We start from the raw sequence: 570210 nt of genomic DNA on the forward strand, positions 1-570210 counted from the left end.
ACTTTCCATCGTAGTAGCGCATTTGACATTTGCCGGTGGAGACATCAATGGGGTTTAAAAAATCTATTTGTGGAGTCCAATACGAATACTGTATACTACTTTTTCTAGTATTAATCAATGTGAATTTTGTATCGTAAAAAAAGGGGACATAAAAACCATCAACACACACGAAAAGGAGAAACAACATAAAGTGTGAGTTTGATTTTCTACAGAAACGCATGCGCAAGCGCACACACTCACACACGCGTCGCCCTTAAAGCTTTTTCTGGGCGAATCTCCCATGCAGCATCTGCTTGAGAAGCGATAGAAAGAGAGAGAGAGAGAGAATAAAGAAGGAAAAACTATCAGACACCAAAGCAGAGTAGGCCAACGCTGGGTGCCTGGTGAAAATAAACACGTATTGCAAGCAAACGTGCAAAACGTTAACCCCGCACACCGCTTTAGCAGTGAATTGGTCGCAAACTAAAAAAAATGCATCTCACAAACGAAATACCAAAATTCAAAGTGTGCCCCATCCTGCTGGCCAAAAACGATTCGTTGCCCCATTCCCTCTGCATCCTCCTGCTCCTCTCTTCAACCACCTTTCGCGGGGAACTTTGAAAAGAGTAGAAAACCCTTTTTTTTAATGTCCTGTGTGTTTATGTTGTGTTTGTTACCGTGTATAACAAATTTAGTTGCTATTGCGCGCGCCACTAGTCCTACCATTTATTATTTTAGAGTTATGTTTAATATTTCCGGCCCGGTCCATTCCTCGCGAGCCCTTCCTTTTCAACCCCCCTTCTCCCCGTTTCCCGGCGGATGCCTCTTAGTATTGATTTTTTTTTGCATAGCTGCTACTACTTAGGATTCTAGCTGACACATGACGACGATCGGTGACCGGGACGATTCCTCATCGCTCTCGTAGAAGTATCGCTGCTTCGGTGACAGACCGTGCTGCAACCGGCGGACGGCTTCCTTCACGAGATTGTTGTTTTTCAGCAGGGTCTGCAGAAACTCGTACGGATCGTCTATCGTTTCTTCGCCTTTCGTCTTGGCCTTGTTGGCCGCCTTCGCCTTTTCCGCACCGCTGCCACAGACCGGTTCCGACCAGGACCGGCACGGTATGTGGTACGGCGACGGCCGCGAACTTCGCGTCGCCTGATGGGCAGGTTTCGCTTTCAGCCGTAGGTTTTCCCGGATTTCGTGTACCAGCTCCTCGACCGCCAGCACATCATTCGTCTGCTTGCTCGGCATGATGGTGTTGATGCTGCTGCTGCTGCTGCTGACAATATCACTGCTGCGTGACAGTGTTTTATCACCGACACTGTTGCACCGGACGCGACTGAGATCACAGTCGCCCTGCCGTTCTACCGTTTGAGCGATGGTTGCAGCAAACAGTAATGGTGGAATCACGCTCAATCAAAGATTCGCACGCACACAAACTCACACGGGAACGTCAGTTGTTTAGACAACTTTAAAAAAAATAAACGTCAGCGTCAGCAGAATCTTCTTGTTCGGTGCGGATTTTTATAAACTTGCGTGTCCGTTACACCTTCTTCTAGCTGATGCAATTTTTAACCAACTTTCAACTTTTCACCACACACTCGCACACTCACGCACAACGGTTGCGACTAGTTTCTTAATCAAAGAAGCCTCTCTCTCTCGCGCCTTTAATTCGACAAAATGTCACCCAGCCTACTACGTTGGATTATATTTCTTTTTCGACCGTATACGGGTCCCAACGGTTTTTGCTGTCCGACGGTTAGAAGCACGATATTCTACTTTGTTTCACTTTTTTCGACTACTTCTGCCGGTGTTTCTTTTTTCCGTTTGTTTTGCGTAACACGTAAATGCAATTGAATTATTTTCCTTCTCTTTCTCCCACACTCCGTTCTAATTGAGCTTCTGTGCTTCCCCCGTTATTACACGCTATGCGTTTGTAGGGATTTTCTTTTTTACGCGGCCTTTAGCTATGCTAAGCACCGTAAGGTGGAACTATTTCTTTTTTTTTTTTGCTCTGCAAAAATGTAATCAGTAACAACGGTTTCTTGTCGCTATTTTTCTTCTATTCACACAAACTCGCACACACACACATACGTTTGCCGTACTGAGACTGGAATTGGAGTACTAACGCACCAGTAATAACAACAACAAACAAGGGAGAAAGCACAAATGCGCTTTTCAATTTCCTATGGATGGTTTTTCCTTGCTTTTTTGTTGTATTTGCGCGCTGTTTTTGTGTGTGAGCGAGAGAGCAAAATTTCTCCACAGCTGCACCGGAGTGCGTACTTCGCGGTTCCGTTTCCGTACAAACTGACAGCGTTTGCCAACTGTTTGCCTAACTGATGTTTTGTTTTCTTTTCACACGGACACTCTCCTTTGCGTTTCTTTATGCGTATCAGCGTACACCACACGCGCACAGACTTTTAAAATGGGGGTAACAACAGCAACAAAAAAAGGCGCAGTTTGTATCTGCTTTCCGTAACGCTTGTTGAAGATATGTCTGTATGTGAAGCGGGAAGGTGGTAGTAGTAATGTAGTCTCCCCGTCGTAGTTTCACTGGTTTTATCTGCACTTTGTGTTGCACTGTTGGGAAAGCAATGCAATACGGGAAACACACTTTTTCCGTTACCGTTTTTTTTCCCCACTCTGTTTTATCACTTTCCGCTCTCTGCAGGTGAATCACGTCCTCGTGTTTTCGTACACGATACGGTACAGACCTTAAATAGGTATATTATCGAAAGCAAGTTGTGGGCAAGTTGTGTAGCCTTGTTTGTTTTCTTCACCGCTTTACTGAACGGCAGGGGTGGGCTTACACATTAATCCCGTCAACGCACACTGCCACGCACACTGGGCATTAACTTCTTAAAAGCGGAGCACAACGCTTGACCTCCGACGTCACCGCACAGAAATCTCGCCGTTAGGAAGGCGCAGCTACGCAAGTGGAAAAATAAAACGGCCACTTACACACACACACGCACGCACACATCCACTGTTGTACGTGTACAGCGGCACGAAATCGATTGTAGCAGCGGAAAAAACAACAACAAAGATAAACACGGTCTTAAATTGGGAATGTGAACCCTTTTTTTGTTTTTTTGCTTCTATTGCCGCTGATATTGTTATAGCACTGTGTACAGGGGTTACTTCGTGTTTTCTCACTGCCTTGCACAAAAAAAACCCTTTGTCAAACACACTTTCTCGTTCACGCGCTATAACAGCAAAGTCGAACAAGCTGCTGCTGCTGCTGTTTCTATCTCTTTCACACCCGCGTTGCTGGGGGAGATACTTTTTCTTATGTACAGGAGCGAATAGCGACCCGGTTCAGATGCTATCGACTCGGACGTGCTAGATCGAATGAGCGCAGCAACCGATGGGCGGCTTGCTTTCGTGTGTTTACCTCGCAGCGAGCGCGTCGACCCAGCCGAGATCACACGCACACAGGCCAACGGCAAAAGTTGTTCCGTGTACGGGGATTGCTCTCTCTCTGTGTGTGTGCTAGAGATGGGAACGTCGCGCGACGTTACACAACACAATATCGCATCGGGGGTAAAAAAAACACCTTACCGTGCCAAAGAAAAAAAAAGGGTATCGATTCACAATCGATCACAATCGAGTATTCTTCCGTTTTGATAAACGCTGTAGGAGGTGTTTTGCTTTCTAAGAAATTCTTTAACTTTATTTAAAAGTTTTTAAAGTATATGTCCCCATTCATGCCGCTTCAGCAATAATAAGCGAAACCAACACACGAAACGTAAACATCCGACGGTTCGTTTCGAACATTCGAGTAAAACGAACTCACTCGGCTCATTCTACTACTGTGTTGGTGTAAATTCTGCGACTGCGCGTTTGTGTTTGCGTATCGCACCGTTTTTTTTTGTAATCAATCCCACACACGGCCGCATATTTTGCGGATATAGCAAAGAAAACGATACACTACACTAATTAGAGACCAAACTCTTCTTCTTCTATCGAGCAAACAGTGTAGAGAAATATATTACATTACAAAATACACAAACGCTCATCAAGCAAATAATGCAACATTTCATACGCCCTTTCGGGGGCCCTTTTTAGTGTATGTGTGAGCGGCAGTGTTTTCTGACCATTCATCGACAAAAATGAGAGCAAACACCTCCTCACGATGCCTCTTTGCTGTGCTTCCCCCGCAAAAGGAGAAGAAGGAAAAAAAAACGTACACAACTTTACTCCAACCCAACCCGACATTCCATTCTGTTTCCGTTGTTGTTTTTTTTCCGCTCTACGTAAGTTGCTCTTTCTCTTTCTTTCTGCTTTCTTGAGAGTGAGATCTTCCTATCTCGCTCGTTCCCAATACTGAATAATGTAAATAAACTCCCGTAGCAACGATTTTACCACTACATGGGCACATTCCGCACAGTGGTTTGCAAACCAACTGTACAGTCTACCGACGCAGTGTACAACAGTGGTATTGCTGTGGATTGTTCACTATCAAATGAATAGATTACAATAAACATTGCACACACTGTAAAGGTGGCTGTGCGCGTGTCGCTCGCCGCGCGTACACACCCGTTTGCTATCGCTCGTATATACGCTCCTTTCTCTGAACTATTTTGATCACACAACAGGAAACGTAAGGCGCTGCATCTCGCTCGCGCTCACTTATCTGTCTCCGTTACGCTGCTACCACCCCGCGTCCATTAAACCGGTGGTGAACGGATCGTTCGAACCCAACGTAAACATGACCTCGATTTCATGGTATTGGTGCACAAAATGGCGCCCTCCAACAAACGCACCCAGACGCTGGTGCGGTGATTGTTTTTGTTTTGTCGCGATCAAAACACCACCCTCCCCATCCACCTTCGCACCGTCGCTCTCGCTGCACCACCTGGGTGGGGTGCTGTATTTTTGCTGGAGCGGGATTGGTGTTATCGGACGAACCGCACGCACCACCCCATCTTCCGACGTGAGGTGGTTTGCAAGACACCGGTCAGGGGGGGGTGAGATTAATTGAACAAAACAGCAAAAAAGAAAAAGATTCCCCGATTCCGGTGAGTTCGCGCGCGTATTTGTGCGTGTGTGTGTCTATATTGTCTTTGCCTGTTTTTCGCCCACGTCCTCTTTCCGTGGCACATTCGTAACAGATTCATCGAAAGGAATTATTCATCACTCGTTTGGGCAAAAGTTGTGATACAGCTTTGGCCACTTCCACAATACACAACACACATCATCATCAACATCGTCACCGTATTGCGGTATAACGAAACGGAAGTGAATCATATAGAGTACAATGGCCATCGAAATCGGCGAGGGGAAAAAAGGGTAACAAAACAGATTGCAAAATAAAATCATCAACCTTTTCTGCCGGTGAGGTATCGGACTGTAAAGTTTCTTTATTAAAATGCAAACAATTGCCCATAAGAAAGCAAACTTAACGAGTTAGCTCTTCTCAAGAGCCAAAACAAATGACGAAAAATTTGCGCTTATTACCAATTCTTGCGCGTATTTTTTGTTGTTGTTTTGGATTACGCACACATTATCGAGGGCTCGAACCATAATGGCAGCTGGGACGTGTAACTAGTTTCGTACGAATGGCTCTTTCTTTTCTGAAAGCGCGCGCGTCTGCCATAAGGCAAAATGTGTGTTTTTTTTTTTGCTTTGTTTTGCCAAGCGCTTTGACCTTTGGTTGAAATAGTGAAAGGCGATGGAACAACGGAGCATAAATTATAAACAAAATAAACAAAAAAAAGGATGCGTCTATACCGACCAAGAACGAAAACGTTTCACATACAACTACCTTCAAAGAGCATGAGAAAAACATTCCTGTCGTTTGTCGAACAGTTTTGTGTGAAAAAATTGAATAAAATATATTTACATTTAACGACATTATAACCTAAATAATATTAAATATAGTGTTTTCATATTTTCTTCATCTACAACCTCTAACTTAAGGATCGAACCGCAAAAACTTGAGCCAGCAACAGCAACGAAAGTAAAACCTGGTGGCTTGAAACATTTTACGAGCTCTGATTTGGAATATCCTTTTTTTTTCGTTAGCACCCAAAAAATGTTAAAAGGATATTCCATTGGCGACGGTTTTAGTACGTTGGCGTCTACAGCGAAAAACAGAGAGTTCGCTGCCTTCCAAAGACGTTATGGGACCGAAAAGAGCGCTTTGCTGAACACGCAGGGAATAAAAATAGCGCAAATGTTTTGATGGAAGAAAACAGCGAACTCACACAACGGTCCCGCAGCACACAAGGATTCGTTCAAGGTTACTGGAAACCACCCCATGTTTTGTGTACATAATGTACACATAGCCAACGGGTACGACCGAACACCCATCTTCGTCAACTCCTTGGGCCGTGCCTTGTGCCTTGCAAACCGTCCTTCCAGAGTGGCTATAACTATCTTCGCTACATTCGCTCGCCGCTTGTTGTAGGTTATGGGAAAGCAGGACGGGGACATTTGTTTGTGTCCTTCCCCGGGACAGAGCAAACGGTTTACCAGCCGATGGCAATGTTGGGGAGGGTTTGGGTTACTTTCCTTTTGCGAACGTTCTCCCGAGCAAAGGAGAAAGTGCTCAGAATATGGTAAAACATTTTTTTTTAATAGAATAACTTTTTCGCCAAATAATAAACGCAGGACGAATGTTTTTAAAATGGTCATAAAAGTTATCGAGGCTTTTGGAAACAATTCAACACAAAGTGGTGTCTTTGGAACAGAGCATGTAAAAGACAAATTGATTGATTGTCTATTGACATTGCAAATTAGCAAGAATTGCGGTGAAAGGAGTTTGTTTTGAATTTTTTGATAAATTTCATATAAATTTAATAATAAATTTTTATAAAACAAAACAATGTTTTAAAACATTTACTAATGTATAATAGACAGTATTTTAAAAATGTTTGATAATGTTTAACTAAAAAGCTTCTACTACTTACATGAATCGTCGTTGCACAAACCGTTGATGGTACAAATGTCTGAAAAAGAAAAAAATAAATGAAATTTATTCATTAAACAACCTCATTAGGCGACGTATTTAGGTGTAAAAATTAACTGAAAAAAATCATTTTATGTCTGTTGAGTGGAAAAATGGAGCTGTTCAGTATGTTCTCCGGTGTTCGCTTGGTAACACTTTGATTCAAATACGATAATTTGTAAGTCACGATACAATATCTGAAAAGCGCGTATAGAACCATCAAATGACAAAACTACAATTCCTAATAATCCACCATCTTCCTCTTATCATTAATCCCGGTATCGTAAAAATAATAACAAAAAGGAATTTAATTCACAAACAACAACCAAATGGATGAGAAAAAAAAGTCAAAATGCGTCACAAAGTGGTAAACAAAGTGCTTTTAGCTAGTGCGTGTTGTCCTTGTACAGACATAAAACACACACACAAGGCACACACAAGGCACACGCAATGACAGAGACGAACGTTATCAGTTTGAAAGTGTGTGTGTACGCGGGCGTATAAATCTTTGTGTACGATCGATCGAGAGTTCTCCTAATACAGCGAATGTGGCTGATGTTTTTATCTTTCACACAAATTGAGCACAACAATTTCTACGAACCGTGGGTAGGATAAACAACAACAACACTGGTGCATTTTATACGCGGAAAGCAGTATTATATAATCAGTTTTACTTATTTTTCAGCATCACATCACAAACAAAAACAACGCGAACAGTCATTGGCGTCGTTCGTAAGCTGGAGGAAATAAATATTTGCCTCACGTAAGGTAGCTGGGAAGGTACATGGAAAGAAGGGGAAGATTCTGTTGGAAATATGGACAAATCTTGGACAAAGTTTTGAGCATGGTTTGTAAGTCAACAAGTGCGTGATAATTGATGCCAAAAGGTATTTTTCCACTAACTGTACTAATGAAACATTTTAAATCTGGTTCCGTCTAGTCTAGTGTTGGGTGAATCTGTTTCCGATTCATGAAGCCGAATGAATGACTCTAATTCTAATCTAAAAACTCCTGAATTCTCAAAGTTTTATGAAACCTCACAGATTCGATACGGGGAAGGATATCAATTCCCTTCTGAATCGTACCCCTGTACGCCTTATTGGCTATCCTGCTGAGGAAATACAGAAATGTCAGACCTCAAGTCCTCTTGAGGTTGAAGTACTACAAAGGAAGAAGTTCTTAGAAAAAGTAAAAATCATCAGTCTCTGAATCAGTCCTCAGAATCGGATGGATTATTCTGTTGTGGAACCAAGAAGAGCTCTTGGTGTACCATTTTAGGTCTTGTTTGATAATCAAGTCTATCCAAATATGCTAAGGTTTACACCTCTACCATCTTCAGACAGGGTCATCCACCTAGGTTATCTCATCTGCGGAAGAATTTGAGGTGCAGAAGAATTATTGAGGTTTCATCAATCTATTGGGAGGCGTCTCAGAATTTGAATGATTCTTCATTGAGGATTCATATGAATGACTCTTTTCGTAAGATCCATTAACCACTACCATAGTACAAACCAAACCACATCGTCGTCCAATCATGGGAAAAAGGTAATATTAAATATTGTATAAACACTGCTGCACTGAAGCTGAATCATTCTTGCTGGCAGAAAGGTTCTACGATACAACCTTGCCACTAACGATTGATTCCCGCACACATGTGTTGTGGAAGGTGAAGTAAACAAACGCTATATTTAGCCAATAAGGTACATAATCCCGGGTGTACCCGGTTGCTTCACCAAATGTGGGAATTTCCAGCAAAGTTTAGGGACTTTCTACTGTGTCACACCTGTGCGTGAATGTTGTGGCAAAGGGAAAGGACATGAGAAACTCACCACTCTCGTACCATTTGTAGTATTTTATTTGCCCAACAAAATGATTCATACTGGTACAAGACCTAATTGAGTTTCTCAACATCTGGACTCATTCCGAGCTTATAAAACATCAATATGGAAGTTTGAACTTCGAAACACTAATCAAACCTACATATAGTGGGAAAAACGAATTTTCATGCTCAACAGCACGGTTGTGTGTCTTCGCGCTGATAAGGGGCGCCAATCAAACGCCAGTAGAAAAAGGGGCACAGATTACAGAGTCCATCAACTACGGCACGTCTCAGTTTGCCTGCTCTTCAGGCATTGTACTACCACCACCACAAAACACTCCCATCCACCCTTTTTTCCGCGGGCAGCCTACTTTTGCCTATCAGTTCCCTTATAACCCTACAGAGAAAGAGAGAGAGTGAGAGAGAGCGTAGAAAAGTATAGTAAACAAACCGATGGCAGTAGTGTTCAACCCTCGCACAACAGCACACTTTTGCAAACTGCGTCCATGGCCCGCATTACATGGACCGCACCCGAAGTGGCCACCCTTAATTGTGTTGCAAAAAGTTACACTCCGTCTGTGTCTGTGTGTGTGTGTGTGTAACGTGGGGTTTGGCGTTACAATTGACAAACCCGTGGCGGGCCGCGTGTGAGATGCCCGGCCCCGGAGTCACATGGATGGTGCAGTCTGTCTTCCACGGATGCCGTAAGCGTGTCCGATGTCTACGTTTTTGCTGCTTGGACAATTTTTGACTACCAGTCCCTTTAATGTACAACCGAGCAGAAGCAACTTTAAATAATAAATTGTTGCATTTTTGATGATTTCTTTTTAAATAAAGCTCGAAGGAAGGAAGAAGTAAAAATATTACTATAACAAATACATATTAACAAGCTCCAATTTCCTCTTTTTCACAGGTACACATTACAAAGCTTTAACTGTTGCTGACTGTGCACATATCTACACTACGTAGCAAAACCATGACTCCATCACGTGTTCGGGGAAATAGATCAAAAAACGGCTGTCAGCGACTGACTGCTTTAAGGCTGATAGGGAAAAGAATGATGGACCCATTGGAACGTGTTTGCGCAAAACAATAACAAAACATCGCTTATTTTGTATTGCAAAAAGAAGGGAGCAAAACAAAAAAAACCCACCCGGCCTTTTACTGCAGAGAAAAAACAGAAAACAAATATCAATGAAAGAAACTCATTTTCTGCCACGGAATAGAAGCTGGGGTTTTCTTCTTGGGGGTCGTTTGTTTTTTTTTTGCTTACAGAGAAAGAAGCTTATTCATCCCCAAAACGGGGCAAGCTCGAATGGGGCAAGCAGAGTGAGTTGAACAGTAGAAAAGGCTATACAAAAGCAAAGCATAAAACAAATGTACGGCAGAAGAAGAGAAAAATATTTCTCAGCGAGATCTTGACGCCGACTTGCTGCAGCAGCTGCTGCTGTTGTGTTTGCTGCAGCTCACTGTGATTCGATGCAATGGAATGCACTGTAATCCCCCCCCCCCCAAGAATTGTGTACGTGTGTGGGCGACCGGACCGTTTGCCAAGGGAAATCCCACGTTCAAGCAAAAAGGTGAACGAAAAAAAACAGAACACCCAGTTATGCTTAACGTAGTGTAGTTTTATTTACTCACCAGAGATTGTTCTGCGTTTGCGAGTGAATCGTGCACAATGGTGATCGGTGCGCAATCGCACAACCGTACTGTGTTGTGAAATATGTACTATAGTGGGAGCAAAATTTTTACTGAATGAATAAGGCAATGCGAGATCGCTGACTTCATACCGCTACATATTGGGCGATTGTCGATTGAACTCGGGGCAAATTGTATTGGTATGAATGAAAGGAAAATAACACCAACGTTCAAGGCGAAATGTTTATTTAAAGTGTTTCAAATTTCATGTACTAGTAATAAAAAATTATTTTGAACAGAAAATGAAATAAAACGATTAATTTATAACATAAGCATTAGAACTACACCATGGGCTTTTAGCCAAGGGGTTATTTTATAAATGTTTTCAAAGAGTTTGATTATTTTTGGAATATTTTTTTAGGAATTCGTACAATAGAAGAAAGATGATCCATCAATTACGGTAGAATTGTTTATCTTCTCAAAATTAATTTCATGCAAAATGAAGTGTACCAGATCAAAATGACTAATCTGGAAGTTATATTGTTAATTATTCTCATCTCTACTCTCTTTAAAGTTTTTTCTTCTCATAACGAAAAAATACCCCAAAAAAATTAACCCTTCCTACGTGAATTTCTACGTGAAACTTTTTTCTATAGCCAGAGCCTATCCTGAAACAAGGGGAAAAGATTTGGTCTAATATGGAAGTTCCGTCAGTTAACCAGTCTTTAATCATCTTTTGACGGTAGCCAATTGATGTTTTGGATTGGAAATTGAAAAAAAAAATTAACATAAAAAACATTTACTACTACTGTCGAGAATTTCATTCTTTGCTGCTTTATACATACCTCATTTCATATTTCAATATCACTGGTTAATCGAAAAAACGAAGAGCATCTAACGGTGAAGCGCTTGGAAGCTTTATCTTCCAGGGAACTTCAAATTTCAGGAAAAAAAAAACTCAGGAAAAAGGGGGAGTTTCAAGGAAAAAGTTTCCAAAGTAGACGATGTAAATATTAGAATGGAAACACCATAATGTAAAATAGCAAATAACGAGATAAATATTACTACGGATGAAATTCGCCATAAGATAACTCCCACTTCAAAACCATCGAGATTTGAACCCACACCGGTGTGAGATGCTCGAGCGCTCTTTTCCAACTACACTATTTGACAGATTAACCGTTGCTTGTTAAAATTCCAATATGATGTCGTGCAGTTATTTCAAATGTATATGTCAAATTGAAAAGTGATTTCTAATTAATAAACGAAACGTTCAATCAAACCACTCAAACATCCTTTTGCGCATCTTTTCTTATCTGAATGAATCAACGCTGCACATTGTGCAACTTTGCTAAACTAGCGTACAGGGATAATTAAAAGATTAAAGCATATACTACATTGTACCTTAAGTGATAATAAAATTAGTATCTTTACAATCTACAACCGCTTGCCGTGGAGCGTGCTAATCTAAACACAAACAGGCACCATACGTTACACTATACGTTGAATGATAGCCAATGTCAATAGACAAGTGAAACGTAAAACGTCCGTTCATCTCCCAGGCTAAAATAAACCTTCGCTCGGTAATCTGTGAAGTTTCGGTTGGAATTCGCCAAAGAAAACATCCGAGAGCGCCTTTTTCGTTAGGCATTTTGGGGCTTAATGTAATGGTTTCCCCAAAACCGATGAGTCCGGCAGGCACGGCACGCAAACATTGACCGTATGTCGAATCGGGCGCGGTAAAAACCCGTGTCCAAAACATACTTCGCGAAAGTCAACGTTCTTGGTGTATTTTTGCTGGTTTTGCTTGTTTTTTTTTGCCGGGTGCCGGGTGGAATGGTACGCCTTGCCACGTCCGCGCAAATTCACTGGGCAAATTTTGAAGCGGCCAAACATACAAAAATGAAGCTTTCATTTTTTGGCAAAACCCTGATCGTGTGGTGGCATTTTTTTTGGGTACTTTTTTGTGGAGATATTGAACTAAATAAGGTACAGAGAAAGAACAATCTTAACTGCTATAAAAAATACAACTTGTTCTATTTTATAACACGCTCATGTTATGTTATTTTGATATAATATTTTAGCTAAGGTAAAGCATCTTTTTTAACCTAGTTGTCGGCAAAACGAATGTACAACCCACCATCAACCTCAATACACGTTGCGACGTGTTCGGGATGTTTGGAAGATTTTAATGCTGCGCATTTTACGCCACGCCGGCACACCCGGTGATCACAAACCAACCGATTTTGTTGTCATTTCCTACCTCGTGTGTTGACGTTCCCCACCCCGGGGGGGGGGGGGGGGGGGGGCGCATGTGTTTGCGATTCTTTATTCATCACATCCCGCCTTAACCGTTTGGCGATCCGTTCGTTGAACCTCCACGTGCGGGCCTTAACGTTCCTGTTCCCCTGGTGGGGGGAAATTTTAAACGCGCCTTCTACGCGTCAACGGCATAATGTCGTCGGTTTTTCGGTTTGCGTACTTTTGGGGCTTTGATGAAGTGATCGCGCTTGGGCAAAGGCAAAAATGGTAATGAAATCAAGTCACGACTAGTGAATCGTGATCGTGCATTAAAAGAAATGGGTTGCAAACGTTAGGTTATGGTGTTAGTTTTCTAATTTCTATTACCATACTCGTTTAATGAAAAATTATATTAATTTAAATAGTTCGTTTAGTTAACGAAGATGACGCAGTTACGCATTTTCTCACACACAGCAAAAAGCTCGAATGCAAACATGAAGCTGTTTGTGGTCCGGTTGGAAGAATCCTGGAACGTCATCTGTTTCTCCAGCAATCGCTCTGATCACCATTTTTCCTTCCTTTCTATACATTGACCAGTTCCATCGCTTTTGTCTCGCTCAAACCCGCTTTTGCGAAGGGAAGTCCATTTGAAACACCTGTCGCATCACAAAACATTATAAACGCTACGCCGGTTCGTTTCCCACAGTCTGGTGGTTCCCTTACTTGTTTTGTTTTGTTTCAAAACATAAACTTCCAATTTATGTGTGCCAGTGTGAGAGATGCGGCGGGGGTTTTCGTGTGTTTGTATGTGTGGGGGCGAGCGTGCGCGCGCCCGCGTACCTCTCCGTATGATTCAGCAACATACCGGCTTTCTCAAGGTTAATCTGTTCTAAGGTACAATGGCTTCTTGATCGCTGAATCCCCCTGGTGAGGATCTTCGCATACCGGGTTCGTACTTGTTCTTGTTGGAATAAGTTGTTCTACTCGTACACAAAAACCGACGCGTAATAAAAGCGTGGCGCGTGTTTTTGGTACACACACACACACACACGCACACATACACCACCCCTTTCGTAGCCGGTGTTTGTTTTTGTGTACGGCACTCAGTCACAACAAAAGGCAAAGTGTAGAGGAATGCAAAATTTTACAACCATTACGCTACACGTGTCAAAATAAGAATAAGAAAATAAATTCCAAAACACATTTTGAAGTGCTGATAGTGCGTGTACACAATGTGACGATCATTTATCAGATCAGTTGCAGTGTTAGGTTGCCGTCTTAATGCTCCTAATGCTTATGAATGGAATGATTACCCCTGGTGGGTACTGCCGTTGAAAGAGACCGCGTGATTATTCGTACGCAAAATGTCTATGTAAATGGGCAAGCGATAATTCTGCTTGCGTCAATCACATCTGCCACCAGCGTCTCGTAGCGAACGAACCTAATCCTACTCCCCACCCGAAAAGAATCGGGCATGAGAACTATGAATCAATGACTCCATCTTAACAACAAACAAAAAAAAATGGTTGAATTCTTAGGTCCCGGTCGGGAGCGGTGGGGGCTGAGAATTTTGCTTCCGCTTACAACACTAACCTTGACTGCGGTTATTACACTTTGTCTAATCTGTCCGATGACTCCATTTTTTAAGTTATTCAACCACTGCCTCCCATAGGTCACACCCACCAATCTTGTTGTAATAATGTGTGTCTAACGAACTCGTGTGAAACACTACAATTTTTATTCGAGAAATGAAGTTCCAGAAATATACAGGTGGATAAGCTCAAGAATTGATGGATGTTATATTTTTATAGTGTGTCCTTTTTGAGATCGCTTCGAAAGAGTTACTACACCGTTGACGAGCAACATTGTATGGACAGATCTATCACAATAATAGATGAGATGAAATAAAACATTGAGTTCTTAACCTAGTATCATATCTGGAGTATATGATTACATTCTCTGACTTAACTCTGGCTCTTCTGGGTTATTGGATACCATTCCATGACTTCTTTTCTTAGGTACTGGACAAGAACTGGCATATTCAGGTTCAGGATCTCTTTCGTCCGAAGAAGATTGTTTTGATTGATCTTTAGACAACGTCTACATCTCATCTCAGTACTTAGTGCATACCACTCGGTATGATCAATATGGATGATGGAAAGAGACCAGATCACGGAGCTGTACTTCATCAATGATCAATTACCAGTGAACACTAGAGAATTCTTAAGGATGTCGATAAAATTTTTGATTCACTTCACTCTAAGTCAATATTTAGTGTAAAAATGTCTACCCATATACCAAGATCATGATCGTATATTGTTGATGTATGATATCAGGCTATCCTGAAGCGATACTGCTGTTGTACAGAATAGTTAAGAGCTGATACTTTTGAATAATTTCATTTAGATTAACTTGTAAAACAATAAAAAATTGCTGCTTAGTTAGTTCTATTCCGTTTGCGGCAATGATCAACAGTTTACCACGTATTATACTGACGAGGTAGTCTCCTAGTGGCGTTCAAAAGTCTTGAAAGCTTTCTTTCTTTCTTTCTTTCTTTCTGTTATGATCACTCTAACACTTTCTGTTATGATCACGAGCTTAAGCTTGATTAAGTTATACGGCACACTAGAATTGCGCTAACTATGATGTCATATCAAGCGCTTAAATCAGGTCAACTTGGATCACTATCATTTACCACATGATTAGTGTATAGTCAAGTAGTTCTAGTATCTTCATCAGTAAAAAGTACTATACAAAATTTTACAAAAGACACTATAATACTCATGTACTTGTTTGCCTAATCGCAAATCGCCCAAAATTTTCCATTCCTGTTCCAAAATTCCAGAGTATCTACGCATCTTTCGGTCTAAGATGTGTTGTTGTTATTAACTTGCATTAGTGTTTACGAAATTGTTTTCGGTAGGTCTCCAATGTGGCCTGATAGTGCGATAATCAATAGAGGTAATAGCTACTAGAATGGCGTTGGAGCATCAGCAAGGACATGAAGGTATCTGGTACTTGCAATCGGATACGCATTTATGAAACCAAACTGTTCATCATAAACAATAAACGAAACCATGATGATGTGACGAAACCCACATTACCCAGCCACCAAGGTTTTTTTTTTTTGAGAAAATGTGCGACTCCCCGCACGGTTTACAAAGCTGTAAACAAACTTTGCGCGGGAATTTCAACATGCCCAACGCACCCCGTCTGGAGCATACGTGTGTGCGTGTGCGTATGTGTGCCTTAAATAAACCGAAGGATTTTGCCTGCCCTTGTGTTTCGAGAGAAACGATGCCTGCAAAACTCAACACGTATACACAGCGAACGATGGCGAAACTCTCTGCCAATGGAATTCAGTGCAGAAAAAGGGCGCCTGGACCACCACGTCGTAGTGGGAGACGCAGTACAAAAAAAAACCCGTCCGGGACCAGCCGACACAAACAAAACCGAAGGAAGTAATAACAAAGAAACCGGCTTTTGAGGAAAGGTTTGCTAAAGTGGCAAAGAAGAACAAACAGCGACGGCCACAACGACTCTGCTCAGTGAAAGAGGAATGTGTAAAGGAAAAAGCGGAAAACATCCAAACACGGAGCTAAACGATCGAGGCCAGACACGATCGAATGATCTTTGCCGGGGGGAGGGAGATTATGGCGTTGTTTGTGGAGCTTGTTGTTGTTGTTGTTAAAAAAACCAGCGTACAGAGAGAAAGGGGTTTATACAGGTGCCCATGCCAAAGAATACGTAAAAAAAACGACCGAAAACCAGGCATTTCATACAAAACATTCTGGTGCTGTTTCGTCTGTAATGCTGTTGCTTTCGGCATTCATATGATGCAGTGGAAAACATGGAAAAAAACCTGCAGGAAATAAGCTAGACTCAAGCTTGAGGTATAGCGAATAATGGTTGATTGGAGTTAAGGAACAGCCGGCATATGATCAATATCTGCATCGTGATATATCTGGAGAACATTCTTCTTCTTGTGGGACATCTTCTCTTTTCTTTGCTTCGAAAGTTTCGGTTATTGACCAGCATTTTTTTGTTGTTGTTGGTCCAATATGTGCGTCTGGACACCATCCAAAACGGTTGAAAACATTCGCGAATTCCATCAACCTTTATCCATTACCATTCACTCTGAAGACAGAACCGACCGCGTCTGTGCTGGGGGCCCATTCCATCATTATGCCGCCTGCAGTTGCCGCGCATGTTTTTTTTCTGATTACCATTCCGTGGTGCTATAGGGTCGCCAGACAAAAAAAAAACAACAACCGGCCGCAAAAAAGATGAAGCGCAAAATAGCACCACCAGTCGACTGGTTCTTACTATTACCGTTTGCTTTATGATCTTCTTTGCGTGTAGTACGCGACCACCGCGCAGTGCCCGGTGTAGAGAAGTGGCGTGTAAAAACAGAACGGAAGAAAAATAATAACAAAGCCGGCTGCCGCGGGAAATTGACAGTATATACCGGTAACGACGGGTGTGCTGTGTGCAAGCGAGAGACAGAGAGAGAGAGGCATCAAACGCACCGGGGGCCAACTTTGCACCCGTAACCGGCCTGCCAGCCAAACCAGCCAGCCGTACAAGGCCAACACACTAAAGCGTAAGACACGCATCGACGATGGTACAGGCAAAGCAAAATCCCAAGACAAGCGAGAAGATGATCAAGAAGCAGTGGCCCTCCTCGGCGATCGCAAACCGTGTCGTCGTTGCTTTTTTTGTTTTCTTATGATCGTTTCTTCTGCAATTCGAACGTTGCGTTTGTTTTGGTCGTAGTTCATTGAGAGAAGTAGAAAGGGAGAAAGGAAGAGAAGCAAAGAGATGCAAAAAAAAAAACAACAAACTAAAGGATAAGGAGAAGGGTGAGTAAAAGAAATTGGAACTGTTGTACGGCGATCATGAAGATCGCGCGCCTATCTCTCGTCTGTTTACAAGTTTTGCAGACAGAACCAATGAAAGAAATATTTTTTTTCTTACTAATAATGAAACATTTCTACAATTTTAACGTAATGAATCGATGGTATTTTTGTGCTTGTTAAGATTAAAAGAAAGATTTGATTCTAGGGAGTTACACTTTGCTCCATGGTTTTCCATTGATCTTCTCGCTTTGTATCAGTTCGGAGGCTCATAATTAAGTGCTAAACAACTGGAACCCAGCCCCAGAAGAGCGTATCGGTACGTTTTACCACTAATTAAGAGTTTGTTTCTGATTCTTTGCGAGCCCTCCTCAGGTTTACGATGCGTACAAGGTGAATACGACGCCCCTGTACACCTTGGCTTGAAATCTTCCATGGGCCCTGGGGAGGTTTCGCTATGTGGAATTAATTTTAATGATTTAGTTTCTGATTATTTTACAACTTTCATCAAGAGAATAAGCTTTGCAGAGATATGCTAATAAAATGAATTCTTTTCTAACATTATCGAAACAAGATGCCATTAAAGTGTCGGCTATGCTTTTGCAGCCATAGTCTTATGTCAGTATTAAAGGTTTGCCCACAGGTACGAGCATGGAAAACAAAAACCCATCCCAGCAGAATGATGCTTTCAATCGTTCAATACAAGGCCCGGTGTTATGTTGAGGGAACAAAACAAAACGCTCAAAAATAACGGATGGCCTTTCGAAACGCTTTCCCAACGTAGCCGGGAACATCTCAGCGAACCGGCTTAGGGACGCCAGGGACTACCACGGGGAATACACGAACAACCGCATCTTTAGCTTTAGCAGCATTCTCACCCCAAAAAAGGGGGTGACCACACCACCTAGTCCCACAGGTACGGAGGTGAGGTTAGACTTCTTGGAATTCTCTCACTTACGAAAGTGATCTTTCCTCCCTTTTCCGTTGCGTTTTCCGTCGCCATCTTTACATGGAAAAACAGGAATGAACAAGTTTCTCCCGGTATTTGTGTATTGCGAGAAGGAGAAAAAAACAACTTGTGTAAATAGAGTGGAATCGAAAAGGAACAAAAAGAAACAAAAAAAAAACGGCACATGAGTTCTTTCCAAAACGAAACCATAAAATCGTTTGTGACCGTTTCCGATGTGTAGGCATGGGTTCAATGTGTCGGTTAGCACTTTCCAACGGTGGAGCAGTAAAACAAAATTATCCGTTGGCATGTTCTGGACTAAGCTGGAGCTAGGGCTTTCGTTGACCGTTGGAGCGCTATACCGGTCCGTAGCTGGGAATGTTTAAATATTTTATGTCCTTTAGCAACAAGAAAACTAATATCATTGAAATACATACATTGAATTTTATATAAAATAAGTAACATATTTAATCACATTAAAAAAAGGCTTAAAAATTGAACCAACGAATAAAATCCCTAACTCCCATCGTGGTGCCGCATAAAATAAAGAAAACATTGACCGTTCTACGGCTGTGGTGGTGCTGTAAGCCTCATAATGCATTAGAGCCCAGAAAACGAAACACATGTTAATGAGGAGGAAAAGAAGTGGCGTTAAGAAACAGACAGATTACAATGTGAGAAGAGACGAAACCGCACATATAGAAGCATGCCCGTTGAGAGGAAGTGAAGCGAAGGAAGCGTCTATTAAGTTTTATGAATGGGGTTTTGAACTTAGAAATATTCAAGGTTACTATCAGTCAGACAGATTGGTGTTGGGGATGGGATAACTGATTGTGGGGATAGAAATATTTTCTACGCAGCAAAAATGATTCCGGTGCTAGTTACAGTTTTGTAGAAAGAGTATAAAAATTGGAAATGATGGTTTCAGTAAAAAAAAAAACATTAAACCCTTTCACATACATTGTACAACAAATTATCACTAATAGGGGTGATTTATTCGCAAAACAATCAAAGTATCAATATGAAGAAATGAAATATGCTAGGAAACAAATTCAAAAAAATGTAACGTACTTTCGTTGATCGACCACTGTGCGATGAAATTTTAAAAGACAGCGTACACAGCAAACTAGCGCCATCTCTTGGGAAATTTTAATCAGTATGATGCAGTGACTGACACGGTGCAAAAATAGAGTAATTAATGTTGGACATAATTATGGCACTGCAATTTCAAGTTTATCTTGTTAGATTCGTTGTGGGCAAAGTTGGACCAAAAATGAGGAAAATTTTACGGTTTCACAAACAGGGTATTTCACGACCCCCCCACTTGGTTCCTTGGTTCCTCGATTAATAAATTATTCACTACGCGAAAACCCCCCAACAATGTATGGCTTAAGTCTGAAACACGACCCCCCCACTCACGGGCACTCATTTGAGTGACTTTTTTTCGTGCAGGGTGGTTCGAAATCGGTTGCGCGTTTTTTTAATTATGTTTCGAGACACAGACACCTGAGGGCATGGCCGTCGAAGAAGAAAATGTAGCAATTGGTGCCATCTATCGACCACAGGTCAAAGAGTGGCGATCCGTTCGAGCTTTCGCGAATAGCTCCGGCCACAGACATGGTAGCGATTAGTGGTGCATGGACGAAATCTAGCCACAAGTGCCATCTAGCCATGGCCAGAAGAAAGTTTGGCGATATCTTGGATACCGGCGGAGCTATGGGGCAAATTGGGGCCAAAAATGAGGAAAATTTTACGGTTTCACAAACAGCGTATGGAACTTGGTTCCTCGATGAATAAATCACTTTTCACTATGCGAAAACCTCCTTACAATTTAATAGTAATTATAAAAAAAATCAAATTCAGGCCACATTGCATAGTCTCCGAACCACCCTGTACGAAAAATTGACACGCAGATGAGTGACCGTGAGTGGGGGGGTCGTGTTTCAGACTTTAGCCCAATGTATTTGTAATTATAAAAAAATCAAATTCAGGCCACATTGCATAGCCTCCGAACCACCCTGTACGAAAAATTGACACGCGGATGAGTGACCGTGAGAGGCTGGGTTGCTTATTTCAGACTTTAGCCGATATATTATACTAAATAAAGAAAAAAAATTGAACACTTCTCCAAGATACAGGAAAGTACATAAAGCATTTAAAAAGCTAATGTAATTAGAAGACATTATTAGTTTTCTATTGCAGTTATGAAAACGAAATATTATCATTTTCGAGAAATTTAAATAACCTCTACTTTTGCTTCTCTCAATTTTTTACTTCTATGAAAAAAATCGATTTCCCATCTCTTCTTGTATTTTGATTGTGACAAATATAAATCATCGGTCTTATTGTTTCGTCCGACCCTGTAGCTGTCTTTGACAACTACAACAACAACACGGCAAGCTGTGATGTAAAAATGTCAAAATAAAACCCTCGCTAGAATACCGGTGTGTTGCGAAGGGCATAATCTACCGAAACAAAATGTTTCTATCGTTTTTGGTTTAGAGAAACTTAACAAAAACCTCTAAATATTGCTAAGGAAACGCTGTACGAGAGTAGAAGGGGCATCATAACTCAACTGAGCTGGCCAGAGCGGCTGCCAGATTTCTTCTTCAGGCGCGACAATTAGAGTGGTGGTTTCGTAACTATTTGTTATCACAGAAATCCGAACCAACACTCGTAACTGTGTTGTGCAGCGCAAAGCCAGTTCAATAAACAAACGCAGTAGGCCGGTTCCTGCCGATTGGAAATCATGAGTGGATATTTGTTTCGAAACTACGGCAGTCGCTACATTTCTGTGAGTCGAATATAGTGCTGCACCGAAATTTGCACAGCTGCATGAAAAAAGAAACATAGCATGCGAAAAGTCACTTTCACTTTCAGTTCTGTAAGAAAGGGGCAAGGCCATCTGCTAAAAATAAGCTTAATCAGATCACTGCGTATAGTTCAAAGCACCATCGAGCAATATCGGCCTCATTATTACTCTTAGTAAGCTGACGGAACGCTTCTTTGTTATTGGTTTTTCAGATACTCAGCCGAGTGTGGTCGGGAAACTCACAAATGATGAAAAACTCAGAGGCAAATTTAAGAAAAGCTCTCGAGGCCAAATTCCCCCAGGTAGGTGCAATAGAAGTGATAATAATACAATAGTGTCATCCTCCGCGTAAAGACCAACGAGGGTCGTTGATCGATCGTTGTTGAAGATTATCTTATCAGTAGCTCGGCTCAATACACAATGGCACTCAATTACGTTTTCTCTTGGATTTACAGGCAAAGAACATCGTTGTTAGCGACATCTCTGGCGGTTGTGGCTCGATGTATGAAATATTTGTCGAAAGCAAAGAATTCAAAGGACTGTCCACTGTCAAGCAACACCGATTAATAACGGAAACGCTCAAATCGGAAATTAAAGATATGCACGGCCTCCGGATACACACATCCATTACAGATTAATTGCTATGTCGTACGCCCCAATACGCAGAACAAAATTATATGAGCATTAGTTTACTGCTGATCAGGCTATGAATAAAGCTAGTTCGTAAGAAGTAACCGCGCCAATTCTGAATTGCATTGAACAATAAATAAAATGATCATAGACACATACCTCTTTGCAGCAGATAACTTCACTTATCACACACAACCAAACATTAATACACGCGATTAAACAAAAATGGTGGATCGGATGACGAGAAACTTTCCCAAACAATTCTGAACGGCACGGGACGAAAAGCGTCAGTAGCTGTGGGCGACGATTGAAACACAATGTTCTTTTTCTGTTTCTAGAAAATGAGTGGGCGCGATATTATTCACTTTGATTGCTGACCACAGAATCAGCTATCACTTATCAGAACCAAGAGACTTTTAACGATTATCAGCATTTGAACCGTGTCTTTCAGAGCGTTTATGCGCGGAGAGGATACGTAAGTAAACAATTGTTATTTGCGCTTTTGTTTATCACAGTTCACTAAGGGCTGCCGTCGGACATCCAGGTGACATTTCGCGCAAGTTTTTCTCCAATTTTATGCATTTGAAAATAAGTACAGAAACCGTTAATAGTTATTCAACTCAACCAGAATGCGTTAGATTAATGAATTATGTTGCTTTACTTTATTACAATCAAATTATGGGAAGTTGCGTCAAGAAAAGCATTTTACGAAAATTGGTTAAATGTTACAATATACCTGCAGATTATATATTCTTGCTATGTGAACTAATTCGTCGCTCCAGGAATCTTTTAGCAACAAGCCGTTCTTCACAAGATGGGCTTAACATCCACAAATGGCCAATTTTCGGTTCTTCTTGAGGTGTCTTCAAGAAGTATCTGAAATATCATTTAATTTAAATCGTGCTAGTTCCTTCAATGGATTTTCTATTATTCTTAAGTCCTATTCGAAACAACTGGATAGCGGCGAATCATTTTGTATGTGAACAAAAATTAAATACTACAAATTAAATTATTTGAAAGAAGAAGACACTAAGCGATCTGTTTGTTAATTAAGAATGGGGATTCAGTCTGTTACAAGTTCGAAATCCTCTCACGATGGGCCTTAGTACTAAGGCCCAGTATTTGCGAGTTTAAAAAAACTGGGCATTTTAGTAGAATGCTATTGAACGGTTCATCCCGTAAAGTTTTAAATTGAAATGAAATGATCACATGTGTTCTTTCAGGGTCAGGTAAATTCTTTCAATATAACAAATTAATTAGGTTATTGGAACGAATCTTTCTTACACTTCCAGGTGTTTAATAACGTTTTGATTCTGAGTGTATGCAGGTGTAAAGAATAAGATCAAAATTAGTACAGATACAGAACAACCACAAATATGCCACAGTTTACAAAATTGGATAAACTGTCGGAGCAAATAGTGGGCATGTCGAAGAAATGTACGAAATACTTACGACTTCATGCTCAAGTTGTGCCGGATAGAGTTTTGCCAGGATTTGATACCAAATTCGCGATAGTATGGATACTTTTCCATAATAAATGAGTAGATTTTGCAGAGCGGCAACCTCTTCTGTGGAGATGCGCTGATGGCTTGTATGATTAGCTGGGAATAACTGTAAGGTGGTCTCTGCGCACTGCTCGTATGCGTCGCCGTATCTTCTTCCGATGACAATGGTACCAGCTAAAATACATTTAAAAACACAAAAACAAGTCCTATTTTAACAAAAGTCTAACAATGTGAATAATGCGCGGTAAACTACACATACGCTGTTACTTATATTAGCGTTGCATCTAAACCCACCTGAGGGTTAATGTTGGAAGGAGAGTTGCAAATGGCATCCTTATTTGCAGCAGATGTTAAGATGGTCGTTTCGGCAATTAAACTTTTAAAATGGATTACATCCGTTGTACTGGGAAAGCGTATGATACAGCTGCGAAGTAAAGCGGTACAGTTCATTAGTTTCTACACAATTATAGGATTTAACAATCCAAAGATCAAAAACTTACTGTTGAGGTAGTATATACGGTTGTTCTTGTTTGCTACAAAACTTTTCATCAATAAAAATACCATTTTTGCTCAGGCACAGCAGCATGAAATTTCCATCAGAACCAAACGTGATGGTAAAGTGTTTGCGCGAAATGCGCCTATTGGTACCAGCAGGAAATTTCTGCGACATCACCTTATCTATTGTTCGACCAACCGTGGTCGCTTTGCTATTCAACAGCATTACATAACTCACACTGGTCAGCTGCGAGATTATATCGGGACAGCTGACTTGGTATGAGGTTACTAGTGATCGTAAATTGTCGTTCGACGGATCACAAATCGATATACAATCGCAGTATGGAACAGGGTCGTGTTCTGCTTCACTGCAGATGGAATCCATACTAGAAGGTATTCTGAAATTGACAAGCAAATTGAATATTAACATTAGATGCTATTTTGAAATTAGTCTATTACTATTGCAATCGCAATAAGAACCAAATCCGACACTGAGAAACCTAAAAATGCAAGAGATGTGACACAATGACTCAGGACCTGGCGGTCACACAGCTGTGCAGAGTTTGTAACATATTATTTAAGTTAGGGTTTAAGTTTATGGATGTTAAGAACCTCCAAAGTATCCAATTTTCCAATGGTTCAACGATGACCTCAGGACTCAGACGATGAACGCAGATCCTTACGCACCTTCTATTAATCAACTTCAAGGCATCCTACGATTGCATACGTGAGATTGCTGCAACTCCTTCAGCGAACACGCTAATGGAAGGAAAGCGCAGACTATCGTTGACGATGTGTGCGACCGAATGTGGCCAGCCTGACTTTTCCACGAAGGTGAGACACGTGATGAGAAAGCCGGAAACATGTTTCACCAGAAAGCGATTGGGATCATAATGAAAAGCACTGCTGAAACATTGCTGGACGTACAGACGAACGAAGAAACAGGTGTCGATTCGAATGAGATCCTGAGCAACCTACAGGATGGGGATCTCCTTTTGTTCTTTCCTTGAACAAAATCAACACTGCCAAGGAGTAAGTTGCCATACTTTCCCACGAAAAGTACTAAAATTTAACAGGAAAAAATCAGTCTCACAGAAATACAGATGTACTGCAGATTGCAAAATCATTTTAAGTACAAATCGTGCATATTCTGCTGGGTAATGAATATGCAATCCTAAAAAACTGCTCGATGGCAAGTTCCCTGCACTGAAATCAGGATAAACATACCCGTGTTTTAGGCTGAAAACTGCAATTGATGTTGTTTGCTCTATGTAGGTTGGTTGTTATTCGTGTTTCGTTGATGTAATAAGACACAGAACGGCAGGAAGTTCACTGAACAACAGCTATATCGCGATGCAGCAACGACATTGTGCAAACTTTGCAATCACACAAAGGCTACTACGGAACATGAAATAAATTTGCACGTCAAATTCGATTTTGACACTTCGGTAAGACCGCCCGTTTTGTTCGAATTCAACTTTTGGCGGGAAGTTGTTTTGTTCGAACAAGTGCTGCTTGCTGAAAAGCAAACAAGCACGTCAACGAATGCGTGCAGTTCGTTTGCTACGCTTGCTGCGATTTTGTATCATTCTTCAAGTTCCACTTCGCATCTATACTTTGCACTAAGTATATACAAAAATTCTAGGCATGTTAACCAGTGTGTGCTGTCCTTGCGTTCCAGTGTATTCTAGGGGATGGAGGATTCCTGAATCGTCTTGAAGCTAACCCAAAGCATTGATCGGGAACATGACAAATGGACAGACAGGTAAATAAAGAATCTCAGTAAACATATTAATAATGTCCATCATTATCACCGTAAGTCTATTGTAAACTGCAAGCTTTACCGGCGTTATAAGAAATTTCATGGACTTTGTGATTAATTGTCTCTACGTTTTAGCGTCCGGATTGGATTGGATTAGATCTTCTCTAGATTTGCCTCAAAAAGTTCGACGCATGCTGCCGTTAGTAGATTGCTTGCTACTTACTGGCCACAATTGATACTCCCTCAAAAACAAAACCCATGTTCTCCAGGAACTCTGTCCCTATTTGGCAGATTGTTTCTATCCCCAGGTGGGACGAAGAAACTATTTTAGTCTCGATCTTCATTTCTGCTTCACGATTCTGTTGCACTTTAGGTCTGACGACGGTCGGACGGTCAGAAAATGTTACTGTTTCACAATGATTTTTTTCCATATTGGGGAATATGTAATAGATATGAGAACGACTTACCTCACGATGTCGCTGCTTATTCAAAGTCTCTATAAACTTACAACCATCCATGTCACTCCACTATGGCGATTCAAGTTCGTTCAATTCTTCCGAAGGACATCTGTGTACAAAAGAAAAGTTACAAAATAGTACAAACAATACACTGGATGCACACCTGCGGGTGACAGAGAACCCATATGAAAAAATGCTAAAATTTATGATTTTTTTTTAGTACGTTAGTTCAACAATTTTACTTGCGAAGCAAAAAAGTAATTGAAATTTACACTGCACGAGCTTATTTGTTCACAATGTTATTGTTTTTGTTTTTATTATTCAATCTCTTCATAGTGCTTAACAATAAGCATCCTGCCTGCACAGTTCGGTAATGGTTTATTCCTTTTTTCGACCAGAATTAGTCCCCTTTGCGATCACGACACTAACACTATTGTTTCAAATGATGTGGAGCGATAATGACGACGAATGTTTCTTCATATTTGTCTACTGGACGCAGTCAATTACCCCACTTACAACTGGTTACAACTTTCATCCACATGTTGGACTGTCACTGTACTGAGACGTAAAGCAAAGGTTCGGTTTTTGGGATGAAATATATTTGTAACAAATTTACATTGCAGCTCTATACGCTCTATACTAGCTGTACATTTTAAGGTTTACCATATGTCTTAATTGGCTACCGTACCGTACCATCCCTGTTACTAATGCCTCTACTTAGCACTGTGACATCGGACACATGATTAAGCCAATGTTCAGTTCCTGCTTACTTGCGTACTTATCAATTCACATTGCTTCGGCACGGTTTCTCACCCAATGGGGATACATTCAATGGCGATACACACTTATTGCTCGTTCCTGTTTAACTAACCACCTCCCCCCCGGTTCGACCTATTTGCTTTTTTTCTCCTTTTTTGTCAGTTTGTTTTCTTCTTCGAGCGAAACAGCTATGTGCCAAACAGAGAATGCTCAAAGATGCAATTTTCTATTATTTGAACCTTCCCTTTTCCCTCATCGTACAATTTGTAAGACACTTCAAGATTCGCATGATTTCTTTCTGGTGCTATCCTACATACGCACCAAGAGCTTTTATTTCACTAAAATAGTTCGTACTCATCATCATAAGCATCTTCGCGCATTCGTCAGGTTGGATATTGTTTTTTTTTTACGGTTTCTTCATTTTCTATGCAACTTTCAATTTTATGCAAAGAGAACATAATTTTGCGTCTGGTTTTTTTCTGTTTTGTGTGAGGAGATTTGCAGGAAGGGAAGAAAAAATAATAATTACTTTACCTCTCAATTATAACTTTCTTAGAAAGTTCGAAAATTTTCTCTTCGCTTGGTTAAAAAAAAAGAAAACAACAAACAGCTAAACTTGAATTAGCATCACTTACACAATTATGCAAACCATAAAAAAAGACTGATGAGTAGTAAAAACAAGTTGGTATGCGAATAGTTAAAAAATAGGATCTGAACAACAGAACAGACAGATGATATATCGTACCCTAATGATCCTGCTCTGTACAAAGTTACCTGTGTTTGCATACTTTAGAGTTGATGTCGATCACCTATACACTAACATGCACGCGCGTCAAAGGACAAAAAAACCCTCCTCCCCAGAACGGATGGAAACGGAAATTGGGTAGCCAAATCTCTCCTAATCGGTTTGTATACCTCGGAAGTAAGGTATGCGTGATACGAACAGATCAGTAACGCATGCTATATTACAGCATATTGATACCGGTCGGACCGCCGCCACCGGGTAACGTTATACCGTCCAACTTTATTGTGCTGCCCGATGGTTTGCCCGGTGGAAGATTGAGTGCCGATTCCTGCTGCTCCCGCAACTGGCGCCGCCGTTTCTTACTCCAAAGTTCGTGACAATCCTGCCACGTTGGCAACTGCGGTGGAGGTAATCTGTGAAACAGAAAAGTTTTAGAATGTCCTTCCGGTAAAGGTCGTGGCCCGTTGTCTGCTACTTACTGCTCAGGTATAACGTTTTTAAGCCAGTTAGATTTTAGCGCATCTTCGGCTGTAATGCGTCGATCGGGATCCAGCACAAGCATACTGTCGAGCAGATCGAGTGACGGCGTAGGCATGAAAACGAAGTCCTCTCTAAGCTTACGACGGTACTGTTTCTTTGATTTGAGCGTATGGAATAACGGTAGCTTGATGACGTTTGGCCATACGGCCGGCGTTGGTGTACCGCATAATCGCGATATCATTTCCAGCTGGGCAGGTTCTTGATTGGCTTGAAACAATGGCTTCTTGAGGAACAGTTCGCCAAGAATGCATCCACAGCTCCATACGTCGATCGCTGGACCGTACCGTTCCTCGCCCAACAGTAGCTCCGGTGGACGGTACCACAAGGTAATTACTTTGTTCGTATATGGACGTTCCCGATTGTCTGCGTTGTACAGCCGTGCTAGTCCAAAATCAGCAAGCTTCACCTCACCTCTACAATGTAACAAAAACAGGTGGCATTAATTTGTCGTTAAAGTACTAGAATTACACCTTCAACCGACCTGTTATTCATGAGAATGTTGGAGCATTTGATGTCACGGTGGAGAAAATTTTTCTTGTGACAATAGTTTAACCCATCCAGCAGCTGGCGCATTATGCTCGCATTGTTCTGCTCGTTGAAATCTACCATGCCCGACTCGAGCAACCCCATCAGATCGTGATCCATGTACTCGAACACCAGATAGAACGAACCCTTGTCCTTGCGAAACTCGAGCGCGTCCTGTTTGTCCGTCACAATCTCGCGCAGGTTCACGATATTTTGATGGTTCAGCTGGCGAAGGATTTTAATTTCCCGCACTGCCGTAATCGGGAAGCCTTCCTTTTCGTGCTCCAGGCGTACCTTCTTCAGCGCAACGAGTTCGTTCGTTTGCTGATCTTTCGCTTTGTAAACCTGTTCGTGTGTGTGTAAAGGATAAATGGCATAATTAAAAACACCCGATTGTTTGTGCCCGATTTTGGATGCCATTCGTTCACTTACCTGTCCGTATGTACCTTCACCAATTTGTTCAAGCATATCGAACACTTCCACACACCGTTCGCCCCAGTCTTTTCCACCGGATGCGGACATCGGCGCTGTCATGTTGCGGGAATGGCGCCGATTTAAAATTCTTGGCCGTGTCATTGGTACCTTACCCGCACCGGATGATGGCTGGGTGGAGGTGGTCGCAACCGTACTGGCAATGCCACCCTTATACCGATTGTTTATGCTACTGTTGTTATTATTATTGACACTGGTTTGGCCTGATTGTGTTTGGTTCTGGTTGGAGTCACGATTGCTGAGCAATAAGGGTGATCCGATGTCTTCGTCGCCACTTAAATCCTCCGACCCGGGTACCATCGGTGGCATCGGTAGATTGAGTAAACCCTTCTTAATGCCCGGTAGTGTCGAGGTAGCTGAAGTAGCAGTGGTGACTGCGGTGGAAGGAACTGCTGCCAATGTGGGCACATTCAACGCGTTCGATTTGCTATGGCTATCGGTGCGCTGTTTGCTTACGCTTGCGGCATTGTTTGTAACGGGCAGCGGTACGGCACCGGTAGTGGTCAAGGTAGGAATGGGCATAATTTTCATCGTACTCACCGCAGCAACGGGGCTGATCGGTCCCGATGGGCTCGGCGTTTGCGCACCTTCCAGATCGGCCACATTCACACCGGGCGGCATCGGGAGATTGGTAAGACTTTTTGGCTTCGTTGGTGCGATGCCGCTGCTTGTGTTGCTGTTGCCCGCCTCCGACGGTGCAGTTGGTTCCGCGCTCGTTTCGACGTGCGCTAGATTGCTGAAGCTCGTACCGGAGAAGTTTGCTGCAGGACAATGATGAGAATGATGATGATGCACTGCATTGTTCGTTATCACAGGTATACGTGAATCGGGAACCAGGTTACTATTGCTACCATTGCTATTGCTATTGCTAACGTCACAACAGTTCGCCGACAGTAAAGCAGCCCTGCCGCCATCGATTTGATCGCTGTGGGTGTGTAAATGTTCCATTGACTCCGGCATAGGAATATCGGTAACATTTGCTAGCGCGTTTGTGTCCTTTATTCCATTTGCACTGGATGCTTCGAGCGCACCAGCTGGGTTCGATGTACCATTGTTGCCATCGCTCTTTAGACTGTCACCATCAAGCGTTGCGCCATCATTAGCCGCATTGCCGCCCGATGCGTCGTTTTTCTTCTTGTTTTCCAAAATCTCTTGCAGCGTTTTATTGCGCTTGTGTTTGTCTTTGATCAGTTCTGCGAAGAAGCTGGTATCGGTGATTTTCTTCTGTAGGTCCATCTTTTTTGCTGAAGGCATCTGCGGTGAGCGGGATCTGCTGCTGGAGTAACGCTTGCTGGCGGATGACGATAGGGGCGAACGTCGAGGGCTGCGCGAACGATGCCTCGAGCGTGAAGAAATGTAGCTGCTGCTGCCGACGGTGCTTCGTTCCGGCGAGGGACTATAATATCCACCCTTCCGTGTTGATCTCGTCCTGCTCGTCGGGGCAGGCGATGGCGTTCGTCGCGATCGTCGATTGCTGCTTGGGCTTGGAGTTCTGCTACGTAGGTTTATTGTAGTTGGAGCAAACGGGGGGAAAAATATATAAAAGAGTCAACCAATCATTAATAAGGGACGGAATAATGATACTGAGATGTTTGCTTTGCTTATAATTGATCGACTGCATACCTCAAGAACCGTTTATGGGACTCATTGCCACGACGATCATCCCAGTCCCTTTCTCGTTTACTGTAGCTACGGCTATCTGATTTCCGATAGTAATCCTTCTCCGGGGGTGATCTGTCTCGTCGCCGCTTAGTGGGTGGAGGAGTGTGTGGTTTGTGCCGAGAGTCTAAAAAAAACAAATAGTAATCAATGGTTGTTTTTTATAATTTCTACCTAGTGCTAAGCAGTACGTAATCTCGGATAATAATATCAAATGTCATATAATGGAAGGAATTTGCCCTTACTTGACCTTCCGTAGTAAGGATTTGACTATACGGATATATTGTAAAAATAAGTTTTATAAACCATTATATACCGGGGCGGCCCGATGGTGCATGTGATAAACGGCGCCGGTCCACACGGCAGGACCGGGTTCAAATCCCATCCGGACCATCCCCCATTGCAAGGAAGGAGCAAGGATTCGGCTACGTGGTAAAAATAAGTCTAGTAAGCCAGAAATGGTCGGCGTGACCTGTAAGGTCGTTAAAAGCGTTATATGGAGAAACCATTCTATGGCAGACATTCTTTCCGATGTTTACCAATAAAACAGCTAGAAATCAATTATGTAAAAAATAGTAAAAAGGGCGCCTGTTCCACACGATAGGGCCGGGTATCAAATCCTATCCGAACCCCCCGAACCCCACTCTTACTTGGTGAAGGTGTCCTTCTGGTGCTGTACCGCCGATCGTTTGATTGACTGCGCCGCCGACTGCTATCCCGATGACTACTGCTCCGTCTGTGACGCAGCACCGGTGGCGGTGGACTGTCTAGATCGATTGGACTGCTAGGGTGCTGCTGGAGCGAACGATCATGGTACGATGATGAGCTTTTCTTATGCATGGCGACTGGTGGTGTATGGGGGGAAGATGTAATGTACAGTTTACGGCTACTGCCGCTGCCACCAGCAGTCGACGAACGATCCCGTTCCCGATCGCGATGATCACGGTCACGATCCCGCTCACGATCATGGTCGACGTCTCGCTCGATCGGACTGCGGCTTCGTCTAGCGCCATCATGATGGCCGTCATACGGACTGTTCAGCGAGTGGCGCGTTGAATGATGATGGTCTTGCAGCGGTGGAGTCCCTGAAAGCAAACCGAGGCAAAAAAAATGTTTAATACCCTGTTTTGTTTGACATTTTGTTTCGCATTTCGTTATCCCAGTACCTGGCGAGACTGGTGTAAGGCTGGTGTCGTTATGTACCGGCGTGTACGATTTGCTACCCTCGCGACTACCAACTTGTCTATAATGGGGGGACTGCTTCAGTGGTGGCGTCATTGATTCTAGCAGGGAACCTTCACTTTCCGAGATCGTCTCAATGCTCGATATCGATTTGGTGCGCAGTTTTCGCTTTCGCTTTTTTGCCTTTTTGTTTCGCTTATGCTTTTTATCCTTCTTACTTTTCTTGATCCGTTTCCTGCTCGAAACCGACTGTCCCTCATTGTTGATATCGTCTTCCTCGTCCTCCTCACCATCGTCGTCTTCGTCTTCTTCCTCCTCATCTCCCTCCTCCTCCTCCTCCTCCTCCTCATCCTCATTTTCATCGTCCAAATCTTCTGTACCGGTGCCGCCTCCATTCCCGTCCGCTCCTTCCCCTCTCGCATCTGCTTCAACGCTTGCGTCGTCCTTGGTCCGCACTAATGTATCGTCCTGTTCATCCACCAACGTGCTATCTTCCACCGCCTGTTGCTCATCGTTTAGTTTGGATCGTTTTTTCTGCCTCCTATACTTCATCGACGAAGTATCGGACGATATCGAATTGATCCTTTTCGAGCGATTGGACGAACCACTGATGGAAGAGGTGGCAATCGTTACCTTTGTTTCCGCCAACGATCGGTTCGGTTCGCCAACATCCGGTAACGATGGTGTTCTGCTTCGCACATCCATTTCGCCCCGTTTCGTTTGTGGCGTTCGTTTCCAACGTTTCGAGCTCGATCGATGCGAACTGCTTTTACAGTGACCGTCCACGAGCGATTTCTTGTGCCGATGATGTCGATGGCGGTGGCGTGATTTACTTTTACTTTTCTTGCTTCTACCAATATCGTCCCCTTCATCATCGCCACTGATGAACGAATTATCTCCATTGTCCACCACCACACCGTCCACCACTTCGGCCGCTTCCGAAACGTCCGTTTCAATTTCACCCGCTTCGGGAGCGGAAAAATCGTCCGAACTTACGTCGGAATATTCTACGCCGGATTTACCACCGGACAGTGCGGTGCGCTCGGTACGCTCAGCCTCCAGTTCTCCGCTACTATCGTCGTACGCATCCTTGTGTGATCGTGCGTATCGTTTCGCATCCTCGCCGAACGAAGCGGAAGACAAATCGTCCACATCCGATGCAGAGTTGTGTCGTTTCCTTTTCGACTTCTTGCTACTTTTGCGTGATCGCTTCTTTGAGTGTTTGATTCGTCCGCTGCTGCCACCGGCTACTCCACCACCACTGCTGCCCCGTTCTCGGTCACGTTCTCGTTCCATTCAGTAGCAGTGTGTATCAAATATGTTTATCCAAACTAACTTGGTTGAAGCGACACAAACTGATGAAGGAACACGTTTTGGGTAGTGTACTTTAGCTTTTACAGCGTGTGTTAATAAAATGCTAAACTAGACCCGTGTTCGGTTTGCGTTCTTACGCATGCAGGTTGCTACTGCTGGTGCTGAGCACGGCGGTGGACCAAGTGCTAAAGGAGGTACCGGATGCACACGGGAGTGTAACGTGACGTGGTGTAGAAACGAATAACTTTCCTAAAAAGAAATCGTAACAAAATAACACACAAATTGGTTAATAATTTGTCCACACTTTAGCTTAACATGATCTGTTGAAACAAACAAGGGATGCGTAGCCGGAAGTTCCGCGACTAGTTGCAGCACATTATTATCCTTTACACACCATGGCAGGGCAAAAGGGAAAACTGTATGACGTGTTTTGCTTCCTTTACCTCATACGTGCACCGAAACACGGCCGGTTCTTATCCAAAATGAGACCGATGTGCTAGTGAAAGGCGCAACGACACCTTCTTCTGCGGGTTCAATGTTGTTTACGATTGCTGCGATCGGCAATGGCAATTATGGATCCGCTGTGTTCACAGAAGTTTGGTTGCATCGCTTGCAACACTGTGTGTAACAATGATGTTGTTGATTTTTAGTAACGACCGGGACAGTCGATACCGATTACCACACTGTCACGGTTGCGTTTGACGCACCCAAACCGTGCGAATGCGTGTATAGGTCCTAGCTACCGAGGTAGAGGACTCAGTCCTACAGCACAGGCGGCACAACAGGAGACACTTACACACTATTCACATTGCGGCCATTCGCGTTCGATATATGGCTGAGATGGTTGCTGCGTTCCAGATGGATAAATAACTTCCCGGATGTTGGGGAAAAACTGCCCAAAATGCACACCGATTATTCACAACACCGATGCTATTCGATGCTACACACGGTTCACCCGTTGCTCATAATTTGCGTTGACCACTTTCGGTGCCGCAAACACTATTAGGGGGGGGTGACCCACCGTCGATGTGTTCGCCGCGACGTAACTTTTATCGCACTGTAGTCACTTTTCTTTTCACTTTCGCGCACTTACACTTACACGACACGAAAACCTTTTCTTCTGTACAAGCCAAAGATGCCAATTTCTGTCGAGATTCTTATTTGCCCATCGCGGAACAGGTATGGTGGCGGAGTCTCCGGACTTTTTTTTTACAATGACGGCAATGAGGGCTGCGTGCGTACGGTGCCCCTTTGTATCTATGTGTGTGTGTTTGTGTGCTCGTGATAATAGGTAGCGAATGAAGAAGAAAGTTCTTCTGAGTACTGGTTGGGGTACGCTTATTAGCTAATATTCATCGAGTTGATATCGCGTTGCTTGCGCGTTTACAGCCAGAAGGCATACCGTGAACGAACGCTAGATGCAACGTTGTTCAAAAATCAAGAGCGAGATGAAAAGTTCGAAAAGTTTTCATCAGTCCAAAAACTCAAGAGCTACGGAGAAAAAACGAGGGCATTCCGTCCGTGTTCGCTTTTGGCAAGGTCTACATTTGTGCAGGTCCTGCCATGGACGGTAATTTGACAGCCAATGTCAGACCCAAGCGCCGTAGACGTGGTGCGATGAAGTTGCGGTGCAAAATAAGGTGCGAAATGGAAATTGGCTTTTTTAGTGGGAAGGAATACGTTTTTATTTGCGTGTTTGGTATTAAACATCGAAGATTGAGATGAGAAATTAATTTTAACCAATCTTTCATGCTAGGAGCTGAATAGATTGCTCATTCTTTTTGGCCTCAAAATATAAGAGACCGTGGTTTATTTGGCTAAAGTCTGAAACACGACCCCCCCCACTCACGGTCACTCATCTGCGTGTCAATTTTTCGTACAGGGTGGTTCGGAGACTATGCAATGTGGCCTGAATTTGATTTTTTTTACAATTACTATTAAATTGTAAGGAGGTTTTCGCATAGTGAAAAGTGATTTATTCATCGAGGAACCAAGTACCATACGCTGTTTGTGAAACCGTAAAATTTTCCTCATTTTTGGCCCAACTTTGCCCCATAGCTCCGCCGGTATCCAAGATATCGCCAAACTTTCTTCTGGCCATGGCTAGATGGCACTTGTGGCTACATTTCGTCCATGCACCACTAATCGCTACCATGTCTGTGGCCGGAGCTATTCGCGAAAGCTCCAACGGATCGCCAATCTTTGACCTGTGGTCGATAGATGGCACCAATTGCTACATTTTCTTCTTCGACGGCCATGCCCTCAGGTGTCTGTGTCTCGAAACATAATTAAAAAACACGCAACCGATTTCGAACCACCCTGCACGAAAAAAAGTCACTCAAATGAGTGCCCGTGAGTGGGGGGGGGTCGTGTTTCAGACTTTAGCCGTTTATTTTTACCACGTAGAAAAAGAGTCAGTTTTGTAATGGAGATCCTAATCCTAATAGACTAAAGGAGATTTAGTTACGTAGTAGAAATTTGTTATGGAAAGTACAACGAAATAAGTCATATAGTAACAACAATAAAAAAATATTTATTTCAATAAAATTGAAGGTTGAAGGTGTTCATGATATTTGATCAGTGGTTTGTACCACTGATCACATTTATTGGTGACCATCGTCATCAAAAATATAATTTACGTCAAATGGTTTTCTGCAGTAGCAAGAGCGGCAATTTTCGTAAAACTGCTTTTTGAAAACTGTTCGCTAGTTGTATTGGCAATAATTTAAGACAGTACATAATTAATGAAAATGTGAAAACAATAGAAAATATCATCTGTCAAATGGAGACGCATTATGAGCGAACCACAAATTATATAGCCTAGCCTGCGCTACGTGAACAAGTGTCATATGAAACGAGCGTCAATTGTTTTGATTTAAATTTAAACGAGTCGTTCCTAATTGTGCTTCAACTAATCACATTAATATTTATTGTTTTAAGCATTTTAAACATTTGTAAACAATACTGAACTCAAGCCTTAGTTCTACAGCTAAATCCTAAAAACACACAAGATTGATCTGGAGATTAATATAAGTAAAAAATGTGCATTTTTAAACAATGTTTTGCAATCGCACAGATACGAAATGTTCCTTTTACATTTCTAAATTTTGACTAATAAATAACTTGATTTAGTTACATAGAGACGCAGATATAATTAAATGAGAAATTTGAACGTTAAATAGATCAATGAATTATTCAAAACAATAAAAAAGTATTTGACTACTGACGACTTGTCGCTCGAAAATAACGGTTTGTGTATCTAGTGGATAGTTTTAGAATTCTTGATCGTAGAGGACAAATAATATGATATTCCTTCTATTAGACGATAAGTTTAGTGCAAGATTCTCAAAAAAAATTGCATATAAGAATTGAAGTAAATGTTTTGTTATTTGTTCCTACTGTTTATTGTTTGAATTCGAGTTCAGAGTATCTTCACGCAAATGAGAGGAGCATCAAACATGCGCTAGTTCCCTACATTACAGTTTGTTCGCATAATATTAAGAATAATTGTGGATTATCATGTCCAGATACTTGATGGTGGATTACTTTTGAAGGAGAGGCTCTTACTAGCCTGTTGTGGATATTGTGTCTTCACCGAGAGCACCGAGGCTCTCTTTAATAATAAATGGAATTAACAGCCAGTACAATAATTTGCAATAATACTACCTAACAGGTGAACTGGATTTATAATAACCACCGTAATAAAACCACCCGTTTCCACAACACATTTTTCTTGAACCCCCAACACATCATTTTGTCGTTGTACATTTGATCCTCCAGAGCTAGGTTTGTTTGCTTTTCTATTTCAATTAGCGGTTGGCATGAAGTTTAATTAGGAATATATTTATATTCGAAAAGGTAGATAAATGGGTTAGTACGTGCGGGCCGTGACCGTGACTAAATACCCGAGCTGTTTGAAAATTCCTCTATCAATAATACTTTTTTTTTACGATGATTGAAAGCATCTCGCCTGTGTTTTCGCACTAATTTATCAAACTATATAAAGTTGCAGGTGCAGGAAAGGTTCACCCCCACATGCACTTGCGTCGTCGACTAAGAACCTAGTGTGAGTGTATTATAAGAAGCAGCACCAATATAACTTTTGTTTGATAACGTTGTTTTTGTGTATTAAATATTAATTACGATATTTTGCCACAACGTTTGTTCTAATTTTTTACTAGCTTTTAAGTTCCCGTTTCTGTGTGTTCAACTTACAGTTTTTCATTTTATCTAATTTTGTTACGCAGTTGAGTTATTAATGTTCTTCTTGCCCGGACGGAACGTAAGAAACATTTGTGCCCATGTTTGTGTGCGGCTTAACTTTTGATTATAACGAATTAATTGCTTAAATCGTGACATTTGTGCATATACGTTCGTAAGTAAAGCTCCATTGTTTTATTGTTATTCGACTTCTGCGCATTGTTTTTTGTTTTGTTTTACAAAAACCGCTTCCAATACTAAGATTTTGTGGCCTCACGTTGATTGGTTAAAGAAATAATGTTTTTTTTTTGTTTTAATTATGTACCTGAAACAATTTAAGATTTTGAGTGCCATTTTTTTCACTTTTGCTTTTGTTATTAAAGTTCCATAACAAACTAACTAGCGTTACAAATAGTTTACGTTTCCCGCGTATGGAGTTTTGCAGCACTTGTGCTCTAATTATACACTAAATAACACAGACAAGAGATTCATTTTTTTGCACATAATATAAAAACCGTTCCTCTTCTTTACCTCTACGATGGACACGGTAAACTCGAACAATTGCAGAACAGTCGGAAAATTAAAGCTTTCTCAAAAACACAAACGCGATATTTAACAAATTGCTACCCAAAAACTTTGCTGCCTCTAAACTACCTAAACGTTTTACTCTGCGCACACGTTTGGAGCGTATTTTTTCTTCTCTTCTTCTGCTTTTAAGAACACGCGTTGCCTTTTTTGGGGGGGCACGTGGTAATGCCAACCTCTAAGTATCGCCAGCACACATAATCACGATCACGAGAGTATCAGCCCAAAAAACACAACAGTTTAAATGCTACTTAAAGTTATTCTTACTTTTTTTTATAAATAATACGAATTATGAATCGATTGACTTATTACTGCAGTAAAAGTTGTATCACTTTCCCAAAGAAGGAAACAGGATGACGCGGATGTTTGTTTTTGTTTTTTTGGGATATTGGAGTACAGTGTGTTGCGCGTTTTAAAAATTGTGCTAAATGTTGTGATGCTAAATCGTTTGTTCCATGAATGAATGGATGGAAATAGGTTTACCTTTATCTTACTTCCCCAGTCCCGTTTTTTTTTGCTAAACTAAAATTTAAGATGAAAATTTTGCATGTGAACACAAACGTTTACTCACTATTTCATACATTCACACGCACACAGATGATATCTACATTCCTGCTTCCACGGTGTATTGGGTGTGTGTTTGTTTTCCCGTTTTAAATTATCCTAGCCAATCCGCTAGAAATGACAATCATCAGCTACCCTGCAGGATGAAACAAATGCACATGAAACTAAATAAGTTTTGCATAATTACGCTTTGAATGAAAGATGCTTACGTCAGGTGTAATATCTGCATGAATCCAGGTGTACAAAGGTTTACGTATTAAATTTACCAGCTGATAATGTAACGAATTAAGTCCATCACTATCGAAGCGTTTTGCTCCATTTACCAGCTTTTCATATCTGTGTTTTTGGAAGAAAAAATGGGAAACAAATAGAACAATTTGGACTATCGATTCTATACTATAATAAACCCACAAATGTACGTACCGTTTCGGGTTGGCTTTTTCTTTTTTGTGGTTTAGCATCGTATACCGTGCTATGTTGACCGGGTAGCGAGCGATATGAAATCCTACGTGTTTTAACCTTAAAAATAAAATTTAATACGATCAGCATAAATTGTGCAGATTCGAGTAAACCAAAAGCACCCACATACCTGTTGGACATGTCGTCATCTTCACCACCCCATCCCCAGAACGAGTTGGAAAATCCGTTCACCATGCGAAACTGTTTCTCGGTCATGGCAGAAACACCACCAAAGATGGTACTGTACGGTAGCTTGAAACCGAAGGTATCGACAGCAACCGACATGTGGCGCGGTTGGTCCGGGCACGTATAAAGATTACGATCATCCATTGGAAGTAAATCGATATCGTGAAACACCATACATTCCCAGTTCTTCTGCTTCATCGCTTCGACGAACCCAATGTTCATGAGCGCAGCACGATTAAACGAAGATCCCGCCGTCTGTTCCACTATGTAAATGCCATACTCAAGCTGTTGCTTCATCAGCAGCGCATGTATGTTCTTGAGGAAGATTGGTAAATGTTGCTCACGATCACGGTACGGTACGATGATGGCGACACGGTTCCGTGCCGTACAGTCGGGTGGTACGTATTGGCCGCCAGGCTGCAATTTGGAAGCGAACCGTTTTTCTACTGCGCTCAGTGGTTCAAACGCTACATCCACATCGATTGGTCCGTCTAAAATAAAAGGATAAATCACATAAGATCAACATAAAACATGATCGCGCGATAATGGTTACCTACCAAGATTTGGAGGAATTGGCGGACAGCTGTTGATGGTAAACTTATCCGACAGCTCATCGAAACTGCCGGGACCATCCTTGCGGTTTATCTCACCAGCACCGATCGTATCATCGTACTCGCTTGGTTTTAGTGCCGGTACGGCTGAGGAATTCATCTGCACATTGTTAACTGCTTCGTGTGTGGATTTGTTGCTGGCTATGTTTTCCTTTTCAGACTTTACGTTATTGAACCCGGAGTTATTGCCTACATTATCTATGCTATTGCTACTGCTAAAATGACTATTTGAGCTGCCAGAACTAGAGCTAGGAGTTACAATCGAAGAAACGTTACTATGCGTCTTATCACCGTTCAGTTCGTACTGTTCAGATACTGTAGCTGCTGCTGGTGCTGCTGTTTGTTTGGTTGGTTCTTTCGCAAGGTTTTGTATCACATTTTTAATTTCACTATTATTGTGCTGTGCATCCAAGTCTGCCGTTTGATTTCGTCCATCGACCGGATGATGTTTCGGTGCGCCAGAGGTGTATTCATCGATGCGTTTTAATGCAGCGTTGGACTCGTTGTTTAGCGGTTGGCCATCGTTGGTGTGATGCTGTTCATTCGTGTTTGTATCCTTCCTATCATTAGCTGCCGTGGACGAGTGTGATTCTATGCTGCCATGCGTTCGCTTTGGCCATTGGGTTGCACTGGTTAAATGATCGAAGAATGAATTAACTGTTTTTTGTTTTGTTTTTAACTGCGTTTCCCGTACATACCCAAGCTTTTGATGTGTGTATCGATTGGAGCTACCGCTGCTGCCACTGTCCAACTTGGAGTTAAGGAGGTTTAGGAGGATAAGCAAAAATCCTGCACCCAACGCTGCCTTAATAGCGAGCGTGCGATTACAGAACGCCATGTGTCCATTTACGGAGAAAAGGGGGCCACCAGTGGAGATCGCGTCTTCGTACCACAGTGCATCGAATCTCCGGCTCGATTCCGGTCCTGTTGTAAACGAGAAAAACAAAGGCCTTGTGTTACATTATGTTCTTATCAAATTGGACGGTTGGAGGTGTAAATTATCGTAAGATTTATGTATGTTTTTCATGTCAGATATGTATGTACAACCATTTTTTATTTTCGAGTTGGCAGGTGGTTTCAGGTGGATTATTTGCACAAATGTGCTGTAAAACTAGTCATTTGGGAGAAGTTATTAATGGAAGCATCAACCACTTCATACTTCCTTTTATCAGGAAAAAAAAACACCTTATCATTATGACAACATCATCAAAACGACTATTGGACATGTTATAAGAGGGTTCCGCACCTTGCTGCTTTCTATTGTTGGGCCTGAAACAATCTTTCGCGATGACTGAACAGTTTATTAAAACCTGTCCTTGCGGAACTGTACACTCACTTGATTATACCGATCGGTGACCGAATTTCTCTTTCCAAAAACCGATTCACGAACGATGATGCCCGTGGCACTGGTTCATCTCACGTTGCAGAAGTAATATCCTCCATACCTGGGCATCCGGTTCGGTGGTGGGTACAGTACCACAGAATCACAAATCAATATCGCACCACAAAAAAAAACTCAATCAATCATACCGCAGTGCCACTGAATGCGTAACTTTCTTGGGCAGGATAGTTTTAATTGCCCAACTATTTTATACGTCGTCTTGCACTTTATACATCGGGTTTGTTTACAGTTGGGTAATCGCCGTTCCGCTGTTTCGCTAAGGAAAACTTTTTGTTGGGAAGTTGGTTTCGTCAATCAAATCACACACCGTTTGCCTACAGTATGGGGAGAAAAGTCTTCCGTTTGAAGGACCGGCTAATGTGGTCTGATTTTATGTAATTTAGCTAGCCTCCCTAAGTATTGTTTGTGTCTGGTTAGGGTTCGGACGAAGCAAAAATGTATGTACAAGGGGTGTTTGTGTGCACGTGCGAGAAGAAGGCACAGGTTGACTGTCCAAAATGACACACACACACCTTTTTGGGACGCTTACGAAAACGTCAAATAAACATGACCCAAAGCACAAACCAATTTAAAATGACAGTTTGCAAAATGTTACTTGCTTTTAAAATAGGGTTGTTTTATTTGCAAATTTGAGGGAATTTACGTAGTACAAAAATGAAATTCACGAAAAGATATTGAAGCAATGTGAAAAATGAAACTCTTTTACAACCATTTCAATAATTATTAGGTTAATATATGCGTATATTTCGAATTACCTTGAATGTGCGACATTGTATGTTAGTAAGTAAGGCATTCATTTTTATTAATTGTTGCGTCGCAAGCGCACGATGAGTTAAGCAGCCATATTTGGGTAGAAAATTATTTCTTCACCTTTGTCACTGGTGGTTTAATGCCCATCAGTGTACAAAGTTTGTTACGTATTTGGCGTGCTTCTTCAAGCTCACCGTCCCACTTTTCCTCGCTGAGGCACACCAACACTTCGTCGAGCGTTTCTTCCGGTATGGATGTTTGATCACCGTACACCAGAAGTGTTTCGTACATTTTGAGTGCGGTTTCACGCCGTATGTTTACGCACACCATACCCAAATACACGACCAGCTTGCTCAGCACTCGTTTGCAGATTTTCGGTGCCAGCATAAGGGCACAATAGACGGGAATGGAATCGATGTGCTTTTTGGTTTGTGTTATCAAACCATTGACCAGGTTAAAGATGGGTTCGGCAAATTCCACTGAGCTGTCTTCTGAAACTAGCAGCACTTTAGCGTTCGCCGACGAGTTTAACAGCTCGGCAAGGAATTGAAATGTGGACGTTATAAAGAGGGTGTCTTTGATGGTTTTTTCCTTCAAAATTTTCAGCACAACCGCACCGAACGTTTCAATGAACGTTTGATGCGTCTTCAGATAATCGTTCAACGTTTTGGATGCACAGGTGTGAAGAGATTCGGTCGGTGCACCGACGCTTAGTATTAATCCGGCCGACACCTGCTCCACGTACACCGGTATGCCTAGAAGTTGAATGAACATCGGAAATGTGTGGTGGGGAAACAGCCACAGCACTTCGGTTGTGTCCCGTGGGAAAATACTTTGCAGTTCCTGCCTATGCTCTATGTGCGGAATCGGTGGCTCATGATAGATCAGTGAGGTGAACGTTTTGCCCGCTACGGCACGAATTTTATCTATTCGTTCGACCGACTGTTTTGCGATAGCAATCATTGCATCTTGCACGTGCTGTGGTGTGAGCAGCGCGGGCGGACATTTTGTCAGAAAAGCATAGAGTGCATTAATGCTGGCTTCCCGGACCCACGAACCTATATCGCCCCTGTTGTCCAGCGCATACTCTTCGAGGGCACGTAGATAGCAACCGAAAGCGGGCCCGCAAAGTATTTCATTCGATTTGTCCGAATGTGCGAAACCAACCGTTTGGACAATGTGTATCAGGGCACGTATGCAATCCCGCCTTAGTTCCGAATGGTTGTATCCTACCGCAAACATCTCCGGTACAACCGTTTTAACGTCGATCACCGTTACGATTTCTTGCAGCCGTAGCTCGAGCATAAACAATGGCAAAGCACCGAGCGCGGAAACGATTCCTTGCGCTTTGTGTTCAATCTGCGTGTCGCGCATCTCTCGGATGTAGTTATCGATTAGACCGCCCAAACGGTCTGCTGGTTCCGTCTTGTAGTAAGTATCACAAAATTTCGAAAACGCTGCCGTTGCCTGTTCCCGTGTTGTTGACTTTTCGTCGATGATACTTTCATCCAGCAGTAGTTGCCATGATTCTGTTCGAGAAAGAAATGATCATTAAGCAGGGATCGTTAAAGCATTTTTCAAAATCGTCTTACCTAAATATTCTCTCTGCGTGATCGGTAGCTTGGCTTCGCTGCAATTTCGAATAAAGCTCGCACAACCATGTTTCATGTACGTTCCACTCATTCCCTTAAATTGTCCACGTAGTCGATATTTGCCAATCAGCTGACCGGCCAGTTCGCTGATTGTATTGTTAATGAAGCTCTCCGGCCCGTCGCCAGTTTCCGGTGAGCTTAGCATTTGCAAAGCATTTATCACTTCTCCCAAAGCCAACACGGCACCGTGACGCGTGTTGAGCTCTGTTGACTCGGCCAGCTGAAATAGCTGTGGCACGATCGAATCTCGCATATACTCCGGGGCATGTTTTGTCAAATTACTAAGCGCTTGTGCTGATAGCTCGCGAATGTTAGTGTCCCAGTGATTAATTTTACGAGTAATTAAATGATCTACAAAGAAAACGAACACGATAAATAACCATTTCATGAAATTTTTCAGTGTTAAAATAAAATCGCTCACCTATTAAGTTGTATTTGTATTCCTCAAACTTTGCGATGTATTCGCTAATGCTCAAAAATGCATTGCTTCGTACCGCGACGGAGAAAAAATCGGCCGTAGTAAGAATGTCAATTCCGTGCGGGAAATTTCCTAACCGGCCGACGCTCTCCTGGAATGCAGCAGAAGCCGCCCGTCTACAGTTTATTTCCCGATCGAAAACGGCCGTCACTAGCAGTGCCGAAGCAATGCGCTCCACAAATGGTTGCAGTACGGATGGGTGGTAAGCCCTGGCAAAAGCCCAGCTCATGTAGCATGCTGCATCTCGTATGTTTTGTCCCACATTGCGATAACCTTGAATTTCGTCGTACACCAGCGCCTGCAGAAGCAGTGGTACGATTTCGGATAAACGCGAGGGCAACAATAGACCACGTTTGGCCAGTTCTGCCAATGCTAAACATGCGCCATGCCAAGCATCATCTTGTTCGAGCGGATTAAGCAGCTCGATGACTGACGACACAACTTCATCGCCCAGCAGCTTCGGTAGTCGATTTGTGATTCGACCGATGCCCTTTGCCGACGACCAGCGCACTATCGTTGAATTGCCTTTCAAGCCAAGCAAGAGTCGTTCGACGATTTCCTCAATATCGCCCGGAACTTCTTCATCATCGACGTCGTCCTCCTCTTCCGTACATTCAGGCAACGATTCCGTTTGTTGCACCTCTTTCAAGGAGGCGAGAGTAACCGTTTTTTGAACGTTGGCTAGTAGCGAACGTGCACCTCGCTGATAACGCCATTTGGCAATTTTCGGTGGCAACAGTACGAGCCCAATGCGTTGACAGATTTTGATGCACGTTTTGTAGATTTTGAAATCCTTCGATATCGTCTCGTACTCCAAGTGCAGTACCCAATTGCTAAGCTTTTTTACGTAGGGTAGTAGATCTTCACGCTTTCCGTGCTTTAGGATGGAAGCAATCGCCGTCAGTGGCCCAATGTTAGCATCAACACTGTAATCTTTATTGACGCCCATCGCCCAGTCGAACATTTTTTCCAAGTACACCATCTTTACATCGTTTCGTATGACGAACCGAGCGACTAGAAAGGCGGCCACCGGTGTGCAACTGTCGTCCTTCAGGCAGTTGGCTTTGCACAACTCGTAGATACGTTCCATGGTAGTAGGGCGTCCCTGTTCGGAAGTATCCAGCCGGCTTAAGTCGAATGGATTGAGCACTAGCAATGATAACCACAGCAGTCCCATGTAACGGGTTTCCCAGTTTTGCCAATCATCAAGATTCTGTTGCTCGACTAAACACAACACGAACGGCAAGTGACGCACTTCGTGGGGCAGATTCTTCACGAATGCTTTAAATGTGCGCACTTTGCATATCTGATAGAGATATTTCGCAGCCCGATGTTTGGTGTGCAGCTCTGCATCAGATTCTTGCAAGTATGGAATGATTCTGTTCACTATCTCCTCCAGGCTACGATCCAGCAAGTGGGGCTGTTCCTGATACTTGGAAAATATCCCGGAATATTCCTGGTAAGCATGTTCGAAATCGTCCTCCGTGACGGATTTGTCATGCAGCTCGTCTATCAGCTGCAATACACGCAGTTTATCGTTCTCTTGGAATGCGTCCAGCACATTTTGTGGCCCGTCATCACCTTTACAATCGCCAATAGCTGGTTCACCCATGTTGGTAGTGTTTAGTAGCGATTTTATAACGATTTTCACTTATTACTGACCAGATGCGGTGCCGTATGTTGTTGTTGCTGTTTACTGTATACAAATTACCAGATGACTGACGTTTAGGATGGCCCAAGCGACAGAGCAAGCGATATACGACGAGTTGAAATGTCATTTGCTCTACGGCTCACACACACATGTACATTTCAAGCGTTTAATCTATGTAGGCTGTTTGGTGCGCTAACGCAACTATTGTTTTGATGGTAGAATACGTTGGTTGTTCGGTTCCCACAGAAATGGTACAGAAACTATTACATTTATTTAGTTTTTTTTCTAGCCATTTGTGTAGTTGTTGCGTTTTATCAACAATTCCTGAAACAGTAGCGATTCAGATAATGGAGAAAATAAGTGCTAAATAGTCAAAAGTGTGCAGAAATCATTCCGATGCGTCGGCATCGGCAAAAGTGAGATGCACTGCATTCAAAAGATGTAATATTCTTCAGGATCAAAAACGAATTCATCCAGGAATGACCAGTGTGGTGGACGAAAATGGATACCTTCCCGAAATATATTCGCAAACCCGAAACAAATCACGGATAACATTCATTAACGATGGTAGAAAGTGCTTGCGTATCAGAAACGGTGGTGTGTGCGTTCACAGAAAAAGAACTACAACACACCGTCAGTACGACACGAAACAGTATTTGTTTTTTTTCTATTGGTTCAAGAGATACGGTTGTATTGAAAAGAAAGAAGGAAAGAAAAATAAATATGTTTTTACATTGTTTACCGTGTAACAAAAGTGTATACAATTATTCATTATTTAATACATATCTAACATTGGCAACTAAAAACACAATCGTTACACAATGTTTGCCATTTCGAGATTCAGGTTCGGATATATTCATCGAACCCGAAATTAGTTTCAAATTCCTGCATTGAATTCTTCTTTTGAATTTCATCTTTTGAAATAATGTTGCAGCAGGCGTGCTTCTTCATGTGTTGTGCGGTGCTCTTGCTTTGAAATATACAAACCGCTCATTTTCATCACCCCTCTCTATGAAGCAGCGTATTCAAATCAATAAATGCATTAGAACCAACATGTGGGGCCTTTGATCAAATCCAATATGAAACACAAGATAGGGATATATAGAAAAAGTTTTAGTTAGAGTTAAAAATAACATAACAGGCGTAGGTGAAGGAGAATGAGGAAGCAGAGTGAGGAGAGTGAGCATAAGGGGTGGGGTGGGGGGATGAGTATATTTTTTTCTCATTTCGTCAAGTTTTGAACTCGACACTATAAACGTACAATATTCGTCGAAAAAGTACTTCCCTTCGACGTCGAAACGACGTCGTTTCGACGTCGGTTGCTAAGCGTTTTAAGCGTTTTTTGTCGGTTGGGGGACGACGGTATGGAACACGTTTACACGATCTAGTTGAAACTTCGTCGAGGATTGAAGATGGGTAGAAAGAAAATCACTTGAATCGCGCCGGCTTCATCGATTTGTATACCACAGTTTATATTTAAAAATTGTTAATCTGCACGTGTACCTGCAATTGTGTCATCAATATCTAAGTACTTTAGTTCCTTTTTAAGTTAAATTTACGATAAGCTAATCAGGTCAGCGGGGAAGAAAAGGTGTTTCCTAGCTTAGCACTCACCAAAACAGTGGTATGGAGAAAGGGGCCCTGTTTTCTAATTAATTTATTGTCACAAGATCGAACAAACGCCCCTACTAAAAAGCGTTTTCCAGTTAATCACAATAATAATGATTTTATGTTAATAAAAAGAGTTTATATGCCTAAATTTTCCATGCCATAAATGTAAGAACGGATTTGATCGACAGGAGCGAAGAGTTTTTTATCAGGCTTTTTCATTCTTCTCTGAAGGAGGAGCGAAGTGTGTGCGAAAGAATAAGAGAAGCGGAGAGACAGCCGCTTCGCGTATTATAGTTGTGTAGATGTATCACGATAACGAAGCAGGAGAGATAACGGTAATGAGATGAGGAGAAATTGTGATCAGTAGCGATCGGGCAGCAATACATTAAAGGTGTGGAAAAAAAATGTCGGGCCGCGGGCGTCCTTCCTTTGTACGTAGACAATTTTGCAAGCGTTGTTTGTTTGTTTAACAAAAAGTGGTGTCCTTTCTTCCATACGATCTTGAAAGAATGGTTAATACATCAATTCGTGCGTTGATGTGATGTAAAACAATAAAGATTTTGTTTTGTACGTGTCAAAATTGTTGCCGGCGTCGGCTTTTGTTGTGTCCGCGTATGTTCTCGTGATGCTCGTGATAGAAAGTGATAATTGTTAGAATTACACTATGTAAGAGTAAAGGGCCACAGATCCAAAGATGGATTTGAATTTATTTAATTTATCTTTTACAAAGAAACGATAGTACAAAAGCGGTAAACCTTAAAAAACGGATAAGCAAAGTAAAGGACGCCATTGAAGATGGTGTTTTGTGGTAGTGTGTGTTCCTGCTTAAGTCTTTCGGGATTGAATAATTAATCAATACAGTTTCGGATCTAAACCCTGTGTGTGAGTGTGAAGAAATTTTAAAATCAGTGCGTGTATTATGCGTGCGTGTACTAGGCTTGCTAATTACTTGCATTTGTGTTATGCAGTGCATGTTGACACCGAGTTTTGTCATAAAATAAACGCACATAAACGTGTGTTTTGTTTTTCATAAGCTCCGTGCAAGCTTCGGTTAGTTAATAAAATTTGAAATTAATAAAAAAAAAAAATCGGTACATGTTGTGGAAAGCGTCTTCAATCTTAAGTGTACAGAAAAAAATGCTGTGAAAAAAGTTTTTTTTTGGTAAAAAAGTGATGTCTGTTTCTAAAATGTATTAAAAAATGTGACCATTGTAGGCGAGTGTTGTGTTTTAAATGTGCTAAAGCACTTTGAAGTGTGCATCTGCCTTTTTGCAGAAAAAAATGCAAATGTTGGTTGTTTTTGGTGAAAAAAAAGTGATGTCTGCTCATTGAGCTTATTGCTTATTGTGTGAATTCATGTAATGAAAAATGTGTCCGTGATGTATGGTGTTTTAAATGTGCCAAAGTGTTAAAAGTTAACTGTGCCAAAGAGTGAAAAGCTAAATGTGCCAATGATGTGTGCAAGTGGAAGAAATATAAATGAAAGAAGTGTGTAAGAAAAAAGCGAGAGTAAAGTTAAAGTAAAGTGGTCGCGAAGAAGCAGTATTGTCTGCCGAAGTTAATGTTTGCCTGTGGTTTATAGAAGTGAAGTATCCTGTGTATAAACTATCGTTCTCTTTGGGTAAGTAAACCAGAAATTTCAATCTATATATTTCAATCAGAAATTTAGGAAGTAGAATTTTTACTAGAAACAATTGATGTTTAGGAATTTCGAGCGATCAATCTTAATTTTATGTATCCTTCCTTCTTGCTGCATGTCTCGATCCCAGAATATACTTCTCTCTTCCTTCCTTTTTCTTGGTCGCTGTTTGTCTCGATCCAAGACTTGTCTTGCTTCCGTTGTCTTGGTTTGGGCTGGCCTTCCTCGTCGGAGTTTAAACGATACTACCGTTTTGGTATGGGCATGTCACCGTTTATACACCTTGCTAGACACGTCCCGACCCATTTGTCCATTTGAACCACTTTTTCCTCGAACTAGTTGTTCTTCCTTGTTTCCTGCCTGAAAACAAGGACTTGATTGTACTACGATTGTTGGCCTAATTCTGATGTTTTCGTCCTTTTTTCCCGACTCGCATCTTTGTTAGTTTGTGCGCTTCATCCTAGGTGGCGCTTTACCACATGTTCGTGTCCTGGCTAGGTCGTCGCAGATGGGACAGTTTCTAGCAGCCCTGATTTTTTTTAAATTAAGGGCGGCTATGCAAAATGTCGTGCATTTCGTGTAAGGCTAAAAAAAAGTTTATATCAAAACTGAAGTAAATTTCCCCCCTACCCCCTCCCCTTCCCCTCTTCCACCCCTTTCCCAAGGACCTCCAATAGCTAATTCCGCCGATGGCATTCCAGGGGCTTTCTTTGGGGATGGGGCAATCATTCGTGTCAAAGTTCTCACATGTTTAATATCAGGTTCATCTGTCATCATTTGTACATAAAATCTTGACCAGTAACAATATGGCCATTTTGATGCGAATCCCTCATTGTAACAATAAGTCAACAATAAGTCAAGAAATACATAATAAGATAAAAAATTAATTGATCACCAAAACAGCAATTGAGATCGTGAAAATTCACACGCTTGATTTCATCCTTTCACGCCAGTTCCTTCACATTGATGGTCTGTGGAGTCGTAAGTTTTTATTGACTTCTTTGCATATAGTTAGATCATCATTTTATACAGCAGGTAATCGTTTACACGAATGTATTTGACTATAACAATATTTACAAGAATTTCGTATCATCTCTTTTTTTTCTTCTTCGTTTTGTTCGAGCTTTGTCACACCGAGTGTAATAACAAATGATTGATAGTTCTCGTGTTTTTTTTACATACTTTTACTTTTAAACTTTTCCAAGTAGATTCAAAATACGCTTAGTTTGCGATTTGATTTGTTTAACACTTTATCAGTTGTGCGGCTTATCCCTTTGCCCATCAGGGACAAACTGCATAACTTTTCGTCTCTCTCTCTCTCTCTTTCTCTCTCTTGAACCTATTCTGCAACCTCATTCAACATGGTTTGAGAGTACCACATAATACACTATTAATTGGTAGGAATACCATCACAATCGATTTGGAAGTACATTACGAAGTGCTCGCGTGTATCGATTGAGATGCATTCGGTGCAACAAACTATGTTGTGAGAGTATCATCCGACAGGTACAATATCGCTTCACCAGGTACTTAACTAGGCAGTCAGCGGGATAATTGGGATGTTTGGTAGATATTGGTTTGCGGCAAACTAAAATAATTTAACACGATTAATCATCCCTCAAGTTAGTTACTGTGGTCGGTACAGTCCTGACCGTAGATGATACTCCAACAAGTAGTTAATTGATGGTTTTATGGAGTTAGTGGCAATCAGTTTCGTTCGTTCGTTCGTGTGCTACTAGTTGGCGTACATTCATAATCCTTTCATCTGTACGATTCAACGAAACATTCACCGACCATCCGACCATGAAGGTGTCATATTTAATTTACATTTACTTCCCTGTTATCCTACATCTTTGGAATACTATCTAAAGCGCAAAAAAAAACTAGTAAGTTTTGCCTCTCCCGATCCCGGTTGTCGTCTTTGGCAGGGTATAGTGAAGAAAGCAACAGCTTCATCCTACTGCACCTGTGTCCAGGGTTTGCTGTCCGGGCGTGGTTTGCGCCAAGACACGTGCAGCTTTGCCTGTCAAGTGCCACCGATTTTGCAATTGCTCGATTTATTCACTATCATTAGCATGGTCGTTGGACCGGTGCCGGATTGGTCCTGTGCCACATCTTCACTGACCATAGCGTCCCCATCTGGTAGCATTTGTTCGCCGTGCTGTTTGTGGTGTTGCTGATGCGAGCGAAGATGATGATGATGATGGTGGTGGTGGTGCTGATGTAGCAACGACTGATTCCCATTGCCGGATCCATTACCGTTGCTGGTGGGTTTTCCATGCCCGAGGCCGTTGCCATTATTTCCGATAAGGGTGGAAGAATTTTTCCGTCCTGTCAGCTGAAGGGTTTCACCGTCCAAGCTTTTGGTGAGCGCCAGCCGTTCCTCGACGGAGATTGGCGAGATTTGTGGTTGTAGACTGCCGGGATGATTGATGCTGTTGCGACCATGCTGATGTCGGCTACCGTTGAACGATGTCTGCTGGGTGTGTTGCTGTGGAAGGTAGGGACGGAAACACATTAACAGAAATATTAACGCACTTATAAATCTTTGTTGCATTCGCCACGTTTACGCGTGTTGCGTGCGAGAGGGATAGAAATGTGGCGGGGGATTAGAAAAAAAATACAGTAGGTGACAGCAAACTTGGCGATATGAAACAAGGAGAGTATGGGAATAAACGTGAAATAACCTTAAATCTGGCATCTCTTACACTGGCCAAATGATAATTGCTTCTCGTACTGGGGCTCACGTTCAGTCGCGTTGCCGTATGGCATAGTGAACGATCATCGTAACCACCAACACGGCCACCGTACGCATGAGAGCTTCTCAGGCAGCGACATTTTTCCAGTGCATTTTTAAACTCGCGCCGGAATTTGCCTAGAAATTAGTGTGGAAGAACGGTAAGAAAAACATTAAGTAATTAATATTAAAAATATTTTTTTAATATAATTGGAATAACGGAAATGGCCCATAGCTGTTTATATTTCATTTCATTTCATTTCACATGAATTTTCAATTTATTCTTCACCTCAAGGGTTTAACAATATGTAACTTAAAACTAAACTGCGAAAAAAAACTTAAGACTCAAGTAAGCTTAAGCAAAACTAACGATTATGAAATAGGAAGGATCCCGTGAACAGAAAAAGAAAAACAGGTAGGGTGAGAAAAGAGGAAAGGAAAAGAAGAACTATAAAGAAGTGAGCGGTTAGAAGGAAACAGTGCGAAGAAGAGAAGAGCAAAAAGAAGAAAGCGATAAATTGAAATCAAAATGATTAGAAAGCAAGTTGAAGTTTGTTAGACAATTAAGCCAAGGATCATTCTGGCCATGCAGAGTGCGACGTGTGGGGATGGCGAGCGGAGGACGAGGACGAATGTGATTGGAAAGCAAAAAGGATAATCGAACAGTCTTCATTTTTCTGTTTCTGTAATAAACTTTTAACTCATCCAAATCCTTATTATCATGAATCTCTCTCTCTCTCTCTCTCTCTCTCTCTCTCTCTCTCTCTTTCTTGTTGGCTTTAACGACCTTTAAATGTCACGCCGGCCATTACTGGCTTACTAGACTTATTTTTACCACGTAGCCGGATAGTCAGTCCTTGCTGCGGGTAGACGGTCCGGATGGGATTTGATCCACGGTCCTGCCGTTTGGACCGGTGCCGTTTATCACATGCACCACCGGGCCACTCCATTGTCATGGATCGTAAATTAAAATAAAACTAAACAGTGTAATTGCATAGTAATACCAACTAAATACATGGTAGTAGTAATGTAAATTAAAATGAAACACTGTTTAAATAAACAAAAAAAAATCGATATTTGCATCTCGTAAATCCTTTCCCCCAAATACAGAAAAAAACAAAAGCTTGCTTTCAAAGCGTATTTAAATTAACGATGCAAAACTTCAAGCGTGTGTCCAGCTGGAATGGACGCAGGATCAAAAGTTAATCGTGTCACGCGACGTACAGCCCGTCAATGCGAGAGGTGTAGATGAAATAATGGTCCGTTCCCCTATTCCGTAACCGTACCGCCAAAAGTTCCATGGTACAAGGGCGTACATACATAATTGATTTTGCTGCCTTTTGCAACAACAAGGCATACAGGATCGTTCAGTCCCATACAATATTGTCTAACGAAGTGTGTAAACACACGGTCCATGATGATGTCGCTGACAGAATATTGTTTTCCCATCTGGTTTTTTTTTCTGTTGTTGCACTCGTAACACATTCTTGATGGCGCTTGATGAACATGTTGCTCCCAGCTGCTTGTAGGTATCGTATGGGCTATGAATAAAACAAAATGCGTACTACGCTGCACGAAAAGGTAAACGCTTTGACAAGAGCGAACTTCAAAATGCTCCTGGGACAATGGCATTGATTGCATGGCAAAGCGTTGAATGTTTCAAAAAAAAAAGACAATATAAACGTTTGTTCTTGTAACGCGAATTTTGGAAAAAGATTTTTAATTTGATCTGCATCTGGAACAATGCATTTCGCTATTATCATAGCACGAATGAAGGCTTAAATAGAACGTTCATACTAGCTTAGGAATGCTTTGAAATTCGATAACAGGCAGGATTATGTTTTTTTTGCTTCCACTGAAACAGATCGATAAACGCTAATGTACACATTGCATTGATATTGTGCAGACCTACCGCTCATGAAGTTGTAGATCACAGGGTTAACGGCACTGTTTGCGTAGCAGAGCCAGTGAGAAAATAACGATAGCACAGCCACGATATCACTCTGTCCAATATCGATTGTATACCTTGAAAAAAAAAGAAATAAATGGAAAGAGAATAATTTAAAAAAAAATGTAATATTTCATGTAGTGTTTGTATGATCATTCAGTTGATCGTTGACATAACTTATCAAATTTTCAAAAAAAAATCATTTAGATCATTTTAATTTTATTAAACTGAAATTTTAGGAGTATGAATAAGTTTTTACGGTATTTTAAATTAAGAAATTTTAGTGTTTTTTAAATTTTCTATTGTGAAAATTGAGCCAAAGCTTTAGCAGCTCATAATATACCACCGCGAGTTGGTCCCACCAAATACCGAACATGATCTTCTTGTCATGAATGTTTGGTTTAGCCTGGTTATTCATACTTTGCCCGAGCTTTTCTTTGACGTAGTTCAGTGACCCAACCTGGTCCGTGGACCACTTCTCCGTGGCTTAAGTAGAAGTGGTCCGCGGAGAAATTTTCGGTCGTTGGACCGATTATTTTAACACTTTTTGTTTACCATTTTAAGCGTTTTTTCGAAACAAAATCATTCTAAGCTTCTCGATGTATGTTCAATTATAATTATTGCTGATGTTTTATTTAAAAAATCGCCTTAACGGCTGTATATATACATTACGAATCCGTTCATATACGGCACATACGGCTTATGTCGAACAAAAAGTGGTTCTTGGTACTAAAAAGGTTGGGGAGCACTGGTGTAGTTGATCACTAATAAGTAAAAACAAATTGATTTCTCTTTCAAGCGACGATGGTTGAGGCTAACCATCCAATGACCAGTTGAGTGCAACTCATTTGACATTATTTCATGTCATAAAACCTTTTATTCATTTGTGTGTTTTTGTGTTTATATTATTATATTTTGTGTTTTTGGTAATGATTAAAGTCGTTCTTGACTGGAATGCTTGAAAGAGTTTTCATCTTCGGATAGACAGATGTAACAGACAGAGGGGCTTTTTAAATAAAAATAATACCTCACAAAAATATTGTATACAATGTCAAGAAGTTAAATTAAAACTATTAGGTAAGTTAGTACCGACATCCAGTATTCAAAACCTGTACGAACTTATTGAAACTCCCAATGGATGCAAAGAAAATGGTTGAACATTAACTAATCCTGCTAACGGTTTTGTTGTCCTTGCCTATTCTGTTTTAATGCATGCATTGATTAGTGATACGGATAATGTCTCACGCATACACTAATCTTGCAGTGTGATGCAAAACTGGTAATCGTATCGAGCTAAAAAAAGAAGAAGCAATAGCGAATATTTACCTTGCGACGTTTAGCATGTGCACTGGAAAATAGCAGCCGGCGAACATGATCACCACGGCTACTAACATTTTTGCCGCTTTCCGGCGTGCACGCAGCTGTCCCATGGTGCTTGTGTTACCCACACAATTGAGTGTCGTCCTGGTGCTGTGAACTGGGATGCAGGATGGAGGACCATGTGAGTAAATGTGTAAAAAAAGGAGTTTCCAAAAAAAAAATGAAAAAGCAAATGTGATTCGATAAAAGAAACACACGAATGGCACAACGGAGAACGGAATATATGTTGCTTGACGTGCGATAGTACAACGAGGTTTGAAGAAAAAAGTCTGCCAATCTGAATGATGGCTATAGACGGTTTTTTTTACTCGCCGTACCCATTGTTGGGATAGAGAAGAAACTGCTGACCACTGAGGTAATGATGTTGGGTGTGATATGTTAGCATGTGGGACGATGGGAAGCAAATGGTTAAAACGGTAGAATGAGCTGCTAAACGATCTTTTGGGAAATGAAGCCGTAATCGGGCCAACAAGCAGACAGGTTGGCTAGTTTTTGGCGAATCGCAACCGGAACCGGAAATTAACAGCGTCAATGTTAACGGATACTTACTGCCGCACGGCTGATTGCGGGATTCCCGATGGCCGGGTATGGTGTCCGAGCGCCACAGTACGCGAACGATTTGGAAATAGGCTCCGGTCATGAATAGAAGCGGTACCCTGTGGAGAGAAACCGGGTGAGAAGACACACACACAAATACAGTTTTACGAAAGTGTTTTCACACACCACGTCACCGACCCACCCAAAAGAAGAAGTGGCGGAAAAACGAAAGGGATAAATTAAACGAAAGCTAGACGATATTACGTTTCGGGTTGTGCACGTTGTTCCTACGGCAACGTTGTCACGTGAAATGAAAACAATAAACAATAGTGATAATGATTATTGGATATGAGGGGGTTAGTAATGTTTACACTTGGTTTGGTAACTTAACCGATGGGGTCACGGGGATGGATTTTTTCCCTTGAAGGCGGTATGTCTTTTGCCACATGTCGCTGGGTACAGTCCTTTTCAAATCTTACCGGGATTATCTTGATGTTTGTGGTTTTTTTTTAGTAATATATCAAGAATTTTGATTTATTGTAACATTTTTGTAGTAGTATTTATACTTTTATACATTTCCTTCTTGAAAATGAAGATGTACAGGAGCTTCTCATGTATTCAACAATATTGCTTGATATATTTTTTTAAAAATAGGATATTTCTTGATATTGGTTATTTTGAAACTTTGACATTTAAAGTTTAACATTTTCAAAATTTAAGGAATTTTTTAACAGCGAAAGCTTTTTCGTTTTGAGAAGAACTGTATATTGATTCTATTCTCAACAGGAGTTTTTTTGCAGGGTTTCGAGTTCTAGTAAGTTCGGACGATTTTTTTTATTTTCAAATTGAAGTGAAGTATAGTGGAGCGCCGATTATCCGGCCTGCCCATTATCCGTGCAGCTCGACAGTTCCATAGACGAATTGACATATTAACAGCAAACCGGTGATGGCAACAAATAATAACCTCAACAGGAAATGATACAATTGGCTCAAGTTCGACCAAATAGGACAAATTTATTTTCCAAAGTGCACTGAAGAATATTAACATTTATGTTTCGCAAAAAAATCCACCCGTTACACACTAAACACTAATGTTTATCAATAAAAAGAGTTGTGCCTTTTATCCGTGATATTCGCTTATCCGGCAGGGGTCGAGTCCCGATAAGCACGGATAATCAGCGTTCCACTATATTTTCTCTTTTCTCGATTCTATGCAAAGCTTTGTCTTCTCATATTCCCACAAAGCTTTCCGTCATGAAGGATAACGTGACAGGTGAGAAAGCTTTTAATATCTACTTTATACTAAAAAATTTGGAAATGTTTAAACAGTGAAAGCTTTTTCATTTTGAGAAGGACTGTATATTGGTTCTATTCTTAATAGGAGTTTTTTTTACAGGGTTTACGAGCTATAATAAGTTTGGACCATTTTTTTTTATTTTCAAATTGAAATAAAGTTTTGTTGAGCTTTTTCTACTCATATTTCCACAAAGCTTGCCGTCATGAAGGATAATGTGACAGGTGAGAAAGCTTTTCACAGAATCAATTTTTTTTTACTGAACAAGATCTCGAAACCCTGTAAACCTCGATCTTCATACTCGAAAACCCTGTAAACACATGTCTGTTTCACTGTTTCCGGTGTACAGACAAAACAAGCTTAAAACATTCAAGCTTTTTCCTCGACAAATGTTTGAAACATATACGAGTAGTGCACACTTCTTCAAACCGGACACCCTCCCTCCCTCTCCCGGCTGCTTCCAAATTCTTCCATTCATCAAATGGGGTGGAAAATGTTAGGCACGTGTACACAAGACGCGTGTACCGATGTTGGTTTTACCATTGCGGGTGCGCAATCCTGAAGGGAAATTAAAATGATTGAGTTTAGTAAATGTCACGTGTGGTTCTCTAGAGTTGCGTGGTAAATCCATTTAGCCCGAGCTGAAGGATGCGGTAATAAGCGTGATACATTTTTAGAACGCTGGCAGTTTAAGAATGGCAGCAATATCAGTGTATCGGTTTAATGTGGGTTCAACGTACATGGAAATGCTTCCATTCCATTCCAAAGCGGAATGTCAATAGAATTCTTGTGGGAGCGCGAATATCCGCATCCGGTGGATCAGAGCGTTTGGACAGAAACAATGCAAACCTCCCCTTTATTTTTTTTTTGTTGTGCTTGTACATTTTCTATTGCCGGCAGGAATGTGTGTATAGATTTGTTGCACAGATTTGTTGTTTCGTTGAAAGAGGTGCCGCTAGCTTGCCAGCCGTTTTTTTTTTGAGATGGGCACGTGTGTGCGTGGGAAACGATCGTCCCGAGCAGAAGCAAGACAGCGCCACGCCGAAAGGCTTTTTCCTCCCACCCTGCCCAACCGATGGGCGTTGATGTCAGTGAATAAGATGCTGCCAGGTTTATCATTGGATAAAATCTGATTCGCAACGCATGAATAAGAACGTGGAACGTATGTCTTCAAATTTATTTCGTTCACTTCGTCTGACGCCTTTCTGCTCCCCGAGGTCTTCGCAGTTATCGTGTTCCGGTAAGCGACCACTTCCGTCTTTAATTCACTCACGGGCTCGTGTGTGATATTGGGGATTATAGTGCGTGTGTATGTCTCTGTTTTTTTTTTCTTTTGGGAGCTGCCAATTGGAAGGGCCCATTGCCGGTGGGGATACTTTTTTTTCCAACACGAGTCAAAATCAAAGCCCACCGTTACCATGCCACCGGAAACGGGGGGATCTTTGTTCTTTCCCATTGCACCCATCCCCCAACAGTGGGGGTGGGCGATTGTTTTCTTCTTACGGTTCCTTACTTGCCGGAAGCGACAAAGGTACCAAGACTGTATCGAATGCGAAAAAGATATCTTTCATAGCATCATACCGAATTGAGCCTTCTGGCAAAGGGACGCAATATACTGTCATGTGCCATTGCCGCGGCTGGTGAAACAGATGGGCACAGATGGATACAGCCGGGCTTCTAAGCTGATTATAGCGATTCGTTCAAACCCAAAGATCCCACACATGTGTGAGAAAAATTGTAAGATTGTTTTCGATTTGTTGTATCACATGGGAAGCTCATCGATGGGGTGATTCGGTGGTCGATAGCTGGGGCACAAAGTGTGTAACAAATATGGAACGATAAATATTACACCCAAGTCACATTGCTAAAACCTTAGCGCGAATGTGTATGTCCACGTATGTGGCACTATGTTTGACGCAATTGCGATCATGCGATAACAAGGTTGAGAGTGCGTTTTGATTAGAAGTTGTTCAATGAATGGCAATTTTGGAACTTTGGTTGGTTGTTTTGCTTCGAGGTCATGATTTTTGGTTTGCTCCTTTCGGGACGCAAACGGACACAAAAGCTGACATGCGAAGTTGTCAATCACGGTATCTGGTATCAATAAAAAGGTGAATATTGTTGATTGTAGGTTAACAGGCGATTTGTCTTGTGTGTGTGTGTTCGCGTGTTGAATGACAACAGTGCATTGGGAAAGGAGGAAAAGGTACTAAATGATTAATTGTTGCTTGTGTTTTGATTTGATTGGTGAACATTTATGGTGGAATATTAATTAGGGAAATGGTAAATTTATGAAATTATACTTTTTTTTCAAAAACTATTCTTTGAATTGAACTAAAGACTTTGAATCTGAAGTGAATTTTGAATATTCTTGAAACTCCAAATACCAATGATTGTCCAAAGATTTATTCAATTTTTAAAGGTACATTTGACTGTACATTAAGTAACATTGCACAATCTAAAGAGTAAAAATGCATAAAAAATGAATCCTCAAAAGTTCATGAATCCTTGGAGATTCATTTGTTTGTGAGTCGAGTCGAGTAGAGTTCATAAAAATGACGCTTTGCAAAAGTTTCATCAAGCTCAACTCTAATGTTTAAAATCAAAAAATGCATTCCACAGAAAGTTAATTTAGGCATTTCGAAATTAAATACAAAACTCTAACAAGAGACAAATAAAATTTCCCCGAAAAGATTATATTTGTTTTGAAAACGAAAAAAAAAGTACACAAATGTTGTCTGAAACGACACATTCGTTGGATACGATTCTCTAGGCAACGTTCTGTCTCGGACCATCACCGGTTCATACTTACGTGTAGAGTAGCACAAACTTGAAGATGTAGAAAGTTTTTTCCGTCTCGTTGTCCCACGTTGCGACACATTGGGTGAAAAGTTTGATGTCGAAGCGTAACTTTTTGCGTCTCGTTGTCAGTACCAGGAATTCGGGCAGGTCTGCCGAGAGACAGCAAGTGTGTAACGCGAGTGAAACACCGACCACCGGAAGGAGAACAGGAGAAAAGGAGATGTTTTTTTTAATAAAAAACAGCAAGAAAGGAAACGTGCTTTGATATGACATAAACACATACGGGATCTCGAGTGTTGCAGCGAGTAAATTGAAGGGCAAAACAAAATAGCAAATGCACCACGTACACGAAACAGCAATGTAATTGAAATTGTTCGCTCAGCATAGCCCTTTTATAGCTTTTTAATTGAAATGTTTAAAGCCAACTATATAGTGCAGTTCAATTTCGTTATTTGTTATACTTTAAACATGTTTTGCTTTGTTATATTGAAGTTGTTAAATATTTTAAGTTTTACAAACTTTTGTTATTATTTAAGTAATATGTAGTTTGTTTGAACAAAATTATTTCTACTAAATGTGTTACTATAATACTAAACACTTTCACAGCTAGGAGAATTGTGTAAGTATCTCTCGTCATTTATTTTGTCAGATGTCAGAAAAGTTTTGTAACGTTCCGCGATAATATTCTATGAATTGATTGACTGAACTTTTTAAGTCTTCATATAAAATACAACCCTTCAAATGGTTTGAAACCCCAGAGTTATGTTTTATGTCAAAATATGAATGCGATTAGTTGCTATAAAATTAGCTATTAGGGAGACGTCACGTGTTTGCTGCTAACACTTTCAGAATTTTTATTATTCGAGTTTTCTAAAACTTTCAGAGAATAATATTTGTATTTTTTTTAGCTTAATGTTTTGGGTATTTGGTGGCAAATACTAGCACTGTCTCTGGAAAAGATGGGTATCATGTCTAAGTTTGACAGTTCAGCGTGAACTCAAATGTTGCCATGTCGTATGAGTGTTAAACCTCATTGAAATTCTCAAGAGACGTATCAAAAGGATTTTTTTATCTTCGTTGTATTGTTAGAGGATAGAAGTTAAAAAAGATAAATTATTTTTATATCAGTTTATTCTGCGAACTAATTCAACCGCCATTGTAAGAAAGAGAATTGGTGAGACTGGCTAAAAATCTTCTACTATGAGTTGCTTTTATTAACAATGACTACAACAGATGGCTATTTCTGGACATTAATCCAATGGAACATGATCCAATTATTGTCAATTTACTCAATACTTTGACAATCAAAAGACCATGAAATTGGCTGGTTTTTGTAAAGTACACATCCAGAATATAATTCGTAATGAAATTCAAAAGTTATCAAAAAGCATGGGAAGTAATTGTACAACGTTCTGATGTTTATTTTATGGAGTCAGATAAATTATTGCATATTGCTATGTTTAGTAAAACTTTGTTAAACAAAATAGAAGCTTTAGATCGTCTCTGTTGGCAACATTGTACACAATGAGCACAAATCAATTGATTTAATTTGTACCACCACCATCAACCCAGGCGTCCACACAAAAATGTTCCCCGGTTTATTTGGAGAGCATTTCTTCACGCATTTTGATGTTTCATTGTGCGATAACAGGGTTGTAAAATCTAATGGTCTAGGGTAGTCGCAGCGCTGCTGTAACTGTTTTTTGTGCTGAAGATGTCCGAATTGTGGATCTTAAGTATGGGGCCGAGACATGGTAAAACATGGTGTTTGCCAGCCGTCGATTATGCGGCAAAATGGTGTTGCATTAGATTAAAGACATCATCGTGTGAAATGACGAAACGCAATGCCTATGGGAGGTTCCGTTGGAATTGGAATGTTAATTTCCTCTAAACGTCCCAGTGTGGTTCCAGGACTACAGAGGAAGTTGAAATGGTTTAAACAACTGTTGAAATATTTCATTTTAAACGATTTACATTGAGGTGATGATGGTTCCATTTGTATTTTAAAAACTTTTGTTCAATCTCTTGTGGGAACATTGCACAGAACATCTTTTTGAGGTGAAAAAAAGATAAAACAAAATTGTCTAAAACGTACGAAGTGTACTAAATTTAAATGTTATCCTAAACCGAATACACTAAAACAGTTACTGATAAAAAAAACGATTAACCATCCTGTAAACGAGCAGATAATTAATCATAAATATTTTGATATGTCAATTCATGTTACATCGCTGGAAATCTGATAATGCGACATGATAAAAACGGTGATGAACAGCAAGGAAAAGGTAGCTTAAGGGTCGGCTTAGAACGGTTTTACTTCGACCCGACCCGGCCACTTACCCGACAGGAAGCCAATGAGCCAAATGAGGGCAATTGAGCGCCAGGCACGTTCGGGTCTCGGTTTGTAGCGCAGTGGAAAGCATATCGCATACCATCGATCGATCGAAATGAATGTCAGCGTTAGTACCGAAACTGTCACCGATACGGTCTGGAACGAAAGAAAGAAAGCAAACCAAAAAAACAGAGATGAGTGACGAAGGTTAGCCATTGGCCATGTGATGTGCGTTACGGTCTGGAGTGTTAGACCGATTGAAGATAGGTTGTCTATGGGCTTAGCGGTTTTGTGGCTTACTGAAAACATTGAAGTGCCATTTAGTGTCGTCGTGAGTGGGCTATTTTCTACCAAAAAACGCTGCGTTCGGTCAGCATTCCAGTGTGAATGAAGTTTAAACTATAGAAGAGGTTTTTTTTTTAAATTAATTATTTTTTTCATTTCGTATCAATTTACGTTAAGCTACTTATGTTTTAAAATACCAAAAGTTAAACGATTTTTTATTATGACCTTTGAGCTAAAGATATATAACATAAATTAGTTTTCTATACAAACTATATTTTATAAGTTAGTTGATTAAAAAATAGTTGAGTAAATTGGAAAATAATTAAAAAAAAACACTAGTTACTTAAATACATTAAAGATATTGGCAAAAAGTGAACGATTTTCCACTTTCTATCCAGCTTTGGTCGTGAACGCTGATTGTAGCTAGCAAGATTTCCATAGCTTAAGAGTTAATATCATCTTTACCGCTTTATCCGCTTAATGTTGACACTTACAGCTTCCCTGGCTTTAATATTTGCCAGCCTGCACCGACTCACAGTAGGTACGGCCCCTAAATCGTACAGATCAATTTCTAGTCCTGATTTTTATTGCTAATTTATACAAATTGATGCATAAATATTTGCCCGAGCTGCTAGCGGTTTGCAGTCGATCGTTTGAAGTGCGTAACGGTTTATCGAAATAAAAGCGTTTTCTCTTTTGGCCGCTTGCAACGAAAAACGTTGTCTTTTTGGAGAAAAGAGGAAGAAAGAAATTTTACACTAATTTTCTTTTATTTTCATCAACTGCAAGGACAACATCAAATGGGAAAAACATCAACTCACTTTTTTATTTAATTTTTACATATTTTTATGTTAAAGTATTTGATCAATGACTCAAATTTTCGCTTTCAATTGTTATTCAAAGAAAAATATTATATTCCCTGAAAAACTACTTTAAAACTTCAATTTTCAAATAAGTTTTTATTGTAACGCCTTTCAAACAATCAAATTTGAATGGTGATAGAAATCAATGGAAGAATTTATGAAGTTTTATGCTATTGAAAATGGTAAGATAAATATAGAAAATGTTCAATGAAGCATGGCTCCTGAAATTGTTCTCTTTCTGGACTTTTAACTTCCGTTTCAAATTAGGTGTTAGGTGATACCCTAAAATAATTATGCTAAACATTGGCAAAGCAGTGTTTGAAACTTTTCCCCTTTTTGCAAAGTGATTTTAAAATAGCTGTGACGAATAATCAAGCAAATTAATCTCGAAAGTTTGAAATCTCAACCACTCCGGGTTTGAAATTTTACATTGCCAATTAGGCGTAGGGTTCAACGTTCATTTAATCACCGAAACTGTACTTACGGTCACGTTTAAGAACAATGCGACCAATTCGATTCACCATCTTTAGGTAGATAAACACTCGGTGCCGGTATCGTCCGTTCACACTTCGGCACATTTTAATCCAAGTGTATCGTTCTTCATTGATCGCTGGTAGAAATCGCTTCAGCATGAAATGTTGTTATGCCACTCACTTGATTTAGTCTTACGCGCTAATGGAAAATATTCCTCTAATGCTCTTGGTAAACACGGCGACGAGTTTCGCAAGTACACAAAAGACTTAAATTGGAGATTGTTTGCCCATTGTGCTGTGGAGTGCTAAAGGTGCGTCGGAAGTTAAGGAAGTATGAATTATTTTGTTCGTACGAGAAAGCAGTGGAACTTATGGGACTAAAACGCTAAAATATGCATTACATCATAACGATTTTTTTGCTAAATTAAATCGTATAAGTTTGCCGAAATAAAATCTAATTATTAAAATGAAGCTTTCGTTTCGTTGGCGTGTTAGATTTAATAGAGTTTCTCTTTCCTTCAGAAAAATCCTTAAATCTACACACCTAGAAGCGTACCACCAACTACTGCTATAAACGTTCTCATAGTACTAAGACGTGCTTTGGTGGATAATCGCGCCAACGACAGAATATTTTTCATGGACAAAGCTAACGGACAGTGTTGCAATGTTATCACCGCTCGCAACGTCCAGGATGTAATTACAAATGTACATAAATTACGACTAATGGTATGTGGCAAATGTCAGCGTTGAAGATTTATACAAGTTTTTGCTTGGAAAGCATGGCCACCGATACGGAAGATGCCATTAAGTCTTGGTTTGGATCTCCGCCTGGGGGGAGATGGCTGCCGGCCCCCCAACTGTGTAGGTGTCTTGAATGAGTTTCTTAATTTTGCACTTCTACCAAATCGATGAATTTCGAGATATTGCATTATATCACTATGCGCTATTTGATTTAGCTGTACCAGCATGTTTCCGGCAAAGGTATATTTAAAGAAACGTTTCTTCCTGTTGATTGTATTGATCCGCTGGGCCTTAAATTAGCTTGTTAAACTACCCAACAAGCTTTTATTTTTAACAATTTTTTTTGAGTTGCTAATTTTTAGAGGATTTTGTACCTCAATTTAAAATGTCAACAGAATTTTTCTTTTGGACTAAGAACTATGGTCAATTCATGTATTCCAACATTTGCAATGGAATTCGCCGACAGCGAAAAAAAAGGGAGAACTTCGGCTGTTGTCTGAATAAGGCAGAATTTAAATCTTATTTTATGATGCCAAAATTGGAGTGATGGAGTGAGTGTGTGACATTTATCAACACTTTGAAATTAAATTTAAACTGTTCGGTTGTACTCATCTCTCCTGCGTCAAGTTGGAACGGTAGCTTCTCAGTCCTAAAGGAGGATTCTACAAGCAATCTGATCAACGAACCAAAATGTGTTTGACATCCCTGGTTTAGATCTTTAAGACGAATAAAATGCTTTTAAATATTATAGGTAATGAATTAACGAGGAAATTTTTAAAACTTTAATTTCATGAACAATATGTATTATTATATGTAAACTTTTATTTTTAATCTATAAAAAAACTTTTTTTTCTGGGGAACGAATGAAAGGTACCGAATATTGCCGGGGCTTGTTACCAACTTTGTCCATTAAAGAAGGTATTTCTTAAATATTATTAACTAATTACGGCAGTGTTCTACTGGAAAGATATCTCTAAATAGATCTCTCTCCGAATCAAAACACTTTCAAGCATTCGATCATAATTGGATCGCTTTGATCGTCTTTTGCCTTTATGTTAAGGTTGAAATGCATAATTAAATGAAGTGAAGAATTCCCGGTGCATCCGCTGGTGTTGAATTGAATTTTCCTTCTTAACAACCCTTAAATGTCATTCGTGCGTACAAGACACATTCACGATAATACAACGGAACAACAAATTCACTCTACCCCAAGTCCAGATACACACATCCAAGGCCCCCGCTGCAGTGGCTTTGTGTGCAAGCGCACATGTCCGTCTTGTTTACCAAGGACCGTTATAAATGGAGTGCTTTTGGGTTGGAGAGATGAGTGCTAAAAATGATGAGAAGCCATTAATAAAAGCCAAGCCGGGATGCTTGGCGTAATGAAGTGAGAGAAGCGTCTTCGTAGCGGACTTTCACTAGGTGTGTACGGACCGGTTAGTGTATGGGTTATAAGAGAGCCACTTGGATAAACCAGCTTAAGTACTTGAGATAGTTCAAACATAGATCATCCATTTCCATGTGTTTCATGTTTCTAGCAGCTACTGGAAGTTCAGTTTGCGATGGAACAAAACTGGAAAATGGAAGGTTTTTTTTGCTGCAAAATTTTCATCTCCACTATCTCACCCTGACACCTTTTGGAATTAAGTCGTACCATACCCAACGAATAGGAACAGGAAGGAAATAGAAAATAACTGAAGAAATTCAAACATCATGTTTTTTTATAGGCGAAAGTTGTGCTCAAAGAGCATCCAGTTATAACTCGACCAGAACATATTGCGAACGATGATCTCGGTACCCGCTGGTCTATCGACTCTCGGGACTCGGGAGAATCGGCTGTGGACAAAGTGATTGTCGTAATTTGTTTATCGCTACAAGAACTCAACACTTCCTGCATCGTTAAACTTTGTACGAACGAAGACCATGGCAGATGGCAAATGCCAAGAGTGCAACCTTCACATAGCACGAAATCCGTAACAACCGTAAGACTTGTTTTTTGTGTTTGTTCTCGGTGTTTTTTCTTGTAAGACCTTTGCAGAAATCTACGACTCGAGCCACATACAGAGCGACTTGCTAATAAGGGAAGTAAATGAAGTTTGCCGCTTTTCCGTCACGTTGTGTCGAAAGTGGTTTCGCAGTCAGTAGGTGGAAAAATAACCATCAATTTCGTTCCATCTCTAAAAGCTGCACGCTGCTGAAGTTATTTCGATGTTTCCGTTAGTTAGTTTGTTTGATGGTGTGTTTTTTTGTTTTTGGAGCGAGGATAAAAGCACAACAATATCCGTTGTGTCCGAAAATTAACCTTCGTGTACTTCGGGAGGTCTAATGTTACCAAAGAAATGAATTTCTTTTTGAATGTCATGGCGTTTGGCGTTAGGTTCATTATTCATTTGGGAGATTGAAATGTTTTTCCTTTTTTACGTACTTTAAGAATCTTCAGAAAGAGCTAATTACTGTCTAACTGTAGAACTTAAAGATTAAACCAATCAAAAACTGATGAAAAATCAAACGTTTTTTTTTGTTGTTGAGAAACATGAATGGCGAAATTTAAAAATTCATGATGTACAATTGTTTACATTTTACCTAGGAAAAAAATCATCTCTGCATACGCATTTTTAACTATGGAAAAGATCTGCTGCTTCAGACACAACAGCTAGACATAAAAAAGTAGTTTTAATTGAATTTTATATGTCTCTATTTCCACTAAAAGCTTTCACGTAACGTAAGATCGAAGTACTCAAGAAGACGATAGGGCGATCGATAAGTCATTAATTTGAACAGCCAATTTCTTTCACATCTTAATTTATTTCAATTCCGTAACGTTCCAGGCGCCAGCGGATATTGGATGCCGGCACAGCAGGATGCACCCACGAAAATTGACGTACGAATGGCCACCCAGTGTCATTGGAGTTAATTTTACGATTTTGGCATCGACCAGGGTGCTCCAGTACGGCCTTTTGGGCTAGGGAAGAGTTTGATGCTGTCGTCGAAGTTTAAGGTAAATTTGTTTTTCAATGTGATAAATCTCTTCAGCATGTATACCTTTATCGTTGTGTATATATCTTGGGAATTTTTCATGCGACACAAATGGATTCAAGAGTGAAGATCCATTTGAAAATGTATTGCAAGCTATTTGTCAGTGGTATGACGCACCTGCGGCGGGTACAATGTAACAATGTAATACTCACTAGCGAACACTCTGGATGTTTTCATATGACGACGAAAGTGTTTCAATGGTAATTGAAGAGGACAAACAGGCGAGCTCCAAATTATATGGCACGGTGCGGTAGAATATTTACAGCCCTGTTTGGCTGTACTCAAATCATTCCAGCAATTTCATCGCCCAAAAGATTAATTAGCATAATGAAATGGTATAGTATTGTGTGGCAGTAATATATTGACTTTCATGGTTTATTGATTGGTAATTCGTCGAAACGTTTCATGACTTTGTCAGCTGTAATTAATGAGTAAATTGTTTGTAATCACTTCGCTTATGATTCTGGATAATACGTGTATTTTAATTTCTCCCTTTACACAGGCGAAGATAATCATATTACTATTGCGTAATAATTGTTTGAATAAATTTTGCTTATTGTTATAATTAAGTTGATTAAATCAAACTTCACGTTGGAGATTAATGAGGCACAAAGCAAATTGATGATTGCCCTTCTGAGAAAATCTGATATATGCAAGAATGACATACAGTCAGGATATTGCACTTTTAAAGTCGTCCAAAGCTACCTCTATATTGGGTTAAATCATGTCTGGAACATCCAGTACTTAAACTAAGTATCCGCGGGAATCCCCAAGGATTTTATTGGAATGGGTGATCGTTCAAGGTCTTGGTATATTTAGAGAGTCCCGGATGAAAGCACTCCTCTAGTGGTTTTTAAAGTCGTAAATCCTTCCATCAATGGTTTTGAAATACATTGTTGATATCTTCGTGTTCCTGGGGTCCCAACTACCATTTCGCTTAGGGCTTCTGACGAATTTCTTCTGAGGCAACTTTTCTCCTCAGATCCCTACACTTGAAGCTTCCAGGTTCTAACTTCTAGCTTTATATGACTCTCATACATGGACTTTGGTCAAAACTGACGAATTCCTCTTCCTGACTGACAGCCCTTGAAGTCTGTTTAAACCGTGGGCAATGGAGGAGTCTTTATAATAACGAGCTCTACGCGTTGTACGATGAGCTCACTGTTGAAAGCGAATTAGACGCGTCAGACTACGGTGTGCTGGTCATGTCATTAAAATGGCACCGGACGACCCAGCTCGCAGAGTTCTTTTCGACTTCGACTGTTAGGTGTCAGGGAAGTCCAGAAATGCCAGACCTCTTGAAGATTTTGTGCCGTAAATGGAGCATCCTGTGATTCTGGGCTATAACAAACTTATATCCATTGCGTTTCTTTAATTCACGCTTTCAAGTATAAGCCAGACATAGGATATTCGTCTCATTTGAAAGCGTTCATCAGTGCAATGGACAACGAATACTCACTTTATTATGCGCTCAAACTTAAACTAGAATCCGGTAGAAAAACCACAAGAAAACCTTATGAAAAGTGATTCTATTCCTAGAGGCTTTGAAAGATTTTCTTACCGACTTCGATTCTGATTTCAATGTTTTCCAGGATCTTCAACATTTAATTGATTGATTTCAAGAGTTGTTTAGGAAATATTGATTATATGAAGAATTTCTTCTGTGAAAATGACGTACTGGAAAATTTTAATTACAAAACATATTTTTAAAGAGCAAAGCTAGCAATGCTGAGCTCTGCTAGTGTATAAACAATATTCTAACTCTATTTGTATAGACTCCTCCATCTGTCAATACAGTTGAAAACCAAAAACAGAAAACCCCCTTCAAAGCTGTTGAAAGCAAAGTAAATCATCACCGAGCATCGTTAACAAACAAAAAAACCCCGTGTGAACCCGTGGGTAGAAAATAGATTTTCCCTTCCAAACTGGGGGAAAAAAACTACAATAGCGCTACGGTTTACAATTGCATGTTTCACCAGCGAGCACGAACGCGCATACATTCGGTAGCGCAATGAGCCGTCGAAGTACATTTCTTCGACCGTGACCAGAAGCGTGAAAGTGGTTAAATGTTCTTCCCTGCATCAAGCGGACAGTGGTACGCGGGTTTGGTACAGGCACTAGATGGAGGTTTTTGAAGGTGAATTGTTTCTTTCTCTCTTTCTCTCACCCTGTCTGTGCTAAAACTTTTGGCTGAATACTCCTTGCGTCAACCGCGTGCTGCTGGGTAAGAGCGCTGCGAATGAATCTTTTTTCCTGCCGCGAGACATAGGGGCGTGATTTTTCTCCAGTTTTCCTAGGTTTCGGCGAAATGGCGGTGCAGGTTTTTCGATGTTTACTGATTGCTTTTCTTCACACCATTTTTCACAAATCTTTCATCAACTCGTACGGATCGGTTAGTTCTCTCCGTTTTTGGGGTGGAAAACCCCTTTTTTTGGCTCACAACAGTTCGCCTTTTTGCACACCTTTGCACCACAAACGACGAAGGATTTGGAAATGTGTAAACAAACATCGCACGGTTGAGCCTTTCTAGCCAGTAGGTGAGCCGCAAAAAGGTGTGAAAATATTGGCTGAGAATGATTTTTTTTTGCACATTACATTACGATGCGTTAAGCCAACCGAGGTTCTCGAATGGACGAGCTTTTTTGCTGCGGTTTCTTTCCAATAAATATCACTTTCCGGACAACAGCAAAAGTGAATGTTCGGAGTTTTGATGTGAGATCGTTTTTGGGGGCGAAAAAGTCGTTAACCTTTCTATCATAAATGAAATGGTTCTAGAAATTTTCCCTTCGTCATCGGGAGACTGTTGGTAAGCGAGTGGAACTGGAAAGTCTCGCTTCGTTTCACACTGGTCTAACAATTTGTCCTAGGTAAGTGACAGGATTTAGGGCTAGAGTTTACTGTAGGATCAAGTGCATGCAAAGTTAACACGGTGTGAGTGAGCGGAAAGCAGTATTCAAATAGAACCCGGCCATATTTCGCGTACCTTGAGCGTGGTGGGTTTTGTACGAGTGGGTAATATTTCATTTGCCTTATCATAATATTTATGAGCTTAGGGAGTTGAGGCAATTGCCGGCCTGCCGCTAGCAGCGATTGAGCAGCAGTTCAAACGGGAAGCGTAGGGTTGGAATGAAGAAAAAAAAGCGTCAAAACCCTATTTTAAGTGGAAGTTGAATCGCGATGAGTCGTGTGCGACACGATGATGGAACGTCAGAAATCCAATCAAAGCTGCATTTAGATTTAGACTAGCTGGGAACACTGTTGCGCACGAAGAAAATGCCTTTCGTATGCACTGCTGTGAGATGTGGTTTAGAAGTCACATAATATTATCGTGCACTGCTTAAGAGGGAAATGCATGAATGGCTAGTGTTGAAAAGTAGGAAGTCAATGTAGAAATGGTTGGTTTATAAATTTACTTTATATTCAAGTTCAATCAGGATGGGCAAACATATCTTCTTGCTAATTCGACTCCGAACGGCTGTTGAACGGTATCAAAAATAATCATTCGTTGGTGTATTTATTTTATAACAAGGTTTCGAAAGACGATAACCTTGAACATTACGAAGAAGCTTAAAAATAGCCTTAAAAGTAGCAAAAACTAGTTTACAAATGTATCGAACCTTCAACCGTAAAGACACGATGTGACATATTTATTTACTGGAAATGAAAAATAATCTCTGTTGCTGACGTTACTTTTGAAACGCAACTTGAGCATTTAATCACATAGAAAAAAAGCGATGCTATGATTGCAATTTCCACTTACATTCGCGTGTAATACATTTTAGCATGTTATTTATATGTAAATTTAATATTTCCTACGTCAATTGGACGGATAGCTGAAAATAACCACACCTATACAACCAGTTGACATTGATGCGAGGGTTGAGTTTTGAACTTTATTTGCATCATATTTGGATGCAAACAACATGCGGCAAATAACGGTCGCAAAGGTGGGAAATAAGTTTAGGAAAAAGTTAAAATTTGTTTGTCCAGCTATAGTGTAATCGAAAAGTTAATAAACAACTGTAGCAAAAAGAGTATTTTTAGTTACCAATAACTCTACTCTATTTATGAGTAGGAAGAAGTCTATTTACGGTTGTATTTTATTTATTATATTTTTTATGTTATTGTATTTTTTATTTAATATTACATAACTTTTGACTGTCTAAGTTTTGTTTTGTCTATTGATTACATGATGATTTTTGTTTTAAATTTTCGCTTTTCACGCTCATGAGTTTATGGGCAAAGAAAAATTCACAGCAGCATTTTCATCGGAAAATTCGACACTGATGGAGACGCCTAGTACTTGACTTTGTCAGGCATTAAAATTTAGTTAAAACGATTTATATAGAGTAAAATGTGATTTAAAAAGACAAAATTAATGACAAAAATTTATGATAGGTTTTATTTTTTGTTGAAGCTTAGTAAAATACCAAATAAAGCTTGCATTAAAAAAAGACAAATTTGTCTCTTTTGTTTAAGGACAATTGTCGGTCTTCCCTCGCCTTACATAATGGACGAATAGTACTGGTTGTAATTTATAATGCGCTGGCATTCTGACTTAGTATTTCTATTTTATACAATACACTTTAATGAACAAGAAATGATACTTTTTCCATTCAACCAGGTGTATAATGTAAGTAAACATATTTACTAAACTATTTCACAGATCATTACCCAACATTTTCGTTAGTTTTTCGCTTCCCTGTTGCACCAAACAAAAAAACAAGACATGATGATGTTAACATTACAGCAAAATGGAGATTTGAAATGGATAGCAATAGCACCGTTGTGATAATAGTGACATACGTTTCCATAGGCACGCCAGACACCATTGTTCTACAGAGAGAGCGGAAGCTAAATATATGCATGAAATATTGTCATTTCCGTTAGAAATGCCGGATCGTTAAACAGACGAATCGTTGATAATTTTCACCCGAATGAGTCAGCGCCCGCAGAAGAATGTCATGCGGCTGCCCATGAAAACCATGAGCCCAACAAAACAAACAAACACCGGTGAAGGATCTTTGTCCTTTGTGGGACTTGAGAGAAGGCTGAGCGGGTCTAGGGATCGATCTGGGATGATCTATAGTCATTAATCATCTGGCTCTGGGGTAGCTGGTCGGGAAAAGTGTCAGTTAGTTGTACCGGTCACATGTTTTGCGTCGCAGTAACGCAACGCATCGCTTCCGGGTGTCGTTCCCCCGGGGGTGGATTTGTACGACATTATGTCAACGATTTTACGAGAAAATCTCTGCCCGACATTCTTGCGCGCTCGAATCCCGACTCGACGCGTGTCACGCGTTTGGTGGTTTACGCCATTTTTTTTTTAGTTGTTGTTGTCGTTGTTTTGCCGGCAGTGTATCAGGGATGGAGAACAAAATATCTTCGGAAAGCTGCCATGGTTTTTGTAGAATATCATAGAGCGCTTAATAAATATTTATTACGTTCCGCAGCGTACGACGTGGTATGCAACGAAAGCTGAAATGGTTAAGCCAGCTGTACAGCCGATATAGGAAGGTGAGGAAAATGAAAAGAAAAAAATACACACATTTTGTAGTGATACAACGAAGCTTCACCATGCTGATGTATAGTGACATTTTTAATGGTAAAGTTTTGAAATTTGAAGGTGTATCAGTTGACAGTTTATATTCGCGCACAAAAGCGATGTTTCTTGTTTCATTGACATGTTTTACCATCCCAAGAAATATCCAACCAAGGCTGGTGCCTGGGTCTGCGTCCCATTAATGTTCCAATAATTTATTAATAATATTAATATTTTTATGACACATGCTTCTTCATCCACTGCTACATCCCTGTCCGCGTACTTCCCGCGGTTACATACGGAGGTTTTCTCCTTTTATTTAGCAAAAGGTTGATTTTTTCTATATGCTCATCTTGAAACGCAGCAAACGTTAAAGGACCACCGTATCATCACAACGCGTGATAATGGTTGGCATCATTAAAGAAGCATATTTTACGGGCGCTTAATTTAATTTACTTCCCATCCCGGGACGCCGGGTTGACTCGGCCGGTTTGATGGCGTTTGCAAAGCACAGATGGTTACGGTCGGTTAGTGTTGATCGGTGCTGAATTTGTGGTCGTACGGGGAAAAGTGGGTCCTGCTTTTGCGAGTATCTCGCGCCCGAACGTTGACACGCTATAAATGTGAAGTTCCGGCCATATGGGACAGGGCGAATGGGGTGGAAAGTATGTGGGGCGGGCGATAGATTGCGAATAGTTGAGTGACGTTCGCTGCACAGCTGGAAAATGCTGTTGCAAAACGGTTCGCCCCCTTTTTCGAAATGACTTTTGACCAATTGGCGCGCTAGTGGCGTGTCATGGTTTTGACGAAAGCTGAGCTGAGTTAGCTTAATTAATAGGATAGCTTTTCAAACGTCGAATGCGAATTGAATTTATTGAACCGAATGTTTGTGCGTATTTCTTTTTTTATACTGATAGCTAATTGATTCCAGTATTATCATTTGACTGGTGAATTAAAAATGTTTTTGAAATTTAACTGTTCAATTAAATTTTATCACATGATTGTGTTGCAAACTGCAACCGATCTCGGTGATGGTTGGGTAGATATAAAGCGAAACTATTCTGCGCTAGATCGTGCTGTAAATTGACAGCCGTAAAATGAAGTTCATCCCTAGTTGATGGTTGTCGTTTCGGAACGTGCAAAACCGTTAAGTGATTTTGTTCGCAAAACGTGCTGTGGATTTGGAGAAAAAAAGGGAAGGTTCTGCCAACCAGTACGTGCATTCGAATAGGGGTTCGTATTGCAAAGCTTCTAAAACCGATTTTTCCGATTGTGAAACGAATCTTTTGATGCACTTGATAGGTGTGGTGTCGCAGAACACACATACGTTGTTAATAGAAAAATAGAGCAAAGGTATTTAAAGTGAGATTTATTCAACAATCGATACCGACATGTGGTGTTGGGTTTTTTTTCTTTCTTGGAAACATCTATTTGAAACCATCATGACGCTTTGCACGTCCTTTTTCGATACTTGCCATGAGGTGGACAAAATTATCTTAAAGCTAGTGGTTGGTTTGTTCGATAACATAACACGTGATTGTGGTAAGCATTTGCAATAAACTTCAAGTGCTACTATTTGAAAGAAAAATCGTTAAAAAGTTGGCTCACATCATGGGGATGTGAAATTGAAGGCAAAAGGTGTAGTGAAACAGATGATCGAAAAAGAATTGAATTTTGCTTGCTTGAGCGCACATGTTTTTCTTTCAATGGAAAGTACAAACACACTCAAACAGAGCAAATGTCAACAAAAGTAGGTTTGACACAGAGTTTCGTTTGGGTAGCACTTCCACTGGAAACACAAGGCTTGAGTAACCAAGCGAAAAAAAAAATGCATCAGTACATTGCATAATTGGTAGTTGGGAGCCCAAATATTGGCTTAATAGTGTTGGAATAGAGGAAATTTATGTGTTTTGACTAGTTAAGTGTTTTGAAAAAGGCACAATGGTTTGTTTTAAATGATTTATAATCGTATTTTTAAATATAAAAAATTGCTGAATTGTGCCAGAAATAAAAAATAAAACATTAGCCGTACTGGGATTTGGCATCTTCAAGAAGGGAAGAATAATAACATTTTAAAAGCAATTTAGATTTTTTCTTTCATTTTAAATATTTCTCAAAATATAAGACTTTTTAATTCTGATAAAAAGGGAATTTCTTTTGCTCTACACTGGATTTAAAAATTGGGCACGTTGAAACCCCCTTCACAATTCATGCCAAAAACAGAAAATGTTGGGACATATTTTGTTACGGTTAAGTCGGCTTTTGTTTTAGTCGGCTCTTTGACTTGACGACTAGAAGGATGAATAACATGAATGTTTCGCACAACACACAACTTTTGAAAGGAATTTGCATGTGTGTCGGGATAAGCATTCATCCATGGAGGCGCCTGGTGTTTCAGATACGCACGTTAATAAAACGTTACGCTTCATTCAAAAACGTTTCAAATTGCAAAATAAAAGGAAAAATAAACGTATCGAATAGCACGTAAAGATAAGGAAGTTTCAAAATATAAATAAATTTTTATTTCATTTACAAATGTACTGTATTTCTGTGCCTTATTCTACGATTGTCAATATTAGCGTTTAATATATTGAAAATTTAAAATGAGTATGAACCGGAAATATTTTTGGTAGTTGCTCTAGTACATAAATCTTCACTTCTGCTCACGGTTTAATTCATTTATATCACAAATCAGTTTGTTAGGTATTAGAATTATAAAATACTGGGCGCCTCCATTACAGTGCATTAAAAAAATTTACTGTTGTACATTAATTTCAGTATGAAAATTTAAATAAAGCAAGTAAAATAAATATTTAACTTTATATTAGAATTGAAAAATAATCACACATGTACTCTAATGCATATGCAATATGTTGCCAAAAAAAATCATATGTTTTTCCTATAAACTTTGTATGTAAAATATTTCGTAAACAAGAAACAAAATGTATTATTTATGATTCGACGCACCTCACACACACCCAAGCACTGAGTTTGATAAAAATGTATATTTCATGACGAAATCACAGATTTCATTTGTTGGTATTTTCGCTTTATGAAAATATAAAATTTGTGAACCAAATAGCCACACTCGTCGTGTCGGAAGCACGTGTCGGCAGACCCGAGATTTGGCCCGCAGCGTAGGATGTTTATTTGTCTGCTAGGATTTTGTGTCAACATGATAAACTCACCTGAAAGTAGATTACCACCTTGCACATCGCCTTCCCCATGAACCACGTTTCCGTCACATCCCACACGACGGTCGGTGGCAAACAGAACAGTATGACGAAGAAGTCGGCCACGGCCAGGTTGACGATGAAGATGTTTGTGACGGTGCGCATCGTATGGTTGGTGTAAACCGCTATGCATACCAGTGCATTTCCGACCTGCCCGAACGAATGGAAAAAGAAGTGAAATGAAATGGAATATAAGGCATGACACAGAAAGCTTTTGGGTGGTTGCGACCGACATTGCAGTGAAGCAGCTTTTTTGCTTACTGCTGCAAGCCCTCGTGCTAGTGAAGCGTGTACGGTTTGAATGTTTTGTTGAGCGTTTGGCAGCATTCGACGATGGCTCTGTTTTTGGTTTTCTTTTTTCTTGGGTGTGTTTTGCCTCCAAAAAGGCAGAAACTTCTTGCGAAAGCTGCAGCAACGCTGTCTGGGCACAGTTTCCATGCCAAATGGGAATACATATTGTGTATTGTTGTCTCATCGCATCGAAATTTGTCGAGCATTATGAATCAACTTTTTTTATTCGTTCTTGCTGCTTCTTTTCAGTTTGTGTTGAGTGAAAAGAATATTGCTTTTCGATGCGATAATCAAATGTTAATGTTTGTTGCTTTTTGTTTTGTTGTGCCATGTAGATGGTTTGTTGATCTTGTGCCACACCTCCTACAGTAGGGAAGATGCGCATTTTGCTGTGATTATATTGTGAAATATTGCTTGCAGTGGAAGAGAAGAAAAAAAAATCGCTGTACATGAAAACATGGCAAAGCAAACAATTTAATCTATACGCTCAATGTTACAGATTGTCTGATATCGAAAGAGAAAGAGAAAGGGAGAGTGAGAGAGAGAGTGTGTGAGGGAGACAAATGAACAGTAAATCTATACTTTGCAAATTCACATGGCCCGTCATGGGTTCGATGATGGCAAAATGCGTACGTATTTAGCATATGTACGTCTTATTATAGGATAGACCGGAAGCCCTTGCCTGGTCGTGCGTCTGTAGCCATGATTAACGACTCCCAGATCGGGACACAACAAACAGAACCATCTTATCCGCTAGCTGTTTACGACCCATCCTCGATATAGACGAATTCCGACATTCGAGTCCCATGACCTTAATGTGAATGGAAATGATCGCTGTTTTTTTTCAATGCTCGTCTCGTCTATCGTCCGTTTGTTTGCTGCCATGCCTCTGCAACCGCTTGCAACAACCACAAAACGGTTGATGGAAACGATATCGCATTTGTTGTTAGCCATGTTGTTGGGAAAGCATTTGAAAACAAATACGAGTGCGAGCGAAGCAAATGGTTTGTGCTGGCAGCTAAATTAGATGAGGAAATCACACATTCCTTGGAGTGAACGCGGGGGGGCGGTGATGTGGTTCCGGAATGAAAAGGCGGAATATAAATGGTATAAATAAAGTGATGCCCGATGAAAGCTGTTAATGAGCAATCGAATCGATCTAAATTTAGGGCATAAACTTTTCGAAGGTCGAACATGAAAGTGGATTTGGTGTGAAGAAAGTTGTCCTCTCGCCCCAAAACAAAAAACCGAAGCTAAAGTGTGTTTTTGGGTGAAAAGTTATGGGAGGGCTACCGTGTCTTTGCGATAGAAATATTTCATCTTCCCCAGACACCGGGATAGCTGCTGCTGCGTGTTATGCAAATGAAGTTAAACGGCTACATGCAACATGCTAATTCCGGGCGTAATTTATGCCCATCCCGAAACGGCCGAACCACCGACGGTGATGATTGCGATGCCGTTTTCGACAGCTGTTTACTCAAACAAGGCTTTCGACGTTAATGAGAAGCAAAGGGCCACTCTACAGCGTTTTGAGAGGGGAATGGAGGGGGGGGACGGGGGGGAGGGTGCGTCACAGTAGTAGGTTAAAAGTGAATTAAGTTCCGAAAACGGTGGTGAAACTGAAGGTCGGAAGGACTAGGTTCGTTCTGTCACGGGCTGGTTAAACGTGCCCCAGTGTGTCTCGGCCATTCAGCAAAGGCAAGCTGTCACAATGCAATTATCATTTAAGCTTGTTATAATGTTTGCTCGTCTTCTGGTTAAGACCTTTCATTTTAAACGGGTGGTTGGGAGTTTAGTACGTGGCTTACGGTTTCATCCTTTTGATGAATATATGTTGCTTCACTTAATTGCAAGAGCATGCAACGCGGTGGACAGTTTGCCATGCGATTTTCACTGAAATGAACTCCTCACTCTAGCGAAGTGTTTAGTTTAATTGACTCACGAGTTTAGGGTGTGGGATAAATTTTGGTTGAGATCTATTTTTGGTGTGATTCCAATTTTACATGTGTCAAAGAATACGGGTGTTCTTGATGGTGAATGGATTGATGCATTGGAATTGGCAAAGAAACTTGAATGTAAGTGAGCCTGATATTGCTAAAGAAAATTTGACAGTGGAACCCATTTCAACTCTGAATCAACTTGGGCATATGCTAAGGAAATTTTTGGACCCTAGTTGATTGGAAAACTTAAAGAAAAAATTAGGTTTAAACCTTAGGGTTTAGGTTTTCCAATAGATCTTGCTTTTTTCTTTATTTCTATTTCGGGTGAAACTCAAATGTTTTGAATTTAAGGTGAAATAAAAAATGTATTATATTCCGAAGTTTCTGTTTGGTTCAAAAATTCATAATAGTTGATATTCTTCCAGTCCCACCTAACAGTTAATAAGCCCTTTTTTGCTGTTACCCCGGGTTTTGCGATGGGCAGCGACTGTTTTCATGTCTGATTCTCTTACTTGACCCATTTTACATCGCCCGTCATCAGGAAATAGAGTAATTTCCTTTTGTTTCTGTAACATTTCGCAAAATGTGCAAAGCTCCAGCAAATTTTAGGATGTCTGACTTTTTGTGCGACAGCAATTGAGTCTATTGTGCAGAAATACGAAATTACATTTTGGATGAGTTAATATTTCTTTTTGAGAATTTACAGTTTTGGGGTGTTGAGATTTATCTGAATTAATTAAAATTAAGTTGAAATATTTCACGGATATTTACATGCAATATAGACCTTAGGTAAAAACTGCACTAGAGGAGTAATTATGACAACCGATCGAGGGCAATGATTAATGAACTATTAGGATTAGGAAATGAACTCGATGTAAATGAACTTAAGGACAAATGAATAGACAGTAGCTAACCGATCATCGCGCGCGTTACACGTATTAAAAGGAATCCGGAAAGATTTTGCGAAAGAAACAATCTCGCACGACTGGTTTCGTGAGGTTTCTCACATTTTTGGTCCTTCGAACCGGATAGATACGGATTAGTGTGTGAATTGTTTCTTTCTTCGCTCTGCATCAAGAGCATCAGTATATTCGGTACGCTCCGCATCACGAGCAAGGTGCAAATCATCTTACGCGCCATTCCGAATTCGCGCGTGAAAGTTCATTCGCCCTACGGAAAGGGCAACGGTCGAAATTGCGCCATCGTTCAAATTTGTGTCATCGTGTTTTTCGGTCCTTTTCGGTCGTAGTTATTTTTCATGAATCATCAGTCAGTGAAAGTGACTAAAATGGACAAAAAGATCAAAACTGCCCAGCATCAAAAACTAATCGCGTTGGAGAACATTAAATCGCTGGAGCGGTTTACACAGGCGTTCAGCAGCGACGATGCAAGCCAAATTCCGGAGGCTTTGGAGGGGCTGGAGCAGTACAAGCAGGAGTTTTTCACCGCAGTGGCGAAACTGGAGGAATGCGACGACAGCAGTGAGGCGATACAATCCTGTATCAACGACAGGATCGATATGGAAGAACGGTGCCGGCGGCTGAAATCATTTCTCAGGGAGAACCAACGGAAGGACGCCAACCCGCTAAACGAATCCACTCTTTTGGCAAATTCAACGCTTGCGTTTGGACGGCCAAACGCACCCAATCTTCGGTTGCCAAAAATCGAACTGCCGACGTTCGATGGGGATTCAACAAAGTGGTTGTCATTCCGCGATCGTTTTGTCGCTATGATCGACGCGTCACCCGACTTACCACACATTGCAAAACTACAATATTTGCTTTCTTCGTTGAAGGGCGACGCAGCAGTGCCCTTTGAACATGTGGCTTTGACTACCGAGAACTACGCTGTGACGTGGGCGTCACTTCTTAAGCGTTACGACAATACACGGATGCTGATTCGCGATTATTGGCGGAAGCTTCATTTCCTTCCGGGAATAGAAGCAGAAAGTGTCGACGGTTTGACATCGTTGGTGGATGAATTCACGCGGCATGTGAATGGATTGGTGAAACTACAAGAACCAGTCGATTCGTGGGACACACCTCTGTCCAACATGCTTCTAATGAAGTTGGACAACGAAACCATCTTAGCGTGGGAAAAACACTCCGTGCAGTTTAAAAGGGATAAGTACAGTGAGCTGATTGAATTCCTGCAGGATCGTGTTCAAATATTGAAATCGAGTAAGAGCTTTGCATGCGCAAAAATTGCACCGACCAAGGTGGCCGGCGCACATCGTCTTCCTGCATCACGGAAGTCGATCACGAGCGCAGCTGCAATGCAGAAGAACGCATCCATGTCTACTTCACCACAACTACAGAGATGTCCGTTGCAGTGTCCGGAACCTCATCTACTACGCAATTGTCCGGAATTCATCAACAAGGAGATACAACAACGACGTGACATCGTCAAAACAAAGGGTCTATGTTGGAACTGCCTCAGCAGCTCACACCAAGTGAAATCTTGTAGATCAGACTACTCGTGCCGATCATGCCGTGAACGTCATCACAGCCTACTTCATCACGCTTCTCATTCATCCGTAACTGTTCAACCGAAAGTTACTCTGGCGGCTCAATCCGACGATGAAATGGTGTTTCTCGAGACGGCAATAGTTTACATCGTAGACGATTATGGAATTAAGCACGAGGCTAGAGCGCTTCTTGATTCGGGATCGATGTTAAACTTTATATCGGAATCATTGGCTCAGAAACTCCTCACCCCTCGTACGAAGGTGAATGTGTGCGTTACTGGCATCGGGTCAGCAAGGCAGCAGGTGAAAGGTTCAATCACCGCTAGTGTTCGATCTAAGGACCTACACTTCACCACATCGATGGAGTTTTTCATCCTTGACACACCAATCGCAGCCATTCCTACCAAACCGGTAGACGTTTCTTCATGGGATATGCCGAACGTGACCCTCGCTGATCCCACTTATCACGTTCCTGGTAAGGTGGATCTCATCATCGGCAGTGATCCATTCTGGGAGGTTCATACTGGACGTAAGCGATCATTAGGCGCAGGCAAGCCGTGGCTAGTGGAGACCCGATTTGGATGGGCTGTTTCCGGAAATACAGTGCAGTCATCACCAGCTCCACGTGTATGTCATGTTGCAACGAGCGAATGTCCTTTGGAGGCAATCATGACACGTTTCTGGGAGAGCGAAACCATCTCCGATGAACCCGCTCTATCTGTGGAAGAAGACATCTGTGAGAATCATTTCATCGCTAATACAACTCGGGATGGTTCAGGAAGGTATGTCGTTAGCTTGCCACACAAGTCTAATCCCAATATCATTTTAGGAGCCTCAAGGCAGATAGCAGATCGTCGTTTGCTAGCGGTGGAACGGCGACTGAAGGCTAATCCTGAAATGAGGGAAGCATATTCGTCATTCATGCGAGAGTATGAACATTTGGGACACATGATAAGGCTCGAGGAGCCAATTGATGAATCATGTCCACATTACTACCTACCGCACCATGCTGTTGTAAAAGAATCCAGCACATCGACAAAGGTTCGTGTAGTATTCGATGCTTCGTGTAAGACGACGTCAGGTTATTCCTTAAACGATTCCCTGCTGGTTGGACCTGTCGTTCAGCAAGATCTGTACACTATCATGCTTCGATTTCGGTCACATGCTATTGCGCTCACAGCTGACGTTGAAAAGATGTACCGTCAAATCCGACATCACCCTGCAGATAAAAACTTTCTTCGAATTCGGTACAGAAAGGATCCGTCAGAACCAATAGCAACCTTCGAGTTACAAACCATAACGTATGGTACCGCATCTGCGCCATTCTTAGCCACACGGACATTGAAGCAAATTGCATACGATCATCAGGAACAGTATCCTCGAGCAGTCGTTCCGGTGCTTCGAGATTTTTACGTTGATGATCTGTTGACGGGGACAGATGAGATATCAGACGCGATCGAGATGCAGAAACAAATCTCATCCATGTTGCAGTCAGCTGGGTTCGCGCTGAAAAAGTGGGCATCGAACAATCCTAAGGCGCTTCACGGGATCCCTCAGGAGGATTTGGCATTGCAAACATGCCATGAATGGAACAAATCGCAATTTGTGTCCACTTTGGGACTGATCTGGGAGCCAGCAGCAGACGTCATTCGGTTTCGAATCGAACTACCGCCTTCTGCATCAGTATTAACAAAGCGCTTGGTTTTATCGTATATCGCTAAAATATTCGACATCCTCGGAGTACTCGGCCCAACGATAGTTATTGCCAAACTATTTATGCAGCAGTTGTGGTCGCTTAAGGAAAATGGTGTTGCACTGGGTTGGGACAGTGAGCTACCATTGCATCTTCAACAAGAGTGGAACAGGTTTCACTCATCGCTACATTCTCTTCGTGAGTTGCATATTCCACGGTTCGTATCGCTTCAAAATGCAACTACCACCCAATTACATGTCTTCGCGGATGCTTCTCAAGCAGCATACGGAGCATGTTGCTATTTCCGAGCAGAAAATCATCACGGGATTTCTGTGAACCTGTTGACCGCAAAGTCAAAGGTTGTTTCACTAACTAACACTCACTCGATCGCCAGACTCGAGCTCTGCGCTGCACGGTTGGCCATACAATTGGTTAAGAGAATCAGTACGGCACTCAACACTCCCATCATCATCTTCTGTTGGACTGATTCGATGACGGTGTTATATTGGCTAAAGTTACCGCCACGTCGCTGGAAGCCATTTGTCGCCAACAGAGTGGCACAAATCCAACAGGAAACTCGGATCAAATGCTGGAGACACGTTCCTGGGGTGGACAATCCAGCAGATGATATATCTCGTGGGCTGCTTCCAGACAAGCTACTATCTTCTCATCGCTGGTGGCATGGGCCACATTGGTTAAGTAGCAAGGAGGCAGATTGGCCACATAACCCTACCACAGAAGAAATCGTTTGCAATGACGAGGAGAGAGCTACACAATTGGTTGCTGCAACATCTACAACGAACGATTTTGGCAGCAAATATTTCGCACGGTTTTCTGGCTACCTGAAACTTCTTCGAACGACGGCCTACGCCTTGCGCTATCTTCGATGCTTAAAGGATAGCGTATCGTCGGTAACAGCAGTTAGCAGCAAAAATACAACAGTTGCAGAACTTATCGCATTGATCTCAGCACTATCCAAGGATGAACTACATCGCGCTGAGATTTGTTTGTGTAAACTAGCGCAACAAGATTCGTTTCCGGAGGATCTTCATGCGATAAGGAGTGGTAACGAGATACCACGACAATCACGGTTAAAATGGTTGTCACCTTTCATTGATCATGATGGAATCTTGCGTGTTGGTGGCCGGCTTCGGAACGCGCAGATTACAGACGCCACGAAACATCCGATTGTGCTATCGTCGAAACACCCGCTCGCATCATTACTGGTTTGCTGGTATCATCGCAAACTGTTGCATGCTGGACCGCAACTTTTGCTAGCTTCACTTCGCCAGCGATTTTGGATAATTGGAGGCCGCAGTTTAGTGAAGTCAATTTTTCATCGATGCCACAGATGTTTCAAGAGTAAACCTTCGTTGGTGAGACAAGCTGCCGCCGATTTGCCTACATCTAGAGTGTCACCGACAAGGCCGTTTGCGGTGTGCGGGGTTGATTATTGCGGACCCGTAATGATCAAGTCAGCCATCCGCAATCGAAGCGCAACCAAAGCATACATCGCGATCTTCGTATGCTTTTCGACGAGAGCGGTGCACATAGAATTGGTCAACGATCTAACCACCTTTGCATTTTTAGCCGCACTACGACGATTCATCGCTCGCAGAGGTCTGATTACGGAAATTCACTCCGACAACGCGACTACATTTAAGGGGGCTGCACACGAGCTGCATCGTCTGTACCAGATGCTGAAGTGCAGGAACACGGAACGGGCGGAAATTTTCAATTGGTGCGCGATCAACGAAATTCGGTGGAAGTTCATTCCACCACGGGCGCCTCATTTCGGTGGACTGTGGGAGGCTGCGGTACGGTCCGCAAAACATCACATTATACGGACGATTGGGACGGCGAGCCTCACCCAAGAAGGCTGGTTGACATTGTTGGCCCAGGTTGAGCAATGCCTTAATTCTCGACCATTAGTTCCGTTATCGAGCGAGCCCACTGATATGGAACCGTTGACACCGGGTCATTTTTTAGTAGGGTCAAACATGTTAGCACCACCACAGGTTGATTGTACGAACACTCCGTCAAATCGGTTGAAAGAATACGAACTCGTTCAAAAACACCTTCAGTGTATATGGGCACGGTGGTACCCAGAATATTTGCAACAGATACAGGCCCGTGCAAAGCATATTTCATCAAAACCGGTAGATCTGAAAGAGGGACAACTAGTTATTATCAAGGAAGACAACATACCACCTACCTTATGGCCAATGGGCAGAATAACGAAATTACACCCAGGGAGAGATAATACAGTTCGAGTTGTCACTTTGAGAACAGGTGCAGGAAAGGAAATAGTACGTGCAGCAGCTAGATTAGCTATTCTTCCGAATCCAGATATTTTTGAAGATAAGTAGCCACAAGGGATCGATCGGTTTCGATCAAAACAAAACAAACAAAACAAGTGTCATACACATACACATACACATACACTTCACTTGGCATGAGAACACATTGCTAACGATCACACATGATAGGTTTAGAGCAGTGAATTGCATGTAATCATTATAGATAAGCCAATATTGAACTTCTTAGATTCGTTAAAAGAAATACTTTCTTTGGTGGCCGGAATGTTGAGATTTATCTGAATTAATTAAAATTAAGTTGAAATATTTCACGGATATTTACATGCAATATAGACCTTAGGTAAAAACTGCACTAGAGGAGTAATTATGACAACCGATCGAGGGCAATGATTAATGAACTATTAGGATTAGGAAATGAACTCGATGTAAATGAACTTAAGGACAAATGAATAGACAGTAGCTAACCGATCATCGCGCGCGTTACACGTATTAAAAGGAATCCGGAAAGATTTTGCGAAAGAAACAATCTCGCACGACTGGTTTCGTGAGGTTTCTCACAGGGGTAATAGTCCTTTGCAATACTTCTTAAGTAAATAGTCCTTAAGCCAACAAGAGAGTGAGAGAAGGTTTTTCAAAATAAATGTCTCAATTTTGGAAAGACAAATCGTGGACCAGAGGTTGTTAGAAAATTTGGGAATTTCTAACTGAGTAAGAATATTTTTGCCTAACACCGCTGTATGGTGTGCCAAAAAATTGGTCTTTATTCGCTTGAGTATTAAAATAAAAAAAGCCTTCCGCAGGCGCATCCTGCGGTTTTTTTACGTGTTTTTCTTACATCCTTTTTCTTCTTTTCTCCTGATATCCCTATTTTATCCTACCTTTTGACAGGTCGTTGGAACCTTATCTCCCTTTCTTTATAAGGTTCGAACAGAGTTATTGTTCTATTAATTAATTCCTACGTTGGGGTTTTTTAAAACACCTTGTTTATATTTTTGAATATTATTTCTAGGGAGTCCCATATTTTTCTTCTTTTAATTATCTCGCTTTTTCCAGTAAAGTGTGCCGACCACATCTATAGGACAGAAAGAAGGTGGAACAATTTTACCGCGGTTTTGGTTTTTCGCAACTAAAAATTCCTCAATATTAAAGGAACTGTTTCCTCAAATTGTATTATGCCCCCGAAAAGACATCGTTTCAATTGTAAACGAAAAGAAAGAAACCGGACGATAACCGAAACGATACGTAAGCATGCGTCCCAAAAATGAAAGGGGAAGATTGTGTGGATTTGTTTGGATTACAGGAAATCCATTTAAGTCGAGACGGGCGATGTTTATGCTTTACACACACACTCACACACACACATACGCCTACTCACCCCACTCGGGGTTGCATACGCACGCATCTCATACCGTGACACTGGACAGTCGCTGTTTTGTCTACGTTCCCCAGGGCCGTGTTTATTGCAGCGTCGATCCAGTGTCCGGCCTAATGCCGGGACCATGATCGCTTTTGGTTTTTTTTTTTGGGAGAAGATGAAAGACAACATCAAGTAGTGGCCCGAGATACAAAGGGAGGACATGGAGAAATGTCCACGCTAACGTCAAAATTGGTGGTCTGTAAACACATGGTACTTGAGCGATTGGTCGGCAACTGCTGACCGATGTGCAGGGCGGAGTATTATGTTCGTCTGTCGCCAATACGTCGCACAAACTTTCCATCATGTTGGGATGGAATTTCGGTGTAAAAGAAAAGCGAAACAAAAAAAAACACATCTCGCTACTCCAAGGTCAAAATGTACCATCTGATGAGCGTTGGATGATTGATATTGTTGCCGAAGTTTGTAGAGAAATTGGTATTATAGGGTGCAAACGAACCCGGTTGTAGATATTGCACAAAAGAAAAACAAATCAAGCGGATCTTCATCAGCTAATAAATCGCTTTCGCGGAATGATTCTTTTATGTGGTTAATTTGCTTTTAAGTATGGTAATTTAATAAGCGACGGTGAAAGAGAGCGGCAAAGGGAAAGCAATTGCTCTATCAATCCTTATAAAACCACTGCCGGTAGTGACGAGAAGCACTAATTTGTACGCTGTTCGCGATACGCGCCAGAACGTTTGTTGCCTGTCTGTGCCGAGATCGTTGTTGCGTCTTGTTACAGAAATGCCTTCCTGTGGGGAATGCTTGCATAGTTTCGCACGTATAAACGCAGTCCCGACCCAAGCACCGTTAGGCTCACGACGCCATTTTGCCTTATTTAGGGAGGAAGTTTTGCGGTTGCTCTCACGAAACGTTGGAATGTAATTTCGATAATGAAACTTTCCATTTTACATCTTCAAGCGGCATTCTCGATCGAACAGCGAGCTCACCAATCGGTGAGAATTTCCTAGCCAAAAAATCAATCAACCGTAATGTGCAATGGCGTCGGTTTTCAGCACAGATTCAATCACCGTAGTAAGTGTGGTGTGAAGGAAACTATTTCAAACTGTAACCAATCACTCATGTTTCCTGGTGAAAGTATGCAAAGAATTTCATTACACTCAAGATTATGCGCTTCCTCATCCTTTAACGGATGACAATCAGTGAGGTTTTTTTTTGGGTCGATCAACTGAAGGGTAAAACCTTCTCCTTATTTCCTTTTAGTTGGATTCTTTATGGTTAAAGGAAATGGGCATCTGAAGGGTTGTAATAGTGATCCATCATCTCTGCTACCTGTACTGCAACGTTGTCCACTATTTGAGAAACTTCAAAGATAAAACTAAAATTTAAAAAAGCTTCTAAAATCTTAAAAAAAGTTTGCTAGTTGAATAAAACATGTGGTCTATTTAATGTTTTTTGAGGAGCCTTTTTTTTGGTATCTCTCTATGCCATAAATTTAACAGAGCTGAAAAGGACATAATGCAAAATAAAGTCTGCCACACTTCAAAAGTGTCTGTGGCTGTTGCTTTAAGCTGCCACTTCAACGTAAGAAAAAAAACACGAAACTCACCATCCGGTGTTGATTTGAAGGCACTTTCGGATAAAATTATGACCCACCCAGATGTCATGAAATGACCCACATACATATATATCCCGGGGGGCAATTTTTGCCATTTTCTCTTTATGTTGAAAGTGCTGGTGAGCAATTTGGTGTGTGATGTTTAGCAGTTGAAGATAAATTGCCATCGCTTAGATCTTAAGAGCAATGAGAAACACCCTGACGCCATTCTAGAGCATTTGGAGATGACATTTTGTGGGCAAAGGAACCGCCGGAGGGACAGAGAACACGTTACGCTGGAGCCCAAACGTGCAAGAAGTCCATCTATCAATAGTTGGAATATGTGACCCGAAATGTGTCCAGAAGCTGCGTACAATGAAAGAGACACTTCTCCCCGTGATAAGGCTTTACAGTCGTCAGAATCAGAAAGACGGAAAACCCTTTAGTATTCCAGGAAGGTATTGCGAAAAAAAGAATAACTTCCTTTGCCGGTGGGAATATACATAATAAAGGTTCAAGAGTAAAGGTGAAATAATATTTTTTAACTACCCTTGTGGTTGAGTTAACCTTACTTTATAATAAAACTAAATAAAATTCTCCCAACGGAACCCATCTGGTTATGATTCTAGCGAATAAGTGGCTATCCTTGTCAAAGTATCTGAAGCACCGATGAATAGTTTGACAAACTCTGGTAGTGTTCTATCCACCGGGCACGCTAGAGATTAGTGCCAAGTTTTAATGAAGAAATAATGCAATCATCCATGGATTCGCTCGCGTAGTACAGCGTAACGTAATTTTAAAATCAAATTCGATTATTTTTCTTTGCCGTGCAACACAAACCAGCAGTACTTACAGAACTCAATTATCTGTCCGGCACATTTCCGTGCATTAATCGGATGACCCGTCTGTGATTTGAAGAATAGCAATAATAGAGATATATAGAATCCGTCAGATGGACGAAATAACGTAGCAGTTTAGTCTGTGCGCAAACGAAGCTGTTAGAAAATGTGAGCTTTTTAAGGAAAAAGTTTCCGGAATTCTACCGTCAAAGTGGGGTTATCTCTATCAAACTCGGAGCAAAAAAAAAGAACGTAAAACACTGGGCATAAAAGTTTTCCTTTTGTGCTTGTGCAAGCATAGTAACTGTGTTGCACAGTAGAGGGTATGGACAAAAAAGGGCAAATGTTCTTGCTGATGAGAGAGAAGAGAATCTACTTACCTTCAAACGATCTTTCGCACCGTTTAGAAACGTTACGCTGAAAGTGGAAAGTATCTGTTGAACGCCGACAAGAACCATTTCCAGAGCATTTCCCGTTGGAAGGCTCATTTCGGCAAAAATCTACTTCGTAGAGTTAGGCAACAACCAGAAAAAAAAGGTGAGTTGTCTATAATTCAATTGTGAATCTGTTTTTTTTTTTGCGTTACTCAGCACCCTTGGGACGTACGCAGCGAATGGAGATTATGGTTTTGCTAGGGTACTCGAATGGAAACAGCAGGGTAGTGTCGGTTTGCATTAGAGCAGGACTGGTGCTGGGAATGTACTGTGAATAGTTTAGATAAATAGAACTACGAGAAGTTTCGTAAAACGTTGATTGGTTTGCTCCTTTTCCGTAATTGTTTCTGGCTAATTATTCCACGTACTCAGGTTGTGAGAGCTTTGTCTCCTTTAGTTTTTGTCGAGATTTCCGCCTAGGATTCGTGAGCTAACTGAAACAACTCTTCAAGTATTTGAAGATTTGTTTGATGAGGAACAAATTAATTGTAGTGCTACGTTTTGGATTACTTATCCATCTTATTGCTTATCATGAAGTAATAAGGTACGATAATCCAATATCTGACAGTTTTCGAAGATGTTAAGAGTTATCTACCAGGAAACGTTTAGATGTCTGGAAGTTTCAAGTATTACCCATAACTGTCATTTGAATTAGTCCAGTTTTTAGAAACTATTCTAAATTCTATGGGGAATCTAAAGGGAATTCCATCCATCCAATCTTTGGTTCAATTATTCACCAATAGAATAGATAGATAGATAGAATGAAGACACCTCGTTTAGTAGTATTATGTGAAGTTCTGGTTTCCTTCCCCGCTTCAAAAGATGTGATCTTTTTGTCTTGTCGCATATTCTGATTTGCGTCTTCTATATGATCTTTTTCTGTTAGCTTATAATGAATAACCCCTAGACCATTCCTCCAAATTTATAGTATCACTTGTTGGGTATGGATATTAAGTAACACCCTTCAAGTGTTTTTTAAACTTGGTGTTGCAAACATGACTTCTTCTCTACTTCTGCCACATGTGCTGTGTGATCCTTTTTCTAGAAGCTCATAATGAACAACCTTTAGTCCATCCCACTTAATTTTTTTTTTGTTAACTTAAGTAACTTAAAGTAACTTTTTTGTTGCTTGGAATAATTACAAGGATTGCGTTTATGTTTTGATAATTATTAGGTAGCATATAGCAACAGTGTTGCCAGGAACATGTGAGGAACAGTGTTTGTTGAACATGTCAACGTTATCTTCCGTCCAATTCAATAACTCACTGTAAGTGTCGTTGAAATTATATGCCTGAACAAAATAACCTCGCAATGGACATGTCAATCATACCCGTGAAAACCCTGTAATGGCGTTTATCGTAATCTTGATTGAAAGTCTAAAAACTTTTCAACACACCCAATAATTGTAACGCCTCTACCTTTCAAGCATCTATTAATAAGGTATAAAGGACAACGAAACAAGCATGAGAGAGTTCGTCGAGAGTTTGTCTATTAAATTTAATCAACTTTAGCTTACTGTCACCACCGGTTTTACGTCGCTAATGTTAGTACGATGAAGCTCGTTTTCTTTCCACTCGTTTTAATTCCTTTCCCACCCGCTCCCTTAATCCATTAATAATGACAGCACGGCTATTACCCAATGGCAGTGTAAATCTAAAACTATTTGTCACACCATTTCCTACATGTCTCGTGCATAATGCACGACAACCGTGATGGGTAAGTGTCGATAAGTTTGGTAAATAGTAGCGCCGCGTACATATACTCACCAAACCCATGAGAAAGACAACGGTGTGCGAGGCAATGAGAATCCATTCGCCCGTCGAAGGGTAGATATAATCCATCAGCAGCTGTCGGTACTCGCTGTATGTGAGATTGCAAAAGTCCGGATCCCCGACGCAAGTAACGTTGTGATCGATGAAGCAGTTCTCGTTGTACTCCATCTGATCGGAATCGTCGTCACACAGGGCGTCATTGTGGTCGTTTAGATTCACGGCCGGGTTACTGTGGGCGGTCTGATTGCCATCCAGCGGTGGCTGGAGTGTGGCTAATTCCAACTCCTTCACCATGCTGAACGCGGACTCGTTCGCGGTGTTGTTACGGTTCGGTGGAAATGGTACGAGCAGGTCCTCAGCGCTACTAACCGAGTTGGTGGTATTGCTTGCCCTGCTCATTAGTGTTGGTGGCCGCTCCCGGTTTGTAGTGCAATTTCCGTCCATCGATCCAGGATCTTGGCAAATGGTGCCGGGTCCATTGTCTACCCACGCCCCAACACGCGGTAATGTATGATGTAGTGACGTACTTGGCGCTTGACTCAAATCACGCCGGAACAGGAAATGTTTTTCCACCGTAGTGGGTAACGTTGGGCCAGTTTGCCTGCGCTGGTAGACGCTAGTCACGGTTGAGTGTAAGCCAACCGTCGGATGTATGGCATCAGCCACCTCGACGCGTGTTCTGCCGTACATCTCGTGGTCCAACCTTAGCTGGGCGGATGAGCTACCGCTTTGAGCGGCATGATCTAGCGAACTTGTCAACAATGTCACCGAGCTGTCAGCGGATCCGGCTAACGGTGACCATGGGTTTGGTTCCGGTGGACGCCACTCGTTGCTGCTCATCACCGCCCAGTCCCCGTTCCGTACCGCACCGATCGATATGTAGCTGACGTGAATCAGCATCAACTTGGCCCAGAACGTCCACGAAGCGGCACAGTACATGGTTGACCGATGGTGCCAACTTTTGTGCCAAGAGCTACGCCGATACGTGCCCATTGTTGTACCCTAAGGGGGGCTGACTATCACAGGATTTTTTTGTTTTGTTTCGCAATATGTTGGGATGGCGCTGAAGATTTGCTTACACCATGCAATGCACCAGAGACACAGAAACGAACAAACCGTTTGTCCCGTTCGGACAATTCATTCGACAATAAAATCAGGGTTTTTTTTGGTGAAAAGACTGCTAAGCTTCCGATGGCTGTATCCTACGAATTGTAGTAGAATTAGGGAATGTCCTACAGATCATTCAGATGGATGTGGAATGTACGCTTCGCGATAGGCCTGGATGTAGTAGAGAAAAAGAAAGAAACAAAAAAAAAATACAAAACCATTGTTAATGATTTTCTGTCGTAAGGAAGGTTGAATAATTTCATGTTAAAAACACATTTTCATGCATGAGTCTTTGGAGGATATTTTTTTTATTTGCTTTGAAATAGTAAATAACTGTTGAGGCAAAGATCTGGAATATCTGGAGAAATGTTAACGACATGATTAATGAGATATTTAGTTACATCTTATTTTTATTAGATAGAAATATCATTCTTATTGGTGAGGCTCACTCTTAGAAGTGATCTAAATAGCAACTTTGTTAAAAAGTCTTTTAGTTTGAAATAAATAATTGCTTTTATTGTCAAGAGCGACCTGACCACATTAATTAGAAGAAAACTTAAGTATTTTAAATTAAAACTATAATCGAATATTTTATAATAACAGCAAAAATTGAATTTTGCGTTCAAATAAATCCTAAAGACGTCATGAATCGATCAAATGACTGTATTTGACACGGTTATATGCAATTGAGAGAGCAATAATAGAAACGTAATCACTATCTGGTCCTGTGCGATGTGTCTGCTATTGACAATAATGAATCCGAACCCGTTTCCGATGGATATGAAAAATATGACGCAAACGTTATGTAAAAATCCCCTCAATATAACACAGGCAATGTAAACTGGTGAAGTTAGACAACGGTGGAGTAGACAGCGTTTAAATTTTGTACCGACACTTTATTGTGACCTTTCTGCTATGTTAGCTCTTTAATTTCTGTGTTTCAAGTTAGAGCTGTAGTGCAATAATTAACCAATTCAGCACGGAATTACTCGTGCCATAATGAAGTTAAAAATTTAATTTTGTTGTGAATCATATCTTAAGCATTTTTATGAAGGTGTGACAAGAAAATGTAGGAAATTCAGAAAACAACGGTAAAGCTAAATTACTTTCAAAGAAAAGTTTCAACAATTTAAGTACACCTAACACCCACACAAACTTACCGGCCATATGCAAAAACCGTGTGTGGTGTGTGAAGGTAGAAAAACCAGATTCTTTTTTTGTATCAAACCATTTTGGTTAGATAAAGTAAGTGAATCATGTGTCCCAAACAAAAAAAAGGTGTACGGCTTTTGGATGGAAAACGGGAAAGACATACCGTTGAAGTGCCATTTACGTCGTACCTCAACCACGAGCGTAAGGATTGGAGGCTTTGATTCAATTTGTGACATGTTATCATGTTTGTGAAAATTGAATTTTCAAACCACAGTCAATGGTTACGGTTTGCAGGAGTGCTGAATGTATTGACAGAAACATACGCAGCACACACGCACACCGAATGGAACCTAATTTCATTACAATGAAATTGACCTTTATGGGGAACGCATTTTGAAAGTGTTCTTAGATTCTTGCTTTTATAAAGAATATTTTGCTAGCAATGATAAAATCCATTTGATGGGCAGTAATAGCTAAGAAACACAATCTTATTAATATAAACTGATATAGAATATATTACATTTATTTCATTTTTATGTACGTAGCAACATACACAACATGACAAACTTTGCTAAAGTGATACGAATTATTAAAAGTTAGCAAAAAAGTTCCAAAATGATTTTTTTAAACAATCAACGTGTCTAAAGTTATATTCCAAACGTAGTAAAGAAATATAAGGATAATTCTCCTACCGCCACACGATTTCTATTCTCTCTGACTGGAACTGGAACTCTTTGAGAAGGAACTGTGTTTTTATAGGCATTAAATAAGATGTAAAAAATAATAAAAATAATAAAAAATAATATTTATTTTATTTATTTATTATTAATAATTTGCTGTATTGTCATCGTAAAAGAAAGTAAGTGTATTAATTTAAAATAAAAAAGCTATAGAGCAATTAGAAATTCCTTATATTTTGTTTAAATTTCGATATCATATCTATATCTAATAACACCATCGTTTTTCAAAATATTTATTGCACATGTTATAAAACAGAACACTTAATAAACAGCTACACGGAACAGCTACAAGTACAAGTTAAGTCATTAATGTAAATTGATCATCTCGTGAAACACTGCTGATCATAATCATTCTTTTACATCCGTTCTGACTTAAGGTCGTGAAATTTATTAGTCTATGGCCGTGGTGCTTCATGTTTGAAACTTAATCAACCACGGTCTGGTGAAAGGTAATACCGACAGTAGACCGACCGAGTTAATGAGTGAAGCAAGAAATGGGTCTTGAGCATCAACTTTTATTGATTACTGTTGTGTTTTAATCCTTTGTGATGTACTATCTAACCGCATGTCGGTCTGTAATCCATATGATAACTTAATGTGGTAGGATTCGTTCTACAACGATTGAGCTTGTTGTGTGTGTGGTTAAAGATCCGTTTGAATGTATGGCTGCATGGTAGTTGTGTATTCGATGCGATTTACTCCCACGGCGAAGTTCACTGACAACTCCTGGAGGTATGTTTTTTATGACTTCAATATTTTCAGCATGAAATAGATTCTTTAAAAGTAGGTTTAGTATTTGGTTTTTAACTTAATTTTATAATTGTGAATTATTTTTTATTAAACGGTTTATTTTATACAAAACTTTGTCATATTTTTTTGTATCAAGATGAAAGTTTTGCAGCGTTTTTGGAAAATAGAAAATCAATTTAATGTCCGTAAATTTAAATACATCTACATACAATGGTCATAATCAGGCTTTCTAATTTCACAACAAAATTCGCATAATTGATATTGGTACTAAAAACCAAAATATCCTGAGTAACGTTTTACAGCAGCTGACATTCGTCTATTTCATCAGCAGACACGTGACTTTACCGATGCTTTGTGTTGCCTTCCTTCGAGCTGCAATGTGACTTTGGCAAATCTGAACGTTCGAAATAATTACAAAAATTCAATGGAATTATATTTATCCACGTTTTAATGTTCTGCCGTCTAAAACAGGCGATTGTATAAAACGCCACGAGGGATGTGTAAATATCCGGCACGCAACTAACGTGTGCTTGGGATTTTAACTTGATTCTGAAGATTCAATATTTTGCGTAGGATTATTTCCTGTCTGCTATGCATTACGCTGAAGCAATGTGACCTGAGGGAAAGATTTGTGAGATTGCAACAAAACCAGTGGAAGCAGTAATCTCTGCTTCTTCTCGTGTTTCTTTGGAAATAGTTCATGAATTGTCTTAGACAGCCTTAAGGACAGGACAGGACATCTTCAGTCCAATTGTTTTCCTAATGCATGATCTGTTTGATTAAGAGATAGTATATATTAAAATAGTCTTCAAACATGGCTTTAAACTGAAAATAAAACTTTGCTATAAAATGTATTCACATTTCGAGCAACACTACACATTAGACTACATTGTCTAGAAAGCGTTATATTAGGATGATTTTTATTCTTCAAAAATTCTTCAATATTCTTCAATAAATTCTTCAATAAATCTTTAAGCTTTTGTATTTTAAATTATTCAACAGTTTTCCCAAATATGGTGCTTCAAGTTTCAAAATCCTTTATACAACCTTTGGTAAAAGAATCCACAAAATGGTCGTCAATTTCAATAATAGACATGATAAGTCTAACATACGCTGGTGTAAAACATTTATAAAAAAAAACTCAAATGCCTTTATTTGTCAAAAAGCGTTACCGGTTTCCGATGGTACCAGACATCAATCCAACCACTTTCAGTTGTCGGTTTGACAAATGGGAGTCGTAACGTTTTCTGGCACGGTCATTCGTTATGATTGCCATTTGATTCACCCAAAAACATGGTGAATGGTGAATAGCTTACATCTGGTGGATCTTTTTTTCTTCTTTACATTCGGAACTGCTGTTTTTTTTTTGGGAAAACGAAAACACTATATTTCTGAACACTTAAATTCTTAAAGTACTATTTTCATTGTAACGTCAACCTTTAGCGTTAACATTCGTACAGTAAACACTGCTGGAACCGATAAGATTGGTAAGAACAGAATCACACTTTGCTCTTTCTTTCGTCTTCTTCATTTTAATAGGTTTTGTCTTACTGTGGCCACGCGAGCCGTAGCGCTCGAATTCGCCCTGACATTACTTCCTTGAGTGGTGTTGATATTTGTCTTTTCGATTACCGACGAACCAACATGCGATTCGCCATATCCTGGCAGCACACATTTTATACCTTCGACCTCGATACTGAGCATGGGACATTCCACCCTGTATCCTGGATATCCTTTTTTTGTATCAAGCATAGATTCCACAATGAGAGAAATAAACCCCTCGCTGTGGTGAGAGAGATGGTGTCGTAAATTTAAAATCGTTTATTTTTTCAATTTATTATATTTTTATGGTGTACTCTTTATGGTTCCCATTTTATAACTGCACGGGCAGAAGAATGCTAGCGGGTGAGGCTCAAGGAGAGGTAGTCTGACGTTTGATCCTCTGGCACTGTACTTGCGATAGAGACTTTGCCGTTTTTGCCGTGCTCCGTGAGAAGAGACAAGCGGCATTGCCGTTTTACTTTGCACACCGTAATATGTCTATAAACATTGTGGGAATGATTTACATTTTCAGCGATTTTCTGGTCATTGGATAATAAAAAAGAATGCCGAATTGGGGTCTGTTTTTTTTGGCTAAGGTTAACTGGTATAAAGGGACGTATTAAGAAAAATCAGTGCTTTCTTGCACTGATCCATCTTGAAAAAGGATCAACCCATGATGGATGATGTTAAGCGTGAACGATACAAGTTTGGTGTACGCCTGCACAATTCGGAATATGAAAGTGAACTAATAAATAGAATTTATTGGTGTTTTGTGAAGGTTAGATATCGCACATCGGATCAAGAACATTCCGCAGAATGTGATATGTTGTTCGAGAAAAGCATCGGAAACTTATTATGCTAACTTAATTTTCGTGTGCAATTAATTTATGATATTGATTTGCGGAATTATTAAGTCAATAAAATGTTTCATGCCAGAATTGCATCAGTTGAATGAGAAAAAACATTGGAGGTCTAATTGGAAGCAGTTTTCGCAGAATATTTTAACAAAAACTTCTGTGAGTAGCTGCATTTCGCTGTTGTTACGTGTTGTAAGCACTTGTTGCCATAATATGATGGTTTTGTTCACGTCCGAAAGAAAGAATGGGTATTGTCCGTACGAATGAAATGGTTTACTCCCACACTTCAAGGGACCATTTTTATATAGATACCAAGAAATTGAAGAAAGCAACGCATCAGTCGTTAAAATAGCCTGATGACTACATGGCATGTGGGTCAGTTTGAAATGTGGTTCCGTTGTAAATTGTTAATGATGAAATAGCACGTATCATGTTGAATTCTACGCATAATCTGCACGTGATTCACAGATAGAGGGTTTGAAAAATATGATTTTATGTAACAGTTATAATTTTTTTTGTATAAAAAATATTTATAATAATATTAAAAGTAATATAAATTAATGTATGGAAATGATACTTTATTTTTCAGTAAACTTTCATGAACTTTTCACTCAAAACATTGTGTAAATAATAACGACTTGCAGCCGTTTGTTTAACAGTTCTTGTTGGGTTTCAGCTGTGCCCGATGCGACTTTGTGCTAATGACGATGGAATCGAAACGTTCGTTTCTATACATCCAACAAAAGCATAGATTAAGACGAAATGAAGCCGACATCTTCGCTTCATTGTCATTCCACAAGCATTCCCCAACGACTAATGGGGCTAATTAAAAAGGAAAGGATGTCATCGACTTTCTGCTGCTCTATTTTTCTTTCCCTTTGTGTTACTTGTTTTTTTTTCTCATTTCTTTTGTTCGTCTTTTACTTATACTTGTTTCGTGCTTTGTCAGATACTTCTAGAATGAAAGTGAATGGCACATTTCCATGTGTTATTTACAAGCTTTCATGTTGATTTGTTTGTAACGCTACTTTGGCTTTTGCACTTCTCCGATAAAAGTTTATATTACTTCGCTAACGTCGTATACGTCTGTAGCTCATAATTATAGCAAATCGAATCGACGCTACAGAATGTTATCACAAAAGTCATAAAATTGGGCAAATATTGTTTTGGTGCGGGCAATTTTAAACAAAAGCATTCAAACTTTTCAGCAACCGCTGGTTCATAAACCTTCTGGACCGTTTAAATTTATGTGCCTGTCAGATATACAAAATGGCGCACTTGTGCACCATTAACACAAAATGCATTCAAAACAGCTTTCCTTTCCAACGGTTTTGCCGCAACCGAGATATGGGAAGTTCCAAAATTTACCGAATGCTCCAACAACCGTCTGGCTGTCGTGACATTGCGTGTTCAATTGTAAAGCAGCTGGAGCCGCACATAACAAAAGCGGAAGAAGGGAGAGTAATTATTAAATCGCCATCGCTATTTGCAAGCTGCTTCGCAAGCATTGGATTATTGGAAGAAAATGTGCGAGCATTTCTTGAATTATTTATCGCCCGATTGCACGTAATCGTGCATGGCCCGATGCATATCCGTCGGAAGCGAATGTACTGCCTTGGCAGGTAGAACGATGATAATGGTAATGAATAATTTATCTCATAAAATATGCTACATTTTTCCATCCCGGTACGAGATTTCACGTGTTCACGTACACATGCATTACACAGTTTTAAAATACCGGTTTGTAGTTTAGTATTGGGTGTACAAGTAAGTTTGTAGCATTTTGTAAAAGTCACTAATTCTGTCATAACTAGTTGACAATCCCTGGACGCAATATTGCGTGATTCCGGTAGAGGGCGCCGTATTGGATAAGTAATTATTAAGCAAATTTGAACGTTTTTACTGTAGGTAAAAGGTTAAGCTTTTGCTAACATCATCATCCGACAAGTACATTAGAGCAATGAATGTCGGTGGAATGTTTGTTAATAACAGATGAATTAATTTGTTCCGCAAATTGGATGTATATGCTGTTTTGTTCAAAAGACGAAAATTTGTTTTAGTCTGAAATACATACTTTAGTAAGGAAAGTTAGGAAAAAAAGGACAATGGGTTGATGGACAGCTATTTAAATAAAACAATGTAAAAAAAATTTGCCAATAAAAAAATGAAATTTTCCAAAAAATATAACAGAAACTTACGTATACAACCAATAGTTTTTTTTCTATGGTTTAAAACAAAAAAATTAACAAAAATATGTGCAAAATGTTCTTCATAGAAAGCGTATAATCTATCTAGCTTGATTTGATCGATTGTTATTCCAAAAAATCCCCCGACGGTCATTATAGTACCGGGTTGAAAATGATCGTTTCACGCATACAGTGGTCATGACCCTCAGTTTAGTTTTCTGGCATTCGTATACGTTTCTCAAACTATCGGCCTAGTTTGTTCTATGTCTCTTGCTTTGTTTTTGTTTTTAAATCAATTCATTTATTTATTGTACTATTTTATTCACTAGTTCGCAAGTCCGCGTTCAATGGAGAGTTCAAGTACATTGACTCATTAGTGGATTTTCCTCCCCTAGACACGATAGACCGTAGCTAGGAATAAATATTTACCAATGAGGTATCAGCGAGCGGGTGCAGTTTATGGTAAGCAATCCGGGAGCATTATAGCATTTGCTGGTTGAACTTGCTTTGAACTACTAGCGATGCGTGAGTGTCAAATGCTCCGTAACGGTGTGCGTCTTTTACATCTGTTCACACCCCAAAACGCCCACCGGGTCAAAACCACACGGGGTAGGTGGTAGTGACCGATTTACACAGTAGTTGATGGTCATTTGTAAGGAAAGTTCCGTGTTTACGCTCACGACGACGTAAACTTGTTCCGACGTGCCACGCGGTACGTGTGGCTCATTTACTATGCTAATGCAGTTTGTTATAAAAACAATCAATACTCGACTGGTGGTGTGTGACTTCATTTGCTTGGTGCGAAATCGAAAAACCCCTCCACTGTCGCTAACACGTAGCTCGGATCCGATCGATTTACTTTCATTTGTTGCCGATAGGTCGATCGGGAAGGAAGTTCGAGACATCGTCGTCGTCGCTTAGAATCAGTTTAGTGAAGAACAGCAATCGATTGTGCCTTTGGTGCCTGGGAACGTGTTGTGTGTGTGTGTTGGTTGGGTATAAAAAAAACGCGGGGAAAAACACAGTACGTTGTGAGTCTGTGACGTGTGACGTACGATCAAACGATATGATGCAGCAAAAGTGTCCCAGCATACCGACCGTGTTTGCCGGAGCGGATGTGTTCATTACGGGCGGTACGGGCTTTATGGGCAAAGTGCTCATCGAGAAGTTGCTTCGATCGTGTCCACAGATTGCACGTGTGTTTGTACTGATGCGTGCCAAACGGGGCAAATCGCTAGACGAGCGTCTAAAGCACATCACGGACGATGTGGTAGGTACTGCGCGCGTTTAAAAGGACACAGCTGGTGTGCAAGCTGGTGGCAGAATTACTGGCGCGAATTGACGAATGTTTCATATTCTTCACAGCTGTTTGATGTGCTGAAGAGCAAAAGCCCGGACGCGTTGGAAAAGATACACCCAATAGAAGGTGACTGTACGCAGCTCAAGTTGGGCATGTCCGCCGAAAGTGTGGAGCGCATGAAGGAGGTACAGTTTGTGTTTCATGCGGCCGCCAGCGTACGCTTCGATGATCCGCTGAAGGATGCCATCATGATCAATACCCGCAGCACACGGGAGGTGTTAGATTGGGCTAAAACGCTTCACAAACTTAAGGCCGTGGTACATATCTCCACCACGTACTGCAATCCGGAGCTGATGCGCGTGGAGGAAAAAATCTACCCGCCCAAGATGGACTGGAGGGAAGCGATCCGTATGGCGGAATCGTTTGATACGCCCATGCTGGAGACGTTTAAGGAAAAGTTGGTATCGGAGAAGAGGACGCAACAGACTAACACCGATCGATCGAACTTCCAATATATTTTTTTGCCCTCCAATACAGACTAACACGATTCGCCCCGAATACTTACACCTACACGAAGGGATTGGCGGAACAGATTTGTTACGAGTATCGGCACGATTTACCGCTGGTCGTGTTTCGACCATCCATCGTGACCAACACGGAAAGTGAACCACTCATTGGCTGGGTGGACAATTTTAACGGTCCCATCGGGTTGCTGCTTGGTTCTGCGTCCGGCGTTGTACGAGCGGGACTTCTCGATCTTGAGAAACACATCAACTGCATCCCGGTGGATGTGAGCATTAAGGCAATTATTGTGGCGGCCTGGAAGAGGGCCACCATGGATGCACCGGGAACTCTGTCCGTCTACAACAGTGCAGCGGAACCGGAGAAAACGATAACTTACGGCACCATGTTGTACGATGGTAAGGTCCTGTTCGATCGTACACCGATGGGCAATATGCTTTGGGCCCCTGGTGGTACCACGACAACAAACAAGTACTTCTTCTACCTGATTTTTTTCTGCTGCCAACTGTTGCCGGCCATATTGGTGGATACACTTTTCCGCGTTGCCGGGCGAGCACCATTGTATGTACTAGAGGGCGGGCAAAACGTTCCTCAACCATTTTGACTCATCAATTAAAAACTAATGATTCGGATTTTTTTCTTCGTGCACATATTTTTCTACTTACTGCACAGTTTGCTGAAGCTGAATCGTAAGATTTTCGATGCACAAGTTTCGCTCAGGTACTTCATGAACAACGAATGGGTGTTTGCAAATGAAAACTTCAAGGAGCTCGAGCACACATTAATGAAGGACGATCGGTAAATGGCGGGGGGTGGGGGGGAATGCATGCCCAACATTAAAACACAAGAAACATCGTTAATTGATCATTTTCTTTCTTTTACTGCAAACCCTGTTTTTTGCCTCCGAAAATAGGAAACATTTTTCGACCAACTTTTTCTTGTGTGGAATGATGGAATATTACGCAAGCGCTATTCTGGGTGGTCGGCGATATCTGCTAAAGGAACCGGACGACAACGTTAACGATGCGCTGAAAAAGTACCGACGTTTGCGTGTGTTAAACTTTGCGCTTAAAGGTACAATCATGTTCTTGATTGTGTACTACATTTATAATAGGTATCTAGTATAGGAAGAACTCATTATATAAAAAGCAAAAGAAAAAGGACTTTAGGGAACAACAATTTTTTCAAATGTGGACGAGAATTTCTTGAACAGCAATCCAAATCTTACAATCACTTTATCCGTCTTTTGCACAAAACACCGATCAATTGTGTATGTGACACTTCCGGCACTATCTATATCGAGCAACAAATTACCGTTTTCACTACCATTCGCACTGTGCAGTACGGTTTCCCCCAAAGTCACCGTTTAGAAATGGGACGGCCGTGCCAAGAATGAGCATTAGAATAGCTAATCAATATGCAAAACAGTGTGTGTGTTTGGCCTACCCGTTTCGCCACTTAAATCACCAATGAATACACAAACAGTGTGGCATCACATTTCGAATGAGCCAGACAACCGTTGATAAGTAGCAAAGCAATCGCTAGACCGCTAGAAAAAGGTCGCATCGTAGCCTGGTACGGGTGGCCAGATTGCACTTTGGCAGAACCATGAATGTGTTAATTTTCGGCAAACGTTTAGCCGTCGAAGAGTTCCCCATTTCATGCTGCCCGTCGTTTGTGTGGTTTTGCTTTGCCCCGAACCGAAACATACATGGTTAAGTGGTTTAACGTTGTATTGCAATTGAATTTAAATACAGTTTAAGCGTGGTTAAGATTACTTGTGAAATAAAGTCTAAACGATTTCAAAAAGAGAAACTAGCTTAGCAGTTGCTTTGCCAACATTGGTTTTAATTTAATCATAACAAACAATTTGAATATATTGAGATTTTATAATTTGGGTGTTTGAGTAAGTTTTCAGCGTTTCTTATTTTTTTTTACAAAATTTGAGTTGTTTTTTTTTTGGGAAATCCCTTTCTTTCTGTTTTCAAATGGACTATACATCAGAATTGTCATATTTTTCCCAATTTTCTGGCAAATTATTATTATCAGATCAAAACAATTTCTCATTTTTTGAGTACCAGAACAAATCTACAAAATTTATGACTACCTGGATGAAAGAGAACCGTACTTCAGTAATAGTGATTTTCATGGATCGAGACAAGTGATGTTTGAATAATAGGATAAATAATAGGAGACATATGGCGTAAGTTGAGTCTCTTGGAAACTTTGAGGTCTTACGGCGTAAGCTCAATCCAGTAAATTATTAAGGAATTCAAATACCGTCCCACTGAAATACTTCACCATGTGAAGAGGAAGAAGCATAATAATGTCAAGACTGGACGTAGACCAAGTAGAACAAATGCTCATGCTATAAATGCCTAGGAGACATATGACCTTAGTTGAAGGTTTTCTAAACCTTGAGGTCTTGAAGCTCAAGCCACTTTGTTGGGCTCTTCACATCTTCACAGGGTGGGTGGAAAAAGAAGGATAATAATGCCTAAGTCTGGACTATAAAGCGGCTTAAAAAATGAAAATAATCAGACGTAGTCATTACTCGCTTAAAGATTCTATAATTGTAAAAAAATGAGTTGGTAACCCTGTATAACGAAGTAATGTTATTAACAGATATACAACTAATAAATTTAACAAACAAGTTTGGAGATTCCTTCCTGTAAACTGCTCAACACTTACTTGTAAACCTAACAGGCACTCTTGAATCATCAAGCAGTGTTTTTTAAAATAAAATTCACCTAAAACCACTTGATGTGTTTTGCGCTCGAGCACATCACATATGTTTTTAGTTTGCGCAATCAATGCGATCAAACGTCATAGCTTTACGCTTTCGATCTTATTTCATTTGTGGCGGCACCAAATCATGCCATCAGATGATTGCCAACAATTATCACCCATCATACGTACCGCCATTCGGTTCGTGATGAATCCATCCAACATTTCCACTGGTAAATCGAATCCGGTGACTCCCACCGAAGTAGCCCGATAGTCTGGGCAGCAATGGTGCGAATGGAATCATAAATCAATTACGGTTAATTTATTACATCCATTTTTATTTTTACCTCTCGCATGAAGCAGCAAAACATTGCCGTTCGATGAGATGGTGAGAGCGCGGAAAATTGTTCGACTGTGCCATGTGTATTGCAAACAAACTAGAAAAAAAGATGATGACAGCATCGACAAGAGCAATAGCGGAATGGGTCCCGTGGAAAACATTGCTTCAAATCAAACTGCTCGGCGAAAGATGGATTAAATACAGTTTAAAGGATTTATGCTGAAGCGCATCAATCCATCAAAATCCGGCTTCTAGCGATAGAACGATGAATGCGATCTACAGCGAGGTTTTTGTAGAATCTCTCTTTCATAGTTGTAATTTGGTTTTTTCTGATCAAAAATTTAAGGCAAAAGAAGCGATATTTTTTTCTCATTTCAAAGCATCTTTATGATTTCTATTTTCACGCTTTTGAAATGGGCTTGGGCAGGCACCAAGTATCTCGTGAGGGCATGTTTCATTCCTATTCAAACAGATTATGAGCGTCTCGCGTTTCCGGTACCAGCTCCATGCTGCTTGACCCACACCCAAACACAGACACATACAAACCATTATCTTCCTTATCGCGTGCGTCGGACGAAAGCGTTTCACAAGCGATACCAATTACATGCTTGCTTTGTTTTTAAGCTTAGTACGGAAAATGATTAATGAAGGGACTTCCTGTAAGGTCAGCCACGAACGAAGGGCAGCAAATTTTTTGATCAATGGACGGCGGCGGGCGCAGTTGAAACAGAACCACAACAAAGGAAAAAAATGATCGAAATGTAATTTTTCCTCATACCAAAAAATAAAAAATGTATAGAAAAGAGGGATTATGTTAAAGGAAAACTTTTCCACTGCCGACATTCTGGGGTTTCAGTTTGGGTTTTTATTATTATTTTTTTATTTTTTTGAGGCGAAAAAAGGTCGAAATATTGGTGAATACAATCACTGACGCCTTGTTTTGTTGTGAGGCTGCCCGGAGGGTATTGGAATTTCTGTTTTTCAATGGTTTTGCCAAACCATTGCGGTACTTGCGTGATTTGAGCTATAAAAAAAGTTGAAATAATGAGAAGCCCCGCAAGATTTATTTAGATTTACCAACGTGATGTACTATGTTTATGCGAGTACATTTTTCATTTGCCGTACAGTAGTTTTGTAGTTAAGTTGAATACTGATTTATGCTGCATATTAGGTTTAATTTATTAATTTATTTCTGAGTTCAACTTAAAACGACTGGAGATGACTCAGGTGTCAGATGATGTCTGACGAGCCCTATGCACTGCAAAATGTTGAAGCTATCATTCAGATATAAGGAGACAAATCTTCTTCTAAGTATCTTCTTCTAGACTAACACGTCGTGATCATTTTAGAACGGAATTCATGTCGTTCTAATACTCCATACAGCCTTAGTTTCGACTTCCATCATAGGTGTTTTGTGAGGAAAAGGTTCCTTAGACCATGACCAAATTTCTTTGAAGTTTGAAGTCCTTTTAATCCACAATTTGAGCAGTTTCGATTAACTTTCAAAAGAACAATCGATTATCGTTGGAAAGCATCTTCTGCACATAGAGAAGAATTGTCAAACCAATCAAGTCAATAATACAGGCTAGGATCTAGGTATATTGGCTTATTGAAGAAGGTTCCCAACGATTTCCACTCTCAAGTCTCTGTCGCTTGTGTCTATCATGGAGTTAAAGAGGAGTTTTTTCATCGATTCCATTTTCCGAAAAATCAAAATATTAAATTGTTTTGAAATAAAACATTTTTCTTCGAATGCAACAAGCCAAGCTGCTAGGCCTATTTATTACAATGCACAGTTGAAAAATGGATATAAAAAAAGTTGAAAAGAAAAAAGTTTTGATGTTGCAAAATACAAGTACGTTTTTCTGAATCAAGATACTTGAGACAATAGTAACACATGTGAAATTTAATAGTATTTTTTTATCAAATACTCTGAACTGTACATCGCCTTAATAAATATTTCCTAGACAAGCATGGAGGCGCCCAGTGATTTTGCCTAGCAGTGATAGACAGCTTGGAGTAAATACAGCAAAAAAAAGCGAACGAAATTGGCAAATCAAGTTCTTGTGATGCCGTAAATCACTGGAAGAAAGAAAAACTTTTAAAAAGCTACTTAGAATAATTTAATAACCTCATTTATTCAGGGATTTTAAACATTTAAATAAGCAGACAAATATTAAGCTTTATTGAAGCATTAGTGAAGAAGAAGAACATATTGAAATTGTCTCTCCATAATCGTAGCAATTTTAACGTAAATGAAAATTATATTATAAATTAATGAGATATTGTTCTCTGTATTCTTGTATAAATCAATGAGATATTGTTGAGAAATAATAATATAAATTTAATGAGATGTTGTGCGTACCATGCGTTTTTAAAAACTAAGAAAAATGATCATCGGAAATCGTAGGCCATTTGTCATAATTGGTCATAATTTTTTGTAACAACTAATATTGAAGATTTGTCTGTTATGGTTTTACTTAGACATGAGAATAGTCGATGCTCACCATGAGTACAAACACCAACTGTTTTAGTACAAACATAAGAAACTGAAAGTTAAAACTGTCTGAAATTGTCTGGCTGAAAATTGGATAACGGATTCGTACAACAATTACTTTCATCGTCCATCAGACGTAATGTAAAGTTGTTAAGTTTAAGCTTAAGTTATATTTAACTATTTTTTGTGTTTTAGTACAAAAAGTTTAGCACAAAGAAAAGATCAACCAAAAGCTTACATTCGAAACTCAGCAACGCTCATCTAATAGCTCAATTCAATTCAAGGAAAGCTTTTCAAACCACTCTCGGATGCATACTGCTTCAGGTTATGAAAATAACAGTCTATATTCATTTCACGATAAGCATTACTACATCTACAAACGGTTACTTACGTCTAGCAAACATATCTTCTACAATGCGAGTCGAAGTTGAAGATAGTAGTAAAAACAGGGCGGGAGCAAAAGAGATGTAATATTTATTTGTCCTCCAAATTGGTATTATTTGCGTACCCAGTCCGTACTCACCATTGCGGTAAGGTGACCCGCTTCCAAGTGGTTATACCGAAAACACTGAAGCTGTATGGTATAGCCAAGGATGAAAAAAGCGGAAAAACAAGAAACAGTAGCATCACTTAAGCAACGGAAAGTAGCAGCGGCTTCCGTTTAACTTTATTAGTGCCGCGTAATGTTGCTCGGCAAACAAAGCAATCAGCGGGGATTCGGTTTTTATGATTCGGTCCAAGACCAAAAACCCCCCTTTGCATATGAACTGTGTGTGTATGTGGCGGAGCTGACCCGGCGGGTTTTCAAACGGTTCACCGAGCGAACGCAGTGCTTCGCTCGCATGGGTAATTTGGGGCTAATTTCACCGGGGCTAAGGTAAAACTTTGTTTCGGCAAACTGCACGCAACAAACAGCACTGAATGAAGCATGTGCAATATTAGTTACGTGCTGTGTACTGTGAAAACGGTCCGGTGGACGTTGTGGACGATGTAATAAAACTCTCAGCGGTGTAATGCAAACTGCGCTTTGAAGCGATAGTGATGTGCATTTTCAGGTAATTTTGTAATAGGATTTCTAAGCCCTAAGTTAACAAAGCAGTGCTAGTACAACTATTGGACAGGAAAGGAGTTTAACACAATTTTTCATGCAAGTTTGCTCATGGGGAAAGTTGTCCAAAAACCACTGCCAGTTGAAGAAAAATGCTGAACAAAAGTAAAGCAATCATACTTAGCCCATGATTCCCTACCATTTTGTTGGCCACTATATAGCGCAACTTCACAGAAGCAAAACACACTGGTCGGTTTTAGCTTTCTGGTAGAAAACGGAAAATGAATAAGCACCAAATAAAACGGTGCCAACCGTGAGCTGATGATTACTATTTGCCTGAGGCACTAGAAATTAATAGTGATGCTTCCAAGGGAAAAAGCAAAAAGAAGCATAACGTTTTTTTCTCCTCCCTACCGGGTTCAATTTACGTTTATATTTGCCGCTAGCTTGCATTTCCGCAAGCAAGGAAAGTTCCCTCCCATATTCGAAAGGTACTATATTGCTGAGCTGGGTCTAAACGAAGACTGTACACGGTGGCACGAGCAAGGGCTTTAGATGAGCGAAACAAAAAAAAATAATAATTTCAAATTATCAACCCAAGACAAGGTGCGCCTGGTTTTCTAAGTCCCGGTGTGTACTCCGGTTGGCGTTTGTTGGTTCAAAGTGGTGCTTAAGTTTTAATTTGAATTGTTATTACGATCGGTTGCTCTGCATCTTAAGAGCTACGATCGGTAGAAAAAAGGACGATAGCACGATATACACGGTGCTATGCTTTGTTTCTGAACCGACAAACCCATATTTCGTACCTTTAAATGCAAACGATCGTACGCAAATTATAATCACCAAAGTTTTTCCATACCCAGCGGCCTTGTTGGATGTATGTTCTGCTTTCGCAGGAAGGGAAAGTGGCAATTTTAGCGTCATCACCATCATTCTTATGAGCCTCTTAACGTGTGAGATGAAAGCTTTCTACACACGCTATAAAAGTGATATGTTCCTCACACAAGATGCAAGAAAAGTTTGCTGCCGAGGGAGAGAAGAAACAGAGATGCAAGATGCATCAAACAAATGATTGTGTTAGGGAATAAGTTCATGGCGTTTAATTGTTAGGATCCTTTTAGAAAATGTTACTTATTAAATTTCATTAAATTAATCAAATTTTCTTTCTTGTACCTCTAAACCAATCTTTTGTTGTTGAGCCAGGTTTTGAGTTCCTTGGGATTCCTTGACGATGACTGGTGATAGGAATTAGTTTTCTTATCATACTTCGACAGATTTAAAAGTAACACTTTAAGCGACAGCCAAATCACTCATTTTTCCTCAAGAGGATTGTGTTTTTAGAAGTGGAATTAGTTTTGAAACGAAATATTTTATTACAGGGTTTTTCAGTACAGATGAGAAATTTTATGATAATTCTACTGGCAGTGAAGTGGAACATTTGTTGATAACATGCAGTTATGGATTAACCTATGGGTGGAGTGGGCGGCCGTCGTCCGTTGAAGATCACTCAAATCCACATTCAATTCCAGTGTGACTTCAATAGTTCCGTAGGCCTTTATCTGCCACTGATAAAATGGCACTAGCTTCTGGATGCTGTACAAACTGAAATTGATTCTATAAAAGAATCGATTCTATATAGCATAAACTCAACCAAGTTTGTAAAGATTTTTCCCTTTAATTGTTTATCAATTTGAAAAGAATCGAGAAACGGATAAAATTCTGTCATTCGATTTCAAAACAGTTGAATAACCTTGCTGTTATCAATGTAGAACTATGCATGAAATTAAAGTTATTTAAAGTCATTTCAAAGATCATTCATTTTATGTAAAAGATTAAAATAGTAATATAATTTAAAGATTTATTTTTGTTTTGTAGTGAATAAAAACATATGTTAAAATTATCTAATTTATTAATTTCTAGTCAACTTGAAAAGAATCCTAAGAATTACTCCACTTTTTTCATTCGAAAACCCTGTCTTAAATTTCACTGAAAATAGACAAATTTTCGCAAGTGGTTATTATCTCTTTTAATCGATGTGTCCAAATTAGTCAGAAAAAATTTATATGCTCCTCTTTATCTCCATTTGCTGTATCATAATGTGTAAAGCGAAATAATATTAAACAAAAAAAAGGAATTCAAACAAAACAAAACATCTAATGCAAACCATTACGCTACACTTCATAAAGAAAAACGGTAATGGTACACTTCCTTATTGGAAACGTATTTTCCCCGCCTTTTCCTCTTTATACACACACACACACACAGCCCCCCATTTCTATTGTCCTGCATTGGTGTAGTCGGTCGAAAAATTTTTCGAGTGCAAGAAACCACGACATTTTGACGGTCAAGGGATGTATTTTTCAAAAGAATCCATTACCGGCCATTTTTCATCTCCATTCTGTCTGGCTTTTATGCTCCCGTTTTTTTAAATACTTCCTACGTTTCCCCTTCCTCCTCATCGTAGCACGTTTTACCCACATTTTCTAGTTCTATCCCACAATGCCCTGTTTGACCCGTGGTGGATGGTGCAACTTTTACCCTAACGGTGCGATTACACTCTTTGTTCTTAATGGTGCCAAATTTGGACTACATTTTTGCGGCACTAACATTGCATACCGTTGCGCCAGTGTGCCGCAGGGTGAAGGATAGTTTTTAATTTATCTTTCTCCCATTCCATAACCTTGACAGCAGCGTGACATTAAACCGAGCCGGCGTACACTGAATCCGATCCGATGGACGGCGGCCATTATTAGTCACATTGCAATGACGCAGACTGTGTAACCTGATCAAGCGGTATCTAAGGTAGAGGTTTTGGCTTTGTTTAGTACAAACATAAAGGACAATAAGCAAGAGATGAGTCGCATCAACAAATTGATGAACCGAAACCCTTTTTTTTTGCTTCATCCTCTTTCTGATCGATGCGTATAATATGCCTTTGTTTTTTTTTTGTTTCGAAACAACTAAAATTACTAGCCCACGTTGTGTGTGTGTTTATGTACCATGATAAGAGGGAAAATAAAACAATCATATCGTGTTACTTTCGATCGCTTCGGTATGTGATTGTTCCACTGATGACGGGCACATATAATACTTTGACTTTTCGATCATGCGGCTGTCCAAAAAAAAGGGCCTCCCAGGGCACAAGGTGGACTAATAAATTTCAGAATTGATTTACAACACTCGCCAAAACCCCTTGGAACACCCTTGGTGGTGATTTTCATGCTTACTAATTTTTGGTAAGGAACAAAATTTCGTATGCACCTTCGCCCTCACGAACACGAAACAGCGATGGTTGATTTATGATTTGACCCCCCCGGGTAAAAGGCAATCCGATTCACAACCGGCCCGCGAATGATAACACCTTTTTGCTACGATGAATGGATGACATCGATATAATTTGATTCCACCTTGTATCAGCATCCAACAGGCCACAAATTAGTGTTTGTCACGTACGTAAGGTTTGGGAAGGGAATATTTTACAGTCGGCCGAACAGTCACGGGCACGTCAATAGGGCAAATTGAAACTGTTTCGGCACGCCTGCATATGGTGTGAAAGGTTGACTGAACTTAAGTCGTTTTTCGTGCTACGGACCGATGAACATTGATGAGTCGGTGCCGTTTGGTTTGACGCCTCACTGAGGTTATGTAGGCAACAAAATATATGTACGTCTGTACTTCTTTTTTTGCTCGTCGTACAAAGTTGAACAAACACATTCAATGAACACGAGGCAATGTTTAGCGAATATCAAACGTATACACTTTTGACTCCGTTAATGATCAGCACTGTATAATTAGTTCGCAGGAAATGGAAGATAAAAAATTAAATTTACCAAAATTAGCTGCTGCTGATTCGTAGCAACGGTGCTGGTAAGGATCATGTTTAATAATAGCTATAAAGCATAAAAGCGCACTGATTACGTTTACGCACGCTAGGTGACGAACCCAAAACGCCCTACCAAAGCGCATCTCATTAGCAAAATTTTGAATAAGCTTTATTCAGGTGTTTTTTTTATACAAAATTTAACGTACCTTCAAGCTCACTGTGATCCGTTGTATTTTAATTTTAAACAGATGAACTTTGATTTTATTGTTGTACTGCAAAAAAAAATACGTTCATTAAACTACTGTCCGAATGTGGTGGAAATAGGCATAAATATTCCTCTTATTAAAAAAAACGAATATAGTACAGTTTCATCCCAGGTTATGTGAGCTCATTCATAAACATACCATTTCTGTCCGACGTCCAGAAGGGAATATGATTTTGTTTATTAACATTCTCGTCCGACAAAGTTTGCTGCTGCTGCTCCTGCTGCATTTTTCGGTCCGTTGTGCATTGTGGTAAGGCATTTAGTTGTGTTTTTTTTCCACAAAATTATTTGAAGCTTAACTAGCAATGGAAAGAAGCTGATTGTATGCTAAGGTTTCAAAAGTGCAGTGGAATGTTAATTAATTTTATATTTAGTATACAACAGAGGCTAGTTGCCCGCGGTGGATGAAGAACGGTTATAAAAAAGAAAAAAATATTGCGAGTTCTTCAGAAAATTAAATAAATATAGAAGTTTAACAAAACAAAAAATAATGATTTTAAGTGCTTGTTTTGCATTATTTTTACCAAAAACAAGAACGCAAGTATATACTAAAATATTAAAGATTAAACTTTTTCATTAAATGTTTTAGTTTTTATACTGAAATATCTACTTCCAATTACTTTTGAAAGTAAATGATGAATTTTACATTAGACACAGTCATAAAATATTTTAAATAATTATCTCACAATTTTTAACGTTTTTAAAAGTCCAACTTTCAATGTTTTAATGGCGTTACAGCAACAATTCATTTGGAAAACGAACCTTTAAAACAGTTTTTCAGGGATTATACAGTGGAACGCCGATTATCCGTGCTCATCGGGATTCGGCCCATGCCGAATAAGCGAATATAACGGATAATAGGCACAACTCTTTTTATTGATGAATATTAGTGTTTAGTGTGTAATGGGTGGACTTTTTTGCTTGGCTGCACCTTGCAAAATAAATCTTTTCTATTTTGTCGAACTTAAGCAAATTGTATCATTTCCTATTGAGATTTTTGTTTCTTGCCATGATTGGTTTTGTAATTAATATGTCAATTCGCCTTTGGAACTGTCATTTCCGAGCTGCACGGATAATAGGACAACCGGATAAAGGGTACCCGGATAATCGGCGCTGTGCTGTATAGTTCAAAATGGCAAGATCTCAAATATTTAAATTTTAAATACAGTTGCAAAGGAAAATTTCGAGCATTGAATTAACAGTTATAAACATTTAAAGATTAAATGAAAACAGTTTAAACTTTGACGTTTTTACATTTGATTATGTACTGCTTAGTAGAGGACCATCTACTACTAAGTCTTACAAATTTCATGCACCCAACCACACATTCCCATCAGATATCTAACAGAAATTCTTAAATGCTTTAAAAGGCAACATTCATTCAAGCATAATGATTGGTCCATCGTTCAGTATGTAATTTTGTTTGATCATTGGTATTCTGTCCAGCTTTGTGCTCCAGTTCAGTTGCTTCACTCATCAGAAGAGAACGCATACGAATTCTGTGCAAAGAATTTCTTCAGCTTGTGGTTTTGCCAGGCTACACTCACCACATTTTTAGCTTATGTTAAATGTTTCCTTCCGAACGAAATAGCTTTAATGTGGATGTTCTAAATGCTGGAAAAATGTAATCCTTTCGTGTTGATATTAAAGCCCTTTCAAAGAGTAGAAAGATACTTTTCTTTATAATACTAAAAAAATTAACATTTTCTAGGTTTCTGTTAAATCGTAAATTCTATAAAATCATTCAATCAATTTGATAGATTATTTTTTCTCTAATGTAACTTCATCGCATTATTATTATTGCACTTTAAATCCTCTTAGTACGCGTAGTATGATGAAAATGCAATGATTTTTCATTCCACATTCCCAACGGCCACAAACGAGAGAAAAAAAAACAACACGAGATGTAGGTGTCAAAAAGCCATCGAAAAGAAATATTGTCTCCGTCTGCACATTTTCCAGCTCAATCAATTTCCGCTTTAACGCCAGTCGCTTCCATTCGCGCGCCTGGAAGCCATTTTCCCAACGACAATTGCAACAACCAACGTGGGAAGAGATTTTCTTCACACTACTTAAGCCATGCAACAGGAATCACATTTTGGCGTTTCCCGACCCCACTCACTCACTTTGCTGCACTTTGGGCAATTTCAGCACAGAGTGATTTGCACGGCAAAACTCGAAACGAAAATCGTTCAACATACCGACAGTACGAAGCCCAAGTGTGCCCCGAGTGTAGCCAAGTTCCATTTCCGCCAGAAGTGGAATCTGGTAAGTTTTTCAATTTTGAACTTTTTTTACCGTTTTTTTTCCTGCGGGGGTGTTGAATGATGGATGGCCATTGGTTTTGCCCGGGATGGTTGTAACCGATCCGGTGGCAAACACAATCGCCGCAACATAAATCCCACCGAATGAGGGGACGGAAGTATTCGTTTGAAATTGAGTAAGTATATGAGAATTCACGTACATCCGTTTCCTGCCCACACACACACACACACGCACACACACACACACACACTCGCGTGGAAAACTCTTTTTCTTTCACTTGAAGAAGAACTCCGTTATTGGGTTTTTTGCCACCCCCAACTCCCGTTATCGGTTTGCCTCTCGAAGGAATTTGGTGAATACGTGTTGATAAAGTAAAGTGAGTGAGTAGTTGATCAATTTATCCATTTCGTATCGAACTGTCCTGCGATGAACAGGCACAGGTATTCCCGATTGGACTCTTTTATTGGTTTGGTTTGGTTTTCGGGAAGTTTTCGAGCGTTTTTCACGATGGCTACGTGACTGTGACAGTGTATTAGTTGGATGGAACTCCTGAATAAAAGTTACCCAATTTGAATGTACATAAAACCGGGCGTCACAACTCTCAAAACGACTTGGTAAGCTACTTGATCGTACTTTACAAACACTCACAGGGTGTTAGCAGTGCTTTGACCTTGCACAACTGTACGTCGTAACGTGTTAAAACGTCGTTAAAAATAAATCGCAAACGACCATGTCTGAAACTTCAAACATAGGAAGATACCACCTACCGAGAAGTTGATAGGAACGAACCAACCAGAAACGTTTGGAAAAACAACTTTAGGAAATAAAGTCTACATTAGAAACTTTACAGGCTTTACAGTATGTATCATAATCCGTTAGCTTTCTATGATACTACTAAAACAACATAAAAATAGGAACAGTATTTTAATACTTATTTAATTTATTTTATTAATAAATAATAATATTTTTAATATTAATTTAATAGTATTAATATTTTTTAAAACTTTTAATCTTATTATAGTAGTAATAATATATATTATAGAAGTATTTTTGATATTCTTGATACTAATTTTGAAAAACAAAATTAATAATGATAAATGATTATAATATAAATGATTTTTTAAATTTGACAGATCAGTGATTTTATAGCACAAAACTTAAACAAATAAGGTAAAATTTAATATTTTTTATAAATGTTTTCTTTCCATGTTTGTTTATATGTGTCTTTAAACAACGAGTTTAAACAATCGGTTAAACAACGAGTATAGAAGGAAATTCATTCTACAACTGTCAATTTGAAACAATATTTGAGGATCTCCACGATATGCTATAATAACATACCTTGGGGACTACCTGTATATAAACTACCTGTTCTATAAAGAAGATCACGTTTTTTATGAGTAATTTATAGTTTTTAATAAGTAACTAGATGTAGTCACAAAAAAACATAATAAACCTTATGAAAAGTTCCTATTAAGGATGTGTTTTAATAACGTACGAGGTGATATCTGCCATCAAATATGAGGTTTTATTTCATCATATATCCGTATAAATTGTTACAAGGAAGTAGCAGTCTAAATGAGACTCAACCTATGACCTTTGGTGCATTAGAATGAATGCCAAAGCACAAAAGCATGTGATTAACTACATATTATAATAACAAAAGCTGTATGTTACATAATGATGATTTTATTGATGCGTTGCAAAGGTTAAATTACTAAAACAATGATGATCATTTCGAAACTAACAGTTGCCACTTGACCACGGGAAAATTCCTTCTTTTATTATGACTTATGGGATATAATTTATTTGTTTTTCTTGTTCGAAAACCAACAAATTATTTAGCTAGAAACGTTTGTCATAGATACTACTTTAGAAAACAATATATTTTTTATATAAATTTTAATTGAAATTAACATTAACTAAAATTTTTAATTAAATTCTCCCTTAAAACCTTCTTTTAATTTCCTTTTAACACATTCGTAATACTCTATTTACAAAGTTACGAAGCGGCTCATTATAAATAGTTTAATTAGTTAGCAAAAATCACAAAGCAAGAAATGGAACGTTTTGCAAACCATTTCAAAGTAAAGAATGATTGCTCATACTTAATTCAATCCAATTAACATTGTTTCGCGTCTCATATAATGTCTCATTAGCAGACATCCCATCGGGGATTGAATTGGATCGGAAATGCAACGGAAAGTACGTGCCTGGCAGAGATAAAGCTATCGAAGATAACTCATTTGAACATTTCCTGCACTATTCTCGAACGTCAGATGAATTGAAAGGAAAATGTGAATTGGAGATATTTTTGCAAAAAGAATACGAAAAACAGTAGAATACATAAATGAGTTTTTTTCTTTTTTTTTTTATTTGAATTAAGTTCAAGGTTATGAAATTTTCGTTTTATTACATTGTTTACATGTCTTTCATTTACTTCGAGCTGTTTTGCAGAACAATTACTATTTACTTTCTCTTATTCCCTACTTCCCGTTCAATGTAAATTATTTATCAACTTTAAACGGCTTCCGCTACATTTCATTCATCGCTCGATTCAATCTCGTTAACAACAAAGGCATCTCCTCTAATCGGCATAAATCGAGACCCAGTCTAGAAAAACAAAACTCCCAAAAAACCTCGACATTCCCGGTAGGGGAACCGTTCTTAACTGATTGCCATTTTTATTAAGCAGCACCATCTGTAGGAAACTGCCATAGTAGGCCTTCGACCGGCTAATGTCTCATTTAGCCCTTCGTCACCCCTGCCAGGCGTCACACAACAAACAAATCTGTCTCCCGGTGAAAGATGCTCGTGTCAACAGTGGCGGGCCAACGCTGCAGCTGCTGTCTGCATTGAAGTTGCCGAACAATTTAATTCGATTTTTCAATTTGATAAACTTTATGAATAGCTGCGCCATTGGAGTGGTTTCAACGACAAAAGGGGCGAACTTTATTCCTTTTGTTACATTGCTGAGACACTGAAACGAGCGTGGATTCTGGGTAGCGCGAGATGGTTAATTCATTTAATTCATTTCAATGCGAAACTGTGTGCTTACAACAGTACTAAATCCATCTGAGAATACCGCTAGAAGTTATTATGATTATGTACATGTTTAGTTTCCGGATTAACGATGATTTGTGCGTTACTTTTGACGCAACATCATATCTGGATTGTTCCAACTCATACAACTCATAGTTGGAATCGAATATAAGTCTGAATAAAGCGGCGATCTATTGTAAAATTTATTTAATTATTTGCCCATGTTTTTTAAAGTACAAAACCCGCTTGATTTTAAAATTTCCAGCACTTTAATTGATAAAAGTTTCAACTTCAAAATGGCAGTTTGAAATGTTGTTCTTTTAATGAATGTTTGTATGAAGGTTGTTATTTTTTTTATTAAAAAAATTTATTAACAAAAATATTGAATATTTCTAGTTATAATTGCACAGGAATGCAGGTGTTAGATATTAAAAAAAGAACCTTCCAAAAACCAATTATTAAATTGGATTTTTTATTTATGACGTAAAGCCAAATTTGCATTAGAACAGTCAATCCAGCATGTATGTTAGTACTTTTTTAACTATTTTTAATTTTTAATGAAATTTTTAAAATATAAAATTCCTTACGGTGTTTGATCAAGAACATGTTGAAACTCAACCTGACCAACAAAAAAAGCATAATTTGTTCACTACCCAAGACTCAGTTGCATGACATTTGCTGCTTATGACATGTTGATTTCAAACTTTACATGCCTCCTCACGAATGGCACCATGCCAAACAGTTTTATTTTGTGAAACAACATCATGAAAAGATCCTGCGAACCAACCATGTGACATGAAAATTGTGCAATAAAACTGAAACACCAAATGGGTATCCTTTTATTTCGCACGATACCCCACATTTTACCTTGCTCATGACAGATAATGCTTCCAAAGTCATGGGACGTGACAACGACACCAAAATGGGCTGGTACCTTCAAACTCGTGCACAACCATTTACAATTTCGGCACTTTTTCAGGACCCCCAACGGCAATGAAGCAGTAGATATCTCTTACTAACTAATTACATTATTCATCCAATAGCCGAACACAAGCCGAATTGGTCACAAAAATTGAATTATGGCCTAATGGCAAATGATAGATATAGTTTATTGCAGAGCACCGTTTTTGCGTAAGCATTTCCATTTCGGAAATTGATTGCAAACGGCGTGCAATATTTATTTCCGACTTGTTTGTACAATAATCAAATCATCCGATAAAGGCAACCAACTTTGCGATTTGCGAGGCCACTGGTAAGCGTGAGGGAGAATGAGAGCAAAACAAAGCCGAAAAAATATATACACGACAGATGGGGAAAAAGTTTTCCATTTTCCAAAGCTTCAAAACTTTAGCCTTTCCTTCGAAATCATCAAAAGAAATGGAAATCGCATCCCAGGATATGCGTAGGCCGGTATTTTGTGCTTCATTGAGTGTATGATTTCTATAAATTGGCAATTTATCCCTTTTATCCTCTTAAATAAATATGAAACTGTAATACGTAGTGTGAGGGGACCGCGTACTTCTAAAAAATAAACATGTTTTGCACTCGATCGATACTGTTTTGACTTTCGAGATCACTTAATATGGATTACTTTTTCACTTTAGTTGTTTTTGTTTGTTGTGTTTGTGTGTATTTTGCTATTTCCCAAGCTTCATTTCCGAAAGTACTTGTTTAAATATTGACTTTTTTTTTTTAATTTAAGTCATGAAAAATGAAAAAACAATTTTGAGATCGTTAGTGAACCTTTAACATATGTGAATGATCTTTATAAATGTTAAATATTTTACAATATAATTCTTTAATAATTCTTCTTGAATATAATAAACAATGTCATATGAAATGCCACAAAACCTACTCACCTCTAACGTTAATCGACACTCGAGCGAAAAGTGATGCACTTGATGCATTAAGTACAACCCAAACAAAAACCAAATCTCATTAACTACTACAACTACTACTACTGCACAAACCACTCACTCGCATCTGTCTACTGGAATTCAGTATTACCACACACGTAATTATCAGGGACAATGCCATTATGTATCGCGTGCGGTACACTGTTTAACATGACGCAGACACCAAAAAACACTTGCACACATACAAGAACTGTACATCCAACAGTGTAATCCTGACCGAATAGGGATTTGCTATTAGTTTTGCTCTAAACACAGGGGAACAATCATGAAACACTGCAAATCTTACTAGCTAGAACAATTCGCTCGAACTCACAAGCACAGTGGCAGTGGAGTACAATTTTTTCTCCTTGGAAAATTAGCTTTCTTTCTTGTGGCACTGTAAATCAAATGGAATCTCACACATGATTGATTCCGTACGGGCTAGTTGCTAATTGAAGACGTGAGACGTGAGAATCGTGATCAATGCAAATGCAAGATGCACCCACACACTAACACACGGTACGATTTAGATTTGAATTCCTTCGACGTAAGATTTAAACTCGAAAGTCTAACGGCCACGCACCCGCGATTCACCAAGCTCCAAAGTGCGGAGTTCGCGATGTTGTGATAGCCTCCACGCGCTTGGACTGCTGTCACGAAACTGAAACCACGATCGTGGAACAAGCGGCACCAAAGTGGCATCCAATCCAGCATCCAACTGTGCACCCCGAACACCAACACACGGTACGATCGTAATACGCATGCTCACCAAAAACCATTTCTCCTCTGCCTTGGCCGTGAAGTAGTTGGGGAAGGGCCCGATGAATGAAAGCCACGGTTTATATGCGGCTTGGCATCTGCACGTAGTGGCGGGAAATGGAGCTTGGCAAGCGAAAACCAACCTATAATCCGGCGTTCTTAGGAATTCTAGCTTTAAGCAATAAAAGAAATATTCATACGCGCGCCTAGTCCGTTGCATCCGACACTCAGGATGCACTTTAGAAAAAATATATACGTGTATGGGATGGCCTTGCAGTGCATTGACTGCACCTGTTGCTGGAACTTGGTGTCAAACCGCCAACCCCTTCTGGAGAGGGTGCTTATTGAGTTAGAAGTAAATTAGTATCACGCCGCCAACGTTAACGAGACCGCCACCATGATCATCATCATCAGCGGGTCCGTTCAGATTTCTATCCACCCGTTCTCCAGCATCTCTATCTCGTAACGCTGACGACAAAAAGGAAATTGGTTTTGCATACGAAATTAGCCGCCAATCGTGGTCGGGGTTCCACAACCTACACGTACACGCGGCAAAGTTATTGTTTGGCGACGAGCCTAGAGCACAAACAATCGGTTCCTATAATTTGACATCGACTCCAACGAACTAACCTTTGACACTGGTGCTGGTGAGAAAAATCTCCTCCATACATCAACGAAGGTGCGCTATACAATACGCTGACGAGACATAATCAATGCGTGTTAATACAACTCCTGCGTGCATGAAACGTCAAGTGAATAGCGTGACTCCATTATTGAGCTATTGTTTTCGGATGGATCTTAAAAACGGTTGAACCTGAAATGAAAGACTATCGATAATTAGTGTTTGGAAATGTCAAGAGACACACACACACATAATGTAACCCTTTATTTAACCTTAAGAACGCTTTTTTCTTATCACTTTTGTTTAAGCGACTGCTATGTTGATGATGTTGTAGCGATTGGAAATAGTTTATGCGACAAACTTTGCCCAGTGATGAGATCTTGTACATGAACATCACCTGAACGAAGTTAGTCGCATAACGCATGTGGACATATGGTTGTCCTGACGATCACTTAGTCACAGTTACTTCACAGAATATATATCACCAGTTAGTACACCAGCTCCTGAGCTTCCCAACCTTTGTCTTTGCTGCTAATGGATACGTCGACATTAAAGTACAACTACTGTGATATGATCGGTAACTCAGATCACAGCAGAAGTTCCTTCAATATAGACGCCCTAGGTTTCTGACTCCAAGTTCTTCACTAAAACTGCACCTTACTTGCAAAGCGTAGCCTGAAAGTGTAAAGTTAGTAGGTAACTACTGCTGTGATATGAGCTGTTTACGCTTTACTGTAACACATATCACACCGGGAGTTCCTTCAGACTTTCAACACTTGATACTCTCTCTCTCTCTCCTTCTATCTATCTATCTCTCTCTCTCTATTTCTATATTCACTCACACTTCACTTTCCAACACAAACGCTTAAATGTCGAATTCTCGACGATTTAGGATACGAGTGTTCGGTCTAGTCACTTTTTGTCAATTCTACCACAAGCGACTACTCCGACATTCGCCCTAAGCCGTCAGCTGGAACTGTTTAAACACGACACCAACAACCACACTACACTCCATCCAACCACTTTTGGTTGCCATATTTAGCTCACCGGCTCAAGAATACCAAATCCGATCGTGTGATGATCGATCATCACACTTGCTCGAAGGTGCTGTCGAAATGATGGTCAACCGTCAACTGATAGCCTAAGCATAATTTTTCCTCAATTTATATATGAAACCATTTTCTGTTCATTTTCTGCGTGTTGGCTTGATGGGTATAGAGCCCGGGTACAAGGGTGTGAGGAATTTCCCGGCAAATGGTAACCGAGCGGGTAAAACTGATGACCGGTACAGTACAGTCGTTGGCCAGTTTTGCTCAAGGTAGATTTTCACATCAACAACGCACACACACACCTCAAGCATATCGAGCAGCCAATGCAATGGCGAGGTACAACAAACAGGCCCAAAGCCCGAGTATTATGCCTTAAAACTGCTAACCGATGCAACTTGTGTTGTTGCGCTCTCTTGCTAATGTTTTTGTAAACGTTTTCGTACCAGTAAAATGGAAAGGAAGCTTCAGGTTTTTTTTTTCGTTCTACATACACCGAAAGCCGTTGACATGCGTTGTATCCCCCACGGGGGGAGGTAGAAACAAAAAGTCCGTTAAAAACTTAAGACTTCGTTAACTGTGACGGGGTACGCCCAGGCGAAGAAGCACTGGTTGTTCGTTTGGAAAGAACAAAAAAAAGAAAAAAAACACGTTAAGCTTAATGTGCTCAAAACTGCAACAGGTAAGCATGCATTTTTGTCGCGTAAATGGTTAAATGTTTAAATTCCAGCTTGGTTTTTGCTTTTCGAAACCGAACTAAACGCCTCGTCCGCGGGTAACTGAGTGGCTGAGTTAAGCTTATTTTTCCACCTAATTGTGTGTGTGTGTGTGTGCGGTGTTGGTTAGTAGGTCAGTAGGGATAATTGTTTTATTAGACTTTTTTTTTGTTTTGCTACATTGCTTACATACATTGGTTGACCTAAATCATTATTGGTTCCCATTTTTCCAACGGACTTTGGGCTAGTTAAGTAAACGCCCTTTTTTTTAAATGCTGTTTCTAACTATAACTGATGAATTTCTTAACCTACCCTAGTACAGAGACATCAAAAGTGTGTGTTAAAAATGTCTGCACTGTAATGGGTTAGATAAATGTAGGTACTTTGGTATAATGTTTGGCCAGCTCTGTTTTATATCGATTAGAAATTATGCAGCCCAACTGGCAACATTAATATTAATAGAGTGTGGTCAGTATTATTTGAATATCGATGTTATTGGAAAGGTAAAGTAAACTGTTTTCATATTGGCAGGTAGATTATGATAGAAATAATTATGACGGTTAGCAATAACGTTTAGGAAAGAAAGGCCAAGCGTAGGTAAACATATTTATGCGCATTAATCTTATCGATGCAAAACATTTTTCAGCATTAAATTTCATTTCAAGCGTTTTCATGTAAGATAGGAATTTATTTCAAACATATTTATTATCTTAAAAGACTCAGAAGCTCGAAAAAGGCGTTTTTGGGGTTTTTTAGATCTTTTTTCCTCATTTATTGAATGAGAAATTGACAGAAATTTTGTCACTATTTTGCCCATAAACAAAAAGAAATCAAATTAAAAATAAAACTCTTGGCAAGTACTAGTAAATTGTGTTACGAATATCCGGTGAAAATTTCAAGTCAATCGGCTCACAGGTCTCTGACAAATTCTGGGTATCGATTTGATGGTATTTGAGTTTTTTTTTATTTAAACTGCAAATGAAAATAGTTTTGTAAAAAAGGAATGATAACATTCCACATATCGGCCACAGTTGTTCCTTTGCTTGTCCGATTCGAATCCACTAGTTTGTTTTTTAGTAACGTGATGACCGACCCTCATATTGGTTGTAAAGTTTGTGTTATGAATAACGATTACTGCAAGATAAACATTATTGGAACCACAAAACAAAACGCCAACCTAAAATTGTTTTTTTCTCTTTAATTATTTAAGGGGTAACCGGAATTATTTCCGCTAGTGTTTTGTGTTTGTTTACTAACCTTATTTACTCGACATATGCTGTTGGGAAATCTAAACCTCATTTAAAAAGCTAGGGGGAAAAGTTGTTTTTGAACAATTTTATGTAGGGATTCTGGACGTCTTGTTCAATAGTATAGCGATGTTCAAATAAGTGGAAGTGAAATGTAATTTTGGACTGATTGTTCAACTGTTTCTCAGTTTTCGTACAATTACTTGTCGTATTAAGCATACCCTTATATTTTATGGTAACGAACATATTTTAATTAGCTAATAATGTGGAATAAGTCGATTCCGGCTAACCGTTATCATGGAAAGATGCCTTTTTGTTATGAAGAACCGCTGTTACAGTGAGATTCGCATGAAAACCCAAAACCAACCCAAAGAAATTGAATCGTTCTTCGGCTTTGCGGATGTCTTAAGAAAGAAAATTGGTTTTTTTAATTTCTCTTTCCGTACCTATTTTCGAAATTTTCATTTCTTAATGTAATAAGTAACGATACCGAAAAAAACTGATCAAACGTTGGTTACCAGGTGCTCAGATTGGACAAAAGGATGGAGAATCTTAATTTTTCATCTACGTGGAAATCGAAATATAAATTGTTGCATTTTTTTCTCAAATAATTAAATTGTTCACATAATTTGTAGACGTTGTGCTTCAATGATAAACGTTTGTGGTGTGGTTTTATGTGGTGATTTTATGTTTATCCTCATTTCTCACTACATTTTTAGTCGATTTTAATTGCTATTAATTCGACAATTCTCCATTGTTTAAATGCCTGCAAGGAACGCTTCATCATCTGTCCATTTTTACAGCTTCCATTGCATATATCAAACGGAAAGCTATCCTTTTATAATAAAAAATTCTAAAAATTTGAAAATTTCCTAAGGCTATAGCTTTAGCTTTTTTGGGAAACTTAACAAAATTTTATAAATTAATTTATTTTAATGCGAATTGATTGAAATAAGTTTCTTTTCACTCAAATAATGGTTTGAGTAAAAAATAGAATAAAAAATAATAAAAAAAAAATAAAAAAATCTAAAAATTTGAAAATTTCTTAAGGCTATAGCTTTAGCTTTTTTTGGGAAATTTAACAAAATTTTATAAATTAATTTATTTTAATGCGAATTGATTGATATAAGTTTTTTTTCACTCAGATAATGCTTTAAATAAAAAAAAGAATAAAGAATAATGAAAAAATAAATAAAAAACTATAAATTTGCCAATTTTCTGAGCAGAGGTGGAACCCGTTTCATGTCCTTACCGATCAGACTAACCCGCTTGTTCGGCGAAATGCTTACACTCATGAGTGAGTAAGTGAAAAAAGAGTCGCTAAAACTACTCGTGGTGAGTGAACGAAAGTCGTTCAATACAACGTTTCAACTCACTATCTCACTCTTACTCACTTTGCACATTTCTAGTCCACACGGCAGGCCCGGGAATCAAATCCCATCTGGACCAGCAAGGACTGACTATCCGGATACGTGGTAATGTAAGTCTAGTGAGCCAGAAATGGCCGGCGTGACCTTACAGGTCGTTAAAAGCCCACGAGAGAGAGAGAGAGAAAGAGAGAGAGAGAGAGAAAGCGAGAGAGAGAGAGAGAGAGAAAGCGAGAGAGAGAGAGAGAGAGAGAGAAGTAAAAATACATTAGAAAAAGTGTGTTTTTTATCTGAGTTTTTGTTTGTTGTAAATGAAATTCCAGAGATGATCCTTCTTCGATTTAACCTTCCTTCTTTTGATTGAATTTTGATTCGACAGGTCTAGCATTTCTGATCAGAGTGATAAGAAAGAAGAGAAAGAGTTTTTTTTGGAAAAAAAAAACACTTCCAAAGTTCCTTTCTTTCCATGATCTCCGTGGACAACTCACATAATAAGACAACATAATAAGAAACTAAATTTAATTTGTACATTTTTCTGTCGTACGAAAAATTGCAAAAAAATATAAAACCAACTTCAATGCACTATATTTTAGCCAATACGAACCCCAAACTATAAATTCCAAGTTCAGCAATCCTGTTTGAATTTAGAAGCAGAAAAAAACGATTTTCAAACATGATTAAAAATTGTACTTCGTTATTACATTAACGTTGATCATGCCCGCTGCTCCCCCACCGGTACATAGCTTCAGGTTTTCGGTCCTCAAAAAAGTTATGAAATTTATTCCCTCGAGTGTCGTCAATGTGTCTTAAATGAAAGTTAGCCAAGATAGGAATCTATTGTGCGATTAAGTTTAAAAGCAAACCCTAACTGCCTTGAGATTCTCAAGTGTGCTAACTTTGGAGTCTGATTTTGACAGCAGTGGAGAAAACGGCGCGCATTTCGTCCTTCACTTGTACCCGGTAGCGAATGAATGCAGCTTAAAGATGATATTTTTGGGGGTTCTGTACACAGTCCGGAGGGTTGGGATTTTTTTTTTTCGTCTTGTTTGTCGCATGGTAAACGTGTGACCAACCAACGGATGTTACAAAACTGTGTGCAACTTAGTGCAACCAACGGTGTGCCAATCCTCTGTAAGCTTAATTTGTCTGTAGAGGATAGTTGTAGAATAACTTTCCCCAAACACAAACACACACACACAGACACATCCTTTTGTTGTAGTTTCACCCACCCCATTTTAAAGTTCGCCGACCACCTGTTCTCACGGGAAGCGTAAAAGTTTTATTTTCCCCTTTTGGGTACCCCAGCCCAGGTCTAGCGTGTCGCAAATCTTCTGCTTTTCCACCATCACACACACACACGGTATCCATTTTCATGGAGCTGAGCGAATATTTTATGTTCGCATAAAGTACAATTACGGAGCACATGAAAGTGAGCGAGCACGGCGAAAAGTTCGTCCCATGTCCCATATCGTGCGTTGTGATATTACTCTTTTGCAACAAAACATCAAGCCCCTAGCCGAGTGAGCGGAATTGTAAAGTAATCACTGGATGCGAAGCTTTACACTCAAAGGGTGGAAGGTGCATTGTTGGAAGCTAAGCTTTTTTGGGTAGCATAAATCTGCAAAATGCATACAAAATGCAACAGTATCGGTTTCAATGCAGTGAGCATAACACGGCACGGAAGTTTAGGACGATCATTATAGAATATCCGCTAATGCCAAAAGAGTTTAACGTTCACGAGAAAATTGATGACAAGATTTTGCGAAAATAATGTTTATAAAACATTGATTTTAACATTTAAAAGTACTACTTCATGCAATATTTTTTTTCCCCTCTGGAGAGTAAGAATGATTAGTAGCTTTGATACGAAGAATTATAATGAATCGTTACAACTACATAATAGTTAGCTTCGGATCAGTCACCTAATCAACCCGTTGGTGGAAGCGTACCCGTGGCCCGATAAATTCGACCTGTCTTGTCATTTGAAACAGAAACAATGCCCACTACAAACCGCGTAGAGATAAGCCAACGCCACTTCGAACGGTTCGAGTGTACTCACGTATCAAAAACCTACGGCATCAATCTTGCCATCTCATCGCACACTACACTACGGGACGGGGTGTACTGACGGTGACGTCGATGCTGTGAGACGATTCATTGGATCATTGTGGAGAGCATTTGTTCAACATATTACATTAAGCCGCCGCGGTGAACAGTTCTGTGAATTTCGCGTCCACAACCACCAAGAAATGGACAGTGAGCAAGCTAATGAGCTGACGCGTTGGCCTTCCGTCGATCGGGAGACTGTCGAAAAGATCAAACAGTGGTTAAGCACTCAAGCTCATCTACCACAACTGCAAGGTAATGTATGAACCCGTTTCTAACTCTTCTTTTTAATATAAAAACAAAACTTTTACAAAAGTGTCTTTTTATCTTTTTTTGTTGTAGACCATGAAATAGCACTATTTCTGCATGCCAACTACGGCAATGAAGAAGCGAGCCAGCGTACGATCGAGAACTATTACACGCTGCGTACGAGCCATCGGGAATGTTTTACCGATCGGGATGTGTATAACGATGCGTTACAAACGGCACAGAAAATCATGTAAATATTACATTAAGCAAAAACAGTACAATCGTTTAAGTGACTTCAGCAAAGCGTCTTTTAAAGCCATTTGTTATACGCGATCACGGTCACAAAGTACGTAGTTAGGTGCGTGTAAATATTATATCAGACTAATCATTCAATCTATCAAACGGGCAGCTCGGTGGTAGTGGTAGCGTGCTGGACGCGAATGTTTGAAGATTACGCACGAATAATTGCCACAGCGTTATCGAACAATGTGCATGCTGATCTCTAAGATCTCACATACACTATCGTACGGTGTGCGAGAATGTGTTAAAGTAAACACACTGGTTGGTTCATCGTTGGAAGAATAGTTTTTGATGTAACAACGCACAAAGCCCACGATGCTTGGTGGTCGTTAAACAATTTGTCTTTCAATGTCTTTCAATGCTAGCTTTCTGTGGGCAATTGTTTCGGATCGTTAAATCTACCGTTCAGTTACTAATACAACACCATTGCTACCTTTGCTCTGGGTACTCGAAATACCACTCGTTAATCGCACAAAACAAGTTCTCCAGACGGTTATGCTGGAAATATTTAAGGGTACAAAGCAGTATGATGAATTCATCCTTGACCCTGAGGGTGGGTTAAATGTTTAACGGAAATTTCATACATTGCGTAGGTACAGAATGGTGGAGGTCTCGAATTGGAGTTGTACCTAATTTTGTAACGGTGAGAAAAACGACCGTTATGCTCTATGATCATTGCTACAACTTGATAACTATTTTAATTTAAAAGAACAGTAATTGAAGAATGATTTTACGTTGTCAACTCATCGCTTCACTCATTTCCGGCCATATTCATTTACGTTCTAATTTATGTGCTGTTGCATGTGTTCAATTCCTACAGGATGTTCACCATGTTGCCAGGAGAAACGAAGGAAGGCTATAAAATGGTTTACACCCGTTTGCTCATTTCGGATACATCCGAATTCAATCACCCACAAATTCTAAAGTTGTATGTATACCAATAACTTGTAACGGTTTGCAACCGTTCAACCTTTCTACAGCGTCACTAATGGTTTCCTTCCCGTTGCACAAAACCTGTTCCCATTTCCCAAGCATGACCATGTGTCTCGATCTGTGGGTGAAGCTGGAAGGCAATGCAAATGGGCACATTATGCTAACAGATATGCAGGGGATGCACCTGGGCCACATGACCAAGCTAAACATGGGGGCGTCTAAGAAACACATGTTCTACGTGCAGGAAGCATTGCCAGTCAGACTCAAGCAAATTCACTTCATAAACGTGGTACCGTTCATGAATCGATTAATGTTTCTTATGCGTCCGTTTTTGCGCAAGGATGTGCAGGATATGATCAACTTCCATGTCGAGATGGATACGCTCCACAAGGTGATACCTGTTGAGAGCTTGCCAAATGAGTGCGGTGGTACTGCCGGGACGGTCCAGGAGCTTCACGGTAAGCTAATTGGCTTCTTTAGAGAATACGATGGAACTGTTTACGTTGACTAATTATGTTTCAATTGCAGATTCCTTCAAGAACACACTATACGGCCACACTGATTGGTTTCGTAGTGCGGAGTCCCAAAATTTGGTCGATGAAGCTAAACGGGTACCACCGCCTAGAAGGTACATGTTTGGCCTGTTCGGTTAGCGCAGAACGCGTTTTTGTAAGATAATGATGTAAATTTGAATCACCTTCGTTAAATGACACACTCGTAGAGGTAATATTATTGAATGAACAATGCATAAAAATGCGTTAATCACACTAATCGCTAGAAGGTAATTTTATACCAATGACGAAAATAAATAACACCCCAAAACATTACAATTGAATTAATGTTTTATCTTCCGAATAAACTGTTAGAATTTACCGCCAATAATTAATTGGGAAATAATACTATTATTAAACAGCAGACCTTTTTTTACACGATTGAAGAATCAATGGAGCAGCCTGGTTAGAGCATTGGAGATGTTGCCGATATATTTGATGACAGGTTTGAAACCATGTTTTTCTAAGGCGTGTCGTATACCGTGAATATAGTTTTATCTATAGTATTTTGACTAAATTCGGCCAACTTTCAGTACCTTAATTTCAAAGACAAGAAAAATAAATTTAAAATAATTTTAACGGTTTCGCGCGCCCTGCTGTCACTTTTTGTTGACAACCCTGTGTCGATTGTCAAAGTGCGTAGCAAACGTCAAAACCATTCCCGTTGTGTATTTTTATTATTGCGAAAACACACATAACATTATCACCGCAAAAATATGCTCTCGAACGTAGCAAAATCGATTGGCCAGCGCAATTTGTTTGGCAAATTGGTGAGTAAACCCGGTGAGAACTAGCCAACGTTTCATCACGGTACCAGTCTGTTTACCGGCCCTCGGAAGTGTTTTATTCGGCACAAGATATCGTTCGCCAACCACTCGCTAGAATCTTTCTCCTCCACCACCTTCGTCTTGCGCATAGTGATTGCATAATGAAACAGGACATGGAAAAGTGAACAAGATAAGAAGTAATATCCTAGGTTCTCTAGTGTTTACGGTGCTTAGAAACAATAGCAAATCAAGGCGAACATAATAAAACCCGATCGGTAAACGTTGCGAACATTTTCGCCGTCCTTCAGTATGGGATTGTCTAAATGGGTGAACACAATCTTCCGGTCGAGCAAAGCGGCTGCGGCCGCTACCGAAGCAATCAAAACGAATAACACGAGCAGTTCCAGCGGTGTTGAGAATAAAGCGGTTAGAATCGTTTGAACTGTTATTAAATGCTGGCAAACGCGTAGAGCTTTCGAAGGATATGTTGTGCAAATGTGTTTAATCGCTGTTTTCTCTTTCTTTTTAGAAAACACTTTCAAGCCAGCAGCAGAATGGATTCGCCTCGGAAGCTACGTTTGAGACACGGGTAAGTCCAACTGTTCCGTGTAGCATTCTTTAACGTCGATCTCTTCAGTTTATTTATTAATGAAATGACCTACTATTCTTCCGTCTCGGACATCAGACACATTAACCCGTCAAGGTCGTTCACTATCAGCAGTGGTATGACCGTTTCTCAGATGTTGTGATTAGCTACGCGTATTTAATACAATTCTCGACTGATCGTAATCTTTCCATTAATACAAACAATAGTTTGAAGTATTTACAATCCAAGAAAACTGAGCTCGTGAGTTATGTTCCGTAACTATCCCCTGTGAAGTGTGTGTTATTTACATAGAACATAATAACAGAAGTAAGAAAAGTTTCTCTAATAACTGTCTTTAACACGTTTCTGTTGTTTTCGTTCATATGTGTACGTTGTTTGACTGCACGGTATCCCCCATACAACCCCACAAACGTATATCAGGCTTTCAAGCTGCATAACCTTGAAGAAGGTCCATCGACTAAGGTGACCCTCACGAAAGAGGATGCCCTAAAATACTACGGCCAGATGTACATGATCCGGCGCATGGAAACGGCCGCTGGCAATCTGTACAAGGAAAAGGTGATCAGAGGGTTCTGTCATCTGTACTCTGGGCAAGAGGCGTGCGCCGTCGGAATGCGTGCCGCTATGCGTCCGGAGGATTCTTGCATCACCGCTTACCGCTGCCACGGATGGACGTATCTGATGGGTGTTGCGCCGCAGGCCGTTCTATCGGAACTGACTGGCCGAAGCAGTGGCTGTGCACGAGGCAAGGGTGGCAGTATGCACATGTACGGTAGAAACTTTTACGGTGGAAATGGCATCGTCGGAGCGCAGGTTCCGCTGGGCGTGGGAATTGGATTCGCTGCCAAGTACAACGGCACGAAGGGAGCATGTATTGCGCTGTACGGCGACGGTGCTGCCAACCAGGGTCAGCTGTTTGAGGTGTACAATATGGCCAAGCTGTGGAACACACCGTGCATTTTCGTCTGCGAGAACAACGGCTACGGCATGGGTACGAGCGTTGAGCGCGCGTCGGCCAACACCAACTACTACACGCGGGGAGACTTTGTGCCCGGAATTTGGGTCGACGGTATGGACGTGCTGGCCGTCCGTGAAGCTACCCGGTTTGCGTTGGAACATACCTCGTCCGGCAAGGGTCCGATCCTGATGGAAACGGCCACCTACCGATACTCTGGCCATTCGATGTCCGATCCGGGCACTAGCTATCGTTCGCGAGACGAAATTGCAGAAGTAAGACAAACGAGAGATCCGATAACATCGCTACGCGAGAAGATTTTGACCACCGAGCTGGCCTCGGTGGAGGAGCTGAAGGAGATTGAGGGAAAGATACGGGCGGAGGTAGACTCGGCAACCAAGTTGGCCAAGTCGGACAAAGAAATCTCCGTCGAGGAGCTCACCGCAGATATTTACGCGAACCCACAAAACCTGACGACCGTACGCAACACGCTGCCGCTTGCGGAACTCGCGCACAAGAGATTGGGACCGGCCGTCAACATGTAAAACGAAATAGTGTCGTAGACGTTTTGGCGAACGAATGTTCCGCACCAGCACGAAGAAACGAGAAGATCAGTAGCTGCAATCTCACTACGCATTTCAGTTCGGATGACAACCGTTCCCGTTTGTATGTTTGTTTTGTATCAGTGATGTCCTGCTCCATCATCCCTCAGGGAAATTCATGCTTCAATGTGGACACACGAGTAAAAAGGAGGCAAGAATGTATTTATTGCGCGAAACGAGACATTTATTTTATTCCTTCATCATAAACGGGTTGCAAAGCATTTCAGACGAACCACAAATACACCTGACGCTCACAGAGTAAACGAGGGAATACAGTTGCTTTTAGTTATCCTTATTGTACATTACCTGAAGATATCACAACTTTTTAAGGAGATTCTTCCGTGAACGTGAAAACTTTGGACGATCGTCTTACGCTGCAGAATCCACTAGCTAATTTAATTACTCGATCGCTTTTTGCGCCGAATTGGACAATTTGATCGTATGCCTTCCACTCGTTCACGAAATTGATCATTATCGTTATAACATTAATTAAACGGTTTAACAAAAAGGATACAAAAAAGATGCAGTTTTAAAACTGCATCGAAAAGAGGAGATGCAGTTTTTGCTCAAGTGCATCTGGTTCGGCGTTAAGCTAATTTTCGAAAGCGATCTTGCACGTAGACCAGTTCAAATGTACGTTGTATGTAGCGCCATCTATTGTTGACTAGCATCACCAAATAATGTTTTGAATATTAACGATGTTTCGTCATTTTATCTGATTTATGTCAATAATTGATTGACTAAATTAATGACGACTTTTTGGATTAACTAGGATTTGAACGAATTTTCAGCATTCCTTGAAAGGGATTTAATCGATTGGTTTATATAATTGGTGATTCGAGAAAGAATTAAATTTGCATAGATAACTGTGCGGAATTCGTGATTCTGTGGTAATTAAAGGCCGTCTGTTAATTAAATCATAAAGCATGGCATTCTTTATAGAAATCTTTAGATTTTATTGTTTTTATTAACACAGACTCTCACAATTTTGCCATGATTAATGACGTGTTTTTTGAATTGCTTTGTTGATTTGTTGTTTCTCTCTCTTGTTGGCTTTAACGACCTTTGAAGCCCCGCCAGCCATTTCTGGCTTACTAGAATTATTTCTACCGCGTAGCCGGATAGTCAGTCCTTGCTGCCTGGAGACGGTCCGGATGGGATTTGAAACCCGTTCCTGTCGTGTGGACCGGTGCCGTTTATCAAATACATCACCGTGCTGCACCGGGTTTGATAGGTATGCCATCCAGCACAGCATTTGAAATATTTTTCTCTTAAAAAAAATTCTCACTAAAAATTGAAAAAAAATATTCTCACTAAATATAATCAACGTAAGGAACAATTTAATTTTTTTACATTGTCTTTCTGACTAAACATAAATAGAAAACCAAGTTATTTATTTTCCAATTGAAAACAAATTAAATTTACAATGCGCGACGAGATGTTTGTATGAATAGCATGAATCTCATTGATCCCCCAATACAATCATGAGGATAATTTAATGCACTTTAACATTATTGTGTAATGGCATGGAAATTCGAGAAAAAAAGCTAGCGACGAAGCAAATGAGTTCATCCTCCATTATTCTCGGAAGCAGTAAATAATAATCCAGAAGAAGTTGTTAACGATTGTAAAACTCGCGAACCCTTCTCGCTCTCCGAATTGCCAGCGAACTCAGACAAAAGTCGTCCCAGATCAAAACAACAAACAAAACAATTGCACTGCACCCGGCGGTAGTACCGACAGACTGCATTGCCGGAACTTGCTGCCCTGAATTGAAGGTGAATGGTGAAAGGATTTTCTGTTGGCCGCGTGTAATCTTCATACCAGCAAGGTAAAGAATGGTGATTGCAGACAGATGATGGCAGCAATTCGCGACCTAGGACAAGGCAATAAACAAAGCATTACCGGTGCCCTTCAGCTTCAGGGAACCCCCTGTAACCTTGAGGTTATTTGATCTCATCACGCACTGTATGTCGTCAATCTCTGGGGCATGCGAAAGCAAATCGTTCGTTCACATTGCAAGCATCGAGCATCGTTTTTTTTTCTCTTCTTTTTTGTATATTATCCACCGTGGGCGAATTCTTTCGGGTACAACTGCATTCGGAGTAAAACCGTTTCAAAAATTGCAACGAGAACCGGAACAACTCGTAATGTTTATTGCAGCACTACAAACTTCCAGCAAACATTGACCTACAAATGGCCACCAGCGTTAAGCAGCCAGCGATAATCTGAATGATACGTTCGAAGAGTATCATACGTGCTAGCTTTCGTTTCGCGTACGGAATCGTCTCGTCCGGATCCTTCATCAGGTAGCGTCTGATGGTGATGTACGCATTCTCGAGATATGTGCCAGTTAACGTTCTTGGCATGTACCATCCGAAGGTGCTCCTGGTTGCCAAAGGGGAAATACGCCAAAGTCATTTAATGCAGAGCTACAGTCAAAAGCTCCGGACCGTGACACTTACCGATCTTTCTCGTTCAGCAATTCGATTAAATTATTTGTCTGCTTCGTATCAAACTCCCACTCATTCCAGACAAAGTAGCGCAGCGAAACTTCGGAACCATAAATTCTGGATTGTAATTTCATTAAACTGTTGTAAAAACGAGAGTTCATGCGTGAGTGTCTTTCAACGTTGTAGTTTGCAGGAAAAATGTGTTTACACTTACAATGGTTTGTGTCCAAACATTCTGATAAGAAGATCCAACAGAAACGATGGTAAAAGCATGGTGAAAATTAGCTACAAACGAGACCAAGTCAATTGATGAGTAACCGTGCTCGAACAAAAGCTCCCGGCGAGGTCTTTCTTCCCTTTGCGTTTGTATTGTCGGAAAGAGAACAAAAAACTGCCGTAAAACATTAACTACTTCCTCACCTTGAAATAGTACAAAGCTTTCCAATCCGTTGGATATCCACGAGGCACCCAGAGCATACGGCTAAATGGTACCGCGTATAGGTACTCCTTGCCACGATCCAACATTTCCTGATACTCCAGCGACTGCTCGTACGTGACGGCACTGTTGTAGATCGGTAGATGGTTAGGACCACAGGTACGCTCAAGGGTTCCCCGCTTCCAAGCGGCCAGAATGATGGTCTTTACGACAACGTCGACCGGGATGATATTGATACGATTTCTCGGTCGCAGGTAGGCTGTCCTGGTGATGCCTATCCCGGCACTGACCAACATGCCCGTAGGTCCATTGAAATTGTCCACCCATCCGCTCATCGGTTCCTGTATGGTGAACAACACCACCGAAGGCCGTACGATGGCCAACGGTAGCTCGTTACAGTAATGGTTGCATACCTGTTCCGCCAATCCTTTGGTGTAGGTGTACGTGTTTGGGGAGTTCTGTGAAAGTCTACAAGAGACCAAAACGATCAAAATAAACCCTAAATGCAGGAGATCAGATGACGCGATTTACGCGTTAGCTTACTTTTGCATCAGCGCATCCAGTACTTCCGGTTCGTAACGATCGACGGCTTGGACGAGTTTTTGCCAATCATACTTTGGTGGGTAAAGCTAGTTTCAAAATCAACAATGTGCACAATTAATAAGCAAAGTTTTCCAACCACAAGTTCTTCTCGTCTACAACAGTTTTTTTTACCTTTTCCTCAACATGACGATTCTCTGGATTGCTGTACGCGGTAGACACGTGTACCACGGCCCGTATCTTGGCGGTTGTAGTTTTAAGCACCTCGAACAGCTCCTGCGTCGAGCAGATGTTCGTCTTAATAGCATCACGCAACGGATCGTCAAACCTAACGCTAGCGGCCAAATGGAACGCTACCGACACATTGCTTAGCCTCTGGATGTCCTCCTGATACATTCCCAGGCGCAACTGTGTAATGTCACCGAATACCGGGACCACCTTATTCAAGGCACTTTTGTTTTCCTCCCTCAACCGGTCGAACAGCTGCGTTATGCATAGGGAGAAAGGAAAGAACGAATCCGTATCCGTCGATTAGTAAAACAACACAATCACACCGTTCGCTAGCAAACGTCCGGAAACACTCACGGGATAACTGACGAGTTCGTTAACGCGCGTCTCGATCGATTTGCCACGCTTGTTGCGCATTAGCACGAAGATGCACCCAATGTCTGGACAGGAGCGGAGCAGCTTCTCGATCAACACCTTCCCCAGAAATCCCGTCCCACCGGTAATGAAAACATCCGTGTTGGCGTAAAAATCCGTCACGGATTCGTAACATCCTGACTGTGTCGTCATTTCCGCCCTTTTTTCGGTAAGAAACCCGACACCTCGTGGATGAATTTTTGCTCCGACAACTAATGGCACTTGCACACACTTTCCACACTACACACTGGTGATAATGCACTGCCTTCTGACGTGCGGACGACTCGACTGCGATCGGCACTGATCCACTCCGAATGCCACACTAAACCACAAACCAACGGTGGACCCTAGTTTTATGCTTTTTTATCCTGCCACAACGGCACGGTGCGCGTGCCGCTGAAAATAAAACAAAAACCCAACCAAGGTCCTGGTGGTTACGGGTGCGATTTACAACGAAAGAGATTGTAAATCTCTCATGCGAGATCGATGACTTTGTACCCGGTGTAACAGCGATCCTTGCCAAGGTTCATGTACACGAACCACCAGGAGAAGCAACCACCGGCATTGACATTGAATTACACACGTTCGTGTCTTGCTCGGGATTTACTTTCACAACCGTAGTTGTAGTACTCCGATCCGTTCTCAGCTTTGCCACTACTTTTTGCAGAACTCACCAATAGGCGGATCGCACATCAAGATGGCACCACAACCTAACGCCTACTGACGTGCGGTTGCGCTATTGCAACTGATAAAATATTATCTTTCGAAAATGGAAAACGCTCCAACACCACCTCGAATGTGGCACCGATCGTGAAGGATTGGCCACAGCAAAAAAAACAATGTAGGTAATCCGCCAAACAGGGTTGTTGTTTATCGGTGCAAATTAATTCTGGAAGCATTGAAAACGGTTCCAATCGTCTGTTGCACTTGCACCGCAAGGCGAAGGGGTGCATTTCTGTGCGCCACTAATGGTTTGAAGTTATTGCATATTAATTGATGGATTGTAAATATTGCGTAACGATCGGCTTAAATTGTAGCAATTTTCTTTTTTTGTTAACTGAACACAGTTTCTGCTACCGATACATTGTGGACAATTTGTGTACATTTGTTGTGGGTGAAGTTTCGGAAGTAACAATTTTGAAGGATTTTTCGTTGGATTTCTTAGGGTACTGAAGCAAATTTGCACGAATCGAATCGATCGAAAAGGAAACAACAATGCACATCGTTTGATACATTAATGAAATCTCTACTAGTGCTGCTATTTATACCCTCTAGCCGCTGCAGTATTTAACACCATTTGCATATGCACCAATGGATACGAACTCTTTTCAAAACACACTTCCACATGGCCAACGATTCAACAGGTATCCCTCCGTATGTACATCCCCCCCAAAGTCGGCACATTCATTACATCCGGCACACGTGCTACGTTCAAAGTTGGAAGCCATAACGTGGATTTTCGGTGCACCGATCGTATTTGCCATAACTTCACCTTTTGCTAACATTACCTGTTGGATCGTTTGTAAATGCTTTTTGGGGCCAAACGGTGTTGGAACTTTATGACGAGTGATAAAACTTCTTCCACCCGGTTTGGTACGTACTGGCACAGAAACGTTGCCGTCTCCTCCCCCGAGAGAGCTCACGTCACGCTCACCTTACGCTCTAGGTCACTATTTAAGGTGTGGTGAAAAGTTAATTTTCACTTCACTAACCACAAACCTTGGAGTTCATTGATTCAACTAGACGTTTGCTTCCAAATGATGTCTAATCATTCGTAAGCCGATAGAAGTGTATACCGTGTGCGTTCTTCAGTATACACCTGAGGGTATTCCATCTAAACGGACAGACAATTTCATCCCAAAGCGATGGCAAAGAATGAAGCTTTTCAAATTGCCCCAAACCATCTCCCACATACATGCAAACATGCCTACCGTTTGAAAGAGTCCTGTAATCGATACTTTTACCGCCAACGGCATATCACTATAAGGCACTATCAATGGAATTGAAAAGGTGTATTATGTACAATTTGACACACGCGTTAGGAAATGTCAGAAACTTCCGTTCGATTACTGCTTTGTACTTTTCCGCACCGCATCACATTGCTCGTACACATTTTCACAGTCCTCAATTCTATATCAATCCCCGTTTATCCCTGGTCGATAATGTACCGGTGTTCTGTATGCCATTGAAATTACTTTGATTTCTCCAAAAACTTCTCCTGCACAACCCACACAAAAGGCCAAATGTAAATGGAAAGATTGTGACCCGGCGTCCCGCCAGTTCTAATGTGAGCAATCGGTTGAATATTTGATGCTGCTGACGGAACCAACCGGTACCACACGTTTAGATAGCGTTTCCGTTTCCTGATCGGAAAACCAAAGGGAAGCATATTCCGTCATTGGAATATTGGGAGTGCTTTTGTGTGTAGTTAACTTTTGATGGTGTTATCGACAACGGTATGGCAATGGTTTGCGATTCCGTACGGTGAATAAGTTTCATGCTTTGTGCTTGTAGCTTGGAGGGAAACTAATGTTCTAGCTTCAACCTAAAATGCGGGACACTAATGATGCGGTACAAAAAGCACTTTGTTAGAGAATTAATTCCTTTTTTGCTTTATCGTAGTACTAAAATTGAGGAAATGGTTGTATATCTAAGAACAAATATAGCAGCTTGTTTTAGAACTTTACAACTTTAGTCAATGATTGTTCAAACTCATTCAGTATATAAACTTTCTAAGGTATCACTAAACTGACTGTAACGTCACTATTTGGACGTGTTATAAAATAATAGTTCGCTTACCAATAGTTATGAAAATTTTGTTCATGAAGTTTCAACAACCCTCTATCAGGGGTTTTCCAGATACAAATAAATACAAGATAAAGTTAAAAAAAACTATAATTATCCAGAAGTTTTTCATAGTTAATAAATGAAAACTCAAGCAAAGTCCCGAAAGCATCACAAAAAACAAGATTTACGAAATTTACAGCAGTTTGAGAAGGGCAATTTTGGCGGGTTTTCTGTAGATATTCATTCTACACGTTGTCAGTGTAGGTGAAAACTGTATCCAAATAAGGGCGTCAAACTTATTGCTTAGCCGTGATTTAAATTTAAGCCTGATCGATCACTTTAAATAGTTACAGAAGGGCTCAGTTCAGCTCAGTTCAAAGTAGCCCAGTAACTGGACTGATATGTTTTCTATTCGTATAGAATGGACTTATTTGTGACTTAATCTAGGATACAAAATCACACTGGTTGGAAGATATTTCCTTCTCCGAACAGTGATTCTAGCCTCTGTTTGCATGTGATAGCCTTTAGCTCAGTTGTCCAAAATGAGAATTCTCATTGCAACACGATTTTTTTTTTGAATATTAAATTTCTCTTGCATCTCAATTATCTGGGAAGACGTAATCGAAATCTTCTAAGAATAAACACTAGAAAAATTGTATGATTTTAAAATGTCCTGACTGGGTTTATGGATTACACTGAGCAAAAGACTTCATCAAAAAAAGATCTTTTAGATGTATTCGTGCCAAAGTAAACATCTACTGTCCGTCTCCTTATCGCACATGTTGACCTACATTACTCAAGATGGTGGCGTAGAAAATATATATTTTATTTATCAAGTGGCACACTAAACCACTGTCCGGCTTTTCCCTTTTTCCAGTGTTTGTTTATTCAGTTAGGGAAGGTTTATGTGCTTCCGGAGTATGTGTGACTGACTCGTTAAAGCTGTTGCTTAACACTCCGTAGACCTTTTAGAGGAAACCAAAAAATATGATTGTATTCAAGGTGCTTCTACTCAAGGTTATCCATCCAAGTATTGGTGCAGACATGCAAGTGTTTGGACGTTTGCCATTCGGAAACGTGCGTGAAAGCTTCTTGCTAGTTGCGGGTTTTTTTGTTTATCAACGTGCCCTGTATATGCCTTTCTAGAACATTTAAGTTGATTTCAGCGTCACGTGTTGAATAACCACGCATCAAATATATTAATTCCATCGATCATTTCCCGGGAACCAAGTTCAAATCAAATGATGTCCCAAATCTAAATTCTAGAAGTCCTAAGAATAACTAGTAACAGGTTTTCCCCTCATCTCGCTAGAGAGTAAATACATAGTCGTGCTGTGCATAGATTTAAAGCCAACAAGTTCTGTGCCAAAAAGCAAAGTTCCAAGAACACAAAAAGTACAACAGATGGCGTCATGGGGTCAAGTTTTCCCTGCAGTATCAAAACACGAGTCAATGGATTTCACATTTTAGCGGTTTAAATCGGTGGATGGCGACGGCATGTCTAGAATTCTATTGCCAGAATACGGTTGTCGATTTTGTGTAGAATCCGTATAATATACAAGCTAGCTGTTTAAAGAACAAAGAGTTCCACTGTCACCAAATTCACAGATGATGAACTGCACCAGACAGATTTTTTTACCCTCCATGTTGTTGATATATCTGCCTTTTACCTAGAATAAAACATATAAAATCTAAACAATTCATAAAATGATAAAAATTCTTGAAAATTATGCTCATCTATTGATGCTAAATGGTTGCCAAAATAGACGAATAACGTACGTCAAATTATTTGCAAAATAACTACAAGATAAATTTGTACTTCAAAGTACACAAAAGAGATTCCGATGCTGAAACAAATGCCAGATAACATTTAAAACTTGATGATCACAATGTATTTTTGACACAAATTGACACACTTTTGTGAGTCGGTGGTGGGATTGATGAGAGGAAAAAATCCTTGGAGAATAATGGTTATGTTAAACAACAGAAGTTTTTCGCTCCCGAACGACCTAATGCACTTGTATTGAAAGTTTTTAATGTTGTACAAGCGTATGGTTGTAAATCATGTTTATCCCATAAACCAAACTTACAACGCTTTGCAATCCAATCGACATGTGCTTGACGAATTTGAAGAAAGAGAAATAGTTGTCCGTCAGCGGTACATGTATTTCTACCAGGACCAGGGAACTCATACATGTAGCTTGCATGATTTTTTTTAAATATTCTCCAACGCGAATGTTATGGCACACCAAGGACTATGACCAGAGTTTGTAGGGTTAACTTTATCAGAATAGAACGTCTGCTAACCCCGGTCACTACACGGGATTATACGTTCATTCTAACAATCTCAGAACCCGGTCGGAAAGCTCCTGGTTCGAGATTTTGCATTATTTGATTTGATTTTGCGTTCCGTGGCAATTTTGCCGAACATGCAAACAAATTCGGCGTCCATTTCAATTCCATGCGGAAAAGCGGACTGTGTAGCAAAACTGGCGAAAATCCCTTTCCATTCTCAATATTACTGACTCACTCACCGAAACGCTTTGATCTGACAGGGTCTCTTGCACATGTCAGCGAACCGGTACCATTTTCAGGATTTGTCCCCTTTCCACATTTTATTGCCTGATTCGCTTCCACTGCTACAGAGGTGCCGGGTGACTTTGGCCCTACTCAACAGAAGAAACTGTGTACCATTCGGTCCCTTCAGTCGGAACAATGTGTACCCAAAGCTCGGCGGGGCTGGATAATGTTGAGTGTAAAACTGAAAACATTTGGCACAAAAGTTGGCTGTATATTTTTCAAACACGCACGTGTCTTGCCTATCGTCGTTTGATCCGGACCTGTTACGATGGAAGGAAAAATGGTAACAAATCCAATAGCCATGGGCATCCTTCTCCTTTTTTTGAAGCCACCATTTACTTGCGCACTTTCAGTATCCAGTACCAACCAACCAGGGGGGAGGGCTAAAGTTTATCCATTACCTCGCGAATAATTTTACCTAGTGCCGCAAGAGTTTGGCTTTTACTGGTGGTGGCATGCTTGCCAAATCTCGTAAGGTTAGATTTTATGCTTTGATCTAGCTGTAAAGTTGACCATATCCTCGATGCGTCTTATCAAGCGGAACGGAATGCAGCAATCGATGCTATACCGTGCTGGTCCGCCTTGTCAGTGTTAGATTTGTGGTACGTTGAATAAAATTCATTTTAAAATAGTTTTTTTTTTGATATCCAACATTGTGCAAAGTTAATGGTTATTGGATGCCATAAGCGTAGGTAAAGAAGCAAAGCGATTGTTGGAGTTTGAGTTCGATACATAACAGGCGATTCGGTTTGACTGGATGTTCCGTTAAGATTTCGTACTTGGTAAATGATTTGTGGAGCTTTTTACATGCTATCTGTCTTTAGATGAAGTCGTATTGGCTTTAAGGCACTTTTAATGACTCATCCATCCAGCTGAAGTAGTTTTCCAATACCGGTAATTACGACTAGAAGATCAACATTTTACGTTCGAATGATTTGACCATGTTTTTGGCTTCTGTTTTCATGTGTCAAGTGTGAAATGAAACTACTATGACGATTGCTATCCACTGTAAATTTATTTCTGCTACGTCCAGCAATAAGCCCTTTTCTCTTTTATGATAAAATTACTAATTTTTTTTAATATTGGGTTTTAATCGTTAAATTCACTTTGGTCTGCTGTCAATAATCGACTCTTTGGATTATGCATATCCAAGAAATCCATGTCAACTTTGGCTTAGTAGACTCAATAGTCTTTAATGCAAAAATATTGTATATTATTATCATGAAATATGTTCGACCTCGTTAAACTTTATTTGACAAACTATTATTATAAAGCAACGGTTTTTATTATCCTGACATTCGATGACATTTAAAACGATCGTGCAGAAATCCTTTTTAAGTTTATGGAAAATCCGATCGCTGGTCAATCATGTCCCAAATAATCGACGTAAATTGACGCTAACCAAATTTAAAAATCTCAACAATATCCAGTACATCTAACGTTTAGCTGAACATGAAATCAAATCAAGAGATTGGAGTTGGTTAAGCTAATTATTTTATCCTTCATCAAAATTATATTAACTTCTTTTTAATTAAATGCATTCGTAAACTAATTCAAAATGCCACATATATTTTTGTTCTTGCTTTACACACTGTCTTCATTTTTTTATTCCATAACAACCATGTACTTAGCTGTCATTATATCATGTTTTCATGTACAATATGTCTGACTCCAAAATTTAAGAGACTGTTTAAAGTAATTCTTCCTGTTTGAAACGTTTTACCAAGAAACCAGCAAAAGCATTGAAATGCTATTATCGACTGCATGTTTCGTCGAGTCAATCATTATTTTTTACTTACCTTGTTCTACAATCCGCTTAGTATACTATCAAAAGGGGGGTAAATAAGCAACGAAAAAAACCAAAACACATGCAATGATAACAAGAGGCGGTGGATTGTGTTGTGCCAAACTAGACTACCATTCAACCAAAACCCACTGCTTTGCTTAAGTGCATGCTCGGTGTATAAAAGACACCCCGCTTTGGTTGTTGTTCTGCTAGGGAAGAATGATCTTAAACGTGGCACTTGAATTGTTAGTCACGCGACCGAGCGCCTGATTAAAGCGCAAAAAAACCCCCCTAATGGTGGTGTATCCCAATGTTCCGGGGGGGGATCAACATAACAACACCACGCAATGACAATGTAGCCACAGATTATGCTTCAGTTTCTTACAACCCTCTGAAGGCAAATGCATTAAAATAGCCCGAGGGAGCAGAAGGGCGTACGATAAGCGAAATTCCAGATAAGAGGCAAACGGACCCGGCCAGCAGCATCAAACACTAGCGATATGATGAAGCATTACAGGATGTGGTACCATTCCTGTATTCGTCCTTTTCGTTTATCGTACATTTTCCCGTCCTTCGCAGTAACGTGAAAATCAAAAACCGCACACTAGAAGAAAAGGATGGTTACCACTACTGCATGGGGGGGTGGGGGATCCTTCCCTTGGAAGGTAATGTCGCATCCGTCTCGACGGTATGTCGGAATGTTAATGTAGTAGCCCACGTGCTATACGGTTGCCGTGGATGTTTGAAGGATTAATCAAACGAGTACACAAGGCCGCATCGTGGTGTGATGGAAAATGAGCTACAACGAAAATAAAATCGTTATCTCTTCCATGAAACATTCACACTAATGCTACCGATTATGCATTCATCGCTGTATGTTCGTAAGGGGATGGTTGGATGTTACTTTTACCGCCACTGTTTAAACCACATGTTGGCTAAGAGCGATTCAAATACAGATTCAAACAAGCGGTGTACGTGTACGTCGTTGGTAAAGGAACTGCCAGAACTGATACATCGTCAGACAGAAGTACGAACCGCAAGTACTTCAATTTGGCATTCGGAATTTACAGTGCAATTTGACTTCCCCTACCGAGACAGCGGGTAATGCGCCGACTCACCTCCAACCTGGGGAGTTTGTTTTTGTTGACGTCTTTCTCCAAAAATCGACAACTAAGATCAACCCATACCGCACAACCTACCGGTACCCGCCAATCCAAACTTCAACTCCCGGCACTCCTTAACGTGAAGTAGCACAAAAAAGGAGGTACAGCCAAAGGATGACTACAACATATGGTTGTTATTGTATTTTATGTGTTTTTACGCTTTCGTAAGTTCATGGATGGCGCGTTAGTAGGTCCCGGTACTGGTTCCACCCCAACCCGTTACCGTTGGTTCCCCAAAAACATAAAAAATAGGGTGTCATGCTGCTTTAAGCGTATGTGTCTAACAATGCAGCTCTTGAGCAAGAATGCCACCCAAAACCATAATAACTCTTTCGTGTTCCAAATGAATGACTTGTTTGGGCTGTAGGTTGACGACAACCGTAAGCAAGTTGCCGGCAGTGGCTGGAATGATTCTTTACCCCGTTTTGTTGCCATTCCATCAACGGGGGCCCCGTTTGGGTAAGAAAAGAAATTGCAATTTGAATAGCCGCGTGGAAAACATAGTGCTTGAACATGTGAAGGTCACAGTGATGGTAGAAAAATGGTTCCAACGATGCTGTTGTGGTTCACTAATAAGAGCCTCACACTGTTTGAGCTGCTACGCTGTATTGTGCATAGTAAATGTAGGTTTCTGTGGTGCACAGTGCTTGGATTGTGTAATTCGGTTAAATTAAACCTAACCAGTATTAATGCTAATATTGGTGCGCACACACACACACACGCAGATATTTTAAAGCGTAACTATAATAAGATTCTTGATATTATTATTATTAAATATTTAAAAGCAATCTCCTAAGATAAAGTCAAGTGAAAAATCTCATATTCCCTGTAATTTCTTTCTTTTTCTTCTACACATAGCTACTGTCCATAAAACGGGAATTTTTACGGGATTACGACTTTGTGAAGATGATCACTGTGTTTTATTTTGGTTTCCGACCCAAAAAGATGACCTTGCAGTGCGAAATAGTCTCTGCAGAATTGACAGGAATTTATATTTGGAGCAATAACATAGAGGGCTTCCAGCATCACATGCTGGACAGAGGTCGCCTATCAAAGATGTTCGTTCTTTCACCTCTTATCTGCAAGATCCTTTGTAGCTCTTGTAGTCATAAGCTTCTTTTGCCGCTTATCTAATACTACAGTATCTACAACTGTGAGTATCTTTGTAGTAAAAGCAGATTGCTTCAGTCTTCCAAAGCTAAATCCAAATATTATTTTTTTTTATCTTTTTACCCCTATACTGGCCGTAATACGCTTTCTACGTAGAGTTTTTTTTCCCGTACTTTCGATTTTTGAAGCTCTGAATACCCAGGTATAATATGAAAGTCAAGACCACCTAGACGAATTATATTCTCTTTGCGTATCCGAAGATATTTTCGTACAAGAAGCGTCAAGAGTTTTAACTGACATAATACTGTTCAGGTTTTGCATCCTAAGGCGTGATAGGAGTAAAGTCGATCAGTAATTAAGATCTCTTCCACCTATTATATCACATGTATCGTACGCGAAATTAAACAGCTCCGTTAAAGATCTTTAAAAGATCGTCGACCTTTGCACAACAGTTACCACGTGACAAGGATAGTAATGGTTGTAAGATTTTTCTTTGTAGGACTTCAAACCGGTAATCAAAAATGAGTCGAATGTTTTGGGTGAATGTATTGTCCTTCTATATCTACACGGTTCAACGGAAAGGAAATCCTTTTTACACTTTTGCCCAATAAGATTATTGTTATGTCGATTATTATTAAAAGAAATTAATTTAAGCAAAGAAAATTATAATAAGTAATAAATTTATTGTTTCGATGAGGTCGATGAGAAAGGCAAGTTTTTTAAGCCCAGTGACGATGTTTCAAAACAACGAACCATCAAGAAAGTATTGATCACGTATTACAACAAAATCGCATTAAAATACATCAATTTATAAATTTTGCTAAAATTCCCAAAAAAAAAATCCCTTATGAGACGGGTAAAATCGAGCTATCCTGCCCGCCATTACAGAAAACTGTCGTGGCGTCAAATCGTGCTTCGAAAAGTGATTTATCGCTGAAAATACATGTATATCGTTTTTTCGCAATTTTTTTTTATATGGAGTTTTGCCAAAATTTTCTAAATCGCGTTTGCAAACGCGACAATTGCTAAGCTTTTAGGGACGGGGTAGAGTCCATCGTGCTCAGCACAATGGTTCATATTCCAATTGGCTCTCGAGCTGGAAGTACGATTTCTAGTATTATAGCACTCGAAACATAAGCTACAATCCTCCATTGCAGATGTACAAATTTGATTACAGCTCAGTGCTATGCACCTGTGACAATAAATGCGTTCGGGACAGTCATGACCGTTGCGTCTGTTCGTTAGTACTCTAATACAAGAGTTACAGAAATATCCTTTGCATTTTGAACTATCACGTTTGACACATCCATTCTGAATGGCATTTCCAAAATGCATTGGCAGATCAATTTCATCCAACGTGACCCCGTGCCTACATGCTTAGCAATTGTCGCGTTTGCGAACGCGACAATCGTAGCACAGTTTTCCCAAAAAAATTTGCGACTTTCGGCGCGACTTCAAGGTTGTTTAAGTTTTCTCGTGCAAGGTTTGTTTATGTTTTCAATCTGGCCGGTAGCGGGAAATTAATTTCGAATTAAATTAAATTAATTTAAACAAAGAAAATTTTAATAAATAGTAAATTTATTGTTTTGATGAAGTTGATGAGAAAGGCAAGTTTTTTAACTCCAGTGACGATGTTTCAAAACAATGGACCATCAAGAAAGCTCGTGGCAGGATGCTGCTAACTCCTGTGATACAAATAACGGCTGTTGCTAACAGTACCGCAGATTGGTCCGTTTTGTTTTCTTGTGTGTTTAACGCTGGAAAATCTTGTTATAATTTTTTCCGGTAGCCAGAAAGATTTGTAACAAGATAAATAGGTGAACGAAGATGTGTTTGCCCACCGCGTCATACAACGGGCAAAATAGAATTGGGATCGGCAGCTTCGAGTAGCATAAAGGTAAAAATCTTCGAATACGGGTAATCAAACGTGTATGGCTTTTTTCTCATTTCATGACCGTCACCGTACCCTCAATATACAGGTATTCATAACCACGATTCCAACACAGCTTCCAAAAGGGATCGAACACTGTGCTGTGGACTATCTAATATTTTTTAACTCTATTTTTTTTAACTCTAATATTTTTGCTAATCAATTAATTTAATTAATTACTAATTAATTATTAATTAATTTATATTGTTCAAGCAAGTTCAACATACAAGTAATAAATTCATAAACAATGCAGCCATGCATTTGTCTTCTTCTTCTTCTATTTTCTGAAGCATTTGTCCACGATATGGGATTTTTGTTTTGAATTAACAACGATTCTTCTGTTTTAAAAATAATATTGACATTCACAATAATTATATACAAATCCTGCGTACTTTTAAAAAATAAATAGCACTCGATTTGTTAATTTAATTTACAATATTTAATAACACTCAAAATATTTAATTTTTTAATTTGTATTAGTTTACCTTGGTATTGCCATGTTTACCTTGTTATTACAGAAAACTGTCATGGCGTCAAGTCGCGCTTCGAATCGCGATTTTTCGCTGAAAATACACGTATAGCGACTTTTCACAATTTTTTTTATATGGAGTTTCACAAAATTTTTCTGATTCGCGTTCGCAAACGCGACAATTGCTAAGCGTTTAGAGCCGGGGTGACGCATAGAAAACGCTATCAAACTGATGCAGATGAACGATGAGTTGGTTGTTGTTTATTTAACATGGAAATTCCTTTTCTATTGTTTTTATCTATTCCCCAGTACCGACAGTGTACCGACAACTAGGCGGTACACATTTTTATCCATTTAGTTGACCTTCGCTACATCAGCCTCTTGTGCGAACTATCTGTGTTGACCCTAATTCCTCGCGAAATTGCTTTGTAATCACCCGTGCACCAGTCATACTAAAGGCCTGATAAGCAGGTTCAATAGAAAAAAAAATCATTCCAAAAGTGGCACGAACCATTTCAAACCAATAAAACAACCGGAACACCTGTTGTTTTCGAGTATATTTGAGGAATATTACCCACTACCGAGCAAAAATAACATGGCATGCTGTAAACGCCATATAAAGCAATCAATTTATTGGTTTAAAAATAACGATTGATAAGTAAATTCTTTTTTATTGCATTATGCCCGAAATTCCAGCTTATCGATGGCGCTTTCCTGACATTTTTGGAATCTTTGGCGACTGTAAACTATCCGCTTTCCAACAATTTAACATGATTGAATCAAATTTAGAAGCTTTGAAGATATCAATCATTTTTATCTTCCTTACATCAATTTGTAAGACTTATCACATGACATACACCACCGGGCAAGCGAAATAAATATTTGATTAATCATGATTCTAAAATTAAATTCTTGATTAATTGATATGTTATTTCTTTATGAAGGGAGAATCCAGGAGAGTGGTTATAGCTATATCACCTGTGTATATTTAAGAATCATTGAGGTAGGAGTTGCTTTTCGCAGGGCTCTAAGTCCTTGCATACCTACAGTTGCAAGCCATACAGACACTGCTGACAAACAGGTTTTTCGTACTCTACTCATCGTACACGAAATATCAGATTAAAAAGCATAGGAAATATATCCTCTTGGTCAATCAAGCAAGATTTTCTCTGCATATAAACGGGTAAGTATTCAGCACAACCGGCAGAATGTTCAGTAACAAACAACAAAAATTGGAATATCAGAATTCTAATTCAGCTCATATTTCCAAGAAAGGAATTTCTGTAAAATCCTCAGTGGACAATATTGACTATTCATAATTGGGCCTAAAGTGAGAAAGACTCGTTTTATCTATCTGTCATCGTTTAACGAAATAGTGGCACATTTATTGATTTGAATTTATTTTACTACTCACGCCAAAATGTTTCCAAAGCATATCTAAAGATTTAAAGAAAGATAGGAAACAACAATTTAATAAATATTTTTCTAGTTTATTCTAGTATTTCTAGTAAGAAGCTTATAGTTATTTACATGATTCAATTCAAAGGGCACTTGACGCTGTCCTTCAAATCACACCGTTTGTTGTTCGCGTCCCAGTAAAGTCCCGGTGCACAAAATGCTTGTACGGGTGATCCTCCACGGCAGATAAAGTACTCATCACAGCGCTCCACACCCGGTAGAAACACGACCTCATTCGGATCATCCTTATCCGGGCACTGCTGCTGTTCGCAATTGACGCGCTTCAACGGATTGCAAACCTGGGTACGTCGATCAAACCCATACCCCTCCTCACACTGGCTGATGAAAGATGTGCCATTGGAGCAAATGATGAATTGGTTGCAATTTTGAGGATGCGGTAATATCTGTACACCTGTCTTCTCCGTACAATTGTGGCACAACACTTTGTCTTGATGATCACACAGCTGCTTCAGCTCGTTGTAGTAGAAATCGTTGGGACACTTATTCGGCGTTGCGGTACCGTTAAAACAGTAGTGATAGGCTTGACAATCGTAGAGATCTCGTACAAAATAACCATCAGGCACACCAACACAAAGATTGGACACTGCAAAAGGGTCACCGAAAACTGTCAGCCCCGTCATGGCTACGAACGAAAGAAGCAACAGTGTTCTAGTGCTCATTGCGTCTGGCGGGTAAATTGCCTAATATTAAATTCGATTTCGACTTCTTGACGATTACTGAATGAATTGTGGTCGATTGAGCACATATATATACACCTCGTTCGATCGTTCCCAAAACCCCGGCCCGTTTATCACTCACCCCAACTCATGGGACAAAAGTTGCATCGTAATGTAATCCGTGCTTTTTCATTAATCTTATCGATTTTGTTCAACATAATTCTATCACTTCTCAACAAGCAAGTCCTCACTTGTAGTACGATTTGATATCATTTATTTGATAACCAATCGTGAATTTGCTTCTTTTCTCAGACATTATTATCCACCACCAATTGCATGATGCAGTCGCGAGAAAGGGAAAACAAATCATTCACAGTTAAATTTTATTTACGCCACCGTGCTGCATCTGCATCGACATCGAGCATCTGCTAACCGTTTGCTATCCGTAGCAATGTTCATAATGGACCAGCACTCGTAACGGCTTGCAGGCGAAACTTGGCGCACGGGAGTGAATTAAACATTCAAACTTTAAGTTCGTACGTACGTGTCCGTGCGGTGCCCAGAACAATGGTGACATTGCAGGCACGTTGTCCCCGACAGTAAGGGCAGCTATTTCAAGCTGGGCGAAAAAAAACTTTCACCGTCCGGAGACAACACCGGTCGGGAAGCTCAATTGTTCTTACACCCGACAAATCGGAGCAGGAGTAATGCTCTAGCTGCTCTAGGTCACATGCAAACTTAACGACGTAATGCGGGTTACGGCAACCGTTCCATAAAAGGACGAGCGGGATGGAGAATGTCATTTTAATAATTGAATAATCCTACCTAAACTTTCTTCGGGCTGATCGTGCCAGTGCCATCGTTAGTGGGAAGCGTATACACGAAACTACTCCCGTCAGCCAGCTGGAACGTTAATTGTTCTTGTACAGTTACGACAACATGCGAAACTCCTGGCATCCTGGCGCGTTGAATCTTCTGATGGGCTGATGCAAAGGTTTGCACTATGTGGCTTTGTTGGAGAAGAGCCATGCACAGATGGATTATTGGCAATAATGATTTACGTTAATGCATATGCTAATGGAAAGCAGAAGGAAGCGGAAGGCAGTGAAAGTATTTAAACTATGTCGTTCCATGTGTTTTAACATGCTACTTGCGTTTGTTGGAGAAAATGAATCACCATAACTTAGTAAGACGTTAATGAATACTAACAAACTGAAATCTGTGTCTTTCCTATAGGACCTACCACTTTGTATTTGAGCCAACCTTTTGGTACTGCAAGTTAAGTTTAATTAAATTCTTTAATGAGAATTGAGATCATGAAGTATAGTTTTTTATTTATTTATATACATGATTACGGCTTTAGTCGCATAGTCGATACGGATAATTCTCAATTCTTTAGTCTTATAATTTACCTTTTTTTTATTTCATAACCTGAACTTTGACTAAAATGCAATAATTATAATATTTCTGTTCAGCTGTATAGCAATTGAATTATCTCAATGATTAAATTGAATACTAAAGATCCGTATTTAATGCAAAATTATTAATTATCATCGATGTATACTACTTTCTAACAACTTAAAAATAGGCGATCGAAATTTTTTCAAGCTAATCTGTATGTCACAGGAAGTCATTAAACACTGACTAACTGCGTGGTATCAATGAAAATGTTGACTCACTTTTATGGCGCCTGTTGTTTTCATTCACCATCACCAATTTCAGCGTACATTGTACCATCCGGAAGGTTTCATCGTTCTTGATAATATGCTTCGAATAACCAGCTGAAATTGGGTGATAATTTCGAATCTATTATCAGTATACACTTCCGAATCGAAATAGCTATGTACCAATCATAACAGTATAAACCAGTTACCATATCTTGGGATTAGATTTAACACCCATGCTGTTGCTAAGCATTTTGGAGTGCAATTGTTAGCACTAATTTGAGGCATCGCAGAAACTTGAATATTTTCACACGACAGCACCGGTATCAAATCTCATTTGAACCGTACCACTGAACTATTCTGCTGCGGCATACTACAACATTGAAGGTTGAAGTGCCGCAAAAGAGTAGAAAGGGAACATCTGTTGATGCAGAACCAGATCGAAAAATTTTGATGAGCTTACTAGAAAAAAGAAAATTTGAAATAAAAATTATATTCAACTGCTATTTATGAATTTTGTACAAGCCATTCAAACTTCCCGCGCAGTATGTACTATGGGCGAAAACGTATTGGTCATAATTGAAATGCTAGGATGACATTTGTCAAACTGACATGAGATAAGTCAAATCACACACACATATTTTCATTCACTCTGCGAAAATCGGTCTCTGTTTCTCGATTCGTTTCATATAAACAGTGAAAGTTACATAACTGCAAGTAAGTTGTTATAGTACTTTTCCAGTTCAACTTACCGTAAAGCTGCAACTAACCGCACTTTTACTTGCATCGTGTTTAGAATGGCTGGTGGTGGTGATGAAAGCAAACTGACCGGACTCTCCCGCTACTTCAATGGCGAAACCATGCGGGGCCGCGCTAATGTAAATATATCTGCATCAATCGTTGCAATTCCACCAGCAGACCATTATCATTTCGCTCTTTTCATTTCGTGTTTCGCTGATACAGGTTGCGAAAGCCACCTATGCATCCATCGGACTGCTGATTTTGTACTTCTCACTGAAACCAAGCAAGAAGTAAGGGACGGATGCCGGAGCTGTTTACGCTCGGTTATAGGATTACTTCGTGAAGTGTGGCCGTGATGAAATACATTATGCAACAGTCAAGTAAAACCTAGAATCTCGTGTTCCGGTGCTTATTTTGCCTGTAAATGGATGTGGACCATCGTTTCGGATGCAAGCAGGACTAGAGAAGCGAAACAGAACCGAGTGAGCTCGTTGTATCCATCGTATCCTTCCTAATTATTGCTCCTTAAAGCGTAAGGTTCTGTAGATCTAGCTTACGAATAATGTCTTTCGCTTTGTTCAATGTATGGCCCTGCGTGCTTGAGTCTGCCATTTGATGCAAATTCTCCAAATACTGATCAATATTGTCTACTGTAGCTCCGGGACAGTCGCTGGAGATAGGCAATCCCTGCAGAGCATTAGCCAGTGTCGTGCGCAACTTTAGCAAATAGCTCTCCAGCACAGCATTCCGCGCTTCCAAACTGCTCGTTTCGCTGTCCAGCTTCTGGATGCCGTTTTCCATGTTTTCAACGTGCTTCTCCAGAACGGAATTCTGCTGCTCATAATCTATGTTAGATTTGCGCAACGTACGCAGCTCCGAATCGACGACTTTGTTGTGGTCAAGGAAATCTTCCGTAAAAATCGGTATATCATAATCCCCTTGGCGTGACACTTTCGGTTCCACTTTCCCGTTAACGTACGGAATGGGCGGTATTGCTACCTTTGGTTCCGATACTTCCTTCTTCGCCATTTGTGCTTCGTTTTGCAATGCTTTAGCTTTCGCTTCATTGTTTAGTTTGTATTCCGATATCTCCTTGTTGTACCGTTCTTTGTCCACCTCCGCTGCTTCTAGGTATGGTTTCTTTCGATCTTCCGGCAACTTGGTCCACTCTTCAGCCATAACTTTCGTAATTTCAATAGATGTTAGAGATGGATTTTTTTGTCGTACACTTTCCCGATTCTCGTTCATGTAGCGAACGTAGCCTGATGAAAGAAAAAGGCACAAAAAACGTAGAACCATGTTTGAGGGGAAAACAGTAACGGTCCTCCTTAACTATGCTTACCGGTAAGTGGATGTTTCGGAGCATTTGCATCCTTTGGTGGTTTTTGCCGTTTTTTCTTAGTGGTCTTTGGTGCCGACTGTTTCGCTACCGGACCCTTTGTTCCGCTACCGGACGGAACCGCATCGCTAGGATCGGTAGCTTTTTCTTCATTCTTAACTGGTTCCGCTGGTGGTGTTTCCTTCACCGGCGTTTCGCCGGCGTCGGTAGGTGCTGGTGGGTTCTCTGGCTCTTCGGGTTTTTCTTTTTCCATCGAAAGCGAAATTGAAGATCAAGCCAAAATGCAATTTGCCGACTGTGGTATATTTTGTTTGTGTTGTTGCAATCAATAAACTCTTCTTTTTGTTCTTCTTCTTCTGCTTAGTTGATTGCATCCTCCCAGGTGCACTTATTTGACGTTTTGATGCATTTCGATGCGAACGTTTATGTGATGCGATCCTGTACTTCATATCATAAAAATTGTAAACACATTTTTTTATTAAATTTTTCATACAGTAGCTTATTGCTCCACTTTAAATATTCACAATAAAAAAGTTATTTATTCAATTTATTCAATAGGAATGCTTTAGTTTCTTTCTGTGTTTCAATAAGGAACGATGCAATTTGCGGTGCCTAGTGAGGAAGTGCATTGCAGTTTGACAGCCATATGTTTTGCGTCTGTCAAAGTCGTTGCATCATTCAACAAAAAGCCAAAAAAACCAAAGAAAGTTTTTGAAAATCCTTTGCGCTCAACACTAAACAAATATTATTACGCTTTTTTAGTTTTCCTCAACAAACTCAAGCTTTCTCAATAGTGTTTTTCATTGTGGTAACGTGTTGTCGCTGTGGGTTTCGAAAAAAAAACAAGAAACAAACAAACAAACACCAAACACACTCACACAAACCCGGCGATATTTTTGCACGTTCAATTAACTCAATTCGCCATCAATTCTCTTCGCTACAGAACCATGATCCGTCAGTTAAACCATTAACGCGTTAAGTGCAAAAGTGTCCGGTCGTTCCCGTACGTTCGTGCTCTGGCACACAGGAGAACGATGGCTATGAAGCTCCTCCCGAACAGTGCGCTAGCACTGCGAAAGTTCAATAAGTATCTGCGTAAAAATGTGAAAGATCAATCCGCCAGCATATTACGCCTATGGACGACGCAGTGCGAGTTTTTGTTTGCCCAACAATTGCGAAGAAGCCAGCAGATATTTGCTCACTACGCCAAAATCTGGGAGGAACGGGCACTTCGCGAATTGCTGCGGCGCTTCCGTGGCCAGGTATGATTCCCCCCCGGGGCGCCTGCTCGCTAAGGGGGCGGGAAAGGGAATTGGTTTATGTAACAGGACAAGCAACGGATTTATAACCAGGACCCCTCGAACAGAAAATCAACCAGATACCATTACAATATCAGTTCTCGACGGTTTTATTGTGTGTGGTGAATCGAGCAAATTGCGAAGGGGAATTTATTTTTAGCGAACCACAAAGCAACAGCCAACCAGCTGCCTAATCATGGTGTTTCGTCTACACAGCACAACAACTACTGTTTACGGATAGAATCATTCGCAATGCATCTTACTGACGTACATCTTTTTACGACGTGTTTTCTGTGTTTTTACAGGTACAGCGACATGCCAAAGGGTTCATACTGTCCTCCACCGCACTGCTCACATTCGATTGGGAGCGTGAAAGGATCGAGCTTGCCTCGGTACAGGAGCATATGGATGACTTCCAGTTTCTCGAGCGTCTGCAGATGGAAACAATCTACTGCAAGCGGTGCGAGAAACGAAAGCAAATTGATTGCCGTGTCGAAGGCATTAACTATTGCTGCTGCCCGAAGAATGTGACGGAAATGTTGTCCGCTGAATCAAACATCTATACTGCCTGGGAGCCATACATTGAGCAGAAACGCATGATAACGTGGCGCCAGGAAATTAAGCCAGGATTGTTTGCCTACAAAGGTACAACAAGTCGGTACGATCTGTGTAAAACATTTTTTTTATCATTATTTCTATTATTCACATTGCAGTTTATGTTGAATATCCCGATGTGACGGCGGAAGATTTTCTCCACGTGCAAATAGATGTGGAGTATCGGAAAAAGTGGGACAATACTGCCGTCAATTTGGAGGTGATAGACGAAGATTCTGCCAAAGGATCGAACAGTCACATCATCTACTGGGAAGCTTTATGGCCAGTAAGTAACGACGAAATGCGTCCCGTACAATACACTTTTACTAATACACTTTTATTTATTATCTTTCAACCCTTTTGGCAACAAAAAAAAAACAAATAGAAACTTTTTGCCAACCGTGATTACGTGTACAATCGGCGCTTCTTTATCGACCGTAGTCGGCGTGTGATAATGATCGTTAACAAAAGCGTAGAACATCCCAAGTGTCCGGCAAAACCGCACACGCAGCGTGTACACGAGTACTGGAGCTATATGGTGATTAAACCGACGACTGCCTTTAACAAACCAGGCGTTTCGTTCGTGCTGACGTACTTCGACAATCCCGGCCTATCGATACCGAAGTACATTACTACCTGGGTGGCGAAAAAGCAGATGCCCGATTTCTTACGCCAGCTACACCAGGCCACAGTGAATTATGCGAAAGCGAAACGACAGAATGAGACACGCATTATCGAGTTTTGGGATAAGCATAAGGACCCGGGCTTTGAATATCCACCGGATACGCTGCTCGGATACAGTACGGAAGATTTCCACGAGGCAACGAAGCAAGAGGAAGAATCTAGTCTACAGCAAGGTACGTACCACTGTACCAGTTCATTTCGGTTTTTGTGTTTAATTCGAAAACTTGTGTTTGTAGTTGTATTTTTTCCACAAATTTGTCTAACCAATTCTATGCCTGTGTAAAATGTATGTTCGTATTTCTCTTTCTCTCTCTCTCTCTCTTCCATTGCCATTCTGCTGGCCGTCCATTGTCATGTTTTACATTTTGGGGATATTCCATGCACTGCTTAATGGTGCTGGCTGCGGACACATGGCATCATTATATGCTGTACGTATGTTCCATTTCAAATCATTCCTATCAATATTAGTGGTGGAGAAAAAGTTAAAATTTTGGCGCTATATATTGTTTAAAATCAAATAAGATTGTTCCTATGTTAATCTAATGTTATCAATCCAAGAGATAGTTTACCACGGATGCATTAATCAACGAACTCAAAGGTAATAATTGAATGATTTTGCATATCAAATATCAGAACGTATAGTTAAAGTAAAAGCACATTAATTCACAGTACGTGTTCACAGATGTTGATAATTTTCACATGTATTTTTTATGTCTACGGTTAAGGTGTTTGTTTGTTTAGTTTTGTTTCACAAGCAATTAAATGTGCAATTATAAATTATTCAATTTGTAAACCTTAATTTATCCTTTGATTTCAATGTTAATCGCTACTAACACTACTTTTTTGTTATTTCTCCACAGCAAAAGCTAATTATGTCGAAGCCAAACCATCATCATCGCATGTGCTTGCTTCAACGACTGCCAAGTCGAATGTTGAGCCGATGCCACAGAACGATAAGGGAATCTGCAGTACGATAGAACCAAGCGACAGTCAAGCTGAGGAAAGTATTCCGGTAAAAAAGTCATCCTGGTGGAGTTATCTATATTCGTATATCTACTTCGTTTAAATTTGATCAAAAGTTTGCCACACTCCGGTCCGGTTCGGGTTGGATTTGTATGCCAATCGGCACAAACAGGCCGTGATCCGAATCAGTCTATAACAAAACGCATCGTGTAGAGCGTAGTAAAGCCCAAACATTCAAGCAAATGAATGACAACATGGTGTTCTCGACAGTGCTTGTAAGATACTCAACTTACAACCAATTTACAAAACGTAATTAGAATGCAAAGCAAAAATACTAAGCAAACAGTTTACCATCAATTATCTACCGAGACATAGTAGTGAAGCTCGTAAAATACCTCAAAAGTTTGTCGCGTTTAGATGTTTGCTCAGCAGTTTAAATCAAGTAGGACAAAACACTAGAATGCGAACAACCAATGCAATATTATCAGTTAATCAATCGTTTCTATCGTTCTGCAAACAATTGCTTTGCAAATAAGTTGTGTTCTGTTTTTTTGAATTGTGTACTGGCCCGTTTTTTTTTTTGTTTTGGTTCTCCGCGTTGTTTGAGCCATAATATTGTTTGATAAGTGCAATTGTTACATTTTTTAAGGCATTGAACAACTGTCCGTAACTGTAAAAAGAAAAAAAGGAAACCTAATGTTTTATTAATAAGCGTAAAGTAACGGTGAAAGTTAAGTTTCTACTTTACATCTTTAGGAAATACTGCTTAGGAAAATCTTCCGTACCTTGGAGTGGAATGTTCTTATTTGTTAAACTTTAAAATAGTCACCAATCAATTGAAACAAACCGTGGGTTTTGAAATTTTATATCTTTACTTCCGAAATTAGTTTTAAAATTTGCCTAATTTCTTTGCTGATGGAATTAACTCTTCGTGGGATGAATTCAAATGACGTCTGCAAAGAATTTAATTTACAGGGTTTTTCTATTCAGTTTAGACTAGCCGCACACTTTTTCCTACTCAGCGCACTTGATTTTTAGCAAGCAGCGTGTTTGTTTGCCTACCCGCGTCAAAAACCAAGTGCGCAGAGCAGGAAAAAGTGTGCGGCTAGTCTAAACTGAATAGAAAAACCCTGTAAGCAGCTAAACGATAATCTTGAATGTTACCTCCTCCTCCGTTGGAGGTGTTGAAAAATCGTTTTTGGTTCGCTCGTACTGATCGCAGAAAACGACAAAATCCTGAGAAAATGGCGAGCAAAACAACAAGAGAGCATCCACAGAAGGAGGTATCATTCATTTCGCTGGTTTAGGCGTCATTTTAGAACATCGTATAGTTGTTCTTTTCTCGCACGTTATCATTGACCGCGGCTCGAGATGATCTAGTATTGGCGATCGATAGTGTGAGTTTATCGTATGGAGGGGAAATAGTCCAGCATCTGTTTCAATCCATTCGTCCGTTCAACTCCACATGCGGAAAAGAGACGCCTATATAACGCACTTAGCTGGGGAAGTAACAGTTGATACAACCTCTTCAGTTGGATGCTTTCTTGTTGTTTTGAATCCAAAAATTGTTCATTTTCTGCGACAAAATCCTGAGAAAGTGGTCAGCGAAACAACAAGAGACCATCCAACGAAGGAGGTTGTATCAACCGTCGTTCGTCAGCCTAGTGCTTTGAATGTTACCTCTTCCGTTTGATGCCCTCTTGGTGTTAAAAATTGATTTTGATTCGTTTTCGCCGGTCGCTTTTCTCAGCAAGATAAATCGGAATTAGCAAAACAGTGGAAAAAACAATTGTTCTTTCAGTTTATATAAATTTTGAAGATTTAAACTTTTATTTTGTTTCAAAATAGCATCAAGAATTATGGAATTGCTGCTTACGCTTTAATTGAAAGGAATAGCTACCAGATCATTTAAATTAAACAACTATTGCTATCATTTGTGTGTATAAACTTTGTCCTAAACATTATTCGAAGCTTATTGTCATTAAATTTCGATTTTAGATGAAGTTTCCGTTCTTCAACGGTTATTGTCATCGAGTTATTTTTGTACCAACCACATCACGTATCATTTGAGCATTGGAATTATTGTCATCCTATCAGCTACCGCTTAGCTTGGTCAGGTTTAGTTGCGCTTTTTGGCCGGACTCGGTGGAGGTTTGGCCGCACCCGACGGGAAGATAATGAACAGCGAAAGCTGAACTGCACTCAGTGCGAGCGCCATCAGATTTTGTACCTTGAATGAGTTTTAGCGTTTAAGAGGCAGGGTCGGGAGAAACACCGTGTGTGTGTGTGCCGGCATACATACCACTAGGAAATTGCTGCGCAGAATAATGCCGTACAGTAGCCAGCAGAAGGAAACAATCGCACCGAGAAAGATGATCGGGAATGGAAGACCTTCGGTGCTTTTTTTCTTCAGAATGTCACTCTGTGAAAAGGGGAATTTGATTAGTTTGCTGTTTCTGTTGAAAACAAAGCCATCCAAATCAATCTTACCAATCCGAGCAGCGGCATACCGACCAAAGTCCACAGCAATCCAGTCAAAATCATACCGAACCGGAACTCGACCAGCTTCGGATCTTCGTATTGTACGTATGAAAGCACGCCAACGGTAAACGCACCGGCCAACCCTATTTGTCCCCAAACGGCCGTCTTGTGTGGCCCGTCCGTGTACAGATAGAACCCACACACGTACAGCAAGTTTAATGCCAGCCCGATAAAGTTCACCCGGATCATACCGTCGTCCCGCAGCATCTGACCAAATTGTATGTTTAGCAAACAGAAAACGGTGCAGCCCAGGAAAGGCAACACGGAAAAGCCCTTCGTGTTGCCTTGGCGTCGAATTTCGTTCAAGGCCAACACTCCACTAAAGAACTGTATCACCGTTACGATGGCCGCCGTCAATCCGACCGTATCCTTGTACGGTTGCAGTGCAACGGCAATCGAATCCATCTCGACACAAACAGATCAAAGCGAACGATCGTATTCGAACTGTCTTACATAACAAGCATTTGTGCGAGTTTTGTGAATGATTAACAACGCGGAAGATTACGCTGTTCTTACTTTTTTTTTCTTTTCCAAATCAAACTTTTTGCTGGTTGTCTGATAAGCGAGCAAGATTATCTCCAGCTTACTTCCTCGGCAAGACGCGTTCCGGGTGCTTTGGAAGGACAACTATCGCTCCTCAGTGAAGTATTGGCCTCGAACATTTGTCCACTTGAACTTCTTCGATACGGCAGACTAGAAGGGGCAAGCACGAGTTGTAGCGGGACGACGGCTATGCTAATCGGCTAACAGCACTTGAAATTGATCCGGGTTCCTTAGATCGGGCTCGAAGGAGTATCAGTTTATAATCCCTTCTGCTATGGGATCTTGTTTGTTTATATTTGGCATTGACAGTATGACATTTCTCTCCTGCTCAACGTCAAACGAAAAGGCACAATACGCAAGCATTGAAAAGGCTTTTTACGGCGTTTTGAAATATCGTTGATTTCAATAGGCGAAAAATGCTTGTAACAAACATAAAAGCATTTTTCTTACCTATATATATAAAATTCTCGTGTCGCGGTGTTAGTGTGCAAACTCCTCTTAAACGGCTGAACCGATTTGTATGAAATTTTCGATGAACGTTCGTTAGGTATGAGAATAGGTTTAGCGCTATAGTTCGTTTCGCTAGGTGGCCTCTGGCCAATATTATGAGTTCTTTTCTGATTTTCATACGGGGGTTATCAAGTAGGCATAGCCATTTTTTTCAACACGAATAATGTTAAACACTACTGAAACGAAAACAGTTTTAACGAATAAATCAATCAAAGTAGGTACACATGACGATTTATTTGTGCAATTTTATTCATTAAAGCATAAAGTGAGTGATAAGTAAGTAAAAAGCAAGTGTGTGAATAATTAAAAAATGCTGTTTAGTGATTTGCAGCTCTGTGGTACATGTGGAATCGGTGGCTTCCACGGAAGGACCTGGTGTTAAATCCCAATCGACAAGGAAAGTCAGAAATGCATCTTGAAGTAGCAGAAAAGAAGGAGAGACACAAAAGAAGAAGAAGAAGAAGAAAATTGCTTATATCGGGAATATCATTTGGATTAAGAATGGCAATAATTTCAGAATGATAGAATAATCAACGATATTCTCTAATCGACGCTCTAATAATACCACAAGAATCAAGATTGAACCATCAAAATGTTGGCTTTAATTACAAAAGGCATGTTTTAGGGCAAAGCTAGGTTTGCCGGGTAAGCTAGTAACTTTAATAAATATTAGTTGCTTTATGCATGTTTCCTATACAATGTTAAAACTATTCAGTAAACGACAGCAAATTCGGATCGTAGTTATTGTTACCTCCTACGTTGGATGCTCTCTTGGTGTTGAAAAATCATCGATGACCAATACTAAATCATCTTGAGCCATGGGCAATGATAATATGCGCGAAAGGAGCAACTATACATATATAGAGGAGAGCAGTGATTGTTACCTCCTCCATTGGATGCAATCTTGTTGTTTCGCTGGCCACTTTCTCAGGATTTTGTCGCAGAAAATGAACAATTTTTGGATTCAAAACAACAAGAGACCATCCAACAAAGGAGGTAGTATCAACTGCTACTTCTACAGCTTAGTGCTTCATATAGCGGTCTCTTTTCCGCATATCAAATTGAATGAGCGAATAGACCGAAACAGATGCTGGACTATTTCCCCTCCATACGATAAACTCACACTATCGATCGCCAATACTAGATCATCTCGAGCCGCTATCAATGATAAAGTGCGAGAAAGAAACAACTATACGGTGTTCTAGAATGACGCCTACACCAGCGAAATGAATGTTACCTCCTTCCGTTGGATGCTCTCTTGGTGTTGAAAAACTGATTTTGGTTCGTTTTTACCAGTCACTTGCGGCAACCGATTGTGCTCCATAGCTGGCATTTTGCACGCATGCATAAAAAATACAGAATTTTATAATTTATTTCGATTTACAGTATTATTAACATTAATTACTGCTAAATGCCGTAATAATTAAATATAAATAATAATAAATAAATTATTAAAATTAATGTTTTAACAAACATTTGCAGCGGAGATCACTTTGAACACAATTTATACTGCGTGTTAGAAGCATTATAATGCTAGACCAAAGTCTGTCCAAGTTCTATTATTTCAGAATCAATTGTAAATGTTTGCCATTTCGTCTACTGTTGTACGCATGTGGCGAACCTTCCAGTATCCTTACCGTGGCCCGTGTGCGCGTATAGAACGTTTCGTGAAGAACGAACGTGTTTGTACGTTGATAGACGATCAATGCGTCATCCCAGCAAACAGCGTCAGCGTTATCAGACGACGTACTGTCGCTAAGCAACAACCCAGTAAGCAATTTCGTTCCCCTAAAATCATCCCACCGCCTACTCGGGTAAGGTGCGTGTCCACAGGTACAACGGAAACATCCGTAACCAGGGTAAGCGAGTGGCAACAACTGCTATCAATGCAATTGGGAAGCTTCGGTGATGAAGAAAGACCCGTGAAACGCGGGTAAGTTCCATCATCCGGTGCAGTCTTAAACCGTTTCTCCCGTACAAAGGAGGTAATCAGTCATCGGGGCCGGCGGGCGATAAGTTTGGCTACCTCTTTCCTTTTTTCCGTTTTTGCGCGCGTAGATCATCGCACCCTATTTGCCCGGGAACTGATAGCGCTGAATGGGTGACTAGAAATTCGGAGGCCCGGCCGTGTCTACATATGGTCTGACGCCGCAACTGCGTGGAACGATCAGTCCGATTCGGGAAGTGAAACAGTGCGAAAGGGTTTTTGCTCTTCGGTGTGCGTAACCAAGCAAACGTACTCGGGATCAAAGTGTGCTGGTATTGTGTATCGAAACAGTTGGACAGTGTGAAACGTGTGACGAAAGAATGCTGCGCCAAGTAACCAAATCGGATCTGCTGGCCAAGCAGTTTGATAAACTGCTGCTGGTACCGGTGTTCTCAACCCAAACCATTGCCGGATTGCGTCCAAGTTCTTCTGCTGCCCGGCCAATTCCGTTCCACAATCGTCAGTTGCTGGCTGACCGCAACAAGTATGGATTTGGTAAGTATTGATGCGTTCGGGAAGTGGTATTAGTAATAATCCAATAAAAGCTAGCAAAGAAAATGAAGAAACAAAAGAAAAAAATCTGGTTTACGCTTGTGTATCTGAACCGGTTTTTTTTGCCCCGTGTTTCATGAAGTTGTGATCGAATTCATCCCACTTATGAGAAGATTATATTATAGTTCGCAATAGGATGAGAAAAACTTTAACCGTACTGACGGTAATCGGCACACTAGATCTTGAAAGCGAATCAGGGCAACTGCATTTTCTAGCAGTAGACAACAAACAACGTCATTCCCCTTTTCGCAAAACATCCTTCACTAATCTGGCAAGGCTGCTGGCCCATTATCGCAAAAACAGTATTTATAGCCAAGGAACCCCCGCGAATTGATTTTCGCACAGTGCTTATCAATCATTTCAATGTTCTTCCCAATGGCAGTGTGGTGATAAACACCAGCCATCAGTTGAACCCTGGTCCATTTCTGTGGCCCCACTGCGTGTGACGATCCCTGGGAATGGTCGGAGATTGTTTCCAAAATGGATGTGTGTCGTATAGTAAATTGATTTTTCTACAAAACAAAAAAAAACGTCTACAACCTAATATAACGCTCCCGGCACGTGGTAACAATTGTACGGGAATTAAGCTTCTTTTTGCGATAACGTTATTTAAAAAAAAATGCCAAGACAAGACCTTCTTTGGGGGGGTTCATCGCACACAATTCGGAACCGGTGATGACGTCTGTGAAGGCAAAAGTTCGCACGCACTTACGGTCCAGTTTAATTGCGATTAGACCGTTGTTAAACCGGCCAAGGAGCTGTGACCCCTATTCTCGGTTTGATAGTGCAGGAATCTGCGTATTTTTTTAATTAATATGAAATACGCAATTCCACTTGTTGTACTACTGTGCTTATCACCTGATGTTGTGTCTGTTTTGCACACAAGTTAGTTTCTAGTTTCAAGAGCCTTGTACAACCATCGCTTATCAATAGTTCCTATTGCCTACATTTAAAACTATTGTATGTTTCTTGTAATACAAATCTTGACTGATTTGTTTTCATTTTGTTAAACTAATAAAATTGCTTTAGAATTGATATTTAATGTCTTTTTGGTTAAATTTATTTAGAGTGCCGTCAAACAGCTATTCGCACACTTTAGAGTTGCAGTATTATATATCTTTGTTATGTTTGAGTGATTTTGATAAGCTTAGAATCTACTTAATCTTCTGCTTTCTTCCAAAAATTTCCACTTTTCTTTTTTTTTTCTTTTATTTGATCATGTACCAGTTACCAAGTAGTATGTAACTTTATGTTAAATTTTTTTGATTTTTTTATTTTAAAAAAGTGTCTAAAAATAGCTCAATAATACTGCTCACTCTGCTTAGAAAAATATTTTAAAAATTTAAGGCTATAGCCTTAGTTTTTTTTGAGTAATTTCGCAAAAAAATTAAATTGATTTATTTTAATGCCAATTGGTTGCAATAAATTTCTTTTCACTCAAATAATGTATTAAACAAAAAAAATAATACAAAATTTTAAAAAAATCAAAAAAATCAAAAAATTGAAAATTTACTAAGGCTCATTTTTGTGCCAACTTTTGCCTATAACTCGGTCGGTATCCAACGGATCGCCAATCTTTAACCTGTGGTCGATAGATGGCATCAATGGCTACATTTTCTTCTTGGACGGCCATGCCCTCAGATGTCTCTGCCAGAAGTTATTCGAGGAACCAAGTTCCTTACCCTGTTTGAGAAAATGTAAATTTTTCTTCATTTTTCAGCAATTTAGCAAAATTTTTAAATGTGATATATTTTAATGGGAATTTGTTGCAATAAGTTTCTTTTCACTTAAATAGTGCTTTAAATTAAAAAAAGAATAAAAAATCAGAAAAAAATGTAAAAAAAATTTTCAACTCGAAAATTTCATAAGGCTTACCCCTTACGATTTTTTTGGGAAATTTTGCAAAAGAAATTTAAGTTGTTTTATTTTAATGCCAATTGGTTGTAATAAGTTTCTTTTCACTCAAATAATGTTTTAAACAAAAAAACTAATAAAAAATTATAAAAAAATAAAAAAATTCTAAAAATTTGAAAAAAGGCTTAGCTTTTTTTGGGAAATTTAGAAAAATTTTATAAATTGATTTATTTTAATGCGAATTTGTGGAAATAAGTATCTTTTCACTCAAATAATGCTTGAAATAAAAAAGGAAAAAAAAAGAAAAAAAAAATCCCTATCGGAGTAGGTTCCCGTTTCATGTTCTAGCCATGTTAGGCAGAGCAAAAAGTATATTCATTTGGCTAGTTTGGGTATTGTACACATGTTTTCCGTTTCAACTCATGTGTTTCAAACGTTTCGTTTCAACTCATTTTTGTTTCAACTCACTCGCACATTTTCGTTCCAACTCACTCGCACATTTTCGTTTCAACTCACATATTTAATCTTTTGGCAACTTCACTCACCACGGCTAAATGCTTACACTCATGCGTGAGTAAAATGACCGAACCTTAATTTATACGTTTATGCCGGGTTTTTTATGACTCCGAAATGAGTCGTTAAACGTGCGGACTCCTAATAACGACTCATTAACTCTGAGCTGACTCACTAAAAAGAGTTGTTATTCTCATCTCTATTGTGGACCACTCATCCTAGACGATAATTGTTTTTTCGATGGTTTCAGCAAATGGAATGGAAGCCGAACCGAATCGATGGAGATTAGAGAATAAAGACTGTTGCTGGTTATGGAAAAAAGATCCTCTGTGTTTGTTAGTTTGCTAACAAATTATCGAAATATTGTATAACATATTTACTCGCTATATTCGGTTCCTTTACTGATATTTTCGTCGACCGATCTATTTATAAAGGCAAAACATTTTATTTAAAAAAACACATGAGAGAAATGAGGGAGCAACAAAAGAGCATAAAAAAACAAGGTCATAGTGAAGAGCATGTGCGAACGCATGTGCAAAATGTTTTCCTCTCCCTGTACACTTTGGCCGATGGTGAACTGACCACGCACACATTCCACTGTCGTTGATCTTGAATACTCTGTATCTGCTCTGATGTACGATCTTTCTCTACGTTCAGCATCCGATCGAATCGATGTCTGAAGCTGGTAAAAGCTGACACAATAATAGTCTTATCAACTTTGCACACTAATTGATTTGCCCTTGGTTGTGAATAGTTCATAACAGAAGTCTCGTGTAGTTGTCGCGTTTACTCCAGCTTCAAACGCAACTCTGGTAGGTGCTTTGTACTAGCGAACCGATCTTCAATGTGATCTTCAATGTAGGGCAGTTTGTGTGAGGTTTTGTGTACAGTGCACTGACGAGTACTGCCTGTTAAGTGCACTAAGCTTTATCGTGAGATTTAGTACCATTCTAAAGTATTGTATTAGCCCAAATACAGGACTTCTTATAAAGCAATAAACGGATCATTCACCATAATTACACTCCGTCAACCACTTCATACGGGAATGGAAGTTTTACGTTTAACCGACCAAATCGTCTGCCATTAGGTATCGTCATACAGGGTGTGTTTAATGTGATCCTATCCTATTACAGCGAAACTCAACGAAATGGCACAAAACGGATACGGACATGCAGCTACACAGCTGAAGGCACAACCAAAATCGCAGGCAGTGTTCGATCGGGAAGATAAGTTCGGTGCCCACAACTATCATCCACTGCCGGTAGCGTTGGCCCGGGGCGAAGGAGTGTACGTTTGGGATGTGGAAGGCAAACGATACTACGACTTTCTAAGCGCTTATTCGGCCGTAAACCAGGGCCATTGCCATCCAAGGATCGTAAAGGCACTGACGGAACAGGCGCAAGTGTTGACCCTAACTTCGAGGTAAGAGAGTCAGCCGTAAGACTCGTAACGTGGTCAATTTAATGAAATCGCTTCATTTTCTCCCCCATTCCAGAGCTTTCTACTCGAACGTGCTCGGTGAGTACGAAGAATTTGTAACGAACCTGTTCGGGTACGATAAGGTACTGCCGATGAATACCGGTGTGGAGGGCGGTGAGACGGCCTGCAAGTTGGCCCGCAAGTGGGGCTACAAGGTGAAGCAGATTCCCGAGAACAAGGCAAAGATCATATTCGCCGAGGGAAACTTCTGGGGCCGCACGCTGGCTGCCGTATCCTCGTCGAACGATCCGAGCAGCTACGCCGGATTTGGTCCGTTTATGCCGGGCTTTGAGCTGGTGCCGTACAACGATACAGCGGCCCTTGAGAAAGCCCTGCAGGATCCGCACGTGTGTGCGTTCATGGTGGAACCGATCCAAGGTGAAGCGGGTGTGGTCGTACCAGATGATGGTTACTTGCGGAAAGTGCGTGAACTTTGCACCAAGCACAACGTGTTGTTTATTGCGGATGAAGTGCAGACGGGTTTAGCCCGTACCGGTCGTATGCTGGCCGTCGATTATGAAGACGTTAAGCCGGATATTCTCATTCTTGGTAAAGCTCTCTCGGGCGGTGTGTATCCGGTGTCGGCCGTCCTTGCCGATGATCCCGTAATGCTTTGCATTCAACCCGGCGAGCATGGTTCTACGTACGGTGGCAATCCGCTCGGTTGTAAGGTAGCGATCGCGGCACTACAGGTACTGGTGGAGGAAAAACTGTCCGAAAATGCCGACCGTATGGGGGAGCTTTTGCGCAGGTCGTTACGCGAACTGCCCACCGATGTCGTGTCGATCGTGCGTGGGAAAGGGCTGCTGAATGCGATCGTAATTAATCCGAACTTTGACGCATGGGAAGTTTGCGTGCGCTTGAAGGAAAATGGACTGATCGCTAAACCTACGCACGGGGATATTATACGCTTTGCGCCACCACTAACCATCAACGAGCAGCAACTGGAGGAGTGTTTGCACATTATCAAAACGACGATTATGTCGTTTGTGAAAAACTAGGCAGTTTGTGAGAAAATGCAGCAAATGAACAGCGAGATACAGTTGAGCTTCATTGATAATGCTAATGTTTAGTAATGTGCGTCAGCGGAAGTTAAAAACGTATGATATTGTATAGTCCGTAAGTTCGTACCATAATACAGCTAAGTGTAATAAAATTTTAAAATTGGTTATTAATTATGAAAATAAAAATTAATACTCCTTAGTTAAAACATATTATCACTTATTCTTATTCATTTTCTAAGCAAAGAAGCATAATCTGCTTGTTTGTTAGGCAAAGTCCTTTTAGATCTATTATATCTGATCTTAAACGCACGAGATCCTGAAATCGTTCCATGCTCGATTTTAATAACGAATTGATACATAAATTTCTGTAATTTAGTCACAACAAAATATTCTTCAATCATACTTTTAGGGGCAATGTCCCAAGCAACTACTTACAATGTTCATCAAACATCGCCAAGCTTCAAAGGCAACTGGAATGTCAATAATTGGGACCTCAGAGCACCCAGAAGCAGGACGGACGGGCTAGAAAAAAGAAATCTGCACTATAATTAGACGAAGCAAATGAGCACTGCGTGCAGAAAATAGCGAAAAATAAACACAACTTACCCCAAAGGCCGATAAGAACCGGTTTCTTCGAGCCATTTGGTTACGGGCAATCTCTGCACAATAAAAGAAGCGTTTTATATACTTGATGCATCAGCACATCGCACCTTGAAATCATCTGACCAACCGGTGACCTAACGTCTTGAGGGGTTTTTCATCGTGTCTATTTGCAATTCCTCGCCATTTCTAGGTGTATGTATGTAATCTTCCGTAGAAGCTTTTACTGATTATTCTCACTCTTAATATCGCAAGTATTTAAACAAAAGGAGGTTCATGGCGTGTCTTTAGTGGCGCAATTTTGGAGATATTGCTTGAGAGAATGCGCTTCTTCTTCCTGATGTACGACTTGCCCTATCACGAGATCCCAATCCCCTTAAAGTTGACGTTCCTGCAAGAACAAAAGATTTAAACTAAAGACAGGAAGCTTGAGAGAGCTTGCTGTATGATTTCCCCAAGGTTGCTTCGTGGATAAAGGGGAAATGATCGGATGAAGACCTTTCATCTCTGGGATGCGGGGTACTGTGAGATTGCGGATTGCAATCTCCATCTGAATGGCACTGAAATCGAACGAGCAAATGCTATTCAAAGTCCCGCTATTCACAGACTCACGTAGGTTGTTAATTGCATATGCATGAGAGCGTACAAAGTGCCGCAATATTGCCAAATGACTCCATTTATGCTTGAGTTCTTACAGCGGTTTTGTTTCAATCGATTATTAATTAATCATTTTATTGAGTTAGTAATAAATCATCATCAGAAAAAAAGATTTTTTTTTTTGCAATTTCATCTAAAAACAGGAATCAATTTTGTTACGAAAGCGTGTCAAAAATTCCAACTCCGTTTGGTTTGGATTTTCCGTGTTACACCTCATGCTAGGAAAATCTCAAACATGCACACAATAACAACAAAAAAAAAACCATTAGGAAACATTGAAACCAACACATCAAAAACTCAACAGAAGAGATGATAAGACGTTACGAACAGTTCAGCAATTTCGCTTACGTACGCGAGAGCACAAGAGAGTCGAACATGCACGCCAGATGATCCCGTGCGATCACACAACCAGACAAGAAAACAGTCAACATTCTCCTAGCTTGATAAGTTGCTTGAGAAGAAAAGTATCTCAACAGGGCCTTGTATTTACAATTATTCAGCAGAGCAGAGAGACAGACTTGTCTTCAGTTGAAGTTGTACGACAGCAAAAAAATGATTACAGAAATAAATTTCAAACTCACACATCTCGGAACTTATCGCTCCGTGCAGTTGTAAACGGACGACCAAAAAGATCGGCAACTTCGAGTCACGTTGTATGCGAATGGCAACGTTAGTTAGCGCGTGGAGAGTGATCGTACAGGTGCATCTTTTCGCCCCCCTTTTGTCAGTTATAAAAAGAACGCGCGTTCACTGTGATTCGATCGATCGCGTTCACCGTGATGGAGCTTCCCTTTGCGTTACTGCTACTGTTGGCAGCTATTACAGGGCTCAATGGTAAGTTACAATCCTGGTTATGCTGTTTCCCTTTTCTCGTGAAGGTTAATCAAAAGTTAACATTTGCAGTGGCAGGATCAATCCCGGCTGGACAGGAAATAAGTGATCAGGATCTGGACGATATGGAGTACGATCGTGACAACGGAGGTGATTCACTTATTCCGCCAGCGGTTGTGATGCGAACGGATCTAGGTGAACCGGTGCCAACGGTACAGATACCGAACAAGGAGGGCGAGTTTGTGACGATGACCCGGATGGATGTGCAGGAGTGTAAAAGTAACGCTACCTACTACGAGGCAACTAAATACGTCCAGTGCTATCTGTACAGGGCGAATGCAACCGAAGACCGGTACGAGTTCCACTTCAACGGGCTGAGCTCGATTGTGCAGGCCGGGTTTAAGCGGGACCTGCCGACGGCGATCCTCGTGCACGGATGGCTCGGTAGCTCGGAATCGGTAGTGATCGATCCACTCGCCAAGGCACTGCTCGCACAGGAAAACAAGAACGTTATCGCAGTGGATTGGGAACAGGGTGCGAGCACTTTGCTCTATCCGGTCGCTCGTTACCGTGTGCCAAAGGTTGCCGCACTGGTTGCGGCCCTGATAGACAATCTGGTGGAAGGACTCGGCCAGGACATTAATCAAATCGGTATCATCGGGCACAGCCTCGGTGCACACATTGCTGGCATTGCCGGCAAGAAGGTACGGTCCGGCAAGATCGGTTACATCGTTGGGCTAGATCCGGCTTCACCTCTGTTTCGTCTAAGAAAGCCAGCCGAACGACTGTCGGCGGACGATGCACAGTACGTGGAGATTATACACACGAACGGCAAGGCGCTCGGGTTTTTCAGCAACATTGGCCAGGCAGATTACTACCCGAACGGTGGTGTACGACAGCCTGGCTGTGGTCTCAGTCTAACGTGTAGCCATTCGCGTTCGGTTGACTTTTTCAAGGAATCGCTCAAAATACGCAACTATTACGCTCAACGATGCGATGACCTAGCGAACCTTGGACCTTCGTGTTCTACCGATCGCAGCCGAACCGTGCTGGGCGGTTTGGTCTGGAAGTCATCGAAACCGGCCGGTGTGTACTATATCGCGACGGCCCCGAACGAACCATTCCTGCGCAGTGGCACCGGTGACAGGAAATCGATATCGTTGATCATTCCATTGCTATCACTGTTCATCACGTTACGGTGCAGGTGGGTGTGACGCTAAAGCAAAGAAAAAAACAACACAGACGATCACTTCATTACGTGCATTTTTTTTAAATAAGCCACATCACTGTCCGGAGGTAGAATTAGTTACTTCAAACGAACGAGCGTAAGCGCGGGGTACCGGAGATTATTCCCCCCCCCGGGAGGTGGTAGATCATATTTACATGCCCTTTGCATTGTTGGGCAGATTAGGTGCACACACGATTGCATTACCGAAAGGCGATTTCGTAACGCTTGAGCTTTTCGAGTGTTTCGGAGCACCCGTGCATCAGGGAGCCGCTTTACATTTCTTATCGCCCTCCAAAGCAAAGAAGAGCAAATTGTAAAAATTGTGTTTGCTGCGCAATTGTATGTATATTTTAGGGGTAGCGCCACGGCGATGATCTTGCTGTGTGTGATTCGGCGCAAAGTATATAAATGTTTCTTACAAAAAGACAGTGTGGACAAAGAGAAAAACAAAACTTCTTGCCTTAATCAACAGTAGCCATAAGCGGGACATTTGCGAACAGCGGTATAAATGTTGTCGTGATGATTTTACACGCCCTATAAGAGAATGGGAGACACAGTGTAGGATGTTTATTTTTAGAAGATAAATTAAATTGGAACCGAGCCGTGGTTAGTGGTGGTTAATAATTTTGCTCACCGTTTGTGGGGATTTTTAGTTTCATTTCAAAATTCGTGTTTAAATGGTATTAAAAATACAAATATGAAAATGTTTTAGAGTCTTAAGAGATTCTTCTTGCGGTCGATCAATTAGTCACAAATCAATATCACAAAATGCCTCAGTTTTTAGCACGTGCAATTAACAACCGCATAGCGATCAGAACATTTTTTATCTTTCGTTCCTGCCGCAGCACATAATGATTCATTTGATCCGAAAGGTCTTAAAATTTGTATTGCATTGTCATGTTGAAGATCTTTTTTTTCTATTTTCCCATCACCTGTTTGACTACTTACATGGTTCACATGAGAGATCCGTTGTCCTTCAATCGCTTAACTCGACCTTTATGGGGAACGGCTCATACATCGTGATGAGTGTTGTGTTGTCCGGCGTTATTTTCATAACGTTAGCAGCCCAATTTTCAGAACATCATACTTCGACGACTTCGTGATTTGTGACGACTTCACGCCGATAAGCGATCTGCGTGTCAATGTCTCCGTGGTATTGTATGAGTGCTGGCACGTGTAAGACAGCTGTAATTTTTCCACATTTGTCAACGCCAACACTATTGTCGATGTTGTTTTGCGAAGAGTTGGACATCGATCACCCTTTTATGAATCATTCATTTTCAACTTGAGTCTATCGAGATTTTGTTTTTTTTTTGGGAGGAATGTCAGATCTTAATTGACGGAGGGTATAAGACAATAGATTGACTAATGGGATATGAGTATTAATGTGTTTTAAGTACAGTAAATGAGTAAACTCTCCAATAAAGTATGATAACAAGATGATCAAGCTTTGCGTACTAATTAACTTCGCGTATCTTTGGTTGTCGGGGTCGTTAGCTGATCTTCATCTTCTGACTTCCGAGCTCACCGATCAAGTCACCGTCAATTCTTGAGAGTGTACTTACCTTATAACACGAACCCAATCATGATCATAACTTGCTCCATATTACTTGTCCATATAGCAGGTATCACGTTGGCATAGTACTCTCAATCCGCAAGATCTCGCGTTTCAGTTGTGTGTAGGCTTAGACAGGCTCAAGACATACGAGAAGCAAAGGATTGGACAGGATCCGTTAAAAAATGGTACCTATTTCTTTGCTTTCATTTATACTTTACTCACCTATCCGGGACAAAACCACTGTCATGGTCTGCTGCAGGAGTCTTCTAAAACGCACGGCGTCGTTATCCAATTCCGGTCTTTCATCATTCCATGTCAGTTTGGGCCCACCACATCTCCTCTGTATATGTGTTAAAGGACTTCACGGAAAAGGCCATCCGGTGCCATTCGAATGACATGACCAGCCCACCGATCTCTGACGATAGTAATCTCATCGTACAACTCGTAGAGCTCGTCATTGGCTTTCCTCACATACGGGTCTCAGCATCCTTCTCAGCATCTTCCTCTCGAACGCGGCTAGCAGGATTCGTCGTCAGTTTTAACAATATTCTCAGTAATCCCGGGCTTCTTCTTGATTGCGTTATCCAGATGAAGTTTCCCCTTGATCCTCCAGTGGACTAGAACTTGGTCTCAGTCTCATATTAGGAACGCTAATGATGCATCGATCTTTTAGGCGATCAGCTTTCACGATTCTACTATTCTACTATTGTTCTAGTGATATTGTGTGACAGACACACCACCATGGAAAAGAAAATTAAAAGAATCACTAATACAATGTTTTGCTTCAATCATTTTTTTTTTGTATTTTTTGAATGCTGCTTGATATATAACAAAGTTTTTTTTTCACATATTTTCAATTTTTACATAATATATGCATGTATATGTATATATAATAATATTCATATAATATCAATTACACCAAAAATATGCACAATTCTGTTTTTTTTTTGCGTGTGTGTTTTTTTGTTGTTTCAGTTTTGCTGATTTGCTGCATCTTACTGCTAAAACTAGAGTAGTGTTTTTGAAGTAATAGTAATAGTAGTTGTTGTAGTAGTTGTGTAGTAGCAGTATTAGGAGTAGTAGTAGTAGGTAGTAGTAATAGCATCCAATCCTTCCGAACATTATCATTGTCAGACTTAAACGCTTAGCGTTTGATTCGTTTACACCACGTTCCGTAACATTCCGGTTTTTCGTTTCACCAACCACACAAACACACACACAGAGTGTTTTGGTGAATCTTTTTCTATCTCTCGTTTGTATGACGGTTCTTTTGTTGTGTATTGTTTAATATTTTATCAATCGAGAGTTTTTGTTTTTCTACATCTGTTATGGGTTTATTGTTCATCCATTTGGCAACCCTCCCATTTAAAGGTTTGCTCTGGTTCATTACTTTACTTACACCAACTTTGCAAACTTACTTTTGTAATTGTTCACCGTTTCGTTTTTCCTACATACTTCCCGCAACTTCCCGTGCACACATGCATGCAAATTGTTGAATTCGTTGGAGGACGTTATGGTCACTTTTCTACTTTTTCCTTTACTCTTTTACGCGTTTGTTTTACTATTTTGATTGCTTTACATATTCACGGACAACAACCCAAAAAAAAAAATGCATATTACTGTTCCTCTCCTGTGAGAGTGGTTTTGCGTTAAGAGTGTGTAGGGCTATTCATTTTCGCTGTCATACGAGTCAATTCTTCGTTGGAAGTAATCGATTCATGCCGTTGATGGAAATACTGACCAATCTGGTTCGTAATGTTTCGTTTTTTAATTTTCACGCTTTGGTTGCTTTTTAATCACGGACAATCCGTAGTGAGTCAATCCGAAACTAGTGACATTAATGGTGGCAACACATGAGGAGCTTTGGTTCTAGTTTACTACCATATCCCCCCAAAATGACGATAATTTTCCAATCGAATTATCGAATCTTGGAGCCCCTTGGACATACGGTTACCTCAAAAAGATCTTCTTTTCACCCTCTAGATGCTTTATGTACATGTCTGTAATTAATGTTTTTTGTGTGCTGATCCTTTTCTTTTGAAGATGTAACAATTCGATCCTCAACTAACTTCGACATTCCCGTGGGATACTCCTCCTATTTCTCTATGCTCAGTCGTAATGGTTGTCTATCCTCGGCTGCAAAACAAAAGGCCTTTTCTAGCGATACGTTTCCTATACGGAAGCAACCAATTAATTTGCTGATTAGTGGCTGTTTGCGCATTTTCTAACGCAAATGTATTTCACTCCCTCGCCCGTGGTTTTGTTAACTTTTCTCCAATATATGCACGACATCAGCTGTTTGCTTCAGATGAATCTTTTCAAGGTGGTTAGTAGTTTTTTTTTGTATCGTTATACACCATCAATATCCCTTAAATCATGCGGCGGAAATGAAAGATGATCAAAGGAAATGATTCATTTTTAAAACTTTACCACAGCGCACCTGTATAGAAATGGCAAGTGTGTTGGTACAGTCACATTTTGTGAAGGGAATCTTCAAGACAATATGTATGCTCTCATTTAGTTGCACAGGATTGGCCACATTGAATTAGCTTGATCAAAGAGCCTCCATGATCAACGACCTTTTTCTAGAAAGATTGATCAATTTTTTTTAGAACTCAAAATGCATTTGGTGCTCAAAACCAAGAGTGGGTTGTTCTCACGTTTATTTGATGATGAATGTCTGACCAGTTGTTCAGTGTCTACTTATCAATATGAAACAGAGCATTAGGTATGAACATGGTTCAAGATCATGCATAAAGCGAATGATCCAATATGGCAAACTGTTCCAATCTGAATGCAATTCCAGAGAACACCCGAAACCATGCTATGAGAGTATGTTGTCGTGTACTGTGTCTTAGTGTCCGCTAAGAGCAAAACCCTCAGTCCGAAGAATCCAATTATGCTAACCAATCATACAATCATTAATTTTATCAGACGAACTCTTTGACGAACCTATGCGCGTCCCACCACGTAAGGATGTAAAATACACGATAGAGACATGTCAAAATGGTATGTTCGAGTAGTAGCACTGAGTATATTCGAAGTTCCAAACTCGATGACAGTTAGTTAAGAAACACAACCATACATTGCAATTGTTTAAAAATCGTATCTAGTAAACTAATCCGTGTAGTTTTTTCTTCTTCTTTAGCTAAGAAAAACAAAATCGCTTCCTACTACACACACAATTATTTTACGTTTCAAATCTCATTAGTAGCTGTAGTAGTGAAACACAACAACACAAATCTAAATTGTCTACTACTACGAACCGTTGATCGTAGCAACAACCATTGCTGCAACTGTAGTAATCGTTTGACAGAACAACCGAACAAACTCAATGTTTCGACAAACATTTGTTTGCTGGCACAGTTTCGTACCAGTTAGGACAGAGACGTTTTAGAAATAAGTCAGTCTTTAATTTGCTTTTTTTCCTCTTTCTTTTCGCGTTCCTTTCCTTTCCTTTTCCACGGATAGTTATCTGTCTTTTGTTAGCTGAAATCAAAACCCGTTTGGTAAAACTTAATGACACTTTTTTTCGGCCCTTTGTTTCCAATGGCTCCTAAGAGTATAACTACTACACTTGTCACAACGTACCTTTTCTTTTTGGAATTATTGAAGCGTAGAACCAATGTACACTTATGTATGTCTCGAACAAACGCAGTGTGCAGTCAAGGGATGCTTCTACGAAGGGCGAGCCCAATTCTGTGTTAATTGTTTTATCGGTACGCGCACCACAGTGCAATGTGTGGATGTTGCGCATAACCATTGCTTTGTTCAGTAAGTACACTTTTTTTAGTCACAAATCATAATGAGAGGCATCATCGTTTTGTATCGTGATTGGGGGACATCGACCATAGTGCCCATGAAAAACCACTTACTGTCCTTATTTCGATACAACTATGGGTTCCGTTCGGTAACGCTTAACTTCACCTCAGTACGGAAGATTAATGTAAATAGTACGCGCACTATTACGTATGAAAGCGTTTAGGTCTCCAAACATTCAAAGTAATAAATAGAGGAGAATGCAAAGGATGATTGCGTATGCACACAATGACATGGCTTTGGCTCGGCGATGTTTTACTAACCAGCGCTCTATCAGGAGTCGGACATCCTAAACAAACGCGACACTGTTTGAAGGTTGCTCTATCAAAATTCGATAGCCATGTCTAATCCAACAGGTTGATAATGCACCTTCATATGATTGTATGGGGTTTGTTCTTGTTTTATTCGATCGCTACCAGAGCGCTGCCTCACGCTAATGACAGGTAGAGAGAGAGAGGAAGAGAGGAAAAGGCTCTTTCGCGATTTGTTTCTGTTTGCTTGAGAACATGTCCGTACAACTTTCTAGCTGCCTACTGGGAATTTTTCTTTTGAATTACTATTTTTTTCTGATTTACAGGCTCTCTTGATCTAGCGGCCACGAATTCCACGGCTAATGCAGATGAACTTTTCTCTTTTGAAGTATTTATCGATTTTGTTTGCTGATTTTGTTCTACACTTCATTTGATTACTTGATTTGACGTAGGTGTGTGTGTTTTAAAAATACTTATTTCTCGTTTGATTTTGTTTCTTCTAATTTGTTGTTTACACTATATACACGGTTTGTGTAATATGTGTTCGGTAAATATTTCCTTAACTTTCTATTTGGGTCAACTTTCTCAGACAATTGTTCACATTTTCGTCCATATGTTTGTTTTTGTAGTTAAAATAAAAAAAAAGATTTTTCCTCCGGGATTAGTTTTTTGTTGTTGTTCTATAACAGCACATTTTAACTTTCACCACATATGTTTGCCTAGCTTTTTTTTTCTCTTCGTCAGTTTATTCTACATTGAAACTTGTTAAAATATATCTCCATTTTGTGCAGAAAAGAAAATGCCGTCATTATTGCGCTAAACGAGGCAATTGCGCAAGTTTTTGGTGGTGTTATATTGATTTTGCGATAATGGGGGCTTCCTTCATTGTAATCGTCAGTTTCATTCAGTTCGGTTTTCATTTTTCAAGGGAAAGGACGTTTAATTGCTTTTCAAATGTTTAACGTTTCGTACTACTTCAAGTGAAGTGTTTTGCTCTGATTTCTAAATATCTTTTTTATCCATTAATCTGTATGCTAATTTGATTTCTGTTTGTTTTATGTATTCCAATTTACTAGTTGAAGTATCGAATTAAATCGAACTGATTTATAACATCATGCGGAACTTTCTCTTATTGTACAACAAATTCAATGCGATTAATGTAAAACAAATAAACAAACATATAACCTTATAACCAAACACATACCAATTATACATTAACGTAGCTGCTGTTTGTCAGTAACGAGGCGAAAATCATTGGAGAACCAGCTCGAATGAAATCTAAGACATTTCCTCCTGTTTTTTTGTTTTTCTTTGCCATCCTTTGTCGTACTGCGTTTCTCCTAATTTTGGTAACTTTTAGCCAATTTTTGGTCCCCGTAATAGCTGCAAAACTATACTTGCAGTGTGGTTTCGTAATAAGCAATAAAGATTTGTAATGGCTCAATCGGTTCTATGTTCATAATCTTCCATCCCACATGAGCTTTTGAGGTGTCTAACACGCAATGGCAATTTGCAGGAAATATTTACAACGGGCTCGACTTGATAAATCTTTTTCTCTTTTTCGGTCCACACTAGTGCCTGTTTTTAGGACTTCATTATGCTCTAGAGCTTGGTTTTTTAATTTGTTTCGATACAGTTTAGCGTTTTGCTGAGAGAAGAAGCAGCTTCAGTTCTTTGCTCGTGTGTGTTTTTCCCCTTTCGCTTTGCTTTTTGTTGGTTTGATTTGACTGACTATTTGTTTGTTTTGTTAAAGGCATGCGCATGTATACATCAAGAAGCGGGTTTTTGCTTTAAATATATAGGTTCATCTTTAACCGTTGTTTGTATCCTTGCGTGATCGTCTAATAATTCTGCAACGATTGCTACGAATTGCTTTCTATTGCTCATGCTTCGGTTTTGTCAAATAGCATTATAGCGTACTTTTGTATTATTATTAAGCAAGTATCAAAGGCTACGTAAATGTGTGCGCTTGTTCATAATATACATGATTTTCTGAGGGCGCAAACATCAGTTTAAAGTGTTTCGAATGACCAACGTCGCGAATTTTTGTTTTATTGGTAGCAACATTGGAAGTCAATTGCGATTTCTGCTAAAGAAAAAAAAACATTGAAGGAAGCACAAAAGATTGTTTTTGTTTTCTACCGTGTGGTTATTAAATTTCTTTTGTTAATTTTTAGTACCATGAGTGTACAACATTCCTGCGCACATTCGAAGACAATTTAACAGACCAGAGAAAAAGATTCTCTTTGGATAATTATTTTCTTATGATTTTCTCTTTAACATTATTGTCCCTACAAGTAAAACTGTTTTTGCAATAATAAGAAAGTTAAAAGTGTGACTTCTTTGCTTTTGGAGTTTGAAGATAAATATTCAACAGAGTCGAACAAAACCACAAAAAGTCGTTGCGAGAGTTTTAAATCGTTAGTTTTGTTTTGTTACTAACACAAGTTATTTAACACAGGTAAAAGGTTTCGGAAATGCTCTTATTTCACACCAGTTGCATTTTTTTTCATCTGGTTCCTATAACTTTCCAATAATTTTCGTTGCTAAACAGGTAAAGCAATCGTTTACGGCTATTTCTCTTTCGTTAATGGATGACTAAAATTGGACATATTTACATATTTGGTCGGGTGTTTTCGAAACGAGATGATTGGTAATTCCCGACCAGGTCGAGTTACGCGTTCTCATATGGTGTAACGTTTTAAGCGCATTGGTCAATATATTTATGCCCAACAACGTAAATTTTACTGTTTGCTATTTCCAAAACAATCATCAATAAACTGCGGGCAAATTTCCCTCATGGAAATGGATTCGACAAGTCATAGTTCCCGCCGAAAACTCTCGTTACAATTCAATACACGCACTGGAAGGAAAGATTAAATAAGATTTGTTTTTAAAACATTTGTTCTTTACAATTCGGCACAATTTTGATACGCTCTCCGCGTCAGTGAAGTGTAACAATTTGGACTTTTCTTCTGATTTTGTACGCCTGTTATTGATCGCTCGATTTTTCCTCTGTTTTTTTTTCTCCCATCCAGTGTTCTCTTCCTTTTATCAGTCTGTGTCTTTGCAATTGAATTGAATCGCTAGTCGTGCTACACTTATATATTGTTGACAGTCTATTACCACATCGGTGCACCGCAAAAGTGTACAGTTTTAATTGTTAATGTACACACTGGTGGATGGTGTGGACATTACATGTATTGTATTTATGCTGTTGTGGACGAGCTACGTTTCTATTGCTCCATTCATAACGGGCGGATAACTAGGAAGGACTAAATGCGTTTAACAAATTATATTCGGTTGCAGAGCAGAAGTACGGAAAGTAACATCCTTTGTTCGTGTATGATGGACCATGGCTGCCGGCTTAGCTGGTGTCGGTTCTCTCTTCTTTTTCTTTGTAAATCGTATATCTTGCTTCTGCATTCATAGACGGAGGAAGTTATTCAATGTGATTGTATTAAAAGTACTATCATCCCTACAGTCCCAACACACAAACGGACGCGTAATGAGAAGGATTTTCACGAAGACTGACGTAGTGTGGACGCTCACAGTTGTTTTTTTTTTAATTTCGTCACTGTTTTGTCTAGCCTGTCTGCCTATACTGTGCTATTTACCATAATTTTGGCGCACACTGCACGTAAATGTTTGATTATTTTTTTCGTCGTAAACACTTCGTATATCGTTGCAAATTGTGTGGTTTTTTTAATGTAGTCGTTTTTTCTTATTTAACGCTGCAACGCGTGGTGTGTGTTACAGCTGACGGAACCAATAGAAAGGAGGGAATGTCTTGCTACCCCAACAAGAATCAAGCATTCTTGGCACTTTGTGTGTGTGTAGTAGTGTTCTTTTACGTGGAAATTTATGCTAAATGTTTTATACCTGCTTGTTTGTTTAAACCACATTTTTACCAACCCAAAAAATTAAAACATTTTGCAAATTTTAACCATTTTCTCGTTTCGCAGTTTTTGGTAAGCACAACTTTACTGCCTCGAAACATTGAACGCGCGCAACTTGGAAACTTTTGTGTATTTTGAGGGTTTTTTTCTTGCAAAACTCATTTGTAGCTACATTTGATTGAAATGTGTTTTCCATTGTTTGATTGCGTGATTTTTTCTTCGTACCTTTTTGTCATTCCTTTTTTCACTTATTAGCTATTCATTGTTTTCGTCTTTCAGTCGGTTTGCTATCATAGCTCATTTTCAGTACTAATAAAATGACTGCAGTAACGTGTTCCTTTCTCCAATTCCTTCTACAAATAGTACAAAGTCTATCTACCCCAACATTCCGCTCTGACTGTACGTGGCACGCAACATTTTAGTGTCATTAGTGTTATTTAAATTGACGCAAAATCAAAACTTTCCTCGTATTCCAAGATAAAAAAGGAAATGTTCAACTAGTTTTTTTTCTGTAGTTGTTGTTGTTGTTGTGCAGTAAATGGCAGAATCAAGAAAAATGAAACGAAACCCCTAATAAAAACATACATTAAAACTTTCGAACAATAAATAATTAAACACAATTAGCCAATTGCAATAACAGCAATCAATTGGAACACGCCAACCAAAGCAAATAGGAAAATAGGCCAAAGAATGAACATTACTAACTGTATGCACATAACGATTGCTTATCGTAATGTAAGCGGAACGGCGAATTTACAACTTAACAAATTGCTTCGTACGATTATTTTAACATTGCACAAATGAGTCATGAGGTGGCTAACTTGAAACAAATTAATTCTGTCTAAGCTTACTTACTTGGCTTACACAACCAACTAAAACTTGCCGTCGCCATCATTGTGTGATTGAACGGGAGGAAACAAAAAAACAACATAATTTTGAACGTATAATCAAATATCAATTATAATTAAATTCAAACTGTGGTAACAAGGTTGTGCTGATAATCTTATTATCTGATACATACTATTGGTCGGAGCGTTAGAGTTCGTAGAAGGTGTTTAGCTGGATGATTTTACGTGAAAATTTTGTGTGTAACCTTTTCGTTGCAGCCCCCGAGAGATTTGGTTTTCAATTTTGCTTTGCGTAACAACTTGTTGCATATGTTTGTTTGTTTGCTGTTTTTTTACTATCATTTCTCGCTTCTTATCCGATCCTGGCCACAGTAATCATGGCACAACACACATTTTGCCAATAATTTTGCAATGCGCAGCACGAAATGATTTACCAACAGTCGCTGAATTTGCCATTCCCTCATTGAACTGCGATATATTCCTGCCTTTCCTTTTATGCCAGCAAGATGTAATCATTCGTTTGCGGCAATCGAATGCAAAACACTCTAAACCCTCAACTGTGTATTCGGCACGGTCGGATGCTTCCATCGCGTTTTTTTTTGCGAAACGATGTATTACGGGTCGATGTAATTTACATGTAATGCGTATTATTTTTTCCTCATTTACAGAGTGTGGCACTAATATCTTTTTTTGTTTTCAATTTTTGAAATTCCTCCGCATTTCTCCTATGATTCGGTATATTTATGTACAACAAGAAAAACAAAAAAAGAAACTAGAATTAAATTGAACGAATGGCGAGCGCACTTGGGGCAAAATTATGCAGATTATTGTTTCCATCTTTTCTTCACCTCATTCGTACGACAATAAAGTTCATTATATTGACAGCCACACTTTGCTAATAGTGTTGCACTTGGTATTACTTATCGTTATCACTACCAGAAAGTATTACTGATGCACGCTATGTCACTCCGCTATGTCATCGTCTGCCATTGAATATATACAATGTTTATGTTTGCACGAATGCTCAATGTATCCCTGCACTACACTAAATCAATATTTTGCTAATTGTAACTGTGCTTTTGCTATAAACGGGCGGTGGCGAACGGTCACTTTAGTGTTTCGTACTTTAACTGACTGTTTGTCATAACGTTCACACGCTTGCTTTCCTATATTCCTTACAGTTTAAACAATCAATAACCAATTAACTAACGGAACAAACAAAAAAGGAACACTAGTTAACTAAATAACCTTTTTTTTAATTCCCAAGCCGTTGATGAGCGCCGCTGCGCAGCAGAAATTAAGATACTTTACTTAGAGGATTTGCTCTCTACCCTGCCTTCTGTTCTTTTTTTTCAGCATGTGTGAACTTAGTTGCTAAAAATTACGTTATTGTAAACACTTCCTGCAGTACGATTCCATACTGCACCAGGTTCAACCTCAATCGAGCATTATAACTATGTAGCTTCATACGTATCTCTACTGGATCAGTACATTCCAATACAAACACACACACGCGGTGTTGGTTGGTAGTTCCAGTACCACCAAATATTCAATAACATCATTGCCGTAACGCAAGCTGCAACACCTGATAGACACGAACCGCGCTTGTATGATCGCACCAAATCGGATCAAACCGATTACATCGCGGCGGCGTTATAGTGTACAAAAAAAAACATTACTAACGTTTGATTCCACTTCATATGAATTGGCCTTTCTCGCAGTGTCAACCTTCTAGGCGACACTCGTGGAAACTTCACACGCGCAGTATTTGCCCATTTAAAAGCAATATATGCATTAATTATCATGCCATGGATGTTTCCGAGATTTTGACAAAGGTTTATCGGCCGTTTGTGAGGGTTAGTAAGGGTTTATTAAATAATTTATGCGTTCCAGGTTCCATCCAGGACAAACTGCCAAGGGGGGCAAGGACTGGCAAACCGAGGTATAAGTGGAAGTAAGCCCAGGTAGTATCGTATGCTAGTAATAACAAACCACCAAGAAAGATGAGATACCTCGCCGATACGAAACAAAGGCCGTTCCAATAGCAATACATGACGGAAAAAGGAAGTAAACAATGAGTGTTCCATAAGCCATCAAATGTGCTTGTAATTCTTCGCCAATTCATCGTTAAACATTCAGTCAAAACACTGTTTAACAAATAAATTTTCTTGAGCTGCACGATGCAAAGAGAAGCTAGAAAAAAAGTGTAAAATATAAAGCAAATGTATCAGTTGACATATTGGGCCATATGTCCGCAAACGGATGACTGCTTGAAACGGATTAGAATATCCTACTCAGCACGTCATTAAGTCGTAAATGCTTAAACCAGAGTTCACGTGCAATAGTGTCCAAAATACAATTTGTAGCACCGTGCATCTTATCCAAACTACTTACGAACAGTGAACCAGTGTGCTTGAGCACACTCATACTACCATTAAAAGTAATAAAAAAACTGCCTTCTTTTAAAGCCTGCAAAACTGCACAAACGATGTTGAACGAATGTTGATTGGTTGCTCTTTCCGGAAGATTCACGTACATTGTGTGTGGTGGTTAGCGTACAGTGTGTATGTGTGATGATTGACTGATTTAATCCCGTCGAAATAAATATTGTCTTTTTCAACATATAAAATACGAACGCTTCATGTGTTTCAACAATCGTCAGTAATTCTCCTGCGGTCTGCACGAACCGTTGGTTAACGAAGTGTCGTAATCACGAACGAGTAGCTTGATATGGGACAGTTTCTTGTGAAGATAGTTAAACCTGCAATAAGTACGTAAAGATGGTAGAGGTTAGAATCCCGATACAAAAGCTATTTAAAACCAAACACGAAAGCAAGAAAACATAGAAAAAAGAGATCATATCGTTCATATGCCGTTTTACGTACCGTTCTTTGTCCTGTTGAAATTTAACATTTTTAATACTTTTCTCGTATTCTTTTAAAATTTTCATTTGAATCTCCTGTAAAGGTAACATTAAGCTCATTGGTTAAAATAGTCCATATCTCTATACGAGAATTATCGTGTCGTTCGCCGTACCTTGTATCGTTGCGTATCCTTCGGTTCGTGAAGCAGATCATCTTCGTACTGAGCAAATTTCCTGGATGCGTTCTCTAACACTTCGTGCAGTCGCCGGTATTCCTTGTATTCGTTGTCAAATTCAGTCTTGTATCTACGCCGTTGCTCAACCGATGTTATTCTCGTGAATTGGTTCCTATTAACAAAAGCACAGAAGCATAACTTAGTTTTACAGAAAACCTTACATCGTGGAACAAATTTTATACACCAAAACCAAAACAGAAGCCTAAATCATCATGCGGAGCATCAACTCGCATGGGTAAAAGCTTTGCTACGGAAGTATTATAACATAATCAGAATAAAAATAAAATTAAAATGTTATTTAACTAAATGTATCTAAAATTTCTATTATTACACAGCTCCTCTCTATTATTACCAATTGAGCTTTGTTAGTTAATTAACAAATAAAACAAATCTACATTTTAAACCTTGATTAAATAAAGAAAAAGAAAGCAAAATTTGTATTATATGCAAATGGTATATCAAACAGTGAAATGAAAACAACAAACAACAGCTAAAGGTCAAAGATGTAAAGTGTTTGGAAGGCGATACAAAACATAACTAATAGATTCTTTTCTGTTTTACAAAAAAAAAGTGAAAAACAATAGCTGCATTTCAATTCGATAAGAAAGTTGTGGAAAAGGACGCTAACGAACAAGCCTTACACAAAATCATCTTCTCCCCCGCCGTTCATCTGCTGCGCACCGTCCAGATAGCCGGTATCGAATGGTTCCCGTTCCGCTTCCGTCTCACACACTGACGATTCTATCCGTTTGGCAACATCGTTCGATACGAGTGAGTAACTCAAACTAACACCATCTTCCGATTCCTGGGCATTAGGCGTTAGATTAGGTCTAGGTGTGACAAACCGGGATTGTTTTTAGGAGTGGAAAAATAGAAAAAAAGAAACAAAAGCATATACATATCAATCTTAACGCTTAAGATTGGGGCAAGAGAACGACTGTCGAAGGGTGGATAATGAACTGTAATGTCGGAAACGGGTTAATGTATCCTTTTTTTGACTTGGTTAATTAATGAAATGCCCAAATGAGTTAAACACATTAAGTGTACGCTTGTGTGAAGTAGTTTTTTTCTGCTTAACGATGTAAAATGATGAATAATTGTTTAACGGATTTGACACTAAAAAGAAAAAGTTCGTTTTGAACTAAATGCACATTGTAACAAAAAAACCACCAAAATCTTCCCCCAAAAGCTTATAATCACATTACGAAACGTTGTCCTTCTACGATTGCCGAATGTTAGCCGATGAAGCGATCTTAACCCATGTTCGAGAACGAAATTTCGCATCAAAACACCATTCATTAAAATTAGTTTAAAATAAAAATCACTTAAATTAAAAATTCGTATATCCAGACCGCCCTCCCGCATCAGTAGTAAGCCTCCCTAACACCTGCATTCATTTTATTTAAACCAAACCCATAATGAAATATTTTGGAGAAACGCAACTCAAAAAAAATTAATTGAAAAAAGCATCATTGATGTAGGTATAAATGATCCAATAAAATGTCAGACTCTGACAAATGATCCAGACTGTTAATGTCGACTTAACAAAACCACCAAAAATATAAAGACCAACCAAAACAATATATATATTCAGCAAATTATATGGTTTAAAAACAAACATCTGACAGTGTCGAAATGACCGACAGGGATCAGAGTACGCAGATATCAAGCAGGATAAAAAATATCCCTGTGTTTGCTCCGTCGTACAACAAATAATTACCCGTAGTAGTGCGACGAACGTATGGAATGATGATGATGTTGGTGGTGGTTGTGGTGGTGATGATTGTTGTGATCATCTTGTTCCCTCGATCGTGGATTCATATTACTACTGTCTCTGGAATCTGTAATGCCGCGCCTACTACACAGACCGATACGTATGGTCAAGAAGATCCCAGAATTTAAGAGACAGCAATTGGAAGATAGTCAACAGTAGACATGTGGGTACATGATAATGATGTACAGACGAGACCACATCATCACACATACAATTTGTATCAGCAGTCAAAGCAGATGAAAAAAGAGAGAGAAAAAAGTCCCAATGTATAGCTTATGCGATTTTTTCGATAGTTTGTCAATAGTAAAACATTGTAAAAAAAAACAATATTTTCAACACATCATTTGTAATAAAACCAAATAAAATACATAAAATCTGAAACCCCGATAATAGATAAAACAGGGCAACTGAACACAAAACGGATGAAATGAAAATTGTCCGTGTGTAGCAACCTCTTACTACGTACCTCGTATGATCCGAATTGGTATCTTTCTTGTAATGACTGATGCGTGGCTTTTTGGAGGTGGGTGCCGAGCCGATTTCTTCACTACCAGCCAGAACAGTACGCTTGGTACCCGATTGCGGACTGTTCCCGTTGTGTGTGCTGGAAGGACTCTGCCCCGAAGTCGATGAGCCACCATCGGAGCTAAGCGGTGGCGTTAAATTTTGAGGCCTTCTCCTACAAAGAGATTATCAACAGAGAGATCGATTCAATGCATTGTTTGTTTCAACCTTTTTGTCCACACACGGGACATTAAATCGTGAGCCCGTACCGCTTCACCGCCTGTCGATCCTGTTCCGAGTAAAAAGGCCAATCGTCCTGCACCTCGTTCCAAATATTCCGGTGCAGTATAAGCACACCATCTCGACTGCTGGATATGGTTTTTAGTATTTGCTGAGTACATTTCATCTCTTCCTTACGCACACCATCTGAAAGGGTAAGTAGTAAGCGTTTAGTGGAGTTTACGGTCAATTGAACGCATCTTCGACACGCTGGATCTTTTTACGATCTACAACAACGTACCTTGCTGCAATTTTACCGCTAACTCTGGCCGCTTGTATGGCTTCAATGCAAGCATGTGGATGAGACGCTCTCTGTGATAAAACAAGAGGATAAACACAATGATCTCTTCTGCCTGGTTGCCTACCACAAACGGGGGGGGGAGGAGTGGGCATTAGACACTTACTTTATGTTGCACTTCATGTAATCGGCATTTGCAGTCTTTCGCCCATTTGCTACCCTATTTTGGACGTTCCCATTTTCCGATAGCTTCTGCTGGGGTTGCTGCTGCGTATGAGGTGGATCGTGAACGGTATGCTGATAACCGGGCTTTGGCTGTTGCACCGGAAGCAACTGAGTTGGTTGTTGCGATTGATTACTTTGCTGCAGCAGTGGCTGCTGTTGCGGTTGTTGCTGCTGAGGCGGCTGTTGCTGTTGGGACGACTGATGCAGACCATTCGTTTTTACTAGTTTTGGTGATGTTGCTAAGTTGTTATAATTATTAACACTATTATTAGATGATAGCTGGCTTGCTGCTACGGAGGATGACTTATTCACAGTATTGTTGCTATAGATAGAATCACGTTTGTTTACAACTGCTGCATTACTACTAGGAATGTTACGGATGGCTGGGTTTTTTAACTTCACTTTACGCCCAATATCGGTTTGATTAGGTTTGATTTCCCTAGTGCTGCAATGAGAAAAGAGGATGAAAAAATGAAAATTAGTATATAGCCAAAAGTAAGTAAGTGAAGATAAGGATAACTTTAAGTAAAGTAAATTATACCTTTACCACATGAGAAAACATTAAAAAAGTCGATAGACAAGGTGAGCAAAATATGATGCCTTCATCTTCAAAAACATTACGATTTCGGTAGCACTTATTTTATGTTCACGTAAATGTTTCAGTTGCGCTAAAAACAAAACAACAACAACAACAAAACGTATGCGATATTCAACTAAACCTGTCCCGTTTTAGCATTGACCTACTTTGCAGAAAACTTTGGCGAGGTTTACGTTTTTTGCTACTTTCCCATCGCCGAAACTTGTGCGCGTTCAACGCACCTGAAGGACGACCGCATTATGTTAAGCTTTATGCCATACGGTACGTTAATACCCAGGGCAGAGAGCAGGAACAACAATACGAGAATCCTTCACTGTGGCCTCGAAATCAGAATAACGATTTAGCAAAAACAAAACACATTACATAACATCGATAGATGGGTTTAATAATGGATCGTTTTTTTTCTTTGACAGACATTAATACATCAAAGATACAAAATAAATAACATTGCTTTAACGCAACTTGGTCTAAAATCTAGAATAGTATGTAATGCTTAATAACCCTTCGGTAACGCATTTACAAACGGAACTAAAGCTTCGTAGGACATCCAATTGATATAATCGGTAACTACTTAACCAATACGACCGATCATGGACACAAATCTTGACTGAATTTCACATACGCAACACTTCACTCTCCAACTAAGGATGAATGTAGCACTCAATGGTTGTAGAATAAAATATAAATAAGAGAACGTTGTGATCGAGAATTCCACGAATGTCCTTGACTTGTTCTTGTTTGCAGCACTAGAAATTTTGAATAATTCAGGGAACTCGGGAGATCTTAGGAACTTGCCATTTTTGGCTTTTCTTGACTTTCTTTTGCCTAAGAATCAAGGATTGCCTGAGGAGGAGGAAGGAATCCTATATAGAATGTAGTACCGATCCTGTCGTGTGAATACACCTTACCTCTTACCTTAGTTCTATCGACCGGCGACTTTTAGTCATCTTTATTTAAATTCTATATCGTAGACAAGCTTACTCCTGTAATGGCAAAGATGGAAATTTACCATGCAAACAAGGTGTATTCCCAACAAACAGATGCTTTTGTACGAAAACTAACAAATATAGCACAGGAAATTGCACAATAATTCTACACAATTGTCTGTCTATTAGTCGACAATTTTATAAAAAAGTTCCAATCCTCCCAACCCTTGATGCCAACCAACAAGTGTAAGATGAACCCAATTTCAATACTTAATGGTCCACCGAAACATTTCCGGTTCGAAAGCACACAGGCAAAGGCATCCGATCATCAACTGTACCACCCCACTAGAGCTTGGGCGGCCACACATTTACAAGAAACAAAAAAAAAAAGACAGAAATGAAAAACGTATGTTTCTCTATTTCTTTTGGCCGAGAGCTTTCGAAATACTCCCGCGGACTGTTGTTTGATGCTGAGTGTCGAACTCGACGAAGACACCCCACCACGCCGAAAACTCCTTGATTCCAGTGGAGAGCTCCGAACGGCTCAACAACACCCAATATAACATGGTGAAAGGTACTTTAGTTCATTTTTCCTTCAAGATATTCCCTCCCGTATGCGCTTTGGGCAGTTTTTCACACTTTGAAAAACTACTACACGACACTATACATTACATTTCAGGTGCAAGTAAGATTATTGCATGATGAGCATGAAAGTGGCAGAAACAGGAAGCCCCACGGGCAGCGTAGGGAGGGGAAAAACAATCCCTCCCTTAGGGATGCCACACAAAAAAAAACGAACCGATTGGTGATCCAAATAGCGAAAGTTATTTTACCTTTGCGACATTTACGTAATGCATTGCATAATGGACAACAAGGGAGTGAGAGCCATTCTGTAAGTTGCGTGGGCATCAAACATTGGGAACGTAAAGCAAGTGAAAACCACCTCATTCTAAACCTCACACTGGGCTCAACAGGTGAAGCGAAATTGTACGATGCATAACTTAATTCGTAGCGTTTTAATGGAAATAGTTAAATAGAACTGCCTATAACTTTTGACCCTGTCTTGATTTGTCTGTAACTTTGAAGTTTTGAAGCTAGCTAAGCTACAATAGTTTAGAATTCAGAAAGGGCTCCAGTTTTGGTAGTTGAAGTCCAAACCCTGTAAATGTATTTCTTTGTAGATACTCTCACACATAAAACAAGCAGGAAGTTACCAAGTACGACAAAATAATAAGACCACCAATGCTAATCGAATAATTGCAACCTCCGAACTTTGTTGAGTATCAATTAAGGTTTGAATGAGTTTGAATAAGATGTAGAAACTGGGAAGAGGATCTAAATCGACACATTGTACTAAAACTTGAACAGTATCTAGAAATGGTGCCAATATTGTTAGTGTAAACTCTTCAGACCTAAAAGTAATATTAAGAAAACAAAATGTAGTACCAAAAAAATCAATTCGTTAACATAGTAAGAAGGGCAATGTGTTTATACTAATATCGCAAACGCAATGAACAAAACAAAGTGTGAAACTTACCATTTGTTCTTTTGATTTTCTTCAGCGGCCGCCAGCCTGTGCCTCGTAGTTTCGTACACATCGTCGTTCGCGTGTATCCGCATTTTGTGTGGAATATGGCCCATATTTTGTAGCTGGCCCTGGGCCTGCTGAATGCACTCGATCGAACCAGTGTCGATGTCGGTAATGGAGAAGTTAAACTTCTGCACATTGTTGCCGCCGGAAGGAAACGATAGAAAGCCTTGCCCATTCTGCAGAAACTGTATCGATGGGTTGTGGGAAGTACCTAATTTTGCCTGCAAATGGAAATGAGATAAACAAAACAAAATGTTTAGTACAACAGGAAGTGAAAATAAATAAACAAATATAAATGGTACAATCACATGAACAGTTTGATAAGCTGGAGTTTTAATTTAATTTAATTTGGGTTGAATTCAATTAGAAGAGATTAATTAAAGAATAATAAACATGAAAATTGGTTAATAATGCTCAAAATAAATTAAAATTAATCTTAAAGCATACAAACATTGAATAAATATGTTTGAAATGGTTCCACACATGTTAATTCTTATCGAAACGAATCCTTTTTTGTCCATTAGACCAGTTACTGAACAAAATGGAATAAGGCATCTGGAATATGATTAATTCGGTTCAGTCGACATTTTGTTCAATAATGTGACCAAAAATTAACTGTTTCTGGTGCTTGTTTGGAATGTCAATGACTGTGCAGCATTTAAACAAAACATTAGCTGTCTCAAAACATAACAAATATTTGCCTGTTATTGTTTATATTTTCTTTGCTCTTGTAAAGTAAGGACCGTTCTGAGTGGCATAAATTTCCATTAACACTTTTTCCCTTAACCGACATCCATCTTCAGGAATTACTTGCATAACGCATACATTTAAAATAAACAAAAATAAAACCTTTAGCAAACTCCATTAACTAGAAAAATACAATATAATACAATGCACAATATTTGAAGTAATTTATCAGAATGTAAAAGTGTTACATGTGTGCGAAATTTATGACAAAAAATATTTTTATATTATTATAAGTGACGTTATTTAAGAACTTTTTCGTAGTACTACTTGGACACAAAACATTCTCTTTGAAGTAAATAAATGCTGAACTTAAGATGCAATAAAGTCTTGGGTGAATCTAATTGTACATTTATGATTCATAATGAATCTTTGAATTTAATGAATGACTCTCAATATCTGTTCAAAAGATTTATGAATCCCTCAAGATTCACGAATTCTTAAAGATTTTTCGCTTCTTAGAAAACAAAAATTAGCTCAATCGGTTTTTGCTACAATCGAATGGTTATTTCAACCACAGGTTATTTCATCTGCATAAGAATAACAATTTTTCTGAAGCCAAAGACATAAAAACTGTAGAAAATCACAATTGGAGATTCATGAATCTGGGAAGATTTATGAATCTATGCTGCACCATGAATTTTTGAGAATTACGATGCTTCATGAATCTTTTGGGAGTCGACTCATGATTTGAATAACTCTTCACTCAAGATTCACCCAAGAATTTCAAGGTAATTTTCATGATAAAATACAAAATAGCCCATCGACTCTAATTGAATAACATTAATAATGTATGTCAACTTCAGAGCCTTCCAAAAATGGTTCTATTTTAAGTAAATAATAATAAACCTCTTTATAACAATTCTACGAGCATCCTCTTCCCAGTTGTTGTTGTGTGAAGCTGTAAAAAGTTCACTTTTTTATCTTAAGCTAACCAACGGCATCGCGGTAGCATTTTCTGTACCGCTGATAACAGGGGGTCCAGCACTGTTATCGTTATCATTTGGGGTTAGTTTTTGTTGAGTATACTAAACGCGTCCATCTTATCGATACGATGCCGCTCTTCAGTGAGGAAAACACGCGGCACCCGCACACGCACAAACACATCGATAACATGCTTGTCCGATAAGCATTTGCAACAAGTCTAGTAAACAAAAAGTAGCACATCCATCGATACACGTTGGGCGAAATATGAGCAGTGCAAGCTGAACAAGCACAGCGGAGTTTGATTTTGCCCTATTTCCGGCATTCAAGAGCAAAACACCGAAACCACTTCCCCATATACACATCGACGCGTACATTAAATGTTGATTTGTTCGAACTTGCGAATTATAGCGTTACGCTTGAGTATCTTTACGCAAAACACAGTTGCCCGGTTCTGATAATATTTTCATGCTCCTATAAACCATCGTTTAAGTTTATTGTTTGTTCGTGTTTTTTTTTACACTTCACACTCCATATCTTTCTTTATCAGCCTGCAGGGGGAGATCTTCATTATTGCGAAAAAAAGGATTTAAAATAATTATATGAACATAATAATGAAAACGTAAAGGAGCTGTTCTTAAAACATTGTTCAACTATGATGAGAGTTGACAAATAGCGCACAATCGTTACTTAATACACAAACGTCAGCATCACTTTCCATTCGCAAGCAGCAGCAGCCAAACTGGGTCAAATGAAATTGAAAGCACCGTGTTAATTGGAGAAGCTTTCTTTTCCTTGACATGATCCAGCGTACCATCATGTCGTGATGTACGATATTTTCACTCTATCACACCTGGACTGGAATATGTCAACAGGTTGTTAATGTTTGATGTTTGATGCCCATGTGATGCCTAAATGCATTTCTCAAAAATGATTGTTGGAGTTATGTTTCAAACATTTAAGGGTAGCATAAATTTGAACATTTTCATCAATAGCGAAATAGAAATAAAATTAATTCAAGCATTCAATTCCTCCTTCAAGCATTTTTAAAATAGCTGATTTGCCAATTTCGCCTGTTAATTAAAGATTAGATTAGTTGTCCAATAAAAAGCTCCGTGAAAAACGTCCAGATAAAGCATTTTTGTAGCTCGTTTCATCTATTCAATGTTTTTAAAACTTTAGTAATTTAAAAAAAATATTGCTTATAAGCAAGTATAAAGATTGATATAGATGGATATAGCTTTCATATAGATTTCATTGTCAATTTTTCTAATCATTTTAATACAGCCGTTGCCACCAAATTTTAGTCCTAAGTCACAAATTTTTGTCTCGTAGGGACCTATTTTTGACAGTGCTCATCAAATTTTGTCTGTAAAGCACCAATTTTTGCCAGTGCGCCCCAGTTTTTGACTAGAACGCACCAATTTTTGACTTGAGGTCATCAATTTTTGTCACATGACAACTAGTTTGCCTCATTACTTGGTTTATAGTTAGCGTGTTGAAAGCTTGAAAACAAGAATCATGATGATGCATGTACGATTGAACGAGAAAAACAGAACAGAAAATTGTTTATTTTTAAGATAATTATTTCGTAAATTTTAACGCAATTTCACTGTTACAAATCAACAGTCCTTAATTGTCCGGTAAGGCAGTGAATTGATCTTGTTTTTAGTTCGTGTCAAAAATACGTGCTTAAGAGACAAAAATATGTGACTTAGAGTCAAAAATTGGTGCGTTCTAGTCAAAAATTGGTGCGCACTGGCAAAAATAGATGCGCTCTGTCAAAAATTGATGCTTTACGGACAAAATTTGATGAGCACTGTTAAAAATTCGTGACTTACGGCCAAAATTTGGTGGCAACGGCTGTAAGGTTTTAAGATATAAATGTTATATATTTTCTTTTGGCACCCTCTTTCCCTTAACATGGTAATGTAGGAAACTCTTTAGTGTGTATCAAAACCTTTTTTTTAATAAAATAAAATCGAATAAAATATTTGAAATGCAAAAGAAAAAATGGAACGATTGTGTGTCGTGTATATCGGCCTTAATTGCTTTAAGCGTTTATTGGTTGTCAACAGATGAATGGTTATTCAATTATTCCTTTTATTTAACTTTAATGATGACGGCAGTTTAGCCTTATAATGCCACGGGTAAATACAGTCAAGGAAAGCCAGTAATCGCAGGCCAAGACATCCTTTTAGGTTATAAAGCCACATAAGAAGAATAAGATGATTTAAAGGTAATTTATTATAGATTAATAAACAAATAGTTTAATTTTGCACAAAATTTTCATGATAAGTTTCGACCAGAATTAAAAGCAAATTATTTTGCAACTTAAAAAAATCGTTTCAATCCATTCCTCAATATTGTTTGAGGACAAATGTTTGTTTGACAGATACCGTCTTGAAATTCAAGGTTTCTATTTTAAGGTATGATTAACCCTCATTGATGTAATTACCCCACATTCATACAGCCAATTCATAAGTCACACGATTAATTTAAATACCATTTTTAAAGTGCCTTAATGTTACAATAAAAACACGATCAAGTTTTTTTCCCTGAATGGGGTTACTGTATAAACCTTTCACAAAAACCCCCACGAATTCTTTCAATATCCACATTCCTGTCACACACCAAACTGAACTCTTATCGATTCAAATTTGTGCCGTTGCGTCATGAATAAAATTAGCTATTAAAAACACGTTGGAAAGTCAGGTGGGACGGAACTATAAAATGAAGCACACACACAGTCGCTCTCTAATACCGGAGAAAGTACAAAACGCTTTCATAGTCTTTTCAACATTCAAGGTAACACATTAGAGACAGTAAACTTCCTTAACATTCTGGTCCTGTAATTTTATAAAATGTTAAACACACACACGCACTTCAGTTATGAAGTAAAATAGTAAAAAAAATTGAAAAATTAATTTTATTCAATTAGAAACTTCAATTTGTGAATAATAATTGAATACAATTTAAAAAAAAAGCAGTTCGAGTCGAACCTTTTCATAAACAAATATTTTTCTCTTTTTCACTCTCTCTTAAGCTATATAAAGATTTCTCTCTTTTCTGCGCTATTCATTTGCGTATCGATCTGCTCAATAACATGAGCTCCACCACTATATGCTTCAAATGATGTTGGACGGATGATACGTAATAAACCTTCTCTCCAGCAACACATGGCTGTGCATGAGCAAATAAACGTCATCATTAGCCCATACGTCATCATCCATCCGGTCGCCCTCGAGGGGGAGCAGCATGGCCGCATAACAAGAATCTCTCGTCGGAACCGACTTGTTGCTGTGTGTGAACTTCTGCAATCTTTCGGCATATTTCCGATAATTGAAAAATTATGACAAACGGAAAAAACAAAACAACTTAGAGAGTAATGACGTGAAACTGAAACGACAACTGTAGAACATGACGCTTGGAAATCATTACGCATGAAGGCATTGACGTAGTTGCTTACATTTTATTGTGCCATTTTTTGTAATGCACTGTGTCCTGGAAGGATTTTCTATTTATAAACATCACTTCAAATCATCAATACTGATTCTCTTTCACCACAGTATCAAATGTCAAAAAACACCTTGATTTTGTGGATTCTCCTAACGATTATAAAAGGTTTTTGAATGGATGATTTTATTTCCAGTTAGGCACATTCGGATGATTTTATTTCCAGTTCGGCACATTCGGCACAATCAGCGTCTTACGTCACGAGACGCTGTAGCAAATGAAGCATAACGTAAGTGCTTGCCCACCGTCGTCGCCGGCTCGAATGCACATAAACCCGGCTGCAGCAACATAACCTATTGTGTGTGTGTGTGGTGGCGCCCTGGCCACATTTTCCGCCCCTTTCAACCCACATCGTCCGTGGGGGGATAGTATTGCAGTGTAACAGCAAGCGCGTTGCAATGTGAGATGTTCCCACTCATCGTCGACATAGCTTCCCTCTGGCTTTCTCTCCTTCTCTTTACATCGGGGTTAGACTTGTTTCTTCTGTCGTTATTTAAACCAACAAAAAAACCCCGTTCGATCGAAACCGATAGTAGAAGAAATGAACTTCCAGGGGGGGATTACATCCAAACCACCCTTATGCTTTATGCTGTGCAGTCGGTGTGTTACGTGTTACGCAAACGCAACTGGTGGCTATTGTTGCGATGCAGAAACCGTCGAGCATCGTGTCTCGTTTTCGATACATCCAGAGCTGACCAACAGACTTCTGGTACAGTATTAGTACCTTTACCCGGCCACAATATTGAAGTTGATCATGTGAAAGCAATAGAAAAAATGAACTTCACATTTCAATTTTGACTAGTGATAGAATGCTACTTTTAAGCGAGGAAGCTTCATAACATGGCTTTAATAATAAATTATTATTTTTATTCCTGCTCCTAGATAATAATATTCTTAAACACAATCCACCAATATGTACGATCACTTGACCATATTCGAGCACTTTTTCGAGCAGAAAAGATTATCCTTCGTTGGTCGGTAATTCAATTTTTTTGCTTGTAATCTTTTGACAGCTAGCCGTCAGTTTGTTTACCATTTTTTATCTATTCTTATGGCAAAAGATTCACTATGTATGAACACTAAAACGTTAACAAACCTTCCTTTGACAGTAATCTGCGCAACTGTGTGTGTGTGATGTTCGTCAGCAAAGATTCTTAGTGTACAGTGGCAAAGATTCGTTTTATAATAGAAACTTCTAAAACTTCCAGAAATTTGTTACTATTTCATCACCTCTAATATCAAATAAAGCTCTTTTTATATCAAAATTAATTTTCACTGAAACAGATCTATTCGATAGGACATCTCTAACGTAAAACAATAACTATAACCACAAACAGCTGGACGAAGTCATCAGTGTCGCCAAACAGCTGATATGCAACAAGTCATTTACCAGTGATGGTCTGATGGCCTAGCTGTTCAAGATGGGTTCGGAGAGGCTTGCCATCATTATGCATCGCCTGATCGTTAGGATTTGGGACCGGGGAAAAATTCCGGATGAGTTGAAACTGGGTGCCAGTGTACAAAAAAGGCGACAAGCTGAACTAAGCTAACTTTCAAGACTAGCGTCCCTTGCCACAAATTTCGTAAAAGCTGGATTTGTTAGAGGTAAATCGACCACCGACCAAATCTTTACTCTAAGGCAGATCTCCAGAATTGCCGACAGCACCACGCATCACTACGCACCGCGTGTTCGTTGACTTCAAAGCGGCCTACGATACCAAAGATCTGACCTAACTAAGGCGGATAGAGTTGGATTGAGGATCAATGTGACGAAGACAAAGTATCGGCTTGCCAGAGACTCTGAACGTGATAGAGTCCGAATTGGGAGCAGAGTATCAGTTGACGGCGACGATCTCGAGGTGGTAGAGGAGTTCTGCTACCTTGGTACGATCGTAACTTCGGACCGAAAGTACATTCTTCAGGGAAATCGTGCCTATTACGGGCTCCACAAACTCCTTTGATCTAGAAGACTCCAAATGCACGATATATTGCACATTGATACGTCTGGTAGTCTTCTACGGGTATGAGTCCTGGGACTATGCTAACGGAGGATGCCAATGCAGCCGCCATTGCGAGCAGGGAGTGTGTAGAAATAGATGTTCTGACGATTCTCAGAGCCGGAAGGATACAATGGTTGGGACATGTGATGAGGATGCCGGACTAATGCTCCACCAGGAATGCGCTCGTCACCGACCCATTTGGCACGAGACGTAGAGTAGTACAGTGAGCTCGTTGGCTGGATCAGGTGGGGACTCCACGACATCTAAAAATCATCAAAATGCCATCTAAATTGCATCCCCTGAACTGAATATCCTGATGTTAGTAAGTCACAGAAAGCCAGAAATTTCTTAACACTTCTGCAGTATGTAGTGCAACAAGCGAATTCCTATGTGAGAAATAATATATCACGTTATTATCTCATGTGTTTTATCGCCGTTTTAACTAAAGCTTTAAAACGTTTTTGAAACGCACAACACATGGATTGACGTGAATGGGTTAACAAGACACCTTATTTCCGGAATTGCGCATCGACACAATGTGGCACATAAATTGAACGTAAATAAAAACGCACCACAAACAATATATGCCTAATGACGAGCATTTGTCATCCAGCTAGATACAAAACCAGTCCAAAAGGGATGAACGCCAAGTGTCACCCAGCCCCAGCCAATGCTTTTCGTGGGTATTACTGGTGACGACGACTGTACGGTAAACAGCACCATTACAGCTGATAACTCACACACTGGAGTAATGTGCGTGCGGCTTTACAATTACATGCAGTATGCAAACGGACGCACACCAGCCGTACGATTCGTTTCGCTCCGGCCTTCTATTTATATGCAGGCCGTCGTACCGATGTCCCTCCACAAGCCAACATTTGCTGCTGCGTCCTTCACACAAACAAAATTCCAACAGATACAACCGAGCCGCTTACACCTCTCGGCCTTTGTGCATCATGCATCAAGCGCCGCGGAAAAGCTGGCCAACTCAACGACACGCACCGCCAGCTTGTTCCGACCGCCAGCGTTTGCAATAAATATGATGGAGAAGCAAAACTTGGTTCATATGTTTTTCAGCCAAACTATCGCGAATGCGATTGGCAAAATGGAATTATCACCGTGCTACTTCAGCGCAACAGAACCTGTTTGGAGCAGAACTTTCATTTTGCATGACGTGCCACCCCACTGCCACACAGTGCAATATATAAAAATGACAATTTTATTTAATTAGCAAAAAAATAATTGCAAGATTAATTTTTTTTGAGCTTGTAAAAAATAATCGTGTGACACTCTATATCAAGAGATAAACATCAATTGACACTCTTTTATCAAGCGATAAACGATGTAGAAAATATTCCTAATTTAATTTCCGAACTCGTATTTAGATCTGTTTTAATTTAATATAACTAATAATACTCTACAAGTAAAATATAAATTTCGAAGTAATTCTAAATTTGATATCTAACTCTTGGTGTAACAAACCCTCAAAAACATACGTCAAATAAGTTTTATTAAAAAAGGGTTTGAGTAGATAATAGTTCCCGTTTTTCCGTAGAAAGGATTTTCTCCAAAAAAAAAACAATTTAAGAAATGTGCAACAACGATTTAAAAAAAGCCTGTGACTGAACAAATAATCCGTCATGTGCATATAATTTAAAATTTTTGACATTTTAATTAGAAAGAAAGCCCTCACACGTGTCACCCGGAAAGGTAAAACGCGTCCATAATTGACGTCAATAATTGTCAAACATCTGAATAAGACGTTTGAGTATTATAATAAAGAATAACAACAATAAAATAACATTAAAACTGAACAAAAAAAGGTTACTTAAATAATAAAAAACACAACGAAACATTAAAAATAAAACAAAATAAAACAAAGCAAAAAAGGGATAATATTAAACAAAAAAGAAATCAACTAAGAAATAGACAAACAAATCTTCTCTATTAGGGACATTAGAAGCTCTGGGTATAATGCATTTTTGACAAAAAAAACAAAGTTGCAGAACCAAAAAACAAACGAAAATATTATGGAAATAATACAGAAAATGAATAATTAGTGCCTTTAACACATCACCCGATCGAAACTGTCCAAATAGCAGATTAATCAAAGATTGTTTTTTTATCGAAAGAATTTTTAATTAAAACAAACCTAGATCGACTTTAGGTTCTGCAACACAACAAAGCACCAATGGACACCATGATCCAAATGAAAGCTAATACTAATCCCAACCCAGGACAGATATGCGTTGCGTGGGCCGGCCGAAAGAATACTTTCGGGTCAGCAAAATAGTCTTCACCGAACGGCTGTGTGTGTAATGACTGATGAAGGCAACGATGATGATGGTGAAGATAATGATGGAAGTGGTGGTCCTTGCGCATGGTGAGGTTGTATCGTTTATTGGCCAGCATCGACACCGGGCCAACACTACCACCACCCATCGGGGGGAGGTTAGGCATTAAAACGGTGCGTATCGTTGTGCCGTGACGCCCAATGCCAGCGTCAGTACACGATACGATTTTTTTTTCTCTTACCCTTGCTATACTACATGCACGTCAGTGTGTATGAGCTACAATGGACTCGTTTGGTGTGCGTCCGTGGCCATCGAAAGAAGCGAAGCAGCAAGCTGTCTAACGGTGTCAAATATTTAGGCCACCACCATCGACCCAGCAAAAGGAGCAAAACCTCAATCACATCATCTTCCAACATGTTAGCGTTTTGGGTGGAAAAATAAAACTTTTTCTTTTCAAAACCCGCGGGGGGAAGTATTTCAAACCTTCCCAACCCGGTGCACGCAAATGGTAGCACACAACGTGTAATGAAATTAAGTTCCAGTCCATAAACAAAATCAATAAAAATGTATTGGCCTTCTTGCATTGGCACAAATTACAACTGGATTGTAAAGAATTTGTAATAGCTGTAACAAATTGTTGGGAGGAGGAAAATCTGAAAAATCTGTTTCACATTTTCAAATCTCATCTCACATAATTGTTCTAAAATTGCTAATTGTTAATTTAATAACGTAACACAATATATTAATTCTAAACTAAATGGTGATCAATGCCGATCCACGCGTCTGATTGATCTCTTATTGTCTGATTATAATAAACCAATACCAAACCTAGGAACTGGTGTGCAGCTTTTATTACGCAACCTCAATGTGAAGCCGTCTCAAAATGCATACTATCACCCCAAGGGCAGTTACACGGCAGTACCGCACCCCAACGAAGAGAGAGAGAGAGAGAGAGAGAGAGAGAGAGAGAGAGAGAGAGAGAGAAACCCGGAACCTGTCAGCTGCAAAGCCATGTATTCACAAAACGTACCAAACCCACCTCCCCAATTGGGTTTTTGCAGGGCACATTTTGCCTTGGGTTCGTATACTTTCATTTTCCTCACAATCCGTCAAGATTCCGACGGTTCGGTCAGTGGTGAATGTCAAAAAAAACCAAGCTACGTTCGAGTGTGCCACATTCAACCCTTCATGTGCTCTGCCAGCAAGGTTGATCTACGATCTGATTTCAAATGTGTGCACGTCCTGTATTGATTGCGTAGTATATTTACTGTTTTTAATACATTTCCATCATGAAGTACTCGAATTTAAGAATCAAATCGCATATCGTATGACACACGTCGTTTATATTTTGATTATGGGAATCGAAAACTTATTTGCGCGATACAATTAACATTTAAATTAAACATTTCTACGCTTATTCCGTTAATGGTTTAATGTTGAAAACAAATAGAAGAAAGAGAAACAAGAAGAGAAGAAGTTAAAATTCAAAATAGCAACCAAAAGTAATTTTTATAGGCTTAAAGTGATAAGTTTTTTTTGTAAAACAGGAGAGCGCCGATTATCCGGGTATCTTTTATCCGGCTGACCCATTATCCGTGCAGCTCGAAAATGACAGTTCCGAAGGAGGATTGAGGATAATTAGCTCATACTCGAAAAATAGAACAGATTTACTTTGCAAAATGTAAATAAGAAAATTAACCTTTATAGCTTTATAGAAAAGTCTACCCATTACACGCTAAACACTAATATTTACAAATAAAAAGAGTTGTGTCTATTATCCGTGATATTCGCTTATCCGGCAAGGGCTGAGTCCGGATGTGCACGGATAACTGGCGCTCCACTGTATTTCAAAATTGACCAGCACCCTTTGCTGTCAAATTTTTAAATCGTATTTACGAATTTACCGTATTTTTTAATCTAAGAAAAGGCTGCGATTCGTCATGCTTTTCAAAATCTGTTCAAAGTGGATGAAACGATTTTCATATCTCAACCAAATTATTTACTATCAAATGTTCATTTTCAAAGTAATATTATTATTTACAGTAGAACGTCGATTATCCGGTGGCGAATTACCCGTGCGCCGAAAATTGACAGCTGTTCAACCGTGGTGAACATTCGTACTGATGTCAGGTTGGTTAAAATTTTGAATATCGTCACCAAACGATATATTCGAAATGATTTTATTTTACGTTCTAAATTTTAATTGTTATTTGATAATAATTTGCTTGATCCAGAATCATTTTTATCATCAAAAGAATTACCATAGTATAGTATCTCTCTCTCTCTCTTCTTGGCTTTTAACGACCTTACAGATCACGCCAGCCATTTCTGGCTTACTAGACGTATTGTACCACGTATCCGGATAGTCAGTCCTTGCTTCGGGGGAACGGTCCGGATGGGATTTGAACCCGACCCTGCCGTGTGGACCGGCGCCGTTTATCACATGTACCACCGGGCTGCCCCTATATTTCTATAGTATATAGATATTATATACTCTTTATCTAGGTATATGAAAATGACCTTGATATTTAAGGGACTATTACCCGTGGAAATTGATTAACCGGCATCAGTCCGGTCCCGAGCACCTCGGATAATCGACGCTCTACTCAAGGTATATAGATAGTTAGAAGGTAGAGTTATCTAGAGCAATTTGACGTTTCGCGACATGACAGAGGTATACCAATGTTTTGTTAGCTTCAAAGCATGTATGTTTTGGTAGGGAGAGTAACGCGTGTAGTTTAATTTATTTTTAAATCATTTTTTTACGATATCTACATTAATCGTTCGTCATTTTTCGTCTTTAATTGCTTGAAATTTATGCATCAGACACGTTTCAATAGCCAATAAGCTAACTTCATAATGTGTTCCAATCGTGCTACAACTCACTGCGAACAGCACCACAACACGAACCAAAAGTGCTGTAGTGCTGTATATTTTCACGTTCACGAGGAGTATACTATCTCATAAAGCATATTTTGAATAACTTTAATCACTATATGATAAAGAAACATCCTAACGCATGTTGGAGATCCACAAATCGTACGTGAACAAAAACAATAACAAACTTGACAGGTATATACCAAAAATGTCGACCATCAAAGTTGATAGAAATTCACCTGGTATCAAACACCTTGGCACTACTGTATTAAAAAAAACTGACAACTGTCAATTTGACATAGAAATGATTTTGTTGATAAATTATTGATAGTTTACGATTCCAATTGCACGAATAAACGCCACACACACAAAATTCATTATAAATGATAAAAAAAAACTCATACAATTTTACAAAACATTCTTAGAACAATACATAAATGATACAGAAAACGCATTTAAAAGCTATAGAACATGATTTAATACAACTCATGGACGCTGTAAACCATTCAAGGGTTTAAAGATTCAGTCACAGGGCTGAAACAACAGCACACTCACACACACACAACTACTACTAATGCCTAGTGAAGGCTTTTGAGTGTATTTTACTTTGATGATTTAATCGCGTTAGTAAGAACTCTGGCAAAAAAAAGAACAGCCATCTTCTATGTAGCGCGTCAGGGCAGCCGCCTATGGACCTGAATTAACTAACGACGAAACTGGCTTTAAAATGTCAAAACACCAAAAACCTGATCGACGACTATCGCGGACCGAATCAGTGGCGCACGATCATTCTTCTCTCCCTCCCTCACAGCATACCCCCCACACTACCTTGGGATGGTTATATCGTAAAACTAGCCCCCGAGGATTACAATACGGGTTGGCAACCCGGTTAAAGAATGTTTAGCAAAATCATATTTTTTTGATTTTGTTTTTTTTTTGTCAAAACAATTTCATATTCAATTAGTTTGATGTTCATGTCATCGAAAACAATAAATCCAGTTCATTCCAGTTCCCATTCTTCCTAAGCAACAACAAATGACAATTGATTTGTGTGATTATCTAGCGCAACACCACGTGCGACCACGGCTGACTCATGGGGGAAAATATGCATCGCGCGTGTACATTGGGTGGGCGCGCAACAGATGTGTTCCTGCATAATTTTGGATAACGGATAAGATAGCCGGCGTTTTTTTTTATATCCACTCACCTGGGTGCGTTGAAATTCCTCTATTGCTCGCAACGCCGAATCGGTTAACTTGACGAAAATCAACTCCTTGTTCTCATCGTTCAGGCTGCCTTGCTGTGACAATCCGTAGCTACCAGCACACAGTGCAGCCATCTTGGCAACGGCGGGTTGCTGCGCTCTGCCCAACTGATAACCAGATGGGAGGATCCAATTGTGGTGTTGGTGGATGGATGGATCGATGGCACAAGGGGGGGGGGGGGGGGGGGGGGGGGGTGGGGATGCACACACACACACAGGTGGTGCGTTCGGTGTGTTGGCCGGGGGACGAGACTAAGGTTCGGCTCGTGGCAGACAGACGGAACACTCTTCTGCGTCTTACAGCCCCAATAATGCTGGCAGCAGCCAACAATGATTGCACTACCGTCCGCCGCTTTTGACAACCTTGCAGCAGCAGCAGCAGCAGCAGCAAAGAGAACGGTGAGTACGCGCGCGCGCTCGTATGTATGGGTGTGTATGTATATATATAGAGTGAGCAATGCAAGGTAGCAGCAATCACTGTTGCTGCTGTTTTGTTGTTGTTGCTGTTGTTGCAAAACAACCACCGTTTATGTCGGATCGCAGCCAAAACCTTCCACGGTTGGAGCCACTACCACACCACACATACACGCTCAGCTAAACAACACAATGGTTGGTAACACTTGCTCACACAACTACACACTTAGGCCCGAGGATTAAAAAAAAAGAACCACACGGCACACACTGCAGTTCACCTCGCAACCGATTCACTCCCAACTGTGCAGTGCAGTGGGAATCGTCGCACGAATGGCAAACTGAAAGGGCTACGTGACACTGCACACACACACACACCGGGAGCAACACGCGGATTCTACGCTGTTGACACTGGCTGCGCCTGGTGCTGGGTTTAATCTTTGCCTGTTTTGATCAACTGGACACACCACTTCACTTTTCACTTTCTTTTCTGCGCTGCTTCTGGGCACGTACGATGGATGGATGTTGCGTGTTTCGCCAAAAACCGTACACAACACACACACGCACACGGGCATTCGGGTGCCCGCTTCAGTCGTTCTTGGTGCAGCAGCAGCAGCAGCAGCCTGTGGCATTCGCAATATTGCGCCTCCAATCTTTTTTTTTTCGGTCGTTATTTAGATCAATTTTACTGGGCCACCTTCAGAAAGACGCTGTACGAAAACACACGGGAAGGCAACAATGGTTGATGGTTTAGTGTGTGGTGCTACCGTATTACTTTGGTGGCTCTGTATCCCCCTCCCCTTTTCCCCCGCACACACACACACTGATTCCACTTGCCGAACAAAACCCCCATACAACACAACACACACAGACGCAGCGCGCACCGTCTTTGCCGTTTTGGGTTGGAGCTTCCAACCTCGATTTTGCCACGTTAAATTTTCAATGAAATATTTCTTCTTTTTTATCTTTCCCCTATCCCGCTCTCTCTCTCTCTCTCTCGCTCACTCACCAACGCAAAACGTACAAAGGGGCACAAATACACACTACTCAAAACCCCGCTTAAACGCAGTGCACTACTCTCTTTTCGGGCCGACACAACGTTACCGCGGGGCGCCACACGGAGAGCGCACACACACACGCGCGCGCAAAAAAACCCGAAGACACACCGTCCGCTCTCGGCACGCGCGTTGCCTGTGTGCACGCACGCACCCGTGTACGCACACACAATCCTAACACGCGAACAGTGCGCGCATAACAAACGTATGTAGCCGAAGCGCGTGCGCGCACCTACTCCTTCAGGTTTCGGCACTCTCTCTCTCGCTCTCTCCCGTACACACGAAAGCTGCACGGTGAACGCAACAAAAAAAAAATAGAAAAACACAAGATTTGTGAACCTAACGGACTATTTTGCGCGTATTATTTTTTTTTATCTCCTGCGATCTGTGTGTGTATGGTTTTTCCTTTTTGTTTTTGCAAACGACTAAATATAATTCACAGTTTGGCAAAAGAGAAAATATGCAGCACTTTTTATCTGGTTCTATTATCTGCGCCACTATCTTTGCAACACACAACAGCACCTTATAACCACAGCAGACTAGACCGCGACGTTCACATACACTGCCGTGTCGTACAACACCCAGCCAGCCCCCCAACATTCGAGAGTCGTGGGCAAGCAAATTCACTGAACCAACTGAGAAACTGCACTCTATGAATCCGGTTTTCCTCCTTCCTATGAAACAACACACAGCACAACAAAACACACACACTCACACACACTTGTGTGCCTCCTGTGATCAATCCCGTTAAGGCAAGGAGAGCTTGCTTGATCGGACGCGGGGAGGAAGGATGGGGGGGCAATTCTTACTGTTTCGCTGTATATATTGTGTGTTCCCAAACCGTAAATGTTTCGCAATAGAGCTCTGGGGCGTTCCAGCACCAAACCAAATGTTGGACGACACCGATCGGTTTGTGTGTTGATTCTTATGTGAAGATATTTTCTCTTAAAAAAAAAATCATTTTGACCACTTTCTCTCGTTGGAGTCCGGTGCCGGACCGGTCGGTTTGGGGTCGCACACGGTCGTTCAATATGTTGCAATTGCAATTGGTTCGGCGGCTCTAGGGTGGTGTGCAATGCGGTTTTGCAAAATGGAAAGGGCTTCCCTTTAGCATTGGGTTTTGAGGGTTGGGAAGAGGGAACGTAATACGAATCTTTGCTAGTGAAAAGTCCGCATTCCGATAGTTGTCTTACCCCCACACCTTCGCCCTTATCATTACAGCATAATTATTAGGTGATTCAATGTTTCACCCAACCAAACCATTTTCAGTGTCACCGAGTTATGAGCCTCCGTGCAATCGGATGCAAAAACGGTGGTTTAAATTTAAAACACTTGTAAACGAGATCGTATACCATTTCTGCACGGCATTCTACAGAAGGAAGGCACTACAAAAAAACACAACAATCTCACCTTGACCTACTCCGTTTCGAACGTTGTAGAATACCGGCACGGTTTCGCGTATTTTCTACTGCGCTTTTAATTACACCACCAGATGGAGGTAAGTAAATATTCTGCAAACATTCATAATCATAAACACGGTCCCGATTTTCAAGAACACATCAACAACAGTTCTATCACCAGAAGAAGATGCAACAGCAGGCGACGGCAAAAAAAAACACACAATTTTCCCGTTTGAAGTTCAAGTCAATATTTTCCTTCCTTTGTTGATCGAAGCAGCCCTGAGAACTGCAGCGGTATGTGGGAAACATTACGTCGCATAATCGACGGTCGCGCGCTCACACACTGAAGCGCGTTTTGCATTTTGCCACACATGCTCACTAAGTGCGCCACACGGCACAAGGTAAAAGTTAGGGAAGCAAAAAATGGAGGAAGAAGACTACGAACTTTAAACACTTCTTCTATTTATTTTTTTTGATTGAATGGAAAAGCCAATAGATTTCCTTTCTTTCGATGATCCAGCCTTGGAGCCGAAAAAGTCACCCATTGTTGGCCGGCCAATGTATTAGGGGTCAGCTTATGTTCACGCATACATCCTTGGGACCGATGCTTGTGTCACAGGCGAAACCTTCCTTTCCACGCTCAATCCATATGGGTGAAATAGATTTACCTTTTCTTTTTTTATCTTCCCTTCAATCTTTCCTTGGGCCGACCCGGGCCCAAGCAAAGAATAGAATCCGCATCCCCGCAGACGGTGTACATAGGAAAGGCAGAATAGGAAGCAAAAAAAAAATAATGTAACCTGCAGGTCACACTGATTGCCATGGTGCGGATACACACCGTGCTGTTGTGCACAACTACACACACACACACACGAACGATCCTCCCGTGTGCACACACATGTTGAGCTCGCATATTTGCGCATTTCGTTCAAATGCATGAAGAGAGAAGAAGTGAAAAAAAAATATAATACGCCGATCCGATACGAACTAAACATCACCCAACGGACCGAAACGGACCGACCAAAAGAGACGACAGCGCGACTACGACAACGATAGGACAGTGGCACTTATTGGACACGCACGCACACGACGGAAAAAAGGGGGCAATCGAATGAAGAAGAAAAAAACTCTCGCCTGCTTCGACCAGTTGGAGACAAGGTACACTTAAGATCGTGACGGGGACGATTCATGCACAATGCTCTCGCGATACCTGCCGGATTTCCTCGCTTTTCCAATCAAAACTTCCTAATGTCTGTGCGTGTGTGTGTGTATGTGTGATCAGTCTGCCACGAAAACTGTTCACTGTCTAGCCCCATCGACTTCTGGGCTGCACAGCCGACATCGAACCGTCATCATCATGATCACTTTGTCCGCCTTCTTTCTCTCTGTCACTCTTACATCACACACTGGCCTCATGGTATTTCCCGTTTCGGACCAGACTGCCAAAATCTGCTGCAATCGAAGGGCCATTGGCAGCAGCAGGAACGTGTCTTTATAGGTGTAATCGCGTATGCTGCACCTAATTCCGTATGCCTGTAGGTACCAAAGCGTTTCCCCACTGGTAACCTTACTGCCTTTACCTTCTTTGTCCATTTGCACGGCACTGGGCACTGGGGCACAGCCAACAGCCTGTTGAAGGATGTGTTAATCTTATCCATTAGCCTTCGCGCACACACCATACCTAGAGACACACAACCACACACCACCAACCATTTGTTCCGTACGCTTCTGCTGACGGCATTTATAGCATGAAATTTGCACATCAAACTCACGGTTGGCTCGGAGGAAGATTGGATGAGAACAGGAATAATGCACAACTAACCCTTCCTGATAAGGTTTTGTAATGTAATTTTCACGCTCCTCTGGTTCACTGCTTTCGCGCACTCGAATCCGCACTGGCTACACACAATGAGGCCACACACACTTTCTCGTTTTTTTTCTGGTGACGACGACGACGACCACAACGACGGCGAAGCAACAACGAACGATTCGTCGAAAAAGGTGAGAGCGATCCTGACACTGCCGATCCAAAATCACCTACATACCTTCTGTATGACACCTTTCAAATGAACGACGTTTATGGAAAATGGTTGCCCCTTTCCGTGTTTCCTTAATTTGCTAACTTTCGTTTAGTAACGTTGTACAACTTTTGCCATTTTATTTCACACACGATAGAACATGGAATGTACCTTTAAGATATGAAAACCTTCCTGTTGAAACACTTTTAAAATATACCTTTTGACACATTGTCATTTCACAATTACAGTACCGCACACACACACACAAAATCCATCGCACGTTCAACCAACACGGGCTGTCACATATGCGCGATGATAGCAGGAAATGTTTCGTTTATTCACAATTTTATACAATTACCTAGTAATGTTATAATTACGATTTTAAATTACACCAGAGATAGCTTACATGGAACAATGTTTAATTGCAATTAGTGTGAATGTTGGTTAGAAAAAAGCCTGTAGAAACTGTCCAACATAGTTGAAGTGTTGATTTCTACCCAACTGTACTGCTATATCCGCCACGAACGAATTCAACTGTGTGTGCGTGTATCGAAATGTCAGATATGACAGATTCGTTCAACGATTGTTCGAAACGGAAATTTTGCTTTGTTCAAACAAATTATGTATCGTTATTTATGTATGTGGATACAAATGGCACTAATTTTTCTAATTAATAGAAATGGTTCCACTTGCGTAAGCCGTATGAAACGGGAAGATTTATAAAACTAACAATCGTTCTTCATCGCTGTAATGAAGCTCCAACATTTTTGCAAGATATGAACAAGATGATCGTTTACATGAATGAAAATTGAAAGTTTTGTGATATATTACCAATAAATATAGCTAAATTAAAAGTGATTTTTGTAAAATAATGCTCAACATACATATGTGCGATAATAGTAAATTATTTATTTTGATTTATACGCGTCGACGTAACGTTTCTAGAATGTCTTGATACTTTTACTGCTTATACCTTGTACGCCTTAAATCATACAGAAATGTTCCGATCGATGTATCGGTTGACTCGTTCGAGCATTAAAAGTGCTCATGAAAACATTAATTTTGAACTGGGCATTGACTATTTTCACCAATAGGTAAATTGTAACAAAGGGCAGTTTACTAAACTAAACCAAAAATGGCTCCTTTCACATAGATTATTTTAGCAAAAATTAGAAACCTCCAACTCAAATTGATGAGTTGATAGCGCACAATTAACAAATACATCCGGTCAAAGTTCAATCTAAATTGAACTTTTTGTAGCAAGACTGACAATCCAGCTATGGAAAACTAAAAAAACAAAACATGAAGGAGACAATTTCGCATCAAATAAAAAAAATCAAGAACGATTAGAACCATGCACTACAGCTACAATGTAATACAATGAACATTATTGTAGTGTAGCGTATAACTTACAACCAGTCACAAGGATGTAAAGGATGAAATTAGGATGGAAAGCGTTCTCTTCATCCCATGAACCGTTTCAGCAAAGGTTCTTATCAAAGAAAGGTCACTTATGTTTTCGCCTTTTTCAAGCGCTGTCTTGCTTGTGCTTTGGTGTATCGATTCCGTTCGTGGCGTTGTTCTCCCATCGGTGATGCTTCCTCATTTTCTTTTTGCTTTTGGAAATCTAAAATAGAATGCAAACAATCAAATGTTATAAACTGTAAGAATTTTATGTTTAGTTCGGAAAAACGAAACGTACCTTCCAGTAAATCGATGGGCGGATCAAGCAAACCTTTCCGTTGCAACTTTTTGTAGTACCATACTAATTTTGCTATTCCGAATCCCATGCTAGTGATCACCATTATGATGAATACCATTAAGGAAGTGTACTGAAAGGATATGCGAAGAAAAGTGTACATAAAATGTGGAATGCTTTGTTATGCAAACAAACACAACACCGTCCGTACCTTAATGGTCGGATTTTCCGTTAGCATCATATCGGCCAATACGATGCACAAACCAATCACACAACCAATGGCGCTACCAATGAAAGGAGAACGCTTCTCCTTCTCCCGTTCTGCATTGCTTAACGTGGCAGCTTTCCGGGCGGCCTGAATGATGCCCATGTCTTGCGGCTGTAGCTGCAGCGCCTTCCCGTACGAAAGCAGTGCTGTTTCGTACTGGCCCACACCCATGCTAACTTCAGCCTTCCGATAATAGCCTTTCGCCCAGGCAGGATTCAACGCGATCGCCTTGTCTGCGTCTTCATTTGCGTAGTAGAACTGTTGCATCTTGCAGAACGCTAACGATCGATTGCTGTACAGTATGGCATCGGCGGGACTGAGCTTGATTGCATGGGTGTAGTGCAGAATTGCTTCAGTGAAATTACCCGCTTTCACGCACCGGTTTCCTTCCTCCTTCAGTTCGTCCGCCGTTAGATTGAGGTTGCTTTTGCCCGTCTCCTTTTCGGATGGTGCCGATTTATCGCCGGTGCTCCTGGGTTGTGTCTACAATCGGAACGAACCATGAGCACTAAACATACACACGGTGATGAACACAACTTACCATCGTTTTAGGCTGATGACAAAATGTTGTAAACAACCGTTGCACTTCTATTCACGCGCTGTTGAAATGGCAGTACAATTTTTAAAACTATCTAAGTAGTAAAACTAGTAAATTGCATGCATACAGCAAGTCATTCTGCAGTGGAACCCTTTTCTAGCTCGGTAGCAAAAATCGACATCAATGTTTTTGTTGATAGGTTCCCATGTGTGCGTGTGTCGGAACGTCAGTCGATATCTCGGGCGCGGGTGAGTTTGACAATTGTTTCGTCAAATGTAGAGATGGTCGTTCATTTTCCACTACACACACAACACAAAATACCTACATTTAGAAAATGTTTTGTTTCCTCGGATTTACACGATATTTAAAGTAATTGGTTTGCCATAGCGAAAACAACACCTTTTTTGTGAAGCACAACAAAGAATTAATTATGCAAGTGTGTGGCACACAATCAGCTAACAGTTTGCTTGCACACAGTTACGCGAATGAATGGGTTTGTGTGTGTGCGTGCGAGCTGGAGGAATTGCTATACAACAAAAGAAAAAGAAACAAAATGTTCTCTCTCGCTCTATTAACACATCAGCTGTTTAAGTGTTTTTTTTTAAAGAGAGGCACACCAGAAAGACCCAAAATACATTTAAATAGCCGGCAAGAAGTTGTATCACATGTTTTTTTTTAAAGAACAAGCAATAAACACGACCCATTTTCGGATTTGTTTCTTTGTTGGTTTACTTACATTGGGTTTGTTATTTCGTTTTATACATTGTACCATAAGGGTTCTTCAAATTAAGGAAAATCAACAATCCGATTGTGCAAATCCTCCACGTAAGTAACTCGCAACCACAAATCAGACACAAATTTCTTTCACAAATCTACAATAAAGCTATTTTCTTTTATAATATTTACTTATAATTAATTGTTATTATATATCGATATAGTGAGGGCGTTGAACAAACTTGCTTGCAGTGGTTTGTGTTTCCGGTTACGTAAATTCCCTCGTGAAAAAGTATAACATTTTTTTTCGTCCCTTTTAGCCTTAACAATGAAACAAAATTGAAAACCAAAATGTCGGGACCTATTTCTCATGTGTATGGGGATATTTGCAGATAAAAGAAAACGAAATATGCTTGCACCTCACAAACGTATTTCACACGGAATGTTTGCAATTACAAGCAGGACTGCTAGGGCTTCAATATTTCTCACATTGTAAGTTTTGGTTGTTTACCTATTACGAACATGGACAGCAACAAGATCGGAACAGTTTACCACGAGTAGACGACCTACCAGCAACAAACTACCAAACGCCACTAAAAAACCGACTTGCCATAGGTGGATGGCAGAGAGTGAACTTCAAGTTCACCGAAAGCAGCATATTCTGTACACAAACAAATTATGACAACAAATCCTTTCCTGCTCAATCCAGTTGGTTTCTAAACATTCCTCCAAAAAATTAAAAAAAAAACTTTTCCTTCGGACCCAAAAAAAACTATTACCATTGCTTCAAAATTATCGCTTCGTGGCAAGTAAAGAATTTTCTTATTAACAAAAATAATAATAAAAAAATCTATTTAATATGCATTATATTATTGAAGTAAGAGACACATTGGCGAATAATTACTACAAAAAAAAATATTACAATTAAATGATATTTCTTATCGTCTCTCAGCATCTAACTAACCCTAACGTCCGTTGGTGGTTGTTTGTGATAACTATATGCCCAAACACTTATTTTGTTTGTTTTATTTGCCATCCTTCAACCCGAATCCGAGGTACGATTCGATGGACTAACTCAACATAAATGTACCAATGCTTTATAATGGAATATATAACCGTTTACACCATCCGTAACGGCTATAACGGAGGATGATATAATGGTGGAAGAATAGTGCTGCTGTGGCCAGTGGTTCTGTCGTTCTAGTACCTTTATCCAGTAACGATTAAATTACTGAAATAGTTCATCTCCTGCGCGTTACGTTTATGTACGCATGCTTGAAGTAAAAAAAAAACAATACTTTTGCTATAAACCTTTCGTCTCCGGTGCGGCCACCCCCGGTTGGTTATTGAGATTGGAGAATGTCCACTCCGTACGCTCAATCATCGCTCAACTCCACATCGTCTATATTTACATCCTGCGCATTAAGCGAGAAAATACAACAATTATTATACGTGAATTTGTTATTTTTCCCCTTTAAAACATGATCATATACTTACCGACGTGTCAATATTATCATCCATCAATGCTTCTATTTCCGACTCAAAGTCATCGAGAGAACTTTTCCGTTTGACCTGCGCCGCCGATACATTGCCAACCGTCGTGCCGGCATTTATCGTCGGCGGTACACTAAGTGGCGGAACAAGTGTGGAACTGCTGTCCATGTTGCTGTTCACGACGGTTGGTTCGGGATGTTTTGAAACCGATGGAGTCTGTTGAACAAAAAGGGGAAAGCAAAACCACGATTAATCAAAAGGAATAAACGGTGTTTCATTCGCACTAAAACGAAAAGTATTTTCAAAGGAAACCTGCCCACAAAACATTACTTACACTGTCGTCAACGTTGCCATTCGGTAACGATACGATCGCTTCACTGCTTGCACTTGGATTGTAATCGAACTTTCCTTCATTCTCCGCCATTTTCATTTCCTCAATAGGTGTGCGGTCAATGTTGAGTGGTACCTGCAACGGTGAAATAAAAATTTTATAATTAAAAAATAATATTCTTCCAAACATGATATTTTAAATAAAAAAAAATAATATTTACTTTGGTAGCGACATTGGCGGGTAGCAGGGTGCTTCGTTCCGGTAACAGAAATTGCTGTGTTTTAACCGAATCGTAAAATCCAGGAAACAGATTTTCATAGTGCTGCGGATCGGCTAAGCTTTGGCCAGCCTTCTCATTGATTTTGGCCAGCTCCGTACGCCAAATGTCGAGCACGTGTGAAATTTTGCTTGGTAAGTACGTCCTGCAAATGGGAAAGTGAGAAAACAACAATCCAAATACGACACTAAATATTTTTTTCTGTCTAAAAGTAGGAAAACCATAAAATGTTACTTACCGAGCAAAGAATGCTGCTTCCGGTATCCGATTGGTTTGGATCAGAATTTCTAGACACTTCTCTAAATCGCCCAGCAAAAACATGGACAGGAAGGAAATGTTAAACTTGCCCTGCGTGACACCGTTTTCGCCCAGATTCCGCAACATATCCGAATCGCCTTTTGGTAGCATACACGGACACAAAGGAAGAAAAAAAGGGGGATGGTAAGTAAATATGTGTCGAGATCTGTGTTAAATATCGGTAAACGATTGACCGTTGGAAGAGCAGCAACAACAGCAGGCCCAACGTCCAACTTGATTACAGTTTATGTGCTGTATATTATTAGCATTATCGCATTTCGCGAGCACCAAAGCATGCAATATGGAGTTGACAATGTTTTATCATTCCATCGCACACCTTCTTCAAGCACTATTTCTACACAACAATTTATTGGTAGCATGCATGAACGCTATCGTACCAAATAAAAAAAACCCATTGTTTTCCCCTTGTGCATAATGAATACAATTAGTTTGAAAGCAAATATCGACAGGGTTTGGGATTTGCAATGAAAATCACTGTGCTTACCCGTACTGGTTGCCAGCAGCAAGAGACCACCGTAGTCGTTTGCATTCGTCAGACATTCCTTTACGAGATCGAACTTGTTCTTGCTGGTGGCAATGCCGGCGAGCTGGCTCCACTTCTGTGGGCTGTCGGATTCACGGGCCAGCAGTAATGCCGTATCGAGATCGCCTATCTTCAGTGCCAGCTCGAAACGATGCTCCGGATCGATCGAAACTTGTAGCGCCTGCTGGCGGAATCCTTGCATTTCCAGAAAGTGAGCGACCCGGGTACGATGCTCCTTCGGGATGGTTGGTAGCACACGGTCCGCCGTTTCAAAGTCGCGTCGCATAACGGCTGTCTGGTACTCCAGTACGGACAGCAGCAGGGCAAAGCTGGTTACGTTTAACTCTTTGTCGCCTAGATATAGCCTGAAGGAAAGCAAATAAGTTATTTTAAAATTATATTTATCCGCTTTTTGTTAAAAAAAAAGCTTACTTACCTGTTATCTTTCGGCACGTAACCAAGCAGATACATGGTCCGGTCGAGATGCGACACGGTTACGATCTCACCGCCAACGTAATAGTTGATTCGGTTTACAGAATTTGTGTAGATGAAACAATCACCCACCCACAGACCGGTACGCACCAGTTCGTTTACTTCGCCCAGCACCTTTTTTTGGAGGAAAAACAATTTTTAAAATTTAGTTTAACATTTACTGGTGCACGCAAAAAAAAACCTACATCGAAAGCTTCCTCGATACCATCTTCGTTTAGCTGTTGCTTCGTAGCCAACGCATTTTGGATCATTCCAATATCAACCTTCAGTATGAAATATGAATCTTCGGTGGCCAAGCATACCAGTGTGCCCGCTTCGTTCCAAAATACGTGTCTAATGGGGTTTAGATGTTAAAAGATATCCCACAAATTAGCTTGAAAATTAGTCGTTATTTTAAAAAAATCATCATCACACATACCTTGGCTGCACTTCAATTCGTCTGATTAGCTCCAGATTTTCCCAATCGTAAAATGTTAATCCGGACGAAGTTTTCACACCAAGCAATTGGCCGCCAAAGATACCTGGAGGGATTAATTGAATAATAAAAAAAAATTAAAAACTGCTTGCAGTGCAGCGGGCGAAAAGTAACAACGAACTAACTAACGATAAGTTAAAAAGAAAGAAAAAACATAAACCATGCAAATTAACAGCAAAGAATTGTTCTTTTAGAATAAAAATGTCTTATATGAATGTACCTTCTGTGGAACAGTTAAATACGGGGAGTTTTGTTTGTTTGTTTGTTAACAGTAGCATAGTACAACAGACAAGAGCATTCGCAGCGATAAAAGAGGGGAAAAAGATGGGAAAAGAGTAGAAAACAAATCGCTTTAGACTAAGGTAAGCGAAGGTTTGTTTTTTTGGTGTTATCTACTATGAAGAACATCCTTTACGTTCCCGTCTCCTTGACAATATTAGGCTTAGATTTACGGAGATCTTTCCCCAACAGGGGAGGGGAGATAATTCACCATAGTTGCTTACCTTCTGCACCGTAGTCTGGGGTAAAGCTTTTGCGTTCCTTAAAATTGCGGAACAGCTTTACTGTGCCGCTTGATTCACGCACGGCATACTCGCTGTTTTCCGACGCCCACACAAACTCTTGTGCAGATCCGAACGCTTTATTACGTAGCGCCATCGATGTGTAGATGATGTATTCGCCATCGCCACACACCACCACAAACCTGTTGATCGAATGTGAGAAACCAGACCAGACAAAATGGTAAGGATAAATGTGAACAAACCATTCCTCTCGCCGGGGGTACTTAAGCATGGGCACTCAAATGTTTTGCTAATCAGTAGGGAGACCGAATCCCTTGCAGTCATTACCTTCCGTTAGGGTTGTGGGCAATTGTTTGTGGATAGATTTCACACGCACCCATGTCTTTCACTGCCACCGGTAGCCGTTCGCCGTCCTTGATTTCGGTTCCTGTTTTAGGGAAGAAACGAGCGACAAAGAAAATAAGGGGAAAAGGAAAATACATTCAATGGAATCGATTAAACCATCTTCCTATGCATGGTTTATTGTTTGATATTCGGAAATTTTGTCACAGCGCAAGCCAAGATTCTGTTTTGAATTATTCATTTTCAGGATTAGCATCGAACTCTGATTGTTCGTACGATTGCTTCCAATGCACTTTTGTTCCTTTGCAATTCACTTTCGAAATATTTTGATTAACAGTTTGAGAAATAAATTTATTAATATTTGTTAAACACAAACTATGAAAGCAAGTTGTATTATGGTATATATTAATTAGTTTTTTCTATTAAAAATTATTTTGTTATTTCCATTTACTGGATATAAACATTACCATAAACATATCTTATTATTTTTAAAATGCCAACAACGAAAAAAAACACATCCCATACTAAGCCCTTTAATTACGCTAATGAGATGTGAAGCATTTAGAAATTTTACTTCCAAAATGCACTTGCACCCGAAATGCAGAATGGCATCAAGGAAAATGGTATGGGGAAAATGTATAGTGAAAAATATGGCAAATGACGCGATGTTTTGACCTCTCTCTCGTATCCTGAGTTCAACCTTTTTGCACTCGATTCACGCATATGTCATACGCGGCTAGAATAAGTTAGGGGGGCGGCGGGCGGTTTAACCATTCTAATGGAGATGAGGTCCCCGTTTTTAATAACGGAAGGAAGAATATAATGTCTGATTGTTACTTCCGGTATCATCTTAAAAAAAACACATAAACAAACAAAAGTGCACTTTTCTACATGGAACGAGAGAAAGAATGGTACGAACAAAATGTTTCTGCAATCCTTTATCGTATTTCACTTTACGGGGAGGAAATGTTTGTCCTTTTTTTGTTGGGTGGAGGGGTACTTACCTTCGGGGAGTGCTTTTAGATTCACTTGCTGCATTTCGGAGTGTCTAGCCCACACGATTTTGCCTCCATTCACATCCATCGACATGGCGGGTTCCTCACGGCCAACCTTTATGATGATGGAACCTTCGTCGTAACTGTACAGAAATGAGAGGTGAGCAAAAGAATGGGTTTAAAATAAAATTTGCTCACAAAAAGGTGTTAAAAGGTGCACAGAATCTTACAATCGAGATAGAAAAAATGGGAAAAAAACACGACAACATACCCCAGTGCCACGTTGTTGGTGCCACGCATGCAAGCAATTGTCCACACGCGTTCGAAACCATAGTTTAGTGACGTTTCCAATCGGTATGTGCCCGAATGCCAGATCCGAATTGTACCATCCTCCGAGCCTGTTAGCAGTATCGGCAGCTCCGGATGAAAGTAAACCGCAGAAACGTTCTGTGCGTGTCCTTCGAGCGTTTGGACGCACGTTTTGTTCTGGTAGTCCCAGATTTTCACCAGCCGATCGTCAGCACCGGAAATGAGGTACGGTTTGTCACCGCCATGATAATAATCCACACAGTTTACACCCTTTTCGTGGCCTTCGAGCGTAAAGTTGGGGACGTTCGATCCGAGCTGCCACACTTTCACCGTACGGTCAAGCGATGCGCTGGCGAATGTGTTGTTATCTTTCGGATTAAACACAACCTGCATGACGTAGTGCGTGTGGCCCTCGAAAACGCGCTGCACCGCCCACATCTTTTCCCAGTTCCACAGCTTTACCAGCATGTCATCTGTAAAGCAAACGAGAACCAAAAAACCCGAAATCGTATTAAGACAAATGTTTTTTTTTTTTGATGAGGAGGAACATTGTCAGGACACTTTTAACTAATGGTGGACAAACTTTACTTACCGCTGCATGTAAGAATAAGCGGCTGGGTTGGATGGACCGCGATGCAACGGACGTAATCGGTATGTGCCTCGAACGAATGCACCTTCTCGAGGGTGTTGTAATTAAACACGCGCACCTGCATATCGTCGGAACCGGTGAGGATCCAGTTCTTGCGTGCCACAAAACGGGCACAGCGTACCGGTAGATCACAGACTTCGAAATCTTTTACCAGCTGTTGGTTTTCGTAGTTCATCACGTGTACGTGACCATTGTATAGCGCGCACAGCATCCATGGTTCCGTCGGGTGCAGATCAACCGATTTCACACGGTCCGACCGCGACGTGAGCCTTCTTTTGATGTCCAACCTTAGTGGCTGTGTGTATGTGTGTGTTTGGAAGAGAACGAAAACAGAACAAATTATTTGATTAAAAAATTTCAATTGGATTTGATTTATGATTTGGTCCCTATTTAGATTATTTTAATTTCGGTTACGAGTTGATGTTACATTAATTAAATAGTTTTAATTTATCAAAACACTCATCTACAGTGCAATGTACGGCTTATAAGAAAGAAAGATGCCACATATTCAGTCTGGACAAGTTTAATAAAAAGTGCCGACGGTGCATTCACGTATTTACGACAACACGTCATCGATGCGATGTAAATGATTTTTATTCCTTGCTGTTGAATTAAAAGCGCATAACGAAGCGATAGTTTGGCCCGATAGTATGAACCAATAGTGAACACGTAATTATGATTTTCACTGTCACACTGTATATTTGTGTGTTGTTCTACATCCAATACAAACTGTCTAAACATACACCATAAATGTACAGAAAAACACTAGCATGAAAAGCACCGAAAAAGAGTCCATCCGGTGGGTTGATGGAATCTATGCTATTTCCACATCACTTATCACAATCGACAACAACATAATTCCAGGGTAGACGTTTCGGCAAAAAGTGATGACGATGTGTTTAGTTTTCAGGTCAATTTTTGATACCGACAGACAGTCGGATAGTCACAGGCACAATGCACATCGGGACGATAGTAGATTGTGGATCGCGTAGAAACGAATAGTGGCACATTTGCATAAACATCACACGTATGGGTGTATAAATCACCAGAGTAATTTTCGCCACTTTTGCAGCCAACCATCCATTTCGGTCTTTCTTTCATTTGGCAAGTCACCGGGTTGTTGGGTAGAATCATTTTACCCACAAGATATACGCAATATGCCTGTGGGCAGCATTTGCTACATGCAAATCGTGCATCAATCGATTCGGCGGATGCTTACTAACCATTTTCGGATAATTGTACTACGTTCACGAACAGTTTAACACAAGATTTTCAACAAAATTCAGCACCAACATGAAAACACAGTTTCGACGTGGCTAGGTATGATGACATACGTGAATGACATTTCCAAGAATGACGATTTGACGTATGTCATGGGGGAAAATGAGCTTTTCTGGCCAGATTGTATGCGCTCACAGTGCATTATGGTCAAAAGCGAGTGTTTATTGTACCATAGTTAGGATTTTCGATCGATTTGACTCCGCCTTCTTTTTTTCCCGTGCAATTGGTCGAAGTTCGAAAATGGTTTGAATTTGAAATTGTAACTGAACTGAGGTACGTTACTTCTACATTTAGTAGTGATTTTTATTAAAATCTTGCTATTTTGTTGATGAACGCATGAACTAGTAGAATCGAAAAACTACAAACAGAGAAAAAAATATAATGAACTGAAAATAGAAACTTTTATTCGTGATAGCATAGAGCTAGTGTTGCAATGTGGTCTCTTCAAATAACTTAAGCTTTTCACAGTTGTGTTTATATGAAAACTGCATCTTTGCAAAATGTTCGTAAAATATCATTATAGAAATTAAGCCTGAGTGTTTCAATATATGTGACATATCTGCATTCAATTATAGTAATGACTTAGAGAAATCGCTGAAGATACATTTACTTTCTTCTATTGACATTTTCATAATAATAAGTTATATAATTATTTACCTTTTTCTTAACTGTGTCTTGTTTTATACATCATTCAAAGATATGTTTTCTTCTGGAAACTTTATAAGCTTGGTTTATTGTAATTAGGCCAATTCTTGCATAATGGCAACAAAAAAAAACCTACACGTCTGCAAGAATGTTAACGCAAGACATTTTTAGAAGCTGTCCGAATGCGTATCGATTGTCACGTTGGGTGGTACTGACACTGGCAATACCGCATAACTGACGTGAAATTCGCTTTCGTTTGAAGACCTCAGGCAAATAACAAGACATTACGGAGAACGGTTATTTGATATCCTGCCTGGCTGTTCGTTCGTTTTTGCGACCACTGCGAACCGTGCCTGTCAGCCGCAAGATTGGGTGTGATGGAGACATTGGCAACGAGGGTAACATGGGAATCGAAATGTTCTCGTGTGTCTTCATGTAAGAAACCGAACTTTGGACCTCGACCCCGAGGTGTCTCCTGCTAGAGACTTCGTCACTCTGTCAGCCCAGCCAGTTGGGGACGGTGTTGACAACCGACAACTATCATTAGAGCAAAATGTTACCTAAATTCTAATCATTTTTGATGTGCAGTGCTTGTAGCTGCTCTAAGACGAGATCCTTCTCATTAGAGTTTTTAGTAAATATAAACCTTCTTCTAATAAGAGCTCATGTTCGAATGGTGCAAATATAAATCATAATTTCTTTAATAAAAAAAATTGGGACATTTACGAAGTAAAGAAGCGTAATAATCCATTCTTATGCACTTACTTTGAGGCGCTGTGTGACCCTCAAAAGAAAAAGCAGAGGTTGTTTTTTGTTTTGTTTTTTGGTGACTGAACTTCTCATGATATCAAAATAATATTTTCATTTTTCTGATTTTATTCATTCTCTTCCATTTACTTCTCCGGTGCAAAATTGACACGTTGACAGGCGACGTTTGCTTGGTACGGGGGTTCTACGGCTTACGGGAGACTTTTGCTTAATTGTATCTTTTACTGTCCATTTTGTGCGTTCTCCTTTGTAATGCATGCATTGGCAGTGCAAAAGGAAGCACTTCATTCAAAGTATGTTAAAAGACTAAAGGGGGAAAAAAAGGGATCATACAATAAAGACCTTGGCTAACGACCCAGCGGGATAAGCGTTCGTACGGTTGCAGTGTAACACACTGCAGGTGGCAATGGATGCTGCAAAAAACACGAACGAACTCTGGAACCATTCCGTCTTGGGCTGATCGTTATGATCGGTGGCGATCGCTTTACCATCGATCGTTTCGTTAAACTTGAAGGAAGAATGAAGAGTTGATGTTATGGGAGCGCATTTTCATATTTTTTTGTAACTTTTAAATAAAATAAAATTAATAGTGAGAGAACTTCAACGCCTTTTCCTCTTTTCAGTGTTTTTTTTTTATTAAGTGAAGTTTAGTTGTAGTGATATAACTTTATCTGTAGTGATAACACTTTGTCTTCCAACTACAAAACATCATCAATATCAAGTCTGGTTAATTTTAATGAATTTAAATAAAAAACAACTGCAACTCCATTATAAACAACAAAACAAAACAGAATAAAAAAGGAAAGGCCAGCATCCCCCCTTTAAAACCCGGCTGGGGAGGTACTTTAGATTTTCCGGCCAACGTCCGTAATTTAGTGTCACTTTAATGAAATTTATCGCCATTTTACCGTTAAAGTATCGACCATTGGAGTTGCGTTGTGTTTGCGCCAGCCCAGCCAAGCGCCCCTGAATGCATCTTTGCCCTGTAGCCGAAAAGTACGAAGAAAGATGGGACACTTAGACCGTCTTTCCTATCACGAGTATCCGTAAACTTTAACACTTGCTGCTTTTGTACTCTCTCCCCAAAAATCTACCCGGGATAGAATATCCTTCCCCCGAATGTAAGAAGAAAAATATACGACTTTCGCTCGATTTTGTTGGAACTTTTCCAATTAAGCAGCTTGTTAAAAGCCGCCACAGAGCAACTTCCGGTGTTGTAGGGTATATACTACCGGAAAGTCCAATAAGATGCAGAAAAAAAACAACCCTCACAGCGAAACGAACTTCGCTGACTGCAAACGGTACAAAAGAACGCTTTTCACGAATTGTGAGCAGCATGCAAAGCGTGTCTGTTTCGGTTGTTTGATGGTGCTTTCGTGCTTTTGCTCAAGGCTATTTAAAAAGACCAGGTGGTGGAATGTAGAGCATTTTGACATTCAAGAAGACGTAAAACAAGAAAACATTGTTTGACAAGGGTGGGGGCGTTTGACAGCATACCAAATACCTAAGCAAAGATACACTGACTGTTTAAATTGCAACGCTATTTTCATTTTAGGTAAAAATGTTGAAGGGATAAGGTGGCTGGAGGGTACGTTCGATATGGTTGATCTTGTTAAAGTTATTCTTGAAAGCTTCAAACATGTATACCTATAAATGCCATATACAGCATAAAAAAGAAAACGCATATCACATCTTCAGGTATAGCGTAACACCCCATCTGGAAAAGAAGCTTTCTACTGCACCCCCTGTGCATGCATCAATTAAAGTAAAATAAGTTTACATCTAATCCGAAACGTAGCAAGGACTGATTATCCGACTACATGGTAAAAATAAGTGTAATAAGTCAGAAATGGCTGGCTGGCCTTAGAGGACGTTAAGGCAAAAAGAGAGATAGAGAGAAGTTAAAATCCATGTTTAAATATTTGCATGCTTCAAACAAATTTTACATCGATAAAATAATAACAATTTCGTACCAATGATTTGAGTAATATGTATATTTTACCATCATTATTTTGTTATGCATTATGACACATTGACTATACACATAAAACCAGTGTTGTAAACCTAAGACCCCCACCCGCTTATGTCAAAATATCTGAAGAAGAATTTTGGCAAAACTCGCTAATATTCGACCTGGTCTCCTAAAGGGACCTTGCTTTTGCTTTTCACGAAACCAGCTCAAGTGTTGACACTTGAGGATACTTGTCGCGATTCTTATCGCGAGCCACTGTACGGTAGAATAGCTACAGGGTTGTGGAGTGTAGTTGACCAAAAAAAAAAAACAACAACTCCCAAACCGAGGATGGCGCTGTGTGGGACAACAAGGCAGAGAAGGTCGAAGCAATGAGCAACAAAGCGCATTGTTAAATTTGCAAAACCTGCTTGCCTGACTGAACGTCGTAGTACAGCAACGAACCAACAACGGTAACAATGTTGCCGCAGCATAATCGATTTTACATTGTTCGTTCCCGGAACATAAAGGGGCAAAACCCCCGGAAACCCTTTTTCCCGCCCCCCGGGGGCATCGACGCGCAACTGTTGCAGCAAACCCTGTCTGCAAATGCACCAATTCCGTGGCAGCACAAGCAGAAGAGACCGGCTTCTTTACAGCGACAATAGATGTTATATTGGGTAGATGTTGCAGTGTCCATGTTCCCTGCGGGCGAGCGGCGAGTTTGCCACATTGTTGACAGGTGCAGTGCGAAACTCTTGTGCAAAAGGTGTGTTTCACAACGGAACGCTGGTGGATAAGATTGTTTAATAATGTAATTTTGGGGACAGAAACGGTGCGCAATCTCGGTGCCTTTTCCATTATTGTTCTGCCAAGGTTGGGCATGTTTAATGTGTTTAAAGGTAGCGTTGTGGCGGTGGCGCTTGGTTGGTTTGATAGTGGACAAAAACGTTAAGTTTAAAGTTGAAGTTGGGTATGAATTCTAGAGGTTGAGATCACTTCCCATTCGCTCATTTGCTCACTAGTTTCTTTGCTTACTTTCAACCAATCGAACTCCATTGCTTTAAATAGGGTTTGACATAATTATCTGAAGAATAAGTTTAATACAATCATTAATTAACAGCTAAGTAAGTTTGAAGCTTTAGGCAAGATCTTGCTAAAACAGATAAGAAAGTTTGAAGCTTTAGGTAAGTTTAGCTAAAACAGATATTGGGTGTTTTGTTTTCTCTTTTTTATAGAATCAGAACATATTCTTCAAGTTCATCGTTTCAAGGACCAATATTATGAAAAAGTTAACAAAGAAGTTACTGACCAAAGAATTTAACGCCAAATCGCCAAAGGAAAATATTTTAAATTTAAAGATTGCACACGTTTTTCTCGAAATAACATTTTGCATATTGTTATCCAGAAATCCTCGGCGACATGTGAACCGATTGAATTTACTGTTGCTATTTGCTCCTTCTACAAATTTGTATAGAATCATCATACAATGGAAAAATATTTCAGGGAATATAAGAATATTTAAGCGAAGGCGGTTCCACGGTTTAGTGTCCTGGGCTTTCGTCTAACATACTGAAGTTCTTGGTTCCAATATCATCAAGACCAGATATACTCAGTGAGGACTTTTTCCTTTTCATATATACGGTAATAATAAGTCTTTCAAGACATTATGTGATAAACGACATGAGTTCTTTACCAAAAAATCCAAGACATGAGTTCCATTCGTCAAGAAATGACATCACTACGTATGAGACTCCAAGCACTAATAATGCTCCTAACGAAGTACACTGTCAAAGGCTGATCTCAAGTCAAAGTGCAGATGTAAATCTGAAGGCCTCAAACGTTCGTATCGCTTTAACTATCGGGACGCCAAGTGTAACCATAAAAGCAGTCTACCTCCATGGTACCGTGCAAGACGTCATTTAAATTGTAGATGCATTACATGCTGCCAATGCCAATTTTCGATAAAAAGGGATCGACCTAAACGTTCTACATGAGTAAAGCGGAAATATTCGCATTAGTGTGGAATTCAATACCTTACCAAGGTTAGCACGGTATAACATCACAACCCGCACACACATTTGCTCCCCTGCTGTGCCACACATGGAGAGAGAGAGAGAGAGTGTGCGGTTCGCAATATTGACACTGGTCGTGTTGAGCAGTTGGGAATCCAAGGAATGTGTCCGTTATCCATTTTCAGCCCCAAATGGAATGTTTTTCACAGCACACGCTACTAGTTTGTGTGAACAATTCTTTAGCGTTTTAGTGTTTTACACTAAAAAAAAAAGTAATATTGGAATTCGTGCAGAGTAGAAGGATTTATGCTGACTCAAAAATTGCAAATAAGTTTACATTTTTTTTTGGGTGAGATCCAATAGATTAAAGATTGGAGGTTTTCTCTACCTCAATCCTCTTAGTATCATAAAACATTTCGAAAAAAACAAAATCAAACAAACAAACACTATAATTGTAGATTGCTTTTACAAAGCGGAAAAAAGATCTACCCAATTTTCCTTTTACAATGCCGTATCACATGTTTCACTCACCGAAAAGTGTCTGGCAAATAAAACATAGAACATGAAAGAATCGACAATGGCCAATACCGGGTTTCGTCGATGAAACTAATTAAATAAAGTCGAAAACATTACATCCCCAAAAGCAACTTTGACGTCGGTAACGTCGGTCGTTCGTGTTCCCTTGCTGTGGGTGATTTAGATCTGCCGAATCAGCATCGGACATGGGCAGCAATGCCTGGTTTTGGGAAAAAAGGAAACCAAACAAAACAAAACAAAAATGAATGAAGAATGACTGATACCACCAGGGTAAGTTAACTTAGGTAGCGTGCTCATGGACGGAGGTAGCGTAGATTTCTGATTCCTTACTGAAGGTGTTGATCGTCGGCACGTGACCCCTTGGGTGCCACGTGGTTTTATACGTTAACCTCAAACTATGGTACGATACTGTTACCCTGCGCCAGAGTAGCATCCTTTGCATGTGAGTGTGGTTTTTGCAAAAGGAAGAAAAAAACTTGTGTAAGTAATTCAGAATTATCTGTCAGCGACACGCAATGGGAAAGGTTAGCCGAAGGCATCGCTGTTATGATGTTAGACATATGACTCTGGCAACTGCCATAGACGATTGCATACGTTTGAAGTTTAGTGCTTCAGGCATATTAAAACCTCGGCTTTGTAGTCGTGAGAAGGGAAAACAGGGTTTTTTGGTACAGCAGTAGTAATTTAGTACAACTTTGTTTTTCTTGCACCAAAAATTATAGCAAACTAAATCGCTCACAATCTTTTTTCTTGTTTACTAGCACAACAAAAAATCCACTCTTATCTATCAGTTTTGTGTCTAAGCCATTTGTAATGGCACCGAAATACCAACCGGCTTATCAGCCCGCCAGGATCGTTCAGATTGTTCCGCGCCTGATGGCGGCTTTTTAACACTATCCAAAAACGGCCATCGCCTGCGGCCGTTACTGGGCCGGAGTGTTCCACACCCTCCCGTTCTGTACGCTGATAAATCGTATTAACGCAAATTGATACCAACCCCTGGGCGATTCCCTGCCGGTTGCGGGAAACTGTCCTTTTCGCTCATTTGCCGCCCTTTCCTGTCAATTGGTGGCACAATCAAGATTAGATCAATGCACACATTTATTAGATTTCGCTTTCGTACACTGCTGGTTGGTGTCCCCTAGAGAAGCGTTAGAGAAATTGTTGTAAGCATCACCATGGTAAGTTCTGTCCCTTCACAATGTCTGGTCCAGATTCAGGTTTCTTTTTTTCCTATGTCGATACGAAAAAGTAGCAGCGGGTGGGATCCGATACTTTTTCGGTGTTATCCTTGGTAAAGAACTGCCATAATTCTGCCAAACCTCAAAAGCAGATTTTACCCAAAAAAACAAGAAATCATTTTTCTGCTATTCCTAATAAACAAATCCATCGTTTGCTAGCTCTTGGTAATCGAATTCAAATGGGACTCCATTACAACCACGACAATTGTGGTGAACACCGATAGTATTACACACCAAGCGGCCAAGGTGGAGTGTTATTTGAGCACTTTATCCCATCGCCAGTATGTAGCAGTATGTCTCAACAAATTGGTTGTACTAAAACAGGCTCACACCATTTTTACCCCTCGATTTACGACACCGAGAACCACAACCTATCCCATCAGCCAGCAGCAAAAAGGTGGAACGGAACACAAAATCACCTGTGGAAAAGTGCTATTTTCAATTTCTGCGCCAGGAAGGAAAACAAAAGAAACCCCCCAAAGTACGGCTCGTGTTACCGGCGTGGCAAAGCGAGCAGTTGGGGGATATTGTAACCACCACAAAAACCACCCGCGAGCGTGCCGATCGGATAAATGAAAGGTCTGATCCCTTCGAGCACAAACAAAAACACAATCCGATGAAATCCGAGGAATCTCTCACGCCACACCAGGGCCAGGAAAGATTCTCGGGTTGCAGCACTTGACTTGAGGTGTAAGCAATGGTACGCCTTTACGCGTACCGCACAACCTGTTCCCTTTTTCCGGAAGTTTTCCGGCCCGGTGAGAAAACCTACCCCCCAGGAGAGTGGTAGCAGACTGAGCGGTTGGGTAACATATACTGAAGGGGGGACGGTGGTCTATCGTAATGGGCTCCGATGTGTTACGCCGTGCGAACTTCAGCTCCTTCTGGGTAATGTGAGAAAGTTAGCACAATAAAAACAAATGATTTAATTTGCGTTCTCCAACCTCGGAGCGCCCAGGAGGTGGACAGGATGCGTAATTCATGTGGTAGATAGTTTAATGAAGGTAAGATTGAAACTAAATCGAAATGTTTCGGTAATTGAATAGTATTACCCACCGTGATCTTAGAACTATTACTTATTTCAAAATTAGCTATACTTTTAGTACATATACTACCTTTACATGAATATTATGCGACTATTAACAAACCTCCTTAGCAATAAATGTCTCTCGAATATTCACTATAAACCATAGAACGACACTCAAACTCCATTTGCAGTAGAAGATCGTAAATCTTTTCACCCATCCCCCTAAACAGCCTCTTCAACACAGTAATGCAAAATTTTCAGAAAGTGAAAAAGGTGTTTTGAATAAGAAAAAACAATCACGATGTGTACGCTGTTGCGTATAAATGTGAGGTGACGATTGGATGCTGTCTTTATATTTTCACCATTAAACAGTTTCAGCTGTTGTAGGACACACAGACAGCATCTTCGTAGAAAGTATTATACAATGAAAGGGGAATCAGTTTTGCAACAATGCAACGACAGACACAAATCTACTACCAACATCCTGACACGTGGCCTATCCTTTTGTTCTGCGTTGTACGTGGCGGTGTTAAAACAGGTCTTACAATACGCATAATGAAGTGTACGCTGAAGAGTGCTGATTGTGTGAATTAATATTCACAAATAAATGCGTCATAATTATTACACTTTATTCGAACAGAAATGGACATTGTAAAGTAAAGTACTCATTATCGGTTTATTCGCTAAAGACAAACCATTTTGATCGATTTTTAGTACTAAGTTTCACGCGATTCTTTCAAGAATTGTGCTCTTAGAACTAGTGATCTACATGTACTAAATCACAATGAATGAGTGAGTTATGAACCGTAATGATGAATGGATTTATTTGAATCTTTATGAAGAGTAGCCTCTTTAAAACACTAAATTACTAACTAACACATCGTTAATATACAGGGTTTCTTAGTTAAGTCTTAGTTAACATTTAGTATAGTACTAAATAAGGGTTTTTTTTTGGTTTTAGTAGTATCATAGCTTAAGTCAAAGTCAATGTAAAAAAATAGTACTTTTTGTACCAAAAAATAAAATCCTTTTAGGTAGCATTGAATAATTCATTAATTCATAATAAATAATCTAAAACAAAAAAGGATTGAAGAGAGAAATAAATAAAACAAGAATCCGAAACTTACCATATTTTCCAGATCCATTTCCTCCAATCGTCGCAAACGTTCCTCTCGTTGTAATGCTGCCTCTTTTGCCTGATGCCGGCGTTGCTTATTTCTCAGATGTCCCATAATGCTTTGTTTAGTGTACGTTTCACCGCTAGAGATGATTTTTCCTTTTTAGAAATTTTCTCCAATTGCTCGATGCAGTTTATTGCAAACCGATAACATTGAACGAAGACACCTGCAAAAATATTTGTAATCAAAAAAGGATTTTAAATTAAATTTTTTCCAACATTAACTACCTAGTGTGGTTATGTTTAAAATACTTCAAAACCGCAATAGAACAAATCACCGGCAGTATGCTCACAAGTGAAAGTTGCGTTAAAATATTGCCATTCATTTAGTCGACCCTTCTTTCCGGGGGTCGCGCACACTCGTTCTCTTTAAGGAAATCGATAAATCTTGTGCAACGTGTTGATGCGAATTTTACGCGAAAGGAATCAAGGATTTACAAGAACAAGAAAAAAAAACAGACACAAAGCCAAAGAGATAGCTAACCGCCATGAACTGATTGGATAAGAAATTGCAAACACATAGTAAGGACAAAAGTCGAGGAAAACATGTAAATGTGCAATGCTTTTCTTTATCGACCACCAAACAGGGTTGGACGGTAATAATTCATCGAAATGTCATAATAGTTTTAAAGTTCGCATTTTTGCTGTAAGAAGTATAACCTCTGTTACAAAAAAAAAAAAAATTAACAAAAAACAACGCAACGAACATTTGTTCTTTCTACCCTCTTTCGGTACAAAACATTTCGTGAATGTGTGGAATTTATGGTGTTAAGCGTGGCGTTTGTTCTGTGGCCACTGATGGTACGTATGATTTTGCGGAAACGTATTTCACAGCTTCAGTGTTTCGCCGTTCGACTGTGGCAGTGCCATCGAAAATGCCAGAATTTTGTGAAGTGAACTTTAAGCAGCCCGGGTTCGGTTGTACACCCTAGCCAGCTAAGAGCTACGGATGGCGACCGACGGCGCAGGACCAACAACCGTTACGCATCATGTCCACCGAAATCGATATCAAAACCGGCCCCCGATCAACTGGCTGGCGCGTAACAGTGAGTGCGTACAGCTTGAGCGATTGCCTAAAACCCCGGGAAAACATTCCCTGGTACCCTTTTAGCAAGATGCCAGAAGCCGGGGCCAATGGTTGGGGGAAGGGTGATGGCGCGACGTTAGAACATTTGCTTGCCACCACGGTATATAAAGGTGAGTGTGTGCGATGGTGGAAGCGTCGTCCTTACCATCCCGACTGTCGAAGTGGCTGTAGAACCGTATGCAAATTCAATTAGTAACGGTTTTAGGCGAAAGCAAGACACGGTAAAGGGAATGTTGGAATTGAGTAGGAGTTGGGTGTTTTTTTTTCTGTTGGTCTATACCCGAGTGTGAGTTGTTTTTGCCAAATAAACAGTTGGATGATATTATTCATTTTTAATTTACTCTCCTTCGGTTCCTTCTAGATACAAGTGGTTAATATACTTGAGGCACTCGATCGGAAGTTTCGCTTTTGTGCGAGAAACTCAAGAACTTGAGTGTGTCCATTGCGTAGTGGAAATGGAATGGATGGAATTAAGATTAGAACTGAGTGGAGCTGAAAATTATTCTTGGTATTTTTGCATCTTAAAATCACTAACAAACTTCCATAACAAAAATATGAACAGTGGAATGCACATTTATTTTTATTGGTAAATATAAGTGTCCAGGTAGTCCCCAAAATTCTGCGTATATCAAATCCGGGCACAATTTAATTTCAAATTGACAAATTTAGAATTAATTTCCTCCTTTGCTCGTAGTGTGTTTCCCTTTTTTAAACAAATTTTTTGAAGGAAAACATTAGCCACAATTTTCTTAAACAAAATAGTTTGATTGACTTTGAAGACATTTTTTTCGTGCTATAAAATTACTAAGGTGTCAAAATTTAAAACTGGAACAAATTTTATTATAAGAATTGAGACCTTATATTATGTACCATAATACCTCGTAAACGTCATTTCATTTGCTGCACGGATAATCCAACATCTGATAAGGTGGCACCCGAATAATCGGCGTTCCACTGTAGTTTTTTAATGTGTTATCCTTAGTTTTTTCATTTTAATTTTTACATAAATCATTCAGCTTATTCTAGCGTTCGAGAAATGAACATTTTGTATCATTTGTTTAAAATATATTCATTAAAATGCATGTAAATGTCAAAACATCTCGAAACATTAACTCGAAACATGACACGATGATAAATAATGGCTGTTAACCACAACAATTCCTCCTTCGATTTTAAAACCCCACCACAAAAAAAAGTGTAAGAATTATCAATTTTTAATTTATGGTAATGAAGCTGCAAAGAGAATGAGAAAGTGACAAGGAACGTTCTTCTACACTTTCCCAACCATATTGACCAGCACAGTGGTCAGGATACGCTTGTCCCCTGATAGGAAACAGAAACAGAATATCTTTATTAATACGCACCGTATCGGACCGAATCGTTTGTAATCAACTCAAGCAAATGTGTTTATTACAAGCAAGTACCAAAACATGCACACCCCTTTACATTTATGGCAAGTGGCAGTTACTTGCGTGCCCCACGCATTTTAGGGTCTGGGAGTAATTTGGTTTCTTCTAACCTTTTCCACTAACGAAAACAGTTCTGCTGCATTGGTGTTTGTGTCTTACAAACGTAAATGGCAAGGGATAAAAATCTCCCCCCTCGGGCGATGAGTGTACATCTTGTTGACTTTATCCTCCCTTCAACTCGGTTTGCCCATGCGATGTTACTTCGGTTGTAGCGATTTTTGTTTTGTTTGTTTTTATACTTGCAAATACTACTTGTAATTCGGTGCTGAGCACCATTGAATGGTGCTTCAGCAGTTTGAGTGGCAGATAGGTGCATTATGTGTTTAATTTACATAAATATATCTCACTCTAGGGGCTTGCCTTATGAACGCGTGTACGCAAGTTCGAGTGTTTGAAATGCAATCAAAACATGTCATATTTCTTATCGGATCAGGTGAAATTTTTTCATCTTTTTTTTCAACTCCTCCTTTTTTTAAAAATCCCCGTTAAAGCTAAACAAAACATTGCGGACGAAGAATAGGTTCGATTGCACATCGACGATCTATTGTCGATGGAATCGTTTCACAATTAATGTACCGCAAAGTTTCAATTCATTATCTAATGGATGACATTTTCCGTTTGTGTCGAAAAGGGCGTACTGGGTAAAAAAAGGCACCAAAGGTAATGCAATAAAAATGCTCCATAATCCGTCCCTAAACCGTCGATGGTGTCAGAAATAACAATGCCCAACAAACGCTGCCAGGTAAAGTTCAGTCCGCGTGTGTTTTGGTTGACATTATTGCACGCGCCAATTTTGTGCCGATTGACACCGAAATTGAATGGAAAGTTTTACAATGCACTTTTCCCTGTGTGCGGTGCAATCGGCTGTTGCTTTTGATTGCATTGTTTGTATTGTTTCACTGCACAATGAACTTTGGCCGCGAAATATCACATCAAGCTTTGGGGTGGAGGCAGATTTACGTTGAAGCAATTTTCTATTTGCTCTGTATGATTCGGAATGGGAAATTCGTTACCGGGGAAAATTGAAATGTGAATTAGGGAAAAGCATTGGGACGATAACTAAAGAGTATTTATATTCAAATCAACAATGCGGATCATTTATGGTTCAGAAATTGATTGGTAAAATTATTATAAATTAACAATAAATAAATTAACAACCTGAGATCTTCGTCATTTGCTTAGTTATAGTTGAAGAGATCATGTTGGTAGCTTTCTTATTACAATTCCTTACAATAGCACATCCTCTACGAGTTTAGTACAACAATTTGTGCTAAACTACAGTTAAATGCAATTTAGTACTGAGTTGTACAAGCCTCCAAAAACCCATGAAGATGGGCATTTGGAAACTTTGCCATCTTTTGGACTGAGAAACAGTTGCTACAGTTACTGATTCCTATGAAACCACAAAATCCAGCAATTGGAACAAACTTTCGGCAGTCTATTAACGAGTAGTAACGAACGACGTCTAATTTCTTGGATTGATTTTACCAGTGGAGTCGATCGCGTCAACTTCACCAGATCGCATCTGTTTCATGATTTCGTATTCTTTAGTTTCAAATGTAGTAGCTCTGTTCGCGCTTTACATGTAGACAATTCGCTTGACAAGGATTTGTGAAGAATGAATTATAGTAAAATGAATTATAGGATTAAGACTTAATAGTAAATTAGAGCTAGAAATAAAATCACTCTCAAACAAACATTCCACGAGTGCACACGCAACATTATCGAGAGAGAAATCATACAAGCTCTTTACCAATTCTTTACCAACGTGAAGAATGTTGGCCATTTTTAGACCAGAGCTTCCAACGCTCTCTCGTACATGTTTTCCAAAAGATCTCTGATCGCATCTGTACCTATATCAGTACCTATACTTCTTCTGCTATCTTGGACACTGTTTCGGTCACGTTAAGTTAACTGTTTAAGTAACAATTGCATCTGTTAATCTTTCTTTGCTGATCCGTCACAAGATTTCCTTAGGCATTCCTCTGCTATATTGTGCTCTTGCTATATTGTGATCTTAGATCCGATTTAGGAAGAGTCGGATCTCTTGTTCTTTTAGTTCAATTCAGAGAAGATTTGAAATATTCCTCGTAGGATAACTTCTGGAATTGTTATAACATCTAGAGTTCTAGAATTGTATATTCACCTCTATTATTCTATTGTCCACTTCTAATATTTCCGAGTGTTGGTTCACGGTGGTCTATATCAGGGGCCTCCATTTTTTTTAAATGGCGGGCCGCTTTGAGTGGAATAGCCACAGCTGAGGACCCATCTTGGGATCTCTCGGGAGGGCCGTAGTTTGGAGACCCCTGGTCTATATGATCTTACACGGCAGATTTAGGGCTCAAATCCCATCCAGACCGTACCTCGGTACACAGGACTGACTATCCTACTACGGGTAAATAAAGTTAAGACAATCAAGACAATTTTAAAGTCTGTTTTGGTGACTTCAATGAACTTCTGAAGCGAAAATTTCACAAATCAGTCACTTTTTCAAATTATCATCGTTACGACAGGACACATTACTATTGTTAATAGATAAAGATTTAATGTATTCCTAAAACAACCAGTTTCCATGCATTTCTTTTAAGACACTATTCATGAAGAATTAAATTACTAACCTCAAGTTTTCCTACCATTATATTCCTTTGCTCCACTTAAAATATCATTAAATTACGTGCCCATACAAACTATTTTAAATAAATGCAGACAAAGCAAAAAAAACCTTGCAAAACTTCAAGTACTTTTGCACAACGTACGACCTTAATGGTTACATCCTTCATGGATACAGAAAATAGTGCGTAACCTTTTGCCAACGATGCCGTCCATGAGTAGTTGTGTGATTTTTTTTCGTGTTCTCTTTATATTTTTACATTCCACACAGTGCATAAGCGTACGCCATGATGGAACGGTACCGTTTCTGTACGGTTGCAAACTAATCGGAATCATACAAACAAACCCATCAACTATGGCTCCGGTAGCAGCCACCTCGCGGAGATGCTTTTAGTTGACTGTGAAAAAAGCATAAAAGAACCTGGAAGTTGGCGGGATGAGGTTAGAAGGAGGAAGGAGGAGAGTGTTGCAAAGAACTGCACTGCTTGAAAAAGATGCAAACTATAAGGGATAACCGTGGCATGGTAAAAAAGAGCAATGATGAGAAAAAGGAACAAAAAACATGGCCCCGACTTGGTATAGAAAATAACACCAGCAATGCTGGATACTGGAGGAGCTAAAGGAGCAAAACCAACCCAACGTTGGGAAGTACCCAAATGGAGTTTGAGGTATTCTCAGTACAGCACTGGAATGATACTCTTTTTTTATTACCTCGACCATGCAATAAAGTTAGCAATGGTACAAGCCACACATAAAAGGCAGTTTGTTCAGTTGTGCTCGTTATGGAAAAATATTAAAAAGCTGATATACCATACGGGTTTTTTTGTAGTGAATATAAATAAACGAGCACTAGTATGGCACTGGCTAGAATTGTGCACGTGCCAACAGATGACACGAAGATGGAACCGGGGGATGAAAGAGATGAACCGCCTGAAACGATGACCCAATGGGAGCTGGGGTCTCGTCCCATCTTCAGTATCTCCTGGTACCCCGGCGGCCAGCCCTCGAGAACTATGGGCAAGGATATGTGAGAAGGAGGACTCTGTGTGTCTGTGTGTTTAGTTTTTAGCTCGCTCCCGGTGGCCACGCCGTACACCACGCTTGGGTGCTGGTAGATAAAGGTACCGATGATAAACTCCGCTCATTCGGTCGTCCATTTTTGCAAAAGAACTCCATTCGGTGGATGATGTGGCAGGAGCTAGCCGGTGTTTTTTTTTTTGGGTAGAGATAAAAGGTTGCACACAGATGGTCCCGTTTTTGGGTCGATAGTAAACCAGTGAAAGATGGAAACGATAGGATCCACACACACGCTTTGGTGCGAATCGCCCGAAGGGCTATGGAACTGTATCCGCTACACACACAAAACAAGAGAAACCACACCGGAAAGAGTAGTTTTTGATAAAAGCTGTTTTGCTGTGGTATTTTCAAAACCGTGCTCATATCACAAAGGAGTAGTTTTTTGTGTGTGGTTTGGAAGGTAAAACTACTACTCAAAACACAAACAACTATTTTCGGGTTGTGCTGTAATGAGTTGTTTTAATTAGCGCCCGAATTGTTCACTTTGTAATTTTTAACGCCAATAACGTTAAGTGTTTTTTTCCGATTCGAGGAAAAGAGGACAGTTCAAGAATTGAATAACGAATAAGTTTTTTTTTAATTGTAGGTGAATTGAATCGAATTCATTATAATTGGATTGGGAAAGGATTAATTATGTTTTGATGCAATAAATAAAAATGCAAAAAAAAAAGAAATAAAACAAATTAATTTTTTTCTTTTCTGTATTTGCAATACAAAATCTATTCTATTCATCACACATGAGCATCATTCCCAGCATCATTTGGCATCGATTGGCTTTTATGGGCTGGGAAGCCAGATAGGGTTTTTTGAATGAGAAATTACTACTCCTCGATAATGACTCGCTCTTTTATGAATTAATTATATTGTACACGTTCTCGGGCCGTATAAAATGAACAACCATCGCTTGAATAAACCACAGATGGAAACACATTTCACCACCTGCAGGCCGGGTTACATTTACATCCTTGATGGTTGGAAAATTATGCGATCGGAGCCATCGTAATCAACTTGCCCCGATACAATGGACATCATCTCCTATCGGACGACCAGGTCGTCTACCGACCACCGTGACGTAGTACAGCATTTAACGATCGTAAGCCCTTTCCACCCACCTCCCACCCCCTCCAAATGTTGTCTGTTTTTTTGCTGCAATTTTCAGCCTAGATTGCATCCAGGGGATGCGTAAAATCCAGGGAACGATATTAAATCGTAATAGCTGTCCGATATGTTTATGTCGTTTTAAAATTTTAATGTCAACATTATTATGTTGAAGCAGTCATAATTTGTATCCCCCGCGCCGTGTGCCATTCCCGGCCCCACCATAAACCAAATGATATTGGTTTGTTTGAAAACCAATCTCCAAACTCCGTTTGCACTGGTGTGTTCCACCGTTGTCCAACCGTCTCCTCGTTGGTCGGATGGGTTGAAAATAACAATATGTATTGCTCATTGCCGGCAAACGAACTGCAAATGTGCTTGATATCGCGGTATCCTATCATCGGCGCAGAGAGACTGCATCCAAATGGTACGATAAATATTTTCCCACAGCCTGTACTACTGTTCCAAACCACGCACACAGGCGACCGTGTTTCCGTCCGATGCACCGTGCGGTAGCAAAATTTGAATAATATATTTAAATGGCATAAATATTTTCGTTATTTGTTTACAACTCGATTTATTAATATAATACCATGTAATTCATTTCACTTCTGATCGCAATCAGTTCCAGCCGCGTATGTGTATGCGTATGTATGAGCGTGATGAGTTGCAGTTCGTTCGAGGGCATTTTTGGGACCGTTCCTGCAGTAGGGGAGAACGGGAAAAACGACGGCAGGATGAAGGTAGAGGCAGGGCATTTTCAATTTAATCCGATCCGATTGCAAACCCATTTTGCCCCGTAGCCGACCCGGTAGCTCTTTCCAACTGTCGTTACATTGGTGCGGTTCATCACATGCAGATGAAATTAAAGCGGCACTATTGGTATCGTCATTAAGTTTGACAGCTTTTATTGACGGGTTTTATGGTATGTTAAATGGGGACAAAAATTCACTAACTTTTCAAACTATTCTCTATTCTGGATCTTTTCATAGCTCGATCTGAGCCGGATTATTGTACAACGTGGACAAATTTAAACTTTAATGTTTCAAATATAGTTATTCAGTAGTGCTTTTATAGCATGTTTATTTTAGCAATTTTACAAATAGCCTTTGCTGTAGTAGAACTTCGCTTATCCGTATACTGATTCACCGGTGAAAGCATTATTTGAGAGACGAATGAATGTCAAATTGTTAAAAATAATTTGGTTTTAAGTCGGCTGAAGAGCTATTTTTTCTATATATTTATAGTTTAATATATTTTTATAACTGGGGCGGCCCGGTGCTGCATGTGAAAAACGGCGCCCGTCCACACGACAGGACCGGGTTCATATCCCATCCGGACCGTCCCCCCGTAGCATGGACTGACTATCCTGCTACGTGGTAAAATAAGTCTTGATACGGCCAGGCCGTTCTAACCGAGCAAAAATATATATATATATATATATATATTTTTATAGCTACTTAATCAACTTCAAACTACAGTGGAACTTGTGATGTGCTTGCTTCGAGAATGAGAAGAGAAAGACTTAAATCATTCTTATGAGTGAGCCAATTCAAATCTCCGACTCAAAGACTCGTTATAATTCATTTGCATAACTCACGAGAGTGTCTTTTCACTCATGAAATAAGATCTCTTGAGAGAGTCTTTTAACACTCAAAAGAACCATCCGTTTAAGAAGTAAGTAAGTAAGTATCCAACATTCAAATTTAGTACAAATTCGCTTTGAAGTATTATGTTAAAAAAATCGATAAATTTGAAAATTTCCTAAGGCTATAGCCTTAACTTTTTTTTTGGGAAATTTGGCAAAATTTATTAATTGATGAATTTTAATGCAAATTTGTTGAAATAAGTTTCTTTTCACTCAAATAATGCTTTAAATAAGAAAAGAATAAAAAATAATAAGAAAAATAAAAAAATCGATAAATTTGAAAATCTCTTAAGGCTTTAGCCTTAGCCCTTTTTTGTGAAATTTAGCAAAATTTATAAATTGATGTATTTTAATGCGAATTTGTTGAAATACGTTTCTTTTCACTCAAATAATGCTTTAAATAAAAAAAGAATAAAAAATAATAAAAAAAAATAAAAAAAAATCGATAAATTTGAAAATCTCTTAAGGCTTTAGCCTTAGCCCTTTTTTTGTGAAATTTAGCAAAATTTATAAATTGATGTATTTTAATGCGAATTTGTTGAAATACGTTTCTTTTCACTCAAATAATGCTTTAAATAAAAAAAGAATAAAAAATAATAAAAAAAATTAAAAAAATCGATAAATTTGAAAATCTCCTAAGGCTATAGCCTTAACTTTTTTGGGAAATTTGGCAAAATTTATTAATTGATGTATTTTAAAGCGAATTGGCTGAAATAAGTTTCTTTTCATTAAAATAATGCTTAAAATAAAAAAAATGAATAAAAATAATAAAAAATCTACAAAAAATCTATTAATTTGAAAATTTCATAAGGCTGAAGCCTTAGCTTTTTTTGGGAAATTTAAAAAAATATAATGTGGTGTATTTTAATGCTAATTTGTTAAAATACGTTTGTTTTCAATCAAATAATGCTTTAAATAAAAAAAGAATAACACAAATAACAAAAATAAAAAAAAAACTATAAATTTGACTATCTCCTAAGGCCGATATGTTGATATGTTAAATAATATTCTGAATGTGAAACCACTAACTAATCGAAGTGAAATAAAATAATGTAACGTCATTTATCCTACCAAAACTACATTTATTATTGTGTTAAAAAAATGATTCTTTTTATAAAAATTGATCGTGGCCACCTTGTAGACAAAAAAAAACTCTTCATTTTTCATCGCAAGATCGTGACATAAAAAAAAACGCGTTTGTACCAGTTATCCAACCGATGAAATGCCCCTAGCCTGCGCAAGACGGCGTCTGTCACCGTGTAGACAACAGCGACAACATCAATCATAAAATTTAATGGGATAACATAAACAGGAAACAGGCAACACAAAGGACAAACGGGTTTACTCCCACACAAACACACACACACAGACTTCTGTGAAGCGCCAGGACACGGTTTGCGCTTTGGGTAACCATCACCGGGTCGGTCCTATTTCAACGACTTCGGTCAGAAGCGACCGACGCAGGCAAACAGAGGAGTCGCTTTCGTAAGCTTTCTTCATCAGTTCGATGGATCACATAGATCGGGGTAATAGCGGGCAGTACACCATGAGCCATTCGCCTCTCCCTCCCTACCCCTTGGGGGAGCGCGAAGGATCATTCCTTACCATTCTACAGCAACATCATCATCATCATCAGCAGCAGCAGCAGCATAGTCACCGCCGTTCGTATGGCAAAACTTTGAACATCCATAACGAGATTGTACGCATTTAACGATCCTCCACGGTGTATGAATCATAGTCCAAGCTTCACAATACCAGCCCGGGTAATGCTGGCACGAAAGAACCAAAATGGGGGACGTACGGTACGGTGTCCCCCGTCTCGTTTTAAAAGAGCCCTTGGTACATGTGCGAGTCCTAAAAAAAAAGGAAAGGCAAAACCGAAGCGAAACAGGTTGCTGGCGCTGTTCGTCATTGCCAGCGTGTGTACGGTCCTTAAGGAGCAATTTGAGCGAGCGAGTATAAAACGAGAAATGCCTTTGATTTTCCGGTTCGCCTTTGATCTCTTTGGTTAATATTTCCCACCGGCGCACACAGCCCATAACCTCCGTCGACCGGAGGCCGCTCCGTAGGGCGGCGTCTTGCGTCGTGTCCTCACACGGCACACGGATGGAAAATTTCATAAACGGACTCGTCCGCATGCAAAGCAGTAACGGCGCACAAAATTTACGCTTCAAGTGAACACGAAATGTTTTAAAACAAATTAAAAATATCAATAAACTTACAGGGCATTTACAGGGAGTAAAATTGTATCCGATGGCACGAGCGAAAGGAACAGTGGATGAGGTTTTTTGTTGTTGTTTTCCTTTGGTTGTAACGATTTTACTTCTTTTTTTAAACAAATGAACCTGGTATTACGATCATTTAAACTCGATTAGGTTCATCATTAAAAGAGTTGTTCATTGTGTAGCTTTTATGGTAATTAATTTTACTTTATGGTGATAATGTATTATACTTTATGAAAATAATTTTACTTATTTTACTTTACTTTAAACTTATTTTTAAAATAAACAGAAAAAAAATATTTTAATTATAACTTTTGAAACAAAATCCCACTAAGCGTCATGTTGAAATGATAACAAACAAATTGATTTTCTACGATGTATCCATGTCTCTGATATGGATTTTCCGATTAACCACGCATAAGCTTGTGTGTGGATCGAGAACACACAAACAATAAAATAATAAAACGCTTCACGATTATCACAAAAAAACAAAGCAAAAAAACCCAGCAAACTCCGACATAAATAATCAGTAAGCTGGATTGAAACCGCGATGAAAGCTGTGGACGTGCAGGAAATGGATGCAAAATTGCCATACACAGCCATAAGTTGCTGTGCAACAAACAGCAACCAAAAAAAACACCGGAGAAAAATCCTTTCCAGATAATCCTTTCTGTCGGTACGTTCGGTATACGATATTGATTCTTTGGGCTTTCGAGTTTCCGCCGTTTCGCGCTCACGTCGCGTCGGTCCACCACGTGGAATGTAGTACGCAAGCACAACCATACGGCACACATCACCGGCACAATTTGACGGCGGAAATCCTGCCAGCACACAAAAGGCACCACAATAGCATGATCGAACAATAAAGAAAACCGATCGCATTCCGCATGTGTATCATTATCCCAAAACTTTATATCCTTTTTGCAACGTTCGGTCCATCAGTTGGAAAGATGAGGAAAACAATTCCACGGCGAACAATTGCACGAAAAATGGCACTGCACATGGCGGTGCACTTTGCTGGCCGTGTGCGGATATGTGCGTTCCAGCAACCAGCAACATGCACAATAGGCAGCAAACAGATCTACCCGAACGGCCACATAAGTTTTGCGTTTAAAAAGTGAAAAACAAAAAAAACTCATCTGACCATTTAGTATAGCAAACATACCGGGCGGCTTAGGCTGCAGCACTGGAACCAGAATACAATAGAGCAATATTGAGAAGTGAATATTTTTAATACAAACAAAATCATTGCACACGGCTCGGAAAACGCGTATTAAATACGGCCGACCGTTGTTTGTATGTGTGAAGCATACAGCGTACAGTAAGTCACACGTTCGTGACTAGTTTAAGCCGCTTTGGAAAAGTTATTTCATCCTACAGTTCTTTGTGCGTTTTTTTATTGGTTATTGTTTTGTTTCGATTTTTATGAAAATTTAGTGCTTGTTGTGATGTTGTTTGGTGAGAGAAAAGCGGGAGATATTTTGAGATGAGACAAATTATGTCTGACGAACATATTCTAGAACATTGGAGAACATTTTTTGCAAGTCTCGATGTGTTCATATCAATATTTTCCTGAATGGACATTTTTTGTAGATATCTCCTGTGGTTTGCAAAAAAATGCATAAACCCTTCCAATACCAAAGATACCCGATTTAATGACATCCGTGATCAAGAAATCAACTTAGACAGCAAACTCGACGTCTGAGCAACTTTAATAGACCATTTTTATACCAATATTAGCATACGTAAGTCGACGATCTTCTATGATAAATGATATGCGTTCGGTGACGGCTATTTCTGGAATTCAACTTTGAACTGAATACTATAAGTCTCCACATCGAATCCATCTCTTGCTTACAATGTCTCACACTTTCGATTATTTCATTCTTGGAAGAATGAGATTTTGTGCGATATAATCTCTTATAACTGTAGATCGTGGAATTTCCAATATTTCTAAAAACTCCAACCGAAGTTCGGAAATGATTTCTTAAGGTCCTCTCTCTGGTGGAAACACTCACTTGAGAAGTATGAATATTTGAAAATCTGTTATTGTATGCTACAGAAAAACCAATATTTTATTGCATGAAAACAGGTTTGAAACAGGTAGATGGGACCTGCTCAAAATCGTATATTTTGAGCTATTCTGTTTTGAAAGAGATAGCTAATCCAGTCTCAACATCAAAGTTATACTATTGAACAAAAAGCAGGAATTATGGCAAAAAGAAATTAAACAATACAGACCTGAAAGCTTCAACGACTTTTACTGCTAAATTTTGGAGGTACGATAACATTAAAATTACACCTTAACTTTAATGTCCAGTTCACTAAGAGATCTTAAATAAGTGAATTAAATATGAATAAACTTGTAGACATATAGGAAGAAATAACAACTAAAAAACTTGAAACTACTGTTTGTATTAACAAAAATACCTACACACTAATCACATCAAATGATGCTTCAAAGGTATACTTTAACTTGGAAAGCAATATGCGAACCATTTGCATCTTGTTGCGTACGGGTGAAGCGTCAGATAATCAATACAGGGAGTTACTCGATCGTGTATACCGACAACGCACACAAAGGGTAGACTTTCTTTCTACTCCCTTCCTTGTCAAAACCATGTCTACGGTAACTGCAAAAATAAACATACAAACAAGAAACGGCATAAAACAACGCACATCAACTTGCTACATGTAGTAGCGAACCCCGTTGGTAGTACACACCGGCGAACGGTGTACTCACCAGCAGGTTGTCATCGTCGTGTGTAATGTGCGTTGGTTGCTGTTGAAAGCCCCCATCAGAGAACCATCATCTGAGGTTGAGTTTGGGAAACACAGATAGAGAGAGAGAGAGAGAGAGAGAGAGAGGGAGAAGGAGTACGAGAACATAGTAAACCCACTTTGTAATGCATCCTTTCCTTGACAGGCATCTGATGAAGAAGGTACCCTGTAAGAGACCCATGTTTCGGATTGGGGTTTTGTTTGTTTGTGCAAGGTTTTGTACACTAGCCTAGCTACCGCTTGTCCACAGGGTGGAAAGGTAAACTTTTGGGGTAAGCATTCCGGCAGCGGGCAAACCTTGCAATGTATGTACTACAGATGGGTTACAGGATCGGTATAAGGCGTATGTCAACTATGTTTATTATGTATAAATTTTAACCAATTTCAAATTTATGAACAAACCAAATCAGTAGTACTAAAGTATTAGTTTCTTTTATTGCTAAAGTCCTAAGCAAGAAGTGTCACAAATTATAAGCAAGCATTGTCAAGTTGTTTTGAAGCTGTAAGTAGATACTTAGTAAAGAAATCAAGGTTTTCACGTTATCTGAAGAGTACTGTTGCAGTTACAAAAATGGGCCGGAGGGGGTTGGGGGGGTCAAAGTGCGCCACCAGTTTACATCCTACACAAACGAACGCGATGGAAAAATATGGACAGAAAGTTAGAACCATCGTCAGTGAAGCACGGGCAAAACTAGCAAAGCACGAGAGCAAAGACTTTCCTGCAAACGAGAGCTTCTCCAAGGCCTTGAGTTTTCCGACCGGACCAGTGTGAAAATAGAGCATGATCCTGTGGCAAAGAGAGCATAAAATGTGGAACTTCTGTTTTTCGGGGGGGAATATTGTTGTTGTTGATGTTGTTGTGTTCCACCGTTTGTTTGCTGTGTATGTAAATGGGTTTGGTTTCGCTTGTTTGACCACGCCTTCGGATGGTCTTGGATGGTGACTGTGAGTGCGCTGGGAGAGATGACAGGTGGCTCTCGGCTCGGGGTTGCCGACGGGATGAACCGATGAAGCCACCCGGGCCGGGCCGGGCCAGGTTTGACCATAAGAGATGAGGAACCGGTACGGATTCTGGAATTTTTTTTTACACCCCCTACTCAGTTCCTTTACAGATGTAATGGTGTCGGATAAAAACAGAACGGACACCCACGGGATAAACGGATACACGATGTGACATAAGGCAGCAAACAAACGGTAATACATTCGCATCGATGTGGAAACTTCGCCTGTTAGAAGCGTATGTTCGAGGAATACTATGAGTTGAGCATGATACTAAATCAAAGGACGTTTACTTAACTTCTTACATTCCTCAATTTGTAGGTTAATTTACACGAATTAATGCAACGAATTGGTGAATTGGGGTTTTGGAGATATTCACACTTTTTTAAACCGTTTTAGAAAGTAGGGTATGAAGATTCCCGTGAAGTTTGCTCCAATACATGATGTTCCATCTTTAAAGATTTCGACAATTCGGAACATCTATCACAGTCGCAGTTTTTGCGGTAGATATTTCCGGCCATACACATTCCGTCCGTGTACTGACTGTATTCTACTGTCTCGTCTATTTACGAAACGTCTCATGAATAATTCGACACTGCTTATTGTGGTACCATCCGATCAGCAGTTGTCTTGCTGTGCTTAAACGCATGTAAACGAAACTCCCCAACAACAAGAAAACTAACAACTTTCAGTCAGTTGCTGCTTGACAAATCAGATTCTCCCATTGCTGGTACATGGCAGTTTGGAAATATTGCAGTTCTAGAGGGACATACGGACACCCGGACCATATTCGTATGCAGGGGAAAAATCTTATCTTTCATCACCATGCCAGAAGGGATTGATGGACTGACGTGAAAAAAGCAACAATTCATCTCAGCATCAAATCTTTAAATCCTCACCTCAGAGTTAGCGGTAGCAAAGTTCATAGAGAGAGAGAGGGTGGTTGGAGTTGGCAAATAAGTATATTTTTTTCGGGTTATAAGTAGGAGAATTACAAATATTAACCATCTGAAAAGAAATAGCATAACTTTACAAATACAGAAAATTGTAATACAAAAATACTATAAACCCATTCAAGCAATAAAAGGCAATCAAGCTCATCTTTACACTTATGCAAATGCGTTATAAGTTATCGACGATTGTAGTGTTTTATTTTTAACATCCGAAGGAGGGTTTAAAAAAAACCTTCCAGAACATTGATTTTTAAAGCAATTGTGAGCTGTCTTGCTGATGGTGAATAACCCGCATCAAACGAAAGAACCTTCATTCAACATAAATTCATGCTGAAACACCGGACAAGCAAAACCTCAATTATGCCGAATTCCCAGGAGCATGATTGAAGGTCGACTGTCGACGGTTTGATCGAAAACGACATTTTTCCCCTTAATTACCTTCCGTGGTGCTGAATGCTAATCTGACAGAAATACATACACACGGTTCCAGAAAGAAGATGATGCAGAAATAGAGCAAATGGGTGGTGAGGAAGAATTCGATAGCTGTCAGCTTTCGTGAAGGATTTATCGGAGAAGTGTTGATGGGAATGGTTTGAGAATATGCTTTGTTTTGTTGGTGGTTACGATAATGTTGGTTTTCTAGAGGTTTAATATTATCAGAAAAGGTGTAATATTAAAACTTTGAATAATCTTAATGTTTCTTCCTGATGTAATAGTATTGTGTAGTTTACCTATATGACACTACAAGAGCCTAACAGCATTAATCCTCCCAGTTAATAATTTGCAATGATTCATGGTCATTGTTGGTTAACTTCTTCATTGTTACTCTAATGACCAGGGCTGCCCAACAAGATATAACTAATATGATTTGCTCTACAACTGTAAGGTAATCATGTACTAAGAGGAAATTAACAGAGTCCATAGCTTAGTAGTGTTCGGGATTACTTCTTCTGTAATTCTTCTGTACTAGTCTCTGTCTCGTCTTTTGCGATCGATAATCTCGCTTCTCTTCTTGAGACTCTCGTTCCGTGACAAATACAATTTTCGACGACTTTGAAAGATATGATCGCCTATTTCTGTATCACTCCTGGTAAAAATAGGCATTAATTCAAATATCCTCCAATTGGTGAGTATTTGCTACAAAGGAAAATCCAATGATATCTGTACCACTTTAGGTTACCAAGATTTAGGGTTTACTCGTGCCTCTAATAATCCTCTCTAATTTTCGCCACTTGGCATGTGATCTTACCCACTAATTCCAAGAGCTCATTACGTAGTATATTTGTTCTATGGCTATGTCGTAGAACATAACACAGCTTTTAAATCAACGAAGAGATTGACCTGTTCCACAATCACTTCTAGAATCTACCACATCATGGAAGTCTACCAAGTGGTTTGAATCCTCTAAAGACAATTTTTGAAACATCTCGTACACAAGGCTAATTTGAAACATTTCGAGAGATCGAATAGCTGTTACTATCCTTATAGGTTATGGTAAAGCGACAAAGATTTATATTATTAAACTTTTTTCTGTATATCAGTTGATGTTACAAGGGCTATCTATTTCGCATACTCACATTATTTTAACCAACTAATACTAACTAGTTGTTGAAGAGTGAACTCTACAAATTTTAAAATAAATAATTCTTTGAAGTGCTCAATAATTACAATAAACCCATTAAGAGAACCAAAAACAACCATAGCACAGATAATTTCAGGTGCTAAGACATGATTAGAAAAGAAGAAACATACATAAAAGATGAAACAGTTTTTTTAACTTTCTCGCCTTGAAAATAACATTCCGTCACTAGGTAATTTGTCGCAGTCGTTTATAACTTCCGCTTGCCAGAAAACTTTTACACCCGGTAATGGCTTTAGCGTACACTTTCCACATTTTCGTCATTAAACTTTTTCTGATATGCGCTATTGCTAGGGAAAATCGAAACAACATTTTCATTTACAGCACCCGGTAGCCATGTGATTGTGTTTAAATCAGAAATATGATGGTACAAAACAGCCACAAAAAAAATGGAAATTCGAAATTGCGCTAAACAGTGAGTGCGATTTAAGAATGAGATTGGCTGGTTGTGTGAAATTAAAGTTATTCAAAAACATGTTACTTTACTTTAACTTACTACTTAAGATATACTACATATAAAGGCATATCTAATCAATAAATAGAAATTCAACAGTGGAGTTAACTATATCTATATACACACGACGAAAGATAACTTTAGCCGATTCTACCAAAGTCCACCAGTTTCCCAATGAATGCTGGTGGACGCTGTAATTGATGATCAGAATCTGCATGTTTGTCAGTTATGCAAATTTATGCATCTGCAGCGTAACGACTTTATCGGACGCTTCTTGTCATCGAACGTTAGCCGGACATGGTCTAGACAATCGCGGGTGAGAATAACTGCCCAACAGGAGTGAAGGATTAATGCATATTAATCTTGTTGTTTCTGACAGGTTTATGCATGTCCGATAGATTTGCGTGTTCAATCGGTTTTACGGCAGGCAGCATTTACGGAAACGCAAGGAGTTGTAAATAGCCTCGCTATCTATTTTTCTGATAATTAGCTAAAATGTTTTACACATGTACACTCGTTTCAAATTCCTATGATTCATGTCTACGGCGATTTACGATTGAAACCGCAAATTATTTGAGAGACGTTTAATGTAACTAAAGACAACAAAGGCTCTTTACTAACTAACACAAAACTCAATAACCGGACATGACGAGTCCTTACGTTGTAATTGACGTTAAGAAAGCGGCAAAACAATAGTTGTTCCCACTGGTAGAAATCCTTGGGAAAAAACATCACCCAGTACTTTAAATATCAACTCATTGTCTTTACCGGATGTGTGGAGTTTTTCGTTGGTGCTATTCTCTTTATGACAATAGTCCCAAACGTCGCCCGAGAATCCAGATACGAAAGTATCCTCGTCACCTCGGTGGATAAGACTTCACTAGAGCACATTGAAGAGGGATTCAGTCGCCTTCATCGATAGCTCGAATAGCTCCGGTAGGGTGACCGGAAAGACGACCATTGCCAGAAATAGCAGCAAGTACGCATTTCCGTCAAGCGGTACCGCTTGTACCAAGAGCGGGAAGCGAATATATAAAAAAAAAAATGCGGTCACGTGTCGAGACAATCGTTATTGAATTTACAAATTTTCCCTACTGCTCACGGAGCGGAAATTTTTGCAATCTTCCGCACCGCACACTAACGATATTCTTCGGTTGTTCTATGTATTTTTTTGTTCGTTCTTCTATCCCTATCGAGTGCTATAAACTCTTTCCCCATTTGTCCCATTCATTTAGTGTTGCTGCACGGCTTGAAGGACTACACGAGGGATTCTGCAAGATGACGAAGGGAAGCAGAAGGATGAATGAAAGTGATGAAAACGAAAACGGGGATAAATCTGACGACGATGATGATGATGATGATGTTGATAATATCTTAATGTATAATAAATGAATCATTATTGCTTTCGTGCAACGATTGATCACACGTGTAAGCTGAGTGTGTAGGAGCGTTACTGGTACAAAAGGAATTTGAGTGAAATATTTCGCACAAAAATTGGATTAAAATCCGTTAAATTTATTGCGAATTGTTACAAATTCGTTTCATTCGGAAATATTGACCTGTTACAAAACTATTCCAAGGCTTTTGTAACTAATTATTTTTTACACTTATTTTGTTACAAAAAACTTTAAAATAAATAAAATAGATTTAAAAATGAAAATTACAATATTAAAAGAAAGATAGGTTTTTTATTGTTTTCTGTTGACATTTTTTCATTTATACTATAATTACATACAAATGATTGCGTTTGGCACATAAGTGCTAAGTTGAGATTCAAACATTCCATAACATAACTACACAAATATACAAAAAAGGGGAATAAAACATTCAAATGTAGCAATAGAGAAAAATGAAGTTAGCAACAATTGCTCCACAAGTGTATTATTTACCATTTTCTGGTTATAATATTATACTTTCTACATGCAGGGTTTTCAGGATAAATGTGATAATTTTGTGAAGAAAAATAAAACCTTCTTTGTATTTATTTTAAAAAATATTAAGGGCATAGTAAATTAAAATAAAACCCAACAAGAGTGAATCAAAATGTCTTTGGTTTACATCACTCAATAGGAGTGATTAAAGCGCTTTACAGCTGAGTGTAAAACATAAATTCACATGCAAGTACATGCAAGGAAATTCTTTGTATTTCTTAAAGCAAAAAAATGTACTTTTCGTAAGCGTTTGTGGAAGAATTCGTGATAAAAAAATCTTTAAAATAATTTTTGTTTTACTTTTCATTTATATACGAGTACATAAAGCAAAAGTCAAATCTATCCCATGTGTTTCAAATCTTTATACTGTGCTCCAACATCGACCTCGATGTCTGATATTGTCTAAAGAATACACGAACACTAAAAAGCCCAATATAAAATGTTTATTTAACAAACCCAGCTTTCTCTTTATATCTTCTTTTGTTTAAGCTGTCCAGGAATCCATAAACTGCAATCTTACGGCAATGCAGTAAACGTACCTAACAGTTCATATCTTATTTTCTTGTAGCAACTAGCAGCATCATGAGAATGTAGGCAGCAAGAAAACAACAGTCATTCGCCATTTTAGTTTTCAGCCACCTACCCGACGGGCCCATTGCACGTACATACCGCGTGCTTGAACCACCTTTTCTAGTCTTCTGGCCTGTGCTATTCGCTGTGCGCGTGTTTGTCTAATATTTCCAACCAACCGTAACCGTCCTTATCATTTTCGGGTACACGCTACATGCGCAAGGCCGGTTACCAACGCCACCTTCGTCCACCCATGGCGTTGACATGACGGCACTGACCAAAAATCTGGGAAATCTGGGAGGAAAGCGGCAAAGAGCGTATCCGGCCGGGATACGATAGTCAAACCGTCCACCAATGGGGTATATCATCGGGGCCACAGCTCGGTCGATCGGTTTTCCCTTCCGTCGCGCTATCTATCGTTTGCCAGTCTTTTCTTTTCTGTTGGTTGTTGTTTCTCGACAGGTTTTTTTTTTCCTTTACCTCCCAACATGTGTGATGGCCTCACTCCGATCCCCGTTTTGTTTGCTCCCTTTCCCGTTGTGGTGAACAGGCGCGGCCAAACAATTCGCTGTGTCAGAACAAGACGGCGAAACCGTTTGCGATATCAAGGAATGCAGGGCAGAGCAAAATGCGTCGCCGCCACGATTTGACTGCGGATTCAGTCATGCGTATAAATGTCAGTTGGAAAAACGCGGCACTCTTCACTGGTTACGCTTCATTTCCCCTTCGGATTTTCTATCAGCGTACCAAAGAGCGTAGCAAGCAGCCCGCTGAAAGCAGCCCGACCGACGACAAAACGACAGGTTTCACGCAGCCGACTAATGGAAACACTCCCACACACATGCACATGCCTACAAATGGCGCCCATGTACGCGATACCATCGCTGGCACTCTGGGAAAACGAAAGAAACCAAAAACAACGACGAACCTGGTCGTCCAAAATAAAAGAGTGAAAAACAAATCGTCATAAAATACAACCCACAATCGGTATGTTGTGTCATGAGAAATACAAGAAAGTATGAACAAATCACACCGTACGTGGATAAACAATAGGTGCACACGATCAGGAAGAACATTTCGCAAAAGAAAGAGCCTTTAAATGAAAATGCTAAGCAAGAAATCGTACAGCGAACAAAACAATTCTCAATGAGGTCACATGTGCACCGGAACATGTAAAGTGTGAAGATGGCGAAGTGTAAAAATTATACTGCGTTTAGAGAAGGGACAAAAAGGCGTTGGCTTACATTCGAAGAAATCCTTTTAGTGTTATGAAACTAAATTTTACAAGAATGTAGTACAACTAATATTTGCAGTTGTTCGAAAAAAAATAGAAACAACTAAAAAAATAATAGTTATTTTGAATCGATTTGTTACATAAAGTCCACACTAGATTAACACTTATTTTCTAAATGTTTAAGAACTTAATCAAACACGAAAATATGAAGGATTTGCTCTGATTCATTCAATGTTTAGATGTTTGTTTGGTTTAATAATTATTGGTTTGTTGCTCAAATTATTGTCGCTGGTAATTATTTTTAAACAACTAATTTATAGCTGCAGTACACAAGTTTATATATTATAAAAGTTTTTTTCTGGATTTTCAACACAAGGATTACACACAAATTCTTCAAAAAGTTCTATTTCAAAAGATCCATAGTGATTTGTTACATATTTATATAAAATACATACATAAACATTATACAACACACATAACTTTAGGGCAGAACGGGTAGTAAGCAGATTTGCGTTTATACAACTAATTCCAGAGTTGTGTTTAACATTATGCTTTTACTAAGAGCGCTAAGTAAACCATTTTCTGTACCATCCATTACATTGGATATTTCACACTTTTTGAAAGATTCGATGACGAGCTCCTTCGTGATTTTCACTCCAAAACCTGAAACTTTAAACTCATTCACTAAGAGTACTCAGTATAAAGATTGGTTTCTTTATCTTGGTTTGTTTGAGGTTAGTCGATCATGAGTCTGTTAGTTCACCTTTGTAACGATGCAGAGTTCTGTTTTTGAATGCCAAATTTCGACACACAATTGCATTCCATGCAAGAGAAAACAAAGATATTTCTTGCAAAATCCCTTCCTCTTCAGGAATCAATAAGTGTATAAAGGATTCGAACTAGCGCCTTTCGTTGCGTGAGACCAATCGTCTAATCACTACACCATGTGACCTCTACGAGAGTGAGCGCGTATTTAGCGCAATATAAATTCCAGTTGTGTTAGTTCCTTAGTAACTTAATGACTCAGAAAAAAAAGTTTATATCTTTCTTCTCTTAAAACATTTTAAAATTAAAATGTTCATATTTCATATGTCTCAAAGGAAGTAACAGTGAATCAAGCGTACAGCAAACGAAATAAAACACCGTCGGAAGTTTCTATATTGTGCACAACATCTCAAATCTTTTACTAAGATTGGGTATACTGGTTCAGCAGAGATCCCTTTGGTCCAGAGCTTTGGTACAGGATGAAAAGGATGCTCTTTCAACTGCAGCATAGCAAAAACGGTTCACCTTCCTTGCAGACGCTTTCCCGGCAAGAGAAAGACAAACAAACACAAGTGAAACCCCGTTGGAAAATCTAACCATTCGCAGAAAGGGTCCCAAGCGTACAGGGATGCCCCACCACGCTGGATAGCATCCAGCGAGTGAAAGTAAGCACTACGAGCGGGACGGTACTATCGAACAAGGGTTCGGTGTATGTGATTTAAAATTATTTTCCGGATGGGCGGTTCCAGTTCAAAACAGCACACATCAGCGAGCACATAACGAAGTGGCCCTGATCATGGTATTGGTTGGCGCCTAGCATCCCCAGCATCGTCCTTTGCCAGTGTGGCCGCCAACACAGGCTTCCGGCAGAAGTTCTCTCCCACCAACACGAATGCACGAAATGCCGACTTTCCCCCCCCGGAAAAAAAGGATGACGATGATAAGAAGCGATAAAATTGAATGAATGGCTTTGAATGTATTTTTTTTTGCTTTGCTTCTTCTCCTCTATTGCTGCTGCTATAAAACCACGAACACATGCAAACCCGAGCCAGCCGAGAACTAGAATTCCTGACCTGCCTATCTGCCCGTCTGCCAACAATGGTGCTAGTGTGCGTATGATGTTAGTGCCATTGCGCAGAAACCGCAATATGCGCGTCGCCGTCGTTGGTGAAAAAGCAGTGGGAGTGTATACAAATGAACAATCTCCAACTGCTCGACTTGGCCGGTGCCAGGTGTGTACTCTGTGTACGTGTATGCGTGTCGAGGGACAGGAAGGACGATGCAACGTGGCGGAGTTTTTGGAGCGAGAGTTTTGCGGACATGATGAGTTTCCGCTTCGTGCTCGCCAAAGTGAAAGCGCAACAATTTCTTTTTGTATGAGTAACTCCGGGCTTACTCACATAGAAAATCTGGAGATATATGTTGCATGCTCAGGCGCGATGCTTGTTTATGTATGGATGGCTGGTTCCATGTGATGTTGCCGAAACGAAACGGCAACCCTGGAGCAACCCGAAGCCCAAAACCCGAAGCAGGACGATGACGACAAGGACGACTACCGATCGATGTTTTGGCGGGGTTGGGACCTGGTTTTAGTCCCTTTTTGGTGGAGTATGTCATTCCCCAGGTGGTTGAGTCTGGTTTTCCTTCTCGCTCTGCTATACATAGACTCGAACACACACACACACACAGACACCCCCAGTCGAGTCAGTTGACTTTTTGCGGGGACCTCATTTTTTTGGGGGCCCACAACAGGAAAATCATGCTGAGTTGATGATATTCCTGACTACATTGGTCTCGTGCCGTGCCGATCTCCTGTCAGGGAGATGTTTATGTAATGTACGGTCGGGATGTTCCGGACGCACTCGAACTGAAAATCCGACACAGTTGCGCGACAGAGTGAAAAGCGTTTCTTCCCAACCCTTCTTGCCCCTCATTTTCCGCGCCTAAGCAAACTCCAAACGGTGTACGGTCACGGTGTCTCGCTCGCTCGCTCCGCGAACGATTTCGTTTGCGCACGGATGGGCGTGCTGGAAAATATTTGCCACGCCACTTTACCACCGGCACCCGGCAGTCTCTGGTCTGCATAGTTCGGATGCGATTCTGCCCTTTTTTTGGGTTAGGTTTGGGGACCCAACACGCTGGGTGAACACCGGTGCGGCACGAAAAAAAAACCACAAAACCCAACCGGTACCGGCATGTTCCGACGGCATGTTCGTTCGTGTTTGAATCGTTTCGAAAGTGAAGACGGACTGTTCCGCCCTCCGAACGCGGTAGGAAAGGATGTGTGGGCCACCTTAACCACCACCGTGCCACAAACACAAACAACAAATTTTCCACCATTTGTTTTTGGGTTGGAAAATCGAGATCCAATTTTCTGTACCTTCGTTCTTGCTTCTTTTTTTTTGGTTGTTATACCACCTTATCAGGCACATCGTAGCGAGACATTAGAACCTTTCATTTTTATAAGGTGAAAATAAAACTTTTCCCGACACACAGATAAGCAAAAGACGTGTTGAGAATTTTTAGTGACGCTCGGTACTTGTGGATATTTGAAACTTGTGCCGAGCGACTTTTGTGATTGACATTGATGCTTTTATTGTGGCGATAAAAAGGAAATTTTGTTTTTCCTCTGTTTTTTTTTGCATTACAAACTTGCCATAAATCAATGCAATCTTGGGAGAGGTTTTTGGCTATTGATTCTTATGCCAGAATTTATCGTTTATTTATCATTTCTATCGATATCGAACTTTCTCAAGAGAATATTCTACGCCAAATCATGTAACTTAAGCTTAACAAGCTTTACAGTATGCTCAAGTACTATCAATTTATAGTACATTTTTTATAGCAACAACTAGTAACACATTTGTTCCCAAACACGTTACGGCACACACTAGTGAAAGTGTACGTGCGGTTAGGAAATGTCGATGTCCGCTAACCGGAAATATTGGCCACTCATTCTAAAACGCTACGTTTTGACCCTGACCTAAAATCGGAACGAATAATTATTTCAAATTATTTCCATCACATTACAATTGCTGCACGTTCTTCCCCGGTGAAAAGGCCGGAAACCCCCCCCCGCGGGGAGGTCGTACGAAAGGTAGTGCGCACTCTTGCGTATGGTAATCAATTTATCCCCAAAAATCAAACCAGTTAGCAAACGGTCTCTCGCTCTATCGTGGACAGTTAAATAACAAAACAACAACCCCCAAAAAAACGCCTGAATTTTAAGCAATGCAATCGTGCTCCTCCTGCAAAAGGAGAGCGTTTTGTTCGGGCGGCTGCTTTTTTATATTCTGCAAATCTCGATATCATTCAACCAGTCCAGTACAGTTTAGAGCTGCTGGACAAACAAAAGCGTACAAACGAACAAAAACTGCAACCCACTACACGTGAACCCATCCAACCGGTGAGGTTTGGTCTGTCACTCACGAGACCGGATTGCAAATGCCAGACTGCCGGAGTCTGGGCATGTTTTATCGCGCAGTTGGTTCGGAACTCCCTTTCCCGGTTGGCAATTTTCTACCCGTAGCAAAAAAAAAACCTTTGACCAACGCCTGAACGTGCGTGCGTTTCACCACGATTGACCGCGGGTATTTGTGTGGAGGAGATCCATGGAGATGGTGCACAAGTTCGCACACGATGGCAAAACTTTCAACTCCAGTAGATTCACATGGTTTCTTCAACCGTGCAATAATAGGGAAAAGGTTTGTCAGGGATATAAAAAAAAAAGGCGCCCGTCATTTACCGTGCGCATGGCCCCTCCGGGGAAGGGTGTCCCTGGTTAAGGTCCTCCAACGTCGAGAAAGGATTTCCCGGATACCCGGAGATTTGCTTGAAGAAACATAATCCCTTCCAAACGTGTGTGTGTGTGTCCATCAACTACCTCAACTGGCCGCTTTCACTCTCTCTCTCTTTCTCTCTCTCTCTCTCTCTCTCTCTTTCTCTCTCTCTTCGACATGTTCGCTGCATATCGCTGTGTTAGTATACCGTCTGGGGATGACAATTTTCTTCCGGTTCGTTGAGGCGTAACCCGATGCGCGTCAGTCGGAAAAATGGGAGTCAGACTGGAAAATTTGACTGCGCGCGCATACCGAGGCACCGTCATCAGTGTCAGTGTTGCCGATGATTGTTCTAAGCTAGAATGAAATCATATAAAATGACCATCACCCTCGCACATGATAACCGTTTTTGTGGGTACATCATAAAGAAACTGAACAAAAAAAAAAACACCCACAATACACTTTGAAGCTGGCCCAGAAACGAAAAACGGACACTTACCCTCCCGCCCCCTTCCGCATCATGCCTACCGGTTGCAGGCACATCATCCGGTTTTTGGGTGGGGGACGGTTGTTGCGGAAACGAGACAGGCAGCCTTCCGGGTAGTGTAACCCGGGTCGCTGATTAGTAGACTGTACCAAATCTATTCCCTTTACGGTCTAGATGGCATCGGGTATCGAGCGAATTCGGTTCGTTTTTCGGACAGTAAGGGGATGACGCCTGGAGGGTGGAACTCCGGGGGTAGAGCCCACAGAAAATGCGTTGGCACACAAGAGAAGCAAAGGGCAAGGACATCGGGCCCGGTTTTGCAGATGTACGGTCGTGCTCGTGAATGATCGTGTCGAACGGATCAGCGCCTCCACGTGAGTCCAATCTTCCGCACCAAAGAGATTTAGACATAAATTTTCATACCCCAGCAGTTACAGATGATTTCGCTCCAGATACATCTGGCGCAAACAAAAAAAAACAAACCCCCGACATCAGACGGCAATTTATGGCTTTTTGCAACTTCTTTTGTGTGTGGCAGCTTCTTTTATTTTTGTTTGATTAACGCTTTGAGGTTCGAACGAACGAATGCATGTTTTGCTTGGAACAATGCATTTTGTTGCAGAGAGAAATGTATTACGTAAATTTCATACCATTTCACGTAACTTCATTACCCCGGGTGGGTCGGAACGACTGTAAGAAGGAACACATTGAAATTCGTTCTTTTAACAGAAGGTGCGAAGTATTCGACGATGAAGCTAAAACCCGTCGGTATTGTGTGATTCGATGTACTAAAAATAGGCCGGGACACGCCTACTGTACTAAGCTCGTTGCCGGTATTTGCGATGGGTCGTGTGCCAACGGTAACGATACCGACGGTAAACTGGGAAGCAAAATCAACATTTTAAAATGAAAACGGTTACGATAAAATGCTTGCGTTGGTGAAGCAATTTAGTTGAAATGTTTGTACTCAAGAGTATTATGATTAGTTTTGTTGATATTTTATATTAAAAATTTGAATTGTTGGTTAGGATTTTATTTCTAATGATGCACTGCATTGACTGTATTATAGTAAATTGTATTTTACGACTCTCGTTTTTTCGACTTATTTTTAAAATTCTTCTTCTTCTTCTTTAACAATTCATAAATTTATATTAATTCTTTTTTTAAATCGTGTAGAACGCCATTTCCATATTGATATATGTATACTAATTCTAATAATAAAACTTTCTTCTACCTTTTCTTTTATGATGCTCGTGAAGGCAACAATAAAGATTCTCTTGCGGAAAACGTGAAGTAAAACATTGGTAAGAAATTATTACAACATTGCATGGCCTTGTTGCACGTAGTCTGAAGTAGGTTCGCGGATTGATTGGTTGTGCTCCAGCACCGTTTGGGAGTGGGAAAAGAATTTTACTTACGGTGGGATAAACTGGAAATAATCTATTATGAGCTACACAAGTTGATAATACGAATTATTCAAAATGTTTCACTTGTTGTCAGTGGATACTGTTAAAAGGTTGTTAACACTGAGACAAAAGCAGAAATGGTCATTGAGCCTCAGACTAGATACGGAAAGAACGTTCTTTATTATAAAATTTTAACGAAAAGTTAACCAGAAATACTACCAGTTTTTATAGCACAACGAAAAAATAAGTGAAATCCATGAATTAATATTAAAATTAAATTATGGCGAGCCATACATAAAAACCATAAAAAAAGAAAAATTTAGAACTAGTGCTCTAACATTTCTCAAGTCTTAGTACATCTCATCTAATTGCTCAGTCTGTTACGTTCTAGACCAGTTTATATTTTAATGATGTTCAATTATTTATTCATCTTTCCACACTTCCTGGATCAGCATCAAGATTACTGCCCGTACCATATCCCATGCCCATCGGTCAGAAAACAATCCAATATCATACACCAAGCTGTAGCAAAATATCCACCATCTTTCCATTGACCATGGAAACAAGCAAATGCCAACGGCAAATCTATCCTACCGGCTGAACCATCCAATCTGGCCAACTTTCACCATCGACCATGGTGGCAGTGCCGTGTCCGATTTCGATTCCGTCCATTGTACGAGCGCCAAAAGCGCCGTGTACGTTCGTTTTGCTAGAACCGGGGCCTTTATCATCCCATCCCAAGCGAAAAAAAAACCTTGTCTTGTCCGGCGGTGGAACAAACTGCACGGACATGTATACGTACAAAAATTATATCTATATCAGAAAAGGAAGAAAAAACCAACGCACCGAAAAGGAAAGCAAAACAATAACGGGGAAAAAAGCAGAGAGAGAGATAGAGAGACAAAAAAAGCAACAACACATAAAACCTACACAATTGTTCAAGCGAACAGGACGACCTGGACAACAAGCGGCTGATATGCGCCATAGAATTTTGTGTTGATATTTTATACGCATGACTAATTTTAATCAAAAAATATCCCCATTTTGTCCGTTGGCTGGAAAATTTTAACAAATAACAAAGAAAGCACTGCCACTGGGCCGGGAGCTGGGTGTAGAGAAAGTTATGATAAAAACGATGCTGCCATTGTGGTAAACAACGTATTTGGTTCGGATTGACGCTTACGGCGCGCGTTCGATTACGACGGTGGAACGATCGGTGCGCGGCACTTACTCCATGAGTGGAAATAAAAACTCTAGACGTGTACTCATGTCAAGAACTCGAGTTGCATCAGCAACATGCTTCGTCCACGATCTGTAACTCGGCACTGTCTACCTTTGCTTCTCGAGCGGCTTTTATTTAGCGCTTTCTCTCGGTGGTCAGCCACATTTGTCCATCATGGTTTTGGCAAATGTGTGGCTGCTGGGTTTTCTGGGTTTTAGTTATTTTGTGTTTACAATGTGCAGCCCTTCCGTATCTTTTCTTGCTGTCAACAAAAGTTGCGTTGTGTTACAATGTGATTTCCTTGTTTATCGAGTGCAGCCCTTCCGTATCTTTTCTGTGTGTGGCCTTGATATAAACAAAAGTTGTGTCGTGTTTATAATATGATTTCCTTAATTGGTTCTAGCCCTTTTCCTGATTCGCACAGCAGATATGGAATGATGTGTCAACAGTTATGCTACAATGTGTTAGCAGATATGCTACAATGTGTTAGCAGATATGCTACACCTCCCCCCTTTGGAAGAATAATGTAGTATAGCGAAATTATTCTCCTAACTTGATGGCTCTGTTTTTATGTATGACTTGTTTTTCATGTTGTGTATTTTCGATTTCGATATTTGTACCTAATATTTTCGTTACTGTGTAAGGACCTTTGAAAAGTGGGTCCAGTTTTCTTCTATTTTCGTTGGTTATGGCTACTTTGTCATTTAATCGTATTTGGATGGGATTGATTTTTGTTTGCTGTTGTAATGTTTTGTCTTTCTCTCTCTCTATGTATTGTTTCGTTCTATCATGTGCTATTTTCAGTCTGTATCTAAGCTCTTGCGCATAGTCTTCATGATTGTATATTGTTGCGCTGCTTTGTACTATTTCTTTTTGTAATTTCTCGTTTCTTCCGAAAATTAGTTCAAATGGTGTATAACCATGCTCTAAGTTTGGTGTTGTGTTATATGCGAATGTGTAGTAATTGAGCCAACTATCCCAATCATCTTTATGTTCATTAGTGAAAATTCTAAGGTATTCATTTAAGCATTTGTGGTTTCTCTCTAATGCTCCTATGGTTTGTGGGTGATATGCTGTTGCGAATTTTTGTTCTATTTTGAGTAATTTGGAAATATTGCTAAAGATTTCATTTTTGTATTCTGTACCCATATCCGTTCTAATTTCTGATATATTGGTTCCGTATGTTAACATGAATTGTTCTACCAGAGCTTTGGCTACTGTAGTTGCTTCTTTGTTTGGAATTGCTATTGCTGTTACATGTTTCGTGAAATTGCATTGTATTGTTACAGCGTATCTGTTGTTGTTGTACGTTTTCTGGAATGGTCCTACTGTATCGATTGATATGATTTGAAATGGTTGTATAGGTGTATCTGTTTTTACAAATGGTTCAATGGTGTTCTTTTGGTGTTTGTTTAGTTTACATAAGTCGCAGTTGTTTACAAAATTTTTAATTGTTTTCTTCTGATTTGGCCAAACATATTCTCTTCTTAGTTTCTTGTACATTTTGGATTGTCCTATATGACCTCCTGTTGGCGTATTATGCGCCTTTTCGAGTATTTCGTTGATTTTAATTTGGTCTTCGATGTATTTTGGAGCATCGTAAATTGTTATAACGATCTGCTTTAGTGTTTTCTTAGCAGTCTCCTTTATGATAGATTCTCCTATCCTTTTTAATAACTCGTCTTCTGATGAGACGGCAATATTTTGCACATTATTCTTAATGCATTTGTTTTCTATTTCGCGGAGAAATTGCACTAATGCTGATTTCTCTTTACGTCGTTGCAAATCCCTTTCTAGAATAGGTTGCTTGCTTCCTGTTTCTGATTTTAACTGGATTTCTCTTACTGATAAGAGTTCCTTCGTTCTTTTCTTGTTCTTTAGAACTCCTAAAAGTTCTATAGTATTTTCGTTTTCTCTGTACGTCATTGTTAGTTTTGGTAGTCCTTTAACTTCTTCGTATGAAAGTGCGTGTAACATTTTAGGTTGATCAGACTCTAATATGTTTGTAACATTGTCTGAAGTATTGGCGTTTGTCATTGATCTGGTTATCACATTGATGGCCTTAATCTCATCCGATGTGATTGTGATGCGTGACAAAGCATCCGCTACTACATTCTGTTTTCCTTTCACGTGTTCGATTCTAAAATCGAATTCTTCGAGGTCAAGTCGGATTCTCGTTAGTTTGGATGACGGATTTTTCATACCGAACAGGTAAACTAACGGTCTGTGGTCCGTTTTTACTACAAAACTTTTTCCAAATAGATACGGTTTGAAATGCAAGATTGCCCAATGTATGGCTATTAGTTCTTTTTCGATAATCGCTTTGTTTGATTCGCCCTTTGTGAACGTTCTGCTGGCGAAGGCGATTGGTAAGTCTCTTCCGTCATAGGATTGAGACAGTACTGCTCCACATGCTGCTGTGGAAGCATCCGTTGTTAGTATAAATTCCTTTTCGAAGTCGGGATACTGCAATAGTTTTGGATTCATCAGCGTCTTCTTGAGGTAATCAAATGCCTCTTGGCATTGCGCTGTCCAATTGAATATTGCCTTCTTTTTTAACAGATTGTTAAGGGGTTTTGCCTTTTCTGAGAAGTTTGGTACAAACTTCCTATAATAATTGCAAAATGCAACGTATCTTCTTACGTCATCTACGTTTGTAGGAATCGGATAGTTTTTGATACAGTCGAATTTTGAATCGTCTGGTAAAATGCCCTTGTCAGTTATCTTGTGTCCTAGGTAAGTGACTTCTTTTTTGAAAAAGAAACTTTTTTCTGGATTTAATTTTAGATTATATTTCCTAAGTCTCTCAAAGACTTTCCTTAAGTTCGTCAGGTGATGGTTTTCTGAGCATCCTATTACCACAATGTCGTCTACATATACAAATGCACATTCTGGAGATAAGCCTGTCATAGCCATTGTCATCATCCTTTGGAAACTGTTCGGTGAAATATTTAATCCGAATGGAAGTCGTTTAAATTGATAATGCCCGTCGGGGCTGGAAAATGCTGTATACTTCCTAGAACTTTCTGATAATGGGATCTGGTGGAATCCTGACATAAGGTCTAGTGTGCTGAAAAATTTTGCACGACCTAGTTGATCAAGGATTGCATCGATCCTAGGCAATGGAAATTTGTCTGGTAGCAATTTTTTATTTAGTTGTCTGAAATCAACTACCAATCTCCATTTTTGTTCTTTCGATGTCTTTTTCGGAACCAGCAGTATCGGTGAATTGTAATGCGATACTGAATGTTCTATGACATCATCCTCAAGCATTTTGCTTATCTGTTTCCTAATTTCTGGCCCTTGAGCGTGTATTTGCTTATAATTTGGTATGTACACAGGAGACTTGTCCTCTAATCTAATTTTCTGCTGATAAAAATTGTTAGTAGTTAATTTGTCTGTATTTAAATGGAATATATCATTGTATTCCGTTAGCAACTGTTGAAAGGATTTGTCCGTTTCTTCGGAGATGTTTTCCTTTTGTATTAGTTGTTTTAGTGCGTCATACCTAGCTTTATGAGGGTTAGTATTATTTTGAACTATATTGAACGATCTTAGTGGTATAGTTTCTATGTGATTAATTCTAACTAAAGTATGGTTGTTAGTAGTGTTAATAAGCTTAATGTATGGATTATGTTTGTTTATGATAGTGTTGCCTATCAGAATGCCATTTTGTAATTCTTGTGCGCACACTACCTCGTCCTCTTTACATTTTTCTAAGAATGCGATTCTTTTTATAATTTCGCATCTGGGAGGTATCAGTGTTTGCCCTCTTAAATTGTCTTCTATTGGTATCTCTAGGTATTCCCCATTATGGCGGACTCCTATTATCCATAGGTCGTAATCGATGTTACACCTGTATTTTGTAAGGAAATCTTTTCCAAGGATACCGTCCAAAGGTAGTGGAAAATTTTCCGGGACTATGTGGAAGTCCTGGCTGACCTTGGTTCCTTCTATCTGAATATATGATGCTGCGGTTCCCAGTGATGTCACTGTTCCCTCGCTTATACCTGTAAGGGTACATGTCCTATTGGGGTTTATAATCTGAGATGGTTTCAGTGCTTGTCTTTTTATTAAACTAAGATCTGCACCGCTGTCAACCAAAAGCGTGCAAGGGGTATTTGCAAGCCCTAATGTTACATAGACGAAGTTCGTTTCCTTTATATTTATTGAAAACGTTGTCCGTTGTATCTCCTGTGTGGATACGTGGTCCCCGCGTCTAAGTAGTGGTTTCTGGAGGGACCACTCTGACCTAAAAAATTATTCCTGCGCGGAGATTTTGATCTGTTTCTCCAGTCTTCGCGGAATCTATTGTTATTCCTTCTTTCGAATTGCGGTTGGTTTCTGTTATAATTTCTCTGGCGATCCCTTTACCATCCTCTCTCTCTGTCCTGGTTCTGTGAGAACTGTACTGTTCTTTCTACCTTGTTAATAGAATGTACCACGTTCTCATTCTGCTTTCTTTCGATTTCTACCAAAGCTTCTATAGCGTCTGGTAGAGTGTCGAACCTACCGGACATTACTATTGTCTGGTATTGTTCTTTCTTTAATCCGTTAGCAAATGCGGTTATTCCTGCCTTGTTTGCTTTTTGTAGTGCTTTCGATGGAGCGGTTTGTTCGGCAATGTATGCTTTTTCTAATTGTTTTGCTAAACATTGAATTTCGTTAGCAAAATCTTCTGCGCTTCCCTGCTGTTTGCTTGCATTCATTGTTGCAGTAAGCGATTCTGGGGTTGTTTTTCTCTTGCATTTCTCTTTTATGGTTTTTATGATCTCTTCGATTGACGAAGGTTCATTTCCTACAACCGTTTTTGCTTTTCCTGTCAATTTCGAGACGATTATCGATATCGCGGTTTGCGCGTTTTGCTCGTTAACGGTGGTTTTTAAAGCCGTTAACGCAGCGATAATGTTATCTGCTTCTTTTTCGTTTCCGTCATACCGAGGTACAACTGCCGAAGCTAGTTTTAACATTTCTGCTGGAGACGTCAAGGCTGTGTCTATGGTCTGCCTACTGTTGTGAATTTGTAATAGGGTTAGGATTTCCGTGTGGAGTTGTCTGCCCTCTTTTATGAATTTTGTTAACGTAGTGTCGTCAAGCTTGTCTTCTGCCTTCAATAGCTCCTGCTGTAGCCCTGCGTAATTCTCTTCTGCTTGGTACGTTAATTGAACCAACTGGCATGTGCGAAAATTCTTTGTTATATCTTGTAGTTTTGCTTTTATGTCTCCTAAGATTTGCAACTTTTCCCTAATTTTTGCCATCTAATATGGACTTTTCGGAGTTTCGCTTAACGTCAAGAAAAAAAAATCATATTTTTTTTTTCTTTTTTTTCTTCTCTTTTTATATTTGCCTTGCTATAATTTTAACAAGTGTCGCTCTCATTTTTCTTAATTCTTCTTGCGTATAACTCATTACCTCGTCTGTCGGCGATAGCTTGTCCGGGTATGCGACGTGCCGGTACACCTTCAGCCACCAGGTTGCGTAGAGCTTGTATGGGCAGATCTTGGTCCAGCTCAGGTACAGCCTCGCTCGTTCGTAGCTGCGTCGAAGTTCTTCCCGTCGGTGCTGGTTTATCTTCCTGCTTGCCATTTGGGTTGTCCTCTGGTTGGTTCACGTTCTGCTGCGGTGCTGAGGTGGTAGCTATTCGTTTCCGTATCGCGTTTCACACCGTTTAAATATCAATTTACACTCATTGTTTTTTTTTTTTTTTTACGATTTTTATACACTTCACCTTTTTACGCGATTTGGGTTAGTTGAATTGTTTTTGACACACTTTCTACCCAACAATAAATTGTTTTTTTTTTTTTTTTTTTTTTTTTTTGACGTTGAACTTGCTATTTTGGTAACGAAAGCACTTTTATTGCATGTTTTTGCGCATGGTTGCGGAGCACTTTGTACAGGGTTTTCACTATTTTAATCACACACATTATGACTAACACCGTAAGAATTATGTTAAGTTTGAGATCGTGTGTTAAATGATGCTCCGTGTGAATATTTTGGGTTTGAATTACTGTGAGATCATGGTCTCCTTTCACATCTGTTTTGGGTTTAGAGTCAGAACTTCCCATTTCGCTTTCACTTATTGTTTCTTTTGTTTTTCAGTCACTTTCTACACCACTATCATAATCACTGTCGTACCTGTGTGCATTTCTTAATGCTTCCGTAAGTTCTCTCTTAAAATATTGCACGTGGTGGTGGCTTTCTATTATGAGGTTCTCAAGGATTCTAGTGTTGTTATGTTCTTTAATATGGACCGTATGGTCAACTTTTCTCAAGAATGACCTGATTCTTAACACTCCCTGTTCTGTGGTATATTCTTCAAACGTTGCCAACCTTTTCATTTGGTCGAAAAGTGCTTCGTGAAGATTGTTCACTTCTTGTTTCATTATTTGCACCACTTTTAAAATGCACTACTTTTACTTTTTATTTTAATGCCGTTTTTCGCGTCACAAGGTCGCTTTACCTTGCTTGTTATGCAAAAACATAACCACTGTCACGGTCGCCATGTGGTAAACAACGTATTTGGTTCGGATTGACGCTTACGGCGCGCGTTCGATTACGACGGTGGAACGATCGGTGCGCGGCACTTACTCCATGAGTGGAAATAAAAACTCTAGACGTGTACTCATGTCAAGAACTCGAGTTGCATCAGCAACATGCTTCGTCCACGATCTGTAACTCGGCACTGTCTACCTTTGCTTCTCGAGCGGCTTTTATTTAGCGCTTTCTCTCGGTGGTCAGCCACATTTGTCCATCATGGTTTTGGCAAATGTGTGGCTGCTGGGTTTTCTGGGTTTTAGTTATTTTGTGTTTACAATGTGCAGCCCTTCCGTATCTTTTCTTGCTGTCAACAAAAGTTGCGTTGTGTTACGATGTGATTTCCTTGTTTATCGAGTGCAGCCCTTCCGTATCTTTTCTGTGTGTGGCCTTGATATAAACAAAAGTTGTGTCGTGTTTATAATATGATTTCCTTAATTGGTTCTAGCCCTTTTCCTGATTCGCACAGCAGATATGGAATGATGTGTCAACAGTTATGCTACAATGTGTTAGCAGATATGCTACAATGTGTTAGCAGATATGCTACACCATTGTGACGATTGTGGTACCGGGATTCCTCCCATGCCCGGAGGCTACTACCGGCAGGATAGGATATTGGTGTGTTTGTAACATTGGATTGGATAGAATTGTTTTCCAAAAGCTTCAACGTAAGATGAAGCTTTGTCTCGGATCGTATGACCAGATTGAAATGAGGCCGAAAGTCTTCAAAAACTGCCGCCATTAATAAAGACTCCATCTTAGGATGGTATTATAACCATTTCTCCTGTAGCTTTCTTTTTTGTCTAACACTTGAAGGTAAAAGTTACTTTTTTTTAAATTACAAGCTAACAAAAAAGGTAAATTTAACACCTCTTCATCTGTCAGACACATTTGGGATTGATTTGACAAACGGTCACAAACATCCAAACTCTCAGGAGTATAATTTTCACACAATTTCTATTCACTTTCCATCCATTTTTAATTGAAACCAACATACAGCCGCTACCCTTTGCGTGCCGGAAAGATCTATTACCAGGCAAGATACGGTATATGTTCCTTTTCTGGACATCCCGGTGACCCGTGGGTACGTTTGTTATCGTAATTGATTGTAATAGCTGTCGATTAATCCAGTTCCCATCCAAAGTTCCGTGTTGATTTGTAACGGACACAGGCGTTACCAGTAACCGTGCCTGCACTAAATTATCGGACAACACACATAAATTATATCGATCGTGCGGTACACACGTTTAATGTTCCGAACGTACCACAAAGTCGCTTTCTCGCCCTCCTCTGCTTCATGTGTGTGTGTGTGGGTTACAGGCATGTTAGAACGATGTAAATAATTGCAAACAATTAAAATACGGAGAATTTTGGGGATGTTTTTAGGTTACTCTTTGGAGACCGAGACAAAACTTCCTTCAATCTTTCGCCCAAAAGTGCCTTGTGCCATGACGCGGAACCGGCAAAGGCACGTTGAATAGCATGTGGTTTTTTGCCGCCTAGCATATCTTCCATTTATTACTGAAAATACTTTGTCAGATGTATCAAATCTGGCTGAACATTGCTGAAAATTCAAAGTATTTCCTGTTCTTGTTTTTTACTCTCCATAAACCTTAAACTGTAAGCCCATCTGTCTGGCCCATCCGGTTTGTAATGCGGCACACAAATATACACACACTTAGGAGAAATTTTGGTGTTTGTTTGCTGTTTGAATATTCATCATACTAAGTGAAAGCTTTCACAATTTTGGGTGGAAAAGTGGGTGCAAAAGTAGAAATGTGGTTTTATTTTTTGCTGGCTTCACGGTTTCCTTTCAGCAAGGATTTTTCGGGGGGAACGAGACATCATTTCGTGACGGCAAAACAAGTCACTCCTGCCATTAAGGTAATGAGTATTATGATGACGGTAAAAGCGTCCATTTTTTTTTTATTTTGCAAGTGCCGTAGACATGTGTGGTAAGGGATGATGTGTTGGTATGCCAAAACTCTGGAAGGTTGGAATAGCAAAATACGTGGTTTCGCTTATATTACGAGATCAGTAAAGATGGGATGAAAATAATGTACTTTGTATGGGAAAATAATTCTAACTCTAGTGTCCTAGTTAGTTATGTGTGTTAGTACGAAACATACCTGAATAAAAGAACTGCAAATATGATTCTTACTTCAATACTGATCATTACCGCAGTACGTGAATAAAACTCTTCCATTTGACGGAACGCAACCAAAAGCCGTTTGCAACGAAAACACCACGCTAATTGCATGAGAAAGGCTTCCAATTAGATAAGTTTGTCATAGATGGGAATCCCCATACAGCTATTACAATTGCCGAAGACATGTCGCCATTGAATGCAGGCTCTTACAAAAGAAGTGTAGAGCCTTGTGTAGAGGGTCTCTTATTAAAAAAGGGGTACATTCAGCTTTACATTGTGTCAGTTGTGTTGCCACACTAGGCCGTCGAAAGAGCAATAGACAGTGCCGAGTGTTTGTCTAATGTTTTAATTAACCACTTGGTACTATCTTTACGAAAGTGCCCTGCCACTGGATGTGTGTCATTTTCGTTGCATTCATTCACGTGTGTAGGCAAACGTCACACTTTGAATGAAAGGAAGTGTTCGTTTACTTTTTTTTTCTACGGAACGAAAGAGTATAATAAGATGCATTTGTACGCTTTTTGGTATTCAAATTTTAATTGCCCGAAGAATATAATGAGCTTACTAGAAAACAAACGAGCAGTCGCTGAAGTGGCGTTGAATTGCACAATTGGCATACTGGTGTTAAGGAATTCTAGTGCATTCTAGTGGAAATGTAAATATCGTTGAGTTTTATAATGGATAACCTTTCATTTTTGTAAAGAATATTTTTTCTTATAATCATATGATCGATAGCAAAAAAAAATTAAGTACTAAAAGAAATAGAATAATTGACAACAAAAAAAGAAAATTTTGAAACTTTGAAACGTACTTTGTAATAAATACGCAAATTTAGAGTAAAGTTCAGTGAGCGTCAAATTTGAATTACAAATTTAAGTAAACTTGGATTACGAAGGCTACAGCAACACAAAGAGTTACAGCTCATCTTTAATTGCCAATAGAATATTTCTTGCCGGTAAAGGACTATTTCCCCAAACCGAGATAACTAAGTGTCTATAATTGATTATATTAGCCCTTAACTTAAATTAAAAATTCGCTCAACATTTAAAATAGAGCTGCTCTGTATAGATATCATGCACAACTACCTTAAAATGGATGTTGTTGAAGACTGTTTTAATTTATGATTTATTCCTTTTTTGTCGGCTTTTTTTGTTTTGGTCTTATTTATATGGATTGTCTTGCTACAAGAGGAGGTTTCGTATGAAATTTGATACCTGGTCCTGTCGTGTGGAACCGGCGCAGGCACATTCCATAATAAAAATGTGAAACATATTCTACAGTAAGTGAAAAAAAAGTATAAAAAAAACACAAAATTGACGTTTTTACAGGGTTTTTTTCGAAGCACCAACTTTGAGATATCGGCTGGCGTGTCATTAAAAAAAAAACACCGGAATTGAAAAGTTTAAGAGAACTCTTGAACAAACCTTGAGGAAGCTAAAACTAAGATCATATTAGTTAATTTTATAATTATTTCCACGAGTGTAAATATTCTTTTCAACCCTTGAAATGCGATAAATATAGCGCATTTAGGCTTCCACATTACCGACTAATATTACAAAAACAAATAAGACCAAAATAGAATGAATAAAAAAAATACAAAGGACAATCATCCCGAACTGTTCGTGTAAAACGACACACATTTGCTATAACCGTCGTACCATCCATGTACGCGTATTGATAATACCCAAAAACGGTTCGTTCGTTGAAGGTTTTTACATTTCGATAACACTGCTAAGACAACTCTACACGTTACCGAACAATAAGGGGTGAATGTAGCTGAAGCGTGTAGAAAGGATGAAACAGTTCCCCGCTAGTATGCGAACGCCCGTTAGTAACGCTATCGAGTTAACGAGTACAAGCTTTGTGTCACGTACCTACATCGAAATATGTAACAGCAATGCGTGGTTTAAAGAAAGATTCTTTTAATTGTACCTTTTTTTATCTTACTTTTGGTTAAAACACTAGCTGATGATATGATTGATTGATGACTGTGTTATGTAGATGATGAAGCGATTATGAATTATTTTATTTTCGACATTTTTGTACGATCATTTACAGAAAAATTGACGCAAGAAAATGATATTTCTGAGGTTGTGTTAAATATTTGGTTTTGTAAAATTCTTCATTTGAAAGAATGTAAAAATTGAAGTCGAATGAAAAAGCAACAAAAAACATAAATAAAGGCGAAAAAAGGGGTGTCATACATTGTGGCTCTCGGACGTGAGTAGCAAAAGTAAGTATTTTGGTAGTTAAAAAAAAACCCCAGAATTGTCATCCACCAAGAAATGGTCATAACCCCCCAATACACAATACAGTGTGACAGTGCGTCGCAGTTACAAATCTTCGGCCACTGCCCCCGGAAACAGCAGTGGATCCAACAACTTATCTACACAATGGGTTTTATGTTTCTCGATTTCCTTTCCGGTTTCCGGTGTCTCAGGAGCGTTGGGTGTTCAGGGCCGACCACAGCCCGGCACCACGGATCGATGGACCGGAGAGACCGTTCATGTTCGCTCCTGGCACGTATCCTCAGTGGTAGTAACCGTTTTTGGTCAAAAGCAGTTAAATAAGAGACAGAGTCAAAAAGATTTATAGACGGAAAAATAATTCAACCAACTAAATTCACCCTGCCGGTTTTGCTGTGGAACAAACCGATAGTCGGGAGTAGTTTGTGTAGTGTCTTACACTACACTACCGTATGCACCGGGTGTTAGTTTGTTGTGGTTTTGTAATGTGTTTATCTCATGTGCATTCTCGAAAAATTGACAGAAGGAATATGACAAAAAAAAATACTACGAAAGGGGTAATTTGTATTTTTATCATAAATCTTGTACTAAAACATATCTCTCAAATACAAGATGTACTAAGCATCCCAATATCTTGTCTTTGCTTTTAATATTTTCATGAATCCTACTCTACATTCACCTTTAAATGTTGCAATTCACAACAAAATATGGTTTCCAAAATTTTCCATACAAACTAAATCTTAAAGCCACACAAGAACGTAATTTCCTTAAGCATCCCTCCACAATGCCCATACAGGGGACTCCCCTATCCCGCTCCCCAGCAAGTCCTACGCAATCTTTAATATGAATCATTCTCAGCCAACCGATTCAAAATAAAATAGGCATTTGCTGGCCGGGAAATCTAACCGTTCCCAGTGCCCAGAAGGAATCGGTGCTACGTTCCGTAGGCCACGCACTTGTCCGTACCAAAAACGATCCAGCCCTTGACTCTATCGCGCATGCCTTTTCGTTCCGCCTCACGGCAAATGTGTTTTCTACCGTTACCGAAGGGTGTCCCCTGTATGGGATGAAGCATCTAAACAGGCATATCAGCAAAAGCGGTTGATTCTAGCAAATGCGCCACCGCGCCGAGTCTGCCGAGATGTGTGTTTCGGCCGGTTGGCAAGGTCCCGGCACATTTTCTGAACCGGTGTTCTAATTCTCGTCCCGGTTTTGCCAACAACTAAAAAAAACCCCCCGTGATTACAGAGGGTGTTTGGATGGTCGACACAATCGACAGGCTACGGATGCTGGAATATATCGGGGGTGCCAACACACACTGTGGAGGAGAACACCGTCGACGGAAATAGCGGATGGATAAAACCGTAAACGTGTTTCAATTTGAGACAATTCGTTGAGCGGATTTAAAGCATCAAATTGAAAACACCAATTCTTGGCGAGTGCGTTAGGAGTGCGTCACACTTAACGAATAATTCGTTAAAAATCGTTCCAAAATCAAAACTGGGAAGTATCCTAAAAAATGTTAATTTTTTTTCTATGTCTAAGGGGAGAAATAAACTTGAATACCTCAAGTACGGAGGGTATTCGCTTTGAGTGCAGTGATACATGCTAAATGCTTCACATTCTTTTCCTAATTGAAGCGAGAGTTAATTAACTTCTCTCCAATCGCAATGACTTCCCGGATATTGGAAAAACGATATGTCGAAATTTGGGAAACTCACCCAATGTACTCAATGTACTGCAAGCAGTTAAGATATTAGATAAGGCTTTTAAATTTAAATTCGCAACAAAAATAGAATTCTCCTCAATACTGTCACCCAACGGTTTGTATCATTGATTTGGCACAAATAGCAATCGAACCGAATCGGAACCGAATGCGTGAACCGGAACTTCATCCGACTATGGCGTCCTTAAGATGTTTCTCCCATACCCGAACCACGTTCAGCCAACGTGACAGTCAACAGTTTGTACAGTATGCCCGGTGGGAGTATCCGGCAGTAGTGAACCGATTTTTGGGGAGAGCCGAAAAAATATATACATCCGTCCAAGCGAACCTGCGGTGTCTGCTAACGGCAAAGTGTATGTCCCTTGCTATACTTGGTACTCGTTGCTGTTGTTGTCCTCACTTTGTTCACTCGCTCGTATCTTCGCTGGATGTGGTTGTACGTTCCGAGCTGTCAGGAACAGCTGACAATGCTGCCTGCAGGTTTTAGTCAGATTACCGCATAGAGTTAAAATGCTTCCTTACGGTCGGAGTTCTTGCCTGGTGTTGTCTGCGCGGGCGCGCTCGCGCCTGTACACACTGTTCCCGACGTTAGATGCTAAAGATGACTTGGTTGTCTAGCAATCTTCCACATGAGTTCCTGCTCAGCTGTCAGCGTCGATACGAACAGCGCCAAATGCCGGCATTTGCCATCTGCATTCCAAAAACTCTTCCTGAGGCCGCTAGTAGCTACGGGTTGCGAACTGTTTCTGATCTTCAACACGTCTTTCGAACCCGTTCATTCTTGAAGCTCTCGTGCAACGTCTTCCAGCAATCGTAAGGACTGCACTGAGCACTGCAACCGGGCACCATTCAACACTAGCCACCCTGTTTCCGATGGTTTTGGCCGTTTTGTTGTTCTTCTTTTTTTTCTCCGGGCATCATTCTTCCTTACACTCCCCAGCTTTGCCGGTTTGCGCAGGTCCGTTCCGCATCAGTTGACTTAATGAATAATGCAATCAGTTCCCTCTCGAAAAACCGGTGGCACTAGAGGATCTCGTCGCCAGCGATGGATTGCGTCGTCACTCGAAATGACAGTACACTACACTGCCATCCCTGTCGCGTCCGTGACCCTACCATCGGCACGTTCCGGTTCCGGCCGGGCCCGGTTTCGTTGCGACGCACCCGGTTTTTTTCCACACGGTTTCCCAATGAGCCAACCAAGGGCGAAGGACGATTTTGATGCGAGTGACTGACTCCGGAGGGTAGCTGGATGGATACTGCCAGCCGGGTATAACCGGCGGGTTCCGGGCTTTACCGAAAAACGGGGTTGTAGGCTGACGTCGGAGTCATATGGTTTTTGGCGAAGTTTTTGGAGCGGAAAGAAGAGAGGAAAATCGATATCTGTCGGTTTGTCGTGCCTGCCGTGTACACTGCCGCCGATCATCACCAAAGTCACCGGAGGACACAGACTCAGGGCGTTGACATTGGTGTTACGTGCTATATGCTTGGCGGTGTTAAGAAGATTATGCACTTTTCTTTAATGTAAGTAAATTTTTTTTTGTTTAACTAGTTTTTTGAAGATTGATGTCGATTGAGATTGACTCAAGGTTAACTTGTTGAAACGTCACATTTTTTAATTACTCAGCGAAATTCTTTAAGAGAGTTGTACTAATGATACAGGCTACACCAATAAATACTGCGTTTTATCATGATTTAGCAACAATTTGAACTATTAAAAGAAATTAATTTCTATGCAATAATAAAAAATCATAGCAAAGAGCACTAAAATAATATAACAATACAATTTAAATAGTAAAATAATATCGAACAAAATATAAGACGTGAAACTAATGTTCATGTAATTACAAGAAATTAATTAAGAACTGATTTTTTCGATTAAATTAGGAATTGGTAGTTGAAAACGCGTCAAACAGATAGTATAAACTTAGATACACCACTCAACATGAATCTGAAAATGTTTTATAGCAAATTAATTATAGTAATGAACTATAATGATAAATGATTCTAGTTTTTCCAACTAAAAATACTTCCTTCTGTCATTGCGTACATTGGTTTTAGATCTAATTTCACACTCATTCACTAATGAATAGAAACATTTTGTTACAACTTTGTGCTACAATCTTGTTCTAAAAGCTTGTTCCCACTTGTTTGTTATATGCTGTGTGTGTGTGCGTGTGTGAACAAATAGTTGAACAAGACCAACATTTAACAAACGAAACCCGTTGCCAAAACTTAACAGCAGCAACAGCTACGGGAGCCCTTTCATCCCGAAATGCATTAATCATCTCACATTAACCCATTAAGCGATTGTCCGAGCGCGTTCGAATGCAAATAGAACCGTTTTTGTCACCCGTCCGTTAAACGGTGAGGAAAACGGATAAGCGGAGAAGAAAGTTTGCAATAAACCATTGTTGCCATCGATCATGTACAAAGCGGAAAACACGACCCACAAAAAAAGGCGGCCATTCAAAAGAAAAGCAAGTCAAAAAAAAAAGGAATGTCAATGCACTTTGCAAATATATACAATTTTGCATAAGCAACGTGGCGGGCTTTTCTTTCTCCGTGTTTTTTTTTGTTTTCGCTCTCACCGTATTGGTGCCACAATATGTGGAATTTTATCACAGCACGCAAAATATATTTGAATAGCAAACAGGACAACAAAACCCGCTTGTCGCCCATTTCCGCACCCGAACGGTGACGGTGAACACATTCGGGGCAAGTGGAAATCAATAGCAAGCCGTACAAACGGTGAAATTAATAACGGAAAGAAGTGGAGAGACAAAAAAAATCTTGACAAAAATTAACACACCTTCAGCTGAGGCATATCGAAATGGGGCGATTTCATATGAAAAAAAAACATGGTTAAATATTCATTTTTCGGCAAACACTACACGATTCAACGCTACGCAAGCGACGAAACGGCAACGGTGTGGCCGTGGTGACATCTACGTGGAGGCGTAAAATAGATTTTCATTTTAAATGTTTGATGATGGGCATCGGGTTTTCACACCGTACATGCATAAAATTGGCACTTTTATCACATTTCACCAGACCAACAACAATACCACGATGAAGGAGGTAATGTAATTTATAATTTCTCTACAAGCGTTCAACAACTTTAGTTAAGTGTTTTGGAAAAGGTAAAATTAAAGATTTATTGAATCTAAAATTTTCAAACTAAAAATGAAATCAATAAGTTCGTTTAACCCCAAACAAGTGTTTAATTATTTCTCAGAATTCAGAACATTAATTTCCAGCAGAACAGAGCACCAGATCCATGTTGTTTGCAGGATGGCCAACGTGTAAAGCTCTTCCGACGTGATTCTTTTGCCATGGGGTGTCGCCTTTGATATTCTCCATTTCCGGCGGATACCAAGCAACACACACACACATACAAACGCCAGCAAAAATTACAAAAAATTAAGCACTTCCAACATTGAGCACTAAGATACAACAATGCTGCTGTTTTAGGGTGTGGGTGTGCGGACAAACAAAAAAAAACCAAAGGACCCCACACATCCCAATAACGCCAAAAATGGTACCACCTTCGCGCAAAATGTGCAAAAGCGGACGGATGTGTCGGACGCGCCACAGGATATGTGGCTCGACGCGGCCGTTTGCTGCAAACAAAAGCTTGTATCTGAGGCAGGCTTTTTTCCCAGCGGACGGCGGGCACCGTCATCGTCATTTTGGGGTCATCCAAGGATTGTTCGCGGCGATGGGAGGGTTCACAGTACAGTGCTGAATAAATGCAATTCCTTGTGCTAAATAAAAGTGAAGCTAATTCGCTAAAATAATTAGCGTTTAAAAATGAGTTTTTAATAATTCGTATGAATTATGTTTAACAATTTTGTTTTGTTTTACGAGAGCTTTTATGAATAGAAAGAGTTTGGAAGCCATTATGCTCAAACGTAATTACCCTTATTTTTTACATATTAATATATTTATGTAAATAAGTTTGATAAATTCTTTCTTTCTAGCGTAAATGCTTTCTTAGGTAAAAAAATAAACATTATAGAATTTAGTTCATAAAATAAAAATATCTGAAGATCACTTAAATGATCAACTTTATCAAAATTGTTCCCTTTAAGCGTGTATAACGCACGTTTCGTTTATGGCCGATCAGCACTGTTTGTTAGCAGCCAACGAAAAAAAGAGGAACGAACCAAACGGTTTTTGGCCACAGTCGCCTAACAATAGGACACCGAGAAAGAACCTCGCTCGCAAACATCGCGATCATATCGCATTTTCCACCCGGCCCACCCCCCTCCACAAATGGGCCGAAATGAACGAAATGAAGTAAAAGGACACCCACAGCAAACGGATTTGCCCGACCTCCTCCAAAAAAGGACACCCGGAAGCTGGGGCTGGAGGTTTGGAAAGCTTTAGCATTTCATGCAGCATTCACGAGACAATGGAATAGATAAAATTATTATATTCTCCTATAATGCCCCCCAAAACCTCCCCCCTTCACACACCGTGTCTCGTGTCTTTTTCCCTTCCGCAATGGGAAACAACAGTGCCCGCACCTTTGAAACACCAAACTAACGGTTTGACTTATGGAGTTGGAGTCTCGGCGGTAATCTTTTCAGGCCAGTTTTTCGCAGTGTCCATCTGACTTTGCGCGAACATTCTGAGGGTATCCGCGAACGTATCTCCCCATGATTTCTGAGCTACAATAAGGGTAACACACTAGAAAGAATTAATGTAAAAAAAATCAACACCCGCACACACCTTCCATCGCCAAGTAGAAATACTTCACGGCAACGATTTATGGATTCCCGGGTACCCAATGCATGCAGATTCGGTGTCTTTCGACTGGTGGAATCACTGTGGATAGCCACAACGATAGTACATCCCTATCACGTCGTAAATTCACACACAGTCCACACAGTGAAACAAGACGGCACACCGGATGAAGGTTTAGGGCAAGACCGGAAAATGTTTGTTGCAAACATCGTGTGGCTTTTGGGGTGGGGGCCCGCGATAAATGGTGGTGCGTCGTGAAATATTATATATGAAGCTGCTGTCAACCTTTATCATTAAATTATATGCTTTATCCCGCTGCTAGGCGGAATCTGCGACAGCAAAACTGCTGAAGTGGTGGAAAACATGGCACCCTGTCAGGAGTCATCGTATGGAGGTATCGTTAGCGATTTCAAAACCATTTTCCGGTATCGTTTAGTGCACCTAAAATTGGTTTCAGTATTTTGCTTGGTTTTATACAGTGATTTGTGTTCTTTTTTAATGAGCTTTTTTACATTAAATTCACTTGCGCTAAACTTATCACAAGAAAGCAACGAGGTTGTAGGTAACATGTTTGCGTAAGAATGGCTGGGCGTCTCCATCCACTTACACGATCGAAAGATATTTTTTTAATTCAAATAAAAAAATTGTCTATGCCCGAGATAAAGCAATGTACAAGAAGGAAATGCGTTGGGAAAAGTGTACACATTTCAACCATTAGAGACGGAAAATACGGCTAAATTCCGTAATAATTAAATATAAGTAAACAATGAAGTTTGTACTAAAAATAATTATGCTTATATTTCAAACTACTTTTCATTTCTTCATTATACCACATTTAATTTAAAAAAAAATATTTGCTTTCGTTGTAAATCCCTTCTTAAAAGTATCTTACTTTAATTTATCATCAAATGAATTTATTGTGCTACAAACATGTTTCACAAGAATGGCTAGGCGTCTCCATCTGTTCTAAAGTACAAAATTTATTGATATTTAAATTGAAGTAATTTACAACTATTTGTTGTGCTAAATTATAATATAGATTCCCTAATAAAACATACTATTGACGTACTATTTTTATGATTCTTAGTCCCATTCTACTCGAGTACAGTACAGCGAAAACAATTAATTTTGACGATGAAATACACAAAACCACTATCAACTGACACCGAACCGGCTGCAGTGTTGAACGATGTACCTATTAACCATTGTTTTCGTAATTGCACGCGCGTCCATGTCCATGCATCATTCTACAAATGTTTAACGAACAAAAACCCACAAATGGTAGCTACTTCGCGCACTACTACGGACACGATGCGTGATGTACTGCGAACTACCGCGCACTAAAAGGTGTGTTTGTCGCTGTACATTTTAACATACTGCACAACGTTCCACAATATTCGCATTAAATTAGCCAGTATGGAGGAAGAAGCAGCAGCAAGCAGCACTGGGTTTGTGCGTTTTCACATCCTGGCCGATTACCGTTGGCACTTTAGTGGCAAAAGCGGTAAACGGGTGTTGATCGTGCATTGGAAATAATAATTTCGTAACCGCAGCAATACGCAACGACAGCCCTGGACAGCCGCAGGAATGTCACGGGGATGTGGTTTTTTGCACCGATGCTAAAGGTCTGTTACATTGGTTTTTGCGATCGGACCGTGGGTTGGAATGTCTGGAACGATCGGCTTTTTACCGCAATCAGCTGCTTTGTAAATTCGAAAAAGTAAATTTTTTGCTGCATTTTCTCGAAGATTAGTGCCTTAGAAAAAACAATTTGCTATAAAAAATCGAAGTTACATCCTAAGGAGTTCGCCATCTCATCGCCATCTTGAAAATGAATATTTTTAATGTTCAAATAAGCTTTTCTCGAAACAACGAGTTTCAGTTTCGATAGAGACAATTTCTTGTGAACGAACTACCATGAAATTTTCATCACATATTCTTCACGCAATTTGCTAGTATCTGTCTCTTCTAAAGCTAGAACTACCAGACACGTCGATTAAAAAGGAACGCTTCATTTTCATCACATTAATTTGAGGGGTTAAACAATCTTAAAGTACCACTACTAAAGCAAAATTCTTGTTTTATTTGTTGTTTTGCAAATTTTTTTTAAGAAATAATTTTTCAAAAAAATACAATTTTTTAAAGAAATTTAGTTTAACTATCATATGCGACTTACCCAGACTTCTTAATGGTAACTTTTAATCACTACCCACAAAACCATACACAGGTTCACACCATACATTATTAAAAAGTTCTTGCAAGTCAATGAAGCATTACAAAACGCATTCACAAAACCCTTTTTGACTACTGACACGATGTGCAAAGTTCTGAAGCTAAGGATTTCTTATCGTTTCTACACTTGTACTAAAAACTCAAATACGTTACCACCATATGAAAGGAGTCTATTTTTTTTTTTCTCAATTATTTCGCAAATGTTTCCTTCACTTCATTTTGCCCTCATTTTTATGATGGTACAATTTCACACCCAAATTAGCACATCGATACATTATCGCAATCGGTACAACCGGTTGCTTTCTCGCCTGTTGAAGTACGGGTGATGGGTGACACACTTCGACCCGAAAAACTACGCCCGCGTAACGGGGTAACGGTTGAAACAGGTGATCAGCCAGCAACTATATTCCCCAAAAAATGGTACATTCACAAGAACTGACCAGCAGCATCCATTCACAAACTTTTCAATTATTTACGATCACACGGTGAAACATCTGAAACGCATTGTAGCGACATAAAAACGGGACACATTATTGGTGATTTAAATTAGGTTCAATTGTTTCACACAGCACAGCTTGTCACTATTGTAACACCTTAACGTTACACAATATAACTGTTTGTGAAGAGATTTTTATGGTAGATGTTTTTATGGTAAAATTACCACTAAACTTTAACCACTTAGTACAAGCGTCACGTTACCTTGCGTTACTTTGGTTTTATGGTTCCGCACGAATGAATTCTTCAAAGTTTAAAACTTATTCACCACATTTATCAAACTCAAACGATTCCGCTTGCCGTTTAAATACTTCAAACAGGGAGTTAAACGATTTAATCACTTTCGTTCCACTTGTTGTGATGTTTTTTTCCCCGCTTCATTCGTTCACCCTTTCCTCTCCGTCTCATCCAGCCGCTGTCCGCTCTTACAAACACTCGAAACACCCGAACGAAATGATGCAGAAATGCTAATTTCTGCCCAAAAACCAACAATTCTAATGCGTTTCCTTTGCGTTTTTGTGTGCGGTGTGTGCACCAAATTGGCCGCCTGTTTTTCCGGTTTGTAATTTTTTCCTGCCGTTTTTCGCCTGTTTCCCGATCGGCGTGGCTGCCGTACGATCGCGCGTGGCTGACGTTTGACGTTCGGTACGGTGTGGCGAATTCACACTCCGTTTAGCAGGCGACCGCGCTCGACGGGCATCGACGACGATGGATGACGATGAAGTACGGCAAAACACATGTACCGATGTGCATTCATCCGCAGTCGAAAAGGGAACTATTCATCTGTGCTTTTTGTTTTGATTTGACTTGATTCGTTTGGCTACCTTCGCTGCTTCGGCGATGGAGACGAACGGTGGTCGGCATGCCGCCTGGTTTTTGCGATTCGTGCGCACGTGTTTGTGTAGCAGGACGGAAAATCGTGTACCACGGTGCGTGGTGTGCGCAACTGATCGAAAAATATGGTATATGCATAGCCCACCAGCAAAACTTGGCCCGGGGAGGGGCCGGTGGAAAGGGGGGGCCGGGGAGAACGATAAGCAAACGATGGTGAAGATGATGGAGGAATTATGGGTGCTGGCCACATATAAAAAAACACTTCCCCCACCCCTAGCAAACCCCCCCTAGAAAGATGATGGGAAGATCCCTATGTAAACGGTGTACAAACACACAAGAGAGCTGGCGGGCTTTACACGTTCAGCTTTTACACGCTCACCATCATCAACGGTTCACAGTAACAGTCGTCATCATCGTCCTCGGCACCATCCTGCCACTTTCCATCCTGGTCCCGATCGTAAGTGGACGGGCGATTTTGCTGCTGATGATGATGATGATAACGCGTACGGTTGTGTTGGTGACGCGAACATGGGGAATGCTTACGTTTTGGAGTTTCTCTCTATTTACCATTGACAACTTTTGCCCCGTGTACACACGCATCCTTCCCCGGGGGGGGAACAAGAGTCAGCGACGGCTTTATCTTTCCTGGGAGCCAACTGATGAACCAACCAGAGCGTGCAATTTATGCCGAGTGAAATAGCACGAGCGAAACAACCAGCTTCTTCAGCGTAGGGCACGTAACACCCATACATACGGCATGGAATACGCCAGAATCTCTGGTGGACGCGGATGTTCGCCCTGTTAGGGTAAGTCTGGTTAGGGGATGGTTCATGTCCTTCAGTTCAGATCTCGCAAAGGGACTGGGGGAGTGGGAGAACGATAGAAACGAGGGTGGACCAGCATGATTTGGTACGAAACTGGTCGCTCGAAGACGTTGCCAGTTGTTCATCGGCTACATCCAAAGCAGTTAGCAAATGCCAGTCCTGCTGTGAGGTGGTTTGGGATTGTTTCAGCGTTTTGTTTTTTTTTTTCGGTTGGTAACGCTCGTCCGGGAACCTTTCACGTGTATTTTGAAACCTTCACGAAAATATACCGGCGGTTGTTACGGCGTTGGTATCAGAGTAGAAGAATTCCTTCAGTTCGATTGAGTATTGGAAAAAAAACGAAGATGTTCACCGAAGTAAGAGAAAGAACGCTTTTTGAAGACGGCAATTGTGTTTGGCATTGATTTCATTGTCTTTAGAACACGGAAAGAGTCAAATTGTGGACCGGTAAAGTGCCCTTTGTTTGTAGCGAAATTGTGAAACAGAACCTTGAAACAGTGATATGTGGACGCGCTTTTTTGTCGTCTATATAGTGGTTTGAATAAACTTATTTTATTTATTTATTTTAAAAATATAGAATTCTGCTACATTTCATTGCAAAGATAAAGTAAAATAGGAAGTTACAGGATAGGTAGATCCTGTTTGTATCTTAACCGTATCAAAACTGTGAGTTAACTATGAAGTAAAAAAAATGTGAAAGGAGATAAAATAGCTAATATTGAAATAAATATTGTGTGCAGTTATAATTGTAATTATTAATTATGAATAAAAAATATATTTATTACCGAACAATAAGTAAAACCTTTTCATATAGTTCTTTTTTGATGCGAATAATTGAGAATTATTGAGAAACGTTAAATTAGTGTGTTTTTTTAATGTTTACTGCAAACTTTTTGTTTAGTACAAAAGTACTGTCTACTTCTCCTTTTAGTACAAATATTTTTTGTAGTAATCCTTCTTTATAGCAGCCATAATAATCCATTTTAATGTGCATTATTATTACGTGAACCATACAGTCCTCCATGTTATGGAAATGGCAAATTGAAAAACATTTAGAACAATAATTTCATTTATATGTCAGGACCGAACGGTCAGTTATTATTTCGTTGATTATAAAACAATTATAAACATAAAATGAAATTTATGCAATTTTTAAAAAAATAGACACGATTTTTCCGCCACTATCATTTATGACGATCCGGCCTATTAAGAAAATGAAAAATTAAGGAAAAATAAAATAAGGCATATTTTTCCCTGTGTGGTGGTTCACGATGCTGTTGAGACTTTAAACTAGACCGGACAAAATTACCTGTGGGTTACTGATTCGAACGACAATATTGACCATTTCGATTACAAATTAGATTTACTTTTACATTACCAACAGTTAACTAATGAATAATAGCTTTAAATTTAAACATAATCAAATTAGAATAGTTCTTCAAACCGAGCGCGATTAAGTGCCATCATTTGCTAGTCATTTATCCTGGGTGTTTCTAGTGAATGCATAAATGCATTCGCTATCACAATTTGAGCCTAGCTCATCTTTTCTATCCATCGTCTTTACAGGTTAGATTGTCCGGTGTCATTCGAAAGACATGCCCAACTTCTACTAATCAGTGAATTGATACATGTATTCATTGTTCATTTAAAATTTATCGCTTTATAAACCATTTCGATGATTTTTTTCTAAATGATCCTTAATTCGTATGACCTTGAACTTTCGCATGATAGCAAACCTAAATGTAGCTTAAATGCTCAGCAATTTTGTTGTAAACCTCGCAAACCGGAAATACCTGTAATTTGCTGATCTTCAAAGCACGTGTGAAAAATGCAAACAGAGAATGAACAAATTAATGCACGCACCTTTAGGCTAAGGCAAGGCATGAAAATAATGCAATGCAAATGCAGTTATAATGCCAATTCCCACGCAGCGCAGGGCTAATTTTTTGCAATCCGATGCACCAACACCGTTCGGTGGAAATGATACAGGCGCAATTAAAATTTCCCGTTTCGCGCGGGAAACGGCTCGCGCTAGCGAGGTGTCGGATCAACGAAGTCGTTGTCATTGTGGCTTGAGATGCCAATCTTATTTTATGGCCCAATGATTTGTTCTGTGTTGCGTTTACATTAATGTGTAGCAAAACGGCGATGAAGAAAATGTGCGATCTAGCGGTCGTTTAATTAATTGCACTACGTGAATGTGTGCAATGTTTATGATCGTGTTCGATGATAAATTATTACTCTTTTTTTAATTAAACAGCAAATCATTTGCTAGGCGACTGGATGGTAAGCGAAAGGCGATTCAAGAATTGTGTAAACATTAATGGAACGTTGATTATCCGAGTGTCGGATTATCCGTGCACCTCGGTGATGACAGTTCTAAGGGCAATTTGACACATTGAATAGTGTCAAGCTAAAAATTAAGCGTTTAATAAAAAATTAAAAATTATTTTGCAAAATCAAACTAGGTACATAGTAAAAAGACGAAGAAAAAACCCACAAAAACTCTATCCACCACACATATAACGACCGTCGAGTAACGAGGAAACGAAAATAATTTGTACCTAAAAAAAGAAATTGCTCATTCAAAGGACATAAAATGGTAAAAAATTCTGAATATTTACGAAATTTTTGGCTAACTTCACAAGTTGATAAATTGCTGATTCTCTGGTGGCGTTTAAGAATAGCTTCTGAAAATTCCATATAATAAATTTTCGACTTCAGCACCGAGCAACAAAAGCAAAGAAGTTTCTGTAGCCGAAATGTTCGTTATGTGAGATTAACCTCGTTAAAAGAGGAATTTATTGTAATATTTATATTGAATCATTATGTAAAAAACTCGTTAAAAGAAATACTTGTTATGAGATGTTTGACGGTATTTTAAAATTATCCGTGTTATCCGCTTATCCGGTCAGAGACGAGTCCCAACTCTGACACGGCTTAAAAGGCATTCCAATGTAAAAATGTATAACGCAGTTAAGCAACATTTTTTTTATGCTATTTGCACCTGAATGTGATTGAAATAATAAAAAAAAAACACATTTCTATGATGACTTTTTGCATGAAAAAAAAAGGTTTACCAGAAACGTCCTTCAGGCATACGAACAAAACATCATCTTTCATTTGCAATATTTCTCCCATACAAAATAAAATACTTCTATCCTTCCATTATTCTAAGCATCAACCCTACAGGTGCAGGCCAATTTAAACCATCACAACTACGGTTGTTAGCAAGTCCTGTAGCCATTCCCTATCGCTAACGAGGAAACTATCCAATCGCTAGGAACAAGCAACGTGAGCAGCTAATTAGAACACATCGATAACGAGTCTTGATAAGCAATACCAAGCTGCTTGAACTCTCGTTTTGCTACTCGACATTAGTTTTCCCACACTTTTCTCGCTATTGCAACAACTCCCACCCCGGGTACCTCTAATAACAATGGCCGTTCGCTAGAATGTTGTTATTCATCATGGCAAAACTGCAGTACAAATTCACTTCCCATCGCAAGTGATCGCAGGGATGGGTTTTGAATTTGCACTTTAGTGTGTTTTACCATTCAACAGGATGGAGATGTTTCCAATTAGTCCGTTAGCGCATGGCAGGGCATGCGGCTTGCATAGACGAAATGCATCCGAGTGCATCATCGACGAAATGATATTTCTTTCAATAATAATACCACCCCTTTACCCACTGTACGCCGTGCCGACTTTGACGAACGTTTGTAACGAAACAACTTTATTGTATTGCAGCAAGAGCTTAAGAGCTTATCACGACGCAGTAAAGGGATTGCCGGCATTGCTCAGCTGATCCAGTATCGCCTTGTGCAGGTCCTCTATCTGCTCGTACAGATAGGAATGAATGTCACCGCTACCGGAGTGATTGTACGTGTTGCCCCGATTGTCGAACGATGCAATGTTGCCATTCTTATCGATTTCGGCATAGCTTTCGAACTGCTGACCCGGGAAGCTGGACGGTTCGCTGGTGACCGTCTTCGCCGTTGCCTTGCCCGCCGGATCAAGGCACTCGCGTGTCACTTGAATCTTGTTTACGTCGTCCTTGGTTGAGTTTTTGACGATCACACACTTGAACGATTCCGGCGGGCATGTGAGCGTGTCACAAATGATGGTACCTTAGAATTTTGGGGTGAGGAAATACCGTAAAGATTGATGCAATTCGTACTACATATTTTGCGTTTTCTTTTTTTGTTCTCATTCTTCAGCGAAGAATAGCGAGTTTTGAAGACTTGAAAATGTACAAAACCGCTTCAGCGATACTTACCATTTTCTATTCTAGCATTCGATTCACCGCTGAGTGTAAGTAGACTGCTAAGCTGCCGTGGAGTTCGGTTCAGCGCGGCACCTTGTACAGCAACGGTACCGAAAACGGCAACAGCAAACACTACCAGCAGCAAAGTTTGGCCTTTCGACAACATGTTGCACTTTTACTGTTTCTTTCACACAAAATAAAGTTCACTAACAAACAAAAAACCTCGTTCAACACGATCGATGTGTGCAGCTTCCAACACCTGTACTGACTGAGCCGGAAAATGATCGTAGACGAATGTTTTAAATACGCGTTTCTACTACTGGACTGATACACTCGTGGGAACGCGAAATAGACGCATCGATTGTTCGGTTAGCTGATGTTGATGGTGTTTTATTTTGGGCTGGAATACAACACAGCTAAGTTAGAATACACCTGTGACGCTGCTTAGTGCGGTGTTGCTGTTTCACTTAACGTAATTAGTGTACGTTATTAATCATCACGGAACTTTAGCCACTCGGTGCGACCTGACGCACTGTACTGCCCCGCTCAAATCTAATTGAGATCGTTTAACACCGCTTCCGAATAATGCACGCTCGGGGCAGTGTCTATGGCATCATCAGATCACAGTCAGTATTTCCCGACTCGATGACTTACTTGTGCAGCACGCGATTTGAAACTCGACGCAAATGTGCAGATCAATCATCGATTACATGTCCGGAATTAGGGACAGGAACTGTAAGCGCTAAACCGGATCAGTAGCTGGGCTAGATCGCGACCACAACAACTACACGATCGATTCGGTTGAGTTTCAGTACGATCGTGGTCTTGCCGATGAATAGCTGTTGCGTTTCAGCCATAATGCCGCTTCTGGTTCCGATAACGCTTCGCTTGATAAGCGTGCGATGTTCCGCGGAAGATGTCTAGTGAATGAATATTTAATATGCTAGCACAGGCTGTACAGATCGCATTGTTTGTTTTTCGGAAAAAATTCAACAATACAATCAAGTAGCAAAATTTGTTTGCTTTTTTTAAAAGCATATGATTTTTATACGCGGTATGTGGAATTTAGTTTTGGTGAAGATGTCCACATTCCTAATTATCTTGAGTCTAAATCCGACTTTGAAACGAATTTTAATAGGGCATTTAAGAAAAACGCCTTCAAGGATGATAATCGCTCTATAAACTTGACGTGATTGCTCAAGATTAGAGGGTTCTTCTACGTAAATGCAAATAGTTTGAGTATCCACACATTTCTCTGCGGTATGGAGTAACCCGGAACACATACTTTCGAGATTTAGAATTTTGTGTAAGAATAATATTAGCTTAAAACTATTAATTTTGAGTTGCGTTGAGTTAAAGGTACTATGAAGTAACTTGAAGATTTTTTGATTGTCATATCAGGCACTTCTATCAACAACTACAGAAGTATAGACAACTTTAACCATTGAAGGTTCAAAGGATGAGGCTTCCATGTCTTTGATGAGAACTCCGAAGTATTCTTTTAAATTTAGCTGTGTTACTCAAAAAGTTGATAGGAACATAGCATTCCTGTTCATGTAGAATTAAGTTCGTATATCTTCGTAATCTGAAGAAAAATATGATGTTCGTTAAGAGTATGAGAGAAGATGCATTATCCGGACAAACTTATCCAATTTTAAAAATATGTTCATTTCATCTGGAAATATTGCTGCAGTCTCTGTTCGATGGACTCTCTTCAAGATCTTCAAGAGTAAATCGAATAATATCTCGATCAATGTCGAATAATTCTTTAACAGAATGCTCTCAGGATAGTTTAAACAAGAATGTTTACCACACTTCTACTCTTTTTATAGTCTACCAACACCTTCTTGGTCTTACATAGAGTTCGAAACCATCAGAGATTCTTTGACATAGACAACCGATACGTGAGATTTTACATTGTAATACCTTGAGGTTCATGAAGGGTATTTTTGAGTTCACAAAAGATTATAGTTTAATCGTTAAATGACTCCTTAAAGTTGTGAGGTACTTTGCCAAAAGATAGGATTTCCACTTCATCCATGATGTCCTCAAATTGTTAGGCTAATAGATCAATTACTGAATACATTCCTTAACAGTTTTCTAAACAGATGAAAACAGCAAGTAATGATAAGGGAATTTAAAATCAAATTTCAGTAACCGTCGTCTAATAAGCAATCACACACAGAATTTGTGTGTGAATGTAATTGTGCCGATTGCCTGTAGCGTGACTTCATGTCTTGGTTGAACAAAACAGATAAAATAGGCTTAAATTAAGTAGAAAATAGACAAGGCCCCTGTTTTTTTTCAATCTACTAAAACTTCTACACATCTTCTATCGTGCTTCCGTCAATCAGAAGCTGTGACTTAGCTGAACTGCGAACTAGATCAGATAAAAACGGTATAATGCATTAATTTATAATTGAAACGCATTCACCAAAACAGCACTGTTTTTCCATCAGCATGAAAACAAGAACAAAAACTTGTTTCATTAACGCGGACATGTTTTTCCCATGCAACAATAGTGAACATGTGTCACGATTGAAATAGAACCCGGATTAGTGCATCAACGCTACCGGAAACTCGTGAAACAATGCGTAATTTTTAATTTAAACAATGGAATTAAAAAAAAATCATTTCATAAACATAATACTTTTCAATCAAAACATTCAATGTATTGGCAAAAAAAACAAAAATACACTAGAGGATTAGAGCATTAGAGGATTTTACATGTTCCGCCCTGCACTAAAATCCTATGTTTAATGAATTATTATTGTAATGGCTGTTATTGTCTCCGGACTCCACTAACGGAGGAAATACATATTCATATTCCACTCGCCACAAAAACTATACACCTTGTTTAGCGTTGTGATCCCATCAACTGGAATCCATAATCCGGACGATAAGCTTAAAGGTATTGGCCACCCTCCACAATTCGCTTTGCCCCTTTGTTCGACAGCAAAAAAGGGCAAGCGGCGGACATGACTGTGGCTTGGAAGGTTTCCATCATCGCGGGTGGTGCTAAAATCAAAATCTAAATTCCACTTTAAGGCTATCGTTGAAATTCCGTTCGCAGTGTGAATGCTACCATTACCTCAGGAATGCACTAAATTCCCGCATGAGGAAATATGATCCGTGCCTGCAAACGAACGAAGCGGTCGAATACTATAATAGTTGAGGTAATTTGGCTTCCGGTACGGAAACCAAATCCTGCCACACATGCATCCAACCCCGGTGCGTTGTAATCCCGTTCAGCAATTATCGTAATACGTTCCGGTGTTTTGCGTACCCCTTGGCTCGGTCTGGTCGGGATTCGTTGCAAAAAGGCGTACGAATCTTTCCGCTGGAAGCCTTGAATTGTTCTTCCAAGGTCAGTTGCGTTGTAGTTTAACAGTATTCCATCTATTTCGTACAGGAAAATGGATGTATGTGGGGAGAAATTCCCCCCACCCCCCAATACTTCAATCAAGATAGGAAATTATTCCATCGGGACAATACTTATCATTCGATGAAATTTTCGATGGAAAACCGACTCCGATTGGAAGTTTAGACAATGATCATAACAAAGTAGTAAGCATTAGCTTAAATTTTTCTTTGTTTTTTATACATTTCTGGTAATTTTAGTAACTTTCATGTACTATTTGGATATAAATAGTAACAATTGTTAATTAATTTCAAATCATCGATTATAATCATTGTCTAAAAATAAGAAAACGTTAAAAGATTTTTGGAGACTGTAAGTGACTGTTCACGATCACGACGTAAACTTTACTGTCTGTAGGGGATCATTGTCCTATCTCAGATCTTCATCTTAGATCAGGGATCTCCAAACTAGCCCCATCCGAGAGATACCGAAATTGGCCCTCAAAGAGGCCCGCCATCTAAAAGATTTGGAGGGCTCTGTTTTAGATCACTCCAAAAGAAAAAATAATTTTTTATTGTTTTTTTTCTTAACATTGTGAGAATTATAATTCTTATAAGTTATTATTCGAAAAAGTTATGTAAAATAAAATGTAAGCATAGGAGTTTCAAACCATTTTTTGGTCGACATTTACACAAATCGAACACAAAAAATGATCCTACTCACTACTTCTTGATCCACTAGAACGAAATTTTGCATGGGTTTACCGCTTATTTTTAAATGTTATAAAAAACACTTTTGTAAAGGACTATTTCAACATCCGCTCGATACAATCTTTTCGTGGGTATGAATTCATCATAAATTCATTTTGCAAGAAACATTTCCATACTTGGTACCCAGATTTTTCTCAAGAATCCCAAGAACCGATTGACTTGGAATTTTATCACATGTTCTTTACGGTTTATTAAGTTCATTAGTATTTAATGAAAACATTTTTAAAATAATAGCTATAATACACTAATTTTATCATAAAATTACTTATTCTTGAGAGGAAATACTTGAATAAATCTTTTCTCGAGGAAATACTCGGAAATTCAATATTTGTGATAGTTTTTCTTTAATAAAATCAGGATATTGATTTTTCCACGAATATCGTAGTAGATATCTGTAGTAGTAGTAGTAGTAGTAGTAGACAGTTTATTTGGATGAAAATTGAATGTGTACAATATACAAATTAGACGTTAATTTTAACGGGTTCGATCTCATCTTTCCTCGTTATTTTAGGTTAGCGTTTGAGCTTGTCGGTTGTGAAAGTAAAGTATACCTATCTGGCGTTTGAAAGTTTAGTGGGAAAAATTTTGTACAAAAAACCCACGAGAGTAAGAAAAAAAAACTTATATCTATTAACTTAACTTAGTTTTGTATCCTAATCTAATGACTTATCTAATCTTATTCTAGGATTTTCTTTTTATTAGAAATCTGAAATTAATTGATTGGCTTATGATTTCGTGCATTCTTAAAAAACGGTATGGGTTTCGGGGTAGGTAATATGTGGGGAAGTTGGGTGTAAAAGGAAGGTGTAGGGATTTGTTCTTTAGCCAGTAGTTACATGTGAGTTCGTTTGGTTTCTGTTATTATAGTTTGTTGTTAGTTTTATTATGTGTTGCTCAATGGTATTTATGTTGCAGCTTCTATGAACTAAATAAGTCCTATGCCATGAAGGAACATTTAATATAGTTTTAAGATACTTATTCTGACAGATCTGAAGCTTCTTTTTGTGTGTTTTGGCACACTTTTCCCATACAGGAGAGGCGTATGTTATGGTTGGTCTGATTAAGGCAGTGTAGAGTAATAATTTATTTTTGAAACTAAGCTGTGATCTTCTATTTAGAAAACAATATAATATGCGGAAGATTTTTTCACTTTTGATACTTGTGTTTTCTATATATTGTCTGAACGTTAATCTTTTGTCTAATGTTAAGCCGAGATACTTGGCATTTTCCTTCCAAGGTATAGATGTGTTTTCTAAATGGAGCTGCGTGTTGGGAATTTTATTTGAACTCGTGAAGCGAGTAAAAAATATGGCTACAGATTTCTCTCCATTTAAATTTAGTTTCCACTTGTGACAATACTTTGAATAAATATTAAGTGCGGAATTTAATGTTTTTATTATAGTTTTAGCCTTTTTTCCACTTGCGCTTATTACTACATCATCAGCATACAGATATTGGTTGCGATATCTGCTGTCCAGAATACCAAATATAAAGAACCAAACAGTTAATGTGTTGATACAGCAACAACCAACATTAAGTAAGTGCAACAATGAAGCAATTCTTCATCACCTGCGCCATCATTAAGCCAACTAATTAAACTTTCACAAAATTGGATAAAAAAAATCACAAAAAAGATTCAAATTTTGCTACATTTTACACAATATTGTTTAAGATAAACATAAAACAAATTAAACGACTTCTTTTCCGCTTTGAAGTAACCAGAACTGGCTTCAAGTAAGTAAGAAACACCTTAACACATTACTTTCCTCGACAAACTTAGCATCTGGTCATTGAGCTGCTTCCCAAAGGAGCTGCGGCTACGGAAATGCTCACCGAACAAATTGTCTGTAACGCCCTGACCTCGACCACCAACGTTTGCTGGCTCTGGCGGCTGTAAGTGAAGTTGACTCAACCCTGTAGAAACACATTCCGTATTGCTGCTTTAGACAGTGTCCTTCATACCTTCAGACGAACCAAATACCGTTCGAAGTGCATGGCGACACATTACGAATAAAGGCAGTGTTCGTTCACATTTCTCCGAAAACGTAGCACAAGAGACAAAGATGCAATCGTTCGCAGCGAACGGAAGCAGCGAGCATAAAGCGCGAATTTGTCCACACGGACGTTTTCCCTCGGGAGGGATTTTGGCATTCTAAAAGCAATAAAAAGGATAACCTGTTTCCGGTAAGGTTCAATTATCTAGTGAGTATAATAAAGGCAACCGGGACGGCAACAGGACGCCCCGTACCAGTGCGACATGCTGTAAGAAATCGTTCGTCGTTATGATCTTTCTTGTAGCCGTTTGTGATGTTTTTTTTTCTTTCGTTAAATCCACACTTTCTTTTCAAAAACGGAACCCAAGAATGGAATGAGCAGGTTTACATTTGCTTTTACGCCACAGACATAACGCACCGAGGGTCGATCTGCTTTTGGAATAGCCGAAAGTAGCTGCAAGTGAGAGTGAAAATAATGGGTCCGGCAGTCACAGCCGCCAGTTCCCGGTGGACAAAATCAGAAGAAATTTAATTTAAGGATCAAAGAAGAGTGCAAGACCGTCCGTTTCTGTATCGGTATTGTTTTCCCATCGATTTCAAGACCTTTCCCCCCATCGACGGTGACTTGCCGGACAGTGAAACGGGTCCCTAGGGGGTGGAAGAAACACACTCAATCGCAGAAGCACTTCCCAACTGGTCGTTACAGGAAGCGCGCATCTTCCGCACTGCAGGTTTGCACGATTCTTGTGCGAATTTTAACATTTTTTTCTCCCTCTACTTTACATTAGGATGCGATATGTTTGGGAGAAAGAAAAAAAGTAAAAGCATTACAGTTAACAAACAAAAAAACTGTCCCCTTTTTTCTTCAACTGGTTCTCGTTTGCATTCATGTGAACTACTTTGTGACTCATAAATAAACAAAACGGATTAAGGGGGCCGCGGGGGTGGTAACGTGGCCGCAGGAGAATCGGACCAAAAAAGCACTGATTTTTATAGCCTCAAGATGCTTGTGATTTACTCGGAAGACGACGGCGATTGTGTGCGAAGTAAGGGAGATGGGGTAAAACGTGCAACAGAAAACAATGAATGAATAAAAAATAAATAGATTTAAAAAAACAACTGTTACGCTCTAGTGGAATTCTTGTTTTGTATAATAAAGAATGCAATTCGCAACTTCACCCTTATTATGCTTTAATTTGCAAAAAAGTTGTCATTTTGTACGTTCAAGGTTTTTTAGAATTTTTATTTAATTTTTTAATATTTCTTCCCATCTTTAGATACAACAGTGCTGCATCTTGCTTTGTAGTTCGTGTAGATCAAGGCCAAGAATTAGTATACAGTTTGAGCAGTTCTAGCGAAAATATGAGTCGTTAACAGTAAATCCCCATTGTATTTACTGGTATCTGTTGGTCGAGAATTGGCATAACATAACTTTAATTATTTTGACAAATTATAGTTATTGTCAAATAAAATCGATGAAAGCCAGAAATGCAGCCCAAGACCTTGAGGTTATAGTGCCACATAAGAAGAAGACTCATGATAGACCACGTGTTTTCCAGAGAAAGTTTATCAGACATTTGTAATACCTTCTCACTTCTAAGTTGAGACCAGAGCATCATAAAGATACAGCATTCTGGTCCCCGACAGCAGACATAACTTTAAAGTGCAATAGAAGCTGAAGGTGAGGATCGAGAGTAAATAGACCTCATTGTTCGCCGAGAAGGTCAGAGCTACCTCAATAAAAGTTGAAGAGTTATCTAGACAAGAAAGACAACTGTTATACGAAGAAGAGTAACGACAGACATGAGGACCAATTACTCTACGTTCTAGTCCAAGAAAATAAGTGCTAGTGACTCCTTGTTTCATTCTCCTCCATTGACAATCGACGAATGAAATTCGGAAATTTCCTCTTACATCAAGAAATACCATAAGGAATATGGGGTCTTTTGGTATGATCGGACCTCAATCCATCACACCAAGAGATGGAGTAGATGGATTGGCAAAGGGAAACATTTTTGACAAAGACTTCCATTTCTCCGAATATCCCTTAGATGTGATGGCCAGATAGACAGAGGACCTGTTCCAATAATTATTATTAAGTTTATGTTTATAAAGAAGAAAATAATGTTGCTACTCTTGTAAAAGAGTTGTTAATTGTCTTATTAAACAAACATCTCTTTGTATGCAACATAAAAGAAGATTAAAAATATACAAAAACCTGAGAAAAAAAAACTTCAAACCAGAAACCCCATTATCATCTTGGGCATTACATACGGATATACAAAAAAACCACTAATCCGCTGGATTCTGCACAACCGCTGCAATCTGTCATTTTGTCTCGATAAATTCATTACCAAGACACACGTTAATTAGTTGATCGTATACGATCACCGCTTACCTTCCACAATGTTGTCCGGCAAAAGCGATCGTCCCTTTATCCCTTTTGCTTAGCGCAATTCTTCGCAATTTCTGGCGCCCGCAAGAAACGATGGATCACATTTCAGGTCGGTTTGCTACGGCGACTGTCTGACTGTACGATGGCGGCACAGTTGCTTTCATCGTTCAATCAGCTGTCAGCTGAGCGACAAACGGCACCAAAGCGGGATGAAGGAAACCCGCGTGCTAGGGTCGAGTTCTACGATGGGGAAACGAACGCAGTTTGCCACAGTGGACACAACCGTGTTGTACATAGCATTTTTACTTGCTGAGCACCGATGGATGGATCGGTCGTCTAGCACTGCGCCTTGGGGGAAAGGAACAAGACACAAAAGTATCCTCCATTCGCTATGCTGTCATCTTTCTTTTGCTGCAATTCACTCATTCGTATGATCAAAACGGTGGGCTAGCGTTATGCCACCAACGTTGGTTATTTGATATCGTTTCCACCAACACCGTCAACACTATTCGCAATACACCTTCGGATGCGAATAGATCAGATGGAACGATCTACAGCTCTATTTGTCTAGATAGATGAACATATTTGTAAGTAATAATTTCACCCTTTATTGATTCTTTATGCAAATAGTTGAGCAATTACATTTTTTCCCCTGCAACCCTAATGTATCTCTCATTGTGTGCATCATTATTTACGCATCATCGGTGTTTTATTGCTATTTTTTTTATCTTTTAATCATATCTTTAATGGAGTCAACACTGGTGTGCGGTTAGTAAATAGGTGATGTTGGTGAGTAAATAAATTTAACGAAACCATACGTTGCATCCTTTTCCATCACAGTTGTTTTCACTCTGGATAACAACATTTCTTAAAGAAATGTAATAAATTAACATTGTAAATGAACAGTAAACAAGATGACAAGGAACTTAAAAGCGAAAGTTAACAGAAAAACCCAAAGCTCAATAATAATAGAACAAAAACAAACTGACAAAATAAATCCTAATCACATGCAGCATTATTGGATGATTGTAATTAGTGTGACTGTGTGCTGCTTTAGTACTTTGCTTTGTTTGCTATTCCTTTCTCTAATGTTTTGCACTTGTATCGCTACTATAACAAATTAAAGGTTATGTTTTATAAAGTTTTGCTCCTTAGTGCTAGTATTTTAATTCATTTCCATCACTTACGCTACGAAATTTTTATTTTGCAACTTTTCTTTTCACCCAACACTACTTGGCAACACTTGCTATAAACTACTTTAACACAACTTTCACACCTGTTGAAAGTTAGAAAAATAGACTGCTGAAATGCAGTGGTGAAAAAGAGCATTTATTGAACGCTCGTAAGAATTATGCATCACATGTATTTGTACGGAATGTAAATAAGATACATTTTGACGTGATTATCTTACACGGAATTCAACCCCGTGTTGTTGTTTTTTTGTTAATCTGCATTGTTCTCCGCAAAACTACATTTAACATGTTACGATTGAATAATTACTAGTGAAAGCTAATAAAATGGTGAGCATGAAAAGAAAACAATAAATATATGCAGCCTTAGCTATCACACGATACACAACATAATAGAAGCGTTTGGTTAATTAAATAAAAATACTTTTTTCTTTAAATGAATCAGAAAAGGTTTAAATTAATACTTTTACCAGAGAAAGAGCCGAAAGCTTCACGGTTTTGTTTGGTAAATGGTTTTGCAAAATAATAAAGATTCCTTTTTTTGGCTTACAACAACTTAAGTACAATCCAACTTTTCAAGACTAGAAAATGGATCCGAATATGACCAGCTTGTTAGCGAGAAGCTTACATTACATGACAGTAAATAATCATTTTGAAGCTTACTTCAAAAAGAAGTAATTTTAAGCTACGTTTGCGTGTCAACATATTTCACAAACAGCATATCATTGTACTTTCTCCCTTTCTGCCACAGCGGATAGTCCTACCAGGAACACTGATTTCCTGGTCCCGCTCTTACACTTATACTCATCTACTCCCATAACGACCGTTGGTGGCATCGTTTAGCTCATCCATTAGGGATAGCGGAAATCGTTGATGTGGCTCAGTTTGCTGCTGAGGATGATGATGGTTAGCGATTTGTAACACGGAATTGAGATTGTCCATTTCCAGCTTCAGTGAGGAGACACATTCGTGCAGCGGTTGCAGTGAATAGCGTGGCTGGGCACTTTGCTCGACGAGTGCACGCAGCTGATCGATGTCTAAGCTAGTGCAGGATAGTGAAAGGGACTGCACTTCGGGGCTCAGTACGGCAGCCGAAAGATGTCCGCTTCCTTCGGCAGAAATATCCCGTGGATGGAAATTCTGAGAAATGCACATTTTTGTTTAACAGCCATTAAATGCTTGAAAGATTGACCAATTAATTCACCAACACAAAAAGGAAAAAGGTTTTCCAAAGTTATCTTTTTCAATTTTAATTTTAACACGATTAATGCATAATGTTCCTAATTAGAAATATGTTCTAAAATTTAAATAAAATGACTTTTTACTAAAACTCAAGAGTTCCAAAACTCACCTGCAAACTGTTTCCAACCGCATTCACCATATTTTGCCGCAATTCGCGTACTTCTTCCTCTAGTTCGTACTTTTCTTGCTTTTCCAGCAGAATAGCATCCTGCAGTGATTGCAGATCGGTAAAGAACGTATCCTTTGCCGCTACAATCATTGCCTCCGACTGTTCGTACAGCTTAAGCCGCTCGTGAGCCGTTTCAAGACGAATTTCTTGAACCTGTACCAATTGTTTCAGCTCGTTCAGCTGCTGGGTGAGATTCATTTCGTTCCGTCCTGCCATCGAAACGGTTTGTTCCAGTGAAGTGTTCTCTCCCGTCAGTTTAAGCAATGTTCGTTGCGATTCTTCCAACTGAAGCGCTTTTTCGGTCAGTTCAAAGCGAACGTCATCTACCTCAGCCGTCATTGCATCGGCTGTGACCTTCCATTCGTCAATCGTAGCTTCCAGCTGTTCAATTTGAGCCGCATCACGCTGCAATTCATCGTGCAGACGAACATTCTCCTTCCGCACACGTTTCAGTTCGTGCAGCTCTTTGAAGGCGCGTTTCAGTGATCCCCAAACGTCACCATCGTTTGTCAGCAGACAGTTGTTCTCGAGCAGATCGATCAATCGATCTTTCTCCGAGCGGAGGGTGGCCGCTTCCTGTTTGTAGCTTTCCATGTCGGCTTCCATCAGCAGACAGCGTTCCCGGGCCGATGACATCTCGCAGCGCAATGTTGCACATTTCGCATGTTCCGCCGTAAGCTCCTCGACACGCTGTTCGGCCTGCTTTCGCTCGCGCGTGTGTTCCTTCACCTTTTTCAGGAGTGTCCTATTGTTCAGCTCATAGCGCTTCATCCGACGACGGTTTTCACTTTCGATCGCTTTCAGCATGATACGCAAGTTGCGTATTTCCACATCCTCTTCGTCGGCGCTACGCCCGGAATAAGATACATTTTCCCAACATTTAGAACCATGCTTTGGGCAGGAAGATTTTTGCGGTTTTTCAGCACTTTTCTTCTCTTTTTCCGTGTGCTGTGGGAAAAGCTTCTGTTCCAGTTCTTGTACATCTTGTTGCAGTGTTTTGATGGTTTGTTCGCTTCTTTTAACCAGCTCTATCGATGGTATGACATGATCGGTTCCATCGATACCATTGCCAAAGCTAACACACTGACCTAGTTTAAGCTCCAGATCTAAATTTTTCGACTGTATGCACCGGAAGTTTTCCATCAAGCGCATTTCGTCCTGTTTTGGGTTCGTTTTTTCCGTGCACATTGCTAACGCGTCTTTTAGTTGCTGCTGTTCGTTTATTAACCGATTACACTGCTCCTGTAAAATGTGATTACGTTGACGAAGCGATTCACATTCCTTCACATCTGGCCGGTGGGAATCGTGGGTGGTGAAGTTTATCGACAAAACTTTCAATTGCGCTTTTAGTTTCTCCACGCTGACATCTATCTGTCGTTTGGTGAAACATTCGTGTGCCAGCTGCGCAGTAAGCGTTTCGATTTGGCTTTTGTCAGATTCCCGGTGCTCCTGAAGACGGGCAAGGTCTTTTAGGGCTTCCTGTTCTTTTTTGGACAGTGCTTCGAACTGTTGCCGCTGGTTCTGTAACGCATCTTGAAGCTGACAAAGTACGGCATGAAGATCGATGTTTTGCTGTGCAAGAAATTCATTCTTTTCCAGCAACTCTGGCACAGGATGAAGGGAAATGTTGTTACTACTGGTAATCGCTTCTGTTGGCTGGTTTGTTTCAATCTCTTCGTTCGTTTTGGCACACCGTTTGTTGGCTTTGCTTAGTTCATGCTGTAACGCCTCTATCTCGTACCTCAAACGCAGTTTTGCTTCTCGTGCTGCTTCAACGAGTGCTCCCTTTTCGGTGCGTTCCTTACACAGCAGCTTCTCCAGCGAGGCATACGTATCCTTTAATTTGGCATTTTCATTTTGGCACCGATGTAATTCATCCCTATACCATCTTTCTGTTGATTTTACGCCACTGATTTCACTTCGACCATCGAACAGCTGATGTTCCAGGGCTTTGATCTTTATGGCGAGATTTTCCTTTTCCACGTGTTGTTCTACAATTTTTTGCTTCAAACTTTCATTTGCTTGCTCTTTGCACATTAACGCAAGCTTAGCTTCATCCAGCTCCGAACGGATGCGTAGCAGATCTCTTCCATTCTGATCCAATGTAGGTTGTGCCTTAAGGCGCGCTAGTTCCTTCCTTACGTCTTCTAGCTCCTTCTCTACTTCATTCTTTTCATCCAACAGCTTGTCGATTTTTTTACTCAATCCCAGCTCAATTTCATTCCGTATTTCGTTCCACTTGTACTTGTACGTAAGCAGTTCCGTTTTTGTCTGATACAGCTCGGTATTTAGCTGAACGAATCGCTGATGCATGTCTCCATGTCCCGCGTTTACCGTGGCAAAGGTGAGCTTTTCCTTACCACCCGATTCCGATAGGGAGAAGTTACCCGAATCATAATTGGTGGCACTTTCGTCCAGCTCACCGAATGTTGGGTGGCGCATCGGTTGTTGCAGCGGTGTTGAGGGTTGACTACCACCATCCGTTTGGATTTCGGAAACATAGGACAGCTGCGAGGAGGAGGGCGAAGGATACAGCAACATATGGTGCCAGGTTTGGCTGGGACGTGCTCCATTTGGTTCGCCCATTTCACCGTCCGAAGTTCGTTGCTTAACGTCGCTTTCATCGTGTATTGGTTGGCTGGTCATTTTAGCTACCACTGCTAAAATGAGAGCAGATACTCACAGAAAACCGTGAATTCATTTAATCAAGGTGCGGTGTTGATTACAATACCAAAATTACACTTTTTTTTAACATTGTATGCTGGCAAACACGAGAGCTTCCTTTATTTTGCAAAAACGGATGAGAAATGACGTTGCAAGCTATGCCCAATGTAAACACTGCGCAGCTGACAATCGAAGTGAAAATTTGGTACGAAATTTCATAGTGGTTGCTTCCACAACAGTAGCTCCCGTGCCAACTCTTTAAGCGCACGGTTTGCATGCTGCTGCTATTCACGTGAAAGAAAGAGGAATCGTTGCATCTTTAATAACTAATTTGCCACGAAAGCTTTATTTCTACAGTGGTTTGAAACAAAATTATCACTTTTTTCTACTATCAATTTTTGTTAGTGAAAAATTATTTCAAATAAGAATGAGTGTATAAAGCCAGTATAGAGAATTATGTTTATCGTATTGCTTTTTTAGTTTTGTCCAAATATACAGTTTTGATGAATATTAATCGGCTCACTTTTAAAACGAAACGAAAAAAAAATAATAATTTTAAAAAGTGTTATGTCCACCAAACAACCACACTGTGCGCTAGCTTGCCAGTTTATTATTGTTTACCATCACGTCAGCTGAGATGGCCCGAAAGCATCCCACAGTGAGGCGGTGCATCTTTTTCGGTTGGATATCATTTTGTGTGTACACAAAAATGTTCTTCAAATAACAAGTGGTGAGATGTTTCGTGCGTTTTGTGAATAAATTATCAAGAGCGGATAACTTGAACCTGAATCTCGTGGCACCAGCAGCAGAGCTACACAGCACACATGACGGTGAATACAAAAAAGAAACGGCAGTTTGTTTACAAAACATCGATCCTGCCGATCAAACGCCTTCATACATGGGAAAGGGAATAGCCCTGGGCAAAAAAAACAGGGAATAGAAGCATTCTTCTTTGACTGGAAATCTTTGTCTCGAATCGCATCGTGTCTCTTCCATTGTTTTCGCTGACATACAAACTTCTCCCACCCGAACATGCAGCTGGTGCAGGCTGCAAGTGCTTCACATACCGCTAACGATCGTCTCAGCTTTCATTTGCAACATATATACGCCCGCGGTTCGTTCGTTCATTCCACGCTCGCATTACCAGTCAGTTGAGTCGTGTGCGTCACAGTGCATCACCGTGTTCTTATGCTGTTTTTCGCAATGGAAAATGTGTATGAAAGGTGTGCAATAGATAGAGAATAATATTTTCCACCGTCAAGCGTTTGTGTTTGTGTGTTGTGGAAATTTAGATTTCGCTCAGCTCCCGGCGGCTGTGAGAGCGCATCGAACCATCTACTCTAGAGCACGATCAAGTGATCGCGGACCTATTCCCTTCGATCTGCAGCTCCTAGCAGCTGGTGCCTTTTTGGTGGAAGTTTCTAGTGCTCATTACGATAAAGTGTCACGGTGTCACACAACTGGTTTTGATCACCGTGCACTAAGTCGTACGTGGAACCCGGCCACAGAACGTGTGAGATCGTAGGAACAGTTGTTCAATCTTCACGGCAGTACGGGAGGAGCATGGCATCACTATCATTACCCCGCGTATTGCAGCACCGGAAATCTCCCGTTGAGATTGAGCGTGAAAATCTCGTTAAAAATTTGGTATGATTATGTTCTGTCCTGCGGCTGTGTATGTAACATATGTATTAATATGTGCTATGCGAACGATCATAGAAAATGGATATTGCTCTCAAGAACTGAACAACCCCTCCCAAGGGATGAGGGTTTGTCCACCACCTTTCTATTCTTTCGCTATTCTACGCTTCATGGTCGGAAACCACTCCGTTACACGTTTTGCTTGATAATTTTACATAAATCACCAACACCATCACAATGGCGAAACATATGGGCAACACCTGACACACGCTATGACTCAATCTCCCATTCATCGATTCACGAATGTACAAATGCTTTGTCCGCCCTACAACAGCAGCACACTAACACACACCATGCACTTTACCACCAAATGTCCCTCACGGTGTGGCCACACGGCGGGAAACGGCCGGTTCACTGTATTGTTTGATATGAATTGAACCCAAAACAAAATTAACATGTGTGTAACCGCACCATACAAAGAGAAGGGCACTTCCGTCCGGCCAAGCACCACAACCGTTTAGTCATCATTGCCATCCACTGTAGGGTGAGAGGAGTGGCATCTTCTTCGTCTCACAGCCCCCCCAACCAGGAAAGGTTCGGTTTCCTACATGAGTTCTATGAAAGGCAAACCGGAAGCTTCAATTTGCCAATCGATGAAAAATGGGCGCATTAATTGTAGATGGGTAATTATTTTTGCGGAAGTTTTATTATGTTACATTCGAATTTTAATGTGATAAAGCAGCCATATGTGTGGTTCAATGTTACAAACACACTCGCGCAATTTTTGTTAAAGGTCAAGAGCACTCAAACCGTTTTTCTATTACAGCAATTAATATGCACTGGGTTTTTGAATTAATTAAAAAAATAAATACCTAATTAATTCACCCCCACAAAGCTTGAAAAATTGGAATCTAATCGATGTTGCAACGGTTGTAAATATCACTTCATTTCGAAACGTTTTTCTTTTTAGCGCAAAGATCGCAAAGAAAGTGAATCGGATCGAATCTCTCCACTTGTGCGGTGTATGTGTGCCTCCGTTCCATTCCACTGCACGCACCACAGCGGGTAAAATGTGTGAAAATTCACCACCTCTTCCACGAATGCACCACCCAGCCTCGGGAGGAAAAGTGGATCCCATTTCCTTTCGGTATGCTAGGGTGTTGGCGGGTTTCGAAGCAAAACTGCATTCGTTTGGAATGGTGTACACTGCCATGCCGGCATGGGCTTTATTAGGCGAGGAATTGGAAAGTGCATAGTATCATATACGCCCACAAAGAGTAACTAATTTTCGTGGAGAAGAAAAAATGTTTTTTTTTCTCTATAAACCGGTGGAAAACCACCATACAAAGATCTTTTCGGATGAGGATTGCTTTTAGTACGGCAAAAGAGAATCTCTGTTTGATATATTGCGTTCAAGATCATAAAATAATAAATAAACTTTGAGAACAATAAGAGAAATTCCACACTTTCAAGCATTCGTGCACGATCAAGATCGATCGTAGCATAAATAAACCACAATCCACACAGAACTTGATACACCTGCTCCAGCTGGATGCGGTGTGTGGTCTTTAGCAATGAGTAATAAATCAAAAATCACAAAAAAGAAGGGAGCTTAGAACGTGACACACAACCATCGGGTCCATTTCCGGTACGTACGAAATTCATTCGAATCCGTTGTGTACATTCATGCTTCTAAATCGAATAAAGATTTAAGGTAACACCTTCTTGCGTGTATGTGGCAGCGACTTGTTTGAAAATATGCTCCACAAAACAGTGCGAAAGTGTTGTGAATTTTTTGTTCTCCTTATCGCCTCGTATCTGTCGAAATGTTCAGTGCTGATTAGATATGTCATTTATCTGGACTGCAAGGGCGTACAGCAATGGTTCCGTTTGTTCATCACCGTCCGGCGGATTCAGTATTGATTTTGAAAGTGAAACCGCAAGGATCATCCTGGTAGGTCATCCGCAAAGTGAAGGTACTAAAGCTGGCGAAGGGGAGGAATTCAACATCCCGATTACTCACACCAAACTATAACGTCCCGTAAGCTTTAAGCTACTTGCAATCGTTTTCGCTTCGTCTATCGATCGAGAACCGTGTGTGTGAGTGTCCCTGTTGGGTGTGATTGTAATGCTTAATTTAATTTGTGCATTATACAGCCCAGGACCAGGTGGCCTTTTGGTGAAAATGCCTTTTTTTTCTCTTCCTTCTTTGAAGTATGTTTCGAATGTCATTCCATGCAATAGATTTGCGGCCATTCGTCACATTTCATCCGGATCGTGAACTGTGTGCAGTACGCGTATCGCTTGTGTTAGACTGTGGAAATTATAATACAAAAAAAAACATTTAAAATTTACTTTTATGTGATTGTGTTTGAATACCGTAAGTTTTTTTTCCTTGTACATTTTTAACAAAACATTACTTGGCCGGTGTTAGAGAGATAAATAAAAAAAAACCACACCAGTAGTGTGATTCATTCGAACGGCTTGTGGACACTTGTAACGCAACCCCGAGATAATGGTTTCACTTATCATTTATCAGCCATTTGTTAGTGTGCCCATTCCGTTGTGTCTGTAGCTTGTGAGAAGTGTTTCTGCAAAAGCTAAAATTAAAAGTATCACAGGAAGTTAAGCAAAAAAAACGCATCCGTCTCAATCCCTTAAAAGGGGGTTGTGGATTGATAGGGATTACATTATTTTATTATTAAAAATACGTTGCGTGCTGATAAAGTAACGTAATTTGAGTGCAAAAAATGACAGAGTTGTGATTGTATTTTTAAACTTCTAATAATCATTTTCAACGCTTAAAGTATCCTATTGTTTCTACCCGTGATCGTAAGGGTTGTATTTATGAAATAATAAACCAATTAGATTCACCACCATTTTACTATCATTGTTGTATGTGTTCTGCACAGAAGACACAATGTTCTTTTCTTGCTGAACAGTAAACAATTCTAATAAGCACGTCCATTAAGAGAGTTGTCCATTAAACAAAGACTTCTCATTGTTGCAATTTACCCGCCAAACATTGGAACTACAAATTAAGCTACAATACAAGCAGCTTTCCGTCAGCGTAAACATAAGTGACAAAGTTTTGGAAGTAAAGTTCAAATTATCTGTTGTTTTGAACGTTAATTTGCGAGTGCATGGTTTCTGTTTTATACAATGTACATATTTTATATTCCGTTTTCTTCCCCACCACAGTATCTATTGTGAGCATTTCTGCACGGAAACTATTTGTAAAGCAAAGCATTTTTGACTGTAAACATGTCGCTAACGGATAAGGAATATTATAATCTGGTAAGTGTGTGTGTGTGTGTGTTTACTTACAAACATTCGTCGATTAAACTCTTCTTTCGGGATGTTAAGTTGTAACATTAATTATTTTTCTTCTCCTCTCCATTCCCATGCAGAACATCAGCATTTCCAAAGCGCTCAGCAATGTGGAAATGCCGATCAAGGTGAAGCACGTCCGGGCCGCTATCATTGGCACATTCCACAGCAACGGGGGGCATGCATTTTGGGCCATCGCCATCCGGCAACCGATACAGGACAATCGTATAGTGGCGTGGAAGTTTTGCCATCTGCTGCACAAAATATTGCGCGAGGGCCATCCACTGTGCTGTGCACATTCCATGCGGCATCGTGCCATGCTGCTGGAGGCGGGAAAGCTTTGGGGCCATCTGAACGATGGTTACGGTATCTGTATTAAACATTACACCAAGCTGCTCGTGACGAAGCTCGAATTTCACGACCGTAATCCACGTGTACCGGGTAGCCTTTCGTTGCGCCAGGGCGATCTGGAAAAGATTGGTGAAGGAGACATTAACATTTAGTAGGTGTTTATGGTTTGAAGGTGTGCATGAAATGATGATGAAACTAACATAAAAAATGGTTTTTTTCATTTTTTACAGCTTCCAGCTTGCCGTTGAGATATTCGATTATATGGACGATATCGTAGCATTGCAGGCAACAAGTCAGTATAGCACTGTGGTCGTATGCATTAGAAAAACTTGGACGGATTTTAACGATTTTTCATACGAGTTCTTTACCAACATTAAGTTCTCTTCTATAACCATCCTATTTTTGGACAAAATTCGCCGGCGTTATCATTTGATTTGTAACAGCCGCTACGAACTAAGTAGCTTCTTTCGAAGATTTGCTAAAAAACAGACGTCATACAGGAGCGAGGACGTTTTTTCTTGGTGTGATACTTCGTGTCTGCCAGATAATGTTGATCAAGGCATCTGCAATATATTCTCCTATTTAGAGAAAAGTCAGAATATCAAACAGTTGTCTCGTTATAGCCACCTGGCAGCAGATTGACATTGCCGTAAAATGCCCCAAAATCTAAAGATCAAGATCAAGGTAATAGTGTTCGCTTCGTACTCCCGTGCGGTTGGAGCAATAGGCAAAATAGTGAAAAAGTACCGGGACAAGATAAATTTTATTATTTGGAAATTTTAGTCGAGCCCAGTAAACAACCGGCAATTCCCCCAGGAAGGAGAGATTGAAGGTTCTAGTGAAAATTTTCTTTTACAATGGTTGAGGATAACCTTCTACTAAAGATCGCTGATCCCCGCCATTAGCAGTCAGAGGCTATTGATCACACAAAACTTTCATGAAAAAACTCTCTTCAATCTGTTGAAATAAGAATTTAAATCAGCCAATTTTGTTAATGCATAAATTATAGTAAAATAATCCCCTTTGTTTTAACGCGATCCTTCCATACGTTTCAGTATTTAACTCCATCACAACATTCTGCGTCAGCTCAATGACTTCGGCAGGCCAATGCCGGTTGGCACCGTTGATTCCCTGCATTCAGGATTCGAATCCCCTGTACGATATGCTTGTGCGTGTGATGTTCAAGCTGCATGCCAACTTACCCTCCGATCTGCTTACCGGTCATCGGCAGCGCTTCAATACGTTATTCCATCAGCTGAAATCATTCTACGGCCAGTCGCGTAATTTACAGTATTTCGTTAATCTGATCACCGTACCAAAACTACCGGAGGCACCGCCAAACTTCGAGCAGCAAAGTGATCTTGGCAACTATCAAACGCCCGTAGTAGTGATGCCGGACAGTGATCCGATCGACAATGAACCGGAACATCCCGCGATAGACAATCTAATAGATACGGCTGAAGCTAGCCCACCGATACCGGAGTTACCGCATGCAAACAATCACCATCAGACTGCCGCCGCACAACCGGTTGTTCCGGTGGCGCAAGTGATGGAGCTCGAACAGCTAATCCGCGAGCGGGACGATTTGATACGCCACCTGCAGATGGAAACGCAACGATTGTCCAACCATCTGAAGGCGGTTTCGATCGAGCAGCGTGATGTGCAGTGCCGGATGGAAAGCCAAATAGCTACACTTAATTCGCAGCTTACGCAGAGCCAGGGTGAGCTAACGAATCTTCGGTTTCAAAAGGAAGAGCTTGAGCTGCGTAGCCAGACGGCACCAAATCTGGAGCGTAAGTAGCATCTGTAGCAACGTGTTCTATTGTGTTTGCAGGAGATTTATTAAGGTGTGTTTCGGTTTGTTTTTTGCCTTGCCAGAGCGAGCCCAAGCGGAAGAAGAACGCGCGAAAGCCAGTGAGGAAAAGTTCCAAAAGTTAAAAACCATGTACACACAGATACGGGACGAGCATGTCAACTTACTGCGTCAGGTAAGCGAAGAATATCGGAAAATAATTTTCTGATTTAATTTAATGCAATGATTCCTCATAAATTCCTCACATTTTCGTACCGTTTCAAATATTAATGCATGCGATTTTTTAATTTTATTCGCCTTTTTTTATTGCATGCATGTGTATGGGGATAACAATCATATTATTATTTTCTTTTAAAGATGAAAATAGATCAATACAGATTAATGTGCTATAAAAAGGTTAGTAAGTTCCACAAAAAACGAGTGAAACAAAAGTTGGTAGCAAACGCTTAAAAACTGTTGTATAGAGAACTGTTTTTCTTGTTCAATTGTTCAATTATTTTAAATGTAATTTTGCTCGGTAGTGATAGTTTGTGCGTTGTGGATGAAATGTTTATAAGGGAGTTTTTAGTTAGTATAATTAAGATTGTCTTTCAACTGCACTAATATTAGCAACATAATAATCTGGATTTTTTTTCTCCCACAGCACGGAGAAATCAGTAAGCAACTAGCGTCGTCCACGAAAGTTGCGGCAGAAGCGAGCAAAGCCAAGGAAGAACTACAATGCCAGCTGCAGGAGCTCGAAGAAAAGCAAACCCTCGTAGCGAACGCACTGCAGCAAAGTACGAACGATGCGCGCCAGGAACAGGAAGCAATCGCCGAACAGCTGCAGGTTATGACGCAAAAGTGTGAATCACTGCAGAACCGCTACGATGAGCTGGAAGCATCGCGTGAAGCAGAAATAGCACAGCTTCGCACCAGCCTAGAAAGGCTCGAGGGCGAACTGCAAACGTTCCAGCACGAGCGTGACACACTGTCGAACGAGAAGGGCACACTGGAGGAACGGCTGTCCGAGATACAGAGTGAAAAGGATGAGCTTGGTTTGAAGTACGAGGAATGCTTGGGAAAGATTACCGCACTGGAGCTTAAGACTGATACGTACGCAAAGGAGGAAATGTCTTTGCAGCAAAGTGTTAATGAAAATTCACTTAAAGCACAGGGTAAGAAACGATAGGTGATGAATATATTATTGTTTTCTTAACATTTCATTTTAATTTTCTAAGCAGACTGTAGCAATAAGAGGCTTTAAACTTCTTTTTTTAATAATTTCTAATAACTTACTTACTCTTTATTTTAAAATGGAATGCCTATTTTACCATTTTGGGGTGATTGTTTTGTAAGTGGTGGTTCATTTGTACTAAATTAGCTTGTTAAACTATAGAAATAATATATTTTATTTCAAAAGCCAAATAATACTAATGTATTTCTTCGTTTACTACGTTTTATAGAACTTGCCGATCGAATTGAACAACTGCGGGCGGAAAATGATACACTCAAACAAAACTACACCGAACTCGAAGCAGCCAAAGCGTCACAGGAGGCAGAGTTCCAGCGGACACATCAGGAGGAACTGCTTCGGTTCGATTCGTTGCAAACCGAGATGGATGAAAAGCTGTCGGCGCTCGCCTCGGAAAAGGATTCGATAGTGGGCGAAAAGCAACAAACGTGGGAACAATTGTTAGTGCTTCAATCGGAAACTTCGCAAAAGCAGGCTGACTTTGATTCCTTGGAGAAAGACCTTAAATCCGTACTGGAGCAAAAGGATCACGAGCTGGAAGAGATTAATGCAAAGTATCGCGAACTGGAAGAGAAATATCAGGTATTTGTGGTGATTGATTGTTTATAGAAGAAAAACAAAAGAATATTGCTTGCACAAATCGTTCATTCTTTCCACAATCATTCGGGGGTGTGGGATCTGGTTATTATTGGCATTGGCAGTACCATTTGTGATCATATTTGCATCTTCACCTTCATCTTATGTCACACAAAACTCAGGTATGCTTGAAAGTAACATTGTTCGTGGCTAATTTTGCGACTTTACATACAATACCAAAAAACCCATACGCTATGTGTTTAACAGTACGTCATGTGTCTTTTGCCCGTAAGTGTGACACTCGGAACACGGAAACATATTTTAATGATTTCTTTTTCTTTCCCCCTTTTTTGGTGCAAACGATTATTACCGTTTGCTCGCGGATGTGTGATTGTGATTTATTTATCTGCCTGCACCTGCCTCCCCCGAAAAGAGTCTAGATGCAAATATGGAACGATTGCTTTCCGAAAAGGAAACGGTCGAATCTGATCTGCAAGATTTACTTCACCAACAGGAGCAAACGGAACAGAGGCTGCAGGCCGCACTGAAGCAACTGGCAGGGGCTGAAACGGCGTTGATCGATAGTAAAATTAGTGGCGAAACGGCACTTCGTACACTGCTGGAGGCGTGCATTAAATCGTCGGAAAAGCTAACGCTGCGCGCCATTGGCGAGAATGAAATGCCCGGTGCTGGTGGCACACCGACCTACTTCCTGATGATTGCCGAGGAGCTGCAGGAGGTGCTGACTAAGTTGAGGATGGTGCACGAGAACTATCTGAAGGATAATTCGACGAACGTGGAATCGTTGGCACGGAAAGTGATTATTGGTGCTCACCTGTTGGCTTCGGCACACGTACAAGGCATGACCATATGTAACCGATCGGCCAATATTGAAAGCGGCGAACGTAAGTATTTGTGGTATTTTATACTCCCAAACTGTTCCTGGGTTTGGCACCTTCAAATGGTAGTTACAGGATTTTCCAGTTGAAGTGATAAAGTTTGAACCATTTCTGATTGCTTTTCAAGTTGAGCTGGAATGTTTTGAAGGTAGATGTGGAAATCATTCAGTTTTTGTACAATATGAAACTGATTCTGTACCAAGTTTTCTTAACTGACACTTCAACTAGATTCAACTTGATTTCAAACAGTTGCAGAAATTTCGAGCTCCAGAGGTAAAGCTGGACCCTTTTCTGTATTCTGTTCAAGTTAACCTAGAAAGTATGGAAGCTTTAATTGAGAAAGCTTTGCAGAAAGCCAATTTAGACTATTCTAAATAACAGATCTATCGCGAAAGATTCCAGTTTAACTTGAACAGAATCCAGCAATGTGCTCAAATTTGGCTTTTAAACCTGGAAACTCTGTAATTACCAACAACATGAATGTTTATTAAACACTGATGCTAAATTGATTAGGAAATATATTGAAATCTTGAATATTTACTACAACAAATTATGTGTGACAGTAGATTTTTAAATAGTTTCTTTTGTATAAAATGGCTAGAAATGATTAAGATATGATTTTGATAACTTTTAATGATTTCTGTTAAAACAACTTATTTTTCTTGCTGCATGCATTCTTATTTCTTATACTTATTTATTCGTGAGTATTCTTCCTTTTAATTCGCTTTTTTTCTAAACGATACGAAACTTTCCGAACTGTTTGATTAAACTTAGTAAAAAAAATTAACTCTCAATATTCGCTACTCCCGCAGGTATTGCAGAAGAGTTGAAAAAACTCGGCCAATCGATCACGACCCTCTTTCAATCGCTTCAGAAAACGAGCGAATCTGGCACGGTCAGTGAGCGCATCACCGACTTGAAGGTGAAACTGGAAGAGGTAACGACGATGATCGTTGACCTTGGCAAACAGACCGATGGTACTGAGAATTTGGGCGATATGGTCGAGTCTGAACTGAGCAGCATGGATAAGGCGATCGAGGAAGCTGCATCGCGTATTCAGGTTTGTTTGCATTGAATTTAAGATAAAAAGCTTTTATAAAAAGTAACACCACGCATCGTGTATTGATCTTGCAGGAAATGCTCTCCAAATCGCGTGCCTCCGATTCGGGCATAAAGTTGGAGGTGAATGAAAAGATTCTTGATGCCTGCACAAGTCTAATGCAAGCGATAAGAATATTGGTACAGAAATCACGCTTGCTACAATCGGAAATTGTTGGACTCGGCAAGGGTACCGCTTCCGCAAAGGAATTCTACAAACGTAACCACCAATGGACGGAAGGTTTAATTTCAGCTGCCAAGAGCGTTGCCCAAGGAGCGAACTTTTTAGTGTAAGTTTAGTTTCTTTCGTTAATTTAGCGACATTTTTCAAGCACAATTATAAGGCGTTTTGTTCCCACACTCTCTCTATACAGCACGGCGGCAAACAAAACGGTCGCTGGTGGTGCAAAACATCAGCTAGATTTGGTAGTTGCCGCACAGGAGATTGCTGCCTGTACCGCTCAACTAGTAGTAGCTAGCCGCGTGAAAGCGCCCCGTTCCAGTTCTAACCTTACCGCGCTCGGTACGGCATCGAAGAACGTTACGCAAGCGACCGGGATTGTTGTTGCCACTGCAAAAGATTGTAGCCAGCGGCTCGAAGATTCACAGGACCTTGATCTTGGCACACTAACGGTCCATCAAGCCAAAACGAAAGAGATGGAAATACAGGTAAAAGTGCTGGAACTGGAACAAGCACTTCAGGTGGAACGGATGCGATTGGCTTCATTCCGCAAAAAGAACTACCAACAACCAGTGGAAGAGTAGTAATCCGGGTACAAGTATCCGAACTTCTTAGTGTAAAGCGTAAGGGGTGGATGGATGCATATGTCTTCACCGATTGTGACCTTTGTTTGTTGGCAATCAATAATGGATAACTTCAGCACGTGACAGTAAAGTAGTTTATGTTTGTTTGTAGAAGAAAAAAAAAGATTGTTATATTTATGTTACATCGGCATCGGGCCACGCATATCATAATTGGAAGCAATTAATGGCAACGATACGCAACATCGACATTATTAAGTAAGGTTTAGCATGCTTCATCAATCGTTATAGGTGTTATTAACATTATTTAAATTTCTTTTTGTAGCATTTAAGCGAATGCAGTGGAAAAAAATAAATAAAAAAAGAAACCCCCGTTATAATGAAAATGTATTACTTGCAACGAATAGGATATGTTACATACAAATAAACCATCATGATTAAGCAAAATCGAAGTTATGTCGCATTTTACTGACCCCCCCGTCCCCGTTCCATTGTATGCATGCAAACATTTGAATCTGCTTTCTGGATCACTAAAAGTAAGTTTCTAAGACGTATGTTATCGAAGTTAAAACAAAAAAAAACCGGTCCCTAACAAGCCGGTTTTGTGTTTGGAAGCACAACAAAAACAAAACCCCAACCGTATTACTAACAAGTTGAAAACATCCAACGTTCCAGAACCTGATAAACACCGATCGCCTGATCCGTGACGTGATTGAAAATATTTGAAAATAAAAAGAGAAGAAACCAAATTTGAAACAGCGGGCAAAAAAATTATCTAAAAGTAGATAATTGAATATAAGGATATGCAAATACTAACGGTCGGCAAACGAAGCGAGTAGTGTTCAACAAAAAAAAAATGGAATAATTATGTAAAGTTTGTAAGTAAGAAAAGGTTAAAATGAAACATAACATAACAGAGTAAAAGCACGAATTTTTTTAAGACGAGCTCTTGGCACAGAACGTGGCTTACCATGGTTTTATTTCTCAAATATCTAATCACACAATAAAATAGAAAACTTTTATAGCTGCGCACTAGCTCGCAAAGTAGTAAACAAAGCCCAACATACAAACAGGAGAGAAAATCGGTTTCCGCCTGCAAACCCATTCTGTAGTAACGACGTCAGTCATTGTAAGTAACGCATAGATGTAAACAACATTCTATGGAGGCTCGGCCATCTATTACTACGCCTGTGTGCACACACCTGTCTACCGCGTGGTGTATCTTGGAGCGAGCTGCAAAACTTGACCAATTCGAATGGCGCTTCATTGCCACTCGTGTATTAAATATTCAAAACAGCTTCATTGCAAAGATCGTTTTTATTCCACGTGTCAAAACGCGGGGGAGATCAATCTTTCGTACGATCGTTGTTTCTAACCGTCAAGATCAAGTTGGGTGATCCTCAGTTGTAGGAACAGTAGGTTTCCAGGGAAAGTATTAACAGGATTCAAAACGAGAAAGTTCTATTCTTCTATAATCGAACGTCTCACATACCGGCGCATACCTTCGCAGACCGGTTCTATTCTTCCATTATCATCGGGACGTCATATCGTGGATCGTGTGCGTGTTTGTGTGGAATTCATTCCACTCTGGGCCCTATCAACAGTGTCACCGGGGTCCGTCGTGCAACATTTGTTCGGACGTTAGGAACAGCGGTTTGTTCTTGCTCGGAACAAAACAGGATCTCAAAACTTGTCCCAAAGGCTTACGAGCGTTCGAGCGATCGGTGGAATGGCGTTAGAAAATAAAAATAACACTTCTAAAGGGGACGCGACCTGTTTTGTGTCCACGGTCGGGCGGATGAGACGGGATCGATTCGAAAACTATAAAAGATTCAAACGGTGGGAGGATTTGAATCAGTTTTTCTTCAAGTGCGCTTTCGACAAACCGCGTGGTGCCCGCGTTTAAGCCTTTTGTGAAGAACGTTCTTTTTGTGTGCAATTCAACTGTGATTTAACTTTGTGCATTCGTTTTTAGTTGTGTTTTTTTTTGGTAGTTTGTTTGCTAATTCATAACATTCGTTTATAACATACTATGGTGAGTGTGTGTTTTTTTTCTGTATAAGTAAATAGTGGACAATTAGTGTGCTTTGGTTAAAATATAATTTTAATGCGACCGGTTCTGTGCTTCACCTCCTTCAGACCACATACACCGATAAAGGACCCAAACCGGACGGTGGAAAGTTTCTTTCATTCGATCACATCACATTCTACGTGGGCAACGCCAAACAGGCGGCCAGCTACTATACGACCCGCTTCGGATTCGAGGATTACGCGTACCAGGGTTTGGAAACTGGCAGCAGACAGCTGGTCAAGCATGCCGTCCGCCAGAATCGGATCGTGTTCGTGTTTGTGTCGACCTACGAACCGGGCCATCGTGAACTCGGAGATCATCTGGTACGACACGGAGATGGAGTTAAGGATGTTGCTTTCGAGGTAGAGGAGCTGGACGTGATTGTGCGCCGTGCCAAGGAACGGGGCGCGAAAGTGGTGCGCGACGTATGGGAAGAATCGGACGAGCACGGTACGGTACGGTTTGCGACGGTGCAAACGTACGGCGATACGGTGCACACGTTCGTCGAGCGCCATCGCTACCGGGGATTGTTTCTGCCCGGATACAAAGCACCATTACATCAGGACGTTTTGCTCCGCACGCTACCGACGGTTGGTTTGAACTTTATCGATCACGTGGTGGGCAATCAGCCGGACTTGCAGATGGAATCGGTTGCGGCCTGGTACGAGAAGATGCTGCTGTTCCACCGTTTCTGGTCGGTGGACGATAGCCAGATTTATACGGAATATTCTGCACTGCGTTCGATCGTAATGACAAACTATGAGGAAACGGTTAAAATGCCAATCAATGAACCGGCCAAGGGTAAGAAAAAGTCCCAAATCGAAGAGTACGTCGAATACTATGGTGGTGCCGGTGTGCAACATATTGCGCTTAACACTAGCGACATTATCGGTGCCATCCGTAATCTTCGTGCGAGAGGCCAACAGTTCCTCTCCATCCCGGACACGTACTACGATCAGTTGCGCCAGCGGCTCAAGTCAAGCAGCGTGAAGATTAAGGAAGATCTTGCCGTACTGCAGGAGTTGAAAATTTTGATCGATTACGACGAGAATGGGTATCTGTTGCAGATATTCTCCAAGAATATGCAGGATCGACCGACACTGTTTATTGAAGTGATTCAACGAAACAACCATAACGTAAGTAAAGCATCAAGCAAACATCTTTCCAAACCAGATTCAAGCTTTACGCTAATGCTAAATCGATTCTACTCCACAGGGTTTTGGTGCTGGCAACTTTAAGGCACTGTTCGAAGCGATCGAAACGGAACAAGAAAAGCGAGGAAACTTGTAAAAGGGCAACGCGGAATCAGACACGACTGGAATGATATATTTTGTATGCAAACGTGCATTCTCTTTGTTTCAGCAATGTAAAATGTAACATTAATAAACGTATATAAAAGTTGTGCATTTTAATTCTGCATTTCTTCATTCGTTTGCAAACAAAGTAATAAATGTATGAGAAATATAAATTTCATAATTTATTTATTCGCAATTTGTTCGCCACGCGGCTTAACAAAGAAATAACTTAACCTACATTACAAACCTAAACCTAATCTAGGGGATAATATAGCCTAAGCAATCAGCTAACCTATGCTGAGGAGGGGGTCAAGGGAAGATAGACGGGAACGAAAAGAGGATAAAGATAGATGGAAATCAAAGAGATGGGACTTGGAGTTGAAGATAGAGCAGGCACGAATCAGTGGATCCCTGCGACCTGCTGCAGTGCGACGGGGATGAATATATAGTGGTGGTCGGGAACGGAGAGAGCGGGAAGGGACGTAGAGTGAGATCGCAGAGCGCAACGCAGGGGCATCGAGTTCGTTCAGAAGGATGGCAGCCACAATTGATGATTGAGCTCTAGAACGTCTAAGTTCTAGAGACTCGAGGTTTAGGAGTCGACATCTTTCCTCATATGACGGCATCTCAGAGGATCGAACACCAAGAGCTTTCCCTAAGGCGAACCTGGTGAACGATCTCTGCACACGCTCAATGCGGACTATATGAGTCCTAGCAGAAGGAGACCAGATAACCGAACAGTACTCGAGCACAGATCTGACCAGAGCACAAAATAGGGTCTTGAGGCAAGCCAGGTTGGTGAAGTCGCGTGCTACGCGCTTCAAAAACCGAGAGTCGAACAGGCTTTAGAAACAGTACAGTCTATATGGTGTGACAAGGTAAGACCAGAGTCAAGCCATATCCCTAGATCTTTTACAACGGTGACACGATTGACTAACACACGATCAAGGGAGTAGGGAAACATAATGGGAGAACGTGAACGAGTAAACGAAATCACATTACATTTATCTGGGCACAATGAAAGTGCGTTGTCATTGCACCAAACCGTGAAGCGGGTTAGGATCACTTGCAGAGAGGTGCAATCAGCAAGAGACGAGATAGGGTAAAATATTTTAATGTCATCCGCATAACATAAAAAACAGGCAGATGGAAGAACAGTAGTAATGTCATTAAGGAAAAGTAGAAACAATAAAGGACTAAGTACACTTCCCTGAGGGACACCAGCATCGGGCGAGAACACAGAAGAAAAGAGGTTGTCAAATTTGACGCGATAACAACGACTATGGAGGAAAGAGCAGAGCCAAGCCACAAATGTGGGATGGATGCCCAAACATAGAATTTTTTTAAGAAGGATAGGATGGGAAACGCGGTCGAAGGCAGATTTAAAGTCAGTGTAGACGGCATCAACTTGCGATACCGTCTCAAGCTGGGTAGATACGAAAGAGGTAAAACACATGAGATTGGATGTAGTAGAACGTCTAGGGACAAAACCATGTTGTTGGGTAATAATAAAAGGACGAGAGAGATTTAACAGATACGAGTGAACAATTGACTCAAACACTTTGGATATAGCGCACAAAATTGAAATACCACGGTAGTTGGTAATACAGGAAGGATTACCTTTTTTGCGGATAGGCACAAGCCAAGCTTGTTTCCATAACGAGGGGAAAGACGTCGAACGCAAAGATTCATGAAACAATTTAGTAAGTAAAGGAGCAAACAAATAACGGAAGTTCTTAAGAACTGATGCCGGGATTCCATCCGGTCCCGGATTGTAGGAGCATTTCAGCGCACTCAGGGCGTTGAGGACAACGTCTTCGTTGATTACTAGTGGAGGCCCGGCAATCCAACTAGTATGTGAAGAATGAGAGTGACTGGACGATGAGGTAGGTAGTACATTAGAATGTGAGGAGAAATTATTAGAGAAACTGAATGTAGAGAGCTGAGAGAAACTGAATTAGAGAAAATAAATGTAACAAAACGCTGGGTGGCCGCTTCTATAGAAAAAATAGCCACCACTGTATATTTAGGAAGGAAGATAGTTTTACAATAAGGCAACTCACGATTATGGCCGTTCGAGTATGGCTAATTGGTTACTGTGGTGTGGGAAGAAAATCAGGATCCCAAAACCCGGATGGTGTTTCATGCAGCAGAGCTAACCGGCAGCTACGGCAATGGCGTGGTAATTTCGTACGTGCGGCATCATTCGATACGCCACGTGCGATGTAATACTTGTAAAGCTTCATACAATCATTACAAAAAGCTTCTCTCAGTTGTTCTATGTTACGATTGTACAGGTGGTTGATCCCATCTGATGGTCCTCCAAATTCGGTATTAGTGCTAGGAAACAAAATAAGTGCAAATCGTGTTTTAATCCTTAATTGTTTGCTTCCTCTTATTTCTATACTTACCGTTGCACATTGTTGCTTAAGGTGGAACTCATTCCTAGTCCCGCCGTTTCCTTGGTGCGTTTCGTTTGTTCGTTGTGCAGTTCGGTAATAAATTCATTATTTTCATTTTGTGATTCAACCACAGTTACGATGGACTGTTGGCTAGGTGGCGGTATAAGTATAATTTCATTCGATATCGAATGTTCGTTACTGCTCTGCTGGTGCTGGTTCGTAACATAATCCGTCCGTTTAATAGCAGCAAGTTGCTTTTCGGGCTGTGACACAAGTTCCTGTTTTATCTTAACCGATATATCCTTTACAATGCGGTTGATTGATTCAACACCAGGACAATACGTTTGATTAATATCATCAGTTTCATCATGCTGAAGCAAAGCGCTTTTATTTTCCTCCCCAGCTGTGGAGTGTGCTTTAACAACAGAGCTTTCCATAGTCGCTGATCGATCGCTTTGTCCTTTGGATATTAATGTGGATTGCTTTTTCATTCGTAAACTTCGCAAAAATTTCGACTTATTTGCCACTGATGGTGGTGTTGGTACAACAAAATCGCTTAACATAGTATCATTTACTACATGCTCAGGTTCGTTTCTCGGTGAGTGTTTGTTTTGGCGGGGAAAGTTGAGCTTTCCTTGACGGAAACGTTGATTACTACCTACCGCCAGCGAGTGGAACCGTTTAAGCCCTGTTGGTGTGTGTTCTGCGCTGTTAGAAGATTCTGGTTTTTCTTTACACTTTTTACCGGTCCACTTGCTAGTTGAGGTGGGTGTAACTGCCGAAGGGACGATCGGTTTTCGGTCAACCGCGGGAAATGATTCGGCAGCAAGTTTCTTCGGTGATTTAATTTCATCCACAAACAAAAGCTTTGCTGCACGTACGATTGACGCCTTCGGGCTTGGTTCATTTCGAGGAGAAAGAACTTCCCGCGCTGGCTGAGCGGGTGTAGGAGGAGTTTGGGTCAGAGCGAAGAATGGCTCGTCCGAATCTAATATATTCTGATCCAACTTCGACGACACATCCGAGTCCGATTTGTGTGGAAAAAAGGTAGAATCTTCCAGTGAGGACACATTTTCTTTACACGCCGTATGCGATGAGTCCAAAGACTGCACTTTGCGTTTCTTTACCGGTGAAGGAGAATGGCACAAATTCACGGATGTATGCAAGCGCTTCTGTTTCTCTGCTATTTGTTCCTCTAGTGCTGCTAACTGTTTACTTGCTTCTGTTTGTTTTTTGTGAATTTCTGTAAATGCGGGAAATGGGATTTCATGTAAATGCGCATCGCTTTATTTTGTCCTTGCTTACCAAAAGTGTTTTCCAATATGCGATCAATGTACAGGAATATATCGTCCTCTACTTGGCTGAAATTGTTGTATTTCAGGAGTAAACTGCACAGATTGACCATGTTTGCACGGTTATCACTTCTCATGATTACACTTTAGCGCATTTTAAGCGACGATTTGGAATGCGCATGCGAAACTACCGTGTTGTTTACTCTCTGGCCTATTCCACAAGCCCGCACTTTTTCCTATGTTAAAAGGGGTAGGGTACAACAGGTAATTAAACACGCACAATTGTAAATGTTTATATCATAATTTAACAGCTGCAAATCAGACACCAATAAGTGCATAATATATGAATCAACTCTCTTAATTTTATTTTGCATTAAATTTTTTAAAAGAACAACGCAATTTGTTTGAATTTGCAGGGAAATTTACATTTCGACTATCCTACCCCTTGATTGTCAAACCAGTGACATTTCCGATAGAACATGAAAACAAGCAGTTTTGTAAACAAAAATAACGATAGCTTGGTGAAAATTCTCTGAAACTCCCCAAAAACGTAAAGGATTTTGATTAAAACACGTTAAATTAAGATCAAAATGTCTTCGCCCTCGGACCAAAACCCAGCGCAACCAAACTTTACGTGCTACAACGACAAAAGCCCACCGCTGTATCCAAGCACGGATCGGTTTAATCCGCTAGGTTTCAGCACACCCCAGCAGCGAGGAAATTTTACAACTCAAGCAAGAAATTATTATTCCGTTCAGCCGAAGCACATGCTGCCGCGTGCCAAAGGTTCTGATGGGCGTTACAGACATAGGCAGGACAACAATCAAAACCAGAATCGTTCAAGCCATTTCTCCCAAGACCAGTCTCATAATAGCACAGATCAAGGAAATGGCAATTTTCATTCCGGTAAGCGGCTTGGGTTTGGTCACAATTGGAGAGGACATCATAACCGAAACCAACGATTCGGGGGACACACCCGACCGCAACACAACTATCGCCAAAAGCAACAAGTACATGAACCAGCACAGTTCGAAATACGGCAATATACTAATACTTGTAATTATTTCTACAGATACCAGAAGCATATAATATTGGAGACTATTTTCACCCGTCCATGCTGGAAGATCCGTGGGAGTATTTGCAACGGAAAGGCACTCCATCCTTTGATCGGTCTGTGAAGAAAGATTCGCCGGACAGAGCCGATGAAGACCGTGGCGAATCAGCTGACAGTGACGATGGAGTTTAGCAAGGTAGCTTATAAGTAGAGAAAAGGATAACCAGATCTCTCAATACTACGCTGGTGCAATGGACGACGATGTACAAAATCGACTGTGTACAAAAACCGTGTCACAAAATCAAATTAATTACCACAACAAATCGAAAACAAATTAAATAATTGAACATAAAACGATGATCTCATTGTAAAAATGAGCAAACATGTAGATGGTGTAAATATAACTTTTTTGTTGTAATATCACCATTTTTTAAAAAGAAAATTGTACCCACAAAAGAGTATCGAAATAAAAGCGACAGATTTCCGTGTCGTATTTTACCACAAAAAACGCTGATGAACAAAAACTAATTTTTTCTAACGATATTCTTACATATATTCGACTAAATATACAAAACGTTCTCTGTAAAAGCAACTTTGAAGTTCCCACGGCTTCTAAAACAGTACTTAAACAGCATAGACGTTGAAAGGTGAGAAGCACTTTTTATCGATAAGCACATGAAATTAGTAAGATAATAAGAGTAAAATCGTTATTATAACAACCTATTTCTGAAACTTTTATTTGAAAGGTTCCGTAACACACTAAAAGGTTTGTGTAAAAACATATTAAATAATACAAAGAGAGTATTGTATCCAAATAATTGGTAAGAGTTTTAGGCAATGTAATAAATTCGCAGTACAGATCAGTATTCCATCTGCGCCAAATTCAATCAACATTACAACCATTTGTAAATAAAAAAAAACTCTACCCAAAATACGTATCTGCCTTGTTAAGACCTCAATAAAAGTGTGACGTTTAAACGCTGCCTAACAACTGCCGCCAGGGAATGCAGTTGCTGCTCTTCGAGTGTGTGCGTGTCGCTTGCATTCCAGCCATAGCCGCCGTTATGTGGTGGTCGCTCAAGCCGCAGGCATCGAAACCATGATCAATGACTGAAGGGACTGCGTACAGTTCGTGTGCAAGAGCCCACTGCGGAAGATCGGTTCGTTGTGCATAGTTTTCGTGTGCTTTTTTTTTCTTTGAAAATTGTGGAAAAAAACATAAATCATAAAAGTAAGTGCAGTTGTTTACAAACCACCTTCCTAGGTGTAGCGGTATTTGTGTGTAAAAAGTGTTAAAAACGGTGTTATTGTTTAAATGCGCTTTGATTAATCTGTTCTAAAATGTGATAGAATGGTGTACGCAGCAAAAAAATAAAATAATAGCAAACCATGTCGGGTTTTTGGTGTGTGTTTAAACAGAAAAAAAACGTCCCGAGCATAAACCAGCATCCTTTGATTGTGTAACTCGCATTCAATACAACAACTCTGCAGTGTATGTAATCCATGCGGTCGCTATGTGTGAAGGGTGTCCGGGTGTTGAAGGGCGAGATCGTCAATTTCAGGAATTCTGAACAAATTCCTGTACCTTATCGATGGTTCGATCGGAATCGGACCCGTACCAGCGCATTACATCCACTGTGTGCTTATGCCCCCCTTACATGCTGCTGATTGCCGGCCATTCTATCTGCTTTGCCTACTGCACGGGTCTTTGCTTCTTTGCGTGTGCCAAACCAGCTTGAGCGCCTTGTTTGCCGTTTTTTTTTTTCTTCCGGCGCTCTTCTTTCCCTCTCTATCTCGCTCCTATTCCGGTTGCTAATAGAGACGCAAGCAACGATCAAAAGAGCTGATCGTTTGCATCTTTTTACCGAGGCCATCCATTGCGTGTGTCTGTCGCGCAAGATGTTAAACTAAGTTTTCGTGAAACAAATTGTACTGAAGTTCAGAAAAAAAACATGGTTGCATTTTTGTGTCCGTGTGCTGTCTGTACACATGAAAGCCGAATTTAGCCGTCGCTTGCAGGAGTGCGTGCAACATAACAAAGGAACCGGTGTTTTTTTTATTACTCCTGGCATCTCCTGCTAATATACAGTCGCTAATGTTTTGTTTTATGTGCCTGTGTTAGTGAAATTAGTGTCGTTTGAAACGAGCGATGCAATGTGAAGATGCTGTGATACGTGTGCGTGTGTTTGTCTGTGCGCGTCTGTTTACGCTGCGCGTCTGCAGTAAGAAACGAGACAAAAAAAAATGAATGCATTCTGCGCTTTTGGGCACGAATGAAAGTGTGTGAGAGCAAAGGATACTAAACTGTTACGACCGCGTGCACAGATGGTGCACGTTTGCGTGGTAACTGTGAGCCGTGTTAGTGAGATGACTGTTTTAAACAAAAATCGCGTTCTAACGCGCTGATATGCATCTGATCCGAAACGTTTGCAAATGTTTGCTGCCAACCTCCCGTAACGTAATGTGTGTGTGTGGAATGCAAAAATATGCATTCTGATGCATATTGCATGTGTTTTTTTGTTGAGGCGAGTAAAAGGACGTGATAAGCCAAATTGATGACAGTGAGTTTTGCATTTAGAACGAAACTATGGTTATTTTTTTCGCTTCACTTTGCTTTATTTAAATAGTGGAGAATGCATTTAGAAAAAGAATCAATAACGTTAAACAAAACCGATCATTCCCGAGGACTATTATATTCCTCCCATACATACGTTTGATACACCATTGAAGGTGAACGCGTCAAAGATATGCGTCTGCCCAAATAAGAATTCTCCCCCCATTCCCGTGAGGCGGCCCAAAGAAGGTCCGAACTCCAAACCCTCCCCCTCCCCCCAAAGAAAGCACGGATCAAAGTGGAAGAAGGAAAAAAGCCGGTTTACTACTACACGCCAGTACCACCACGCTTCTTGGTACGTCACACATTCCGTAGTTGTACATGCTTCGACCGTCGCAACTTGGCTCCTCTCAATGCAACGACCCCGTTTCATGTTCATGGATTTCAGTAAGGCCGGTTCCCGAATATTATCCCAGGGAGGGATTCCGTGAACAACAAGATGGCAACGGTTTCTAAACTTCTGTTTACTCTCGATTTATCCCATTTATTCGATAGAAGAAACCGCCGAAGAAAGATGAAGATTAGCAAATAGAAAAGAAGAATATTTTTAACTTGCAAGCAAATATTAACAATGCGTAAAATATTTATTATACTGATTGGAAATATTTTTTACCGGGGAGATATCCACTTTAAAACTTACTGAAAAGGTCATTTTCAAAATTCGGAAAAACAAAAATTATATTTAATATCAGTATATCAAGGAATCAGTAAAATAAAAAATACGCGAAATTATTAGAAAAAAAACACATAAAACTTGACATTTTTATAGACTTTTTATCAAACCACTGGCATAAACATAAACAAATCTGTGTTATTCACTAATATTAAAGAAAACAGTTTAGGTTAGGAATTATAGCAAGCTGAAATTTGATAATTAAATTTTAGAACAAAATGGCGAACGCTCATCTTTGAAAAAGCGCTTTTTTGTCGGAAAATTTGTCAGTGTTCTGATTGTAAAAAAAAAACAGCAAACAATTACAATTATTAGTAAATTAAGTAAAGTGTTTAAAGTCGATGATCAGGCCAATTGGTTTTCGAAACTTCAAGTAATTTTGGGACCTAATTTGCAAAACATTGAACATAATCGATTTTTATATAAGAATGAGTATTTGAACTGTAATTTCTTCTGTCAATACTTTTCGGAAAAATGCAATAATATTTGTGTTCTGGTTCGATCGATCAGGTTGTATTCCTCGATCAGAAAAAAACATTCCATAATTTCCGTAAAGAAAAAAAAAGAAATGCATCTATCCAAAACAACTATAAATGCACTTTCAAGACACAAATCAGTGCCTTCAAACTGTGCCAGGAACGATGTATTTAACTGCATCCTATAAGCTCATTTGTTTATCATCAAGGCGGCTTTTTTCTTAAAGACTCCCAACCTCAGCCTCCCTAGGTTCCTCTGTGCCCCTTTTATAACGGCCCACTACTGTACAACAGCATCCAATCAAACAGTCGAACAGTCGTTGGTTTAGGAAGGGTTTCCTCCCCTTTGCTCTGTTTTTGGTTTTCCATACAACCCCCAACCCCATCCCCGCTCTCCCCACAACATTCACACCACAATCGATCGTTGTTGTTGTTGTGATTGCGGTCCGGTTCTACGGACCATTTTTAGTCCCGGTGCCTTATGGGTGCGATCAGATACGAAACTGGCGATGCAACGGCGACGTCCCGACAAACGGGCAAGATCATGTCGATGCACAATGGAGAAGAGAATATGTACGTGTGTGTGTGTGGAAAGGGGGAGAAGAGGGGAGATGAGGTTAGGAAGAATGGCTTTTTCTGGTACATGGCTTAACTCCCAACTGGCAGTTGGCCATGCCAACCATTTGCATCGCGCCCACGAAACGTTCTCTGCCCCGTGTTTATGATGCGCTCTCTCGATCTCGGACTTTTTGATGCTCTCCTCGATGCACTCGCAAGATATAGCAGTGCATCAAAATAAAGCCAAAAGGGGGAAAGGCGGGCTAGATGGTGGGTGGTAGACGGGAAGCAAAGTTCAACGATTTGTACACAAAAAAGGGCGATGCTTTTGTATGCGTTCGTTCTGGCCGATGTTTGGTGCAATCTGCGTTTGCGTCATTTACGTCGGGTTTGTCTCTATAGTTGATGAACTGCTGCTGCTGGTGGTTCTGTGCAATGTTCTCCTCCCACACTGAAAAGGGGGTATTTGTTTTGTCGGGTAGTCTTTGCTCCCTAACACCATATGGTATCGTATTTGAACATGAAAGCTTCAGTTTAGTACACGATTCCTTTGTAGCTGATGAGTTTGCTGTGTTTGTTGTATGGAAGTAAATCCATCTATAAGTCGTTTAGCTTAAAAGCAAATATTCTGGTTTATTATGTGTGAATATGCTTAAAATATTTTATAGCAATTCTAGAAATAGTAAACTTTCAGATTCTCTGATTTGAAAGTTAGCTATGTGAGAAATTCTAAGAACATTTTAGCACAGATTAGTTTGATGGCTTTAAAATGGAATTTTTGTTATTCATTTTTTACAACGTTTTTTTTCACTGTATTCGTTACTTGGCTTCGGTTATTCTCAAAATACTTAAAAGACACTGTTATGAACATTTGCGAGCATAAACTGTCTTGAACGCAGGGTTTATCATTTCATTTTAAGTGACAAAATAAATTTTCATTTCGGGAAACTTCATCAAAAAATTCAACAAATGATGGTCACCTCATTTCCTCGGATGTAGAAAACATTTGTTGAAAAACTCCTTTACAGAAATGGAAAATTCTTTCAACTGTTGAAAAAATGAGGTTGAAACCCTGTAATAACGATTCTTGGGTACAAATGTCTATGTTCTTTATTGTTTTTGTACATTTGATTTTTTATTTTAAAACTTTTTAATTTTTTTATTTTTTTTTTACATAATCCTAAAACCTTATGTATGATGATGTCGGTTTTCATTTTTGTCATACTTTTAAAATAAAATATTAAAAAAAAATCCCAAAATTCACCTTTTTTTAAGCTACCAGAGCGTACTATCCCCTTACAGGGAAACACACATGATAAGCTGCGGAGAGCCCACTTTTGGAAATCGCGCAAGCGAATATGAAAGTGCGGAAGGATGATACGGAAACACCCAATATGTTAGCAAATCGCCCAATATAGATACGAAATCGCGTGCAATTGATATAAAATGTCAGATTGGCGAGGCGGATTGAATGCTGGGTATATACTTGTCGGTTCGAGAGTTGAAAAATGTAAACAAATATTTTAAAATAATTTTTAAACTATATTACGTAGTTTGTGGTACGGTGGCGGTGGCCGGCGTACCTTTCCGAGATCGTTCTTTAAGCGTGCGTATTAAATCCAACTTCGCGCGCCACGCCATAAAATTGTGTGGCGTACATTTTCCGATCCTCGATGGTCGTCGGTGCGTTACGCCGCTCCGGTATTAGCTTCACCATCTTCAAGGGGTAGTTGAAGCCTTTTATTTCCCTCGCTAGGGTGGTAGTGGAAACTCGCACACCGTGTTCCTGCAACAATTTTTGTGCGAGTGATTTTAGCGTCACCGTACAATCGTCATTGATCCAGCATTGAATATCGCTTATGGCTTGCTGCGATAATATTTTCTGCCCATTGCCACCACGTTTCTTGGCTTCGACCTGAAATGCTGTTTGGTATTTTTTGACAATACCGTAAACTGTCGTTAGTTTTATATTCAGCATTTGGCTAATGGCAGCATGAGTTGCTCCATTTTCATACGTTGTTACCACGCGCTCTATCTTCGTTGCTCGTAGTCTTTCGACGTCGAAGTGCTTGCACTGCCCCGTTCGCACTTTGAGCTAGTTCAGAGCTTTGGCTAGAGCTCATGTTTGCTTATATAAAATTAAAAATTGCCGATTTTAGTTACAGTTAGTTTGCCTCAGTCCTTTGCTCGATTGTAACTTACTTTACTCTTACACGGTACGTTCTTGAAGCAAAAATTCATCGGCAAAGAAATTACTCCTTTCGTACTCAAGCGCCTGCAAGACATGAAAAGGCACGGAAATTTTAAACTTTTACACTATTTTAAATGAACTATTGAACTATTTTAAACGTATACATACCTTCAGGGGCATGATTGTATACACCAAAAACTAACGTACGTTATGCTATTTTGTAAATATCCACAAAGCACACAAAATTTGCCAAAGATTAATCCGTAAAACTGTAGACGCTTCGCTTGTAGACCAATATGAAATATTTTCTATATCCCAACGAATTTTAGCCTTCTCAACAGAACAGTTTTGAACACGGGTGTATATAGGCACTGGTTTAAATCTCCAATTTGAATTTTAGCATGTTTTTGAAATACAGTTTACAGTTATAGTTCGCAATTTCAGTTTGAGCGAGATAATATTATAATTATATTATTAAACAATAATTTTGATACGATTTTCGAATGCACCAACTACTTAATTTAATTAAAAATTATTTTAAAAATATTTGTTTACATTTTTCAACTCTCGAACCGACAAGTATATACCCAGCATTCAATCCGCCTCGCCAATCTGACATTTTATATCAATTGCACGCGATTTCGTATCTATATTGGGCGATTTGCTAACATATTGGGTGTTTCCGTATCATCCTTCCGCACTTTCATATTCCCTTGCGCGATTTCCAAAAGTGGGCTCTCCGCAGCTTATCATGTGTGTTTCCCTGTAATTTGCACCATTTAACAATATTTTATAGCAATAGAAAACGAGCTATTCCGCCGATCTTTCCTAACCTTTCGCGATACAATTCAGTTGAACCGCGTTGCCTCACTTCCGAACACATCAAAACTACTCCCATTTGATACGGTGATCATTTGCGATGTAAAAGCCGTATGGATGCAAAGTTGTAACCGATACCGATTACCATTCACGCACCATTTTGTGTCTATCTCCATTTTTCTCACTTCCCAATCGATAAACATCGTTTCCTGACTTTTGCGGGTAAAAATTTCAAACTAATGAACCAAAAATGCTCCTGTGCATAAGTTGCTTTTTTTTTGCCAAGCTTTTCTTTTTGTTTCTTCTTCTCCCCCAAATTGACTGACGCGGGAACTGACGTGGGGAACTGATCGTTCCATCGTGCAGCTTTTTTCCTTCACCTCTAATTACAACGGCCGCCGGTTTTTTTAGCGATCGTGAAAATTTTTTACCCAAAACCAAAGTGAGTGAGAAAATCGAAAAATAATCACCCTATTGCCAGGTTATTAAACGATGGGGGGGGGGGGGAAGAGGATTTTGTTGTTGTTGCTGTTGGTCGTTGTTTTGTGTTCCGATACTCGATCAATTGCCATTCGATTGGATGATGGAAGTATTGCCCCGGAATAGGGGATAATAAAGGAAGGAAACTGTATCGGTATTCCCCGGGTGTAGATCGATCGAATGAGGGAAAAACTGAATGTTTTTTTCCAGCAGCAAGAAGGAAGAATGAATGCTGGGATGCCACACCACACGCTGGCACTTTTCGAAACCCCCCCCCAAAAAAAACACCGGAAAGGTGCGGTGTGTGCGTGTCTGTTTCCGTTTCTGGTCGTTCGGTGGAATGAAGTGTGTACGAGGGGCGCGATCCAGTTGAAAGGGAACGAACATTGGGCCAGTTCCGAAAAGGCCTCAGAATTGTGGTGCGTTGAAATGTCTTGCGTATGCTAATGCACAGCGGGTCTCTATATCGATTGCTTGCGTCGATGCCTCATCATAAACGATGTTAGACATGAAACTTCCATTCCAAAAAAAAACTCGGCTGTTTTGTTGAACTACGGAACACGCGAGCATAACTATGGTTCTTGTGTTTTTATTGTAGACCTTTTTTTGCCAAATGTACTTCAATCTCTGCTGTACGCCAGCAAGCCTTTTTTTTCGTGCTGGTTTGTACAGTAACATCATACAAACATGAAATCGATCCATTTCCATAAATGGGTGCAACCACGCACGTAGGGAATTACTGCTTTAGATCATACATTTTACAACACTCAGTAGAATTAAAGCAAACCTAGAGTGGGAAAGCTTCGCAAATACGTGTTAGCAAGCGGCAAGAGATTTAAAATATTAAAACATTTTTTAATATTTTACATACTACACAAATTTATATTTATTTCAACACAACACCATGCTTACGGCTGGCAATTTTACCATGCATCGCGATGCATTTCGTTTCGCCTGAGTAGTGTTTATTGTTCAACCTTCCCCCAAAATACCCCTTTTAATGCAGTTGCAGTCGATCAAGCGTGTCGCATCAAAACCCGAGAAGGGGGTTTTGCATTTTTTTTATCAATCGAAACGAACTTTATAATTACAATAGTTCACCCATTTTCGTAGCCCGAAAGGCAACCTTTAAGTTATATTTTTTATTTACTAATTTATTCACATTACAAACCATTTTTAATCGCTTGACTGTAAATACTTTTCCCATAGCTGGTGACAATTTTCTACTCCAATAACGAAATAATGTGGCATATAAAATGGCCTCGTTTTACAACCTTTATTAGTGCGAAATGGAAATAAAATCCCAGATGTTTGCATTTCCTTGCCCTTTGTTCGTTGTCTCAACACTAGCGCCTAGGACACGTTTCATTAAAGAACGTGTTCTACTTAGACTATGTTTTTTGTTGTTGCTGTTGTTCCCCTTTTTTCCCCCGTCCCGGGAACGATAAGATACTTTGAATTATTTGCACAACTGCTTTAGTGGAACGTGCTCTGGTTGACGCATACCGTGACACTGGGAGAATTTTGTTTGGAAATAGAACAATAATAAAGTTGATATACTGAACTAAAACGAGTTGCTAAATGTTTACGGAAATGGTTGTATATAGTTGCAATTTAATTTTAATAATCTCTTTTCTGTTTGTGTCTGCTGTTTATGGTTCATGTTGCATATCCACAGGGCTTTTGTGATGAAATATTTAAGTTGTATCCATTTCTGGATTCTTTTCAAGTTGAAGTAGAATATGTATGAGGTTGCTGTGGGATTTCTCCAACTTTTTGATGTGGTTTTTGTTTAGTTTCACATCGATTCGGTAGAATGGTTCCAACTTTGCCACCTGAGCTCGGGAACGCTGTACAGGTCGTTCTCGAGATGTATTATTATAGCAAAACGCGGAGATCTGCGAAATGTACATAGGTTTGGGGAATACCTATTAAGCTATTTATGGATTTAGTTCTAATTGGAACTATTGGGAACTTTAGCAAGCTGAAATTGCTTCTGTTCTCAAATAACACATTTGAAAACTTTTTCTTCAAAAAGGCTTTAAACGAAATCGAGTTCGAGCGACTCGGATCTGTAGGTGGTAACTAGTGATGGGAACTCTGTAGTGGCTTCATGAATCCATTCCAACTCCGACGTACAAAAACCGGAGTATACTCCGAAGCAATTACTCTAGAGTTGCTCCGAATTACTCCGATGTAAATACTCCGGAGCTGACTCCGAATTACTCCAGAGTCGGTTCGACCAGGAGCGCAGTTAGTTGAATTGTTAACCGACCTCCCCCCCTCCCCCAAAGCAGTGCCACAAAAGAAAAGAATAAATCGAGTTCCAAAAACTGAGAAGTATTTTAGATCCTATTCAACAACTTCCAGTTGTCTCCAGCTCTCTAGTTCTCATAGGAGTATTTGGCTACCGGAACTCTGGATCAATTTGGTTTTTCTCACGTTAGGCTCCAACCCGAGGTTTTCTGCTGCCTGCTCGTTCTTTTGGTAGGCGCCTGGCAATAAGAGAGGCGTAAACCAATGATGTCTATGCCATCAGCGTATGGCAGGATCTTATAGAGACTTATAGAAGAAGGTCCTCTCAGGTTTTCATCTCTGAGACGTGGATGGCCCTCTCTAGCGTTAGGTTGAAGAATAGACAAGCTAGCCCATTCCCTTGGCGAAGAGCCTTGTTAGTATCAAAGGGTCCTGAGAGTTTCCATCCGCCATTACCTGACATGTATCGTTGGTCATTGTCATTCGTTCAAGATTCATCATCTTCTCCAAGATTTGCCGCGTGGTGATGATCTGGCAAGTGATTGATTTTCCGTTTCCGAATCTCCTCTGATAGTTTCCAACTAGGCGTAGTGTAACAATCAAATTTGCATTCAATCGTACTAAATCGTTTACTACACTACCGAAACGATCATGTCGATCACGTTACAGATGTCTGTCACGAAACAACTCCCAACAGCCAGAAAATAGTATTCATGCGTAAATAGGATTTCATCAGAGCGCAAAGAAACTAAGTTCGAGTTGTGTTTTAGCATCGAAAACACCGAGACGCAACCATCATCGATCGATCGTGTGCGTAAGATACCTTTAATTGAAGCTAAAAAAAGGGTTACTCCTCTACAGCAACATAAAAACCATTGTGGCTTGAAGGTTTTTGGAACGTTCCTCACCCCCCCCCCCCCCCCCCCCAGGCCCTTCCCTTGCTTCTATCCGGAAGTTGTACTTTCTTCTTTTTGTTTGTTCGTCTCTCTGTTGGAAGCTTCAGCTAAGATGGGCCAAACTAGCAAACGAAAACCTTCCTTCCTTCCCCCCAAAACACTGGATGATCGTCCCGCGTTGTAAACTTCCTTCTGCTCGCGATATTATTATTGGCTCCTACTGGGGTTGCACAAACAAAAACTTCCCCCTTTTCCGGCATTAGTGTGCGCGCTCGTGTGCGTTTGTGGTGCGATGGTGCGTATTCATCTCGCATATGGCAACAACTTCCGGTAGGCGTGATTCGCGCAATAATGATCGCGCGGATGGATGGTGTGAGTGTGTGCCTGTATAGGGGTTTTTTTTACTTTAATCGGACTGTTTTGTGTGCTGTTTCCGACATGCGAGGAGTGACATAGTGTTAGTTGACAACGGTGATGTTGGCGATGATCGACGTGTAAATCATCATTTATTGTGTCGCGTTCTGTTGCACGCCGTTGTACTAAATTTGGTAATGTAAAACCTCTATTCCTTTATTGCAGCGTTCAGATTTTATGTGCTGTGATTTGTGTGTGTGTGTGTGTGTGTGTGTAGTGTTATCGCCTTGGTGTGTTCTTACACCGTTCCAGAAACAGGGAAGTGTTTGGTAGAATAATAAATGCCCGGTGTCGTAAATGTCCGGTGTGTTCGACAGTGAAGTGCGTACGTTTGTGTTTAAATGTAAATTGAAAAAAAAACACAAAACAAAAAGGCATTCAATTCGTCCAGGAAGTACCGTCTTCGTGGCAAAACGGATGTGAAAAGGAAATGGCTAGAGAAGAAAGGCAAATGTGTAAAGAATTGCGTGTAAAGCAAGGAAAATAATAAATAAAAATGTGTACAGTGCAAGTGTTGTAAAAGTGGTTTGTTTTGTACGAGAAAAAAAAATGCAATTAGGAAGCTGTATTTCTGTGTTCATTCTAATACTACCAATGGTAAACAAGAGGACATTTGGTTCGCAAAAACGGGCTCCAAATAGGTCATAGTGAGCAGCAAAAAAAGCAAAAATAAATCGTTTTGTGAAATATACTTGATGTGTAGTGTTCACTGCCTGTGTTGCAGTTGGTACGTTTGTGAATAAATAAAAGCTACAACCCGCACGTGCACACAAGATGGGTCTTGCATCGTCAAAAGCCGTCAACAGCATTGCCGTGTCGTCGCATGCTACCGGCCCAGACAAGAGCAATGGCCGGCTGAGCAAGGATAGTGTGATCGTCGAGACGAACTATCCGTCGATGTCGACGGATATTCAGCAGCCCTGTTCGATACTTCCGTCACCGTCCGGTAGCAGCAGTATCGATACCTGGAAAACGTCAAGCTGTCACGTCCGTCAGGCTAGCATACGATCGCGTAACCTGCAGCCTATGCCCGATGCCGGTGAACTTGATCGACGATTTGCAAAAGTTTTGGTAAGTGATTTTTTAACTCATCTCTTGTTCATCTCATTATTTAACTCATCTTTTGTTCAAGTCATTTCTCCTTATTATTCTTCTTATTGACTTAAAAATCTCAGGAGGTCTTTTGGGACTATATTACTTATGACTTCTTTTGTCATTTTAACCTTTTCTTGGATTAAAAATTTTCATGAAAGGGTCTAATTTACTTCAAACTTTACTCAAATTTCTTGAGACACTCCGTTGCAAAGTGACAGATCGAAAAGCTAAGCTATTTTGTAGTGATCGTTTCATAGGGAAAAATGTACCATAATTTAAGGAAAACATCTCTTTTCCGGCCCTATTATGTTGTTGTATGTTTTATAACTATCTTTAAAAATATCACCACTAATAATCTTCACAATGTGATACTAACTTCTTAATATTATTTAAATACGTAGTTGGATCTTCACTAAACTGCGAGAACTGGAGAACAGTTTAGACGAGATCTGCTACCGGGTTTTTACGTGTAGACACGGCTACTACACTGCCTTCAGGCCCAATCCCAAATTGTTGTCGATTAAAACGAATCTATATTAAACAATTCCCAGAACGACTTTCTCTGAGATTTTCGCATCGTAAGATGCAAGATCTTGATGCTTATTGCTGCTTCTGTTAGACAGACAGCAATAGCACCTTATCGTGTGCCTTCAGCCTGCATCATAAAATGTAAATAAACTTACGCGAAAATATTAGTCAATGGGCAATTATCGGTATGTTTTCGCCCACTACCATTCAACGTTCTGCTGAAGAAGTAGCCTTTATTTTATTGAGGTTTTTTTTTGTGTTGAAATTTTGTTTGACAAAGAGAATTCCCAAAACCACCTTCCTACGGTTGGTGCGAACAAGCACTAACAAGTCATTTCACACGCACGAGAATCGAAAAGGAAACTGCCGAAAAACCATGGGAAATACCCAGGACGTGCGTTAGAAATGTTTCATGCAGCGGAAAACGTTCGTTACGCTTGCAAACTTTCATACCTGCTCATAAAACTGCAGAAAGCAAAAAAAAATACGCTAAATTAGACAGAGTTAATGTTGTGCTGTTTGGTTGTGGATGATAAAGATTTTTGTTTGTTTGAAAGTTTATAGCAAAACTTGTACTACCACCGTGTATCATTTCATCAGCAATAAAAATAGACGCTAAAAACGCTACATATTGTACCATATTGGATTTATGCCATGAGTCATAATTTCGTTCCAATTGACTTCATCGCGATGATTGGTCTGATTTGGTCATTATCCATGACCTACAATGAACTCATTTTGTCACACCCATTATCTTGATCGTCTAAAGTGCGTCTGCTGAATGTGGAATACTGAATGGGCGAAGCATACAGAAGAAATACCCATCAAACACAAAAGGAAGATAACCTGAAACTTCCAGCTACTTCCAGCTTGAGTCATTAGGATTCTCAGGGTGCGATTGAAAAATGACTTCATCAATCGTGTTAGGTTTCGGTGATAAAACGCGTATGGAGCGATGAGAAGCACTGGTTTTCAAAACCGCATTCACTTCAAACCCATCAAGCGCACATCGAGCGCTGCTCCAGAGCCCGTCTGTGGAATCACTTGAGCTATTCCAGATCCCCTACCGTACGGGAGGTTGGGTATTTGGTGACTGTATATGTCCAGCGTGCACAAACACAGCCAGACACAGTGTTGGGCGGATGTAGGGAGAACCTTAGCGAAACTTCACCATACCGCGATGATGAAGTTTGCCTTGAGTAGCAGCCGCAGCAAAAAACGCGCTTTTGTTGTGCTCAAATTTGTACGGAGCATGTCAACGAAGACTGTGCCCAGACTGAGGCTGGAACGGACCGTCATCCGTGACGACGTCAAGATTAGGCGAATGCGCAAAGGTGGGACAAGAACGGCGAGGAGTGCATAAATATTGACTCATCATTACGCTCGCTTAGGTAGATCTCTCAGCTCTCAGCTTGTGTGCGTTGTTTTCTTTTTTACCAGCCTGAATTCTAAGCGAGCTACTGGCAAATGGGTGAGAGACGTAGTGAGCAAAACATACAGAAGGAAAAAGCATAATTTCCGGCGAAAGATGCATCTTAAAAGCGCATCGCTGTTTTACTTGTTTTTTTTATTCCAAATGCTTCCGGAACTGAGCCATATGTACAGGGATATGGTTCCCACAGCTGCGCTACGATGAATGCGAAGCACGTTTATTTGCCCTGGCTCGAACAGTAGTGCTGCGTTGTTCTACATCGAGTTTGGATTCGACCGCAGCGATCATGGTCTGAATTGGTCCGTTGTTGTTTTACGAAGATGCTCTCAACTTGCAACTGGGAAGCAGCAAGGGGGCTTTGTAATATGATTTTGTTACAATAAGCATTCAGAGAAGCTGGACATAAACAGACATGCTATAATTTTTTTTAGTACAATTTTAGCACGTATTAGTCTAACTAATTGACTGTTGGAAAATAAGTACTTTCAGATGATGATTTTTTTTTACATTTATTGTAAGAACTGTAGAAGAACTTTACTAGAACCTTAACATTATCTTAATAATGTGCCCTTGTCAATAAAAAAATCAACCAACAGTATAGTTTTGTCCATGTTGCCATGGTTGGATTGCTTTCCTGCTGTATAAAGTCATTCAGCGCACTTGAGCAATTCGATTACTTGCCTCATATCAATACATTTCTGCAAACAACTGCACATACGGTGGATGCTTTTTGTTTTGCTTTGCATCCAAAACTGCTACCGTCATCAAGTATTGGGTATGGGTCAAGTATTGCGCAGGCATGACTTGCACCATAATAACTCCCGTCATTTGTTCCACCGATTTAACCGCCGATTTACACGTAGTGAAACAGAAGAATATTGGTATAGGTGCGTAACTACGGTTGCAAACTATTTTTGCAAAAAAAACACAAGATCCGCTTGAGGAACGCCGATTAGTCGCTTGTACTAATACCACGCTATTGTTGCGATCATGTGCCACATTTAGAACGATTGCAGTATTTTTTTTTTCAAAAAACCTCCATTATCGTTTTGATATTGAAATTTTATTACTAACCCTAACTCTGTACATAAATTTGAATATGCGTGACATTTTAATTATCTCACAGTAAAATTATTAAATTTCGTCTAGCAGTTTAATATAAGTCACTTTTAAATATTACTATTATTTATTGAGTATTACGGTCTATGCCCTATTGTACTTTTAAATATTAGTTCAAATGTTTTTCGAACACGCTATGCAAAATGAATAGTTTTTATGAGAACACATAGTTATAGGTTTATAGGGCACTTGAGCTATAGCTATAGCAAAAGCTTTAATTTCATGAGAACAATCATCGTGACAAGTTTCGAAAGTAGTTCAAGCGTGACCTCAGGGACTTTTTTCTTCTTGCCTATGTCAAACACCAAAACCAATGCTCAGGGCTGTTCATGACATCAGTAATGAAAGTATGATATATTATTATCGAACAAATTCAAGCACATATTTTAGAACAAATTATATTCAAATTTAGTACAGCTTTAGAACTTCTGCCGATTGTTGGTAGCTTAGTAGGTGAATTTTTAGTACAATTTCGAATTACATAGATTATTAAACAATCGTTAGACTCGTCGATATTAATCGTTATTTCACTACTTCCTTATCTTTGTTCAACAACATATTTTCTACACTATTACGGTAATCGGTTCGAGGTCAACAAGATGCAAATGAATGGATCTTTCATGCGATATACATACAACGGTATGGCGTTGATTGAAAACGATGACTATTACCTTCAAATGTCCAACTAGCGGTGAAGGAAGGTTTCCCTTTGCTCGGGTGGCAGGGTTTCGATGTGGTTTAATGAAAATGACCGACACCAAGAGGGCAATCAAATTTACGAGACCCTGAACTGTGTTGTTTGTTGCGTGCATGGCACCACGGCTATATGGGTCGAGCATGAAGCATGAACACATTGGTGGTGGTTTGCAGTTTTTTATTTAATTCGTTTTGTTCCAAAATAAACACTGCAGGAACTATCGCGTGTGGTGCGAGTTGCAGTCTGCGCCGCACTTTCGTTTTTTTTAATATTGATCGATAAATATCGACCAGTAGGGGTGATTACCTGAACGACTAAGTAACGTAGTTTATAGCTGTATTTTAGTGCATTATTAATACACGTATCGATTAGTTGACTATATTTACGTCCTCTTTTCAATGTTTAATGTCTCAGAACTTAAGGTCAATAAGATTCCTAGACATTGGTTTACACTTTAAAGCCTTAGTATGTGGTCACATACACGAGCGTACCTTTATAACCTCGAATATTTCGTACACAAATACCACTTCACTAGCTCAATTTGTGCACACGATGAATCAGGCTGCAAAGAAACCTTTGCCTTTCATCTGTTTCGGGTTCTGTGCTAGTACGCACAGATACGCAACCCGCATGACGATGGCGAGTTGCGTTTACGAGGCGTTTGTATTTGAAAGGGCGCATGTAGCTCTTTATGCGACGAGTATCGACACTTTCCTTTCCGTGAGACTGGGAACCAGAATCGGATGTCTACCAATACCAGATAAGCAGTGTTTCAACAGACCATTGATTGAACGCAGAACTACATCGACCGATGCTTATCGGGTAACCGGGTATTTGCGGTCTATCAAGAAATGGCGGAAATAAGAGAGAACATCTTCGAACGCTGCAGTTGAGTGGAGGTCCCATTGCAGCTTTGTCAACAACAAATGACTCTTGTGCACACACACACACATACAGTATCTGAGGTTGGCGTAAAGTACCGTAATGTCAAAGATTATCAGTTGAAATGTTAATGCACAGCTGGCTTTTGCGGTACATTCTATTCATCGTGAACCGGAACGTTTAAGTGCCTTCACGGGTAGGGGAGCACTCAACCATAAGACGTTCGTTCGACGATCGTTTAAAGACCGCATCTAGGGAAAAGGGACTCTGGGAGATGTGTGTTGTGGCTGCCTGCTTCAACCCAGTCCAAAAAAGATGGCAGTTGTGATTTTCGTCTAAACCTCAAGAAGTCTGATATAACCACATAACATTACCAGTGCAGCCCGAATGCGTGCAGCGTGTACAATTAATCACTCCGATCTGTTCGCATCCACTAGTGACTGGATGGAATAGAGTCAGTCCGGGGGGGGGGGAGGTGGGGGCCTGATTGCATCTGGTGGAACCGGTTGGAAGCATCGTTCCAGAAATAACCACACAACACAAAAACCTCACCGAAAATGGTTTTCATTCGGGCGGTTTTTTGTTGTTGTTGTTTTCCTTCCTTCCAGTAAGCTTCATAAATTTGGTGGTTCAATTCCTGGATAGAGAAATGTTCAAATTTATGCTTTTTTTTTCATCCTCATTTCATTAGTTTCGAGAAGCAGCAATGAAGGAGAGATTGACGGCACTAATTGAATTTCCACTGGGTATGCTACTGGTGTTAGAAAAATGGGAATACATGAATGTCGATGAGGCTCAAATTTATTGGCTATCAAAACTAATAGGAACCACTAGGGCAATGCAACAGGAAACATGTGCCGTAAAGCACATGCTGTAACATGTAGTCTTTATAAGTAGATTTATTCCGAGTACAGACAATCTCATCAGTAATGCATTGTTTGAGGTGGTCTGGTGGATTAAAGTTAGGCGATTTTGTACTTTCCAATAATCCAAAACTTGGGATTCCTCTATTCAGCATGAATTTTGCTATAAAAAGACAAGAAATTCTAAAGAAAAGAAAATAAAACTTGCTGAACTCATAGTGTACTAACAAGAAATAGACCTATCAGCAACAGATATTCGAAAATGGTATCGAATTCAAGTAGGACAGGACTTAATTTTAAGTTAAATTGCATGAAAGTTTTTCAAAATCCAATCTGCTATCATTTAAGATATGCCACACATCCCAAGACAAATGATCTTCACGATCCGCCATTTGTGCTGTGTTAGACGATTTGGAAAGTTGCGGATAAGGACGCAGATCATTATAATCTATTTTAACAATTAAAATTACTTTTCCAGACATAATTATAGCGGATTTATATCTCGTCTGATTAGTTTCATAGTTGAGATCAATTCATTATCATCCTTCAAGGTTCAGTTTATGCTAGTAGATCGAGTGTTCCAAGGATGGAGGATCCTTATTTCCAATAGTTATTACGTCCGTTATACTTTACAGACATTTGAAGACACTTTTTTAGTTAATAATGTCAAGGAGCCGAAGTCTTTTCCCTCATAAATAATATATTTTAATAGTCTCTTATTAATAGTCTCTTTGTGTTTTCCTTATGGCGCCTGCATACGCATTTTTATTTGATACTTCACCCGGAACTGGTCTGTTATCAGTGCTATAAACTGTACTAAATTTTACCACAGCAATGGCAAATCGTAATTTTTATGTATGGCGATAACAGAGCGCATTAAAACTCATGCCAATTGTTGATATACACTTCAATAAAATTGGAAAAAAAAGATTCTTTTCGCAATTGATTTTTGAACAGAATACGAAACTAGTTTTATGTACCTTTTGTGAAGGAAAACAGTGTCGTCAATCTGGATTAGCTATTCCTTCTGGAATATTATACAATGTCCACCGGCTGTCTAAGTAAACACTTTAATCGAACACTTAATTCAACCATTTTGATTGGTAGTGACATACGAAACTGGAACACACAGCTTAGCTGGGACATACATTTGTGCTATGGACTGTTGCACCTCCTACATGAAACGGCTGCTCGATCAACTTTCTTCGCTGGCCGGTGAAGCCCACGAACCTTGTCGTCGAGTGGGAGTGATTTTTTTATTTGTAACTGTAGAATTGAGTTAATTACGAAATAGTTTATTTGAATACCGGTTTCAATGGACGCATGCCGTTCCGAATTGGCCGTTGGTGTTGGCATCACCATAATCAAAGCATACGTTTTCAGATACAGTTTGACGATGTACTGATCAGTTTTTTCAAATAATGGAAGAAATGTACTAAAACTTATGTTTTGAGCTTCAAAATGAATTTTTTTGCTACAATTTACTTAGTTTATAGCAATGAAATTTTGTTATAAAAAAGATGAAATATTTGTGAAAATGATCGCTTTTAAAACTAACATCTTCTCCAGGCATGACTGGTGTGAATGAAGCCACATATGACTGCGAAAATATTAAATGAATGAAATTACTGGTTTCACTGTTGCTAAAAGAATTTTTGATTGAAAAAAACCACACACTCCAACAGCACAAACATCGTTCCAGACAAAAAGTAAACAAATGAATGCAAACCAACCGCAACACAAGGCATCAAGGACTCGTAATCGATCTGACACAGATTTCCTGTTCATTCATGGAAGTATCGTTATTCATGAGAGGCGAATCGTCTGCGGGAAGTAAAGGAATTAAAGCAACGCAAAAAAACAAAACGTGTAGCGTTATTTTGTGTGTTTTATTGTGGGGACATGACTAGTCGACCAAAAACAATGCTCCACTACACGAACTACATGCCTAACAATGTTAGCAACTAGTTGTGTTGACATTTTATTACTGTTAAAATCGTAATTTACATAATCTCTTCTAACCCTTTGTTATGTTTGTAATATTTAGTACTTAGTACTGTGGCTTTTATTTTTATGCCCAGTTTAGTTGCATAGAGCAAAAATGATTAAAATTTATTTTTTATTAAACTTTAATAACTTAAAGTGATGAATAATCAATGATGATCATTTAACGAATGGTTAAAAATAATTAAAAAATAGAAAATACTGGTGTTCTTCAATTTTGTATTAAAGTAGAGTAAATAAATTAAGTAAATGAATGGTTTCAACTCACCACAAAGTGTTTTTTAAATCTTTTTATTACTCGCTTGCAGTTTTCCCTCTTTTCCTTTGGAACTCATTCACTCTCTGTGCCGATTAACGACTCTGAAACTCACTGCGTTTCAAATCACTCAATATGAATGTGTTGTATGTAATGTTTTTGTTTGGATATGAATCACTTAACAAGAGTGTTTTGTTCCTCTTTACAGTTATTTAATTCGCTTCACTTTCAAGCAATTCAAGCAGATAATTTATTTATTCGAAATTTGTAATTGTACGGCTGTAAATAGTTTTATTCCCTCTTATTGAGTGATTTAAATTTAATTGTTTTGTTACGCGATTTGCCTACTCTTATTGAGTAATTTGACACATAAAATAGTAAGTCTCTAGTCAACGCAGAGAGTGAGTTAAAACGCAAATGAGTAGTCAGAAGATTATTTATTTGAAAGCATTATTTTTTATGAATCCCAAAAGAGTGAGTGAAAGATTCAAATTCTTATAACCACTCTCTAACTGTCTCGGATTATTTAATCAGTCACTATTTTCTATTAAGGCACTCTACCGAATAGTACAGAAATCTTCATCATTTTCTATATAAATTTTAATTACAAGAGACCTACATTTTTGGATCAAATAGGCAAAACGTAACTCTTGTTTTGTCACCTCATACAATACGCTTCATACGTAATTTTCTAAATCAATTCCAAAACATTAAAAAAACCATCATCATTTTCTTTGCTTTCTGTGACAATGAATCATTCCTTGCGCAACTGTGTTAGGATCAAACGGAATCGTCACCACCATCCATCCGCAAAATGGAAAAAATTGCAAATTTAACCCGCAACAGCACAACGCTTCAGCATTGTGTACGCGTGACGTTTGTAAACATACGGATTCGGTCAGTCAGCCGCGCATATGTGTCGCCATTAATCAACGTGTTCCTTAGTGTGCTCTTTGCACAAAGCTAGCTGACTGCGGCACATTACGGTGCTACTCTTCGCAGCGCTCAGAGCTAGAGACCGCCTTACAGGGACTGTCCTTCGGGTTTTTGTCTAGTGTCTAGTGCCCGTAAGAGACGAATCGAAACGCCAACTCACACTAAGTAAGGAGTTTTATTGAATGCTGCCGTTACTATTTTTCCTTGTTGAAGCACACTAACAAACCAGCGTGAATACGCGACCTGATTTTGGCTGTGGGTCGTTACCGGAATGTGGCGTTATGTTTTAAACAAAATTTCTTCTTTCAATTTTTGTTTCTGCTGTTGGACTACGGCACCGTAGCTTCGTTCGTCTGACTATCGAACGAAAGTAAAAGCAATTGGTAGGTGAATCCATCCCGCCTTTATGCCCACTACAAACATTTTACGCTCATTAACCTTCATTTATGGACAGCGCTGTACACGGTTTAGACCTAGGGGTGGTGGTGGTTTGATGTGAATGAATACGTAAGAAGAAATAGCAAAACTGAAAGCACATGGTGAACTGTTAATTAATTGACGACTACTATTATGTTTTTTTTTGTAATAAATTTTATTACCAGCTGAAAAGATTAAAATGGTTTAATTTATTAAAGTTTTGTTCAAATCATAATAAAACTAGTTAAACCCTTCCTTCACAGTTAGTTATAGAAAACGATTTCCTAATTAACATTTTTGTTTTCTTTCTCACACAATTGCTTACAGGCATCTATGGACCTTCCGCCGGACAAAGCTAAGTTGCTGAAAAATTATGACAACGAAAAAAAGTGGGACATCATATGCGATCAGGTAAGTTGAATGACGAAGAAGCGATGAATACGTTTTGCATATATTTGTAAGGTGCAGTATGGATTCTGGCGTGTTAGCGCTTCCAACAGTACAGTGTACTACCTCAATGCTACTATGAGAAAGTACTATAATTGCACCATTGTGGTGTAAGTGCATCATTATATGTTGTACCATACTCTAGCTACCATAACAGAAAAAAAGTCATGCGATCAATTGTTATTACCTCGTCAGATCGAGTCAAACCTTTCATTTATACTAAACCCGCTTGGGATGAAGCGTTTGCGTGTGCATATCATGTGAAGATTTATTATTCCATTACACGACTAAGTTCCGCTCAGCCGGACAAAAGCGTCTGAAATGAATTATGGCAAACCGTCCAGTGACGGTGCTGGACGATAATGTGACCAGTTGAAGGTTTTCTATTCTATTCTAAAAAAGGAAATAAAGAAAAAAAAAGGTTAGCATTCCCAGCATTGTGTTCCGTGTGCCACATCGCATAGGTTTCCGTATGACATCATATCGGTGGAATGCGTTTCTTTTTTAGTACTTTTATATCAGAATTCAATTTATAGCAATTGACACTTCTCAAGGAATCTATTGATCAGATATTTGTTTAGATGTTGTTCGCCTTTGGCATTATAATCGCTATGCCTCCAGGAAATTCTAGTCGTAAAGGTGACTGAAATGTCTAAAACGCGGGGCCCAACGCTCCAACGCTAACGAATGTCGTTCTAATAAGTGCTATAACAAGTTTAGTAACAAATGTTTTGTAGCTATCATTTGTATATGTATAGAGACCATTAGGCTAGATCAAGGTTGTATGAACCTGAGCTTAATAATACCTTCTATACTTGGAAGCTAACGATCCATTTATTATGATCAAGGTGTCACAGTGGCGCCTAGATCTCGTTCCTAGATACATCGATTCGGAAGTCGGGAATATAGCGTAAGAGAGGTGTGAATTGTTAACTTGTTAGTACCCATCACACATTGTGACTGTGTAGAATGTGACAAACGGTCGCTAACTTCGTAGTAAGATTGAGTATATTCGCTTTTTTTCTCAACGCATTCGTTGATCTCCTATGTTTTGATCTTGTCATTCTGAGGAAAAATGTTAAGTTCCAATTTTTTTTATTTCTTGTTCCAATGTGCTCTTGAATGGACTTATTGCATGCTCATTCACGACATGCATGTTGAAACATTCATTACCTTGGATCTTCGCTTGCAAAAGAAAAGGTTTACGCTTTGTGCAATTTCTAAAACGTCTTGCCTATTGATAGTGCCATTGCCCCAGATCGTGGTGTGCAGTGTTTCGTTCCTTTTCGCTGCACAACGATTCACAGTAAGATTGCCTGCTTGCTTAAGGTTGTTTTGCATCGGTCTATAATTATTTCGTATTACGGCATATCTAATTTCGAAGTGCCGAATGTCTTAAAAGGAACCCCAGCTCCAATACCTTACCCCAATACCGCAGGACCAGACCTGACATCAGTACGAAAGAGTGAACTTAAATCGAATCAAAATGTCCATCACTTCATCGGTTAATATTCCTTGAACTTTTATTTTAAGCTAATGGTTGTTCATTATAGAGGTGCATTTTGCAGAGCTAAACGTCCATTGGAGGTGGATAGTGCAAAGGAGTTACAACTTTACTCGATATATGGATGTAACATTGTACTGGGTTAGAAAGGTTATACGTCTTAAGACATTCTTCAAACCCCTAACGAAGCATTTATTCATGTTGGATAAACATTTATCATTAATCTTTTGGATAAACACTCCAGGCTAGGTGTAAAAGCGCAGTAACTATTACATCAAAGCGTGATGATCGTCCCGAGCGGTTTTACGAATCTATTCACTCTAGAAATGGAGAAGAAACTGATAAACGTGTTACTAGCAATCCGTACTAAAAGTCAATATCAAGTTCGAAGTAATCATGGTGCGTCTGCCGATGTGCGAAGCGATAGTAGCATTAAAAACACATTATGTAAATATTTATCCAAAGTATTATTAGAAAGAAAAAGGAAAAAGGTTAGGAAAGCATTTCTGGCAGAGAGTAGTGCAGTGGAATTTGAACATTTGCCATTTGTCTGTTTATTCCATTTACATACGTCCAACAAACTCACTAATGGTTTCACTTGCGCGAACCACGATGATTGCTTCTTGTAAATTGTCCGGAAGTTGTCGTTTGAGGTGCTGCGTAACTTCACAACCAATCAACTCAAAATTGAACGATTGTTCATCTTTGTGGGCGAACTCTACGGAATTGACCGTTTGGCAATCATGCGAATAAATACTACATTTCATCAGTTTAGTATAGAATGGATTATTTGTATTTGAAGATCCCGTATTACAGCGAAAACACTGAAACTAGAGGAATAATAGCTCACTATGGTGAATTAACTCGGAGTGAGTAACTCACATTAAAGAGTTAATTCTTCTATTGATTCTTTGAAGAGCTCACTCCTATCACTCATGTAGCAGTTCTTTCACTCGCTCATGAAAAAGTGACATCAATATTTCGGGAGTGAAATGACTCTTTCGAGATTTATTTGACTTATTCGTTAATGAAATCTCTGTGAGTGAGATATGTAGCAATAATATTTTCAAAAATTTAAGTTAATTATTCTATAAATATTGTAACGATACGATACTCCACCATTCAGTTGGCTCCGATTATTTCTCCGGCATCGCTTGATAAGCCGCAAACAGCTGCAAAAGCTGTTACTTTCGCCCAGAGGCACAAACTTGCCGAGCGTGCTATGATAATGCAGTTTAAAATAATAATAACTCTTGTGCAATGCGCGATCAATATGCGGCCACAGTTTCTGCTCGCTTTGTCGGTTGCTTCGTATTTGTTTGTCCGCCGTCTGCATCATCTGACCGACTGACCTCACCGGGAGTTTCAATCTCTTGACGCCCCGATGACGTTACACACGACTCACGACTCAAATCGTAGAGAGCCCACACGTGGTGCTGGGTATGAGATCATTTGGTGATAAATCATCGCAAGGAATGATGTAAGGCACTCATCGTATTTGACCGTTCCATGAATAATACATTGCACACTGATCAATATCATGGAAATGTTGGAGAAATTAAAGAAAATAGTCATCATACGAGCAGCAAGCAATCGCTGTTTTCTTACGAAATACAGCGGGCAGTGCTGTTTATCTATAACAATCCCCACAACTCTAAAAATAATGTTTATAAATAAAATGCTCTCATTTCCCGTAGTTGATAAGAAGGGTACGATAGTTGTAGCTAACTTTCTTGCATCTGCCGTAAACGGCGCATATGATTCAATTACAACTTTCCTATTTTATTTATTTCCGTTTTCTTCTTCAATTCTCCTCCTCTCTCTCTCTCTCTCCAGGAAATGGTCCAAGCAAAAGATCCTCCAGCACACTATCTCACCAAACTTCGCACCTATCTCGACCCGAAGGCATCCCGCAGTCACAGGGTAAGTAATGGACAATCGCCACAATTGCGAACGCAGCAATAGAACATTTCGATATAGGATTTCAAGACTGATTTCACGCACTCATCGGTGACATTTGAGCTGCTCAATTTAAAGTCTCTGACGTCGGAAGTTCTACATTACTGTATTCCAACGGTTCGATGTCTGGAAATGGCCCTGGAACTGTTTCCGTTCGCTCGGAAAATATGATCAAATCGGTGACAGGCCACAGTGTTAAAGCAGTACTGTGGGAGTTGATTTACGGCAAGATATCGACTTTCCCGCAATGTCCCAGGTGTTCCAGGGTGACTGCCAATTCTTGCCTGGATCACCTGAGGGATCGGCTTACCCGCAGCGCTAATGCCATTTGCAGTTTCCCATCCCCAATGGTGGAGGAAATCAACCAAGCCGAACGTCCATTGGCGATCGCCGTATCGTTGTCACGTTGCGCGATCGATTTCGATCAGCATGAGAGAACCCTCTCGAGACGGTGGCAATATTTTACGGCTTCCATGGTAATAATGACATGCATGAGAATATCATTGAAGTACAAATGAAAGTTATTACAGAAATTGCCGCAATGCAATAGTTGGACATATAGCTGCATATGTACCAACATTCAAGGAAATTAATTCTGATGTCAGTTTTCCAAGTTTTATATCGTTAGTTTCAAATGTTTTAATCCGGTGCTTTATATGATACATGTTTTACTAACTTCACAGAAACGCAAGATGGTGGGCGAGTCCACATCCACGCAGGTGTTGCGCGATCTGGAAATATCACTCCGAACAAACCATATCGAATGGGTGAAAGAATTTCTGGACGATGAAAATCAAGGTCTCGATGCACTGATAGATTACCTCAGCTTTCGGTTGGCGATGATGCGCCACGAGCAGCGAATTTTGGAAGCAAAATCCGAATCCGACGAGGGTCTGACAACGAAAGAACCGGCAGCTAACAGCTCGTACGGCAGTAACGAAGCGAATCATAAAATAGCACCGAACGGATTCATGCGTCCCGGTTTGGGTGACATGTTGGATAGCCCGAGTATAAAGCGACGTTCGCGACACATCGCCAAGCTAAACATGGGACTCACCACGGATGACATTCACGTGTGCATCATGTGCATGCGCGCCATCATGAACAACAAGTACGGATTTAACATGGTGATCCAGCACCGGGAAGCGATCAACTGTATTGCGCTCAGCTTGATACACAAATCACTCCGCACCAAGGCACTGGTACTGGAGCTGCTGGCAGCGATATGTCTGGTGAAGGGTGGGCACGAGATTATCCTGTTCGCGTTTGACAACTTTAAGAAAGTTTGCTCCGAGCAGCGCCGGTTTCAAACGTTGATGGAATATTTTATGAACTACGAGCTGTTTAACATCGACTTTATGGTGGCGTGTATGCAATTCGTTAACATCGTCGTACACTCGGTGGAGGATATGAATTACCGTGTGCACCTGCAGTACGAGTTTACCGCGCTCGGTTTGGACGAGTATCTGGAGAAGCTACGGCTGACGGAGTCGGAGGAGCTGCACGTTCAAATTTCCGCCTATCTGGACAATGTGTTCGATGTGGCCGCCCTCATGGAGGATAGTGAAACGAAAACGGCCGCCCTGGAGCGGGTGAACGAGCTGGAGGACGAACTTGGCCGGGCGCTGGATCAGGCGAGCGAAATCGAACGGGAGGCACTGTTTAAGCTGGGCGAGCTGGAAGCGGAACTGAGCCGGACGCGTAGCGAACGGGACGATTTGTATAACAAGCAGCTGGTGGTTGAGGATGAAATAGTTAAACTAAAGCGCGCACTGAAGCAGCACGAACAAGAATCCCAAAGCAGACAGTCGATGCTGCTCGAGCTGGAAAATCTAACCAAAACACTACCGAAAGGTACGTCCATTGCGGACGTATCGAATCTGCTGGCGAAGGGTGGCTTATCCGAACTAAGCCCGACCGGTTCGGGTGCAGCTGGACAGCAACAAGCACCACCCATACCACCACCACCCGCCCCACCCATACCACCCTCGGCGGCAAATGCACCAATGCCTCCTCCACCACCCTGCCCACCAGCACCACCCGGTGGACTGCTCAACGGAAGTGGTGAACCACCGAAAGCACCACCGAAACCGCCCACATTCATACCAGTGCCACCGCCGATGGGTGGACCGCACGGTGGTTACAATGCACTGCACTGTACGGACGGTGCGATGACCATAAAGCGCAAGGTGCAGCCAAAATATAAGCTTCCCACGCTCAACTGGGTCGCGCTCAAACCGAACCAGGTGCGGGGTACGATCTTTAACGAGCTCGATGACGAGAAGCTGCATCGGCAGATTGATTTTGTCGATTTCGAGGAGCGGTTCAAGATCGGTATGGGCGGCCCGGTCAGCAACGGCAACTGTGATATGGATGGGTTGACTGCGTTCCCCAGCAAACGGTTCAAGAAACCCGAGCACATTTCCCTGCTCGAGCATACGAGATTGAGAAACATTGGTAAGTTACCGAAAGCCCCGGTTGGCACAACCTTCAACCTAACCTAACCGTCTTCTTCTTTTGCAGCAATATCTCGAAGAAAGCTAGAAATGCCGGCCGAAACCGTTATCAAAGCGATCAACAATCTCGATCTCAAGCTGCTGTCGCTGGAGAATGTCGAACTGCTGCAAAAGATGACACCGACCGATCAGGAACAGAAGCTTTACAAAGAGTATGTGATAGAGAAGAAAGATCTGAACCAGTTGACCGAGGAGGACAAGTTTATGCTGCAGCTAACGAAGGTTGAGCGGATCTCGTCGAAGCTGTCGATTATGAACTACATCGGCAACTTCTTCGAATGTTGGCATCTCATCAGTCCGGTAAGTTGTCGTTTTGGGAATTGCATAACGTTAGGCGCACCATGTGTACTAAACCGGGCTGAATCGTATTTTATAGCAAGTGTACTCGATCATGTCTGCATCCTCATCTATAAAATCCTCGAAAAAGTTCCGCGCCGTGCTGGAGGTGATACTAGCATTCGGTAACTATCTGAACAGTAGCAAGCGTGGTCCGGCCTACGGGTTTAAGCTACAGTCGCTCGATACACTGCTCGACACCAAGTCGAACGATAAGCGCATGAGCCTGATGCACTATATAGTGGCCACTATCAGGCAGAAATTCCCCGAACTGATGAACTTCGATACGGAGCTGTTCTGTATCGATAAAGCCGCCCAGGTATCGCTCGAGATGCTCATCTCGGACGTGAGCGAGCTCGAGAAGGGTATGGAAACGGTACGCAAGGAAGCGGATTTACGGGGCAAAGGTACCCAAAGCCACGTGTTGCGCGATTTCTTAGCCAACTCCGAGGAGAAGCTAAAGAAAATCAAAACCGACTGCAAAACGGCACAGGTACGTTGGCTCGAGGCGCTCTCGAAACTCGCTTTTTGGCGAATGACATGCGCATAACCTTTGTAACCTTTGTTTCATTGTAGGAATCGTTCAAAGAATGCATCGAATACTTTGGCGAATCATCACGAAATGCGGATGCAAATGCGTTCTTCTCACTGCTAGTCCGATTCGTACGAGCATTTAAGGTATGTTACAAGGTTTTTGGACACTTCGCTTCATGTATCCACGATTATAGCACGATTATTCTTTCACACACAATATTTCCAGGTCTGTGATCAGGAAAATGAACAACGGCGCCGGTTAGAGGCAGCTGCTTTACAGGCGTCCGCTAAAAAGGACGAAGAGGAGCAAGTGGTGCTACGGAACAACAAAATCAATAATCAAAAGAAGCAACAGGTACGCCCCTTGGCCGATGGTAACCCTATCCGACTATCCACTGCCTTTCTGCAAAACCTAACCCATATGAACCGGGAACTGCAACACGTGTTTGGGTCGGGCACATCCTTTGTTAGTTGATTGGGAAAAAACGAATTATTATAGCGGGTTGATAAAATATGCATTACAGATCATGACTTTCAGTTTCGGGCAACCATTTTGTTCCCCCCCCGGGGGTCCGTTATATAGTGGTGTTTTATGATTTAAGAGTATTGCTTAGTGTTTCGGTGCGTGTGTGTGTGTGGATATGAGTGTGTGTGAACTAATACTTTATTTTTATTTCTGCTCTAAAAGTTTCTGTTAATTACACTAGTATAAGTAACTATCCAACGAAATGCCATAATATGTTTCTCATGTTATAGCTGTTCTTTTTTTCATTTTTGGGTGCTGTGCCTTACCGAGCGATACATGGTGTCAACTTGTTCGATAATCATTGTGTACTATATTTCATTTCTTTCAACCAAGCCTCTAGTGTTTGAGAAATTGTCAAACTAATGTTGAGTATAAAGAGAGGTGAAGAAAAATTAACAAATGGTATAAATGTTTATGGCTGAAGAACAATTAAATATAGTACATGCTATAATTGTAACCATAATATAATAAGCACGATGTGCCCGAGAGTGAAGCTAGTTGCATTTGTTTGCTTTTATACATTAAAGATAGTGTTTACGCGAGAACGAGCTTCATTTAAGCGTGTTAAAAATGAAAACATTAAAAACATTAAAATATAAACCCAATTTTTGTGTAGATTAAACATCATTTTTTTAAAAACAAACGATTCATTTTGTGGATAAAACAAAATGGTAACACATTCCCAACGTCTAATAGGAATGTAATGCGGTTTTGGTTGATTTCAAAATATGTCTCTTTGTTTGTTTAAAATAAAGTAACATGTAACGACAAGAAAAGTTGTAACTTTTAAGCATTACATTAGGGACCGTTGCTTTTTATAGGAAAAGGATCTTGCACGTGACATACGATAATGCTGCTGATTTGTACATTTTTTGCTGCAATTTCTGTACGTAAACAGAAGAAGAAAAAACCTCTTATAATCTTCCTCAATAATGTCCTTTATGATTTAATACATTGTAAAGCTTCGTCCTTGCTCGCGTGGCGTAAAAAAAATAATAAAAAATAAATACTTTCATCCTATCAGTAGTATTGACGATTGCACCTGGTTTTAGTTGTGCTGCTTTTGGGGATTATTTTGATGTATTTTCAGAATATTTTTTCATTTTAAGATTAAGGTTGGGGTAAGCTTACATTTTTATTATTTATTATCTTATTTTCCTAATTCACGCTTGGGTAAACATGTGCACCAACATTTAATTCTTTTTTGATAAACATTAAATATGATTGTAAATGTATATCTCGTGGTCGAAAAAAAAACAAGTGTCAGTGATTTTTAATTTCGTTTTAATCTTATTCTCTATTAAACGCAATATGCATTTAAAGAATTTTATTTTTTTGTTACCTAATTTATGCTCGGCTTTGCACTGCATGTAAATATTGTTTGCACTGTAAATGATACTAACGAAAAAACAAAAAAATGTAAGTGTTCGACCAAGCACATGAAACAATATTGATCCAGCAAAATCTAAAAAGCACTGTGCACCGTTCCTCCTGACTGAACGTTTTGTTACCGTATCGTACTTTAACTTGCAGGAAGCAGTCATCAACGAGCTTAAGCTGAAAGCACACGCTGTGCGTGAAAAGAAGCTACTGCAGCAGGACGAAGTGTACAACGGTGCGCTGGAAGACATTCTGCTGGGGCTGAAGAACGAACCCTACCGGCGTGCGGATGCAGTGCGAAGGAGTCAACGCCGGCGAATAGATAGTAACAGGCTTTCGCGAACGATGGAAGAGGTAGAAGTGTAAGGATCGTGACGTTACCGATCAGTTCAGCTTGCAAAAGATGTAAAAGATGTAAAATACTGCCTAAGCTGAATACGCCCGTACGAACACAGGTACTATTTCACCGTGAGCATTGTATGTATGAGTTAAGGGAACATTTTGTATATGGTTTTAAGTGTATCAATTGTTCGCATTGTATCATATTCGTTCGAAAATGTACATAGTTGATTTTAATGCAGTAGTTCAAACAGACAGGAGAAAGTGTGTTAAACATTGGCGATGTTTCTCTTTTTTTTACATGGATTGTTCCTAATAATTTTATATTAAGAAATCCATATCATTTGGAACGAATGCGTTGGAGAGGGGATTTTTGTTTTATCACAGTGTATCCGCGCAGAGAGCAACCTGGCGAATGACAATATAATACAGCAAACGCACATTCCATTCACATGCGCTTTATGCTTTAGCATAAATTCGTTGCATTTAATGGAGAGAACAGGGAGACGAAAAATAAATAGTTACAACATTACAAAAAATATTACAAAATCGAAAACACAATATACGCACACAAACGTTTGTAGTAATGTAATGAAACGATTTCAAGATTGTTTTGTAACTTGAAACATGTGAGGAAATATATTTTTACGAAGCGCTGATTTCAAATTAGCTCTATTTGGTAAAAGGGCTTTTACGATGCAAAAAAAGGAAACAGAACGAAACGTAATGAACAGTGATAATCATGCCAGTCAGGAACGAAAAACAAAAACACACACACACAAAAGCCTTTTGCAAAATGCACAAAAAGCAAACAAAAGCCTCAAGGACTGAATCGAAAATGTGAATCTTTTTTGAACGGTTTTTTGCACCAATCTGCTAGCGATAGAAATTTAACCATTTTACATACGTCCAACAATGCATGACAGCACACAAGTCTGGTATTAAAACGACACGATACGAAACGAAATCAGATGGAAATGATTTGAATTAAACGGTGCTTACAAAAGTTGAAGAACAGGGGGCAGGTGAAAGAACGTTTTTAGACATTGGATAGGGAAAGTGGGAAAAGCATTTAAGCGAGTGTATAAAGTTTTGATAAAAAAACGAAACAAACGAACAAGTATGTACCATTTTCACATGATATTCTTGTAAAACGATATGTACCACTTTTGCAAACCCTTTTTTTGCTTCAATATATACACAAACTAAGCTACAATATCGAATTTTGGCTGTTCATTTAACGAAAAATGAAAACATATTATCACTTTAATTAACCATTGCTCGGTACCGGAATTTTTCTTGTTAATGTTTATCCAACTACGGTTCGTTTTTGCTCATCTTTAACAATTTTTTTTTGTAAATTATTTTATTTATTTACGACATAAACTCACGGCTGCCAGAAACTTTTCCATCAATTATTTCTAGTAAAATCATACTTTCTATATTTCTGATTGAATGTGGTTTACTTACCCAAAGTGAACGATAGTTTGTACGCAGGACACTTTACTTTCGTAAACCACAGGAAAACATTTTCTTGAGAACACAAAACTGCTTCTTCGCGGCCACTTTACTTTGATTTTACTCTGACTTTTTTTAACACACTTCAATGGCACATTTAACTTTTAACACTTTGGCACATTTAAAACACAACACTCGCCTATAATGGCCACATTTTTCAATAAACGAAGCAAAAGGCTCATTGAGAGCCTATTGGGCACGAAGGGCTTCATTTTTTTCACCAAAAAAATCAACACTTGCATTTTGTTTCTCTGCAAAAAGCCACATGTGCTCTGGCACATTTAAAACACAACACTAGCCTACAATGGCCACATTTTTCAAAACACGATTTAACGCAATAACCAATAGGCGCAACGAGAGCCTATTGGGCACGATGGGCTTCACTTTTTTCATCAAAAAACAATCAACACTTGCATTTCTTCTATGCACAAAAGATGGAAGCAGCTTTCCACACAACAAGTACGGTTTAATAAGAACGCAAGAGCGTAAATTGCCTGCGCAAGGAAGCGCAAAATGGCGCGAGATACCGTTAGATCCGAAACCCCAAAAGAGTTAGTAAGGATGCACACACACTACGTTACTATTCCTTCTTTAATAGCGTCTATCATTTTAGTTAATCGTTTCTTCAAACTTGACAGTTGTTTGCACAAACTTTTTCGCAAAAAAAAACAGTTTTATTTAAAATGTTACAAGCAATGAAAGTTTAGTATTTGCTTTTGGAAGACAATACGGTTTACACCCCCTTTAATACAATACTCCTTTACATTTTCACAGTGGCTTTCTTCATTCACTTACACTTATGTACTAACAAGTATCACGAGAGCAATACGCCGACACAAACCAAGCCGACGCTGGAAACATTTTTTACATGTGCAACAAACAATCTTCACTGTTTAACAAACAACAGTATAACAATGAATAGTTGTACTAACCCTTTTTTGAATTACTTTTTGTTCAACAAAGAAACAACGCTTGCAAAACTGTCTACGTACAAAGGAAGGACGCGCCCGCACGGACAGCAAGATCGCAACTGATCACACTTTCTCATTATCATTATCGCTCTCCTGCTTCGTTATCACGACACACCTACACAACTATAATTGGCGAAGCGGCGCTGTCTCTCAAATTTCTCATTTTTTCGGACATTCTTCGCTTCTCGCCGAAGAGACGAATGAAAAAAGCGTCGTAAAAAAAAGCTCTTCGCTCCTGTCGATCAAATCAGTTCTTTCATTATTTCGTGGAAAGTTTAGGTATATAAACACTTTTTTATTAATATAAATCATTATTGTTGTGATTAGTAGGAAAACGCTTTTTATTAGGTGCATTGGTTCTATCATGTGACACGTAATTAGTTAAAAAATGGTGTTCCTTTCCCCATACTACTGTGTTGGTGTGCGTTTCGCTGCTACCAACATTCATTCACACTTGCGTTCTTCGAGCCCCCCGCGCAGTTAACCGTTAGATCCGCCATTGCTAAAACGTTTCCAGCACCGAATCGATACTAGCACCCGTCCCGAGATGGATAAAGTTTACCATTTCGCACGGCATCCGGTGGCTGAAGGTACAGTACTTTTCATCATTAAATCGAATCGAATAATGCGTTTCTTTCACCCGAATTTCCAGCGTGAACGGTTCACCCACGCTGATCGGACAACCGCCCGATCGTTCCTCATCCTGCCAGCACTGGCCGGCGTACGTGTTACGGACCACCCTTCTATCACCCGGACGGATACTAAGATGCAGCGCTGTATCATCACGCGGATCCACTTCCGGACCGTACTGAAGATTGATGTTAAATCTGCAAAGGAAAAGTGAAGAGCGAAAACGAGCATAAGACGACATGTGACCGCACGGTTCAGTGATATTTTGCCATACTAACCTATCACCGGTCAGTACACCCTGCACGATAAGTTTCTTTCCCGGCGGCAAACCACCAAGAATGGCTCCGAGACAGGGAATGTCCTAAAGCAGGCCATAAATTAAAATGATTTCTAAAGCACCGAAAATGTTGTGTTAAGGTTTTACTTGCCGGATTAAATAATGGAAGCATTAGTGCCATGATGGATGATCTTTTCTAGCCGCAAGACACCTTTAACGCGACAGCACTGTATAAAGACAACTGCACCGAATTCTTCATTCACTCGTTGCGATATTTATCTAATCGACATCGAATGCAAGGATTTTCCGCTTATCTTTGCAGTTGTGACGAATTCAGCGCAGCATTTGGTAATGTATTTTTTATTTAAATAATAAATTTTAATATTTCTTTATTTTCAGCTAAAAATACCAATTGCCTAGTGAACTGTAAAACAAACCAAAATTGAATATTGTTCAATTAATCGTTTAACCTAATTTTACCCGTTTTGTGTAAAAATAACAAAGACCAGAAATAATGTCAAACAGCCACACAAACAGCGTTAAACACTTGTAGAAATTGTTATCAAAACAACCACACTATCTTCGGCAAGTAATCGGGAATGATTCAGTGAACGGTTGCCGATAACGTGCGGTGTCCAATCCCGAACCCAGTGTGCCTTTCGCAATGCACTAAACCGAACCGAATTTATCTATCGCCAGGAGAATAGAGCTGCGCCAGTATCGAGCGTCGTGCAATCTGACAATACCTACACAACGGCAACCATGGCACAGCTACCCGTGTACAATCCGGTAAGAATTCTATATCCTTCAATTGAATTTTTGTTTCACATTTAAAAGCACAAACAGTTTTATTTAAATTGGTTTTGTTTTCTTTGTCCCTTTTAGCCTTCACCATTCCTTGGAATGCTTCCGGTTGGATTGGGATTATACCGTAAGATTACAATCCGCGGCAGAATGACTCACGATATGTAAGACCCGTAAAAGGGGATCATGAACAACCAACTCACCTTTCTGTTCTTCACATCTCCGCCGACAGGTTCAACATAAATCTACAGTGTGGACCGAACGTTGATCCGCGAGATGATGCGGCATTACACATTAGCATTCGGCCACGGGAAGGTTTAATCGTACGGAACACGTACCAGTTCCGTAGCTGGGGCGTCGAGGAACGCTTTGGCGGCTGTCCGGTGCAGAAGAAGTCATATTTCGATGTGAGCATTACGGTGAAACCGGACAGTTACGGTATTGCCGTAAATGGGTGCCATTTCTGTGACTTTAGCCATAGGCTACCATGGCCTTCGGTACGATTCATTCACACCGGTGTCGGGGCACAGATCGATGCAATCATTACGGAATAGCGTGTATTTGGGTAAGAGATAAAGACAGAGAGAGGGAGAGGGATTGTGGAAAATTCAATACCAGAATAAGCCATTTACGCTTTGTGTACCGTACGAACGATATAACCAAAAAAATAATTTAATATTTTTACAAACTAAGCCAGGTGTAAGGGTATTTCATCGAAAGAACGTTAAAAATTAAAAAAATATATATATAAAGAAGAAAAGAAACGATTAGTAGAACCGACGTCGTATCAAAATCCCTTATCTTACTATAGAAAAAGTAGGTGGAACCCACTCATGCCAGAGAAATATGATACACATCCGGTATCGATAAGACAAACCCAGATAGAATTGTGTGGATAACGGAAGGTTCGAATCGAATGGTTGCGATTCGTTTCACACCCATCTAACCTAAGTAAAATAAAATTAGTTTCCAAAGCCATTTGTAGTAAGAGGTTGGAGTGACATGGTTTATTTAGCAGCAGGATGATCTTAAACGCTATGTTTTGGTTTGGGAACTGGCTTTGTGATCGGTCTCTATTCCGACGTGATCGCATCGACCTTAGCACCTTCACCGATGTGAATGAAGCGAATCGATGCGTACGGTAAACGATGGTTAAAGTCACAGTAATGTGCACCGTTCACTGCAATGCCAAAGCTGTCCGGTTTCACCGTAATGGTAACGTCGAAGTACGATTTCTTCTGTACCGGACAACCGCCAAAGCGTTCCTCGATACCCCAGCTACGGAACTGGACGGAGTTGCGTATGATCACACCGTCCCGCGGTCGAATGCTGATGTGCAGTGCCGTATCGTCACGGGGATTGGTATTGGGACCGGTTTGCAGGTTAATATTGAATCTGCAATAGAAACAAAGGTTGAATATTCCTTGGACAACTGGGTTTTCCATTCGGTTCATACTTACTGGTCATGAGTCATTTTACCGCGAATCGTAATTTTCCGATAGATTCCAAGCCCAGCTGGCATATGGGCCAGGAACGGGGATGGCTGGGATGGAAGGGTAGTAAAAACGTGTGTTAAAAAATACTCCAATTTTCCTCAGCTCGAGAAACCATCCAACTTACCGGATTGAATACGGGCAGCTGAGACATTATGGAAGAGTGGACACTTCTACACCAAGCCAAGGGTCACCAAATATTGAACCACTTGTGCCTCTGGACGTTGCTTCGACGAAACTGATGCCCAATCATGCATCGGCATAGATTGGGTATGCATCGATGATAGATAACTGTAGCAAAAGCAAATGTTGATAAAAGGGAATAAAGGCACCAGGTTGATAAGATTATTTTATCGCACACTTTTTTTTTTGCTGTGAATCAGCATTGGACTGGTTTACACGGTCAACCTCTCAACCACACCATATTGACCTTGCGAAATGGCTGGATGATATTTGGAATCGATGGGAATTTAAACGCTGGTTGCACAATTTTCCGGATAATACACTATCAGCATATAAAGCTTTGACCGTAACAAAAAAGAATGTTTCGCTGGTCTGCTATTACTATAAAACTTGCTTTATCTAATCACTAAATCTAAAACTAGTACCCGGAAACTAAAACCATATACAGGCGTCCCCCGAGTTACGACCCCCTCGAGATACGACGATTCGCAGATACGACGATTTTGATTTTGACAGTTGACAGTTGTTATTTTGCTCAAATTGTCAGTTTTTTTGAATTTTCACAGGCAACCGTGAAAAAATCATGGTCTTTATGATTATAAAAATTAAATCGTTGGAATAAACTTATTCATTCTCGATAAATATTTTAAGGAAATATTGAAAGATTAATTAATACACAATTCAAAACGATTTCTAGATTATTTTTTCCTCTAGAATATTTGAATAAAATTTTCGACTCTCAACGTATGGTTATAAACGTTGTATTCTCAACTTACGACGATTTCAACTTACGCCTTGCTTTGGGCTCTTTTGGGGACCGAAAAACCCAAATACAGTCGTAACTCGGGGAACGCCTGTACCAACTCACGATACACCACATCTGGCCTAATCTGACAGAAAGATTAATTGTCCATTTATATACTTTTCATAATCATTACCTTGCATTAATCGTACAACATTTATAGGGTAGATTGAAAAAAAAATTATTGTCAAAACGTTTTATTTAAATAAATAAATGATTTTCAATACGTTTAAATGTACTTTCAAATTCTTTTAAAAAGATCACATTTACAAACATTTTTTCCATAAAGAAAATTATGGTATGACCTACGCCTGTTATGAATATATACCACTGTGTAAGCAAGTATTGTAACCCACCAACAGAGGGCGCTACTGTAAAAATCATTTTTTAATTCAAACAGCAACGTTGTGAAGTGTTTTACTTCGATTAAAACCAAATTGAAACTGATTATTTTATTTACTGTTTTAATTTTCACTTCTCACAAGTACAACTGTGTGAATGGCATGAAATTATATTTTTTTCATCAAGAACCGTGTAAGAGCATCCGTGAGTGGTTGAACGTTTCGATCGATCCATCTACGATTGGCCGTTAGATGCTGTTCGATGGCTGATACAGTCGACGGAGCGTGTGTCATAGCAAGAGAGGTTAGTAATTTTTCCTCTGACGGTTCCATTGCATAACGGCTCATATCGATAAGAATTTTAGCAAAGAGTTCATCAGATGTGCTGTAAGAGGCATTTGCATTAGTGTCTGCTCGATCATATCACACACAGGGTGAATACATACCATTGACGATTTGAAAGCTCAGTTTCAATTGATTGTAGAAGAATCCTTGGCGATACCTTGGAATGTACGATTAAACGATGAAACTCCTTCGGGCGGTCAGAATCGCTGAGATGAAGCAGATTAAGCTGTGCTGTAGGTTGGAGAATAGATTGCGAAGCTTTTTTGCAGGATTCATTTGTATCGCAAGCTAATTCTGTAACAATCGAGTGTAGTTCGTCGATCGAATCGGACGCATTCGAATGATCGTGCACGTTATATCTGGATAGTAACGGCGTTACGATCGTCTCAACGAACGATTGTAGCAATTGTGATGCCTTCTCATTGGTACGTAACATCGATTGAAGGTAACGGATATTTTCGTTTGCAATCGCCCAAGGCAGGATGTCCGTTTCGTGGCGCAAGTAGTCTAAATGTGTCAACACTGTACTGAAATTATTCCCACGGTTGTACGCAAGATGTAAAGTGTCATCGATCAAACGGGCACGTGCAGTGGGTTCGATAGCAGCATGATTGCTAGAAAGTTGATTGATAATTCCTCGCAGCATGGTATCATCATATTCCACACGGTACAGTCCTGTGGCATGAGGATTAAACACCACCACATCATGTGCGGATGTTGGAATCGTGTACGACACCTCTGACGCGTGCGGAGCCATCCAGAAGGCAGGCAACTTTTCGTACAAAGTGTTGTTGGCCGTTGCGAACGATATCGGTATCCACCAGGAGCTGTTGAATGGCTTATGATTGGCATCGGACACATAGCGCTGCTGGGTAAAGAAATATTCGTTCCCTTGACGTCGCACGCTTACCACCGGATAACCGGCTTGATGACTCCAGGTACGAAACACTTCATGTACGGTAAGATGTTTCGGTAGTGCGTCTTCCTTCTTCGCAACCAGCTCGAGACTGTTAAACAGATCGTCTTCCGTTACGATGCCGCGGTTTTTACTTCGATTGTGAATAGAAAATAAAAATCAAATAAAAGAGAAAGAAACCCGATTAAGTAAGCTACTACTAAATTACAAAAAGGGACTTACTTGTGCTGGATGTAGTGACGTATTCCCCGCTGAAAGATACGCTCTCCCAGTGCATAGTTCATCATGCGAATGACACAAGCAGCCTTATCATAGACAACAGGGGAATAAAGACTTTTAATGTCCTTACGCCTTTCCGCGTAGTATGTCATCTGATGTACTGTAGCAGAAGCGTCTTGGTTAAATGTAGGCTGTAATGATTCAATAATGAATTGCTTGCGCAGATTATGCTCCGGATGACTCTGTGGATGATATAGAAAGAAACATTTCCTTACACCTGGACGCGCAGTGGACAGTGTGTAGTACGAACGCTACTTACGATCGATCCCAGGTAGTATGAGTAGAAGGTTGCAAAACCTTCCTTTAGCCACAGATACGTCCACCATTGGGGTGTGAGCAGGTTGCCAAAGATATGATGTGCATACTCGTGTGCAATAAGCCTTACCACGGCCCGCTTCTTGTTCATACCGTCTGTCCGAGGGTTTATGAATATCTTATCTTCCCCGTACGTTACTAGTCCCCAGTTTTCCATTCCCGAGGGCCATAAATCCCGTCCCGGAATTGCAATATTGTCGATCTTTGGTAAGCTATAAGGTTCGGCAAAGTATTGCTCCATCGCACGAATGTATCGCACCGAAGCATCTACCGAATAGGACAGCAGATGGGCCGAGGAAGGTTTTGCCCAGGTGGCGATGGTTGTGCCAGATCGTTTCAACTCTTTATACTCGTGAATAAAGTCCGAGATGACCCATGCTAGAAGGTACGTCGGCATTCGTGGTGTTTTGGAGAAGCTGTACAACTTCTTCCCATTTGGTAGTAGCTGAACGGTTCGGGCAGGTGTGTTGGAGCGTACGTGATATCCCGATCCACAGCTGATGTGAAGCTCGAACGTGGTCTTGTAGCCCACTTCATCAAAGCACGGAAAGGCAGATCTTGCACTGATTGGTGCAAATTGTGTTGCCCCAATGTAGCTTAATGAGTGCAAAAAAAGTCATTGTAAGTCGTTCTATTGTTTTAGTTTCTCGATGGGTTTCTTACCGCACAGAACCGTTCTCGGTTCGGTAGGGCGATTTGTAAAATCCGACTAAATCCGCACGATCGACACTGTTGCTGAAATCTATCTCGACCGTGTACATCCCATTCCTAGGATGCAGGTTCGTTGCTGTTTCGATCACCAGAAATTCCTTTTCAATGTCCAGCTTAAAATTCTTTATTTTAGCGATCCCGGCATCATTACGGAGCTGGATCTTTTCTATTTTATTGCGTGTACTGTGTAGCACTAACTGTGTTGTCATTCCCAACACCATAACTTTGATCTGTACCTTGCCTGTGTAGTTGAATATACTTTGATCGATCGCAGTGTCCAGTCGTAGGGTGTAGTGCAACGGTATGGTGCCGTTAGGTAAACGAAAGTTCCCATTCGCATGCCCGGTTGTGGTAAAGAGTGCCAACACCAGGAAGGCACCGTAGATAACACCTCGGTATGTTAGCTTCTGCATTACTCGATCTCTGTACATGACCCGCTGACTTGAAGGGTCTGCTCAATCTGTGCTGAGGTTCTCCATTATTTATAGAAAACACGAGTATTGTATTGAGGCAATGTTTTGTAACTGTAGCTAAAAGTTTATAGCCTATCGTTAAAAGTGAAATTTGTAAGATAGTTTTAGTTGGTAAACCGACATTATCAGCAGGGTGGCTGTTGTCGTTAAATTAAACACTCTGGTGATATATTGTCCGTAAAAAATAACAATTTCCTTATGTTTTTTGTAATATATTTCCGAATATTTTACATTTGATATTTTACATTGATTTTGGTTCAATGTTAAGGCAATGAATTCTGTAAAAGTTGCACCAACTGAAAAGAGAAAATATAGGGAAAAAATTATTAATGATGATACAAATCCTTCCTTCACTATCGTAACAAAATGTAATGCTTTCTTCCCCTTCTATTATTTACTTAATACTTTGTCGAACACTTTACCATTCTTCCTATTTAATCACATTATCGATCATGTGTTCCATTTTTAACGTACTTTACTAACTAAGTGGAATGGAGCTTTAGGCAGATTAGTAATGGAATGGAGCTGTTTGTTAGGTTAGTTACAGTAATTGCGCCGGATACGTAAAATAGAATGGATGCTTAACTTTTACTGTTAGTGATAATTAGAAACATTATCTTCGACCAAATTTATGGGAATTTTAAAATGTTCTCTTTCTCTCTTTTCTTGGCTTAACGACCTCTAAGGTCATGCCGTACACAGCTCACCGAAATAACTTTGCTGAGATATTCCTAAAATAAGGATAGAGATCTAGTCTGTTACCAGACAGAGGTTCGCTCAAGCTGTTGTCATCTACTATTTTGATATGCTATAACAAGATCAACTTATCCTATTCTACGACATCACAGTATTTCACACATCACAGAGTATCACAAGTATTTGAGGAAAACCTTACAAATGTACCTAACTACCTAACCTATAAGAGTCCCTATGAAATGAGAAGACCTGATGGACGTAGGTTTAAGATGAAATAATAATCTCAGTGTGACTATCATAATGGCATGGATTTCCTTATTCTTGTTAGTGTGTTCTGCTTACCTCGTCATATTTTGGTAAATTATCCACCCGTGAATTAATATCAGCCAGAATATTAAGGAATGCTGGATCCATACCGATACTGAAAATGGGTATCACAAAACGATCGTTAAAATAGAAATTCGACTCACAAAAACCAATACGATCCGACTTACCTTTGAATAATTTGCAGTGCATTACGAGTCAACCATCCATCAAAGGCTTCATACCCAATGGCAGAGTTACGATAAACTGCCGACAGGATAAACTCCCATTCACCCGGATTTTCATTAATGAAGATGGAATTTAGTAACTCATCCAAAAACTCGGCATTCTCCGTACAAGCCAACGATTCTATGATGCTTAACCGTTCACCAAAATTACTAACGCTTTGCAAACGTTGCCACACAGTCTGTAGCTGGGAGGTACTAGCGATCGTTGCACCACCACAGTAAACGCTGTCCTTAATATACGAAGGCAATAGTACTGATCCGCTCAAATCGTTCAACATTCTGGATAATGCTTCCGTGCGGCATTCGATCGATCCCGATCGACAACTCCACTCTATGACGGACCGGCGAAGCCGTTGTGTTTCGTGAGGATCAGTTGGTGATGCATCAAAGCCTACCTCATTGAAGACATTCGCTGTCAGTGTGTTCACAAAACTCTGTAAAAGAAAATGTACAATAGTTGTATAAACACAATGAGACACTTGTTCTGTTAATCGTTAACTTACAGAAAACGCATCAAAAGCCGATCTATCCACGATTAAAGCATTCCGCAACACGCCAAGATTATCGTTAGCGAATGCTACTGTCCACGGTATGGCATCAGTTTCGTCCCTGGCATACGTCAGCAAGCTGTGCATAATGTTAGCTCCTACACGTCCACTGTAGTACAGCTTGAAGCAATCATCCATCAACTGTCCTCGAGAGATCGGTGAAATGGCCGATAGATCCACGTTTAGCTGCATAATCAAACGCATCCAGAGATCCTCATCGTAATTCACACGATAGTATCCAGTTTGTTGTGGATTCACCAAAAGGTACTCCCCGACCAACAAGTCGTCCTGTTCAAGCGATACCTGCGAAGTTCCTTCAGGTATCCAAAACTGTTTCGTTTCACCGGAATTCAAGTCATACGTGATCGGGATCCACCACGTCCGGTTACTACTGATCGTCGATTCGGGATACAGGAAATGTTCTTGCATGAAGATCAGTTCACCAGCTTGATGTGTCACCGTAACCAAAGGATATCCCGATTGATAGATCCATGGTTTCATAACCGTTGCTACATCGAGACTAAGCGGTAATGCAGCATCTTCCACAGCCGCTGACTGCAGACTGTTAAACAGATCATCCGGTGTAACCGATCGGCCTTTACTGTGAAAGTAAGCAAACTCATTAATGACATTCCTTCAAATGATAGCAAAACTAGTAAAAAACATACTTAGTACTAATGTATCGCCGCATTCCTTTGAGGAACGTTAGCTCACCGAGAGCGTAGTGGAACATGCGGAAAACGCTGCCACCCTTCTGGTAGGAAATGATATCAAACATCCGCTCAATGTCGATCGGTTTTTCCACATCGTACGATATGGGTCTTATGTTAATGTCACAGTCCACCAGTAGTGCTGGTTGCAGAGCCTCGATCGTGAATTTCTCCTTAAATCTAATATTCGGTTCCACCTGGTTTGAAAGGATAATGAAGTACACTGAATGCTAAAGCTTCTTGGGTTTAAAAGACACCGCTATACATTACCATACTGCTAAGATAGTACTCGTAAAACGTAGCAAAACCTTCGCTCAGTGACAAATCTGACCACCAGTGTGGTGTTAGCAGATTACCCAAAAATTGATGCACAAACTCATGTACAATCGTAGCGATGACGTTCTCCTTATCGCGGTTCGTACTCGTTAGCTCATCGTACAGCAGATACCGCTCTTCGTAGATGACTAAGCCCCAGTTTTCCATCGCAGCAAAGTAAAAGTCCGGCACGGCTAGTTGATCCAGCTTGGGCAAATCGTACGTCTGGTTGAAGTACTGTTCGACCACACGTATCACTATGCCACCGATGTCTAGACCGTACGTTTGCGCACTGTCCGTCACGGTTGGCGGTGCAATCAACTCCATGCTGATGCTGGACGGTGGTGCCTTCAACGACAGTCGGGTGCTAGCAAAATCATCCAGAATGGCAAACGCTACCAGATAGGTCGGCATGCTCGGTGTCGTATGGAAGCTCGTTTGCTTAAGTCCATTTCCTCTACAGAAAAAAAAGAAAGCGCGTGGTAGAACGTGATCGTTAATAGACACCAAATAATAATACTCGTTCAATTCGTATAAACCAGGATCAAATATAACGCATGCCGCTAAAGATGAGTCATTCATTCCAACAGTTTCACTTACGTAATGGTAACGGCTCTCACTGGCATGTTCGAGTAAACCTTCGTCCCAACGCCACTGGTAATCGTTATGGTGAAGGTAGCCCGAATACCAGGCTCATCGAAGCACGGAAAAGCCGTCCGTGCATCCACCGGTTGGAACTGGGTAACGGCAGCATATCGCACCTCATTGCCATTATTGTACGATGTCCGGTAAAATCCACCAACATCAGTTCGAAGCGTACTTTCGAAAACTATCCTTAGCTGATAAACTCCCGGCAACAATGCCGTTCCCATGCCGATTGTAAGTGTTCCCAGTTCGGGATCCTCCTCGGTGCTGGTGATCGGCACATTAAGTTGATTGGCATTCCTAACCTCAACATTTACCAGCTTACTACGCATCGAATGAAGCACAATGGATCTTGTAGATTGTAGCACTCGTACCCTTATCACGACCGTTCCATTGAAGCTCAAATCTTGCGAATGTATGTTGGAGCTTAGCTCCAGTGTGTAGCTTTCCGGAACTGTCTCATTTGGGAGCCGGTACGAGGACACATCTTTTGCATTTCGTGCACTGAACTGCTCGCGCTTGATCAGGTGAAGCTTGTTACGATCGAAGCGGCTTGGTTGTAAGTGACGATCGATCGATACTGTTGTTGTTGTTTGGGCCCAGAGAGCAGTTGGTGCTAAAGCACACAGCACAAACAGCAAGGATAATGTAGCCCTATTAGACACCATTACTGCTTGCTTCTAAAACCTTCACGACACTAGCGATCCCACCCGAAGTGCAGTAATCCTCGGAACTGAATCGTTCCCCAGCACTGCAATGTTGTTTTATGTGGGAAAGTATGGCAATCGATTGCTGGTTAACTCATCGAACGTTCCACGATCTAATCACTACCGTATGAAGTGAAACGCACCCTTTTTACACACCATCGTGTGTGATGGGTTGTAAATTTAAACCATTTTATCAGTACGCACCAGCGCCAAACAATGCAAAACGATTAAGGCATTGTGATCCGATACCATCTGCAATCTGCCTACCCATGCGGTGCGATTCCGATTCCGAAACCGTAAGAAATTGTAGCCGGACATCAGCAGCCGCTGTCCCACGGCGAGGGTACAATGAATGACGAAAGCAAAACCTATTGATATTATATTCGGTTTTATTCTACCCCTTTTTTTTTGATATCATATCAATAATCGTACACTAATCATCGCGTTGCCGGAGCTTTTGTAATGTGTCACTGATTCCTGGATGTTTTTTGTGGAAACAAAACAAAAAAACACAATAGCCCCCTTCCTTCCACCGACCATCATCAGATGAGTCACCCCGCGGGGGGGCGGGTGATTATCCCAACAGATGAATCGTGATCGAGACTAACAGTGCCGCTATCGAGAGACCAATCGTTGCTGCTCCACCGTCATCTTCGGTCGTCGTTTGTACCGTGGTGGTCGTTACAGTGGTGGGTGCCCCAGTAGCAGTAGTAGTGGCAGGTGCCGGCCCAGTAGTAGTGGCAGGTGCCGGTGCAGTAGTCGTAACTTGTCCCGTGGTAGTAGATATCGGGCTAGCAGTTGTAGTCGTTACCGGACCTTCGGTCGTGGTAGTTTGGATCTCCGCCACAAACTCAGTCAAGAAGTTGGACAACATCAAACCCTCGAATCCGTTGGCCCAGTCCAAGTTCGTTTGGGCGGAGTTGCGTAGGTTGGTTGCCGTCGTAGTACTGACCCTGGTACCTAGTGCGGTGATGAGGGCATCCAACTGAGGAGAGGGAAATATATGTATGGAATGTAAATAAATTCAAAGTTTCTCCATTGCAAGTATCTTACCTTGTTCATTTCCTCATCATTATTCGTACGCGAAGCAATGGCGGAAAGGGCCGAGTTGAGTGTGGACGTAGACAGTACGCTGACAAACTCATTCACCATGAGAGGATCCATCAGGAACTCGATCAGTGCATCCACACCGATACGGCTGCCTGAGTAGACCGCCTGTACCACACGACGACGTTCGTCCGCACGGTAGTTAATCTCTACACCGGTACCGCTGCCGAGGGCAGTCGTTAGGAAGGACGTCAGATACTCCTTGTTGTACGAACATCCCAGCGCATCGATCAACATCGTACGTTCGGCAAGATTTTTAGAACTCATCATTTTACCGTACAGATACTGGTACTCAGTCACACCAGCCTGTCGCATACCGTAGCAATAGGTCACGGTGGCAATGTCCGGATGTACAGCCGTCTCTCCATTGCTTGTTGCTTCCGCCGTTAGTAGTGCGGCCGTCCTCTCCAGACAGTCGGTGTTTCCAATCGTGCAAGCCCAGGTAGAGATCGTCTGCACGAGATACTTGTGCAGAAGCGTATCGTCCGGCAATACAGCATCGATCGTTAACATACCGTAAACGTTCTCGATCAGCGCATCCACGAACACGAGGAAATCTGGATACCCGGTCGTACCGCGCAGCCGGTTGTTGAAGTAGGACAGCGCAACGTTTGCTGCCGTCCACGGTGCGTACTCACGCTCATCGCGCAGGTACGTCATCAGGCGCAAAGCGACACGCATATCGAGTCGGCCGGATCGTGCCAGCCAGTACGCATCATCGATAAGTTGCGCACGGTTCAACCGATGCACGGAAGCCCAGTTCTCTACCAGTGAGTTGGTAATAAGCTCCCAGTTACGATCATCATAGTTGACGCGATAGTAGCCAACCTGCTGCTTGTTGAAAATGATCCACTCGTTTGCGGGCACAGTAGTTTCAAAGCGGGCCGCCTTGGTAGCCAACCACTCGAAGTCATCGAACTCGTTAAAATCAGCCCGAGCCTGTTGCACATAGTTGTACGGGATCATCCAGATGTTGGCGTTCGGTACTTTACGATCGGAGTAGAACCGTTCCTGCGAGATGATCACATCACCCGTGTCGTACGAACGGCGTACCGTCAGCACTGGATAGCCTGCCTCATTGGTCCAGGTGCGCATAATCTGTGCGACGGTAACACCGTCCGGCAGTACTCCCTTGCCATCGATCGCACTCTGCAGTCCCGCATAGAGCTGCTCGTCTACCGCACTCTTCAACGCACGATCGTTAAGATAGGTGTTCAGACCAGCCTTCCAGTTTTCCTCCCCAAGTACGTGCCGCATCATGTTCAACACACTGCCAGCTGTAAGTGTTGTACACAAAATTAGTGTCGTACGGAAAACCCATCCCGGTTTTACCCCATCTCCCGATATGCTTACATTTCGGATAAGCGACACGATCGAATAGAGCCGATATTTGACCCGGTGTATTCGCATTGTAGTTCATCGGACGGGTTGATTCCTGCCCATCCGGAACCATTGCAGCCTGAATGACCTGCGTGTTGAACATCTCCCAATACTCCTGCTCCGGGTAGGCAAGATGCGTCGCATAGAACTCGTAAAGTGTGGCAAAACCTTCATTAAGCCAGATGTATTCCCACCATTCGGGGGTCACCAGATCACCGAACCACTGATGAGCTAGCTCGTGCGCAATCGTGGTCGCAACGTTCGTCTTGGTGCGATAAGTCGAAACGGCCGGGTTGAACAATAACGCTTGCTCTCTGCAATAAATAAAATCCAATCCAACGATAGCGGAGTGTAAAGATATTGGACGGTATTATATATGGTATTGCTGCTCGTTCAATTTCTAATCGCTTTATCGCTGATTGCATTCAAGCTTTATGATGCCACCACGAATGGGTTACCTTCCCGTGCACTATTGGATACGGCGCGATAGGATTAATTGAACGACGGGACAAAATGGGAACCATTCGTCATATGATCGGATCGCGGTAACGTACGCAATATGTGCCCTTACCTGTACGTCACCAAGCCCCAATTTTCCATCGCACCGGCAGCAAAGTCGGGCACTGCAATTTGGTACAGCTTCGGCATGTACATGCTGTACGGGATGCCAAGATGATTGTCCAGCGCTTCCAGTATCTTCACACCCGCTTCCAGAGCGAACGTTGCCTCCTGGAAGGCATTCGGGCGAACGTAGACACGTTGCGAACCGCTGGTGCGGAACTGGAAGTCGGAGACAACGAACGCCAACAGGTACGTCGACATGAGGGGTGTCCTTTGGAACGTCGTGGTACGCATATCATCCAGACTGGTAGTACTAGCTGGAGGCATGTTCGAAATCGCCGAATAGGTTGGGCTATGTGTGATCGACACGGTAAACGTTGCCTTCAGGCCTGGTTCATCGTAACAGGGGAATGCCATGCGGGCACTGGTTGATTCAAACTGTGTCGTTGCTAAATACCTGTTGACAAACAATGGAAAACGAATTGTTCACGACGGGCCTTCAAACGAAGTTCTCGCTCGCTCAGTACCAACCTCCTTTCGCCATTATCCGCCACATAAGAGGACACATAGAACCCATCATCGTTGGTGGCGAGCCGTCCTTCAAACGTGACCTCTAGCAGATAGAAGCCCGGTTGTAGGATGGCAGGACTCGTAAACGTAAGCTTCTCGAAGGTGGTATCCGTGCTGTACTCGACGTCACCGATTAGCGACGGTGGTCCAGTTACACCATTCGGCAGGGAAGAAATCTTAGCCGACGCGATCACTAAACCGCGGTTATGCAACACCAGCACGTCCGTCGCCTCCAGTACCTGCAGCTGAATGCCGACAGACCCATCGAACGTACGCTCGTTGCGATGGATTTCCGTACGCAGATGAAGCTCGTAATGGATCGGAACGGATGTTTGCGGTAAACGATACCGTTCATCTACATCCACCGTCGGAACTACGGCGATATCATCGCCCACAGCACTATGTTCACTTGCAGCTAGCTGCGGTTCATCCTCATAAAGGCCACCACTCTTAAACGGTGGTCTTTCGGCACGTGCCAACAGGCAACACAGACCTAACGTAACGAGTATCAGGGAACGCACCATGATTATTGGAGATTTTCGCTTTCACGACTGCACCACCTATACCTGTCCTGTGGCAGCCTTACTGGTGCACTAGTCAGCACAATTGCCAAACCAAATGCTTTAATACCTGGGCGTTACGGGGCTAATCGCTAAGGGAAAACTTCTCATTGGCTCTATCTTTCCATCTTGCTCGGCTTACGTTAATAACTGCCGCCACATCTATTGACAACCAGCAGTAGGCAAGTATATCAGCGACACCATAGCGATAAGATAATCGCTGATGGTCATAATACTTTATTGCTATTCTTCGATCTAAAGAACCATACACATATCTAGTCCTCATAAGCTCTAAGCTGAATGCTTGACTTCCCTTTTGCAGTGAACGCAGCAAAAAAAAACAACCACGACGATCATAAAACAGTGAGCTTATGTTTGTTCCTCACATGACAAAACTACGGGATGACTGACTTAACGATTTCATTATCTGTGTTTTTTTTAGAAAAGAAAGGACTTTTCTGCCATCACGATGCGGATCAGCCTTAGAAGTGAATGATCTCAGCTACTGTTGTCTCACATATCTCCGCACTAATCTGTTATATTTTGGAGCAAAAATAGTAAATAAAATTCCTATAAAAGCACAAATCTTTCCCTAACCCGAATTCTTTTTCCCTGTTAAACAGTTGCATCATTATACGGTGGATTAGATTAGATTGGCAATCTAATCGGTTGGTACAGTGCGATGCGATAGGAATTGAATGACTTCTGTAAGCGTAAATCGGCTATTTGGTTGTGATGGCGAATGCGTAAAGCGAACAATACAAAAGTTTACACTAGGCCGAATGTGATCGATTACAATGCAAAAAAAGTATCATTATCACACCATCTGACCGCCATTTGAACCGGAACTGACAAAAAAAATGTTTTATCATCCATCCTTTACCAATGTGGTATTGATCCTTTGCCAAGATCTTTACACGATCAATATCGTCATGCTGTTGGAATTTATCTTCCTCTCCATTGACAAGCGTTCTTGTCCCTTATCGGTGAATATCTCAAGCGTGCCGAATAATCAACACAATGTGTAGGTGCTATAGGGAAGTTATTCTGCAGCTGCTCCGATGTACCAACAAATGCTTACATCGCTGGACAGTCTCTTGGGGTGACACTTGAAGTTGATGAGAAGGAGCTAAGTCAATGGGTCAATATCAACAGTCAATAATTGTTATCGAGGTTTTGTTACTTCCATTTAGTTTATTGCTAATTGTTGGTTATTTTTGGTTTGATATTGGATGGTGTGGTTCGAATTCTCTAGCGATACTGATGTTTCAAGTAATTTAGCTGTATGAGTGTAATGTTCGAGTTAGATTCCAACAATATTCCTGAAGATGATATGCTAACCCCTCCGTTGGATATAAACTCCCTTTTACTTAACTCTAGTTTCTAGGCTCATGACTCCTGCAATGAAAAGCGAGTTTTGATCAGCTTTGCTTTACACTCCTAATACCCCAACTAGACAAACTTAGCTACTCAACATCTTTCTTTAACTGGGCCTGTTAAACGATTCCTGCCTATCCGAACGCACTTCTTGCTCTGGTCCATAAGAAAACCCATTTTTGTGTGTCCATGATCTTGCCATCTCACGTGATCTACTATTATTTCGGAGCATTTTCCAACAGCCTCTAAAACCAAATAGTATGATAAGAATAATCTAATCTAAAGGCAGTAATTGCACGACGCAGTGGAAAACATTCGGCATAGGAAACTGTACAATAAACCAAAATCAGTGGCTGTACTTAAATAAAGCGTCCATTTGAAGGACTTCTAGATCGCATATGACTAACGTGACAAAAATTCCTTCTGCAAACTCTAGACATTACAGGTTTTTTGTGGTCCGTGGAGTCAAGGTGTTTAAAACGCTATATACAGCAAGTATGTCTTTTTATAATTTTTAACGAACCGAAGACTCTGGCCATAATAGGATTCACTTGCGAACCTTAGTATAAGTTCACGACAATGATCGCGAGGTAGTTGAGCAGTTCTCAGACTTTGGTAAGATCGTAACTTTAGATAACAATTCAACTCCTCAACTTATGGCGATTTTTGTAACTCTCAACCATTATTCTGGTCACAGAATCTAAAAACACTGTGATTCAGAGAAATTGAACGGATGACATATTGGAGGAAGGGTTCAATGATTTTTAGACGTAACACAAACACTACAACATCACGCTACAACAATTAGACGGTAGTGCACGATCTACTTTTTTAAATAGTGTTCAAGTCTAGGGCGATAGTTTAAATTTATTCATCAAAAAAAGCAGTAAAAAAATCACATTTTTATTTATTTTGTATATCGTAATCCCATCACTGTCGCGTTTCCGAACGCCTTGAAAGATTTTCAAATTTATAGGCTTTTTTTATTTTTTTAATATTTTTTATTATTTTTTTTATTTAAAGCATTATTTGAGTGGAAAGAAACTTATTTCAACAAATTCGCATTAAAATACATCAATTTATAAAATTTTGCTAAATTTCCCAAAAAAATGTTAAGGCCTTAGAAGATTTTCAAAATTTTAGAATTTTTCATTTTTTTGTTATTTTTATATTCTTTTTTTATTTAAAGCATTATTTGAGTGAAAAGAAACTTATTTTAACCAATTCGCATTAAAATAAATCAATTTATAATTTTTTTTTAATTTCCAAAAAAAAAGAAAAAGAAAAGAAAAAGAAAAAAGAAAAAGCTAAGCCTTGAGAAATTTTCAAATTTTTAGAATTTTTTTATGTTTTTTATTATTTTTTATTCTTTTTTTATTGAAAGCATTACTTGAGTGAAAATTTAGCGTTTAGTTACGATGTGCGAGTAAAAACTGGTTTGGCAATGATAATGAAGCATTAACAAAGTAAAAAAATCATTAACAATTAATTAATATCAGATGATAAGATGATTTATTGCTGCTACATAGCTCCATTCGAAATAAATGTAAAATTTCCCTAACGCACCAAAAAAAAAGCTTAAAATACAGAATCTCAAATCACTCCAAAGCTACCGTGCAGAAAACATTTAATAATACTCTTCACAAAGATAAGGATAAACGCTTGACGAACTGAAGCAGTTATTTTTTCTCCAACTACCAGATTGTGTCAGTGCAATACACGTCGGTCCAGTTAAACGTAATGAGTCCGGTGCAGTTTGCACCGGCAAATCCGTTGTGATCCACGTCAAGTTTTTGGCGGAGTTGCCCACATTAGTCGCACCAATCCAGTACCGGGTATTAGATCCGATGGATTCTGTAACACAAATTTACAGATCAACAAACAGACATGTTTACTACCTTCGATGCTGATTTTTTGTTTTGTTTTGGGTGCACTACTTACTTAACATATGTGTCAAAAATGTTTGCTCCTCTTCGCTTTCTATCGTGGCAAATCCTTTTCCGTCTTCGATGCAATTGCGCCACGAGCGAAAGAATGATGCTGTGCCTCGCGTACCGATGGTGAACTTTTTTTTCCTTACAGCAAAATCAGCCGGCAGCAAGAACCGTCCCACACGGTCGTTTAATTCGGTTTCGTCATCTACGAAGAACGTGTCAAAGGCTGGTTAGAAAGTTTACTAATTCAAAAACGCTTTTGTGACGAATTTACCGATCGGTACATTATCGCTCGCTTCATCTTTAGCTTCATCTGGCTTCAGCACATTATCGTCGACTCTCGGTAAGGCTAACGATAAGCACAGGAAAACCACCAGCAGCAGTACCACCGCAAAGTTGCCCTTTGTAAGAAACATTTCGTAACTGGCCCCCGCAACTTTTACCTTGACACTGAAAAGCCATTGGTACGATGCACCTTCTTATATAAGCGCAAAGAGCAAATAAAAAACCAACAAAAAAAAACGATCAAAAACTGGTTCCTTTTTTGGCGATGCTCAATTTAGGACAAAAGGGGGTTGATAAGTTAAAAGGAAAGAGAAAAAAACCAACACAAACACACATCACATAATGTAAAACAAACAAAAACAGTGTTGATAAAATGCAAAGTGAAATTTCATGTATTAAACTTATCAGCATTCTTCTTTTAAAACAATTCTACCATTTTGCATTTCTTTTCCAATAAAATGTGCTATACATGAATGATTTTTTTTCACCCTTATTTCCCTGTTCCATTCTTCTCATTTCGATAAAAATTTACAGCACAAAAAAAAAGAGATTTATTAGGTCAAACAAAATAGTTTGAGAAGCGGTTTGTTCCGCGGAAAAACAAAAAATATTTTATTTACAACTCAGGTTTGTTTTATCTTCCAAGACTGCACCATGAGGTTAATTACCAGCTTCCCTTTTTTGCTACAAAACATCTGTACCAGCAAAACATGTCCATGTCCCGTTCTTTCCGTTTCACATTTCACAAATTCGCAGCTTGTTTCTGCATTTCCGCAAATGCGTTTTAAATCGATCGGGAAACTTGTTTTCGGTGGCATAATTTCGTGTTGTAAGCTAACTGTTCCTTAACGAAAAGTAAAAATAAAACACACACATTTTTACCTCGGGAGGAAACAAACATTCTTAAGGAAAAAAAAGGAAAAGATTCTGCACTGCAACAGAAGGTCAATGTACTAACGTTGGGAATGCGTTTCAAGATTTGAAGTGAAGAAATAAAAACACAAACAAAACACTAATAAACATTCATGAAGAAACTACGGACAAAAGGAAAAGAACACTATAAAAAAGTGTGAATAAGAAAATGATGCTTTCATTTACATTCCATCCGTTATCATCGAACGATCGTTTTTGGTTCACCACAAGATCACCAAGATCAGTTGGTGTTTGTTGTGTATTTGTGAAATATTGGGGTTTATTGAAGGTTATTTGTGAAATATTGAAGAACAGGGATACTTTACAAACAGAATGGGGTTTGATAAGACGCTCTGCTCTTATCAACATGTCCCCTAACATGAATTACATATGAACCTTCACAACATAAATAACAAACATATGTATATAATATGTACATGACAACAAATACTGATCGCAGATCATGACGGATCATTACCGATCAAAACAGATCATCGACATACAAAGGTGATCTTGGATCATTACGGATCCAATCCTCCAACTTCGCAACACTATTGATCGCTCGTTTACTCCTCCAGGGTTTCAAGGAAGCCTGAGTGGTTGCTCTCCCAATTTCGCATATTGTATTTGTAGTTGTTCATTTAAAGTGGTCCGCCTGAAAAGGTTTAACAAAATGATTTATAAACTAAATCATATAGACTAAAAGCATGACCAAAGCGCAGTTTAAGGCGGAATTAAGGAAATGGGAGGATCGGACAGCTCTGACGAGCGGGAACGGAAGGAGGCCAAGGAGGAGTTGAAATCGAAGAGGTGGTACAAGTTGTTGAAATGTCGAAGAGAGATAAGAAATGGATCGTTTAAGCCATAAGTAGTACGCACGTCTTGAAGAGTCTAAGTGTAATGGACGAGCACGAACATGGAGAGCACGAAGCTCCGAATATTGCTACGTCCATTATGTACACTTGCGGTGGGTCCTTTTTGTCGAATCTGAAGAGGAATCTTCGACAGTGAGTGTCCTTGTTTTTAATTCGAAACCTGGTGAAACCTCTTTTCAATGTCCCCACCAAATGCTACTCTTTTGTGGGGAAATTTAAACAAGACCGAAAGCAACTGCTGCATCAAATCTGGGCCATCGAAAAGTTGCGAATTGAACCCATACTAGACGCTTCTTATTCGGTTCTCGCGGATAGCCGACCACGTTCAGCGATAGGAACCAGACACTTTTATGGTGCTCAGAGTTTAGTTCCAACTCATCTGCCTTATGCCCATACCTTAAATAGCTTTATGTATGGTCGAATCTGATCCTCAATGTTTCCTTTTAGGACAGGAACTTTCTCTAGCACGCAATCGCGCTATCGCCAGTGGTTTTGCAGTTTGGAAATCACCCATCCCCAATCTCCCATGTAGCAGACATGTAGACATCTAGAATCGTCTTTACACTCGTCAAAAGCTCAATAATTCTGGCAGGAACTTGTTGAATGAGATTACAGCACTCTCCTCTAACGTGGTCTCCTCTAAATTCTGGAGATCGAGAACCGCTGTATCTGGATATACGATGTGAGCCAGCAACGCGTCCCGTCAGCCGGGAGATATCGGCCAAGTTGCCTTGCAGTTGGGTGCAGTTTTTTATGGTTTCTGTTTCTTCTTGCTACAAAACATCTGTACCACCAAAACGTGTCCATGTCCCATTTTGTCGCATCTTGTTTTGTGCATTTCCTCAAATTCGTTTTAATCGATCGCGAAACTTGTTTTCGATGGCATAATTTCGGGTTTAAAAAAAGCGAAAAATAAAACACATACACTTTTACACTGGGGAGGTATCAAGCATTTTTAAGGAAAAAAGATTCTGCACTGCAACAGAAGGTCAATGTACCAAAATTGAGAATGCGTTTCAAGCTTTGGAGTCATAAAATAAAACAACAAACAAAACACTCGATATATGAAGAAAGTGCGGGCAAGATGAACTTGTGTGGTGGAAGCGAAAAAGGACAATATAAAAAAGTGTGCACAAGAAAGTAATGCTTTCAGTTCTGTTCCGTCCGTTACCATCGAACGATCGTCTTTAGTTCACCACAAGATCACCAGAACAAGATCACCAAGATCAGTTGGTGTTTGGTTGTTGTGCGTTTGTGAAATATTGAGGTTTATTGAACTTTTTTGTGAAATATTGAAGAACGGGGATACTTAACAAACAGAATGGGGTTTGATAAGACGCTCTGTTCATCATTCTTGATATTGCTTTGCGTTCAGTTGCTGGCAGCGGCCACCACAAAGTTGGTACCTGGCCTTGCGAAAGTACCCGTTACAAACTTAACACGTAGTCATAGTAATAGTGGTAAGTTTAATCGAGCATTTTTGGAAAAATCAGATTAATCAATTTTCACAATGTTGCTTGTCCAGCGGTGAACAATTTTCCCATCAACGGATTACCACCGTTAACGTACAGTACGAAAAAGTATTTCTTCTATGACGAAGGGGTCACATTCTTAGAAGCGTGGAATCTTTGCCGTGAAAAGGGTCAACGATTGGCTGCGATCGAGAGCTATCAGGACCATGTAGCATACAAGGAGCAAGTCGGTAAGAGCTTGTTTCTTTTTTTACCACTACTCGTTATTGTTCACCGTATTATTTCTCTGTTACAACCTCTCCAGCACCATATGTGGGTTACGAAACATCGCACTGGATAGCAGCCACCAATATGGGGGCCAGCTCTCACGATTACCGAAAGTTCTACTGGATTACAAATGACAGGCCCGTCGCGTACATTAGCGGATTCTCAAACTGGATCGAAGGAGAGGCACCGAATGATAATGACCTGTGTGTGGCAACATATCTTGGCAGTGCAATGTGGATTTATGGTTCTTGTACCTCTTCTTCTTCATACGCTTGTGAGGAACCACACGATGTCTGATCGCTTCCCGACCCGGATGGTAAATTGACCGGTACGTTTTAAGAATAAAATAAACAATTGAGTTAAAAGTCACATAGTATTCCACGCTGATACCGAAGTGCTTTCCGCCCCTAAATTGTTCTCAAAACAACAATCAACAAACACTAAACCAGGTGATCAAACAAACACTAAAGGTGATCTCGGATCATTATGGATCAGCTTCCCCTTACAAAAGTGTTCCCGGATCATTTGACCGCTTATTATTGTATCGGGTCAGATTTTCATGGAACAGATCATATCAATTGATCCACCTCCAAATTCCCATCAATATTGATCACTCGTCGATTCCTCCAGGGTTTCTTCCTTGAATTCTTCCTGAGTGGTTGCTCATCCAATTTCGCATATTGAAGCCATCTGGAGAATGAATATGCTTCCAATGAGTCGCAGCTGTCATAGTTATCCTCCATATACGCTTCCATATACTTCTTTCTTTTGCTCATCCGAAAAACTTGGGTCTTCGCAATAATCGTTTTCCACTTACCAAGTTATGGGCCCACGAGCAGAAAATCATCGATAGTGGATTTCGGACTCCGCCGCTATCTGGAGTCGGAGTCGGAATGACGCCGGTAGAAATGCGGGGGGGGGGGGGGGGGGAAATGCGGGGGGGAGGTCGAGGACCGAGTCCTACAAAATGTAGAAATTAGCAATGACTAGCGAGGAATTGAGCCTGTGGGGGATCTAGCACTCCAAAATTTAGGATCGGACCCATTCGAACTCGACTGGACTCGACTGGACTCGGCGGGACTCAACCAGACTCGTCGGAGTCAATTTTGGTTTTTAGTCGGAGTTGGAATCTATTTTTCATACGCGGAGTCGCAGTGGATCCAACGATTCCACTCCGGAGTACCAGTAGCGGATCTAACGGTGGGCGGAGTAGGCGGCCGCCTAGGGCCCCGTCGTTTGGAGGGGCCCCGAAAGACGACAGAACATTTAATACGTAACGGAACCCGAGCAGAAGCACCCCCCCCCCCCCCCCCCCCCCCCCCGCTGATCAACTACTTATCGAACTCGAACACCAGAGGCCCCTTTAAAATCACGAACGAACGTTTTCCAAAGAATCATACGGATAACAGGTTCGGCGGTGAATTTGTTGACCTGCCAGGGGCCCCTTTAAACCCAGAACGAACGATTTCCAAGGAATCATATGCACAGCCGAGGCCCCAGCGCTGTGAATGGGTTGTTCTTCCTTGAAAACCATATGCACAGGTTTGCGAGTGTGTTTTGGCTAACGGTCACTGAGCAACCCCCCCCCCCCCCCACGGCTTCATCGTTTGCTGAGTTGTAGGGGCCCCGAGCAGGTACAGTAGGGGCCTCCAAAAATGACTTCCCCCCCCCGATCAGCACTTTTCAAAACAGTTAAATTCTCGTTTTTTTTTTCAAAATTCAGTTTCGACTATACTTTTTTGGGCCCCAATTACCATTCCGCCTAGGGCCTCCGACAAGCTTGATCCGCCACAGCGGAGTACCCATCACTGGGTTTGTGGCTGAATCGTGGCGTGGCGTCCGAATCAATGAAAAGTGATCGAGGATCCGAAGCCAGATGAAACTAGTGGAGTTTGAATGGCAGAAGAAAGATCGTAAAGGTAGGAGAACGAAAGTCTTATTCGTGGCAGATAGGCAATTGCGCTTTATTAAGCAAGCCGATTGTGTGAGGAAGATGCGGGAAAACCTTCCCTGTTATCACGAAAAAGCAACAATAGGCAACCAGATTATGATTCTGCACCAGCTGACTACTGCACATCGAACGCATGGAAGATCTTGGGTTTGGCGCGGTTGGGGTTGGCGAATACACAAGACACATGCACGAGACAACTGTCGACTGCTTATTTGCCTTGGTCAGATAGAGTAGCAGAACGGAAAACTACTACGCTGCAATGGAATGGCGAATTGAATTGAGACTGGATTCCGATCGTACAATGCGAGGCCGATAGGTGCCTGTACGTGAAACGTAAAGATGTATCTCTTAGTATATGTATGCGATGTATTGGCGGAGATGCACTGGAGAAGCTAAGATCGAAGAAATTTTGATAAACCTGCGAGAAACCTTTGAGAAACCAGGAATTATTGGTCCGGCACGAAATTTCCTTGGATTTGAGATTTTAAAAGAAAATGGTATTTATGGTATGCGACTGCCAGCACATATTGATGTTCTTATTAGCAAGTTTGAAATGAAAGACGCACATCCTGCTAAGACTCCGGTGGATCCAGGTAATGGATCAAACCATGAAAGCAGCTCAACTTTTGAGAATAAGACCTTGTATCGCAAACTAGTAGGAGTGTAGACTTGTACCTGGCAGTGAACACGAGACCTGACATATCGCTCAGTGATGGTTTACTCAGTAGAAAGGTAAAGAATCCAAACGAAAGCTATTGGACAACATCTACAAGAATCCTTACATACCTGAAGGTTACGAAAGACTTGCAGCGTAAATGTGTGCCAACAGCAACACATGGGAAGCAGTCCGGACCGCCGCAAGGACCATCTTCAGAAACCTCCAACTGAGATGGAATGAGGAAAGTCCACCTACGGCCAGACGGAGACGACAACAACGACGGTGAAACACGGAACAAACGGGACAGCAACAGCTGCCGCCTCGACCGCACCAAAGGATGACGACAACGGAAGCAGCAGCAGCAGGAGCTAGACCCCACCGGAAGCAGTGGCTACGGACGGGCGGAATTAAGCAGCAGCAGCGGAAGGAAGGCACGAAGCAGCAGCAGCAGCTGAGACAACTAGGACGGATGACGCGCATCGGCAGGGTTCGGATCAGGTCGAGGAGTGGTTTAGTTAGGGTCCCATCGGCTGCCGGGTCCGCCGGGCCCAGCGTCACGATGAATCCCACATAACCCATCTCGGAGGGATCGGTTTGTAGCCGCAAGCCGCCCTTCGAGGTGGGTACCTTTTGAAGGTTCCCTCCCCGTTAACAAAAAAAAATTACGAAAGACTTTAAGTTAATGTTCGACGGCGGTAAAGACTGGATTCTACGAGGATTTGTGCGCACGCGGAAGTCAACAAGTGGTTACATATTCTTCTTAGGCGATGGACCGGATGGAGGCAATTTGGCGGGCTAGTTGCTAGTGTGTGAGGAGCTGATATGATTGCGACGATTGCTGAAAGATTTTAATGAACCACAGACTACCCCTACTGTTTTGCATCAGGACAATCAAGGGTACATCTACTTCGAAATCACACATCGTCACCCTTCCACAACAGATCTGTAGAGTAATGTCCGTTGTACTGGCAGGTTCTGGCAGGAACTTGTGGAAGGGGCTTACAGCGCTCGCCCTGAATTCTGACCTGTAAAGCGAAATTCTGGAGATCCGCAACCATTGTATCTTCAATGGACATCCGATGAGAGCCGAACGGAGATAGCATCGCATCTGTACCAGCAAAACATGTCCATGTCCCGTTTTCCGTTTCACATTTCACAAATTCGCATCTTGTTTCTGCATTTCCTTAAATGAGTTTAAATTGATCCGGAAACTTGTTTTCGTTGGTACAGTTTCGTGCTGCAAAAAATAAAAAAGTAAAAATAAAACACATGCACATTTTTGTGCACTGGAAAGATCCTGCACTGCATCAGAAGGTCAATGTACGAACATTGGGAATGCGTTTCAAGATTTGGAGTTAACAAAACAATCGATACATGAAGAAACTGTGGAGAAGATGAACTTGTGTGGTGGAAACGAAAAAGGACAATATAAAAAAGTGTGCACAAGAAAGTAATGCTTTCAGTTCTGTTCCGTCCGTTACCATCGAACGATCAGTTTTGGTTACGGGTGTGGATAAAAGGATCCCCAAGATCAGTTGGTGATTAATTGTTGTGTGTTTGTAAAATATTGAGGTTTATTGAAGGTTTTTGTGAAATATTGAAGAACGGTGATACGTAACAAACAGGATGGTGTTTGATAAGACACTCTGCTCATCAGTCTTGGTATTGCTTTGCGTTCAGTTGCTGGCAGCGGCCACCACAAAGTTGGTACCCGGCCTTGCGAAAGCATCCGTTACAAACATAAACCGTAGCCATAGTAATAGTGGTAAGTTTAATCGAGCATTTTTGCCAAATGCAGCTTAATGCATTTTCACAATGTTCCGTGTCCAGCGGTGAACAATTTTCCCGTCAACGGATTGCCACCGTTAACGTACAGTACGAAAAAGTATTTCTTCTACGACGAAGAAGCCACCTTCTTAGAAGCGTGGAATCTTTGCCGTGAAAAGGGCCAACGATTGGCTACGATCGAAAGCTATCAGGAGCATGTAGCATACAAGGAGCAAGTCGGTAAGAGCTTGTTTCTTTTTTTTATCACTACTCGTTGTCGTTCACGGTATGATTTCTCTGTTACAACCTCTCCAGAACCATATGTGGATTACGAAACAGCTCACTGGATAGCAGCAACCAATATGGGGGCCAGCTCTAGCGATTACCAAAAGTTCTACTGGATTACAAATGACAGGCCCGTCGGATATATTAACGGATTCTCAAACTGGTACGATGGAGAGGCACCGAACGGCTCGGACCTGTGTGTGGCAACATATCTTGGCAGTGCTTTGTGGATTTATGGTTCGTGTACCTCTGCTTCTCCATACGCTTGTGAGGAACCACAAGATGTCTGATCGGTTTCCGATGGTAAATTGACCGGTTAATTAAACACCCGACCACAGTACAGATAAGTTTAGTTTTTGGGTAAAAAATTAAGAAACAAATAAACATTATGAATTGAACGAAAAGTTACATAGTATTTCACGTTGATACAGAAACTAGGTAATGGGCGTAATGTTTTTTGGTTTTGCTTTTATACACTTGCTAAGTGCATTCCGCCCATAAATTGTTCTCAAAAACCAACTCAATCAACAAACGCCAAACCAATGGGAATCGCGTTTTGCACTGTACCGTTCACATTTATTGCATAATTGTACCTTTTCCAACAATTCATTAAAATATGTAATTATACTTCTTCCGAGTGTTTCGTTATTAACAACCCAGCACGAATTGTTCCGTGGCAATACTTTAAAATAGGTACACGTCACCGGAAAATGGATTACAAAATGCCAATCCCATTTTAGTTTTAACAAAGACAAAATTTTGTTATACAATTCCTTTTTTGTGTTGGTTTTTCGACCACGGACAAGCGTTCGAATGTGTTAAGTTTATATAGTTTGTTTTCTTCCTGTTTCTTAATTTTAACCACTAAAACAACAACACCGGTAGCCAAATTTGTCTGATTTTGCTTCGTTACACGCGTTAGATGTGTTTCGCTAGGAAGAATGAAATAAGAAGGAGCGCTGATCATTTCGTCACACCTTTTTGGAACGATTTATTTGGAAGAAACATATTTTCCTACACACTCCTGCAAACATTAACTACACGGTCAATGAAAAAAGAATAACAAAACAAATTTAAATAACTTAGGAAACATTTGATGAGCGTAGTTTTATAAAACTGCTCGTTGAAACATCGAATCGCATCCATACCTCCGTTAACTCGTTGGACTCTACCAGCGCATGTACATGTTTGGTGGGCTTCTTTCTTCGTTTTCACGCACTATTTCCAACGTTTTTGTTCCAGTTTTGCTTTTACTGTGCTATATGTATATGTGTGTGCATGTGTTTGTATTAAAATAAATTAAAACCTGCATCATCAAAAATAAACAACGAATAAACTATTTATGTGATACAACATAAGCTTTCTTCCAAAAACTCAACACACGCACACACACACACATAAATCTGTGCTGTATAACGATCGTACAATTCGTCCCAATCTTAACCATTATTGACAACATTGCACAAGGAAAACGATTTCTTTTGTAGACACATAACTCGACAAAGCAGCTCAAAAGCACGATAATCACAAAATTTAAATATTTTTGACGCACACATGTACGACCATACCTGGCCGGAATGCGCACGGAACATTAGCCAGGTATGGCCGGTGAAAGGTATTTTTGGTTCATCTTATTGTAATCTAGCTTCTCGCTTGTTTACTCTCATCCTACACAAATCCCTAGTTCCCTAGGCCTTATTATTTATTCGCGTTGCTTATGTGTTCTTCCTTCCGTCAGTTGCGGCTACATTCGATGCGTTTTACTTTTTACCTCTGTTTCGTTCGCTCCGCTTATTGGGCAAGTTTTAATTCTTCCCCCGCTGATAGTCTACATAAATTGTTCGTTTTCTAAAGATATTGTCAACAATTCAGTACGATGTATGGAACAATGAAGAAAACCTTTTGTTGAGGCAACGTGAGTAACATTTTTTCACCGGGCATCGACTAAACACGTTATGCGATTGTTTTTTTTTCTTCTTCCCCGTTTTAATGCTCCCCCTTTCCTTCCTCATATCATCTTTCTCTTTGTTTTCATATTCTTTTATAAAAAAAAATAAAATTTGTCACTACATCAGGAATGTTTCGTGCTTTCACGCCAAAAACGGTAAACAGAGAGCGCCAGAGATAGAATGAAGAGATAATGAAGCAATTCCTGTTGCTTTCCTAACTCTATTTAGGGGGGCTTTTTGGTTGCTGGTGGGCATATCATCTCGAAAGGTGGTTAAGTTGGTGCGAATATGGAGACAGTAAGTAGATATCGTTTTTCTCATACATTTTTTTGTCTTTGCTAGCCTTCACTCGGGGCGCCCTTACTTACTGCTGCTACTTGAGCAGATTGATAAGCTCTATGACCTGCTTCCGGTTGCTGTGCATGTACGCCTTCGCCTCCCATAGCATGTTAATTAGTGGTTCGTCTATCTTTTCATCCATCGCTATGTCGACCGACATCTGGGGATTGAAGCGGAAGTACGGTACCCCAATCATGCTACACCATGCCCTGGCACGGTCCACCACACGTCCGTCCGATGCGGTGGCCTGATCCACCAACAGGGTACCTGAAAGATTCACATTTCTTGCTCATAAATAATGCCATGTGATAGAAACTACAGCCTTTTCCAGAGTGATCCGATAGGGGAGTCTAAATCGGTGGAAGTGGATAAATTTTGATTTGTTAAATTTCCAAAAATTTCCAGCAACATCTTTTATTCTATTTATATGAAAATAAAGGTTGCACCGATTGTCGAGAAAAAATGTACAATTATTAATTTTCGTATTATTTCTCAAGAAATTTTAGGCGTGAAAGTATATACCTAGAACTTTTCTAAGAAATATCGGCGATGCATTAACTGCACAACTCTGAAAATTGCAGTACATAAAAAAGGGCAAATATACTTACTGATAGTTGAAATACCATACGCCAACTTGGCCGTGTCCCATATACTATCCGGACGGAACACATCAATTTCCTTCAAATCCACTACCGGCGTTAGTCCTGTGCCAAGTGAAACTACAACCGAAACCTGCAGGGAATTTGGAATGTAAAATCTTCCTTACAATATCCTTCTCCACAGCCACTTACCGGTACTGCTTCTGATGCCCGACCACTGTAATGAAGGGCAGCATTCAGTTCGTGTATCTCGGTGATAGCATCCAGTGTCGGATTGTTCGCAATCAATCCCCCATCAAGGAAACGACCAAACGCACGGAAGTAGGACGGCGCTGCACCGGTTGCACGGGCCGCACGCCACACCAGCTGCTCGCTCGGCGGTGGTGGAGGCTGTCCACGATTGTTCGAAGGCGTTACGATGCTTAGAATGTCACTGGCGGCTTCGTAGTTGCGGAACAGGTGCAAATTGACCGGTTTCCTGTCGGCCATCACACCGGTTACCATCAACCGTGGATGCTTGATGTCCGACATGACGGTAAACTCGCCCAGCTGTTCCTTCAGTACCGTCTCGAGCGGATCGCTCGGGTACGGGCGTGAACCGACAAACGCTTGATCCTTCATGCGCAGATACAAACACATACATTGCTTCATCGTTTTACCACAGCCTAAAGCGAGGGCCAATATACCGCCGGTACTGGTACCAGCGATCCAATCGAACAGATGAACGATGGGCGTTTGGGCTAGGTTCTCTATCTCCAACAGCATTTGTGCCAACACTAGCCCTCTAATACCGCCACCATCGAGGCAAAGCAAACGACCACGCCCACCGTACGATTCACCACTCGTTCCGGGCTCGCATGCCGAACGGGGCCTCGATTCCGTTCGTGGACCTCCACCAGTCGATGATTCACCCGTCGGACTTTTGGATGTTTGCGCGCCACAGATTTCGTCCGTTAGCATCGGTTCGTCGCCAACGTCAAAGTCGCCGAGCAGATTCATACCGCCCTTCAGCGAGGAAGTTGTCGACGTGGGTGACGTCGGTTTAGAGGCCGCCTCTACCTTATTCATAAACATCGACAGCAACGCATCCATCATACTAGCGCCTTTACGTTCCTGGCTGACATCTATTGTTTTAACCTCGCGCCGTTCACGCTCCTCCGGTATGGTAGCCCGTATCGTGCTCGATATGAGGCTTGGCACACTGTTCCGATGCGATTTGGTGGTCGTGTGTGACAGCAGCTGCTGGATATGTTCCCGCTGCTCCGAAGTTTCCGGCTGTGCCGGTGGGATACCATTGTAGGTACCGCCCGCCGCACATCCCGGTGGACATTTGCTGGTGCCCTTCTCTGGGCAACGTTTTGCACCGACCGAGTGTAAAATGTACAGTATCATCGAATCCTTCGAACCATTGTCATCCTTGCCAACCATGTGGCGTGGTGTTTTACCGTCCTTGTTCGGCTTATTAAAATCGGCACCAAACACTACCAAGCATTGCACGATCGGGATGAGTTTCTTTTCCACCGCTATATGCAGTGGCGTGTTGCCTGAGTTGTCGACCACGTCAATGTCCGCATCGTGGGCCAATAACGCAACGACACATTCCAATCGATCACGAGCAACCTACAAGAAGAATTACATTTTTTAAATTTATATTTATTTCATAAATATTTAATTGTTCCGTCCGTTTTTCATGAATTATAATAGTCAACACTTATGCATATGCAGTGGAGTATAATAGGAAGAGTTTGAGCTGTTTCCGACAACTTCCGACGATAGATGCTATCGCAACTCTCAGTGGATATGGATTCAAACATTTTGTGTCTCTTAGAGCATGTGCTCCTGGCGCCCCCTAGTAGGTAACCTGCGTACCAGGATAAAAAGTTAAGTGGGAATTCTGGGACCGGGACAGTAAATAAAACTGGTAAATAATGTAATGTTTGTATTCTATAGTATCACATCACCGATCCTAATTCAATCATAAATATTGCATATCTCTAAGGCGCAAACAAGCATTTTAATGGCGCATGGCTTCTTAGAATTCTTGCATGGGCGAAATACGCCAATACGGTGAATAGTGAACGAAAGAATCATCACCCCACTTGTATGCGAAGTATGCGCCCCAAAAGAAAGACGACAAAAGCAAAGTAAAATATTTAAACCCATACCCACCGATACTGATCGCCAACAATCTCGGACGATTCCGGAGAATGCTCGGTGCGCTCCAGTAATGCTTGTATTGTTCACTTACCATCACATGCAGTGGTGTTTGACCATTGAAGTTAACTAAATTCACGTCACAACCGCGTTCGATTAACGAATTCAGTACCTCCCGGCTAGAGCTCCAGTGTAGCGGTGTGCCACCATGCTTCATGTCCTGTGTGAACAGTTTATTTGGATTGCTGACAAGAAAATCCGCTACATTACCTGTAGAAGAAGGTTCTACGTCGATTATACCCAATAGGAGCAAAAATTGAAACGGCGAGCCAAAATAAAGCAAATATAGTTTTGATATTTTTTTGTTGCAGCAATTCAAGAAAACAACATTATTTCAAAAAAGCACACACACAGAACAAAAAATAAAAGAACAAAAGAAATAAATTAATGAAAAGTAGGAAATAAAGTTAGCAGCTGCTTTTTGCACAAAGAACGATAAACAAAACGTGCAAAGTTATGGAACACTAGGTAACACTTGCCATCAGTGCAGGCTTTTGTGAAAGAAGAAATAGAAACATAGAAACAGAACGAAATCATTTGTAAATGAAACTAATGTTTAGTTTTGTGTGGTGTACAGTTTACACCCATCCATCATGCGGTAACCTTTACTTACTCGATGGAATAGATTTGCTGTAGGACGTTCCAGCACCGCGGGCCATTTTGTTTGTGTCGGCTCCAGCTAACAGTAACGCCTTCACGCAGTCCGGCTTATCTGCCAAACAGGCCAGATGCAGCGGTGTGTAACCATCGGTATTGCAATGGTTTAAGTTTGAGGTACTTTTTGCTGTTAACAGCTGCAGGAAGAAAAAGAAAGCGATCAAATGGATTAACATTGTGTGCGTTTGCTGATTAATTGTAAAGTGGGATCACCTTTTACTTACATTTATCATTTCTTTTGTTGTACTCGCTGCAAAATGGAACACCGAGTTGCTATTCTTATCCAGGTGCTCCAAGTTACATTGATTCGATTGTACCAACACCTTCACAAACTCAATGTTGTTTGCCTTAACGGCAATCTAAAAAAAAATATACACAAATTAGAATTTTTTTTACCACCACCAAAACACCCTAACTGATAGCACGGTCTGAAAGGCAATTACCTGCAACGGAGTCATCATGTCGGAATATTCGGCATAGTCGAGAAAATCGATAATACTAGGATTCGATACGTAGTCAGTTAGATTGTAAAAAGCAACAACATGTGCCAGGGACCAGGAAGGATTTTCTATCAACACATCACAAAGCTTCTGCAAACCGTTAATATTATACATCTATAAAGTAAAGAAAAGAAAAACGACATTATCAATCGGAAACGAATGTCAGACAGGGTGCCGTGTTACCTCGCGAACAATTTTCACCAATTCTGGCAGACGTTGATGGAAGGCTTCAAATTTTTCCTCCGCTGCCGCTTGTGTAGCTGCCCGGTATAAGCTGGAAATATATTGCAAAACATGTTTAATAATTGCATATTATAAGCCTTCCTTTAACAAGTGCACAACTCACCTGTACGATGTGTTGATCGTTTCCGAGTGCGGTCTTTCCAGAATGATTTCGTACACCAGCTTTTTGTCGGGAGCATTTGGATTCGGTGCAAATAGCCGCATCGATTCATTTCGCTGTAGTACTTGCAGGTTGATGTAGGACTCATTTTTTACCTCTTGCACCTTGTTGGGCGGTGCGTCTCCACCTAGCAGCCGCTGGATTACTGGATTCATTTACATTTTGCATTCCCGTGCAACGTTGTACAGACACAGAACGGATGTGGTGAAAAATAAAGGATGCGTAAAGATAAGAACAAAATTTTGGAAAGAGAAAGTTATGATTAGCCTAATAATGCTACAACGCTTGATACAAAACAATTGAGCTACTTCATTTGTACCTAAACCGGATGCCAGTGCACCGATCCCGAGCCAAGCCATTTGCATTTAGAGGTAACACGGAAGGTGCGCTACTTCGGAATGGTTGTTTGATCCCACGCGTTTGCAGCAGTGGATTAATACTGAGCGTATGTACAGGGATTACGGGAAGACACGTTGGTGGAACATTTTGTGGTAGGTTACAAACAAAAACAAACTTAACCAAAAGATCTGGTTTTTGGGCGGGATGTAAAGGAATTCGGTGGGGAACAATTGGAAGGAATCTTTCGAAACAAAAACTATCAACGTAGAGCACTTGTAGGAACTGAAACGAGTACAAATGATAGTGAAAATATGGCTAAATACCCAGAGGTCATTTATAATCATGGCACACAACCGCTACACATAGAACACCGATCAAGCAACCAACAAATGCCAGAAGTTGTTTATACCATGCAACCAAAGCGACAAAGCAACCGATGCCAACTACGTTCCAAAGATGAAACCGTATCTTTCAACCATATGTACGTTGTCAACCGTGAAGTATTATGACGCGCGTTGGGGCAGAACGTGAAAGGGGATGAGTAAAATGAAAGAAAAACCAGATCAAACTGCTCCGGTCAAGGGCGAGTGATATAAAACCAACATTACCGACATACACACCAACCCACTTCACGGCACTAGCAAATCTGATAGTATCGAACTAGAGAGATTTTATAATTGTACTATCAGTTTTTGTTTTGTTTTTCTAGCGAAATGAACACACGTGTGTGTATAGCGACCAATGAAAGTAGCGACATTAAGGACGATTCCCCACTTATTCTACCGTTAAAAAAAAGTGCCACAAATACCTTGAATGAAATCTCTTTCCACGATTGGAGGGTTTTTCCACAGCCCTACGAAGCAAGATCAAAGTACAGCGTTTCATTATGGATGCAAAATTTCGCTCATTATTATTGCTAAGATTGTAGCACGCGGGCTAAAGTGCGCACGGAGAATGTGGCGCTTTGCCTAGGACACAAACCAACGTCAATCGATATACGAAAGCGAACCAAAAGGAAAAAAAACAACGAGACAAACATTTTCCAGTACGACTGTGAGGGCTCGTTCTGGTGTTGTTGACCCTTTCTTTTTGCACTACTTGTGCCCGTTGCTTTCTTTGTCCTAGCTTAGTTCCAACCTTAAACCTTACTCAGTTTCCAAGGGGATTTATGATGGGCTGCTCGTTCATTCAATACACAAGACTCTGTACGGTTTTCTAGCTTTGAAGCGTGATTAATTCATGCTGTCACGTTTTCACCAGTCTCAAACGATATCACTGCTATCACAAGCACGACACATCAGCCTGGTTGGCGAAACTGGATTTTTCCGCAACAGAAACGTCGCGAGTGTTCCGACATACGGTGCATTGCGGAATGTTTGATGGCAGGCATTTATACTAAAACGAAATGAAACATTTTCCACTAGCGCACTCACCATTCAACATAGCTTCAGCTTTGCGTTCGAATACGGCCTTTTCTTCTACGTCTTTCTAATCCACCAGACTAACCCCAGTCGATTGCATCAGCACACTGCTGATTCACGGATTGTAAGACTATATTACTGCGATGCTGAAATAACGTAGCGCGAGCTAGTGTGTGCTGCAACGAACTACCACCGGGAATCAGAAAAGGCTGACCTTCGGCACTGTATCATCCGTTCTACAGATGTTTTTCTTTCCCGTCGCTTGTCGCGGCTATGACTAATAGATTAGAATTTTCATGTACGTTTGCGTTTTGACGACACTTGACAGCAAAGGGGAAACGGGCAACAACAAAAAAAACCAACAAACCATTGTTTGTTAACCGCGATTTATTTAACGATTCGAGATGGACCACATACTGCAAACTATTCGATGATTTGCAGAAATTGAAGGATCTGTTTTAATGGCGGTAAGTAAATAAATTTGGCTAACAAATTCTGGATCAAATCGTTTGTTTACAATTGATCAAGTAAGGAGGTGGTCTCACTCAATACAAACCATCTGTAGTGACAGTTTCGTGTTAAAATATGTTTTCTTAAATTATCATCCTGGATGAGATCTGTAACCATGTAGCCTTGTTTTGTATATTTCATTTATGTAATTTACAACCGCTTTCATGTAATAATAGTTTTAACTAGTTACAAATTTGTACTTTCTTCGCTGAAAGATACGCACGCAACTGTCAAGTGCGTAATCAAAAAGGCGACGTACACACGTGTTGACCAACCTTCCGTAGGAGTTTGTTTTATTTACAATCCCGATTGACAGATCGATGTGCCATAATTATTTCCCGCAAAAAAAAATCATTTTTTAAACACGTTTTTGTTCACCAGTAAGCTAAAACAGGTAATCTTTCCTTATTTCATTCCAGATTCTGGCAAAGTATACGATTTGAGTTCAGCTCATTTAAATGTTTCTTTGCGCTTGTAGACGATTTCACAATAAATCTCAATAAACCCTACGATGGATTACCGAACCGCTATTTACCATTACTACAGCATGTGAAAAAGCGTGTGTATCGATAATATAAGTATTTATTTAAATACAAATTATTGCAAATGTGATCAATGGACTTAAGTCTAGATATATGCACAAGGCTAGTTGCACTATTACATATAAAATAAACTTATGCTTTGAACATTTATTAGGGTTTGTCGTTTATTCTGTTCAATATTCTCCAAGTAGCACTCTAAATTTTTCATTCGTCTTATCTCTCCATGCGTACTAAACAGTACCCACATAGACTTTTAGCGTGTCGTCGATCAATCAACTTGATCATAAAGACAATGATTGCATACTTTTAGGTGTTTTGCCAAATTGCGAAGACAACAGTTGTGTCCCCAATCTTGGATAATATTTTTGAACGAAAGGTTCACTTCCTTTTCCTTCTTCTTTGAGTATTCCAACCTTTTCAATTAATCACCTTTCTGGTTATCCTTCTGCTTCTTGTTTAGTAGACCTGTGAGGAGTTTGTAGTATGCACGATTCGTATATTTATATTAAGATCATGGCTATGGTAGCATGACTTTAGATAACCACCTGCAGAGCTTTTAACAAGCTCGTTCTTCACAATATTTTTTTTATTTTCTTAATATCAACGCACTTACACTTAGCAATGCAGCATGCAAAATCCATCAAATCTGGTGTTGAAATTTGGAGTTTTTTGTGTGTCTTGAAGCAAGTATTGAATAATAATACTTATTGAAGGTTGCTATACTACGATCATTCCGACCTATTCGCACCGTACTCACGCTTCCCAGTCTTCTGGTTAGATAATCGCTTATAATAGGTAAAATAAATATCAAACGGTATGCCGGCAAGGTTTTTTTTCTCTCTTTTCTTCTTCTTCTTCTCTGGTTGTCCACATTATTTTCTCCCACAGCCACTTAGAAAGCCGGTCCCATATAGCACAGGGCTCTCGTTGCTGCTGGTTGCGTGCGAAGGGTACTGCACACTAGGCTTCATAGCTGTACCATTGCGAAGATGTCGAGATGTGAGACCCGATGGCGAACCATCTCGACAGTCGATAAGGAAGTATGCGTCAGGTGTGCCTGTTCACGACCCGGCCAATGCGCATACTAATAAGCATTTTGTGTAATAAATCATTATTTGACAAACCGAGCTCTGGCTTCAATGAATTTGGTGGAAAAGTCAATATTTGAGAATGATGCGCGATTTCGGTGAGGTTTGTATCCGCCCGTTCACCCGGGAACGCGGGTATGAAGCGCAGATTGGGTAAGGGTACGCGGTTGATGAGAAGCTGGAATATATAAGTGCGTGTGTTAGCGTACGATTTCGTCATGCCATTGACGATCGACTAAGGGACGAACGATCGTGCAACATCGGATGGGAAAAGGGCCAGGGAATGCGCCGGAGTGTGAAGCTCTTTTAGAAGAGTATCGATTACGCGCTTATAGGGTTGTGATTAATCAAACAATCGATTTTATTCACAGTTTTGCGTGTTTTTAACAAGTTGCTGTACAGCGGATTGCTTCACCGTAATTTACTTAACGGTGAAAATATTTATGATTTTACTAATCCATTGAAATATTGTAGGATTGCAAAGGGTTCGATTTGTTGCGTATGAAGTCATTTGTTAAGCATTCCTAGTAAATTACACAACATGGCCGAGACCTTGAACGAAAAATTTAGTCTGAAGTTGACAGTTTTCTTTGGCACATCTGTAGAAAGACTTAACGCAACATAGAAGTACATTGCATCAGTTTATGCACAATCTACAGTGATGGAAATAAATACAAAGATATGTTTTTTTTTCTTGGATAATCCATATCGTAAATATAGTCCAAAATCCAAACTAAACAGGCAACTGAATCGCTACAACTAAGCTTACAATTGCCGTTATCAAGTTTCGTGTTAGTTTATCTCGTATCGTATGATTTTCCAATTACTAAATTCCTTTGGTTCCTAATGCATGATTGATATTTTGCAAGAAAACCCAGATCCTTTAGGGATGATTCAAAATGTCAAATTAATTGACCAAAAAATTATTAAGTAACAACTGAAAGAGATGATCAATACGGCCTGGCCGTTCTATCTGATTAAAAAAAACTCAAAGAGGTAATGACTAATTTTACGAAATTTTAATATTCATATTATATTTTATTTCTGTTCTTGTGAAAATACACGTGAAATACAAGTCAAATATTTAAGGCAGTTTTCCTTTTCCAAAAAGATCGATGAAAAACGTGCTCTACCATTATGCTTATTGCCACCAGTGTATTTGAAAATTCATTTCGTAACGATCGATGCGCCACTAGCTGCATCATCATGAGAATGTTGACACTGGTTTGGGGCAAAAATGCATGTTTTAATTATGTTTCATTACTTTTTAGGTGAGTATTTAGGTCGTTTCATTTGCACACAGACCATCCCTCGAATATCAAACTAAATTTATGTGCGTTTTGTCAACGTGATTTAACCCTTAATTCCCTAATGTACTCCCTTACCGTAACGAGCCAGAAAGGGTACACGTGTCACCATTAAAATTGTGTTGAAACGTCCCAAAAATTTTACTAGAAAAAACAAACGTGTTGCATACAAAAAACAAATCGAATTCAAAATCACATGTACAACAAAAGCTTACAGTGTACGTTTGCATTAGTTACACACTTTTTAGCCATAAAGTGTTTTAATGTGTGAAATCCTATTCATCCCATTCAACATCAAACAAAACAAGGTTTACCACCTTTTTAGACTAACATTGTGACACAAATTCCCAACTAATTCCCGTCCATCCTTTAGCATTGTCCACTGCGTCTGCAAGTGCAACAAGTACACTGACCCGAAATCTTTGTTAACCGATTTCACCGCCGCTGACACGTTGCTCATGGAATATTGTTTAATAATGAATCAGTATGAGTAAAGTAACAAAAGAAAGAAGAAAAGAAAAGAGTAAATTACATAAGAGGCTAGCCGGTGCCGAAAAAACCAGATCCAATTTCGCCGGGCAGATCGTTGCTTTCCGTCCTCAAGGTTGACACTGTACCGTCCACCGTTTTGCGTGCTATTACGGGGTGGAGAAATCGAAATATATCCGACAATTATGTTGTCCCTTGGTTGACGAAGGGGAGGGATAAGGAGCGATCCGGAGCAATTTAGGTCAGCACGGGTAAAAAGGGTTTTTTGCATTTCATCGTATTGACACTATTCGAAAGACGATGCCACGATGCACCGGTAGTTTCAATGTTTCGTTGGTAAAAAGAGGATAAGAAAATATTTATTATATAAATTTATTATATAATTTTATGTACTTGTTTTTTAAAGGCAAATCTGTATAAGCTCTTCAAGTGTCAAATTAGAAAAAAGGAAACTCTTAGTATGGAACACTAGTGTGAAAAATTTAAATTTACCTCATTCCAATCCTACGATCAGCATTCTTACATCCTTATACAGCATAAAGATCTACGTCTTTCTTAGTCCTCTGTTCACTCGGCAAATATTTTAAAAAGGCAATAATCATCCATGGAATTCTTAATGTCCATTTGATGTCAACTAGCACAGAACCTACGCATCGTAATACTAAGCGTCTCACACACTAACCATTCACATCCGGTTTTGAGCACTAACTGTTGGATTTAATGAACTTGCTTACGATCATCTTGCGTACAGCGACTGACTGACTCGCCAAGCAGTAGTGCCAGCAGTCCAGGAGTGAAACAGCCAAGATTGTTTCGTCATGCTTTGGTGGTTGGTGAAATTTTTATAAAACCTTGAACCGTTGTGACCGATGTCGATCAACTCACCATTTCTACTGCGCGTGAGATGAAACCAGTCCTGAGTTGCGACGATGCGTAAAAGGGATATGATACGAGTGCCCTTTGGTATGGGGTGAATGATAATAACACATTATGGATGAGTTGTCTTTTTTTTTTGTTTTCTTGCAAAACGAAGGCAGTTTAAATGTTATTTTTACCTTCCCAGAGAAGAGTTCTTCTGGTTGAAGCGTAGTTTAACGTAGCAGGAACAGCTGACAAGTCGTTGCTCCCGGAAGCAAACAAAACACCTGTAGGAAAAGAATTTTCCAGACGTAGTTTGTTATAATCGATCGACTATCAGGTGAAAGATGAGCCAGGCATAAATAGATGTGAAACTTGTTTTTTTTTTTTGCTGAGAATGCAATGGCGGATATAGGCGAGATCTTCTATCTGTAAGGTCAAACACATTTGGTTCTTTTCTTTTTCAGAATTGCTATTAGGAAAAGATAAAGTCCGTAAAAAATATTTTAATAGTTGACTGTACTATCAATTCAGTAATTACTAAGTAAGTATAAGTAGTAATTATTACTAATTATTTATTACTAATTAGGGGAAATATATTTTTATGATTTTACTCCTCTGGCAATAAGCCTTTTCCTATAAAAGAATAAATAAAAAATATTAATTAAACAATTAGTATTTTATTTTAAAGTCATTCATTGTTAGTTGCTATTGTAATTTATCCACTTAGCTTTAAACAGAATTAATTAAAATTTGCAAAAGTTCCAGATAAAATGAAATCTTAACACATTCTAGTTCAACTTAAATAAAGCTCCAGAAACGGATACAACTTTCGTACATTAACTCTCAAAACCCGAACTCCCGAAACCCTCAGTATATGCACTGACAGTGGCAAATGTCATGGAAATAGTAAACATCCGGAAATAAAAACATTAAACCTTTACCCTTGTGGACGTTATTTATCTTCCAATTGTATACTTATTTCGAACCGTTATCAATGTACCATTACAAGGAAACTTATGACTACCTATTTGCTTTTCTTGAATAAAGCCAAAGTTATTAAGCAATAATCCTAAACGAAAGCTATCTATAAAAGTTTTGACACGAATTTATTAGTCTTTTTTTGCGTATGACCTTGGCACCTGTGGATTGTTTATCGATCATTAATCACGACAGCGCATCGTATTTTTTTTATTGGTACGCCATTGCTACAACAATTTGCGGATCTGTGAAGGTTATCCCCAAAAACATTTGCTTACCGCTTACATTCGTCATAACAGGAAGACTCCGTGCCGTTTGGCGCATGAATCAAAAGCCAAACGGTCAATGGTCATTGAGAGCTATTATAATTTGATCAACCACCACGTAGCGCAAAATCCATTTGCAACCGAAATGAGAAATCAAATTTTGACACATTTTAATTTTAATTGCATCGTTTGATAATAAAACCATCTTACCATACGATCGAGGTTGACTTTTTATTGCTAAACACCGCTACTACTAATGCCTCTAATCAAGGACTAGAGCTGACAGCTCTATTAGATCGTGTTAAGCGGTTGCCGAAGGAAATGGATAAGGTTGCAGTAATTAAAATCATTTTCAAACCACAAAAATTACACTCGCGTCATATCGTTTTTCACACTGTTCACGCACACAATCGTACCTTCAGTGTTAAAAAGATCAACGATCGATTCGATAAGTTTTACATCACGCCGGGTGACGCTTCTTTGGCACCAACCGGTACTGATTGTCAAACACATGTTTGCAGGGCGTAAAAGCTAAAAGCAAACAGTGCGCCATCCATTCATTGATCGTACACCGTACCCATATGCCTGAACAGTGCCAGTTTGCAATGTGATACGATACGGCTGCAAAGTGGATGAAGGTGGGTTTTTTTTCGGCTACAGATCGGCTATATTTATTACAAATCGGTTATGTTGGTCCTAACCGCCTAACGCAATCATACACAATGGCGGTCGGTGATCAAATACGAGTCAGCGGGTGTGAAACGTACAGTCCCGGGCGGAAGATAGTCACCGAATGATGCGTTCCGGAGCAATATTTGTGACCGAAAGCGTTATGGAATTAAGCTGAGATGTAATAAGCAAGGGAAAAAAGCACTCGAACTCACAGTTGAAAGTGAAAATGCATGTAAATGGCGCCAGGCAATGTGTGCGATGCATGATCGATCGTTTCACATGCTCCGTTTAATGTTAAGTTGTGCAGAATGTGTGGTATGGCTTCTGCTGGTGATCAACTTTGTCGCCATACAGTACGTTTCGAAAAGGGTAAGATTTTTTTTAAAATTTAAACCCATTTTATTTGTCTCTGAAATTATTAAAACAGTCTTTTTAATTTCAAAAACCATTAAGGAATATTTCAAGCTATGAACCAATGGTTATACACACTACAACATTGAATGAAACATGATTCCATTTTCGTGTTTTCGTATTTTATTAAACTCAGGCACTTTAGGATAATAATTTTAAGTTTTAATTTTAATTATAATATAACTATCTTTTTTGGCTAAAGCCTGAAATAAGGACCTCTCACGGTCACTTATCTGCGTGTCAATTTCTCGTACAGGGTGGTTCAGAGGCTATGCAATGTGGAATGAATTTGATTTTTTTTATAATTACAACACTAATCGCTACCATGGCTCTGGCCAAAGCTATTCGCGAAAGCACTTTTTCGGGTATTTGGTGCAACTTTCCCTCATTTTTGGCCCAACTTTGCCCCATAACTCGGACGGTATCCAACGGATCGCCAATCTTTGACCTGTGGTCGATAGATGGCACCAATTGCTACATTTTCTTCTTGGACGGCCATGCCCTAAGGTGTATGTGCCTCGAAATATAATTTAAAAAACACGCAACCGATTTCCTTATTTCAGACTTTAGCCTCTTTTTTTCTCTAATCAGTTTCAAGATTAAAAAATGTATTTAAGATGGTGATGAAAAATTTGGTTAGTGACTGTATGTTTGCTTCCTTTTCCGTACCATTACTAGGGGGGAGAGAGAAGGTGGATGGCATCGGGCAAGGTGCCACCCAAATTGAACCCAACCCCGGTAAAGCGATCGATAGACTGGTGGATTTCAACTCAAGTGCTTCCCTCGGTTAGCTCGGGCATGACCCGGGCACCAAATACCACACACTTTTCGTAAGCTTTATTTACACGCACCAGACATAACGGTTTGCGTGCGCAAGGAAAAACACCGTGACAAAGCTGATGTGATCAAACAAATTTCACTCTATGGTGTATATAAAGCCAGCGACAATTGATCGTACTGCATCATTCACCGTACCAAGTGCATCGTGCGATCATCTGCCCACATTGGGAAAAGTCAAACGGAACGCCGCAGCCAAAACGATAAACATCAGTATCAACGATGAAGCTTCTGATTGTGGTAGGTTAACCTTTTTGGGGGAGGCAGCACAGCTCTATAGTTTCGAAATCAATTCTTTTTTTTTTCGTCCCTTTACCCAACAGTCCTTTGCTCTGTTCGTTCTGGCTGTGACGCTCGTGTCCGCACTGCCAGCCGTCCAGGATGAGTCCATTCTTGGTGGGGACGTGTACGAAGCGGAAGTGGACAGTTTCAACCCGCAAGATCCGCAAGCCTTCCTGAAGCTGAAGAAGTTGAAGAAGTTGCTATTCCTCGGTTAAATGCTGTTCCGCGTAGTTTGTACGAAGTTCTTCAAGCCATACATTAATGCGGTCCAGTGCTGCTTGACTCCAGTCTTTCTGTAAAATAATGCAGAAATATGCGTAATGTAGCAGCACCATATCCATTTCATTTGCAAAGATGTCATTCTTCCAGAGAGCACTTAGGATCTTGAGAGTTTGTAATTAACGTTTTGTTTTACAATTCCGCCCACCTTTATCATACACCATTTTTTTTAATTAAATATACACTTTTATTTTGTTAGTGTTGGTGTTTAGATTTTTTAATCAGATTTACAATCATCATTTTTATTTTACAGATCAATCATTTCGTTCCCTTTTCTTCTTTTCTTACTTTGGACAACACTACTACCTCCTTAAAGACAGGCGCTATTCCCAGGAAACCTGTCTTATATTGGACTGATAAGCTTTATATACCTCCTGCTCCGCCAGAGACAATCAATCCTTGGTTTAATATCGATCTCAATTAGATCGCGATGTTCTTAGATCGCGAGATTAGATCGTTACGCCACTTATAAATGTGTTCACTAGCAGGAACGGTAATCGCAAAGTGAAAGGTTTCAACCATTTCGCTTTCAAAACTGGTGACCTTGTCCCTACCATCGTTCGGAACGTATTTCCTCCTTATTATGTCTTTACTTATTTAGTAATTTTTTATTTTGGTCGATTGCCGTAAGTCAGGGATCTTCAAACTTTTTGGAATGGGCCGCTTTGAGTGGATTAGCCGCAGCTGAGGGCCAGTCTTGGGATCTCTCGGGAGGGCTTAATTGGGAAACCCCTGCCGTAAGTCGAACGAAGATCCTTTTTGCCGAATCGAATTCTATCATTAGCGCCACCTAGTGTGCGGTCCACTAATCTAGGTGATCGTTCAGCGGATCACTAGATTCAGCAATACTAAGTGACAACTAGTTCAAGTTCGCTTGAATGTGACGGTTGCTTGTTAACATTTGTAGTACATTCCGCGTGTTTCGTGCATAATCCACTTTGTATGTTTGTTAAGTTGGGTTTGTACAACTATTTTAAACGCCTGTTTAGTACAAAATTTGAAACAAAATTCGATCCTCTCGCTCTCTCTCGTTGTTGGCTTAACGCACTTAGAGTCCGGATGGGATTTGATACCCGGTCCTGTCGGGTGAAACCGGCGCCGTTTAACACATACACCACCCTGTTGCCATAAAATTCGATTCGATGTCTTCCAATGTTTGAAATCGTATACAGAATCAATATCTTTCCAACATTATTTTTCATTTCCTTATTTCGATGGAGAATCTTCAAACGATATCCGACCATCGGAAAAAAATCGCTATCATCCAATTAGTAACAAATTGATCGATCACGATTGATGTGATTGGATTGTTGAATTGTGAAAAATTGTGAATTTTTCGACCCCACCTCCCTTCTTTTTGTAACAAAACGTAACGCATCCCCACTAGTAAAATCCAGTGTTTACGTAATAGTTTGTCTCTTTTGGCATATTTTGGCACTTTTTCGAAGTGTCTATATAGTTATGCTACGAGAAAATATAAAAAAAGAAATAATCTTGTTTTGCTATATGGGGATCTTCGCTTGGTGTTAAAGGATCGTCTCTGAAGGATACTACCGGCCAAACATGGCAAAAATAAGGAACTCTCACTGATTGGCAAGGGATACATAACTTCATAAAGACATATGTCCACAGCAAACCACAGGACTTGCGTCCGATGTATGTCCAATGTTAACAAAATAAATTTATATATTTTTCTTGCTCGTTAACCGGAAAGATTCATAAGACGGACGTGGTAGATTCTTCCAGAGACTAATACCTTACTTCCGGGAATATGTGAAGTGTTTAAGGAAATATGTTTCGAACACTATCACAATTTCTGGGTTGTGGCTTATTTGAAAGATGTTGTATTCAAGTGATAGAGCAGTTAATTTTTGGTTGTAAAGTTTTCTAAATCGGAAAACAAGATTTAACCATTCCATCCTAACCAGCTTCAACATTTCCATAAGAATTCTTAGTTATTTATCGTCCATTGTAACCCTGCAATGATTAACTAAAAAATCCATCTTAAATTGACTGTTAACGTTCTTCATTTAAAGAAGCAGATCAATTTTTCGGCTAGACAACTCCAGTTCAGCTGCACACGTTCACCGTTGAAGCCCCTGAAAAGCCACGTCATGGGCAATTCCAATTGAATGCAGTCGTCTTCCTTGGAATATTAGTGACAGCCAGATGGTGTTGTTACGAAAGCTTTAAAGGTTAAAGCAGTGAATTAACATTACTTTAATGTTTTAAAAACTGCATATAAATATCAGACGCCGTTAAGTAAATCAATTAAAAATTACAAATTGACATTAAATGGATCGCAAACAATTCAACCGTAGAAGATCGCGTTGTAGCTTTCCAAATTAAGAAACTTATGCAAATGATCATTTGGTTAAAATGCAGTTCGTTTTCACTTCTGCAATCTTACGCTGCCAAACCTTCTTGATGCAACTCATGTAAAATGTATGAATCCATCTCAGCAATGCAACGGAGGAATAAATTTAATCGCACCGTTTCTATTCTAACAAGGTATCTAAACAACTGTCACCACAAAAAGGGTCCAATTTCATTCACGGTGGTCAATGCCAATGCTTATCGTGGTGCCCTTTCAGAAACCTCCGAGTGCATCTTGTGGCGTGTGGATGACAAATGGAAGCCGAAAAAAAGCCGAGGAACCATCCCAAAAAAACCGACGCACTTTCGATTTCATTTGCATAGGAAATTTGCATACATTCACACAGACGTGTAAATTACCCCGTGGGTGACGGATTAGTGATATGGTAGGGTTGGGTCCAACCCTTTCTTCAAAAAAAAATATAACTCTGACGACGATGATGAAGGTCACTGTCATCGATGTTGCAATGAAATGGCCTCGAAACAGTTCACTCGCTCGTAAAACGATGATCAAGCCAAGCCCGACAAGGTTGCTGTATGCTAATGATTTTAGGGCCTTACGATCATAAAATTGAGTAACGTTCGAAACATGTACGCCTAGTTTTCACAAGTTTATTACTCCTGCTTCGGACTGATAGAAACCTCTAGAGTTAGCATGTTTTTTTTTTATTATATTGAATATTGGATATCAAACTTTCTCTAATATTTTCTTAAATAAACATGCCCCTGCCCGGGGGTTTTTCATTATGTCCTTCAATCGAAAAACAAAACAAAACAAAAAACACAATCGTTACAGAATCGATATCACTCGAGAAACAACGTTAGCGCGCCAAAAACAAAAAAATTGTGACGTTTCCTTTTACTGCTGTTGTTACGTTACGCCAACGTGTTTGTGGAAACACGTACTGCGTTGCATGCTGTACCGAATCGAGCGATAAACATCAACCATGTTGCCATGGAAATGTTAACTGTCACACGCACACGTACCAACCGCATACTAATCAATCAAAGCCTACTAGGAACGATCAGTGACATCTATGACGTCTTCGTTAGACGTTGACAGATAGTTACGAAAACAGTCGAACGTGTTGGAGAATAAAATAGTAAATATACCTACTACAGTTTAAATAAAATACAATAAATATACACTTCTTCTTCTTCTTCTTCTTGGCTTAACGACCTTACAGGTCACGCCGGCCTTTTTTGGCTTACTAGACTTATTTTACCACGTAGCCGGATAGTCACTCCTTGCTACGGGGGAACGGTCCGGATGGGATTTGAACCCGGTCCGGCCGTGTGGACTGGCGTCGTTTATTACATGCACCACCGAACCGCCCGATATAATAAATACACACTATTATATTTTTTTATATTTCGTATAAGGAAACCAGACATACTGTTTCCACCTTGTACATATAAATTCAAAGAATAAAATTTCCGGATTATTTTTTTTATTCTCACTTAAATGCACCTCTTCCACGTGTTAGAATCCAACAGATAGCCTTCATAAATCAACAAATTCAATTCAAAAAAGTTATCTATTTCCTACTTGTTAACGCACGAATGAACCTGAACTAGATAGCACTAGAAAAAAGGTGTTTGTGCAGCTGGCCCGGAAACAAACACTTTCTTGCAGACATTCATCATCTTCCATCATTCGGCAACTAGCAACAAAAAAAACATTAGTAACACAAACACATCCCTCCACACATTGTTTACCCTTCGTAATTATTCGTCATCCCTAATAAATGATACAATTACTGCCCAATTCCATCGAACCCATCGTACACCTTCAACCGCCATGATGCAGCAACATTTACATCGCCGCGATATGGGCAAAGTGTGAATAAAATATTTCCCATTTTTGCTCCGTACAAATAGAATTGTCCGTGGTGAAGCATAACAGCATTTACGCAAGTAAAGAGATTGGGAAGTGACAATCAGCAACAACGAAAAAGAGGAAGACGCGCGCGCGCCCGCGCATACACACGGTTAGCGTCTCTTTAAACATTTGAATTACTTTTAGCAGAAGATCGTGTGTGCGTGTGTGCGTGCGTTTTTTTTCTCACACTTTTGTGCAAGTTTTTCTAATGACCCTCAATCCTCTCAATGTGATCCGGTACCTGATTTTTTGATCAAAAAGTGCTAAAGTACCACCGTTTACTTCCGAGTAGGGTTGGTTGTTTTTTTCGTTGTTGTTTGGGGTGGGTTCGTCGCTTTCCGGCATTGAAGTCGTTTGTTTACTGACGCGAACAGCCACCAAACGGGAAACGATAGTAATGAATCGAAATGATTCATTTGTCGAGGTGGAGAGAAAAAAATGCCCCTCAAAACGAATAAAGAAGCTAAATCAATATAATTAATTTTTTTTTTTTTGGGCGGGTAATGTTTTTGACACTAAGATGACTTTTGTTGATGCGGTACTTAAGTGTTTTTAATTAATTTGCTATGATTGTTTAGATTTGTTACGGTTGTTATCTGGTTAAGTTGTGCTTAAACTAACATCATTTGAGCGTAAAAATGTAATCAAACATAAATTAATTTTTATATAAAAACTTGAAAAGTGTCGCTTTTTTATTGCACATTTGAACAATTTTCAGTCCCAAGAAAGTTCTAAAAATTAAATACAATCAACAACAATTTTTTTTTAGAAATATCCCTTTTTCTTCTTCTGAAGATGCAAAATAGAACAAAAAATTCCACACGCCAGGACCGGAGCATAAATCCCATCCAGATCAGTCCCCACCGTTAACAAGGACTGATTCTTTCAGCTACTTGGTAAAAACAAGGCTAGTAAGCCAGAAATGGCCAGCATAACCTTAGAGGTCGTTAAGCCAAAAAGAGTGATAAAGTATTATTTCTTGTTTGCTTTTCTCAAACCTAAGCGCATTTTTCTGCCACAAATACAAACAGGGACTGAAACTCAAATACCTTCTTCTTCCCTCTCCCACCGCTCAGCAAACAAACGATCACTGAACGCGAAATTTTCTGATGCCGAAATTAAATTTCTTAAGCTCAGCTTTAAACGCACAGAAGGCATCGGAATGTCTTTCTACCGTTTTTCGTACCAAAAGTAATCTCGCTGCTGTTTGCTGACAAACATCTGGCAAAAGGAATCTGTTTGTATTCGTTTAAACTGACAGAAAAAAAAATCCACCTCCCCCTTGTCATGGCCCGCAAAAATCCTTTCCAGTGATTGTAGCAACCAAACCGACCACATACGCCACAATGTGCGATATTTGCATTTTGCTGAGTTGGTTTAGAAATTCACAATTCATCACCGTACGTCACCGATTCTCACATTCTATTCTGTGGAGCATCCCGGAAACGGATCAGGAGCGAACATTCTGCACGATCGTGTTTGTCGTATGATGTTGCCGTTTTTTGCGTCTATTCTGCTCGAGTGAAAATCCACAATCTTCCTGGTTCATTTGATGCTACAATCAATCGCATCCGTGAGCACGTTTTAGCATACGAAAGAGAATTCTCACGTACCGTGTATGGAACGGCTCGAACAAAGCGTACAACATTATAAAGAGCATAAATACATGATGCCACGTCGTGTGTGTTTTTTTTTTACTTTGCTTTTTAGCATAAAACAATGGCGCAACAATGGATGTGCGGGACAAGCACATCAATCGATCAGGTGCACAACGCACAACAAATGATAAATGTGACACCTTTTCTGCCCACCTTTAGGTGAGATGATTGGTTGGTGCTTTTGTGCGTTTTGTGCGACAACAGGTCAAATCTGACCGACGGCTAAATATTGGTTGAAGGCCCTTCGCGACCCCCGGGGGCCTCCATACGAACGGTGGAAGGTCGTTGCGGATGGTCAGCTTTTAACGCTCGTCGCGATCGACGTCAACCAAACCCAACAGCCGAAACTCGGGCTCGGGCTGCATAATGATTAGGGGATGGGTAAGTCTTACACAAAAAGGAAGCGAGGGAACGCACCTTATCAGCATACGGGGGACGCTTGCAACCCTTGGCATTGGGGTTTGGCAGTAGTGTATTGCAACAATAACCCATCCCGAAGCCCGAATGACACACCCGGAACGAGAGAGGGAGAGAGAAAAAAAAACCATCCCCATTGCACGATCGTAGGGCGGGTCGAGCCAATTGTGTGTGGGGGGCTTTCGATCGGGTTAAGAAGCATAAGGCGTTTAAAAAGGGAACCCCCACATAACGAGCCCGATAACAAGCGTGTTTAAGGAAGAGAGAGAGAGAGAGAGAGAGAGAGAAAAGTGGACAATGGTACGCGGAACCATCTGGTACGGACGGTACGCTATCTTGAGCGAGGTTGATCAGTTGATCGTACCACGATGGGTTACGTGAAGAGGGAGGACGGACGATCGCGTAGCCAAACAAAAGCAAAACGGAAAGATTCACCACCCTGTGTAAGGCCGGGTATACTCGGCTACGTGTGGATGCGGAATCATATAAAAGTGGCTAGCAGGTTGACGATCAGCATCAAGTTGTGTTTCGCCAACCGAACAGTAGACAGTTCTTCGACGCGGATTCGTACCGAGTTTTTTGAAAGTGTCCCCCTGAAAACCCCCGTACCAACCAACCAGCCTCAACATGAAATTCTTCCTCATGGTACGTTTAACTTTTCGGCGTCGTTCGTTACCTTTCGTTACTACGGCGTTACATCGTTACTAATTAAAAGGAGTTACGAGCAGCATTCTACTAACATTGTGACGTGTGAAACGATCAGTGAACAGTGGGCAGTTTAATTGGCACATATTGACTGATGATCGTGGTGCAAAATTCGCAAACAAAACCAGCAAGTTATGGATGAAAAAAAAAAATAACGGAGTGAATTATGAAAAACCAAAACAAAACAACAAGGCCACTATTTTCTTTAAAGGTGTAATCAGGTGCGAGTGTCATGATCGTATGGTCATGATTGATGATAAACGCGTTTTTGTGTCTAAATTTGGTTCCTGTGTAATCAGACAGGATCTTATATGATCGTAAAAGTGATAGTTGCAAAACCTGGTTTTCTACTTTTCCCTCTCGTGGCTGAAACGATGGAAAGGATATTCGGTTTTTGTGTGTTTTTTGGTTGCTGTATTAAGGGCAGTTTTGTTAAAGCTTTGGCTGTTTTTTTTTTTCTTCGTTTTTTCTTTAAACCCATGATCATCTCAATTCACCGCTTCAAGCATATTGTTCCAATTTTAAAACATAAATTTAAAAATAAATCGAACCAGTATATTTATAGTTCTTACTTTGATTGTTTTTTTTTCACCTGTACAGACCATCTGCCTGTTCGTGCTAGCCTTCGCCCTGGTGTCGGCCATCCCAGCAGTGCACGACGAAGGTATCTTCGGTGCCGATGGAGCTGCGGACGAAACCCTGAACGTGCAGGATCCGCAGGCCTTCCTGCTGAAGAAGCTGCTGCTGAAGAAGAAATTGCTACTGCTCGGTTAGAGCGAACTTCGCTACACTACCGCCGTTTCCAAATTCTTCTATAAGTAATCGGGAACAAAAACCAATGCCTCACAACTTCCCTTTCCAAACTCATCATCCCGTCAAAAAAAAAAACCCCACCTGCCTCCCGCCCCTCTTCGACAATGTCCCATGAAAATGGTTTTCGTTCTTAATTTCGTCGGTTGGACGAGCTACGGAACCAAACGGATTGCGTTCGACCGCTGTGTGACATCACTTGAAACGATCTGCTCTAGCGCAAGTCGGAACGAGCCAAAAGCCGTCAAGAACCAGCGGGAAAGAGAATGGGACATTTGGAGAGGGCAACTACTACTATTAAGGTGCAATATGTAGGATCTACGCTACAGCGAGTATTAGCGAAAGGAGTTTATTTTTAAACGTAAATGATAGCCTGCGTGTGTGTGTATTATTTTTTTTTTACAACTAAAAAAAACGTTTCCAAAAGTGGCAAAAGTGCACTCTTGCCCCGCAAAAATCTACTTCAAAACAAATGAAATAAAAAAGTCAAACAAACAAACAAACACAAATCGACAAGAATTGATCTGCATTGTTCCGAAATTACAGTTCCAAAGAAGTACAACTTCAGTTCTCTGTTTAATGGTCAGAATGTGAATCAACATAATGAGGATGCTTTTAAGGAGGAAAAAGATCGTTCGAGAGTTATTGAAATTCCACACAAAGTGTGTTCAACCGTTTTGCATAATTAATTCGTTATGATTTCATCTACAAAATAGTATATGACGCTACTAATCAGCTACATAATGACAATCGTTCACCGGCCACGTGTCACGTCTTATTGCCGTTTCTGATTTGGGGGGGTTTAATGCGTATATATATTTTATTATTGGGGGAAAAAAAAAATCAGTTCCCATCCAATCAAATTAACGCGGCAACACAAAATGTGAGGAAAGCTCACCCCATCTCCATTATCTGATGTCTAATGTCGCAAGCATCAAATTGTTTGATAATTTCCAAATTCCATCCCATGAAAGTGAAAATGACACAAAATGAGGACTGATGCTTTTGGCTTTACCACCACCTACACCTTACATCATTGACCGCTTCGAGTTTAATTGACCCGTAGTTGTTTACGTCAAAGACGCCACTTGATGATCTACTTTTGTTTTGGTGCATATCTTCTAGCGCTGATTAGGTGGGGGAGCTGTACACTGTGCCAATTGGACAAAACAATTTTTTACGAGTTATCTACTTTATCGTTAACTTTACCTTTAAGTTTGAGAAGTATTCCGTTCGAAAGTTACAAGACGAAAATCGAAACAATATGAAAGAAACTAGATTAGCCGTTAGATGTGTCACGTTGCACCTAGTGTAATGGCCGAAAGAGATGTCCAATGTAGATAAAAAGTATTGTTGTACTCGGAAAATGAGAAAACAAAAATATCAAACTCCTGTTTAGAGAAACATTCATATAAGTCTTTAGAGAAAAAAAAACCACTCTTTTTAAAGCGACATAAGTATACTACACCCTTAATAATAGTTAACCCTCAGTCCGTTGAATACTGTTTGGGAACGTTTCTAAATTTATACAGTTTTTTTTTTGTTTAAAATTTTTCTTTCTTAACTTTTTTACAATTTAAGTTTTTTTCTTCTTCTTTTTGCTCTCACCACCATTTAAAGTACGGCGGCATTGATAAAACCAAATCTTCCAGAATCTTTCCAGAAGGAAATGATGCAAATTGCCTACCGACAGGCGTTTATCTTGTTATGAGATCGTTCACTGTTCGATGCACGATCAACTTCAGTTGAATTGCACTGAAAATCACGATCAACTTTAAACCAGACAAAATGAAGATGGGTTTATCTTATAAAAGAAAAATTGGTGTTGCGTATTTCTAAATTTTATAAATTAAACAAACCCATCTTTAGCTTTTTAGCAAAGCAATAAACATGATAATTGTGCAAAGGCAAATTTGATTCGATTCGAAAGTGACTGTTTAAACTTCATTTCGTAAACTTATTTATGTTGGGATTTTACAATAAGTATTTCAGCAATTGGGGAAATAAACAATTGGGCTTCTTGCATTACCATTTTTTGGCTTTCTTTATCCTTTCTTTTATAAACCCACAGTTGAAGTATTTGTCCTGCATTGGTTCGGAACATTTATACAACAGAAACATAAAACAATGATTAAAGTAATACTAAACGATTATATTTATTTGTTAATGTGTCAGTATGAGAAAAAACATTGTTCACAAAACTTTGACAAACAATTTGGCAGATTATGAGTGTGTTTTGTTTCTTGCTTTTTGTTGTGACGAACGTAACGTTAACACGAAGCGCATGTAAAGCTCTCCATCGAGATGGAACTCGTGCTGGATTCATCCCAAAAAGAGCAGCTTCTTAATCTGTCGCCATTTCAGAAATGCTTGCGGGTCTTGCGGATTAAATGTTTCCGCCTGATACTGCCCATCTAACGCCGGCCCAAACAATGATTCGTCCTGTGAGGCGGGTAAGCTCAGAACGATAGTAACGGACAGCAAAACAGCCAACACAATCAGCTGTAGAAGAAACGTGAGAGAAATATTATTATCCTTTGTAGCTTCACTTGCAGCCACTGCAACTTACCGTAAACCGTGCATTCATCGTGATAAGACACTAAGGATCTTCGGTTCGTTTAAACTGTTAAACACAACTGAACGATAAACGCTGCTGATCGATTATCTGTATTGCAGTGGTAGTCTACGTACACTTGTCGGCACTTAACTGATACACTCCGTACGAGTCCTGACACTTTTTATACGTACCCGATGAGAAGCCCCGTTTACACATCGTCAAAGAAGGCGATCAAGAAGAAACGATCACTACGCAATGTGACGCTACGCAACGAAACCATCCCCCAACACGACCATGTGGAGAAGAAAGCATTCGAAGAAGGGATAAAACAAGTACTTAGCATGTTTAGTTCGATGTCGGTTGACAAAGGGGGCACGACATGGAAAGTGATCTTATGTGTTTTGTGATAGAATTTCGAACAATCGGACTTTTTTTTCTAGTTGTACGAAAACGTGTAAATATCATAATTATTTTAAATAAAGGAAAAAGACTTTTTAATTAACATTCAAAATTTATTCAAATTTTAATTTCTAACCAACAATTCTGACAGTTAACTGTAGAATTGAAATAATTATTGTTACCAAATTAAATTAAAGCACGACACAAGTGTTGTAAAACTGGAGAAATATTCCTTTTTTTCAGTTAAATAATGTGCTACATTTACATAAAACTTATAAAACTTTCTTCTACCCATTATGTGCTAAATACACAAATTCCCATTCATTCCGCATGTCAAAAGCATAGAAGCATGCGACACATTTTCATAACCACTTGACCCCTAATTCTCACATCATATGTGCCGATTTGATGGATTGCATTACCGGTGGTAAAATTATCGCATCACACAGACACATTGTGCCGATTGCTAGGCGAGCTAGAGAATGAAAGTGGAATTGATGATGGCACGCAACAGCTAATCGTAAAAACCGGTCCTTGGTGACACTGGTGGCTAGCCGCTTCTATTGACCAGGATCATCTAACAGTACGGTATGGGTACGGGTGTTTTGCCCTACTCTCAATATGGTTAGCACCTTGCGGGATTGAGGTGCCACCAGCGGGATTGTTTTCCCCCTAATGGGAGATGCTAGCAATTTCTGGTCGAGCGATCATTACGTCGATCATACCCATAAACAGGTGGGTTGTCTTACTGCAGACACTAAAGGCATTACGAACGGCTGTATAGAACCATCCAGAATGAGTAAGAAATGTTTCGTATTTTTGGGGTTCTTTTTACATTAATAGAATTGTGTTTAATTTCCGCAGTTCTACAGTGTGATTTATAAACCTATGTTACGGACTGAAGATCGTCATTCAAAGTGTTTTGTCCAATACAATCGAAAGACAAATGATATGATTTCTAATTTGGCATTACTTAATTTACTTATCAAAACAATTACTAAACATTGACGTCATGAAATCAACTTCCCAAATGACATTTGCCGAAGTTTTTACATCGTTTTGAGTCGTTTTTGCTGTTCGTACACGGCAGTTGTTAATGTATTGGTGTTGCTTTGATTTGCGACAGCAACTCAGGTGAGGTTCTTCTTGAATTTGTCGATGCATTCGAAAAAGAAGGGAAGTGAAAGAAGAACACAATCCTCGTCGTGCGTTGTGTTCGAAGTCCTGTGAGATGAGTGCGTGTATTTTAGCAGTTAAACAGTGAAATATCAGTGCAGTGTGCTTCACAAGGTAAGTTAAAATATTGAACAATACTTAAGACATCTTCTTCCTTTCTAATAAAGCATTTTTTTGTGTTTCAGAAGATGATTCAGCGCGAGAAATAGACCGAGAGTCGCATCAGGCAGTTAGCGCCATCGTTCCAAGTGTACAGTGAAGGAAAGTTAATGGAGTACAGTAAAATCGTGTTCAATTATTTCACGGATTTTTTAACAATATTTGTGCTGAAATAGTTTATAAAGGGTATGTACAGTGATTTATGGATTTTTAAATAAGTGTAAGAATATTGTGAAAAAAGTATTATGAATAAAATAATTTTTGTTTTATGTAACCAATGAGTTGTACCGCACTGTGTTTAAACTTCACACGGAAGAACGAAAGAAATGCTACAGAAATGGTCGGAACCATTCGGAAAACCCGAAGCAATGTAAACAATGAGTTGGAATAAGCTTCGCCTATTCAGACTCTTATTCCAACTCTTATTCCAACTTTTCTTTATTAGTGTGCGTGAATTTCTGCCAAATGGGTTAACTCAAAGTCATGAAGACTGTGTATCGCTTTTGTTTGTTTTGTTTTAAGTATACTGCTAGTAGTAAACAAACGTCATTTTTTATGTGATTGTCAACGGATCAAACTGTCAAACTGTGTCTACGGTTATTTTTACTCCATGTTTGAATTCTTGTAATGCATTCACCATGATTAGTCACGTGCAAGGGATAACATTTCGCTTGCCGCACACGATCATCACGAAGACGGGATAAAATACGCGACGAGGTAATGGCATGTTTCAGATAACAATACCATTTAAGTTTCGGTCCGAACTGAAACGCACGTGAATCTTTTCACTTTATGCTTCTTTTTGTCTTTTGAGGATGTAACCTTTTTCCAAAACCATGTCACCGAAACAAATGACCCCTCCTCCGTCTACCCCGTTTTGTTTCCCTCCCTTTTTGGGGGAGTGAGGTTCGGTCAATTCCTCCTGCGGGAGGCACATAATGGTGCCCCCTCCCCCCCCCTTGGATGCGGTAATCGTAACGCAATGCATCGAAGGAAAAGAATTGGGCCCTTATCTGATGCAGCGTTATTGCGATCGTCGGCACAATCGGAGCACGCGGACCGATGCACGACCCACCAGTGTTACCGTTAGTGCGAACAATGTTGATTAGCAAGCCTGTCCCTCCGGCCTGTCTCGCTCCCTTCCCTCACCACAAAACCCCAAATTGCGAGAAACGCACCGAATCCCTTCGAGTATGTGGCCCAACATAGTGGACAATCTGACGCACACGAAGTCCCGGGTGGCATACCCAACCGCACACTTGAAGGTACACGGAGAGAGACACCTTATGTAAGCACCTGACCCGCGACAGAAAAGGAAAATAAAGATAAAGATTTACGCGACAAGCAAGCAGCGCCCGGGTGGAGAAAGTTGGAGGGATAAGGGCAAAGTCACGAGTCAAGGGAGTGGAAGTGTCACGTAGATCGTGAATGAGTTCATTCCATTTTCGTTAACACTTGCGACCCGTAACGAGCCGCGGGCGTGTGGGATGATGATCATGATGGGACGGAAAAGGTGTGTGTGTGTTTTTTTTATTTCAAAAAAGCAAGGCGTGCAAATGTCGGTTGTAAAAATTCATTCCTTCCCATAGCCGAAGCCGGGGAAGCGCCTGTATATCAGATGTAACTGATCTTCAACAAACAAAGGGCAAGTCTGTTCATGGTCAGCAACGATCGTCCGAAACGGGCACATCAGGAAATTCCAATTGCACCCAATCATCGCAACAACAAAAATTCAATAAACGACCCAAAACGGAAAGTTCACACAATGATGAATGAAACGCCCGAAGACCTGACCTACGGTGTAAAACGGTAATAAAGATTTAATAAAAAAAAAACAAACACCCCTCTGGGAGTGTAACTGCATTCGGCCACATGTAGTTACCTGCTTATTACCTAATACAGTCATTTTCGAATCAATCTCATGCACTCGCTGAGGTGCATAATAAGCATAAAGCTTAACGGCAATTATCTGCTCGTAGTGAGCACAACATTTCATGTTTTATCCATTGACTACGTGAAAGTTGGAATAGTATTTGCTGTATATTATTAAAAAGAGCTTAACCCCGTCACTACATACTTAAATTCAAATTGCATAAAAATAAATCAATTTATAAATTTTTTCTAAATTTCCCAAAAAAAAAGCTAAGGCTATAGGCTTAGGAGATTTTCAAATTTTTAGATTTTTTTAAATTTTTTTATTATTTTTTGTTCTTTTTTTATTTAAAGCATTATTTGAGTGAAAAGAAACTTATTTCATTTATCTACTAAACTATGTATAAGCAGCGAAATTATTACACAAGGGATGGAAATATGCAAATGATCTACTTCATCGGATGTTGAGATTCTTTTTATACAATTCATTCAACCATCCAAAGCTATCATTATTTATATGGATTAAGGTTTATTTTGGCTTACAAGACTAGATATGCATTCCTTTGTGGCACGAATACTGTAGTGTTACGGAGTTTTGCTTCGCCGGTTGCGGTACATAGCAATGTACGACGTGCTCAGCAGATTAAACACATTCATCCCGAACAGTCCTCCTATAGAGCCGACCACATTGGGGATGGGATAGACTTGCCATGGTCGATCCCAATCTAGCGGTGCTACAACTGACGCTCCCCAGGCACCCAAAATCACACCAATACAATTGTTCTTAAGCAAGTTTAAGTAACTGTTCGCGAGCGGGCTCTTCAATTCCAGCGTTTCCGATAGCAGCAGTTGATAGGTTTGCGATTGCCCAATGAGCAGAATGATCGGAAATATGGTTACAGTCGTCAGTGTCACTGCTAGGGATAGCGTTTCTTCATACTGATCCAGTGGTGCACCAACGACAACGCATATGAAAGCATAGAAAAGTGTGGCCAGTGCAAATAGAACCGCAGAACCAAACCATTCGCTCCAGAGTGCTTTGGTGACTTTTGCATTCGCTGCTCCCGAGCCCCTTCCAGTCGATGGTTGTGCGGTGGGTTTCGGTCCGGTTTCTAGTTGAAAGGTGCGTTTGATGTACAAATGTTTCAATACCTCCGAGAGTGGTAAAATTAGCAGCACAGCGGATGAACAACACTTTCCTACATCATACAGACGGTTGCTGTAGAGCAAATAACCAAAAAACGACGAGTTCAGCGCAATCGAAAGGACACTGATGTTAATAAACATCTTCGGCGCTATAATGCTTTGCTGTTGAGCGTCCATTTCTATTGCAGTTTCTGCGGCCTAAAATACAGATACTGTAGTTAGTGAAACATGCAAAGGTTCTATTGGTAATAGATTTCTTACTTCCGTTACATGGAGGGTAAATATTGCAGCAAAATATCGTAGAATCTACAACTTCCGGCACCTTTGTTTACGTTTTGTGTACTTTTTTGCGTTTGACGTTTCAGAATTTGTTTATCATAACGTCTTACGTCTGACGTGGTGCAAATCTCGTACCCAAGTAACAAACGTTAGCCTTATGAGTAAACGTCACAAACAACAGCTTTTTTGGGCAATGCAGGGCTTGAATTCAAGTGAGAAAATTTAAACTGTTTCTCAATTTATGATACTAATTTATGACTAAAGTTATGTAGTTCCATGCAGCCCATGTACAGGCTGTTTTATTTCATTTCATGAAATATGTTTAATGACAAATAAAAGCAAATAGACGGCAGTCAAAATTTCTTCACTTAGTTTTACATAGTGGTGATATTTTGAAAACGCAAACTGCATACTAACCTCTGATAAGTGTACCCAAACATTGATTACCATTCGCGTGACCAGCCAGCCTCTTTATTTAGTTCGTACAGGGAAAAGAAACACTCAATTTCATAGATTTCATTGATTCAGTCTGTATTGTAGCGCCAATTTCATTATTTGATTCGTCATTATTCTATCATTAGTCATTCAGATTATACGTCATTCCTTACTCCAACACAAAGATGGATAGTGTAGCATTCGAATCGATTCGCTCCATTCAATATTCCAGAGATCACGTAGTGTGGGTGTGTGAGTGTGTGTGAGCGTATGTGTGCAAGCGACATGGATCGCTTTCTTCCACTTTCAATTTGTATATGCTTATTGTGCATCTATACCAATTTACAGCAAGCACACATGCATGGTAAAGTCGTTTGCGTCCGATTTAGAGTGTGGTTGATATTTGCTATCGTCTGACAACGGTTATGTTATGTCACTTAGAGGAAAACGAAAACGTTTCTAAAATTATTCCAAACGCGTACACACATACTTAAACATAAATCAGCAATCGATCCTTCGCGAGGACGAGGGACACAATACACCTTCAACCAGCGAGGAGTGTCCTTCTTTTCCGTGTGTCATGAACTAGATCAGATCTCATCACAAATAGCGCACACTATTATCAAAGACAAACCCTAAGGGACGGTTTGCCGCCAATTAGAAACGAACCTGTCCAAACGATAACGACATTTGCCGTAATGCCGTGCTCTACTATCCACGGATACTGCTGGGGACACAACAACGATAAAACACAAAAAGGGAAACCAAAACCAGCGTCTCGTTTAAAGCGTTAATTAGTAGCAAATAGTTAAGGCTCTCGTCGTCACCGGACCCTTGATCCTCACTCTCATCTCTCGTACAACAAAAAATGGCCATTCGCTCTGGTGAGTTTGAATTAAGTATTTTAAATTTGTATTTGTTTGCTTCTTCCGCTTGTCTTTATGTATGAAAAATGGGTTTATTTTTTTATGTACGATACTATCTCGAGTTTTATGTATCATGCATATGCGTATGGTATGTTATGCGCGAGTTATAAACGTAAAATGGAACCATTCCTTCCGTATAAGAGATCAACGGACACCGATGATCAGCTGACACTAAATATATTATGTCCTTTCCTATATCCTTCTCTGTCACCTGCATGCTCTCTTTTTCTCTCTCACACACGTACTGTTTTTAATCGCTTCGATCGCTGCTGTGTTTTTGCCATATCCCTTTTTGTTGTCCTTTCCATCGGTCCGTATGTATGTTTGTGTAAGTGTGTCTGTGTGTGTGTTTTTTTTCAATTGTGTTTTGTTTTTGGATGTGTGTTGCTGTTTTGTTTATTATTGGAAAGAATCTATCGAAAACACACTACCACATGTTTTTTTTACATTATTATAGCGCTTTCTGTTCTAGCTGTTGCTATTTCCCTTCCCTCACGATTTTAATTCTGCCCAGTCCAATAAGTAGACGAAGAGTAGCCTTGCTGCTTGCTGCCAGTCTTTCCCTGGTTGTTAGTCTGTGGTCTTTGACCGCTGCTGTTGGAATCCTGCATTGGGAAATGGAAAAGTTGTCCATTCATTACATCGGATTGGAATTTGCTTTCCCCTCTCTTTAGTACGACAACGTCTTTACGTCACTTTACCTGATGCATGTTTTGATGCATGTTGATATTGTGATGCGTAGCCATCGTTGGTATGTACGCCAGATGCTGCCCGTAGGGTTGTGCGGAAGTAGTTCCAGCCGTCTGTGTTCCGGCAATGTTGTACGGCGGCGGAGTTCCAGAATGGAACGATTGTTTGTCATACTATTCAAGCAGAAACAGACAAAACAGGGTAACAAAAGAATGAATTTGAAGTTACATATCATAATTGGGAGAGGTTTGATTTTCCGGTTCGGAAAATATTTTTAAAAATTTTACTTACATTGACTTTGTTAATTGCCACATGATTTTTACCATACATTGACGGTGCCATATCGGATCCACTGCCCGTGCCGGACTGCGGATTGGCCACCGTTTGACCCTTCGATTGCTGTTGTCCCACGATCGACGCTTGGTAGGCATTCTTGTTATAGTCCTGCCCCGATTGACCGAGCGTATCATAGCCGGTTGCCGAACCATATCCTCCCGTGTTATACGCAGGCTTCTGGAACTGACCGCCGGATGTTGCCGCGTTTGTGGGCATCTGTTGCTGTTGGTGAGGATGATGTTTATGGGTGATGGATGGTAATTTTGATTTGTTGATTTTTTTTAGGCAGGTAATTTAGGTAATTTCGTTTGGTGTGCATTTAGAGATCGAATCGTTTTGATTTTACAGCCAGAATTGGAAGATTTCGTAAAGGAAAGGAATTTTAAAAGGGTGAGTGGAAGGCGTTTGGAGTATTTTATGGATTGTGTAGGATGTACGGTTCCATCATATCCGGATTGATGGCGGGCATCACAATTCGTTGATGTACGGAGGGCGTTCCGTTCGCGTGTTGGTGGTAGCAGAGATGATTTGGTGGTAGGAAGTTGTGGTGGATGATGGAGAAACATGCAAAAAAGATACAAAACGGTCAACATTTCTACATTCATATGCGCTATCGTACGTTACTAGAGCTAAATACTACTAACAGGATAGACAGGTGTGCCATATTGGAAGCCGCTGGCCGGCATCATATTGCCGCCGTAAAAATAAGCGTATGGCAGGTTCAACATAGGACCACCAGACCCTGTTTGTTGGGACAAGGAACTGGGAACATTACTAACAGGTGACGAGTTGTTGTCGGTTCGCGTGAACCGACCATCGGACATGGTCGAGTACGCGACGGAACCGAGGTTCGCATCGCGTACACCGGCCGCGCCGAGACTCGTAGGCGTCTGGTAGTTGATGTCGTAAAAGCCAGGCACGTGCGGCAGACGCTGCTGCATTAGCTGCAGATCTTCGTACGAATAGACAGCGGCCTGCTGATAGAATGGCATTCCCGGTGCCTGAATGTACGGATTAACCAATGGCATGTTGGTAACCACACCCGTGCCGCTGGTACTAGTGCTGCTTTTCGCTGCAAGAAAACAAATTTGGGAAACAAACAAATGCGTTAGACATTACGAAGGGGTTGGTCGTGAAAATTGTACGCCACACTTACTTGTCGTGGATACCACGGAACTGATGGGCAGCGAAGACGAACTGGTTACATTATTGTTGGAATTATTCGTACTACTGTTCGAAACCGTGCTGGATGCCACACTGCAACAAGAAGGTAAAAAACAAAACACATGTGAAACCTATTTTCCATCAACTTAGGGTAACATCACATATACTAACGTTCAGATAATTACTAGCAACAATTAAAAAAAGAATATAATTATAAAAAAAAACAGAGTACAATCAATTTCATCCAATAAATTACTAAAACATAATTCTTTTTTCTATTAACTATAAGCAACATTGAAATGTGTACAAACAATGCTTCATTTTGAAATCGATTTGGCTCATCGGTTGATATACATTCGTTTTCAAATGTATTTGACTATTTGTATAGACATTCATTCACTTTAAAAGATATATAAATATTAAGAATGAGATGCGGTATTCTCTTGCGGTATACAATTTCTCATCCAAATTATGTAGAGTAATGGAAAGACAAACAGAAAAACACAACAAATTGGATAGGAAAACATTCGACGAAAAGAGGTTTTTGAACAGAAAAATGATGAATAAAAGCAAAATAAAAGCATCTTACAAATAAAGTAAATGTGTTATACATTGGTGAACAGCGTAAAAGATTGTTTTCAAGCCGAAAATAACAAACATAAACGAGAGAAGGAGAATGCACCCGGGTATGAGTTGCAGCAGTAGCCTATTAATATACATATAAAAAAAGAAGAATAAATGTTTAATTGACGAGACAAGACAAACCTACCTTTCGAATGGCGTTGAAACCACCGGCGTGTCCTTCAGTTTCGACGAGCTAAAATTACTACCATACTGGCCGGATGTAGTGTTTGTGCTTCCAGAATACCTAGAGAGGGTTCGGAGTGGTTGTAGTGAAGGGAAGCGATTATGTTTTTGTAAGGGAACTCAAAGCGTTCGAATTGGATATTGGCGTTTCATTTTCTGCAAAATGTTATTTTGATGTTTTGCTACACTTGTGGTGAGGTGGTTAATGAATTTTATGAAAAGAATCATTCATATGAATCTTCAGGGAAGAATAATTCAAATCAAGAGTCAACTCCCAAAAGATTAAATATTACAACAGTGTTTCAGAGTCACTCAGTTTCATGAATCTAAGTTTGATTTGTTTTCGTATCAATTTTTTATTTAATATTATAAAAAGAGCGATAGCTAAAGCAATCGAAATATTTTGCGTGTTGGCAAATGAAAAGTAAAACCGCGACCATGAACATATCAAGCTAATAAATAAAGGATCAATGACTCAACATGAAGAGGACACACACCAGGTGAACGATAAATATGACAAGCATTCCTCTATAAAATTTGATGAGTTGCGTTCGGCAAATTCCGTTCAAAAATGTTACAAAACAAAACAAAAAAGTAGGAAGAGGCTCCCAATATAAATCAACAATGAAAAATGTGCTTCAAATTTGGCTGAATGTTTTACTTTTTTAATGGATACAGCCTATGGCAGAAGTAGATCGATACTGATTATCATATGCGTGCACAGTTATAAATCGACAATCGAAATTGTTAGTAAATAAAGTTAAAAAAAATTCATTTTAAAAGCAATTTTTAACAACAAAATAACATCCATTTTTCGTCCGGATGCCAACACATCCGGTCCAAGACCAAAAAGAAACACAACCAACATATGTATATTCGCGAAACTTAGGAATGTAAGTTGATCAAACGAAAGCTATTTACGTACACTCACACACATACACGCATACCATACCGTGTCCGAAACTTATCCAAGCAGGAGGAAAAATTGTGACCCTTACAATGCCCACACACCATATCACAGGAAGCAACACACAAACAAGCAGCAGCAAAGTACAGCTTTTTTTCAGTTCCTACACGCCACCAGTAACACACTGCCCAAAACACTTACCCTGTGTTGCCGCTGAGTCCGGCATTTCCGTACACGTTCTGCGAACTGTTCTGATAGTTCTGCTGTGACGGGAAGGCAGACGACGTCTGGCTAACGGGATACTGGCTGGACAGGTAGCCACCGGAATTATTGTTCGAGCTGCACCACAGGATCGACGACGGCACATACGACAAATAAGACATTGAATAAGAGGATTGTAATTTGTTAGTTTCAAACAGTAGGATTTTCCATTCGTTTCGTTATTTAGTAAACGGAAATCAAATGCACATCCGTATGTCACAGATGTTTTAAGGACACTTGAGGACAAAAAACTGCTAGCACAAGGGAGAAACAATCGGTCAGATCTCTTGGTCACTCACCTGCTGTTCACGGCGTTATTGTTGACCGGCAGGTTCGATTGATTCGACACACCACCGACGGAGTTGCCCGTGTTGTTATTCGGTACAACGTTGTTGGTCACGCTATTGCTGGGCGGCTGGTAAGCATTCACATTACCCTGGTTGTACGAACCGTAGTTATTCGTCGATGGAGGATAGGCATTCGTGACCTGCAATACGGAGGGTATAAAACGAATTGCTTTATTAATACACGTTACACTCCTCTAAACGCTTCTAAAGCCGACTATCTATAGCGTTCTTACCTGGTTGGTAGAATAACTCAAGTTGTTGTACGCTTGCGGCGCACCGGTAGGAGGATACGACTGCGCTTTATTCGTTTGCGTAGACGAGTAAGGTGCGTTCTGGTAGCCACCGGTCAGTGCCGTGTTTGTACCGGCCGATTGACCGTAAGGATCCGATTTCGTCAGCTGATCAAGCGCTGTTTAAAAAAATAAAATAAAACATTTTAATAGTATACATATTTAAATGCGCTTTTCGAATGTTTTCCCTACCCGCTGCCGCATTGCTCATGGAGTTTACACCCGCACTAACGGACGTGGACACCGAACCCGCTGCATTGTTGCGCTGCGAGTAGCTGTTGGTAAGCGCATCGTTCTGAGCGGAAAGCGCTTCCGCTCCACCCTGTCCCGGCATAATCTGCGACGATGCCAAACCGGGTGCGACGGGCAGGTTGGACGGTTTCGGCTGCAAATTGTTCGGCACAACAACGCTACCCGCGACCACACCTCCGCCAACCTTCGACTGGTAGTCATTCACATCCGGCTGCTGGACGGCTTGCTGCGGAGGTTGTGAAACGACCTGTTGCTGCTGCAACTGACTTTGCGTTGGTGGAGGTTGCACACCGACCGATGCTTGCGGCACCTGCGCACCTTGCTGCTGCTGCACAGTCTGGGTTTGGGACGCCTGGGGCTGACCGACCGACTGTGTCGCTTGCGACACCACCGAAGCCTGTCCGGCTGACGACGATTGGTCCATGACGCCACCCGCACCACCACCGCCTCCTCCGCTACCTCCGGTGGTGTTAAACTTGTCCGATACCACCGCATCGAACGAATCGTCCGCACCGAAGTCAAGGCCACCGAACTGCACATCCAGGTAGCCAATGTTGTTCATATTGTCGCCCGGCATTTCGACAGCAGTGGATGGGATCTTCGAGGGTGGCGGTACCCTGGCTCGTTGCTGCCGCCGCACCGGCGGTTGCTGGGTGGCCGCCGCCGCATAACTCGTCGGTGCCCCGGCTACCGCTTCGTTCGCTCCCCCAACGTAAGCGGTCGGATATTGCACGGAATTAGTTTGGGGCGGCTGGGGCTGTTGCGCTTGCGATACGGATGCGGGTTGCTGCTGCTGCGACGGGCCCGTGCCCGGCTGCGCGCCCTGCTGGAAACCGACGGCGCCCGGCGCTGGCTGGAGATTGGAATTCTGAGATGATAATGTGCTAAAATACTGACTTTGTTCTGCAGAGAGGGATGAGGACGTGTTCATCGGTGGCATGTCGAGTGCCTGTCGCAGGTGCTGGGCGGCCGTCGTAGCGTTCGGTGTGCCTGCGTGCAGATCCGAATACTGAGGCACAACGCCAGCCACACCACCAGTACCGGCACCACCGGCCGCTACCGCAGCAGTAGCCGTACTCGACACGACGGTCGTGCTGTACTGTTGCACCAGCTCCGTGTCTTTGGGCGGCGGTGGATTTAGCACCTGCTGCTCCAATCCCGGCGGCGCCGCTAGCTCCGTGGCATCTAGAAGGAAAAAAGCAGATCATAAATTTAGTAAAACATGCAATCGAAACAACATCCATTGCTTTGCAAACATGCGCCACTCACTGGAACCCGCCGTTGGTACGCCTGTTTGCGTGGATTGCTGCTGCGACTGCTGCTGCTGTGCGCCTGGTGCAGTAGTTGGGCCCGTTCCCGCAGTGCTGCTTGCCGTAAAAACTTTGGTATCCGACAACGAACCCGTATACTCTTCGTTGTCCCAGTCGCCCCACGTATCGGTGAACGCCGTACACTCCTCCGGCTTGAGATCGTTTGCGTTTGCCGGCGTTGTGACCGGCTCCCATGAGTCGATCTCCTGATGATCGCTGTTCATCATCCGCGAGCCTCGGTTCTGGTCCCGCGATCCCGGCCCACGAGTGCCAAGCCGCGGACCACCGCCACGACCACCTCGCGATCCGTAGTTACCGCGACCCGGACCACCCGGACCACCGCCATCGCGACCACCCCGCATACGACCTCCATCACCTCCCGCCCGGTTACGGTAGCCACCGCCCTCCCCGCCCTTATCGTAACCGTTACGGTCGCGATCCCGATCACGATCGCCACCACCGTCACGATAGCCTCCCGCACGGCCACCACGACCAGGACCACCGGCGGAACGTTGGTTGCCCGGGCCGCCCCGATTGCCACCGCGGCGCTGCTGCTCCTTCAGATCCACATTGATGCCACCGAGCTGGACACCGGTTCCACCGACGGTAACCGGCCCAACCGTATCCCAGTCACCGTCATCACCGTCCTTCTGAGCCGCCGCCTGAGATTTGCTCTTTTTCTTTTTGGACGTAGTCGCAAACGCACCGACCGGGAGCGTCTCAAGCAGAAAGATGACCGCCCGATCGAGATCGCTGTCACACTCCTGTAGCGCGCAGCACACCTCCTCCTCGGAGCGTTGCGTCGTTTCCATCAGGCTTTGGATTTTCTCCTGAATCTTCGGATCATCCATGCCGCTCTTGATGTCTGTGATCTGAGCAATGCGGATCTGTTCGGCGGTCGGTTGCTTTGCCTTTACCGCAGTGTGAGTAGCGGATGGACCACCGGTACCGGCCCCACCAGCACTGGAGGACACTCCTGTAGAACCGCCGGATTTTTCGTTGTTGCTGCCGGCATTACCGCCGCCACCGGTTTCCTTCTGCTGCTTTTCCTTCACATCAACAACCTTCGGTGCCGCATTATCTGTGCCCTTGTGGCCTGCGCTGCCCTTCTGTTTATGATGGTCGCCTCCTTTGCCACCGCCAACGGAAACACCAGTACCAGCTGACCCATCATTTCCACTGACATTGTTCGCGGCCGAACCACCACCTTTCGGATACTGCTGTGACTGGTTCTGTCCTTCGTCCTTGGCCAGATTTTCCTTGTTTTCATGATGTTTGGCCTTGGACTTGTTACGGCCGCCGCCGCCACCGCCGCCACCTCCAGAACGGGTTTGTGTACTCATCTCGCTATATGTACAGTATGTATTTACAAAGTAGCTGTAAAAACAAAAGAAAAAACATTTTCATTACATTTTGCGTGGTGTTTTTTTTTGTGTGGTCCCCCACTCTACTAAGCAACTCAAGCTGCTGTTGCTGCTGCTGCGTCGGGATTTGCTGCGGTATTGGTTAACGGGATTTAATCTCTGGTTTGTGCACACGCTCGAACGAACACCACGACAGGTCCGGAAGTATGTACCAACAAAACACACACCTGATGATATTCCCTCTTCACGAAGCGTTCACAGGCACAGAATATTTAGAAAAAGAAACTATCTTTAACCCTATTGTAGGCAAAATTCAAATCCCTATTGCCTAATGTTGTTTCACATCCGTATCTTTTCTTCCTCGCCGTTTAATCAATCACTACAGCAATTGTAACTACTGCTTCAAAACAGCACAGCAACACCACCACCTCAGCAAGCCATGTACGCCTTTGTCTGTTGATGACGAATGCGTCGCACGAAAACCTCAAACTTGCTAGCCTCCGTCGTCAGAAAGATTGCAACAAAGTGCAGCAAAGTGCTATGCTCTCGCAAAATATTAATGCACACAAGGGGCGCGCTCTCAATGCTGCTCGCTGAGGAATCATGATGATGTACATATATTCTACTGCTATTAACTGCTCCACTTTTCCATGTTTTCCTTGCTCTCTTTCTCTTCGCACTTTAGAGATAACACACAACATATCCATTTTCTCCACATCGGGTACGGTAGAACTAAACTACTAATGTCCATCGTACGAAACAAGAGCAACACATTTTATGGCAATTTGTTCAAAAAGAAATCAAACGCAAATACAGGCAAAAGTTCGATAGGATTGACGAAACTTAAATTCATGGCTTGCTATACCAACTCTTTAGGGTAAAACTAATATAAATGAAAATTTCCTTTCCGGCAATGAAACACATTGCCCTAGATTGCTGCTCGCAAAAGAAACAACAACTCATTTAAACCATCGTCTACTTTAACGGCATTTCTTGCTGATGTTGCCTTTTGATCGTGTACATGAAACAACAACAAAAAGTGGTGTGGGAAGAATGCTGTACCCTTTTTTTAATGCAAGAAAGTTAACGCAACGCGTACCGAGTACTGGCAGCACAATACACAACTCACGCATACGCGTCGACTCGATGATTCTACGAAAGGCACTGTGAACAACTAACCAGAATGGCAAGATTCTGCGAGAAAAGAGCACAAATCCCTTGGCAAGCAGCAGAGTATTGAGTAGCGTATTTGCTTGGTAATATTAACACAGCGAGAGCCCTTTAATGTTGAGGCGGCAATCAAGAGCCCGTAACGACCTTTAACAGCTTTCGTTCATTTCCATCCAAATATTATTTTTTTTAATAAAGCGAAAACCGAAAAGATGCTATTTTCTCTTATTGTGCGCCTCAACAATAAGGTGTTCCCACCGCTTTTGCGTTATCGACTGTGTACGGAAGTTTTATCAACGATACTGGAAGAGAAGTGGTCTACTTGATGGCGTTAGCTAAACCCGTTTCCTTGGTGACACACAACTGGTGTGGTGCCAGAGGGAAGTTGATATAGAGATATGAACAAAACTTCAAACGTTGCCATTGCATCCGTTTCGTTTCGTTGGGCCAGCTTTTCGCTACCGTGCGCGTTAATTATCGATTGGTGCGGGACACGAGCAAACAGCCTCACAATCGCTGCCGCCGCCGTCGCCGACGCCGGAAAGATGGATATAAATGACGGAACCGACGAGGCCAAAGAAATCGAACGCATCAACATGTCTCTCCATTGTTGCGCTCCATCATCATCACTGACAATCATCTTAACACGCACACACTCTTGCACTCATGTAGGCACCGCGAACCATACACACTCTCGCAGTACCGTAGCCGTAGACGGCCGTGTCCAGTCTAGTGCCCCCGCGCTCGGTGGGACGATTTTCTTCCATCTATTTCGTCGGAACGTTGGTAGGAAGATGCCTGCAAACGGAGTCCATATTTCACACGTACGTCATGCGGCGAATAAGGATGATGTTAGAAAAACGGTTCCAAACAATCTTGCAGCCTTGCATTTCACATCACGTAGCCATGGAAAACCCATTTTTTCGCAGCACACATATTCCATATCCCAACAAAGATTTTCCACACTTAAGCACATACACACACACCACTCCTACTGGTACCGGAACATCAGCAACACCGCACACGGGGTCATCTTTGAATAGCATGTTAAGGGAGCAATGTAAAAACCGGTCACTTCCGCTTTTCGCACTTTCCCCCTATTCCCCCCCTTCATTGCTTCTTCCAAAATCGATGTGCTTCCGGTAAAAGTTATACGGCTCATTCCGTACGAATATAGCGGCCAGCACCTGAGTGCGGTGGAAGCGACGGACGGATCTCTGGGGACAGGGGAAAAAAGGCACGACGACGACGAGGACCGTGATTCACACTCTTTTTTATCGCGGGCTTTACCACGAAATTGTATCGCGTTTTTTTCCTCTTTTACCAAAAGTACATTAAAAAACGGACGCTACATTATGCTCACACAAGGAAGGAACAAAATGAAGAACCATGTGCCAAATTTCGCTTACTGCTGCCTGCCTGCTGCTGCTGCTGCTGCGTTTGCTGCTCACCACTTATGCGTATGCTCTACTACTCCGGCCGTCTGCTTCGGCGAACTAAAAACTATCCTTGTCGTTGTACGGTTCAACGTCGCTCAAAACCAGACGCCATTTGTAGAAATTTAAGTATGCGAAGTATCTCTGCCCATGCTACATGTGTGTGAGTGAGTTTGGTTACCGCTTAGCTGTGTGAGTGTGTGTGTGTGTTTTGGGGCGAAACTATCTTAATACAATGCTCTCGCAGCACAGCTAGGTGCCGCATGTTGCAAATCTTCAATTTGCCGGATTTGCCGGACTCCGTTCAACATCACTTATAGCGCGTTATCTATCAAACTGATAACATTGTACGATTTATGCCGTTGCTCGGGGTCATCAGCATCTGGCCGAATAGTGCGTATTGTTTTACCGTTAATATTCAGTCAACCATTCGACATCTCCGCTTTCGCTTAAAATCCGCAGTAATATCTCGTTCTATCTGCTTACTCTCAATCCAACGCGTTAGCTTCGTACACACGCACACCACCAGCGCACTCACGCATACTACACCCGGCAGACGACGCGCAGCCTGCACCAATTCACTCACACTCTCGTTCGATTGCTCCTACGAATACAGTTTCAACACACACACTATCGACGGCTAGCGCGCGCACATCGTGTTACAAGGGAAGAGAGAAAGAGAGCGAGAGAGAGAGAGCCTCATTCGGCTAGAGCAAAAATTGCTCGCTCGTAACAGGGAGAAGAAAAAAAAACAGGAAGCAAAGAAGACATCCGAATGGAGGCAGTGGACAGTCTGAACCAAATCGTTTCTTTACACGGTGATGCGAAAAGTGGCCCACACCAAGGAATTAACGTTTAATACACTTCGTGTTGTAGCTAACATCCACCAGAATCTATTTCCATTCCAATACCGATTTTTCTCACCGTTCACGCGCACTAGTTCTTCTTGCTTAGATTGGGATTAAACCTGAAAACGCTGGTAGGTAAGGAAAACTTGCAGCCGTCAATTTGACAGTTTGCAGCAAAAAGTTGAAACCAGTGCGCGAAGAGAAGGTCCAACCATCAAGGTGTGGAGCCACCATTTTGAACTTGATTTTGACACTTTAATAAATGCTGAATACCACAAGGTGCTTAGAGGTTTAACTTTTTTATTCAGATTTTGTGGCGAAATCGTTATCGGGTGGGTGATGATAATGTTGAACTTAGTTTTGAAAACTGAAGGTAAGCTTAGTGGTGTTCTTGACCGAAAAACCTCCTTCATCCAAATCTGTTGATAGTGAAAAACGCACAAACGCACTCCTAGAATCACTCGCTTGAATATATTTACGCACCAATCATCAGCTTATCTATGATGGACTTCTGAATGTTGGAATATGAGCGATTTCCATCAACACGAATCATGGCGCAAGAATGTTGTTGTTTGAATGCTTCAACTATTGGTAGGTGGTGAATATTGTAGAATTTTAGCTGAAAACAAAGCAAGAACAAAAAAACATCATTTATAACAACTGAAGGCAACTGGAAATCACATTGCATCACCTCTGCTTCAAATATCGTGCTTTGCCAACAATCAGTGCCCACTTGGCCACATTTTCCTTTCGATAATTTTCTACGCCGACATACGGATTCATCGGTGTCCAAGAATAATGCTCTGCAATTTGTCATAATAATGATTGGTTTGCATTTTGATTAATTTGAAAATACTAACATTTTGGGTGAAATTAACATCTCGAAAAAATGTTTCACATCATCGGCGTTGTTTGGAAAGTCTACTAATATCCAACCACTTTCAAGGCAATCTGGCATCAGAAGTCGATGTTGCACAATGGAGGTTACTAATTCGGATGTGTGCACATTTTCAAGCGATCCGCAACCGAGTGCTTTACCGAAGCAATCCCATTTCCGTTCATGTTCTGCAACTAAATCAGTTACGGACACTGAAATAAGCACAACAATGAAAATAAATTTTAAACACCCAACATTAAAACATATATGCCAGATCGTACCTAATCGAATCTTCAATTTCGTAGCCAGCCACTTTCCAACTCGATGCTTGCCACATCCGGGACGACCTAGAATCACAATCCGTTGGGCGTGTTTGATAACCGAATGATGGGGTTCGATTTGGAGCAGTTTGGTGCGCTCAAGCATATGTGCAGTCAGCTTGTGGAATGGTTTGATGTTGGTGGCGCGCAATGTTTGATGAAAATGGAAATGTTTTTTCGCTTCTCTGAAATATTTTCTATCGCCGAGCATGACGATATTTTTATTGTGCAAATTTAGATGTTTCAGCCGGTCGTTAAGAGTTTGAATAAACGTTTTCGTTTTTAATGACTCTTCTAAATTGATCACCGGATAGTATCGATCGCTACGTTGAAATGTACGAAGAAAGTTTTCGGTGTCTGTAATGTTCAATAATAGTTAATATCAAGAATAATCGTCTTTTTTCAAACTGCTCACCAGCATTATCCGCAAGGCTTACGTACGTATTAATTTGGCTGTACTTCTTCGAGATGTTCACCAAATGTTCGGCAATATATTCCTCAATATTGAGTGGTCGTTCTTTTTGTAACATCATCATCAAATCCTAGATGAAAGAAAAGCGATAAATGTAGAGCTATTAGTTATATTTTCCATATTTATTTCATAAAGTCTTACTAATCAAATACTCACAAAAATGATTTCAAATATATGATGTTTTTCGAAGTAAAGCATCAATTCCGTAGGATAGTATGTTAATCGATATGAGTTACCGGTTTCTTCCAAAAATTTATCAATTAAAATATCCATTTTGCAGAACAAGAATCACCTACAAACCCGTTAAACCAAATGTGCTGAGTTTAAGGAAACCAATGCCTCCTGGTTTATTACACAATGGTTTGTGGTAACGTGTGGAGTAAAACGGCGAGTGCTATGTAAAATGTTAAATGGCAAATTAAAACACCAAGCAGCAAATTAATCAAATATCTATTCTGGGATTTGTTTTTAGAATTCAGTACGAAACATACCTAATCGAGCATTAGTTTTTGCGTCGCCAACAGTCCACTAACGATTGCTTTGCTGCAACCCTTTGCCTCAGATCGGCGTTTTTTATTTCTATCATTAATTTCTCTTGTTTCTCTAAAATACGAGAGTTTCGTTTGCTTTCTGTACGAATTTTGCTGGATAATTGTTGCTCACTGCGAACGGATTTCATTCTGGTCTGTTGAATTCGATCTTCTAATGAACCTATAAAACATTTCCACTTGAATGAAGGCTAATAACGTTTACTATGACCATCTGCTGTGTCGTAGCCCACAAGCTGCTGAATTTGAATTGTGAAAATTGTCATCCACGCGATTGAATTCGTTTCTCTGTTGTATCTGATATTACGATGATGTAACAACTGTCATTTCAATGTTGTTTTCTCTACCGGCACACGATTAGTTTCCCGAATAAAAACAACACACCAAGTTGTGCAAAAATCACAAATTGTTTCGAATTAAAATGTCGCTAGCTCCAGCAAGTGGTACGGGAAGGTTTTGGGCTCGATCAGCGAAAATAATACGCTTTGTTCGTCAAGGATGCACCAACCGTCCCTTTTTCCACATCGTAGTAATGGAGGTAAGTTGTAGCGCTTTTTGTAAATCCGCCCAGCAAATCAACAGCTTTACATTTACAGCGCCGAAAAGATCAATATCAACCGGTTATCGAACAAGTGGGCACCTATGATCCGATTCCGAATGAGCATGATGAACAGCTAGTCTCGTTTAACTACGAACGCATTCGACATTGGATAGGCAGTGGGGCGCACATTTCGAAGCCGGTGGCGGAATTGTTAGGTAATAAACAGTGCGACCATCGCCGTCAATTGTTCCAGTCAATAATGTATTTTTTAAACAATTTTCTTTAGGAATCGCCGGTTTACTTCCAGTTCATCCTAAGACTTATATGACCGCATGGCGAAACAGACAAATGGCGGAAAAGTTGGCACAGATTGAAGCATTTAAAAATGCAGAACAAACAGAAAACTCTAGCCACAGTTGAACATCATAATCCTGGACAACATCTACTCGTTCTTGTGCCTGTAGATACACTATAGAAAAAGTTTTCCTGTCGATTTGAATGATATGAAGCATAGAAAAAGTACTTCAAACAACTAAAGATTCGATGTAGAATATGCTGTTTAAATCTTCACATTTTCATACTAGTAATAAACAAACATTCAGTTACTCAATGAGCAATTTACATTCATCACATGTTTAAGAAAGTCGAATACTAAAAGTTTCAATAGGACTGAACATTCACAGTGTTTTTAGAAAGAAAACAACTGCAACTCGCAGCATGCAGCATTATGTTCCGGACAACAGTAATTTTTACCAATTTCCAGTACAGCTTAATCGTCAGAGTTCAATGATATCATTTCGGATCTATGCAGGGAAAATTAGCAATGCAGAAAACTGACTTAACTTAAAACATCAGGCACTACTTACGCTTCCAAAATCGATCATTCACATGTCAAGGGTCATCATAATATCAAGGGTCCATCAATTATTGCTGATATGGCATTTTAGAATCGAGCACAAACACCAAAAATTATCGTTCCAATCACCAGCAGGCGGTTCAGATCGCTTCTTATTCGTTTCTTTAACAGTTACCTGCAATAATGATTAATAGAAACGAATTTTGCTTGGTGATAAAATTCCATTCCATTTTCATGTTTTCTCTAAATTGCTGTTCATTGATATTGAACACTTAACATTAATTTTTGCAATTCATCTCGCTTCCTCTCTCGCTTTACTAACATTTCACTATCAATGCACAATAAAGCTGCAGGGAACAGGGGATCTACTAAAAGCAATATTTAAAGGAGCTAATATTTAAAAAGAAGTTAATTCAAAAATGATTTCGACCATTACTTTTTTACGTTTATCTCAAACAAACAAAAACCGTGCATTAGTAGCGCATTTTCGTTCGCATAAAAGTAAATCAAAACAACAGCTATGGTTTACGATGGCGAATGACTTGTATAATTTTTCGTCTTTCTCAAACACCCCCAACTACGTCCATTTGCTAACAGATTTCTTTTCCTAATTTATGTCGCAAAGTTCGATCGTCCGTCATCGAGAGGGGTTGTTAGAAGAGGTCGGGAGGGTCCTTTATATCTATATGTGTTTGTGTGCGTGTGTGTGTGTGTATCTGTGTGTGCTTAGTGTGTGATTGTTTGTGAGTGTTTTGTTGGGGAGTAGTGCAAGATATGCAAGTTAGGTTGATTTGACTTTCGAGATCATTTCTCCAGCCGTCTGCTTCAGCTTGTCCGTGGTGTCGCTGATGAAATTGTCGGCAACTGTACGGTGGATTGAAGAAATGGCACATTAAAAAAAAATTAAACAAATTACCCGTACTGACAAAATATACACACCCTTTTCGTATTTCTTGAAGTATGGCTGAATGACCTTATGGTACATGATGGTGGAACCGTTGTTTTCCATCGGTACCATACACCATATGTGGAACAAGCACTGTGTGTAACGAGAAAGGAAACATATGCGAATTACAGCTTGGTTCGGTATTGCAGAAAGTTTTGCGTTATCAGGCCATACCTTCAGCAACCAGTAGAACGGGATGATCTGAACCAGGAAGAAGGAAAAGTGCTCAAATACCGAAAGCACACCGAACGTTACCCAGTACGTTAGCCATTTGGTGTCATCCTCTTTAGTGCGGGTTTCAATGGCTTTCATCGAGATGTAGGCGGGATACGCAACTCCAATCACGTTGCAGAGGATCTGAGCTCCATAGCCGAAGGCAAGGTACAGAATAACGACGGCCACGCCACCTAGTGAAGATGAGACAAGAGTACCAGCATTATATTTTAACTTCCAAATATATCGTTATTTCTAATACCTAATTATTTATTGTAAAAACGCACATCCCAAGGCTACAACAAACACTTATCTAAAGCAACAGTAATCCTATACTTCAGCAGCTCATATTTCTCATTACGAAAGCGAGTCATTATATTTTAAGATCAATTTTCATCCTCGTGACGGATGATGATATCGAATAGCACAGATTCGATTCAACGCAACCAAATCAAGCGTCTCGCCGCGCCGGTGCAATTTCTATGGCTTTAATAAGATCGTTGCACCAACCAATGGTCTTTCCCATCCAATCATGACATTTACATGTGGCTTGTGTTGGAAGGGAAGCAGGTTCGGAAAAAACCACTCATAGTAAGAATTCTTGCTTTCTTTTTCGCCATCGGTTATGAGTACGAAGACTGTCCGTTTCGGTAGTATAAACGATACATGAAGTGCCATAAGTAGCAGAACTTGATCAATGCTAGCAGCAAGCTCATTAGAACATGTGGCCCGGAACGGAACGACGCGCGCGTCCCGATCAAATAAACTCCAATGTGTAGCCGGTTCGAGCGAACCCAAACCCAACGGTTATAAATAGTACGTCCTAGGTACCTGCCCTGTCATATAAAGCCAACCAACATCAAGCTCGTTGAGTGAGTGTTGTTTGCTCGCCCGGACCGGGATAATGTGGGACCGATGATTGAGCAAATACTATGAAATGGTTTGAGTGCCGGAAAAGAAACAATAAAAAAAAACCGTTTTATCCTTGATCTTGCAAAATAGCTCACACAAAATTGATGACAATTTCGCAGATTGATAGAAAGGTCTATGATGTCGATGATACCAAACCGTTGATGTTACCTAGTGCAATGTAGCCCGAGTTATCCTTCTGCTCGCCTGCCTCTGCTCCATCACGGCGTCCACTTTGTGCAGGCATGGTTCACTGTGTTCCGGTTTTTATTTTTCGCTCAAACTAACTAATCACTAACTCCGTGCTACCGATCCAGTGTGCGCCGTTTGCCCGATATATTGCTTATCGATATCGACCGCGTCCAATCAGAGTACCGTAGAGAAGCTTACGGTAATATTTCTTTATCTAGTTGAGTAGATCACAAAGTTCCTAAGTTTAAGGGCAACATTTAGGATACGCTCCCGGAACACTAAATACTTTCCCACTCGTTCAGTCTTAGAGGTCGCCGTTGAATGCTGCCTTTGTTGCGGGTTTAACAAGTGATTTTAATTTTTTACTGGCGACATGCGCATGATACGGCTACTACCCGCACACATCACATTAACTTAGCGCTAAGTACATCAGACGGTCCAAACGTTCTTCACATGTTGTCTTGTTTCCTGGTGTTGCATTTTACTATCCCTACGGTCACACGCTTGGCAACACGAGACGGGACAGAAGCAACAAACCGAGCTGGTATTAAAAAGACCAGCACAGCCAAAGGAACGTGTCAAAAGACGAGCATTTTCTGATCATTAAAGCACCCAGCAGTTTGCTAGTGACTGCTTTGCTTAACCAGATATTTCGCTTACAATCGCGCATGATATGGGGACAAGATTGGTTTAGCACAGCTGCGTTACAATCCGTCAGAAGAGGAAAAAAAAACAAATGAAACATACCATTATGAGTAGAAACACATTAGCGGGTAAGGTAGCACCCGTACTGCTGAAGACACGATTTTGGCAATTCTAATAATACGATGACCTATGATCATATGGCAAAATTCGTCTGGTTGCTTGAAGTTGCTTGATGCCTTAAGGAAAGCGTAGGGAAACAACGAAACGGTTCTGATCTTCGTCGGATAATTGTTGTAATCGAAGTGGATACAAATGATAGACGAGAAGGTCGAGATACAAATAGAACGCTAGTCAAGGATGAAGACGCGTACTTGAGCAAGATCATTAATGGGCGAGGTTTAACATTAAAATAAATTCCCTTTTAAAAATTGGATGTCTATATTTTAACAAGAATTAATTCCTCTACAAAACGACTCTATTAAACGATGATTTTCTTCCAATAGCTCCAAATGGAAAGTTTCATTCTTTTTCGAATGGAACTTTTCTGCTTGGCTCCAAGTCCTTTGCGGTTCTTCACTGCAGTCTCCCTCGTATCCAACGCAGTGGAATAAGAATTGATTTCTCACGGCGTGGACATCTTCAAGCAGTTGTGTAAAGCTCGTAAAAATTAGTTTTGATACGCCCTAACCGAATACTTTTCATGGATATTATAAACTGTCAATAATGAATTGAGTGTCTTTAAATGATTTTGGTTTCAATTTCCCATTCACTTGTTATAAGCCTGGGATGGTGGTTGTTCAGTGCCTTCAGTAATATTTGCTTTATTTGATCAATAGACCCACCATAAATTCCTCGATCCGTATATTTGAATTTAGGGAAACAAACCAAGATGTTTTGTTTGTAAACTTTTTAGTACAAGATTATGAACTGAATTTTGCAAAACATTAATCAACAGGTGTGGAGTCGATTCACAAGAGTAGGAGTAGGATGCCCCTAATATCTCCCCACCGTACATGTGGCCAACATGTGGATTTTCTTGGTACTATTCACCTGTACTTTTTACGTGTTATCGTCGGTTAACAGGGGTGAAATGGACGACCCACATGAGGGGAGAACTTTAATGACTTTACGACTCATTTTTGTGTCAGTATGTTCGGGTAGGAGTAGACTCTCATAAAACAAATTTTATCAGCGATTCCAGAACTGATATTCCATTGGAAAAACTACATTTCAATGAAATGATGAGGTTGTCCTCTACTATCAAATGTATAATGAAATAATTATTCGAAAAATGTTTCTACCATAATTTAGAATACTATAGCTCATGCTGCTGGTAGTCAACAGCATCAGGTCCAGAAAAGAGACTAAAAACTATATAATCGTGTGCATGAATACCGTGTGATTAAATTGTATTTTTAATAAATTAACTTAATATATCAGCAGAAATTAATTGCCGCTCATACAAAGCTGCATCAACAGTAGGCAACAATTCAAAAATGGTAGGAATATGCATGCATAAAACTTTTACCGCTTCTCATCATTCCATCTCCATATAAAACCGTCTACCTACATAGAAAGCCTTTCACTAATTTTGTTTATTGCTGGTTGTATAAAATAAACAACAGCAACACATTTTGTTTCTTACATACAAACACACGATGCATGATTACCGTTGGGAAATGGAAACTTACCACCTTTCGCATGGCCGGTGGATTAAATTTCCTTTTTGTATTCGATACAGCGATACAAGTTTAATGTTTATTAACGCCCGACTGATTTTGGGTTCGCTTGCAGGGCGACGAAACGGATCGAGCACTATTCAACAAACAACGAAAGCAAACTATCAATTAACAAATCTTGCTACATTGGTTAAGCACTGTGTGGTAGATTATTTGTGTTTGCGCAGAAAAATTACCATCATGCGCTTAACAATTAATCCTGACTTTATACATCCACAATACTGCGCATTGTCGCGGCGCGTCGTATTGAGTGCAACTGACCGCCCAACAACGATCGGGTCAGCAGGAATGTGCGCTTTTTTTATTACCCACGGGCACCTGCGACAGACCATTTGGCATTATAATAAAGGCATATGCACTGCTCGAAACAGAAATACCTCTAAAAATAGCACTCGTCATAAATCACCGTTGAATGGCCGGTAAATTATGCACCGCGTTCGGTTGAATTTTGGTTCATCACCATTCTTCACCGCTGCAGGCGTGTAACAAAATTGACGAAGAGAATCTCATTGGTTCTAATTATTTTTTAAAAATGATACACCCAACACGCAAAGCACTCACATGGCACATCTACTATTATCTAATACCCGGGGAGACTTGCACACTTGAACTTGAAATTCATCAAAACCCCTTCACATATTAACCTCTCGCCCGACGTCCGATCATCTTAGCACTGAAGGCAATAAAAAGTGCATCACAGAGCATGGGGCTTTAAAGGTTCATTAGCAAGGCGCAGCGCACTCATCCTACAGCTGATTGACTGTGCCCTATCAACGCCACACTACTCTCTGTGTGTACGCCCCATACGATCCTTTCCTTATTATCAGTTGTGCACTTTAGCGATAAGAGATCATATGAATCGAGAGGTGCAACCTCTCTCAACCTCATGGACACAACATTTCACTTTTAATTAGGCGCATAACGTAGGCGCCCCGTCAAGCACAACCAAACACACAGGAAAAGATGCTCTAGTTTTTTTGCGTTTTAATTGTTCCATTTTTGATGTGTTTTGTAAGACAAAGCTTGTTTCACAATGTTACGTAGCTACCGTGGTGCAAGATTTTTGTATTTTTCCTTTATATTTATTATCGTTGAAGACAGATTGACTTCTTTTTCTGAGGGGAAAGTGATTCGTATACAGGCGAATGCGCTTGAAAATGAAAAGATTGTTTTACGCTTATGGTTACCGAAGTGTATCAATTGGGCCGAATGTTTCATTCACTGTTTCGCAAGCGTTAAAACTTTCATCTAAATTCCAAATTCGTAATAGGAAATGGTGTGTGAAGATCCGTCAACTGAAGCACGCATCGCGACAGTCAGCATAATTTGCTTTTAGCCGTATTAACACACTTTGACAGCACCACACTAACACAAAAAGGGCTTTGATGAATATTATTTTCTTTGTTTTTACTGTATTATGCTCTGGTATCACTTTGTACGATCTTGTACAGTTTGTGAGACAAGACTAAATCGGTTCCATTCCACTCCAGCACATCCATCAACTGATTGAGTTCGAACGGAATCGTCTTCGTCCGCGTTTGTACACAATTTTTTGATAAACTACACCTAGGTTAGCAACTGTTTGCGTTCAGCATAAAATCAACAAGAACCGTATCGGTCAGCTGCCCCGCCACAGAGCCACGGCAGCCACGTTTACACACACGGTGAAACAGTCCACGTTTGTTTGGCCGTTGATTCACGCGGCTTCATTTAGGCTCCGACTTTTGCCCAGCGGACGATTTCTCACCAAGTCTCATCGTGGCGTTCTACCGATCGACGATCGACCTGGGCGGTTGGCGGTAATTACAGTCGGAGGAGTCCATGGACACAAAAACCAAACCGGTCCGGTATCAGTGCATAACGGAATGGCTGAGAGGATCACTTCTTGCCGCCTGCCTTCGTTCGGTCTGAACTATTCTACACACATATAACCGAACTTAAGGGGGTTTGTGTGTTGGCACCGGAGAATTGGTGCCGGGTTTTATCAAATTATACGAGACTTTAGCAAAATACAATACAAAAAAAAAACAATTTGTTTCCCCATCATTAACCTAGTAAATGACGGAAGAAACAGAAACTTAAGAATGGTTTTTAATCTATTTTTTAATTAATTTATTTTTCTCCAAAAACAGAAAACACCCTCAAGCTTGAAGGATGTGACACAGTATCTCAATCTCTCTCTCTGATAGCGTTTCTTAATTGTGGTTCCCAATGAAAAGGTTACGCACACAAATACATGTACATGAGATTCAAGACTGGGAACCACCACGTACCAGCGTCATTTTCACGCGGTCTAGTCAAACGTTCATTGTTTGCAAGTTGCGTGTCGCATTATTTTGCCCATAACGCGTGAACGATCATCCACTACCGTCACCGTTTTTTTTTCCGTAGCAAGGTTTGCGAAAACTTCCACAGCCAATGCTTACGCACCCCGAGCAAAATGCATCTGTGCATACCAATCCCAAGTCACTGTTGTCAAGCGCAAAGCTTGGCTCCATTCACTCGACAAGGTTTGAAAGTGAGCGTGAAACGTAAAAAACAGGCCGATAGAAAATAAGAAGTTTTGCAAATAGCTATAAACGAATTGATTCAGCTTTCGGCTGGCGGCTTCTGTCGTGGCGACCGATGGGTAACGATCGATTGAACGATCGATATGGCATAGCATGTGTTCCACAGCGCGTCGTCGCCACGCAACTTCGTTGGATGCCCGCGAGTTCCGTGTCTCGTGGCACAACGGATTTTGCTATCTGGTTATCAAGGTTATTTCCTTCGGTGAGTTGGCTCGTAACACGTCACACAGCTAACGAAGCGGCAAGCGTGAGTAACGTTTTCGGGGTCGGAATAATGGAAGAGCTTGTGTGCTTGCGTATCAAACGCAAACCGATCGTTGTTAATTACTGCTGATGACTAACATGAGACGCACACCTTGTACCAGTTGTTAACTAAAACTAAAAACAGAGAGCAAAAAACAGCAATTCCTTAAACGGTATTTAGGACTTGTGTGTGTGTTTTTTTATGCATCACTAAAAAGGTAGAACGAAACCGATGGAAACAGCGTCATTGTAACCATTAGTGGTTAAGGTCGAAAGGTTGAAAACCCTTCAATTAAATCATTCTTTAACACAGTAATGCGTGAGGAACCGGTGCAAGGTTTTAATGAATTAATACAATACAATGTTTTGCTATTTGAGTACAATTTTCTATTTAAGGTTAACATGATTACACGTTGCCATACATAAAAAACTTTTCAATAAAAAATATAAAACATCCATTGGGTTAATTCATGTAAAATTTAAAGCATACAACTTCTTTCTCCGAAGCAATCATATAAAAATGGTCGTAATGCGTTATAGCCCTTTGTACAAGCCTTTTGTAAAACCGATCGATTTTAAATGCTGAGTCTAGTACAGCGTACAATGGTATGAACACCGCAACGATAGGTAGTCAGCCAGCATAATGACGCCAGACAGCAAGTCGCCTCTATTCGCGTTTTAAAAATGTATCAAGTTTGGCTGGTGAATTATTGCTGCAAAATCATACTAAAACGCTTCCTGATATTCACCTACCAACTAATGCAAGTGCATTTTCAATTCTTGCTCTTTACATTTCTATTCTAACGCAGAAAATTTGATTGTTCTACGGTCAATCACACCTCGTTGCTGTGTCATCAAAGCAAAATGTGATTGATTATCTGTAGACTGAAGCGATAAGAAAGATTAATCAGACACACTTTCCCTACTAAAAACCGGCAAAAACGTGTCTACCCATGAAACGGGATGACAGCATCTTCCACAACCAAGAAGACAGCATTAACCAAGATTAGGCAGGTTTTTGCTGGAACGCATTTTGCGCTACCCTGATAAGTACGGTGAACGATTAGGTTCAACGAAGTTTTGAAACAGCGGTTTGCTGTCGAACGTTCTCTTGCCTCGTGTGATGACGGCCAACATTTTCTTTAAACGGTGAGGTGCATAACGACGGTGTGTAATTCCATGGAGAACGTATCAGGGGTTCTAGAAGATTACTCTTATCATTATCCGAAAGATTAGATAATGAGGAAAGTTGCAGTAAAAGAAACGTGTTAGGGCACGGAATGCAACAATGTTCATAGAATAGAACTCTATAGGTATATGTATAGAATGAACAATTACGACCAATTTGTACAATGTCAGGTGTATCAGACAAACGTTTAACTGGTTTGAATAAAATAAATCAATTCGTTCTTATCATCCGCGTTCTTATTTGAAGAAAACGACGCTGATTTGAACACTATTCTTCATACAACAACGTAAACACCTTCACACAGCCGTGCGCATTTTGTGAAGTATGCGACAAAAAACCATTAATATAATTTACATGCGAGCGAGCAGCATTTTTTTTGCTATATGGTACCGCTGATTGTCCATCCTCTGCCTCGCGTTCGACGGATGATGATGGCAGAACATGGATGCATGTGAGCGTTACAGACAATTTTCATCGGTTGTGTAACACAATCCGGATGTATGCACCACCCCTAATGGTACCGTACACAGCCACAGTCCACAGTGTGTGACTATAATAATAATAATGATTATAAAGTCAAACAGGTACTGCTAAACACAATTCACCCGTTACGAGACGGTGATGCGTCGTTGCTTGTGATGCTGATGTCTACTCGCCTCAAGTATATCTGGATTGATTTTTGTTTCTATTTCTATCATATTAAACAGCAACACTTTGATTCTTGGATGATTTAAGTGGAAGCATCTCTTCTCTCCTCTCTGCTACTGCTAGGCAGATCTGCTGCATCTAGCACCCCGGAAAAATGCCATGTTAAACACTTTTGTTTTCCGGTAAAGCCGGTGTTCAACCTAGCACAGTGTGCTGGCTCGCGTCCTAAAAATATCTTCAAAAATTGCTGCTCCACCTTAACGCGTACGTCATCCGGGACGGGCGACGCACTCCTGCCAACCCGTCATTTGAACGGGTTTTACCAGAGCTTGGCGAGCCCGGCCACGGAGAGTATAGAACCGATGGTTGGATTTCTTTTTTGTTCACGAGAATTTGCTTGATTACTACCACTACTTACCCAGGAATATGTATAGCCGGGGGACGTTCGTTTTCTCCTCAGCAAGCTTGAAGAACTGCGTCCATGGTTTCGACTCATCCTTCAGTGACGTCTCGATCGATCCTCGGATTTCTTCCACTTTGCTTGCCATGGCGAATATTTATGTGCTTTTTCTTACTGCTTTTCGAGAAGACCGGCGCACGGTGGTGGTTTGTGAGGCACATTTCCCCCCCGGCAAGATGATGTAATGACATTTATCGTAATCCACCCCGTCGTATGGATTCAACCACCGGCGAATCAACGTTGTCATCGTAACACCGACACCGGCAATGAGATGATGATAGGATATACGAAATTGAAAATTAGAGCAACCAGAAAAGTACGTTACCGCAGTGTGTCAATGAGCACAGAAGTGTAAAAAAACTGATTCAGATTCCCGCGATATGGCGTCACAAGGACACCATATGTAGGAAATGCATGTTGGTAAAAGATTATATGACAAAAAAATCGTTACAAAGGTAGCGTTTGCGTTTTCACGGCGTAATCAACAGAACGTTTTTCATAGTTTTGTTTCTTTGAATTAGCAGAATTCAATTATTTAAAAACTGCAACCCACACTCGCGGATGCAACAGCTAATGGGACAAGGTTGGGCTGGGCTATGCGTGTACAATGGAACCGCAGGAACGCTCGCTTCAAGGACACAGTTTGACAAAACGTTAACACTGACGCACTGCACACAAAGGATATGCAGGGCATAAATAACTTAAATTAGACTGCCGGGACGCACTCTATTTTCACGCAGTTGTCTGAAATTATGCAGTGAAGCTACTTCGTCCAACAAAATTATGCACGGCAAGAAAATGAGTAGGTTAATTTACGCACTTGAGAAATTTCCCGCCGGCAAGCTTAACACCGTTTTACCACTGGCGCGCACACGAGAAAATGCAACCGCAACGGGATGGATTGATTCACGAAAATGGCGAATTTGTTGCCGATTTTGACAGCGGCACTATTTGACAGCGAAGCTTCATTTCGGGTTGGACCACATCAGGTCGAAGACAGATGGATGCATGCAGCACAAACCCCATTGCGACGCGTCAAAAATCCAATTGATAGGAAATTTATCGACTATTTTCAAAAACAGGAAAAACTACTATTGATTTCACATTTTTCATGCTTTTAAAGATAGATACGACAGTATGAACTGAACAAAATTATAAAGTTTTACAAAACAGCATTCAAAGATGGCTTCTTGTGGGAAAAAGAATGACAACCAGGTTTTCAATCGCTTGGAACCAATGTGTCAAATCGCAAACTGACATGAAAGGTTACTTTTGGCCAAAATTGTCACGAACGCAGCCTAAATTTTCATGTCGGCTGTATTTCGATGTTCTTTTTTATTGATTATAGTTTATTAATGATTTAAAACCTCTAATATTATGTTTCATAATAAACTATGATTTTTAATTGATGTGTTTTAGCTTTTTTGGAATTTTTATTGTCAAATAAACTGTCATTCTTCTGCTGTGCGCAATCCGACTAGTGTGCATTGCCGGTATGTTTTGTTGTGATTGCCAAGCATTGAAAGCATTGAACTCAGCTTTGAAATACTTCTGCCGCAGGAACTTCTCAGTCAGCATTCAACGAATGAATCGATTAGCAGAAAACCATCTATTCGATATAGATGGAAGCGTTTTGGAGGGGGTACGAGACATTTACTGTTTTGTATTTGTTGAGATTGGTTTTATAATATGAACTTTATCACAGGGCGGTCAAATCTTGCGGATGTCATTATGCTTCAGTGTGCTCACGAAAACACCGGTACGCATTCGCAACATTCGGCAAGGTCGTAAAAAGCCGGGACTAGCAGCTCAACATTTGGCCGGTGTGGAGCTGATGCGAGACATATGCCAAGGCCGGGTACATAAAGCTGCACTCGGCTCAACGGAAATCGAATTTTACCCCGGACACATCGGCCATGGAAGATTCGTCGGGCACATCCAGACCGCAGGGTAAAAGAAACGTGTTCTAAATCGAGTAAATTTACCTTAACCATTTCTTAACCGTTTCAGAAGTATCACCTTGTTGCTGCAAGCCACACTACCCGTGGCTATATTTAGTTCCGGTCCAGTAACACTGGATTTACGTGGAGGCACAAACACGGATCTGGCGCCGCAGGTTGATTTCTTGACCGAAATATTTCGTCCCAATATGGAACGATTTGGTGCCAGCTTTGATTTCGATTTGGTACGCAGGGGTTACTTTCCCAAGGGCGGAGGACAATGTGTGGTGGAAGTAAGGCCAGTACAATCACTACGACCCATCAGTTTGGTTGATGTGGGCACAGTGACCAGATTCTTTGGATGGAGTTTCGTCGCTGGTGTGCTTCCATTGAAGGTAATATTAAGTTTACATTGTTTTGTTGTTTGATTAAACTAAACAGTATGTTTTAAAATATTTTCCAGATTGCACATGAGATGTCTACTGGGGCAAAATCAATCCTCAACCAAATAACCGGCAGTAGAGCAGACATTGAAATCTACAAAGAAAGTATAGACATGGCACCGGAGGGAAATTGTTCGGGCATTATGTGGGTAAACTGTAGGAATCGTTTAAACGGTTGCAATGTTAACTAATTCGGGCATTATTTACATCCAGTGTCGGCTGTGAAACGAGCACTGGAGCCATCCTTGGCGGTTCCGCACTCGGTGAGGCAAGGAAGAAAAGTTTTCAAAGTGGCGAAGAAGCTGCAAATGAAATTCACAGCGCCCTATCGGTTGGTGCCTGTGTGGACCGACACGTGCAAGATATGATGATCATTCTGATGGCATTAGCCGATGGGAAGAGTCGTATTCGCACTGAACCACTCACGATGCATACCAGAACTGCAATCTATGTGACGGAGTTGATGACGAAGGTACGTACGAACAGGCTGCACCATAAAATAATACATTTTTAAAAATGTAATTGTACGGTTTCAGGCTAAATTTAACATAATTGAAGAGGACGGCCGTAATGTAATCATCGAATGTGTCGGTATTGGTCTGCGTAATGTAAATCTTCTTAATACCGTAAGAACACACTGAGTGGCTTTATTAACCATTCCATAATTTGGGTAAGTATATAACAATACAATACATTTAAGTGTAAAAGATATTTGGGTACATGGGGATTACAATATTATGAACAATTACGAGAGAATCATTTTTTGGCGTTTGTTTTTCGTTTTATGTGTCTGATTTTTGTCATTTCTTTTATAATTATATTAATATTATAATTATAATATAAATTGAGAAAAAAATATTAGCTTGGCACATATGGATGATTGTATTGTCTGTTGAACCAAGAATTTACGTAGCATTTGTCGGTCGTAATCAATCCTGCGGAACAACATTCTTCTAACATTGAAAAGATATTTTGATGTCTGTAATAGCAGCGCTTTTGGCCAGGTTACGTGGTTTCTAGTGAGCTTTCAGTTAGTTTTACCGATGTATAAATTTTTTTAACGTACAATCACAATGTACAAAATGTATATTCCTAACGTATATTCGCAAACAGCTTGATCGGATGAACGTCCAGATGGTTCTTTTATAACCGTAATAATATAGGAGTATTATGCACAACTCTCGACACTGAGTCACTTTACGGTAATTCATTTAATTATTTTACTAGAATGTCTTGATGCGCTCGATCTATATTCCTCTGCCAATATGATCGTATCTGGTATCTCAGGATATCAGAAAATGATGATAATTAGAACCCTGCAGTACATCTAATTTCTAGAAATGAATGCTAATGTTTGTTTTGTAAATAAATCATAGCAATGCTTAGTAATTACAGAGGTATTACGGTGTAGCATACTTTCTGCATAATATCCACCTTTAAATTAATCCCATTCGTAAGTGAGATATTTGCGGCAGATCTTGGCAAATATGGCGGAACAGCAGCCCCCCAAATTTCATCTCTTCCGTTGTCCTGTTCTTCAGGGTAAAATAATGAGATGTGTTGGAAACCCAAACTAAGCTTATCGGACTTTTGAAGTCGTCCCAAATATCTGTCTTTCCTAAAATCTGAGGAAACTTCTCGCCTCCAAAATACCTTCGTGATTGTCGAAGCTGTTAGCTATATAGAACCTATATAGTTCCAGTACTCACAAACGCCTCTGAGACGTGGACACTTTTCAAAACTGACGAAATCCCTTCGTAGAGAAACGAAAACGTTCGAGAGGAAGATGCTCAGAAGAATTTTTCGGATGTTCTTCTATGTGTAAAATATACAATGGAGCAACCGCTATAATGATGAGCTCAACGAGTTCTGTGAAGAATACACTATCGCACAGCGAATTGATTAGAAAAGGAATGTTAGGCCACAAACGAAGATGAAGTAATGGCTGTGATGCGTCCGCTTGAAAAGCCGGGACATTGAATTAGCAGTCGGTAATGGTTTAGAGGAATCTGGCAGCCGAGCCAAAACCGTGCAGTCATTCTTACCTTACGTTACGTATCTTACGTTAGGATCTTCTGTTCCGGAAGGTGTAAAAAAGCTCTATAAAACTAGTTTAATATTTTAGGAACTACTCCTATGTCTCGTCTGAGGTCTCTTTTTGGGGTAGATTGAGAATTCTCTCTGAAACCTTCGATTTCACACGTAAAAGTTGGGACTTTTTTTATAACCCTGTGTGAATATTTCTCATTTGCTTTCGCTACATCTACATCTACGATTAATTACAACTTGTTTAAAAGCAACGGACAGTATCGAATTCTGCTCGTCAATGTAAAAATGTACCTCGTCCTAGAATGAGCCCATGAGGTCATCGATAAATACCACATTTTCTACCGGGCTGTACCGATCCGATCGGTCGCGCTCGCCTTCCACTGGTCCCGTTTCGGACCATCGTAATACCTGCACATCGAACTATCGATGCAACCGTGCAGCTGTGGGAGGTTTATGAGGATGGTTCTCTCTCTCTCGTCTCTGTCGCTAAACATGATCGACCGTGCGTCAACATGTCGCCCCAAACACGGCTTCATTGACCGAATCGAACGAAAAATACGCTCATCGTCCAGTGTCGTCGCCCTGCCTTCATCCCTTCCCGGAGGGGTGGAGGATCCACATCCGTCAAGCATCCACTTAAGATGCCCTTAAATTTCACGCCACTGTGTTTCCACCGTTGGTCGGGAAGGAAAGGAAAATATACTTCACGCGCGACACACACTGGTGGGCGAACATACGCGCGTGCGCATCGGGCCGTGGCCACGCTGGCCTTCTTGCTGGCACTGTTGGATATTGTCTGTACGTACCGCTGTCCCGTTGCCGTTTTGGTCCCCACTGCTTGAATGTGTGGTTTTACGAATCTGTCCGAATAAGTATGCGAGACCGTACACTTACGTAGGTGGATTCTCCATGAAAGGCGACTGTGTGATGTTCCTCGCCAGGCCTCGACAACCTTCTCACCTTCTCACTCGATGGTTACTAATAATAAAACACATCGCGCATCGCCACGTCCATCCCTGGCCAGCCCATACCCTTTGCTCCGGTGCGTCTCTCGCTCTCTCTATGTGTGTGTGTGTGTGGGCTTCGGCTTGTCATGGCATCCGTTTTTGTTCGTACACCCACCGTTCGTACACTCAGCCACCAATGCCCCGGGACCGTTTGCAAGCCGGCAGTTCTTATTTCCTGTCGCCCACGAGGCCCGGCATTTGTTCGTTCGCTTCGATAGCGTCCATACCCGGCATTCTGTGTCTTTACCCCTCGCTCATTCGGAAGTGGAGGTGTTTTTCTTTTCCTTTTTTTTTTGTTTTGGCCGTTCAATAACATCCACCACACCGGCCCACACGCGACACAACGCGGCCATATCGTCTGTTAATCAACTCCCAATCACGCCTGCTGATGGCTATTTTTTTTTTGGATGTAGCTTCGTTTGCATCAATGAATCGGTGATATTTTTAGCGTTCGAATAAAAGACCATTTTTACTACGACATCTACCCGGTCGGTCGGTGGTGGTGGCGGCGGATTGGGAGAGTACCATTTGAAAGGGTCCGGTGCATTGACAGTATTTAGGAACAGCTTGTTTATCCGCTCAGCACTCACTATCGTTGGTTTTTTGATAATCACGAAAGGCAATTTGTACTCTCTGTGAAAGGAATTGAATGAAGCAGGGGTGTTTTTTTGTTGTTTTGTTTTCGTGATGCAGGAGTTCGAGTTCTCTGATGCGCTGTGTAACACTTTTCGAAGGTTTAGCTTTGGTTTCGATCGTGACGATCATCTCATCAGTATCAGTAGTGTATTTTTTATTATAAGTCTTTTTTTTATTTCTCGTATTTATTCGTATTAAATTTTGCGCATTCCCGTATTTATTCAATTTTATAAATTAAATTTATACACAGCGTGTGTACCAAATTCGATGGTATCCGATCTCTTTTGTTCTTCAAATTACTTTAATAATCAGTCATCTTAACACTTTGTTGACGGGCGATTTTTAGCCAGAACGTGCTGGTATCACCGCATACATTTGTTGTCTTCGGCGCTGGAGAATATAGCGTGTCCCGCCGCACGATGTTATTAGTTACTTGAAATCTGTCACACACATAGAAACATTACATTACATTAAAAACATTTAGGTCAAACAAGTGCGTCCCGAATCAGAAAAGTTCGGCTAAGCGAGGACGGACATGTCCGTCCACCCGTCAACAACGTTCGGCTGAGCGAGGACGGACATGTCCGTCACCCGTCAACAAAGTGTTAAGATATCATCTTAAGTTCTTAAGGTTCATCTCAAGTTCTCTTCATCTTAAGGTTTTGTTAGGTATTTGAAAATTATATCATGCAAAATCAAACCCTGCAGATGCCATTCACACACAAATCAGCATGTTTTTGAGCAATTTTTGTCAATTTCTTGTGTGTTTCGTATTGAATGACAGCAATTTCTCGGCATATGTTCGTCCTGAGCTAGTGAAAAGTGGTCGATTTATCAGAAAAATCCTTTCTGAACAATTTAAGTTTAAATTTTTGCTGGATTGATTATGCTAAAACAGAGGCAAAAACAATTTAATCTAATAAATGATTTATTAACTATTTAAAAAAAAAACGTCTGCTATTCAATACACCCTTTGCAAGAATCCTCAAATCGCTGCTACTACTGTTGAAAAGTACAATCGATCACTGAATGCTCCTAGTATATGTTTCTCTTACTCTCTCTCTCTCTCTCTCTCTCTCTCTCTCTCTCTCTCTCTCTCTCTTTCTCTCTCTCTCTCTCTCTATATCGTGTGTAATGTTTGCTGTCATTCATACTTAATACGGTTGATAGGTGGATCCGGATGTTTCTTATTTTACCATCATACATCAGTTCCAGCCGCAAGCTATCTTTGCTGTCCATTTCTAAAATATGTGCCTCACATGTGTGTTTACGGTTTGTAGCATCCTGCAAGCGTAATTTTTTGTGCCTCCAACAACCGGTACGCACTGTTGGCAAACAGTTTTTATTTCTTTTCTTCAATTTCATTCACTCATTTTCAAACATTAGTGATCGCTTCCGTTTTCTTAGTAATTCATAGCAAAGTTACGTACTTTTATGTATGTTGCAGGTGAATTCAGATGCGTCTTTGCTTACAGAGGAACGATCCCATCTGTACGATCGCACTAAAAGAACAAGATTAAAGCACAAAACTTCAAAACAAGCTGAAACAAGTGAAGAATCAAAAAAAATATATTACAGAATGGATTTATGTGCAGCGAGTAAATGAACGAAACAGCGATCGTGCACAACAGCAACAGAGAGATAGAAAAGAAATTCAGTTAAATTTATGGAAAGTGAAGAAAAACATAAGGCTCGCTTAAACTCGCCCCCTTTTGTATGAACGTTCTACTGGGTGTGTGTTTTTTTGGGGTGGTTGATGTTACTTTTGCCATCGAGAAGTTTTGTTTTCTGTTTGTGTGTGTGATTTTTTTGTTTGCTTGATGAGGAGAATACACAACACGCGTTATTTATAAATATCGGTGCATCGGGAAAACTGTTCAGTAGCATGTGAGACCGGAAAAAGTCATTCGAATCGTACGGATGTGACCGTAACGTACCGTGACTCTGAGACGTTCCAAAAGGAGTGCGATGAAATATATGATGGGTTTACTATATTGGGGGATACGTTGTGTCCATGTCCACAGTGTTTTTTTCTTCTCCCACCTCGAAACGTAATCATGTTCGAGTGTTTCTTTGTTAAATCCATATTGTTTGGTTTGGTTGGCTTTTTAAAACATGTGATCTCCTTCTTGTAGATCGATTTGTTATCAATTCGAAAATCGTATTAAAATGAAAAAAGCATATTCCTCCAATGCGCGGCGCGCCCAACGTGGGGCTCGAACCCACGACCCTGAGATTAAGAGTCTCATGCTCTACCGACTGAGCTAGCCGGGCGTTGCTGACGACCGGTGTAATCGTAACCGTTTGCTTTGCGAGATCATGACTTTCATGGTTCGTGTAGCTTGTAGTTTCAAAAAAAGATGCGTAAGAAACAAATCACACATTTCGCTTTCTTATCGAGAGAAATTTGTCTCAAGCGGCTCAAGATCAACAAACTGCACGGGGTAATCTTCTTTTTCCTGTCGTGCTGTTCAGAATGTACCATGACCATATGGTGTTCGATGTACTTATTTGCTTCGAGATGCGCCCCTGTTCGTGGCTTTTTTTCATCCTCCCATCCCCCTTCCCCCCCAAAAAAAAGGTCACCCACAGTGCGTCGCCATAGTCACGAAGCAACCTGTGCGACGTGTTAAATATTTCATTGAACTCCTACATACACATCCTACCACATCCTGTTTCAATGGGGGTGGGTGGGGGAGATTTCGAGAAACGTCGTCGTCGTCGGGTTTAAACTTCATTCACTTTTCTACGCGGCTGACTGGTAAACATGCACCCCCCAACCCCCAACCCCTACGTTAAACATTAATAATGGGGTAGTAGTAGGTTTCGGAAAAGAAACTGGCCAAGAGACAATGATGTGTGGGGGTTACGCGAGTGGTTGGGAGTGTGGTGGAGGAGGGGAGAATCGACAGCATTCGTTCAGTTCATACCCCAGACCAGTAAAGGTGTACGTAAGTCGTTCAAACAAACGATCGCAACCCACACACTTACACAACGCACACAGACACCCACAGAGGTGTACACATACTCGCGTCTTTCCCCATTCATCTCGCGCTTCTGACCAATGCTCCAATCCATCTCCCTTCCTTCCCTTTGTCTTCTCTTCCTCTTCCCTCCCGCTATCATCCAACTACTGTCATCCGTTCCAATTGAGAAGATGTAAATTTCAATGAAGGCACACCACACCACATTCGCTCTGTCCTTCCTTTTAGTACGTTCGCGACCGTGTAGCAGCACACGGGGACGGGCCTAGTAACACTTTGTTGGCGTAGAAAAGACGTCTTCGACCGCCCTTGTGCTGATTTCTGCCATTCTCTCACCGTTCCTTTCCCTTTACCTCTTTTCCCCCCATTTGTAACGCTCTTTCTCTCTCTATCTCTCTCTCTGCCTCTCCCTCACTCTCTTACATTGGTTCGTTTCATCTCATGCACCCCCTACCCCTCTCTGGTCGGATACGGGCATTTGAATACTGGCGTTCTTCTGCTTCTTCCTTTTATTCACTCACGTGAAACAAATGTGTCGCCTAACGTTCATCCGGTGAAACGGCGAACGCGAAAAACGCGCGAGGCACGGCAGCATATTCGCGCATTCGGGCTTGCGTAGTTGCGTCAACGTAATCATGAATGAATCGAGCCATACTATAATACCGACACACACACACGCACACACGGTGGAACACACGATCAACAACACGGCGGCCCCCACACGAGCGGCTCGACAATATCGCTTCAACTCCCTTGTTTGTTGCAAATGGCACAGATGCCTACGTATGTGCCTCTCTCTCTCTCTCTCTATCCCTCTCTCTGTGTATGTGTGCTTGTGTATGTGTGTAAAAGTGGATGGCAGTGGACCGGACCAGTGGATGGCAGGAGGGATGCTGGCTCATCTCATCGCAATAACCACACCGTGCGGTCTCGATTACTCGGTTCCGCGAGGTCTTCCGGTTGATTTATTTTATTTATTTTTTGCCACGTTTTCAAACGCTGTTTTTTCTGTCATTGTTCGTGCGATGGTGCGCGATTTTGTGCGCACGCACGCACGCACGCTTCCATCGGGTTCGCACACCTACACGCGCGTCGCAGCAACAAAGAAGGCGACACACACGCACCCATCCGCTTTTACGCGAGTGCGAGACCTACGCAGTCGGAGTCCCCCTAGTGCCTACGCACCCGGCAGGCTCTGCTCCGTTCACCACCTACGCACATTCATTTGCCACCCATTTTGCCTAACCCGCGCCCCAATGTGCTTGATCGTCGCTCCCCCACGGGATTGTACGAGTTGGGCAACGCACGCATGGGTACGGCATGGAAAGGAGGGAATGTGGGGGAAATATGGACATGAAAAAGAAACCCCTTTTTCCGGGACCAGCAGACCAGGGCACATGATGAGGATGCCGGGTCCCCAGGGGTGGAAGAGAGAACGTATAAGCGAACGGAAATGCGAACCAGTATGGGACGTTGGAGTAGTATGGGACGGCTATGGGTAGCTGGAAAGAGACGTCCCAGTACGAGAAAAACGAGCACAACAACCTCCGAAACTGAGAAGAAAGCAAGCGACAAAATTTTTCGAAAGCCGTAACACACCAATGCGTATGGATTCTTCACCGTGTTTGGTGGTGATCCCGCGCTGGTAGACCTCACTAACAGTGGATTGATAAGTTTGTTAGGCTTTGGAACGTTCCATTTAAGCTTAATCTCCAATCCCCCTTTTTCCGCATAGAAGCTATGCTATGACACATTGCCATTTTGTTAATTAAGATCCACTTGGTAGCCGTTAAAAGTTTGTTGACTAACATGTTTACTGTTTTAGTTACAAAATATACGGCAGCATAACACTGGTGTCGGACGGCCCCGGTGATAAACGGCGTTGCTTCTACAAGACACTAGCGGGTATCAAATCCCATCCGGACCGTTCCTCCGTAGCAAGGATTCTGATTCTATCTGGCTTAGAGGGCGTTGAGTAAAAAAGAATAATATATTATTTGTGTCTCTGTCTCGGTGAGATTTGAAAATTGCGCGAATATTTGAACAATAATTTCAAATTACAGCGCAAAAAGTAAACTTATCCCCGCTTTTCCTGTAACTTTACACGTCCAAACCATTTGTAGATAACTGAAATTTTGAAAATTATGTTCAGTAATTTATCCCATCCAATATTATGCGTCAGTAGTTGTTCGACCGTCTGAAACTCCACTTAATCAGCTTGTTTATTATATTTTCTATTGCCGAATGAAGTATGGATAGTTAGACTGCTTTCAAAATTGCTTTTAATTTTATTTCCTTTTTATGTTGAGTTAACTGTGTGATCTATAAATTTAACTTAAATATACGCTAATAATTCACTACTTTCTTTACTCATCAGGCGTTAATAACAACGTAGCCTGCTGTAAATATCCCAGTACTTCGCTTAAGATCTTCCTCTAAACCAGACTTCATCATCTGTCAACCGTTTGTCCATCTTGGCTAACGGATCAGCATCATCACTCCTTCTCGAATTGTTCCTAGCTTCGAGAAGTATTGAGAAGATTAAAGAAAATTTAAACAGTTGTTTTTCAAATACACAATGTATAAACAAAAATCTGGGACAAAAAATTCCATCCCAAAATAAACAAAAATACAAAATTTTTAGAAAGCAAAACTGAAAGAAAAAATGTACAATAAGTACCGAGTTCTAGACGCTTATCAATTCAGCAAACAGCATAACCAGTGGCGGGAAGATTTTGTCCTCTCCGGTTGACACGAACAGCCCCCCGACCGTATATGCGAGATGGGATGATGAGAGACGGATGATCGGTGCGGAGTGCGTTTATGCAAAATACAAATTGTGTATGCATGTATGCGTAGGTAACCGGCCCCCGCTAACCGCTCCGGCTCCTCTTCTCACTCCCTACCTTCGTCTTGAATCTTGCACGATTCGTTCCTCAATTGTGGGACCACTCGCCCAAGCTTCCACTCCCAGCGCTCCCAACTCCAGCAGCATTACGTGCGTGCGTATACATTCCGAACGTACGTAGAAAGGAGAGAGACGATGATGACGACGTTTCCAGCTTATGGGCAGCTTCCTCCCTTGCTTGGTGGAGCTTCCTTCCTGCTCCCTCGTCCCTTCTCTCCCCCACATACACACCATTCTCAAAACCCCTACCCCTTTCCACGGGACCCGTTTGTACAAACACAATGCTCCCCAACCAGCTCACTTCCTGCCGACGTTCGATGGCCGATAGTCGACGCGCTGCGCGCACTCTTAAATATACACCCATTAAAATATACGCGCATGACCGGATGTACTTTCCGGCTTTAGTTAGCAAGTTCGCCCCGCCATCTCGTACGTTCCGCCTACCGAACCGCTGCTTCATTTCGCCCCGTTTGCTGACTTGCCAGAGACGAGAGCGTGCGCGAGCCTGCGCTCGCGTGCCCTTGCGTCCTCCATTGGTGCCGTTTGGTTGTGCGCTACACGTTCGGTTTAGCTCACCCAATGCACAACATGTTTGCGCAGCGGATCAAAATAGTCGAGAACTTTAAACAAGGAGTCGATCGATATATCCAACTCGTAGTGCGTCGAAATCGTTAAAGGTGGAAAGAGAGGCTGCTCGAGCCTGGAAGGTATGGTGTAGATGGAGGATTTTTTTTAAATAAATAGAAAACCGCTAATTAGACATTTTTTTTAAGAATAAACATTTTAGTTGCATCCGTACTAATTGCTAAACGCAGTGATTGTTTCTAAGAAATACATGGAAACTCGAAGATCATGTAAGAAATTGTCCAAGTCCCAAATCTGCCGATAATTGTCTGAAATTCAGTTTTTCAACAAATGAAAGATATTGTTAGTAGGTAAATTTTAGACATGCTTTCAAAATTTCAAGGTTTTTAGGTGTATCAATTACATAATGCTAACGAATCGATATTTTAAATCATTTTTAAGCCTCAATTCTCGAATGGGAAGCAATAAAATTTGGTTGGAATAAGTATCCAATGTATGTCCAATGTAATTCTAGAACACCACATACCTTCACAGTATTGTTCCTAGTCGCATCGTCTGGATGATCTGCTTGAAGACCTAGTGTTTGTCTTTATGTAATTCGTTATATCTCGTATTGTAATAGCGAGAAAAAGATTTAAAACAGTTCTAAATATTGATTGATTCAGTCCCTTTCGATAATATACATTTTTGGGCCGGCATAATAAATATCAAAATATATGTAAGATCTGCTCTTCTATTCAAAAATGTATCAAAACATCTATCCAGTTCTTCGCAAGTGTCTTGAAAACCATCAGATAAAATCATGGACACCAGCGTCAAAATACTAGTAGTTCAAATGTCAAAACTATGATATACTTTGTACTATATGTTTGTCTGTCATCCTTGATCCTCGTTTAGTACTGTTTATACGATCGGATCGGAATGTCACGCATGTGGTATGTTTTAAGTCTCCACTGGAGTAGACCTAATTTAGTGAATATGCCTTAGTAAACGATCATTTTATTTTTCGTAAGGAACGACCTGGCCGTATTGCTAGTAAATGATCATTTATTTGTTTTAAATAATTTAAAACTAGATCATATTTTTCCTAGTACATCTACTAACGACATTTACTTAAGAAAAGGGTGAATATTGTCATTTGTTTGAGTGTGTGTTAGTAATGAAGAAAAGAGATGTACATATATGCTCGATAACTTTTGATCGTGGACAGTAAAACCGTTTTTGCGCACTGGGCCAACGCTTGCTACCATTTTTGGCTCATCATCACCACCATCATCGTCGTGATCATTCCGTCGATGACGCTTGTTCGCCTTCGGACCGGGAATGGTCGTACCGGGATGATTGAGCGAGTTTAGCCTACTTGATGATCGTTTAGCGTATGTAAGGTTAAAGAACGAGTTTTTTTTGCTTTTGCTATTGCCTTCTTTCACTATTTTCTTACAAAAGAAAGATAAAAAAAAACGTTTTATCTTGCTTGGTCAGTAAGAACGGACACGCAACACCATTTCGGCAGCATTGTGCGTACACGGATGGAGTAAATGAAAATCAAAGGCACACTAACTGTTGACGGCAATTGGATGAAAATGGAGAAGATAATCCAACTAGCCTCCGCACACTCACATTTTACCCATCTTCAGCCTTTTAATCTGAACTGGAGAAAAAATGAACCTAAGTTTGTTGGCAATAGCTTAGCACACAGGTTATAAGACAGTCGGTACGTAACGTACCTGACACTGGATTGCTTTCGTTTGGAGCTGCGATGGGAAAGTGTGATTAGAAGGACGAACCGGAAACGGGAATGGGAAATACAATAAATGCTATAGTGCATGAAAAAAAATCCGCAAAAACAAAATTACAGTTTGCTTTAACTTTATGTAATGTTTTCGGTTATTCTGATTTAAATTTTATAAATTTCTGGTAGTTTTTGTATCTGCTTAATCTGAAATTTTGAACCAGAGTAGATAAGAAGCAAAAAAAACGCCTAATAAAGCTAACCACATCACAATCAGTAAATAAATTAACAATCCCTAAAAGGAAACATTTAATCACGAAAGTAAGGCGCAAAAGCAAAAATCCAAATTATGTGTGTTTCCTCAATTTTAGGGTTTTGATACAACATTGAACTAGGCTGTAAGCTGTTTTTCATTCTTCGTTAGAAAATGATCGACGCGAGTGTTGCGAAGCTACATAGGAGCAGCAGATGTGGATTTTTTTTCGTGCTGCGTGTGTGTGTGTGTGTATACGGGAAAGAAGAACAACAAGAAGAACGACTGTGAATGAAGAACTAACACACAGTTGCATGCGATAAGCAAGATGTCCGATGGGGCTCACAGCGCCGTCCCAGTGATAAAACAGCTATCCGGCCACATATCCACATGCATGCATGTATAAGGGGGAGGCTACCCCCTGATGTCTTATAGGCGATCGCAACCCCAAAACAAGATCGAACCGCGGACGCGGTAAGTGTGACAGACGAGTGGCGTTGAATGTACAGTGCTGCGAAGGCGAGAAGCAGATAGGATAGCAAAGAGAGAAAAGGTCTGTGGGAAAGAGAAAGACAGAGAGAAAGAGAGAAAGAGAGAGAGAGATGGAGAAAGAGAAGGAAAAGAAGGCGAACGCTTGGCCTGGTTGTCGCTATCACCACCGGAAGTGGCCAGTTTACCGAATGATTGCGCATCGCATTGTATAACGGCATCGTGGCGAGTTAGTGTCGAGCATCGAAGGGCTTACGAGCGGGTTTTTGGAGAAATGAACGCACGAGAATGAACGAATAGAATGTGGTTTAGCCGATATGTATAAATCCAAGCCATGGAACCGAGACGTTCGGTATTAGGTCGTTTTCTCATAAATATTGAAGTGTTTTGTGAAGCTTCTACTCAAATGTTACGAATGACAAAAAGTAATATATAAATGGATGTATATTAACATTTTGTAACAATTGCAATATCTGCCACCTTGTGTGTCTGACACATGTTGAATTGAGTATGAATGTGAGGGTTAAATTACAAGAGAAAAATGGCCAGAGCGTAAAATTCAACGACAAACTTGTTATTTGATGAGCATTTTTATTAACGAAATGGTACATTAAATATGTAGGATTTGTATTTTGATTTTTGCAAAGCATCTCCACTATATGCACTCTTCTGTGGATTTCCAAAAAAAAACGATTAAAAATTCTGTTTTTTTTACACTACAAAACTACATTCCCGCAAGGAGAGCAGAAAAAAAAACTGTTGTTAAATCTATTTCCGGTCGAAAGCACCCACAGTCCCACTCAAGCACCCGAGTCCTTCCGCCAGATGTGTAAGGGTAAGGGTGTTTTGTTGCACGAGCAACAAACATTGGACGAACACTTTCCCACGCTTCTTTTCACTCGAGCATCCTTGGTAGTCGCTCGCAGGATCAAAGCCGGCAGGCACCACTGGTTTTGCCACTGGGCTGGGCCACAGGATGCAGCCAATTGCGCAGCTGAAGCTGCCGGGTGTTAAGTGGTGTGGGCCCCGGAAAAGAGAGACGCACAACGCACAAAGAGTACAACGGGTCACAAGTTCCACCGGAGGACGATCGGTGAGATGGAAAGCAGCTACAACAACGAACCAAAAAAAATCGGTCGTTGAATAATAAATGAGGGTGTAACGCGTAATGTTTCATTCAGCTTGTCTGCCCCCGGGGGTAGAGAAGATGCGCGGAGATGTGTGTCGAGTGTGTCGATCCTCTCCATTCATGATCCTTTCGCCCGGTACTGGATGTTTATCGCACCACATCAATATGCTGGTACATTTTAAAATGGCTAGCATTAAATACGAATAAAGCAAAAGGAGCTCTCAGCTCTCCTACTTTTTTGTTGTCATTCTGTCAGAGTGTGTTCCGTACACGAAAGTACCGAAGGTATACCGATAGATCTCTATAGTGAGGCCATAAAAATCTAAATCACAGCTTAAGTGTATGTTTTATGAAACTTTTGGGACAGTACAGTCGAGCACATAAATCAGTTGGCATTGGTACGACTGGTAGCAGACATAAAGCATTACAGAGTAGAATAGTCTGATGCTTATTAGGATATTAATAAAAGTACATGTATATAACTGAAATATTGTTTTCCAAAATTTTGGATACCTTCAGATGCCTAAAAATGGACATAATATTGATCACATTCCAATTGTTTTTGTGATGTGCAAATCTGTATATCCATCACCAGAAATGGAGAGACAATCTGTCTGTAGTTGTGTATACCAAAGTACCACACGTACAGCATTTAAAGTGAATGAATTGCTTGAGTTATTCGTGATCCGTTTGCCGAATTCTTGCTGCAGTTCTTGTAATGGAGCGTTAAGCTGAATGTTGAAAGTTCAAACATCATACGAATACTCAGAGTTGTTGTTATTTGCGATGAGTTTTGAGTTCTGCTGGGACTTACAATAAAAAATGAAGGACTTCAACACTCCTGGTAATAGAGAGGATATTCAATTCTACAAAACGCAAAGCAGTGTTGGAAGTATACAACTCATTCAATAGCTTTTACTATACTTACTTATCTGTCACTAGAACCGTTTAGACGACTTTGACTGATCTGTTGGCGAGATCTGGACAACTCCCGATTCCTCTTCTATTCTTTGCCAGCAGTGCATCTCTCATCTTGGACATTGCTTAAGTATCTTTGAGGATATTTCTTATATCTTTGATGATGTTGACTTTTAATCCCAGGTAATTGAAGTTTTGAACGATTTTAAAGGTGCTATCACATATCTGTACTAAATCCTTATATAGTTCGTCGTAAATTGTTGTAATGCAACAGTTCATGGCTTTCTTTTTTCCGTCGTATGAAGTATGAAGTATGAGTATGACCTAGCCTTAGGACATTTTCAAATTTATAGAATATATAATATTTATAGAAATTTTTTTAGTTTTTTATTATTTTTTATTATTTTTTTTATTTAAAGCATTATTTGAGTGAACAGAAACTTATTTCCACAAATTCGCATTAAAATACATGAATTTATAAATTTTGCTGAATTTCCCAAAAAACAGCTAAGGCTATAGTCTTAGGATATATTCAAATTGATAGATTTTTTTTTATTTTTTTGTTATTTTTTTTTTTTAATTTAAAGCATTATTTGAGTGAAAAGAAACTTGTTTCAAGAAATTCGCATTAAAATACATCAATTTATAAATTTTGCTACATTACTCAAAAAATGGCTAAGGCAACAGCCTTAGAAGATTGGCAAATTTATAGATTTTTTTTGGAAAATGTTCACGAGATGAGATTTTTTTCGAATTAACAGCCATTCTTCTGTTGTAAAAATAATATTTACATTCACAATAATTATATACAACACGCAAACGCGACAATTGCTAAACGTTTAGTGACGGGGTAAGATTAGATACTGTACAGTATTTGAGTCATGCCATTGAACAAGATAGTTGCATTTGTTCGGGTTCACTTTTGTTTGACTTGTGTTGATTAAGTTCATCTGTCTCATAAACAGAAAAAAAGGAACTTTGAAGATTTTTATCGCAAAACTTTTGCTACCTTCCTTCGACAAGAAAACTAAAGTATTTAAACGGAAATAAAAAGTATTAAAAAAGGTGTTTGAAATTAAAAATCAAAACCTTTTCCTTTATAGTTAATTATTAACTTATCTACCCACGGTTAAACATACGCCATGCGTTGTCCTTTCAGCTACGAACTCTTAACTCCCATTTAAATCGAACGTTCGGCGTTAGTTCCACTAATGAAGCACAAACGTTCTGTTTGGTGATACATCCGTGCTGTGCCCACGTACGATCGAACCCACATCCGATCCGGGGGCTCCGATCGTAGAAAATAAATAGAAATAAAATAATCGTGAACGTGGCAAACGCGTTGCTGTGTCGCCTCTAGACATGCTGCGATGGAAATGGCCGCACTAGACGTACGTTTCGCCTCCGAAATGGGATACAACGATAAGAAAAAAAACCCCGGTACTGGGAGTGGATAAAACGGTGGAATAAGGGTGCGTAGAAACACACACACACACACACACAGAAGAAAGAAAAAAAACAGGAAAAAGGAGACCCATTTCTATCAATGTATAAATTTAATTAATATCTACTCCGAAGGAAGAATTTCATGAATATTAAATACATTTCAAGCTATCGAATTGAATATTAATTCGATATGTTTTGTTTCCTTCTTCGCCATTGATCTCCCTTTCGATGCGTCCATTCGGTTTTCCCCTCTAAACGTTCCCCTCGTCCCATCGTTGCGTACGATCAGTTTACGGTACGATCCCGGAGAGGTTAGTCCGTATGCATCGTTCGGCAGGGGACGGGAACGTTGAAGGTGTCGCCCGGTTGAAAAAAAACCCCCACAAAAACTCCCTTCCTTTTTGGGCCGTGGCACGCTACAGGTGCCGAATAGTTGGGCGCGCACAATCTCTGCTGCTTCACGGTCACGCGTGACGGGACGGTTCGATGGTTCGGGGGCTTTTCCTTCCCTCATTTCCTTTGGGCAAACGAGAAAAGAAATTTCCAACCACCTAAACATCCTTTTGCCCAGTGTCGTCCGCCACCGAGTGGGGACGTTTAGGCAAAGTGCGGATGCGTTAATCGCTTCTCGATTTCTTCTTCGTTCTACACGGGGAATGCAAAGAGGATGCGGACCCGATTACGAACGGTTCAGGTTTTTATGGTCCTGGTTTCCTGGTGTTTTCACTTTATTTTTACATTCCATTTATAAATCAGTCCACACCAGACACACATGGCCGGGACGACTGCGGTGAAGTGCGTGGTGCTGGACAATGGAATATTTAAATGATGCCTTCCCTTTAGATAACCGTCACCAGCCCAAAAACGTCACACAGATTACGCACTTTTTTACGAATTGTTCGTTGGAGAGAATCTCTTAGCTGTTTATGAAAAATCACCAATCACCAAGGTGCAGGATTTTATTTATTGTGGTCAAACGATCTTCAATACAATTAATATTCACTTCGTTCTAGTTCGAGTGCATTTTGCCACAACGATTCTGTAATTAAATAAGGAAATAAAAACACTTGATGGTTCGTTACGACAACGTTTGCCAATTTGCCATGAATCAATTTCCAGTAACGGGAAATCCTTCTGGTTGTGGCCACATTTTTCATTCCCTCGTGCGCTGCATGTTCTGCCAAGGGTGCCATCGGTTCTCACGGTTCGTACGCTTCCGGTCTCCCAAGGCTTGTGCCTATCGAACGGTGAAATATGATGTCGCAAAATCGCGCTTCTTCAAAACGTTGTGTAGACCCTCAAACTTCCATAGCAAAAAAAACGACAAGAAACAAAACGGCACAGCAAAAAAAAACAAATAAGAAGCCGACAACCTGCCTCCGGAACTGCTGCCGGTGGCCGCCTGTCTATTCACTTGCTCAGTTCCCTTTTTGCTGCGGTTGTTGCGGTGAATGTTTCCATCCGTTCGAAGGTCCATTGGTTTCGGGGGCCTGTTTTTCTTTTTTTTTGTTGGCTTTGCTTCCTTTCTATCCCGTTTCTTGCATGCAACCGTCCATTTTGGTACCGTCATCCTTCGTATACCGGTCGTAGGTACCAATTGGTGACATCCGGTTGCTGTGCTGAAACACTTCGAAAACGTGGTTGAAGTGCGCTTCGTCCGGCTCCGAGCATCTTTACCTTTGCATGTCCACGAACTGGGGGCTGGGGAATCGTTCGGCCATCAACCGGTGTGTGGCTTCCGGTTTCCGGCACCAGGCACGTCGATCGTAACGGATGGGGCGACTCGAACTCCACTTGGGGCTTTCGCGCATCGACCGGAAGTCACATCTATGGTACCGATGCACCGGGACCAGATAGCTGCCGGCACACACTTACACACACACACACCGACAGCAAAATGATGTCTTTCTCTTCCTCTTTCTTGCTTTCACCACCCCACCCCGCAGAGAAGGTAGAAAGCGTATAACATCCGCCGCACGACGGATGTCGACCCAATTTGTCCCTTGTGCGCTGTGTGAGCAAATAGAAAAAAATTGAATCAAATCCAATCTAATCACTAGCGCTGCACAACGAATCACTGTGGTAGAATGCAAAAAAAAAAAAATGGTACGCCCTACCTATTTTTGCTCATTTATCAGCGAGCGTGAAGCCAATACTCTGTTGCGTCTGTACGATGGTATGATAGAATTACCATCATTTCCTAGCTTTTCATAATGCACTTTGCTGTATGAATAAACTAGACATATTCATTCAGAAGTTTTCGGTACATTTATGTTTGTTTATAAATTTTTGTTCTATACTTTTTTGCTCGGTGTAGTATTTTCTAAATAATAAGTTTGCTTTTATTAATTAGAGCTTTGACAGTTTCATAACTTTTTGTTGAGTTATCTGAAATTTTCTCATGAGGAATGTCATACAAATAGAATTTGGATGGTATTTGGTAGTTGTACAGTTTAACGAAAGTAAAAAAAAACTTCTACAAGCGTCCTGACAACGTTGTCCAAAATAGTCGGGTTGATAGCTTTAGTAATCTGGGCGGTATCTAAGCAAATCTCGCTAGATGGCGCTAGTGAAGCATTTATAATAACCTTGATGCTACTTAACTAGATTTGGCAATATGGCGCTAGGGGAACCTGCACATTACCCAACTATTTGTTGTATGACAGATTAGACTAACCTTGTTTAAGGCTTCTTTATTGATAAAAATCCTAGAAGTGTACTAGTTTCTTACCTCAATCTTATACATAATTTTATAAAGTTATTGTTGCAGATCTAGGCAGAAGGTAATTATGACGAGAAGGATAAAAAATCGACAAACAACTCGGTGCCTGAAGATCATTACAAAATCAATATTATTTGTCATGATCAAGTTCTCCCGTGCAGTGCTATCGTTGCATCGACCATTCGGGGTTCTGCACTTAGTAACGCTCGTGGGCACCATTCACGCTTCTTGCTATCGTTAACATTAAAGGTGCATAAAGCGCTGGAAACCCATCGTCATTGCTTTCACACCCCTGTCGCTCATACCCGCTACGCGTCAAGTTTAAATTACGAGTCATTCAATAGAACGGTTCGGGCTAGAAATTGGAGAAATCCGTCAATCATACTCGCCCTATAGTCGCTGGAAGATTGGACGAGATGGGATAGTGTTTGGGGTTGGGGACGTTTTCGGTGCATATGTGCGCTGAGCGATGGGTGACGAAGAAAGAATTATAATCGGTGTAGCTAAAAGCGCAAAACCTGCAGCACTAACGGTAATGCGGTGCTGTGTGTATTGTTTTTCCTTACACATTTCCCTTTAAGCGGTCCACTGTACATATGCGTTCACATTTCGCTGGCGACGCACTTTGGCGGTGCCGATTTCTCCGAAAACCCGTGCCCCTAAGAAGGAGTGTCACACCGGCGGGGGGTAGGAAAAAGAGGGGTTTTCGCGTGAGACTTCCGGTCCGGCTCAAAAGCTGACCAAAACCGAGGAACGTTTTTGAGGCGTCGACAAAAACCGGGCACTGATGTGTTGCTGATGGAATGGACTGGGAAGGTTTCAATGTTTCACTTGCTTACAGTGCGATCGTTGAAGGAACTTGGAAACGGTGCTCCTTTTGGGTGAAGGGAACAATGGAAAGCATTAGACTCGGTGTCAGCAAGCTCTGAAATGTGAGCATCCGGTTAAGCGTACAGGAGTTATTGAATAAGCTTGCGTGTACGTGCGCAAAGTTGATAGACCCGAGCTTGGTAAGTTATTGGTCACTTAGGATTTCTACAGGAAATGCGCATTTAATCAATAACACTAACGGAGCGATAAACAATACGCAGCCCATTCGTAAGATTCACTTGATGTTAAGCAAGCTCAAATATAAGCAATACCTATGGTAGTGGAATTCCACCGATATAAGAGCGATCTGGCCGATAAAAACGGCACAACAACAACAGAAATAAAGAAATGAAAGGCCCACAAGCAGGATGCAAAAATGCGTTATTATTCTTTGCTGCGCAGCATCAATATCAACGAGACGAGACGAGTGTTGCTCGAAAAGCCTTGAACGCCACTACGTCGAGACCTCGACCTGGAAAGATTGGAGCGCAGTAGAATCGATAAAAACTGTTCTTACTTTAGAGCGAAAACTGAAAACGAACTAAAGAGGGGTTGGAGAGAAGAAACCAAACAAAAAAAAAACATGATCATCCCCCCGTACGCAATGAGCTTAAAAACAAGACACCGCACCATCGGCCCAGAACCCAAAAACACCCGTGGCTCTCGTTTCGTTCACGAAACTGAAGGAAGGTACAAACAAATTTTTGAGGAATTTATTTCGCATCCAACCAACTCCACGCTGGTCCATTCTGATCTGCTTCAGGGGTTTGGATTGGTTGGTTCGCTTCCTGCTGCACCCCCTACCCCCCAACTCCCGTCTACCCGGCTGGAACGGATTGCCCCGATTTGGGGTGTCGTGGAATTCTTCCGTGTCAGCAGTGAGGAAGATCATGGCGTGCCTGGGCCCAGGGCGGAAGACTTCTGCCTTTCAGTAATTTATGTCGAATTCGTTGCATTCCAAAGCGATGAATCATGCAGCAAAGAGCCTCAAAGAGTTTTGGACATCGGCAGCACTGGTACGCTCGCCGGGGCTCGTTGGTGAGGATCGTGCTGATCCCGCCGTTGTTAAGTTGGGGAGAGCCTTCCCGCAAAAAAAAACCCCACATAAAAACCATTCCGAAACCCCACAGGGGTATAAGCCGCACCGTGCACTCACTGGGTGAAGGTTCTCGAACCGGGCCAGGTCTATTGATGGAGACGTGTTGAAGGAGATCCCGTAGCTGGAGGAGAGATGGATTGCGGTACAGTCAGGCCCCAGGTTATCGCGAGGGGCGGCGAATTGGGAAGGGGGAGTTTCTACACCTCCAGATTCGTCACTCTCCCTTCAGCGGAGTAATATTTGCGCCCACCTGAGATTGCAAAGCGTTCGTTGTTTTTTTTTTTTCAGTGGATAGGCGGATGGACAGAAAATGGAAAGATTTTTGGCAATTACTGCCAGTTTGATCATTAACTTTTCCCGGATATCTCTCCCCACGTCTTGCTCTGATCTTTCTTACTCTCTCTCTCTCTTTTTCTCTCTCTAGGCCGTCATCCGTTTTGGTCTTTCGGATGTCCATAGTACATATGCGCAGGTGCTGTTCTCTGTATGTTGCGTTGTTGCGTAGTCGATCCCGCATGGAAGGAACAAAACTCGATGGCACACCTTAGAGCACCACCAACCAATATGTTCTCTACCACATTCATCTATTACACCTCGAGTGCACGAAATTGTTTAATGGCCAAACGTATGCAAAGCCCGTACAGAGTGTGTATCGTACAGCGACAAAGCGTAATGTAGATCGATCAATCGATCGCGTTTGCGCTAGGCGATCGTCTTCCATTGGCCAGCTATCCACGGCAGCACGGGGTGTTCGTCGCTCGTCGATGAAAACCAACGCTCCGGACCGTTTCCAACCCCGTGGTCCCGGTGCCCGGTGCGCGCGTTTAAACAAAGGAAATGGACGCTGCAGTTAGAGGAACGAGCGGGCAAACACCGATCGGCCTAACGGTGAATGTTTGCGTGGCTGTTTGTGTGGATGTGTTTGGAAGGCACCGGGGGATAGCAGTGCCCGTGTGCTCGTGTTCGGACCAAACAGGCCAACGGTTGAGAAAAATAGCGTGGCCACAGTGCAAAGCACCACATTGTATCACCGTGTATACCGGCAGCGGAACGCGATCGAAGCTACAGCGTGCGAGATTAACGCTAACATCGTGCGACGCGACTTGCGTAGGGACCGTTTGTTAAGGGACGCGCAGAGAAAGCTCTATGGCAGCCCACAAAAACCACAACCACCGGGTGTTCTGGTGGCACAACGGGAAGGGTGCGTGGGTTTCGTGGAGGTAGCACAATGGTACACTGAAATATGGCCGATCGGAGCAGATTATAAGGCAGGAAACTGGGGTTGTAACGGAAACTCGACCACTGTTGGGCATCAGTTGGGGACCAGTTTCTGCTTTCAAGCATGCCCTTCCCCCCCGACCGCTCCGCCCACGGTACGGCGGTGACCTAATCCACCACAAAACCTTCATCCGATTCGTTAGCTCCAGCAACTTGCCGTACGGGTTTGCCCACGTCACATCCAGCGCACATACACACATACACACGCCGCACCTCGCATGTACAAGCCGTCAGACGACCTTCTCTTGGCGTGGTATTTTTTTTCTTCAGGTTTGTCGCTTCACTGGCACACACCTTCTTTGATGATCGGTGTTTTTTTTTCTTCAATGTTTTCTTCGATCGCCGCCAGCGAAACTAACGATAGAAACCCTTTTCCTTGTGCTATCCATTTGGGTCTCAGCTGGTGCTGTGGGGTAAGGTGTCACCCAGTTTGTTCCCCATTCAAACGGGACACATTTGGCTTTAATGGGTAGGGGTTTCTGTATTGAACACTCCTCTCGTCTTGATATCACGATCGAGCGATCATCAACTCGATGGTTTTTTTTGTGTATTGGAACGTGCAGTTCTTGTTGGATAACATTGTTTTTAATGCACCGATAAAGTAAACGACATCATCATCATCACTAGCGAATCTTTTCCTACAAACGCGTATACCTCGGCGTGCTGGCAAAAGAAGCCCCAACAAAAAAAAAAAACTTCAAATCTCTGCATGTCCATCGCTCCGTTCCCGGATCGCTGTACGGCCGGATTTTGGCTGTTGTGTTCTGGGCAACAAATGTCTTGTTTCTTTTCTTCTCCTCTCGTTTTTACCTTTATATCGATGCGAAGCTCTCCCTCTCTCTCTCTCTCTCTCACGCGATCTCGCTGCCATTGCGCGCATCTTATACGATCGTGCGTGATCGAGCTCTGGAGCGTTCTCTTGCTTTAGCTATGTTGCGTCCTGCGTACTGCGCAACCATCATGATCATCGCCATCATCATCCACTTGTCGTCCACTCTTCGTTCGGAGCACGCTCACTATACACGGCTTTGCTGATGGAACGTGCGCGCGTGTGTGTGTGTGCGATGCTGCGCATGTGCGTGAGAGAGAGAGAGAGAGATGAAAACCACGGAATGCGTGTGTGCGCATCCGTTGGACGGTACGAGGCGAGGCAAGCGTTGGTTCATGGGCTTTGAGAAAACATCAAATACACAGGCTACCGGCGTTACGCGTTTTGTTTTGCGCGGCCCCTGTTGTGGTACAGCAAAAGAAGGAAAGAAAAAAAAAACCCCCAGCACTGGACCCGTCCGTCGTTCGGAGCCGGTGAATGGACGGTGATCGCGACCGATCACCGCGTCCGCGCAACAAGCAAACCAGAAGGAACTGGGGAAAAAGGGCACGTGGGGTTTCGAACCGTTTCGTGTTCCCTCCATAAGCACCAACACCCAACAGCAGCACAGCAAACGCGGCCATCGTTCGCGCGATGTATGCGTGGTGAGGTCGCGTATGGACGTAACGCGTACACGGAGTCGGAACCGAGGAAACCTCTCGTCTGGATGCATACGATCGTGTGCTCGTGGTGATTCGGGATGCTGTTGCTGCTGCTGCTGCTGCTGGAGTAAGATGAAGGTTGGTGGCGTGGAGCTGAAATTGAATACCAAAATACTCAACGAGCCAGGACGGGGGAAAAAATAACACCAAGAAGAATACGGTGGCACACACACACACATGCGCTCACACATATAGGAGGTTGTTTAACATAAAGGCCATGAAAGAAGCCTTGCTTCATGGCTGCAATCTGGTGTGGAAGGCGACGATTTTGGTTTGTTGAAGGTGTTTTTTTTTTGCTGGCTGGAAAATGGTGGAGCCATACATCGGGACGGATAAAAATCTGCGTGTGTCTGTGTGTGTGTGTGTGTGGATTTGTTGTTGTGTATTTCAATTCGTTGTTGCTTCTACGCATGGGATTATAGCCCCAACACCGTGCAGGGTGTGTTCTGTTTCAATTTGACGTTCTTTTTTTCTATTTGTATAACAGTGATCCTCCGATAGAAGAATTGCCTAAAATAGGGGTTGATATAGGGGGTGCGAGAAAGCTTGACGCGTTCTTAGGTTAATATATAATCTTTTGGTTGTTATGGTAATCCATTCTAAACTTGAAATCGTTCTGATAAAGCATAAGCTATAAGTTACAAGTAGAACTCCCCCTAGCATCGAACAGATCATCATTTACCCTGTGTTGTACCTGACAGACGCGTTCGATCGTACGCGGGGATGAGAGCAGAAAAGCATAAAGATTATCAAACCGAAAGGCACTCTCCGAAGCACGCGCACCGTTCGACGGGAAAGCAAGAGAGAAGCAGAAAAATGGCCCGCCCGAGTACCGAGATTATTGGCGCGCTCTGACGGCCAACAGCGAGTCAAGGCAGCAGCAGCAGCAGCAGTGGAGGCGAAAACAGCCAGCACATCCATCGGCCATCATAATTTTGGTGCGCGCTGCTCCATCGTTTGCCGCCATGGGACCGCGCCGGTGTTCCTGGGCGCGTGGGGGGCAGTGGCAGCAAACAAGGCGCAACGGGAACGTTCGGCGCAATCGCAGTCGATCGCACAGCCCCGTACCGCGTCGCGTCACTCGGGGGAATCGGGTTTTGCTGTTGTTGTTGTTGTTGTTGTTGAAGCCCGGTAGCTACTGTGTGACCGTCGTGTGCTGCGTCAGGAGAGTCGCTACGTCGCTACCAATGCCTCTGTCACTACGCATGGATCTTCCTCACATTCTTCTCCGCTTTTTTGGGGCCACGGTTTCCCAAAGGCAAAAGATTCCGTGCTATCGTCGGAAGTGGTAACGTTGCTTCTCCCTTCGTTCGCGTTTTTGGCCCTCGCTTGTCAAAAACTTGTTCGTCATGTTCTTGCTTTCTTTTTCTCACTATCTCTCGCTCATATAAACACACATACACACACTCGTTAACTCTCTCTCTTTCTCTCTCTCCCTTCTCGCGCTCAGCTTCTAGAGTTCGAACTAATTCTTTCTTTGCCCTTCTTCAAGTGGACTACACACCGCCACGCCACGTATATCCCGCGGACTGTAGACGTGTCAGTGTATAGTGCCGCGCGCGCAAACGCTAGTACTAATACCTCCTCCGCTTCCCAACCAACATCGGTTCTCTGCATCGGTTTCCCGATCGTCGCGGGCCCTTCAGTATCGACTGTTGACTTTTTGAGCCGTAGCACAATCGATGATTCTGTTCTATTGCGAACGCGGCCCTGGCTTGAAATGGAGCAACACAAAAATCTGTTTGTATCCCCCCCCTTTTCCGGACCGCTAGGTGAGCATAGGAGGAGCAAACGATTATGTTTGGAAGTAGCAGCGTAACACCAAAATCGGTTAATCAACCCCCGAGTACCCGGGAAAATGACACGTTTTCATGTCATGACATTGATTGTGCGAGTTACCGGTTGATAAATGATTGATCGTAAGAAACATTTTATTTTATCTAACCAATCGTTTGATGGGGTTTTTAGGTACCTTAACTAGACATCAGCATAAAGATACATTGTTATGCAAAGTTGCGTTATCATTAGTGAGAAGTTGAAGTTTTGCTTAAATTCTTTAATTTTGTTGACGACAATGACGGGATTTTTGAAGAAATCGTTTGGCTATTTAAACCAGGTGAGCTTGCAACTCGATAGTTGAGGGATTTTGAGAGATGTGAAACTGTCAATTGGAGTAAAAAAAAATGGAAGAAATTCGTGCTTTCGTCATATTTATTAGAAATAATAACCTCGTTAGTTGGCATACGAGTCAGCTTTTGAGATGCTAACAAATGATCAACCCAACTAAAATACAATCAACCAGTGACTTCACTAACTAACTAAGCTAAATCACACACACCCAGGGTTTGAAACTGATTTTTTTAAAGACTAAAGACTTGCAATTTAACAAACACAAAAGGGGATAGTTAATATGTTTCTCCAGTAATAATGCTTCTCTCTCTCTCTTCTTGGCTTTAACGACCTTACAGGTCACGCCGGCCATTTCTGGCTTACTAGACTCATTTTTACCACGTAGCCGGATAGTCAGTCCATGCTACGGGGGGACGGTCCGGATGGGATTTGAACCCGGTCCAGCCGTGTGGACGAGTGCCCTATTACTAAGCAATTCATTGTGCACTTGCTTTGACATTATTTGTAAGATGCAAAGCTTAGTATAAGAGAGAAGCAGTATATGCATTTGTGATCTAACACTACTGTAAAGATTGCCATAATTCACCACTGGAAGATTCCAGTGTCTGTGGCTATGAAACAAAGAAAACCCTATCGCACATCCGCGTCAACCATATTTAACAAACGCTTCAAAAGTGTGGAAGTGAGGAAAAACGCATCACTTTCCTTTCAGCATTACTTCCGTCCAAACGAACTCATCCGTTTCTACACCGTTTCTACACATCTATTACTACTACGGCGTCAGAACAGTCATTTTTCTCTATTTATCTTTTGCCACCGGTCCGCCATTTGGATGGAAGATGCACGAACGGGACAACGTACGCACAGTTTAAATTTAAACTTTCGAGAAAACGGCAGGTGCTACTTCCCATCCCCCGTTATGCATGTTTGTGGTTGATTTTGGGGGGGATTTTTGGAGGTGTTTGTGAGTGCGTAATAAGTGCGCCGCTGGAAAAGAAACTGTCTCGAAGGAAGTGTCTGTACGAGCGAACTAGGAAAAGATCCCGTAAACGTCTGGGCTGTTAGTATTTGGAAGTACAAGAGAAGGAAAGGGAGGGGGGGAAGATGAAGGAGAGAAGCGAGGATTCTTAGAGGGCTTGAGCTTGATGCTAAATGTATCTGTATGAAATTTAAATTAAAGTAGACGAAACAAATGAAATTAAGTATCATAGTAGATTAAGCTACGTTTAAAAAAAAAATCAATCAAACCCGTTAATAATGCTTGTCCTACAAATTATGGTCCACTTATTAGCTTGCTTCTAATTAATGTTTTACGCGTAACGTAAATTTTCGAACACACAAATATGCACCGGAGAGCTCAGCTCTGATTACGGCAGCGGGGTACGGATTAAGGTTTTTGGTAGAATAATTTGACAATCAATTATATTGCCTTCTGTTCAATCGATTCATTTTAGTCCATTCATCTTTATCAAACGAGCCAAAAAAAAACGCCTACCATCCAACGACCGACGAAAACGATTATCAAACGTATAATTATGGGACCGATGACTGTTCTTATCAGGAAGCGAGAGAAACCCACCGTGTACGCTTTGTCAAAAATTGTTCTGTTTCGTATAAAAAAACGGAACCACGGGTTTGCCAAACTTCGGTATGTTTACGGTGTTTTGGCCCTAGACAGCGTGAAGCAGAAAAATTGTACAGCAAAAAACTGTGTCCAAATGTATTGGGTGATCATCACAGCTTAGTGCACGATCGGACGATGATTAACTCTGTAGCAAAATACGAATCTGAAACATGATGGAACGGTGCCAACCGAAATACACCAAAGTGCGTTGATGAGTGTACGCCCATGCTGATAACCTTCTCCGCTGCCAACTGAAACGATCAACCCGTTAATCCAGTTTTACCAATCCCGGGGGCCAATTATAGGACAGATTACGGGCAGTACCGTATTGCAACACAACAGCAGCAACAAAAAACCATAACCGGAAGGGGAATGGCACCACACAACAGCAACACACAGCGGATGTGCTGAGTTATGGAGCTAGCTGTTACATTTGTGTTTTGCTTTTTTTTTTTGGAACGGCCATCAACCGTACTGAAGTTGTGCTGATTATACTAATGAAATGCAATGAAGCGGAACAATTGTTTGCTAGTTTTGTAACGGCCGTTTATAGAAACTGCTTCAAAGGGATTAGTCAAAAAGTATCACTAAGCATCACTCAACAGTTTCAGATGAGTACTGGGATATATGTTTATAGTAAATAGTTGTGTTCTTCTTTAACTGATGTACCTAGTCGTTCATGTTAGTAAAGCCCCCTTAAGCTTAAGTGATTCATGCTGATTCATGATTGCTGAACAGTAGGGTTAAGATAGATTTATATAACTAAATTTATGTTGACTATAGAGATGAGAATAACAACTCTTTTTAGTGAGTCAACTCAGAGAGAATGAGTCGTTATTAGGAGTCAGCTCGTTTAGCGACTCATTTCGGAGTCATAAAAAAACCCGGCATTAACATATAAGTTAAGGTTCGGTCATTTTACTCACTCATGAGTGTAAGCATGTAGCCGTGGTGAGTGAAGTTGCCAAAAGATTAAATATGTGAGTTGAAACGAAAATGTGCGAGTGAGTTGAAACGAAACGTTTGATACACATGAGTTGAAACGGAATACATTGGTCCAATAGCCAAACTAGCCAAATGAATATACTTCTCGCTCTGCCTAACTATCAACCCTGCTATCAAACGAACAAGCAGGCTAGTCTGAAGGACATGAAACGGATATTGACTTTAGGATATTTATTATTTATTTAGGATATTTATTATTAATTAGGATATTTATGCTAAAATCTTATTGATTTAAGTTTATCGACAGTGCGACTCTCTTTAATTATCCTTAGCCTTGCCATTTTTTGATGCATTTGTATTTTAATGCAAATTTATTAAAATAAGTTTCTTTTCACTCAAATAATGCTTTAAATTAAAAAAAGAAGAAAAAACAATTAAAATATACAAAAAAATGTATAAATTTGCCAATATCCTAAGCAGAGGCAGATTGTTTCAACTCACTCGCACATTTTCATTTCAACTCATGTATTTACTCTTTTTGCAACTCGACTCACCACGGCTACATGCTTACACTCATGAGTGAGTAAGTGAAAAAAGAGTCGCTAAAACTCCTCGTGGTGAGCCGACGAAACTCGTTCAATACAACGTTTGTTTCACTATCTCACTCTTACTCACTTGGCACATCTCTAGTTGACTGTTGTCAAGGAATTTCGTAGAATTTCGATCCATATTTTCATGCTTTTATCTTCGGAACTCTACTTAACTTCATCAAATATCTAAGCGATTAAGTTGATGCTAAACTTGGTTATCTAGCTCACATTGATAACCTAAGTAGCGAAAAGAAGGACTTCTGTGCAAGTTTAAGAAAGTTGTCATCCGTAATGGAAGCATTCAACGGTTCAGATTTCGCCACATCTACTGATTAGAAGAAAGATAAAACATTTTTAACTTACCTATCAATTTCTCTGACAACTCAATGAACGAATACTTACACTACGTACACTTACCAGTTAGTACATTTTGAGGGAGGATGTTGTTGTTGGAATGTTTTAGAGAGACTTTGATTCCTTAGGAATTCTTTCGTCTCTTAATTGAGGGAGGATGTGATATAACTCGTATATCATGATATATATTTATATACGAGAGAAAGTGTATAAGACCGTATCCAACATCATACAGGACAGCTCACGTCGGAAAAGATGCGAATCTCCTGTCAACTGTCATTGAAATGTAAGTGTATTAGTATATACTAAGTGTATATTTGAACACTATGGCAAACAGGTCGTCATGCAGAACAAAAATGCAGTTGTTTTTTTTTGATTATTAAGTATTTATTCATTTTGTTACTAGCATTCGCTGCCGCAGTTTTAACGAGAAGTTTACGATTTGATATTCGATTTTGCTTTATACGAGCACAAACAAATTTTTCTAAAGTTTGAGACGCATCTCAAACAGCCTGAAAAAAAGGAATTCGCATACAAAACTCGTACATACGAGCAGCTCGTCGATATGTTGATAAAAATGAGCAAACACAATACACACCATACAGTTAACTAGCTTACCTCAGCCAATCCTCAATTTGCTTAGCGTACCAGCGAACCTAGACCGTCGCCAAATGGCACCGGTTTTTGGTGCGGTTGTTTGGGGGAACTACTCCGTTCCGTTGCCTGCCCGTGTACCGGACGGACACGTTCACCCCGGTTTACTTACGGCAAACAGTTTGCATTTACGACGCCAGAACGCTGTGAATGGGTTCTGTTTTCTTCCAAAAACCCGCGTGGCCAACCGGTTGTGACAAAATGGTACACACGCGTGCGCGCGAGCGCTCATACGCGAAATAGGAAAAAAAAAATACTGCTGTAGAATGGAAATAAATAAACAATATTACGACTGGCACCAACGAATTTCGACCACAAAACCTCGAAGGAATAAAAAAAAACAAGCAAAACGGTCTCTCAAACATGCAAACGGAAAGCGGCCACGCAGCGGTTGTAAGCGGTAAACTCAGGCAAGGCAAAGCCCCCCTGTTCCTTTTTTGGGAGAAAGAACTCCTCCGGCAGCCCGCCGTATGTTGACACCGGTTCGTGCTCTCGAACACACATCGCAGCCCAGGAATCAATGGAATGATTATTCAGCGTGCGGTCCCATGGACCGCAATGGCCTGGGCATGGGAAGAACTTTTATGAAAAAAAAAAAATGGAGAGATGGCGACAGACACGTGTACGCGGGAAGAGAGAAGGTGCAGGACGTCGGGTGCAGAGATAGGAGGAAAACCGAACGACCCTCGAATGAACTGATAAGAGACCGCTTTGCGAGCGTGCGAAGAGCGAGAAGCGATCGATTCGGTTCAAATTTGTTGGCCAGCATTCCCTCTTCCGGTGCGAGCGTGTATTGGCGGTGTTGTGGTGGTTGTGCAATATGCAGTGCGATGTACCGAGATATGGGTTAGTGCGATTGATCGATCACGATCGCGATGCTACACGGAACATGAATTACGCTACACATCAGCATTTACCATCGCTTGTGATTCCGTTGCAAACTGTCGACGTACAGTTGTGGTAACCCACCCGTTGGACTGATCGTACTGGAAGACGAAAGCTTTACGCGTGCGTGCGCGTGGATGTGTTTGCGCCACTTTTCCAACATCCGCACGAATGGCAAAAATACGGTTTCCGCTTTTTGGGGGCAGCTGTAAATGCTAATGAAAATTTTGCACATCCACTTCGACAGTCTAAAACGAAAAAAAAGAAAAAAAGCGAAAACGAAACGAAACAGACGAAACGTACCACGTAGAAGGAATATTTATAGAAATTCTCAAAACCGACGCCGATCGCCCGATCCGCTTCCGCTCTTGCCAACTCATTCGCGGCGTTGTGTAACGTGTACGGTGACGTTTCCAGGCCATACTTCCGACCGGCGATAAGTTTGCCTAGAACGCGCTGCTAATTGCTGGTGTCCACGTTTCGCCGCGCTTCCGGTCGTTTATAGATTCTGGCTCGTCTCCCCGCGGCCTGGTTACGCGGCAACCAATCATTTACGTAATACAACTGCTCGGGACGCAGATGCAATGGAGAAGAGAGAGAGGGAGAGAGAGAGAGAGAGAACGTATACTTTGGTTATCGCTGCATGCTGTACCCCGGAGGCTTTTTTTTCGCGCCGCTGTCTGTTGCGGGCGATGTGTGGCCGATCCTTGCCGGTTATCAATGAGCTGTCAGATTGGCATATTGACCTGGCAGGGCCGCACAAGTGCCGCGCTGGCTGGGTGTGCCGTACTTTGCATTTGCAGTTCCCAGGCACTGTGGAACCACAGTGCCATTCAATGTGATCGGAATGGCTTTCTTTACTTTTTTTTGCTCCCCCAGAAGGTGTGCGTATCTGTCAAAGCAAAACAAAACACACCAAACAAACAAAAAATACAAACTGGCCAAGCACGCTTCTCTATCACCAATCGAATCTCGGCATTCAGCAGCACACAAACAACCACACAACCATCATCATCGTATATCGTAAACCGTTGCGAACTTCGCGTTTTTCGGCGCGTGTAATGTGCACTAAACAGTGGTACGAAAATAGATATTCCACTTCGGATATTGTTTTTCCTGTGCTGATCCGTTTTTTTCGGCGCGTTTTCAGTTCGAAAAACAAAACGGGAACCGTGCCGATGACATACTACGCATCCATCCTTTTTGGACCTTTGTGTGTGTGTGTGTGTAGTTGTGTTGCTTGGGTTACTTAGATCTGCGAAGCAATGGACGCTCCTGTTGACGTGCATTGCACACTAGCACTCTTTGCATCTGAGTAGGCATCCCGTTGCTACAAGTATGCGGGCGGGTGAATAACATTTCTCAACACACGCAAAACACCAGGTGTGCGAGGTTTCAGATCGATTTTTCCTATAAGGTGTGTACGTCATACGTTCCGTCTCGGTAGTGCAGGTCAAAGTATCATCTTATCAAAAACGCTTACCAACAGAACCCACCCCCTAAAGTAAGGGTTTGGGTCGCTGTTTTTTTTTGTCTCCTTTTTGACACACGACGGAAAAATAGTTGTGATCGCGGCCAAGAAAAAAGTGTTTACATATGGCGCGGTAGTGTTTGGCGCTCGTTTACGTACGGGCCCCGGGGGTTTCGGCTTCCTGCCGATTTACTTCTCAGTGGAAAAATGAATCGGATCGATGGAATACGACGAGCTGGCCGGATGATGGTGGTGCCTAAGGGTGGGTACCATGGATGTAAAGGTGTGTACTAGAGTAGATCTCTTTCCCCTCACGCTGGCCAGGAGTGGTGGTGTTTCGGTCTAGCAGAAAAAAATGTTAATGAAATTGAGTAATTTCTATTTATAGATAATTCCCGCACCCGTCGTACACTTTTCCCGCTACACCAAGATTAGAGCCATCGCGTTTAAGTCCACGCCGGCATACGGTTGCTAAATATACAAACCACTATCCGTGCTGCTTACGGACGGACGGCCGTTTTCCACTGGTACAACCGATGTTCGTGGTAATGTTTGGTTTATTAGCTGGCGTTCTTGTTGCTGTTGCTGCTGCTGCTGCTGCTGCTGACGTCCAACAGGCAACCATGCTGTGAAAAATGGTTGACACACTCGCTTTCCCTATACGAGGAGGAGTCCCTCCCCCCCGCACTACCAGGGCACCGAACGGGGGGAAGATCGCCGATTGAAACGGCTACAAGGACAAATCTTTGGCGTCTTTCATTCAACTCACTATCACCACGACCCGGGTAGGGCCAGGGTGTTTGTGGTTGAATTTGCCTGCACGTTGATTGTTTGTTGCACGATGCGCACGATGGCATTTACTGATATAACAGATATAGTCATTATAGCCGATCGGATGGACGGTGCGTGCAGGTACGTGTCTGTATGCGAACCATATCTATCATCAATTATGCTGCCGTCGTGCAGTTACAAGCGCAGACTATCGTTTTAGGACGATCATGGTTTGATGGCGCCATACGGTAAGACGGTTTGTATGTTAACCATACCTTCGTATACCTTTTTGTACTAAACCGGTGCAGTGTGCAAATGAAATGAACATTTAGTTGAAAACTATTGCACTATTTATGTCATCTCTCATGCAAAACCGATCTGCTGCTGATCTGAGCAAGTGTATTAAAAAGAATAGCCAACCAGGTAGGACAGGTTAAGTTTGAAGACATCATACCCAAAATACACTTGCAAATGGAGCGTATTTGTAGCATTTCCAAAGTACGCGCGTCGTTGTTCGACCTCGATCGAACGTTGAATCATCTAACTCGCAGTCATAAACGCAACGTTTAGAATGTGGTTTTTTTTTCTTCGCGGCTTAGTAGCCTTTCGATCTAATTTCGAAACTCGAAACTTATCAACAAACCTTTTTTTTTCTTCTCTTTCCCAGTGGATAAAATAATTCCTATTTGTGGATTTCGCTTCCTATTTACCCGCTTTCCGATCGGCACGCAATTGGAGTTGCTGCTAGTGCGGTTTACTACTGGAGCGCAGGTTAAGTATAGCCGCAGTTGAACAGCCGAATTGCAGTGTGCAAAAACAGACCGCCGCATGCGCACACAGCGGATGTTGCTGTTTTGGACGATTTGCAAAATTGCACTCTAGCGCGTTACGCGTTACACTTCGCTTGCTCGGTGTAGCGATGAGTTGTTTTTTCTCCGGTTTGCTGCAACCGGAAGTGATCCAACATCCAGTGCGTTTTAATGCTGGGTAGAACCTTTTTCTGTAGAAGCTAAATTTAATTGTATGTCTCCCATTTTCGTGACAATGTGACCATGTCCGGTTGGTTCGGTTTCTTAGGCCATTAACCTGCTCGAACACGATGCGGGGAAACGATACGGGGATTTACCCACCTACCTGTGATGCATCACATTTGGTGGATTTGTGCCTTTTCGTCACAGATGCAACTTCCACGATGGATCCCTAAAAAACGCACAAACCACAAAACCGCGAGACGCGTTCCTGCCGTGCAATTAATTATAAATAGTTTGTGTGACACAGCCACACACACACACACACGTACGCGACAAACTGGTCGCTTTCGTTTTAAAAGTCAATGAAATTAAACGAATACGTACGGAGGACGTTTCGTTTGTTGGTTTTTGTGTGTGTGTGTGTGTGTGTGCGCCAAACTGCAAACAAATTTGTTTATTTTGTCTCTGGTAAGGTGTTTCCCTTGATGCGACTATCGGAGTACCTGCTGTATGGGTTTCTTTCTTTCTTTGCTGTTTTGTTTCGTTTGCCTGTTGCTATTAAATTTAACGATACACTAAAAATACGATGATGCAAAAGATCACGTTCACGGGCTGTGACGTTGATGTTTGGTACCATCTACAAAACTTTCGCGTATTTATGTCGCAAAAATTGTTTTGCTGCTTCGTTTTTTTGATCCGCTCTATACCCGCCCTAAAATGGTCATATAATAATATCGAATTTGTTTTCCTTTCAATCGTTCTTGCTGCTACTGTTAAAGTTAAAAAGAACTAAAAATTATCTGCAAAAAATACAAACAAAAATCCTTTGACAACGTGTTACCCGGATAATCGGAATCACGTGGTACACGCTAAACAACATCGATGGAGCCGCCTGGTAGTTTAGTACTGAACACATTTCTTTCGAAGTAGAGGCCTTATTACTGAGGAAAGAAAAACTCACAAACACACACGTAGAATTTTAAATTGGTCATTATGTTATTATTATAAACAGGTAGGTAATAATTACAGGTTTTGTTTTTCGTAATACAAAAAAAACATAATTAAACAAATAGTTTATAATATAATACATATATCTATATACAAAACATGTACAAAAAAAAACAAACAAACAAAAGCATTAACTGTATACTTTCAAGTGTAGTGGTACGATTTACACATAATCCCACACATATGACGGGAACTTTCGGTCAGTGCATTCTGTATGGTGCTAGCGGTCAGCGGTCACAACGATTCAGCCATTAACAGAGCTTTTCTTTTTTATTGGTAAGGATGTTGCTTGTTTGTTTTGTTCAATGTTTGTTCAATAATTTCCGTTAAAACATTTATCGGATGAAAAAGAGGGTTCTGTTTTTGTTGTTGCTATTGTTGCTTCTTCTGTTTTCAGTTGTTGTTCTGTATCTTTTGCTATTAATATACATGACACATTTATTATATGCTTTCAATATAGGGAGGGATTTTGTTTTTCTCGTATTTAGTGGTTTATTTTTTTACCAAGGTGTTTTTATTCTTCAGTTACAAAAATATGTCTCTAGTAGTTTTGTTTTTACTTTCACTTTTCGCATATTAACAGTATTTAAAATTGTATTCTCTTTTCTAGAACATTTGGCTGCTAGACAATAATATAGTTAGGTTGTTCTTCGTTTCTTCCTCCCACTTTTATCCTCTCACCATTTTATTTTATCTTCCTTCTCCATTTTAGTGATCAGGCTTGATCCTCTGCTCCTGCGGAGTACGTTTACAGTTAGTATATATAAGTGTATAAGGTTTGTTTGCGATAGGAGATGTGTGTATATTAAATATGTATATGGAACTCTTTCTCTCTCGCTCTCTGCATCGTCATCATTATAACGCGTAACGCGTTACGTGATCGTATCGCAATATCCGTATTAGTAATTAGTAATCTTAGTTCATTGGTGTTGTCTGATGGATGAGAACATTTTAAACATTCAGGCTGTGCTTGCGCACACAGGTAAACGTTTTTTTTTTTGTTTTGCTTTGAAGAGATACAAACATACATACACACACACACATACACAGAGAGAAACTCGCACACAGTCCTGTATGGTCACCCTCAAAATAGATCCCAGTTTTAGCGACACATGATATCAGGGAGTGGGGGGGGGGGAGGGGGGACTAATAAAACAGTTCTTTTTATCGGATTTGTTTTGTTGTGTGTTTGCTCTTCATTTTGTTTTACTTAGCTCAGGTATGTGTGTAGTTACTACATTGCATTGCAGGCAACAGTTACACAGTTACACGTTAGTAGCATCATCTCGTCGTAATAGTAATAGTAGCAGTGGTAATAATCGAAGTAGTAGTAGTAGTAGTAGTAGTAGTGCTGTTAATTACTTTTTGCTTGCTTTTTAATGCTTTAATTGCTCCGGAATGGAGTCAGCAAAAGTGTACACTAATACAATAACAATCGTCCTAGTTTTGGCTTTTGCAGTAATTGCAATGTATGCTTGTGTGTGTGCATATTTTTTTGTTGTTTTTCATTTGTTTTACGTCCGAATTTTCACAGTTTAGAATATATGGTTGTAACCAATACGCTTTTTCCCTTAGTCCTATCTAACCCATCATTCACTTCCACTGTTGGCATAGTTTTATACAACAAACACACAGTGTGCGTGCGGGGCTTTAATTGCTGTATATTGTATGTACAATCTTAATTTTACTGTTTGTTAATCTATCACCCACACACACACACACACATACACATCAACTAATGTGTCCCTTTCCCTCCTTTTATCCCACCCCCTACTAAAAGCGCTAAATATTGTTTGCGTCAATAGTAAAAGTCTTCTTCGTTACCAGTTTGATTTTGTGTATTAAACTTTCATTTGTTGTATATTCAATAATAATAATAATAACAATAAAAGCAATCATAATAATCTTACCAATTTGTTTCATAGTTTTGTTCGTTTCTTTTTCACATTTCAATGTTTTGTTCAAGTTTTGCTTTCACTTTTACTTTTTTTTCACTTATTTTTTTCTTTTCCGTTTGTTGTTACGCAGTCTCAGTCCTTTTTTTCTGTGTTGTTTTTTTCTGTATCATACTAACTCTAGATTGTAACTTCCATCGGTTGACATTTTTTCTTTCACAATTTCGGTGTTTTCTTGTCTGTTTCTCTGCTCTTTTGCTTACCTTGACCATACAACAGCACGTACACGTGCGATTTTCCAGAATTTGTATTACAATTTTGTTTTTGTGTGTATTTAAGACAATTCAGTTCATCATCATTACCTCTTTATCAGGTAACGGGGTAAGGTGAATAGCGGATTGCGTGGTAGAGCTTTAGGAAGAAGCCAGCCAGTATTTGGCTCTACTGGGTACAGTTACGATTTTGCTAACTTCTTTCGAGCTTATCTAATGTGGTTAGGTTATACTCATCTAATTGCTTCGTCACAATGCGTTTCAATGAAGGCCCACAATGATTTGTTTGTTGTTGTTTTTTTTTTGTTACCTCAGAAGAACAATACAAACAGAGGAACTCTGTTGCGGTCAGCAGCATGGGGGGAAGGGTTTGGAGAATATTTGGTGGAACCTTGAAAAACAAAGAAAAAACCCTTCGATACGAACATATTTGCGGACACAAAGGCGACACACAGACACACAGACATCTTCCTTTCTTTCTTTCCTCTCTCTCTCTCTCTCTCAGCCACACACGAATAAAGTGCATCAAGGATCTGTTTGCTGTTCTGCTTTGGTTGCAATACTTTTTTGTTTCTTTCCGCTGCCAAACATTCGGATCGATCCACCGATCGACTTCAACGAATGAATTTGTCCATTTTGTTTTACTTGTTTTGTTGTTATTGGTTTTGTTATGCATTGTTTATCCACTGTTATGGTTCGATTTGTTAGCTAAATAATTTATTTTCTTTTTCTTCTCATGTTTCTTAGTATATATTACATTTGCATGTTTTTTCTTCTCCTTCTACCGGAGCAACCGAAGCACACACACACACACGGGCACGCGCACTATTACATTTTTACATTTTTGTTTCCTCTTCTTTAATAATTTGAATGCCTTTTTACATGTTTGTTATTTTTGCTTCGCCCTTTTTTATATATGCGTGTGTGTGTGTGTGTGCATATTGTTGGTTTTTTGTTGTCGTTTAAAGCGTCATGGGATTTTCTTCCGTCTCTTTCGCTCCGGCACTATGTTTCGACGCCTTCCTTTACCCCCACCCACCCCCTCCTTCTTTTCTTCTCTTCCTACTTAACTACCTAGCTACCTACCTACATCGCTACATACATACAAACATACATATACATCCTCTCTCTCTCTCTCTCTCTCTTTCTTTTCTTGCACGTTCGCTTTGATAGGTCGACAGAATATTTAGCTTAAGCTTACAATAAAATAATAATTTTCCGCTTCTCATGCTCCACCCTATGTTGTGCCAAAGGTGAATTGAAAAATAAAAAAAAAACAACAACACGTATAAGACACCGATGGATAGACCACTACCCGCAACTCTCAACTATTTTCAGTTACTAAATTTTTCTTCATTTGTTCATTATGTGTGTGTGTGTGTTGGTGGGTAAAATAGTTAGCAGGAAAAGGAGAATAAAGAGACGAAAAAAAAGGAAAAACAAATCTAAATCAACACAACCGTTTTAATGCCAAACAAAATACATTACCAGAATGCCTTTTTTTGTTTTGCGTCTCCATCCCGCACCAAAATCAAATCGACAATTTGAATTTAATTTGTTTTGATTTTGCTTTGCTGTGTATAACGTGCTTGGGAAGCGTGCTAGTTTATTTTGCGTACAATTAAAATAATATTAATAATTAAAATAAAACGTAACATAAACACAAAACGCGGTCGACGAATAAACAAAAGAAAAGGACAGGTGCTACAGTAACTGTTTTCTTACATATGATTTCGACATCATTCGACTGTTCTCTCGCTTTCGTTCTCTTCCTTATAGATTTTTTACATATATATCATTCTTCCTTTGTTGCCGCAACTCCCCCCTCCCTCCCCCCCTCCCTCCCCCACAACCTTTCATACTTCTTTTGCAGAATAGTTTTGCTTCATTTCACTTCTTTCTTCTAAAGAACGCACGATCGTGCACTGTCCGATCAGACACAAAACATGCGAAACACAACTTTTGGTTTTGCTGTGCTTTACACGTTTCATTTGTTTCATCACGAACGACACCGTGCCTTTCGGGTTTTCTTTAATTTAACTTCTGCACTTGGTTCCTTTCGTTTTTTTTTCGATTTCCTTTTCTTGTTTTCATTTTTACAACACTATATAATGCACGACTAGATAATACTGGAAATTAAATCCTACTCGAAATCTTGAGTTCGTTTGTTTTACTTTTTTCTTCTGTTTCAGTTACGTTTCCGTGTGTTTCCGTTTTGTTTGCAACGATTTGTCTTTGTTATTTCTCTTGCTCTCTTGCTTTGTTCGTTTTGCAAAACCCTTCCTTATTATGGGGCGGTTGTATTCTACGCGTTCTGAGTGTAGGGGGTTAGGAAAATTCGTTGGGGGAGGGGAGAAGGAGGGAAAAAGGAACAAGGAAACTAAAAGCCACACACTAACACAGAGTGGAATGATAAAATAGTAAAATGTTTTGCTGTTAAAAGTTAGTGAATTAGGTAAAGGTTCTAAAATGAAACATCCGAGACAGGAATCGGAACGGGTTTGTTGGTCATATTTGGCAATTTTCCAAACGGCATCCGGTTTGGATGGAAATTTTCAATAATTCGCTATAGCGCGAAAACAAAACCGAAAATCAACCTAATAAATGGCTTTCCATCTCCCAACATGTGAAACAAAAAAAAAAAATACTTGTTGCCTCCAAATTGGGAGTAGGATGTGTGCCCCCGTGCTGTGCACGAGTGAAGGAAGCAGGAAACTTTATGAATGAATTTTATTTTTAAATTTTCAACTGCCCTTTTCCCAGCGGCGGTCGCGACCATCCTGGTGGTGCGCAACATTTCACAACGCGCATTTGCGCACGTAGCGCGATCCCACCGTCATCCTTATCCTAGGAGAAGGCAATGGCCGGTAGTAGGGAGAGGAGTATGGAAAGGGGTGAAACATTTTGCCAAAAGTCTATTAAAAAGCATCGAAAATAAAATTAGAAGATTGAGCGTTTTTGGCAAGTTATAGAGTGTTGAACCAAAAAGCAACAGATACACACACACACCACAGGCGGGTGCGCCCAAGCTCTGCACCGCATTTGTCCGACGCAATCCTGCTGCTGATGACGCACGTGTTTTCGTTCGGCGATAGAAAAGTTTGATGAACATTGTTTTGTTTGCGAGATCCAACCAACCAATTCCGCCCAAGTCAACCTCTGACACATACAAACACCGTTTTTCGTTTTTCGATGCGTATTTGATATGAAGGATATAAAGTAGAAACCCTTTCCCATTTTTGGCGGGAATGAAAAAGAAAAAGGAAACATAGCTCTAGCAAACACACAGTTCCATGGCATGTTTGTTGCGTATGTGTTTGTGCAATTCTAAAACAACAGAAAAAAGGACAATGTATTTTTTTTGAGGAAATATGAGCACCGGGGTGTTTCAAACCCGATGTAAAAGATGGTCAAAACAGAGGAGAAAAAAAGGAAACGAGAAAAAAAACATACACAAAACACTTACACAACATCATTTCTTCCACGATACAAAATATGCAACGAACTCTCAACGTTAGCTTCCATCATATGCCATCAACACACACACACCGAAACCAATGAACGAAAACCCAATGCTTACTCCGATTGCTCTGCACAGTGCATGCAGTTGAGAGTGCATGATGTACACGGGTATTTTGTTTTTCTTTCCCAATACCAAGAATGTGTGTGATGCTGCAACGACCCGCATATCTCCGGTGTTAAGCTTTGTTTCGCACCAGATGGTAACGCATCCACCATAAGGGAGGAGGACGCATCCTGATCGGAATTCGTGGCGAGGACTTTTTTGTTGCTGCTGTCTGCTTTGTGCTATTCTCGGTTTCCAGATCCGATCCGATCAGGTACGTGGAAAAAGAATCCTCAAATCTGCAGCGACGTAAAAAAAAAGGTGGTACACACGCGAGCTGGCCATGTGTCCTAAATGGGAGGGAATCAATATCTCCTTCTTATCCATTGATGCAGATATTCTTCCTTCACATCCACAACAGAGGAAGAAGAGAACGAAGGAAAAAAGGTTCTTCTAATGCTACATTCCAATATTCCGTTCCTTTGGTGGGTTCCATCAACACCAGTTGGGAAGCGGCAGAAGCGACATCCGTTTTTGGTGATGGAACGCACTGTAAAAAGGCTGATAACGAATGATCTCCAGAGGAAGGGCGATCTTCATTTTCCTGGCTGGTTCGTGCAACGATCCGCCACAGCTGTCGAGAGACAGCAGGCAGCAGACAGAAGAAATGAATGAAACAATTTCTTAACAAACATCAAAAACTTGCAGTTTCGGCTTCTTTAAGCAGATTGATCGAGATTTTCACCATACGGCGAATCCTGGAAAACATGACAGAATGATCAACTTTAAGACATAACGCTTTTTCAATCCTGACCAAACGAACTAGAACTCCAAGAATGTACAATGTCCCATGGAAAATTCGCAGTGCCCTTTAGATGATGCCACAGATAGATGATGATAACTTTGAAGTCTTCCAAAGCTTCACCTATCTTGTGTCACAAATCAACATCGACAAGGAGTCCTACACCTACATATTTGAGATATGAATGCTGTCCAAAGTTGAAAACCTTTTAAGTGTTATATTGATGGGATTTCCTCAATAATTTACAACAAATATCATTCCCGATCTTCAGTAGTAGATCAAAATTGCTAAGCGATTGTAGTACTCAACAAGTAAGTAACTCTTGCAACATTTAGCTATATCCCATTACCTTTGAAGACGAGATCTTCAATGAAGAATCCACAATGAAAGGATCTTGCTTTGTGTGTATGGTAGTTGGCCGACAGGGAACAGGAAAAGGAAAATGAGTGGTAAGATAAGGAGAAACACACCCACTCTCGGAACACGGGTTTTGTTGCCTGGAACGTACTGGAAACAATCGCGTACACAGAAAGATCCAGTAACCAGTAACAGCAGCAGTAGTTAGCAATGAGGAAAGATGGTGAAGGAACGGAACAATGTGGGTCACAAATGGATTCACATTCTACAGGTGCAACATCATCATAATCATCGTCGAATCATCGTCCTCATCGTCATCGTGCTCATCGACGTACGCATCCCGATCGTAACAACCAACAGCATCGTCCTCGTCGTCCTCCTCCTCGCCATCCGTTTCGTCACCAACGGTCCGCATATGGTCGGTATCCGACCAACAGTGCCACCACCGTCAGTAGCTGGTATCGGTACTGGTATCGAGCAATCGTTTCTCGGGCGTGGTCAAATCGTTAGACGACGCATCGACCGATCGATGCTGATGGTGCAGATGGTGCCGCAGCTGATGGTGTAGATGCTGCAGCGTTGAATCACCGTCGGCCGGATCACCTTTCGTACGCAGCTCATGCCCATGGAGGCCGGCCGTATGGAGACCGCCACCACCAACACCGCCGCCGCCGGGACCACCGATTAGCTCCGTGCCAAACATTGAACCGTTGAGAATGCCACCGGCATTATTGCTGCCGGCAGGTATAGCCGGATGCTGCGTACAACGGCAACCGTGGCGGGAATGTTTGGCGTAACAGCGGGCACAGATGGCGACGCAACCGCGCATCGGCCAGTAGCACCAGAGGCAAGGCAACGCAACCGACAGTGCACCGAGACAGCCCCACCGGGTCGTACGTTTGTGCGGCACACAGGAACAGGGATCGTCCGCACAGGACACGGTTTCCGTTTCGATCGTCCCGTCCGGACCGATCACTTCCCGCTCGAACTCGTGCTCCTTCGAACAGTGGTAGTAGAGCGCCTTCACGCAACACAAGCAGGACGCATAGTCGATGATCGTTTCCGCACTGCACAGGCAACTTTTGTCGCAGAGCCAGTGTGACGGTAGGGGTCGTGGCTTTTGACACTCTTCACATCGGCACCGCCGGCAGCGAGGGCAGGTGATGGATCCGATCCCCATCAACCCGTCCGATCCGGGCACACCGGCCGTACCGAGTGCACCAGGGCTGGTGCCACCGACCGTCGCTATCGCCGACCGGCCATGATGCCGATGGTGATGATGGTGATGATGGTGCTGCAGTTCCAGCTCGAGCAGCTCGTGCCGATCCGAACCGTCCTTCTTCTTCGTCGGCTGTTTGGTGATGATGCTTGAACCGCGCGCAATACTGCTCGCATTCGTTAACGGCTGACCGACGGTACCGGTCGTCGTTGTCGTCGTCGTCGTGATGCCGTGTCGTCCTTCGGTACTTTTCACTACCCGAATCGCATCACTGTTGCCGCCGATCCCAATGATGGGAGATCGCGTTCGATCGACCGTTGGCCGTGGCTGTCCCGTAATGACCGGCACCACCACGGTATCGCCCGCAACGAGCAGCGACAGGTTGCGGTGCTGCTGGTTGATGGTCTGCTGCAACCCCGGCACTAGTCCGCCGGTCGATGGAATGTTGGGCACACCGCCACCACCGATCGTAGTGCCATTGTTATGGCTCCGGCCGAACGGTGTATCGACATACTCGTTCGCGAGCCGCTCGTTTTCCGGTCGCGGTGCGGCCAACGTAACAGGCGTGGTCGGGTTGGAGGCGTTCGTGTTGTTGTTGGCGGGTACGATCGGTTGATCGACGGGAAGTAGCAAAACCGGTGGCGCACCACCGGATGTGGCTGTCGGTTCATTACCCGACCCGAGCGGAATACTTGTAAGATGCGGATGATGTAGCGAAGGCGGGTTCGTCGTAGCCGGGCTAAGGCGACGGCGCGCAAAGGTACTGCCGGTACTATTACCGCTCACACTGCCGGCCGGTGATGTGGGCCGCTGGTGCGGTGGCAATGGTGGTGGGGGTGGTGTTGCCGATCGCGAGTGGAGCGGTACGAGCGGTGCAATCTGGTGCGGCCTCAACAGTGCCACCGTCGACGAGCTGGACGATACCGACGACAACGTGGACGAGTTGCTGCCAATGCTTCGATTGCTCTGCTGATGCGGATGATTATGCTGATGATGGTGCGGATGGGGAGGTGGAGGCGTAGGAGAAGGATGATGATGCAGATGGGGAGGCTGATGATGTTGATGATGTTGACTACTGCCGTTGCGGGCGTTGTTGCCACCCGTACTACTGCTACTACTACTGCTATTATTATTTAGATTACTATGATTACTCCTACTGCTAGTGCTGGTACTATTGCTAGTGCTACTAGTGCTACTATTACTTCTACTACTGCTACCGTTGCTACTTATTAGGCTAGCACTGTTAAAATTACTGTCACCGCTGGGCGCCATCGTGGCCACGGCCGTATGATTATGAGGATTATTATTCATAAAAATAGTATTATTGTTATTATTGTTACTGTTAATATTATTATTACTAATATTATTGTTGCTGTTGCTGCTGATATTATTACGCGCTAGGTTGCTGCTGTTGTCGTTTCCGTTGCTTAAATTATTACTACCTAGGACGACGCTACTGCTGCTGCTGTTGTTGCTACTGCTACTACTGCTGACGCTTCCACCGATCAGGTGTCTCGGTTTTGGTGACAGTTGTGGTGGCTGCGTCGGCGGTGACGTGGCGGGATGTTGCTGCTGTTGCTGCTGAAGGTGGCCCCCAGTGCCGGTTGCCCCGTTACCAACCACCATCATGCCGATCATCGCCGTCGAAGGGACCGGCAAAGATGCATTGTTGCTGTTTGGATCCGGGGCCCGGGGGCGGTGCACGCGGGGCAACGATTTTGGGGGCCTTGGGGGCGCCAAACTAGTGCCGCCATTACGCCGATCCATGAAGACACCCACCCGCGATCGGTCGCGATCGGGCGTTTGCGTCTGTATTTCGAGATTTGACGATGTGGTCGCTCTTCAGGGAGTATTGTTGTGTACGTCTGTGTTGCCGGTGATTGAATGGACGCAGCACGCTCTCTCTGGTCTTTTTGGGAGTGGGCAATGGGCAATAAGATTTAACGGCGTTCTTCTTCTTCGTTCGTCGCTGTAGGATAGTTTCGGAACCGTAACGTTCGTCTCGTTCTGCTCGTCGATGGTTTCGTTCTTCGTCTGCTGTTTAATGCGTTGTTCGTTGCGCCGTTACCGTTGCTTTGGTAGCGATAGGAATAATGCTGCTGCTGATGCGCACAGTGAAACGTCTCCTTCACGTGGCGGATAAGTTTTCGTTTTGTCGTCTGCTTCTGCTTCGTCTTCATCAGCCGAAGGTCACCAAAATCCGTCGTCATCGTTTTGTTAATCGCCTTCTGGAACCGAACGCAGGTGTAGGTGTAGCAGGGATCCGGAGATATCGGAGAAAAATGAAGGAAGAAAAAAAAAACAAATTACAATTAGACATCGTTTATCGAATGCTTTTGTTTGCAAAAAAAAACTCAAGATAAATATTACGACTTCTTCTTCTGTTTGCGCCCTTATTATATTGATGATATTCAAAATTTCTAACTTTAGCACAACTTAACTTTGTTTCTATCTCTAACAGTGCGGTCTCCATAAAGATCGACAATTAAAAAAAGGTGGAGTAGGCGAAAAAGTTTCCCTTAATTGTTTCTACTGGTGTTGTTCTTTTAGGAAAAGGAAAACTTTGTCACACGATCTCTAAATTTTGCTCCAAATAACATATAACACAATATTATAGATGTGTAGACTACACTTTTCGTACAGCAGCGAGTAATGTAATGTGCATGATAAACAGAACAGTGGAACAGTGTAAGAAGCAAGTGCACCGATTGAAAAATTGCACCAAGTTCTTAACAACAATTAATCATTATCCGTGGGTATCAGCATTCCGAGAGCAGTAACCCAGCATCATCTTCTGTGTGTGTGTGCGCGTGTTTGTGTAATCGTTTGGGGGGTTTTACTGTCTTAAAAAAGGCACCAAAATTGTTTTCCAATTTTTTCGTTTGATATTTAATGTTTGTTCCCCTAGTTCCCCCCTTTGCTCCATCTTTGTTTCACACATTGCCTAGTGTGTGTGTCGCAAACCTCCAATTGGCATTGGCGGTATTGTTGCGAGCGAACAGTTTTTTGTTTGCATTCTTCGCATTTTTTCGCACCACAACGTTTGCTGTAGTGGTAAAAGCTGCTCATTTGGCATTTTTCTTTCTTTTTTTGCATTGTGTGTGGTAACTTAATTTGTACTGTTTTGGGGTGCGTTTGTGCTGATGATTAAGAAGACATTTGCATTACGATCGTTACATGCGATTACAGCAAAGTGCATACTGTTGCATGGAAAACTTTTCAAACCCAGCAGGATGGATCACCAAAACAGCTCGATCGTGTGATGGAAAGAATGTTTTTTTTGCATAACGATTTTTTTTTTACCAAACGAGTGCTGCTTAAAGCAACTTCTGCACTCATTTTGTTGCTTTATTTCCTTCCATTTCTGCGTAAAATCTCTACCTGATGATGATGATTTTGCTTCTACTAGCGTGTGTGTGTTTTTGAGCTTGCCTCGTTTATAGAAAAATAAGAGAAAAACAAATCCGTTGAAATTTTGCTGCTATCACAAGGAAAGGTATAAAGAGAAAGAGAGAGAGAGAGGGAGAAAAAATAAACAAACAAACAAGCTAATCTTAATTTGCATAGTTTCACCATCCTTCGCGAGTTTCGAGCAGCAAGAGCTCAGACACCTCGCACGGATAGAAGGTCACCGCATCTTCACCACCACCATGCGTCCCCCCGCCCCTCCCTCCCCTCGTCATACACTCCCCTCAAACAATTCCCTTTTGCCGGTGGAACCCATGCTGAACTAAATTGGACACAGAGACACACCAACAACAAAAAAAAGCCAAATAGATGAACGAATCGAAACAAACGTGTTGGCGGAGGGCAAAACTGGATTCCGAAAAGTGGAACTGGAATTCAACATATAATGCGTTCGTGCGTGAGATTTCCATTTTTAACGTATGAATGAATGAACGACCAACTGGCGCCAGCATTAACACCTCCCGGATGGACGGAACGATGAACGCAGGTGGAGAAAGAGAGAGAGAGAGAGAGCCGCACGATGTAGACTTGCTTTTTGCGTGCGACTCAACATTCCATTCCACTAGGGGTGGCTTTCGATTCTCGTATTGCTGATTTGCCCCTCCACACTACGGCCACGAAGATCTCTGTGATCGTGTATCAACCATTCCAATTCGTTGGCAATACTATACCTGCACAGTGAAGAAAACTTTTGACAATAATTTAACGATAAATTATGAAGTGTTGTTGACGATCAGGCCGGAAATCGGCAAAGTATTCAATATCCTTATTACCTTGAAGGTAGCAGTCTGTCTTACGAATCAGACATAAAACCATTGATGAAGGCAAGTGATCGTTAGAATTTGCTGTGGAAAAACATTTGAATTGATTGAAAAGCTGCAAGTGAGAGAGAAAGCTATTCATTTCACAATTCTTGAGGTGTTTCGTCTACTCTTGGTACTGCACAACCTTCTGGAGATGGCTTTTTTGTGGCCTTACCCATATTTTGGCCATCGTTGAGTTTATCTGTACGTTACAAGATAGTTAGAGAACAATTCGCGATAGGATTTGGTACGAGTTATACATAGTTCAAAGACTGTCACCGATATCACTAGATCACTATCATGTTTAGTTCCAAGGATTTCCACAACTAACAAAAAAATATGTAGCTTCATTCAAAACACCTCATATTCTTCATTGCTTTTTCTACGCATCAAATAAGCTATTCACAATAAATGCCTAAAACTGAATTGCCCTAACATCGCACCAGTACCCCCGACTGTTACGGGCCACTAGTGTGCACGAGACTGTACGGAGCCATCATCATAAAAAGGATATTCCACTTCAACCGATCTCAAGTGGTTTAGAAGCAATCCCTTTATAGTCCCGGAACCTGTGTGCCATCATTTGCCCAACCAGGTAAGCAGAACAAGGTGTTCGAGAATACGGTACCTAGCAGGGCAAGGTTTTGCAAAACAGTGAACACCTTTTCAGAGATATTTTATGCGATCTTGAAATGCGTCAAAAGCTTATCCAGAGTAGTTTCAGAACATGGTACAATAGCTCAGTAAGCAAAAAGGAGATACGTGTATGAATTGGATGATAACAACAACCAAACAGTGTGAGCTGTTGAACTACAGCTCCACTTCAATAGTAACATCAGATTGAATATTTTAGTTGTAGACATTAAACAAGCGATACTTCTTGAAGGAAACACCGGAATGTTGAAAATCAAAAACAAATCTTCTTATCATTCAATATCCCGGTAACTTTAACAACTTCATGGGATAGTTTTATAGCTCAGTTTTTATACCGTGACCTCGTAAGCTTTTGTGTGATCTCGTAAGCTCACACTGCCGGGAGTCGCAGGAGATGACCTCCTCTCAGAGTGGTACCATAAACTATGATTCATATCCCCCATTCTTCAAAGCGGTCCATTTTCGAGTGTGTCCTGGTGTGTCTTCAAGAGGCCATATTTGCTGGGTAAGCGCAGTGTCCCCTGGAGGCATTGTTTTTTTTTTATATGATCTTCAATAAGCTTGGCCACTTGAAACGAAAGTGGGAAGAAAGAGAGAGAGGTAGAAAGAGAGGGAAAGTCGCATATATCCCGCAGGTCATTCTAGAATGGGCAACTCAGGTTCTGAGGTCTCGTAGTTTCTTTTTATGACCATAACGAATGCAAGGTGTAAAGGAAGAAGGGATCAGTTAATCCCATACAGCGCAAAAGCTCCGTGACGTTGTAGGGGGATGCAACTGCACAGCAAACGGCTTTGCAGAAGCCATACCAGTGTTTAGGCTGGTTGGATGAAAAAGGTAGAAGAAATGCTCCTGGCACAATATCACTAACTCGGTTGGCTAATTTTGAAAAAAAGTTTGAAAATGTTTTGCTTCCAAGACTGCCCAGACACAAGTCGACGCAATATCGGTTACCCAACAACGCAACAGGATCGTGTACTTACGGATCGAGTGGTCAAATACGTTCAAGACCCAGAGTAGGGCTAGAGAGAAACCTGTCCGATCATCAAATTAAATTAGATCGTCCGACTCCACTAGTCTAAACACCAGCCACCCAAAAAAAAAAACCTCAAGGAATGGATTGATGGCGACCAGGAATGGCAGTAAAAAGCGAAAAAGTGCGTGCGTGTCTCATCTCCTCCCCTTCACCCGGCCCCTTATCCTTTCTGGCGGACACCGGCAGCTAAGGTATTCTGCTGGCGACAAACAAACGTTTTGGTGCGACATCAAGGCGACTTTAAGCCGAACGCATAGCCAGGGCATCATAGACCAGTGCCAGAGCCACACGCCACTGCACACGAAAGTGAGCCACGGACCTTTAATTTGTTTCTCTCTGTTACTTTTGCCTCCGCGTGTGTGTGTGTGTGTTTGGAGGTTTTTTTCGCTCACACACTGCTGCCATTCCCCCATTCCAATGGAGAAAGCGACGCGTTGGGCAAAGGACCGAGGGTCTTGATGATGACATGTATGAGCGTATAGGTCGGCAAACCAGCGGATGTCGACCCGGGGGGGGGGGGGGGGGGGGGGGGGGGGGGGAAAGGAAAGTTGGAGGAAGAGATGAAGAAACAAATCCTCATTTCGATCATCATCGTTTGTAATTATGTCCCCGGGATTGTCGATCACCGGACCAACGGGGCCACGCGCAGGGGCAAACCTGGCAGCGGTACCGCTCCGGAGCTGCCGTGGGGGTTTTTTTTTTGCTTCTTTGCCTTCTTCATTCCACTTTACCCGGTAGGGTCTGTTATTGTTATTCTCACCATATTGGATAGTTCTCTTTCTATCGCACACGTCCGATCCCGAACCCGTCGATCGACGATTGATGGAGTTTCTCCCGTAGATCTTCACCGGACAGTTCGAGGTTTACGCGAGCGAGACATCAACACGCGCACGGTCCACGACCGTTGGTGGAAAAGAGTAATTGAACACCTTTTGTCCGGTCTCTCCCCATCACCTTCCATCCTGGCGTACTCTTACACGGCTGGAATCGGGTTTGAAACCGGATTTGCCAGCGCACCTACGACGGACGAGGCACGACGCCGACACGGTGGCGCGGTTTGGCGACTCTCGGGCGTGATCAGATGAACGTACGCGGGCGTGCAAAGAAGGGAGGAGGTCGAGTAGGAACGAGCTTCCTCTGTTTTCCTGCTGCTGCTCAGCAGAGGAATTAAGGTGAACGTGTAACAGCAGAAGCTGCATCAGCTGAAATAGACGACGGCTGTCCGGAGGTGTTTTTTTTTTGTATTTTCGAACAAGACACAGAAAGCTGAGCACAGGTCGAAGAATAAGGGGAGCAAAAAAAAAAGACACATATACGTACGGTTTATTGTATCGAATCGCAGACACTAAGAACTCAGTCTTTGTAGCGATCGTATATGGAGGAGTTCCGCTAATCTTAAGGTGTCACCGTACTAATAGCAATAGTAGTAACTTGGGCTAGTGGTTTTTTGTAAAGTGTAAAAACCACGCTCAAGATTTGTATTCAAAAATCAACAGATAAAACGTCTGTTGAGGAACCGATCGATCGTCAAACACGACACGAGGATCCGTTGATGATGATGACAGTCCGTTGTTATTATTATCCAACGGAGGGAAAGATTCTTCCCAATTTCCCCGAGGAGACGTTATTTCGTGCCAGGTGCCTTCCCATCACATCCCATCAGGTCCTCTTTGGAAAGTGGAATGATCCCAACGAGGGATCACCAGAGAATCGTACCGGAACAGAACGTATACACAAGAGAGCTGGTGCAACACAGCCAGCACAATAACCCTAACCCCCATCGTACGGTTGTGTAGCTGACCCCTTACGTTCCTTCCTCTACCTCCCTTTTCACACCGAGCTTCAGCCGGATGATCCGAATGCATGGCAGTAAACAAGGTTATCGACCTCGCGCCTTCTTCTCCTACAACACACCGTTTTGTTTTGGTTTTGATTCTCGGGCGTCCGTCTCTACTGTTCCACGGGAAGGGGTGCATGGAGGTGCCCGGACGGACGGACGGATCACCGATTGCTTTCGCGCTTTGCAAAGCCTCAATGTGCCTCCGGTTTTTTTTTCTTCATGCTTCCTTTGGCTGTGTGAGATTTTACCCCAAAGAACGAAAGATGCTGAAGAAAGTTCAGACTGGACGCCGAGAATGTGTATAGCTTCTGCTTGTTAGTTGGAGTTCAGGAAGCAAAAACGAACCACAGAAAGTTTTTTGTTTGGTTAAGTTTTTTTTTCTCTGTTTTGTCGCTGATTCATGATCGGTTGGATTTTCTTTTCTTGTTTGTTTCACACTGAAAATGGCGTTGTATCTATTAGCACAACACAAACTAGAGTGCATTTAAAACGATGATATATAATTGCAGCCAATAGTACTATATCGAAAATAAAGGCATTTTCAATTTATCCAGCACCATTTTATCCGTATGACTCTTAATCCGTGCTACTCAGAAATGACAGCTTCGAAGGTGATTTGACAGATCACCTCTTGAATGTCAAACTTGAATGGCGGATAAATACAAATAATAGCCTAATAGTAACAGAACTGTATACTTTTTTCTTCAACAATAAACAAGAAATTTTAGAAGAAAAAATCTCCCATTTATCTCGGGGTATCGATGTAACGCTCTGTAACGCTGTTTCCCTTTGTTCTCTTGCTTTCATTCACAGCCTCAGCTCATTTCAGTCACTACCCGTACCTGATAGTTGCAATGACGTTCTGACATGTCAATTACGAAATTCACTATGGTAAGGAAGGCTTTAGTAATGAGTAATAGAATGTGCGACCCAATAAGCCCAAAAAGTAAAATAAAGACGAGTAATTAAAGAAAAACCCCACGCCTTTTGTACTGATATTTATCAACAAGAGAAGATGTCTATCTAGTATCCGTTTTATCCGCTTATCCGGGGATAAGAGAATGGTGTCCCGTTGATCACGGATAATCGACAATCCTCTCTAATAAGAAACTTGTTTTCCTGTTGTTGTGTTCAGCTTTTTTTTTGTTAATATCAATTAAGCTCGATCACACACACACACACACAACCGGAAGTGACATTTTATCACTCATTATGACGGTTGGGGGAAAAACAAGGAAAACAAAAACCCCGAAAACAAACATTGTGCTGTCGGTTAAAGATAAACGATCGAGCCAAATGCATATAATGGAGAAGCAATGGAACAATTAATGTGCACGAATGTGCACACAATGCAATGCTCTGTATTTTCTTGGAATAATAAAAAAACAAAAAAAAACCCAAAACAACAACAGTTGGCATCAGTGTTGGCGTCCCCGTTTAATCAGCACACTTCCGGTTTGGCAGCACCGAACGTTGTTTCCCACGGGTGAAAGTTTAGCATTTGTAGCCATGCAGTGCTAATGGAAGAAGAAGAAAAAAAAGCGCATCCGTCACATATGTGTGCATTCGTGATCATTCTTCTCAATTTTGCTGCTTGTGTTCTTTCTTCCGTTCGCTTTGTCGCACGATACAAAAGGACACACTTGAAAGCAACAACAGCACACACAAAAAAAAACGAAGGAAAACCGAGATCTTTTTGTACGTACGCAGGGAGGAAGTGAGAAAAGAAATGAATTGAAAGTGCAAAAAGGAAAAGGAACAAAAAAAAAGAACAAGCTTGCTCCCACGCTTTCCAGCAATGGAACCGGAAACGGGAACAACAACAACAACAGCAACAAAACAAAGAAAACAAAACAAACTCACGAAGGGTTTCTTCCCGTTACCGGAATTAGAATCTTTTGAGTAGGCCAACTTCTATTCCGTCACCATCTTGTGGTGTATGCTTTGTTTGCTTGTTGTTTTTCGTTTCTTCTTCTTCTGCCCCATCGCTTGAAAGAAATCACACTATCAGCACGATATCCTGGCGGAGAAAGAGAGCAAGACGGAAACAAAGCGTACAAATTTCGCCATTTTTAGGCGTGATTTCTGTCTCTGCCTTCCGTATCGGCTGTAACACTTGCGGGCGTGAAGTTAATGCGTACCTCTGTCCCTGTCTCTCTCTCGCTCTCCAGCTTCCGGTATAGAACAACAGCAGAAAATATCCTTGCTGAAGCAAATGACGCAACGTTTTTGGGGTGACGCCTGTTGGCCCAAAACCGGGTAATAGACGAATCCGGCGTTTTGCTGCGTGAAAGAGCCGACCGCATGTTTCCTTGTGGCAAATATTCAACACATTTGGGGGAATTATTATTGCTTAATTGTAGGTTTGTTAACAGCTAAACATTTCTTCAATAATGATAAGCACTGACAGTTCTTGTCAAACGATAATACGCTTCATAAGAAAATGCTTTTAACCCTTATCGTGATATTGTGTGATACGTGTGTGGAGTGTGTTTGGGTGTGGTAAACACTCCCCCATCCTGGGGAGGGGTTGCTATGCCAAATAGGTGTTGTCTTTGACGCCGAAAATTCATCCAATTCCACCCTTCTCAGCTATCCTCATTGTAAGTGCATTCCCGGTGGTATAATGCACTGCACAAGTTGCACACATTTATTGAAAACGAATTTATTCTAATTATCATGCATTATTTTGCCTGTGATGTTAATAAAAAAAACCAGCCCAGATCCTTTTGGTGAGCAGGAATTTCGTTTTGCAAGGCCTTTGTGCATATCAATCATTTTTCTTCGCACCTGCGCATCAGTTTGGTGCCTTTGATGGAGAAAGAGAGAGAGAGAGAGAGAGAGACGATACCAAAACGCCTACTACGGATGGGTGAGAACGTGCGAGTGCTACAAGCGAAGGAATGGTGAGATTGTATGATTTTTGTGCGTTTCTCACCGTACAGCTTCTCACCAAGTCGCCGCTCACAATGCGTACGCGCTCTCACTTGTCTCACCACCGCAGGCAAATTTCATCACCCTACGCCTACGCATTTTTCTGTGAAGTGACGTGCCACTACACACGCCTTTTTGCGCCGTGGAAGAAAAGCTGCTTCTTCACACCCTAGTAGGAACATTCATTTAAAATTATAATTAGTGTAAAGAAGGAAACAAAAAACTAATCCCAAAATTAACTTTTGTTTTGGAACAATTGAAACACATGTATGCATGTACGGTGTATGTGAGTTTCACACTTTCTGTTGTTGCGTGTTGCAACAAATGCACTTATTAAATGGATCCCCCAGGAATCGAGGTGCACGAGAAATGGTTAATTTTTTGTTCTCGATGAAACAAAACTCCAAAATCACGCTTAATCTTGCTACCGAAACATAGCGCAAGCCAAGGAATGAATCAACAGGGCATGCGAGTGTGGCAAACGAAATTAAAATGGAATGGAAAATAAATAAACACAACAACAACAACAGTGCGTTCCTTCCATCCGGTGCACACACACACGCACGCACACAAGGCGAGACCCAAGCAATAAACAAAAATTTTACGATTTGCCACGAAAACTCAGACAAATTCAAGAGGGGCAGTAGTGTTGGAATGGGAGTTCGTAGCGTTATTTTTAACTGACCCTTGCGCGATTCCTTCCCATTTGCCCATTTTGCCACATTCTTCCCTGGTTGCTTCTTCATGTTTATCTTGACTGCCTCGGTGTCCATGGGCCGGGGGAAAGGGCCACAATCAGCAATTGACCAACTCTCCCTCTCCCTTCATTCGTTCCGATTGTCCGTACCGCATTTGTGGGTGAAGAACCGGTGTGTTGACCACCAAGAAAATCAAACAATGAATTCGCGATCAAACCCTCCCCCACCCTCTGCTGGGGGTTGCACTGATCCTATCCTGGGGTTTTTTGAATTGCTGAGCAAGGAGGAATTTCGAAACCTCGAACTCGCGAGCTGTAGGTCCGAAGGTGCATCCATCCACCCCCGGGGGGGATGGAAGAGGTTAAGCATCCTTCACACACACCTTTGCACAAACACAGGTGCAGTGTGACCGACGGTGGTGTTGCACCACCGCATTCGCGTTCGTTCAACTTTTCATTGTACGGTATACCAACGCTTGTACCGATTGAATGACGGCAGTTGTAAACGTGACACGGTGAAGGCAATGATCGACCAAAAAACTTTGAAGCAAAACAAAAAAATGGCAATAAAAAACCCAAGCGTCAAATCGATACAAAAAATGCAATCACACACGCCCGTTACCCCGATGTGATATGAATGTGTTCTCCATGGCTTTTAGGTCGTTTTACCTTTGTAGATCCCACAGTGAGGAACACCATTTACCCGTGTGCTCATCGGGACACGATCGTGGACGGATACGTGAACGGCACGAATAAACGGAACAGTTGCTTTTGCTTTAACCATCGAACCAAAGCCTCTACTTTAAGTAATACACTCCTTTTTACTATTTGCCGTCATCGATTTTTGATGGCTCGTAGATGATGCGAACTGTCAAAAGAGGTCCGCTCCTTAATCTGACAGTCTGACAGTTGCGTGAAAACTTTATGTCAAACGCATCTTTAAGAATGCTTTCTAGACCATGTGGGCTCTAGTTCCTGGACTTAAAATAGGTCAAAGCATACAATTCCTAATGTATACGTTGTACTAAACAGTAAATAGTGCTCCAAAAACCTGGCTCCAATGTTTTTGGACAATTTTTAAAAGATTTTACCTAACATTTGTGCGTAATCTTCCTATGTTTTACAGAGTCGTTTCACATCAAACGAACTTACTCAAACGCAAGCTTTATTAATGAAATGACGGATAGCTTACGATATTCGAGAAGTCTCTGTATGCGAAAAGGGCACGAATTCCGTGATTAAAAACTACACACACTGGTTATTGAATTCTTCTTACTTTAATGTCTATAAGCAAATAAAACGATTTACGGTTGATTTCTCTACTAAATTCTTTCTCTCTCTCTGTGAGACACATTGGTGATGCGGTAGAGGAATCCAGCTTCCTGGAACTCTCATTATTAATCCACCGTATTAGGTTTACGCTCAAAGTCCTCAAGTTTAAACGAGATCGGTAACTTAAGCATATGCCCCCTGTCATGGCTAGTTCATGGATCTTTCAGTATTTAAGATGTCCTCTGGAGCTAGACACACTATAGTATGGTAGATATACTATTTGTAGTGAACCGTGAAGATACGTAAGTCTTGGGACAATTTCTTGGCTCGTAATCGCTCTTCTTGCCATAACGGCATCTAATGTCATTCTCTTCTTCTTCTTATTAGGTTGATAGGTTGTAAACTAATGTCAAGCCAGCCATTACTAAATACATTTTATCACGTAGTTGAATAGTCGCTACGTGGGAACGATCTGGATGAAAGTTGGGATCAAAGTTTGGAGCTTTCATTTTTTTTAGTAGCCCGAATAATCCGACACTCGGATAAATTGCACATTCCTTCGTATTATTCAACCGATTTAAAGCCCAATAAAACGGCCCAATAAATTATCATATTTTACCCACACTTTTGTGACGGTTTGCAGTTAAATCTTTTTTACTTCATAATGTTCCGTAAAACTTCTGCTCATATCCTAACGGCTAATCACAGTACCATCCGTGACCTTAAGCTGCTAGAACCCAGTTGCAAAAAAAAACCCTTCCACCTTCTCGCAGATACAGGTGTGGAGAACCAGAACTGAACACTCGTTGGCCTCCATTTCCTTTGCAGTGCGAAGTGCAATCAAAAACCATCACAACAACGTCCATGACCGGGTAAATGGTGACAGGATGAAACGTTTCCAAGCACAATACCGAGTAGAACCAGTAGAGAACGGTGAAGCGAGGTAACGCTGTGTTACAGGCATCATAATACGTGAAGAAAAATCCAAACAGGCAAACGTAATTAATGCCATATGAAGAATGGAAGAGCTCGGCTCACGATTTACCACTTACTTGCGGATGGATGGCAAAGCGGAGCGGGCTACCAGCAGTGGAAGAATGTGGAACCCTAGTGCAACGATCGTCGAACGAACGACGGGCGGGCAACAATCAACGGGCTCCATTCAACAAAGAGCGCGCGCGCTCCACGCTTAAACGCGTAGCAAGAAAACTGCGAGCGCAAAAAAAATAAAAGAACATTACACACGAGATAAACAAAACGAAATAACGAAAAAAAAAAACTGGTAGCCCTTGAGGAAGCTGCGCCGCCGTTCACCCGTAGTTGGATTACTTCCACTCCCCATCCACCTTCTGGCTACCCTCATCCCTCCAACGATCGGTTGATTGGTTGGGAAAAAGGGGGTTTGTATATCAGTAGCATGTAATCACCATTCCGAACGGCAATCGTTCGCTTCCGCCGTCGATTGATAATCATGAATCAAAGTCACTGATGGGTTTTTGTGCTTCTTTTTTTTTGTCGCGCTCTTCCACACCTCACATACACGTGGAATTGCAGTCTGGTGCCACGATCATGGAGCACACACCACAGCCAGTGACGACACTTTTTGTTTTAATTTATGCTGTACAAATGGCTGTAATGATTGCTGCCACCATTTGCAAAAAGGTGGATGTGGTTGCGGATGCAGCTTAAATGATGGTTTGACGATCGTTGGTGTGGGGTCCAACTGGTAAGATGCTGTAGTAAGGGGCATGTACATAGAGTTCTACCTGTTTCCTGTGTGTAACTTGTACCAAGCTGTTGGCTCGTAACGTTATGCCATATAAAGGGAAACCGCACAGCTGTGCTGCTTTTAGCTTCTCTTACTGAGAACCTTTTCCATTCTTTTTTGCATTTGTTAAGATTGAATTGGATATAAAGGAAAAAAGAAAAAATCGACACTCTACAAGCTGATTACAGATGTAACACATTTAAGTAAAGATTAAGAGACAAAAAAGAGAAAGAGAGATAAGAAGTCAACAAATAAAAAAAACGAATTAAATATCTACATTCCCAATTAACATCATCGCTAAATTTGCTCTTTCGTTCGTCTGCGTAATCCCAGTAGTCGTACAAAGTGTCCGATCGCATCATCCGAGAACTGTCAAAACACAATGAAACGCAAGCTCGTGATATCGGACGTACAAGAAAGTGTGCGTCAACACAACACCTGACGATCGATTCGCGCTTGCGTTGGTTTTTGATATTTACTTTTCATTGTGTGTTCTATATACAGTGGAACGCCGATTATCCGTGCTAGCGAATATCACGGATAATAGGCACAACTCTTTTTATTGATAAATATTAGTGTTTAATGTGTAATCGGTGGATTTTTTTTTGTTCTAAAGCAGCAAATTAATGTTCTTAGTTGCACTTTGCAAAATTAATCTGTTCTGTTTGGTCGAATTCATTCCCTATTGAAGCATTTATTTCTTGTCATCATCGGTTTTGCATTTCATATGTCAATTCGCCTTTGGAACTGTCATTTCCGAGTTGCACGGATAATGGGACAACCGGATAAGGGGTACTCGGATAATTGGCGCTCCACTGTATTTGTAAAAGGAAACACCCCAAAACATGACATTATGCATGTGACTTAACACGAGTATATCACACAGTATCGAATAGAGAACACTAGAATGTGGTAACCTCATTGCGTTAAATAGTGCGGATGTTTCTTATAAACCACACACACACACACATGGGATCGCAACAACAACAAAAAAACACCCCTTTTTACACATTTTGCTACAACAACAAAAACCCACCACCACCATCCGTCATCTCCCCGATTCTTAATGTGGCGCAATCAACGCGACACAAATGAGATACTTCCTACTAAAAGTTTCTCTCTCGCCACAAAACCCGTACCGTACACCCAACCGAAGGCTGCCCCCCGTCGCCAAACCCCTCCCCCCTCTCACCCCCCGGGCGAGCTGCCGTCATCCGTACGGGGTTGCTACTCGAGGCCATTCTAATCAACTTGCGTCGCTTCCATCCGCGCTCTATACGATCGAAAGAAGAAAAAAACCGCGATCGCTCTGCTTCACCCCTTCCCCTGGTTTTCAACCCGTTGTTGCTGGACGATCGACGAATGGCCCGCGTGGCCGCACCTCACACACATTCCTACATTCAACAGTGCCGGCGCAGATCCGTTCGTTGCTGTGCCAACGTTTTCCCTCATCCCTTCTCTCTCTACGTGTTTTTTTTTTGTCGTTTCTCTCTTTCTAAGCAAACGCAGCAAGCATGTGGGAAGATCGCGTGGTATCACGAAGGTTGGGAAATTGTTAGAAAAAACCCTTCTTTAAACCACAATATTGTGGTGTGTTACCTGCACTTATCAACACAGCCTGGGCTGGGGAAGGAACGAAGGAAAACACAGGAAAACAACGTCACGAGATTGAGGATACTAAGTAGGCTCAGTAAATAGGCGCTACTTTAGTACCGCGAAACCTACAACCCCCACCCCGTACCCCATTCCCCCCCCTCCCCCGCAAAAAAAAAACGATTGTCGTTGGTAGTAGTGTGGATGACATTTTTCATTCATAAAAGAATTTTAATTCCGCGTTCCCACCCCCTCTCTCTTCCATTCATCTTCTCCCACAAAGCGAATGTTTTTGTCTTTCTAGGTGTGCTTTTGTGTGTGTGTGTGTGGTTTTTATTCTTCATCAATTTTATTCAACCGAGCTATCTCGCGAGGGAACATGAACGTGTGTGTGTGTGTGCGCGCTTGAATGTCGTGACGAGCGTGTTTAGTATGTGTGTTAAATTGTCTTTTTTTTTTTCGTTGCGTTACATTCCAACAATCCGATCGCGAACTGATCAATTTCGTTGACGAGCAAATTGAAGATTTGTTTCGCTTTGTTTTGTTCGCGTAGGCTATGTTCATTGTGTTGCATGAATTGTGTTGAACAGTTTTGTTTTTCTATTTAGAAATAATTGTAAGTGTGTGCGGGTTGCTTCGGGTATTATTGTGCAACACACATTATGTTCAATTAACCCCCCCCCCCCTATAGTTACAACCACCATTGGGAAAATTTTCGTTCATTCATCGTTTTATTAAACATTCGGTCGCTGAACCATACGGTGGGATCCACTGTACGAGCACCTTTTTGGTGCGTTGCGTGCGTTAGAAAAGCGATGGGTAAACAGAGGTACAGACAGATTACCACCGTGTACGTCTTATCAATTGCACATAAAATAACTACGAACAACAACAACAAAAAAGCGTCCCAATTTCTTACTTCCACCCCAAGATGCGTCGATTGCAAACGAAGGGAAAAAGGAATGCCTGTTTGCCCGACGGTCCCCTGTCAAGAAGCGAACCCAAAAGTGAGCAGGCCGGCTATTTACCCTTGCCCGGGCGTGTGTGCGTAGATAAGAAAACACGTGCACTGTACTGTTTCCGGCCAAAAAGCAATAACCATACAGAACAGCGCCTATACACCATCTGGGTGGGACCCTCAAAAAGCAGCACAATATAGGAAACCCAAGTTTTGTCGGGGTTTTTGCCTTTAGCTTTTGCTTCTCTGCTAAGTTTTGGGGGGAAAACAAGTTTAAACGCTAACATTAAAAACTTACACTTACATAATGAATAAGCAATTAAAGACGGTGAATCTCGGCGTTTAAAGGCTTGATCCGTCGCAAAGCCGCAAACGGACGCCGCACCGTGTTTCAGCTCTAGTGGTTCTTAACCTCGCTGTGCTTTGCTGGGGGTTTGTTGGTGTGATCTTTATGCGCTGTGTTTTCCGCTGCCGAATTTTCGCATAACACGGACGCACCTTCACCGTTGATTGCTTCCGTTTGAGAATGGTGCTGCTGCGGGCTGGACACTTTCTTCCTCTCGTTCGAACGTGTAAGTAAAGCGAACACTAGCGAATACACCCTTTCTTCTATTTTTTTTTCTCTTCTATTTTGATCCACTCTGATCAAACTTGCAAAGCACTGGGTGTTTTACTGTGCTGTTGATGCCAAAAAAAAAGGTTGCCCACGCACTACACGGACAGGTGAACACAAACACACTTCTTTTTCCGTAAACAATAAACCACACAGCTGCTGCGAAACACACTAAAAAACTTGGCAACACTGCTGCTGCTGCTACTACTATTCGGTAGGTCGACTTTCGAATGGATATCTTTGGATATATCTTTCAAAAAGCGAACACACTTTTTTTCGCTCTTCTTTCGCAGCTTTTGTTGAATAAACTTTTGCTTGCTTATTAGCCACTGATAGCACCACCACTTTTGCTATGAAATTCTTCCCTTACTTTCGATGCGTAACGCACTATTTTACCGCAAAACGTAACGCCTCGTTGACATTTCATAACACCATCACCATTTATCATTCACCACAAACAAGATCGTAGTACACACAGGAAAAAACCGATCTTGTGAGCCGAAGGATCAATTTTCCTACCACTGGGGTGGGGTTATCGTTGCAAAAGGGGAAGGTGGTTTTTCTTTGATAAATTTTCACCCTTTTTTTGATGTGCCGTGACCGTATGATGTTGCTTCACTTTGCTTCTGGATGAAAGCACGACATACACTCTTCATCGCCTTCAAAGTGGACAAGAGAGCTTTTGCACTTGAACAAAAAAAACATTTTCGGTAGGTATGTGTAATTATATATTTACACCTTTTTTTAGCACACTTTAGCACACTTTAGCACTACATATCGTTGGTAAACGTTATGGAGAAACTAGCTTCGCAAAACAGGATCGATTTGTGTGGATGCTTTTCTGCAGGTGTAATGATTATTGCAAACACTTCTTACTATTCACTTCACTTCCATTCTTCACACATACAGGAACACGCACACACCGCCCACTCCGATGCAAACACACCTTCACACGGATGTGGGTAGGGATATTTTCCGGTTGGAAAATGGTTTGCTTGCCACCTTCTTTGCGGAGGAACTGACAACTGATCGGTTGCACAGCACACAGGCACAAACACATACCAAACAGTACACGCACGCACGCACGAACGCAAAATTTGCACACAGTGTCGGAGAGGAGTGTGAAGTTACATTCTGTAGCTCTCGCGTTCGGGAGGTTTTTTTTTCTGTGTGTTGTTGTTGAGGAGTTCAGATTTGTTGCCGTCCTCAGAGGCCAAATTTCCGGCCAAAGGGCCTCCCCACCGCCAAAAAAGGCTCCTACCTACTTCCGGATTGCTTGCTGGAACAACAAAACGCTTGGGCTCGATTGTGTGATCAACAACAGTCGCTGCCTGCTAGGATGCGTTTTGTGTTGGCTGCTCGGCAGCGAAACACTTGCCTCACGTGCATCTTTACCGCACTGCACCGCATTGCACTAGGACGGCACCGCTGGGGAGTTTGCGAACATGCTACCCGTGGTTACGCTTGTGTTTGTGTGCCCATCTGTGTGTATGTGTGTTTGCGTGTGAATGTGTGAGTATGTGATGATGATCAACCCACCACTTGGTTTGGAATTGGCAGAAGAAAAAAAAAACGCTCCTTCACTATACACACGGCACACACTGTGGGTGGAACGATGTGGATTGGGGCGGCGCCTCTTTTTTTTTTCTTGTCGTTCGATCACGTATACACTACGGGGTTTGCTTGGATAAAGGGGGATGATTTTTTTTTTTGCTTTTCGTTTTGTTTGCGCTTCTTCTCCCTCACAGGTAGTTTACTCGCGCTTGTATATGCTTCCTTTAGGCCACACGGGGGAGGAGGTTTTCACAACGATTGTAAGCTGTCGCCGTTTTGTGACCACCACTGTACTACCCACTGTCGCCCACTCTCGCCGCGTGCACAGCTTAGCCGATACGCGAGAGATTTTTGTTGCTGTTGCTGCTTTGGCGGAATGCGACCGCGCCAACGCACACACGTACGGGTGTGGTGTGCACACACTGCACAGCTAACCCCGACACTGGAGTGAAGAAAATATTTAAACACCACACACCAAACAAGACGACGGGGGCAAAAAAAAATTAGCGAAGGTGTGGATCGCGCACTACAGTGTTCGGAAATGGGTAGCAAAATTTTCTTACTTCACGCCAGGTCACGCACGTTCACGCTACCACGCTGTACACTTGTCGGCAAAAAACCAAAGTAACACAACAACAATACATTACAAAAACGGATATTAAAAAACCAACGGCAGACAATGTTACGCCGTTTACGCGTGTCACCAACTGCAAACTCACTGGCACGATTTTTGATTTTGCAAACACAAAACAAACGGGTTGTGGTGCGCTTGTGATGATGAGCTGCTGCAGCAGCGCTCGGGTAGCACGATTTCTGCTTCTAGCGCAACAAACCACAACGGACCGCACGCACAGAGCACGACCGACAGCGCCTCAAATCCGTGTATGAATGGAGAGGCATAGGGTATGCTGCTATGCCGTTTGCGCTCATTCACAAAACCTCTACCGAAACGCACACAGGCCCACACGATGGCGCGTGGGATGTGTGAGTGTGAACACGCTTCGTAGCTGGAGTAACCGGTCGGTGTGTGCGTGTGCGAAACGCTTCGCAAGAGAAAGACGAATGTAGAGGTGAAACGCTTCAGTGGTAGAGTGAGCAGGATGGCGAGCACTTCGCCTCTACCCGTTTGCTATCTCGTTTTTGCACGAACCGTGCACAACACACACACATGCGCACACCATCGTAACGCGTAACTCGGAAGCTGTAGCTTTCTCCGTCTCGCTCGCTCGTGTACGTTAGCTATGGCATAGTGCTGACTAACACTAGCTTATTTTTCATTCTCATATAATACGCACACACAAAACCCGAGGGGTCGTACGGACGGTGCCGTTGGTTTGATTCTTTGAAATTTAAACCATCGGTTTGCTTAGTTTGCAGTAAAACCGAACGCGTACTAATTACGCTTCAGTTAAAAACGGACCTTCCGCACAACGCCAAAAAATAATGTGCCCACTACACGCACAAGGCAAGCGAACGAATTTTGCTTGGGCATGATGAAACCGATCGTCCGCATGGTGGTGTGCGTACGGCACACCGTTGCGCGAAGCGCACACAAGCGAGAGCGCAGTATCGGTTCGGTTGTCCCGTTCGTGCAAACTGGTCGCGGCGGAAACGAGACGACGGATGCACACTAACCGCGCAGAGCGGGATAGCGAGTGGGGCACGTTTTTATGAATGAAACTGCCCCGTTTTGCTCGGCACCGACGGATGAATGGAATGAAACGAAAACTGTTCGCGAAGCGCACGAGAGGAGGCTAACCTTCATCCCTTCTACCTGTGTGCGCCTTTTGCCGTAACACGTCCCACACGCTGGCCCGTCACCTGCCCCCTCCCCCCTCGGTACCGTTTCCTTTTCCCATCCGCCCTTCCCACGACCGGTTGTGTTGCCCCGCATCATATCCCGCTCGCAATAGGCACCCTTGGTTGTTGAGTTCGAAATAAACGAAAGATGAATAAAAAACAAAACGGCACTGAAAAAACAACACACACCGAAAGAAAAACAGAAGAAAAAAACCTTCCGTCGGTTTTCTGGCCTGCTGGTTTGACGGTTCGTTTCCCGTTTTTGGATCCCGTCGTTGTCGTCGTCGTCGTCGTCGTGTGCCTATATATTTCCAGCGTGAGCGAGCATAATCTTTTTCCTCGATCAAAACGCCTCAAACCAGGTCTTTTCGATTCAATTGAAAGCCGTAGTGTGTCGCTGGTTGGTAGCAGAAATAGACGATCGAGGACGATGGCGGAGCAACGTGACTGGAATCGTCCACACACATACACGCGGTTCCCCCTTTCGTCCCGCACGACAAACCAAGATGTGTGTGTGTGTGTAGAGGCCGAAAGGGTAGGGAGGAAGTTTGGGCAGCTCACGGCCCGGTTACACACCAGTCCAATCTTTTACCACTTACCACTTACTTCGGAACTTGCGGATATAGCGTTATGAAATAGAAATGTTAAACCTAACTCTAGCTACCATTTACAAAACAAATCAAAAAACTTATTTCGCCTATTATTACGCTAAATGTTATATTGCTTTTAACTTTAGCAGTTTCTTTATATATTTTTTTCCACAAAGAACGAACATACTTTCGTTTTACCCTTCTTGCAAAATTTTTTAAATGCTGTTTACAATGTGTAGGAATTTATGTTAATAAAAAATAATGTGGCCAAAAATATGATTGCCTTTTCTCACTGTGCAGCAGCCGCTCGCTCTCGGCGGCTACGATGGAAATAAAACTATTCAGCATTCATACATACATCGTGAGTGAGCGAGAGTGCGAGAGAGTGGGAGCGAATATTCGAACGAAACGTAGCTGCAATTGCGAGAGAAAGAGAGAGAGAGAGAGAGAGAGAGAGAGAGAAAACGCACGATAAATGTTCAGTGCGGAAACGACGATCGACAAATGCCCGCCATTCCACAATGGAATCGAACGGAACTGAAATGTTTAGTAATATTTATTTAAAAAAAAAACACACCAACAAACCAGCTAGGCAAATTCTTTCCAATGGTTTTATCTCGTCTTCAATTTTAAATACCCACAACACTTTGGATGAAAATAATTACTGTCTTACCTTTAAACTGTGAGCTTATGTTGTAGCAATTAAAGAATGTGATTAGTCTTTTGGTTTCGATTTAAAACTGACAGGATGTGATAATGATAAGATTATACACTGGTGGAAATAAATATAACCACAGAGCTTATCATTTATTCCGATTCCCGATAAAGGAATAGAAGCGGAAGATTTTTTTTTGCGAAGCTATTGTTATAAAATTATTATATCCAAACAGCTTGTAAATAAACATAAATTGCCACTTATGTTATTTGAAAAAAGATAGTTTTACGTTCTCAATATGGATTGTTTGATCGGATTACTAGCCTATTTAAGATTAAAAAAATAGAAAAAGCAAAAATATGTTTGAATGAGTTTCATATTCGTACGAGCGGGAGTAAAAACGTCATAAATAACTTGAAATTGAAGTTAGATATCCCATCAAGAGACAACGTTAAATTCTGCAATAGTTCCCAGGGACTCGAATAGGGATGATGGCTTTACAATAGTAGGGTCGGCATTTGACCTTGGATCTTCAAATCATGTGAATATTGTGTCCAAAAATTAAAAAAAAATACACGGATGTTTTAAAATTAAAACTACACCAGATGTTCAGAGTAGAACAAGTAAATATATAAACTATCTATTTCATAAATTTAAACTCCGCAAGAGAACAAAGATTTGGGCGGGAACCCGAATAGACGATTGACATTACACTTATTAAGACAAAATAATAATGGAAAAAATTTAAATAGTAAAGGAATTCTTCAATTAACCAAGGAAGAGTTAAGTTGTCTTGGAGAAATTGGTTGTCTGTAATTGAAATGGTTGACAAATTCTCAAAAGAACAATAAAACTATAAAATTGTGAACGTAACCATCCATTCGGAAATCACCTTCAACCGATTACATGCCGGATTTCCATTTGTGGGCACATTATCGTGTGATGATATTGCCGAAATAGCAAAACAAAGCTTCGTTATGGCTATGTTTGAGCAGTTAGGGCAAGAGTGAAAATGACTTGACTTGTACCACTAAGGCAAATTCCAAACTTTTACTGCAATCCCCCAGCTCAGCACTATAGCAGCTCCCTCCCAAGAGTGTCGCGAGAAATGATGATTTTAAATTGGAAAATTGTTGCACTACCCCACTGGAGATGGTCTTGACGGTTAAATTTGCGCGACTGAACTGATTTGACCGATACAGGAAGTTTCTGAGGCTAAAGAGAGCCAGAATGTATGTACCGCTGAAGAGGTAAAATGCAGTTCGTTTGTTATATTGCGTTGCTGTAGCTGCTAAACAGCACTGGTGACTGATATTAATATACATCGCACCCAAGTCAGAAGGTTAATTGCGTTGCATTTCGTTTTAAGCGATTGCATACAAACTGCTGTAATTTGGTATCAGGATTGACGAAGAAGAAAAAACTAATCCCGGTAGTTTCACCGAAAAAGCCAAACACTCGTAACGTACAAATTAACGTACGCTAAGCCCCGGAGTGGCGATGCGTACAAAACTGCAGCCCAAAATCATAATCTTCACGAAAAAGAGAACTTCAAACCAAAAAAAAAGAGATTCGTTTCCTGCCGCGTTTACTGCGCGGTGGCTGATTTCCTTTTCCCGCTAGCGTTGTGTACACCTTACCTCATCATTCAGGTCCACGGGAATGAATGATCTAAAATACAACCAAAAAAAATACTACACACAGGACAGGAAAAGAAAATTGCTCGCACCGGAATGATTTATGTACGCAACACAAACTAACACCTCTAGGAAAAACGTTGCTCGCGCTCTGCATCGGTAAGAGAGATCCCGGAGAATAAAGAAGGATGCCCACAGAATTGCTACCTGTCATTTCGAGGATAGACATCCCTGTCTTCTACCCGGGTCCTCTTTACGCGTTCACCACCAATTGCCACAGTATCGTAGCCACGACGGTTAAAGATCGTGCACCGGATGCAGCAAGTGACTTGACGATATACTCTTGTGTGTGTGTGTTTCTTTTTTTAATGTTGTTGCCATTTTGGCTCGAGCTGCTCGACCGGACGCTTGACCAGAAGGGAAGAGATGAATCTGGACATTAATCCTGCTGCATCTCATGGCGTGCATTTCCCTACTTTGCCCTTTGCTTGGTTCGTCGTTTCTGCCCTTAAGTGTTTCTGTGTGTGTGTATGCCGTTGAATGAACGTAATGCAAAAGGCATCGTCGATCGCACGTTCACAAATCGGAGCAGATGCAGTTTCTGATGTCAGCTTTAATGCCCGCGCGCTCTCTAGCGAAAGGAAGGAGAAAATGGGGCCAGAAGATTGGTACAGGAACTGTAAGATAGAAGAGGGAGAGGGAAAGAGGAGGGAAACATGCAGGGTGAAGGGAGGGATGCGTGTTGCATTTCCGCTCGACATCAAACCTGTTTGCTGTTTGCATTCGATCCGATGATCCGAGATCGGAACGGAACCCATGATTGGGGAAGTGTATGGTGTTTTGTGAGGTGTGCAGGCGTAACTTGGTCGCAAAAACGCACCGTTCCACGGGAACACGTTTCGCTCCCTAGAAGGGAAAGTCTAATCATGTGGTCTCATTCATAAATGCTGTTAAAAAGTTCTGCTTGCGTGAGGACGAAGACTCGCTGCCGGGGGGTAGAAAAAAAAAACATTCCACCATGTAATGATTTGTGAAGAAAAGCAGAAAAGAAATTTCATCTTTACTCCTTCATAATTCAGTTGGTACAGTAGTTGAGAACGGTTTTAACGTTTTGTTGTATCACAATATAGATCTTGTGTTTTTTTTGGTATCTGATCATGTTCAATGAAGTTCGTTAGTGTTTAAACTTTGTTTCCTTCGGCTTGATCATCTGCTTCTAAAATCGAATAATTATCTATACAGGGTTTTTGGGACAGAAAAGGGGAAAGTTTGTACCATTTCTGAATTTTTTTTCAAGTTAAACTGAAACTTTTTCATATTTCATATTTTTCATATTTGTCAGTTGTGAAACCTTTGTATTGGGTACACAGAGGGTACAGAGGATCTTACAGTGTCAGAACAATTCGTTTTTGTTCAAGTAGAACTAGAATGTACCGAAATAGACCAAGAATTCTTATTAAAAAACTGATTCTGTTTATACCATTCTTGAGTATTTAAAATTTTAATTTAATTTAAAGTAGACTTGGAATCCTTCCCATTTGCTAGATCTTGTGCAAAATAAAATTCTGTACAAACTTCAATCTGATGGATGCTGCGCGAACTTCAAACAAATGTTTTAATGTCACAGGATTTCTTGGAAGTTTTATATCCCAACTTACAAAGGTTAAAAGTGCTGATCTTCTAGCATCTCCTTTATAACATAAATTTAAGTTCTCAAAACGTCCGGAAAGGAAGAAAAATTTCACTTTTACTTTTACAAGTTCGACTTCAACCTGACAAGTATCTAGAAACGGTTTCAACTTTACTATTTCAGCTCGAAAATCCAGTAAGTGTATGTGGACAAAGACATTTGGTGTGTGTGCTCTTAATACGTTTATGGACGATGGACACATTTCTTCGAAAGGGAAACATTTTTGAAGATACATCAAGCACCACACAACACCGTTCAAGGTCTTTTGAATGGGTTTTGTTCTTCTCTTCTTTGCTTTGATGCGTTGTTTTGCAAAAACACATTTTGGGAATATGTGTAACATTCGTGTGGTGGAACATTTGTGAAACAGGGCCAGCAAGTTTGGGCATTTGTTTCCGCCCAAAAACCAACGGCAGCTTAAACGTTAGTACCGATACACCAAGAGCACCAACACAGTTTCCTCCAAGGAGGATCTCCATCACAAACGATTAGACGAGTTAGTACGGGGTCTGGGGAACCGTTCAGACGATTGGAACTGTCGTGTTCGGCAGGAACGGCAAACGACCGTACACGGGCTTTAACTACGCACTGCCAGCTAGCTTGGGTAGCTTTGTCGCGTTGTCGCCGCTTGTCTACGGTTCGTCTTTAAAGGCAAACATATCTTGCCCGGCCTGGCACGTCCGTCACGGATCGCTGAATCAAAATCCCGGAGCTGACGGAACAGTGTGTGAGCCTGTGGCGGGCATGTGCGCCCCAGATGTTGCCCGACGTTTTTCGAGTACCCGAGGCCGAGAAAAGGTCGGTTTCCCCGAAGGGGTGTATTGGCGGAGAATTCCACAGTGTCGTCGTCTTCGAGTTGATTTAGTCGTTTGCATCCTGGGGGCAGGATGGGAAAGGGCGCGAAGGGATAAGCGGAAGCGGACAAACAGTAACATTCTCACATGCACAAACACACGCATCTGAGCATCCGGATCTGGAGAAGAAAGAAAGGAACAAGAAAACGAAAAACTCCGCTAAAATAGAACTCGACTTAGCAGCGGCAACTCCAGGAATCACACGATGCACCGTTCTCTTGCTGTGGCATGTCAAATTTAAAGTCCTTCAAAAACGAAAAATTGCCCCGAAAGTGAGAAAGAGTGGCAACCGAAACAGAAATGTAGAAATGTGTATCATTCCGTGCGTATCGTATGCGAAAGTTCATTCGAAAGGAAGGAAGGAAGTACGCTGTGTTCGGAAGCAGGAATAAATTAGATGCTTCATGTTTTTACGAAAAGAAAAGATTTGTTAAGAGATACACGATAGACGAGTTTGATAGTATCGCTCTAAAGAAGTAGGATCTTAAGGATGTTATCTAAATACAGAAGAATTGTCAAGCGTAAATACGATAGAAAAAAATTACTTCTGAAAAATACGATTAGAATGTAGAGTATTGAGGTCTAAAAAGTTTGTCTTGGGGCAAGAATAATAATTTAGTCGCGAATGGCTGTTGTATGCTATTGCTTAACCTATAGAAAAGAAAGGGAAGAAGTGTTAAGAGGACGACAGAGGAATTGAGAAACAGGAGTTCCTATATCGAACAGATGATTGAAATCGTTAAAGATTGAAAGTGCTCTAAGAAAAGAGTTTACTATTCTGACCATGGCTAGAGTGACACATGGGAATGAAGAGCGGTGATCTATTTCCCAAACGTCAGGAGCGAATATAGAGAGGACTTGAGGACAAAAATGACTAAAGCATTGAGGTTACCACCGAGGCATAGCAACAAGCGAAAAACAGGATTGTGAGTGAGAAATTCGCGTTCTTAACGGCTTCAGGATAAGCAGACGACAACGTTGGAGATAGGAGGAAGGTACATCAGAATACACAGAAAGGAAACTTTCGCTGCACCATTTCTGTTCTGTACATCATCGTTACACCAGCGGGCGACTAAGTTACCGAAGAATATTCCAACACCGACAGTATACAGATTTCAGGCAACTGGGATCACGGATCTTTGACATACGGATGATGAATCCCGAGTGCAATATTTGCCCTATTGAATGTATTGTCCTCAAGAACATGAAAAGTTAATCTCTCATCAAACCAAACCGCAAGCTCTTTAGTGGAAGATACTAAGGTCGTTCCATATCACCCTTTTTGCGAAGAGCGTCATTCCATATCACCCTTTTGCGAAGTGATAACGTAACAGTTATCTAGACATTACATTAAACCGTTAGTTAGAACTTCGAGATGTCTATTCCAGAAGTCGTGAGAAATTCGTCAAGAAATTTGACGGATCGGTTCCTCAACGTTTCCACTAAGACAAGCAGCAAGAATTGAGTTCCTGTCACATGGTAAAGCTATTGAACACATGAAGGCCATCTAATAGATCGTTAAGCCAAGAAGGGAATCCACGGCTCTGTTTCTTCCCTAGCAGATGATGTTCAAGTTTTCATCATCAAGATTCTCCTTGTTGGGGATTTGCAACGCTAGGATTTCTGCGGTAGATATAAATGTACTTCGTGGTCACTATTAGCACCATCTAATACCTATTCTCGGACCAGGAAGAACTACCGGACGAGTGGAAGCTGGGTGTCATACACCCAGTGTACAAAAAGGGCGACAGACTGGACTGTGCTAACTTCCGAGCCATCACAGTCCTGAATGCTGCCTACAAGATCCTGTCCCGAATACTCTTCTGCAGACTTGCGCCCCTTGCCACAGATTTCGTCGGAAGCTACCAAGCTGGATTTGTTGGAGGCAAATCGACCACCGACCAGATCTTTACTCTACGGCAGATCCTCCAGAAGTGCCGAGAGCATCAGATCCCCACGCACCACCTGTTCATTGATTTTAAGGCGGCCTACGATACCATAGATCGGACCGAACTATGGAACACCATGCAGCAGTACGGATTCCCTGGGAAGCTGGTACGGCTGTTGAAGGCCACGATGGATGGGGTGCAGTGCAAGGTGAGAGTATCGAACATGCTGTCGGAATCGTTCGAATCTCACCGGGGTCTAAGGCAAGGGGACGGACTCTCCTGTTTGCTGTTTAACATCGCTCTGGAAGGTGTAATGCGAAGCGCGGGCTTCGACATCCGGGGCACGATTTTCACCCGTTCTCTCCAATTTCTCGGCTTCGCGGATGACATCGACATCATCGGACGGACATCTGCGGCGGTGTGCGACGCGTACACCCGACTGAAACGCGAGGCCGACAGAATTGGATTGAGGATCAATGCGACGAAGACAAAGTACCTGCTTGCCGGAGGCTCTGACCGTGATAGAGCCCGACTCGGGAGCAGAGTATCAGTTGACGGCGACGATCTCGAGGTGGTAGAGGAGTTCTGCTACCTTGGTACGATCGTAACTTCGGACAACAACATGAGCAGCGAAATCCGAAGGCGCATTGTGCAGGGAAATCGTGCCTACTACGGGCTCCACAAACTCCTGCGATCCAGAAGGCTCCAGCAACACACGAAATGCACGATATATCGCACACTGATACGTCCGGTAGTCCTCTACGGGTACGAGTCCTGGACTCTGCTAACGGAGGATGCCAATGCACTCGCTATTTTCGAACGGCGGGTGTTAAGGACTATCTTTGGCGGTGTGTGCGAGCAGGGCGTGTGGAGAAGGAGAATGAACCACGAGCTAGCTGAGCTGTTTGGCGGTGCAGATATCCTGACGGTGGTCAAAGCCGGAAGGATACGATGGCTGGGGCACGTGATGAGGATGCCGGACTCATGCCCCACCAGGAAGGTGCTCGTCAGCGATCCGTTCGGCACGAGGCGGAGAGGAGCACAGCGAGCTCGTTGGCTGGATCAGGTGGAGTCAAACCTGTCGGAGATCGGATGCAGCCGTGGATGGAGGACTGCAGCACTGGACCGAGTTTCCTGGAAACGGATTGGCGACCAGGCCATGTCTACGCGACGTGCTCGACCATGAGCAGGCCAGAAAAGAAAAAGAAGAAGAAGAATACCTATTCTTATCATATACGTAGTCGAGGTAATACTGAATCTACCTGTGAAGATGTAGAATGAAGATTCTGATTTTACGAGTGCAAAGAGAGTTTGCTGGTGAGATAGATGGTATTTCCTGCATGAAGTATGTGTTTTAGATTTAAGGCTTTTGTTGGGGGGGTATTAGATACTAAGAACGTTGATGATTTGTGATGTATCCTTAACCATCTTTGTTAAGTAATCATCATGCAACGGCTAGTTTTTAATACAACGGTGAGATGATGAAGTTTATAACAAATTCTCCAGTACAGTGTTAGATACTGTAGTGTTAGATACCGATTAAGAAGGTTAAGTGAATTAAATTCGTATTTCATCCAACTTCTACTTCATCCACAATGTTTGCTTCGAACAGCGTGTACCGACTATACATAAAAGATTTCTCTTTATTAATCACTCCAATTTGTTTGCTTACTTCATAACGCAAATGGCAGCACGTACTACCAGTAAATCTACGACAGTTTCGTTTATGGTCGAATGGCCTACATAACGGTCGTCAAATTTTTGGACGATCGATTTTCCCTGTACTTTAAAAGGTTCAATAATAAACGTACACACTTTACGGCCACATGTTTAACAATGCAGATTCCATCACGTACCCTGCAGCCATTTTACAACAACGATACACCAATGACGCACATCCGTTCGTAAGGAGAGCGAGAAACAAAGAAAATAATAATAAACGATGGCGCATAATTGCTAAGGTGGCTGCCTGTTATCACCAGTAGCGTTCGGGAATTATTTTTTTTTTTAGTATTTTTTTAAATAATAGTAATCGTACAGAATACTGTTTCTGGATAGCTTTTCCCAAATCAGCTTCATTAAAGACATCTACTTTGTTCTTCTATATGTTTTCCCCTCGTTTTGTGTATTTTCCAAACCGTAGCTCTATGCTCGATCGAAACTCAGTTCCACAACTTGACAGTTGACAAGTTCGTTCGTTTGGGGATCGCCGGTGATCGTTCAATCATACAGGCACAGTTTTCATCACGTCGAGCACACACTGCGATGTGAAGAAACGAGGACGTCATCACGTCATTGTCACAACGAAGCATAATGAGGATGTACTTCGTTTACGCGTGGCATGGCCCAGAGGTTTCGGTTTCGGTTCTACCACACGATAATCTCGCAAATGTAGAGCGCTGCTCTGCGTGGTTGATCATTGCCAACGGGTATGCTCTTCATGTGTATCGTTTTCTTTGCAATAACAAGAATTTAATGTTGAAAAAAAGAAAAACTAACATAGAGAACAAAAATACTTTAGAAGTTGGCTAATCTCTTATAGTAATAAAAGAGGTTTAAACACAACTCAAAAATCAAGAAAAATGCAAATAAATGCTTAATCCAAATAAATGAATCAGATGATAAGATGATTAGATAAATGAAAAATTCAAAAATAAAACAAAATTTTCATCAATTTAAGAAACATGAAAACTGTATTGAATTTAAAACCTTTTTCCCCGATAAATCCAATCCATAATTTTCCCTATCATTATCCATAAATTTACATTTTCCTTAAACGTTTCATCACAGCTTTTTTCCAACGAATTAGACAGATTAAAAAAAAATATACGTGCGTGTGCCCGAAACATTACACAACTTCCAACGACGCTTGCTTATCACAAACTTGTTAATGAACCAATCTAATGGTTAGGTAACTCATTCATTCACAGCACCGTGTAGGCCCACAGACAGCCCCGGTCGGTTTACATCTCTACACCTCTTTCCCCCCCCCCCCCCCGTTTATCCTGAAGGTGATTGCACGGCATTTAATTGCGTCCATTCGGGAAAGGTGCACTTAAAAGAACAACAAACTAGATCCACTCCAGGCGCTTCTCCAGTGCGTTCCCTTTTGGCGGAACCTCGGTTTTGTCAACCTCATCATCGGTAGTGATAATAAAGAGGCACGATAAGCGCGCTCGGTATGAAAGAAAAAACCACACACAGATAGGTGGGTAAGGTTGCTGGCCGGAAATCGGTTGTCGCCGACGGTACTGGAAAGGAAATGCAGTCATTTAATTAAGTCTCTACCCTACTGTTGCTCTTATCTTGGGGGGGAAGAAGCAATTCATTCTTACGTGATTCAAGATGAATAAACATACGGGGAATGCGAGGGTTCTGCAACCCTCCCGCAAAAAAGGTAACAGGAAGCAACAATCGTTTAACTATAGCACTATCTCAGTTTATCAGCAAGCATTCGTTTGTTTTTGGGATGAAAATCCACAGTGTTCGGAACACAAAATCACACCATCGTGAGGGTTTAATCTTTCTCTTGCTATTGAATGAATTCATTTAGGTATGCCAAATCATGGTTATTAAGACAACAAATTGAATTATCTGTTATCACTCCAAATGATGCGTGGACTTGGGTATCTTACGGTTGCAAATTTCAAAACTGGACAAACATTCAATAGATCCAAACACAGGTGTGGCGAAGATTTGGTGCGATAAAAAGCCGCCCAATCTTACGTTATGGGGGCTCGTTCTTCAAAACAATTCGAAATTTCAATGGCAACATCAATAATCGCCCAGCAAGAATGGCAACGCGTTGACGTACATGATGAAGGTAAGTCCGGTGTGTGCGTGTGTGTGTGTGTGTATCCATTTGTGAAGAAATGTTCCCCCTTCATCGCCCTTCCTCCCCTTCCCGTAAATGCCAACCGCCCCATATCGCCATTGATGGGGGCAGATTTGCTGATGTGCTGTGTTTAGCTTCTTGGCAACGAGCGTTGTTTTTCCTTTGCGCCCTTTGGACGCTTACCGCCTACCCGGCACACCGTGTGTGCGTGAGGGATCGACTTTTCCCCGTCCGCGAAGAAAAACGGACGGTTCCGACTGCAAAAACGCAAAGCTGGGGTGAAATTTTGATTGAGAAAAAGTGGCATCTATTTTTACTTCTCATTACTTCATAAACAAAAATAAGTTTCGGTTTTCCCCCCTGTGTGCGGTGTTATGTGCAGATGTACGTACGCACACACTCACACCGAGAGACATGGGGCTGCGAGTGCAAAATCGGTTTGTTTTTTCTTCTCATCGGGAAAATCGGATTTTCCATCCAATGCTGCAATGCATTTGCTCTGTAAACCCTATCGCTTTTTCGCTTTTTTTACTAGAGCGTTGTTACTTCTCGCCTATCGTCGTGCTTGTGATCAGAAAAACGGTGGTAAAGGTGAAAATATTATTATTGCGTAGAAAAGCGTTGCATAAAACGTAAATTAAAATAAAAAATAAGTTTAAATTGTTTAGTACGGAAAAAGGAATATTAATATTACCTTTTAAAAACATGTTTTGAAGATTTAAAATCAGAAGAAATTGTTAAGATATCTACATCTAATCGTACTGTAATCGATAATTTTATTGCTGCCAAAATTTCATGATATGCGAACTCTTTTCGGAAAGCAAGCATTCAAACTTGATCTACTAAAGCGCCATTATGCATCATCACTCCTCAACTTTATACACCGAAAGTGATGAAAATGAATAAAAAAAAGTACGCAAAATCACACCAAAGTATCTGACGCTGACACTATCTAGTGTTATGATGTGAAAAGCGGCATGAATGCACTACGCACACCATCTGTGTAACTGGTCTTAGGTTATTTGGATTCGAATTTCGAATCCAAAGTCCTTAAAGTTTACTATCTTCAAAGCCTTACAATATGTAGACGGAAATGACTTGACTTAAGAGCGTTTGGAAGTATAGCCTGGAACATTCTTGTATACGCTTGTATAAGCTTGTCCTTCATATGTGGACTAGAGATGAGAATAACAACTCTTTTTAGTGAGTCAACTCACAGCGAATGAGTCATTATTAAGAGTCAGCTCGTTCAAGAATAAAAAAAATACCAAAAAACTTACCAATCTCCAATCAGCTTTTTGTTGGGAAATTTAGCTAAATTTATAAATTGATGTATTTTAATGCCAATTGGTTGAAATAAGTTTCTTTTCACTCAAATAATAATTTAAGTAAAAAAAAAATCTAAAAATTGGAAAATTTCCTAGGGCTATAGCCTTACCTTTTTTTGAGTAATTTAGCAAAATTTTATAAATTGATTAATTTTAATCCAAATTGGTTGAAATAAGTTCTTTTTACTCAAATAATGAGTTAAGCGAAAAAAGAATAAAAAATTCTAAAAATTTTAAAATTTTTTAAGGCAAAAATATAGTTGCGTTTGAACAACGTTCAGATAGGCAACAGCATTTCAGTTGGACGTCAAATGTTTACTTACGGTTGAACAGTGTTTAGATGCAGCTGAAGAATGTTTACTTGGGCTCGAAAACGGTGTAATTTAGCTAGTTTGGGTATTCCGTTTCAACTCATGTGTATCAAACGTTTCGTTTCAACTCATTTTTGTTTCAACTCGCTCACACATTTTCGTTTCAACTCATGTATTTACTCTTTTTGCAACTCGACTCACCACGGCTACATGCTAACACTCTAGAGATGAGAATAACAACTCTTTTTAATGAGTAAACTCAGAGTGAATGAGTCGTTATTAGGAGTCAGCTCGTTTAACAACTCATATCGGAGTTATAAAAAAAACCCGGCATAAATCTCCTAAGGCTAAAAATTTGATTTATTTTAATGTAAATTTGATGAAATAAGTTTCTTTTCACTCAAATAATGCTTTAAACTAAAAAAAGAATAAAAAACCAAAAAAAAAATTAAAAAAAAATTTCAACTCGAAAATTTCATAAGGCTTACCCCTTATGTTTTTTTTGAGAAATTTTGCAAAAAAATTTAAATTGATTTATTTTAATGCCAATTGGTTCAAATAAGTTTCTTTTCACTCAAATAATGCTTTAAATTAAAAAAAGAATAAAAAATCAGAAAAAAATAAAAAAAAATATAAAAATTTTAAAATTTCCTAAGGCTCATTTTTGCACCAATTTTTGCCTATAACTCGGTCGGTATCCAACGGATCGCCAATCTTTAACCTGTGGTCGATAGATGGCATCAATGGCTACATTTTCTTCTTGGACGGCCATGCCCTCAGATGTCTGTGTCGGAAGTTATTCGAGGAACCAAGTTCCTTACCCTGTTTGAGAAAACGTAAAATTTTCCTCATTTTTGAACCAAGTTTTGCCTATAACTCGGTCGGTATCCAACGGATTGCCAATCTTTAACCTGTGGTCGATAGATGGCACCAATGGCTACATTTTCTTCTTGGACGGCCATGCCCTCAGATCTCTGTGCCAGAAGTTATTCGAGGAACCAAGTTACACTGTTTGAGGAACCATACACTGTTTGAGAAAATGTAAAATTTTACTCATTTTTAAGCAATGTAGCAAAATTTATAAATGTGATATATTTTAATGCGAAATTGTTGCAATAAGTTTGTTTTCACTCAAATAATGCTTTAAGTTAAATAAAGAATAAAACATCAGAAAAAAATTTACAAAAAATTTTCAACTCGAAAATTTCATAAGGCTAACCCCTTACGTTTTTTTTGGGAAATTTTGCAAAAAAATGAAATTGATTTATTTTAATGCCAATTGGTTGCAATGTGTTTCTTATCACTCAAGTAATGCTTTAAATAAACAAAGAGTGAAATAATAATAAAAAATCAAAAAATTCAAAAAAATGAAAATTTGCCAAGGCTTATTTTTGCACCAAGATTTGCCTATAACTCGGTCCATATCCAACGAATCGCCAATCTTTAATCTGTGGTCGATAGATGGCACTAATGGCTACATTTTCTTCTTGGACGGCCATGCCCTCAGATGTCTGTATGTCTGTATAGATGTCTCAGATGATTCTATAAATATGCCAATCTCCTTAGGCTTTTTTTAAAAGTATTTTCGCAAAATTTATAAATTGATGTATTTTGATGCAAATTTGTTGAAATAAGTTTCTTTTCACTCAAATAATGCTTTAAACACAAAAAGCATAAAAAATAATAAAAAAATTAAAAAAATATTTTCAACTCGAAAATTTCATAAAGCTTACCCCTTATGATTTTTTGAGCAATTTAGCAAAATTTAAAAATTTGTTTTATTTTAAGGCGAATTTGTTGCAATATGTTTCTTTTCACTCAAATAATACTTTAAATTGAAAAAAGAATAAAAAATAATAAAAAATAATAAAAAAAAACTCTTTAAAATTGAAAATTTCCTAAGACCTTAGCATTTTTTTCCGCACATTTTCGTTTCAACTCACGTATTTGCTCTTTTTGCAACTCGACTTACCACGGCTACATGCTTACACTCATGAGTGAGTAAGTGAAAAAAAAGAGTCGCTAAAACTCCTCGTGGTGAGTGACCGAAACTCATTCAACACAACGGTTCAACTCACAATCTCACACTTACTCACTTAGCACATCTTTAACGTGGGCTGGTCGATATCCTCGCGCTTGAGGACACCTTAATCTAGAAGACTGGAGGTCTTTAACTCTTGTAACATGGCACAGGACAGTCAATCCTTGATCTGAGTGAACGATGCGGATGGGATTTTTTACTGATCCTGTCGCGTTTAAATCTGACCTCATCTCTGAAGGATCTTGATTTGGGAAGAGATGCTCTACAGGTATTACATTTCATACGGCATCGCTTCAACGGCTTCAAGACTTCTTCCTGATCTTCGTCAAACTCTCTTTCACTGTGTCCAAATAATTGTCAGGTAATTGCCTTTTCTCGTTAGCATTAGTATATTCTACATCCATTTCGTAGCCAAACGCAGGCAATATGTAAAATAAAATATGAAAATATGAAATATGAAACACTTGCCATCACCTTTCTGCATCACCTAGGAAGATTACATCTAGGAGTTTCATCTGAAACCTCTGTTTTCATCTTCAGTTTTAGGAGCATATTGAGTAGGCTGATGACGTAGAATACATCCTTTTTATGTTAGTAGTCTATCTAAAGGTCGTGTAGAACCGTGGTATTTACCAACAAGGACAGTAATTTTCTTGAATCGATGGCTATTAATAATTGTTAATATTTGGTCATGTTCAGGAAGCCTTTTGATCATAAACCATCCATAGCCGATCCTCACCATCCATAGCTATTGAAACGTCAATAATACGGAGTGTATGTACGGGGAAATTCATACATAGATGTTAAATCCCGGGATCTTCAAATATCCCCATTATAACGGATATAACGGAATAATGTGTGGGAGAAATTATGATTGGAGAAGAATTCGAAATCTTCCTCCTCATCCGGAATCCTCCTTCACTCATTATACTGCTTCTGTGTGCGCCATTCATCTACGAAATTCTGACATCTCCCGAAATGTTAATAATCGCAAAAGACTTTTATTTGGAGAATATGATAATTGAACACTGCGCTGTATTAAAAGCAATTGAAGCGTAGTCTAACGCACATCGGAATATGATATACAGCACATCTGGATTTAACAACCAGACTAAGCCTCAAACCAAGCCCCAGGCCAAACCTTTAAACGCTACACCATATGCGTGTGTATCTGCTTTAAATTTGTACGCCAACTTCCCGTTTCTTTGGCAGGATTACGTAGGCTAAAACCAAAACGAGCCAGAAATCAACTTTCTGCTTTCCCATCAACTCCTGCCGACCGATTTCCTGTCTCCACTTCGTGTTCAGGTGTAACCTGAATGCAGCACATTAATCGAGGGACCCGGCTACCATAGCTGTGCATAAGAACGCGGCAGCAGCTCTTAGGTTGACAGGCGTAATGCTGGTGCGTGGTTGACGCGTTCGCGCAAACAAGCGGGAAGATTAAAATGATGCGCGCATGCCCGCGCAAAATACGCCAATAAGCTGCACGGTGTTGCGCGGACGGGCTTGTAAATCATCGCAACAATGTTGCATGCAAATGAGATTCCAAACATCCACACCGCACGGCCAACGTATGTTTTGATATCTCATGTTTCTCTACTGCGCTCCCGGTTTCGGATCCATCCGCTGTGTGTTTGGCAATACTTTTCCCCATTCACATGTTGCTTTTCCCTCCCTTCGGTTGCGCGTCTGATTGCGTGTTCTGCCGCATTATTTGGGAGCAGCTTTTTGTTTTGTTTTTGTTGTGCTGCTCAGTTTTTTGACGACGCCAACGGGAACGGGCTTACAGCAAATAATCCGACGATAGCTTTAATGATCGCGAACGCATCATCACCCTGCAGGAAGGGTGTGTGTGTGGGTAGGGCCGGCACAGATTGTTTTTAAAAGGTACCTCTTGGTATAGGTATATGGAGATAAATGACACCAAAAATGTGGAGAAGCATGGAAACCCACGTGAGACAACATGCAGGCCAATTTAAAACATTTAAAAAAAAAGTTAAGCGCTAGCGAATGTTTGGAGTTTGGTAGAAAGAGACACAAACTTCCACGACCAAATTTTTTGCTCTTAAAAAAGCGAACCAGATAACGTTGGGTCTGAAGAATCTATTAAGCGGGATGTGATTAATTACAATCACGTTTTTTTTGTTTTTGTTTGTACGAGTTTTAATGGGCAAACTTTATCGTTAAGGATATTTCATTGGATTTTAAAACATTTTGTGCTACATCTTTCCCCAGCGATGCACAACGTTTCTAATTGGAATCAAAAGTGCATATGTACATCCGGGGCTATGAGTCAGTTCTTATACGTTTTTGGAGCGCGTTAAACAAAACACTGCACGCACATCTCGTTGCAGGGAGCAACAATTAACCATTCCGCTCACGGGACTGCGTCACCTCATTTTACAAAGGTGACCGAAAGCCGAACCGACCGGATGCAACGCCACCATCATGCATCCATTTCAATCGTGACGGTTTTATACATATGGTGTTCGGTATAAAGGGTTAAGGCTTGGCACCCCACTACCCGTCATGGATGGCGAAAACAATGGACGATGGCATACATACATAGCTGTGCTTCTAAAATTTAATAATTACTGCCCCCTGCAACTGTTAAAAAACTGTTTTATTTAGTTGTTTTATTAACACAAACGTTATTTAACAAGGGTGCCAAACATTAACAAATTGCAGGGTTTACAAGCTATTTTCAAAGGTCCTTTCTGTTTGTCTGTGTTCTGCAAAGGAGTACAGTAGCACGTCGATTATCCGGGGTGTTCGGGACCGGACTGATGCCGGTTAATCGATTTCCACGGATAATAGTCCCTTAATTATCAAGGTCATTTATATATCTAGATAAAGCGTATATAATACCTATATACTATGGTAGTCCTTTTGATGCTAAAAATGATTCTGAATCAAGGAAATTATTATCAAATAACAATTAAAATTTAGAACCTAAAATAAAATCATTTCTAATATATCGTTTGGTGACGATTTTAATAAATTTAACCAACCTGACATCAGAAGAAATGTTCACCACGGTTGAACAGTTGTCAATTTTCGGCGCACGGTTAATCCGCCTGCCGGTTGATCCGCCCCCGGATAATCGACGTTCTACTGTATTTTAATATCCAGTGGAGATGCTTCGTATAGTTTAATTTTTTCAATGTTATTACGTTAACGAGCTTCTGCGGTTAGGAAATTATCCTTTCTCCGAGCTTCTGAGTGCAGAATCTCACCTTAAATAGTACTGTAAAAAAAATGCTGTGCAATCAATTGGAAAGTACTAAAAACGCTGCTAATATGTAAAAATGAGCTGCAAACCCTGTATATTTTTGTCTAATGGCGGGACGGTTTCGGACGTGGGTTTGTGGTACGATTAACATTATACAGAAGGAGGAGCCTGCACCGATTGCATTTCTGGTAACTACGGGGCACCTACACAAAATGGTGAGGACTTTCACTTCGCATGCTCTTGTTACATCTAGAGCGAATGCGTAGGAACACTGCTACTTCGCCAACGCATTTTCCATACTATACCCCCAAACGGAAGGTTTCACGTCAGATGGCTTGGAAACGAGCGTGACCCAACGACTGCACAAATGCGGTACACAGTATCCATCAATTTTGCACGTTAAGCGTAACACAAAACCACCATCGATTTATAACCGTTTAGTAAAGCAAACAAAAAATCGTCTTAGAGTTCACATAAAATAAAAATTGTAACACAGTTTTAACTTCACCGACGTGCCACCGTGTTGACTGATGCCAAACGTAACACACTTGTGTTTGGTGCGGTGACATCAGCATCGCTGAGCACACAAAATAGAAAAAAAAACAGTATCGAACTTGGATGGATGGAATGATGAAACCTGCTGACCGACGATCATGATGCGACGGAAGCACGCATCATCACCACTGTGGAAGGAAGCACAAAAATCAATACCGGATGTGCGCTTTCGCATTCAATTGTTGCTGTGATTGCTAGAATTTCGACTCCCCGTGTGTGTGTGTGTGTGTCTGGGAAGGGGCTGGAATTTAACACTCCACCGGAAGCGCGACAAGTACGCTTCGGTATGCGCGCGTAAGCTTTGCGCAAGCCGATCGCGTACGGTGAACAGCTTTGTTGCTGACCGAGTCTCCTTGGTGCGATTTTGCTGCGTTCGCTCAGTGAGAGAGGCAACATCAAGTCGGCCGGTGTTTTAATTTCACTGACGGCAACGTATTGTCGTCATTGATAATTACTATTGCTTATCATTTGTACGCAATTGCCATAACGGCAGCAAGACAGTTTGTTGATTGTGTTAAAAATCCTGTTCAGTACGGTTGTTTAATTTTATCTTGTGAGGTTTGTTCCTTTTTCTCTCTATCCATGTCTTTTTAGCTTAACGATTACATATACATTCCATATATCGACCACATATATCGACCTTTTCACCGTTTTTCTTCTAAATAGTCATAGTTATAAAAAGTTCTAAATTCTTGATACGTTTCTAAATAGTGAGTTCTTAAGAGAGTTCTTAATAAAATTAATATTTTCTGGCCTAATCAATACTTAATATTTTCTTGAAGCATTTGTTAATATCTGTTTTATTATTCTTTAATATGTCTTTTTGTAGTTTTATTTATTAACCTTTTTTAAGTGTATCACTAACCTCAACAGAGTTTATATTAATCCTTACTTCGTTGTTGATCTGCTGTGGGAGTCTTATGAACAGGCCTGTGTAGTATTGTCATACGCTTTCATTCCATTGTCCTAACATCTCTGGTGAACTCTGCAATGTACTGTTTTTCGCCAAGAGAATATTACTGAGCGCGGCATTCACATCTTTTTAATTTTATAGCGAATAAAGGCAAATAATTACCATCTCTTGATGTATTTGAAGCTCTACGTAATTTTGGGCAAACTACGCCTCCTGCCATGTGAAATGGCCATAAAGACTTTACGGCGTCTGGGTCGTCCGGTGTCGTTTTTGTGACATTACCAACTTTGCCTTTTTCCTCTCCTTAAAACGTTCTCGTCACCTTCGGACTGAGTCTATATTATAGAAGCATATCAACTTAGCTATCAATTTAAGATAAATGAAATCCTACTGCAATATGTCTGGCAGATAGGAGTTCTACAACTCTTTTAACTTTTGTCTTTGACAATTTGGTTTTCTCATTGGAAAATGAGTAAATATTTCATGTATCATGAATAGTCCATGCATGCAGTTCCGCACTTTCTGTCATTAAATTTAACCACATTTAATCACCCACGCACACCTAGACAAGCATTCGGTGTCACGTTACAGAGAATCTGTACAACAAATTCGTAGGAGGTTCTCTTTTACGAAAAAAAAACTCCCCAAATTGATTCTACTCCACTGGATGGATTCCGCAATGGTTGTATAAACCTTCAACGCTGAAACTTAGTGCCCAATTCTAAGAAATCCCAAAATAACTGACAGCCATGCGTAGGATATTTGCACGCGTATTTTCTGCGCCATACCGATACACCTCAGCTTTGACTAAATCGAACATTTCGAACCGACCTACGTTCCAAAGAAATTGATTGTCGTCCAACCAGCTTCTGGAACAGAAATCGGGACGTAGAGTTTCATGTGCAGTTGGGAGAGAATGTATTAAAACGTCCCACATAAATTGTTATATTATTAATCAAGTTCTTTCAATTGAAATTAATTCTAACAGTTTAGCAAGACAGTTGTGATATTACTGTTCAATATCGTACGGAGTAATAAAAATAATATAATGTATTACATACCTGACAAGTTTGTAACTTCGATGCATTTCTTCCATTTTCAAAATAAAATATTTGCCGATTTAAATTTACACGACTTTATATGTTTCTTGCCAACCGACCTTGCACTGTTTTCAAACCTTCTAGGGCAAACAAAGTTTCTTTTTTGATGCTTTCTCTCTTCAATGACAATATTTTGCTGTCCGTTTAGTTTGTTTCATAAATTAAATATAAAGTTTTGGAACATACCATAGTAGTTGCAATTTTTACCGTTTACTGTCTTTGCCAATTTACATACGATAGTATTGAACCGATTTTGAACAAGAAATTTATATTATTGCAGTTAGCATTACTGTTGATGGGATTTTGCACAATTAATGAAGTAACTTTGTATTGGGATTTTTTTTGTTTTACGGATCAAAAATCGATGCCTCAAATTGAAATGCGAAAAATAAAATTAAACTCATTAACTTTCGAAGCGGACAGAATATAAACTATAAAAAAATATTAATTTATACTCGACACACACACGCGCGTGAACAGTAAAAAGGGACTAGCATTACACAATGACTTTGTTTTTATACTAGTAACAACTAAATATTTTCTGTGTGCTCGTAATACAGCATGGAAAGTGAAAATGGTAGCCAAACTCAAAGCTAACGTCCAAAACGATTGAAACAAAATTGACATGCAAAAATAAAATCATTTAAAAACTGACATCGAAAAAAAAACTCGCAACGGCTCTACAATATCTGGAAGGTCTTCTTCAGTTCCACCATAAGCGTCCAGTCGGATTTTAAAAGATCATCCCGGAAGTAGTCCTTGCACGCATCGATACTTTGACGGGAAATCTGGAAGAAGAAAGGTAAGCAGAAAAATGACAGATTAGAGATTCGATTGGTTTTCAACGAGGATTTTTGAGTTTCTAAAACAAAAAACGCCTGCATTAATGGGATAGTGACAGCACGAGGAAAGCCATTTATTTCATTGATAAAATATTATCGATTGACCTTACATGCGCAAAAACGTTGCCCTTGAACGGAAGAACGTGGTATATTTCGGAGTAAAACCGAAAAAAGGCCGGAGTTGTGCAAGAAAGATGTTTCAAGTTTGAAGTACAATTTGGAAAATTTATTTTACAGTGCGTTTGGGTTTTCCAATCTTCGGCAAAAGATGATCTTTGTCACTTAAAATACGTATTTTTTATTAAATATTTTATTTCCAATAAAACAGTCAACCGAATTATCCTACTCCAAAGACTGTACTTTATCTTATTTTAACGGAAGTGTACTATTAAACAATCGTTAACCGTTCTAGTGTCGAAATATCGAGCCAAAACAAGCAATAATAATTTAAAAATAAAACAAAAGAATCTGTTTGGTGAACTATAATTAGTGCAACGTTCCTCTATGGCAACATCAAAACGTAGCGTTGTTATACAAAATCTAATTTTAATACCAATTTCCAAACCAAGAACAACCAAATACAAAGAACACCCACCCACAAATCTTTCTTCAGAACCGAGAATATAAATTAGGTCGGAAAAGCTGGTAACGATTGACGTCATCGCGCTGTTTCTGGGTGTGATAGCCTGGAAGCTTTTTCCCAAATTTCTCACCCATTCGCCACCACTTCTTGCTGAGTAGGAGAAATCGTTAGGTTCGACGTCACCAATATCCACAACATTCCACACCGCGGTCATGTATCCTTGGGATGGGACGGGGGTTCGAGAGAAGGTCGGTACGGAAAACACATAACAGCACCATGATGTATATGGATGCCATCGTGCACATAATGTTCCTCCGGTGCGGGTGTTTTGTTGGGTGGCGGTTGAAGAGAAGCCGAACCAAGCCCACCGACCGGAAAACCGGAAGCAAACGCTACCTCCTGAATGTTGCTGCGTTCCTGATAGCTGAGCTTATTATTTGTGGTAGGGAAATACGGTGATACCATAGCCTACATGGCCAACCATAGCCAGTTTCTACCAGCTCGGGAAACCTTCGCCACTCGATTCGTTGGACGCTAAAGTTTGGAGCAATGCCGGGAACCTTTACATAAGGAACTCCCCGTAAGGGAGACGGTACGCGATACAATGAATGGTGCTGGAGAAAGAGAAACAAAATTCCCCACAGAGCCTTTCGTACATAGACATTTTCCCCGGTGGATTATGTAGTACGTTCGGTGGGAGAGAACGGAATCCCGAAAAAGCAAACGGTAACACTGGCCAGGAGAGAGTAGGTCGCGCGATGCGAATGCGCCCCGTTGTTGGAAGAAATCGATAAAATCCTGGGTAACGTGCCTGTGAAAAGTAGGTCACTGGGATACGACGGCTGCACATTTCTTTGACGCCTCTGCTTCATGTTGAATGAATTTCTGTTCGCCATCGGAAAATACATTGCCATTTCTTGGGAGCTTTACATTGAAGTTTGATGTTTTGTAAGGGTTAAAACGAACCATTTCTTTTAGACACAATTAAATAAAGTTGATAAAAACCCGTTTTTTTATTCTTGTTAAAAAAATTGATTGCGAAAATGAATAAATTTCCCCAACGTACATGGTATATGAACTTTATTTTCAGGTGGGAGAATATATGAATGAAGTTTCCGAAAGCCCATTAAAATGTTCCACGAGTAGGGAGGTATGTGCTTTTCCTATCTGGGATTTCTTACATACACAATTATTATCCTGGAATATAACGTAAACGGGCGGGATATTGAGATAATGTACAACAGGTCAGGCTATTTTTAGCACTGCAGCGTCAAAGCCTTGGCAACAACAACAAAAAAGGTGGGTGCTGCTGAAACTGGTCCTGGATAAGAGGATATGTGCCGTTAGTAACGGGCATTTGGGGTGGGTCCGGTTTGGAATCCAGTACGAAATGCCTACCAGCAGGCCCGTTACCATTGGGGAAACGCAAAACAGAATCCCCAGAAGAATGGGTGAGAATTGAACGGATATTAAGAAGAAGAAAAAAGACACAACCGTGAAGATATTTTTAGCTTTGAGCTAACCAGTCCGGCCCCCTATGTGGTAACCGAGCCTTCGTCCTGGAGCATCGTTCCCGTATGACATGAAACAGCTATCCCCGGTAACGGGAGAACGAGAGTTCTTCGTCCGTGGTAATGGACGACTCCCTCCCCATCACCTATATGTTCAATGGCCATCGTTTCCATGTTGAGCTTTCAGGATACGGCCTTGAATGAAACGCGGCTGGAATGGGGGGGTCTCTATCCCACAGGATACAGAGCACAACCCCGGAAGTGTACCCCTTAGCCTTCAATTTACTGGTACAAAATTAGGTCAACAATGACGTCAATGGTCGGAAAGCTATCGGTATAAAGTTTCAATGGAAGGCTGGTTTGAGATATGCATTTGGGCACATTTCAACACTTGCCGCTTGTGGAATGTGAGAAACATTTTAGCGCAAAACTCCCAATTTCAACGTGCTATATCAACATTCTTTCATTTGCTAAAATTGCTAAATATAAATATAGTGCAAGGGTTGGCAGAAGATTATTGATACGAAACATCATGAAGTTTCTCAATGATCTCAATGACCTCAAGAACAAGAAGGTAAATCATTTACTTTTTAGTTAAAATATGACACTAAAAATCAATCATCTTCACGACTTCTCGATTTAAGAACAATAAATCTAATTGTCGTTTAAAAATCTCTTCGCACAGTTTTATTCGACCTTTGTAGAAACAAGCTTTGGTTTCGTGAGACATTGGAGATAATTACAATTAAATATTTACTGAACTCGTGTACTCATGTATTGTATCTGGGGCATCTGCAGAGTGTACGTATTCTTCAATTAGTAGACATTATTAGAATTAGAAGTAGTTCAATTAAAATTCAACAAAGTTAATTGGTATGGTAGCTACAAACTTCAGTTTCAGTTCATTTTTAATGCTGTAGTTCGCAATACAAACAATAAAGAAATATTTAATTACCTATCTTCGGTTATGTGTTCTAAAGCATTACATAAGAACGAAATTTATGAAACTATGATAAATTAAATTGGAACCCAAAGGTTCTTACAAGTTGGTCTAAATTTAATCCACAGGACTTGTTTAACTTGTGTTTCTGATAAGTTTAAAGACATGGTGAAAAAATACTTTAAAAAAAATATCGCTTTTAAAATGACATAATTAAATTCAAAATTTTTCATTATTGTTTACTTTAAAAAACTGAAGAGTTCGATACTAGAAAATAGATTTGCAAAAGTAATGCACAATACTATTTCAGAATTGTTTAACCCCGAAAAATTGCTGCGATGATGATGAAGCTTTCCAATCAAAATAACTGGTGCGGTACTTCTAGCGTTAATTAATTTTAAGTAAATTTTGGCGTATTCACCATGTTCCACATAGTATTTTTCGATAATCGGTTTGTTTTATTTCTGACATGAAATTTATGAAATTTATGAAATTTATGAAATTTGAAATTTATGAAATTTCATCAATTACTAAAAACGACTGTCAATTTTGATTTTGATATCGTTTTGAACATTTAAAATGTAATTGTAGGTGTAATTATCTTTCGGTCGTTTAGCAATAAGTAAGATATAAAGCTAGAAAAAATTTAATAAACTTAATGGTCATATGACACCGTTCTTCACACGACAGAACAAAAAAGTTTAAGAGTTACAGACATTTCAAGTATAAATTATGAAGACTAATTAGGAATAAGAATTGTACACAATTTAAATTACATAATTCAGAAAATCATACAGATTGAAATTATAATGCAATAGTTCTAAAAAGGCTCAGATTGACAACCCATTAAGGATCAGCTAGTACTGCTTGTTGCGGATTTCTCAAAGTGGAAAGACTATGATGGCAGCTAAAAAAATATAGTTAATTTAGTGGAATTTCAGAAAATTGGAAACATTCTCATATGTACAATACAATATTAATAAATTAATACCCATAGAGATATTTTTTTTAGATAATTCACAAAATATGTAGTACAATAATGTCTATAATTAAAACTTTTATATTAGCTGCTCCTATGTATCAAACAAATATTCCATGCCATTTCATAAGCACAAAGAACCAACACACCACGTATCGTTTCATGTGGGACAGGCACAACGGCATTACGGACAGCCAAGCCCCTGTGTGCTTAACGTCCTTCCTCACTAGGACACTGCGCATGGCAGCTGTTGGCAGAGATCAATGTACCCATGGTGTTTCAGTTGTTTAGCTTGGCGATTGACGTCATAGTTGAAAGGTAAATCGTAATGGCAACGACAGAAAAAAGATACTCCCTCAAATATTGATTTATTTCTGATATGCTTTAAAGAGCGTGTGGTGCTGCATAAGGGGGCATAACATAAGTTCAGTATAACATTTTGATAAGAATATAAATAGATTTGAAAGTGTATGCTATATACCGAAAAGTTTTTGATAGGTAAAATTCTAGCTGAAATTTGTTTTCCTCTGGAGTTAAGAACAAAATACCAATACATAAATATATATATTTTTTGAAGCGTTTTTAGAATTGATGCTATTACCAGCAAACATAAGAAGCATAACCCTACCAGAGGTATATGACTTTTCCGTACTTCCTTTACGAAAGAACAAAGAACCATCAACGCATCTTTATGGGAGCAACAAAACGTCAGTGAACGCAAATGATGACGTCATTGCTTCCGATCGATATTCGCAAAGGCGTATGCTACGGTCACGTATTTTGTGGATGGAAGACAACAAAAAAGCTTGCTTTTATTTAGTATTTCAACATGCACTAACGACATTTTACACAAGGCGTGCTCGAGGAAAGGAAATCAAATTAGTATTTGGTATTATTTATTTCCTCTCTTCACTAGCATCGAATAGCTATATTTTTTATAGCTCTTTTGAAAAATGTTTTAATTGTTACTAAAGGTGTTTTGGGTTATAAAAAAACATTCCTTTGTTGGTAAATATTTGTACAAGCTGTACAAATGTGCAATAATTAACAGGGCGGCTTGGCTAAGCGAAACTTTAGCGCTAAACTAGGAAAGAAATTATTTTTTATCTCGTGTTTAAATCTGGTAAGGTCAATTGCACATGACTTGAATGAGCGTTTGACAGTTAATGTTTTAATTAAAGTTGCTGTCAATTAAATAATACGATTATATAACACATTTAAATATTATGTAACACATACATTTAAACAAATGATTTAACATGTAATGATTACTCGCGTTATCCACTCAAGACACAATAATTCGATATTCTATATCAAGAGTTCTTCTACTACTGATACCGAGTTTTCGATAAAACAATAATTTAAGTTCTTCAGTAAACTTTGGTAATAGATTTTTTACTAATTATTACAGAAGACACAAAAATGCACAAGTAGTTGACAGTTAAGCACTTTATAGTTAAAGTTCTAGCAAAGGAAACAAAAGAAAACAAAACACAATAATAGAAAATTTAGTAGAAACCAATCATTCATTCAAGGGCCGGCCATTGCGAAGGGGTAACGACCAAAGGCGTCGATGACCTAATTTGGTTAGCCACTCCGGTGACGTCGGTTATAGCTGGCTGACCTGATATCCTAGCAAAAAAATAAAACAACGCATCCGCGAATGACGTCAGTCGATGGTGCAACACGCATCGTACGTCATCAAATAGAACAGTAATATGTGCGTGCGAGTGCATCCAATATGTTTTCAATGCATATTAAACTGTTCTCGACCGGGAGAGTTAATTAATTAATTTAATTAAAAGAGTAAAAAATAAATATAAGGAAATATAAGATTATTTTTGTATGTATCATGTGTGAGACAATTAAAAACGATATTATAAACTTTATAATTTATTGTCTAAACGAACACAGGGTAAATGTTACAACATCATTTACCTCAATATCAACAGCAACTGCTTGTTGTTTCCGTTTTTTTCTTTTAAAATATTTGTCGACACATATTTTTACTACAGATACAGATATTTTTGGCCAACAAAAAAGTTATTTTCATATCGAGAAATGATGGGTTTCGGAAAAATGTGTGTGCTATTTTTAACTTCCGCCATCGCCATTAATGAGGCTGCCCTTTTTCAAATATTAAACCCCCCAAACGCCCCCCAAAACCTCAAATGCTAGAAACAGCGATGCTAGAAACAGGAGAGGATGGGAATGTTGGCTTTTGGTGGTTGGTACTGCTTGTAAAACTATACTGAGCAGGTAGGTAACGTTCCGCAAAAAAAAACCCCCAGGCGGATGATGCTATTGCCACTTTGGCTTAAAATAAACAACACGCAGCCGCGCAAAGTGCATTAGGAATCGTTTGCTTTACAAAAATAGATTCCACAGCAGCATTATTAGAACAAAAAGCTGATACAAAATTAAACAACAGCCTCCGATTAACCATTTTCAAACACACATTCCTTCCTTTTTTTTAAGAGTACAGTAAACGAAACAAATATGCGCCCTTTCATGTACGAAATAGCTACAAAATGACTACAAAAAAAAGCAAACGAAAAAAAAAATACAATTTAATTTGAAAGACAAATCATTATGACTTACCTTACTAACTAACATGTCGGTATCATCAAAGTGACGGCCAAACATTTTCGGTGTTTCGCCTGGTATGGGTTCAATTTTGATGCACACTTCCTGTCCCTTTCGTGCGCTTTCGAGTTGTTTATGATTAGCTTCGATGGACGTTACAACGCCAAGATCAGTAAACTGTAATGAAATAAAAAAGAAGTTTACGAATTTTTTAAAGAAATTTTATGAAAATTAATGACGATCAGTTCTGTGGAATTGTCACACGGTGGGAAGGCAGTTTATCTGTCAATCGTCCTGCTAAAGTCTCATTTGACAGATAGCCCGCAAAATTTGTTGCCAAAATTAGTTTTGTTATGTGTCTCCCCATACAAATTTTATTTACGAAATTTTGCTCCGCGTCCCTGCATATTTCTATGGAACTTTTCATTACTCTTCTTTCGTATTATACATTTTTTTATATATAAATAATGTAAATAAAAATTTCCATTCATAAACGTACAACTCAAGCAAAGTTTGCTATGTAAACGGTTAAACTAAAAGGGAAATATCGCTATATCGAATGTTACAACAAAACAAACCAGAACCCGTGGCAGCATCATTCATTCATAATTTAAACTCATTCATTCGTTGCTTCCTGTTTGCTGCTCGGTTGAGTGATCGCGTACGGCGAACATCAACCATCGCGATACGATTCCGTGCGGATCAGTTTTTACACCTCCGCGTCGCTTTTGCGCCACGCGACGGCCAACGGCTTGTGTCGCTTCCGTCGCATGCTGATGATCGTGCCCCGGACGTGCACGAAATCGATCAGGAAGAAGGAATGGAACAGCGAGGTAGAGAGAGAGAGAGAGAGAGAGAGAAGCTGGCCGGGGTCTGGAATGGTGCCGATGGAAACGCTGACAGCTTTGATCATCATTGCAGCTGTGCGGCGCAAATGGCGACGTTTGCATTAGTCTCAAAAACCGTTCAGTTAAAGGGGAAAAACGGCACACAATTAAACTATGATGGAACGTAGTTGAAACAGTTTAAAATTATACATTTCTTTTTCCTTCTTCTTTTGTTTACAAAACTTCCAATACAACGCTTCGCTATTTTCGTATTTGCTTTTCTTAACCCTCATCATCGCATTTCATTCGCTTACTGGAACAAATTGTTCAATGCCAAAGCGTTCTCACAAGTGTTGGTAAATGGTCGCAGGATGTATGCTTGACGACATCGATGCCAATCTTACAGAGGACACACATACAAACGGGGGTTCTGCGCAATGCGCAGTTTCGGTTCGCGTATCAAACCATTAAAATCAGTTCGACAATTTCTCTAAATCGCTTTAGGTTTTCAAATCGAAACGTTGTTTTGGGCGCTGCAAGGTCACAGAAATGCTTTTGCAAGCAGGCTGCAAAATATGACCAAGCCAAGTGTTTATTTAGCATTTCATAAAACATTCAAAGAAGAAGTAATTAGTATCGCTGGACTTCGTTGACACTGTTTACAGTATTTTTTAGCAATTATTTAATTATGGCAAAACAAACAACAATTTCGTAAGATATAAATTATTTCTGTTTTAAGAAAATTATGATTTGTTTATGTACTATTTTGTGTTCCATGCAAAACTCTTCAACAAAATCATTTATAGATAAATTTATGGAATAAATAATTGTTAAAGGATCGAATCTTCAACTAAAATATTTCAAAAGGATATAATACTTGAGATAAATTATATCGAAAAGTGAAAAAAGTGCACAAAAAAGAAAAAAATAGCAATTAAATAGCTTAGCTCATGAATGACCATACTATACAAAACTGAACATCAATCGAGAGCTGTAAATGAATTGAAAATGTAATAGAAAACACGGTTTAACATTTTATGAATGAAACTTACGCACACCCACAAACTCACAGCATACTCCGAAACCCAAACCGATTGTCCTTAAACATTGAAGGGACATTATAAAGGAGAGGGCTTGGCTGCATTTTTGCCCTTATTTCTCTGAAAAGGAGTGCCCGCTCTGTAGTGGTATGTGTGATTTTAACAGGCATGAAACAGTGAGAAGCAATAGAAAAGCAATGAGAAAAAGTGAGCAGGAAAATAGCAGAGAGAAAAATGGAAAATGAACGTGTGCTGTATTTTTTTCTTCTTCTTTCATCTTTCCTCGGAGGCAAAGTTTCCATTTTTCTCTCTGTAACAATTTTCGCGGCTCCCTTTGACGAGAGAGACTTTTTTCTAGTGAACGAATATTTTGTTGAATGAAAGAGCCATTGAAAATAAACGCGCACACACACATTCACACCATGGTACAGTCTCCAATGAACCGAAACTAAACCGAAACACCCAACAGTGTTGTTGTTCCAACCCCCCCATTCATAATGTGGCCGCACACCGAAACCGAAAGAAAATTGCTCCGAAACACATTTTCATTCACAAAAGCACATCCGAGGAAAGTCATGACGATGCGTGGTACAGCCGCACATTGTCCTTCGAGTGTTTGTCACCTTGCTGCAGCGATGAAAACAGCGCGTGTTGAGCCTTGGCAATATAATGGAAAGCGTTAGCGTAAATAAAGGAAACAATCATCCCGGGTGTAGCGAAAAAAAACCAGCTTTTTCAAATCAAATCGTGTCATTTAATGTTCAAGTTGGCCACTCCGTTTGGAGCGCGGTAATGGGAGAGTTATTTTAGGCATCAAGCATCAGAATGGAAAATAAATCTCCTGCAGTGTCATGCTGCTATAGGGACGCGGCCGAAATTGTGTTTATTTTCGTTCACCACCACCAGTCTCGCCTCTGAGGAGGTTGTTCTAGTGTTTTTTTTCGTTTTGCTTAAGAGGCCATATCTAAATTTATGATTCACAAATGACTGTTAAAGATTTTGTTTTTATTTCATGAAGAACGAACTATTGCTGATTGCCGAAGATATTACAATCTAATTTAAAAATAAACAAATAATGTTTTGCTACACTTTCATTTACATCTTCCACATTTCTAGAGATGATTGATTGAAATAAGTTGAAAATCAAAATATATTTTATGTAACGAAAAAAGCAAGTGTATTTAGAAAAGACTATAAAAATATTCCTTATTTCTAGTTGAATATTCGATTCGGAAAAATCACGCTGAAATTTGTTGGAAGTATTTTCTGAACATTTCTAATCACCAGACATTAAGGCGTCGATACCGAACCATCACCCTTTCGGTGTGTACAGCTAATCATCGTAACTTAGTTTATCATTGAGCAAACAATCATTTTATTGATACATGCTTTTCCGTAAAAAAGAGCATTTTTGCGTCTTATTTTATCATTTCTAGACTGAATATGAATAAAATCGGCAGACGAATAACGATTGCTAGTTGGTGTTTCATTCCAAGCAGTGGAGTAGTTGATTATAATAAAATATTCATTATTGATATATCATTATTTTTTTTAGGTCCTTTTTCCTAATAAAAGAGATTGAAAGTGTTCAATGACTTTAATTTAAAATGTTTAACAAAACATTTATATATGTTGGACCAAAGCAAAAAAAGACTCAATTTATTGGAATTATTGGCCATTTTTAATACTTGGGCAATTGTGTAACTCAATTTTTGAAACAAAATTTGGAAATTAGTTATAAAAATTATGATTGAAAACTTAAAAGCTTAGTACCGTGTCTTAGTATAACATACAAACATACTTAAGTTTGAAAATTTGCTTCGTGCGACATTAATGTTTATATATTTATTGAAGCTTTAACAGGAGGAAAAAAAACCATTGGAAAAAAGGAGAAAAAAAACCATTGCTCAAGACCCTTACGTTTATTTAATTTTTTTTCTAAAGTGATCTCGATACAAAATATGTTTTTATGGTACGCACTGTATTGGAAACGATCGTCGATAAACAAAGCCAAATGCGTGGATCGAAAGAAAATTTTTTGTATCCTCCTATTCTACAAGGGTGTTGTAGCTTACCACACCCTTTAGAAACAGATTTTCTTGACAGTATTTTTTTTTTACTTCTTCTGTAAAAAAAACTCATTATTCCCTACATCTTATTCCTACGCACATCACATACGAAGGATTCTTTTCTAGTGAACGCTGTCCAATTTTTTTTTCGCGCTATGTTTGTGGCAGAGTTTGCTATGGTAAAGTAAAGTTTTCCATGCGCACCCGTCGCTAGCTGGTGCCATGTTTAATGCGCGGGCTCTATTCCTGGGAAAGACCCCAGTGGGGTCAGCAAAATGTGACGATATGTTTTGTTTTTAACCCTTTCCAATAGCTATGCTTATTATGCTGGCATGCACAAAACAACACAACACGACCGGCAACACGATCCAATGTATTGCGTGTGTGTGTGTGTCTCCATTGTCGTACAGAAAGATCGTTTTGAATTGCGTAACACATGTGCATGACTGTGATGAATAGCAAATCAGCACAACCTCCAATCCATCCACGGCAATCTGCTAGCGAGCGAATTTCGTATTCGCTAACATGCCGCATAGAAGAAGAAAAAAAAACGTCACACATGAAACGTGCGAAGCGCAGAACACTGCTAGAGACGTATGACGGCCATTTTTATAGATCAGTGACTTAGGAATTATTTCAGTTTCGATTTTTCTACATTCATACTAGAATCGACCAAGAGAATCGACCTTCCGCGCGGTTCACACGCTCAGTGAAATGCGTTTCGCGATTAGCTTGTAACCGTTTCGTTGGTCTCTCGGTGTATGCTGTTTGCTATTCGGTGGCGTGGTTGAAAAAAAAAAATCGGCGCTACGTTGTCTGGTTCGAAAGCTGAGTTTGGTTTATGTTTGGATACGCGAAAAAGGAACGTAACGTGTTAGCTCCGGTAAACTGCCGGCTGTATTGCGAATTTGATAAGCAAATCTTTTTCACCATACCACACACCACCGCCACCGATCGAATATGTTGAGCAATATATAGCACTAACTTAGGCTCTAATCGATCGCCCATGTTGTGTGTGTGTGGCCGTGCTTTACTTTCGCATTTTTTTCCTTCCTTTTCCTCGAACAACTGTTGACAATATATTGAACCACCCTGATAAATAATGTCGCTGACACACTACCCTGTTTATGATTTTGCTATCGGGTAAAGCGAACATCCGATATGGAAAAGTTTATATTTGCTCACAGCGTCTAGGGAAGGTAGACAGGAACGTTCTATGTCGATTTCCTGTTTACTTAAACAAGCGCGTTAAGTTATCGTTGTATTTGGTTAATTCCTGCAAACTCTACTAGCACAGATGAGACCATTTTTAACAAACAAGGTTTCATTTTCCTGCAGTAAATAAATCATTGTTATCGGCAAAAGTGAAAACATTGGGTGATTACCATCGTGTGATGGTCCATTATATGTTTGATGAAACACATGCCGAACGAATAGAATAATTTAGTAACGAATGAATCCATAACAAATTCGGTTTGGGTTCAACTCTGAAACCCTCTAAAAACCTCCAAAGGTAGTCTAATACATTCAGGCATGGGCATCTGAAGACTGTCAAGGGTCGCGTCATCTTCTGTGTCCATTCAATAATCGAACACTTGGACTCAAAATCAACAACTCTTACATTCCTAGTGTTATATTAACTTTTTGCATTATATGATAAATTCGGGTACGTCTTCAATATCATCAATTCTCCAACACCCTTTTTGGTACAGCCAATGTTGCAAATTGTGCCGATCTTTACGAGAAAAGGACAGGGTATTAAAAGCTATCTGAACCGTACACACGAGTAACTATCCGGCGACGAGTAACTAAAGTCAAGAAAACCCAAAAATGGTACACCAAGACCTCTCTTGAGGATGTAGTGCCACACAAGAATAAGAAGAAATGTTGCAAGTATTAATTACTGATACCAGTTCACTACTTCTCAGAGTAGTGACTCTACTCTCTCTACGACTACTACTCTCAAACTATGACTAGTTCTTCTAGGTCTAGGCAGCTGAGATCAATTTATTGTGCTTCAGAAGAGGAGAATCTAATAAATCTGTCAACGGCCACTAACAAACATCAATGAGGATGAGCGTAGTGATCTTACTGATATTTCAGATCGCTCCAGAATGTGACACATTTCCATATCACATGCCTGTTTTATAGTAGGAACTCCAACAATTCAGTTCTTATACATTGTTTATTCTAAAGAGGAAGTACAGAGGAAAGAGTCTGAATATGAGAATTTAATTCAGATCTAAAGAAAGGAAAGAAAAGAAGAAGAAGAAGAAAAAATTGTTTATAAAACAATGAACAATAAAAGAAGCTTAAAAGCTTGAAAATTCTAGAGTTTAAGGCATTTCATAGTCGACTTTGACATGAGTTACATTAAATCAGAAATATATTCAATTCAACTTGAAATTCGAAGTCATCTTTCTTAACATAAAATAGTAAAGTATAGGATTGTTTAAAGAGAATAAGTTTGTCGGATCCTTAAAGTACTATAATGAAATGTTTAAAACAGACTTATTAAAACCTCAGTTTTATCCACAGTTAATTATATTTCACGTGATCCTCTAACGATAGCGAAGTCGATCTTCCAAAAGCGATCACAATCCATCCGAAGCGTTCTAAAACTACACAGAATGAATTTTCCGACTTCAGTTGAAATAAAACTTAATGAATGGTCAGAAAAGACGGATCCAAAAAACAATATCTGCATCTAAAAAAACAAATACAAAAAGCTCGTCTGGTGTCGCAAACAAAAAGACAGAAAAAAGATCTCCGTAAAGGGAAATAAGTTATAAAAATCACATTTCTGAAATAGAATAGCACGTAACCAAAGTGAAATAAAAATGGATTGGCCAGCGGGGCCCGAACAGTAACGTATAATTTCTTCAAAGATCAAAACGACGAACCAAACAAAGAATATCGAATGTAACAAAACAGAAAAAAAACACAACCTTGTGGAGTTGTTACTAAACGTATAGTATAGAGAGCTTATCAGCATCATAAATAAGAGAAAATGGTACATCCCCCAAGCCCCGGCCAACATCCGGCCAAAGACGGACGACGACGACGACGACGGGCTGTTCAGACGCGTCCACCAGGCACCAGGGCTTCTTCACCAGCACTTACCCGAGAAAGCCTCCCATAATACAAGAGCGCGCGCCACATTCAATCAAGCAGACCTGTTGAGCAGGCTCCCGTAGGGCGAGAAAAAATAAAATCAAAACAGGAAGCCCTGAATCGTTGATCGGTTTGTGGTTTAATTTTTTAACTTTTCCCTTTTTGATCCCCTGCTGTTAATTTATACTGTAACACTCCTACCTTACACCTGAGCCTCTTGATGCCTCTTCTTGCCAACCTTCCAACAGCGCACGGTAGATTGCCGTCGCTAATCCGAATGTCCGTCATTTTTTTTTTTGCCATCTACTAAATCGCGTTATGTTTTTATTACGCTCTAACTGCAATTACCATAACCAGACATGTGCATAAGAGCATAGGAAAAAGGAATATATATTACAGCCAGGCAGGTTTTTGGATAAACTTTCATATAAATCAACCCAAAAATGCCACAACTCCATGGCAGCAAACCCTTTCCAAAGATTAAAAACATTATCGTCCTTCCGTTCTATATTCGAACCACTTATGGAAAACCTGTCTTTTAACACAAATTAAACGAGCGTAATAAGAGAGAAGATGAAGAAGAAAGAAAGAAAAAAAGAAACAGTAAAGACAGAAAACGAGAGCATGAGTATCTTTGCATCGATCTAAATATCCATGAATGAACAGCAAACGTTTCCAAATTAGAGGGAAACACGAGAACGTATCATAATTGTGTTTGCTACCATCTCGCCATGTCTTACAAGGTGCATTCACCGACAGGTTTTCGATACGTAACTTGACTCCCCGAACAATCAGCGGGCGGATGAACGGGGTGGAAGGGCAGGAAGAACTGGGCACGACGAATCAAAGACCAGCGGAGACGAATATGGTAACAAACGAACGCGCGATACGGCCAGCGGTTCAGATCTTGTCGTCGTCGTTACAACCGGAAAAGGTCTCTCGAAACTCGTTAGTTTCTTTGCTTCTTCTTCAAAACAGGAGACGTTAGAACTAACAAAAGGTGTGTCGAGCGGCCACAAAACGGGGATTGAAAACCGTCAGTGAAGTCTTGAAACGTTGTTATTAATTTATAGGGTCAGTTTTGGTTTCCACCGTGTAAGCAAGTTCAGATTCAGATTAGTTTTTTTTTTTCGTTTATCCTGGCGACGAAGGCTTTTTTTTTTAAATTGAACGTTGAAAGTGGTTTTGTTGTGTTTAGGTATTCTATCTTTTGATTCGTAACTATTTTTAAGATAAAAATTCAAAATCATATTGCCCAAAGACATATATTTTGACGACAAAAAATCTCCGTAACTTGATCAACAAACATTAGACAATTTGGAGAATAATTTTAAAAAAATGTTTCTAAGTTCTAAGAAAAATATTAAGTTTTACGTAAAAAAAATAATTTGCATAAAATTATTTAGAAAAGGTTCGATACCATTAAACTCGAAATTCTAAATAATGAACATTAAACATAATGTTAAGAATAAAATAAGTAATATCGAATTAAAATTCGGATTTGAATACATTAATACTAACGTTGAACAACATCTACATTCGTTAGCCATCTATAATCAAGCTAGATAGAAATGTAACGATGCGTTATGTTTTTTTCTCTCTTCTAAATATCATTCCAATCGATTCTATTTAATTGGATCACATTACCGCGATATCGGTGTCCATGTGGTTCATAAATAAATCCCTTCCTGTAGATGGTTTTGACCCTTGGCTAACCAAGGCGTGGTCCAGAGCAAACAAACTTTTGGGCAGACATTAATTATAGACCCTAGATATGGTTGCGTTATTTGTCGGATGATTCCTGAACACTGTGATGATAGAGTTAAACGTGCATCACTGGAAGATTGTCATGAGTTTCGTTCAAAAAACGAACATTTAAAAATATTTAAATTCATGACGGTGCATTTTGCTTTTTGTTAACTTTGATTGTTTGTCTCCTTTATTCTTTGTTTTTAATTCTATTAATTTCTTTTATCAAATATATAATAAATATTATATGAACCGAGTCGGCCATATTACAATGAGCTCAATATAGCCATACTCATAAGCGGATTCAATCAAACAGGACGCCAAGCAATATTAAACATAAACTTTGTTTTTACAAACCTTTTCCAAGGACCAAGAACTAATTGATATTCTTTACAACATAATAAATTGTAAAAAAAACGCACACGAAATCGACTATTAAAATTCTTTTGTTGTTATGTTTTGCACCTGGCGCAAGAAACACAACTGAAACGCATAATTACATAAATCAACTTCATCAAATAAATGTGGTTTTTCATAATTCATACTCTTACTATCTTTATTCTTCAGTACGGTCGAGAAATCATTACACGTCTGAAGAACAAAACAACTGCTTTTTTTGTTGCAAGTTCCGTCATCTGTTACGGTGGTTGTGGTGGTGCTTATTGCGAAGTTTCAAATATTCATTCATGATTTCGTAGCGTATCGTTTCCCCATAAAACCGTGCGTATACAAACCAACCAACACCGGAACAAGGGTTTAGGGAACATTCATTCATGCTTTCGTAGCGTAGCCCTTCTCAAAAATTCGAACAGATCTCTTGCGCGCTACGGTCAAAGCGAATACAGAAAAAAAACACAAGCCGATATCATTAACAACAAGAAGCAGGAGAAACAGATGTCTCGCGAGTGTTCACGACCGGAAGTGAACCGGAAGTACAGAAGGTCAGCTAGAAGGCTGAGACAAGTAGGAATAGAAACTACAGATGCCACTGGAGAAGGTGTAAGCAGGACGGACGGCACGGAACCAGGGTACGATAGAACACGAAAATCTACTTTTCCAAATTCCATTCCATTAGTTACCATATCCCGTGTACCCAAATTGACATAGGCCGGAAGTAAAATGGAATAATAACAACACGACCACCAAGAAGAAGCGGACGCAGAAAGCATAGAACAAGAATGTAAGAGAGAAACCAACAACACAAAAAAAATACAAAACCCCTGCCCCATAGCAACAGCGGAACAGTTCCGGTCCAAAGCGGAACAACGCTTCAAAACTTCCACACACCCCTTCGCTACCTTTCCCTTTTGGCGTCTCTTCCTCTCTCGTTCGCTTTCTTAAATGAAAGACCGGAAGAATAACATCCGGAAATTATGTTTGGTTCATTCCTTCTTCTTCGTCCATTCTTTTGTTGCGTTTCGTGTGCGTTTGTACGCGTTGTTGTTGTTGTTCGGGGTTTGCTTCCGATTTAATCCCTCTCCCCTATCCCTGCGCTTCACTGCAGGGGTTTCGTTGCCTTCCGCCTTCACCATCACACTCGGTCCGTGACTCGTGCGGCGTCAGAGGAAATGAAGAATTTACGATCAGCTGCGGTGCTAGCGAGCGCACGGATATACAGAGAATGCGAAGCATATGTTTGCCCCGGATCTCGTTATTTACCCTTGCTTCCCGGCCCCGACGCACATCCCATCGCTCGCTCACTTCCTTCCGGTTCAGGGGCCGGTTGTTGTTACTTTACGTACCCTACCCCTACGTACCTGGAATTCGAACTAATGTGCGTGACTTTATGTGCAGATGTGTGTGTGTGGCTAGCGCTAAGATATTGCGCTGTAAGATGACTAAAACAAATTTTAGAAGAAAGACACATATTTTGTTTCATGGATTTATGCTTTTCTTATACACGCCTGTGTACGATTGATTCGACCACAAACTTTATGTTTTGCTTATTTGTTTTCGTCATTCATACAATTTAATTGCGCATGCGCCTTCATGTTTGCAACTTCGTACAAATAAATAAATAAAGCTCATTAGTTTTGGTTTGTTTAATAATGATAATAAAAGATGTGACTAAGCAGAAGAATATTTACCGCACGCGATAACTTTAGGAACATTCTAACAATTATTCACTAATAGATTAGCAAAATGATTGTAAAATGTTAACCAATTATAATTGGTACCATACATCGTATGCAAAAAAATCTGCCGTACAGACCACCAGCTACGATTGATATTGAAGGAAGTCAAGGTTCTTCGTATCGCTTCCTTTGCCGCTTGCTACAACCGAGCGACAATCGTCGAGGACACAATTGTGCGGACAAATCATTGCATCATTGCCGTAGCGCGAAGCGCAAACAGAATAATAATGATTCATAATATTTTTGCGTCATTGAATTTTAATTTCTATTAGCATACAGCACGGTACTACCCTTTTCCTGTTTATTTGCGATTGTTTGTATTATTTTTTTTAATACGAAATAAGCCGCTTAATAAGTGACAATATGATACTTTGAGCAGCGTAAAAACAATATAAATATTATAATGAAGCATTGTGAAATGTTTACATACCTCTTTGCTAGGCACTGTAATTGGTGTACCCTCCTTAACGATACCCGCCTCCACAATCACACCCATCACGATTGGGTCACGTGAATTAAACACAAACTGGGGTAAAATCTGCAACAAGATAAAGATGATTAAAAACGTTTTCACATTGTTATATGAGCATGCCCATGTTATGTAAGTAACTCAACCACTCAAACGATTGCAATACCGTTTATAGCAAATGTTACCATAATCGCATACGGACCTTTAGTTTGCAGGGGAACACAGCAATCGATTTAAATTCGTCCCGTTTCCGCTGTTTGATTTCCTCCCGATACGCCATGAACTTATCAAACAGATGATAAATGATATCCGCCTGGAACACCTTCACGCCCAAGTTGTCCGCCAGTTCTTGAGCATCTCGCTCCACTTTCACATCGAAAGCTAATATGGTAGCATACCTGAGAAGTTTTATATAAAAGTTTGTTAGATTTCTTTACTTACAAAAATTGATAGTTGCTGTTGCGCTTTATTTTGTCTGTATGAAGCGACGTATTTTTTTAATGTTGTTTTTACCGTTGAGCAAAAAACAAGAGGAGTTCGAATTATTGTAATAAAAATTTATATACTTACTGATTTTCGTGCTCCAACATTGTAGATGCTTTCATAACATCACGCTTAACAACTGGACCGATCCGAATACCGGAGTACTGCAAAAGAGAGAGACACAAACATATGGTGAAAGGAATTAACTTTTTCCGGAAATGAATATTATTTTCACTAAGATATTTCAGTTTTTCAAATCACTGAGCAATCACCTTCAAATCACCAATTTTACAAAAAAAAATGCAGGGTTATTGTTCATTTCTGTGATGAACTATTTCAACATTCGATGAATATTTCAGTTAAGTAAGAATTTCCAATTCATTTGTTTCATCAAAATATACCACTTTTAAGACTTATATTTCAATAAATTCGCAAATTTAAGGTACTTATAGATCATAAAACTGTAGCCAATAAAAAGTACATTTAAGCATTTAGTTAACAGTTTTACTGTTAACACATTTTAACAAATAACCATTAAGTTCTCAAAATGCGGTCAAAGCATTTGCTGCTGTTAATTGTGCCAGAGTAAGTGCAACATATCATGGCGCGTAAATGTGGATTCACATTTTTGTGAAAGTTCCAGCCAAAAACAATGCGCCAGTTTTGACATTTTGCCAGGTGAAACCATCACCGTGCCCAGTTACCCACGATAACAGAAGCACAGTAAAATAACCAGCACGGATGAATACCTATTGTTTTACGTTTCCTGTCGTTTGTCGATTTAGGAATGACCACGTTACGTCCATACGCATCAAACAATCACATTTCCATCGCCCAATGGCAGCATGTTTGCGTGCTTTCGCGAACTAATGCTTCAGTTGATGGTCTACAATGGGTTGGTTTTTGGCGGTGCCAGTTGCATTGCACGAATGTTTTTTGATTACCCTAAATTCCGATTTCGACTCATCCAACAATGTGTTGTTAGATGAGCGCGATATAATAAAAAAAAGGGAACATTAAAATGGAGTTGCGTGACTTAAATGCAGGTCATCGTAATAATCACAACAGTAATAATTCATGATGCTAAATCATGGTTAAGAAATACACACAGAAATAATGCATCGTTTATGTACTCTTTTACAGTGAAGCGGAAAAGTGTGGATAATTTACTAATCTGCTTCCTAGTTTCTAGCAACAATGAGCTAAACAACCCTGTAAAAATGGGCTGAAAAAGCTTGTAAGAAATTATAAAACGTGTAACAATTTTTTGCATTGCTTACAAAAAGTTAAGGCTTGTTAAGTTGAGCAAATATTTTGTGTAATTCTTGATAAAGAAAATAAAATTATTTACAAAAAACAAATAACCGACTTTCTCCGCAGATTAGGTACCATTATGATATACCTTGCTCAGTTTAAAATTTAATCTTTACCTTGTTGATACACACGTAGGAAGAGACCTACGAAAAGCTCAACGTTGACAGCAAGTTATCGAAAGTAAAGGTAATGTGTGACGAGTTCTCCATAATCTAATGTGCGGAGGATAAATTCAACACTTCCTTCATATTTATTCATATCCGCCACGCAGTTGCTTCTATTAGCAACTTCCGCTCGGTTTCAGTATTTTATTTATTTTATTACATTATGCACGTATGCATTATTTCCTTAGGCACGTTCATCTTTCCGTTCTACACAGTCTTAGATTACAAACTTATGACGATGATTTCTTGTTGCTTCTAAGAAACAGTATATTTTATATTACGAACAAATTGTTTATCACGATGTCCCAATCATTGGGACATTGGGCTGTGCGACTGTTACCTGTGACTCAAGTTACCAACAAAAGATAGATATTGATTGCAGTGGTTAAAGACGATAAATACAAATTCTAATCCATAGTATGAGAATGTTTTCCAGAGATATCTAGAATACATTTACATACCTAAAAATATATTCCAACAATATGTGCTTCTTACCCTTCATGAGTGAACAAATCTGTACCACGAACAGTTACTTTCGGTACACATTTTTTCGCCGTTTTTAGTTAACTCTAGCATAAATTGTTGTGCACCAAGTTTGGACAGCTTTACGGCAAACACGATCACCGTTTGCGACAACAACCGTCATCGTCAGTACACGCCTCGCCGGGTGTTGTCAACGTAGTGTTGGTTTGAAGAATGAGTGCATTTATTATGGTCAAACAGCAGACTGGAATCCACTTGCCGGTTAAAGCCTGGGCGATCGTTTTACGGCCACGGCAACTACCGTGGGACGATGATATGGCCGCCTGTTTACGATCATTGTCTTATGTGACGACATTGCCGAGTTTTACAAACAAGTTTTTAACCAGCCCAGTGGTTATACGCGCGCAAACAGCAACGGTAATGGGTTGTATTTCAATATGCCTCCAGCGACAAGTGAATGGAGCTCACTAAGACGACTAGAAAAAAAATATTACAAAGCCACATCAAAAAACATAATTTATCAATATGTCTTCAGTTCTTATGGCATTTTTTTTTTACAGTTTTATCGGTGTACATTTCACTCTGCACAATGACACTAAATATCTGATTAACGGCTTTAATTTTTGTATCACATTATTTAACACAGAAATTCGAAGTGATTTCCACCGGCAATTCCTAATAATATATTGGAGCTTCAACAAGCTTCCAATAAATTACTAAATTTAATAACTCTACTCAATAATTTCCGTTCTAAATGTGTGTAATCCTTTGTTGTCCGCGACAAATCTTTGCTGTCCGCGACTCTTGGATTGTGTCCTTGGATAGCTTAATGCTATCAACTAAGAATTGTTGAAGAGTTGCTTTAGTTCTTATAATATACCATCAAACTTATGGTATGGCACAAACCTAACTCAATCGAGTTAGACTTGATCGCATTCACAAGGATTCCAAGATCTCATTGTTCTCAAGAAAAACTTCAACAATTCATGGGAATTATTAGACTATTCTAATGAACTAGATTGAACGAGTGTTCAATTTCAATATTTCAATATAAACAAAACCAAATAGACATGTAGCAGTCTTGAGGGCATTGCGACAATCTCTCGTCTAAAACCTTCTTCATATATTAATAATCTCTTGGAGCAGTATTTCTATCATCAAACTTAGTTGTATTATTCTCCCGAATTAAGATCCAAAACCTGGAAGCAAACTAAAAACTGTCCAACACCACACCATTCACCATGTTACGCAAATGAAGATCTATAAATTTATTCTCTGCTGGTCTTATAAAACTTTCACAATACAAAAAAAAAAAACCGGATATACGCTAGAACGTGCTCATGACGGCGAGATCACGATCGTGGCAATCCTACTGAAACCATTCGCTCCAAAATGTTTCTTCCTCTTGAGACACATACCCAAAGAGGTGCTATCGGACCGTAACGTTACGTCTGGAGGACTCTGGAGGGGTTTCCTACCCTCATATCTTCAACCATTGACTAGCATGTGAGGGTGAGAAGTAAGCCCGAGGACGGAAGAAGTCTTCGCAACGCATCAAACAAAACGAAAATTTAAATGAATAAATAAACCCTTCTGCCCCATCAACACGGGCGTTTGAAATAGTAATCAAACAAGGAGAACCGCGCGCACACGAACAAAGAAACTGTGTGCGTCGAATGTTGGAAAAATACTTTAAATTCAAACCAAACCGGCTAAAGTCCCGCACACCCCGGGGGAATGGCGTAAAATGATCGAAATCGCTTGAATGTACAATGGAAGATATGTTTTTCCTTTTTTTTTCTACTTTCATCATTATACCCCCAACTACACAACGACATTCCGCAGTGTCCACCTCGCAGCAGCACTACGCGGTTACTTTCTTGTTACGCAAACTTGCCTACACTGCCAAGAAGCGGTGCTGTTGGGGTTTACTTCGGTTTTCTTTGCACTCTTGGTTTTGGTAGTAATAAGATGTTTTTTTTTTCATAATTTCCCGCCTGCTCATATGAATGAGAAGTTTTTTTTTGTTTTGCTTCTGCCGGACACCATTCAATATCACGGGCGAGATGTTGACGATGGGTATACGGTCATGGGGTAGTGATTACACCAAGGAAGGAAGGAAGCAAAAAAAAACACACACACAGTGAGTTATCGTCATTAAGACAAGAGGGATTTCCTTTTTCTCATACGCACGCTCACTCTTGCATGCACACACTACTGGACAACCTTCCCATTCATCAGTCGACCCGTTTCTCCATTCATTGAACGGTGTTTGCGAGCTCATTCATAACTAGCTGCGCTCGAAGGGAAACGAACCAGTACGCATAAGGCATATACGAAGCACGGCAGCAATGGGCAAGGAGCGAAACGAAGAGGTTACAAGACATGGGTTACGCTACAGTGCGCAGACACGCAACACAGTGCGCGCACTGTTTCCCAGGCTTGTGGAGCTTCTGTACCAAGTGCTGCCGGTGCTAGTCGGTAAACACTTACAGGAAAGTTATCAACTGTACAAAAACCGAAGACATGGATCAATTCTTGGTCAATGTGTGGACCACCATAACGGTTTATACGCATAATAGGTTTCTTGCTAGGCTAAATGTTTCAAGTTTTAGTCGGATTTAATATATCAATATGGTACACTACTGCTGCAAAATATTTGCCCAAGAACTGAAGTGTGTAATGGTAAAAATGAGCTACTAGCAAAGTGAAATAAATTCTGGGTAAAATTAGCTTAACTCACACAACTAGAGAGCTTTGCTGAATTCTTGTTGAGAAAGTATTTGTTGGGAAGGTAAGACTTCGACAACTATTTCTACATATTTCATTTCGATGTGAAAAGAACCAAGTGAGTGATTTTGGATCAACCTGAGGAGAATAAGAAAATGGCTTCTACTTTGCCATTTGTACTCAAAAACCTTGTAAACCTCAATGTGTTTCAGAAATGATTTTCGCCTCCGAAAGGTACTAGAATTTTGTAAAGACTTCAGAACGTCCTTGAATCAATGTAATATTACTTGAATAAAAAATTCAGAAATTGTTCCAACTTTCTCACTCGAACTCAAAAATCCTGTATTTTGTGTTTATATTGTTGCTGATTATTTTTGACTAAACCCCAGACGATATCGCAAACTTGTTTTCTTACCGCTAGCGCTCTATAGAAATGCCCAAAAAACCTAACTTATGTGATTTTTCTTAATCCATTTTTTTTCACTAAGTGTCACTTAGTGATTCTCATGAAAATGATCCTATTAAATATAATGGGTGTTTGTATATGAATCCACTTTCACTACCACTTAAACTTTTTTTAAAGCATGATAAATCCATTTTACCAATGTGGAATGTTTAGATCAGTGAAGAAACAGACTATCAACGGATAATGTAACATTTTCTACATGCTTTCCCCTTTTTCGTGATACATGCGATACCAGGTATGGAAGAAAATCAATCTAGATCATACTCCTACACCACACTTCGGGTGTATAAATAGAATATATCCGATTACGTAGTAAACAGGTGGATAGATCGTTACATAAAAATAAATACAACAAGTAATCTATTTCACTCTCTAGGGAAAGTAGATAAAATTACTAGACTAAACATTTATTTAAACGTTCGATAAACTTAAATTAAAACACACCTGCGTGTGCTGTTACTATTTTATTTTATGCAACCTAGACAAACAACATTAAAACGGACGAGCTAAAGCACAATATGCTGTCCGGGGGGGGTTTTCGTCGTAGGTAAGTGAATCTTCGTGGAATTTTATCAAATTCCTCCCACCACCCCGGTCCATTTTCCACAACACCGAGAACGATGTAACAAAACAATGCGAAAAATAAAACACAAAATAAAGATGAAACTGCTGGGGGTGTATTTATGTGGGTGAGCCTTAAATGCACGATGCGATATGGTAGGTGGATGAATATAGAAGCTTTTAGCTTCGAACTCCGAAACGGCCGTTGGCGGTGAAACCAATTCTTCCCTTCTCACTTGACTTCCATCTCCTACACCCAGGGGTTCGGCGCTTGGGTTGCGTTCCACGAGACAATTTCATTCATGAATCGGAGCACCATCGCTAGATGGTGGTGGTGGTCGTATGCTTGCCCTTTCCATTTCCCTCACTCATTCATTAGATAGACCGCAACCCAAAAGCCACACAGACGCAAAAGCCATCGATCCATTCACAAGCTCGCTTGCAGTGTCAATAGCACCAGCGGCTAACACACCCCACGGTCTTTTGCCATGTTGAGCGCTTCGTCCAACCCCATGCGATACGGGTCTCTTAAAAAACGGGGGTGGGGAAAACAGCAAGACAAAAAAAAATAGTACAAGGCACGGCTGTCACGGGGACGCGTGTGTGAGACGCTGTATCCAATTACTTTCATTCATACTTCTTTCAATAGCGTTCCTGGCATCCCACGGACACTGCCGAGACTGTGGCGACTTACAGCGGCGGTACCGATCATGCAACCCAGTTATCGCATACCGCCAACCTGGTCCCGGCTTCGGTTGCAGTGAAGTAAAAATGGCTTTGGTGGCAAAGTTGCAAAAATAAAACCTGTAATAATGATGGCCCGAAACCCGATTGGAACCATCGATTATGTAACGTTTTAACAGGTTAAACTTCAACAGGTCTTTTGGAATTGCTAGTATCATATGTACGATTGAAGTATTAAATATGTTGTAATGTAAAAAGTTGATGTCGAATGTTTTTAATGACGAATTACCTATTCCAGCTTCGTTACAGCTTAAATAATATAACTTCTAACTCAAAAGATAGGGGCGGCTCGGTGGTGCAAGTGATAAACGGCGCCGGTCCACACGGCAGAACCGGGTTCAAATCCCATCTGGACCGTCCCCCGTAGCAAGGACTGACATTCTGGCTATGTGGTAAAATAAGTCTAGTAAGCCAGAAATGGCCGGCGTGACCTTGTAAGGTCGTTAAAAGCCAAGAAGAAGAAGATCTCAAAAGATGATATCATTCCAAGAATAATCCCTATATTCGTCTAAGACTTCGACTATTGCGAATGTCTATTAATGAACGAACTCTCTACCGAAAATTGAAACGGAAACTCTTTAACTATCGAGAAACGAGAAACGTGAAGTGCAATGTGTTTATTAAATGAGTTATATTCTTAAAGCAGCCAACAACAACCAATCAAAATAATCTGTCCGGTACTTTCCGGTACAAAACATAACCGTCACCCGATAGGATAGGATCAGTCCCCCCCTTTAACCGGCTCCCACGCATCGACTTTTGAGTAATCTACTGTAAATGACAACAACGATGATGGGCCACCTTCGCGATTTCATATGCGAGAACTGTTTGCGGCAAATTGTAATACTACGAAGGTGTAGCATCGTGATCTGTCACCTCTGTCGCCCATGCAAAAGACATCATTTAGACCGTACCGGTCTCTGTAGATGGAATCGTATACGAAGAAGCAAAAAAAACACACACAGAGACTCTAATACAATTGACTTTACTGTTGAATGTCACACCGAGTCGAGATGGAGGTTGCACACATCGCTTGCCTTTTATTCCGTGATACACCTTCACACTCCCACACACAGGCGGCCGTAACGTGGCTCAGCCGCTGGTTTAGTGGTTGCAGTAAAGCGAACCGATCTGGCCGATCCCATCATAGCTGCGTATGAGCAACCACGGATACGTAGCTGCGATTCGGATTCGGTCTGGGTTGTGATTGATACGTCTCGAGTTACGATCACGATCCCGGCCGGCAGTGTGCCGAGGTGGGTGACAGGTGATTTTCCTCCCCAAAGTTACTTTCAAAGTTCTTCATGCTGCTTCTACTGTGAAGCACGGACGGAAATCAACACCATCTGGTCACCGGACCGCAAAAGCCTTACACATCGACACAGTTCGATATGTGCATGTGGTGAACACGTGCATTTTATGTTGATAAGTGTTGATTTACTTGCTGCCACAGGTGGACACATTGTTGAACGATAAAAAAAAGACTTTTACCTAATCAAACAGGCATAAGATCAAATGCGAAAACATTTCATAACAGTGATCGACTGCGAGAAAACCAGATACAAGAAGGGCCAACAGATGATGAATTTGGAATGGTGCGTTATTTTAATACTAACGTGAAAGCAGCTACAATGCTATAATTATATAGTAGATATACTATAGAGATACATTATTATAGCAAATAGCTGAGTCCCCAAAAATCCATGTACCTCGAATACCCGTCGTAATATATCGAATCCCAACTTTTCATTTTTTACTAAGTGGTTTTAGAAGTCACTGTTGGTTGGTTATTGGAGCACGGTTGAATAAAACAACATTTCTGGTAAATTCATTAACACAAAACAGGAATGTTACCAACCAAATTGTTAATTTCAATTAATGAGTGTTTTTTTATATCATATTTGTTTTTCTTCATTTTCGTCTTCAAAATAATACAACTCGCTCTTTGCCGATGGCTGCACCCGATCGAAAGCAACTTCATTTTCTACCCTATCCACACTACGGAGCTTGATTTTATGTAACCAGACCGGTCACACAACGTATGCAATTTCATTCAACACCATATGTCAGTCACCCAGGTTCCTACGTAACGAGGCATCGTTTCACCGAGGGGTTAACAGGTTGAGACAGATACTTGATTCTCATTCAAGAATTAGCGTAACTATCGCCATTGATACTTCTGTTACACTGCGTCTCAATAATCGATGTTAAACAGTTGAATGTTTATTTAAATATTGCCGAAGTTAGACCAAAATGAGTCTGGGATTCACGATTTGTGGCACAATAAAGCAGGCCTAACGGCTTTATGCGCGATAATATTTTTTATGCACTTCTTATAAACAAGCTTATAAGAAGTGGCGACTGTAGAAATATTTGCTCGCGTTTTTAGAGCCGTGTTTTTTTCCCCACTGCTTCATGCAAAGACTGCTTTGCAAAGACTCCGCAAGCAAGGCAACCACTATTCAATACGGGTTCGCCCACCTGGATAGGAATGTGACACAACGATGGAGAAACAAGCTTCGAGCGAATTCGACTATCGGATTAGAGAAGCTGTCCTTCATCGTCTTCCATGGCACGCGAGCATCGCGTGGGTCAACAATTACGCCAACACTGGATACAACACAAATATCTACCCTACGCAGCCAAAAGGCATACCGAATAGACGAGCAAAATACGCCTTTTGCTAGCATTTCATTCAGATCATGACAGAGCGGTGCGCTGTTCGGGGATTGTATAGGCAGGTTTTGAAGCAAAACAGCAAAAAAAAAAACAATAATAGGAACGTTCATAAATCCGGATGAACAGACTTCTCTAATGGAATTTGGTTAGAATTCGTTACTCGTTGATTTCATCGAATAACAAAAAAAAACTAACCAATTTGAATCGAGAATGTAAGTTGGATATTATATACATACATTGTTATTATTTACTTCATAACATTACTTTTGTATAAAATCTGAACCTTAAGTTAATAATTGTATAAAAACATAAAAAAGGTGAACAGCGGCATTTTAGAAGATTCATATTTTCATACGCTTTTGATAAAAAAAACGTTTGCATTTGAAATCATTGTACACAACATTAATGAGAGTAATAGTTAATAATTGTTGATTGTGCTTTAACACAAATAACACAAAAGCTGTTCTAATTTGGAATGACTAAATTGGGACGTGAATATTTTTGTCGCATTGACTATCAAGAGATCAATAAAAACAAATACGCCTAAATGTATGTGATTCCCATAGCATGTCCGATAGAGACTGGGAACGCGAATATGATTTTGATCAGATTTGTACTTACCGGAATTTTCGACGTTTTCAAGAACTCCAACAGTGCTTCCAGCGATCCAAGGGTAGATGCTTGCACGTAAACACCCCGATCGCTAAGTCTAATGCTGTTTAAAGCAGATTTTAAGTCACGAGCCACTATATCCCTGCAAAAGAAAGAGGAACAGAGTGGATTGTTAGGATTAATTTTCCGCACAGTAACAAAACAAACAAAACATACCTGAAAATCTCCACTTCGTCGGGTTTCTGAGCTATTTGCAGATTTAATCCTGCGATTGCTTTCTCCAGTTCCTTCGCCGCTATCTTTACACCTTGCGCTGCCATAATTTCCTTGTGCTCCACGTAAGCGTTCTTCACGCGCAGCTCCTTCATTGGTTGCGGCATGAGCAGTGCTTTGATTTGAGTCACGATCGGTCCTTCAGTACCGGCCAGGATCATCGTATCGCCTTCGCGCATCTTTCCATTGATTAAAATAGCATCGATCGTTGTACCGAGACCGGGGATGGCTTTCACCTCGAGCACGGTTGCCTGCAGATCGTCGCTGTACATCAGTCGCTTGGCAAGCTGCTTCTGGCAGAACTGTACTATCAGGAACAGAAGATTGCCCATACCCTCACCGGTGATCGCACTCGTCGGTACGAGCGAAACGTACGTTTTCGGATCGGGATTTTCGTAGAACAGGGCCGCATTTAAACCCTGTTCCGCAAACTGCACGATGATTTCCTTCGTGCGCTGATTAAATTCCAGCTGCGTGTTGGCCGCCTGTGCCTTCAAAATGTCACGCACATCCTTGCGTGGCATCGTGCTCCAGTCATACAGTCGATCGATCTTATTCAACGCCACCACAAACGGGGTGCGCTTCGATTTGAGCAAATTTATAGACTCGAGTGTTTGCGGTTCCAGCCCGTGCATAATATCCACCACCAAAATAGCGATATCACACAACGAGGAACCGCGCGATCGCAGATTACTGAACGACTCGTGCCCGGGTGTATCGATGATCAGCAGACCGGGCAGCTTGAACTGCAGCTCTTGGAAGCCTTTCACAAATTTTGTTTGTTCCTTTATGTTTTCGGTTGGTACATTCGTGGCACCGATTTGCTGCGTAATACCACCAGCTTCCCCGTCCTGCACATTCGTGCGCCGTAGTTTGTCGAGAATTTTCGTTTTTCCCGTATCGACGTGCCCCAGCACACACACTACGGCGGCGCGCAAGTTATCGAGTGATCTTTTCTTTTCGGCCTCCTGCGTACGACTCGCAATACGATCCAATGCTCGTTGGCGCATTTTTTCCGCTTCCCGCCGATGATCTCCCACCTCCGAGCCAGACTCATCATCCTCATCATCATCATCATCGTCATCAGAACCATCGTCATCGTCGTCCTCGTCGTCATCATCGGACTCGTCGTTTTCTTCATCACCATCTTCATCACCTTCGTCGTCCGATCCACGACTGTCCTTTGATTCAACCGATTGCTGTTGGGACAACTCCACACCACTTTTCTTTTCCTCTTCCTCCTCTTCACTATCCGTCACATCCCACGACTCCTTCACTTCCTTTTCCTTCACTTTCGGTTCTTCTTGCGCTTTTACATCCTCCGCCGTAGGTGTAGTTTCTTTCGACTCCGTCACATCGACATTGGCCGCCTGGTTCTTCTTCGTACGAATGCGAGCACCGGGCTTTGGACGTCGTTCACCGGTTGCTTCCGGAATAGCGAGACCCTGCGCTTTCAGTGCTTCCAGCATGGCTTGGGCACGTGCCCGATTCTGTTTCTGCTTCGCCGTTAGCAGCTTTCCCTCCGCCTTTAACCGCTCCTTGCGTTCCTTTTCCTTTTGCTTCTTCTTTTCTCTCTTTTCCTGTTCGAGACGCATCTGCTCCAATCGGAACTGTTCCGCTTGCTCCTCTAGTTTTTGTTTCTCTTCTTCCTCCTTGCGCATACGTTCCTCCTCCTCGCGTATAGCTTTTAACCGTTCCTGCATGATGGCCAGCGCGGCTTTGTTGGGTTTTTTCTTTTTCGCATCGGCAGCAGCGTCAGCCGCACCTTGGGTGTCAGCTTCGGTCTTTTTTGCCGTGTCTCCCTTACCAGATTGATCACCCTTTTTAGAGGTTCCAACGGTACCTTCCTCGACCGCCGCCGTGGAAGCAGTTTCATTCTTTTTGCCCTTCTTTTTACCCGTTTTCTTCTGCTCTTCGTTTGCCGGGTCCGCCGCAACAGGTTCCTCCTTAACGGGGACATTTTGTTTTCCTTTTTTCTTCTCAGTTGCACTCTTCACTTCAGGCTCTACCACTTTCGGCTCATCGTCGATCGATCCCCCATCCGTTACCTTGTCAACACTCGCATCGTCTTTTTTCTTTTTTTTATCCTTCTTCTTATTGGGCTTCTCAGCCTCAGCCTGTGCATCTTGCGGAGCTGCAGCATCATCTGCACTTGGTGGCGGCTTTTTACCAGAGTATTCCAATCCCAGCTCCGCCAGCATGCGATCGATCTCATCATCATCATCTTCGTCCTTCTTTTTCTTCTTCTTGCTCTTTTTTCCACCTTTGGTCGCTCCGCCATCTTCTTCTTCCGGCTTCGTGACAGATTCCTTCTTGCTTTGCGAACCACTTGCCTTCTTTCCTTTGGCACTTGGAGCCTCTTCCTCAATCGAACTTTTACGTGCAATTTCTTCACGATCTTCATCCTCATTCTCCTGCTCGTCATCATCATCGTCGTCGTCCATCATCAGTAACGAAAATCCGACCGGTCCTGATTTGGCAGCCTTTTTCTTCTTCGCCTCCTTGCCCTTGCTACCTTTATCGCCAGCTTTTTCATCGTCAGAACCGTTGCCGGTCGATTGTTCCGTTTCCGCCGAGGACTTATCCTTCTTCTTCGTTACAGCCATCTTTTTAACCGACTCCGTAACTGCGGTTACCTCGTCTTCCTCACCGTCATCGCTATCGACGGCCAGTTTCTTGGCCTTCTTATCCTTTTTGGATTTTTTATCGTTCTTTCTATTTTCCACCTCAACTTCCGTAATGTCCGTCTGGGGAGCAACGTCGTTATCACTTACACTAAAATAGAATCGGACAGACAGTATTAGTAGTGTTATGTTTCAATTATTGCTCTAATACCTGAACATAACGATCATTGCGCCGATCCAGTTTTCAATTATGTTACTTACTTTTCCTCAACACCAGCACCGGCTGCTTCCTTCTTGCCCTTCTTAGCCTTTCCCATAGTGAGGTAAGCCTGCAAACGAGTTCGGCAATGCTAGGTTTCTAATTTTATCAATCCAACTTTAGGCACGATCCTTTCACCCAGACGAGAACTGAAAACTTCACCGTACCGATCGCCCCACCAGTTACCACGACCAGGATAAAGCGACACGTACGTTATCCACCGTACTCCTTCCGTACGCAGTGTGACACGTTGTTCGGCACCGGCTCAACCAGTGCCTTTCACTGAGCGAAACGAGAACAATTACCAATGGCAGTGGGTTACAATTTTGAAACAACGCAAATGGTCCTTTCGTTCTGAATGTATGAAACTGTGTAGAAAAGCGGAATCGTGTTGTATAAGAACGGAAATCGCTATCAACAAAGATTCAGGAACCCACGACGCTTGAAACTTTTGCTGTCAATAAATTCAGCTGCGAATCAGCTTGACACATATCCAGGCCGGTACATAGATCGCCATGTTGCAAATCACGATTTGACACATTACTTATGTTGTTTACCTTTTTTACACACACCAACACGCATTCTACCGGTGTTTTGCATCGAGTGCGCTGTTTGCGAAGGGATTTCAGCAAACGTTCGTTGAAAATACACATATGCGTCTTTCGAGCTCTATAATTTACCAACTTCTGCATTCTGGAAAATAATACCACTTCAAATAATGAAACATGCGCGGTCAGCAAGCAAATACCATTTTCTCTCAGGTATAGGACCGTCTATGATCGAAATATTGCACAATTAAATTGATTTTAATTCGAACCCTTTGAATCAACACGCAGACAACAAAAGTTTTAAAATGTGTCATCCAAGCGATGAGACGAAGTGTGCTTTTTTACGCCAGCCGAACCGTTCCCATATTTGACGTTTTGAATTCGTTGAGCGCATAAAAGTGACAGCTGTTCCCTTTGAAACGAGCAACGGTCGCCATCAGCGTTTATGGTGAGGCTTGTTTGTCTAGTATCATTATTTGTGCTTCAATTTGTTAGCTAAAGCTGCGCTTTACATCGCATTTAATTGTGTAAAACTGAAGCTTCGTTAAAATAAGCGTAGATGGTGTATTGAAAGCATTGTGTTGTGTGAAAAACATGGATAGGGCAACCACTGTTTCCGACGCGTTAAAGGTACACGCTTCTTTCCATCGAATTCATGAATTGTGCAATGATCCTCTTTTCAACATTACTGTGGTTCGTTTCGTTCCAGCGTCAACGATTGTTAGCTGCTCAGGCAATACGTAAAGCAAACGACATTAGTCCACAAACTGTGCGGCATTTACGTGAGCAATGTTCTCCTGTGTCAAATTCTGCAGCTAGCAGTGCTACACTATACGCATCCCCGACAAACAACGCATCACCATCATCAATGCAGCAAAAGTCTCTTAACATAACAGAACTAGAGGAGGAGAAAACTATTCATATGGCTACCACGCCGAGGAAGTTCACTTTCGAACCGAAAGAGATCACGGCACGCTCCACCATGAGCCAGCATCCATCGGACACAAACGGTAAAACAAAGCCGAGCAAATTCTTGTCTGCTGGCATTGAAGAAATATTGGCGTCCAGTTTCGCCGATAACATAAGATCCATGGGCCGATCGCTACGTGAAACGGCTGCTAGCGTACATGCGACTGATTTCGATGGCGATCAGTTAGCGAATCTAAGCCTTCCGCGTACGGCAGACATGAGTAAACTGTCGTGCGATTCACTTTCATCGCTACCGATTGGAGTACGGCCGGAAATTGTGACGGGGATATCCGAACAGGCGAACAATCGTGATCCTTGGGAAATGTCACAACCTGCATTTGAAAGCAGCTGGATGAAGGAGAAAATACACGAGTTAAGCCAAATGGAGGAGGCAAGTTTTCGGCCCGCCGACCATATGGCTTCCAGGTTGCTCGAGGATGAGATGGCCTGGGAGCAGGAAAATGCTGACATTCCGTCAATGAACGCCAACCGACGACAGATTAGCCCGGTGAAGGGTACTCGCAAGCCACAGCTGAAAGATCATGTTGATTTTTCGTGTTTCTCCGGTTACCTCAATCAAGCGGGTGACATATCGCGCCGATACGACGACAACACGGTGAATAATGACGGTAGCGTCTGTTCCGTGGGACATTACTTTAACAAAATGTCTGATGATCTGAACAGCATGGTTGGCGATAATAGTCCACCTCAGCGTAGACCACTTCCGTTAATAGACGTTACAAATGATATAGGTATATTCACGAGGGTAAATGTTTAAAGCGCAGGTTTGTCAATAAAGGTAATATTTACTGTTCCAGAAAGCCCTAGAAGTCCCGGAAAGCTGTTCAACGAATCAAAAGCCAAACAGTACGGTAAAGAAAACAAGGAAACTTCGTTAAGCGTATCATGCATTGCTAAAGCTATAAGTAAGTATACGCCAATGATCGTGATCATCTGTGTAATAGTAACTTTAAAATAACACTTACCCTTTGCAGCATCGATAGATTTGGAAGACTCGCCACATAACTTCATCCACAAACTCAAGCAAGTGCAGCGTACAAAATCGGAACAGCTTTCCGGGTTGAGCATCGAAGAAAGGAAAATACCCCTTGTAGCAAAATCTAGCAGTGATCTCTCTGCTTCACATGCGACTAGAGCAAAGCAATCGAGACCATCGTTGCACAGTACCAACACCCCGGAACAATACTTACGTCCACCGCAAAACTACCAGCAGTGCGATACGCTCAGTTTCTCTGAATCGATGTTTGACTCGTCCTCCACGATGCCGGTCTTGCCCCATTCTAAAACATCTAGTCCGAAAGCATCAGAATTTGAAGCCACTCAAACGTCATGGCAAAACAATGAAACGGACCCACCGGCTGTAACACCGGTGCAAGCAGCAAAGCAAAAAGCACTGGTCGATACGTTCCGGGTGTCGACGGCAACGAAACTATCGGAAGAGTATATGGATCTTCCATCGATTCCACGCATCAGAGACACACCAACATGCCAGAAGAACATCTTTGACGAACGTCCAATTGCTAGAGCGAATCGTAAGCGTCGCTCGAACTCAACCACACGCCAGGAATTGACTGTGGAAAAGCGTGACGATCTAGCGTTGCTGACAAAGTTCATGCAGGCACGCTCTAAATCTCCGTCAAATCGGGCCGAACTTAAAGCGGTCAGTGCAAGTTCGTTTGACCAGCATGTTCGTGCTAAGGATTCGAATATCTCGTACCGAGTGACACCGAAAATTTCGCATCTACGCAAAGCAATCCCATCGGAGGTCGCTTTGGTACGGAACGATCCACGAAAATCGCATCTTTCACCTGAACCGCGTGCAGCCGTTCGTTCACCGTACTCATCGCCCAAGGGTGAAACGGGACGATCGTCCTCACCATCGGAGGCGTACGAGGAAGTGGCGGACAAGTACAGTCTTCGAGTGCCCGGTGTACCGTCCCGTTCGGCTTCACAGTGCTCCGGTAGCACTGAGTGGATCAACAGAAGCGAGGGAACACTACCGCTGAAGGCAACCCACAGCGAACTGTCCTGGGGTAGCACTAAATTGCGCAAAAGCGATAAGAAAACGATGCAAATCAAAAACACCTCCAATCGGAAGCTGCTGGTGAAAGCGGTCATTGTCGGACCAGGTTTTCAGCTGTGCGGCACAGAGCAGAGTGGACTGCTGACGCTTCAAAGCCAAGAATGTCGCACCATTACTGTCGATTTTTGCCCAACCGTCATTGGTGCGGCAATTGGGGCACTTTCGTTTCATCCTCCGAACGATTTGCACATCCAGCGGGTAGTGAGCTTGTACGGGTACGGTGGGGAAGCATCGATCAAGATCGAAGGTATACAGAAGGGTCCAAGCGGTCCATTCCTAGAGCTTGGTAGTGCGCGCAACTTGGGTCGTCCACTGGAGAAGAGCTTTTCCTTGTACAACAAGGGTACCTTACCGGCATTCGCACGCATCGGCATCGATAAGAAGGGGCTCGATCAGGCGCTGCTAGCAACGGCCGTCTACGTTCAACCACAGTGCACGATCATTTCACCGAACAGTTACGCACACATCAAGGTCGTGTTTAAACCGCGACGGCAAGAAATTACTAAAATCCTGCAAAAACAAGTCGACGTACTGTCGATTACCAACCTGCACATTCTCTGGGGCGACGAACCGACGCGGCACCGGATCCGTAAGAACATTGCGCTGGTAAAACAGAACAATCTGATCGATCCAAAGATGAGTGCACTGGAATCGATCTGCAAACCGTTCACCGACGAGAAGGAGCTGGATGGGTTGGACATGTTCTGCGAACATGTGTTCGATACTATCCACGAACTGTTTCTTACCTTCCGGGAGTACGAGCTGGTACTAACGGTTGATCGTGCGCTGGACGAAACGATGCTTGACCTGTCCATGGCAGATGATAATACGACACTGTTTAAGACAATGTACGCCAGTTCGGAAATGGGATCCTCACCAAAGTTAGCCGAAGACATGATATTATCCGGAGTGCCGGGAAGCATCGGACAATCCCATGCCCATGGAATGGTTCCATCAGTAGCAGCCACCGCTAGCGGAGGACTAGTCGGTATGCACAGACGAGATAGTGGCGAATCTTGGTCCGTGCGACCAACAGCACTCGAGTTCCGACCGTCAACCGAGCGCACGAAGCAGTTTGTGATAAAGAGCAACTTCTACACGGCACAGTACTTTGAGCTGAACTCCAACTATCGACAGCTTTTCCGACTTTCGCCGTGCGAGGGTCACATCCGGCCCGGTCAGGAGGTGGTGGTTAACGTATCACTGCAGCATCTTCAACCGATCGGTGCCGCCAATCAGCAACCGTCCATTTTTGTCGTTGTGTACATTGAAAACGAAAAGATTACCATTCCCGTTCAGATACATTATGGGAACTGACGGATCGGTTATGGTTAATGATTTTGCTATTTCTTTTTACGAGGCACTATTTATGATAAAAAAAACTATTTTTCTTTTATGCACAAATCAGTTTCCGTGTTTTATTTTTTAACTGTACGATTTTAAACTCTCACATTAATCCGATGTACTTGTCCTTTTAATGGTGGAAATAGTCGTTTTAAGCTTAAGCTATTGCGGATATGCCACGAGAAGGTATTCTGTCTTTAGGATTCCGTGGTTTAACAATAATGATTCTGTAGAAAAAGTGTTTGAAAATTCATGCAATAAAAGGTCGAAACGGTAAACTTTTGTCCTTTCATGATTCATGCAAATTTTTTAAACACTTTTATATATAACCTCTTTTGAGCTTGCATCTAGTTTTAAAATAGAAAAATGTCCTGACTTCCGAATATTTTATTTATGTAACAACGATGAATTAATAACCTTTTAAAATAAAGCTGATACAGAATGCCCCAACAGTTGTGCAAAAAAAAAATATATAAACGTTGTTGGAAGTTCTTAATTTAATTGTTTTTAAATGTGTTTGTATAGTTATGTTACGCACTGTACGTAATACGACCGAAGGAACTTAGTGGAACATTATGCTGATTATGTTCGGTATTGTTTTCACTTGGTCAACTTGGCACTTGCTACAATCTCGTTCTACAGTCTTAAAAGACAGAATAGAATCGAAAACCGTTAAAGGAAACTTGAAAGAACGTATGTTCATAAAGTGTGAAAGGTTTATACATATGTGCATTAATAGCTATTTATCCGTAATGTAAATTTAAAGTGCACTTCAAGAGGAACGTAATTGAATACTTTCCCACTAGAGTGTAGAGTGGTTTCATGCTATTTTATTCTAAAGCTATAAGGAACGTAAAAAAGCGACAATACGTCACTACGAGGTGTAAAACGATCTGCTTCCAAGCTAACACCAGCTTGAGGAGGGAACAGGAAACAAAATACACACATGCGCACCTCTAAGCATATCGAACACTTCTTAGGTTGATTAACAACCAGGCGTCTCCATCTGTGATCGAAAAATGGTAAGAAAAGCTCTTTCAACTTTTGTTTCTAATTTTTCGATTACTTTACAAAAAGGTAGTAAAATGTGTTCTTATTCCAAATAAAAAAAAACATTTCACAACGGTCTTGAAAAAAGTTCTTCAAAACGCAACTATCGCGCTTAGTGATGTTCCGGGTTCGGAATCGGGGAATCGGATTAGAAACTTTCGAGCGCGGATTGCTGTTTTTGGCTTTAACGCATCTCAACCCAGTTCCAACGGAAGCAACAGTTCCTTGCTGGCTGCGTAAGAACCCAATTAATTGCCATATGTGTTTACTTCCTTTTCCTAGGATGTGAATCCCCACACGATAGCTGAGTAAGGGTGTAAACTTTTCTAATCAACACCTCCATTCGAACCCATGCACGGTTGCACGTTGCTTTTATGCATGGGTCTTATGCCACCATACTGTGAAACGCGCTTTGAACAGGCAGAGAGATGTGAAACAACAAGTATTTGCTTGCCAAAGGAATCCCAATTCTGAGAACATACGTATTAATTGCTCGCGTAACATAACGTAACTATCAAACACTGCGAATAGGGTGAATGTTGCCCCTGGCTTGCTCGCTTGTATCGAAGATGAAATGATCATAAGCGTTTAACTAAAAAAAAATATCATATCTCGTCACAGTGTAAATTAAATTTTGTTTTTAAATTTAAGCAAGGAAAAAAGTCTATTTTAAAGCAATTTTAAATTAACTTACTATCCGTTTTTCATCACGATTTTCAAACACACTTCATAACTTCATAACTTCCTTTTCCGCATCAGAAACGCACGAATGAATTGATGAGCTGGAGAGTAAAAATCAAACTCCACCCCAAGGTTCAATCGGTAATTTTACGACTCAAGTACTTTTCTGCTTTGCATATTAAAAAAGCTCCCAAGAGCCAGCTGAGCCGCAGCAAAAAAAAAAACGTCGTCAAGTATCATTGAATATTGAGTCGTATCAGCAGTTCGTTTGGTTGTGCTGGATACGGTTATAAAGCTGCCACTGCAACTGCACTGAAAGCCTTTTGTTTGGAAACCAAACCAAGCCTAAGATAGATCGGAAGTAAAGTTATTGAATGCTGTTCAGGATCAGGAACAAGATTATCCTTCGGCCAATACTTTAATTTACATCAGTATTAGTGTACGCGCTGAAATGTGTACAAATATTTCTAGAAACATTTTTTTATATTTTATCTTGTAGGAAAAGATTAAAATATTTAGCTCGTGGTAATTTGTTCGTATAAGACCCAACAATGCAGAAAATAACAAATTAAAGTAAATGATTTAAAATCACCTGCAAAAATGGTTTTAAATAACAAAAATAAACATTTACTCAAAATAGAAAAAAAAATCGGCTCACTATTAGCGAATTAGACTCGTCTGGCTCCGGTTGGCTGGTCATGTTATGCGAATGATACCGGACGACCCATCCCGTAAAGTCCTTTTATATCGATGGACATGGACAGAGAATGCCCGGTAAGCCTAAAGTAAGATGGAGTGGTATTGATGTGTCCACTAGAAATTCCTGGATAACATATTGCCAGAGAGGTTAGAAGGCTCCTACTGCCGACCAAGACTGTGAAGCGTATTTAGTGCCGATCTCTAAAGATTGAAAAAATAAAAAACTAATTTTGCTTTTTGTTTAAAGTCGTACAAATAATAATGCTTGACGCTGATTGTATCATGATAGACGTTGAATTTATAATGAATTTATAAAATCATATTTACGATAAAGGCTTCCTTTCTAGAAGCTTATCTTCCTCCGTACTGTTTGTACAAATTTCCACGAATCAATAAACTGTTCAAATTCAATCCAATCCAAACGGAATCAAATTTGACCAAACGCAGTTTGACGATGGAACGATTTACCTAATGAATGGTGGTGATTTATCTTGATATGAATGCGTTACGTATCAAATTTACATCTCACATATGAAGCATTATTATTGGAACAGCTTTGGAACAGCACGGGGTTAAGGCGAATGATATATGGTCCTTTCTAGGGTTACACTATTTCACGTGGCGGGGTCATGAACCTTCCAGATGGTGCAGTTTCAATCATTATCACTTTGTGGACGTTATCTCTTTGCACAATTCCTACTGCGGTTTATAGATTTATCAATTTCGGACGCATCTTTCAATTTTCAAACAATATGTTTCATCCTGGAGAATTGAATGTTTTTTAATTCTCTCGAGATAATAAAGACTGCCGTAGGTTGAAAACCACCTCAATGGTAAAATGTGCATGGCAAAATGTAATTAAATGATGCACTATAAAATTGGTTCGCCCAAGGCAAATACATTCACAGTCATCTTCAAACCGAGTGGATAGAAACGTTGGCGTAAAAATAAAATCGTTTAAAATGTGTAAAAAACGAAAAATTTAAATGTACAAGAGAAGTGTATCAAAATTAAAATTTTAAATTTACTTTGCACATAAAAACATTAGTTTAAATTATTTCGGTAATGAGTGTTGGCAAAACATGTGACCAGCTTGCGCATTACTGTACACTTACCATTGGTTATTGCGTGCCTATTGCCATTGTTCGATCTTTACTGATGAAGTATGAAGCAATTAAACGCAGACCATCTGGTTGATGTTCTTCCTATTATATACGTTTTTGCCTTCCTCTTTCTTTTTTTGGTTTTTAATTAAACATCGAAGGAAAGGTTACTTCCGGCTTCTATCTGACAGTTTCCCACCTCGTGATAGATTTCCATTTGAAATTGATCTGTAACAAATACATCCTGCTGACTCTAGGATGAGAAAAGAGCTGAACCACTAATACGTAGCGTACGTTTACTAATACGTAATGTCAGAAGTAATGATGATGCTTATCAACATCTGAATCGAACCATACGTAAGTATATTATCGTGGAATAATTAATTACATATCCTTCAAGAAAACTTTTAATAGTAAAATAATATACAGAAGATATTCATACTCTTGGAGAGGCTTTTACCCCTCTCTCTTTCGACGAATTGGAAATTTGAAGTTGATTTTTCAACTAATCTGAATGTTTTTTACAATAATATATTTTATATCCGTTGGGGCTGACAATCCCACAAACATAGGAATCTATATCGACAACCTATCCTTGCCTGAGAACGGTGATCCAGTATTTGACGACTTTACCAATCCAGACCAGCATCACCACCAAAAACCGTTCAACAGATTATGGTTGAGAGACTTCCGGATGCAAAGTTTGCCGTGGAGTGGAGTCACCTTCCGATGGGTTTGGAAGAGCAACAGCTGTCACCAACTGTCGCCAATCAAGCGAAAAATCGCTCACAGACTGTTCATTCAGAGGATGGTCCGAGCGTCTTCGGCATGCACAGTATGCTCCCAGATAGAGTTCCTGGAGCACAAATTTGCCAAGTGTCCTAGGGTATCTTACCCTTGGGGGATACTGTTGCAAAAAATTCCTTTCCCTCCTCTTACCTGTCTTAAGTAACATTAGCTCAAATAAGATGACTCTCATCCTACGTTTGTTTAACACAATTGTTTCCTTAAATGTTCTTTGTAAACCTTGCACGTCATCCCTTCATGTTTTCCTATCATTGTCTAAACTAGCATGTAAGTTGTTTTTAATAAAAAAATTTATAAAAAAAGTATCCAAATTATACTTTGAGCTATTGCACTCGTAAGACTCTTGATTCGGCTATGGAAAATTACTTCCACAAATAGTCAACCAGATTAAGAATAGAAAGCTAAGATCAACACAAGTTTTAGAACTAAGTAACACAAGAAAGTCGAAGAAGTTTTCTCGCACTTTTCGGTATTCCAGTGTAAGCCAGCAAATGCTAAGCTGGGGAGTAAACTGTTCTCATCAGCTTCTACACTCGGTATGTCCAATGTACGTGCATGCGAAATAAATTTAACACTTGTCTACGGCTACACAGACAGCGGTTTGAACAAACTGCATCGTAAATCATGTCCACATACACGCAGCCCACATGTATCGTAACGCAAGCTTTATTGATAGAGCAGTAATATTCTCAAGCAGCAGAGAATGAAGTGGAATCAAAAACTCTACTGACGTTGACAGGGCAACTATCTTACTGAAAAAAACTCCCGGACTCATAAACCAACTCGGTCCGGGGCGTGAATGAAGGAAAAAGCCCCCGCCCCATTCGGCGAAACCTTTCGGACATTGCCCCCTTTTTCCCTGTGTACGGGGAATGCGAGTCGACGGTGCGGAAGAAAAGTTGATTGTGATGAATGACCCATTAAAATATGTTTCGCTTGGGTTGGTAGAATTTCGTCCGCTTCTACAGCAACAACGAACGAAACCGTAACACGCACGCATACATGCATTAATATATGCAATACCGATCGGAAAGGACATCAGAAGTGATTTAAATGGCATTTCGGTTGGTCGAGAATGTTGTGCTGTGCTACATGTGGGAAGGAATCGAATGCGGGAAATGTGAATTATGTTGTTTGCAAACATCAAATGGCAATTACGCTTACATGCGCTGGGCGGGCTCTAGGACTATTCGGCCATGCCGTGAATTAAAGTCGAATGAAAGGAAACCCCGTTCATATGCTGAGACTAATTTCAATCCGTTTGTAAGGAGATAAAAGTGTACAAAATTTGTGCAAAAATTTGCTGAATCGTCTGTAATGATGGTCTGCAGAACGAGACTCAAAGTACAGAGAACACAAAATTCTTAAACAATCGTTACGAGATGATTGCACAAAGGCTAGGAACTTTTTACACAACGCGCGTTGTAGAGTTCATTCCGAGTTCATTCATTCGTTTTGCTAAGCCAGTACAAAGAGTTCAAACACTGTTAAACTGTTTGCATAGATGGGTTTATTAATGATGCCTTTGAAAAGCGTAGCTTGCATGCCATTTACTCCGAGCTTGGTTGGTTTAGTTATGAAAGCACACGGGGACGTTTCATTCGTTTGTTTGATAGTTGATTTGGGTCGTTTGGCAAGTTGGTAGTATCAATGACCTTTGCGTGTATAACGCACTACACAACAGTAAAATGAAGGGACGGTTGATGAAGCATACGACATTTATTAAAGTTCTACATCGTTCTTCTGTTCACCCATACGGTGTGAAAAGGTTTGGCATCTTAGAATCACGAAAGCCATCCAAAAAAACATTGTTTGCTTTAAACTTCTTAAGCGAATATCAGTACTGAAATGTTGTTCGGTTGTTATAAATACACAGGCATATTTAAAGTATTTTTAAATCAATTATTTACCTTATTTTAACCTAACTATTCAGGCTAAACAATTCAAAAATTGAAAAAAAATTAATGAACAAACCTATAATTTGAAATTGATTATTTGACTGTAAAAGTCTAATGCAAAACATTCGCACGCACATAAAAATGTTATTTTTGTATGATTTTTTTTCCTTACGAACAATTGTTTAGTCATGTTTCGCATATGATGCATATGATGGAGACGCCCAGTACTTTGTACGAATCGTACATTAAACCTTCCATTACGGTTGTAATACTTAAGTACGGCAAAAAGGATTGCTAGTTTTGCTCATATGCAACTAATTTTCAAAGTATTTCCCTCTAGTGACATTCCCCTATAGAAGTTAGAGTCATGTTTCGTTTATGATGGATACGGTGGAGGCGCCCAGTACTTCAAACCTTCATCGAATTTTGTTTCAAGATAGTAAGATTTTTTTTCTTATGGCTATTTGATGCCCGTCCAACAGGTGTTCGACCATGTTGTACCGCCTGACTTCCGGAGAATTTGTGTCGGGACAGTGCCTTGCGTCAAGTGGAAGTTAGAACTCGTTGTTCACTTCTACCATTTCCCTGTAAACACTCATCTACAATTAATGAACATAAAAAAAAGAAAATGATTTGATCTTATGCAAAAAAACAGACAAAATA

General features: G+C 40.6%; 48 protein-coding genes, 2 long non-coding RNA genes and 1 other non-coding gene across 95 annotated transcripts; 21 read left to right on the forward strand and 30 right to left on the reverse strand.

Annotated features, from left to right (window-relative positions):
* Window positions 1–840: 840 nt before the first annotated feature.
* On the reverse strand, window positions 841–1233 carry LOC125766924 (uncharacterized). The gene has a single exon (XM_049433021.1). It carries the CDS (start codon window positions 1231–1233, stop codon window positions 841–843), a length of 393 nt encoding a protein of 130 aa, XP_049288978.1.
* Window positions 1234–8666: 7433 nt separating this feature from the next.
* LOC125770544 (uncharacterized) lies at window positions 8667–10335 on the forward strand. The gene is made up of 2 exons (XR_007419214.1): window positions 8667–9460; window positions 9670–10335. It is a non-coding gene; the product is annotated as an uncharacterized LOC125770544 (long non-coding RNA).
* Window positions 10336–20741: 10406 nt separating this feature from the next.
* On the forward strand, window positions 20742–22040 carry LOC125770535 (bolA-like protein 3). 2 transcript variants are annotated; one of them, XM_049440243.1, is made up of 3 exons: window positions 20742–21234; window positions 21465–21554; window positions 21708–22040. In XM_049440243.1, exons 1-3 carry the CDS (start codon window positions 21190–21192, stop codon window positions 21888–21890), a joined length of 318 nt encoding a protein of 105 aa, XP_049296200.1. In that variant the 5' UTR covers window positions 20742–21189; the 3' UTR covers window positions 21891–22040. The 2 variants fall into 2 exon arrangements, with proteins under 2 accessions (XP_049296200.1, XP_049296201.1); XM_049440244.1 differs by lacking the exon at window positions 20742–21234 and adding an exon at window positions 21239–21324.
* A 481-nt stretch (window positions 22041–22521) lies between these two features.
* On the reverse strand, window positions 22522–26540 carry LOC125770488 (forkhead box protein K2-like). 2 transcript variants are annotated; one of them, XM_049440178.1, is made up of 5 exons: window positions 25110–26540; window positions 23888–24280; window positions 23682–23811; window positions 23335–23561; window positions 22522–22758 (listed from the first exon to the last, which is right to left on the reverse strand). In XM_049440178.1, the coding sequence occupies exons 2-5, from the start codon at window positions 24265–24267 to the stop codon at window positions 22626–22628; spliced, it is 870 nt and encodes a 289-aa protein (XP_049296135.1). In that variant the 5' UTR covers window positions 24268–24280; window positions 25110–26540; the 3' UTR covers window positions 22522–22625. The 2 variants fall into 2 exon arrangements, with proteins under 2 accessions (XP_049296135.1, XP_049296134.1); XM_049440177.1 differs by lacking the exon at window positions 25110–26540 and having other exon boundaries at window positions 23888–24681.
* Window positions 26541–27023: 483 nt separating this feature from the next.
* Window positions 27024–34875, reverse strand: LOC125770412 (cyclin-dependent kinase 12). Of its 4 annotated transcripts, none has more exons than XM_049439939.1 (8): window positions 34115–34875; window positions 31989–33567; window positions 31473–31907; window positions 30787–30949; window positions 29104–30658; window positions 28628–29016; window positions 28086–28559; window positions 27024–28019 (listed from the first exon to the last, which is right to left on the reverse strand). In XM_049439939.1, the coding sequence occupies exons 2-8, from the start codon at window positions 33298–33300 to the stop codon at window positions 27827–27829; spliced, it is 4521 nt and encodes a 1506-aa protein (XP_049295896.1). In that variant the 5' UTR covers window positions 33301–33567; window positions 34115–34875; the 3' UTR covers window positions 27024–27826. The 4 variants fall into 4 exon arrangements, with proteins under 4 accessions (XP_049295896.1, XP_049295898.1, XP_049295895.1 ...); XM_049439941.1 differs by having other exon boundaries at window positions 29104–30655; window positions 33762–34875; XM_049439938.1 differs by having other exon boundaries at window positions 33762–34875.
* Window positions 34876–36692: 1817 nt separating this feature from the next.
* LOC125770453 (beta-1,4-N-acetylgalactosaminyltransferase bre-4) lies at window positions 36693–41825 on the reverse strand. The gene is made up of 7 exons (XM_049440116.1): window positions 41260–41825; window positions 40622–40847; window positions 39870–40552; window positions 39257–39803; window positions 39091–39186; window positions 38877–39003; window positions 36693–38803 (listed from the first exon to the last, which is right to left on the reverse strand). Exons 2-7 carry the CDS (start codon window positions 40759–40761, stop codon window positions 38795–38797), a joined length of 1602 nt encoding a protein of 533 aa, XP_049296073.1. The 5' UTR covers window positions 40762–40847; window positions 41260–41825; the 3' UTR covers window positions 36693–38794.
* A 75-nt stretch (window positions 41826–41900) lies between these two features.
* LOC125770420 (tubulin-specific chaperone D) lies at window positions 41901–45935 on the reverse strand. The gene is made up of 3 exons (XM_049439982.1): window positions 44149–45935; window positions 43668–44078; window positions 41901–43604 (listed from the first exon to the last, which is right to left on the reverse strand). The coding sequence occupies exons 1-3, from the start codon at window positions 45815–45817 to the stop codon at window positions 42184–42186; spliced, it is 3501 nt and encodes a 1166-aa protein (XP_049295939.1). The 5' UTR covers window positions 45818–45935; the 3' UTR covers window positions 41901–42183.
* Window positions 45933–46398, forward strand: LOC125770540 (uncharacterized). Its single transcript, XR_007419210.1, has 2 exons — window positions 45933–46071; window positions 46146–46398. It is a non-coding gene; the product is annotated as an uncharacterized LOC125770540 (long non-coding RNA).
* Window positions 46399–50040: 3642 nt separating this feature from the next.
* Window positions 50041–122112, reverse strand: LOC125770433 (neuropeptide SIFamide receptor-like). Of its 5 annotated transcripts, none has more exons than XM_049440050.1 (11): window positions 119179–122112; window positions 119061–119098; window positions 91033–92316; window positions 76265–76459; window positions 62145–62292; window positions 59815–59953; window positions 55721–55827; window positions 55118–55268; window positions 53756–53868; window positions 51794–51981; window positions 50041–51597 (listed from the first exon to the last, which is right to left on the reverse strand). In XM_049440050.1, exons 3-11 carry the CDS (start codon window positions 92029–92031, stop codon window positions 51133–51135), a joined length of 2505 nt encoding a protein of 834 aa, XP_049296007.1. In that variant the 5' UTR covers window positions 92032–92316; window positions 119061–119098; window positions 119179–122112; the 3' UTR covers window positions 50041–51132. The 5 variants fall into 5 exon arrangements, with proteins under 5 accessions (XP_049296007.1, XP_049296006.1, XP_049296008.1 ...); XM_049440049.1 differs by adding an exon at window positions 111836–111901 and having other exon boundaries at window positions 119061–122112; XM_049440051.1 differs by lacking the exons at window positions 119061–119098; window positions 119179–122112 and adding exons at window positions 111836–111901; window positions 112034–112413.
* LOC125770456 (fatty acyl-CoA reductase wat-like) lies at window positions 100014–103012 on the forward strand. The gene is made up of 5 exons (XM_049440121.1): window positions 100014–100642; window positions 100738–101129; window positions 101210–101755; window positions 101867–101992; window positions 102108–103012. Exons 1-5 carry the CDS (start codon window positions 100439–100441, stop codon window positions 102319–102321), a joined length of 1482 nt encoding a protein of 493 aa, XP_049296078.1. The 5' UTR covers window positions 100014–100438; the 3' UTR covers window positions 102322–103012.
* A 4740-nt stretch (window positions 122113–126852) lies between the features above and the next one.
* Window positions 126853–129276, forward strand: LOC125770492 (alpha-tocopherol transfer protein-like). The gene is made up of 5 exons (XM_049440184.1): window positions 126853–127214; window positions 127302–127458; window positions 128329–128436; window positions 128541–128899; window positions 128970–129276. Exons 1-5 carry the CDS (start codon window positions 127103–127105, stop codon window positions 129092–129094), a joined length of 861 nt encoding a protein of 286 aa, XP_049296141.1. The 5' UTR covers window positions 126853–127102; the 3' UTR covers window positions 129095–129276.
* A 355-nt stretch (window positions 129277–129631) lies between these two features.
* LOC125770469 (probable pyruvate dehydrogenase E1 component subunit alpha, mitochondrial) lies at window positions 129632–132194 on the forward strand. 2 transcript variants are annotated; one of them, XM_049440154.1, is made up of 3 exons: window positions 129632–129762; window positions 130289–130348; window positions 130787–132194. In XM_049440154.1, the coding sequence occupies exons 1-3, from the start codon at window positions 129709–129711 to the stop codon at window positions 131864–131866; spliced, it is 1194 nt and encodes a 397-aa protein (XP_049296111.1). In that variant the 5' UTR covers window positions 129632–129708; the 3' UTR covers window positions 131867–132194. The 2 variants fall into 2 exon arrangements, with proteins under 2 accessions (XP_049296111.1, XP_049296110.1); XM_049440153.1 differs by lacking the exon at window positions 129632–129762 and adding an exon at window positions 129769–130185.
* A 1843-nt stretch (window positions 132195–134037) lies between these two features.
* On the reverse strand, window positions 134038–137587 carry LOC125770455 (putative fatty acyl-CoA reductase CG5065). Of its 2 annotated transcripts, none has more exons than XM_049440119.1 (8): window positions 136669–137587; window positions 135938–136390; window positions 135527–135835; window positions 135356–135441; window positions 134797–135280; window positions 134591–134661; window positions 134389–134514; window positions 134038–134311 (listed from the first exon to the last, which is right to left on the reverse strand). In XM_049440119.1, the coding sequence occupies exons 2-8, from the start codon at window positions 136145–136147 to the stop codon at window positions 134089–134091; spliced, it is 1509 nt and encodes a 502-aa protein (XP_049296076.1). In that variant the 5' UTR covers window positions 136148–136390; window positions 136669–137587; the 3' UTR covers window positions 134038–134088. The 2 variants fall into 2 exon arrangements, with proteins under 2 accessions (XP_049296076.1, XP_049296075.1); XM_049440118.1 differs by having other exon boundaries at window positions 136493–137587.
* Window positions 137588–148053: 10466 nt separating this feature from the next.
* LOC125770509 (peritrophin-1-like) lies at window positions 148054–152228 on the reverse strand. Its single transcript, XM_049440207.1, has one exon. The coding sequence runs from the start codon at window positions 149955–149957 to the stop codon at window positions 149355–149357; it is 603 nt and encodes a 200-aa protein (XP_049296164.1). The 5' UTR covers window positions 149958–152228; the 3' UTR covers window positions 148054–149354.
* An 18-nt stretch (window positions 152229–152246) lies between these two features.
* On the forward strand, window positions 152247–152752 carry LOC125770538 (ATP synthase membrane subunit K, mitochondrial-like). The gene is made up of 3 exons (XM_049440249.1): window positions 152247–152335; window positions 152415–152496; window positions 152582–152752. The coding sequence occupies exons 2-3, from the start codon at window positions 152416–152418 to the stop codon at window positions 152651–152653; spliced, it is 153 nt and encodes a 50-aa protein (XP_049296206.1). The 5' UTR covers window positions 152247–152335; window position 152415; the 3' UTR covers window positions 152654–152752.
* A 95-nt stretch (window positions 152753–152847) lies between these two features.
* On the reverse strand, window positions 152848–154316 carry LOC125770482 (high mobility group protein 20A). The gene is made up of 2 exons (XM_049440170.1): window positions 153702–154316; window positions 152848–153621 (listed from the first exon to the last, which is right to left on the reverse strand). Exons 1-2 carry the CDS (start codon window positions 153949–153951, stop codon window positions 152885–152887), a joined length of 987 nt encoding a protein of 328 aa, XP_049296127.1. The 5' UTR covers window positions 153952–154316; the 3' UTR covers window positions 152848–152884.
* A 34-nt stretch (window positions 154317–154350) lies between these two features.
* Window positions 154351–158083, forward strand: LOC125770461 (stAR-related lipid transfer protein 7, mitochondrial). Of its 3 annotated transcripts, none has more exons than XM_049440139.1 (6): window positions 154351–154960; window positions 155302–155641; window positions 155710–155876; window positions 155976–156447; window positions 156743–156872; window positions 157135–157248. In XM_049440139.1, the coding sequence occupies exons 1-5, from the start codon at window positions 154733–154735 to the stop codon at window positions 156793–156795; spliced, it is 1260 nt and encodes a 419-aa protein (XP_049296096.1). In that variant the 5' UTR covers window positions 154351–154732; the 3' UTR covers window positions 156796–156872; window positions 157135–157248. The 3 variants fall into 3 exon arrangements, with proteins under 3 accessions (XP_049296096.1, XP_049296095.1, XP_049296094.1); XM_049440138.1 differs by lacking the exon at window positions 156743–156872 and having other exon boundaries at window positions 154354–154522; window positions 154642–154960; window positions 157135–158083; XM_049440137.1 differs by lacking the exon at window positions 156743–156872 and having other exon boundaries at window positions 154354–154960; window positions 157135–158083.
* A 1082-nt stretch (window positions 158084–159165) lies between these two features.
* Window positions 159166–160628, reverse strand: LOC125770501 (sugar transporter SWEET1-like). The gene is made up of 3 exons (XM_049440199.1): window positions 159728–160628; window positions 159540–159659; window positions 159166–159467 (listed from the first exon to the last, which is right to left on the reverse strand). Exons 1-3 carry the CDS (start codon window positions 160181–160183, stop codon window positions 159357–159359), a joined length of 687 nt encoding a protein of 228 aa, XP_049296156.1. The 5' UTR covers window positions 160184–160628; the 3' UTR covers window positions 159166–159356.
* A 1832-nt stretch (window positions 160629–162460) lies between these two features.
* On the forward strand, window positions 162461–168430 carry LOC125770459 (ornithine aminotransferase, mitochondrial). 4 transcript variants are annotated; one of them, XM_049440133.1, is made up of 4 exons: window positions 162461–162816; window positions 162890–163313; window positions 166871–167159; window positions 167233–168430. In XM_049440133.1, exons 2-4 carry the CDS (start codon window positions 163139–163141, stop codon window positions 168215–168217), a joined length of 1449 nt encoding a protein of 482 aa, XP_049296090.1. In that variant the 5' UTR covers window positions 162461–162816; window positions 162890–163138; the 3' UTR covers window positions 168218–168430. The 4 variants fall into 4 exon arrangements, with proteins under 4 accessions (XP_049296090.1, XP_049296089.1, XP_049296091.1 ...); XM_049440132.1 differs by having other exon boundaries at window positions 162461–163313; XM_049440134.1 differs by lacking the exons at window positions 162461–162816; window positions 162890–163313 and adding an exon at window positions 166278–166549.
* Window positions 168431–169833: 1403 nt separating this feature from the next.
* On the forward strand, window positions 169834–172256 carry LOC125770474 (phospholipase A1-like). Its single transcript, XM_049440162.1, has 2 exons — window positions 169834–170311; window positions 170381–172256. Exons 1-2 carry the CDS (start codon window positions 170257–170259, stop codon window positions 171520–171522), a joined length of 1197 nt encoding a protein of 398 aa, XP_049296119.1. The 5' UTR covers window positions 169834–170256; the 3' UTR covers window positions 171523–172256.
* Window positions 172257–174028: 1772 nt separating this feature from the next.
* Window positions 174029–204944, reverse strand: LOC125770444 (RNA polymerase II elongation factor Ell). Of its 5 annotated transcripts, none has more exons than XM_049440076.1 (11): window positions 204708–204944; window positions 191092–191366; window positions 187972–188475; window positions 187809–187879; window positions 187558–187714; window positions 187251–187463; window positions 186731–186865; window positions 185652–185840; window positions 184948–185122; window positions 184797–184870; window positions 174029–184672 (listed from the first exon to the last, which is right to left on the reverse strand). In XM_049440076.1, the coding sequence occupies exons 1-11, from the start codon at window positions 204837–204839 to the stop codon at window positions 184570–184572; spliced, it is 2028 nt and encodes a 675-aa protein (XP_049296033.1). In that variant the 5' UTR covers window positions 204840–204944; the 3' UTR covers window positions 174029–184569. The 5 variants fall into 5 exon arrangements, with proteins under 5 accessions (XP_049296033.1, XP_049296032.1, XP_049296034.1 ...); XM_049440075.1 differs by having other exon boundaries at window positions 186731–186868; XM_049440077.1 differs by lacking the exon at window positions 186731–186865.
* A 5589-nt stretch (window positions 204945–210533) lies between these two features.
* On the reverse strand, window positions 210534–212385 carry LOC125770496 (uncharacterized). The gene is made up of 4 exons (XM_049440192.1): window positions 212157–212385; window positions 211559–212098; window positions 211351–211480; window positions 210534–211275 (listed from the first exon to the last, which is right to left on the reverse strand). The coding sequence occupies exons 1-4, from the start codon at window positions 212157–212159 to the stop codon at window positions 211160–211162; spliced, it is 789 nt and encodes a 262-aa protein (XP_049296149.1). The 5' UTR covers window positions 212160–212385; the 3' UTR covers window positions 210534–211159.
* Window positions 212386–213039: 654 nt separating this feature from the next.
* On the reverse strand, window positions 213040–279921 carry LOC125770425 (coatomer subunit beta'). 2 transcript variants are annotated; one of them, XM_049439994.1, is made up of 16 exons: window positions 279250–279921; window positions 230186–230402; window positions 219537–219888; window positions 218907–219417; window positions 218645–218778; window positions 217626–217725; window positions 217281–217480; window positions 216721–216823; window positions 216488–216635; window positions 216247–216416; window positions 215772–216175; window positions 215208–215364; window positions 214913–215114; window positions 214696–214827; window positions 214365–214577; window positions 213040–214282 (listed from the first exon to the last, which is right to left on the reverse strand). In XM_049439994.1, the coding sequence occupies exons 2-16, from the start codon at window positions 230288–230290 to the stop codon at window positions 214244–214246; spliced, it is 2970 nt and encodes a 989-aa protein (XP_049295951.1). In that variant the 5' UTR covers window positions 230291–230402; window positions 279250–279921; the 3' UTR covers window positions 213040–214243. The 2 variants fall into 2 exon arrangements, with proteins under 2 accessions (XP_049295951.1, XP_049295952.1); XM_049439995.1 differs by lacking the exons at window positions 230186–230402; window positions 279250–279921 and adding an exon at window positions 220817–220951 and having other exon boundaries at window positions 213717–214282.
* A 5245-nt stretch (window positions 279922–285166) lies between these two features.
* LOC125770522 (uncharacterized) lies at window positions 285167–286498 on the reverse strand. The gene is made up of 2 exons (XM_049440230.1): window positions 285738–286498; window positions 285167–285588 (listed from the first exon to the last, which is right to left on the reverse strand). Exons 1-2 carry the CDS (start codon window positions 285889–285891, stop codon window positions 285227–285229), a joined length of 516 nt encoding a protein of 171 aa, XP_049296187.1. The 5' UTR covers window positions 285892–286498; the 3' UTR covers window positions 285167–285226.
* A 9741-nt stretch (window positions 286499–296239) lies between these two features.
* Window positions 296240–299709, reverse strand: LOC125766925 (centromere-associated protein E-like). The gene is made up of 2 exons (XM_049433022.1): window positions 296787–299709; window positions 296240–296575 (listed from the first exon to the last, which is right to left on the reverse strand). The coding sequence occupies exons 1-2, from the start codon at window positions 299490–299492 to the stop codon at window positions 296240–296242; spliced, it is 3042 nt and encodes a 1013-aa protein (XP_049288979.1). The 5' UTR covers window positions 299493–299709.
* Window positions 299710–300126: 417 nt separating this feature from the next.
* Window positions 300127–311666, forward strand: LOC125770418 (huntingtin-interacting protein 1-related protein). Of its 10 annotated transcripts, none has more exons than XM_049439970.1 (13): window positions 300127–300340; window positions 304353–304448; window positions 304562–304983; window positions 305063–305124; window positions 305888–306625; window positions 306711–306820; window positions 307003–307041; window positions 307289–307802; window positions 308091–308461; window positions 308889–309360; window positions 310167–310414; window positions 310489–310742; window positions 310827–311666. In XM_049439970.1, the coding sequence occupies exons 2-13, from the start codon at window positions 304416–304418 to the stop codon at window positions 311215–311217; spliced, it is 3654 nt and encodes a 1217-aa protein (XP_049295927.1). In that variant the 5' UTR covers window positions 300127–300340; window positions 304353–304415; the 3' UTR covers window positions 311218–311666. The 10 variants fall into 10 exon arrangements, with proteins under 10 accessions (XP_049295927.1, XP_049295936.1, XP_049295937.1 ...); XM_049439979.1 differs by lacking the exon at window positions 300127–300340 and adding an exon at window positions 300406–301157 and having other exon boundaries at window positions 308166–308461; XM_049439980.1 differs by lacking the exon at window positions 300127–300340 and adding an exon at window positions 300407–301157 and having other exon boundaries at window positions 308970–309360.
* On the reverse strand, window positions 304811–318524 carry LOC125770452 (uncharacterized). 2 transcript variants are annotated; one of them, XM_049440115.1, is made up of 4 exons: window positions 318288–318524; window positions 316992–318225; window positions 316644–316920; window positions 304811–304948 (listed from the first exon to the last, which is right to left on the reverse strand). In XM_049440115.1, the coding sequence occupies exons 1-3, from the start codon at window positions 318409–318411 to the stop codon at window positions 316674–316676; spliced, it is 1605 nt and encodes a 534-aa protein (XP_049296072.1). In that variant the 5' UTR covers window positions 318412–318524; the 3' UTR covers window positions 304811–304948; window positions 316644–316673. The 2 variants fall into 2 exon arrangements, with proteins under 2 accessions (XP_049296072.1, XP_049296071.1); XM_049440114.1 differs by lacking the exon at window positions 304811–304948 and having other exon boundaries at window positions 316548–316920; window positions 318288–318523.
* On the forward strand, window positions 313056–314697 carry LOC125770477 (4-hydroxyphenylpyruvate dioxygenase). The gene is made up of 3 exons (XM_049440165.1): window positions 313056–313249; window positions 313354–314421; window positions 314501–314697. Exons 1-3 carry the CDS (start codon window positions 313247–313249, stop codon window positions 314573–314575), a joined length of 1146 nt encoding a protein of 381 aa, XP_049296122.1. The 5' UTR covers window positions 313056–313246; the 3' UTR covers window positions 314576–314697.
* Window positions 318525–318719: 195 nt separating the features above from the next.
* Window positions 318720–320153, forward strand: LOC125770511 (uncharacterized). The gene is made up of 2 exons (XM_049440211.1): window positions 318720–319284; window positions 319347–320153. The coding sequence occupies exons 1-2, from the start codon at window positions 318865–318867 to the stop codon at window positions 319518–319520; spliced, it is 594 nt and encodes a 197-aa protein (XP_049296168.1). The 5' UTR covers window positions 318720–318864; the 3' UTR covers window positions 319521–320153.
* A 65-nt stretch (window positions 320154–320218) lies between these two features.
* LOC125770422 (formin-like protein) lies at window positions 320219–351693 on the forward strand. Of its 2 annotated transcripts, none has more exons than XM_049439986.1 (10): window positions 320219–320559; window positions 330871–331776; window positions 341262–341345; window positions 344722–344808; window positions 345528–347301; window positions 347368–347660; window positions 347737–348189; window positions 348273–348374; window positions 348457–348585; window positions 350290–351693. In XM_049439986.1, exons 2-10 carry the CDS (start codon window positions 331480–331482, stop codon window positions 350500–350502), a joined length of 3432 nt encoding a protein of 1143 aa, XP_049295943.1. In that variant the 5' UTR covers window positions 320219–320559; window positions 330871–331479; the 3' UTR covers window positions 350503–351693. The 2 variants fall into 2 exon arrangements, with proteins under 2 accessions (XP_049295943.1, XP_049295944.1); XM_049439987.1 differs by having other exon boundaries at window positions 330958–331776.
* Window positions 351694–353088: 1395 nt separating this feature from the next.
* LOC125770528 (galectin-7-like) lies at window positions 353089–354448 on the reverse strand. The gene is made up of 4 exons (XM_049440235.1): window positions 354352–354448; window positions 354023–354295; window positions 353873–353955; window positions 353089–353791 (listed from the first exon to the last, which is right to left on the reverse strand). The coding sequence occupies exons 2-4, from the start codon at window positions 354050–354052 to the stop codon at window positions 353467–353469; spliced, it is 438 nt and encodes a 145-aa protein (XP_049296192.1). The 5' UTR covers window positions 354053–354295; window positions 354352–354448; the 3' UTR covers window positions 353089–353466.
* A 38-nt stretch (window positions 354449–354486) lies between these two features.
* On the forward strand, window positions 354487–355468 carry LOC125770531 (galectin-4-like). The gene is made up of 3 exons (XM_049440239.1): window positions 354487–354660; window positions 354757–354839; window positions 354908–355468. Exons 1-3 carry the CDS (start codon window positions 354634–354636, stop codon window positions 355227–355229), a joined length of 432 nt encoding a protein of 143 aa, XP_049296196.1. The 5' UTR covers window positions 354487–354633; the 3' UTR covers window positions 355230–355468.
* Window positions 355469–355653: 185 nt separating this feature from the next.
* LOC125770530 (galectin-7-like) lies at window positions 355654–356494 on the reverse strand. The gene is made up of 3 exons (XM_049440238.1): window positions 356296–356494; window positions 356136–356218; window positions 355654–356070 (listed from the first exon to the last, which is right to left on the reverse strand). Exons 1-3 carry the CDS (start codon window positions 356320–356322, stop codon window positions 355749–355751), a joined length of 432 nt encoding a protein of 143 aa, XP_049296195.1. The 5' UTR covers window positions 356323–356494; the 3' UTR covers window positions 355654–355748.
* A 1074-nt stretch (window positions 356495–357568) lies between these two features.
* On the reverse strand, window positions 357569–360533 carry LOC125770432 (thyrotropin-releasing hormone-degrading ectoenzyme-like). The gene is made up of 5 exons (XM_049440047.1): window positions 360013–360533; window positions 359294–359945; window positions 358978–359216; window positions 357941–358888; window positions 357569–357879 (listed from the first exon to the last, which is right to left on the reverse strand). The coding sequence occupies exons 1-5, from the start codon at window positions 360489–360491 to the stop codon at window positions 357663–357665; spliced, it is 2535 nt and encodes an 844-aa protein (XP_049296004.1). The 5' UTR covers window positions 360492–360533; the 3' UTR covers window positions 357569–357662.
* Window positions 360534–360775: 242 nt separating this feature from the next.
* Window positions 360776–364882, reverse strand: LOC125770429 (aminopeptidase N-like). The gene is made up of 7 exons (XM_049440040.1): window positions 363954–364882; window positions 363309–363810; window positions 362997–363235; window positions 362284–362929; window positions 361724–362214; window positions 361572–361650; window positions 360776–360829 (listed from the first exon to the last, which is right to left on the reverse strand). The coding sequence occupies exons 1-7, from the start codon at window positions 364664–364666 to the stop codon at window positions 360797–360799; spliced, it is 2703 nt and encodes a 900-aa protein (XP_049295997.1). The 5' UTR covers window positions 364667–364882; the 3' UTR covers window positions 360776–360796.
* A 192-nt stretch (window positions 364883–365074) lies between these two features.
* On the reverse strand, window positions 365075–368967 carry LOC125770424 (aminopeptidase N-like). Its single transcript, XM_049439993.1, has 5 exons — window positions 368285–368967; window positions 367764–368210; window positions 367166–367506; window positions 365759–367089; window positions 365075–365690 (listed from the first exon to the last, which is right to left on the reverse strand). Exons 1-5 carry the CDS (start codon window positions 368845–368847, stop codon window positions 365280–365282), a joined length of 3093 nt encoding a protein of 1030 aa, XP_049295950.1. The 5' UTR covers window positions 368848–368967; the 3' UTR covers window positions 365075–365279.
* A 2608-nt stretch (window positions 368968–371575) lies between these two features.
* On the reverse strand, window positions 371576–373623 carry LOC125770516 (protein A16-like). The gene is made up of 3 exons (XM_049440215.1): window positions 372469–373623; window positions 372202–372399; window positions 371576–372114 (listed from the first exon to the last, which is right to left on the reverse strand). Exons 1-3 carry the CDS (start codon window positions 372608–372610, stop codon window positions 371888–371890), a joined length of 567 nt encoding a protein of 188 aa, XP_049296172.1. The 5' UTR covers window positions 372611–373623; the 3' UTR covers window positions 371576–371887.
* A 1034-nt stretch (window positions 373624–374657) lies between these two features.
* On the forward strand, window positions 374658–376903 carry LOC125770515 (protein A16-like). The gene is made up of 3 exons (XM_049440214.1): window positions 374658–375726; window positions 375792–375968; window positions 376043–376903. The coding sequence occupies exons 1-3, from the start codon at window positions 375588–375590 to the stop codon at window positions 376300–376302; spliced, it is 576 nt and encodes a 191-aa protein (XP_049296171.1). The 5' UTR covers window positions 374658–375587; the 3' UTR covers window positions 376303–376903.
* Window positions 376904–379761: 2858 nt separating this feature from the next.
* LOC125770514 (protein A16-like) lies at window positions 379762–381083 on the forward strand. Its single transcript, XM_049440213.1, has 3 exons — window positions 379762–380379; window positions 380445–380621; window positions 380697–381083. The coding sequence occupies exons 1-3, from the start codon at window positions 380241–380243 to the stop codon at window positions 380954–380956; spliced, it is 576 nt and encodes a 191-aa protein (XP_049296170.1). The 5' UTR covers window positions 379762–380240; the 3' UTR covers window positions 380957–381083.
* A 549-nt stretch (window positions 381084–381632) lies between these two features.
* LOC125770428 (85/88 kDa calcium-independent phospholipase A2) lies at window positions 381633–389695 on the reverse strand. 7 transcript variants are annotated; one of them, XM_049440033.1, is made up of 12 exons: window positions 389100–389695; window positions 387647–387948; window positions 387271–387472; window positions 387108–387198; window positions 386868–387038; window positions 386649–386783; window positions 386381–386561; window positions 386247–386258; window positions 385802–385992; window positions 383746–385173; window positions 383563–383686; window positions 381633–383221 (listed from the first exon to the last, which is right to left on the reverse strand). In XM_049440033.1, the coding sequence occupies exons 2-12, from the start codon at window positions 387690–387692 to the stop codon at window positions 382989–382991; spliced, it is 2814 nt and encodes a 937-aa protein (XP_049295990.1). In that variant the 5' UTR covers window positions 387693–387948; window positions 389100–389695; the 3' UTR covers window positions 381633–382988. The 7 variants fall into 7 exon arrangements, with proteins under 7 accessions (XP_049295990.1, XP_049295993.1, XP_049295989.1 ...); XM_049440036.1 differs by lacking the exon at window positions 387647–387948 and adding an exon at window positions 388475–388519 and having other exon boundaries at window positions 385802–385977; XM_049440032.1 differs by lacking the exon at window positions 387647–387948 and adding an exon at window positions 388475–388519.
* Window positions 389696–397121: 7426 nt separating this feature from the next.
* LOC125770537 (uncharacterized) lies at window positions 397122–397807 on the forward strand. The gene is made up of 2 exons (XM_049440248.1): window positions 397122–397288; window positions 397372–397807. The coding sequence occupies exons 1-2, from the start codon at window positions 397271–397273 to the stop codon at window positions 397543–397545; spliced, it is 192 nt and encodes a 63-aa protein (XP_049296205.1). The 5' UTR covers window positions 397122–397270; the 3' UTR covers window positions 397546–397807.
* A 14317-nt stretch (window positions 397808–412124) lies between these two features.
* On the reverse strand, window positions 412125–413148 carry LOC125770499 (phosphatidylinositol-glycan biosynthesis class F protein). The gene is made up of 2 exons (XM_049440197.1): window positions 413028–413148; window positions 412125–412964 (listed from the first exon to the last, which is right to left on the reverse strand). Exon 2 carries the CDS (start codon window positions 412941–412943, stop codon window positions 412206–412208), a length of 738 nt encoding a protein of 245 aa, XP_049296154.1. The 5' UTR covers window positions 412944–412964; window positions 413028–413148; the 3' UTR covers window positions 412125–412205.
* Window positions 413149–413484: 336 nt separating this feature from the next.
* On the reverse strand, window positions 413485–422147 carry LOC125770413 (protein lingerer-like). The gene is made up of 10 exons (XM_049439942.1): window positions 420730–422147; window positions 419401–420645; window positions 419152–419327; window positions 418871–419058; window positions 418512–418649; window positions 416589–416689; window positions 416077–416504; window positions 415388–415654; window positions 415108–415269; window positions 413485–415011 (listed from the first exon to the last, which is right to left on the reverse strand). The coding sequence occupies exons 1-10, from the start codon at window positions 422111–422113 to the stop codon at window positions 414907–414909; spliced, it is 4194 nt and encodes a 1397-aa protein (XP_049295899.1). The 5' UTR covers window positions 422114–422147; the 3' UTR covers window positions 413485–414906.
* Window positions 422148–425871: 3724 nt separating this feature from the next.
* On the reverse strand, window positions 425872–428010 carry LOC125770479 (uncharacterized). The gene is made up of 7 exons (XM_049440167.1): window positions 427749–428010; window positions 427414–427651; window positions 427201–427327; window positions 426747–427142; window positions 426449–426677; window positions 426280–426391; window positions 425872–426207 (listed from the first exon to the last, which is right to left on the reverse strand). The coding sequence occupies exons 2-7, from the start codon at window positions 427528–427530 to the stop codon at window positions 426064–426066; spliced, it is 1125 nt and encodes a 374-aa protein (XP_049296124.1). The 5' UTR covers window positions 427531–427651; window positions 427749–428010; the 3' UTR covers window positions 425872–426063.
* Window positions 428011–428125: 115 nt separating this feature from the next.
* LOC125770532 (probable 28S ribosomal protein S16, mitochondrial) lies at window positions 428126–428956 on the forward strand. Its single transcript, XM_049440240.1, has 3 exons — window positions 428126–428343; window positions 428402–428561; window positions 428633–428956. Exons 1-3 carry the CDS (start codon window positions 428227–428229, stop codon window positions 428764–428766), a joined length of 411 nt encoding a protein of 136 aa, XP_049296197.1. The 5' UTR covers window positions 428126–428226; the 3' UTR covers window positions 428767–428956.
* Window positions 428957–429726: 770 nt separating this feature from the next.
* LOC125770519 (receptor expression-enhancing protein 5) lies at window positions 429727–439896 on the reverse strand. Of its 2 annotated transcripts, XM_049440226.1 has the most exons (5): window positions 439777–439896; window positions 438915–439070; window positions 430323–430555; window positions 430142–430241; window positions 429727–430066 (listed from the first exon to the last, which is right to left on the reverse strand). In XM_049440226.1, exons 2-5 carry the CDS (start codon window positions 439042–439044, stop codon window positions 429984–429986), a joined length of 546 nt encoding a protein of 181 aa, XP_049296183.1. In that variant the 5' UTR covers window positions 439045–439070; window positions 439777–439896; the 3' UTR covers window positions 429727–429983. The 2 variants fall into 2 exon arrangements, with proteins under 2 accessions (XP_049296183.1, XP_049296184.1); XM_049440227.1 differs by lacking the exons at window positions 438915–439070; window positions 439777–439896 and adding an exon at window positions 431442–431896.
* A 526-nt stretch (window positions 439897–440422) lies between these two features.
* Window positions 440423–470759, forward strand: LOC125770472 (RNA 3'-terminal phosphate cyclase). Of its 5 annotated transcripts, none has more exons than XR_007419206.1 (8): window positions 440423–440598; window positions 440662–440906; window positions 440967–441291; window positions 441360–441484; window positions 441553–441811; window positions 441876–442009; window positions 462591–465052; window positions 468559–470759. XR_007419206.1 is itself a non-coding variant. In XM_049440159.1 (7 exons), the coding sequence occupies exons 1-6, from the start codon at window positions 440452–440454 to the stop codon at window positions 441978–441980; spliced, it is 1206 nt and encodes a 401-aa protein (XP_049296116.1). In that variant the 5' UTR covers window positions 440423–440451; the 3' UTR covers window positions 441981–442009; window positions 462591–468534. The 5 variants fall into 5 exon arrangements, 3 of the variants coding, with proteins under 3 accessions (XP_049296116.1, XP_049296115.1, XP_049296117.1); XR_007419207.1 differs by lacking the exons at window positions 462591–465052; window positions 468559–470759 and adding exons at window positions 446202–446349; window positions 450393–450768; XM_049440159.1 differs by lacking the exon at window positions 468559–470759 and having other exon boundaries at window positions 462591–468534.
* Trnak-cuu (transfer RNA lysine (anticodon CUU)) lies at window positions 447233–447305 on the reverse strand. The gene has a single exon. It is a non-coding gene; the product is annotated as a tRNA-Lys (tRNA).
* An 8712-nt stretch (window positions 470760–479471) lies between the features above and the next one.
* LOC125770431 (protein sprouty) lies at window positions 479472–504584 on the reverse strand. Of its 2 annotated transcripts, none has more exons than XM_049440046.1 (2): window positions 501813–504584; window positions 479472–486712 (listed from the first exon to the last, which is right to left on the reverse strand). In XM_049440046.1, the coding sequence occupies exon 2, from the start codon at window positions 486252–486254 to the stop codon at window positions 483717–483719; it is 2538 nt and encodes an 845-aa protein (XP_049296003.1). In that variant the 5' UTR covers window positions 486255–486712; window positions 501813–504584; the 3' UTR covers window positions 479472–483716. The 2 variants fall into 2 exon arrangements, with proteins under 2 accessions (XP_049296003.1, XP_049296002.1); XM_049440045.1 differs by having other exon boundaries at window positions 479472–486715.
* Window positions 504585–526127: 21543 nt separating this feature from the next.
* Window positions 526128–558853, reverse strand: LOC125770417 (eukaryotic translation initiation factor 5B). The gene is made up of 8 exons (XM_049439968.1): window positions 558347–558853; window positions 555405–558236; window positions 555198–555330; window positions 545523–545599; window positions 545155–545350; window positions 544914–545021; window positions 533565–533726; window positions 526128–526896 (listed from the first exon to the last, which is right to left on the reverse strand). Exons 1-8 carry the CDS (start codon window positions 558400–558402, stop codon window positions 526789–526791), a joined length of 3672 nt encoding a protein of 1223 aa, XP_049295925.1. The 5' UTR covers window positions 558403–558853; the 3' UTR covers window positions 526128–526788.
* A 393-nt stretch (window positions 558854–559246) lies between these two features.
* LOC125770419 (uncharacterized) lies at window positions 559247–564206 on the forward strand. The gene is made up of 4 exons (XM_049439981.1): window positions 559247–559522; window positions 559602–560613; window positions 560680–560787; window positions 560857–564206. Exons 1-4 carry the CDS (start codon window positions 559487–559489, stop codon window positions 563280–563282), a joined length of 3582 nt encoding a protein of 1193 aa, XP_049295938.1. The 5' UTR covers window positions 559247–559486; the 3' UTR covers window positions 563283–564206.
* The last annotated feature ends 6004 nt before the right edge of the window (window positions 564207–570210 follow it).

This window comes from Anopheles funestus, chromosome 3RL (assembly GCF_943734845.2).
Source record: "Anopheles funestus chromosome 3RL, idAnoFuneDA-416_04, whole genome shotgun sequence".
Taxonomy (NCBI): Eukaryota; Metazoa; Arthropoda; class Insecta; order Diptera; family Culicidae; genus Anopheles; species Anopheles funestus.

What these genes read in the sequence shown, in the direction of transcription:
- LOC125770461 (XM_049440137.1), top strand. Translation starts at nt 154,733, where the DNA reads ATGGCTATGAAGCTCCTCCCGAACAGTGCGCTAGCACTGCGAAAGTTC. An exon ending in TGCGGCGCTTCCGTGGCCAG is followed by an intron (nt 154,961 to 155,301) that starts GTATGATTCCCC and finishes GTGTTTTTACAG; the next exon opens with GTACAGCGACATGCCAAAGG. An exon ending in ACTGGGAAGCTTTATGGCCA is followed by an intron (nt 155,877 to 155,975) that starts GTAAGTAACGAC and finishes AAAAACAAATAG; the next exon opens with AAACTTTTTGCCAACCGTGA.
- LOC125770511 (XM_049440211.1), top strand. Translation starts at nt 318,865, where the DNA reads ATGTCTTCGCCCTCGGACCAAAACCCAGCGCAACCAAACTTTACGTGC. An exon ending in ACTATCGCCAAAAGCAACAA is followed by an intron (nt 319,285 to 319,346) that starts GTACATGAACCA and finishes TTATTTCTACAG; the next exon opens with ATACCAGAAGCATATAATAT.
- LOC125766924 (XM_049433021.1), bottom strand. Translation starts at nt 1,233, where the DNA reads ATGCCGAGCAAGCAGACGAATGATGTGCTGGCGGTCGAGGAGCTGGTA.
- LOC125770412 (XM_049439939.1), bottom strand. Translation starts at nt 33,300, where the DNA reads ATGGAACGAGAACGTGACCGAGAACGGGGCAGCAGTGGTGGTGGAGTA. An exon ending in CCTTACACCAGTCTCGCCAG is followed by an intron (nt 31,908 to 31,988) that starts GTACTGGGATAA and finishes GTTTGCTTTCAG; the next exon opens with GGACTCCACCGCTGCAAGAC. An exon ending in AAAAACGTTATACCTGAGCA is followed by an intron (nt 28,020 to 28,085) that starts GTAAGTAGCAGA and finishes TCTGTTTCACAG; the next exon opens with ATTACCTCCACCGCAGTTGC.
- LOC125770499 (XM_049440197.1), bottom strand. Translation starts at nt 412,943, where the DNA reads ATGGACGCTCAACAGCAAAGCATTATAGCGCCGAAGATGTTTATTAAC.
- LOC125770509 (XM_049440207.1), bottom strand. Translation starts at nt 149,957, where the DNA reads ATGAGCACTAGAACACTGTTGCTTCTTTCGTTCGTAGCCATGACGGGG.
- LOC125770452 (XM_049440115.1), bottom strand. Translation starts at nt 318,411, where the DNA reads ATGAGAAGTGATAACCGTGCAAACATGGTCAATCTGTGCAGTTTACTC. An exon ending in CATATTGGAAAACACTTTTG is followed by an intron (nt 318,226 to 318,287) that starts GTAAGCAAGGAC and finishes CCGCATTTACAG; the next exon opens with AAATTCACAAAAAACAAACA. An exon ending in TTAAGCAACAATGTGCAACG is followed by an intron (nt 316,921 to 316,991) that starts GTAAGTATAGAA and finishes TTTGTTTCCTAG; the next exon opens with CACTAATACCGAATTTGGAG.
- LOC125770514 (XM_049440213.1), top strand. Translation starts at nt 380,241, where the DNA reads ATGGTGTTTGATAAGACACTCTGCTCATCAGTCTTGGTATTGCTTTGC. An exon ending in CCGTAGCCATAGTAATAGTG is followed by an intron (nt 380,380 to 380,444) that starts GTAAGTTTAATC and finishes TTCCGTGTCCAG; the next exon opens with CGGTGAACAATTTTCCCGTC. An exon ending in AGCATACAAGGAGCAAGTCG is followed by an intron (nt 380,622 to 380,696) that starts GTAAGAGCTTGT and finishes CAACCTCTCCAG; the next exon opens with AACCATATGTGGATTACGAA.
- LOC125770444 (XM_049440075.1), bottom strand. Translation starts at nt 204,839, where the DNA reads ATGGCTGCACTGTGTGCTGGTAGCTACGGATTGTCACAGCAAGGCAGC. An exon ending in GAAAATCAAAAGAACAAATG is followed by an intron (nt 188,476 to 191,091) that starts GTAAGTTTCACA and finishes TTCTCATTGCAG; the next exon opens with CACTAGGGAAATCAAACCTA. An exon ending in CGTTCGTCGCACTACTACGG is followed by an intron (nt 185,841 to 186,730) that starts GTAATTATTTGT and finishes TGTCACACCTAG; the next exon opens with ACCTAATCTAACGCCTAATG.
- LOC125770516 (XM_049440215.1), bottom strand. Translation starts at nt 372,610, where the DNA reads ATGTTTCTTACAAAGGGCAACTTTGCGGTGGTACTGCTGCTGGTGGTT. An exon ending in GAGCGATAATGTACCGATCG is followed by an intron (nt 372,400 to 372,468) that starts GTAAATTCGTCA and finishes CGTTCTTCGTAG; the next exon opens with ATGACGAAACCGAATTAAAC. An exon ending in ATTTTTGACACATATGTTAA is followed by an intron (nt 372,115 to 372,201) that starts GTAAGTAGTGCA and finishes TTTGTGTTACAG; the next exon opens with AATCCATCGGATCTAATACC.
- LOC125770453 (XM_049440116.1), bottom strand. Translation starts at nt 40,761, where the DNA reads ATGGCGTTCTGTAATCGCACGCTCGCTATTAAGGCAGCGTTGGGTGCA. An exon ending in TACACACATCAAAAGCTTGG is followed by an intron (nt 40,553 to 40,621) that starts GTATGTACGGGA and finishes TCATTTAACCAG; the next exon opens with TGCAACCCAATGGCCAAAGC. An exon ending in GAAAAAGCCAACCCGAAACG is followed by an intron (nt 39,004 to 39,090) that starts GTACGTACATTT and finishes CCAAAAACACAG; the next exon opens with ATATGAAAAGCTGGTAAATG.
- LOC125770535 (XM_049440243.1), top strand. Translation starts at nt 21,190, where the DNA reads ATGAGTGGATATTTGTTTCGAAACTACGGCAGTCGCTACATTTCT. An exon ending in ACGGCAGTCGCTACATTTCT is followed by an intron (nt 21,235 to 21,464) that starts GTGAGTCGAATA and finishes TTGGTTTTTCAG; the next exon opens with ATACTCAGCCGAGTGTGGTC. An exon ending in TCGAGGCCAAATTCCCCCAG is followed by an intron (nt 21,555 to 21,707) that starts GTAGGTGCAATA and finishes TTGGATTTACAG; the next exon opens with GCAAAGAACATCGTTGTTAG.
- LOC125770477 (XM_049440165.1), top strand. An exon ending in TTCAACGAAACAACCATAAC is followed by an intron (nt 314,422 to 314,500) that starts GTAAGTAAAGCA and finishes TCTACTCCACAG; the next exon opens with GGTTTTGGTGCTGGCAACTT.
- LOC125770532 (XM_049440240.1), top strand. Translation starts at nt 428,227, where the DNA reads ATGTCGCTAGCTCCAGCAAGTGGTACGGGAAGGTTTTGGGCTCGATCA. An exon ending in TCCACATCGTAGTAATGGAG is followed by an intron (nt 428,344 to 428,401) that starts GTAAGTTGTAGC and finishes TTACATTTACAG; the next exon opens with CGCCGAAAAGATCAATATCA. An exon ending in GCCGGTGGCGGAATTGTTAG is followed by an intron (nt 428,562 to 428,632) that starts GTAATAAACAGT and finishes AATTTTCTTTAG; the next exon opens with GAATCGCCGGTTTACTTCCA.
- LOC125770417 (XM_049439968.1), bottom strand. Translation starts at nt 558,402, where the DNA reads ATGGGAAAGGCTAAGAAGGGCAAGAAGGAAGCAGCCGGTGCTGGTGTT. An exon ending in GGTGCTGGTGTTGAGGAAAA is followed by an intron (nt 558,237 to 558,346) that starts GTAAGTAACATA and finishes ATTCTATTTTAG; the next exon opens with TGTAAGTGATAACGACGTTG. An exon ending in GACGAAGTGGAGATTTTCAG is followed by an intron (nt 555,331 to 555,404) that starts GTATGTTTTGTT and finishes TTTCTTTTGCAG; the next exon opens with GGATATAGTGGCTCGTGACT.
- LOC125770422 (XM_049439986.1), top strand. Translation starts at nt 331,480, where the DNA reads ATGGGTCTTGCATCGTCAAAAGCCGTCAACAGCATTGCCGTGTCGTCG. An exon ending in GTTGGCATCTCATCAGTCCG is followed by an intron (nt 347,661 to 347,736) that starts GTAAGTTGTCGT and finishes CGTATTTTATAG; the next exon opens with CAAGTGTACTCGATCATGTC. An exon ending in GATTCGTACGAGCATTTAAG is followed by an intron (nt 348,375 to 348,456) that starts GTATGTTACAAG and finishes CAATATTTCCAG; the next exon opens with GTCTGTGATCAGGAAAATGA.
- LOC125770531 (XM_049440239.1), top strand. Translation starts at nt 354,634, where the DNA reads ATGGCACAGCTACCCGTGTACAATCCG. An exon ending in AGCTACCCGTGTACAATCCG is followed by an intron (nt 354,661 to 354,756) that starts GTAAGAATTCTA and finishes TGTCCCTTTTAG; the next exon opens with CCTTCACCATTCCTTGGAAT. An exon ending in GGCAGAATGACTCACGATAT is followed by an intron (nt 354,840 to 354,907) that starts GTAAGACCCGTA and finishes CTCCGCCGACAG; the next exon opens with GTTCAACATAAATCTACAGT.
- LOC125770528 (XM_049440235.1), bottom strand. Translation starts at nt 354,052, where the DNA reads ATGGCACTAATGCTTCCATTATTTAATCCG. An exon ending in TGCTTCCATTATTTAATCCG is followed by an intron (nt 353,956 to 354,022) that starts GCAAGTAAAACC and finishes GGCCTGCTTTAG; the next exon opens with GACATTCCCTGTCTCGGAGC. An exon ending in GGTGTACTGACCGGTGATAG is followed by an intron (nt 353,792 to 353,872) that starts GTTAGTATGGCA and finishes TTTCCTTTGCAG; the next exon opens with ATTTAACATCAATCTTCAGT.
- LOC125770425 (XM_049439994.1), bottom strand. Translation starts at nt 230,290, where the DNA reads ATGGGACATCTGAGAAATAAGCAACGCCGGCATCAGGCAAAAGAGGCA. An exon ending in TCTAAAAGCACTCCCCGAAG is followed by an intron (nt 217,726 to 218,644) that starts GTAAGTACCCCT and finishes TCCCTAAAACAG; the next exon opens with GAACCGAAATCAAGGACGGC. An exon ending in GCCCACAACCCTAACGGAAG is followed by an intron (nt 217,481 to 217,625) that starts GTAATGACTGCA and finishes TTCGATCAACAG; the next exon opens with GTTTGTGGTGGTGTGTGGCG.
- LOC125770413 (XM_049439942.1), bottom strand. Translation starts at nt 422,113, where the DNA reads ATGAGTACACAAACCCGTTCTGGAGGTGGCGGCGGTGGCGGCGGCGGC. An exon ending in TTCCGTGGTATCCACGACAA is followed by an intron (nt 416,505 to 416,588) that starts GTAAGTGTGGCG and finishes GTTTTCTTGCAG; the next exon opens with CGAAAAGCAGCACTAGTACC. An exon ending in ATGGCACACCTGTCTATCCT is followed by an intron (nt 415,655 to 416,076) that starts GTTAGTAGTATT and finishes CCTCACCAACAG; the next exon opens with CAACAGATGCCCACAAACGC.
- LOC125770472 (XM_049440159.1), top strand. Translation starts at nt 440,452, where the DNA reads ATGTTTTGTTGTGATTGCCAAGCATTGAAAGCATTGAACTCAGCTTTG. An exon ending in ATGGAAGCGTTTTGGAGGGG is followed by an intron (nt 440,599 to 440,661) that starts GTACGAGACATT and finishes ACTTTATCACAG; the next exon opens with GGCGGTCAAATCTTGCGGAT. An exon ending in CTGGTGTGCTTCCATTGAAG is followed by an intron (nt 441,292 to 441,359) that starts GTAATATTAAGT and finishes AATATTTTCCAG; the next exon opens with ATTGCACATGAGATGTCTAC.
- LOC125770432 (XM_049440047.1), bottom strand. Translation starts at nt 360,491, where the DNA reads ATGTACAGAGATCGAGTAATGCAGAAGCTAACATACCGAGGTGTTATC. An exon ending in CGTCACTACATCCAGCACAA is followed by an intron (nt 358,889 to 358,977) that starts GTAAGTCCCTTT and finishes TCACAATCGAAG; the next exon opens with TAAAAACCGCGGCATCGTAA. An exon ending in GAGCTTTCAAATCGTCAATG is followed by an intron (nt 357,880 to 357,940) that starts GTATGTATTCAC and finishes TGCCTCTTACAG; the next exon opens with CACATCTGATGAACTCTTTG.
- LOC125770424 (XM_049439993.1), bottom strand. Translation starts at nt 368,847, where the DNA reads ATGGTGCGTTCCCTGATACTCGTTACGTTAGGTCTGTGTTGCCTGTTG. An exon ending in TCGTGTCGCTTATCCGAAAT is followed by an intron (nt 367,090 to 367,165) that starts GTAAGCATATCG and finishes CAACACTTACAG; the next exon opens with CTGGCAGTGTGTTGAACATG. An exon ending in ATGATGAGGAAATGAACAAG is followed by an intron (nt 365,691 to 365,758) that starts GTAAGATACTTG and finishes CCCTCTCCTCAG; the next exon opens with TTGGATGCCCTCATCACCGC.
- LOC125770431 (XM_049440046.1), bottom strand. Translation starts at nt 486,254, where the DNA reads ATGGATCGGCGTAATGGCGGCACTAGTTTGGCGCCCCCAAGGCCCCCA.
- LOC125770515 (XM_049440214.1), top strand. Translation starts at nt 375,588, where the DNA reads ATGGGGTTTGATAAGACGCTCTGTTCATCATTCTTGATATTGCTTTGC. An exon ending in ACGTAGTCATAGTAATAGTG is followed by an intron (nt 375,727 to 375,791) that starts GTAAGTTTAATC and finishes TTGCTTGTCCAG; the next exon opens with CGGTGAACAATTTTCCCATC. An exon ending in AGCATACAAGGAGCAAGTCG is followed by an intron (nt 375,969 to 376,042) that starts GTAAGAGCTTGT and finishes CAACCTCTCCAG; the next exon opens with CACCATATGTGGGTTACGAA.
- LOC125770501 (XM_049440199.1), bottom strand. Translation starts at nt 160,183, where the DNA reads ATGGATTCGATTGCCGTTGCACTGCAACCGTACAAGGATACGGTCGGA. An exon ending in GTATGCCGCTGCTCGGATTG is followed by an intron (nt 159,660 to 159,727) that starts GTAAGATTGATT and finishes CCCTTTTCACAG; the next exon opens with AGTGACATTCTGAAGAAAAA. An exon ending in TGCGCAGCAATTTCCTAGTG is followed by an intron (nt 159,468 to 159,539) that starts GTATGTATGCCG and finishes AACTCATTCAAG; the next exon opens with GTACAAAATCTGATGGCGCT.
- LOC125770482 (XM_049440170.1), bottom strand. Translation starts at nt 153,951, where the DNA reads ATGGAAAAAGAAAAACCCGAAGAGCCAGAGAACCCACCAGCACCTACC. An exon ending in TCCGAAACATCCACTTACCG is followed by an intron (nt 153,622 to 153,701) that starts GTAAGCATAGTT and finishes TTCTTTCATCAG; the next exon opens with GCTACGTTCGCTACATGAAC.
- LOC125770455 (XM_049440119.1), bottom strand. Translation starts at nt 136,147, where the DNA reads ATGACGACACAGTCAGGATGTTACGAATCCGTGACGGATTTTTACGCC. An exon ending in AAGCTTTGTACTATTTCAAG is followed by an intron (nt 134,662 to 134,796) that starts GTGAGGAAGTAG and finishes TCTCGTTTGTAG; the next exon opens with CTAATTTTCACCATGCTTTT. An exon ending in TTGCTGAACGAGAAAGATCG is followed by an intron (nt 134,312 to 134,388) that starts GTAAGTGTCACG and finishes TTTGGCAACCAG; the next exon opens with GAGCACCTTCGGATGGTACA.
- LOC125770428 (XM_049440032.1), bottom strand. An exon ending in GGAAAGAGATTTCATTCAAG is followed by an intron (nt 387,473 to 388,474) that starts GTATTTGTGGCA and finishes AAATGAATCCAG; the next exon opens with TAATCCAGCGGCTGCTAGGT. An exon ending in TGGTGAAAATTGTTCGCGAG is followed by an intron (nt 387,039 to 387,107) that starts GTAACACGGCAC and finishes TTTACTTTATAG; the next exon opens with ATGTATAATATTAACGGTTT.
- LOC125770479 (XM_049440167.1), bottom strand. Translation starts at nt 427,530, where the DNA reads ATGGATATTTTAATTGATAAATTTTTGGAAGAAACCGGTAACTCATAT. An exon ending in ATATATTTGAAATCATTTTT is followed by an intron (nt 427,328 to 427,413) that starts GTGAGTATTTGA and finishes TCTTTCATCTAG; the next exon opens with GATTTGATGATGATGTTACA. An exon ending in GAAATTGAAGATTCGATTAG is followed by an intron (nt 426,678 to 426,746) that starts GTACGATCTGGC and finishes TGCTTATTTCAG; the next exon opens with TGTCCGTAACTGATTTAGTT.
- LOC125770418 (XM_049439970.1), top strand. Translation starts at nt 304,416, where the DNA reads ATGTCGCTAACGGATAAGGAATATTATAATCTG. An exon ending in AAGCTGCATCGCGTATTCAG is followed by an intron (nt 310,415 to 310,488) that starts GTTTGTTTGCAT and finishes TTGATCTTGCAG; the next exon opens with GAAATGCTCTCCAAATCGCG. An exon ending in CAAGGAGCGAACTTTTTAGT is followed by an intron (nt 310,743 to 310,826) that starts GTAAGTTTAGTT and finishes CTCTCTATACAG; the next exon opens with CACGGCGGCAAACAAAACGG.
- LOC125770420 (XM_049439982.1), bottom strand. Translation starts at nt 45,817, where the DNA reads ATGGGTGAACCAGCTATTGGCGATTGTAAAGGTGATGACGGGCCACAA. An exon ending in ATACAAATACAACTTAATAG is followed by an intron (nt 44,079 to 44,148) that starts GTGAGCGATTTT and finishes TTTTCTTTGTAG; the next exon opens with ATCATTTAATTACTCGTAAA. An exon ending in CACGCAGAGAGAATATTTAG is followed by an intron (nt 43,605 to 43,667) that starts GTAAGACGATTT and finishes TTTCTCGAACAG; the next exon opens with AATCATGGCAACTACTGCTG.
- LOC125770469 (XM_049440153.1), top strand. Translation starts at nt 130,069, where the DNA reads ATGGGATTGTCTAAATGGGTGAACACAATCTTCCGGTCGAGCAAAGCG. An exon ending in GCGGTGTTGAGAATAAAGCG is followed by an intron (nt 130,186 to 130,288) that starts GTTAGAATCGTT and finishes CTTTCTTTTTAG; the next exon opens with AAAACACTTTCAAGCCAGCA. An exon ending in AAGCTACGTTTGAGACACGG is followed by an intron (nt 130,349 to 130,786) that starts GTAAGTCCAACT and finishes AACGTATATCAG; the next exon opens with GCTTTCAAGCTGCATAACCT.
- LOC125770474 (XM_049440162.1), top strand. Translation starts at nt 170,257, where the DNA reads ATGGAGCTTCCCTTTGCGTTACTGCTACTGTTGGCAGCTATTACAGGG. An exon ending in AGCTATTACAGGGCTCAATG is followed by an intron (nt 170,312 to 170,380) that starts GTAAGTTACAAT and finishes TAACATTTGCAG; the next exon opens with TGGCAGGATCAATCCCGGCT.
- LOC125770530 (XM_049440238.1), bottom strand. Translation starts at nt 356,322, where the DNA reads ATGTCTCAGCTGCCCGTATTCAATCCG. An exon ending in AGCTGCCCGTATTCAATCCG is followed by an intron (nt 356,219 to 356,295) that starts GTAAGTTGGATG and finishes CTTCCATCCCAG; the next exon opens with CCATCCCCGTTCCTGGCCCA. An exon ending in GGTAAAATGACTCATGACCA is followed by an intron (nt 356,071 to 356,135) that starts GTAAGTATGAAC and finishes TTTCTATTGCAG; the next exon opens with ATTCAATATTAACCTGCAAA.
- LOC125770459 (XM_049440132.1), top strand. Translation starts at nt 163,139, where the DNA reads ATGCTGCGCCAAGTAACCAAATCGGATCTGCTGGCCAAGCAGTTTGAT. An exon ending in CCGCAACAAGTATGGATTTG is followed by an intron (nt 163,314 to 166,870) that starts GTAAGTATTGAT and finishes ATCCTATTACAG; the next exon opens with CGAAACTCAACGAAATGGCA. An exon ending in GTGTTGACCCTAACTTCGAG is followed by an intron (nt 167,160 to 167,232) that starts GTAAGAGAGTCA and finishes CCCCCATTCCAG; the next exon opens with AGCTTTCTACTCGAACGTGC.
- LOC125770429 (XM_049440040.1), bottom strand. Translation starts at nt 364,666, where the DNA reads ATGGTGTCTAATAGGGCTACATTATCCTTGCTGTTTGTGCTGTGTGCT. An exon ending in CGGCTTTTGATGCGTTTTCT is followed by an intron (nt 362,215 to 362,283) that starts GTAAGTTAACGA and finishes TTTCTTTTACAG; the next exon opens with AGTTTTGTGAACACACTGAC. An exon ending in ATTTACCAAAATATGACGAG is followed by an intron (nt 360,830 to 361,571) that starts GTAAGCAGAACA and finishes TTCTCTTTTCAG; the next exon opens with TTGGTGCAACTTTTACAGAA.
- LOC125770488 (XM_049440177.1), bottom strand. Translation starts at nt 24,312, where the DNA reads ATGTTAATATTCAATTTGCTTGTCAATTTCAGAATACCTTCTAGTATG. An exon ending in CTTCCAACATTAACCCTCAG is followed by an intron (nt 23,562 to 23,681) that starts GTGGGTTTAGAT and finishes AATGTATTTTAG; the next exon opens with CTGGTACCATTGTCATCGGA. An exon ending in CACAACTTGAGCATGAAGTC is followed by an intron (nt 22,759 to 23,334) that starts GTAAGTATTTCG and finishes ATGATATTTCAG; the next exon opens with ATACTTCTTGAAGACACCTC.
- LOC125766925 (XM_049433022.1), bottom strand. Translation starts at nt 299,492, where the DNA reads ATGACCAGCCAACCAATACACGATGAAAGCGACGTTAAGCAACGAACT. An exon ending in CGGTTGGAAACAGTTTGCAG is followed by an intron (nt 296,576 to 296,786) that starts GTGAGTTTTGGA and finishes TGCATTTCTCAG; the next exon opens with AATTTCCATCCACGGGATAT.
- LOC125770433 (XM_049440050.1), bottom strand. Translation starts at nt 92,031, where the DNA reads ATGGGCACGTATCGGCGTAGCTCTTGGCACAAAAGTTGGCACCATCGG. An exon ending in AAGTTTGTGCTACTCTACAC is followed by an intron (nt 55,828 to 59,814) that starts GTAAGTATGAAC and finishes TTCTCTCCACAG; the next exon opens with GGTACCGCTTCTATTCATGA. An exon ending in TAAGAGATGCCAGATTTAAG is followed by an intron (nt 51,598 to 51,793) that starts GTTATTTCACGT and finishes TACCTTCCACAG; the next exon opens with CAACACACCCAGCAGACATC.
- LOC125770538 (XM_049440249.1), top strand. Translation starts at nt 152,416, where the DNA reads ATGGCTGGTGGTGGTGATGAAAGCAAACTGACCGGACTCTCCCGCTAC. An exon ending in CCATGCGGGGCCGCGCTAAT is followed by an intron (nt 152,497 to 152,581) that starts GTAAATATATCT and finishes TCGCTGATACAG; the next exon opens with GTTGCGAAAGCCACCTATGC.
- LOC125770496 (XM_049440192.1), bottom strand. An exon ending in CGGAAAATCCGACCATTAAG is followed by an intron (nt 211,481 to 211,558) that starts GTACGGACGGTG and finishes ATATCCTTTCAG; the next exon opens with TACACTTCCTTAATGGTATT. An exon ending in GCCCATCGATTTACTGGAAG is followed by an intron (nt 211,276 to 211,350) that starts GTACGTTTCGTT and finishes ATTCTATTTTAG; the next exon opens with ATTTCCAAAAGCAAAAAGAA.
- LOC125770419 (XM_049439981.1), top strand. Translation starts at nt 559,487, where the DNA reads ATGGATAGGGCAACCACTGTTTCCGACGCGTTAAAG. An exon ending in CTGTTTCCGACGCGTTAAAG is followed by an intron (nt 559,523 to 559,601) that starts GTACACGCTTCT and finishes GTTTCGTTCCAG; the next exon opens with CGTCAACGATTGTTAGCTGC. An exon ending in AGACGTTACAAATGATATAG is followed by an intron (nt 560,614 to 560,679) that starts GTATATTCACGA and finishes TTACTGTTCCAG; the next exon opens with AAAGCCCTAGAAGTCCCGGA.
- LOC125770519 (XM_049440226.1), bottom strand. Translation starts at nt 439,044, where the DNA reads ATGGCAAGCAAAGTGGAAGAAATCCGAGGATCGATCGAGACGTCACTG. An exon ending in CGTTCTACTGGTTGCTGAAG is followed by an intron (nt 430,242 to 430,322) that starts GTATGGCCTGAT and finishes CGTTACACACAG; the next exon opens with TGCTTGTTCCACATATGGTG. An exon ending in CTTCAAGAAATACGAAAAGG is followed by an intron (nt 430,067 to 430,141) that starts GTGTGTATATTT and finishes TCCACCGTACAG; the next exon opens with TTGCCGACAATTTCATCAGC.
- LOC125770456 (XM_049440121.1), top strand. Translation starts at nt 100,439, where the DNA reads ATGATGCAGCAAAAGTGTCCCAGCATACCGACCGTGTTTGCCGGAGCG. An exon ending in AGCACATCACGGACGATGTG is followed by an intron (nt 100,643 to 100,737) that starts GTAGGTACTGCG and finishes TATTCTTCACAG; the next exon opens with CTGTTTGATGTGCTGAAGAG. An exon ending in CTGGAGACGTTTAAGGAAAA is followed by an intron (nt 101,130 to 101,209) that starts GTTGGTATCGGA and finishes CCTCCAATACAG; the next exon opens with ACTAACACGATTCGCCCCGA.
- LOC125770522 (XM_049440230.1), bottom strand. Translation starts at nt 285,891, where the DNA reads ATGTTGTCGAAAGGCCAAACTTTGCTGCTGGTAGTGTTTGCTGTTGCC. An exon ending in GAATGCTAGAATAGAAAATG is followed by an intron (nt 285,589 to 285,737) that starts GTAAGTATCGCT and finishes CAAAATTCTAAG; the next exon opens with GTACCATCATTTGTGACACG.
- LOC125770492 (XM_049440184.1), top strand. Translation starts at nt 127,103, where the DNA reads ATGGACAGTGAGCAAGCTAATGAGCTGACGCGTTGGCCTTCCGTCGAT. An exon ending in TCATCTACCACAACTGCAAG is followed by an intron (nt 127,215 to 127,301) that starts GTAATGTATGAA and finishes TTTTTGTTGTAG; the next exon opens with ACCATGAAATAGCACTATTT. An exon ending in CAAACGGCACAGAAAATCAT is followed by an intron (nt 127,459 to 128,328) that starts GTAAATATTACA and finishes CAATTCCTACAG; the next exon opens with GATGTTCACCATGTTGCCAG.